A 506,388-nucleotide genomic window follows, 5' to 3' on the forward strand; every position below is an offset into this window, starting at 1 on the left:
CATTTACGGATCACAAGAACCTGCCAGCCTGTCCTAGTAGGGGTGCACAGGGTATGAAGACAGGTGAGGCAGATTTCCAAGGAAAGCAGCATGGAAGGCAAATGCATTCCCACAGAACTTCAGCACATGCTGTTTCCAGACAGGGTTTGGTAACGTTACAAAGTAACAAGTGATTTAGGACAAAAGGTTTAGGAGGGTTCCTATGTAGGCAGAGGTGTCATATTTGCCCACTGAGTGGCACAAATTCTTTTTTGCCTAAGCAGCTCCTGAATCTTCTACACAGCTGTGTATAGAGTATGGTGGAGATTTCAGGCCTCTTGGTAGTCCTACTGTAGAGATGATACTGCTATTCCAGAAATTCCCCTAAACAGATGGCCTCTGCAGACCAGAAGTCCTATAAATGTATTGGAAGTATGTTAATCGGTTTTGCATGCAGTAAATAGAATTTATTCAGGATGGAACATTTTGTGGTTTAGTCACTGAAAACAGCTTGAAATTATTTATTGGAGAAGATTTTTGTTTGGGGGCCAGGACAATGGCTGAGAAAGATCGGATCATTTTCAAAAGAGAATAAATCTACCCGTACGGATTTTCTTTCTTCCTATCCCTCTTTCCCTCATTACTCATTTTCCTGTCACTTTGTCTGTTGTCTTGATTTACCATAGCTTTTCCCAAAGCAAATTTTCCAAGAGAATGTCAGCTAATTAATTATTGTTTCAACATCATTTTTATTCCAGACCTTTGACCTCTTGGCAGCTCTGCAAAGCGTTCTGATGCATTTCACATTTGCTTAGTAAATATTTCTTTCAAACAATAAATTGAGAAACAAGGGAAAGAATGTATTGTCTTTAGAAAAAAAAAATACAGTAGATGGGAGATACAGAGACAAAAAACACAGGTCAAAATCACTATTCAGAGACTAAACACGGATCAATGCATTAGCTCCCATGAAAAAATGGAGTGGCAGGCTCTGTACCTAGTACAGGGTAGAAAGGAACATGTCAAGTAATATTACTCTACTATTTTTTATAATTCACTTTATTTTATTGGCTTGTATTCCTTGATTCCCCATGTGAGTGTACATGCTCTCTCTGGAGAGGCATCATTCATCTTTACCTCCATGTGAGGAGGGGATGATTCCTTGCTGAGGCTGAGGTGCCAGTGCAGCACAGCAAACTAGCAGTAACTGCCATTCGCCAAGGGATGCATCTGGCACTTTTCCTTTGGAGGCCAGATCAGCATCCCTCTTCTCACTCGCCTCTCTGCCTGCCTTTAAGCTCTGGCCAGAGGGTGCAAACTCCCAGCACAGAGCTCTCCTCTTGCAGGACATGGAGGGAAGTGGCTCTCTGCAGTCATGGCAACACCAGCACCAGGAAAAAGGGAAGAATCCAGCCACAGGCCTGCTTGAAGTCTCAGGGCTGTATTCTGGTGTCTGAGCATCAATTCATGTCCTTGACCCAGTTTGATGAAAGAGTGACACCTCTCAAAAACCTCCAATGATCTGAGTAAGGCACTGTGCGATAGGGAGTAGGAGGCATCAAGTCGGGACATTGACGTCTGTCTGAATGCAGCCCTGAAGGCAAAGTCCCAATTTCTTTGTGAAGCTGAATGTCCTGCCTTGGCTGCATTTTACCCAGATTAAGGGCTTGGTGCCACTCCAGCTCTCCTCCAGCTGCTTGTCCCATACCCATCCTCACACCTGCCAAGAAGGTGTCTGGCCTTGTTCTGTCAGACCATCCCAGATCACTGTGATCATTTCTTCAGACAGAGGTTTTTAGCCAGATTAATTAATTTGGCTTGATGTGATTTCAGAAGTTCCTCAGAAATCTGCTGAGGTTGGAACTATCTACCTTGCCTTGTTGCCATAGGTCCTGGGTTCCTATGCCCTTGAAGTGGATCTAGCACTCCTATGGCAAGCTGCAGATGTCTTTTGCTTTTTTTTTTTTTTCTGGAAACTGTGGGGAGGAGGGAAAAGCAGGAGAAGACAAAGCAAGGTTTCACAAGCTGTGGTCGCAGTGGTCAGGCCGTATGCAGAGAATAGTCTCTCAGCCAAAGCACAAGGCCCTGAGCCAAGCTTTCTGGATCCTTTTTGTCAGTTCTCCTACACATTTCCTGGAGGACTTTGAAGGAATCATTTAAGCTAAATTGGACATTTGCATCCAAAAGAGCAACTAAAGTAGCTTGATTTTTCAGTCATTTTCAGATGTGCTGAAAGCTTACAGCTTCTGTTCAAAAAAGAAAGGTTGTGGGGGTTTTTATAGGGCAGGAAGTGCCTGCTCTTAGAACCCCGGTTTCCTTATATGGTCTTCATCTTTCTTTGCCTTTGCTTTCCACATCTGTAGACTAAGGAGAGCAACAGCTAACTCGGAGGGCTCAGAGAGAGTTAATTCAGTAATGTTTGCAAAGTGCTCTGAGATCTCAGATGGAAGGCACTATATAAATGCAAAGTATTATTTTATGAAGATCAGTTAGTAGCACTTCATCATTTCAAATGGCACCAATTATACACAATGTACATTGATATATACACTCTATTTTCATAAAGTGCTGATGCATTTGATTCAAGCTTATTTGCAGTCTGATAACTACACAGATATTAATAATGCCAGAAAGAAGAGAGTTTTGCATAGTTTATCGTTTGTAAAATTATTTACCAAGCATTATTTAGTATGCACTGAATGCCAGATTCACCGACCTGTGCACTGGCCTTTGCACAGGGCCCTTGTACTGTTCTGGTGACACAAAGCAGCCATAAGCTCTTGTATCTGTTTTGTGTCAACACACAGGGGGTGTAATACCCAAAATGTATTTGCCAGTAAAGCTGGCTCTGGACAGGTTCGGTGGTCTGTGAATAGTGAAAGGTGAGATCTTCTCATGTCCTTTTAAACAGAGTAATTTTTCCTTAAAGAAGTAACTAAAGCTTTCTGTAAATACAAAGCCTCAACAGATACTTCAAATTAAGACCATGCATATAATCTTCTGTCTATTTTCAGTATAAAATAGCATAATTTACCCAGCTCCAATAGGGATGCCCCCTTCCCCCCCAAATAAACACTGTTCCTGTAGTTTTGCCAGCCCTTTCTTTTTCAGATTGTGCATATGGCATCACTAAAAAAAGCTACCAAATCATACGGCTAAACTCAGAAGCAGTGTGCAATTTTGTATGTCCAACATTAATTTCTCTGACAAAACACTGGAAGGCAAACCATGAGGGTTTTTTTCATCCCCCCACCTCTGTCTCTGTGAGCTGCATCTATATTCCCCCATTGTATTCTCAGCTTTTGCAATTGTTTCAGAAGACTTATGGTATTTGGTGTTCTTTCTTTTTTTCTGTTAGTTGCCACACTGCAGAGAAAAAACCCTCAGGCATCATGGTTGTTGAACAGCTTGCAAACTTGAGCTAACTGTGTCCCAGTGGCTTCAGAATGGACCTAGGTAGGCCTCATTAATCTGCATTTAACCATGTAGACACACCTGATGTGGTCTCCACTGTGCTCACAGCCTTTAAAACATACCTAAACAGCACCTGGGGACAGAGGTGAGCCAACCCTGCACATCACCTGTCAGAATTTTCCTATGGTCAAGAGCCACTAGACCTACCCCGTGTGCTTGAAGAGCAGGAAGGTGCTCAGGGTGGGGTTCAAAGAAGGGGCCAAGTCCCACTAGTCCTTCATGTACTTCTTGATTCTTTGCTGGCTGAGCAATGATTGCTGGACAGCTTCTTCCTAGACCAGGGGTTCAGGTGACCCAGCACATCGTGGCCTTGCTGCAGGTAGGAGCTGCCCCTGAACTCCCTGCAAACTACATTTAGCTGCAGAACCACAGTGCAGCCCCTCTGCCTGCTGGGTTCTGACAGCCCTGTGTACCAGGGCCATGGATGGCAGCCGTGGCTGCGTTGGAGGAGGGAGGTGATGTGCCTGCAGAGGCTCCCGGCATCCTGCGAAGTCACGCACAGGTTTTGCAACTAGGCACCATCCCTTGCTAGTGCAGGAGACAGTGAGAAGATGATGTTCATATGTCTGTGCTGGAAGTCTTTGACTCTGTGTTCTTAAGGACGCAGACAGCAAGCACAGAGGGCACTGGCACCCTGCTGTTTTGAATTTGCAGTTCACTTGAGCTCAGTTTCAAAAAAGCCTTTCATTTGAGTACATAACATATCAACTTCCCCACTACCTCACATGCAATTTAAGAAAAAGCATTCACAGCTTTGTAACATCTCACAGTGGTTCAGACAGTCCTAGGCTTCAGAAAATACCTGGGAATATACAAAGAAATTATATTTTCAAATGAATGTATTTTCATCAGTTTCTCTCTGTATCTGAGAGCTGTGCTGTTTGTGAGCCTGATCTATTTAAGGACAACCGCACAATTTAAGTTATTGATGGAAGTATCTGTAGGATAAAGATTTTTAGTTTTCCCATTTTTTTCTTGGCCATATTTCGCTCCCTCCCTTTGAGTCCATGCCAGCATAGTGGGTTTAAATATTTGATAACAAGAAAGTTGTTTTATTTAGCTTATAGTTGAGTGTAAGACTTTTCTAGCAATGGAACTACAAAAATCATCTTAGCACAACATCTAGAGGAGAAGGTTTTTATGGGCAATCGCACAACAGGAGAAAATGTTCAGCTCATAGAAGTGAAGGCTGGTTATTGACACAGTGGCGGTGAAGTAAAGTTCAAGGCATAAACCAAGAGCAAATTGCAGCGTGGCAGGTGCAGGCTGTGCATGAGAAGTGAGTGGGCTGCGTGTTGAAATGGACACCTCTCAAGACCTGACAAATTTAGTTGTGATTTCACATCTAGGAGTAAATCTGCCATAGTTTCTAGCAGTGGCACGGGGTGCTTGCAGCTTTTTCAAAGTAGGACTCCCTAACTTGCTTCAGGCTGAGGTGCTGGAGGTGTTCCTGGCCCTCAGCTGCCCAGGCAGAAGTGGCGTGGTTTTCCAAAGGGCTGAGTGGCCACAGCGGTATTTGCAGATCCTCAGCATCTTTTGATTCCTTGCCATGGAAAAAGCAGAACCTAGCGCAGGTGTGAAATCATTTCTGTACTCATGTGCACAGATATCTTTTTATGCCAGATTTTATTTTATTTTATTTTATTTCATTTTATTATTACGGATGTACTGCATTTCTAAACACTATAATCCAACATCTTCTGAACAAAAGTGTTTCAGAAGGGGGAGGGAACAATGTGCAACGTTCATTTTTCAGGCCTTACCCTCTGCTGCCCTAAGATACAACTCAGTGGTACCTAACAAATGTATAACCTTAGTTTAGATTTTAATGGGTATACCTCACATGGAAAAATTTGCCATGCCGAACACTTGCTTCCTTAAGAGAGGCCCAGTGTAGAAAACTGGGATATTATGACACACAACATAATGGAATAAAAATGCCTGTTGCCATGTTTGCTTATTACACACTTTGATCAAGCCAATCCTATCAGTTTGCTTCCAATTTTTTAATGAAGCTACTGTGTGTAGAGCTTTAGCAGGAGGTATAAGATGCATTTCAAAATAAAGAACTTTTGGTTGGGCAGGGCTTAGAAACAGAGGCCTTAACACTGAGTTAAGGCAGTAATTCCCAGTGGGAAGCACAGGAGCAAGAATTCATAGTTTTTTTCTCTAGCTGGCATTGGCTGTAAAAGGATGCAGCCACGCAGGGTCAGCTGCAAACATCTGTGGCAGTTCAAGGTGTAAGTACGTTCCAACTGCTTGTTACTGCCCTTCAGCTGGAGGTCAGTAAGCAGGGAGCAGAAAACTGGAGACTGGGCAGAAGGACACCATCTCCTGTTCCACTTCCATACTTAAGCCATTAACAGTCAGCAAGCTCAGTTTGTCCAAATTCCACCCCCATGACAGTAATTCTGGCAGCACAGTTATAATAATTGGTTGGTGACTATGCAAAATGAGGAAAAACCCGACAGGCTTGAGGTGAAGAAAACTCTGATTTATATCTGAAAAATTGAACGTGGAACTCAGAATGAAATATGAGCAAGGTGGGCTGCCAGAGTCGGCAGCATGGCCTTGTACAGCAAGCCTTCGGTTCCTCCGGTGTGCAGCATCTTTAGCAGCCACGAGAGATGACCTCACCAGAAATTTTCACCTCTGTTCAGGTGAAATCTTGGTCTTCCAGGCATAACTACTGAGTGAACAGAAATCAGAAGGAACAATTCCCTTATTTCTTCAAAGAAACTGTAAGACCTAGAAATGTAATGAATCGTGGCAAGACCCAGATCAGATTTCGAATGCACACAGCCCGTTTCTCAGGCTTTTAATGCTTTTCTTCTTTAATTGGACTTACTGTGGTTTCAGCTTATTTGAATAAAGCTTCAGATGTGTTTGGATTTATTCTAGCTTGAATGATGCAATGTGATATTCCTGGGATTCAGAGAGGACTATCAGATTCTCATAGGTATTTTAAGCTGAATTTTAATGGGAAAGGTGACATGGATTGTCACACAAATCGAAATTGCCATGGCTACCAATAGTGCTAATCCAATGCCTTGACTGACTAATCCTGACCTCATTGTGCTCAATAAAGAACTAAGCAAAAATTTCTGCAGGTTGGTTGGTTTTCCAGCTATGATACCAGCAGCTATCTAACCCGATACAGCTTGAGGAATTTGCATGGATAATGGGCATGGATTGAACAGTGTCCCAGAAAGCTTCTTTTATAAATAATGCCTTTTGAAGATCACTTCACTGAGTGCGGCATAGGGCTAGCTCATCTGAGCTCTGGGATGAAATGGAGATCTTATGCTCCCCTCTTTCATACAAGAGCGCAGGGACAAGATCAACATACCAATTACTGCAGGAGGTATTGCATCAACTATAAAGTTAATGAAATTAAACAAGTCCCTGGAGCCGGCTGATTTTGCTGCTTCATTAGTGGACCTTTTGTTCAGATCATGCTCCCATAGCTCCATGAGATCCTGAATGCAGGAGCTACCAGCCAAGGAGCCATCTTAGTATGGAGATTTTGGAGTAGATGCAGGTCAGGTCTGAAATCCAAGCAGCTGAAAGGCTTTGCAGCTGCTCTGTCTGGTTACATGGCTAGATCCTGTACAGTGCTCTGTGTGTGCAAGTGCAGAGACAAAGATGATGAGCAGGGCAGGGAATTCAGCAAGCAGCAATGAAACCACTGCTGTGTGGAGGCCAAGCAGCTTGTCCTTAGCAGCAGCAGTAAGGCCAAAGCTGGGTCTGCATGGCTCAGAATTTCATTTGCTTTCTGCCAATCCACTTTAAAGCTGTTGTCTCTTCAGGGAGACAGTCCCTGCGACTGTATTCCCCTGGACTCCAGGTTGCGAAAGAAGGCCAGAACAAGCCCTACATGCTCCCAGACTCCCTCGAGGGCTGCAGGAAGGCTCTCGCAAAAGCATTTGCCTGGTTGCCTTGGCCCTTCGCACACGGATTAATTTCACAAGGACCTTGAGACTTCTTTAGTTTCAGCTCTTGGAGCTATGCCTACTGCTGAGTGCTGGCTCTGCTCAGAGATGGCCTCTGCTCTCCCTACAGTCTCTGAATTTGTGCAATTTCCATTTTCTCCTTTCATTTTAAAGAGCAGTACCAGTGTGCAGACTGCAAATGAACCGGAACACATCAATGTCAGAGGCAGAGTGTTGCTATACAAAATAGAATCTTTCACTTTGAATAAGCTCTAAACATCGTTCTGTAAAACACATCCCTTACCAAAATGCTCCTTATTTTACCAGCCATTTCTCTAATAACCCTTCTTGAAGGGAAAACGAAATCCAGATTTCCTTCCCATTCCTGATTCCTAGTGTAGCCTTTCACCTGCTCTCTTCCTCCTTGCCCCAAAGCTGCTAATAGTCCTATGCTGAAAGAGAGTACCCCTGTGTCACTCTAACGCTCACACCACATGCTTTAAGACATCAGAAAAAAATTAAATAAAGTGTGGGGATCCCCATGTGCTGATGGCTGATTCCTTATCAACACATCAAGGTTCTTCCCAAGTCCACAGAGGAGCTGTTCTCTTTGGGACTCCTAAAATATTGACAAAAATAATTAATGAAATTGTCTGCTCTCTCTATTTCTTAAGCTCAGTCCAGCATGTTAATCCCAAAGCTATCTTTAACCTGTGCCAGCTTCCTTCATCCTCATACATCTCCTTTGGCTGCTGCCGTGGTGGTTGGAAAATGATCTGGCTCTGAACTCAGCTGATTTGGGTTATTGCCATGTAGATGAATATGGGGATGTGTCCTTCAAACCCATTCTCATCTTTTTTGTAAATGTCCAGCATCTCCATTCAGAAAGATAATGGTATATTTAAATTATGGGTTTGTTTCTTTATTTTTTCAGAACACAAGGACAATGAAACTAGCCTGAGGCTGTCTACACAAGTCAGGCAGCGATGGCGGGCTAGTGGACAGACATCTGAGCTACTGATATAACACCCAAGAGGTAAGTGCTGAGCATCTGTCCAGGTGTGGAGCTGACACAGGCTGCCTCTCAGTTCAACACATTTCTCAATGGCACTTTCATTCCTCTATATCCTTTTTTTGCTAGCCTGAGGAGAGCCATCTCTGTGCTCAACTCCTGTCAGAAAAGATGAGCTACACTGCTGATTATTTGCTGCTGGGAAAGTCATTCTAGTGAACTGTAAGAGAAATCATCTGCCCAGGAGTGCTGTCGACTGCAGAAACACACAGAGCTAAAACAAAGACACACACACCCCCCTTGACCAAACCTGCTGATTTGGGATTGTAGGTGATTTCAAAGGGGCGTAGGGGTGAGGGTTCCAGTACCCATGGGAAATAAATTGGAACTGGGTGCCTAACTGTATTAACTTTTATGAAAATCCCAGCCAGCATCTGGAGTTCTGTGCTTTGTCAGAATTATGCCACCAATGTACCTCTCTTTTGATGCATGAAATACTTGAACATAGCTGCCAAGACTACTCCTCTTACCTACCTCCTGTGCAACTCTCTGGAACTCAGTCAGTCCCCAGGCCAGGCTGTGTGAGAGATGGAGTAGACAGTCAAAGAAGACCTCTCTGTTTATGCATCTCGATTTCAGTCAGTCTAATATGCAAGCCTGTTTGGCGGAAATGTGCTGTTTGGTCACGTCTGTGAAATGCCACTTGTTGTGGAGGAATAATTGGCTCATTGAAAGGGGACTTGGATGACACTTTAATCAGGTGACAGGATGGTTTGCCCAACGGTGTCAGATAGTGCTCTCAGCTCAGAACAGAGTGTGTCATCTGTTCAGAGCATAAGATGCAAGAGCTCTTTTAAAGCCAAGGAGAAGGATATGAAATGGGATAGTAAGCAAGTAGTCGACCCATGAGGCCAGAACAGATGGAGACCCACCCTGAAACACAAACTAACAGTTTGTGGAGGCTCAGGGAGGCAGCCAACCACAGCCTGCAGGTGATATCGAGGGTTCCTAGTGACACCCTGAAGCACAAATACTTTGGGAAGTCCCACTTTAAAGCAGTTGTCCTTTTGCAATAATTCTCTGCATGCATTGGAGTCAACGTGGGATTGATTCTGATACCTGTTTGATTTTTTTTGTATACCATTCCTGAGAATATGGCTCAGACATGGTTTTCAAAGTGAGGGCTTGATTTTTCTGAGTGCTCAGAGATGGTTTTGACTTCAAGAGGAGATGTAGCCACTCTCTCTTCTGAAAATAAGGTCCATCTTGTGTGACCATGTGGTTCTTTTTATTTGTTGCAAAACTAAAAAGAAGTTTTGATGGAAAACAAGTTTTATATCTTCTCTTTCATACAGACAACATGTAGAACTGCCCTTGGGGCTTTCAATGTATTTACATCCTTTCACAATTAACCCTAATGGGACAAAAGTGGCATTTTTTTTCTTCTCTGAGCAGATACACTCAAAGCTGCAAACATCCAGTGTTTAAATAGATCTCATTATATCAGCTACACCAACTCTCTCCTCTTTATATACAGAGGATTAGACTTCTTTTCACTGTCATGCAACATTAAAATAGGAAGGCATACACAAGGCTGACATGGATTTGACAAAAAATTAATGATTTGTACATCACTTTAATGCTTTAAATCTGCAATTCATGTATGCTAATTAGGTCATAATGGGGCTGTTTGAGAACAGAACTGTCATCAGGCTGCTCTGGCGGCTTCTGGGAGCGGAGATACAGCCCTGCCTTCCCCTGGTTGGCTCCTGTAGTCTGTGCTGTAACCTGGCAGATCTATGACACCATTTTTTTTCTTGCACAATTGTTTCCTGGATGTGGTGCTTTAATCTATCAGAGTTATGATGGCATATCTCAAATAGCGAGCTCCTGGATCCTGCAATACATCCTGGTAGAAACGGCATCCAGGAGCTATATCTCAGTGATTGATTCCTTGATTTTAAACTGTCACACTCTATCTTATAGGGCAGCTGTCAGCTTCCCAGATGCATGAAGTTGTATTTATGCAGTGTGCTATGAAAAAAAAAAAAAAAATGATGATTTTATTTACAGATAAGTAAGGTTGTAAAACTTAGGAAAAACAAAAGGGGATTCAAAAACATGCCTATATTTTATTTTTCAGCTGAAAAGCCTGGCATATATCTCTGTTGCAGGAGAACAAAACTGTTCCCTCATTCAGAGTTCTCTTTAGTTTTGCACCAGTGGTGCAAAGACAAAAGCTGTCACAACAGAGGGAGAGAAAGCCAGAAAGCACCTTCACAAATGGGACAATGTGAAGCAGCGCATCTTGCAAAATCATAATGGTGCAGAGCATTGTGCTGTGTGATAACATGAGTTGCTGTCTTTGCTGACAGCTGTTCTTTACAGGTTCTACCAAAGCCCAAAGCTGCTTTACAGTTTGAACAAGGGCACTTTGTATGGAAATTCCACAAAGCATGCAGTAACAGAGGAGAAAGTTATGCCTTCCTGGGAGTTTCTTCAGGGAGAGTGCTATAGGTGTCATGGGGCTGATCCAAGCTGCCTGAGGACAGCTTGATCTTTCAGTCAGCTCCAGATCATAAAGGAGTATTTTCAGCAGACATACCACATTCTTTGTCCTAGAAAACTTGTAGAAAGGCTAAGTATAGATGAATGCTGAAAGATTATGGGATTTTAACAATAGTTCGGCAAGGAATGATGTGGGAAGCAACAGGTCCAAGAAGCAACTGGATTCTTCTGCTTAGTCCCTCTTTTGGCACATTGTCTTCAGTCTTGTTCTTCTCTTGTTTCTTCTTTGTCTATACACACACATGCACACAGAGACATCCATTCACTCATATTTATGGTCAGAACTGTACTTGTGGTGAATGTGCATCTTCTAGAGACACTGAAACGCCATCCCATTAGGATATCTACCAGTCAGGTCTTTTCTTGGTCTACGTATCTGTACTGTACCTTGTAAATGTGGGGTGTTTTAATCATGCTAGCAATAATAACACTGTTCCTCATCCATTTGTTAACAGTAATTTTTAAGAAATATGGTCCTAAAGTTCATTTTCTTTGGCACTTTGCATGGTCATACGTAGAAGAAGCAGCCTTCTTATAGCATGTCGGTTCCCTTGTAGAAAAGCACATTCAAAGGATATCTTCAGGGCAAAACAGCCCCGTTCATAATCTCACTTTTGATGTACAGTCAACAATCCAAATGAAAATACAGAAGGTCTGCTGGGCAGCACGTCTTGCCTGCTCTGTAGACAGTGCTAGCATATATGCTGGATTATCTGAGAAGTGCTGATGTGGCAAATCTTGGAGTAGTGGCCCATTTTGACCACTCCACAACACTTTTGTGCAAAGTGGTAATGTAGACAGTATGGACTACGGAATAGCTGTAGGTTTTGTACTGTGCCTCAGAGTCCCAACAGAGATTAAAGCTCTCCTGTGGTTGGTGCTGCATACTCATCATAAGAGACTATCCCCCTCCCAAAGCTTGCAGTCAAACAGACAAGACAGATGAAAGATAGGAAGTAGAAAAGGCACACAGAAGTGAAGTGATTTGCCTGAGGTCACACAGCAGGTCAGTGACAGAGCCAAGAATAAGAAGCCTTGCTACTTCTTGCCAGCATGATGTCCATTGCCTAAAGCTATGTACAGAATTTCTCTGAGGCTGAAATGCTCACAGTCTTCTGCAGGGCCGCTGCCAGCAACAGAGTACAGCTGTGCTGTGGAATGGTGGCTTTTACTTTCTGCAAGGGAGCTCTGTGCATGGCCTTTGCAGGGCTTGAGCACCGGGCACTGCAGCGTGAGTTTGTGCAGCTGTCCTGGCACTGTCTCTTCACTGATCTGGCAGCCCTGTTGTAACACTGAGGGGTAAGCACAGTCCGGCACAGGACAGAGTCTGTGTGCACAAGAGATGTTCTTCAAGTCGTCACTTCTAAACACAGTATTTGCCAGCAGTGAGATGTGATGAGCTCCCTTTCTCGTTCCCCCTTATCTGGACTAGCTGTGTTTTATTGATTGGTAAGAAGTCTTTCTTGTTGTGTTTCCTTTAGTACTTATTCCTGATGCAAAGAGTATCTTTTCTTTGCACAGAGAGGCCAGAGACCACACGTGAGCTTGAAATATGTTTGTGTGGGGCCATCTTTCAAGAGCTTATAGTTGAGATGCTCTGCCACTGCTAACCCAGGTCAGAACTGGCTTCCCAGTTGGAGTAAAATAAATAAAGCCAAATGCCTCTGTAGCCTTACAAGTATAATTCAGCACAACACTGGGCAGGACAGAGACAACCTGTCTAATGACTTCTCCAGCTTTGCTGGCTTTTCTGAATGAAGTCTGCTCCTGACAGAACAAGCAGCTGGAGCCAGGCCAAGGGCAGCAAGAGGGAATCCAGACAGAAAGCATTTGTCATAGGCATAGTTCAGATTGCCTTTGACTAGCATGCTGAGGTTTTATGCATATCATAATTGATTTAAGCCCTGGACCTTCTCATCCTTGCTGGTGGTGCTGGTGGTGCACCAGACCAGTGCAGGAGTATGTAATGACTACATGGAAAGTACAAGGTGTAAAGTAAGAGCAGATAACAACATTAAGTTGTGACAGTACATGTTTAGTGATAGTCCTAATCTGAGAAGATGGGGTAAATGCAATCATTAGTGTGTGTTTTGTTTGCTTTAGGTAGAAACTGTGTCCTGATTCTCTGGATACAGCAAACTTGTCAGCAAGCACGTTAATGACAGATTGATTTTTCCAGCAGTCCTTGTCCCACTCATCATTTCACATGTAAACATACTGACAGGTAAAATCCCCACCTTTCCAGTGAAAGGTAGCAGCTCTTTCTACAGGGACTTGTGGTATTTGGTGAAGTTTAACAAGCAGGATAGGAAATCCATTGCTAAAGAGGCAGGGTGCAAAAACACTGGCCCAGTTTCAGTTCAGTTGTCCTCAGCACCAGCACTGATGTTCTCAGAGTCACCAGTGTCACTTTCCTTGTAGAAAAAGCTGAACTCAGCTTTTCCCAAAATTACTCTGGTGCTTGGTATCCAACTGGAGACACTCTGGGTCTGAGTCCCACAGGCGGCAAACACCCACAGTTGCAGGAGCTGTCCCACAGCAAACCCCCACCACTGTATGTTGGGAGCAGCTGCCCAGCACCTGAGACACCCACACTGAGTGGCACTTCCATCTGAGCTCCTGAACTTTCTGTGGGTCCAATTCCAGCTTTTTTAGAAATGCCTTCCACTGCTCAAGGAAACCAAGAGCCTTTCAAACATGTCTGATGCTCTGCTTTCTCCTTCAATTTAGCTGCCTCCCATTTCTGCACCTCTGTCAAACAGCCTCCTCCATATGCATATTGCCTGTCATCTTGCTCAGAAAATGCAACTATAAAGCATAATTAGTATTAATGATGTGAGAGATTGAGTTTCTTATTTGTATTAATTGCTGATTAATGCTTTAAATGTCTCTAGCACTTACAAGGATTTTAAATTAGAAGTATTCCTTTCTGTAGTGTCTTCTCGGAGGGGTGCTTTTACTGACTGGCGCTGACTAACCCAGCATGTGCCATGAGGTTGTTTATATGTTCAGGTCTGTTACCACAAAACAGGGAAAACACTGACGGAGCTTGCTTAAGGGGGAAGCATTATTTCACAGCTAGCGCTGCACTGAGCTGCGTGTTTGGATTTTAAATAAAAAACATTGCTGTGGAGCTGGAGGGGCCTTGTGTGAGCCCCTTGGTAGCATTGTCAGTCCTACAGGTGGAGGAGGATCTCAGCTTTTGTTATATCTGTGTGTGTGGGTAAGGAAGTTGGTGCCCTTTTCTCTGTTAAGGGAACTTCTGTAAACCAATCTCCAGGGCTACCAGGAGCTGCATTTGGCTCTGCTTTGACAGCTAGAGGCTGGGACAACTTTCCTGTATGTAGTGTTGATGTATTGTTTAAGCATTTACCTTTGCTGTGTGTGTCAATATATCATCTTAGAAACCAGTGATCGCCCCCAGCTTCTGAGCCCAGCCCTGTGAATAGCATTGACTGCTAAGGAGTCCAACCAGTGACCTCTTTGGGAGGCAGAAGTGGTCACAGAGACCAGCACAAGAAATGTTCTCAAAACCTGGTCCATACGTATGAGTTAGATATGCAGGATAACGATTCTGGCTGGGGGAGTATATGGGTATATCAATGTACCACTTTCCTAAGGAGAAAGGGGAATATACTGCCCATGAAAGTACCTCTGAATTGTATGAATTCATCCATAGGAAGGGTTATATTGACATAACTATTTCATGGAAAGCAAACGACGTGAAAGCTCTTAGACCGGTTGGGCCTGCACCTAGAAACAGCAGTCCCATCTTCTGTGCAGGTATCTGATGGCATTGCTTGGTACTGCTACTTTGCAGTTTAATTTAGTTTCTGCATTCTGCTACCAGTGTGCAGGTCTCAGCTGGAAGAAGTAAATGCTGTGACTCATGTTGGTCAGCTGGGCTGGTTTAAGAGGTTATCGTCTTCCAGTTGTTTCTTATTACACCACAGCAGTTCACAGTAGGGTTGGCAGGAGGGAATATGTGCTGTCAGACTACCAGGATCAGGGCTATGTGACACTGCTGGACCAAGAAATGAAATGGTGAGGCAGAGGCTAGTGGTCCCTTCCAAATGTTCCAGACCTTGTTGTCAGAGCCCTGCAACCCGACTGGAGGAGGGACTTCAATGGCAATTCTCCACTGAGGTCAGGAAAATAAGTTTAAAATTTCCATCCCATGACCATTGGGTCATAGGGTGAGACTGCATTTGCTGAATGTACCCCAGAGGGAGCATGACAGCCTGCAGGAAGGAGCAATCTCTCACTTTTTGCCCTCAGCTGGGGTGGGATGATTGCAGGAGTGTGGAGGCAGTTGCAGGCAGGCATTATCCACATATTTTTATGTTATCCACATAAAAGAAGCTGTGGCTTGCAGGGATGGACCTTCCCCAGGTGAGGGGGTGGGTTTATGTGTATGTCTTCCCACAGGTGAGTGCTTCCCAGTTTGGGGAGAGGACAGCCTGGCTGTTACTGCATGCTAAGGTTACTACTGTGAAACTGCTCTTCCGCACCCTCTGTAGTAACTCCAAGGGGAAGAGGGTAAGGGGTAAGTTTCACTCCAAGGATGCAAAGTGTAATGGAGTGCATGACCCACCTACCTGTCCTAAACAGTATGCTCTCGTTGGTGGTGAGTGGGCTCATGAGCTTTCTTATGAAAGATATTGCATTAAACCAAAGTATTTATCCTAAGGTTTTGTTTTGAAAGCGTGTATGGTCTTTAACTTAGCTCCTCAGTGACATCTCTGTCTCTGTTTCAGATTTGTGGCCTTTCGGGGAAGACTCTGAACTCTTGTCTCAATAAATTCTAAGAAGAGCTTGTTCTTTTCGATCTGATTCAGGCCACTTATGTAGAAAGAGAAGTCCCTGTTACTGGAAGTTGTATGAGGTTTATTTCAGCTCTAGAAAAATATGGTTCTGACAGACCCACAGTGGAGAAAACCTGCTGGGAGGGCAAATGCAAGGTAGTGGTCTGGCAGTAGGCTGCCTGAGGTGTTTATAAGTTAGACAGCACTCAGGTCAGCTGTGCTTCCCAGCCCATGCTCTGTGCTCTCAGGGATGCAATGTGGCCCTTTCCTTCTTGCTGTAATGATTCTTTACAAGGACCAAAATGACACATTTTCCAAACCATTTAACTTTTTACTTCACAGAATGTTTTAAAATAGTAGGGTTTTGGCAAGCTCACAGATTTTAAGTTCAATAAATAAATCTTCCTATTTTTTAAAGGCTTTTGATCTCTGTAAACGTGACAAATGGACCAGAAACCATAGGCAGTTAAGAGGTGTCTCAGACCCATAGTGTGCATGATATTAACTACAGGAGCAGCAGACTGTATGCAGACGTGTTTTAAGACAGAGTTAAGATCCCAAAGTTCCTTATGCTGGGTCGCATCTGGTCTTTCTTTCACAGCCCTGGGACAGTGGCTGTCCCCCATCTCCTACATGAGGATGGGCCCAAGATCGACGCTAAACCCTGCACCAGAAATGATGTAGCCCCACTCTTTCTCTGTGTGGCCAGAGTGCTTCAGCCTCTCTGGAATGGCTCTTGTCTGCATGTTGCAGCCTGTGGCCCTGAGGATGTGCAGCACAGCCTCCCCTGGAGCTAGTCATGTTCCTGCATTCACGTTGGGTTTGGTCTGTAGGCCCTCAGCAGTCCACTTGGGTTAAAATGCCCTTTAGCATGCACAAAATTATGAGGGATGTAGGACTGCTTGGCGTCCGTGGTCCCATATTTGTCTTATCACTTGACAGCTGGGGTGAAACACATATCTGCAGTGAAAATGGGAGTATAAATGGACAGTTTAGCAGTGTGTCTTGAGCTGTTACGTTGACTGTCATCTGAACTATTTGCCCTCCTCTGTGACAACTCAGGGAGGGAATTATTTCCAGTGTTCTCCTAAAAGATCCTAGGTATTATACAAACAGTCTGATATAAACTGATTTCAACTAGGAGCTATTAGAGAACACTGGAGAGCCATTCCACAATGCCCCAGTCCAGCTTTTGGTTGTGTGGTGTTGATATCACCAGTGTAAGGAAAGCAGGAAATTCCACACCCAGCACTGGAAAATAAAGGAAGAAGTTGGATGACAATTTTCAGGCCATTTAGTAGCAGATTTGTGACCTATTTTTTCTTTCTTCAAACAATGGCTGGTAGATGGGGGCTTGTTTTTCTTTTTCATTACAACTGTTCAGGAGTTACTTTCTTTTCTTTGAGCTTGTGTACGTGTGTGAGTGTTTTACAGAAGCAACAAGCAGGGCTTTCCATGGGCCTATTTTTTCAGTCCCTTTTGCACGGTAACTAGAATTCAAATTCTGGGATGAATCACTCAAAATGCAGACATGCCTCTGCAATGCTGACTTCATCAGTATTCTGCATTTTCATTGGTAAGCCCAGTGCAGCCTGCCCACAAATTTAGTGTGGCTGTTACAGAGGAAGAGGAGAGGAAATGCCAGCCAGTCCAAACACAGAATACTGAAAAGGTCAACGTAGTAGAGCATGCTGCTATGATTCATAGAGACTTTAAGAGTCTAATATTTCATCTCATGACAAAGATTGTAATGAGAACTGAAAATGGCACAACATTAATTCGTCTTTGTGACAAACACCATAATGAGAGTGGAAGTGTACAAGCTCCAAATATTTGTGTTACTGATCTGTGGTCCTTGTTCTGTAGCAGGACACAAACCCCAACTGCTCACTTAGAAATAGAATTCTAAAACCAACAACTTCTACAGCTATTCTGAACAGCCTATTACACGTTTGGATGCTAATGGAAGCAGAGAGCTGCACAAGCCTGCCAAAGGCAACCAAATCTGCTGTGTGCTGCCGAAGCACACGTGGCACACTTGCACACAGTCTGGCTGCCATGGTATGAACATGCTGAGCTGTGTACATGCATGTGTGTTTGTACAGTTGTATAACAAACATGCTGTTTGCATAGACTTATGTCCACAATGGTAGCAACTTCCTGTGGATACTGGGAGTTGGCTGGGGGCAAAGATGATAGGCTGAATAGTAGTAATAAGTCCCTTATTTTCTGTCTCTGACGAGTCCTTATATAAATGGAGGGGGAGAAGGTATGTGTGTGTAGAAAGTGCTTTCACTTACTACATTTTTAGTTGGCATTTTCCATGTTATCTTTAGGGTGGTGGCAACCTAAGCAGAGCATGAATTGCAAGTCTAATTTTATTTTCTGTTGGTTTGCTTTAAAAAAGGAAAAAAAAAAATGAGAGAGAAAAAAAATAAAAGAAATGGCATATGGACTGTGGCAGCAGTTCTTGGAAAAGCTCAGATTCGTTAAATAAACAGGCATGTATTCTTAAGTATTGTGATACAAGAGGCTGCAATATCATACTTCATTTTCTAGGCACTAGGCACAGCCTCTGGCTTTAGCTCCACAGTCTGCTCTAACATGGCAAGTCTTTTGTCCTTGTAGAGTGTCACTGTAGATCCCCCTCCACCCTACCCCGAGGTTTGCAGGTGACCCATCACTTTGCATATCTCAGTCTATGGCTAACCATCTTGATCCCCTCCCCTGAAGAGACTTAATTATGATTATGTGCCAAGCATCCTGAAAAGCTTTGGAAGCCTGATAAAAAGCAAAGAACAGAACTGACAATTTTCAGAGGTCTGGCCCAAAACACAGCTTGGCTAATGGGAGCCGGCCCTGAACAGCACCTAAAATGTTGCTAGAGCAGGGTGGTTTTTCTGTCTGAGAGCAGAAATCTGCTATGGTGTGGATCACGTTAAACCAGAGGGATCACATTAACCAGAGAGATTCTTGTTGATCGTCCTTTCCCTTCCTTTCCCCCCATGCTTGCAGAATTTCCTTCAGGCAATGGAAGCAATTTACTTGCTTAAGTAACATTAGGAAAGTATTTAACGTATATTTAACAGTGTCACAGTGCAATTTAGCAGCTGGAAACAAGGAGCAAATGAGCACCATGTGACATACCAGCTCATAATGGGCCATCCACAAGTGCTCTGTGGAGCCTAGTTTAAGAATCAGTGTCTTATTCCATGTTTTAAAGAAATCCGTATTAATAAAATACTCCATCTCTCTCACACACACATATACAGACACGCAGAAATGTGTGTTTCACATTGCAAACTATATAGACAGAAGATGTGTTAGCCACTAATGAAATGGAGCTCTGGGAAGGACTGCAGCAGCTTTTTAAAACACAGTCACACTACACAGCATGCTGGAGTGGGAAATTAAGAGAAATATTGTATCAGGTTGTAACTACAGGAGGAATTTAGATAAGCAGAAGGAATTTAGAAAAGCAGAATGTGATCACCCACACTGAAATTTAATTAGACCTCCAGAGCTTTCACCATCTTACAAAAGGTGTCATAGGATTGCCAGCAAAGGTGAGCAGTTACTATTCTTGTGCTTGGCAATGTACAAACATGCAAGATGATATAATTTATATCCTGAAGACTTAACAGTTTAAAGCCCCCAATTAGAGTGTCAGGAAGGAAAGTGGAGTAGAGACAATTGGGGAGAGGTGGATTGGGAGGAGGGAAGAGCATGTATGGTTAACTGATGGTTTTGGCCTTAGTGAGACTATTTGCAATGCTTAAGGTGCAAATGTGTGTGGCTGTTTTCAGGGTCAGAGCTTCCTTGAAAACAAGTTTGTAAAACATGAGTTCAAATGGGGAGGAAAGGGATGGTCAGAAGATGTTAGAGAATAAACATGTATATATGAAGTGTAGGTTTTCCGTAACTGTGAGGTTCCAAGTCGTCTGAAAAAAAAGTTTCATGCTAAAGAGGCAACAGTCCCATGATTGCTGAATCCTGTCCCAAGGGAAGAGGTAGAAAGGCAGAAGGGTGGAAAGCAGGACTCCGGTGTCTCAGCCAAAATGAGCTGGAGGTGAGCGGAGATCTGCAGTCACGTATCCACTTATTCATAGTTTCCACTAAATGTTCCACTGTAAAGATAGATTATACCTTTTAACACCATGCTGAAGCATCAGTAGCTCCAGGATGTTGCCTTCCCTGGAGGTCTGCTGTTCAAGCCAGGGCAAATGTACTATGAAGTCAAAACATTTGGGGTTGAAAACCTGGTCCTAACTGAAGTTGGTTTTAAAGATCTCTTTGACTTCATTGAAGGCCAGGTTTCACCGCTGGTACTTTTATGAGCCATTTTAAACTTCTGTGACATTTTAAACTGATTATTTTGCAATTGGTTTCCGAGCATCTCTTTCATGCTGGAATATCACATTAATTCATTCTTAATTGATCCATACGCTTCCAATTTTCTAAATCCAAACAAGTCTAAAACTTGAGTAGTCATGATAGTATCTTAAAGTTTATTACCAAAGATATAGTTTCTGTGGTTTAAATTCCCTTGCAGAGGTAAGAAGCAGAGCTTTTGTTAAAAAAAAAAAATAGTCTTGGAAGAAAGGAATGTTCCCTGAATTGTACTATTTTTCCAAAGAAAGTTGTTTTAACTGTGGTTATTTAAACTGCATTTGATCTCAGAGGATGTAAAGATGACTAGACACCATGGTTACTTGATTTCTGCAAGCTGTAGTTGCTTGCCAAAATACAGTTGGAAGGACTGCTATTTAGTAGGACTATTGTTAGATGCTGCGGTCTTCTTTTTTCTTTCCTGAACAATATGAAATATGTCCATACTGATTAAAAATATTCAAGCTCCTACTGCATGGCAGACATAAAAAAATTATAATTTATATTCTCATTTGAAATTAAGTTTTAGTGGAAAATGCCTATCAATCTTACTTATAGAAAAGAAAGATCTTTTCTACAGCTTTATAACTGTAACAATATGCAGATACATTTTACTTCTCATTCTAGGGAAATAGGACTTAAAATGTAGAGGGTGTTTTGAATTTACGGAATCTGAAAGGATAAGCTCATGCCTTATTTTGTGTCAGTAATGAACAGAAAAAATTGCTTCTCATACTTCCATTTGGTGCTTATTTTGTATTTTCTGCAATTAAAGTGGGGTTATAGTCAAAGTGACTCTAAAAATGACACATTTATCCTCTCGCAGTGACTCCTATATCAAATTTCCTCTGATTATAAATCAAGAGATGATTTCTCTAGCTGTCAGCACTGCAAATTCATCCTGGGATCTCAAACTGCAAGCTGCATTCTTTATGCTTATTACAATATCATTCGTAACAAAGACCCAGCAATGTGGATGTGTTTGACTCTGTAAGATGCAAAGTATAATCCAGCTCATTCCTCCATGGCATAGCTGGGGGCACAGCAACACAGGGAAATGGCCTGACATAGCTGTGAGCCAACGTGCCCACCCATGCTATACTTTTGTAGGTGTGTTGGTATAACTTACTCACATTGACTTTCCAGCCCAGAATAAAGCGTCCAGGTTGGACAGCACTAAAGTAATATGAATATCCCTTCACATGTTGAATAACCTGCAATGACTCGGGTCCAGCCCTACCCTGCAAAATACAGGTCTTCATTGAAACACAGAGATACCCAGGCTTTAGTTTCAGTTCAGTTTTATTTTGTCTTTAACCAGAATGAAGACATCCCAGTGTCTGTTTTGCCAGTTCTCATGTTTCTAAGTACCTGCCCAGATTTTCATTTTGACTTTTTTCAGTTAGACCAATCTCCTGTTGCTCAGCTTTACCCAGCAAAACAAAGCTGCACTTGTAGGTGCTGGAGGCACAATCATTGCGCAGGCAGTAGCATGGCATGGTGCAGCAGCCCAGAAACGTTCACAAGTGCAGAAAACAGTGCCTTCCCTTTGCTGGCAAGATTTATGCCAGCAGAGGTGTACCTCTCTTGCTCTTAGTTGTCTTCTTTCTTTTTACACCTTCATTTTCCAATGTCATCAGCACCACAGGGAGTCTGGTACATCTGGCTTCCCCTAGTCATCTGTCCCACCCAGAGGCCACTGCCTATGTGTCAGGCTTGGCAGTGTGAAGTGGGGCCCAGGCTGCCACTGCTCCCTGCAGTCTCTTACCTTCAATCAGCAGCAAAGGAGACTTGTTCTCAGTTGCCAAACTGTAAGCTGGAATTGTTGAAGACCTGGTGTCTGCTCTACTCTCCTGAATCTGCTACAGGGAAAGGGAGCACCTTGTATCAAAGATTTGGGGTCACTAACAGCCTTGCAGGCTCCTACTGTTGCTTAGGGAATTCTGCCCACAGGCACATGAGGTGGAGCCCAGGGATGCAGGATGTAGGGCACCTACATAGCTTCTCCAAACTTCCAGCCTACAGCACAGTGAACTCAGACAGGCATGTTAAGAGACCAGCAACTGTATTGTGTCAAGCTTATTTATCACCAGCTCCAGGTGCGGGAGTCATTTAGCTTTACGTTTTATGCAGCAATTTAGTGTGCTTCCACCTCACCAGCCTGCTGAGACATCTTCTAGTTAATTATGCTCATTCATTAAGCACATACTGCCATGAACGTCTCCTTCATGCTAGAGCAAGGGTAGTGCAAACTTAGCTGGCAAGTGAAATACAAAAATGGTTATTGTTGCAGTAGTGCTGGCAGAGGAGAGAGATGTTAATGTGCATACAAACTCAATAATAAATGAAACGTTTGACAGAGAAAAATGAATTGGCGATGTTCTTCCATCTTTCTAAGAAACTGACAGTGTATCCTACAGCCATGGGGTCCACATGCTGACAGTTACAAAGAGGTTTTGTGAACAAACTAATACAGACTGTGTCAGCCTGCCATTAATTCTGGAGTTCCTTTTCTGGACAGTTTGTAAAATCTAATCAATGGGGCATATTTCAAAAAATCTATGAAAATTGTGAGCCTGTAATTGTGCCTTCCTAAAATAATAACAGGGAATCTGGCAAGGGAAGGCAAAAGCTACACAATATGCCTTTCTTCCTGGCTGCTGCTGCTGGAATGTGTCTTGCAAGCACAAGCTTTTCCCATTACGCAATAGTCTCATGGAAAATCTTCAGTTATATAATGCTACTTGGAGAAATTGGAAACTTCAGATCCACTTTCCCTTCTCTATTCCTGCAATATATATGGTGTTAACATAAAGTTAATATCACGGCTTTCCCCTTGCTTTTTCCTCACATAGTTTAACTGTTTACATATTTTCCTTTTATCTCAAATTGTGTGGCAGGCTCTACACATCTGAAGATGGGCTAGTTCCAACCTCCCCATACTTGAACTGCGTCTTGAACTTTCTCTGATTACATCATTATATATAATGATACATTATTAGTGCCATCAAGGCATGCAGAGTTGGTCACAGTGCTTACACTCTAAATCTGACAGAAGCAAAAAAAGAGGGCAATAGTTTAAATAAAGGGGGAAGTGGAGATGACATTGAGGAGGAAATTGATTGCAGAAAGCTTTATGAAATGAGCACTTAGATGAAAGAGGGTTCTGAAGGAGAGAAAAGAGTTTGTTGGACTAGAAGTTGGGGCTGTTCCAAAATGAGGCCCCTACTCCAGAAAGCATTTCTTTTCAGGGTAGTGTTTAAGCATGAAGTCAGGCATTTGTTGGACTGGGGCACATAGACCTTAGGGAGACATGTATATAAAGACATGATGAGAAGGAAGAATCAATAGGAATGGACATACAGGAGAGCAAGGAAGCCTCATAGCTTGTGTTCAACAGGGTCAAAGTCAGCAAAGTAATGAAATGTGTGAGGGGGAGATTAGGGTCGGTCATACCAGAGGTTCAGGAGAAACTGGCTATTTGAGTGAGAAGACTTGCAGGAAGAGGTGCTGTCTTCTACTAAATAAGCCAATATGCTGATGGGGAGGGGGCAGATGAACTTTCAAGTGCACAAAGTTTTCTCTGAGGCTTTAGTAGCACTGTTAGGAGACCTGGCCAAAAAGAAAAACAAGTAAACACCTTTTCCATTCTCACAGGTTTTGAACTCTTCACTTCCTTAAATAAATGGCTTATTGCTTGCACTGAAGTTGTAGAGCACGGACTTGAACATGAAGCTTTTGCGCTCCAGAGGAATGTCAAAGCTCTATTTCGAAAGAGGAGAGTGATAGCAGCAGACATATCTTCATCCACAAACAACACCACAACAGGTTTAAGAGATCTTCCAAACCCAAGCCTCTGATTTGATTTTGCTTGTTTCTGCTTAACTGAATTGGAGCTTTCCAGCTAGCCTGATTGTGTTGTATGGCTACACAAACAGGAGGAACAAAACCAGGAGAAAACCACGAGGCTGACTATTAGGAGGAAGAGAGCAGCATGGGTAGGAATAAAAGAGCAGAGAACAGAGATCACCTGATGGGCATACAGCTGATTTAAGATAAATCTGCTCTTGATTCCTTTACCATACGCTTATAGTTTGACAGTGGAGTTTGGATACACAACATCTGCCATATGAGCATTAACTGTTATATTTTTATCTGTCTTCTGACTGCTGTGTAATATGAGGTTTATTTGATTTTTTAAAAGATAGTTGATATAGAAGTAGAGTGTAGGCCATGGACTAGACACAGAACTCTGTTGGTGGTAAAGGCCTCAATATTCTTGACACATAACAGATAGTGCCTGCTTCAAGGGGCTTGTAAAATAAGTGTGTAGGAAAATTGCCTCTGAGTACAGCCTTTCCACCCCAGAAAAACAACAGCCTTTAAAACTTCCAACAACCTTTCATTTAACTCAGATAGAGCACAGTCAGAGGAAACATCTCCTGTTGTCCCAGGCTGGCCTGATCAGACTATGTTGCACACACGTGTGTGTGGTTCATATGGTATATCTGTTCTCCACTTGCTCAAGATGCAGCTACGTGATTCAGCACCCTTATATTCAATATGACAAATTATTTTATCTGAATATTCCACTGAATAAATGCAAATAAGGGATGGTCTCGTTACATAAAAATCAGCAACTCTTGTAAAGTTGGCTTTGACACACAGATGAGTAATGGAATCTTCACCTGTTGTTGCTAAACTGCAGGCATGGTTGGGTGTGCTCGACTAGCCCTGCCCATGCTGAAGGATGGTGAGTTAGCCTGAGCTGTGCAAAGTGATGCAACTTAGTGTACTCATTCCAGTTCAAACGACCATCGTGCACACTGACGGCTGGTAGGCAGGAAACTGTAACACCACGGTTTAACCTCTTTGCCCTTTCTACTTAAAAGCAACCCTGTAATAAAGTTTTACTGAAAAATAGAAGTTGCCTCAGTAACAGTGGGAGGTAGAACAGAGTTTAACAAAAGAAACAGTAAGCTAGTGAATAAACTGTTAGTGGAGGTGTGAGTTGCTGTGTCTTTGCCTGCACTATTTGAATCATCCAGCTTTCTTAAAATAAAATGCTATTTATTTCAGGCTGCATCTTACAGCTACCTTAGCTGTCAGAAGTAATACATAAAAATATCCTTTCTTCCAGAGAGTGCCATTCATCACTCAACCAGTAAATATTACTCACTCCATTGATTATACTGTGATTATATTTTCTCTTTAAATGGCTGTTAGAATTGGGTATAAAAGACCCATTTGTTTCTACTATAGATAGTGTCTGTCTTTAAATGCTTCATTGTTTTGAATTAGTCATTACAGTTTGCACAGCTGAAATGCCAAGTGTGATGCCTTTCTGGGTGAAGTTTGGGAGCTGTCTCAGCCTTTCTCCTCTTCATTTTTGGGCCTTACAAGGGAACCTCCAAATCCTATACAACGAGTTAAGAAGTTATTGCTGCCATCCCCTTGTACAGAGATGCAACATGACTTTCTGCAGCACCAGAAATTCTGAAATAATTCTCCACAACAAAAAGGCCTCAGGTCAAGTGAAGTGATTTTTATCTGGTAAATAGGGTGTCGGAAGACCTGAATCCCAGATACAGCTCTTCCCTGATTTCTTCCAGCATTTCACACGCTGTCAGCTGAGGACAGTGAAACCCCACATAAAGTGCTTTAAAATTTGCAGGTGGCAGGAAAAACTCAGTCTAATCTAGCCTGTTCCTCCAGGTCTCCGTGTTCTCTCCAGATATAAACTGCCAGGCAGAGAACTCTCTATAAACATTGTGCGGCCCGTGAACATTATCAACCCACAGACAACCTGGCATGTGGTTAATTAATTAGACTGAATCCTAATTAATTAAGGGGCATCCTCAGTGATTCTGTCCAGAGCCAGATCAGATGGAGCCTGGCTCAGCAGCACTTGCGCAGCCCAAGGCCTGAGCTTGCTGCCTGCCTTCACACAACACAGTGACAACATGCAAGGGAACCATGAAAACAGCGGGAGCAATCCTGAGTGTGCTATATGGGTTTCTTTCCACCACCTGGGTATCCCTACAGAGCAGAGTGCTGGCTGAGTGTAGGTCTGGCAGCCCGGCACAAAGACTATGGAATTCTTTGTTGGCCACCTCTATTCTTTCCAGACCCCTTTCTCTTCCCCTCCTCTACTCCTCTGACAGTACAAAGCTCTCCCACCAGCCAGCCGAAGTTTTACTGATTCTTTTGAGGATGCTCTCAATATCCTGCAGACCAGCAGGGGACTTTCCAGCTGCAAGCAGCCTTAGAGACCCTTGCTGTACACCAGCCTTCCCATCACTGCACTTATCATCTGCAGCACAAAGGCTTTTGCCAGAACTGGAGCTTGTCTTGCAAATGGTCAGTCTGTGTGGGAAGAGGTTATTCAGGCCACATAAGGGTAGGAAACTGTCATCATGTCTTTCCTTTACATCCAGCTCAGAGTCATTTCTTAGGCTCACTGCTGTGTGAGAAGGCAATCCTAGTAAGTCTGTCTTTGGAAATTCAAGTTCTTAAGCCTGGAGAGGAGGAGGAAAGGTTTAACACTTTCCAAATGCCCAAGCTCTTATCTGCTGGATATGCATGAGTGAACAATAGCCCTGTGGTCACATGAAAAATGTAGCACATTACAGGTGTTACAGGTTAACTGGTGAGCTCATTTTAAGCAGTTTTAATGGCTCTGAAAGTGATCTGTGTCATTTTATTAAAAGACAAACATGCACTGTATTCTGTTATAGATATGCTACGTCATGGCTGTAAGAGAAAAACAAAACTGAGCTTAAAATAAAATCTTCAAAGGTACAAGAAAATCATTAAATGAGATAATCTGAGGCTCTGAAGTTATACTGAGATCCACTTATCCATTATCTTCAAATTAGGAACCACCTGTTCTTCATAACTGTCTGTTTGTATGAATGAGGAACTCTGAGTTTAATTAAGTAGCATGTGTGGGTGGAACAGGCTTCCCCACAGCAGTGAGATTATTAATGGACATCTATATTGAAGTTATTTGCATTTTTGAAAGGCTAATTACAATGTAAATTTAGTTTTAAATTATTGCTTTGCTGTGGGATGGGAGTTGTCATTCATTATTAGGGTTTTTTTTTTTCAGATCCCAGGAAAACATTGGTTTGACTGTATAAGCACTCTGTAGTCTCTTATTTTTCCCTAATTTACACTTTTTACTCATGGTTCAATGTGCTATAAAATATGCCCCCATCTCCAGTTTCATTATTTTTATAGGTTTTTGTTTTGTTTCTGCCCTGCAACATTCTAAGGCTTCGAGGAAATGAAAGCCAAGCTTTTCAAAAACAGGCCTGAAGCTGAACTCTGGAAAAGGTGAAGTTGTCTTAAGAAAATAGTCCCCACTGACTTCCTGGTACTTTAACATTTTAACTACTAGTTTATTACATGTAGCTGGTGACGTTTGCAACATAAACTCGAATATGCTGGGTGCTAGACCATGTCCTGTTGTAGCAAACCCAGAATAATTCATATACAGTTTGTCAGTGCCCGCAAGGAAGAACAAGCCTCAGCTGGTGGTCAAGCCTGCACCATGCCCAGCCCCTCCCATGCCCTGCTGTTCAAACTACGTGAAAGACACTTTGGCTCATGCTCTGAACCAAGGTAATGCATGATTTATGTTCTCCCTATTTCCTCACCTGAGAAGCTTGAAATTTGGCCTCAAACAGGTTGAGGTGTGAGCCTGAGAGGTGCAGGCAGTGTAGGTTAGTCAGTGAAGGTTCTCACAGACAGAAGAGGGTCTTTTGCATCAGGTATGTTGTGCCCACACAGTGTTTGCAGGTAGAGGGAAGAGAAAGACAATGAACTAGGACACCCAGGAAGATATTACTTGACCTGTTTCTGCAGTAACATGGGAAAGCAGTTGGCCAAACCTCAGCAACACTTTAGTTTGGTATTTTGTGTGTTGGGGGTTATTAGATTAAAGAGTGCTCTCCGGAGTGAGCTACAGCCTGCCTGCCATTGGCCACAGGGTCACTTTGAGGCTAGTAGGAAATAGAAACATCTGATTCCACACAGACTACATTAAAGACCTATCTGCTTTGGCACTGATGGATAACCTAAAGTTTACAGATGGGAACAACAGGAAAAGATGCAATATCTGGTCACATCTGAAAGACCCGCAGAGCATGGTAACTCAATTGTACGCAGTAAGCACTTCGCTCGCATCACCACTGATAGAATTCAATTAAAAACTATTAGCATAACAAGCCATACAAAGGTTGCCAAAGTGCAAGGAAGCTATAAAGCATCTGCCTTGGACTAGGAGGGAACTGATTTGACAATTTTGATCTTTCCTGCTCTTCCCTCATTTAATAGTGAGCAGTGACAAAGTGCTGATCTGCCCGGTGGCATTTTTTCTTTACCTTTTTCTTAAGTAAGAACTACCTCATAGAGATTTCTGAGGCCTACATCCATAATCAGTCTGCCTTAAAGCTCTCTTGAAAGAAAAGAAGCACTATATAGTTCTTGTTATGAAAGTTGCACAGTTCATGTATTGCTGGGGGAAGGTACCCACAGCAGGAATTGTTTGATTGTGTGGGAGGTTGGATTAGTCTTGGCCTTATTCTGTGTGACTCGCTACAATTTCTTTTCAGAGCACATAAAAAAAAAACACGGCTGTGAATTAGAATCAATTCCTACCTTCTCTGGTAGTCCCTGAAGCAAAATTCTCATGGATATTGAGGAGCCTTTCTAAGAGCCCTGATGACGCATGAAATACAGGAGCAGTGTGTCTCCAAAGGACTTGCCACTCCCTGTGCATTACCCTCGTTTTGGCTCACTCACCCACCTGCTCTCTTGCTCCAGGTGTGTGGGGGGGGTTCTGTAAAGCTGCATGCCCCGATACGGAGGTCCTTCCCCCTGGCCATGTGTCTACACATCTGGGTCTGGGGCTGGCCTTGAGAGCCAGCAGCTGCCACAGGCTACAGGGGGAAAAGGGGTCTGCCCTAACCCTGGATCTGCCCATATCCATTACTGGAACTGGAGATTTTTAAGAAGACTGGAAAGAAGTGATTATTAGATACCTTTAAATTCTTAGAAAAATAATAAATTACAGTTAAATGGTTAAAAGCTTAAACAAAACTGTTGCAAAAATAACCTAACCGTTGAAAACCATGATTACCTCAGTGTGGGACTCTTATTATTATTATCATCATCATCATCACTGGATTTGTTGAGCTTTTGTATGTCTGATGAAGTGTTCTCATTTTGCCATAAATTGGAGAAAAATGGCTAGACATGTGAAAGCACTTTTGTAGCCAAGTCTCTGGACATGGCCATTTCAATACAGGAGAGACACTTTGCCCCAGCTTGGTTCCCAAGGTGACCCTCTACCTCCTGGGAACAGTAACACTTGCCAATAGCACAAAGACATTGTGTCACTGCTGAACTTCTTTATGAGTTCCTCAGATGAAAACTTATATAATAAAACAAAATAAGATTCATGTTTATTTTATTCTATAGTCCAGCTAAGGGCATGTTCTGTGAAATGGCATAAAATAGTATGAGATTTTAATTTTAAGTAGTTTTTCCTTAAAGTATGTTTTGTCTGTTTTTCATATGTACAATAAGGTTTCCTTCCTTGCTCCATAGCTGTGTAGTCATTCCTTTTTGTGTTATTAAAACTGAGAAGGAAAGCCTCTAGGTGAAAAGAGACTTATTAGTGTGTTAGTCTTGCTCTCAGGAATAGATCCTGATTTATGTGTTACAATTTGGGAATGATATTAACTCAAATTTCCTTCATAGAATGAGAAGGTACATGTAAATTACAGAAAAATAACTGATTTAAAAATATAAAACTTTTTTGTTTTATCTACACTCTCTTTGAAGTAGAAATAGCAGTAATATTACTAAATTATCCCAAACCCATGGATTAGTATAAACTGTTCCCTCACTGCAACATTTTGGAGAGAATTATTAAAGAAGCAGTCAGTGTTATTCTATACTGAGTTCATCTAGCTTCATGCTCATGCGGCTCAATTCAATACAATGCCATAGTTTATTTAGGAATAACTTTACAGACTCACTTCGCAGTCTTAAGTTTAAGACCTGCCCACAGACAGATCAAAATGTCCCAGTTATTCTCAGTTTTGCCTGGGTTAAATATCTGAGGGTATGTCAGGGGTGGATAGCATTATTTCATGCATGGTACTGCAAGAGGAGGTGTATCACATTTTCTAACGCTTTTGCATTTGAAGTTTTTATTTGATTATCTTGTTGTGGGGTGGAGTTAAATGAATATGTTTTCAATTTTGCAGTGAATTGTTACAATCTGAAATGGCTTTTGTAAGCTTCTTGGCATCGATAAGCGTAAGTGATTGTGGTTTTGAACCCAAGACTCATAAGGACAGCCATAACACAATTATTCCTCCCTCTCCACACATTCCCCCCCCAGGTTCTGACTGTGGAATATTCTGAGTTAGCCAAAAGATGCACATGGAAAAATGGCTTTGTTTTGAATAAATGTGCAAAGAGGCACACAAATGCAATGTTTATTCCTGTAGGCTAATATTTTCAGGCTTAGTTATATACTTGCATTCATGTATTTTAGTCCCTGAATCTAATCCAATTTTCCAAAGAAGTTACAGCATTCTCAGCAAGTCTGTAGCCATGACAAAGAATCAGGATGCTGATTTAGACAGTTAAATTTACACCTGTAAATTTATCAGAACACTGTGACTGTAGAAAATTATGAGTTCAAAAAATGTCTTCATGATTAGGGCCAAATGAATAATTGATTTTTTACATCTTTTTTTTTTTAATTGGTTTAGATCAGACATATTGTCCTGCTTAACAAAATTATTTCTTTTCCCTTCCCCAAAATTTTGCTTAGTTCGATTAAAAAAAAAAATCTGTAAAAAGACTGAGATTCAGAAAACTTTGACAATGCAGTGATGGTGTTATTCTTCTCTTTTTCAGTATCTCAGTGTCTAAGAACACTTCTCTGAATGTCAAGAGACTGGTTCAAGTCCTACTCAGAACTGGTAAACTTTAAGCAGGAATCTCTTTTAGGTGAGTTTTCTAACTAGGCTGTAAGTACTTGGAACGTGAACTCAGTCCCATCTCATGGGATTGCAGCTGTACTTTGTACCTGGGACTGCTGAAGTATTTCATGTAGAGGATGATTCCATAGGCTCTTAGTTAGAGCACATGCGTGGGGCTTGCCCCAGAGAGTATTTGTTCAACTGGATACAATAAAAAATATCACTGGAAAAAGGACTATGCAGACAAATTATCTCCTCCCATGGCAGTTCCTTCCTTGAGATGAGGGACTTGTGGTGTCCAAGCTTTTCTGGCAAAGAAGGGAATACATTCTGCATCATTTGCAGCCTTTTGAAAAAGACAGAACAAAACCGCATCCTTTCCTCATCCTGACTTCCCCCTCTTCCTCTTCTCTCATCAGGTATTATTTGTGGCACACAACGTTAACTTGCAAAACTAAAAATAAATGGAGGTTGTGAAGGTGAAGTTATACTTTCAGCTACTTTACAATTTGTTAGCAGAATTGTAAAAACCCTCTGTTCTGATAGTCTCTGCTGCTCCTTTCTCAACTTGAGTAACAGATCATCCTTTTTGCCAAAACACACCCTGCAGTCAATTGTCACACCAGTGTATATCTGGTAGCTATCTTAGTGCACCCTTGGAAAGATGAGCAATGGGTATAGTAATATTTTGGCATGAATATTAGCTGTTTAGATTTTCACATGTACTGTTTTAGGGAATGTGTAAAGGCTCCTACCCACACCTTGAAACCGTTAAGAAATGGCATAAGCCCAGGTAAGAAGTCTGATTGAAATATCACATGAAGGGAAAGAATTTGGAGCACAGCGGTATCACTGTGTAACAAGTCCACTATATAACAGTGGAAAATAGTCAGAAGGAATATGAGGTGAGAGGAAGAACCATCCATTTAGTTCAAAGAGTAAACAGAATGTAAAATACCCAGATTCAACTTTACATTTATAATAAGGTAACAGCACACAGCTAACCCTCCTCCAGTTCTTGTAGTTGACGCTTCAGTTGGCACAGTTGTCTAAAACTGCAGGAAACATGACAAAGCTGGGGACTCCATGGCTGTGAGGAGCAAGGTGCCACACGAAGAGGATGCTGTGTTGTCCCTTCAACCTGCCGCTGTCGAGGGATGAGGAATCACATGAGACAGGCTGAAGCCTTCAATGTTGCATGCCTGCTTTAATAGGGATTTTTAAAAGCCAAAAAAAAAAAAAAAATGCTGGCTACATCAGATGTACATTTTAAGTGGCTAAGCAGCAACCAAGAGAATCCCTAGGTGAATTTGCACCTTGTTGACAAGCCTTATGTGACGTGCACAACAACTTCAAATGCAGGCAATCATTCCTTCTTCAGTAACAAAACTGTTTGATGTGGTCCTGATCTGAGAAAGTCATTAAGCCCATCTTTAAATATGTGCATAACAATCTAAAGCAAAGATGCTTTCCGAATCTGGGTCACCTGTGGAGATACATCTAACAGGAATTATTAAACACAGCCTAGAAGCCAGTGTTTGCAAAAATAGAGCACTAAAGCTGGGATCCCAGGAGCCTCAGGCTTCAAAATGGCGGAGCTGCTTAGTGCTGGATGAGGCCTCTTGGGGGCACATACCTTTACACTTAAAGCTGCTCAGCACAAGTATTTCTGCATTGGTCTTTTGGGAGGGGTCAGGAACAGGGGGAATGTGTTTTTTCTTGAAATGTTAGTTTTGCAAAAGGTTTAATCTGCACAGACATCAAGGCACAGGGCTTGCTGTGAGAAATGCACCAGCTCAGGAGTGACAAATCCAAGGCTCCCGGACTGAATTTCAACACTGTGAGCCGCTCACCTGTTGCCCTGGAGACAGCTATATCTTCTTTCTTCTCTAGACACAGCCAAGCAGCAGGTAATGGGGTATACAAACTACTCCAGCTGTTTACAAGCCTACCCCCGACACCATCCGCATTGAAAGCTGCTAGGTGTATCCACGTGGCTCTAGCTGCATCCCAATGCATGTACGTGTGGAATCACTCTAACAGGGCTGTGGAGGGCACGTCTCAACCTTTGCTTGCCAGGGCAGAGGGCAGCACTACTGTAATTGGCCACACGGTCAGCCTGAAAGGAAGGCAAGGCACTCCCATGTTGGGTAAGGTAAGCATGGCTGGAAACAACCTTCTTGCAAGGCTGCATGCCCCCTGCAAAGTCACTTACCTTGTAAGGGAACCAAACCTAGTTGTTCTGTGCTCGCCCCACAAGCTATTCATTTCAGTTAGGTATTTTCTCCTTGAATAAGCAGGACAAAAGGGATGTGATATGCTGAATCATTTAGGGAAAAAATCACCCTGTCAAGTGGATTATCATCAGCTAAGCAAGGCCCTGGAGGCCAAAACCTCAGCCTCTAAATTATACATGCTGAATGCCTATGCTTTTACTGTATTGTTGAGGCAAAGCCTGCACTGTGTATTTCAGGGACGTTAAAGAAAACATGAAAGCAAAGTTATATCACAGCTGATATTTGCGCAGTGATTCCACCTTATCCTTGGGAATAGCAGGTGTCCTGGACACACAGAGTCCCTGTCAGGGAGGGGATACCCAGTGTCTTGCTTTCTAATTCTTGGCAGACAGGCCTGTGGGGTCACTCAGTTGCTAAAACATTAAAGCATACAAAAGCAGGATGTGGGAACTGCAAACCTCCTAGAAGAATGTACACCCTGCACATGAGAGGGAACAGATGCATTCTCAGGAGGTGGGTGTCACTCTTGCTTGTGCTACTCACTTCTCTGACGTTTCCTCTGTTTACTGTCTACCTTCTTCTCCTGGTTTTATTTTCAAAGCTACCTGTGCGCATTAGCAGATGGTTGCCTTTCTGGCTATATTCTCTTTCCAGAAGGTTTTCAGAGTCAAGGTTTAAATGAAAACACCCCTGCGTTTGGCTTAACACCTGACATTGTCTGGGTTACTTCAGGTTTGAATGTGATACTAGCAAAATCGCACAAATCATTTTCTTATTGGAAATTGCCCCCTGCAATTGCACTTCACTCACAGGGATTATATCCTAAGCCAGCTATTCTCCACTGAATTACATTATTCTAACTCAAAGCTTTGGATATTAAATTAACAGTTTCTTACCCAGGCAATTTAGAGGAGTAGGGATATGAGATTCTGGCATGCATCTCTGGAAAAATGCTGTAGCTTTTCCCTTCTCACTAGGTGCAGCTGCTCTTCTAGGATCTTCTGGGCTGACTGCACTGATCTCCCTGGGCTTGTTCTCTTTTGCTTTTCCTACTGAAATGCTCCTTTTGTGACCATTTCCGTGGCAATCACTGTCTATAATGGTAACCCCCATTCACTGTGCATTAACACAGTCTCTGAATAGAGCATTTTGTTACATGCTATTCAGAGGAAATCCATCTCACCTGAGGAAACATGTGGAAAATGACCTGTGAAGCACAGGAAAGGGAGTAGGGCCTTGATCCTGCATTTCCTTTCTTGGAACTAGGTCGTATGGTGCTTTGCATGGATGCACTGGGAAGCACAAACCCCCATCAGTCTTAGAATCATAGAATCATAGAATGCTTTGGGTTGGAAAGGACCTTGAGAGATCATCGAGCCCAACCCCCCTGCAGTAAGCAGGGATTGAACCTGTGAACTTGAGCATCACTTTCCTGGACTGCAGGTAGCAGCATAGTGGGAGAAGCTGCAGCCAAGCATTGCTACATCCTCTTTTTGTTTGTGAGCATGGGCAAACCCAACTGGGTACAGCTATATCAAAGTCTTACATCTTACATCCAACAGAGGCAAAAGTTATGGTTCCTGCACTTTGTCCCTTAGGACAAGCATGTAAGCACGTAGGCTTATGATACCAAGCTTTTACTCTGAGGGAGGCCAGTGTAGGGCTGAGTGTGCATGCACAAGAGTTTGACATGCATGAGCTTCACACCTCTAGGTAATAACTGGCATCAGGGCCTTTACAGCAACTCTGGTCTGCTTCAGGAGTGTGATAATAAGCTGCCCTCTTACTCTGAGCAATGGTATGATTGAGTCCCCATTTAAAACATGTATTGATTTTTATAGGAGTTTTGATAGAGTATGGGTGTTGAAGGACTGCCAGATTTGGCTGTTTATCTTCAGGATTGCTTCTTTCTGCTTGGCTGAGCATATGCCCCATGTTTGCCGTCCCCAGTGTGAAAGATTTAGGAACTGTCAATATATCTGTTGACATATGAAGCACTAAACACAATGGAGCAAGATGCACGTTTGGGTCACTCCTGCTGAGGCCTGGCCTGGCATTTATACTGGGGTAATTTAAGAAGTCCCCAGCTTCTGTTGTCCCCCTGTAAGTGCCTATTGCCCCAGGAATACAAGCTGTGAAATACTACTCTACCCTTAATTGGTTTAGTGGTGGACTTGGTAATGTTAGGTTAATGGTTGGACTGGATGATCTTAAAGGTCTTTTCCAACCTAAAAGATTCTATGATCCTATGATTCTATGATCTTTGGGGTGCCTGCTCCTCTGTTGCCAGTGCTGCAGCTCCACACTCAAACAGGAGCTGAGACGCGAGGTGGTTTCACTTAATACATGCTCACCATTTCATCTCCTGCTTTTGCTGTATGGTGTGGTCCCCCTGCCAGTCCAGCTGTCGCTGACCTGACACTGCTCTTAGAGGTGCTCTGCAGAGCAGTGGCTACTTAAGCCCATACTGGGTAGGCAGCAGCAAGGTGCGGCCTGAATTTCAGAGGCCCTGAGGACCTTCTGCTGCCATCAGTCCTTCTGGAGTGCTCCCTGCTCCTGAAAGCTAACCCCTGTGTATTGCAAGACAGGGCAACCTGCACAGGAGGGTTCCTTGGAAACTGTGTTTCGTGTGTCTATCTTCATAAATTTACCACAGATGTCCTGTTTCAGTGAGAATGAGTCACTTCTGCAAACGGTCTGGTGCTTAGACTGCAATGGCTTCTGCTAGGTGTCTGTAAAGACTGCAAAGTGTTGTGGCTGAACTAACAGGTTCATCAAACATATATGGCAAACAAGACTTTTAGAGGGGGTGATTAATTTTTTTAAATTCATTTATTTTCTAAGTAATGTCTGGCATTTTTGTCACAACCTTAGCTGACAAAGCATTTTCTGGTCACGTTGCCTCAAGACAGCACAGAAGATTAATGTTTGGAATATGCTAAGCTCTTGAAAAATGTAAAGATAATATCAGAAAAGTAATTCAACATGTCCCTAAAGCTCTTAACCACAAGTGATGACATTCTAATCTCTGGGGAGATGCAGGACAAGCACTGTCAGCCTTTCAGAGCGGTGTAAGTGTGTCACAGTGTAGAGGGTGCAGAACCAAGGCTGAATTTGGAAACAGGTCGCTGCACTTGCATGGAGTTCTCCAAAAAGTAGAAAATGCATTGGTGTACGGAAGACAGTTCTTTTGGTTAAGCCTGTGGGTGTCAGCTGTGTGTGGGATGCGTTCCTAGCTGTTCCTCAGAAGTTTCAGTGTGATCTTGGGGTATGTGCATCCCATTCCCACATCTGTAGAAATGGGCACATAAGCAATCTTTTTTACTCATGGACTGCTTCGTTTGTCAGCTCTGAGGGAGCCTGGAAACAGAGAGGGGCACTGAATTTGTATAAATGCTAATTGTGCTGGGCTCACACTTAGATGCTCTACTCTCATCTGTATGCAAACACACAGGAAAACAACATGTGCAAATGTGGTTCATCTGGCAAGGTGGGAGTGCAGGCAGAGTTCAGTCACAACCCTTACCGTGGCTGCTTACCACCTCGCACAGTGGGCCTTGGCTCTTCTTCTGGTGCAGTAATGCTGTACGGCCATGAATAGAGAGATCATGTAGACAGCACTGAGGTCAATAATACACGATTTTCTGAGGCAGCCTGATTTTCTTTCATTTAAAATGGAGTATGCTATAGAGGGGAAACAAGAGTTGCAACAATTAGCTTCAGAGTCAAGAGGCCTCTAAAAACAAAGCTGCTGATTTTTGTTACAGCAGAGCTGGAGTAGAGTTAATTTTCTTCATAGTAGCTAGTACAGGGCTATGTTTTAGATTTGTGCTGGAAACAGTGCTGATAACACAGGGATGTTGTCGTCACTGCTGAGCAGTGCTTACACAGAGTCAAGGTCTTTTCTGCTTCTCACACCACCTCACCAGCAAGTAGGCTGGGGGTGCACAAGAAGTTGGGAGAGGACACAGCCGGGACAGCTGACCCCAACGGACCAAAGGGATATTCCACACCACATGATGTCATGCTCAGCATATAAAGCTGGGGGAAGAAGAAGGAAGAGGGGAAGGTTTGGAGTGATGGCGTTTGTCTTCCCAAGTAACCATTAGGTGTGATGGAGCCCTGCTTTCCTGGAGATGGCTGGACACCTACCTGCTGCTGGGAAGGAGTGAATGAATTCCTTGTTTTGTTTTGCTTTGCTTGCGCATGTGGCTTTTGCTTTACCTGTTAAACTGTCTTTATCTTAACCCATGAGTTTTTTCACTTTTACCCTTCCAATTCTCTCCCCTTTCCCACCGGTGGGGGAGCGAGTGAGTGGCTGTGTGGGGCCTAGTTGCTGGCTGGGGTTAAACCATGACAAGTTTCTGATGTCCTTGCTGAAGCTAATGAGAACCTGGCTAGAGCAAAGCCTGTAGGAAGATTGGGCCCACGGTCTGTGCTGGTTAGAGTTGAGGCAGGAGAGCTAAGCAAGGCCAGGAAAGCAGAGGTGGAAGTGTCCTTGCCCACAGGAGTGGTGTACTTTGTAGATGCAGCCCTTCTGGAACTGCTAGTTCTGTACAGGGTTGGTGGAAAGGCGTGACAGGTTTTGCTTTGCTTCTGACAAACTGAGCCTCATTTACATTACAGTGAAAGAGAAGTGACTCTCATTGACTTCCACTCTAGGACCAAAGCTGAAGAAGGGTGAAAAGGGCCAGGTAGCTTGGTACAGGTTGATTCCAACTATTGGCAGAGAGGAGGCAGATGCAAGTGCACTGCTGCTGGTGGTGTTCCGTTATGCTGTTCCACAGCTAAGCCTTTAGCTGTCATCTAGGCAGGCATAAATAGATTGGTTTATTTATAAATCTCCACTTACTATAGTAACTCATTATTTTGTCTGACTTTCTTGAAATAATGACCCTCTTGAAAAAAATGCACAAGTTAAAAGGCCAAAAAAGCAAAAAAAGCAAGCCAGAAAGCCCCCAGCCAAGCAAAAGAATGCTACAGCTCTGAAGTTGAACAAGATGATCCTGAGAAATGGAAAATGTCCTAAAATTCAAATTAAAAAAAGGCAATATGTTCTTTTGGATTATGAGCCTTTACAACACAGTAAAAACATGTGACTTAAGAAGTCTCTGGCCCTAATACTTGCAGGTCTTGCTTGCTTGTTTCTTTAATAAAAACTGAAATGTTTGTGTGTAAGTTGACTCCATCTGCTGGGCTTTATGCATGGTATTAAGTATCATGAGATTCAGTTTTGCCCATTCGCAGTTTTATCTTGAGCTTGCCAGCCAACAAGGGAGAAACTTACATTAGCTGTAAGGTTAGGACCATAAAACTGTGACTAACTCAAGGAAAGAAAGTAACCTGAAATATTTCAAATATACCCACTGGATCAGGAATACTATATACCATGAACTGCAAAAGAATGCTTCATTTTCAAAGCTATCCCTGTGGTTTCATAAGCTTTTGCCTCTACCAGAAATGCAAGAAATAATAAAAGAAGACATGGTTCTAAATGCTATAATGGATCCGAAGGGAGCGCAGATGGGGCAGATGATTACAGCATTGAACTCCCTGCTACAGAAATGGACGTATCTGAATAGACATTTCCCTTCAAAACTTAACAATGAGGTTACAGCTCCTGAGACTGCATAGTGCTGACCAGTATTACTTTTCTGGCACAGTTTTCTTTAGTAACTTCAATAAAAATATCAAATTGGTAGTAGTACCTTTCTTTCAGAGACTCTCTAGGGTTCAGGCCCCAAATCATTCACAACCCATGTATGTCAGGAGAACTTTGTGGTTAAACCCTTCTTTCCAAGGATCTCTTGGGAACAGATCATCCTATGAGGAAAAGCACTAAGTAGTCTGTTAAAGCTTGTAGTGTGTCAGCCATTAATCTGGAAATTCTTTATAAAAAGAGAGTAGCCTGATTTAAAATCTTCAAGTGGGTGGTTTTAAATTATTCAGAATATTGTATTACAAATCCAGCCGAGTCAGTTCAAATTTCAACAAAAAATTCAAAGGACCATAAATTATCTGACTGGGATTACATGATTACCTCAAAAATCTTAATGACTAAAAAACCATGATTCCCTGTAAAATTGTCAGATAAATTAGAAAAAAACTAAACCACTTGCATAGCATTTGTCAATTGTTGCAGCAGACATTAAAAACCTGAAAAAATATCATAGAGAAGTTCTTTATCTTTCACATTTTGCAGTGACCAAAATATAAAACATGTCTTTTTGATCTTTTTATGTATTGCTTCTAAATCTCTATTCATTACATTCTGACTGTTCATATGCTTAATCACTGCTCATCAACACCCTTTTTCTACACAGCACTGCTAAAAATGTTTGTTTGCAGTTGCCCTTGTGCTCTGAACTGTGCCATTTCCCATGCATAACTTCCTGTGCAGGGAGGCAGAGCATTAATACCCTGTTCAGGTAATTTGGAGAACACAGTGACACACTGGCAGCATTAAATAATGTCATCGGTCTCTGAAGTGTACTCCCTACGGTGATGCACTGCATGAGAAACCTCCTAATATGACACCTACGGGTTTCTTTCTTACACAAAACTGAATTTACTGTAATGTATTCCATTAGGAGAGCTGAAGTTTAATGGAGAAATCATTATTTTATTTTATTGGTATTTCATGGGCAACGTGGTATGAAGCTTCTGCCCACTGGATCCTGTTACACTTTTTTCCAGCTCAGTTAAATAGCTGTCTCTTCTACGTCTTTGCCACATATCTGCTAGACCACCATGGTCCAGCCTCTTCAGTGTAATGAGTTTAGGTGGTCTCTGACTACAATGCAGGTTTTGTACTGCAGAAGTTCTTCCAAACTCTCTTCTAAAGCCTCTACGGTTTTTAACAGCCATTTTGAAGCGTGGGCATCCGAAGCATGACACAGTGTTCAAGTAACACTGTCCTCAAATATTAAATTGTACCTGTCTCTGATATGTCTATCCCATAGCTGTAACCCTAAGTGTTTCTCTCATCACACCATTCTCACCACAGCATCAGGCAACATGAGATCCCAACCCTGAGGAAAATGGCTGGGAGAGGTGTCTCTGCAGCTGCTCCAACATCAGGTAACGGGCAATATGTACTACACTGGTTGTGACAGCAGGGCAGGGCTTCAGCTGCTCTTGTCATGTGCTCCAGACGAAGTTTCTCACAGCTGAGTTGAACACATTTGCAGTGCTGCTGTCTCAGAAAATCTGGGGAAAAGCAGAGGAGAAAGCTGGGACAAAGGACCATTGCCCCAGGGTCCTATACACAGCTTGGCTTTGCAGCTTCTCCAGGCTCTCATTCCTTGCCAAGTTCTTTTGCTGCTTTGTGACCTCCACGTCTCCTGCCCTTCCTGTTCCTGCTATGTTATACACGAGCTTTTGGTTTCGTACCTTGTATCACCTCTTGCAGTCAGGCTTGCTTTGTTTTACCCATTCCTCTCTCTGACTCCTTGCCTCTCCTGTACTATTTATTTATCCATTTAACGCTGTTCTCATGATTGTGGTATTTGGGCACCAAGCAACTCGAATAAACTGTCTCCTTCATTGGCTCAGACTGTTCTCGTTTATGTCGGTTGCCTGGTAACAGCTGTTGTAACTGAAGTTGCAAAATTTTCAGTGAAAAAAGAATCCCATGCTCCCAAACAGCCTGAACTGGAATAAAACTGCAAGCGGAACTGGAATTTTCCATGCTTTGGGGCTCTCCCAAGCTGATCTCTCGCTGTCAGCTTGGAAAGTTCAAACAAAACCAAATCAACCTCCTTAAAGTCCTGTGGGGGGAAGTGCAGAAAGCCCACTTGCGTGTCTGCTGCCTTAACTCCAGTCCTTGCTGCACTCACACGAATGCAAATCATTACCTGAGCCCCGCAGCTGGCTGGAGGCTGCCGGAGAAGCTCGCTCTTGGCTGGAGGGTGTTCCTCGTTCTCGAAATGGCAACAGAGGATTTGTCTCCGTTTGTCTCTGCCAGTGGTTTCCACCCTGCACGATTCAGTTTTGAATCTAAAAGATGTTTCTAATTACGAGCATCACAGAGGCAGCCTGGGAGCTGGGAGGCTGCGTGATTTTAGCCGTGCTGAGGAGAGGAGGCAGAGGGTGTCGGCAGTCAGGCACGTACCCCACTTGCGACCTGGGATGAAACCTTTGTGGCTGCATGCTGCGGATCTGCCTCAGACCTGGCCTGCCCAGGGCCCAGGACCCGTCTCTCACTTCATGGATTGCAAAATCAAAGTGGGGGGAAGAGTGATAAGAAGGTAATTTGGCTGCTGGAAGAAGCAGCTTTGATTCAAAACATGGGGTGCGGAGGCTCTTTGAGTAGCAGCGGGGCATTGCAAAGAAAAGGCAGTGGCAGATCTTGGGCGCACCCTTCTCTGCTGGCTCCTACCAGCCCCTGCCCACCAGCAGTGCTGGGATACCTTCCCTTGGAGCTACCACAAAACACTATTAAAACTTCTCCCCAAATATCCCTAGATGCTACAATACCTTGTAAAAGCCCTAATCCTCTGGCTAAGCGGAGAGGTATTCAGCCCCTTGCCAAAAGCACCCCAACCTGGCAGGAACAGACTTTCATGTGACCATAAAATCCACTTCAGGGCCAAAATTGTAACTGCTGCAGGAAACTGTGTGGAAACAGATGAAAAAGTAACTGTTAACCTTATAATGAAAAATCCATACTATAGCAATCACGGAGAAAGAGTGAAAGATTTCATGGGCCAGTTACAGTAAAAATAAGAAATTTCACACTTTGTTGCATTAATTGAAAAGCATGTAAAACCACCAATAACATTATTTCATAGTATTAATAATGATTATTCAGTGTTCAAAGTTATTTAATGATGAATCCAAATGCAAACAAAATTAGTATGACCAGATCATAATCTATTTTTAAAAATACAAATGAGCTGTTGAAAAAGCAAGCAAAAGAAATCAGCATGTGTGTGTTTGTTTGTTTGCTTTTTTCCTTATGGAATTAGTGGGTGTATTTCATTCCCAAAGCCTAGCAGAGGGCAAAAAGAGCATTTTGCCATCCATTTAATACAAGTTCTAGAGGGGTGAGAAGCTGTTCGTAATGCCAACATGAAAACTTCCCCTCTGTGTTTGTAAATATGTGCACAGACAACAGCAAAGGCTAGTGTGTGTAGGCTTTAACTGTCGAGTTTTTCGGGGTAATGTTCTCATCACAGGGAGAAATCACAGAGATTTTCAAACCTCAAGGAAAACCAAATTTAGCTGCTTTGGGGAGGTGACAGATATGCACTGATGCTTCCCAAACTTTGACCAGGGTAGCTGGCTTTGAGATTTCTGAAAACCAGGCCCCTCCTGTGTGAGATTAAAGAAGAGAAACTAAGGAGCATGATGTCAATGGATAACACTAAACAGTATTTGCTTAAATTGCCATGTCCCTTAATTACTGCTTAAATATAACAAAACTAAATCATCTGTAAGATTTTATTTTTGATCCTTATTGATCTCTGCATTGTGTGTAAACATGTTGGGGCAAAATAATTACAGCTGAAAAATATTTATTATTAAACAGTGTGTCTTATTTTAAATATCAATATTATGGCCTCTGGCATTAGCTTTGCATTGACTAGAACCATAAGGGTTGTTTTTTCTGGTTTTTAAACAGATCCAGCGCTCAGTAAATACTTAATATTTTCTAAACAGATCCAATCTTGGTTTATTTTTAGAAAATCCCTTTGGGTTTGCATGTAGCTAACAAGAACATTACTTGCACTTTACCCCCAAATTGCAGATTCCCCTTTCTCATGCCAATTAAATGATAGCAAAGGTAGAATTTCGTTTACCTCAAATGTAACATTTAATAAAATGGACAGTAGGTTACTTTGTGGAATATCATTCTGTTTTCTTTTTTTTCCCCCTCTCTTCCCAAGTGTTTGGTTGTGGTCCCTTGCCTCCTCTGCTGTGTGACAGTACTTGAGCTGGCTGCCTTAAGCCTTGCAGAAGATGACTTAGGGCAGGTTTGTCCCCAGCAGACACATGGTGAGTCAGCAGCGTGGGAACCTCTGCAAAGGAAGTTTTGGAAGAGTCCATGACAAACCCGGTTCCTATTTGAAGCCAGTGACTTCAGTAGGAAACGATTTTCTTCCCTAGTGAAGGAAAGATGAGTTTATTACTGGAACAAGGGGGAAAGCTGTCGGTAAAAGTATTTATGTCTTGGATCTATTTATTTACAGCTGTGGGATTCTGTAGCTGGTGTATTAGGTACTTGCTAGTCCTATGGGTGCAATAACTCAAGAAAGCGCTGAATGTGCAGCTACAGATAGATGTCAGGCTATGGACTGGTGCCCAATAGGTTAGAAAAGTGAACTGTTTATTTAGGTCCTGAAAAGTCCTCCGGTACCTACCAGACACGGCTGAGGTTTCTCTCCTTTTGTCCACCCCTGTGCTTATGTGCTTTGCTGAAGCCAACCACACTTACTAACCAAGAGAAATACAGTACTGCTGCAGAGCCATCCGGTTGGTGAAGGGTTAATTTCTTCTGTCCAGCTCAGAACCTTCAAAATAGTATTCTTCCCTGCATGGCCAGGAGTCTGTGTTGCAGCTTTAAATCAAGCCCTGGGCATTGCACGCCCATTAAGCATGGCATAACCACTGGAGATGGGACATTACATGGTGACCCGACGCTCCCCACATCTTCCATAAAACGTGAGGCTGTTCAGGGATGTGCCTGGCTTGGGCGGCCTCTTCAGCATTGCCTGCACTGGCTGCCAGCTCAGGCTGAAAGGCTGCGGGGAGGGGCAGGTGGGGTCAGGGTGGGCTTAACGGAGGAGAGGCTGAGTGTAAACTGTTGAGCAGATGAGAGAGTTTGTCTTGCCTACTAGCTCTGTGTTCACACAGGGAAAGTCAGAGCTGGGTTCCCAGCAGGCACTAGTGGCAGGGAGAAGCCGCAGCAGTAAGTGGCAGGCAGAGGAAACTCGGGGCACAGCGCCAGGCACTCGGAGAGGCTCTGGAAAATCTTTTCCTGTTTGCCACGCAGCCAAGCTTAGGCGGCCTGAGCTTGTTGCCTTAGCTGGTGGAAAACTGAGAAATCCCTTAGGAGGAAGGGTGTGATAAAATGACTAAGGGTTTTACACAAAGGCTGGCAAGGTGTGACCAGAACGCATATATTAATGCAAGGGATGTCAAATTCTCATCTGTTCCACCTGTGAATCCCCACTGAGGTCAGTATGCGAAGGCCTAAATGACAGGAATATCTGAAAACCGCTTGCAGTTTAATTACTGTCAAAAAGCTCTAAGAAGAATTTGAGTGGCTGAGGAGTTATGCAGTCTGAATATATATCACCAGAGTAAAATCCCATTAGAAGTAGATGAAACTACAAGAAGGTAATAGCTGGACTACCGAATAAAACCCTATTCAAAGACTGATGTAATGTATTTTTCCACTGCAGGGCAGGAGTGAAACTTCGAGCTATCGTTTAAAGAGAGAAAGAAACTCCGGCCCTCAGGGCTGCAGTTGGAATGATAGTTAAAAAAGATCATTAAAGAAAAATCCCTCTTGAAGACTTTGATGTCTATTGATGCAAGATGCTATTTGTTCTCCTACTGAAGACAGACCTGAAAGACTCTGCAATTACTAATAAATCACTTGCAATACTGAGCAATTACCAACAATGCGATCATAAACGAGTGCAATAACTAAATAATTGTACACTTGTTAGGAGAATACGTTATTTGGCACCTTGGAAAGAAAGGGGAAGGAGGTGAGAATACAAGAGACAGGATATTGGATACCACACAAATAGCAACAAAATACACTTTGCAGCCAGAATGCTGAGTAGTTTGTACATGCTCAGGGCCAAATCCCAGCCCTAGAGAATATCAGGGAAAAATTTTAATAGGAAGGTTAATCTGTTATTCAAAACACTGAATATGATGGCTGGAAAAGGTCTCTTCTGCCTACTGGCCATGTTCCATCCAAAACCAGCCCTGAGAGCACCAACTATCTCAGTAGTACTTGTTTTATTGCTCATCCTAATGATAATAGGCTGCCACCTCAACTCCAGCCCCAGTTGAGGGTGAGGAGCTCAGAGGAGAGCACGGCACTGCAGAGTCAGAAAGGCATGTCCGTGCTGGTTACTGTGGCCCAGCTGGAGCCAGAGGAAGTGGATTCCCACATTTTGAGAGGCAGCTCAAATCCCTGTTGATGTGTGGAGGCCACCCTTTCCATACCTGGTAGTGAAGGGATTGGGAGTGCTTGGGCTGTAGGAGTTCTGCACTGGGGTAAAAAAAGAGCAAGTGGGGTGGGAAGAAAAATGGCGAGTGGGAAGCTGAGGTTTCATCAGCAGAAGCTGATTATGATGATAGTGAGAACACTGCTGTTGTTTAGATTTCTTCCTCAATGGTTCTGGGATTATTCCAGAAACATCTGGAGAAAACATCTGCATAAATGAATTGCTTCTTGGAAGGAAAGGTGTGTATCAGTTACCACAAGTCAGACTGATATGCCGTTGGCTTGGCTCACTGGTGTTCAGCTGTTGCCTTAGGTGTGAAAGCTGGAATACAGTGGAAAAGAATGAAGATTTTGAAATACTGTTGGGAAATACTGTGAAGTGCTGCAGAAGCGGAAAGCACACTATGTACCGTATACACTAAAGAAAAATATCCATCATTGAGGTGATCAAGAAATCATAGCTGGAGGATTTTGAATATGTACAGGATTAGGGACCATCTGGAAAAAGGATCATGTGAGGGAGCGTCCGTGGTACAACATTAAAGGAAAGGCGGGGTGCTTAGCATGCCTGACCCAGATAGCTTTGTAAGCACCATCTACATAAGCAGAGTACAATTTACGGAGCTGTCTAGAGACTCTGATATTCCTGCAAAGCACAATGCCATTCCTGGAACATCAAGAAATCCTTTTCAATAGCAATGGCAAAGTACGAGGGGAAGGCAAATAAGAGTAGACTAGGACTACTAGGTGAGCCCAGACGCCAGTAACCAAGTGTTTATGCTCCCTTCCTCCTCCTCCTGAACAAAGGAGAGAAGTGCTCTGCTCTAATCCTCCTTCTGGCACCCATTTTAAGTAAATCCTTTGTGGTCAAGGCTGGGGAACAGCCACTTATACACCCTCCTCCTTCAGCTGCTGAAGGTAATGCAGCTGGCAGCAGGCACAGCATCTCTTCCCACTGAGTCCTCTCTCCCCTCCCTGCTATGTTGCTAGAGAGATTGATTTGCGATCTCAGGGACAAAAATCCTCTCGTTCTCTAAGTTCCCCCCAGGCTGCTCTGGCCTGGGAGCCCACAGCTTTTCCAGGTTTAGAGCAAATCCTTCAGCTTTGGGGAATGAATAGGTAAAAACTTTTAGCATCTGTAGCTCATATTACTGGACAGTATAAAATAGCCTGGAAGGAAGGAAGAGAGAAGGCAAAAGAAAGTAAACAGAAAACTGAGAATTGGTGAGAATCTTTTTAAAAATCTGCACCTTCACCTGTGATGTAAATGGTCTTTTCATGGATTTTGTGCTAAAATAGACATTTTAAAATAACATATATTAATTAAAATTATATATACTGGCCAGGTTACAGCAAATAGAGCTGTTGCTGTTAGCAGACACAAACAATGGCTGCAAACAGAACAACTAATGAAACCCAAAGTAAAAGAAATCAGTGCTGAAAGCTAGAAGTAAACAGAATCTGGAAATGACACACTATTAAATAGAAACTGGTGGTGGCCCTTGAAAACTTGCTTTTTTTCTGTCAGATAATCAAAGGCCATATTGTGCCTTTAGGCACAGCTTGGAGCAAGGAGAGATGAATAAATTGCATTGCTACAGGAGTAGCCTTAGGGGGGAAGAACAGAGAGTCAGCGTAACCTCCCAGCTGCTCAGATCAGCAAGCAAATGTAGTCCTCTGCTGTGCAGCAGCTGCAGGCCATCTTCAGGAGCTAGCAGCACTCTCCTGAGGAAGGGTGGCAGTGTCCGGCCTCGTGGTCGGGAGGGCAAATCACCACTGCAAAGCTGTCACATGGTATGGACATGTGCTCTAAAATATATATTTAATACACAATGCTCTGTATCAGAACTAATTTGACAGACCCCAGGTTCTTACCCTGAATCTCCTCACTCAGTGGTGTAGTAAAAGGGCAGGACCTTCATTTTCTTCTCTAGCTCAAGAGGAGAATTCCTCATGTACAACTGCTAAAGATTTTTGCCCAAAAATCTCAGTGAGGAAAAAGTTAAGCCTGACTGATTTTCAGGGCAGCCTATGTGCTTCTGCATAACCTCAATTTACCATGTACCCTGTTCATATGCTGAGCTACCTGGACATGAGCAAGATCATCATGGTGGCTCAGACCAAATCCCCGGCGACAGTACACAGCCGGCTTTAATAAAGAAACCTCCAGTTCATAATTTAGCCTTACTATGGAGAAGCAGGGAGAGCCCAGGGCTGGGCAGGCTCTCTACTGTCTGAGTGCCTGATAACAATTGCTAACACAAGACATCTCTTCCACAAAGTACTACGTCTTTCCGTGCTGTTGCAGAGCAGAAGGGCACCTTGTTCCCTTCCTGGATGTCCTGGGGAAACATCCTGCCATCCTGGCACAGAGGTTGATCCTGGCCAAGGTCCACCACAGATGGAACAAGAATGAAACTCTGATGAAGTGATAAATGGGACCTTAGTGTTGGTCATGGACCACAAAATCACCCTTCATACAAAATGAGGTTGAGGTTGGAGTGAAAGCAGACTTTAGCAGTCAAAGTGAAAACAACAGTAAGTTTTTTTGAGGTATGAGAACAAAAATTTAAAAAAAAAAATCTGGGATTATATCCACCTATGCTTTTAAGTTAGCTTCAAAAGGCTTTTCTCTCTCTCTCTTTCTGTAAGTCCTAATGATTGTATCACTAAGGTGTTTACATAACTTTGTGGCCGGGGACCATTTTAAAGAAATCTTTAAACATGTAGCTTTTATACATATATCTCCCCTGGGGCTCTATTTAGATTTTCCTGCCCCTCTGGATTTCTCTAAACATACCTTTGGTTTTTTTGAGGGACTAATTTCTGCACCTGCCAAACATTTAAGAATGTTAATATCCTTTGGACCTATTTAGACTGAGCCATCTCCTGCCCACACTGTAAACAGAGCTTGTTATCAACAGCTCTTACTGTTAATTAACTGTAAACAAATCATTATCCGATTGTGAGCAAAACATTCCTTTCCACACTGCAGGGTGGAGTTGGGCCCTCAGTGTTCAGCTCTTGTGGACTCAGCCTTTTCTTTTACAGGCATGCATACATTGACAGGTATACCTGATGCCAGTACAACCTGGGAGGATGCATAGGTTGTTACTGTACAGGTTGTTGCTGCCCAGCTGGCTGCCCCAGCTGATGAGGGGGCTCTGCCAGCCCTCCCTCACCTTTCCTGGAACTGCAGCAAGCAGAAGGGACCCTTTCTCATCTGAAGGGGGAAGGAGAGATGTGATTCCACCTAGACTGACTGAAACCGGATTTCTCCCATCTGGTTCCACACTTATTTTGATATTGCAGGGGGTATAGTAGTGGCTCTTCAAGCACGCTCTTCTTTCAGATCCTTATAGAACATAGATATTAAAAAAAATTCTTTGTTGAGCTAAATCAATATAATTATATGAGCAGAAAGAAGATCCAAGGTGAACTAAGGGTGGCATCGTAAATGGAAACTGAGAATCATCTTGCTTTGCAAGTCTATCTCACAATTGCTTTATTTATTATTTCAACCTTAAATTAGGTTCAGATGAAACTTTTGCAAGAATCTGATTTTTTATCGATTGTAAACGGGGGGGGGGGGGGTGTTATATTGTATTTTAAAAAATTCTACTGCAGTTCCCAAGAATGTTTGTTAGTTTGCTTTCCCTTTATTCACCAACATTGTACCACTGAGACTTGGCAGTGAAAGTGGTTTTATTGATTTTCATTATCCAAGCTGGGAGAAATGCAAAATATAAACAGCAGGAATTATGACCTTTTTGCCTTTAGTAATTGAAGGGTTTACTGGTAACAACATTCAGTAAGTAGGAAACAAATATATTTTACTGTGTTAACAGGAAAAAAGTTTGAAAAATCACAAATCAGATCTCCAGGGATTATGAGATTGATTTAAATGATAAAGTTTTTTCTTTTCATCTGGTTCAATGTCATCCCCAAATCCATTCCAGTCTGAAGCCCAGGAACAAAACATACCTGTAATAATAACCTCTTAATGTTCTTTTAGGACTTTTGGAATGGACCTGAACTCAGATTGACAGTATTCCTTTTACATGGTTTATTAATGGTAGAAAAGAGGCTGAGCCAATAGCACTCTAAGAGCATCTTCTTTGGCAGCCCTGGTTACTGATGTCAAATAGTTAAATGCCTGACGGGTGATAGTGCAGGAAAGAGGCACTGCTCAGAGCCAAAAATTAAAGGTCAAAGCTTGTGTTGTCTTGTTAGCAGCAAAACTAGGAAAAATTCCTTTGTATTTTTAGGCAAATTGTTTAACCAGTCCGTGTCTGCTGGCACAATACTTGCGAATCTTCACTGACATTTGCTGACTGTTTTGGTATCTTTAGATAAAGCGTCATAGATATAAAGGCAAAGTACTGATTATCCTTCTTGCAATTTCCAGTTATAACAGAGAAACTGTAAGAGCCATTCGGCTTAGAAAAATATGAATTCAGAAGTCTTAAATTCTAGTCCCCTGGCTGGTGCTGTGCTAATGCGATACCACTGTGGGAAAGGGGCAGGAGGGAGGGCAGGGATGCTAGTGCGGCTGCATTACTGCTACAGTATCTGTACAGCAGGAGACTCCTAGCAGTACCAAGGTACTGCTTGGTAAGGTACTTGGTAGGTAAGGCATGGAGATGTAACCACATTGCTGCCCTGCAAAATGGCACAGATGAGACAGAAACCCTACACTTTTATGCGGAGGGCTGATCTAGCACAAGTGATGATGGTATAAAGTGAGCTTATACCTGGTCAGCACCTTGTGTTGGGGCTGCAGAGTTTCTGATTTGGTGCTCAGGAGTTTGGGATCTGAGTGGATGGTCCTGCCAGCCTGCAGCCTGCGTGGAGAAGAGCCAGAGGGGATGCCAGAGTACAAAACAACACGAAAAGTGCAATAGATAGGCAGTCCTTTGGGCGAATGTGCTAATACAACAGCTTATTGTGGTTGATGGGCTCATTATTGGGGCCAGTCTTGTTTAATATCTTTACCGATGATCTGGATGAGGGGATTGAGTGTACCCTCAGTAAGTTTGAAGAAGACACCAAGTTGGGCAGGAGTGTTGATCTGCTTGAGGGTAGAAAGGTTCTACAGAGGGATCTGGTCAGGCTGGATCAATGGGCCGAGGCCAGTTGTATGAGGTTTAACAAGGCCAAGTGCCGGGTCCTGCACTTGGGTCACAACAACCCCATGCAATGCTACAGGCTTGGGGAAAAGTGGCTGGAAAGCTGCTGGGCAGAAAAGGACCTGGGGCTGTCAGTTGATAGCTGGCTGAACATGAGCCAGCAGTGTGCCCAGGTGGCCAAGAAGGCCAACAGCATCCTGGCTTGTGTCAGGAATAGTGTGGCCAGCATGACTAGGGAAGTGATTGTCCCCCTGTACTCGGCGCTGGTAAGGCTGCACCTCGAATACTGTGTCTAGTTTTGGGCCCCTCGCTACAAGAAAGACATTGAGGTGCTGGAACGTGTCCAGAGAAGGGCAACAAGGCTGGTGAAGGGTCTGGAGCACAGGCCTTATGAGGAGCGGCTGAGGGAACTGGGGTTGTTTAGCCTGGAGAAGAGGCTGAGGGGAGACCTTATTGCTCTCTACAACTACCTGAAAGGAGGTTGTAGTGAGGTGGGTGTCAGTCTCTTGTCCCAAGTAGTTAGTGATAGGACAAGAGGAAATGGCCTCAAGTTGCAGCAGGGGAGGTTTAGATTGGATATTAAGAACAATTTCTTCATCAAAAGTGTTGTCAAGCATTGGAATGGGCTGCCCAGGGAAGTGGTTGAGTTGCCATCCCTGGAGGCATTTAAAAGACCTGTAGATGTGGTGCTTAGGGACATGGTTTAGTGGTGGACTTGGCAGTGTTAGGTTTACAGTTGGACTCAATGATCTGAAAGGTCTTTTCCAACCTAAACGATTCTATGATTCTATGAAAGTGGAGGTCTTGTCCATTCCCCTTCCTACTCCCACCTGTGTGCTCTAGCTCTCCACCCTGCTCTGGGATGTGTCAGACCCTTCCCTGAGCAGCCTTAGCTTGCAACAAAGAAGAAAACAACCCTTTTCTTTTTTCTGTGTTAGTTTTCTACCAGACTGATGAGCTGAAATGGCTCTTGGAGATACCCAAGAAGCATCAGGTGGGAAAGGGCGATGGGAGGGGGGGAAGACAACAGCAGTAGCCTTCAGTGACAATGAGCTGTTAAATCTGCTGATCCCCTCTCATGAAACTGATACATGAATGTTATGAATATTATCTCATGGATATGCATATGTATGTATGTCTGAAACTTTTATAACTAGGCTGCCTGCCAAGCACTGTAAGCCGGTATAAACCAAAAGAAAAAGGCTGCTGTCTTGCTGTGCCATGCCCCCCCTTGGGCCAGCACAGGCTTTAAACCCCATTATGGAACCAAGTTCTGATTTCTCCTGATTTTCTGGTTTCTGCAGAACTGATTTGGCTGAAAGCTAATCTGGCAAAAAAATTAATTTCCACAGCATCTCATTGCACAGACCTACAACTGTGCATGCTGGCACACGAACAGGAATGGATGGGAACAAACAGCTGGGGCAGGGAGGGAGCAGAAGTCCTCCTCTGGTGGGCAAAGCCAGTTTACGCTGCTTACAGCATTAGCTGGATGATGATCTCCTTAGAATGAAATATGGTTTAGATTTCTGTAAAAGAACCAAGCAGGCAGCCTCCCTTCAATGGACAACAGTACAGTAAAAACAAGACCTCATTATTAGTCAGTTTTAAAAGTTGCATTTTATTCTAAGTAAGTTTAAAGTGGGCATAAGGATGGTATTGATGACCTGGTTCTTAAAAGTTTTGTGTGCCCAACAAAAAGAGGTGTATGTGACTCTGTAGATGCTTTGGGGTTTGGAAGCCTTCAGCTCTCAAGGGCTCGTGGGGTATTTTTTTTTCCAGGAAAGTATTTTTTTGTCATAATTCCTGATGATTCCATACAGGAGCAAATGGTGTAGAGACCTGATAAGTAAAAATTACCTTCAGCTCTCTTTCATCCTATTGCAACACAGGCTGCAATTTCTTAAGAAGAAGTGTTTTATGGGAATTCCAGTTCAACACTCTTGGTCCTCCCGTACTTGACTTCTCAGCTGTGCCAATATGGCAGCTTTTCTTGCCACACTGTTAGCTGCACCGGAGGAACTTACTTTTGGAAAAAAGTGCTGTGTCCTTCTTGCACCCTGCCCCAAGAAGAAAATTATCATGGCCAGCTCTCTGGGTTTCTGTTCAGAAAGTTCTGCAGACTGAAGTCCCAGAGATAGTAACAGGTAAAACCTTGCTATGTAGGTGTTAATTGTTACCAGATGGCTTCAAAGACTTTCAGACTGTTTCAGCATAAACAAATGTGTAGTGCACCCAGAACACAATAACATCTTACTTGCAATACCATGCATAACCTTCAAACAAACACTATCAGACAGTAAACACACTGGTGATTCCTCTGCAACTTTTCCTCCCTCCCCCTTGTTGATGTGTGATAACCAAAGACAATCTCAGTTTCTGTGAGATACTTAGCATGCACATTTAAAGAAGATCTTTTATTTTCTTCCTGTCTGAAATAACTTGTAGATCCTTATAGTGTAACCATAGACACTTTGAAACCTGCTGCTTATGCTTCAGGTATGGAGTTGGGGCCAAACTGGTTTCAATTTTTTCCAGATGTATCAGCTGGTCTAACACAAGACACTGGCTCTGTCAACAAGCTCCATCCAGCTCCAGTGCATATCACCTGCACTTTTCAGAACCTGAGGGGAAAAAAAAAAAAAAAAATCATACCATGTTTTTTTCCTGAATGTGTCAGACCTTGCTCATAAACGTGGGGGCAGGGGGAGGGAGAGAGGAACAGGGAGAGAGGGGGGAAGGGAGAGAGAAACAGAGAGAGAGAAGCCTCTATGTTCACAGTCAATTATTAACCTAACCCCCCCTGTGCTCTGTAGCCAAAGCCATATAATCGCAGGGACCCGGGCTTCCCACCAGCGTGTCAGCAGCTGAGACAGAGGAGTGCCTTGAGCTCCTCCCGCCTCCCGCTCCCACTGACTCAGCTCTGAGGCTGCTGTGTGGGACTGCTCCCCCCTACCATTTCTCAAGAGCAAAGGAAGGCGTGAGGAGCTGTTGCCTCCCTGCCCCAGGTACCCCTGCTGCTCCCTTCTTACAAACTCAGCTTACGGAATCACTAGGAGTTGTACTAAGCCTTCCCTTTTCCCCTCCTTGATTATTTTTCATGTGAATCATTTCCGTAGCCCAGCTGACCTGCTGGTCCCTCCAGCAGTTGGGAGGAATAATGATTTAGTGCGGATGAATGCTTAACAGCGGTGCTGACCCACGAGAAACTCTTGGGCCCTGCTCTGCTGCTGGGAGCCAGTGCTGCGCTGGCTTGGGGCTGAGCCGGCGGTGACCCAGCGCCGGGTCTGGGGCGGCCACGTGGGCTGAGTGCAGGGAACCTTTCACTGCCCCTCGCACATCCAGCACTGCCCTACCTGCCCGGGGGATGTTTCTGGCCTGCTACCTTACCCACTGTGTTTCCTGAAGAAACGGAATATTCTTGTTCCTTTGCATTGCTTCTTTGCTCCGGCGGGGGAAAAAAAAGTCTTTTTTTCCTGGTTCAAAACATATGGGATGCACATTTGTGCCCTTGCACATGCTAACACACGTACACACCCAGGGAAAGCAGTTCTATATATGGTTTAATAGATTATTTCTCTGTGATTTGCTCTGAAATGCTGCGGGCTGGTGGCAGACACGTCTGGATTTGAAAAGGAAAGGAGGAACTGTTTACCACTGCAGCAGTCCCACACAGCCCGTGCCTGCTCCTAAGGAACCAGCATAAACTTCCCGCTTGCTGGAGTCTGTGTGGCTCTATCCCCATGTCATCCCAAAACTTCACTATTCACTTTAACCTCCAGCTTAGGCTGTTTTGGCCCGCTTCCACTGCAGCTACTCTGGTACTATCATTTGGTTATGTTATACAGCACGGGGTGTGGACTGCCCTTTTGAATGCTAATCTGAGTTGGTGGGGCATTTATTTTTACTGCAGCAATAGTCCCCTTGTGCTGTATGATGTCATGCTGTGGTTTAGAGATATTTGTATATTGCCTTTGCTTTGCTTTGTGGTGATTTTCAGTTGTACACATCTCCTTGTGTAGATGGTCTGTTAGGATCGTAATGGTATCGGGCTGTCTCATGTACTTGCACTACGTTGTACGTGATCTGGCGGTAGGTAAGATTCAGTGGCACTACTCGGTACCATGTGGTACCAAAAAATGTACTTTGCAGAGTAGCGGGTGTCTGGAGAGCGCTGCAGAGCCCGAGGTCCCATCATGCAGGTTGTGCGGCTTTGCTATACCACCTGTTGAAGCGTATGGGCTGTTGCTGCATCGGGCTGATGTGTTTCTGCGTGTGTCGCTGTACGGCGCAGAGCAGATGTGGCGCTTGGGAGTGCCTGCAAGTTGCCGTGTGGTGTGGCAAGGTGCGTGTGATGTCTCGGGTCACCGTCTCGGTAGGTCAGGGATGAGCAGCACGTAGCTGTGCATGTGTGCGTGTTTCACTGCTTGGCAGGGCAAGGGCCGTGCCACGGCCCTGGTCATTGCACCGTGGTGTGGGGCGTGGGTTACTGTGCATTGCTTCCAGGCGTATTTTGCGTGACCAAGGGCCTGCTGTGCGTGCGCGCCCTGCGCTCCGTCAGGAGGCTGTGCAGCGAGCGGTGCCCTGTGCCTACAGTGGTACAAACCAGTGCTGTGCGGGAGGGCTGTCGGGCCTGCCAGGGCACGCCAGCATCATTCCCTCGCAGAGCCGCGCGTTACAGCGTGATGCCCCTGGAACGGGCTGTCACGATTCAGCATTTCATGCCGGTCACGGCCCGCCAGGACTGGGCAGAGTGCTGCTGCGGGGCTGCAGCCCGCGTGCCCCGCTCTGCACAGCGCGGGGGGTGCGTGGCCACCCGTCCCCAGGCTGCCCAGGGAGGGCGCAGAGTTGCCCCGCTGTGCACGGCGTGGGCTGTGCGGGGCAGCGCGCCCCACGGGGCCCGCGGCGGGCTGACCCGCGGGGCGCCGCGGCCCCCCTAACCCCGGCGCGGCCACGGCCTGCCCCGCACCGCCCGGCCCTGCCGCGCCCCGGGCGAGCGGCGCCGCCGCCCCCGGCCGCCCCGCCGCGCCCCCCGCCGTACGGGGCCGCCCCGCCCGGCCCGGCCCGGCCCGCGCCTCCCCGGAGAGCCGGGCGGGGCGGGGCGGGCACAGCGGCCCGCCGCGGCGGAAGGAGGCCGCCGGCCGCGGCCTCGCTCCCGGCGCTGCCCGCGCGCGGTGAGGCGCAGCCCCCGGGGCTCCGCGCGCACCTGCCGGCCCGCCCCCGCCGCGCCGCGGGGCTGGGGACAGGCACCTGCCGGCGCCGCCCGGCCTCCCGCACCTGCGCCGCCCCCCCGGCCGGGCCGGGCCGGGCCGCGCGGCGGCGGCGGCGGCGGGCGCCGTTTCTCGGCGGGCAGGGCATGGCGGTGCGCTGAGATGAAAGTGACCGTGTGCTTCGGGCGGACGGGGATCGTGGTGCCCTGCAAGGACGGGCAGCTCCGCGTGCGGGACCTGACCCAGCAGGCCCTGCAGCGCTACCGCAAGGCCCAGGAGAAGGTGAGGGCGCGGGCCCGCGCCTGCCCGCTCGGGGGGCCGGGCCGTGTGCGGGAGCCGGCCTGGGGGGTGAGGGGCGGCCGGGAGCCGGGGAGCCGGCCGGCGGGGACGGGGGACGGGGGGCGGCCGGGGGGCGGGTGACGGCCGGCGCGAGGGGCAGCGGCGGGTAACGGCCGGCGCGAGGGCTGCCCTGGGGGAAGGCCCAGGGCTGGCGCGAGGGGCGGCCGGGGGTCGGGTAACGGCCGGCGGCGGGGCTGCGCTGGGCTGGGCTGCGCTGGGCGGGAGGGAGGGAGGGAGGGGGGGCGGCGGCGGCGCTGAGGGGTGGGCTGCCAGGCCCCGCGGCCGTGGGCCCCACGGGGCATGGTCCTGGTGGCGCCCGTCCCGCGTGGGCCCGTGCTGTGAATCCCCCTGCCAGACACTGTGTGTGAACAGCTGATGCTGGCGGCCTGAGAGCGTGTTCCGCTCAGTTAACAAGCTGGGGTGGCTTATTTTGCGTGTTTTAAGGTTTCTTGTGTTATTGCTGTGCATGTTGACTAACAAACTTGATACAGACACAAACAGAACTTATGTTATTGCCATTAAAGCTTGTGTTTTTTGGCATCAGCTGCTCTGTGTGGTGCTATCTGCACGGGTAGGTGACTTCCTTTACATGAAAGGAGCTGGAGTTTTTCTTAGGTTGTACCTAATTGAGCATAAAAATACTTTTTTCTTTTTCCTCCAAGAGGCAGGTGCTGAAGGCTAATGGGGTACTGTTTTAATATTGATGAAAGGCCTAGTGTTGCATATACTGCTTTGTGAAAGAGATTCCATTTACAAGCCCTGAATTAAGGGCTTGCAGGATTGTCCGTCTTTCTAAGACGTCTGAATAAAAAGTAGAGCCAATGGCTTATGGGATCTATGTCGTTCCCTGTGCTGGTTTCTTCTGTGCCCAATCAATTGTTTGATATGCTCAATGCAAAACTGGAAGTAAAATTCTTGTTCTTGCAGGTTTATTTTGAGAGAAACTTGCTACTGATACGTTAAATCCATCATGAACAGCTGATACTGCTCCGTGGTAGAGGTTATGGTGGGCACCATGCTAGTCTTTCTGAGCAAGTGTAGTGCTTTAACCTGCCTTAAGATACATAGAGCTTGATAAATATTTTGTATGAAAAATCTTTTTCCTAAAGAATATTGCATGTGTGTAATAACTGCAAAATGTTTATAGAATTCTTGGTGCTGTTACAGCGAACAATCAATGAGATCTTTTGCACTGAAGTACGGTTCAGAGTACTAAAATAGGCATATTGTCTCTGTTCAACAGAGGGGTTTATCAGAGACAGAATTACTTTCAGCTGAGTTGAACTTAGAAATTTAAAATTTGATTTCAGTTTTGATTTGTTCTTGTGATGACATTGGAATTAGTCTCATGATGATGGCTGAAAGGTGGCCTACAAAGCTTTTGTATAAATGCTTCAAATGCCTTTCCTTCTCTCCTTTATTTTTTTAAATTCCTTTAGAAAGGAGTAAAAGGCTGTCTGCATTTCTAGGTAGGACCCTGACTGATCTAGAAGGCTCAATAAGCAATTTATAGGAGAGAAATTCCAACAACTTGAGAAAGGTTCAGATAAATGCCGCCAGACATTTAAGATGTACTACAGTCCAATTAGTTTGTCATGATTTTGTACCCAATTTGTATTTAGGTAATATTTAAAGAAAATTATTTGTATGCTAAATAGTCATCTCCTGCGCCTGCTTCAGTGTGAGGTCAAAGTCATCCAGCTTTCTCTATAGGACAGCCAGAGGCCAGAGTTCACATTTCTGACTTTGTTGTATTACCTTTGCAAATAAAACTTTTTTCCTGGCTATTTCCTTATAGAAGTCCTGAGTTCCCTGTTCTGCATCATAGATGGATAAAGTGGATACAGGCCATTTTGTTCAAAAATTGCTGATCACCTTGAGTAACGGTAATTCAGAGCTTGTACAAGGACGTGTAAAGAGGCAGGGTGTGGGAAGCAACCTAAGGATCTGAAAAATACAGAACAGGTTTTCATTCAAGTCACTAAAGAAAGTTTTATGACTTCTGCACCCTCGCTCCCTCTGTTCACTGGAAATTTAAACAATTCTCTTGGAGTGCTTTGATTAGGTAGTTTTCAGTCTACATGATTTGCAGTGGAACTAGTCAAAAATAGGTAAAATTCCTCTTATTTTGTCAAGCATCACTCGGAGTTAGTGTTCTTTCCTGAGATTGGTAAAATAGATCATACAGAAATCACAATTAATTTTATTACCTTGTGGAGAGTTTTTGTCCAATCTAACACGGATGGATTGGGTGTTTTACCATTTTCCTTCTATCGGCTCTTTCTAAAATGAACTTCCTTTACAAAAATGTAGAATCTTACAGAAAATGGGAGTATCTCAAGGTAATCAGCAGCTAAAATCTGTGAGGTGTGAGCACGTAAACAGGTTTATGTTAAAGATAACTGAGGATTTGTTTTTCTTTTCAAAATATTTAGAATGTTTGGAATACTTCCTGTGGCAGAATGCTGCTGTTTCTGTTGGCATGTTAAGTGTTCTTGGTGTAACTTTTTTTCAAGTGTTAAAATCTTTTAAAAGAACAAAGTGGCAAATGGTATTGATAAAGTGCCTAAAGTATTTGGAGAAGGGAGGAATATTGATGCAAGGAATATCTTTCATAGTTGCAGAATGGAAAATTAAAAAGGTAGCTAGGATACAAGCTTTGGGAAATTTTTGTTAGTTATGATACTGTCAAATACCACAAAAATGTGCGTGAGAGGCTCTGTATTTTGGGAGTTGTTCTGGAAGCCTAGTTTTGCTGTTACACTGCAGTCACTTGTCTGGTGAAGGGGAAGATATGAGATTAGAATATTAATTCATGTATATTGTAAAAATATTTGAATTTCTGTGTATAAAAATAGCAAAATTTTCAACTGGTTTAAAGTACTCAGCACTTCTTTATACTTGTAATGAGAGGAACGTTGATGCAGTAAATGACTAAGCCTCTCATTTCTGTGAGACTTGGTAAATAGCTGAGAACTCTGCAGGCAGTTGCTTATTGTAGCCTGCTGCATTTTCTTAGCGAGTTTAATTTGGTTTCTTAGCTGGGCTGCATTGCCAAGTCTTGGTGATGAAGGCTCAATTGCTCTGTTAACTGAAACAAAATACTGGGCCATTGTTTCATCTGAAAAATCAGACAGTGATTATTTTTTGATGGTACTGAGCTTAGTGGTGGGTTTTAGAGGTACTGTTGCAGTTCTGAATGGGTAGATCTTGTCTGATTCACTGGAGGCTACAAATAACTGTCGACTTATGAACTATTGTCTGTATTACAGTATCAACTGAGATATGTCTGTGCTCTGGCATTTCATGATGTGAATAGTCTTAGATGTTTAACAAAACGTTTTGTTCATCAGCTGCTTTGTCAGAACTGTAAATATATTTTTGGGGAAGTGACTGTCACCTCAGGGAATTACTTGTGTTTCAGTGAAATGAAGTTTGGTGGAACTTTTTTGTTTTTGTTTTTTGATTTGCTTTTGTTGCTCTTTAGTAATGCGTGTGTAAGGCTTCCTGCTGACAGGTAGATACAGTAGTATTAATGATTTCTTATTGTCAGCCCAGTCCCTTAGTATTTCTTGTAACTTGGTGGTTTTGGTGCCTTGGGGAGCACTTGCATATTATCTGTTGTATTTAGGATTTTTTGCTTGAGTGAGAGCAGATGTACTGCAAAATACTTGGGTTGCTGTGCCTGTTATTACTGTGTTTGCTTCTCTGTGGCTATAAGGCATAGCCCTTGGATGCAAGACAAGGTACCTTGTTGATTGTTTTCCAGTGAATTGCGAGAGACCTTTTGTTTGGTTTTTTTCCTCAGTATGTGGATGAGAGAGGGAGAAAGAGGGGTTCTGGGTCAGCACTGAAGGGTTCCATATGCTCTTGTGTTGTTGTCTGGGTCTGCGTGGTCCTGTTGAAAGCAATTCCTCAATGCATACAAGGCTAAATGCATTCAAGCTAAACGCACCCTTGCGCTCATACTTGTACCCTTTGAAATGCTGCTCCCCCCAAGTAGGAAGGAATACTTGAATTGCCAGCTTTGCAGTGAAGCCCTTGGTTCAGCTGGAGATGGTAGTTTGCTAACTGAAAGGCCTTTTTCATGCTGTTGGTACAGAAAGTGATGTATGCCTAGGGAAAACAATGGCTATGAGACTAGCAAGTGAAATCCAGAAGGACTTTTCTTTAAGCTGCAGTGAAACTTGTCCCAGGAAAAATGTATGAAAACACTTTGCTGCTTCAGATGTTCTTTATCTCTCTGGAGGAGCCAGAGATGGGGAAGTGGTGTTTATTATCTGTGTATCAATTTACTCATGTTTGCATGTGTGGCACTTACCTAGATGACTTGCTTGAACTGACTACTTTGGCTGTCTGAAGTCTTGGTTGTAGAAGCCAGTTGAATAGGTGGGATGGGGAAGCCATGTAGCAAAATTAATAAGCACTGCAATTTGTCATTTAAATACCAGTTTAAAATTTGTAATTTTAAGCGCAGTTAAGTTCTTGAGTGGCTCACTTTCACAGTCTTTTTGGGCCTCCCTTTGGGAATGCTGACACAGACAATCAAGTATTAGTTGAACTATTTTACAGGGACTTGATCTCCAGTTGTTACAGGCATTGGAGTGTGTGTTTCCACTGATGAGAACATACAGAAGCCAGCAGTTGATTCTGGAATGGTAATGGTAGTTTTAATTGGCAGTCAGACTGAGTAGGAAGCAATAATATAGTGCCTAAGTTGATTCGAGAATGGTGCATTTTTGATTAGAGTGAAAATAGTGGGTTGTTTGGGTTGCACTGGCCATCTTCCCCAGATTAGATGCATTTAAAGAGCTAATGCTGCAGGTTGACTGTCTATATCAGTTGCTGATTTGTACTAATAAAATTCTTTTCCCCTTTCTTTCTGTTCTTGCTTGCCCCACAACATGACAATTAGTTTTCTGGAGTTATTATTGCTGTTGTAAATCAGCCAGCAAGCAGCAGCAGTACTAAATGTTCTTTTAGTTTCTCTAAAAACATTGGGGCTAGGGAAAATGACAATTTATTTTGACTCCAAACTCGATGCTTACAAAAAATGTTTGCAAAAATGTAACAGATTTCTTCAGAATATATATGTGGAAAGTTTTGAAAGAAATTCTTTGTTATGAACATTTTTCTGTTTTGGGCAAATTGTAAGTATTTAGTTCTTTATAAAGGCAGAATAATACAGTTGTATTTGTGTGGCACTTTAGTCTTGGACCTGGTCTCTATTTTTTGTTTTTGTTTTTTTTTTTTTCCCTATCCCAGTTTGTCTTAGAAAGTTTGTTTTATTTCGTGCTCTAATAGGGATGGGGTTAATCCATAATCTTTGTTTTACCAAAACTAAGCTCTGTTTTTAAGTACTTTTTTGCTAGGAAATGTTTTAGCTATTCATTTCTGTATCTGTCTTAGTATTGCTCAATCAGCAGTTGAGCATGTTAGCAAGTTTTTACATTGTCTTGGAAACTGATGTGTTTCAATGAACAGCTTAATTATCACTTCTGCATTCAGTCTTCAGGTTTGTCCACTATGATATCATACTGAAAAAGGAGACTATAACTTGATATGCTGCTTTTCCACTACTGTTGTGTGAGTTGATGGGTAACTGATTGATGTATAGCAAGACAGACGGTGTAAGTAGGGGGAGTAAAGAAAAGGGAAGGAGACAAATTATTTCAAGAATTCTATATAAAACAAACTCTGTTATTTACTTAATAACGCTGGTGGTGATATTTCATTGAGACTGGAAATAGCTTTCAAGTGGCAGAATTTTGGGTCTCAGAATTTTCAGGATCACTTTTACAGGGATCCTGAAAATATTGGGAGTTAAAAAGTGCCTGCCTTGTTATCACTTTTGCATAAAATTGCTGCTGCTGTGCTGCATCATAGCCACTAGTGTTGATGTAATGAAATTTTGGTAGAGTTCCAGTCTTCTCTTTCTAACAGGTGTTTATAATCCAAACAGAAAAACTGCCATTGGACTTGGTCAGACTTGCCATACAAAATGTCTTATAGGACATTATGTGCTTATGTAACCTGAACAACAGATTTTTTGATCCCTTTGTTCTTTTTAAGAAGTAGACTACTGCCAGTAAGTTGGGCTTTTGGCTGAATATTGTTACCTGATGTTTCAGGGGAGCTCAGGTGAAGGGTAGAGCTGGATAGAACTGGTGGAAATTCAGTAGGCAAAATAAGAATAACTCATCCTGGAAATACTGCAGGTCAGACTTCAGTGTATGTGATAAGACAGGGTTTTCATTTTTTTGTCTCCCAGATTATCAACTTCTGAGTAGTATTCAGTTGTTATCACTTGAGAGATGCCAAAGATTTTGTAACAACTGAGTGTTAAAACAGTCATAGAAGGAAGCCATTGAAGAGCAGTACAGAATTCTCAGTAGTGTCTGCTTCCTATTGCTCTTTGCACAGTTGACGGTGAACTCTGAGTAGTCTTGTATGAATTTGTGAAGAAGCAATTTAAACCCCAAATGATATTTTTTTGTGTATATATCTCCAGCTTGGGAAGCACCATGTAGTATGATGGTTAAAAGAAAATTCCTTCTTGCATGGGATGGAACCGGGAGGTGGTTTTGCTTGCTGCATAAAATGCAGCTTTCATTTTTTTTTTCTTAAGTGTTTGAAAATGGAGGGTTGTGTTCTATTGGTATTTTCTTAAAAACTTAATGTTTTTGTTTTTAACAGATAGAGTTATTTGGGAATAATGGTTCATGTTATGTGACTATACTTCCCTCCTTACTTGTTCAGTATGATAGGTCAGTTGAATCGCACCATGCTGTGCAGAGTCTCGCATCCTGCTACTGAAGCGGCAGATTTCCTCCCCTGTTGAGCAGAACATTCTTTAGGCTTTTCTGATGATGCTGATGTCACAACTGCAGCTTTCCTAGGCGTGAAGACCTATTGCTTCATTATTGAAAACTCCCTCTAGCCCCCTATTAAGATGCCTGTGTTTCATCCTTAATGAATATGATAACACTAAAGGTCTTGAGCAATTAGTATGGATGAAAACAGATTCTGCTTTGTATTTTTATATTTCATTCTTGAGTCTTGCTTATGCATAAAGATGTATGCATTTTATGTCAGGCAGCCGACTAAAACAGAAATGATGGGCTCATGTGAATGACTTGTTGATAGAAATCGGCTTCATGATTCCACTGACCAGATAGTGTCCTAGACACATTGGTAAACTGAGAAAGCTGGTTAATATGAAAAAATTAGAAAATCAGCATGCTAGAAGAACTTTTGGAAAAGAAGTCTATGCAGTACTTGCGTAGTATCTTCCTTAATAAAAGCATTGTTTGTTCCCCTCAGGTTATATGTTGCTGTGCTAGTTCTAAAGTCTTATCATCAGTACTTTATTTCTTATATAGGATTACTTTGATCACTTATTTGTAAAGAAAACTTTGTATTGTGAGAAACTACTGATTGCACTGGATAGGACTTTTTTGGACTGTTACCTCACGTTAAAGAGGAAGTATGTAAGACTTGATTCTGTAAATGTGTTTTTCTTATGCCTAGTGATTGTGCTGTAGACACCTCTATTAAGTGAACTGTTGTAATGTTTTAATATCATCAAAATCTGTCGTACTTTCCAGTGTAAACCTGTGTTTTTTACGCCACCATTGCATCCATTCAGAACTGATGGCTTTGCTTTGTTGTGGCAGGTGCTGTAGCACTACTCCAGTGCTTAGATTTGCTCTTGGGAATGCTCCTGAATTGGGAGGCTTAGACAAGTTGCTCATTGGTTTCATGAGAATGCACTGGCAGCATTTATTGCCACAGTGAGACCTCTTACTTCAATGCATTTTTTTATTGGTTGTTACATGTATGAAAAAGAAAACTACAGAATGCTTGAATGAATATGCTTCTTACAGCTGGTAATAAGGATACCATTTGTATGAATAGTAGATAGGGAGGAAAGTGAATGATTGTAGTCTAACAGATTGATATTTGGAATCATAGAATTCAATCTGATGGGTAGAAGCTAACAGCTGGCTCTGGGCTCTTTTTTTTTTTTCTGGCTAGGGATTCGACCTCAGAGATGAGGCTCCATTGAGCCAAATGGGTTTGCAGTCCAGCTTATCTGATAGAATGTTTTCCAGATTCCCAACAAAGTACTAGCTATCGGTGAATCTTAACATGCACCCTCCCTATTATTTTCCTTTACAAAATGCAGTAATTTCTCAATCAGTACAAGAAAATGGAGTGCTTAGACTAAAGGAGAATTTGATACAATCCAAAGCAGCCGAGACCTGCATTCCTGGAAAATTGAGTGGCTTTGTTTTTTTCTTTGACTAATCAGTTCCTCTGTTCATCTCTCTTCCCTAAAACCTTAGAAGATCTTCAGATTGTTACAGAAGATACTATCTCATTCTCATCAATCCCTCAACAGCTGAGCTGATCTTTATTGGCAAACCTGAATATCTAAGTTATAGATACTCTGAGAGGAGAAAAAATTATATAATCATCTCCTGTTTCTTTTAATTTGGGTGTCAGTGTACAGGTCAACTAAGAGTAGTTCCAGCTCCAAAGAGGTTAGAATCCAGCAGGTCTCTGTTTGGACCTTAGAAGGAGAGACAAGTCATAACTCCTGAGGGAGTAATCCCCTGTGTGTGGTGGATTTGTCCTGTGTCTGAACTCTGGAATGGACCTTGAGCACCCACCTGTAGACCATCCTACAGTTGAGGATTATTTATTTTAATTTGGGCATGGATTTATGCCTTCCCATTACCTGTGAAAGGAGGTGGTAAAGTAGTTAGTGACAGTTCCCTGAAAGCTGCCATTACAAGGGTCTGTCCTTCCAGTAAGTAGACAGGTGATCTTCAGCTGCTACAGAAAGTGACTGGTTGAAAAGATGCATGTGCTGCGCTGCAGCTGTTCTCTTAGCTGGTGTGCCTGTGGGGCAGGCAGACTTAAATTAAACGTATCTCTATAAATTTTGGTGATGTCCATATAGACGTAGCTCCTTATTTATGTTTCTCCTCAGACTAGAAGTTTGGAGGGCATATAGTCTTTCCTAGCATTTTTTTCTTTTTTTGTTAGTCTTGCAGTGCTAGATACCTATTAATAGTGATAAGGCCAGAATTCCATGTAGAGGGTTCGGGGTATAATTCTACCATTTGTCTATGTTTTAAGGAGTCTGTCTACTACTGAATGTAGGTACCATTCACTTCAGTTCCTGTAGGTCAGGCATTTTTTGTTGAATTCAGTTTAGTGGCACCATTTGCCTGCTGTGACCTTTGCCTAAACTGACTATGATAATTTTTTAAATAATCCTGTGATACTCATTTGGTGATGAATTTGATGGATAGTATTTTGAGTGTTATAAAGCTTTTCACTAACATTGTCTGCTTGCCAACTTTTTTTTATTTCTGAGCACAAGCCAGAAGTGAAACCAGACTGCAAACTTCAGCCTTAAGACTTTGCTGTTAGTGGAAGTGTTGGCTGTAGACTGATTTGGATACAGACCTTTTGTTAAGTGATGAGTTTTATGATTAAGGAATATAGTATGTGACCTGGAACTCTACTTAACTAACTTTTTCCTCCATAGCTTGTCAGAATTGCATGTGCTGTCTAATCCTGCAGCTCCTGCCCTAGAAGTCAGTTGCAGCATGTTTTTCCTGGGGATCCCTGGTTGAGCAGCAATTGAAATTCTCGTTCTGCCAGCTGTAACCTTTTCTATAACGCTTTCTTAACTAGTTCAGTAAGGATTTTGATGGAGGGTTCTCATCTCGGAATTTTTGTTGGATTTATCCTAGATGCTAAACACCACAAAGGTAGGACAGAAGTACAGTAGGGCAGAAGTAGGGGAAGGAATAAACAAGACTACTTGTGGCAGTGTGTCTGTAGCTCTTCTAGAAGTAGAAGTAATTCAGGGGTTCTGCAAATCTGATCAAGGTGAGGTTGCTGTTTTGCAGCCTTGAAAGGCTTAGTCATACCTTTTCCCTTTCATGGGTAGTAAGACCTATGCAGTTGTGTAAAGAAAAATGTTCCTCAGTCTATCCAGGACAAAACCAAGTGGGTAACTTCCTCTGATCCTCTAGCCTGTGTCATGCTTTGTCATCGGTAAATTGGATTATCATACTGCATCTCACCTGTACACTTTTTAATTGAAGCAATCTTCTGCTTTTAAAATAAATAATGTCTTCATGTCTTCCATTCACTACTTAGTCATTTCTTTAAAGAAATAACCTTATTATGTTAGTTTTTACTTGAACTGTTAGTAGTCTACATGAAAGCCTGTATGGAAACCAAAAGTCATACAGGAAGTTTTTTTGCTGAGTAGAGGCTCCAGGGGGCTTGCATTTAGAAAAAAAGTACCAGTATTTGTTAAGCTTGCAAGAAAAAATGAGGCAAATACATTATTGCATCAATCAAATGTCTGTATATAGAGAACTCTATGAAGATGCAGTTTACCTCCAAACCACATTTCTTCCACTCACATCAAGTTAAAAAGTTGTTGGCTATAACAATGATTTTTGTTAAGGTATAATGTTTTTTTCTAATAAATAAAATAATTGGTTACAGTAAGGGGTTGTCAGCAATCTATTGGAATATATTTACAAGCTGGTTTATTCATACTGGGTAAGGATTTCTAAATTTGAGGAAATATTTGGTCTGCTCTGGTGTGCCAAAGATATGGCATACTTTCCTTTGACTCATTGACTTCAGTTATATTTTCTTTAGGTTACTGTACTGAGATTTTCTATAGAAGTTGTCTTTGTCTTTTCCTCTAGGTTGTCCTCCTCCTCCCCTTCCCATTCTGTAGGATAGGTTACAAGAGTAAAATATCAAATTTACTTTATTGGCCTATTTTTTGGAAGTCTGTTTCTAGCAGTTGCCTTATTTAACATATATGGCACTTTTTTTTAACCTGGTGCTGGAAATTTGGCTGTCCTCATCTGCTTCTGGCACCTCAACCTGTTCTTTGTCTGCCCAAAGAATAGAAGATTGGAAAGGAGATTGCTCCATTGAATCTTCCCATGTCTTGCGTGGGGTAGAAAGACCTGCTGAGATATTTCAAGGACTGAAGGGAGTTAACATGCTCAGCTCCCACAGAATTAGGCTCATTTGAAAAAGCTAGCTGCTGCCAATTCACAATTAATTTTCCCGTGCTGGCTGTAACGAATGTATTCTGAACAAATGTTTCAGGAGTTCCTGGCATTATAAGCTACAAAAAAAAAAAAACCTCCCTGAAGAGCTGGAAACCTGAAATAGTTGTGTTGGGCAACAAAAAGGAGAAGGTTCATTGACATTTTGACATTGTGCATAGAAAAAGACCAACGTTTGTGGAGTAGTAGTTGTGGTGCAGGCTTTGTTTAGACTGCTGTGAAAAAGGAAGATTGGTTTTGGGTTTTGTGGTTTTTTTTTTTTTTTGAGGGGGGAAAAGTAGATGTTCGGGGGGGAGGGAGGGAATAATCTAACATGAGGGTTTGTCCTGGCAATGATAAATGATGACTCTTATGTTAGGCAAGAAGATTATAATTCAGAAATCCAGAGAAGTCTACTGTATTAATATGTCAGGAACAGTTATTTGGATAGCTCTCATTCAACTGCTGACTGATGGGAGATACTAACTTCGCCTGAAAAACCCTCATAGAAACTACTCCACTGGCTTTACAAATAGCAAAATTAAGAATTAATTTTTGCTCAGAATACTCAATGTAACTCAGAAATGCTTGAAAGAACACTCATGGCTTATGCATTTTAAATATATTACTTCTCAGGGTTTTTTTCTCCTTATGATTACTGTTGTACTGTCAACAGAACAAAATTGCTCTAAACTCTTATCCTTTTTATGTACTTCCATGTGAAGTAAGGTGGATCAGATGGGAGTATGCCAGTGTTGACCCCTTAATTCTTGAGTCTGGAAAAATGTTGGTTTAGGCCATCTTCCATTTAAATTAGATTTTCTGTGTTGTGGGGGAGTGATTGCAGCAAGTCAGAAAGTGAAAGGAGTAGATGGTTTCCTTTTGCACATGCAGTCTGCCTTTTCCTATTAGACCTTTCATGTAGCATTAAAAATGTAGTGCTCAAGTTGGACTGTGTCATCCTTCTTGCACTCCTCATTCCAGGTCTCTGCTAGCTGTACTTGCAATGTGCGGGTTTGGGTTTTTTGGTTGTTCATTTGGTTTTTTGTTGTTTTTTTTGTTTGTGTTCTGTTTTGCTGCAGCAATGTTCGCTTCCATTTAACTCTGAATAGAGGCCGAATACCCACTTTGGTTGTGGTTTTTAATATATCATGAATTTTGCAGTTATGTACGTTGCCATCGTATTCTTTCTTGTCTGGAAAAACAAAATATTCATTGCTATCATCGTTTTATTAAATAAGCAATATTCAAAGGCACTAGGACAATGCTAGGTAAGCCTTTTTTGGTAACTTCGGATGTTTCAAATGTAACATACATCTGTCAGTATTCACACATTGTCTTGGTATGACACAAGTGTCTTTTGAATTCAACGGAAGTGGAGGAGTCTGGCTTATTGTTCATACTGCAGTTCATTAATGGCTGTAGATATGAAATGAGCATCTCGCTAAATGGAAGTCTTGGTCAACCTCTGACTCTTGCCTTAAAGGTTTGAGAATAGACAATATGAAAAAAATACCAGCTTCTTTCCAGATGGCTGAATGCTTGATGTGTCTTTATGTTTAGCTGTCATTCAAATGTGAATGCTGTGGTGATTATAAGTGTCTTCCATTTTTCTGGTTTGAAATGATCCCTTTTATGCATTGTGTGTGTTTAGAGATTAACTGTTTGGCTTATCAATGGGGATTTTAGAGAAAAAAAAAAATCCAACTTGATGGTATAGCAAAATCCTGGATATTAGCGTTCATAAGCAGATTTGACAGTGCAAGTCTTAGCTCCACATAACCATGTTGCACACAGTAGTTGTTTTGAAATAGGTTGTAGTGGACTATTAACATTCTGCAAAATGTTGTTATTTCAGTCTTGAAACATCTTGTGCATGATAAGTTTCATGCTACTGGTTTTTGTTAGTGAAAAAATGTTTTTCTGCAATCTAGGGGGAAAAAGTTTGATAGAGGAGGCTTTGTGGGAAGCAGTTGCTTTTAATTGGGAAGAAAACCAAAAGCTAGATGCAGTTTTTAAGTATGAGTGTGAATCACATTTTCCATGTGATGGTTTTAGATAAATAGTGCATTAATACTCAAAGATACAAGCTGCAATTTAATGATCAAACTGTTTAATACTTTTGTAATCTTGCTAAAGCTCCCGTAATGAATTTTCAGGCTTTTTTTCTTGTTGCTTTTTGTTTTGGAGCCTAACTTCATAGTTAGTGTAAGAGATACCTCTAATGCATCCAAAGCTGTTGCAGGTTCTGTGGGCCAAATCACTTGCCTTACGTGACCATTATGCCAGCAAATTCTGATGTTATCATTTTTTCTAATAACTGACAATGACTGTTTCCTTACTTAGTAGCCATTTTAAAAAAGAGAATTGACTGCTTCATTGCACGTGCTGGTTTCCTTTTTCAGGCACCACATGTAGTGATAAAATGTAGTGAAGGTAGATCCAATTGCTTTGCTGAAAAGCCTTCAGCATCTTGTGGCTGAACTCGTCAGTGACTGGCTCTCTACAGGTTTTTGTGTGTGAGAGTTGAGAAACTGAGATATAATCACCTCTGTTAATGAGAAGGTAACCTTACACTGGAAGTCCTATTGACAGTGCATTGTGATAAAGCATTCCTGTAACCTGGTTAGCTTTGAGCATTCTTGTGAGTAATGGCTGTGTTACGTCCTGTTTGCTGTAGGCGTTTCCAATAGTCTTTGTTTAATTTTACAGTGAAAACTTACTTCTGTAGGTGCTTGAGCATGGCATAATATGTGGAGCCAATGTATGTGGATACGGTTGTGGAGCCCAAATAGAATGAATGAGTTAGCTGACTGAAAAGTAAATTGGACTCATCTGTATGAGTGATGGATGGCATCAAACTGCAAATGGAAAGGAAGGTTGTAATAGCATCTCCGGACTGTTGCAAAATACATGCAAATACAGCATTTAATCAAGTGTGCTTACCAGTTGTTGTTTTCATTGGAAATTTCTTGTGGGGTTGTACTGACTGGATTAAAATTGTGTAAGGAAAGTTTCCATGTGGTGGTCCTGCAAGCTCTGGAAAGAAATTCCTGGTCAGAGGGTTGGAGGAAGTTGCCACAAACCAGTAACTGGAACACGTGCCTTGGGTGTCATTTTCCACATTTGAGCTGAATGCTCTACTTACCTGTTTGTTAGCTGTTTTGCAGCGACTTTTATTCTGCTTTGCTGCATTCTGTTTTCTTTTAAATCTCTGAAGCTGTTCCTTCCCAACACTTTTGTGATTCTATTTTCCTGAAGATAGTTGGAGGAACAGGAGAAAGCAGTTCTTTTTGCCCTTCAGGATAAGGGGCAGGGCAGGGGAACCCTTCTGCACTGCTAGTGGTATTGAATTTCAATGGAAGAGTAAATAACCTCATTCTCTTCTTTGTTGTCTTCTATCTGGCCAAAATCCACTTCAGGAGATGTGGTTAGGCATATGGCATAAAGTTTTGATGATGTGTTGGTTCTGGCATGTTCTGTATTTTCAGTCAGGTGAAGGTGGAAGTTGATCTCGGGAGTGAGAGAATTGTCCTTGTTTGGGTTTTATCCAGTTCCACCACTTGGCTTTGCCAATATGATTAGAGGTAGAGGTCATTTGGGCTATTCACCAGGTGTATTTGCTGTATCTCAGAAGTCAAATACTAAAGCTTATCAATATTGTACTGTGATAATATAAACTTTATTAATATAACACAAAATGTAAGAGAGATTATATAATAATTGTCATGGTGTAATATTATGCTGGTGAATATTTTTATTAATTTTAAAAATTCCTGCTCATTTTCTTTCAAACACTAGCCAGAACCAGTGAAGCTGACTAGTCTTTATGGAATTAGGCAGTGCTTGCCTGTTAGTTGTGCCTTCAGAACATTCTTGACCCAGTAATTTTTTTGCTACTGAGAAGCAAAGGGAGGAGGGAGGATGGTTAATTTAGTGTTTCATGTGAGATCAAAGTGGCATGTAACAGCTTCATCTAGTACAGACCTTGCTCCAAAACCCATATGGCTGAAAACCTTTTATTTCCCTCCCCGCACATCCAATTCTTAGTTGATCTATTACTTTCCACCACTACCCCCTTCCCCCCTGCCACCCTCTAATGAACTTACTTCTGCCTCAAAGGGACTCTAGTTACATCTTCAAATACTTCCAATGCTTTGGGTATTTAGAACTACCATGACTGTCGCTGCATCTTTTTAGCACAGGCGTCTACAATTGTCCCTAATGGCTCTATTTTAGTGCTCTGTGACCAAAGGTACTGTGAAAGGTCATGTATTTTCTCTGTATTCTGAGGAAAAAGACCCCAAATCCATGCTTAACACTCCTCTAAAGAGAGCAATGAACTGTAACTGCCAGTAGGTTGTCAGAGAGCGTGGAGGGAACTGATCAGGGCTGATAGGGGAAGTGGCACTGGTGGGAATTGGTGCCGTTGCTGCAATGCACCAGCCTTGGACATGTGAGAAGACTGGTGGTCTGGGGTCTGACTGGCCTTACTGACAGTGCAAGTCTTCCAACTTTCTGGCAAAATTCCTCCCCAGCCTCTGCTCGGTGGTTGATCCATGCAGGAAATAGGATGGCACAACAGCAGAAAAGTCCTACTGTTTTCTGTGAAATAAGTGAAATACTTTCATATGGTTGAGGGAGAGGATTTTTTTTTCCTTTCCAAAAATATGTAATGGCTTTCTATGTGGAATTAAGGATATACTTCTGTAATTTGCTACTGTTTTTTCTTACTTGAGCTTTGTCTAAAGCTCAGTTTATGTTATAAGGTTTTACAGGATTTCAGCATACCTGATCTGCATTGTCTTACAGGCATTGGTATTCTGTTTTGTGGGAGTTCGGAGTCTGCTGTTACTTGATCACATGGTTGAAACTCCCAGCTGCTTCTGATAAGCAGTCCTGTGTCAGCTGCAAATACATTAATCACTTTATCAAAGGAAGGCCTAAACAGTTGTAAATAAAATAATCTTAGATAGTTTCTAGATGCAGGACTGAAGTGGTGGCTGCTTTTATTGTAGATGCTGAGCCATTTATCATTTTTTGTTCAAGATCTTCAGTGCTGAGTTTGTTACAAACCGAGTTGTGTGAATTTACAGCTAGCCTGTGTTTTTGTTATCTGTAGCTGTATTGAATGGTTTGAGTTTAAGGTATCTTCAGTTTTAGTTGGCAAAATAACAATGTTGTTCACACACTTAACCTGGACTTTGCTTTTGAAATACCGTAGTCCTGTACACGTGCCTGCCTTATTTAAGTTTTTTTTCCTCTTGTTTCTGTGTGGAAAATGAGTGGCAATTTGGAGTAGCTTTATAATTCTGTGTTCTCACTTTAAGAAATCATGACTATGGTCCCTCAACACCCCCCCCCACCCCCCCCACCGTGTTACCTTCAGATATCAAACAAAAAGCCAGTCTCAATGCTAATTAATTATTTGCCAGGTGCCTGTAGCTGTATAGCAGTTTGCTTATTAGCATAACAATACTACTTTGAGTATTGTAGCCAATATTTGACACTGAGAACTTGGGATACGAAAGTTAAAGCTTAAAATGTTGTAGTTTTACTTAGAGATGTTTTGTTCTGGAGCTGTTGTGTTAACTTACATAGGGGTGAGTCTTTTGTATTGAAGCAATCCAGTCTAATGGGCTTGATGAGCTAAACGATATTCTTAGTTTATAACTGAAGACCAGTTTACACCTGCATTTGTATAGTTATCTTGGATTCAGAGCCTGGCCATATAGTGCACTCCAGTTTCAGCTGCGACTTTTAAGGGGAGTTTTTTTGTGGTTGTTACAGCTGCGGTGTGTGGACCTCTTTGCCCAAATGCGTGTCTTCAATTATCTCTGCCTGTTTTGGTTTTGCATACTTGTTCTTCACTGAAATATTATTCTTAAATGTCAAATGTTGGAGTGTAATGTAAAGGTGAGCTATGTGATCCTTCTACTGATGTATTCTCTACATCATATTTTATTCAGATAATATTCAGATAGTGGGCCATATTCAGAGACTGGTTCTCATTCACATTCAATATAAAATCAGAATGTTCTTATTTTTGAAGGGTTCCAGTGCTGCAAATGAAATCAAAGTTTGCATGTAATTTAAAATGTTCTGGGTCATTTTGGATTGATATATCTGTGCTCTGACTATTGGACTGTTGGGAATTCCATGCTAGGGATATCTCTGCAGTTTTTTCTGTTTTCCTCAGACCTAATGTGGGAGATGGGTATTTTTTTCCCCTGCATATTCAGCTCCCAGGATAAACCAACTTCTTTCTGCTCTGCAATGATAGTGGAGTTCACTAGGTGAGATGAATAACTACCTTCCCTGCCTTGTTGTCCTGGTTTCGGCTGGGATAGAGTTAATATTCTTTCTAGTAGCAGGCATAGTGCTGTGTTTTGGATTTAGTATGAAAAGAATGTTGATAACACACTGATGTTTTAGTTGTTGCTAAGTACTGCTTATGCTAGTCAAGGACTTTTCAGCTTCCCATGCTCTGCCAGGTGCACAAGAAACTGGGAGGGGCACAGCCAGAATAGTTGATCCAAACTGACCAAAGGGCTATTCCATACCACATGATGTCATGCTCGGTATAGAAACTGGGGGGGGGGGGGGGGGGTTGGCCGGGGAGCAGTGATCACTGCTCAGGAACTGTCTGAGTATTGGTCGGCGGGTGGTGAGCAATTGCATTGTGCATCACTTGCTTTGTATATTATTATTATTATCATCATCATTATTATTGTATTGTTGTTATTATCATTACTATTTTACTTCAATTATTAAACTGTTCTTACCTCAACCCAGGAGTGTTCCTTACTCTTACTCCTCCGATTCTCTCCTCCATCCTGTTAGGGTAGGGGGAGTGAGTGAGTGGCTGCGTGGTGCTTAGTTGCTGGCTGGGGCTAGACCACGACACTTGTGGAAAAATGAAAAGACTTTCTATTTCTTAGTACATAGTCCTACTAATTTCTCAAAGCATAATTGTTTAAAGGTGGCTAAAGAACAAGAAATATTCTAGTCCCTCTTTGCAAACACTGTCCCTCCATTCTGCTGTGGCCTACAGTGTGCAGGTGTCAAGTGACTCAGGTGGAGGAAACCTATTCACTGTGCTCCCTTTGCTGTGCTTTATAACCTGTCTGAAGAACTTTATCTGGGTTTGTGTTCTATTGTTTGACTCCCAGCAGCTCAGAACAGGTTCATTATCTTAAAATAAGAACTGGAACACTTTTAAAAAATGAAACTGGGGTGATGGTGGCGTGTATATTAGCTGTATGTCAGGTTGCTTGTAGCAGGCATCTTCACCTTGAGAGACCGTCCAAGATGGAAGCTCTCTGATGTCTAAGCCTGTCTTGCTGTAAGGAGGTGGCTATTATAACTTGTAGATATTTGCTTTTCCATCTACTCAAGAAAAACAGAATGTGTTAATTGTACATGCAAATGAATCGGAGAAGCAAAGAGGAAGAAAAAGGATGGGAGAAGGATAAGCTTTATTCATCCAAAGTGAAGTTTGGTGTATGGTGGTGTGAAGAGGATGGGTGAAGGAGACAGAAAGAAGTGGTTATCAGTCCTTGCTTATGCTATTGTGTTTCGACTCATAGTCATAGTAGTACCTAGTCCTATTCATTTCTTGGAGCATAATCATTTGAAGATGGCTAAAGATCAAGAAATATTCTAGGCCCTCTGGTGACTAGAGATTGACTAGTGACTTTTTTTTGACCGTTTAGTATGTTAAATACAAAGCTGATAGTGAGCTGTCCTTCTGCTCTGTTAGTCTCATTCGAAAGACTAAAAAGAAACTGTGCTTTCTAGTTGTCGGCTGTGTCTGCCTTTGCTCAGTAGTCCCCTTGACTTCAGAGAAAAACAAGGGAAGATTTTCCTGCCGTTTCTCAGATGGGTAACAGTTTTTCTGTCATGAGTCTGTGGTACTCCACAGGCTTTATGCATGAATTGTTTGGTTTTCTCTGTTTGTTTTGCTCTTTCCACTCCATCCTTAAGAGCCAACAAGGCAAACTGTGAGCGGACTGCAGATGTGCTGAGATAAAACCAACCTTAGTGACAAAGATAAATCTGTTTCTGTAATGACCTGATCTGATTAGAGTCCCCATTTTGACACCAGGTTTTTAGCACCTTCAAAGACAACTTTTAAAATCAGGTATTTAAAGTGACCTTATGTAAAATTTTATTTTTTTGCAGGACTCCTTTCCTACTTTGTAACTGCACCATTTGGCAATATCACATCCAATGATGAATCAGAAAAAAAAAAAAATTGGAAGGAGAAGTTTTTCACAGCTAGTCTTGAAAGATAAAGTGAATGAATCTAAACAAAAATTTAGTGTGTGTGTGGAAAATGCATAAAATGAGATTTTTTTAAATTTATTTTTTTTTAAATCATTTGTTTACATGGAATAGCTTCCTCTGCTGTAGTCTAAAAGCAGATATTCCAAACAGTAGGGCAAATTGTGTTGTTTTCAAAAAAATTCTTTGGTTCAGGTCATACTTGACTGTTTAATTTATTTCTGTTAGGAGGAGTAAGATTTCTTCTTCTGTGTTTTCTTACTGTGTGAAGAAAACTTCTTAAAATCTCTGAAAATGAAAATGTGTGCTTTGGCCAGAAACAAAGCATCACGGATGTATTATTTAGACTGGCTTTACTTCCTGTGATATCTCATTTTATTTCTTGTGTTGAAAGTGGGACACATAAGCTGACATAAACCAGGCATGAACAGATCAAGTGTGTTGTTCTCCAGTAAACACCCATGTTAAAAATTATTTTGATCTTTTGAGAGGCTCAGTTTTTTTGTGGTTGGTGTGTTTTTAATCCTCGTGAAAAGATTGTCCTTGATGCTCGTTTGCAGCTAACATTAAAAAATGTATTGATTTAAGGAGTCTTCAGTTACTTTATTTCCTATATGTTCCTTGTGCATGCAGATACTTAAATTTTTTGTTTGTTTGTTTTGAGACTTTAACTTGAACTTGGAAACAGTTCAGTACGTTGAATTAATAAGGGAGGCTCACTAAGGAGAAATTTTATATAGGAGTTGCGTGATAGTGTCATAGGATGATACCATGCTCAATAATTACGTTGTAATCTAGTATTCTTTTAATTTTCTTGAGGTAATTGGTCTAAGATTGCTTAAGTTACTATTAGGCAAAAGCTCATTTTAAGAGACCCTCATGTAGCAGGCAGCGGTGCCCAATCCTAGCCTGATGAAGTGTGTAAGATCTTTGTGATTACTTCAACTATGTACTTAAATGTGTTACAGTCATGTGATACAGCCTATAATTTCAAAAGCATTTACTCAAGTAGTTTGTTTAATTGGACCTCCTTGTAGAAAGGGAGATGTGAAAGAGCAGCTCTTGCTGAGTTATGAGTGTAACAGCGATGAGGTGGGTCTCTTCGTTGGCAGATGTCTTTCTAGTAGGAAGCTGACACATGCAAACACTGCTCAAAATGATGTCACTGTCAAGATTGTGTTTTTTTTTAAATTTCTTGTTTGCTTCACTTTATGGCTTATGGTAAAGAACAGTTTCAGGGCTTTATGCCTGTAACTGTATCAGCTGAAATGAAAATGCCCATGCTATTTGCAAATACTATGGAAAGGGAGGCCAAGTTATGTTTTGGTAGTGGGGTTGAAACCTTGTTAGTCAGCCCTGCTAAATTTACTGTTAAAAGTGAAGAACTTTGTCTTGTATGTACTCTGAAGTTTGATTGGCTGGAAGTAACTGCTTCCTGTTCTCCAGCACCCCCCAATTAAGGCAGAATTCCGCTCATAAGACCCTTTCTTAGGTGGCTTTATTTTTACAGTACTTCATTTTATCTGGAAAGCAGATTAGGAAGCACCTTTTACAGTCACCTTTCTACGACTATTTCTACTGTACGGCCTTCTGTGTTTTCCATAGTTTTATTGACGGATACTTAAAAGTAGTTTCTTTCTGAGCAGTCTACTTTCTGTCCCTTGCACTCACCTCAGCTTTAATTTCTGTCTTTGAGCTTTTCTTGAATGTTACTGACATGAGAGAATGTGTGTCCCTTCAGCTGGTAGAAGGATATAAAGAAGTTTTATCTTCTCTCTAGCATCTTAAAGTGTTTTCAATTCTAATGCAAGCAGATTCAGAGTTTTGGTGAAGAACAACAATACTATGGAATACATGAGGCATCTTTTTTACTATCTCACTGTGCTGTAACATGTTTATATTCTGTGTATTTTCTTGAAGGTTTCTGCTGCTTTTGAATTTCTAACTAGAAATGATTAAAAATGTCTTGTTTCATTTTATGCAGTTGAGCTATAGAGCTATAAAGACAATGTAATTAATTCCAGATAAGAGTTTATTTTCAACAGTGAGACCTAGAAATGTGTGCTTGTGACTTACTCTGTTGTACTGTAATGCAAACTGAACTCTGGAAGCTTCCTGAGCAGTGAAACCTAAATGTTGCTTTTCCTCTATTTTTGGAAGTTTGTGAAAAGATGACGTAATTTATACTCAGTTGGCCTTCACATGGGGAGGCTTATTTGGGTCTGGTCAGTGCTAGGACCTGCTGAATTTAGTAAATGTCTGGGACAGACATAATCTCTTGTGCAGAAAGCTGTTTGTCTTTGCTTTTTACAGAAGCTTTTAGCATTTGCTTTTATTCCTTAAAAATGTCATCTCTGCATCTTACAATATTGTTACAGAAACGATACAGTTCTACTACTTCAACTGTCTTCACGTGCATGAATGTAGTTCTTTGCCTGCTAGGAGGACAGGGTGCGATACGTTTTTATTAGGGTTTCTCTTAGGTTGTATTAAGGACATTCAAGTGCATGTACCTTGTGTTGTTGCCGAGATCTAACCATTCAGCTCTAGATCATTCTTGAGAAATCCCTCTGCTGTGACTGAGAAATATTTAACAACCGGCAGTGATAATATGTAGTATGCAAACATTTGCTTCCTGATCAGCTGTTGATCTTGTGAACTCAGTATTCGTAGTCCCATAAAACAGAGCCCCACCTCTACTACAACTGATGATGGCAGCCCAGTTGCTGGCAGTTTGAAATGCAGTCTGACTAGAAGTACCACTTCAGGTTTGTTTGGAGGTGGCTAAGATAAACAAACAAAAAAATGCCAGAGGCTATTCTAATTTAGTGATAAGTTTTGAGAAGGATTTAGAGGTGAAGTTTGAGGCTGTGACCAATCTCATCCATCTGTTCCTCTCCAACTCCCTTTTTGTACTCAGCTCTGCAAGCTGTGGTTTGAGAGTAACTAATACTTGGTGCTGTTTGGCTGTGGATGGTGATACATCATGTAGCCCTAGAATGCTTGGAGAAATCATTAAATAATTTGTATATGTTGGGAGGTAATAGATCACATTGCAATATACAATCTAAAAACAATTAAATGGTAGGATATCTCTTCCTTACCGACCTTAACCTAAAATATGCCCTTCATAAGGAAATATGTTGTGATTGTGGCTCTTTTAAGTCTTATTTTTACACTGTCTAAAGGACAGAAAACAACGTAGTTGGAGTCCAGTCCTTCCCCCCAACTTTGACCTAGCATTTATTCTGTCACTGTGGATGTGGAACAGGCATATGTGATTTCCATTTTTTAAATACATCCTTTTTCATGCTGTATTTCATTGAAGTCTGTTTGCTCTAGTGAAGCAATAATGTGGAGGTGCTTCTGAAATGTCAGCCTGAGAAGTAATTGTGGGAGGAGTCTTACTAAGTCATTCTGAATTTTTCAGTGCATGCTATCTTTACCATATTTAAATTAAATAATTCCAGGTTAGGGATTGCAACTAATATTGTGCATTCTGCACAGCAGAACAAATAACAGCACCAAACAATAATTAATTGTGAAATCATTGTGGTGGTGTTTGTTTTATTTGATGGGCCAGCTGAAATGTATTTAAACTTGTTAGGATTCTCTTGCTCACTAACAGTCTGAAATATGCTATATGAACCGCAGCATTTATGAAGTATGTTGCTTTAATTTTCAGAAGGGTGGACTGACACTTTCCTACTTGGGTTTGGAACAAAAGGAGTCAGGATGGTGCTCCAGGTTTTTGATACATTAAAAATGTGTATCTATAGGCATATAAAAAAACCTAACAATTAATGGGGGTGTCTTTTAATTATAGACTGATTGGTCTTTCACTTCAATGTGTGTTTGAAAATAAATGCATAGAAGAATTCTTGAACCTATTTTAGACTATTTGAACACTGAAGGTGTTGCATTAGGTGGCAACAGTTAAGTTAGGATTCTGTGACAACATGAATGTCAAAACCACTTTTTTTAGTTTATGTCACTTCTCTGCCTATATTGCACTTGTGCATTCATGTGACCTGGCTTTAATTTAACATTTGGTAAATATTTGCATAGTAATTCCTAAAGTGTTCTCCCACACATAAAGGAAATGATGATAAACAGCTTTTGAGTGGCTTGATGTTAAATGCAAACATGACTTGCAGCCCTAAGGTAAAATGCACATGAGAGTACCTGTTCAATATTCATTTGGGAAGTGCTGGTACATATTACACCAGGTAACTTATTCATACTTTTTCTTTACATGTTTAGATGTTTCTGTTGTATACCTCAGCTAAACTTCTGCATAAGGGCAATAAGCCCTGCTGTAAAAGAACTTCTCCCCACTTGTGCTGTTAGGATTTTTTGGAACCGTTTTGAAGAAAACTTGTAGATGTGTTTTCTCCTAAATGACCCTGCCAACAGAGCATTTAGGAGCACAGATAGATGGTAACCATACTTGAATGCTGCCCAGAGCTTCCAGGCTGCCATTAGTGTTTTATTTTTACAAGAGACTCATTCTTTTGTTTTCCAAAACTAATTCTTTCTTCTTGAGCATGTGAACTTCCAGTGATGATGGTTGAGAAGATACCAGGAGGAATCAATCATTCTAGACACTGTCACTCATTAGGAGAGGACTTTAATGTCAAACTAGAAAACTAGAACCTCTCAGCCTAAAAAAAAAAAAAAAAAAAAAAAAGTCCTAGCATTTTAGAATACAGTTCTTACACTTTTCTGCTTTATATTTGGTAGTTTTCTCAGCAAGTGTGTTCTCAGTAAATATGTCCTTAATCAATCCCTTCACTGAGCAAAAACAGGGTAAGTGTAATCTTATCCTGTATTGTTTATAAACTTAAAAATCCAGCATTTTCTGCTTACAACAGGTAAGAAGTGCGATTTCATTGAAGCAAACATATGCAAGCTAGGATCAACCCTTCTTGTGTAACATTACAACAGCCTGTCACCTCTGTTACCGGTGTTACTGGGTTCTGACTTTCTTTCAGACCTTTCAGAAAATACTGTAGAAGCAGAAAAGCTGTCTGTTTTGCAAGAACTCCAGGGATATAAAGTTACCCTGTTACTTTGGAAGTGCAATCTCCTGCCTGGTGGTTGTAGAATACATGGAGACCTGAAGTATTCTTGACGCTCATTGTGATTGTCATATCTTAGTGAAACTTAAACTAAGACCATCCCTTTCTAAGGAAAGTTTAGATTTCTCCAGTGATGAGTCTATCTTGGATGTACTGCAGTTGTTTTTCAGACCTATTCTGCTCCTTTTGAGCTCTAGATGATGTGTGAAGCATGAGTGTGTGTGCATGCATATGCACGCACATTCATTTTTCCTCCTGTTACTGTCCATCCCCTACTCATCATGTGGGTGAAATGCTGTTTGGGACTTAAGATATTAAACTTTTACATCTGCTGGTAGTTAATGGCTTGTTTTATGTGGCGACTTAGCTAAAATATTGTTTTATTTATTGAAGCTGTCTGGACTCTTGGTGGGAGTAAAGAAGCACAGAAGAAATTGCTATATAGATTTTAGTGGTTTTTTTATATAGACACTTTGTATATCGTGTGCATGGCAGTGTTTGGAGTTCATCCAAAGAACAGAAAATATTCTCTGACTTCGAAATCTCTTTGGAATGGGTGAGTGATTTTGCTGGTCAGAATAACTGTTTTTACTTCTGTGACTGTGCAGAGGGAATTTCCTCCACCTAGGCTATCTAGTGGTAGTTACTATTTGCTTCATCAAACAACTCTATAAAAAGCATCTCCCCCCCCCACCCCCCCCCCCCCCCCCACCCCCCCCCACCCCGTAGCTTTTTTTTTTAACTTTCAGGGATGAAGTTCTGGTTAAGTTAATAGAAGCCAGTTTCTGAAAACAGCAAGTGTTCAGTCCTGTTGTAGTCTCTGGTGTTTACTGTAATTGGGGAGTCCTTGAGATCAAAAGGTCATAGTGGCTTCACACTGTGTGTACCTGAGTCATAGTGTGTGTGGGAGCTGTATCTAAAGTATTAAGAAGTATTTTTTCTGCTAAGGAAACTATGTGAATCCTGTTCTGTTTTAGTTTTTGTATTTCAGTGTGAATTGTCATTCCTTTCTTTTAAAGAGTCTAACATTGGCTGCACTTGCTCCAAAAGATTCATGAGGAACAGCATCTTCTGTTCTTTCAGACTGATTTAGAGGCTACTTTCCCTTGATATGGCCACTAACAAAGCCATTAAATTACTGTATTTGTTGTGGCCCAAAGTAAAAGTAAAGTTAGGAATTCGTTAAGCTTAATATAGTTTAGGGTGGCTGTTTGTTTTGAGCTTGTTTCCTGCCAACTTACTGCATTCTGTTGGGACAATCAAGCTCTTAAACTCCTTTTTTCTTTGTTTCTTTTTCAATGACACATCTGGGTTGGTACAGCTACTGAATCACAAATAGAAGCAAACATTGAAAGCAAAATACTCCAATCAGTTGGGGTTTTTTTTTCACATCAGCTTTATTCTGTCTACAGGACACTTAAACAGCATAATACATATAACAGGTTTTAATATACCTTCAGACAAAAATGTTAGCTGCAGAAGTTTGTCTAATTAAGAGGAGTGGTTTTCAAGTATGCTGTTTTAGTGTTGCTAACTATGGAAGCCTTTAGTGATTGCATTAGTTAAAAGGTTCAGGAGGAACACCTGTAGCTACTGATGCATTCCAGTTTGAAAGAATCATATTTTGTAAGTTTATTGGTAGGGTCAAGTGACAGTCTTTCACAAGGTTTCTGCATTAGATAAATTGATTGATGTAAGTTAACGTGCTTGCTTGTTGCACAGAGGTATGTTTCCTTCTGCCTTTTAATTTTGTGGTTATGGTAAAAATACTTAAACCATGGGCTTTAAAATAGAGCTTTGAGCTGTGATAGTTGTCTACACTTCATCACTTTGCAGAGATAAAAGCAGGTTAATTGATTTTCTTAAATTTTGTAATTTTGAACACCTGATACCTAGAATGAACAAACATTTGCTATTTCACAAATGGGTGGCTCGAGTGCAAAATGAAGTAACTGTAGTTAGAGGTAAATTACAAATTAAATAGACATGTTACAAATAGAGATGCTTTTATGTGTTTAATTGGGTGGTTGTCATTCAGCTGTACTGTACCTCAGATATACTTAACCCTCAAACAAAAGGCTGTGGGCTAACCTAAGGCAGCCAAGCCCCACATAGCTGCTTGCTCCCTCCTCTCTCAGTGGGCTGGGGAGGAGAATCGTAAGTGAGAAAACTCATGGGCTGACATAAAAGACAGTTTAATCCCCACTGCTATTGCTGAGCACAGTGTCATGTGGTGTGGAATGTCCCTTTTGTCAGATGGGGACAGCTGTCCCGGCTGTGTCCCCTCCCAGCTTCTTGTGCACCCCCAGCCTACTTGCTGGTGGGATGGTGTGAGAAGCAGAAAAGGCCTTGACTCAGTGTAAGCACTGCTCAGCAATAGCCAAAACATCCCTCTATTATCAATACTGTTATGGTCACAAATCCAAAACGTAGCACCATGCAGGCTGCTGTGAAGAAAACTAACTCTATCCCAGCCCAAACCACTATGTGTCAGTGGAAGAATTGAAACTGAATGGTGGAAGCTAGATGGGTCAGAATAGGAGAAACATTTTGTTTAGAGTTCACCAGCAAAGTTGATAGTGGCATGATGGGCTGACGTGTTGCTAATGCTAGGGTTGTTGTGCTGTGAGGTTTTTCAGTTTGTTTTTTTGACTGCTGCCTATTGATGATACAATAAAAAAGAGGCCTAATCCGATTGATCCACATCTTTACCTGTGATGGAATTATCCTGATTTATCTGCTGCCTGCATCACTTGATGGCCAAAGTTATAGAATGCCCGTAAATAAATATGGAGTGGAATATCCCTACTTCTCAGGGATTTCATTACATGGGGAATATCCAAACTATAGAAAAGGAACTTGCTAGTCTGTATAGTGTTTCTGTTGTGTTTCGCTTTGCTTCTGAGAACTGTGATCTAATTAAACTTGGCAAGGAAGAAGGGATTAGAGATACAAATGTAATATAAATAGAACCATTGGGATTGCATATTGCACATCAGCAGTGCTCTTCTTTCTTTGCCTATTTCTGAAACCTTTCTCAAAGCTATGTGTGTGCATGCCAGTTTCTTGACCCTTAATTTTAGCATATTCTGGTCAGTCTCCATAATATTTGATGGAGGACTCAAATATGCTTTGTAATCTTAACTAAGCACGTTTCCTTTTTTCAGCCTGCTGTAGAAGATGTGCCAATTCAACACTTACCAATGCTGATACCATAGAGAACTCAAACATGTTGCTATGACTTGCTGAGCTGCTGTGTGTTTGTTTAAACCACAATAGCTGGCCCTAATAGGATAAATGTTAACTAAGGCAATTCAAACATAACTACCACTTAACCTGTCCCCCTTGGAAGTTATGTGTACACCAGTAGCTGGTGTGGCTTGGGGGCAGTGGTTACAGACTATGTGTCTGCTCCCTCATTTGTATTTCATGTCTGGGAGAACTGGCTGCTGAGCAATGCACCCTGAGCCTTTTGGCTTCAGGGTCAGTGGAACGATGGCTAAGCTCCTGGTTATTGAAGTTGTTAATAATGTATGAGGAAAGCATTAGTTTTGGAAAACTAACATGATCCCTGTTAATATGGTACACAACGTTGCACTGGAATTTGAGAGCACTTATTTGTGAAAACAAACTGGGATTTATTTATTCTATTCATTTGGCTTTTTTGCCGCAATAGCCTGACCTACCACCTCAGAGAAAGAAATGTTGGGTGTTCTTAATATATATAAATATATGTATGCACCCCTTCCCCCCAAAACTGTCAGGAGTGGTGCATGTCCTGCATGCATATATGTATGTTTATGTGTGTGTGCTAATAATAGTATGTTATGTGTGTGTGCTGATAATAACCCAACTATTCCAACTACAAACTATTGTAAAACAAAAAAAGTTTCATTTCTCCTTATGTTTTATTAAGTATTTATCTTAAGTAACGAATGATATGGCAATGGAAATGTACAAGATCTTTTGCATAGTGTTCTGTAGGTAGTGTCTTGTTAGGTGTTTGTAGTTCTCATTCTCTCAGTTTCAATTTCAGTTAGTGGCTCCAAGCTTCGGCATCATGATTAAAGAGGAAAATGGGTGGGAAGGAAGTGGGATACAAAGCTACTTTGTCCAATGGCACTAAAGTCATGCAAGGTTATGTTAAGAAGTCTTGTGTCTGTCTTACAGGATCCAAATTCCTGGGTAAATATTCACCACCTGGAGTATACAGATGGAGGAATCCTGGACCCAGATGATGTGCTGGCAGATGTTGTGGAAGACAAAGATAAGGTAGAGCTTGGATGAAAATATTACTTTTGCTTTTTGCTATGTCTTTTCAAATATCTAATGCTACTGTCTCATTTCTTGGACATCTGTCAGGTGAAGTGGGTGTTAAATATTCTTCATTTGAACACATGTGCCTATAGGTGCTATAGCTCTCTCTTTCTGGGGTAGAATTGGAGGGGGAAAAAAAAGTCTGACCAAAGCAATGAAGATAATCAGAGGAGCTTATCAGTTGATTTAGGACGTAACCTTTTCAAGCAGTTACATGTTTCTTTTTATTGCTGTGTGAAAATAGAGTGGTGAAAGAATGTGAGTTTTGCAAAACATCTTTTTTTTTATGCCACTTAAAATATCTTTTATAATCTCTTCCTTTGCTTAGAATTAAGCGTTTGAGAATCATTCAAATGTCATGGTTGAATATGTGTGACAAAATAAACAGACAAATCCTGTGATGACAAGAACAGCTGCCTCAACTGTGTTAAATTTCAGGAGGAGTTACTGTGATTTGCTACAGAAAGTCTAGGCAGACCAGTTATTAATTTTAAAACCTGAGTCTCTAACTTTCGCTTAAAATCAGATAGATGTCCTTTCTCGGTAGAGAAGTAGTAGCTGCAAAGAAGCGCCTTTTAATTTTTTTGTAATTATCAGGAAAACTTAGTTTTGGGAAACTAATTGGTGACTTATTTCAGTATAGAGGAGGAGGGGTATAATTTGTAATACTTTGCTGTTTTTTTCTTTCTTTTTTTCTTCTTCATAAAATCAGAGGAAAAAACATATTGAGTGACTTGAAAATAAAGTTCTAAATATGGGATGTGCCTGTACTTTCAGACAAATAACTGTCTATTTACAGTGCCATATGCTTGGTGACTTCAAAAATAATTTTGTATATTGCAAACAGAAATACTAGTTTGTGTGCTGTTGATTCTTCAGTGACTTAATACAAAGTGCAGCATTTTGCTTATGATTAATGGGATGCTGTTTCTCAGTACCTCAGAAAATTGTCTAAGGCGTACTTCAGTGTCATTTTGTGGTGTTTTGTGTGGGAATTCTTAAAGACAATAGAGCTCTGTTTGGTATATGTTCTTTTTATCAAACTTGTATTTCTTGCTTGTCCATATTTACTGAAAGTGTACTTAAAACACCCTAAGACTTTTTTCCAGTAGTGTTTGGAGACTAAAGACTGGGTTCTGAGGATTGACACAGCTGTACATAAAGGATAAGACCATAAGCATAAGATGTCATAACATGAGATATCACATCAAAGGGAAATGCATTACTGGTCTCATCAGTTAATAAAAATTAACATGTCCACTCAGGATTTTGTTTGTTTGAAGTACTGATACAGGAACACTTATACAAATATGAGCAGTAGTTTATATTTGATATACCATCCAGTTTTTAACTTGTTGCCAAAGCCTTTGCTATACTTTATTGGTAGGTGTCACTGGTTGAATATGTGTTGCTGATAAAGTTTCTAGTTCACACACAGCTGTACGTTTAAGCATCTTCTGTTGTTACAGTGCTAGGTGGGACTCTGTAGTTCTGAGGCTGCCTTGAGGAAAAACCACTGGAAACCCAGGATCATCTTTCTCACTGAAGTGGTCTGGGGTGGTTTAGGAATACAGGAAACTCCTCGATTTCTCTTCTTGTAATGTCTCAATTACATGTGATGCCTCACTGCCATCTTCTCTTCTTCAGAAGGCCTTGGTGAAATGGTGATCAGTAAGACTTACTGATCAGCAGCAGCTGCAGTGACAAATCAGGTTTTTTGATTAAACTAGGGGAGAATCATATAAGGGGACTGCTGGTTGAGAGGTCAAAGAATTCTTTCATTTGAGAGTAGAATTGGGCCATAGCATGTGTAAGGAGCTATCCATGCTACCTACTTACAAGGTCTGGTATGATCTGATAACAAAGAACCAGCCCTATAAAAGGCTTACAGATATTTTTAATAGTTTTATTGTGGCCTGTTAGTCTCTGAGCCTTTGCTAGTGCTATTCCACACTGAGAATATTGGCTAGGGGATCTTTAAGCTTTGCAAAAAAGGGGAGGAGCTATTTAGATCTAATTGACCTGATATCTAATTTGGTGTTTCAAGTCCCTAAGTAGATGAAAAAAAATTTGATACATTTATCTGTGCACTGATTCTCTGTGGTTATGATTATCTGTATGTGTGATAAATGAATAGGCCACAGCTTTGTTGCTTCCCTTCATCCTTTGCTGTGCATCCAAGCCAGTAATGCAGTCTCCCATGAAATGAGTCACTCTATATAAAAATAAGTGTTGCACTTCATGTCAGTGCCTTTAACCAAAGGCACGTTTGGCATTGCTGACCATCAAGCTCTTCTTTAGTGGCAGAGGAACCTAGCTGACGCTTTTTTAAGGGTTAATCTGCTCTAGATTGTACTTTGATACCAGTAAATTAACACAGTTTCTTCAAAGGAAAATGTGCTTGCTAGTCTACTGAAATTCTTTCACTGTGGCAACAAAACTGTGAATGAGAGAGAGCTATCAGATCTCATTTATTTGGAATTAGAAAAGCTTTTGATGGTCCTTAACAATAGACTGTTAAGGAGGCGCAACTGCTCATGAGGTAAGCAGGAAGCGCTGCCGTGGGTCAGTAAATGGCTGAGAGGGAACAAAAAGATGGAACAAATGGTCAGTTTCCAACATTGTAAAATGATGGCACTGGGATGCATAATGCACATTATTGGGAGTGGCAATGTTTTTGAGCTCTGCTTATGTTAACTTTGTGGTTTCCTCTTGAACTCAAAATTAATCAAAATTCAGCAAATAGGCAGTACGGTAGATGACATTAATTGCTGTCAACTGTACAGTTATGCATGTTAGCAAGGGTGGCTTGTTCTATTTGCATATAAAACAGGTCTAAAATAGTATTATATGTGCTTGGTAACATGTGTGATGTGAAAATGCTTTGGAAATTCTTTACGGTGAGAACCCCTCTTGCTGCTGCCGCCTCAGCAATAATCTGTGGCCTGAATTGGATGTCAAAGCTAGTGTTGAATAGTTTTAAAATAGTTTGTTTTCACTGAGTTATCTAGCAAGTGGTTCATGTCCTGATTACTCTGAATGATGGATCTAATCAACTAAAAAAGCCAAATTTTTTTCATTTGAATAAAAACATGCCATTTAAATTGTCTGCTTTTAATGTGCTGAAGCTGTAAGTGGAGTCCTCTTTGTGTGCTGTTCTTAACAGATCTCTGTCACTTGAAATTACTTTTTTTCTTGAGGAAGAAAGTGCCCTAAGAAAATTTCTATGCTGTGCAAAAGATGAGTACAAAACGTTTCCCTTAATATCATTGCGTACATTAAGCCTGGGCTTCGTACGTCTTGTATGCATAAACTTAATGTACCCATCTAGGTTTCCCTCTCATTTTTATATGGAGTCATGTTTTCAAATACTCACAAACGTCTGGGGAGACTAAAAGAGTGTAATGAATCCCTGTGTTAGTAAGTTAGAACTTGATTACCTTATAGGAAAAGTTTAAACTGTTAATAACTTCCTAGATCAGTTCTGCTCTCTGAATACATGTAAAAGTCTATAGGGGAAATACAGTTTCTATCTAACATACATGTTCATATTTTGTCAGGATTAAATACAAACAAAACATGCCTACTGGTATGCTTTTTATCAGCAGAGCCCTTCTGAAGTAGGGGACGATGGTCTGATGTCAGGGTGCTGTGGGTTGGTTTGGTTTTTTGGTTTTTGTTTTTTTTTTTTTGGTAAGACTATGCTTGTAAGGGCAGTATTGCAGTACCTACAATTTGGCCAACAAAGCTGTTGAACGTTTATGTAAAGATACATTTCCTGATCAGTGCTGCTGGCAAAAGATCTAGGCTTGTCATCCTAGAAGGTGCTGTAGGTTTAACCTCCCCAGAGGCTTGTTTGTTAGCAGTTCCACTGCTTTCAGTATACGGTGGGGGTGTTTTGCGGTGGTTTGGTGGTTTTTGGTGGATTTTTTTTTGTTTTGTTTTGGTTTTAGGAATGGATGGGGAAAAGGGTATGTGATTGTGTTGGGCATTGCACTGATACTGAAATAGCAGGGTACCATTTTGGTCTTAGAAATAGTTTTTGCTTGGGTATCTCCCTTGTTAAATATAGGTGAATTGTGCTTTTTAACAGCAGCAGAAGCTTTTGAAGGACACAATGAAATGCTGAAACAGTGACACTGTTTCAAGATTTGTAGGGAGTGTAACTGTCATTTAAGTGTTTTTACTGATGATTTCAAGTAAATGGTATGAATTAAGTGTAGTTCAGATACTTATTTTAGCTAAGCGTTCAATGAAATATTAAACAGCAGAATCAATGAATTCTACCTTCTCAGTTCACTACTAGCAGAAATGCAATATTGAGAAAACATGTCTCCTGGAAGGTCTCCAAATGCTAGAGAAATCATCTGCTGGCTGTTATGGTTATTGGACCCATGCATGCTCCTGATAAGAAGCTGAAGATCTGGCTGAAGTTGGTTTTGTGGAGGATGCTAAGGAACTCTCTTAAACCTTACTTCAGACAGAGGTCTTTGCAGCTAGCTTTAGTTTCAGCGATGGTATTGTGAGTGTGAGGCTGGTTTGGAGAAGTTGTTTCAGCAAAATGACAAAAACGTTTGGATTCAGAAGTGGATGAAAAGGTCAAGATTGATGTAATTATACAAAGGAAGTGTCGCTCCAAGTACCTGATAGGCATGTTTTCTGTCAGTGGAGGCTGAACTTTTCCATTGTTTCCAGGCGGGTCACTGGGAGTGCTGGCTGGCTGGGTATAGCACTTATACAGCATAGAATCGTTTAGCAGTTATTTTCTGTCCTGGGTTTGACTCTGTAGATCTTCAGGGTTGTCTTTCTGGCTGTGAAAGTGATGGCACACTCTAATGTGCCATGTGTATTTAAATTAAGTTACTTAAATTGAAGTAATTCCACCTTTGAACAGTTTCTGTTCCCTCCAACCATCGAATTCCTCATGAAATGGAGAAGGAAATCAGTACTAATGTAACTTTCAGGTAGGTAGAGAAGCTGTGGCTGAAGAGTATGAGGTGATAAGGAAAGTGATTTCTACAAGCAGGTTGAAAAAACGGTAAAATGAAGTCAAAATAACAAGGCAAGTGGGCAGGAGTATTTCAGTAGATTAAAGAATAAATAAAGGGCTGTGGAATTCAGAGGGAATTTCTCTTAATAGGGAAGATAGCTGCTTTAAAAGCTTCCTATGCAAATCAGTGGCAGAGGCCTTTATGCTGGTTTGTTTAAATTACCTTCCAGTGGGTCAGCAGAGCCTGAAAATGTCATGCTTTACAGATCCTCTTGTTGTATGGTTTGAGTCTCAAATATATGATCCATGCAAGTAATGCATACTTAAGTTACAGAAATGTGGTTCAAACTCTAGACTTCAGTGCAATTGAGCTTTCTAGTATTTTCTCTAGGGTTTTGTAACTTTCTGATAACTGGAATGCAGAATAGAGTTTTTTATTTTTCAGTTTGTTGTACAACAGTATATTACACTTGTTTAGGAAAAACAAAGCAAGATATGTAAGACTTAGTTATAGCTGAGAATTTTTACCTATTGAAGTATATGCTGCAGTGGTTTTTTTATGTAGGCTGCTCTACAAGTTGTTGCATATTAGTCAACTTTCCCCTGGAGAAGTTAAAAAAAAAAAAATTCTTTGATATAAAAAATAAGCATATAAGAGGGATGGATGTCTGGTAGCACAGAAAGCAATGTAGTGATGTTAGTTTCATATAATGTGGAGGTAACATTTTAAGTGTGCAATGGACACAGGATAGTTCAAATTGGTGTATTATAACTTGGATGCTCTGTCTCTTTCATAAAATCTGCACCAAAAAAACAGGCATGCATCAAAGAAGAAAAAAAAAAAAAGAAATTATAGCTTTTTTTTCTCTATAAGGTGGCGAATGTTGCTCTGGACTAGGGTTTTGACACTCAGTGTTTTATGACATTTAGCTGATTAATACCATGGCCAAGTTATTGCTTTAATATGTGTGCTTTTAGTGACTGTTAAACTGGTTGCAGCAAATACACGCTTCAAACTTTTGATACTTAGTGCTTCTGGCGGAGTCTTGGTTACACTTCTGTAAGTTTGAATGCCTTGTTTGAGAGAACTGTTGTCCAGACGCAGCCAATTCTTATGTTTAGTTCCTTGGTGCTAATGAGGTAGAATAGGGAGTAGTAGATCAAAAGCCTGGTATGTTCAAGTTGGGAAAAAGAAGTTGCAAAAATTCATCAAAACTGGTATGTAAGGGCTGTTGTTTGATTTGATTTTAATGTTTTGGGTTTTTTTTTTTCCCCCCTAAGTATAATTTTCAGGCTGTGGTTAATATCTCTGCCAGAATATGTGTAGATACTGGTCTCTGTGACTCTTCTTTACTGCTTTTGGTTTTGCATTAATATTTTGTGGTTTCAGTAATGAGGTCATACAGATGAGCAGAAATCTTAAAATTTGATTAACAAAAAGAATAACGAATAATTCATTCTTCTTTCAAACCCTAAGTTGGTGAAAATTAAAATGGATTTAACTTTTATTCTGAATAACATGATTACAACCTCCAAAGGCATGATACAGTGTTCTTATGGGTTAGATTCAAAGTATTCTGTTTCTTCCTTGTATAAATAATTTGTAATAGGTTTCAGTTGAAATTTCCTGTAATCGAAGTTATTGGGATGTGAAATTGTTCCTGCTGACAGTATTTGTTTACTTAAATATTCTTAGCTAGTTCTGGGTGATGAAGATATAAAGACAAAACACTACTGTGTATAAAACATCCATGTAATTTCTGTTCTATCAAGGGAGTCCCAGTGTAAGTATTCTTTAGGTGTCTGATAATTAGCTATGCATCATGCATCTACAAGGAAGGGAAGTATTAGAAATGGTGTATTTAAAAAATTACCTTTATCCTTTTCAGCACCTTAAAATATGAAGAAGAGATGTGAGATACAAGAAAATCCTAGAACAAAATCTGTACTTTTGCATTGACTGTGATGATGGCTTTTCACCTCATCTTGAGTCACAGGCTTTTTAACTTGTTCAAAAAGACGGTGCCAATGCTTGCTAAACCCCTCTGTTGAGTTTATCTAGGCTTTACCTGTAGTTTACAAACAAACAAACAAAAAAAGGCATTGGGGATGGGAGGGCGTTCTTATGGAAAAACTGTAGAACTTGATTTGCTGGTGCTTTGATGAACTAAGATGGCGTTTTGTTTTAGCTATTGATGAAATAGTATGCAAGCCAGTCAAGCTGCAGCCTATTTTAAAAAAATGTTTTCACAGTTTTCAGGAAGAAAAGGTTTTATGCCATTTTGAGCCAATGCTTGTTTAGGAAACAGATGTCTGGTTTCACTCTTGTGTAGTAGGGTATGCTGTGAGCCACCATATATATATAAGTATGTATAAATTATATTTTTATAGGAGTTAGTCTGTTTATTTTTGAAGTGGGATCTGAACTGTGAGTACCAGAGGGAAGGGGGGGGGCGGAAATCACCATCATTAGTACTTACTAAGCAACCCTTTATTTCAGTAATGCAGTTTCTTTTAGAATACAGATTATGAAGCTTTGCATTTTTATGAAATTTGTTTTAATTTCTTGCTGCAGAGGTGCCATGCATTATTCAAGATTATAAAATGATTTGGATTTCAGGAGCATTTGGATTTGCTGATGAGGATTTCAAGCTGTGTAATTATGAAACTGTATGCACATAGGTTGGAAGTTCAGAACTCATTAGCGTAATCATTAAAATAACCATTTTTTAAGTGTGGTATTACATTCCGGGGTGTGCAATTACACTATCATGTGCTTCTGGTTACTGGAAACATTCTTGTAATAAACTTCAGGTCTAGCAATGTGCTTCAAAATAAGTTCATAGCTTTAAGAACAGACACCTGGTCAAATGTTGCTTAGCTTATTAAAGAAAATTCAGTTTTATAGATTTAGAGCCATAACACAGTGCCTGTGTGCATAAATTAACCTCCTGTTTATCCTAGAAAAAATTAGAAGCTTTTACATATTTAGTGCTGTATAATGTAATTTTTCTTAAAATAGATATTGTCTTGGAACATATTACAAAGGTTACTTATTTCAACTCTACCTACTTTAAAAGGAAAAATGTGGTTGCAAAGGTTCTTGCCAGATGGACTCCAAACTTTTGGTTTTTCTAGTGTAATGTTTGTGTTTGAACATTCTGAACTGTGAACTCTTTTCTGAACATCTGTAACCACCAGAGTTTTTGAGTTTGTGATAAGTATTCCATTACTTTTCTCAGATTAAAAAAAAAATGGATTACTGTGACAGTGGATCTGTGACACTAATAAGATTCTTGATAGTTTTGGAATAAGATTGCCTATTTAAATGCTAAGAGGGGGATTTTGGAGTTAAAATCCTTTTTATGTAGGATACATGCAAATCTGAAACTTGTGCTTTTCTAATTTGATTTTCTATTGATCCCTCTACTATCTGATTTGTATTCTGGCATTTTAAATAAAAGAGTATTAAAAACACAGCAGGCAGAAGGTTTGGGACCTGGGTGACTTGGGTTTTGGAGAAACATACAGCTGTACAACCATAACACTTTCTCTCGACCTGCAAAATGCGTTTTGTCATCTGGGCACTAAGTACTGTAGCTAATTGGTGGTCTGACAACTGAAGCTGTTTGAGTTTCTGTTCCTCAAACAATGAGAGGGAGGCGGGTCATTCTAAGTGCATCTGGTCACAAATGGTGGGTTGAATGGACATTCAAATGTTCTGACGAAAAGGAGCATAACATCTCTTCCTGTAAGCATAACCTGGTGGAAGATGCTTATTCCTTCTTAATGATTTTCCTTGATGTAACAAGTACTTGGAATTCTATATACACGTGTTGATGCTTAAGTGCATATAAGCACACATGTTAATGTTTACCAAGGGAGTGATACGCATTGTGAAAATAATGTAGCCTTGTTGTGGAAAGATAATTTGGTGGGTTGTCTTGCTATGAAGTAAGCTGAGCTCTTAAATACTCCCACATAGTGGTTTGTAATATGCCTTGGATTATTAATTTCCCTTGTCCTACTTAGATTGCAAATGGATTGAAGAAGGGGGTTTTTGTTTTGTCTTCCAAGTGAGGGCTTCAGAGGCTACTTCAGTACAAGGAATTATAAATGCCTACTGTGGTATGCCTTGTTGTGCAAGACAGTGGTGAAAGAAGTGAGGTTTTGTGTTGGTATTTCATTCGTTTTCTGAAGTGGCTGTGTTCTGGCCCAAGGAACTGGAGTTGGTCCTGGTACTGTTTTGGGAGGCTGTTTCAAGTGTAGTAAGCTTGCATTACTTTTGATAGGTACATGACTCCTTTGTAATATTCTGTTCTTCTAATTCCTTGACTCTTCCCTCCAAAAAGTTGACGCTTGTTTAAAATTTTGAGATACTGGTAGAAACCTCACTTACACTTCAGCAGTTGCAAACAATTTGGGATTTGTGTTTTGGAACTCTCCTGTTGTAATGGGGATATTGTAATGGTGTGCTTGTGAGATGGCCTAATTAATACCTTTGCTGTTGTGAAAGGAAATCCCTCCTAAAAGTTTAAAAACAAGTCAACCCAATTCTTGTGTGCAGGTTTGAGACATCAACCCTTATCTTATTTAAGGCACAGTTGACATATTTGAGGAAAATACCATATAAATTGCCATTAAAAATGCACACATAACCGGGTTTTGTGCCAGCTTCCTGGTATATGCAATATTGAGCCTAACAGAAAACCTGCCTTAGTTTGACTTCAAAAGGTTGGAAAGGGCACTGGCTCCATACTTCAGCTGAGGAAGCAGCTTTGTAGCTGTACAGTAGACTTCTACTGGAAGTGCCAAGTAAGTGTGAGTTAGTGCCTGCTTTGTGGGGTGTAGGGGCAAAAAAGTGTGCGAAAAGCTGTAGGGATGGAGACAGCACTGTCCTTTGATATAATTGTCATACAGTAAATATCTCTGGAGAATGTGTGTAAATAAGAGAACACGCCTTCATCTTTTTGGGAGTTTAGAAGTATCTTCTGTAAAGAGCCAGAAGGCTGACTGTGTTCATAACCTGGTTGCACGTCCTATGAGGAGTGGCTGAGGGAACTGGGATTGTTTAGCCTGGAGAAGAGGAGGCTGAGGGGAGACCTTATCGCTCTCTACAACTACCTGAAAGGAGGTTGTAGTGAGGTGGGTGTCAGTCTCTTGTCCCAAGTAGTTAGTGATAGGACAAGAGGAAATGGCCTCAAGTTACACCAGGGGAGGTTTAAATTGGATATTAGGAAAAATTTCTTCATCAAAAGTGTTGTCAAGCATTGGAATGGGCTGCCCAGGGAAATGGTTGAGTCGCCATCCCTGGAGGCATTTAAAAGACCTGTAGATGTGGTGCTTAGGGACATGGTTTAGTGGTGGACTTGGCAGTGCTAGATTAATGGTTGGACTTGACGATCTTAAGGGTCTTTTCCAACCTAAAGGTTCTCTTCAGTATTAATGCTTTCCTGTTCATTCTGTTATCATTCTGCAAAGATGGCATTAATATCAAAATTAAGTTACAGTAATTTGAAGACTCAAGTCTTGAGGGCTTTTGGTTTTCTTCCCTTTCTTCAAAGATGGAACAATAGTTCAACAATTTAAGTTTTAAAAAAAAATATTCACAATTACATGTTTGAGGGTCAAGATACAATGCTGCTTCTATGTAGTTAAATTTCAGCTAATTAGCCAAACAAAAATGAAGTTTAAAGAAATCCTTAGATAACATTTTCCTGAACGCATATTTTTATTTGTAAGAGATGACATCCAGGAATAAGTAGTCTAGCTGAAAAAAAAGAAATAATGTTAAAATATTCTGAACTTTATAGCATGAGAACGTATGTGCTGTGCTGCTTCCTTCTACAAGCCCTTGACTGAATCCATTCAATGCTGGCTCCATATGCAGCACCAGTTCCTTCATTTTTGTTTTGTGTGAGTTTTTGTGGGGTTTGTGTGGTAGGTTTTGTTTTTTGGTGGTGGGGATTTTTTTGGTTGGGTTTTTTTTTTTTTTTTTTCAGTTCTGAAGCTGTTAGAGCTGTTTTCTCGCTGTTGTAGTGCTAGTAGTCTGATTCTTGCTCTTTTACCCTAAACTTTATTCAGACACTTAACTGCATTCTTGTTTTTAAAGGTTCCTTCCTTGTTAGGAGATAAGCCAGGTAATCCAGAAGTCAAAGCTGAGGAAGAATAGCTGACAGTAAGGAGGGGAAGATGAGTGACACAGGAATTGATTATTGACTCATCTTGTTTATTGGTCATTTTGCAACAGTAGCTACTGTGGATGCTTCAGAGGCAGAAGTAAGAAAAACTCTTTTTAAAAACATGCTAACTTTTGCGGAGGACTTGTGCCTTGAAGTGTATAAAGGCTATCTTAACTTCAGGTTTGTGTGGCAAATCTTACCAACAATAAAAGGATGCCAGACACTTTCTTAAGTTCATTTCTGCTGTTGAATCGTGGATAATGCTTCTTATTGTATATCCATCTCTCTGAACATCTTCGTTTTTTTCTGTTGGGGTTTAGCTCATGCCCAAACTCTTATTTTCTAGTGGAAGAATGGTCTATTCATATAACTGAAAGTGGCTGTTTGAAGGAAGGAAAGTTGACGATATTCTCCTCAAGTTTGAAGGGTTTGCAGCTTTCAGGATTTCACCGTGTTATCTGAAAGTAAGAGAAGTTCTAAAAATCACTCAGATCTGAAAATCAACATGGGATGCCTGAATCTGAAGAATCACTGAAATTTGTCTGCTGTTAGAACCACTTTGGACGAGTGTGAAAATAGTGGTGTGAAGAGCAAAGGAGATTTTTAAAAAATGATTTTTAGAGCATGCTTGCCATTGCCTGTGCCAAGGGCAGGAGCTGCAGAGGAGAAGAAAGCATCCTTTCTCAGAAACAGCTGGTACAGTAGTTGACCGCCTGAGTTCACAGTGAAGACACCTTTCTGGGTATCAGAAGTCTGGGTTTGTGGAGGAAGAGCAGGCTGTGCCCTGTGAGTGCAACTGTAAACTTCACTGCTCTCTGCTATTACCTTAGGTCAGGCTCTGTGTCCAGAGGGCGGTTGCAGCAGAGAAATTCAGACTTCCGAGAGGTTGTCTTGTACTGTTCCTTCTGTGGGAGGGAATGCAGGAACTGGAGGAAAAAATTTATGGCTGTAGGCTGCCTCTAGGTTGTTCAGTTCAAGGCTCCTAAGTCAGTTTTACCCTGGCTTCCTGTGCCAGAAGAAAACTGTAGGATAAAAATGCCTGGTGAAGAAATGCTTGATAACTGTGGTTGAATCTTGGGGAATAAAAAGTAGCCTTTACTTCCCATATGTTTAAAATACATTTATCTTGTGGTAGAAAAATGACAAGGAATGTCAAATGCAAACAATATATGGCAAAGCGTAATTCTAAAAAAATATTTTTTAAAATTAATGAAGTTGATATGTGTACACTTCAGCTTGGTTGGAGGCTTCGTTTGTGGATGCTTTTTCTGTTGCATATTGAAAATTGAGTTGAAGGCAAGCAATAGTCAAAACTTAAGATAAAAATGCATGAAAAGCTAGTCAATTAAGTATGCAGATATGCATTATGTGGCTTCCGAGAACAGCATAGAAATAGTACATGGCCTTATATACTGATGACTGATTGTTGAAGGAATGTACTAAAGATAATAGGCAGCAGGATATCTATAATGATGAGCAGAAGGCCAAGAGATCTCTAAAACAATGAACATATATCCTTGAGTGCCAAAATTCCTCTTTGCTCCTCTTTTACTAGTCAGCAAGATCCACTGATTAGTGTCCCCTAAGTGAACCAGCAAATTATAATACGAAAACCACACCTCTGTTGGAAGAGCTACCCACCTCCAAAGGGAGACCCCTACCCACTGAGCATGCGTAGTGATTTTAAAGGGAGCTGTGTCTGTAAATCGAAGCGGAAGTAGAAATAACCAACTGCTAACAACTAGGTGTCAAAGCAAAAGTAGAAATAACCAATGACTAACAAGTAGGTATTAACAGTAGGTGTAGTGACTTTGCTTCACGTATTTATACAATCAAACAAGGATAATGGGGTGTGCTAGCTTTGTGGAATTACCACCTAGCACCCATCTCTGCGCAGAAACGGAATAAAGCAAGTATCTCGACTCGGTGTGTGAATTGGCTCTTGCACACTGAGTAAAGAACCCATCTTTGGGACAATACCACTGTTTTTGTAAAGTTGTATTCTCTTCATGTGGTGTGTGATTTCTTACTAATTAAAAGTAGCTAATTTTAAATCTACAGGGTTTTTTGTTACTGTCCTCCTTTTAACAAAACAATTGCATGTCATCTTTGCTTTTTCAAATAAAATGAGCTAACTTTTTGATGAACTCAAGTTCTACTCTTATATGATTATTTAGCAGGCTATAGTAATTATAGCAATTAGTGCATTTTTTAAAAAAAAGTACAATTTTTCCAGTACATTTTTAACTTTAAGGTGTAATTCTGAAGAGGATAATAAAATACACTATGGTAGATTGTGCAATCAGGTTAATGCAATCAAGTTGCTAATCATTTTCTTGGAAGAACCTCCACTAGAGAAGATGAAGACTTCCTCTTCTTTTGCTGAAGATATGTCCTCATTTGCTGTTGATTGAGGTCCTAAGCGTAAACTGCTAGGTTTAGCTTGACCCAGGTCATATTAGTCGCACTTTCAAGTTATGATTGCTTGCCTTCATGGAACTACACAGAGATTACTGACTGATATGAAATCAAAGAACTGAATTTCAGAGTACTGAGATTTTCCTGATCTTAATGTTTTACATGTTTAAAATCTGAGGAGTCTTTCATATGGTGCTAACGCATTTTATATTAACACTTCTGAAAAGTTTTTCTTAGATGGTATGTTTCTTACATCGTTTTATGTTCAGCCTTTAAGGAAGGTTTTTCCAAACTTTAATTTATATCTAATATCTACCCCATAGCAATCAAAGCTGTAAGGAAAAAACCTGTATGATCAAGAAGTTCCTATAGCTCAATATAGAATAATGACAGTGAGATGAACAAACAATACAGCAACAGGAGCTAGGTGTCTTAAGATACTTTACTGTACCTTTGTGACATTGAAGCTAAACTGCTGAAGGTGGGTATGAAATGTATTACATGAGGAGCTTTGATCACCATATGTGGTGTATTTAGTTTCAAGTCATCAGATCTATATGAAGCTAAAACTACCCACTGGCTTTATTTATAATCCTTGTATAGAACTGTAGTTCTTATTTCCGCCCCCTCTCCCTGCAAACTGGTTATAGTAACTGATGAATAAAGGGGTGAAGAATTTTAATTTCTCTGTTCAGAGGACAGCTTCTATTTTGTCGCTCTCTATAGTAGCATTACTATGTATAGTGGCAACATTCACTTAATGGCAATTCAAATAACACCTTCATAGCTAGAATTCTGTTGAGTCTCATGTATAAACACAGTGGAAAAGTGAATTTGTTTGGACACAGTAGCAATTAATCTAAGAAACCAAATATGAAGTGCACTTCAACAAAGGTTTTTTCTTTTTTCACCTCTAAAAGGTGTTTTTCGCTTTTGTGAAGATGAAAGCCTACAAAGATATGGAATTTCTGTGTGTTCAGAATCCCTTCAGAAACCTTCCCTGCTCCTTCCAGCCCTCACGAAGCTGACTTGAGATACAACAAAGGACTTGTAACTAACTATACATTGTCTCTTTACTGTCTTACATGAGTGATTCACATTCCCATTTCCCTATAACTATTTTGGAATGCTGTCCTGGTCTTCCCACGTGAAAGAGAAGATGGCAGCAGTTGTGTACAGTTATGCTTATATAGCCTGGTAGGTTGCCTGTGTCTCTAGATACGGGGCTTTTACTTCACTGTATGAAGGCTCTGCTTCCAGTAGAGCCACTACAAGATGAAGGCAATGAATGTTTCTTAGGCTTAGTTTTGCTTTGGCTGTGGTTTCCTCGGAGCCTTGAGCTGGCCTAAGTGTGCATTTGCTTTCAGAAGAGATAGCGTTGTCTGTCTCCACCCAGTCCTGCTGCTTTTGCCCTTTGGAACTGTACAGGAACTGATCTGTGTTTAAACTAGTCTGACACAAACATAAAACTTTGTTGTTTTTACCAGAACAGTTTCTCAAAGTTAATCCTTCTGTGGGCTCTGTGCTGGCCAAAAGAGGTGAGAAGCAGCAGTTGTTCTGGGTAGGGGGAAGGTGGTGCTGCTAGTGTTCATGAAGTGGTCATGCTATTGTGGTATATAAGGATTTGAGGCTCCTGTTCTTTGCTTGCAACCACTGCTGGAAGAACATCAGTTTCAAATTGTGTTACTAGGCAATAATACACCAGAATGGGACAAAAAATGTCCTTGGGAAATTAGGACCATCTTTCACTCCTTTCACTGCACTGCTTAGTTGAACAGGGCCCTCCTTGCTGTAGTAGCGTACAAGTTTCAGAGATTTTGCTGCTATTTCACAGTCTAATTCTTATCACTGTCTGTTCAAAGAAATTCCATTTCTGTTTTGCTGGCAGGGAATATGTGAATAGATACTTATTACATATTCAATTAAGATTTCTAAGAACTGTCCTGTAACCACTCCATGCACCTTCGTACTCTGGGATGTTACTCTTGTACCCAGCTTGCTAGTGTTGGAGTCCTGTCTGCTCCCTGGGAGAAGGTGCCTGTTGGACAGCTCATCTTGTCCTGTCTCACAGGTATGACTCTTAAATGAGGTTTTAGGATTAGGTTTTCAGACAGGTGTGTGGGCTTTTTTATTTTTTTGAATTTATGTACTGCTTCATCTAAATGGAGATTGGCAACCAACAAGCTCTTTTTCATGAAGTCAAAAATACTGTAAGTGTTGGTTTTCAGCTCCTTGGACAAAAAAAAAATAGTGTGGAAAAGGATTACGGTGCAGCATAAAAGGTTTTGTAACTACGCTGATTAGCCGTGCTGCTTCGGAGTTTAGAAAATGTGATGATTGGCCACGTACAGGAGAGGAAAACCTGATAATTGCAACATTTGGAACCCCAGCTTTTCTTCATTAAAACTAACAAGGTTATGAATAATTCTACAGTTTGGAGGTTTTAAAAGTAGTGTAAGAGCTGGAAATAGAGATTGTAGGCTGACTGAAAAGAATATCCTTGTGCTGTGATAAGTAATTGATCAATGGCTGTTTCAAAAAACAAAATTGTACATACCTGTCAGCAGGCACTGGGAGAGTTGTGTCAAAAGGTTCAGAAAGATCTGGATCATTATAAACATTAGCTGTAAGGTGTTTGTGGGTTGCTTGCTTGTCTGCTTTAATTAACTATATTCTGGTAGTAGAACAGGGCTTGAAAGTTAATGTGCACAACTGTTGTAACAGACCCACCTGGCTGGTAACCTCATAGCAGAAGAGAAGTGAGGATGACTATGTCCAGCTTCCTGGTAGCCAAAGCATGGCACATAATTTAGTCCTAGCTGTACTCCTGTATCCTTGTGTTAATACAGATAGAAACATACGCTGTGAAACTCTTTTGAAAATTCAAGCGAGAAATGTTTTTTCTGGCTTATTTATTACTTTAAAAGTAAAAATCAGTAAAAGGTGTAATTCAGTCCCTTTTGAAATGGTCCCAAACGTGTAAAGCACATGAATAAATGCTTCCAACTATTCCTTTTTCTGTTGGCTGTTTAATTAGTAACACTAGCCACTCTGTGGAGGATAGCTGAGAATATAAACACACTTTAAATATCTTCAAATCGTATAAGGTAGAATTGAGGAAAAATAACAAACAGCATTTGAAGTATCTTTATCTTGTGCTAACATTTGATTGCATTGTAAACAGTGGGTGTTATTGGGACTTCCAGTACTTGGCTTTTTCCCCAGTATGTTCCTTACTCTTAAGAAACAAAACAAAACAAAAAACACCAACCAACCAAGAATTGTACTGCGAACATATTATAAACACTGTCATAGTTGCCTGCTGAATGTATTCTGCAGTACAAATTCAAGTAGTGGAAAATAGTTTTATCCAGTTAATGGAAGGCACATTATTGACTGTATCTGATGCAGAGAAAATTGAACTGTTAAAGGTGATGAACTGTTTATTTCTAATATATTGTTCTGAAAGTGCGGACATTGGAAAATAAAACCACTAGATTGCTCATATCCCAAGAAAAACAAAAGCATCTTTTAGCCCTCTGTGATCTTCATGTGCTCTTGCTTGTTGTCCCTAATTGTAAGGACTGTATGTTAACCCTTCCCATCTGACCTAGCTCCCATTCCTTCTTTTTAATTTATCCTTCTCTTTTTATCTGAATTGCTTAGGTGAGATCTTCTGAATCAGTTGAACTGGTTTGTTTAAAACACTACCAAAAAAATCAGCTGGAGATGCACTTAGATGTTTAAAAAATACCACAAAAAAATCAAACCTTTGTTCCTAGCAGTTGAAACCTGTCAAAGAAATATGCAGTTTTTCTTAATGGTGTTTTGTTTTTTTAAGCTATGAGGTTTCAGGCAGCCTTAACAGTTGGCAGTGCTGTGACTTCCACTTGCTACCCAGCCAGTGGATAGTCTAGAATATATGGACTACTTCTACATAAAGTATATAGGCTACTAGAAGTACTTCCACTTGACAGAAGGTGTAATTTTAAAATGTCAGGAAAAAAACTCTAGATCTGGAATGATCTTCTTCATATGCTTAAACCTGTTCTGAAAGTCTAAATTTAATGTGTAACTGGGAATCGATGCTTTTCATTTTAAGGATGCTAATATGCTAAAGTGTGACCTGGCAGCCTGATATGGTGAACACTGGGGTCTTGATCAGAATTAGACCTGTAGTTCTAATGGGAGTAACTTACAAGCAAGGCTAAAGGCTGCTTGTTCTGGCAGATACCTGAACTATTTACTGTACTTTCCTTGGGAAATTAGTAACAAGATACAGAACTTTGCCTTGTGTGGAGAGGATAGTGAGTGGCATATCCCTACCATTTAGGAATGAAAGTAGATCTTTTGTCTTTTAGCTCTTCTTGGGTTAGAGAGAGGAATCTAAGGTTTTTCTCATGTGGGGTGACTCAGTGTTTGAAAAGTGATTGATGTAAGTACAAACAGTATCAGATCCAATTTAGGAAAACTACAGTGTAATGCAATAGGAAGTATTCGATGCTCTTCACTGCCAATAGCTCCTCTGAAATTTCTAGAATTTAGCAAAAAGCAGTTTGAGGTAATAGGTAACAAGATGTATTTAAGGTGAAGGAAAAAGAGTAAGTAATCCCCTGACCCTGTTAAAAAACAAACAAAAACTCACAAAATGCCCTCCCCCCCCCAAAACCAGACAAGCTTCTTTTTTGTCTATACCTAGAACGAAATAAACCAGCCTGTGGACTGATAAGATACAGCTGGCTTCCCCAATGTCCTGTTACTAGTAACACCAAGTTACTAATTCCTGATGTGTCTTCCTCTGGCCCTGGCTAGTCTTACTTTCCACAGTTTTGAAGCAGGAGCTGAGATGATGATGCTCCTGTTAACTCTGGGGCCTTACCCTTTCCCTTCTGCTGTCACTTCAGTGAGCTGCTTCAGCTCACTGGCTCCTAGGGCTTGGTGGTGGGTGCCATGCCCTTGTGCAGTTGTCCTGAAGCTCCCTCTTGCTGGCTTTGTTGTAACATCTGTGGTTTTAGAGCTCTCACTTACTGGAGGAGAAAAAAGCACATCCCAAACAAAAAAAAAACCCCAAACAAAAACCCCAAACCACTGCAGCATTATGTAAGTAGTAGTAGCACTTATTTAGCTGGCCTGGGGAACAGTGGCTCTGCAGATTTTAGTGTATTCCCTTTCTGCATCATAACCTTATAACCCTGAGAACTTGCTTTCCAATTCCCCCCGCCCCCAACATTTAGTATTCTGTTAAGTATGCAAGCACTAGGCATTTCCCACTTCGTGGTTTGGAAAGAGGATGTGTGAGGCTGGGTAAAGGACAGGTTACTGTCACTTTTCAAAACCAGTTTCTTGGCTTTCAGTTTGAATATGTCCAGCGTCAGCTTTCAGCAGTGATTCTTGTTTGACAAGCAAGTGTTGTCTATATCTTTGTTCTGAGAAAATAAGTTTGTTAATGTCATCAGCTCTGGACTTTTGGAGAAGCTGAATGGGCTAAACTCCTCAGATCACTCGCTTGAAAGCTTCCCTCCTCTCTGGCCTGCAACCTTTTTCTGTTTTTCTCTTCGTTCTGTGTGTCCATGCATTTACATACAGGCTCAGCCCTACACATTTTAATATGACATTCAGAACTGTATCCATTATACTTGTATTTATTTTATTAACACTATAAACGGTATTAGTTGTGTCAGATACCTACTTTCTGCTCTTTTATGCAGCTAAAGGCTAAAAGATTAGATAGTCCTTGTGATACGAACTACTAGCATGAAATAGCTGTAGTCTCTTTGACTGGTCTGTTACCACTGCTAAATCCCTTTGAATCGTGCTTTCCAGAGACCTGCTCCCACTTCTGAAGGTGCAGACCACATTCCTTATTCCTACTCATTTTTTTTCACGTTAATTCCCTTGTTTCCAGCTGCTGTTTTGCCAGGAAGAATAGATACACGATAGTTGGTTGGATGAACATATTGCCGACAAGACAATTTCTTTAATAAAGTCTAACACAAAATCTGAGAGGCTCTGTCAGAGTGGCAAAGAACTGCTTATCCAAGCTGAGATTGCCAAGTTTCAGAGGAGATTGCTTTATTTTGGCAAAGTACTGGAGCACATAAGGAATATCTCAAATATCTTTTTTTTGGCACTTCACAAACAACAGATTTATTAAACCTCGTCACCTGTGCTTTATAGAAGACTGTAGGTGTAGAGCTGAATGAATTGCAAGAGGCAGACAGTATTTGAAAATGGCCACAGCCAGTTCAGAATTGTTTGTAATAGTAAAATTTATTGTGTATGGAGGAGGTCAGCCACAAATACAACCGCGGGGCTGTGGGATCTGTACATGAGTCCTCTTTCATTATGCATGGGGGCATTGCTCATAGTACAGGAAGGCTCTAGGTTCATGTTCTGCTGACAAGTGTTAAATAGGTATTGTATACCGCCTCTCAGCTGGGAAGCGTGCATCTTCATGTGTTTTGTTCTTGCTGGTAGCGCTTTTCAGAGATTTGTTTCTGGCTTTTGGTGACTTGGCACTGTAAGAGGTATGTGCTCAAGAAATAATGGCAGATCTAAACATCTCACAAATGATACCTCAATTGTCTTGGAGTGGCCAAGTTGCTGACCTTGTAAACCAGGGAGCAAAATCTCCATAGGACAGAAGCCACGAGACAGATAGCATGCCTTGCAGAGAGCAGAAGGAGACAGGAGTAGTTTACAGGCAGGAGACTGTGTAAGAGCCACTGCTTTGTAGACTTCAGTTACTTGGTCAAAGAGTGGGCTTGTTAGCTTGCTCCCAAGGGAGCTTGACTTTGGGAGCAAGCCAGCTGGAATTTTCACACTTTTAGCCTAGAGAATGAATTATCTAGTGGTATGGTAAGACATGCTGTTTGAATCTCTGATGCTGATACAACTAAGTAACATGCTGTTAAATGGCTTGCGCAAAGGATCTGTCTAATTTCATGGAGCTGTGTTTGGGTTAGAATGAGTGTCCCCCAACCCCAGCCTGTCTGTGCATTCTGTATCTGTTACACAAAGATGCTATGGAGATGGCAATGCCTGGTGTCACTGGGACACTGTCTCACTTTTCATTGTCGCTCTTGCTGCAGAGAGATTCTCTCCTTTATCTGCTTCCTCTCCAAGACCTGCAAATCCCCAACATGGGTGTGAGCGGTACAGTATATTATTATCAGGTCTCCAGCTGCTCTTCCTGTTGCTGGGCAGCATGCAGTGGGACCTGTTGTTGGTAATGGCATGGTACTGGGTGATTAACAGTGGTAAATATTGCAGCAAGGTTTTGACATCTTGTAAATCTAAAGTCAGAGGTACAGATTTCACTGGAGCACATTGGTCCATCATTGTAAGTCTTTGAACTACATCAGCTCTGCTGCTGATTATGTGATCAAGTCCTCTTGTAAAAAGCGTGTGTGTGTAGGGTCTGGCAAGGCTTGTGCTGTTGCTTTGTGTGTCTTATGGATGGCTTGGGCCATCATTTCTTCTTTGCCAGCTGGTTGCTGCTCCCATGTTCATTTGCCCTTGCCTTTGTAATCTGGTGTGTGGCACTTGAGTGCTAGTGAAATCATACTTCTTGCCCCTTCAGTCATTAGCTCACTGTGTTAGTGATAATATAATACTTCTGGCAGAAGCACGGTGCATTATATTTTAAAATGGTTTTGTACATGTAGTGTATCCAAAAAGAAAATTTTGTGAAAAAGGCTTTAAAACCCAGTTAAGTGGTAGAATAATAATCAGCATGTTGAATGCACTGACATTTTCAGCAATTAAGTATTTTCAGGAGAGGAAAGAAAAGCTATAGGTTTGGAGTCACCTAGCACTTTTTATTATTTCTAATAGCTAGTGTTTTGTTAGCTTGGTAGTATTGAGAAATTTGTAACAAAGTTTTTTTTATAGTGGGTCTAGGAGACGTGTCTTTTAACTTGTAAAAAGAATTGCTTTTTCTATTAATTAGATATTGATCTGTTCTTCCCAGTTGTTAATCGCAAAAGACTTTTTCAAAAATTTGTGTTTAGTTCAGTTGTTTGTTACTGCTTGCATTGGCTTTCAGCAGTGCAAAATGTAAATAAACTTAACAGGTAAATAGTGCAATTGCATACTTTTTTAGATAGTGTTGTCTCTTTGGTTTTTTGACCAGATTTTGTAACACGGTAATATCTCTTCATTTGTCTGTCTGGATGAACTTCAGTGTTTTGGAGAAGGATATTCAGTCTGCAGTGGATTGCAGTATAATTACAAAGGAGCTATATATTGTTTTGAGTTTGTGCTGTATATTTCACTTGAAAGCTTCTGCTTCAGCTAAGAATGGAACAGAATAAAGAGAACTAAGGGAGCTTTTTAAATGGCACATGAATAGATCATTTGTATTTGAAAAATACAGAAACATTTGGAGAAAAAACTCTAAGTCAATGTATGGTGCTTTTCAAAAAGGTAAAATTGTTTTAAGGTGAACTGAAATCTTTTGATTCCTAGATGTGATAACATTTCAACACTGAATCGGTTGGTCCTTGTTAGTCATGCCTTTAGACAATGTCTGTGGATTCTTTGCTCTTGGACAGCTGCTTGTGCTGTGCATTGTACCTCATCACATGCTCCTTTTCCCATAGATTTTAAATATACTGTTGTTGAACACGTTGTTGATTCTTATGTTCTGGAGCAAACTGTGAATTTGAAAGAAGTGGTGCACAACGTGACTTTGAAAGTTTTTAAGGGCTGTGTTGTAACTGAATGACTTCGAGCTAATAAAGGCTCCTGAAGTATTTTTGAAGTGCAGATTTGAACAAAATATGAGTTTCTATTATCTTGATGATACATGGCTGAAGAGTGGGCCTCCAAGTGCTCTAGCTCCCAGTTACCAGTAATTTAAACCTGGTCATTTAAGTGTTAAACAGCTGTTAAGGTGCCTTTTCCCTTTTCAACAATGTAGAGGCAACTTCAAAAGATTGTGTAGGCTTGTATGTACAAGAATACAGGACATGTATATTTTGATTGTGGGAAAATGGATAATTAAACTGGTAAGCTTCATGTGGAGTTCTCTAGGTACAAATAACATGAATTTTGACATTCACAGGTTTGGCTCCATATGAAATCTAAAGCATGGATGCACAGCCTTCAAATCACAGTTCTCAAGTCTCTGGCTGAACAAACCATATCTAAAAGTACTGTTTCTTTCCCCTTGGGCTTGGCTGTCTTCTTCCTCTTGCTCTTCTTTTCTTTATTCCTTTCCCAGAACAAAACCAGTGAAAACTCCCAACTCTGTTGTTGAATGGTTCTGAAGTTGTAACATTTTAAGTCTTCGTTCATCGGCTTTCGGAATGAGCGATACTGTGTTAGGTACTGTGGGCATTGGTTGGAGCAAAACTAAGTAACTAAAAAAAGTCTTTGAACGCTTTTTGTAAACGCACAGTTTGATCTACTTTTGTAGGAGACTGAAGGAGCAATGAGGTTTCTGTGCATCCTTGAGCTTGGACTCCTCTGCTGCATGCCCCTCACGGGGTCCTTGTGGGCTGTGGAATGGCCGCCGTGTACTGGTATAGGCGAGGGGCAAACTGAACTAGGGCTTTTCTTGTTGTTTCATCTCAAGCACAGTGTTTGTGTCTATGTTCTTCTTTTCTGGGAGAAGGGAAAAGGACAGACAGAAAGGGAGAGGAGAGTTTAATTGTGTCTAAAACTCCTTGGAGTTTTACAGTGTCCTCATGATAAGCACATAAGTGAACAATTTTGAGTATGTTTTGTGGTTTTCTTTAAAAATCTGATGAAAAATGAAATAAGTGTTTAAGAAGCTAAATTTTAATTTGATATCCACTTGATAGCTCTGTACTGGACTACTCCTGTCATTGATTTTACTTTTTAAAACACTGTTTTACAGCCTACTTAAAAATGATTTTCCTACATGTGGGAAATAGTGAAGTAATTAAACACATTTGGGGCTATGCATAAATTTTCTAAAATTAACTGTCTCTTTCACACTAATCTTTCTTGTCTTTAATTGGGTTGAAATGTGTGAAAGGGAAAAAGGTTTGATAGGAAACTATTTTTCAGAGAGTAGTTTAACTACAGAGCACATAAAGGAGTTGTTAGATGCATGGGCCAGGGAGGCAAGAACCTTCTGTTAAAAGGGGAAATTTTTTTTTTATTGGTTTCTGCTGCATTGTTTTTGAGTAAATCACCTGCTATTTCCATGCTTTTATTCCTTTCACTCCAGTGGAGAAATCCAGGTGTGCTGCAGTTAGGAACAAAATATCCTATCACTTCAAGAATTAAAAATCCTTAATCATGAAATTGTGGTTGTCACCACATTATCATGGATACATTTAATGTGAATTAGTTTACATTTTCCTTTTTTTCCTTTTCTGTTTCCCCAGCACAGTTTGCTAACCAATTCACTAACGGCAGTGCTGACTAACCTTTTCAGTCTTCATACATGTCTAATAAGTAAACTAATGCATAACCCACTTGCACAAAAACTGAGAAATCATTCTGAAAGGTGCCCAATGGTAGGATGCATTTCAGGGAAAAATAGAAATGTGATGGAAATGGAGGTGAAAATATTTAGGTGTATATCCTGCTGTAGTAAAGTTGATGTAAAGTAGTGGAATAAACAGTTGAAATATGACTGTAGCCGTGACTGTGTTTTGGCTTTATTTACAGCCAATTACAGCTGAATTCTTACTCCCTCATTTCTTCTCAGCAGAATTGTTTCCTGTTTGGAAATTCTTTTCCAGTGCTGAGTAGGAAGCTAACTTATTTCAGGTGTATGTATATAAATTTTAACCCCAAAGCAAATGTTTTTGCCCTAGGGAACTTTTTACCTTCAACTCCACCATCTTTGTTTTCAAAGTATGTTTGCTGTTAAAATAAACTAATTTTTTCAGTTAACTGGAATTTATGAAGCATGTCTTGGGATCAACATTCAGTCTTTCACCTGCTATAACGAATTTGAGACACATGGTTATGCGTTTTGTATTCAACTTTTCACTTTCGAGTAAGTGATTAATCTTTCTTCTTGTCATGTTTCATGTCACAGTAGCACTGTCGTTTTCTCCCTCTGACAGCCTGACACTGTTTAAACATCAGTCTAATTTTGCACATAAGCCAGTTTAAGAGAAGGGAAAAAAAAAAAATCACGTGAGGCATGTCACAATAACTTATTTTCAGAAGCAGCAGGCTTGCAGAAGGCACAACTTGCTCTGTTCTGTCTTGATTTCTGCTGACAGCAGGCTGTGGTGTTAAGCACATATAACAAAAATCAGGAGTATTTCAGACAACAGAAGTATGGGAGAGTACATATCTTACTGTAAAATGGAAAGGCAAAGCTTGTTGGAGAGAGAGGGTGGTGGAGCCCATATATGATAGGTTCGTACTGGTATCTCCTATCTTTTTAGGGAAAACGTCTGCTTTATGCCATGTGTTTTAAGAATGACAGTTTTCTTAATATGCTGTAGTTCTTGATACATGTCTTGCCTCTCACCTTCAACGTTTGAGCCTTCACCTTTAGAATGATGTTTCATTTACCCTTCTGTTTTGTAAGTTCACACTAAGTCATATGGAGGTCATGTCTAAAATAGGAGTAAGTGATCAGTTGGGAATGGCTTCTGTCTCTTGTGTATGAAATCATTTATGTACTGTTCTTTACTCTGTCATCTTAGGTACATTTGCATGGCAAATTCTTCCTTTTTTGTCCTCCGAGAACCAGCGTTTCATGACAAAATGGGAAAATAGTGCTGTTTTGTTTCTTTTTTGAACAAGTTGCACAAGAATCTAGAAGCAACATCTGTGATGGGTCAAAACCGTAACTTTCATTTAAACTTGGTAACAGTTTTCATATGTAACTGTGTATAACCTCAGTATTCCTGGAGGTGCGTGAAGATGCCTGGAAGAATGATATCCAACCAATATGTGTGTAATGCTGCCCTAATGAGAGGACAGTTTAAGAAATACTATTGTATCTGGACATTTCCGTCAGGGTCTTCATGAGAACAAGAGAAGACAGAAAAAGCAGAAAGACTTTCAGATAACTTTTGGTGTTAAATGTTGTTTTTCTTTATATTTTGTGGCTGTTTACTTATCTTTAATGCAAACAAATCTTACTTACTAGATTATAAGAAGATTATTATTAGGTTACATGCGTTTATCTTTAATGCAAACAAATCTTACTTACTAGATTATAAGAAGATTATTATTAGGTTACATGCGTCTCCTAGAATGGAGTTGGTAGAGTCTATGAAATGTGGTGATAGGTCAAGGTTTTAATTAAGCTCTGGTCTGTTCTGCTTCCCTGAAAGTGCCCTGGACCACTCTTGTGTCTCGGTATTGGCAATGAAAAATTCAGGGAATGCTTGTCTGTAAAATGCCTTCAGCTTGTGTTTGCCAACCTCCTTATCTTGCTCATGGTTCAGGTTTACCATTCTGATTTTTAATTTCTATCTGCTTGCTGACTTTTGAACATTCAGAGTTGCAAAGGAAAGCCACGACACAGGAATGATTTTTTTTAGAGTTTATTATAATCACAAACATAGTTTTCAGTTGCTTTCCATGTGTCTGTCTTGTCTGTGCTTGAAGAGAGATCTCAAAAAAGGGCGTGTGTTCAGAAAGGAAGGAATTCACTCTTAATGGGTCCTGTTTTCCACATGGTTTTCAGTATAGATGTGGAAAACTTGATGCATATTAGAGGGTGTTTGGATATTTGTGAAAAACAAAACAAAACAAAAAAAACCCACCAACCAAACCTGTTACAGTGTTAAATCTGGCTACATGGAGAGTTTTCTACTGTGGGAATAATATATGTGAATAATGAAATTCCTGGTGAATTCAGCAATCTTTTTTTTCCATGGGAGGGATGATAATATTGTGTACGTTATCTATAAAGAAATTTTCTTCATTTTTTTTTATGTAAGAATACATGACTGAAAGGCATCTATCATTTAAAGGTTTTACTCTAGAAATTAAATAGCAGGAAGTTTATTTTAGTGTTTAGTCAGAATTCTGTAATAGTGAAAACTTCTGTTAACAATGTTATTTTTAGGGACAGGAGTGAGAAAAAGGAATTGGGAGAGCAATGCACATGGAGAGTGGAGGGGAGACTTCATTTTTTTTAATAGGAAAAGCTCTTTTGTGGTATCTTATTGTCAGCTATTGTGTATACGGTTGTCATGCTCATTTCAATTATTTTTCAATTTTGAGGTAGTGAACTGGGCGAAGTAGTGAATTGTCATGTATGTGTTCTTTTCTCTTGGAAGAAATTAAAGGTGTAAGGCTAAATAACTTTGTGTCAAGGTTTACACTTCTTTTTCTTGAAATAAATTCTGCTCTGTATCTGTGCTGAAGAAGGCATGATCAAATTCATCCTCCACTGGGAGCAGGAATTTGCAAAACTGATGCTTTTTCTTAACTCCCAAAGATTTTAGTTGAAAATTTCCTTTCTGCCATAGTGGAGATGCTTCCTTGTGATGAAGACATCTGTTGTTATGTCCAAAGTTACGCTCCTCTCTAACAAGTGTCTGTCTTCACTAGAAAGCAGTGAGTTAAACAACCTTTCCCTGCTTTACCAATTCCGCTACAGGGGAAAAAAAGAACAGAAAATCACTTGGGTGTCTTCCCCAGGTTGACATATAGGTCAGGACGTGTTCGTAACATCCAGGGGCTTATCAGTCTGCCATAGACCTTTGTATCTGTTTGTAGGATAATCGCTTTCAGGCTTTTATGGCTTTATTTTTCTCTCAGCAGTGGCACAAATGTGCACTTACTATGGAAATGACTTCCCCTATCCACTGTTAAGCAGCAATACTATTAAAGTCTGAGGGTTGGGTCTCAGGAATAATTATTGCCCTGTCTGTCTGAAGGACTCTCCCTGCACAAAACTCATGATTTCAAATTTTATTTTGGGTTGTGGTGTATCAGAAAACATCTTTGGGACTTTGAAATATTCTCACTTCACCCTCACTCCTCCCCTGAACAAGGAAACTGACTGATCAGACAGAAGTACGAAGTTGTGTTGAAATATTAACTGAAGCGCTCTTGTTAAAAATATAATCTCTCCTTTGTGTTCTGTCTTCTAAGGATGGAAGAGAGTTTCTTGTGCTGTTCCCAGAGCACTGTGGTACACCAGGTTCTGCATTTCTCTGCATGGCCTGTCCTGGCCTTTCCCTGTGTCCCCCTGCTTTCTTGTTTGTTGTAGTTGGCCTTTCACAAGGGGCATGGTGATGTAAACGTCACTGTCTACAAGACCAGGATGTACAAAACTGATTTTATTACACACACTTAATAGAATGTCTATAAAAAGAAATAGTATTTGGTCACTGCGAGTAGCTTTGTCACTCTTATCTTCATTCTCAAGCAATGCAAATTTCAACGGGCAAACATCACCCAGAGAGCAAAATTCTGAGAGCTTGAAAACATTGTCCTTACCTGCTAACTAGGAAGAATAGAGAGCTGTTTTGTGGCATTATAACTCAACTTCTGTGTAGTCAAGGTTAGCAAAATGAAATAGCTTTTCTAATTCTCTTTTGACAGGTGAGAAGTTGATGGAAACTTGAAAATCAAGTGGTAGCTTACCTAGAGCACATCTTCCTGTATCACGTGAAATGAGCTGGACAATTAGCTGGAAGCACATCTTAATACTTTTTTTTCCATTAATTTGTAGACAAAGTAGTATGTATCAGAATTGGTACTGTCAGCTTCAAATGGTGATGTACTGTCTAAGTTGAAGTCATTTGACTGCAGGACACACTTTCTGTGCTTTCAGAGACTTCTAAAGTGTTTTTTTGCAGTCCTGAACATTGTCAGGGAGACAATGTGGTTTTCTCCCATTAGCTGTGCAGCAGCAGCAGTGAGAGAAGTACCTTGTTTCCATTGTTTTAAGGCATCAGTGGGTAAAGAGGGCAACACTACTTTTTTTAACAAGGTCTGTTTTATCAATTGATGTGTTATTACCCTGTCTTGCCTGAACTTTTTCAATTAAAAAAAACGAACAGCACAACCAAACACAAAAACCTGAACCCAGCAACAACAACATTGATTTCTTTGGGCTACAGTTTACCTTGTGGAGCTGTGCTGTCATGAGCAGGTTAGGCTTTTCTTCTGAGTTTGATCTAGTATTTTCCCTTTCTCATACGACAGAATGAGCACTTCTTGGTTTAGAGTTGCCATTGTATGTTGCCAAGCCTGGTGGATGGAGTAGTTTCTTGCAGGATCATCTAATTCAAGTAAATGCTTAAAGATGCTTAAAGAAGATTGCTTATATGGATGCAGTTTTTTCCCCTTCCTTCTGTATTTTCCTTCCTTCCATATGTACACTCTCCTTTCATCTGCAGATCAGAGAAAGGAAGTGTTGCCACTGAAAAGAGGGGCATGTCAAACTCTTTTGAATCAGAAATAACCTTTTTCTTCTTCATTGTCTTAGACTCCTTAGTATTGGTTGATCTCTCTTCCTGCCACTCCTTTGCGTTATGATGTGCTGTAGGCCTGATCCTGCCTGTTGCTCTGTTCACTCAACACTTGTAATATAGCCCTAACTGAAAGTGTCGTCAGGAGGAACTTTCGACCCTTAATTGGAGTTTGTTGCTAAAGCGTATTTGTATTATGCTAAACTTGGGTTATTTGCCACAGAGATTTCTTAAAAACTTTCAAGGAAAATGAGTGAGCTAGTGAAGGTCTTTTAGCTTCTGTGCAGAAGCTAACTGATGTTTGGGTCGCTCATAATTAATTTCATCCTTCAAATTAATTTTCATGAGCTTTAGAAATTACCAGTGAAGTAGTAGTTTATAGCTCTGGTCTTTCTAGTAGGCGTTGGGCTTAATTGTAGCTTTTGAGAGATCCTGTTTATGGTAGAGGGCAGCATGCTGCCATTGGGTGGAAAAGTTGGCTGGCTTGCTAACAGCATTTACATTCTTGGTCTTGTCTGCTGTTACCTGTTTAGTGTCCCTATCTCCTGGCAACTTCGTTGAGCAGTTTGCAATTTTCTCCTCATCTCCATTCACAAAGATGCTATCTAGCTTATCACAGCATGTATGCAGATACGTGTCTAAAGAACACTTGCTTAAAAAGGAATTTTTTCATTTATACAGCCTTCATTGACTCAGTTTATAGACGAAGTGGCTTAAAACAGTTTTGCAGAATGATGGATGACAAGAGCATTGGACTCATTTAGCTTTAAGACTATTATTACTATGCTACAAGTCAGCAGTTTATTCCTGTAGAGCCTTACAGTAATGGCAGAAGATCCTGTGAATTCCATGTCTGCCTCTTTTGCAAGAAAACCCAGACACGACAAATTTCATGAAACTAGAGATTGCTGTTTCACTGAACTTCAGTGCAGATGCTTATAAAATCCAAAGATTTAATCCTAGGATCATATTTTAAATAACAAGATGAAATGAGTTTTAAAAGCTCTTCTGTTATATTATTCTCATGCTAACTCTCCTACTTGTTTTGAGTCAGCATCTTAGGATGTTGGGCAAAGTTACTTGGTGTTTTTTTGCTGTCCCCAAGCCTTTTCATGATCTTTGGTCCCACCTGTCTAAAATTGCTGAACTGTGAATTGTGCTGCTCTTTGTTTAGTGTACCTCTGTGTGTGTGCACTCTATACGAGTTGTTTGGGTTGTTTACAATTAATTAAATTTATCATAAAGGAAAGCCTGGTAGGAACCTGTTTTAGACCAAACCTCTTGCAGTAGTGGACTAATGAGTCAGCACTAGTGTAACTAATGCTTAAAAATAATTTTGTTACATTATCTCCTTTTTCAATTAAATAGTTCCCTGAGACAAAGCAGTTAATTGCTTTTGTGTTTCACGTAGAATTTCTCCCCCTTTGAAAAAATCTGTTGAAAAGCCTGGAAATGTTCCATATTTTATTTATATTGAAAAATATTAATATGATGGAAAGGACTTTTACTCTTAGATAACCTGGAGCTGCAGATTCACTTGCACTGAAATCCCATTGTTCTCTAACTCCTTGCAGAGAAAATGGAGTTTGTCTGTTGTATCAAGTGGAAATATTTCCTATTGAATGAAACAGCTATTCCATAGGAAACTTTCTTTTCTATGTAGGGCTTTGAAGTACAGTGTTAGTGGAGGAAGAATAGGAAAAAGGGAGATGTGTTTTGCCTCTTGTAATGCAATGAATCTCCTACACTAGCGATGGACCAGAAAACCATGTTGCATGTAGTCTCATCTTCTCTAGCCCTTCTGGTGCTGGGCTGCTTCAAAATGACAGCAGTGATGGTCTCCTTTATATTTTCCCATTTTTCATAGACTCCTATTTTTGTTGAAAATAAAAGCACTGAAAGGTTGTATTTACTTCTAGAAGAAGCGAGAGATGGAAAGAACTCTTGACAGTTGTCCTGAGGCAGCAGAAAAACTAATAATGAAAGAAATAGTTCCATGTCTGTAAAATAGCTGGTCTAAAATGAATACATCTCTCTGCCCTTCTTGGAGATGAGCAGGTTAACAGCATTTCAACAGGCTGGTGAGTATTTTGGATGATATCTATTATGTAAGAATGCTAGATATTACTGCAGTGTGAACAATTTAATATTAGTGTTATCCCTAGGCATCATTTACATATACAATAAATAATGAATTTGGGAGCAAAATGACAGAGCTTCAGAAGTGACTTACATATTTTCCTGTCCTTTGTATAAAATGCATAAAATGTGATGTCCCAGAGTGACCCAGAACTTTGCAAATCACTTAAAGACACCGGGTCCTTTCTCAGAAGAACTTTATATGCTACTTAGGCAGATGGAAAAGATGATGATTTAAATGTAACAATGCAGCAGGACAGAGATTGCAGGGAGATAAATGTTATTGGAATTTAGAATGGCTTCCGTATTGCTTTATGAAAGACTTCTGGATCTGTTCCTCTCTCCAAACTAGCAAACTAGAAATAATTTATTGGACTGTATTTCGATGTACATAAAGAAAATACTGGATATCTTCAGACAATAGTAAAAGAGAAGGCAGGCTCATCTTCAGAACAATCACGTTAATGTTAGAAACAGAGCTATCTAGAGCTTTCTGAGAGTAGCGTGTTCTCAATATAATCAGGCGATAAAAGAATGTGGGCTTGATATGTAATTCCACAGCCTCTATAGCTTGCATTTAGTAATTCATATTTTTTTGTCATTGCTTGTCTGTAGAGCAGAAAAGTAAAGACTAATGAAGCAGGTAAACCTCCAAGAGCATATTGACAATTTTTTAAGTTTCATGATGCATCAGACTGTTGTTATGATACAATACAAGCAGACGTTGGATGACATACTTGGATTATTACATGTATGGGAAAGGCTGAATTTTGGTAGGAGCTGGGTGAACCTCTGTTCAAATCAGAGGATAGGTTGTTTGCAGATAGCTGTCTGCAGCCCCAGCCTTGGATGACTGATGATGTGTATAATTTAGAAAGTCCGGAGTTTATTGAAATATTTATGCTTCCCTGGACTGCCTAGTTCCATGGGTACATGGAGACTGCAAGGTTAGTCTGAGAAGCTGGCCAAACTACAGATGTGTGTTAGCTGAAACTCTTACTTCCTACAGGCGAGTGGGAAAAGGGGCTGCTACTTTAATATCCTTGAAATAAGAGTGCAGTAAAAGATGTTTTTAACATTTTAGGAAAATTCCTTGTATATGTACAAGACTATCTGTATTTGGGTTTATTTAATGCTTGTTGTATGGCTATTAGATGCTTGGTCCTCCAACTTTTTCCTGAAGTAATGAATATGGTGATTTCATTAACACAATCTACTATGAGAAGCAGTGGCTGATGATTTTTCCACTTCTTGAACTATGCTAATTAAAGGAAAAACGTATAACAGAAAACATGAAAATTCTAGTTTTAAAAAAGCCATTTTGCAGTTTTTGGTACTGTATAATTTTTTGCACTTTGTAATGAAGATGTGAATTGTAATGTTTTTGTTGAGGGAATGGCGGGAAAAACTGCAATAGATAAAAAATGAAATAATGTAAAATAGATTTGTTGTTAAGTAAATAACTGGAATTAGGTAGGATTTGTAGATGAGAGCAGCCATAGTGCTCACAAAGAGTAACAGAGTTGTGTCTGCATGCATGAGAAATGCCACCCTCGGTTACATGGCTTTGCTGCAATGGCTACTAAAATATTTACAGTATTTTATAGATTTCTTTCTTTAATTTCAAAACAAGCTCAGTTTTTCCCTCATCCCTTGCTTTGATTTCATTGGGTTTGCTACCACTTCAGCAGCTTTGGAGTATCTGTGTCCCTTGTGGCTAGGTGTGGCATGTCTTCTTTTCAGAAGGTGGAGAAAAGATTTTGCCAGCCTTGCTGCCAGGAAACTAGCCTTGTGATAAGAGAGTTGTTTTCTTATCACCCTTAAGTGTGGCTTAATGCTTAATTACAGTTTGTTACAGAACGGTTAAATGTTGCTGCCTGATTTCAAGGTTGTTGGGTTTTGGGGTTTTCTTTTTCTTTATACCTCTCTTCACAGCTCTGGGTTTCTCCTGTTATCCTTTAGTGCTGTTTGTGTGAGCAATGCCATTTCATGTGCTGTTCAGACGGACCTTTTTTGTGACAACATAATTTCAATACAATTCCACTTGGAAATTGCATTAGTACTGTTTTGCCTTTATCAAGTTAACATAAAAAAGTTGTATCTGTTGTGTTCCATGTCCCCCCTTGCACCCTCCTCCACCTTTTAGATGGAATATGTAAACCGTTTTGACATTGTTCTTCCCCTCCCTCACTAGTTGGTAAAACAAATTTTTTTTTGTTTTATCATGATTTTAAAGAAGATGTAATAATATATTTATGGCTAAGTTCTGAAAAAAATTATGTAAATGTTTTGTATTTTGTAAGTATTGGAGGAAAAAAAAATATCAACCTGTCAGGGATTCGGGATCATGAGCCTTGTTTTTCTGAAATTGCATGAAACCTGGATGTGTATTTTTCTTTGTCGTGTAAATGCTAGTAGTGCTTTGCTGCTTTCTGCAGGCTTTTCATTTTGTATTTTGAGGGTTAAATAAATTTTCTATTTTTTTCTTGATCCATCACTGTAACCACAGTAACCATTTTAACTGTGTTTGATTTAGTCCCAGTAGGCAAGCAAAAATTAATATTTAGAGCAATTCATAGGCAAAGTGAACTTATCTCTTCATCCCAGAGGATTTAAGAAATGAATTAATTAACTGTTGTTGGCTTCAAAACTGGTGTAGTATTGACAGGTTAAAAGTTGTTTTGTTGTGTTTTCAGCTTTTTAACTAGCTCCATACTCTTTCAGCTTAAGAAATAGACAAAAAAAAAAATCTAACCACTATTGTAAAAATTGACGCTACTGTTGTAAAAATACCAAACAAAACAAAGACCAAAAAACCTCCAAAAACTAAAACAAACCAACACCACCCCCCAATCCAAAAAAAAGCCAAACAAAAAAACCCCAATCCCCACCCCCTGCCCCCAACAAGAAACTCAGAAGAGTTCTCTTGGCCTCAACTGGGTGGCATTGCTGGAGATGTGAGAAGCCAAAAAGGTCATAATATCCAGCAACAGGTAAGTGTAGCTTCACTGCACTTAGCATTCCTTTTTAAACCTGCAAATTCTGCATGTTGAATAATAGGCGCATATTTGAGCTCTTGTATTTTTATGTTGTTTGCAGCTCTATAATTTCATTTCTAGGATCAAAACACAAAAATGAAAGCATGCTTGACTTGCTGCAATTCCTCTTACAGTTCTAATATATATATAATTTATATTATATTAGATATAATAAACATAATAGTTGTAAACATACAGATACATAATATATAAAATACATAAATATTACAGCTAATATAGGACTCTATATAAAAATACAGCTATAGACAGCTATATAAAATATAATACATTATATTAGATACACTATATATTATAGTCCTGTGTATATCAGAGATTTATTAAAGACAATATTATCAGCGATATATATTATATCTAATATAATAATATATAATTATACCTAGTACAACATATAATACTACATTCTGTATCACTGTATATATATTTTCAAATAAATATCTATTTCTCTGTGTGTGTATATATCTATAATTATTGCTCTGTGTGTATATTTTTGTATCTATATCTGTAATACACCTTCAGTGGTCAGATTGATCCACATGCAGGCACAAGTCTGGAATGTGTAAGCGTAAAACCCTTTAAGTGAGGTGTAAGTTCTTAGCTCATGGAGAAACAAGGGGCTTCATTTTCCAATTGTGGCATTTCTTAGTACAAAATTAAGTTCAGTTATGTCACAAATGCAATTGCAAGTGGGCGTTTTGGAGATGAAAGTGGTCTCTTACTCGCATGAAGCATGGTGAAAATAAAGGAATTGGTCACTAACATTCGAAGTAGTGTTACTTCTTATACTGCATGGCTTTAAAATGCTGTTTTGTCAGACTTATAGCCTGAATGCATTTTTTTTTTGTTTTGTTTTTTAAACTTCTACCTTAAGTGTTTTCTACAACTTTTCTCCATTTTCTTCCCAAGCAAATATTAACATACAATGTCTGGAAGTGATTAATGGTAACTACCTTTCTGTGTTATTCCCTGTGTCACGCAGTTAAGGGCGGAGTAAAGAAAAAAGGTAAGAAAGAAATAGAAAACCAAAATGCCAACATAAGAGCAGCAATTCAGAGAGGTACCAGTGCATTGGGTTTTGTTTTAATGTGTTAGGTCTTTTGGCACATATTGTCCTGTACTTTGATCTGCTGATACACTTTGATTCCTACCTAGTCTAGCAGTTTGTTGCTAAGTGCTCTACACAGTACAGATATTGCTTTTGTTTGTCATCTCTTCAGGGAACTTCCAGGGAGGCTAATGCAAACTCACACCCACCATGGAGGAGTCAGAGCAGAAAGGTGGGAGGCTAGGGAGGTATCTCCGAAGTGTCATCACCCTACCTGGTCGTGCCATGGTGGGAAGGAACTCTGCTGTGCTGGCTGCTGCTGTGGGCTGTGGCTAGCTGGGAAGCTTGTGGAGTTGGGGTTCTTCTTCTGCCAGAATGCAAAGATACAACCTAAAGTCACAGTTCTATCTGAAAATCTAAAGTTGTTTTGTTTGCCGCTGCAGTGGGTAATGAGTGTATTTGTGGGATTCTGTGCTTTACCAGGAACTCTGTTTTAGCCTAATTAATCATTAAAGGTTGTCAGCGTACTATGGTGGAGCTTATTATTAGAGACTGCATGTATTTGGGAGCTGTGACCCTTTCATGAGTAACTATAGAAACCTCACCAACAATAGTTATTACCTTAAATTATGGAGTTAATATTTTTTAAGAATATTGGCCAGAGTCAACGGCTAATAATTTTGGTGTCTAAAATGATGAAGAAAGATTGTAAAACTAGAATTCTGGTTATTTAACTTTGAATAACAAGGTGATAAATGGACTATGAGTTTTCACAAGGTCTCTCTCATACTTTTCAAGAATTATAGAATACTTGTGAGTTATTAGACAACACTAAAAAAAAAAAATCAAATAACTTGCATATTTTCTGAAGATGGTGTATACAAAACATTTTATGCCCCTGCTGTTTCTACCAGATTCACAATTTGAGTGAAAATTGCTGAAATAGCAAATAAAATGTCTTTAGTTTTTTTGTTTTATTTTCTGTATATTTCTAATATAGATTATATCTTAATATTATACTTGATTTACATTGGTAAACGAGATACTGAAAAATATTGTCTCAATTTGCAAAACAGTGTTAGGTGCAAGTGTCTCTGGTGAAATAGAAGGGAAAAGGATGAAATGTCAAATGTGAACGTTGCTGCAGAACATTGTAGTGATAGCACGTTTGAAAATGGGAAGTGAGTATTTATTTGTATAGCTAACGAGATAATTGAGTTGATGCCAGCCTGTGTTTTGGAAGAGAGTTTAAACTCAGTCCTTCATGACCTAATTTGCTTTATAATTTTTTTTGAAGACTAGAAGGAAACGTGATTTGAAGGGTGAGAGTATTCTAAGATCCTCTTGCTATTTAGTGACACATATGGCACAGGCCAGTGCAGGGAGACAGGTTATTGGATTATATAAACAGAGCAAATGCAGTATGGTAATCCCAATGTTTTCTGTGTTGGTAGAGCATGAAATGCAGGGGAGAGTGTACCATAATGTACTAATAAGAAACGAAGATACTGCTCAAATGTGTTAGGATGGATTTTGCCCTAGCTGAGTGAAAGGGAAGTAATTTCAGCAGTGGTGCTGTTTTTAAGGAAAAAAAAATCACAAACCATCATGCTCTGGACCAGATCAATGGAGTTGAGCGAGACCATCCTCTGTGTTTGTGAGTAATTGGGGAGCAATACAGGGAGCAAGCCAGTGGGTAGAAGTGAAACTTGTTTTGATGGCAGGATCCGAATGTTGAAATTAGCCAGTGGGAAGAAATGCCTGTGTTAACTTGGCATAAATGTTGTCCCACTTGTGAGTCATTGAGCTGTTCAAGTAATTAATGCTGTCATTGTGCTCTGTTTTTCTGTTCTTCTCTCTGTGTATATTGTGTATTATATTGTAGGTTGTTCAGTCTGCAGGTGTTTTTCTGGCAGGATGCCACTGGCTTACTGAGGCAGGACTGTCTGCTGACAAAGCAGTCCCTTTAGGTGGTGCGTGTCTGATGTATAGTCTCCAGGGTACTTTCACATAAACACTTTGCATAAAATGGTTGCCTTCTTGAACTAATGTTGAGGGAGACAAACTTAATTCTTATGCATATATCAATCTCATAGCGATGTTTTAATAACTGGAACCTGTATAAATGTGTGATGGGATGTTGAGTTGGCCAAAGTTTGCAGGTAATATTATTTTTCATTGCTCTGCCAGCATTTTAAGGGGAATCTGTCTGTCTGTCTGTCTGTCTGTCAGACCTGTGGATCTTGAAAGCTGTGTTTTTATTATAAAGGAAACTGAAGGAATATGTATAAACATGGAGTGTGGCAGAATGTGGTGAGGGCTGGTAGAGCAGTTCCCCAAACGCCACTCTCTGCTGTGCCCAGTTCTTAGGTTTGTTTTCAGTTCAGCAGCCCTTAGTGGTTTCTTGGGCAACACCAAATATTCTGGACTCCTACTGGTGCCAAAGAAAAGGTTTTTATGCCACATCCAAGGCCTGTTTGTGTATGTTCTCCCTGCCTTCCTTGGGAAGGCTCAGCCTTCTACTGTCCTGTAGGGGAGACTGTGTGGGAACAGGGAGAGAGGGAAGCGGAGAAGTCTCTCTGTCAGCTGCCTGCCCTCTCCTGTGTTCTGTACAGCTCATCCACAGCTCAGTATGCTCAGAGGCTTGCAAAACCAAAATGCAGTAGCCAGGAGAGGCCACCTGGGAGCCTTTCATCCTGCTGACTGTCACACCCTTTTGAAGGATAATGACACAGAGTAATTGCAAATCTCTTAGGTATTATTCATCATAATGTATGTGGATGTTTTGTGTGTGATAACTTGTGAAATCATGTGACTGATTTCTTATGTACCTTTTAACTGTTGAATCTGCCATCCTTATGAAAATCCACACACTCAAACGACCAAGTTTCTATAAATATTGGTGGTTATTTTGCTAGTTTTTATGCCTTTCAGCCCTTCTGGGGTTGAAGGTTGCATCAGTTGATCAACACTTGTGTGTGTATGTTAGATGTTCTGTAGCATTTAGGCATTGGGCTGTCATTAGAATTGTGCAAAGATTATCATGTTATGACTCTCTGTAAAACTTGCCTTTAAAAAACCCAGACAAAACCCAACAACAGTTCATCTTCTCTTTGTTATAGTATATGCTGTGCTCTCAGTTCAGCCTTTGGATCATCAGGTTAACTGACAAAATAGTCATATTCTCACTTCTAAAAACTTGAATCCAATATACACTTGGCATAGAACGTTAGTGACAAATGTTTTTCCTGTAAATGTACTTTCTAAATAACAGAAACAGGACATTAAAGATTTTGGCGCTCGCCCTTTGTGAGTCTCCTGGAGAACCACACTGAGGAGCAAGAACAAAAACCTGCCTTATGCAGGAGCCTGTGCAGCGCGGGGGAAACAAATGGCGCAGAAATAAGAACTGGCTTTCTTGAACTAAAGTAGGCTCATTGGTGGTTTGTATCACTGGTTAGTTCTTTGCAGTGGTGTAAGAATGGAATAACCACGTTTTAAGCTTTTCTAAAGTAAAAATTCAGATACTGTCTAAATATGGTCTTAGATCTTGTTTTCTGAAGACTACACTGTAAGTCTATCAAACTTAATCTGTTTTTTTTTTTGCGCTGTTTTTTCCTGAAGAGATATTGAGGGGGTAGTTACTGTATGTATGTGCTCAATAGTCTTCGAAATAATTTCACCAGTGACTTCATTAATCCTATTCAAAATGCAGTGGCGAGGGGAGAAAAAGAAAAAAATATCACTATAGAATAATTAGCAGAATGAAATTGAGTTAGTAGGTGTGACATCCAATTATTTTCTGCCCTGGAGATAAATATCAAGTGAAGGTTGGGTATTACAGCTTCAGTGTAGCACCTCTGCTTCTTCCGAATTAGATGGAGTGAGAAGTAGCCATGTTGTGTGAAGAGGAAAGATCATGTCTCAGACCGTCGTGGCTAACACATAGTTTGGTTCAGGAGTGGGTTAGCCACTTGTGATTGCTGCTTTAATTGAGGACTTTTCTTCATAAAAGCTATTGTTTTATGGCTTGCTACATGGCAAGTTTAATTTTGATAGCCTTTCTGCTCTATGGAGGAAAACCATTTCAGGGTGATTGTTAATGCAGGAAGGTTGAATGCTGTATGACCTAACAAGGTTGTGTGATAACTGGATGCCCTGATCCATTGAAGGGTTGACATGGGGTGGAAAAGCTGGGCATGACAGGCTGTGTCAGATTAGCTGTAAGTGTGTAATAGACCTTATCCCATGAATTGCAACCAAATGCAGTCTTCTGCCATGCTTTAGACTGTTGTAGACATGGTTTCATCTCTGAAATGTGAGAGCTTTTCTTTCCCGTTCCTTAAAAAAGGAGAAAAAACATTGCATTTTAAAACCCTGGAGGGTTTTACTTGAACCCTGTTTGGAAACACTGTATCCCTGCCTCAAGCTGATACCATGCTTACATTGTGTCCATGCAGTGTTGTTTTAACTTCACTGCTACCTTGGGATATATTTCATACATTTAGTTTTTGCTAGGCAACTGCCCAGATGGTGGTTTATTTTTTCCCATGAGACTACAGGTATCATTTTTTCCTTTCTTGTTGGTTACTCAGTGCAGTCCAACTCATTCTTGGACTTCTGACAAAATAAGCTTGTGGTCTATTAAGAAAAACTCAACTGTTTAAATAGTTAGCTGTCAAAAACAATGTCACAAGTACCTTGATGTCCATGTAAATTACAGTTTATGGAAAACTTAAGTATTGTTGGAGAAAAGTTTCATTACTAAACAGATGTAGAACTGGGTTAGAAATTTTATATAGATTGTGTAATTATCTGTTGGATAAAAAACGCTGTTAAGAGGTTTTTAAATCATGTGAAAATGGCCTATTTCTCACAAGATTGTCACTCTTCCACTCCATATTTTTAACTTCATGTTGAATTTACCATTTTCCCCCACGTACTAGTTTTCTTCTGCTGTAATATATAACTTAGGTAGACAGCACTTTTTTGGGTGAGAGAGGTGGTTTATTGATGTGTTGGTATAGCTGTAAGAATTAATGATACTGACGAGACGCAGAAGTGCTTATGTTGGTTTCTTAATGTAGTTCTGGTATTCCTTCTAATAAAGTACTCCATGGCTCAGAGTGTCCTCAAATTGTGTTATATAAAATGGAGATGTGTGATGCAGACAAGTGTTTTTTGGATTGAGATTGGGAGATGATGAAGCTTAGTTCACTTGATTGGAGTGTAGCACAGGCATTCGGATACGAACAATAAAGAGACTTGATTCCAAGCAGTAAAACTGTAGAGCTGAAGAGGCACTGATATGGTGGTGAGAAAGCTGGCATCATTCATTTGAAGGAGGAAAGCCTCTCGGTTAATGGAAGGAAAAACCTCCTCACACAAGCAGTCTTGACAATGTTTAGATGCTTTAATGAAATTTAAGGGGATGGATTGCATATTTGGTTGGTTTGGGTGCAATTTTCGGTTCTTATAGCTTTCATTTTCCATATATTTGGGTCATTAGTTTTACTAGTAACTATCTTAAGTGGTTGTTTATTTCTTGGAAATAAACACAAGTTTAAAGAAGTAATTCTGTAGGACTTTAATAAATGTGAACGAAGCAATGATCCACACTTACTGTTATTGAGGTGTTACTGTATCTAGAACTAATGCAAAGAATCTGATGCTAATTGTCTCTTGGAATTTTTTTTTCAGGCTTCTCTGTGTAGTTGGAATAAGCACATAAAGTGTGGGAAATCTAGTAAGCCTTTGTTGTTGCGCAGGAAGTGAGGTTACTAAACACTTGTTTGCGTGTCCAAATGACATTCCATGTGTGTTTTAAAACAGTGTTATAAAACCTTGTTCTATGGTACATACATTTTTATATGTAGAATTGACATGTAGGTGAGAATTGACTTTTTGCTTGTTGGGAGGGGATAAAAGACAGCTCTGAGTAATGTTAATGTTTCTCCTCACTGTAAGATGTTGTGGCTAATTGCATGGATTTGAAGTTTTTCATAACAGGATGCATGGTAAACAGTTGTGTACAGGTACCTCTAGGGACAATGGAATTCCCTCTGGTCAAAATGGTTGTGTATATTAGCTTGAGAATATAACGAACTTGTTCAAAATAGACTTCGCTATACGTGACTTTTATTTGGCAGATTATAAATGACTCATCAATTTCATATGACTTACCAGAGCAGATTCAGGATATTGATTAGATAATTCTTACTTGAGAATGACCCAATTTTTTTGCAATTTCAGCAGACTTCATGGCCAGATATTTTTCAAGTATGAAGGAGAAAGTGATTTGCTTTTTCTGGGAGGATACAAACTCTCTGACACTTATAATTACAGTGAGTCTCTTCCCGTACTGTGTAGTTCATTCTAAAAAAAAAAAAAAAAAAAAAGGCAGAAAAAGAAGGAGCAAAGCATTGCCTTCAGAAGACAAATCAGCCAAAAGTAAAGGCCACACAACATTTGATACTTATTTCAAGCTTTTTCTGAAGCCTTAGGTTGACCTTTCGTGTTGGAAGGAGGACGTACTGGGTTTTATACATTTCCACACTTTCCCAGTAAAGTAAGCACTAACCAGCAAGTTGTAGGAAAGACTGTAATTCATTAGTAATACATTTTTTCTGTCCAGTGACATTTTTTGCCTGAGACAAAATTAATCCAGGGTCATGCTTACTTGCTATTTAAACAAAAGCAGTTCCTTGGTGTTAATGCTCTGCATGTAGAAAAATTTTCTTCTTGAAGTAAATCTACAGTGTGAAGAAAGGGGGAGGATGACTAGGCGGGCCCTTATCACAGTTCATACAGTTCCATGTTTAAAGTACAATCCACCCTAACATTTAAAAATATTAAGACTAATGACTAAAAATTTAATTATAGTGTAATATATATTGTGTAAGTATTGGCATAAAAATACTGACAAGTCAGTATGAAGTCATTTAAATAATTACTAAATACTACATTGTCAAGAACTTGAAAGGGGTTTTGATAAGAATTTCCCAGTTTAGACAACAGACATTTTTCTTTCTGGGTTCGAGCAGACCTGGCAGGTCTTGGTACTGAGACTTCATGGAGAGCGAAGAGCAGTGTGACGACTTAGGAGGAAAGAGGGAGTGTAGTAGTCAGTGACAGACAGATGTTTAAAACAAACCAACAACACTGGTGTGTTGTTGTCCCCCACCTCCCAGAATACCCAAGTCTGATGTGTCTCACCTCTAGCCTATAGAGTCTAAACTCTAGCAATAGAGTTTAGAAATGCAGTGCTCTTTCAGTTGTAGTAAATCCAGAAATCTGTAATCTGGCACTCAGTTTTACAGGATTTTTGTGGCCCTGCCTACACAGGGGACGTGACTTTGCCCAATCAAATCGAAGTCAAATACTGCAGCACGTAAGAACACATGAATCCTGAGGTGAGGAAGTTTACTAGCTCTAAAGTCGTTGTTCTCCAAAAGGAACTCACCTCTTACATTTAGTTAATTCTGAAGTTATTGCTGAGAATATTATTACTTCTTTTAAAAGGCTAAGAGATTTATGTCATGTTGACCAAATAAACCTATAATCAGCATAAGAACAGGTTCATTCTAATAGCTGGTGGTCTCCTAATTGGAGTCAGCTTTATTAGTGGCACATTTTTCCTTGTAGCCAATTTCACATGTAGCTTGAACTCACAGGAAAAGCAGCAGCATAGGAACTAAGTAATACTTGGAAACAAGTTGTGATTTTCTGTTCTTATATTTATACCCTGGAATTTATGGTAAGACTTTGTGGGCTTTACTTTCCCTCTCAATTGTCTTTAAGCATTCATCTTAAAAGAATCCAGCTTAGTTCTTGCCTTCTGGACTGAAAATCCATGCTCTTTCCCCCTAGTTCCATTTAATTAAGTTGGTACAAAGTACTTGCTCCTACTATTTTTTTTTTATAATATTACTAATGTTTATAGACTTCAAATTAATTAAATACGTAACCTTAGCTCAAAAGTGTCATTTTACCAATAAATTGTTATTGGACCCCAGTATGTTCAGTATTGTAGCTGGGGTATATAAAATGGGATGGTGGTTAACTGCTTTGTCCAATTCTTCAAAGGCTAGCCATCCTTTCACAGAGTAGCAAAATACTGTTGGGTTAGGAAATTAAGTATCAGCAGGTTCTTGTCTTTTAAACTCTTCTTCCCAGTTGTAGTTAATCATTTGGTTAGTCCTTAACATGTGCAGATGTTATCTCTAAAGCATTGTTGTAAGGGGTGGGGAGAAAGCATAACAGATAGTATGCTTTGATAAAAGGGGAAAAGCGTGATGTACAGATACATTGTAATTTATTGTTTGGCTCTTTGCTGGTTTTTAATATTCTGGCTTTTTATGCAATACGCATCAGTTGTTGCGAGTGAGCTATTTTAGGCTGTCAATTTGACAAATGGTACGTTTTAGTTTTTAAAGCTTATTTGTAGCTTCATACTGTCTTTGAATATATTCTTCTTCTGCAATGTGTCTAAGATGCTCCTTTAACATTACTTGAAATCTTTGAATATTCACAAATATTTTTGTTCAGTTAATTTCACTGTAATATTCTTACATCTTAAGAGAAAAGTCTAACATGACAGAGCACTATAGGCAGTGTTGAATTTCTTTTTTTCCTAAGAATTAGGTTTTAATGCTTCCTTACAGAATTTTGAAGGAGTCTGTCAAAATCTGTACTTTTAGTACACTATTCTTCGGCTTCTTGCTATGAGTGATTGGTTATTGAAACACAAGTAGCTATTAAGATTGATCTCGGAGATATCTGCTTTAGTAGATGAAAGGAGCCTGCTCTCCTATGGGGAATTAGTTTGTAAAATCACTTTAAAAGAAAAAAGTGTCCATCTTCAAACTTTGTTCTTTTGTGTGTTACCAGTCACCAGGCTCTCCTTCCTGACCTTGTTCAGTGTTAACAGGCTATAGGTTCTGCAGTGAAAACATCTGTAATGAAAGTGCTGGTTTCCAGATACCCGCTGTTCTTGCCCAGTGGCTTCGATGGTTCTGTGATCACAAAATGAAAGGAAATCAATTGAAATCCAGTTACTCCTGAAGTGTAGCATGGGAGGGGGTTGTAGAAATTCAGATATGGTAAATGCCAGGCACTGTTTATTTTATGGGATTTAAATCAGGTTGGATGGGGCTCTGAGCAACCTGATCTAGTTAAAGCTGTCCCTGCTCACTGCAGGGGGTTTGGGCTAGATGACCTCTAAAGGTCCCTTCCAACCAAAGGATTCTGTGATTCTATGATTTATGGAATGTCCCTGAAAATAGAAAATGGTGGGGTTGTTTTGTTTTCTGTCTGATGCCTTTGGATCCTGATTTGGAATTTTTTGGTTGTACTGTTATAGAGAGAATATTCAGTTTGTAGATTCCTCCCCTATAAATATTAATACGATTATTTTTACATGGTTAGAATTGCCTTTGTAGTTCTTCTCTACGATTGTAGCTTGTTTGCCTTTTCCTAATAACATCAGTGAGTATCAGGTTATGGCAGTGTATGTCTGACAGCATGTGAGAATCTGGTGTGTGCTCACTTCAGCTGGGGAGAACACTGCTAAGTTTCTTCGTAATACTTCTCAGCATGCATGCTGTTTCCTATAAAGCCCGTCATCTCTTACTGTGACTGTATGGTTCCAGAACAGGACTAACATGCTCTGCTGGGTCAGAGCATACTGAGAATTCACAGGTGCTTCTCAAACCCTGGCTCCTTAGACTTTGGCTGAGGAGTTTGCAAATGCAGGTATCGAAAGGATACTGTTTTTCTAAAAAATCTGGGGAGAAGGGGGAAAGAAAAAAAAAAAAAGAAAAAGGAGAAAGTGTCTTAAACATTTTTAACGTTTGAGGCTGCTTTTGTGCCTTGTTTCTAACTGTTACACATTCTGGTTTCCTAGGAGTGCAGTGCTGAAGATTGTGGTTAGTTCATGTCCTGTGGATGTCTGAGTTAGCAAGGGTGCGATGTATTTTACATAAGCAGCCTCTGTCAAAACAGTAGTTTGCAAGTACACCTAATCGTCCTCCTCATTGTTGATGGGGGTTTTTTGTTTATTAGTGTTTAATCATCATATTTTTCTTTATCAAACTATGAAAGCCATTAAAGTAATGTTAACAAGAAATACTTGGGTAATCTCATCAGTCTGTACTTCTTTCAGTTCCAGATCCTGGTCATGAATTTTGTTTGTATCTCGTATCTGTAACAAAAGCTTCTTGAAGCAGTATTATTAAGAGTGTTCTCAAATTGGAAGGCCAGATAGTGTGTTATCTACTCATACCAGCAGCACGATGTCTTGGCTTCACAGTTTGAGCTTTTTTTGTCAGAGGACAATGTCTACGTACCCAGAATTGGTAGATTTTTGCACCACTAACAAAGTTACAATTACAGTGTAGGACTTTTTTTTTTTTTTTTTTATAGCCCATTACAGATTTTCTTCAAGAGTTGAAGTAGCATGCCCTGCATTCCACTCTATAGCATTAAAATATCCTGAGTTTTAATTGCCAAGAATATGTGGTTTTATGCTGTATTGTCATCTCAAATGATACTGCCCTGAGGACAAAGGCAGAAAAACTGAAAGAGAAAAAATAATAAAATAGTATCCCTTTTGTTAGGTGGTAGGAAAGCTTTGCCATCTGTCAGAATCCAGTTGTGCATACCTACCTTGTGTGTGTGTGTGTGTCTGAAGTGTAGGAAGAATACAAAGGAAATAGTTTTTTCAGAACACCAGTGAACTTTCTTGTGTTACAAGCCGTTTGTTTCGTTGTCTTCTGATAAGTAACCTGATGCTTTACCAGTGATACTTTTCCCTTCCCTTGCTGCCCCCCCTCCCTCTAGATCAGAGTTAACATTTGCACTGAATTAAATGCTTCAGTGAAGAGCATGAGTTTAAGACTCAGTCAGTGATAAAAATTGATTTAGAAAGACCAGCAGCACTGCACAGGAGGCAGTTGAATTGGAGTGCTGGTGGTTAAGTCCTTTACTGTTACATGAAAGTCCTTTACTGTTACATGAGAGAGTAAATAAAATTAAATAGTGGACATTTTGGTGAGATCCCTTCTCTAGGTCTGTGTCACATTCATTACCCTCAAAGGTTTTTTCTGTTTTTCACCCATATGTTAAATAGATAAATCAATTTCCAGCTAACTGGGTAAGACTTTACATATGTATCAAGCTTGATGTGGTGTGTTTTACCTTGTCTGGCTGCCAGGTGCCCACCAAGCCATTCTATCACTCCCCTTCCTTGGCAGGACAGGGGAGAGGAAAAATAATGAAAGGCTCGTGGGTCGAGATAAGGACAGGGGGAGAGATCATTCACCAGTTACTGGCACAGGCAAAACAGACTCGACTTGGGGAAATCAGTTTAATTTATTACCAATCAAATCAGAGTAGGGTAATGAGAAATAAAAAGTAAATCTTAAAATACCTTCCACCCACCCCCTCATTCTTCCCAGGCTCAACTTCACTCCCAATTTCTCTACCTCTTCCCCAAGCAGTGCAGGGGGATGGGGAATGGGGGTTGCAGTCAGTTCATCACACGTTGTCTCCACTGCTCCTTCCTCCTCACGGGGAGGACTCCTCACACTTTTGCCCTGCTCCAGCATGGGGTCCCACCCATGGGAGATGGTCCTCCACGAACTTCTCCAGCGTGAATCCTTCCCATGGGCCACGGTTCTTCAGAAACTGCTCCAGCATGGGCCCTTTCCATGGGGAGCAGACCTTCAGGAGCAGACTGTTCCAGCGTGGGTCCCCCACAGGGTCACAAGTCCTGCCAGCAAACCTGCTCCAGCCTGGGCTGCTTTCTCTCCACAGGGCCACAGGTCCTGCCAGGAGACTGGTCCAGCGTGGGCTTCCCACGGGGTCACAGCCTCCTTTGGGCACATCCACCTGCTCCGGTGTGGGGTCCACCCCAGGCTGCAGGTGGATATCTGCTCCACCGTGGACCTCCACGGGCTGCAGGTGGATATCTGCTCCATTGTTAACCTCCATGGGCTGCAGGGGGGCAGCCTGCCTCACCATGGTCTTCACCCTGGGCTGCAGGGGAATCTGGTCTGGTGCCTGGAGCACCTCCTCCCCCTCCTTCTTCACTGACCTTGATGTCTGCAGAGTTATTTCTCTAGCATATTCTCACTCCTTTCTCCTGGCTGCTGTTCTGCTGCAGGTTCCCCCCTCGCCCCCTTCTTAAATATGTTATCACAGAGGTGCTACCACTGTTGCTGATGGGCTTGGCCTTGGCTGGCAGTGGGTCTGTCTTACAGCCAATGCTAGCCAGTTCCATCAGACATAGGGGAAGCTTCTAGCAGCTTCTCACAGAAGCCACCCCTGTAGCCCCTGCCCTGTTACCAAACTTTGCCATGTAAACCCAATACACTTGTCAAGGCAAAAGTAAACTGTGATCTCAAAATGTATCAGTTGTGCTTTCAAAAGAAATGAAAGATCAACAAGTCATTTCTATTAAACGTACCTGTGTTTCTGAATGTACCTTGAACATCTTACTGAAGCAATTACATGAATTTTCGGGTTAACTCAATGCTTATGCTACAGAACAGACAACTATAAAAAGTATTCCAAAGCTGAACTGCTGTTTGGGTAAGATTAAGTAAACCTTGCATTTTGTTGGCAGCTTCAAAACTCACTCTAAAACTTCCTTGAATTCAAAACTTCAGTCTTTATCTAGCAGACATGTTTGCACAGTGTTAAGCATGAGTTAAGCCACATTTATTTCAATGAGAGCACACTTGAGCCTTCAATTCTTGTCGCTTCTGAATTCATTGTCTTGTTTTAGCTTTTGCTCATTAGATTTCACTCTGATGCTTCTGTTTGGAAGAGTTTTACTCAGAATCGGATATTTTCAATATGGGTGATGTTAATATCTGATGGCATTATAATTTTTACCTTGAGCAATTTGAGCAGGTTTAACAGGACTCTTGGAGCTGCAGGATGCCACTAATACTAGCAGTAGCCTCAACGTGCATGTGCAATTTGTCTGTGCCAGACAGTCAGTGGTAGTATTATGGTTGGTTTCAGTAATGTAGCTGCCCTCAAGAATTTCCCCATGTTGTATGTATGAACAGTTAGGAGGAGGAGGGGTGATACTTCTGTTCATTAATGTTTTTTGGGGGTTGGGTTGGGGGTTTTTGGTGTGTTTTGGTTGGGGGGGGGGGGTTGGTTTGGGTTTTCTTTTTTTTTTTCTTTTTAGTTTTAGGAGGCTAACTGGGAATTAATACTTACATACAAATAGATTTCTGAAGATATTGCATGACTATGAAGCTAGGCTTCCATAGGTGAGCTCTTAACTTTCTAGCAGATCTGAGGGAATGCGTTTGACTGTGGCTTGTGTTTGCTGTAATAGAATTGCCTGGAGTTACCTGCCTGATACCACCTGGCTTCAGATGGGCAGTCCTCTCCTGCCTTTCAAAGGCTGCCAGGCTAGTGAAAGTAAAAGCACCAGTGTTAAATTTACTTTATCAGCTGCAGTCCATTCAGAGAGTTCAAAAGCTGTACAGAAGACCTTCTTTCCACTTAAATACCTTTGATTTTAGTGGAGCAACATTAATAATAAAATAGAGTAATTTTAGAAATTAACTGGCTAATATTCTGAAGTTGTTAGGAATAATGCATAAAGCATAGTGAGGTATATGGAATTTAAATCAGTGAAGTAATATAATTTAAGATGCTGCATTTCCAGAGGTCATGTTAATTTCATAGGAAATTTAATATCTGAATAACTCACTGTGAAGACTGAAAATACTTAGAAATTATTACTTTGAAAACTTTTATGCTGTGTTGTGAGGGTTGCTGAGAGATTCCTTGCCGTGATCATCGTAATTCAGTAATGTAAATAATGGAGCATTTATTTTTCTCATGGCCTTTTAAACTTAGTCTCTAGGGTTATAAAACAGGAATCAGAACCTCTGGGTAGCTACTTAATTTTTAAATATGTTGACAATGTCAGCAGAGGAAGAAGAGGCCTGAAAGCTTGTATCTGTCTGATTTATGTGCTGTGGAATTAAAAGTAGATCTAGTTGTTTTGCCTTTTTTCCTTTAAAAACAAACCAAAGTGATATTATTCTAAACCAACAGAATTGAATTATAATGCTTGAGAGAGTGCAGTTTATTGACAGCTTGTGTAGAAAGTTATTTTAAATTGTATGCTGGATTGCTGATGAAAGGTTAAAAAAAAAAAAAGTTAAAAAATCAAGCTGACAAACTCAAGATCAGGTGAAGAATCCAATGCTAAGGTCTGCTTTTTTGCTCTTAATATTAATTTGATTACTATGAGAGAGAGTAATTGTTCATCAAATAGATAAATCCTTGCTTTGAAAAAATGCTTTTTTTTTTTTTTTGTTGTTGCATATGTGGGGATAACACAACCACATGATATTGGAATTTACCTGGGTAACTTTAGCAATGCTGTGTACAAGCTACTTGGTTTGCTGCTGCTTTTAGTTCTAGACTATCCAAAAAGAAAACCAAACAAAACCCCCAGGATAAGCATGTGGTGTTCTTGTGTGGAGAAAAACCTACCATGCTAGTGCAATAGAAATGTCAAAAACTAAGATAGTGATAAGATGCATTAGAAGCTTGATAGTAAAGAGTGCTCAAGACATTTTCCGGTAGTAGACATTATTGTTCTTGTTTTACACAAGGGAAGATGAGACCAAGTTACTGATCTGCGTACAGTAGGATGTGACGTGAAGAGGTTAAACCTTCGTTAGATGTCATGACTTTCTGGCTGTTTCAGTGCTCTTGCCTCTAGCCAAATTCTGGACTGTGTATGATAGAGTATTGAGGATCTCCAGCAGCAGTGAAGCTTAGAGCTATGAAAGGTGGTGATTGAAGCCTTCTTGAAGCCTTCATCAGCATGAGTTTTAGGTTAGTAGAATGAAATTCGTTTTTTAGCTGGGGCAAGCAAATACTTACCAAAAAAAAAAAAAAAAAGGGGCAGATCTAAAAGGAACAATGTTGGATACTGTAAATTACAGATTTTTTTTTTCTTAATTTAAAAAAGTAATAAAAGATTTAATGAAGGCTCTTAAAAGTCTTTAAGAAGGACTCTTACACATTTAGGCCTCAAGAAGGATTTTTTCTAATATTATCGGCTCAATATTAACTGTATAGTTGGTTAAAGAGAAACAACATTCTCATAGAGGATTTTGCTTTTAAGATTCATGGCTCAGAACAGTGTTGTGTGTGTGGATATGGGGAGGTTTCCTACTATTACTTCTGTGTGAAACCAGACAGAAGGCTGGCTCCGGGACAGCTGGCGTAGTGGGGTCTCTTGGGACTGTGTATAATAAGTCCTGGTTCCTTGGCTCGAGAGCAGTTCATTCAGCACACGCTGAAAGCCTGAGCTGCTGAATTGCCGTGGAGGCAAGTTGGGTTAAAAAGGGGAGGCAAGTTTTTGAGCATCATTACGGGTTTTTCTAACCTATCTGTAATTATGCTTTTAGCCTGATAATCACGGTGCAGCTTCTAAAATGTCCTCTGTATAATTCAGATCTACTCAGGGCAAAATTAGAAGCGCATTTCAGTACTAACTGAATTTTAAGATGGAACTTAAAAAGTACAATCTTATTTCAGTTAACTCAATAAAATGTGATGCTGTGGTGCTAGTGAAACAAGACGTGTCCAGCACCTTTCAAATATCTTTCTATGTCTTATTTTCCAAGTACAAACTCCACTTGCAAGTTTGAAAGACAAGTTATTGGTAGGATGAAGATGACTTTTGTGATCTTGGGTCATGAAGAAAAAGTACATTTCCATTTCCTGGCTTTGTTGCTGGGTTATCCCTGTTATTTGTACCATACAGTCACTAATAAGAGAGAAATTATTAAATTGTTCCGTTCATTTTTAACGATGTTGCCTTGAAAAGTTGGAATAGAACCTGCAATCTTAAAATGTAGCACTAAGCTCAGTTTTGAAACAGTTTCTGATTAGGTTGACTTTGAATAAAAGGATTCATGTGTGAAATGAATTGGAAATTTCAGTTCAGTTGCTCCTCTGTAAGCATTCCCAGTGTGCTTCCTGTCTCCCATTACACTTGATGTACTTTTTGACAGTCTAACAGAAACGCAGTTCAGTAGATAGTGAACCAGAACTAGATTTCTTTATTCTGCTAACCAGTGATAAAACAAAGTGGTTATGAAAATAATAAGCTGGAAACAATGAAGGAAAACACAGCACTCAAAATTGCAACTGCGTGGAAGCTGTGAACTCCTGAGCGTTCTGTTGAACTGGCTTTCCAAAACTTAAAGCAGGGTCTCTCCTTTGGCATTAGTGCTGCTTTTAGTGGACATCACTGTCCCTACAGTTTACATAGTGTTTATATTCAGTTTGCAAAGCTTCACTAAAACTGGGTGATTAATTTTTATGATTGAAATTCTTAAAAAGTAAAAGCAAAAGAGCTTTAGTTGCTCTCTCACAGACAATGTGTAGTAGCTTCTGCGGTAAAGTGCCATAAAAAGTCACTTTTAATATGAAATTGTTTGAACTTGGCAAATCTTTGTAGCACTCTGACCCATGCACATTGTTTTAAAAACTGAAATCTTGAGAATTAACTTCTCATCAAAGAATGGTTAGAGCAGAAGAGAGGAAGGTGAAGCTGGAGCAGAACCTCTTTTCAGGAATAGGGAATTAATGAACGGCAATTGACTTAACTCTAAGCAGAGAATTTCTGGGGATCATTACATTTCCCAGAAGGTGAAGTCAATTTGCCTTTGGCTTGTGCCTTAATGTAACAGGAACAAGTAGTAATTTTGCAGACAGAGAGTCCCCTAGAGGATCCTAATTCTTAATTGTATAAAAGTTCTAATTGTTCCATTTTTAAGTGCTAACTTAAATAAGTTGTGCATATAACTTAATTGCAGCATGAACATCCTGGCTGAATCCGAATGAAGCAAATAAGTCTCACAAATATTACTTTAAAAAACAGAATTAAGAACATGTTAAGAAAGTGAGATGAAGGGTTTCACATGCTGATATATGTATACATATATTTTTGAAAAATCATCCTGTTACTGCAATGTTTACAAGTTCCTTTACCAGCAGTTGTAGTATGCTTTTCTTCCTGAGATTGCATCAGCAGTCACTTGCTTAACAAGGCTTCAATTTGATAAATTCACCAAGGAGCATTAGTGCAAAGTTGTGGAGCTAAGTGATGCTCTTCATTATTGAAAATGATGCCTCAGCAAGGTATTCGGACACATCACTTTGCTGGTGATAGCTGGTCAAGAGCCTGATACCACAAGGAATGAAAGTTTGGAAATTAACATGAAAGCTGAGGCCAAGGAAGATGCTGTGGTTTCAAAGCTGCGTTCTGTTCACCACATCTGCTATTGTGTGATTCTCTGAGGAAAGTTGGTTTAGGGAGAGTGGCCCATCTGTTGGGCCTCCTTACATATGACTTAAAACTGGTATTCTGTGGAGCGCTGACTTGCTGGGTAGGGTGACACTGTTTTAGATTGTCCCCTACCTATGCAAGATAAATCCTTCCATGTGAAACAAAATTTCCATTTGGTAAACATTACATTGTTAATGAAAATGGTGGGTTTTAAGGTCTGTTGACAACACCTAGTAGTAAGGGTGAAGCAATGCGAGCTTTTGGCAGAATGGTTGGAGGACTGTGGTTTCAACCTGTTCATTGGCTTCCATACCACTCAAATCCCCAAATTAGTTTTTATACGGTGTTTTTGTCTACAGAAGAAAAAGTCCTGTACAAATTCTCCTGTGCTCTCTTGTTTTATGCTTCTAACCGAGGTTAATGGTGAATTTCCAGCGATCAAAGTCTGTCTTACAGTCTAATTTCTTAAGCTACTACTGAAAAAATGTATTGGTTCCTAAATCAAATGTCAGAAGCAGAAGAAAGAAGAGAAGCGTCAAGCAGACAGTGTGGATGTCTTGGGAAATACGTACCTGCTTGGACAAAACTTATCTGGAGTAAAACTGGCAATGAAAGACATTGATGAAACACATCCCTCCAATTTCCTCCAAATTGTGGAAAAATACTCATTCTGTCAGCTTTTCCACACATGCCCACCCCCAACTGGATTCCAGAATTGTTGGGTTGTTGTTTTGAAAACAATTGCTTTTTTATGTTTCTCAAGTGGCATGAGTACGTCGAAGAGATTGTCCTTTTCTGTGATAAGTTATTCTTCTGCATTAGATATGCAAAATTCGTGAGGCAGTATAGAAGGAAGAGAGATCAAATGCATATTGTGTTCACCTTTTGTAGGATTTCCTCTACATTGTCTCTCACCCCAAGTGTCAGGAATAGACTTTCATTCTGATGGTAGAAGAGCTATAGATACATGTTTCTTATGTGGTTTATTTTTCTTGAGAGGATAGCAAAGCTTTATGTAGTATTAAAACAGCTTCAAAAATTCAGAACTCTGAATTGGTGTAGAAGCTTACAAAGACTCAGAGCAGGAAAATCTTAAGTTTTTCTAACACCTGCTTATGATGACATTAATGTTATTGAAAGAAAAAGGGCTTTTATTAATTTTTGTTGTTGTTATTAACTGTAGAATATACATTTAGCTTAAAGGGATGTTGAAGATGCTTTCTTGCAGTGTGTTCGGTGTAACTGCTTCCCAGTAGAACAGACACACTGTAAGAATTTAACAGATTGGTTAAGACAGTTTAATCAACAGCTTAACTATGGAAGGTACCTAAAAAAGCAGTGTTGAATGAGGAACGAATGATAACTACTTGGACTTGTCTTCAATTGACTAGAATTTCCAAAATCAAGATATTAAAGAAGTAACTAGCACTTAAAACATCAAAAGTGTTCTCTCTGTCATTATTCCAGGAAGAAAACACTAACTTTGAATTTAAAAAAAAAAAAAAAATTAAACAGGTAGGAGACATATTAGCAATATATTTATTTTAACAGAAAGATATGTATACTAGTATAATGTATTTTGCAGTTTGGCCTTTGCTTTGGGGATGTTGATACTTCCCTGATGCACTGTTAATGTTCCTAAATAGTGGATATATAGAAGTCCTGATGATTCTTTGGTTTTGATCAGATTATAAATCAGCCATATATAGTTTACAAATAGTGAATTATTTGGGGAGCTTTTAATGCATTTAAAGCACACATTGGTTAATGCTGCATTTACTAGGTAAGAAGAAAGAAGAGTAAAACTTAATCAGCATAATTAGACTGCTACTTCAGCATGAGAAATCTCCCCTTTCGTTGCAGTTCTTGATTTCTAATTGGAAAAGATAGACTTCCAAATAGTAAAACAACTGCAAAATATTTCAGTTCCTTGATAAATTTAGTATAATTTTAGTGTATCTAAAGCTAGGATATAACATGTATTGTATATCTTAATAGCCCTGTTACAAATATGTTTCTGAAGTAGACTTCAGTGGACAAATTGAACACGTTTTAGGAAATCCACACAAGTAAGTAAGGCCTGTGGTCTCTAGCGGCAAGTTTGTTGTATTAGGAACACAATTCTAATATCACCATTATATTACTGCTTTTCAGAACAAATAAACGTGGCCAATTTTTTAGCATAGTGCTAGCATGATTTTATTCCTGGAAAAAAAAAAAGAAAAAGTCCGATATAGATGGTATTACTTCAATGTCTAACAGTCTAGCAATTTTTTTTATCAAATGGGCTATATCACAAACCCAAACTCTTTAATATAAAATGGACCTAACCAATTAGGCAGGGGGAGTCACAAATGCAGTATTTAGTTAAAAAACCAAACCAACCAGCCAACCCCCCCCCCCCCCCCCCCCCCCCAGCAACCCACAACTTCCCCCCGGGAAGTTACTTATTGTACTAGGTATGTGGCTGAAAGCTGGCACCCGTCACTAGATATGGGGTGCTGTTCAACCATACTTCAGAAACATCACTTAGTAAAAATAAACGTAATTTTATTTGTGGACACCGATTTCTCTTCTTCACAATGCTTCAACAACCATTCCTTTGTTTGAGATAGTTACAAACATCCTCTTTGGATGGCAGAACAAGGCAAGACAATTACAGATCATGGATTCACTAAATTGGACCTCCTAAAATAGCTATTGAATTGCTCACTAAAGTGTCTCCACAGTCCGGCTGCGATGGTTAAGCTGTGCTCAGTTGTTTTATTTACAGGCTTTTGAGATCATTCTCTGGTTGCTCTGAACTTTGCCAATAACCCTACTGAAATAAATTATTCTGGAACTGTTTTTCAGTAACTCTTAAGATTCAGGCTGTGACCTGAGCAATTAAAAAGAAAGTTATGTTTAGTTTTATTTAGCAGTAGATTCGTACATTAGTTTTCAGGTTCATTTAGAGTTGCATATCTATAGCAATTTGTTTGATTAAAATTCCAAATGTGACAATTATAATACAGAAGCATAGGAAAGAAAGATGCAAAAGATTGTGGTTAAAGAAGATGAACCTGGTTTTGCTCCTACCCTTTCAGAGTCAGGAAATGTTAGTGCATTAACTGTGCATAGACACAGTTATCATGGATCCATTACAAAAGATTACCACTTTTTTCTAAGGGCTTCAGTTATGCTCTTGACTATCTGGAATTTAGACAGATAAAACTGTTATTTCTCACAAATGAGTCGGATGCTTGACAGTCAGTTAAAACTTAATTTTTGTGGGGGATATGGAGAGTGAACATGGCAGAATTCCAGATTTTACTGTTAACTTATTCTGTGACTCCTGATGAGCATCTCAGCCAATGAACCCCCAAAAGGAGACGGGCTGCTGATGCAGACATGAGATAAACTCATTGCCTTATGGGAGCTAGAACAAGCTACCCTAGAGCATAATCCACAGCAAAGCCAAAAATTTGCTTGCTTTAAGGAATTTCCTGGTAGCCTTAGGGAGGGTATTAATAGAACTTCTCAAGCTTAACCTTGTTATAAGCCTGTAATGTGGCCCTTGTTCATTCTTTCAAGTCAGGAGTTTTAAGCAGATTAATGTGAAGACTAATGCAGCCCAGCCTGAATCAGGATTTATGGTGTTGTCAGTGTCTAGTTAATTCTTAAGTAAAAGTAACTTGTTTTGGTAAAATGTACATCAAACCTCACAGGTCGTTTCAGCCAAATTAATTTATATAAGAAAACCCCAACAAAATAGAGCTGTATAAATTCTTTTGAGATCTTTGTCATTATTAAAAACATAAAGCTTTTCAGTGAACATTGTTTCTGTTCACTGTGGTGTTTTGTTTATTTAATTTAGAAATAACAAATCTGCTATTTGATCTGGTCTGTGTTTGAACGATGTTCTTACCTCTGCAGCGTTTTTAGGGTGCAGCAGAAGTGGAGGAGAGGGGCAGCGCGGTCTCGGGGTGAAGAGAACTGCGAAATACAAAGACTAGCAGATAGCATTGAGAGAAGGGAACACTGCTGCAAGGTGCCATGGGCTGTTGGACAAGGACTTGCTGGATGATACGTTGAAGAAGTGGACAGTGTTTACTGAAGCAAGGAACTTGTGTCCTTGCAATGCACAGCACTCGCAATGAGTCATGAGAACAGAAACAGAAATTAAGAGAATTGTAGCAGGGGAAAATACTTATTTTAGATTTTGAATAAAGTTATATTTGTGAATAAAAAGAGCCGATGGATTATTGAGTGATGTTGTCACTATTTATTTATTTTTTTCCCTAATTCTGATGTTGGGGAAGGGGAAGACTAACTTTCGTGGTGCTTTTTGAGTGGTATGCAGTTAGCCAATTGTGAATCGCTTCTGCACAGGAAAACTCTTGTGTGGCTTGTTCTCTGCAGCTATTGTTTTGGTCCTCGAAATGTAAATCCAGCCAGAGTGTGAGAAGGCTTTAGCAAATAAGGGATTGCTCTTAGCAGTGACTCTGTCCGTCGAAGAACTTCCCTTGGGATTAAGGAAACAATATGATTGTGTGTATGTCTTCCCCTATTTATCTTACGTGTCTTCAAGCTGGGTCCCATTAGGTTTTGCTGTACAGCAGATCCATGCTGACGTTTTATATTACTGCAAGTGATGTGTGTTCTTTTTTCTGTGCTAACAGATAAGAAAAAACGAACTTCAGATGTCAGATATGACATGGAATAAATATTGACATTTTAATCAATGTATAATGTTGAACATTTCTAATGCTAAGCAGAAAAACATGTAGTCCTTAAAGCGTGCAGGCATTTTTTCTGGTATCTTCAGGTCTGTATGGGGAAAAGCAGGAGCTTAGCTAAGACAGGTGGAATCCTGCATGTGAAGAAGGCTTGAAGCCTGGTCTGTAGGTGTCTTTCTAGAGTCACAGGAAAAAAAGGAGATGATAAATAATGGAAGGACTTGTTTCACTATGCAAGGTGTGAGCATATTATAATCTTGAGGTAGCTTCTTGTGTCTTTCAGGAACTAAATATGGAAGGTTAAAAGGAAATTTGTATTCGTGTTTGCTGTATTGATGACTATGGAAAATTAAATTTGATAATCAGAGTATTTTGTTAAGATTGTCACAACTGAATGCGTGGAACTGGATGAACCGGGCTGTAAAAATTTTGTGGAGGAGGTTTTCTGTAATTGGCTCTGGGGTACACGGTCAGAGATCAGAATTTTTTGAATAGCAGATTTTGGTTTCCTTCCTTTTCTGCTTTTGTTCCAGGGGGTACAAATAGTAACGTTAGGTCAGGTTTCCTTGTTTCCTTGTCCCATGACAGAGAACAATACCACTAGCAGTATTTAATGCCAGAAACCTTGTTACAGTTTTGGGTATAAAACAGCCTATGTTTTCAGTAGACTTTTAGTTTTTCTTGGTGTTGCTTGGGCTGGTGGTGCAGAATAAGTTGTTCTCATCTGTGTTAAGAATTTCTGAAAAATGAGGCAAAGATGAACTCATCACATCTAGGTGCTTACAGGATCCCTCTGGGACACTGGAATATTTGTGTACTTCCTGTAGCACTTAAAGTGGTCCTGTGTGGGCAGTGGCCTTGTGATGGCCAAGTTGCTGTTGTTTAGCCTAGCCTATGTTGATAAAGGTACCGGCTCCTTGAATGTTGAAGAATTCTCATCCAGGCATCTGTTGTGAGCTTTACAGCACAATTGAATTCAGTAGTGTCAACTCATTCTTAGAATTTGTAGAGATTTGTCTTTCTTTTATTTGGCTTCACTAAAATCAGATCTTGAAGTGTCCTTCCTCTTCACAAGGGCATTTCATGAGCATACTGTAGAGATTTATTAAGTCTCCATTCCCTATGCAAGAAGGAGGTTCATTTTCTCAGTCTTCAGGCAGAATTTGTTTTCTGATGCCCTAGGATAAAGCACAAAGCCCTATTGACCCAAGAGGATCCCCCTTCCCCAGCATCCTGAAATTTTCCTGTAGTCTGTGCTTCTGCTATCATGTTGAGTTCTTAGTGTGTTTTTTCAAAAAAACCCCAAACAAACAAAAAAAACCCCAACAAAAAAACCCCAAACTCCACCACTAAAAAACAGCAACAAAGAACCAAAACAAAAAACCTCCAAAATAACACCTACACAAACCCACAATAAAACAAAACAAAGCCCCCAACCTCACACCAAAACAAACAAAAAAACCCCAACAACAGTGTAGTTCAGCAGATTGTGCTGCTGCTTTGCAGTGAGTCATGGCACTCAGTAGAATCACCCCTACCAGTGAACTTCCTTTGTCAGTGGGGCCATCTCCTGATGAGGCAGTGGTTCTGTCTGCACCGTGCTACAAAGTATTTCAGGATGAGCCTCAGAGAATGGCTGCAATGCTGAAAACTGAGGTGGAAGTTCCATGAAAAATACTTCCATTTTTATAAAGTGAGCACTTCAATATTGAAGACTGACACTGGTTAATAAGGATATTAATAGCAGGCTTGGTTATTGTTGGAAATTTTGGTTGCCATCCGTCTGTGTGGTGGCCTTGAAAAGACAAGCAAAATTCTGTCTTGGGCTTGAATGTTTCTGCCTGGCAGCTGTTTCTTTTACTCATAGCATCTTGGAAGCATGAGAAATATGCAAATTGTAAGTACTCTAGCAAAGAGAGCCTAATACATTCTGAAAAGACTTTTTTTAATGTGAAGATTACTAATTTTCAGTGTATTTATCTTAACATTTTATGTGTCATTCTGGCACAGTGGTCAGATGTTGACAGTGTGGAATGAATGTGAATGATTGTGATGAAAACCTTTTTGGAAATGGTGGTAGAGATACTCAGTATTGTAACATATAAGATTGTTACTCCAGTTATGAGAAGATATGCTGTAGATTTGGGGTAGTCTATGTGAAATTCAAAATACTGCTAGAGATTTTCCTTATTTTAAAGGGACCGAGCTTCCTAAATAAAATTGGCAACATGTTGCTGTCTGCTGCTACTTTGTGATCATTCAGCAATCTGTTGCACAAGGAGGAGCAGGAGGAATATTGGGATATGCCACTGATGGAAAATTCTAAAGAAATTGTAGTTACAAGATGCTATAGAAACTTATCTTGGTAATCTAAAAAACCCACAGGAATTGTCATGAAAGATGTTGGTTTCTTCTTTCTAATAGTTATGTTTCTTGTTCTTTTGTTAAGATTTCATAGCAATTAAGAAGCAGGAGGCCTCATGAAGATTTGTGCAAAAATGCAGAGCCTGCTCTTTTTTAAAATAATTGAAATTATACCTGTCAATAAATGAAGAGATTCAATTTTGTCTGTGTATAGTCCCTGAAGCTGTTGTATTTCTTTGATGCATAGTTGGCAAGGTCCGGTTATCTGCAATATGTCCTACTGAAAATCAGCAGAGTTCTATTCCTTTTTTTTTTTTTTTTTTTTTTTTTTAAACCAGGCTAATCGTATTTAGTATTTTATCCTGATCTCACATTGGAGTTCTGGATTTGTAATGGATATAGTTTTCCCAGTGGCAAGAAAATTTGTTACAAGTACACGCTGTGATGACTTGTTGAAGAACCTTTAATGGGAAAGCTTAAACAGTCGAATTTATGCTGTTAATTAAATAAGCATCGACATAAATTGAGGAAAAATGTTGACAGAATGTGTTTTATAAATATTCTCATTTAAGTGTTCAAGTATTGCATGTGTTTTCACTCCAAAGAATCAAAATGATACTACTTTAGATAAGGCACAGAGGTTGTGAACTAGTTTAGCCATAAGAGTTAACCTTCTTTCACAGAGGGATGGGATTAATGATCTGGTGTTTGCCTTACTAATGCTTTGTCCTGATGAGTATATACGCCTTTGTTTAACAGTATTGAGCAGGTATCTACTGAAATCATATATTCTCCCCTGCAAGTGACCCTCTTTGTAGGACCTGTTGGAATCTCTTCTTGCTGTTAGAGGCTGCAGCTGCTTTGAGAGGTGTCTCATGAGCTGTAGGAAAGAGCCCGTGGTTGGCCAGATGCATCTCTTTGTTTCCATGTCACTGAGAACTCTCAGGAAGTCTTGATCACTTATGTCCGGTGACAACCCATAGCTATAATGCATGTGAAACAGTGTGGCAATGAGAGGTGTGTTAGGTCAAAAAGTAGACAGTCCATAGCCCCTTTGTTTCATCTGTTGACAGAGCACTCATTCCACTAAATGAACTACATAGCTGAGAAGGGGATGGTCACAATGGAGAATATAGATGCACAAAAGTGGTTAAATAATTTACCTTTAAAAATGGTCACAAATGTGCCTGTTAAGAACTAGTATATCTACAGCTAGTATTATCCCACATCAGTGTGTGTATGTGATGGCTGAGATTTCTTGGGTTTCAGGTTGCAGTTTCTCAGATGTCTCAGTGATTCCCATCGTGCAGAGCTAGATGGAGCTATAAGATCTTCTGTAAATAGGTACAGTGCTAGGGACTCTTCTTCCAAGTTCTCTTGTTTCTGTATTTCGCTTTGGTCTGGCTTTGTCTGTTGAAGAGTTATGATGAGTAAGCATGTGTTATAACCCATAGATGCTCAGTAAACGAAGAGGCACTGTTTAACCAAGTCCTGGTAGGTAAGTATGCCGAAGGCAACGGGCACCCTACTTGAAAGGCAAGAATTTTCATTTGAAATTTGCTCCTCTGGGGAATGAAGGTACTATTAAAGTTGACAGCTGACTTACCATGAAGGCATTGTGTGTAAGGCTGTCAATGATATTGGAATGGATTGTAAATGCAACTGACATGTGAATCTACTGAAGATCTTGTAATCATAACAAGGGCTGGGGTAGCTTACTTGGTTATCTGTCCCCTGCACAAGTATAGGGATGTGGTAACTAGTAGCCAGTTTTTAGTAGTACCTGGGTGTGTTAACTTGTAAGTATGTTTTCCCCATTATTTCCTCTTGTTGTCATAACTGTGCTGTTGCTTTGTGCTGCCAAAGCATGAAACACAGGAAAATAACATGAGATGTCAAATGTTTTGTTTATTGCTTAAATAAGAATCCTGTGTATTGGTAAGATAGTTTAATAAAGGTCACCTTTGAAGTAGTTAATTGCAGTAAATTACTGTGTTGGATACTCTTAACTGGATTGCTCAGGTCCTTAGCTGTTAACGTATGCAGATAATCATGATGGTGAGCACCACAATTTGTTAAGTTTTCAAACACCACTGAAATCAATTAGATAGTTTGCGGGCTGCTTAAGCTCTCAAAATATTCTTATTTCTCCTTATTTTTAATTTTCCTTCTGTCTAGCTGTCATTTTTACTTTGTGGGGGACAGGCCTGTGGACTGCACGTCCTTTGCAAAAGAATAGAAAAATACTTTCTGCATTCCAAATTTATGTGGTTTAAATATTGCAAGAGGTGCTATCTTGACAGGCCCAGAGGCTGAATTTCTATCTGTAGAAAACAGACAGCACCCCAGGGAGTGGCAGTGCAAAGTTTTATCTTTTCCATGTGATGCTATTCAGCCCTGGAAGTGACCGTCTTCAATGAGGTAGCTCAGTCTCCAGTCTTCAGTAGGTCTACTGACAGTAGACCATCAGCATTGACATCCTTCTGCATATGCTCGTCTGGAATATTAAATTGGCATTGTTAGTTGCTCAGGAAGATAGCAACTGCTCTTCTGGATCAGCTGTTCTTGTTTCCATATTTCTTAATTTTTGGATAGTGTCCACATGAGTACAGTATCTAATGAATTTTTCCTGACTCTGCTGCACTGTGGCAACATACTGCTCATATTTTACAGGCATGAACAGCATTACTGTTGAGCAGGTGGTGCTTGGAATCGCATAAGACATCGTGTAACAGGACACTGAAGAAAAGCCAGCATTCTGGGATCCGGTTTTATGTCCTGATCCTAATCAAACAGTTCTTTTTCCCTAGTTTTGGATTAAGGTGTTTGTAATATCACATAGGTAGCGATTGGTTTGTGTCATAATATTTATTACATGTGTTCGTTCTTTAATGGAACTACAGATGTTTTCATCTGTACAGATTTCATATCCTACTTGAATAATCTGACAGACTAACTTTAAGTATTTACAATAATGTATGGAGTATAAAAAAATTGGAAAACCCTTAAAGAAATTTGACAAACTTCTGTAGCGCAATATTCAAACATTAGAGTATTATAGGTTATACAGCATCGCTGTATATTGGTTGATTGTTGTATGCAAATATTACAACACTGTGCAACTTTAGTGTGTAAGTTTCTCTTGCTTGATTTGGATCAATGTTTCAGTGCAATTTTGCATGTATATGAGAGATTTCAGCTAGTCTCATGTTTTCTGTTGTGTGAATTAAAGCCATCCAGGAAGCTCAGCTGTAAATTTCAACATGGCAATATATACCAGCGTGTTTTGAAAGATCTTTTGTAGTGGATAACTAAATCTGTAACCACAAATAAAATTTGAATTTTCTGTGGTGAAAGTGTCAGAAATCTGAGCACTGTTCTAGGTTGTTGGAGGTTGATGAGGCTGTCTTGGTGCTTTCAAAGGTGTGTGTTGGGTTGTGTTCAGGTGTGCTGATTCTGTGACTTTTCAGATGAAATTTTAGTTGGTCTGTTGTAGCTTTGACTGGCTGACCAAGTACATGGGTAAGAACCAGGGCAGCAGGGTACGTTGTCGAGTATACATGTCTTGAATTGTAGACAGAATCTGGGACCTCTGAAATGAATGGGCACCATTTGCTGTTATTTAAAATACGTAACTGCTTCAAAATGCACTTACAGTGCTGTCTCATAGGAACAAGTGTTTGCATCCATGGGAGAGTGAGTATTTTTCTAACTGTAAGTGCTTGTGTTAGACTAGTAAATTAGGTACTCTGAAAGGGTTGCTGGAAGCGTTGGTCACTTTAGGCAGAGATCTTAACCATAGTGTTTAAACTGTGATGTGTGAAGTAGATGACGTGGATTCCCTCATAGTCTGTAACACTGATAGCTAAAGCTCTGGAATAGTCAATGATTTATTTATTTTTTTTTTTAATATTATCAGGTATGTAACTTGGTGTATGTATTGTTTTTTTACCTTTGAAGTACTTGGAAAAGTGCATCTTTCTTAGTAAGATTGGCCAAGCCCTTAGAACATGGCTAAGTTAACCACCAGATTCCCTCTTTAAGCACCTAAATACAATTTTGTATTTTCATAAAGGGAGGAAGCACCAGTAGGGCTTGTGGAAGCCAGTGTGTTCTTCAGGTACTTCAGTCTTTTGAGCTCTGAGGATTTGCCAGGTGTGGTTACAGGTACTGACTTCAGCCCCTGAATCTTCAAAAGCTTGAAATAATCATTAAGACTCAGTTTGTGACCTCTTGTTCCTCCTTTCTGAGGGTGGTTCTGTGATGCCTTTCTGTCATAGGAAAAATATTATAAGGAAGTTATTATCAAAGAAATGTGAGATGGGATGAGTTTTTTAAGAAAAGAAAAACATTTATAGTCGTTTTTCCTTTTTATATTAGATGAGCACCCTAATCTGAGTAGAAAGCAGTAATTGGTGGGTGGTGACTCTGTCTTCTCTTGTTCTTGCCCTGTTCACATCCGTGTGTAAGAGTGCGTGCTACAAACCTTCTACTCCTGTAATTTTCATTGCACCAGAAATTGTAATTTAGCTGTTTGTAAAGGAGGAGAGGAAGTGGTATCTGATAACACTACAAACTTACATTTTCTCAAGTTAAAAATAGCAAAAATTAGCAAATTTGAATAGGGTTTTTCATACGTTGTTTAGAAAAGAGAATATGTACACACCAGTACAGATAATTTGAGTTCCACAGTTTGTCATCAGAATTTGCAGAGGTACAGCTCTGCAGTAAAGAGGTTTTGACAGGATGATTGTTTAATAGGTTGTAGTGGGCTTCATTGTGTTTGGATTTTAGCCTCAGGCTCTTTTGTTGGGCCTTACTGTCATGATGAACAGGCTTCTCTTTGTGCTTAGAGGACAAGTTAGATTAAAACAAACCCAAACAAACAAAAATAATCTGTAAACTGCCTCAACTTTATCCGCTACATGGAATGTTGAAAGGGATCTTAAATCTTGTCCAGGCAAAACTCTTCCAAAATTTCTTTTACTTTGCTTAGCTTCCTATCATTAAAATTATCTCAAGTATGAAAGCTAGCTTAATAGGCCCACGAGGCTCTGCTTGTTCACTTGCTTGTCATCCACACTGTAATGATGTTTTCTGGTTTCCTTTCTGTACTAAACCAAGTTCTTGTGCTTTTATTTTTAACCCCCCCCCCCCCCCCCCCCCCCCAAAATTGTGAAATGATTCATTGCTTCAAAGTCCATTTTAGACAGTGTAGAGATGAAAAAGCTGCAATTTGGCAAGATTCTCTTGCAAAGGGTGGTTGTGTATGAAGTAGAGCACTAGCAGAAAAACCGCCTCTGGAGCGATAGTGACTGTGTGTGATAAAGAAGCCCCAGCTGCTCTGTTTTCTAACAGCAGAATCTGGGCAGATGTGTGGTTTGGCCACAAAGTACAAAGAGATGCAAGATGTTGTATAGCTGTATTTCCTCACTTCTTTAGTGATATCCTAAATGGCACTTGGCTGAGAAAGGAGGAACATTAAGCCTGGTGTTTTACACATCCATGCATATTCTGTCTGTGTAGCCTGTTTGTTGTTTTACAAGTTGTCTTCATGCTAGAGTGAAATTTGTGATATGATGTTGGATAGCTTTCCAAGGTATCTTAGAGGAGCACAGCTGGTCATTGCATTGTCTGAAAAAGCAAAAAGATTGAGTTGCTGGTATGGACTTGGGGGTAGGGTGCTGTGTGTGTGCAGAGTGCGATTGCAGCGGGCACTGGGTCTTTTAATGTCTATTGATGAAGGAAATTCATTGTATGATTTTAACAAGACACTTAAGCTTGTTTTTCTTTAAATGCTAAGACTAGAGAAGAAGAAAATTGGGATTTGTTCATTGGCTATTTGTTTCCATAATGGAGGAGAATAATAGAGAACAGATAAAAATAGATAATCAGCAAAGTGATTTACTGCTGCATGAGTACTCCTAGATTAATGTAGTGATAATGTGCTGTCTAGAACTGGGAAGATGCTCAAAGGAAGAGTTAATGATACTTTATTAATAGTTAGCTTTTATTTTGTATACGCCTACTGTCAAGCTTCATTGTCACTATGACCATTTGTGCTGTATATTTCTTTTAGAGGTGAAGAAATCTGCTGAAGTCTTTCTAGTGCGTGTATGTGTGTACAAATACATCCGTGTCCCTCTGTCGCTCTGTCTTGACTACATTTTATAAGGATGGAAATTAATCTACTCTTAAGAAGGTTTTCTGTTTTCAGCAATCAGTCCCTCCCATTGTCATGAGATTGACTTGCCTTTAAATTATATTTAAAAAAAGAAGAAAGTGGTGCATTTTTTTTGCTTTGTAGTTTTGCTAGTTGATGGGGTGTACCCTCATGATTGGAACCATTTCTCCAGATTGCAAAAAGGGACAAACTTCCTTCAAGTCAAAGCTGAAATTCTCATCTCCTAAATGCATCCCACAGCTGCAGTTAGAAGATAAGATCAATTATTGTGAGATATACACTAATGTGTTATGAGAGCTGGCAACTTCTTGAGTAAAAGACTCCCTTCTGTCCCTTATGACAGTTCTTAGTGGGAGGGAGGAACTGGGTGGGAATCTGAAAGACTTCCGATCTTTGGTGAAACATCCTAAAATGGAAAATAAAAAATACTGAATTACAGATAGTTTTAAAAATTTCAAATGTTGTCCCTTATGATTATTTGGCTCTAATTTCTGGTATTTGAATGTTAACAGTGTTAGATCCCCTTTTTAGTGACACTCCATATTGTTCAAATGCATACAAAAAAATATCTGTTCTGCTTTCATAGTTTGGTTAAATGCATCTTTTATAAGGGCATTCAGGAGGGGCGAGTGAACAGAGATCTATTGGAATGGATCAACCAAATTGCTTTAGGTAAGGAAACAGGTTTCTCCCTGCAGTGTGTCTCCTGTATGCTCCAGAAGGAAGGATAACTGTCTTGTCAAAAGGCTGGATAGACCATCTGGTAGGTATCCAGGTATACCAGTAGATTCTCATTGATGAAATCCTGATAGGACTATAATGCACTTCAGATGATCTGGGTCTCTGTGCTGAAGAGCTTTCACTACTGATTTTTAAAAGATGGAAGATGAGAAATCTGCCTAGAGGCTGCTGTGCATCATGAGGCTTGGGAACCTGAGCTCTGGAGTGTGGCTGTCACTGGGCTTCTTGGTTGCCAGTACCAGATGAATTAGAGAAGGATCTCTGCCAGCTGTATACAGAGGCCAGGCACAGTGCATGTTTAATTGAACCCATACTGACGCTGAGCAGGGATTTTGGTTTGCAGAGGGAGTGCTTACAACAATCAGTTAAACTGCACAGTGTTTTCTTTGCCTTAATAGGAAAAGATGTGGTGATTGTGTAACTATTTGGATGCAATTCACTTCTTATGTGCAGTAGAAAATCCCAGCTGGAGAGAAATTCTTCTCTCCGTAGAAAGGAAGGGTGTGGGCTGTTACCTCCTTTTACGAAACTGCTAGCTGCATTTTCCCTTTTGTATAACTTCCAGCTGAGACTTTTTGTTTGTTTGTTCTGAATGCTCCCTTGCCACTTTAGTACAGGGCATTCAGAATGGTGTAAAAATGAAGGCTGGTGTTGTTACTGTGAGGTAGAGACTTAGAGGAGACTTTAAATGTTTAATGTGGCTGTGGGACATCAATGTAGTTGGATGTTCTGTGCTGCTGTCTCCTTTGACTAGCTGCCTGAGTGTTCCATGCAACATTTTTGGAAGATGGCAAAATGCATGTTTTACAAGCAATCAAGTAAAACTCATTGTTATTTTGCAGAAACTTACAGCAGTTGTGTAGCTGCACACCAATTACTTTCCCATGGGCAAGTTATCTTTAAAATAAATAAATAAATTTGCATAACTCTATAGGGAATAGGATAACTGATGTAATAATTACTTAGGAGCAGAGCCAGCATCCTGCAATTACTTTAAAGCACATATGCTGCAATGTCTCTCTGTATTGATATGCTTCTTGTGACATCCTTCTTCTGACACATTCAATTAATGTTTTATTATCTTCTTCCTATTTAAAAAAAAAAAAACAAAACCCACCCAGTGACTGAGCTAGAAGCAAAATAGGCTGTTCACTTACTTAACAAGAATGGTTAAGTGCTTTTTTGAACCATACTGGAAGTATCTTTGCTCCATGAGTTGACCTCATATCATTGCAGGTTATTGATTATACATATGCCTGTGGTTGGCTGAGAGCAAACAGGTTGTAGCATTTCCTTCAGTGAGGAAGACGTGATGAGGTGGATGTGGTATTGATTAGGATTTTCAGGTCTGTCGAGTATCGTCATCTGCATTCCCCATGCAGCATGTGTGGCAACTACCAGCTCAGAACAGGGGCGTTCCTCATCTTCCTCTTGAACTTGTTTTGTTTAAAATACTTTAAACAGATGACAGTGCAAAATAAATACTGCTACTTTAGTAGAATCTGTATTTCCACGGGGATTGCATCTCTTGATGATTTTTCTCTTAATTTATCTTCTCTAAAGATGCCATTTCCTTCATTGTTTAAATAGTTGTATTTGTTTTAGTCCCTTTTAAAGGGCTGTATGTCGCAAAGGAAAAATATGATGAAGCTGTAAAACTATGACGTGAGGCAGTTTCCACTGGGTTTAGAACTATGGTGTCTATAAAAAAGTTAGCTTCTTTCCCAGAACATCTGTATGGAGGGGATCATGAGCTGTTAGTGAGCTCTGGCTGCTGCACTAGCTGTTGGGGTCCGTAACCACTGGCATGCTTGAAAACTGCCTTCACGCTCCTCAAAACTGTTTAGTGGCTTCAAGCAACGTACAGATGAGAAACTGTAGCCAGATGGTTTGTATGCGTAAGCTGTCTTCATGACTACAGCCAGAGATGAATCTAGTATGCTGTGCACATGTACGTGAGTGTGCTCAGAATGATACCTAACGGTGCGGTTGGTAAGGCGCCATGTGCAGCGTGTTAACCATACCTGCTTGTATGTCTGTACAGAAGGTCCTCACCTCAGCCCGGTGCTGAGAACTTTTTTCAGCTTGTTCAATGAGAGGAGTTGACAATGAGAGCACTATGACAATTCCAGTACTGTGTTGTAGTCATGGTAATTAATATTTAGCATGGTATCTAGTAATTTTCAGCTTCAGTGCACTTTACAAACATTAATTAATTGTCACAGCACCCCTGTGCAGCAGGTAAATGCTTTCTTTACTGCCATTTTATAGAGCAGCCTGGAGCCCTGAGACTCGCAGGCTCACTGGGTCTCACTTGGTGATCTGTAGCTTAACTTTTTGAAAAGTTCTTTGTTAAATTGGATCGCTTGTTATTTTTTCTGGGTAAAAACAAAGTTGTCATTAGAGTATCATTCCATCAACTTCTGCAATACTTTGTCTGTTTTAGATCCCACAGATTACATTAGAAAGTAAAAAAGAAAGAGCCCGATTATTTAAGTTTTATTTTACCTGATCTTTGGATGCCTTGCCATCCTCACCTTACCTTTTGTTGTGGTGGTTCGAGAATTATTTGAAAGAATTTCATTGAGACTTTTCTGTGGCGATCTCGCCCTTGTTGTCTTCTAAGAGCACACTTATTTTCCTGTAGTTCCAGGCCTTATTTGTAATGCCCTGTGAATATATTGAGAACTGGCTTCAGAAATGTGTTGCTCTTTGCTGTGTCCTGCAGAACTTGAAAGTGGCAGTGTAGGTGATCTGTATGGATGAAGGCATGAGTGCTTGCTGGATTGTTTTTGTAAACGCTCTCCCTGCCACCCCCCGTTTATACAGTTTAATGGGAATAAAGCCATTCATACGTAAGTGTTGCTTCTGTATAAATCTTGGCATGCAGACCGTTGTGGCTGTATTCCTAGCTGTTACCTTTTGCTTTCCGCTGTATTGGTCTCAAGTAGAACATTTGACTGAAAACTTTCAGCTGCTGCTGTAATACTTTACCCTGGTAACTGTTTCTACTTAAAGCTGCTGACAACTCATGAAAGCATTTGAAAAACATTTTGCTTACAGGAACAATTCTGCTGACATTTTTCTTCCTATCTTTTTATTACTAGTAAAATTTGCATGAAAACAGGTCCCTGTTTATTAAGAGTTCACAGTCCTCAGTTTGATGGCGTAATTAGAGTGGCGTTCAACTTGCACAATGGAGCTAGAAGAAAATCGCCTGATTTCGCTATGAACCTGAAACTTTCGGCCCTGTTTAATGATCTTAAAACAAATTTGACTTAATCCATGCTTTGGAGTGTAACTGAGGCAAGATTCAAAATGAAGTGTGGTGGACAGTGGAAGGCTTTGTACGTATCAAGGCAAAACTGAGAAGACTCATGTGAGAAAACCCTCCCTGCGTCTCCCCCCAGCCTAATAGAAAAATGTCAGGTTGTGCCCAGTTCTAGTCCTAATGACTGTGAACCTAATCATCTCCGTGGCCCTAATTATGATGCTGTGGTAGGCTGAGATATTAGGTAAGGAATAAGCAGCAGGAGTAGGTCAACTCTTGAGCAGCAAATGTCTCATTATGTTCAAGAGATCAGTATTAAAAATAAAGGGGAGGAGAGAAGCAGAAACACACTGCTAAAATACAATGCAGAGTAGCAGAATTTCCCTGCATTTATATTTACTTATTTCTAATTCTTTGTGTGAAGCATGCAACTACCTTGGCAGTGCAGCATTTTCATCATTCCTTCCTCCTCTACAGGCTTTTTTGCACCACGTATGTCCAGTTGTTTACCTGGGATCAGATATGTGAGGCTGGGCTCTGGGGTTCACAGCAGACCTGTGACCCTTCTCATTTTATGAAACAGGATTTGATGGTGTGCAACTGGGTTTCATCAGCTCTTTACTGAAAGGATTTATGAATTCAGACACATATATTGTCTTGATCGGAACAGTTTCTCTGTGTTACTGTTCTGGGAGGTCTGGGAGTATTCAGGAGTGTTTTTTACTCCTCTAGCCCAAATGAGTAGCGGCTGGCTATGGTTTGTTTACTGCTCCAGCAATTTGGAAACATTTATGTATAAAATTAAGAACACAGTCTAGTTTTTTAAATTAAAAGTCTCTGTTGATGTGTTTTAAGAAATCAAGGTTAGCTTTTATAGCTTCTGAATAATCTTCTGGATTTTCATTATCATCCTGTATTTAACTTAGGCAGTAGTGAAACCAAACAGCTTTTTTTCTAAGTTTTATTTTTGCTTAGGGGGTTTTTTTGAGAACATGATTCAGATGGAGTAAGTCAAGTGCTTTGAAATTAGTAATAATACTTCTGCAACAGCACTTCTAAAAAATAGTCATATTTTATTTTCTTGAATGGTATCAAGTATTCAGTACAGTAAACATGTTAAATATTTATGGCTCTGTAGATGGTATGGTAGGGTTTTTTAAGCAATATGTTGGAATATCTTTCCTTTCCCCTCTTGCTACATTTTCATTTAAAGAAGCAGGTTTTGTAATGTGTACAGAACATATCCTGTACTCACTTTGCAGTAAATCAACCAAGTCGAATCTGGTCCACCAAAACAAGTCATTCATCATATGTTTTGTTCCCTGCTTTCCCAGGACTTGCATGAGCTACTGGCCAGACGAATTGTGCTCGGCAGCAGCTCCCTTCTGCTCTTTTTCTGTATGGTCACCATGGCCCTTTCCTAAATTACCTTCTTATGCGATGGGGTTTGCTGTCAGTTCTGGTCAAGTGGCAGACGTGCTGGTCATCAGATCAGAGAGGACTGAAATGTGTGCCATCAGTACAGAGCAACCTGTCCTGGCCGTCTTGGTCAAAAAGGCTCTCTGCTTGAAGAGACTAATTTGCATGCATAGTAGCTCTGATGGTAACTCCATAAGAAAAATACCTATCTGGGTGTTATTTTTATGAAAGTTGTTTGATCTACAAATGGAATAACCAATTTCCATGCCATTGTGGACTGGTAGACTGTTAGCCCTCTGTGACTTGTACTGTTGGACTGTTCAGAGTGTACTAATGGTTAGAATTCACCACTTTCTCATTCGTGGTGTCTTGAAGTGTGGATGTTGAAGTCCAGAAAATGCTGTGTAAATGTTGATTTTATTACAAAGAACTCTTTCTGTTTGGGGGGGAAAAAAAAAAAACCCACAAAAACCCACTAACTTTGAAAAGAATAATCTATTAAAAAATTTTGTTAATTGATATTTCCAGGCACAGAAGAAGAAATTAAAGCTAGATCAGAGAGTGTTCAAAAACAATTGTACATTTACATTTTCTGTTATCTGTATCAGTCCATTTTGGTACAATGAAAAGAAATTTTCCTAGGCTAATTTTTGGCACTGTATATTAAGATGGAGTATGGCTTCATTAAATAATAGACCTATAAATGAGCTGGAATGCTTTTAATAGCTCTGTAATGTATGCCTCAGTGATAGATACAGTTTATATCTTGGTTTACTAGCTGTAAATGAGATTAATAGAGCTCTAGAAATAATGCTTCTAGAGATGAAAGAATTCAAAAGATAATGACTACTTAAACGTAGATTTCTGTGTACAGAAATACTGCAGTAGACAGTGATTAACTGTGAAAGAGTCTTACTGTAATAAAAATTTGCAGAGCTATAATGTTTACAAAGACATTTTTAATTGCAAGGTTATCTCTGTATGTCTTTTGAGAAAGTTCTGTAAGGATTGACCAGGCAAATGGCTGTTACTCAGTGTCCTGCTGTTGCCCTAAGGCACTCTTGGGGTGTTCTCAAACAGTATGCTCTAATTGCCTCTTAGAAGTGAAGCGAAACCACTAGCCTCATTTCTCATTCAAGGTTGTTTTTGTCATACTGTCCTGGATTATATTCTCACTTGATGGCGCCTAAAAAAACTATGCAGCGCTACTTGTGTAGTGCTTGTGATTTGCTGGCAGTTCTCTTATTTATTTCCTGTGATGGTGATGCCCATGAGCATTTAAAAAACAAAACAAAACCAAACCCCCAAACCATATTAAACACCTATGTATCAGCTTCATCACCCTGCAGCTCCATTTGTTTGATTAGTATTACAGTGGTGTGACAGGGCAATATATCAGAACTAATTGATCTGATTAGTATGGAGATGATATAAACATAGATCGTATTGATGTTTAATAGTATGGGCACCCGGGTTCTGTAAACATAGATGTTGCATAGGCTATGTGAAAGGTCTCTATAATGAAAACAGCAAATACAGCAGATTTCTAAGCTAAGTTATTTTCCTGCTGAATTTCACAGCAAGTTATGGATAGTTTCACTTTGCTGTGTTGGAGATGGCAGTCAGATGGGCTGGCACAAATTGGTTTAATTGTTTCTTGAAATACACAATTTTTTCCCCAAAGGCAGATATGAATCTTAGTTTCTTAGGCTGCCTTATGTTGGTTACAACACTGTCTTAAATATTGCAGTATTATTAGACATAAAACCAAACACTTTTTGTAATTCTGTTTTTGATAATAAGGTTATCTACATCTATTATTAAAATCTTGATCTCTGGGTAATTTGACCTGATGGAGAATTATTCCTTTTCTGAAACTTAACTTGAGAAGAGATGTAAATAAATAGCAGTAGAATATGTGGTTTTGTCTGATATTCATGTGAATGGCTGGAAGGAAATTACCACGAATGAGGGAGCAGAATGCTGTATTGCAGTTACGTAAGGAAGAAATCACTCACGTCAGGTTTCCCCCATTTCAGAAATTATCATTGTGCTGTATCTGTTTCAGTGCAGGCCCCTTGATTGCTTAAGGTATGTCTTGAGGAGGGAGATCTCCAAGGCTCAAACCTTGTAAGAGGTTGGGTGTCAGTGCTCAGCCACGATGCTCCTTGTGCCAGGAGGGCTGCAGGAGCTGAGCTGTGCCTCTGGGCAGGGTGAGCTGCTGCCACACCGCTGGACCTTCCTGGGGCGTGCTGGGCTCTGGGGCTCAGTGCCATCCTGCCTATTTGGCAGCCTTTTGGAGCAGGCACTTAGTTTGGAAATAAAGATATTGCTGAATGACAAAGTTGCATCTCGAAAGCAAAGCCCAGCACATCAACCGCTTACTTTTCTCCGTTCTACTTTCTTGGTTCCAGTCCTGAACGTGTTGCAACTAACAAAATTGTGGCAGTGCCTTCATCCAGTGCCTTGGCTGCTCCCCAGCTGCGAGAGCAGTGCTGGTGCCGGCTACCTGCCATGGCTGTTCTGTGCGCTGGAAGGCCTGCTCTGCTGCTTGCAAAGCTGGATGCTTCACAGGAATTGTCAAGTACGGTTTCTCAAAGTAGCTCGTTGTCTGCTGCATGGAGTCCGTTTTGCTTTACTCCTGGTATCAGCAGCAAATTAATAACCCAAGCAAATGATGTAGACTCAAACTTCACTCTTAAAATGCTACAGCAAAGAGGAGGGGTAGGGAGAAGAAGTGGCAAGTCACAAGCTGCAGAACTAGCCCTAGAACCTGGATGAGGTTTTCTAAATTGACGGTTATGTGGAAGGTGGAAAAAAAAGTGATGGTTAAGTGCAACACTTCAGACCTTTATGAATGCAAAACGGTTTCAAATTAGTTTCAAATTAAATAAGCTTTCTTTCTAATGACTGGTCTTTCTGTGTTCAATGTCAGGAAGCGGAGCTTCTTCAATGTGAATTTCCCTCTGTTACAGGCAAAGAAATGTGTTGTGTGGTAGAGCAAAAAGGAATAGCTGGTATACTTTTCGGGGTATTATTTTCAGACTGAATTTGCTTGTTTAATTTGATCAGTTAAACAGAAAAACATTCTGCCCTGTTTGCTTGGTATAGTTCAGTTATATAAAAAATGAAGTACTGTTGGGAATCTTCCTTTTTTCGTATAAAACATTTTGGATCAGATCACAACCTAATTTGTGCCAGCCGTCTGGTATCAAATTCAATTTGTGAGGGAGGAGAAGAGTTTGATTTACCCACCTGCCTTAATATCATGGAATATATTTCATAAAATATGGAAAAATATGCACTGTCTCGCACCTGTTTACACATGCAGTAGTAATTGCTGATTGTAGGTATTGCTGAGGATTAACAACGTGACAGTACTGAATTTTCAGTTCCATCGCAAAAGTAGGAAACTGTGTATGCACGCAAAGGAGTTTGTCACTCATATGAACAGAAAAATATTTTATTTCTAAAATATATACCCTGGTAGAAGAGTCTGTTCCTTCGACGACTGATTCCTTTTTTTAGTCTTACAGAAGGAAAAATACATTTCAAGATGGTCTTATTGGTCATGTGCCCACACAGAGTTCCTGATATTGATGCGACTCAGCACTGCATTCCTTGGATGCCTACTCCTGTTCTTACATGTTGTTTTGGGATCCTGTCTTTACTAGAAAACTTTGGAAATTGCTATTTTTGTATCTAATATTTACTTCAGTTACATTTTGTGACAGTTTCCTTTTTAAAATAGTATTTATAACACATCAAAAGAAAGATTCAAAGGGGATTTTGAAAATCTAGATTCTGCTTCTGTTTTCTGCTTTCATTCTAGGCTGGAATACAGGCTCAGCTTCCAAAATTGTTGTTTATTTGCATTTAGATTCTCTAATCTCTGAGCTCTTCAGTGGTACTAGTAGCTACTGCAGTTGGGTCCTTGTCTTCTTTGGAAGTCAGGTCAGCTCATGTGACATGAACACCACCTGTTGAAATTTAAAAATCTGTGTTAAGCTGTAGTCAGTTGGATTCTTCTCAAATTGGTCTTTAGTAATATTCTTCAAAGACGGTGGGATAGTGTTGGTTTTTATAATGTCAAATGCTTGAAGGAGAGTAGAATGTGTCTGTAATCTGCATACTAGTTCAGTATTTATTAGTACATTAAATGCTAGTTAAGCAGCTCATGTCCCAATTTGCTTATGATGTTGTGACATTTTTGCAAGTGCCTTTTTCCCCTTTTCTCCACTTAAAGCAACTTGTTAAAACTTAGTTACAGATTATTCAGGAAGGTCATTACGTTACTGAAAGTGAATTTTTTGAAAAATCTACTTTCAAGAATCAATGCCGTAACACTTGCAATCCCCCACTTTATTTAAAGAGGTGGTTACGACAGAGAAAGTAAAAATGAAGCTGAGAAGGATTGTTGGAAAACCAAACATTAAATTCTGTGAATGAGAAATAATTGCTTTTCATGGGGCTCATGAGTTTAGGTAAGTAAAGCTGTCTTTTAAATTTAACAATATCCTGAATATATTCAAAGGAGTTCTCCTGTACCATGCTGTACCATCTTGCAGTGGAAGTGTCTCTTGGCTGTACTGTAATCACTTTTCAACATCGTCATGTTGGTTTTAGTGTTAGAAGCTGGAAGAAGAGACTTGTACTGACCCTGTCCAGAAAGCCGTGTAAGCGAGCGTTCATAGTCGTGAGTTGTCTCTGGATCAAAGAGGTTTTGTTCATATGTTTGAAGCTGAATGTGTGTTTAGATGCCCTGACAGTGATAAGTAACTCATGAATCTGATTCCAGGTTTTTTCACAGATCTCAGTAAATTGTTGTAGAACTGGGTGTGCGTCTGAGTGCATTTCCAATTTAGTAATTCTTCTAGCATTTGGCTGAGTGATAAGACTGCATCCATACTTCTTACATTTTTTTTCTGACTAAATGCTAGACTTATGGTGCTGGAAGTGTGTAATTGTTCAGCACTTACTTCCTCCTCCTTTCTTTAATTTGAGGATTTGTTTTGACAGCTAAAATTCTGGTGGTTTTCTGGTTTTCTGCTGCAGTAGAACCTACGAACAGATGTCGTAGCAGAATGTTTGTGTCCCCTTTTAAATAGTAAAAATTAAATTTCTCCATTAACTCACAGTTTCCCCACCCAGATATTGTAAATTTTTTTAGATAATTGTGTATGACAGATTTTGGACTTGTGGTTTAAGGGCTTACTCAAAGCTGAAATACTTAGTATATTTTTATTTGATGAGCGATAATTTTCATTATTAAAAAGATAGTTTTTGTAATAGATGTAATGCATATTTTATGTGTCTCTGATAGATTGTCTTGAGATGGTAAGATTAGCCTTTGTTCCAGAGCAGATTTTTATCTTGTGCAAAGAACTAATGAAATGATCCATACTTGAAATACCTTGCTTGTCATAGGTCTGTCACAGTTTTTGTTATCTGGGTAGCTTCTAAACCAACATCTTAGTTGCGTGTTGACTTTTAAATAATTCTGCTTGACCCTATTAATGTGCTAAAATTAAAATCTGAGTATAGGGCAACTTTTCTGTGGATTCACTGCTGGCTCTATTAGCCAGGTTCTCATGCTGCCAGCTCCTTTCTCACTGAAACTTACACTGGTGTGCAAATTTATGACGTAAAATAAGGTTGAGATGTTGTTCTTGCTGGGGTGAATGTCAGCAAGATACCATATTTTGCAGGAGCCAGTGTGGCAATGAGGCTTTATTTTAGCTATTTAGGTTTTAAAAATCAAATTCCTAAAAGCTGTAAATTAAAAAAAAACCTGGTGGATTGTGTTAATTCTTTATGGGCTGCTTTAAATGGTTTGTCGTGATTCCAGCTTAGAGGGCGGGTGCTGGCAGGTTGTTTAATGAGCTCTCTTGCCGCTGCTGGGCTGTTGGCTGAGCGCTGCTTCTCGCCGGGTGCACAGATGCAAGGTCTCAGCTAGTGTGCGTGGGAAGCTCGGCTGCTTTCTGTCCTTTCCTCCCCGCTCGCCTCGCTCCATGCTTAAGAGTGCAAAGGGGGAGTTGGGGAAGAGGGATTTGGGAAAGACAGTTTGTGATCATGTGTGATTTATGTTCTTGTGTGATCTTCCAAGAGGCTCACGAAGCATTAGATACATCTAATCGTTGTTGGCAGTAAAGGGCAAAGAAATAATTCTCAGTGTTGCAGTGTTGCAGCCCCTCCAAACTGGGCTTTCATTATTTTATTTGGCTTGGGTTGCTAGTTTTTTTTAAAAATCTGAGGTCAAACATGCATCTTGTATTTAGTATGCAGACTGTTGTTACGAAAAGTTTTGGGGTTTATATCCAAAGGTGCACCTGTTTAGTTTTTTAAGTTTCAGTGGAAGGCAGAATAAACTATTTGGGCCTTGGTTTATGTTTTGAGAAGTGATGATTTTTAGGACCCTGTTAACTTACTTTTTTTTTGTTGGTTTTTTACAGAATTCTCACAGTCCCCTAAGCAAAAAAATCGCACCTCATTATTGGAGGTTCAGTATTTGTTTCTATAGAAACAGCTGTTGACAGACTTTTTTTTTTTTTTTAAACTCTTCCTAATTTCTCAGATCTCCAGTGAGTTCTAAAAGAACAATTTCCTGAAACCCTTGAAACCGGTAACCTGTGACAGAACAGAAATGTGTAGCTTTACCTGAGCAGTATAGATTGGGAGAACGTTAATTGATAAGTGGAATTATACTTGCTCAGAATAAATAAGCAAAACTTCCTTAGATATTGAAGTGATTCAGCTGCATTACAATATGTGCAGTGTGTTGTTTTTCAACAATTTTTAACTGACAGAAGGCTGTTAGAGTACCAGTGTGGGTTTTTTATTTGACAATTTAAACATCTCGGGTGTTTTGTTCAGTTTCTCAGGTGCATCTCAGCTGTGTTCTTAGTCTCTATCTAAAACTGAAAATAACTGATGCTTTGGCCAGTGTTTTTTCTTGATAAATTATAATGAAGCTTTTCAAAGAGTATATCGGTAACTTTAAGGATTTCTACAACAATGGTTCCATTTTTATAAATAACCAGTATTATCCATTGCAACAATTGTTGTGGTTTAACCCAGCAGGCAGCTAAACACCACACAGCCGTTCGCTCACCCCCCGCCTCCCCAGAGGGATGGGGGAGAGAATCGGGGGGAAAAAAAAAAAAAAAGAAAAAGAAAAAAAAAAGTAAAATTCGTGGGTTGCGATAAAGACAGTTTAATAGGATGGAAAAAGAAGGGATAATATAATAATAATAGAATATACAAAACAAGTGATGCACAATGTAATTGCTCACCACCTTCTGACCAATGCCCAGTCAGTTCCTGAGCAGTGGTTCCCCCCCCCGGCCAACTCCCCCCAGTTTCTATACTGAGCATGACATCATATGGTATGGAATAGCCCTTTGGCCAGTTTGGGTCAGCTGTCCTGGCTGTGCCGCCTCCCAGTTTCTTGCTGGCAGGGCCTGAGAAGCTGAAAAGTCCTTGACTAGTGTAAGCATTACTTAGCAACAACTAAAACATCAGTGTGTTATCAACATTATTCTCATCCTAAATCCAAAACGCAGCACTATGCCAGCTACTAGAAGGGAAAAAAAATTAACTCTATCCCAGCTGAAACCAGGACAAGATATGTTTTCTAAGAATTTTTAGCTAATTGCAGTGAGTGCAATAAGGAGTGTTGAAAATCAACTAATCCAAAATTTGCAGGTGCCCGTCGTCTTCTCAGGAGCAGCTGATCTACAGTTACCTTCACAAGCTAGTAGTTGTTTGTGAATTTTTCACGTTGGTATTTTGACTCCTGAAATTGGATAGTGTAAGTAATACAATATAGTCTGTCACTGACTTCAGCAGTAGCAAGTAAAGCTACTATTTAAGGGGGGGGTGTGTGTGTGTGTGTGTGAATCTGTTCAGGTGTCAACACCTGACATATTGCACAAGCACAGAGGAAAGCCTGGGAGTTTTAAAGGATAAAAAGATGGGCCTTGGGTCCTTCATGGCATCTGATTCCCATATGGATCTTCATCTCTTCCTCATTCTTCTCTTGGAGTTGAGAATGATTATGTAGGACTTGTGAAAGGACTACTGTACAGGAAGCCATGGCAGACAAACCCATGAACTTGTGCTGAGAGTATTTTCCAATGTACATTGCTTCTGGCATGTTGCTTATCAGTCTAAGCCCCAATATGAATTTGATCCATGTCTGATTGCTGCTGGCCAAGATAATTTGACTTTTGGGGATGCTATTCTTAGAAGCAGTAATGTTCCTTCTTGTGGGGAGAGGGATGGGGAAACGTGTAGTGTTTTCTCTGGGTTTTTATTTTTAAATGAGTATTCTAAGTGTCTCGGTATTAGGCACTGGAAGAAGGAAGTTAAATATGTTTTATGACAGCTATATTTGTATTAAGGATAACTTTTGATAGAGTTGTCCATTGAAAGGATTTTTAGTATCTGAATGTGTTTGGGAAATATTTCTCTATTCCAGATTTGTGAAGTGGAATTATTTGTAAGTTAATTTTTTTTTAGGTTATATCTTGGGTGATTATCATTATGAAGGCACTTCGTATTTACTTCTGTATCTGCTCAGTTGCTCCAAGCAGGTAAAAAAACGGTTAAGGATTTTGCTTTCTATAGAACAAAGATATTACTTAGCATATTTTCTGAAAAAAATGCATCGAATTTTTAATTATGTTTTTGGAGTATTCAAATCTAATTTAAAACCAGTTATGTTTGGCTTTTTCTGTATTTATGTGGTACTGCTTCTTTATCCTTCTGTGGAACACTGTTATTTTCAGTTGTCTTAATTGCTTCTCAAGAGACTGGACTTTTTTCTTCACTCCTACAGAAACTCAGGGAAGGTGCTGTCCCATGGTACAGGGAGACTGGAAAGCACAAATGTAGTCAATTAGTAGCAAAGTTATGCTGTCGCTTGGATGCAAGCTGACAAAAGCAGAGAAATCAAAAGGTATTGCTGACACTCTGCTCACAGTTCTGTTTTGCCTTACTTATTTTGCATGCTTACTGTAATGGAGAGTGGTGCAACATCACTTTCTGTTTGAAGTTTAGATGTAACATGAAAAGTGAAGATAGAAAGCCTTAGCTTAGAGTTTCCTTGGGTTTTTTTTTTGTCAGCTAATGTTTCACCTTTAATGCTAAATATTTGTTTAGGCTGCCATTTTGTCTGTCAATTTGTATACATACGCTTTCAATGAAAAATACTTTATGACAGTCATTATTTAGCTAATACCTTATTTTATATAAAGAAATGTTTGCAAACCAGACAAGATAAACAATTTCTTTGTCATTAATTTTGTATTAGTGCATTTTTTAGAAGAACTGTCAGGTTGCCTTTCTTCAGGAAAATAAATTCTAATTTCTTTTGCTGGAAGTGCGTAAGAATTTTAAGGCATTTGCGTTGAAGGCAAAGTGATTAATCTATGCAAGTCACCCTTGATACCATAATGCTAGACATAGGAAGTAAATAAATTGGGGAAAATGGGAAAAATGATACGTTTAGTAGTCATGGGAGCCTTGTGTGTTAAATAAGCACCTCCTGGCTGAGTGGTTTTGTGTCATTTTTCTTACTGCACTGGGCCAGCTGCAGTACTTGCTGCTGGTGTGGGAGTGAGGAGCAGGGAATAAAGGGAATAGCTCCAGCTATGGCAAAAGGCAAGAGACAATTTGGGGCAAGCTCACTGATATTAGGTTTTTTATTTATTTACTTATTTTCTTGCTCACCTCATCATGCCTCTCAGTTTGAAACAACACACAACAACACATGAGCTTCCTTTAGGCTCACTAATTTGGGAAATAAATTAGTAGCAGGGACCTGGCAGACTTTGTGTGGAGGCTCGCAGTCCTTGTTTGCCCAGGGCAAGGCAGGCTGTTGGTCCCTGCCATTCCTTGTCCCTTTGGACTGGTGCCTGAGCTGGCTGGATTCGAGGAGAATGAGCATGCTTCCCTCTGCCGCACCCCATCATCTTTTGCATTGTAGACCTGCCCTCTAAGCCCCCATGAGGAAGAACCTAATACTTGTAATTTTTTTCTGGGATGTTTTTCTTAAATGAATGATCTGTTTGCTGCCTCAGAATTCAGCTGTTATCAGATACCAAAGGATAAAATCATTGTTCTGTACCTTAAGTGTGATTTCTGTGGAAAAGGCTGTATGGGGCAGTGTTCGTACCCCACTGAGCCTGCATTACATCTTTAACTTCTAGAGTAGTGCCAGGCATTTATTAGCCTCCAAACTTGCCTTGAAACTTGAATTATTTCGTTCTTCTAATCTTCCGCATAATCACCCATGATTATGCTGCGTTATGGCTTCAGATACACATGTAGTCTCCCTGCTTTCTTTTTCCCATCCCATCAATGGCGTGTATTTAATATCGTTGTGACTTGAGGTGCTGAAGAAATGTGAGGGAAGACAATTCCCCAGATTTGATTAAATAGGCCAAATACTCCAGTACCTGGACCCTAGTCTGTGCCTAGTTGGATTTACATAGAAATTTTTGGGTTTACGAAGTTTTCAGATTTAAATATTTTGAAATACTGAAATATTTGCTGCAGTTACTTGAACGTGCAGGTTAGGAATGGAAATAAATTACCTCAAGTGTCATTCAGTACTTGTTTTAGACTGTCATTCAGTACTTGCTTGCAGCTAAGCTTAGTATCAGTGCCTCTTGAAATTTGAAGAAAGGATAAAGCGCTCATAACAATTCCTTAACAAGTGAAACCTACCAGGCAAGTACAGAGAGAGTGAAATAGATTAAAGGGATAGGAGGAGAAAGGAAGTAAAGAATGGTTAATTCAAGTCTTGTCTTATCTGTTCCCAAGTGCTTGTTCTAGCATTACCATATTGTTTATGATCTGCTCCTTGTTCCAGCCCTGTGGGCTAAAGTTACTCTCTTGCAATAGCGCAGATGAAAAGATAATAGGAAAATGTTTTACAAAAATCTGTTGTAATTGAGCAGCAAATGCTCAAACAAGATATTACAGCTGGTCATGCTTTGTATCCTGACCAACTGTGAAATTCTCAGTGACAGTGGGACCGTGCAATTATCTGGTCTATACCTTCTTGCAATTGTAGCTATAGGTGTTTTAAGAAAAGGCATTTTTTAACATACGTATTTAGTTAGATGTTTTGTTTTCTTTATCTGTGTACCTTAAAAGCAACAAAACCACAAACACTCTGCTCCGGGGTACAGTACAACAGGTTTAATCATAAGCCAGGCTTTTATGGCATAGTTGTGAGCTGTAATACAACATTTCCATAGCGTAGCAGGTAGTGTCAAAATAAAAAGGTATTTATGCTGAAGAGTCTACTTCGAACATGCTTTAAAGGGCAGTTAAGTGGTGTGAAGTAGCTTATCATTAACAGGCGTTATCTTGTATAGGGATTTAGCCAGGCACTAAGTATTTCCTGTAACTTTCATGTCACACAGTTCCATTGGGTCCCGTCCTGTCCCGTCCCCCCGTCCCCCGCTCTGGTTATAATCTGAGTTCATGTAGGCCATGTAAACTTATATATATGCACGTTTTGTATTACTTAAGGCTTGAAATTGGCTGAAAATTTGGAATTGGATGTTAAGAGTTTAGGTGTAGAGGTCATTTAATAATTCTGTTTTTTTCCTCTGGTTGTGTTGCCACTGATGTATACTATGCACCCTTTTAAATTGCCTCTCGCAAAGCTTTGTAAAAATCAGATATGAAAGAATTAAAAATTCATTTGAGGTTATGATTGCAAATTTGGCCGATTAAAGGTTGAGTGGTCGGTTCATAAATGTTCTTCAATAGCCTGACCTGTGGCTTCCCCAGGGTTGCTTGTGCCCTCTTCTGGGCATTGAGCATTGGTATCATAAAGTACACGAAGATTGTCTTCAATCAAAAGGTTGAGTAAAAATCAATGATGGAAAAGCAAAGCAGGCTGAAAATTGGCAGAGAACCTGAAGTACTGGCTAATCCTAAAACCTTGCTATTTGCACTTTTGTATTGTATTTTAAAAAAAAAAAGTGGAAAACACATTATTTCTAGATGATAATGTAACAAATATTCCACTATAGGAATGCTACAGGATTGGTTTGGTTTTGTTCTGAAGATGCAGGACACTAGGAAAATAAATTCATGTGCTTTATTTCATTAATGTGTAATTTTTCACTAGGCCTCCAAATACGAACAGGTAGGAGATCAATTATGCCGCTAGTACTGCTTACCTATCTTCCTCTTAGGTGTTTATTAATGGCCATCTTTGTTTTGGTTATCTTGCTATATAGCCAGCAAGAAGCCTGGATTTGGAGGGCTCCACAAGCATAAGGGTTGCATATTTAAGTGTAGATGGGGGAAGAAAATCAGAATCTTGCAGAAATTCACAAGTAAACCCCAGCTGGCCTTGCAACACTTATAATCTGTAGATTTGCAACAGAAGGTGTCAAACAGTATGTATGTGTGCATTGAATTGTATATATTGAATTGGATACAAAATACTTAATTTGTAGACCAAAATGAAAATATTTTAGTTAAAATAATGCATATTTAAAAGCCTTAGTGGTTAGAGCAAAGGTACAAAATTCAAAATCTTCAGGGCTAATAGTTTTCTGAAAATAGGTTTATTGCAATTGCCTTTCCAAAGTGAACTAGAAAGTATCTGTTCTAAAGTGCCTCACAGATTTCAAAATAGCCCTGTAAAAACTACTGAATTTTTTTTAAGTCTGTGGAGGTTAGGATGTAAACAGTAACACTAGCACTAGTGAAAGAGGCTGACAGAATTCCTGCTGTGGCACAGACCTCCTGCCTCTCTGCTGGTGGGTCTGTTGATTTAGAGGCGAGACATTCCTTATTCACTCTGTTCCACCACTCCACACACATGCTGATAAAAATAAAATTGTCATGTAGATTGAACTACACTGGAGAGGGAGAAGGGTGTTTTTGGGCAAGCCATCAGTCCTAGTCTTAAATGGTACGGGCTAAGTTTCCAGCTCTGCCACAGAACGTGTCCTGCCACAGACTTCTTCCGTGCTCGTCAGCAAGATGCCTCGTCTGTCCTGGTCTGTCACTCCCATATAAACTGGACATGTAGTAAACGGTGGGAGAATGCTGCTAGTGGCTGGCTTGTCTTCTGATGCTAGCTTTTTGGAGTAGGCATCAACTTTTAACCTATTTCTGGGGCACAATGGACTTATGATCTCCTGGAGTCCTTCTAGGCTGCTGTAGAGTAAATGTCTGACAAGTGGCAGGGTCAGCTCTTTTCACTGGGTTTATAGAACAATCTTTCCAGTATTCAGGACTATATATGAACTGACTGTACCCTAAACACTTTATGGCCAAGGAATGTATCTAAGGATAAATAGGATTTTAATAGATCTGCAGTGATCAGTCAAAATGTGAAATGCCAGAAGTTGAAAATCCAGCCTCTGTGCTGGTGCTGACAGTTGTGCTTGCTGCTGCTCGCAGGCATTTACATTTTCATGGTGGTGTTCCATGCTATTCTGTTAAGATACGGATAGTTTTTTCTTTCATTACCAGGAAGTTCATTATATTCTGGTCTGAACTCACCTACCGACAATTGCCAGACATGGTGATCATTGAACTATTCCTCTGAAAGGCCAGTATTTCTCTGATTTCCTTATCATAGCAACGATCTCGGCTCAGAAAATTACTGTAGCTGTATTGCTATTGAGCTGCTGGGTCTACCTGGTGATCCAGGGAGAATATCTTGGAAAGCGCTGCAGTGACTGAGCTGCAGGATGTTGCAGACCTTATTTTCCCTGAAGAGGGTTTCCAAGGTGGACTGCTGTTAATGGCCGCACAGGGCAGCTGTTACGTGAACATCTCCTTCTAGAGCCTGTTCTTGTCCCAGGGATCGGTCCTTTGAATTTACTTCCACTTCCCCCCTCCCTGTAGCTCGCTCTGGCATCCTTTTGGTAGACATAGTAATAGCATCTCTTGCATGTTCAAAAATTCATTTTGCTTTATGTGGCTTCTGAGTGTTTGATCTCAACCTTCCTCTTGTTCTAACGCTGCGCATCTCTAGTAAACATAGGAACCACTGCTGTAATATGTCCTTGCATTAGTCACTCCTATCAAAGGCTCGATCCAGTGTGATTTAATGTAAGAAATTATTCTGTTAGATTAAATGCAAAAATCTGTTTTTTCTTTCCCCCCTCTTTTGTTTCTTTTTCTTCCCTCCCACTGTGTGCATTGTATAGGCTTTTTATTTACTCTGCCAGATTGACAAGATTATAAATGAGAGCTGCGTGTGGAAGCCTCTAATTTTTCATAAGTAAATGAATTAATTTATCATAGCTGTTGTGTTTTATTGCTGTCTCCATGCCAGACTGGCCAGCTTCTTTATTCCCCCTTTTACCTTCTAAATACTGAATCCATGTCATTGTGTTTGACAGCTTTCTGATTCCCCTGTCAGATGCAATTTGGTGCTAATCACATTTCCTTTGCTTAGTGTCAATGATACAGGCCATGCATAATATTCCTGTATGTCCACTTATTTACTTGAAACACAGCTGAAATATCTTGGGCATTAATCTGATGGAGCTACTACATTGAAATGCAAAAGCGATGCTTGAGTAGTAAGATAATATGGTGTGGCAGATGTGCAGTAGATAACATTGAGGCTAAACTACTGATCTTTACCAAGCTCTGATGCATTTTATTTGTTGGTTTTGCATACCTTTTCATAAAAAAAGATTGTAATCAGTTCCGGTTCATTAGAATGGTGTCATTTATAATTTAAATCCTTCTCTGTGATCAAAATATGAGAAAGTACTTCTATATCTATATCCATCCACCCCCCCCGCCACCGTGCGCCCCCCCCCCCCCCCCCCCCCCCCCCCCATTTTTAAATACAGGCTATATATTTTTTTGGAGTTGTGGGACGCATTTTATATATGCTTGTGCCTACTTTTAATGTGAGTATTCATGTCTTTCAATTACTTCCGGAATTTTTTAACTTGGGTTTTCGTTCATACATCTCTGCAGTTTTCAAAGGTGCTGTTATTAAGTGAGCCCTGAATATTTAAAATTTCTGTAATTTCCAGTAGTCTTTGCTACTGACAGTTACAGCATGCTGTAGGTGTTCATCTCTTAATTCCTACAAAGGTTGGTTTGCAACACTTTTGCCTAAACTGTATGGAAACTGTATTTTATAGTATGTGTTTTCTCCAGTTACCTGTTAATGCTTTTTTTGTGTTTTGAAATCCTTCTCTTACAACAAAGAAAAGTGAATGGTTCCAGAGGATGTGAAGACCTTGAAACTTAGGTCCCTATAGTGCATATCAAGAACTTGGTCGTGCGTTTTTGTTAGTGTTTGCCTACTGAATTATGCATTTTCTTGGTTTCTGCATGTTTTTGTCTACTCTGAAATACTGATATCTACTCTTCTGCTACTTTATAGAAAGAGTAATGATGGCTTGCAGAAGACCTAGCTGCTTTATAGGCTGTTGAAATTTATTCCCTCTTTGTAAGAGTGTACTTAAGTGGGAGATTTGGGAAAGGATGTAATGTTGATCTGTCATAAAATGGATGAATTTCAAGAAACATACATTTTATGCGAAAATTCAGACTGTTGTATGCTTCCAAGCCACATAGACAATTAAGGATGTTTTTTTCTAACACCACCTTCTACATATGAGCCTTGCAGCTGTGTGTCTTTATTTTAGAGTATATACTGATAGGAGTAAGAGCTGCTGTGGTGTGAATCAGCAGTTCTAAACTTCCCATCTCTTGGTATGGGAATTCTGTTCCCACATAAAGAAATCACAAACTGGAAACATGCTTTATGGAGAGCACATGGATTCTGCTTAATGATATTTGCGTAGCTCTGTAGACATGACTATATATGCTCCCAATAAAGCGTTTCAGCAAGTAATAACAGTGTGAGTAATTACATGGTGGGGTTTCTAACAATGTTGTTTCTTGCAACAGTGCAGTTCTGTGTATTCCTTGAGAGCTCAGGCTTCTTGAAAACTGAAGGTTCATCTGAAACCCTGAATAAACACTTGTAATTTCAAATGCTTTTCTATTTTTGTGGAATCTGCTCACTTGTGCTTGAAACGAGCTCGATCATGAAGTTGAAGTTCTTTTTCCTTTTTGAAAGAACAGGTTGGAATTCCTTACTGCTCTTTGCAGCAGGGGCGCTTACATTGACCTGCAGGGCTGTTGTGGTGTATTTGATAGCACACGAGTGGGACCTTCAGTTCTGAGATGTTTCATTGGTTTTGTGGGCAGTCATAGCGATGCACTATGTCAAATCACTTAAGTTCTCCCGTATGTAAAATTAAGATCGAGATCTTATAAAGCACTTGAACTATTGACATTAAATGTTGGTAAGGAAAAAAAGATAATTTCATGGTTGTATTAGTAACCTGGGACTTGAGGGAAAGTAAGCTTAACTCCAGGTTTGTCATGGATATCCTGTACTATCTTAGATAAATCAGCTTTATCACACCTTTATGTCCATTTCTGAAGTAGGAGTGATAGTTCTGCGATACTTCACGAGCGTTCATTAAATATATATGTGTATACACACACATATATATACACACAGAGTACATTTTTTGTACTTGGTCATTTTTGTGGCCTTCCATTATCAGTGCATTAGCTATAGAGTGTGCTGGTAGCAGCAAATACGCTTAATTAAAACAATGCAGTTTGTCTGCTGGAGATGTAGGATTTAGGTACTTAAAATTAAGGAATTGGAATGTAGCTATTCTATGTTTTTTGTTTGTGGAAGTAGAAAACATTTAATTAATGACATTAATATGTCATCCACTAAGAATATGGAGAAATTCTTCATATTGTCTTACACTGTTTCTGGTAGATTTTAAAAAAAAAAAAAAAAGTATTGAATTAAAATAATCAAATGCTTTGTAATTCCTGTTTACTAGCAAAGCTGTAAATTTTTAGTTCCTATTTCTTTTTTAGGATACTTTTAATAGTATTTGTATGTGCTTTACATTTCATAGTTTATCAGTTTACCTTGTTAAAGGCATCTGAATCTATATAATGGTAGTGGAGTTAGAGCTGGGATTTTGTAGTACCTCAAAATCAATTTACCTCATGATTATAGGGCAGTTCATAGTGCTACATAATATATTTGAATGTGGACATAAATTCTTTACCTTTTTTTACTTACATTTTGTTTTTGTTTTGGAAGATACTGAAAGGGTTCCAAAGTAAGATTGACACGAGTATATTCACCCCTTAGTCTCTGTGCTGAGACTCCCTGTGGTGATGATTAATTGGTAATGTGAACATCTGTGAGGGAATAGTGGATGTGCCAAACTTTTCGGAGGGACTATAACTGGTAGTTTCATGTTCATAAGATGTGGAAGAAAGTACCTGCAGTGCAGATAAATTTTCCTCCATTAGTGACTCAGATGATGTAATTTGTGTTCTTTAACAATACCTGAGGAAATATTAGTTGAGTGGCTTACTGAATATTGGTGAGCCTATGATTTGGTTGGATGTACAGTACATCTTAGGGCAATTCTAATGATGTTTTGGGTGATCTTGTTTTGGGGAGATTTATAGAATAATCAAGTTGGTCAGCACATGTCCAAGGTGAGGCAAAGTAATGGTAGACTCCTGCAGGGGGGAGTGGGAATACAACTACAACAGTGATGTGCTGTGAATTTACATGATTTCTGTTTACATAGTGCTGATTTGAGAATCTTGGGCTCGTGGATTTATAAAAGAGAGGATACAAGTCGTGTTGAAAATTTATTTATCACACAGGATCTACCTTTCATTCACCCGCGTTCATCTAGGAATAAAGTCACTGCTAGGGTGGAAGAGTGCTGTTTGTATGCCTCTAACTAAAGTGTAGCTGTTTGCTTGGGATCCTTCCTCCTGCGTGAGATGGCAGGCTGCTTTGACTGTTCCCACTAACAAGATCACGTACCATCATATGAGGTAGAGGAATGTAAAGGATGCAAAGGAAAGTTTTCATGATACAGGGTACACGTGGGGAGGTAGCTGAGAACGTTCTAAGCGCTTGCTTGAGATGGGCTCTCCCATCTGCTGGCAGGCTCGTGGCTGGCACCTGCCACATTGGTGCAGTTGAAACTGAAACGTGCTCCTTATACACAAAAATGTTTGTTTTCTTCTTCCCTCCAAAAGTACCATATTATGACTTTAGATGGTTTCCTTTAAGGTCTTTTAGAGACTTGCTAAAAATGACTGACTGGTTTTCAAAGCTTGCTAAAAATACTGAGATGAGGGGAAACCCTGTCAAGGTTGTCTTTCAGTAACATGTACTTACATACCTGGTATGAAATGAAAGTTGAAGCAGTGCATGTTTGATGCTCTTGGATGTGGAAACTTTCAAAAAGGGTTAGGTGCGTAATCACATCAGCAGTTGTTGCCTCTTTTGTTCACTGTTAATGCAGCTGCTAATGGATTTGTTAATTTTTTTTTTTTAACAAAACATCAGTTAATGTGAGAATTAATATCTGATAATGGGGACCAAGAAATCTTTGAATGTTAATGGTATTATGCGTGCTCTCTCTACCCCTTTATATTTGCATTCTAATAGGATTGGAATATTTTAATGGCCTAAAAAAACTTCCGTAAAGAGATTGACTGTGGGTAAACCCTCAGTGATGCACTTTTGGATGAGAAATTTGGGTCACCAATTGATTCCACTGTCAGCATAACTGTGTTGATTGCAGAAGGGAAGGATGCTTTAGTAGTTAGTGGGGTTATGTCCTGAGATCCTATTTCCTAACCGCAGAGTGAACTGACTGAAGTTTAAGTGATTGAAAAGTAAACAAAAATGTATTTCAAGTAATTGAATTTGAATTAAATATGTTTCTACATTTATTTAAAAGAATCATTGATTTTCAGTGATTGATCACCACTAAAATGTTGATATGCAATTAAATGTCTTTACATTAAATTTAGCACTTTTTGTAAAGAGGAAAATGCATTATATGCATATTTATGCAATGATACTTAGCATACATTTATTCAGAGTCTTAATTTTTACATTTAGCTTAGGAAATGCTGAGTGACAGTTCTTATTAAGTAGAATATTAATTTCTTCTTTATGGCTTGTGTCAAGCTAGTCTTAGTAATTGAAGTTCAATTAAAGATGCAGAGAACTAAAATGAATTTTAGTTAAGAAAAAATGGGAAGCATTCTGGATGTGTATTGGAAAGAGTTTTGCATTTAAAGCTGATATATTGAACAGAAGCGGTTTGCAGATGATGCATGATAGACTATGCAGTTGATAAAGTAGATGAGACCAGGAGGAATCTTTCAGGGTCTTGGAGCTAGCAGTGCTCAGCTCTTGTGTTTAGTTTTTATTCAGAGGCTGTAAGAAAGTAAGACTAGTAAGCTTCCCTGCTTTTCAGTTCTCAGCTGATTTTTCATTTTGAATAAACTTATTGTTGACTTGAATTGCCTAGATAAACTGAAATGAAAATGTACTCTTTGCCAAGAAGTGTCAGCTACGGCTGTCAGGAGCTCGTCATTTTCTCTCTTCAGGAAGCTCTAGCTCCATGTGGTTAGCTCTAGGCTTTCCCCTCTTCAATACTTTGAGTTTCCTTAAAATGTTTCACAGGAACATGCTACTTGTGAGCAATCCTGCGGAGGGTAGGAATTGGCTGTGGAATCCTGCTACTTTTTTTAGTCTGATTTACATTACCTTACAGATTACACAGTAGCCTACCTCTCTCCATGCTGCCAGGTTGTGGTTGAAGAGTAGATCAGAAACTATTAGTATAAATGATTATAATCCTGGTGGAGTGGGGTGACATGTCCAAAGACTAAGAGCCCTGGATAGAGTCTGAAAGCACAGGAGAGAAGTAGCTAGCAGGCTAGCAGAAGCCTTCTAGTAATTATTGCGATGACTTTGGACTGGAGCCCAGGGAAGAGGATGGAGCTGCCTTTCTTGCTTCTTCCCTGTACTAAAGCCCTGAAGGTCAAGTGGCCAAGGAGTAATTAGGGAATGACATAGGGAAGGATCAGCAGATTAGATCCTGACATAGGGAAGGATCAGCAGACTGGAAGCACAGCTCTGCAAACTTCATTTTGATTAAAAACTGTGGGTTTTTTCCCAGGTAACCCAAACAGCATGTATAGTACAAAGCAAAGAGCAAAACCAGATTTTTACCACAGACTTGGCTAGAACTGCTGTTTAAAGTGTGTACCCCTTGTCACGTATTTTATAATGTCTTTGTGTTTGACTTGTGTTAGCCTAATGTCGTGGTTTAATCCCAGCCGGCAACTAAGCACCACACAGCCACTCGCTCACTCCCCCCTGCCCCCCCGGTGGGATGGGGGAGAGAATTGGAAGGGTAAAAGTGAAAAAACTTGTGGGTTAAGATAAAGACAGTTTAATAGGTAAAGCAAAAGCTGTGTGCAAAAGCTGTGCGCACAAGCAAAGCAAAGCAAAGCAAGGAATTCGTTCACTTCTTCCCATGGGCCGGCAGGTGTTCAGCCATCTCCAGGAAAGCAGGGCTCCATCACATGTAACGGTTACTTGGGAAGACAAATGCCATCACTCCGAATGTCTACCCCTTCCTCCTTCTTCCCCCAGCTTTATATGCTGATCCATGGCATCATATGGTGTGGGATATCCCTTGGTCAGTCGGGGTCAGCTGTCCCAGCTGTGTCCTCTCCCAGCTTCTTGTGCACCCCCAGCCTGCTTGCTGGTGGGGTGGGGTGAGGAGCAGAAGAGGCCTCGACTCTGTGTAAGCACTGCTCAGCAGTAACGAAAACATCCCTGTGGTATCAGCACTGTTTCCAGCACAAATCCAGAACATAGCCCCATACTAGTTACTGTGAAGAAAATTAACTCTGTCCCAGCCAAAACCAGCACACCTAACTGGTTTAAAATAAATTCTAAGTTCAAATGCAACTGTGAGGAAAAAAACCCAGTCTTTTATCCACCCACAATGATCAATTATTTTGTTTTGATACCCCATGCAATAGATATTTGGCAGATTCTCCTCTGCCTGTTAATGTCTCTGAAGAGCAGATGAACTTCTGTTATTTTCTGTTCCTCAGCTTTTCTGAAATCCCTGAATCTCTGTGCAGGAAATACCTGGAGGGTATGCTTCTCCTGAGTGCTGACCTTCTGGGGGAGGCTGGTGGAAATGCCATTCTGGTGTGGTGTCGGTGTTAGGCCTCAGAGCTCCCAGTATGAGCGACCAAACTGAGCATGGCCTTTGGGTACCAGTCTGCAGCCTCAGACTGGGTGCTGCCCTGATTCAACTTTTAGATTAAAGTTAAAACTGTGAGAGAAGGGAGAAAGGAGTGGCGTTTTTTGCCCTTTAAACATCTCTCTCCCCAGTTTGTGTCAAAGTGGATAGTGGGAATCCTTGGGTTTGCCTGCTGTGACTCACGTTCGTTGCTGCAAAGTGTGTGTTTTGTGTTGTCTTGTTGAGTTTTTTGGTTTGTGTGTGGGTTTTTTTTTTTCTTTTTTAAGTAGCGTGGGCACCCAGATCTTTAAATCAGGAATGAAGTTATTTTTGGGGACCTTCCCGAAGACCAGCGTAAAGTTCTGTAGTGTGTGTGCCTGCTGAATTACTAATAGAAAGGTATTTAACTTACACTGGTAGGAACCCCCGAGACTTGTTTTCATCTAAGTGTGAAAAAACACTTGGTCTCTGGGAGAGAAAATAATTTGACTGGAGGATAAGGATTCAAGGCAGCGTGAATATATTTGTTACCTTGTCTGGAGTTTTTCTTTGTGGATTCTTTTTTTTTTCCCCTTGGGTTTTATAAAGCCTAGGAAGCCTCAAAAAGTGTGCTGTTATGGAAGTGTGGCTTACCTGGAGGGGACTGAACACTTGGTGTGGTGTAGCCACAGAAGAATGGAAAGCTATACATGTGGAGGAACTGATTCAGAGGAGCAAGAATACCACTTTCATAATAGGTTTGTTTGCTCTTTTTTGTTTTGGGTGGTTTGGGGTTTTTTTTTTTGTTGTTTTTTTTTAAACTGGAAGAAAAAATGTGTTAAAAAAATCTTCCATAAAAGTAGACAAAGAACTGAACAAATGTTGTTAGCATTTCCTACCAACTTGAATGTTCATATATTTCAGACCATTAGAATAATGTCAGGTAACAAGGTGATGTGGCAGTGAGGAAGGCAAATGTGATTCTACTGTGAATCCATTCGAGTACTTGTAGTAAAGCTGGGAAAACACAAACTCCCTTTTACACGGCCTGGTGAAACCTCAGCATAGATAGGTCAGGGAATAGCTGTGTCCATTTTTCTGGAGGAGGCTAAAATGCTTGGCTAGTTGTGTGGCTTCGGTTTTGATGACTCTTTATGATATTCAGGATATTTAAAGATTCATGACAACTGAAACAGTTTGGGAGAATTTTCTACTAGCTGAAAGTATTTTACTCCTCTCCCATTGCATTGTTTATTGACTAGTTTAGCTTACCTTCGAAAGTGGAGCCTGGTATATCATTCACTTTGAGGTTTTTTTATAAAAAATGCTTTCCTTTATGAATAGGTCCCTTCATCATTTGTAATGAGGAGTGGAAAATGGATGAACAAGCTTCTCTCTGAAAAATCACATTTGAAATTTCTGCATAATGATCTGAATGGTCTGAAGTCATTTATTCCCAAGACATATCACTATTTTGCAGAATATTCAGACTACTGTAATCAAAATTAAACTATGCCCTAAGCATGAAGATTTTTTTTTTTTTAAAGAAAGCTTCAGATCACATTAAAACAATATTTCAGAGTAATGGGAATCTGTTAATTGAATTCAACTTCTTGGTTGAATATATTCTTCAGTGTTTTTTATTATCTAATAAAAAGTTTTACTTTAATTAGTGTAGGTAAGAAACCACACTCAGTGTTTTGTGGTATATTCAATACAACAGAAAAGTTTCCTTTTCTTTCAACGCTTTTCTTACAGAAGATAGTCTACTTAAGAAATGTTAAGCTAATTTTAATCATTGTTCAGAGGTCAGACTGGCAATCCACATTTTTATAGCTAAATGTTACAAAACTCTGCATCAAGTAAATGTTCAACACTATACTTAATAGGGCATTGAAATTCAGCCTTGGAATTGAGGATTGTGTCAAAAATCCATCTAACGAGCAATTATAGTATCACTTACGGAAAATGGTTTTATTTTTTGGATCCTATACTGTTGTGGACGGACAAGAACATTCCTAGTGTTGAGGTTTTTTTCAATGGCTGTTATGTTTTCTTGTATATTCTGTTCCCAGGATGTGTTCATATTTGAATAACAAGTACCAATGGGTGGGTAGTAGGAGGGTATGTATGTGAGATCTTGTTGGCTTGCAAACACATTCATGTCCAAGAGATGTGTAACATACATGTATACATACAGAGCTGCTACTAACTTTGCAAATACCATTTTCTCACTTGTATTCTGAATTCTAACTCTCTGTTGGAAAACCTGAAAATAGTATTTTGCTGTGGATCTTGAACATGATGTTGGCATTTAATTTGTTTACTAAGAAATTAAGAAACTTAACTATGAAATTATGCTGTGGGCAGCTAATGCTAGGGTAAAAAATGACTGAAATTTATAACATGTAGATCATTCTTTTAAGGAGTATAATGAGCAAGGCAGCAGTAGGATGTCTGTTATGAACTGATTGCTGAAATGAGTAATTGTCACTGAAGGGTTTTTTGTTATTGCCAGAGCTGTGACTATCTCTGGAAATTTTACTTTTAGTTTCATTGTTTTCACAGTAATGGTGCATTAAGATGTCAAGTCAAAATATTTTTTCTAGTCCTTCTGTTCTGGTAGTTCATTTGGGAACGTATATTTCTGGAACTGCAGTGTTTGGAACCACCACACTTTTAAAGTTTCTGAATGTTTCACAATTTTGTGTGTTACTGATCTTCTGAGAGAGCATAACTTTGTAGGTTTCTTCTTTAGCTGTTGTAGTCTCTTAAAATGGTTTGCCTTTAAAAAAAACCCCACAATTCTGTGAGTGACAGTGATTGACTTTGTAGCCTTAATCACTATGATAAAACAAGCCCTGTGAACTAGCCAATTACTAAATACGTTCGGAGGATTTCGGTGATGTTCCTGTTGCACTTTTGTTAAACTTCACTCCTCTCCCCTCTTCTGTTCTTCTCTGTCTCAAATTTTATGCATAAAAGGATAATGACATTTAGGAACTTTCTTTAGGGACATGGTTGCTCGAGGTCAAGGTCAGCTGACTTCTGCTGCTGAAGCATATAGACTCATGACTCTTCTGAAAATGAGGTCACTGCGTGAAAGGCAAAAGGTGTTTATTTTCCTTGTTTTCAAGGGGGTAGGTATGCATTATTATAATGCACTAGAAACCCCCTAAGAATGCTGTTTATTGCCAGAATTAATAACAAACTAGTAGAGACTGAGAGCATTAGTTTATCATTAGGGACAGACCTTTCCTCTTCAAGGTGACAACCAGTTTTGTAAGCTTACTTTTGCCTTTCTGGAGCCTGACATATAAACTGTCAGAGACAGGGCAAATAATGCAGTCTCACTAAACTAAGCATCAGTAAGAATAGGACTCCTGGCAGTTGTAAATACTGAAATGTTTTTCTGCACAGGCAGAAAACACAGTGTGAGAATTGTATGACGTGTGGCAACATCCCAAGATTTATCAAGCCTGTCTGTACTAATGAAAGTTGTTGCGTGTGTTATGCTGTACAGATGGTTTTACACTTTCTGATGGATTTTACAATTCAAGTATTTTTCATGCTGCTTTTTTTTTTTACTTCTGAAGTTCCATTCCCCCATCCCATAATGTCCTCTAAAAAGATCAGAGCCATTTAAAAACAAATAAACAGCTAATTTGTATGCCGTCTTTGAGTAATTGTGGCCAAAGCAAAAACTTATTTTTGCACATGATGTGTGCTGTCAAATGAGAGAGGAAAAGAAAGAGTGACTTGGTAGAAGTTAATCTGGGTTTTTCTTAGCTTTATGGCTAAGGAGGCTAAATGCACATTCAGGTGGTTAGCAGGACTGTAGCCATCAAGTCAAGGGAAGGTATTCTGCCCCTCTGTTTGGCACTTGTGAGGCCACAGCTAGACTATTGTGTCCAGTTTTGGTCTCCTTTGAGCAAGAAAGACATTGACATACTTGGAGCAAGCTCAGCACAAGGTCACCAACGTGATCAGGGGTTGAACATGTGACTTGAGGGGAAAGAGTGAGTGAACTTCATAGGATAAGGAGGGATTTTATTGCTGTCTACAACTACTTAATGGGAGGCTGTAGAGAAGACTACACCCTACCTTCTTGAAAGTCCACAGTGAGAAGACAAGAGGTATATGAACATTAAGTGGTCATGAGGAAGACTCCAATAAGATACAAGAAACTTTTTTTTTTTTTCACCATGAGGGTGGTCAAGCACTGGAACAGGTGTCCAGAGACTTGTGAAATCTTTGTCCTTGGAGCTGCACAAGACTGGGTTGGGCTCTGAGCAACCTGAGCCAACTCTTAAGTTTGAGCTAAGTGCCAGCATGGCCCTACTTTGAGTGAAGGACTGGACCAGTGACTTCCAGAGGTCCCTTCCAACCTAAACTGTTCTGTAGGTGCTACTCATTAAACTGGAATCTGAAAAAGAGACGAAAGTTGAAGTGCTTAGTTACAAATACAGAGTGCTTTTTAACATCATAAATAATTGCCTAGAGTATGAAGAGCCATGCAAATTCCTAAGAATTTCAATTAATACCCTCTGATCTTACTGAAATAGTATAATGTCTCTTCACCACAGTTTGCTTTGGTTTAAATTTCTGAGGATTTTCACATATCTATATAATCTGAAGGTTAACAAGCTACCTTGGAGGACTCTGCTTCCATAAGTTTTGTTTCGTTTTATGCGGTTGAGACACTAGAAAAGAGAGAACAAGAAAAAATTTTTGGTACTGCAAACACATCTGGCAGTGTACTGGAGGCCAATGTTTTCTTCAAGCATTTGTAGCTAAGGAGGGTTACAAGCAGAGCAGTTAGGAGAAATGGGTGTTTGGCTCCCTCAATTCATTTTTCCCAGCTCCCTTTCAGCCCTGTGAACTCCTATATCCAGATCAGATGTCACTGGAAAGGGAAAAGCTAGCAGGGAGCAGCCTCTCTCTTGCTTCCCCATCAGATTCTGCCTCTTTTATACAAAGCTGTGCAATGTGTCATCCACCTTAAATGGCATCATAGTGATCAAAGACAGTTAATGGGGACTTGGGGGAGAGTCCACAAACATGCGTGTGGATGGGCTGAAAAGTGCGCACAAGGTATGAGTGGAGTGGGAAGGGAACTGCTGGAAAGGAGGACTGAGGATGCTGTGCGTGTTGACAAGTGTGAATCCACATGCCTAGTACCACCTCGCACGTGATTCTGTCCTGGCTGGATTGATACTTCTTTGTTCCCACTTTGGGTTCCTTAGAAACCCTGTTAAAAAGCCCCAGTAAAAAAGAAGCTTGGAAGTCTAAGAGCTGCTCAGTTTCTTCTTGCGCTTTTCTCTCTAACTGAATGCTTAGCAGCAGTCCACTTAAACGTATCTTTGTGCCTTAAATCAGGACTGCCCAACAGGCTGGATTTTTACGACCCATCAGCTTTTCCAGGACTTCAAAAGCATCCAGAAAGGGGTGCAAAGGTGGGAAGAAGAGGTTGATGCAGTTTTCTGGAGTTTGAATACTTCTGACAGGCAAGGTGCCTGCTAAAGTAGGAGTGGACTGCAGGAATGCCTTGTGCTGCAGTAGGAGTTGGGAGCAGTTTGAGCTCCCTTGTCTGGCTTTCCACCCCTCTGCCTCATTTCTCCATGCGTGGCTTGGAGTATTCAGTGTTACTGTGTGTTCTCTGTTCAACAAAGATGCTCGTTCTATCAAGAAGTGGTTTTTGTATTGTTATTGGCTTGTTTTATTGTGTGTTCCATAGGAGGCTTGCCAATGGAATTGGACTAAGCTGTTAATTTAGCATGAAAGTAGTATTTTAAGGTAAGATAATTAATCTGTGGAATTACTATAATTCATATTATGAAAGTGAACATTTATTGATGCTTACCCACAATATAGTTACTAAGATGTTACTTTCATTTCTAAGGATAAACTGTTGTCTTTCAGATACCATGGCACAGTAAATTTTTTGCTTTCAATGACTGTTTACAATAAGTGCATTTGACAAGCACGGTTCTATTAAGTAATGTAGTCTTTGATACTAGTGTATATTTTTATGGTGCCATTAAATGGACTCTCCAAAATTAGCTCGTCTTCTGTAAAGTCTATACAGGTGAAAGTACTCAGTTTCAAGGCAAACAGAGAGGAAATAATCAGTCTTGCATTTTACAGTCCTCCTTTCATTTGTTTTTTCACTTGGGTAGAGGAAGAATAAAAACAAAGGGCATTTGTTATCTAGCAAAACTCAGAAGCTATTTCACATGAAAACATAACGAGTGTGACAGGCTACAAATGGCATTGAACATGAATCTTTTACAGAAGAAAGGAGGAATGTCCTTTGGTATATTTACTTCAATCAACCCTAATAAGGCTTGTTTTATGTGTTTTATGCATCTGCCATCATAATTATAAATCCTTGACATTTTAGCACTAGCATTTACATCTGCCAGGGAAGCTACCCAGAGTCAACCCTCAAGGAATGTCTGTATTGTTACTATGGATCTCTATAACAGCTCTCAAGTAGTTACTAAGTGGCTTAAAAAATTACATCTCGGTCATGCTTGAAGGGCTCATCAAACTTTGCCACAAATATCAATGTTAAGTACCCAATCAGCTGCATTGTTTGAAGTACAGTCACGTGTGCCCATGAAGGAATAGGTTGGACAGGAAGAAGGAGTATATAAGGTCTCATCAATCAAGCAGATTTTTTTTTTCCCGTGACCTTTCAAAAAAAAAAAAGAAAAGAAGAAAAAAAACAACCCCAAAACCTGCCAGTTCAGCTACAGGGAAATAACAGGAAGATAAGGATATCTTTTGATTTGATCACACACACATAAACAACAGCTAGACGTTCTGAAAAGCATGCATGAAAGGGTTTTCTCGGGCATGATTTTTAATACAGGTGGGTTTTTTTTACCTTTGTAGAATAGTTGAGGACCGTCCCAAAATAGCAATTTAAAAAACCCAACCAAACAAACATCAAAACAAACCCAAACCAAACAACAAAAGCCACAAGAGAAAATACAGCAGGCTGTTAAAAAACTCTTAGAGATCTTAGAGAGCTCAGGTTCATAAATTTAGCTAGTTACTCAAATTCAGTGACAAGACTGAGAACTAAATGTAAGACTTGTAGTAACAAAGTGGTCCAGAAGATTTGATCTCCCAGAAGTAATGGAGAGTTCAAACTGCTTTCCATGGCTGTGATGTCAGTAACCACAGATCTAGTAAATTCATAGCTCTTCAGCAGACAAAAACCCCGATGGGTAACTAGCAGTGCCACAGCACATGCATAGCATGAGGGCTAGGGAAGGAGCTCCAGAGGGTTAACATGCAGTCCTTTCTTTATGCATGGCTGTCTCTAATTAATGGATTCTCTTTTAGATGTAGTGAGTGATGGGCAAAAAGAGGAACTCCAGATTTCTTGGGAAGTAGATCTGCTGGTTAAAATGTGAAGATTGGAAATGACTGGTATCTCACTGTTTGAACAAACTTTTACAGCTTAGTGATAATTTGAAAATCTCAGCTTTGTTTATGAAGAAATTTATTATTTGAAGTATCACCTCTTGCCATGGTGCCCATTTATGGTGAAATACAAACATTTGAAGCATTTGGCAGTATTGAGGACCTCCAGTGGCCCTGTGCATTTAAACCAAAATAAATCCTGCAGGGCTCTACTGGTTTTGGTGTCATATTCCACCCTTGGTTCCTCATTTTGTCCACTGCTCTGTCCTTTGGGCTGTGCTAAAACAACTGCACTGTCACTTGGGTAAGGATCCCTCCCTGCACCCTCCTTTCCCTTCCCCCAGAAAGAGCTGGGACTTGGGCTGGGACTGGTCTCTTTTTTAGGCATGCTGCTTCTCTTCCTGTTCCGTGTTTTCCTTGTATCCTTGAAAAGTTCTGAGAGCAGAGGCTCCCAGTGTTTGTACTGTGTGCAGTAGGCTTCTATTCTTGGCTACTTTTAGACAGTACCAAAAGAAATCTGAGTAATAACGGTAGGAAAAGTGTCAGGTGGTCTTTGGGAAGATGCTTTGGTGTATGTAGTTTTGGCATGTAGGTACGCAAGATGAGCTAATCACCATTGTTTTCATGTAATGTATCTGTAATTTGGTTTCATATGTAGGTGTGAAGGAAGGCTGCCATATGGTGTGTATATTGGTGTTTTTCCTTGACAGCCTTTATTTTAAGTTAAAGGAATTCCAAGGCACACTATTATGCAAGAATACCATTTCAAATACTTATCAGTATATACCAGAAGAATACCTTGAAAGAACATTGAAGAAAGGCTGTAGAGCTCCAGGAAAGTTTTAAATTGAAAAATTAAATGACACTTTCATCCATTTTTGAGGTGTCCTAATTACCTTAGTTCTGTCTATGTTGCACTGTTACCAGTCTTTCATCTTTTAACCATTTGAACAGGAGTCTTTCATAAGTCATATATAAAATCTGATTTTACATTAATGAGTTTGTGGAGTTCTGAGACAACTTCCACAGTGGTTTTATGAAGTTTTTTTCGTTCAACATATGGTACACTTTACTCTCCGTCTGCTTGCCTCAATCTAAAGTGTTCTTGTCCCCTTGTGGGTGTAAGTTAAAAGTATAACCCGTGCCTGTAGAAGAGTTTCTGTTAGGAAGATGAACTCCTTGAGAGAACTGCAGAAACATCATTTCTGCTGTTGTGTTCACACTTCATGACACTTATGTGCCCAGCCCTGTAGTGTGCTGTCATGGGAGTGGGGGCACAAACATTGGTCCGTCTTTGTTAAAGGAGACAGATATATGTCACTATTGCAAGATGACAGGCAATGGAAGTCTAAGGAGATGTTAATTCAGTGATGTGTTGACAGAAATGTGCTTTGTGTGGTTCACAGAACTGAAGCAGCTGGAGGATGGAGAATTGCTTTTCTTCCTGGTTTAGTTCCCTGAACTGACTCACCATGGATCTAGCAAGTTGTAGCACTTGTGTGAAGGAGCAATAGAAAGTATTGGTTGAGGAAAGAGGAAAGTCTGGCCGTAGCAGCCTCAAAGTAGATGTCAGATTTTGAACTTAAGATGACCTGGTGCAAACTGCTGGATAAAGAGCTAACTTTGATTTTATGTTGCGTTGGTGCTGGTGCTCAAGTGTCTTAGATGGCTGGAGTAAAGAACTGACCTGGCCAAACACGTAACCTTGCCGAAAGAAAGGGCCGGGAGGGGAAGAGGAAAGGATCCCTTTTCCTTTTTTGCATTGGTCATATGTAGCCTGCTGTCAACTGCAACCTTTCTCCATCTCTATCTGCTTGTTTGCAGGTGCAAGCACCTGGGGAGAATCGAAGTTGTTCTGATCTTTTAAAAATTTTTTTAAATTTTATTTTGAACTTCGCTGTATTCTGGTATCAATGTGCTACATATAGAAACACTGTGTATCTTTCTACCTCTTTGTTATATATGTGTAGGGATAAATACAAGATTGTCCTTATGTTACAAAATTCGATGAAATAGTCACCGAGCTATTCATTCACCCCTCCTGACAGCTCGTTGTTGAGATATGAGTGCTTTGTGTGAAACATCTTTCTTAATTGACCCAAAAAAGGGAGATTTGTTTTGCTGCATCATTTTGTAAGTAACCAATCATCACTCCCACAGGAACACTGGCTGTCAGAAGTATAGATATGGTTAAAAAAACCACAGGCTTTCTCTTGAATGAGCATTTGAAGTCATGGACAGGGAGCATGTGAACAGGAAACAAACGTGTCTTGAAGAAATGGACAATTTTACTACTTTTTGTTGTCCATAGTGAGAGAAGAATGTAAATAAAGTTTTGAATGTGAAAAAATTAAGAGGGAAAAATTTCCTTCCAACTTGAATGAAAAATTTAATACAAGTTGAGCATTTAATTCCTTTTTGTACTTTTGAATATATCATTCCAGCTGTTGAAAATTGCATCTTTTAAATCACATACTGATGCTAGCCTGTGACTGAGAACTTCTCTTAGTGATTTTGTCCTGACAGTAATTGAAAGCTGATTAATTTAATTGCAAGCAAGCTTTTATTTTGCCATTTCTTCCTTAATACCTTGTGTACATGCCTTGTGTTTGGGGTCAGAAAGGAAATAGTGGTGTTTATTTTCTAATTCAGTACAGAAAAGCTAGTAAAATATACAGTTTTTAACCTTATTAACAGTAATCTAGTTGTCAAAAGTGTAGTTGGAAGAGAGAAATAATTAAGCAGCCTTTTATTTAAAATGGTGGATAGGGCAATGGAGAGTCATATGTTTCTGGTTTAACAGACAAGTTGCCTTACAGCAAGATCTGTAAAGTCCTGTTACTTGTTCAAAGGTGGGAATGTTTTTCTTTGAAATTCTGAAACTCCACAAAGTTGTTTATATGTAATTGAGCTTAATTAGCAAGCACTAAAACAAAACTGTTGCAATGTTAATTTGGAAGGACTTCTTTTTACTGTTTCTTGTGTGTATGGTGTATATCCCAGTACACAGTGAAGCATGGCTGCAGTGTACACGTATGAGCCCTGCGCCCGAACACGGTTCTGCAGCTGCAGCTTGGGCTTACAGAGTAGAGTGCAACTAGTTTCAGAAGGACCGAGACCCTCTGGAAAATGTTACATTTCACATGGGAATAGGGCTATGGGAACACTGTCTTGTGGGGATTTTTAAATGCCACATTGCATCAGTTTTCTGTATCTTAGTGGCCAGTGGTTCGCTGGGGTAAAACATGCTGCTGCTTTGTACTCACTCCCATTTACTTAGTAATGTCGTTGTCCACTATTGGTGTTTACCCACCTTTTTGTATATGAGGGTTGATCTTAATTGAATGTGTGTGTGCTGCTCTGTGTGTTTGGTGATGTAGTCACTTAATTTTTACATAATATTATTTTAATTTTCTGCAAGCTTTGCAACTGAATTATCAGTAAAATACTGAAAGAGCTGTACCATAGGACACCATACAAAGTTAAAATTTGTCTACATTGCCTTGTAATGAATTTTCCACCTATGATCAACAAAAATGCTAATAAAATAGCACTGTTCATTATTGCTGCCTTATGTTGTGACTACATCAATATAAGTAGGGAGGAGGTTAGTAATAAAAAATGACAGATAAGTGCTAAGTTTTCATAATTTATTGATTGTCTAGGTAACTGGTAGGTTGTTCATAGAGATCACAATGATAATGGTTAGAACCATTTTACCTATATAGAAATACGTGGATGTCTTGTAAAATAAATATTCATGTTCTTTAAATAACCTTTAAAAAAATGGAGATGCTTAAGTACAGCAAGTGTGGAAAACCACAACAGAGTGCTAGCATAACTTCTACAGTTTACAAATGTCTAGAATGTTTAAAAAAAAAAAAAATCAGCTGACCTACTGAACTCTCAATGTTTATAAATATTGAACTGGTAAAGAAAAAACTAGTGTTGCAAACAATGTTGTTGTTTTCATGATATGTTTGTGGGGGATTTCTTAATGTGTTCTGAAGTTCTTTTCCATCGAAAGAGATTTGCAGTCTGTTCCAATTAAAGAATTTTCCATACTGGAAATGAGAAGTCAATTACTACAATTACTTTTGAATAGTTAATTTACATAACCTTAATTGTATTCATTCCCTTTGAAAGGCTGAAGCTGATATTTATAATGCATTGATTGATTAGCAGTGTATTTATAATGTTAGAATTGCTACTGATAAGGTGCTCCTGCAACTGCAGCCCTGAGGAATTCTCTCCTGAATAAACATTTTAGAAGACAACTGGCTGTTTATGTAATTGGTGAGGAAAGGCATTGCATCTTTGCTACCTTCACGTGCAGTACTGGAAGTATCTCCTTTCCACACCCTCTAAAAAATGGGAGCTTAACTCTAAATCATGTTACATAATTAATGGTGTGTTCCATACTGTAAAGGTATGTATTTTCCTTGGTTTTTAATCTGTCAAAATAGTGCCTAGGTGTAGACTAGGGAACTGCAGGCTTTTCACTGAAGTCACTTGAGGAATGACAGCCGTAAGAAACCTCCACTATGTGGTTTAGCTCTGAGACATCTTCTTCTGGCCATTTGCCAGGCTGTATCACAGGCAAACACCTGCCTGCTGCTGGCTTGCACCTGTGCCCTGCCCTCTCCAGCTTGGAGTGTGGAAATGGAGCACTGGTGTGGGTAAGGTGGGAACTGGGAATGGGGGTGGTGGTGGATGTGTCTCTTCTCCTGACTCTGCTGCCAGAGTTAGGAGGAGAGGAGCTGACATGAGTGTCCCCATCTGCTGAACCTTTTCAACAGGTGAATGAAAGTGGAATTGATACAATCTTCAAACCATTTGCAGTCCTTCCATATAATTAAGAAGGTGAAGACCTGGGGGTTTTTATCCACTTACAGACACTGTGATTTCTGTATATTGTTTTGCCTGAACCAAACTCATTTCTGACCAGCTATCAAGGCAGTTGTTTGACTTGTAACCTGTTAGTTCTTGGGAGGTTGTCATGGTTTAGCCCCAGCCAGCAACGAAGCACCACACAGCCACTCGCTCACTCCCCCTACCCTGATGGGATGGGGGAGAGAATCGGAGGAGTAAGAGTGAGAAACACTCCTGGGTTGAGATAAGCACAGTTTAATAAATGAAATAAAGTAAAATAGTAATGATAATAATAACAATATAATAATGATAATAATAGTAACAATATACAAAGCAAGTGATGCACAATGCAATTGCTCACCACCCGCCGACCGATACCCAGACAGCTGCTGAGCAGCGATCACTGCTCCCTGGCCAACCCCCCCTGTTTATATACTGAGCACGACATCATATGGTATGGAATAGCCCTTTGGTCAGTTTGGATCAACTATTCTGGCTGTGCCCCCTCCCAGTTTCTTGTGTGCCTGGCAGAGCATGGGAAGCTGAAAAGTCCTTGACTAGCATAAGCAGTACTTAGCAACAACTAAAACATCAGTGTGTTATCAACATTCTTTTCATACTAAATCCAAAACACAGCACTATGCCTGCTGCTAGGAAGAAAATTAACTCTATCCCAGCCAAAACCAGGACAGAGGTTTATCCCAGGTCTATCCCAGGACCAGGACCTCAGCTTGGTCCAGCTGAGGAATTCACTTGTTTATTCCCATGAAATAACAGCTGAGCTCCATTTACAAATTTACATTGCAAATGCTCAGTTGCAAATGGCAATTTAAAATTTCCTCTTCATTAGTAACAGTCTCTTTCTTAAAAATTAAGTTTCTACAGCAAAAGTGAGATTGAGAAAGGAAACCTTTGGGTAGGCAACAGTTGTGGAACTTCTTCAATCATGATGGGCTTCCATAATAACATGAACACGAATAGACATTTTAGAAACAAGCAAAAGACATTATAGGGTGGATTTTTTTTCTTGGTACTGGAGAAAATTGCTGTGGTCTGTTGGTGTCTGTCTCTGAGGCAGCCTTTTTGGCTGTCTGTAGTTGTGGGGCATAGTGGTGGCTTGGTGGTGAATGCAGTGTGAACACCTGGGTAGTTTCCTTGCAATGCGAGAATAAGGTACAAAGAGAGTTGTCTTTGTTACTGGAATTAATATTTCCTATATGCTTTGGACAAATAAAAAACAAATTGTGTGTTGTAAGAGCTATTTGTGTGGCCATGAAAAGGAAACAGGCTCCATATGGAAAAGGAGAACAAGTTTTCTACCTAATTATTTAAGGAGTTTTGTGTGTCTCTGAAACATGCATTGGTAAATATGAGCTGACAGATTTCTAGCAACCAAATTATAAATGAGTGGAAGACCTGAAAATGTCAGTTTCTTCCTTAGAAGCACTTCAGGATTTTTCTTTCCAATTTTCTTTTCTTTTCCCTCTCATACATTCATTTCTTCCCTTAGGCAAATGGTTTTCTTTAAAGTTTGTCTCTTTGTTTCAGTATACTGTGTATCATAGGATATAATTTTTGACACATCTTGGGAGTGTCAGAGGAGATTTGATGTACTAATATTTTTATATAGAGAGTGTGTATGTGTACCTTAAAATAACACACAGAGAGACAAAGTAGTAAATCAATCCTTTAAACTTGTTTTTGTGTGTATCTTGACATTGCCTAACCAGTTGTGTGTGTTGTGGTCTTTTTCAAGATTAGCTAAGAAAAACTTTAGGATAATTGTAAGGAGTTCAGAAAAAGTGAAATAAATGGACACCTTAGGATGAAGAAATCTTGTACAATGCTTCTTAGGCAAAGCATTTGTCATTGTATGGCACGAGAACCATGCCATGTCAGGTAGTGGGGCAGGAATAGTACCTGAACTGCTGCTGTTGCCTCCTCTCCTCTTGGAGAGGGCTCTGGGATGTCAAGTGTCCCGCTGGTTCAGCACAGCAAGTCTTCTAATTTGTTTAGATTCATTGGGAATTAATCATATTTTTGTTTGCTTTCCCAGAGCTGGTAACACAGTTAACTCTTTTCCTAGAACTGTAACACAATTTACACACAGCCACATGTATCTGAGACACTTATTGGTGAAGCTGTGTACACGTTCTCTGATCACCTTTTATTAGTAGGGACCAAAAGATCCTTGTGAAAGGCCAGGTTAGCTGGGGCAAAAAAAAGATTTTTCTTGTGGTTTTTTATCATTTTCATGTCACCATTAATGTGAGTTTGGCCAACAGACTTTACAGTCTGCCATTGCTTTGTCTTGACCTTCCTGTGGGCGTGAAGTTGTGGAAGGGTCAGTGACTGGGGGACGGTTTTTGGAAACTATGTATCGGGTGTAAGCTGGCAGGGGAGAATGGGAGGAGATGGTAGATACATGGTGGTACAGACCTCTGCGTGTGTACGTGTACCCAGCCCCCAGCTGGACCAAGAAACTTTCATCCTTATAGAGGCGTAGGTTGGGTGATTAGGGAAACTCTGCACTCTCTCACTGTGCCAGATGTATCTTGTCCTTGGAATGTAATTATTATGTACTTATAAATAAAACATGCACCTGCTTGCTCACTACAGCATCCATGGTTGTGTTGCCTTTGCACAGTGTCTTAATCAGTAGCACTAAAAATTTTTTAAAATAACAACACCCTCCACCCCCAAGAATTAAATGCTGTTCTGTGTTTTTAAGCATGTTCAGCCCTAAATGTTTTGGAACATTTGGACAAATAAAAAACAAATTGTGTGTTGTAAGAGCTATTTGTGTGGCCATGGAAAGGAAACAGGGTCCATATGGAAAAGGAGAACAAGTTTTCTACTTAATTATTTAAGGCGTTTTGTGTGCCAGCAGTGTGCCCAGGTGGCCAAGAAGGCCAACAGCATCCTGGCTTATATCAGGAATAGTGTGGCCAGCAGGAGCAGGGAGGTGATTGTCCCCCGTACTCGGCGCTGGTGAGGCCACACCTGGAATACTGTGTCCAGATTTGGGCCCCTCAGTACAAGAAAGACATTGAGGTGCTGGAGCGTGTTCAGAGAAGGGCAACGAAGCTGGTGAAGGGTCTGGAGCACAGGCCTTATGAGGAGCGGCTGAGGGAACTGGGGTTGTTTAGTGTGGAGAAGAGGAGGCTGAGGGGAGACCTTATCGCTCTCTATAACTCCCTGAAAGGAGGTTGTAGTGAGGTGGGTGTTGGTCTCTTCTCCCAAGTAGTTAGAGATAGGACGAGAGGAAATGGGCTCAAGCTGCACCAGGGGAGGTTTAGGTTGGATATTAGGAAAAATTTCTTCATGGAAAGGGTGGTCAAGCATTGGAAAAGGCTGCCCAGAGAGGTGGTGGAGTCACCATCCCTGGAAGTGTTCAAAAAACGGGTAGATGTGGCACTTTGGGACATGGTTTAGTCTAGTCTACCCTTGATTGGCTTAATGTGGACTTGGTAGTGTAGGTTAATGTTTGGACTGGATGATCTTAAAGGTCTTTTCCAACCTAAACGATTCTATGATTCTGTGAAATCCTCACTAATGGTAGCATGCTAATTCAGAAAAGCATGTCAGCACAGGGCAGTGCTGAAGCATATGCTTAACGCATATTGAAGTCAATGTATTTAAACACAAATGTATGTGCTTTCATGAATCTGTAGGTTTGTTGTTAGCTGTTCTGAAATAAGATTGTTATTTTTGTAGTCCCAATAAAGGCTAAGCTTTGCTTTAAAAGAAAAAAAAAGTGAAGTTTGGGAATATTTTAAATATACAAACTGTATTAATTTTTCTTTTGATAGCTGATTGCTGTATATGATGAGCAAGAAACTCATCGTAAGACTGATGGCACGAATGGCAATTTGACAGAAAGAAATAGCCCAGACTCTTTTGAGACGGAGGTGGCGGCTCAGCTGGCTGCCTTTCAGCCGATTGGTGGTGAGATTGAAGTGACTCCTTCTGCCCTAAAACTGGGTATGTATATCTTGCATGGTTATTTTTTCTTTTGTTGACCAATATGTAGTACTTTGTTATTTCTTTTTTTCTTTTTTGCGTATGTCTGTAGCCCGTTTTTATGCATTTAAAGAATTTTTTTAACACTGTGATTCAGTGAAGACAATTGTAATGACAAAAGTTGGGCTTTTGACCAATTGATGCTGAAGACTGCAACTGAGCATGGCAGATTCGCACCTGAGTCTTGTATCCTGCTGTATGTTTTGCCCATTCATACAACTGGGGTCTTTTTTTTTTTTCCTCCTTTCCTTGGGTGGGTAGGTTACTGACAGTCCTTCATTGTAATCTTCTGAGAGCGGAAGAGATGAAACCTATGCAAAGTATTTTCAAATAACAAAGTCACTGGAAAAAAAAAAAGCCTCAGCATTTTTGTTTAGGAACCTGGCTTCAATGGGTGTAAAACTGCCATGTGCAAATACTTTTACTGATTATCTGAGCTAGTGCCCGGTTTTGGGGGTGGGAGGTAGAAAGGAGAAGATGCTGGTTGCAAATAGTTCAGGTCTTTGCCTTTGAACAAGTTGCACAGCAGTCTGTTTGCCTATCTGACTTTCAGGTGAGCAAACTGTGATTAGGAGAGGCTTCTGCTTAATTCCCTCTTATATCAGAGGGTACTATGTGAAGCACTGCAACTCTGGTCCCCTGTGTTGTTTCAGCATGCCTGGAAGGCCAAGAGTTCAGACACTGGTTTCCAGTTATAAAGAGCTAGAGTCTTGTATGTTGAACACAGAGCAGTTTTAAATACTGTCTTGGATTGAGAGCAGGCTAAGCTGTCACCTAGATAGTAGATATAGAAGCTTTCAAAACCAGATTGAAGGTGAATCCTCTTACTCTTTGCCTGTAAAGCAGTCGTACACTGACAACATTTAGCAAATGAATAATGCTCAGGAGAGGCTTCTCTCCATTCTACCGGAGCTCATCATCCAATTCACCCTGTATTCCTGAGTACTGCTGGTAGTCTCCTAATGGTGTGCAATAAAATTTCTGAGTGTAAGCAGGTGGGGTAAGGATAGAAATACTACCTCTAGTTGTGCTACTCTCATGGAGTGCTCTGATTACGACTTCAGAAATTGAATGTTCACTTGTCTGTTTATTTTAATTGCATTTTTGAAGGAAAAGGCAGATTAACAAAAACAATGAACTAAAGTAAAATTTCCAATAAAGCTCACTGGATGAAGCTGTGTAACTTCTAATGGAAATCTGTACTCATTTTTGTGCCTGATGTAGAAAATACTGAAATTCAAGCTGCATGAAAACTTTTAGATTCAGATTTCTGTGTTAATGGGCCACTTCTGGTTTTTCTATATTCTAGAATATAGAAAAATCTCTTTCTATATTTAATGACACAGGAATTTCTCATACCTAAAAATCTTTGGAAAAGATTTACTCTTGCCATAAATTGTATGGATTTGAGCTGTGTTTTTGGTAAGTGTGAGGTATGGAAAAGTTTGTGGCTAAAGGTCCGATAGTTGAATGGTCTGCCACTTCATTTTTTGCTTATTTTTAAGTAACACTGTGTAAACACATTTTAGCATGTTTCAGAAAGCAGAGATTATTCTCCATATACTTCTGAGCCCTATGTGTAAAAAAAAAAAAAAAAAAAAAAAAAAAAAAAAAAAAAAATTAAAAAAATCATTGAAAGTGGTTTGTCTCGCATACTGTTGTATGTAGGTTGAGGGTTGGAGAGAAGAGTATTTCAATCTCGCACAATTTTATGTAAAGCAGTTAAATGCTAGAGCTTTTGAGCTTACCAGTAAGCTACCAGGTAGTTCAGTTTTCATGACATTTATGGAATCCTTCTACTATAGAGTATAAAGGAGGTGAAATATAACATGAGAAGAGCAGCCAATTAGGGTTCTATTTCATTTTCAGTGCAACACTAATGTATTTGATGTCTAAATGGGTGGTTGCTTCTTAAAATACAGAACATAAGTATAATGTGTTTTGTCTCAATGGTTCTCTTTCAGATTGTTTTATTTTACAAGGTAAATGAAAGATTTTCTACCTGTCAGTCCTATAAACTCAGTCTGCACTCTGAAATTTAATTGTTTTCTCTTCTGGATTTTAAATCACGGATTATAGTTCTTTAGACTTAATTTTTGCCTTTATGTTTCCTTTACAAGTCCCCGGACCTTAAATTATGTCCCTATTTGCACTAGAGGCAAATTGAAAAGTAAATGAAGAAATAGAAGGGCAATTTGGTTGCATCAATATCATTGATGCATGAACCACAGTAGTCTGGCTCCCTGTCTAGTTATTGAATTGACTCACACTTGCTAGCAGAAATAAATAATAATAAGTTTAAAAAGGTGTTCGTTCTTTGGGAGCAAGGATGTGATTAAATATATATGTAGCAAGCAAGTGTTGCTTTCCATGGTAGAGTTGTGTTTCAAGAACTGTCATGTGCTTACCTTTTAGGGTATTTTTGCAGAATGTCTTTAGGGTTGAAATGCAGGGAATCCATTGTTATATAAATTGTCAGATTGTGGAACAATTTTGCCTGTTAATTTCTGCTGGATGTTTTGTATTCTATGAAACCAGATCCACGGTTTTATGTAGAAACAATGTCCATTTAGTGATCTGTTCAGAGAATACTTAGAGCTTGATGCTTAATAAGTACGTGAAACTAAAAGCTGTTGTTCTCAAACATGAGAGAATCGGCACTGATTTTAGAAAAGGCACTTGAGATGCTGCCTTCAAACTTTTTTATAAATTGTGTATTTGATCCATTTAAGTTAATCATGTGTTATGCCCAGTCTTAAAGCCTTTACTGGCTAGATAGACATGGGGATGATGGGGGAATTTGGGGGTTTTTTATTGTATGGTAACTTCTTCCAGGTTTTTTTGTGGTTGATACTCTTTACAATAGTGGTCAGCTTGACTCTGACATCATAGTTTTTCCATTATGTACTTACTTACTCTTGTTTTTCCCTTTGTCATCTGTAACTTTGAAAGTGAGCCAGAATAAAAGCAATCTTGTATTTGACTTGAAAGCTAAAATTACCTTATCTTACATTGCTTCCACATACTGGCAAGATTTTAGGGCAAAAAAGTAAGTTTGTTATTTTTACTTATTATCAAATTATTTTCTTAATATTTGGCACTTATCTTCTTAAAACACTACAGGAAATTACACAGCTATTTGTTTTCTTTTCCCTGAATTAATACATCTCTACTTTTAAAGCTAACTTGTTGTTCTCAAACAGGTGAAATTGTGGTCTCTTATGTTTAATTTAAGAAAAATTCAGGAAGACTTTGACTGTTTATGAACACAGTATCTGCTGTGTCCATAACATAAGGTGAGATGTAAACATACTTGAGTGCCTCCCCACTCCTCCCGCAGAGCTGGATTGTCAGGTGTTGTTGCTGACAGTGTCTGAATTTGGACTGCAAAGTAAGCAATACCTGATAATTTCTTACAGCTGAAAAGGCTTTACTGAAGTTTCTGATATTCAGGGCTGAAATTACTGAAGGAAGCATAGTCATTCAGTTCTGTTGGGTACATAGGTCTCAATTTGGTAGTGGGTTTTGCATCCTGGTGTTTTCCTATTAAATATGATTACCAAAACGGTAACACAATGAAGTAGTTGTTTCTCCACAGTTTACTTTTTCTGTATTCAGGAGATGTAATACTTAACCTATTGAGACCTGCCATCATCCATTTGGATGATGAAAACCTAATGATGATGTCACATGTACTTTTGCACACCCAATGACTGTAGTTTTTTGAGAAGTACCAGTGCTGTCTTCATTCTTGTTTGGACGGGTTGGACAAGTAACGCTGCATCTCTGTAGAAACCTGAAGAGGGGGAGGGGCATTGCTTATTTTGTTTCCATTCAGTGTAGGTCTTCCCAGTATCTTGCCTTTTTTTGGTTTAGTGAGCAGAAGAGTGCCGAAAGATTCTGCAGAAGGGCCTTGGGTTCAGTTACACCTCCAGTTCCCTTTGTATTTTTCATCGATAATTCAACTATAGTGCAAAAGAATATCAAGGCTGTCAAGGATTTATTAATGGTACTCAGTTTCTCCTATCAAAATCAAAAAGAACTTTTTCTTTTTATACTGGAAAATCTTGATGTACATGTTTCAGTTGACAATGAAATACATACAGATCTGTTGTTAAAAAAATCTCCATTTGACAGAAAATGTTATTGGGTAAAGAATACATTTCATGCTACAATGCAAATGGTAATAAAGCAGCTGTTAATACCTATTACAAAATTTAGAGAAGCACACAGCCATTTAATGTGTCTAATCAGCTGTTTGAAACAGTGAAGAAATGACCTACTGATTTCGGTATTTCTGTTGGTAAGTAGAGAACGTTGAGACACTGTTGCTGAACTGGCAGCAGAGAGAGCTTGTCTTGTGAGACTGTTTCTTGTGAGCAGAACTTCCCAGAGTACACTCGTGGTGTGGATATTACAACAATTTGCAAAGAATGATACAGGCAACTAAATGCCTAAATAGCTGATTTATGTTGAAAAGTTGAATGGAGGTAAACTTCAACATATCTAACCCCAAATGCTGTCATAAATTCTTCATTGCCATTTTTTACCTTGTTTCTTAGGTATAAAACTGTGGATATACAAAAGCTCACAATGAACAGTGAAATCACAGTATGTTGAATACTTTTTAGGTGCATGACTTTAGCCCATGGTAAATGTAAGGTAACATACACCCCAGTGAAAGAATTTATTCTAAAATTCTGTGTTGGAGATGGTCTTCTGGCTGTCTGACTCCTCAGCCCTGCTCCTGCCTGGCATAAAGGCTCTTGTATGTTAAGTATTGCTCTTGAACTTGTGTACCCTTAGAAGACTAAACTTAGCTGTTTCATTGGAGCCGGACCGTGACTGACAATTAGTTGTTTTCCTGTTACTTTCCCATTGTTTCCACAGGACCTTGATGCTTTCTGGGTTTAGATGTCATCTTTAACAATGTTTCATTTTCTGGTCTATAGTGTTCTTGCACCTCCTTTGATCTGAGCTTATGTAATCAGTAAAAAATTATTTTGAATAGATAAGTTGCAATGCCATAACATTTCTTTAAAATTGGTATATCAGATTCATTTAAGAAACACTTACTTCCTTTCTTCTGCACAGGTGGTAGGTTTTGCTTTCTAATCAAATGCCATTTAGATGAATACATTTTGTCTAGTCACTGTTGTTGTTCATTTACCTTTATAGCAGCAAAATGTATTAGATTGGATTTTTGGCAAATTGTGTGCGAGTATATTCATTGATGCAATAACTAGTACACTAACAAGTGTGGAATGATGAAGCATTTGGAGATCCTTGTATGTAGGTAGTAGAGTAATTACTGGGTTAACTAGCACTGTTTCCTGTTGGCATTGGTTTTTGATGTGTGTTTTGGTTGGTTGGTTTGATTTTTTGAGTGTATCTTATTTCTCTTTTGAGCAGAGATGGTAGCTGAGAAGACTTTACAGAGTAGGGACTTACCTTTGCAGACCTTGTTGACTGATTGCCTTTATTCCCTGTTCCAAACTGCTGTTTTGTTGCTGATGTATGATTAAACAGTCATTCTCTCATCTTAAAGATAGCTTTGCTGGGGTAGCGGTTGACATTCTTGTGTAATGTGTTAAGATCTTTAGAGAGCCCATGATGGATGAGGTTATGTATATTAGGGATACTAACAGTATGTGCAAATAGTCCTGTCTGGTGTTCTGTAGCTAATACTTTGAGGTTTTGAATACATGTGTTCATTGTTAGAATTTTTAAAAGTGAAATAGCAATGTAGAGTGATAAAACACAACTTCATGGTAGCAACTAATGGGCTATGTGTAAATTGATATGATCTTCATAAGATACTTTCAAAATGTTTTGTTTTAGATGTTTACCAACTTCAGGCTAGAAGTTTTGAGTAAGTCTTTTCCAAATAAATGGTTACCTGTCAGTAATCTAATGCTCATGAAACTGGTGCATCCATGATATTTAAAGCAGTGGCCTGCAGGCTATTGCTAAGCTAATGTCCAGTGAAAGTGTGCTTCTTCATAGACCACTAGTCTATACAGAATGCTTTGGGTGATCATTAGCTTCAACTGCAAACTAGCTATTCCTGCAGAGTATGAGATTTTTTTTTTTTTTTTTTTTTTTTAAGAAACACTAGTGTGTCATTATAACTTTTCAAGTATGTAACATGCCAGTACAGGTGCTTTGTTTTTAGTAGGAGAGTTTTCAGCTTCTTATAAGGCTTTTCAATTAAACTAGCTGAACTGTCTGAGTTTTTAATGTTTGTAGTTCTGTTGGCCCTCATAAGTGGTCTTGTAATTTTCTGTGCACCCGTAAGCATGCTACTGGCCCTTCTGGTTTCCTTTTGCATCTAATAGTTTAGTGTTCTTTTTCTAGTGGTTTTCCCTGCATGGTAGGTAGTGGAACAGGAAAGGGGGAATTAGAAGTTTAGCCTTTTGGGTTTTTTTGTGATGTCAGTTTGTTTTTTCCTTTTCAGTCCGTATGGGCAGGAAGGAGAGCACTAATTTATTTATGGAGCATCCATTTTATAGACATGTCACTTTGAGCTGGAAATGCCTTCATGACTGGTTCAGTGTTTCATTTGCTTTATTTGATAGATGATGGTCGAGTGCACACAAACTTAGTTGTTGCTTTTTTCTTGCTGCTTCTTCTTGGTGTTAAGTAGTTATGATTTTGCCTGGAGGAAGACAGACAGTATTCAGTGATACTTGTCAGTTCTGAATACTAAGGTAGGAAAAAAAGTGAGGTATGTGTAGGTATCTCCATGATTTTGTTGTTGTAGTAGTAGTTTTAATTATTCTTTCCTCTTTGTCACTTTCTTTGGGAATTAGGTTGAAGATTCCTGAAGCTGTTTTCTGAGTACAAGCAGATACAATTAGGTTACTTTGAATGTTGGCTATTACAATAATATTTAGCTTTTTAATGAATTTATACCTTTATTAGTGTTTAGTTAAAATTGAGGTTAGATAAAAAAAAATAATTGTTTAAACTGTTATTGATAGCAGGTTATAAAATTCCCTTGTAAACTAAAGGAGTTTAACTCCTCCCTTTGGAAGTTTTCACTGCTAAGTAGGGCAAGTGTCTTGCTTTTCTCACTGAAAGGTCTTACTTTGGTATTTCAAAATTTGCATGCCTTTGCTTTATAGCAAATCTCTGAGAACAAGATTTTCTTCTTTTATATATACATACACATGCACACACCCCGTCTGATGAGCGTTCTAGGCAAGTGGAAGACTTGGGTGCAAATGATGGTTGGAATTGCTGATTACAGTCTCTCTCCTAAAATAAGCTTACGAATGGCAATGATAGTTGAAATTCAAGTTGTAGTGAGGCACTTGTGCTTTTGAACAATCAGTTCTTTCAGTTCTGGGCAGTTTATGTAGTGTCTTCACAGTGGACATTGGTTTCCTGAAAACAGATTGCTACCTGGCAACGCTCCAACCCTCAGTAGGTCTAATACGGGATAATAACAGTACTAGCCTACAAAGTTTTGATTTTCCATTTTTATGTAGTCGTTGGTGTTGTGGCCATGTCTTTTCAACATTTGGGAAAAGGTTACTTGCACTCTTATGGAATTTCCTTGAAGGTGTTTCAGGGGCTTCAGATAGAGAATACACTTAATCAGCTTAATATATTGCTGTGGTTTTGGGCTTGCTCTAGCTTAAATCATTCTTCATGGGGCTGTTCAAAATACTTGTTTAGTTTGAATGACCCTGTGTGTTTGGGTTGCTAAGTCAGTCAACAAAAATGCTTCCATTGGTGGTGTCTTAGTTTGAAATCCAAGGGAACTGGAGGCAAGGTTTCTTCCAGGAGTCTTTGGAAGTTTCTCCCTTGATAGGCCTGACAGGGCTTAAATTGTTACCTCCCGGGTACGGATGTCGTCCATTTCTGTGCTCAGACTTCAGAGCTCAGAAAGAATTCCTCCTCTTTCTTGTCTGCTTTGAAGTGGAAGTATTGTAAGTAGGCTTGGGGGCATTTTAAACAGCTTATATTTGGTTCGTCCTCTTTCAAGCTGGTGCTGAGATACTATGGATATACAGACAGCATATTTTTAAATACAGAGGAAACCACATGAGTGTTTTTTTAAAAAAAGTTATGAAAACAAATATGAACTGAAATTACTCCTTTGAGATACAAAATGTTGCTAATGCTTGTATACGGCATAAATGCTGTGTCAGAGTAAGTAGGAAAGACACTTTTGCTTACATAAAAGCTATCCTGTTCATCTTAATCTTGCCATGTCAGTTTATTGGCTGAGCGTTTCGATGCATGTAGTACACTCAAGGTACTGACAAACATATAATAATTCTCTTGTGTATGATTCAGGAAAAAATTAACATTGTGAAATTGGTAAGTTTCAAAAGAAATGCATTATAGAAGCACATGCTGCCTTCTGTGGTTTGAGGCAATACTACTTATTTCCTTAAGCAAATATGACTTTATTCTCTTTCTCTGCACTGGAAGGCTACTCTCATAGTAGTGATATCAAACATTGTTCTGGGCTCTTTGTCATAGGTGTTGTGAGGATGACACTGTGTTTGATAGATTTTTCTTCTCTGCAGCATTCAGTTTAATCTGGTTTTAAAGAATTGTGGTGATCAATTAAAGTCTACTTGTGTTCCTAAAACAAATGGTTTCTGTTCTCAGGCAAGCTAAAGGTTTGAAGATAACTTTTAATTTCAGTCAGAATGCAGGCTTGGTAGATTTTGACCTCATGACTCAAGCTTGGTATTACTTAGTTGTCCTTGATTCATGGAAATGAGCTTTGCACCAGCATCGCTAAAGTTTATCTTTGTAGTGCAGCAAAAGAAAACAGTAATGCTTTCTGTAAAGATATATATTAAAAAAATTTCCATGTGTTTCTCTGTCTTTGGGTTGCCCATTTAGAAAACAAGCCAGTCTTTCCCTCCTTTCCATGTAGCCAAGAATTGAGTAGTAGTGTAGGTAATAAATTCATGTGCATAGTTGGTTACCAAAGAACCCCTTTTCTTTTTAATAGCCCCTCTGCCTCTGATTTCCCCAACGATTTTCTCATCAACTACTCCCTTTGTCTCTGTTCCCTTTGCACTTGGTTTAATCTGCCTTACTTGGGGGCAAGGGGGTATCCCCATGAAAATATGTTAGGTAGGAAGAAATACATTTTTTCTGTCACAAGTTACACATTTTCCTGCATTAGCTCTCTAGGTGAGATGTTCATTTCCAGCCTTTTATTGCCTCAGGGAAGGTTTTGGGGGATGGTGATGAATGGGACTGAAATTGATGGAATAAATTTGATTACAAAAGTCTGTGCTGCTTTTTGACACGCTTTATTCAATGTCAGTGTTTTTCCTAAGATTTTTTTTGTCTGTTTTACTAATTTTGTGATGTTGCTGGTTTTGTGAATATTTGTATATTGTTGTGATGCATAGCTAGTTTCAAAGGTAGTATGTCTTAAAAATAAACAGACCAACCCACTTAGTAAGCTAAAGATTTGCAGCTGAAGGTTTTGAAAGGCTATAGTATAGTATCATACTGGAAGGCTCCAGTGCGATCTCCGTCAGTACACTCAAGTGCTGGGTAAGACAAAGGAGTGTGTTTGTGTGTTTATAAATCTCTACAGTACTATGTGCTGTATTAGCTCCGAGGCAATATGGCAAAATGTGTATTTCAGGTTGAAAACGAGCCTGCTAAGCTTGGCTGATTGATAGTTTGAAATAGTTCAAGTTAAAAAAAAAAAAAAAAAAAATTCAGCTAAAGGTCTTGAGGTAGTAGATCACCCTTTTTTTTTTTTTTTCTTAAGAAACCAAACTAGTATAGTGTTACACATTTTTTTGCAATGTTTGTTTGCTAATGATTGTTTACTGTTTGCTTCCATATGAACATGTTCCAGTATACAGATGAACCCACCTTTATGAAAGTCATCATTAGAGAAGTTACAAATAACCAGTCACTTTGCCCATTGCTATGTAGTTCTTTCTCATTGCTTTCTATTTAATTTACCCTTTTGAGAGCCTTAGCTGATAGTTAATTTTTTTGTCTCTTTACTTTGAAGTGCCACTTCAGATTTTGATTGTTTCTCACAACAGATATCTAGAATCTCAGCCAAGTAAAATGGAGAGTTGTGTATTTACTACTCCTGAAGATAGCTGGCAAAAGATGCACCTCCCTCCCAATATGTTGCACAATTTTCCCATAGACACACTGGCTGTTGATTTATGTTTTGCTTTCTTTGTAACTCATTGCTTCATTAGAGGGAAGTCTGTTTACTGTAGACTTTAAGTAAAAGATGGATGTAGTATGTTCGCTAGGAAGATGAATCCTGCAGATTATTTTGGTCATAACCTTCCACAAAACAGGACAAATGACCCTCTGTGATTGAGTCCTGTTTTAACTTTCCTACAGAAATAGTCATCTTACCATTTTAAATATTAAGACATTAATAGGGAATGATTGTTCACTTTGCACACCACATAAAAACTAGGAGTATCAAAAAAAACTATTGTTCAACAGATTACAAATCAAAACCCTAAACTAACTCTTTCATGAAGCATTCAACTACATTGTGTAATTCAGTCTCACAGCCCAAAAATCAATGAGTTAGAATAGAATTAGACAAATTCACAGGAGGTGGCTCATCAGTGCCTGTTGAAATATGGTGGTCCAGATGCCACTCTGATTTGGAAATCTTTCAAACATTATTTTTTGCAAGCTGATAGGATACACCACTTTGCAGTTGTGCCCTCTCACTGAGTATTTGCTATCACTGTTAGATGCGGGCTAATAGGTGAGGTGGACCCAATACAGCTGTTCTTATGTTCTTATCATTCCTTGAAACCTCCCAGAAAGTTTCAAGTTCAGGAGGTTTCACTATTTTATCTTAATGTCTTTTAAAGTTGGCAGGAAGAAGTTTGAAATTTGAGACTAAAACTAGTTTACCGTGACTAGGATAGAAAGTAATCATAATAGGACTTCTTTTTTAAGGAAACAGCAAAACAGAAAAGGTTCTTAACTTACAGCAGGTATATAAAACACAGGTCATATTTAAGTATTACAAAAACCTATATGAATGCCATGATTTGCAATACACCTTTAAAATATCATTAAAATAATTTTTTAAAAGTATTTTACTGTTCTACTACTAGCAATAAAATGCTACTAAAGTGATATTCAAGCTGTGAAGTTTAGCTGCCAAAGTTTTAAAGAAAATTAAACTGTTTAACTGTGGAAAAGTGACTGCATAAGCACTTGTAACTGATGTTAGCTGAAGTGCTAAACCAGCTTTTGGCAGTGTGGCCTCTTTTGCAGGTGCACAGAATATTTTCTTTGTGTCAGTTTATTCAACTAGTACAGTTCATTAAGTATTTCATTTGAAGTTGAGAAATGGACTGGGAATTGAAATAGAAGAAATGCTTATTTTCACCTTTCAATTTGTGAATAAAAATGAGGTGCGAGAGTCTGAGATCTATTAGTTTTAAAATCTTATAGGATATATTAGCCTAAAATGATTGATTTAAATTCAGTAACTACAGATAATATGCTGCTTAAAAACCCAGTCTGTTTAATAAGATGAATGCTTTTTGCTGTGTCCAGCACGTTGGATGACTAAGACGACTGGTATTTTTAAGTATATCTAAAGTTTAGTTTCCATTGATATCTGAATTCCATTTGAAAGAGATGACATTTAAAAACAAAACCAAAACAAAACCCCACCTCCACCCCCCACTCCAACAACAAAAAAACCATTGTGTGTGTGCAGGGAAATTCTAATATAACACAAATTAATCCTCCCTCTCACCCGCAAATGATACGTAAGACCCAAAATGTTTGAAGCTGCTCTAATTTTTAATGCTGTGTCTGAAGCTGAAAGGTGGAGTCTGTCCATCAGTCAGTAGGTGCAAAATGATGGTGTGATTCATAAAGATGTTGGTCACCTTGACAAGAATAAAGGAAAGCCTGGCCTGTAGTGGAAAGTGCTGATTCTTGCTGGTGATAGCCAGCGTGTTCTCACAAAGCTCCTAATCAGCCTGGCCAGCAAGGATAGGAGTTGCTAGAGCTTGCGTTGGGAAAAAAATCACAACTCTCTGTTGATTAAGCCTTATACCAGGAGGATCCTGCTGCAGCTCCTTCCCCTCTACCCAGTCTCTTCCATGTGGTACCTGCAGCCAAGGCCCTTCTGGAGCAGAGTCATGGTGATGCCAGCACTCCAGTAACTCTGCATGCTCCCTGTCTGTCTCATGAGGAGCGGAAAATAGGAGCGTTGTGTTGGTAGAGGTGAGAAGATCCTGAAATTACTCTAGATCTAATGTGTGTTGTGACCTTAAGTGTAAGAAAAGAATACCTGGTTAAGATCAAAACTGAAGTCCTGTCCTTCAGCTGGAAAATTTTCTCGAGAGAAATTCTGAAACAGGAAGGAAGTAGCAGCATTACTTGTACATCTTCTGTAGATACATAGGTATCCTAGTGCCTTAAAGTGAGAAGTGGTTAACTTCTTCTCATATGGATGTGGATTTTGATCCTGAAAATGGGATCCAGATTGACTTCATTACTGAGATAATGTACATAGGTGATTCTTACATGTCTGTCTTTGAAACTCCAAAAGCTGTAAATATTCCAGTTGTTTCATTAGGCACCGTTTCTGACAGCGACAACACCAAAGAAATTTCATTCTGGTCATAAAAGATGTGAGAACAGTTCTTGTGTTTTGTAACTGAAATCTGGCTTAATATGTTGTAGCACATATAGCAACCAGAGAAAATAATTATTTTGAAATTTATGGCACCAAAGAACACCCTCCCAAAACAATCTCTGTTTGAAGCCTTTACTGGGTTTTACTTGTAGGCAACTGCTTTTATTTTTCTTTGTAAGAAAAAGTACACCTCATTTAGAGTGATAGGGAAATGCTTTGTTCTGCACTGGGTTGATATGTAAAAGAGAGAGCTTGTTGGAAATGGATTTTCATCTGTTTATAGATTTAAGCCAATTGTCTTAACTGTTACATCATCCTAGTTCATTAATCTAATCTTGTATCCATGGGAATTTAAAAAGTGCAGTATGCACTTTGGAAACAACAGATAGCTGTAGATCTGAAATTGTACTGATAGGTGCTATTATAAGCAATTTGAGTTAGATTTAAACATAGAAGTCACATCATCAGAGCATTACATATTTAAAAAATAAAAAAGAAGTGGTACAGTCCTATCACAAAGTAGAACGTACAAGCTAATGTCAGCTACATTTTAAGTACATGGCAGAACCATTGCATGATGCCTCAGGTGGTGGTAAGCAATAAATCTGAGGGTGACCAGATTTACCCACACTGATTGCTTAGTGCTTTCAAAAAGTGCTGACCAGCAGAACTGTCTGTATGCCTGTTAACATGAAATTTCTCTGATAAAAAGAAGAAAAATAGGCATGTATTAATGACCTTTCCTATATTTAAATATAGATTAATATCCTGCTTGTAATATTTTGTTTCCAGTGCCTGAACTGTTTCATGACAACACCAGTTTAAAAGTCATTCTGACTTCCCGGTTTAAGTGGTGGTTGCTTTTGTAGTGTCTATTCAGAGATCTCCCAGCCAAGAATTGTCTGTGCTGAAGTGCAGTTTCACATTTGTGTGGGTGTGCGTATAGAATTTGTGGTGGTTGTTCAACTTTGACTTGAAGTTCTGTTGTGATTTGCTCAGAAGGACATCTAAAAAATATTTTGAGGCACATGCAGCTGAGAAAACAATTTGTCTGTCTGTCCAGGCAAGTGTAATTTGGAAGCAGGCAGCAGAGTAATTGTCACTCATATGGCCTTTAACAGTTGACGGTTTGATACACACTTGATGGACAGCTTTTTTTTCCCATCATAGTCAGCATTTTTATATGCAGGAGCAGAATTTAAAATTATGACTTTAACTGTGTAGGTGATTTATTGTAAATCTCTTTCTACCCACTTCTGTGTTCTGTCCAAGTGTATTTTTTGTTCTCCTTTAAAATAGTTCTTCCCTGTTACCTGGAAAAACAAACAAACAAACAAACAAACCCTCATAATATGTTAGTTGCTACTAACACAGTGGCAACACATGTGCTTGCATTGCCTATGTTCCTTCATCAGCTTACCCAAAAGTGATCTGAGAGTGTTTGCGCCCAAAGCAATGCTAAAATCAATTTTTAGTGCATAATTTGACTGCATTATAGATAGCACAGACTACTGAAAATGCTCGTGGGTGATAAACTCTGCTTGTCTTCAGCAGTTTTCTGAATTTGGCCCTGTAACAGCAACCTGCAACCTGAATCCCAAAGGATTTCAGCCTGGAGGTGAATTGTGCTTTCCTGAGCAAGGAAACTTAAGAGCAAAAGGGCAAAATTAAGGAAAGGTTGGCATGATCTTTTTCTGTGGTAGTGGTCATCCTGAGTGATACTCAGCTGTCTAAATTTAGGCATCAAATTCGATGCCAGAACTCAGAGCCTAGAGACCCTGAAGAGTTTAGGGGGACCCCAGGAGGGACAGCTGGAGCTCCAAAGTTCCCCTAACCATGTTCAGATCCTGAACTCCAAACATTGTTATTTACCTGAGGTTGCACACTGTTCTTAAACCCATCACTTGTTAGTCAGCCCCCTCCTAACCCTAAATGCTGATTTTTGATCTGCCAAAGGGCTTAAGTGAAGTGAGGCAGAGTGCACTCTTATTCAGGCTGTTAAAGTCTGTGTACAGTTTTTTGGTGAAATTAAAAAAACAACCACCACCCCCCCACCACCCCAAAAAAAAACCCCAAAACCCCAAACCAAATAAGAAAGTAGCATTACATCTGGCATGGAGATGTTTCTCTTGTCATTGTGTTGATGCAAGTTTTCAGTTTTTAATTGTGCACAAATGGCAGAACTTCTCTCTTCTGTGGTGGTTTTTTTTTTCCTAATGTAACCAATTTAAATCTAAGTGTGGTTTCTACCATATGCTTGTTTCAACCATATTTGCAGTTAAAAAAAAAATATTTCCAAAACATAAGAGTTCAGGGAAAATACACTGTTACCATGAATCTGTGTAGATACTAATTTTTGAGGGTGATGCTAGTAAAAAGGAAAAGATTGATCTACATGGCTTGAAACTAAATGACCTGGAGTTCACTTTAAGGAAAACTGCAGTACCTTTTCTCATCAGCTTTGTCCAAGAGTATGTATTGTGAATAAGGCTGAGACATCCACCTGTGCTCAGAAGGTGCTGTGTACCATCATCGATGGTACTGTGTGCAAATTTTGAAAGAAAGGGAAATACACTCTGAAGTGATTGAGGTTAAAAGCTGTCATCATGAGAAAAATTTTAGTCTTGGGCATGTGTTAGAATGTTTGTTGTCTGTAAATTACTGATGCAATGCAGCAAGATGAGGATAACTAATTTTTTTTAAACTGAGTTCCTAAGTTTAAAATACGAAGTGCTCCCCTGGTGCAAAATGATAGTTCTTGTAAATAATGTGTTTGTATGATCAACTTGGAATGCAGAAAGGAGGGGTTTTTTGCGTCTCATCATTCAGGGAAAAGATGACTTTTCTGTTTGAGCTTATGTTGGTTATTATAAATGTTCAGCACAAATGCAAGAGAGTGAGTAGAATAAAGTGGAAGCACAGCATGACAAAAGGAAGGCAGTAAGGAAAAAGGCAACATTCTGTTACCTGACAGAAGAAAACGGATGACATAATCTAAGTAAAAATTTAAACAAATGTCCGTAGGTTGTCTGTAATAATTGGTATCAGTGATGGTTTTTCATTACATTTTATCTGTGTCTAAGGAAGAAAGTGATAACAAATTCAAGATATGTGTGTATAATGGACATAGGCTGACTCCTGAGTCAGGTTGGGTTCTGGGTGGTGGGATGTGGGCGGTTTCTCTCTTCCAGAGTGCAAGGGAGCGTGCTTGGCTTTCAAGAGCCCTGCGTGTGCAGTACAGAAGAGGCAGGGAGAGGCTGAAGAAAGAAGGAGCCCGTGGGGGAGAAGCATGGGCTGGGAGGCACTGAGTGGCAGGGACGGTTTTTCTTACGGCAGGGAGCAGCCTGAGCTGCAGAGGGGATGAGGGGAGATGGAGGTGAGTCGGCTAGCTCAGGGAGCCACTGAGAATTGCTGTCTCCTGAAAGAGAATAAGGGATCCTTCCCGCAGAGAGGGAGAGTACTGCTTCTTCTCAAGTCTTTCATCTAATCTTCCTGCTTGCCATTTGTTTTCCCCTATTAGAGAAGGCATTTTGGTTCAATTTACTTTTGTCTAATAAAAGGTTGTTTTCGTGCTCCAGTGTCTTTGTGGTGTATGCATGTAAAACAGTAAGGGCCAGAGGGACTGGTTTGGATAATTCTAGCTAAAGACTTCAGCTGACTTGGTTCACAGAGATGTTACGATTTGTGATGTCTTGGTACAAGAAATGATGTTATATGTCAGTAAAGTTATTTTAAAAAATAGAATCTGGTTTTCTCTTCAACAAGAAAGTAGGGGAAAAAAAAAACCCAACACATCTGTAGGACCCTAAAATTTACAACAAATTGGGAGAAAAGAGAAAGCATTTTAGACAATGGTCAAAAAGTCCAGTTGTTTTTGTGCAAGTAGGGGAAGCATGGCAGATGAGCACCATAAATTTCATAAGCTCATGGCAATAAGCAAAAACTTGCAGGAATAAAAAGAAAGTAAATAGCTTCAAGGCCATCTTCACAAATTGGAAAACAGTATTCTTGATACCACTGCTCCTGCAAACTTTGGTTTCAAAGTTTAGACAGCTGTAAACTGAAAATGGGATAATGTCATTTTGCTTCAGTTCATCTACAAAACAGTGGCAGAAAGCAAGTGAAAGGAGGTCTTCAAAACTGAGGGCAGGGGCAATGTGGTAAAAACAGCACCTTGCAGCAGCCAATACAGGGAGCAGACAGAAGCGCTGAATATGGGCTAGACAATATCTGACTAGACAAGCATTGTGTGAACAGTGGTGTGCAGGAGATGCCATCTTTCAACTGCTGTGGAAGCCGGGAGGCCCTGGAACAAACAAGGGTCCTGTCTCCCAGCAGTCACAGAGATGGGAGACTTAAATCTTTCTCTCAGCCAGAGGAATGAGAGAGAAATGAGGAGATGGTTGTAGAAGACAGCTCGGGAAAAGGAGAAATCTAATTTTAAAGTGTTGGCTTTGGGAGAAGGAGTGAGCTTGATGTAAGTTGAGGGGGGGGTGTCCCATCTTTGGCCACTTCAGTTGACTGTGGGCAATGGGTTTTTTTTTTTTTTTTTACCCTCTTCTCACTGTGGAAAAAGGAAGACACAAATGAGAAAAGGGGCTGGGATGATGGCCTTGAAGAGTGTAAGCAACAGTATGTTTTAATTTGAATTTGGAATATGGCTTATTGAGTTGTGAAAGTTAAAAATAAAACTACCGCAAAGCCAAGTACCAGTGCAAAGGGCTTTCTGGTAGTTTAGCAAGAGGGTTTCTCTGTACTGTTCATGCTTATGTCAAAAGGAGTTGGGGACTAAATTATGCTGAATCATACAAAAGTGTCTCAGCGTCTGTTTTCAAACTGTTGTATCGAAGAGAGACTGAAAATTGGATACAGGTCACGAGAAACGCTTTGGTCATACGTGCAAAAATATTTTAAGGAATAAGTATTTATCTTGAAGACGGCGGTAACTTAAAAATCCAGCACTTCTTGGCTGTAGCTCTTATGCACCTTTTTATGAAATGTGCATAGAGGGGGGAAAAAATTTCTCTTCAGCACCGTGTGAAGAACAGGTATATTTGAGTGGAGAGATTTAGTTCCTTTTGACCTACTGACACCTTTGGAAAATCACACAAAATGGATAAATTTGGTGATCAATCCCTTTCTTCAGAATCTCCATGTAAAAACATGCATAGCTCTTGGAACAACAAATAGTATTCACCTTTTGATTTTTGAGTGTTCCCTCAATACTAGGACACAAATTTAAGTCTGTCTTCTGCTTTTCTTACTCATTTCCTGCATAAGTGGAGATAGAAGGGATTACCTGCGTATAAAAACTGTTGCTCACTATGAGGAGGGGTAAGAGCATTAGATTCTCTGGTTGTTCCTCAGTGTCAGGTGCTGGTATTTATTCCCGCTATAATTACAAAGTTGTGCTGAGAGTGAATGTGGTACAGTCACTCCAGCTTTGTTAGCATCTCTCTGGTGAGGAAACTGTTGCACATTCAAAATTCTATTACAGATCTAGTAATTATGACTGCCATCAGTCCCAGTGGCTATAATTAATATTATAACTGACAGTTATAATCTTGTTTTCACTCACTTGCAACATGTGAAAAATTATTGTCACGGACCAATGTTCTGTTTGATTTTTTTGTTTGCCTATGGATAAATGGTTTTGGAAAGACTTGGGGGGAAAAAAGTAATTTTTGTTTAATTTTACTTTGGATAATGTGAGAAATTCCTTTCTCATATTACAATAGATGTTTTCCCTCTCGCCCCACCTGGAGGTTTTGCAGGGAGTGTTTTATAGCACCTGTGTCTTCTGCTAACTGGATGGCTGTGTCTCTAGAAGCTGCTGACTGGTCTTGGAGGTTATTCCCAGACAGTACATGAGTAGGCATGAATAGTTGGTGAGTCTAACTGGTGGTGCCTGCAAGAGGAAGCTGTTTAGTCTATAGCTTCTCTGAAACAACTGCAACTGCCTATGTCTGTTCCCTGGGGATCCTGGCAGTTGGTAGTGGGAGGCAGATCTGCTGTGAATAAAATCTCTTCCCTCTCTCCTCTATATCCTTATTTAGGCTGTCTCTGCAGAGCCACCCCAAGGCATGTTAGATACTAAATGAAGTTAATGTAGGGAGGTATCTGTTTATCCTTCAGCTGCCTCTGTACCCAAAAACCTGTGCCTGATCTGTCATTTACATGCCTTGGGTTGGGACAGCACAGAAGTAGTGGTGATGGACTATTGCTTCTTGTGAGCTTATGGAAATAATATTTATGACCCTATATGTATGATCATGCCATCATATTCAAAGCAACTTTCCATAGAGGTTAAATGTGGGCTTGTATAATTGGTATGGGAGAGGCAAGCAGTTGTTCACTGTTGGCTTTTGGACATACACCAGGTGAAAGTAAGGAACAGTTGAAAATGAGATTGTGAAATCCCCTTTTGGTGGGTTAATGCAGAACAGCATGATGAGAGCTATCCTTAGTGTGGAGCGAAAGCCTTTAGACAACGTTCTGTTTTAGTTAAGTAACCACTACCAGTTGTAGGAACTAACAATAGCGGTCCAGTTCTTCCTGTGTTCACAGTTATTCCTTAGATCAAGCGTACAGGTTCCCCATCAGAACTTGATGGTACATGTGGTCACAGATACATGCAACTACTCATTTGTTTTTCCAAGAAGGTGCCTTTTTCTCCTGTTTGTCAGCAGTTTTCACCTCATTTAGCAGCTCATGGATGAAAGTCGGTATAAATGTTCTAATTTCTTTCGCTTAGTAAATACTAAATGGCACAACCCCATCAAATCTAGTAATTTACCAGGTGGATATTGTCACAGATAAGCTTACATTTAAGCGCTGTACACCTCTCTTAGTTAAATCTCATGAAGCTTTACCTTGTATTCCTGTAGCACCCTTGAACCCTTGCTCTTTCTTTTGTCTCTTAGGCACACCACTTCTAGTACGAAGGAGCAGCGATCCAGCTTTGGGCCCACCTGCTGACTTCCACCCAAGTGCTTCTCATCCCAGTGACCACAGTCTCAAGCATGTTGTGGCAGTAGGTGTCATGTAACTCACCTTTTTCTTAAGGGCAAAAACTGTTCTTATCTGTTGGTATATAGCAGTATTATACGCTATGTATGAATGGGGATCTAAAACAAAGTGCATCATACTCATTTTCTGTAAAAGAGAGAATTTACTCTGGACAAAATGGTTATTTTAGATGATACAGTCAATTAACAGTGGTTCTCTTTTCTAGAATAAGAGCTTTACAGAAAGCTCAATGGTGACATAAGGCACTGGAACAGGAACTGAACTTTTAGCAATTGTTTGTTCAGTGTTATGTTGTCCAGTTTACCATTGCTTAGTGGAAAAAATGTACTTCCCCTTTAATATGCTTCATTGGTCTTGCACCCCTCTTCACTTCCCTTGTTTTCTCATGGCATTTCTGTCTTCCTTTGGCACCCTGCTACTATCCTGCATGGTCTCTTCTTTCTCTCACTTTTCTGTTTTGCAACCTAACTCTTCCCTTTTGAGGACAAATTTGTTTTCAATATAGTTATTACTAAATATTGGTGCAAAGATACAATTAGTGAGGATGCAGTAACTTTTAATCAGGTGTTATTGCAGGCTGTCTTCAATCTTCTAAAACTGATACTGTCTTCGTCACACCTGGGCCACATTTTTTACTTTGCAATTTTAAGGCCTGAATCTTTATGTTTGTGTCGGGGGAAGGTGTACCTATATTACTTGTAAAAAGATGAAATTCTTTAGAGTCTCTGAATGTCAGCTGGGATACATAAGTGTATCAAGCAAAACAGAGCTTTTTCATAGACTTCTGCACTACTTTATGCCAAATGAATGCTGGCTTAGATGATGGAGCAGTTGCACCTGCTTTCATTTGCTTGTGAAATTTATGTCTTTTCCCCTTTAGCTTCCCTATACGGTGTTGCAGTTCACCCCCTGTCCCCAGTTGTATGAACCAATCTGTCACTGTTGTGTTTCAAAACAAAAAACACTCAGAAACCCCCAGCCTCTTCATTTGGTGCGAGGGGGACGTTTCAGCCTAGATCACAACTAGATTATAGGAAGATTCTACAAATGGCCCTGTTGGCACATTAGAGAGCAGGAGGAAAGAACTGGGGTTCAGCAACACATGGTGGAGGTGAGAACCCTTTCAGCTGAAGATGTGGTATTTAAGACCACACTTACAGTTAAGCTCACATGAATGAGGTAAGTAAACAGAAAGTCAGATGAGTTGCATATAAATCATGTTTTATGGCTCTCAGTCTTAACTCTGTGATTCTGAAGGCCAACACAGGATTTAAGTTGACTCTTCATTGTTTCTCTTTGCATGGCCAAATATGTGTGCATCTAAATATTTAGTGTGCATCTTACTTTGCAGTGGCTTGTGTTATTTGCTAAGTGGTGCAATTTAAAAAACGCTAGTAACGCTCCAAGTACATTACGGTTTTACAGGGGGCTGAACTTTGACAAAGTCCTGCATTATTTGTCCAACCTGTTTGAGCTGAGAGGTTTTTCTTCATGTTTGCTGCAAGCACTTACATATTGATGAAATACTGTCTTAGTCTGATAAATGAAAGTACAAAGAAGAATTCATGGTTAACAGTGCAGATCTAACTCTCTTTGCAAAGTTGAGAAATGTGTAGAGTGAGTATGTCAGTATGTAATGCTGACCTCTGGTATTTTATAACCGTGAAAATTGAAAAAAAAGTGGAAAAATTGATGAAATTTGTTGCATTCCAGGACATGTTTCAAATGCTTTATCTTTGACCATCAAGGAGAGAAAGATATGTTTTTGTTGTTTTGTTGGTGTTTTTTTTTTCTTTTTAAAATATAACATTAGCAGTGATAAGTGCATTTTATGCCATTATATGAGGACAGCAGTTATATTTGGAGACTAAAACCTTACCGTGCTTCACTGACTTACATCAGTACACAGGAATCCTCTAGGCCTAAAGGAATTCTCTATGCCTAAAATACAGAGCATCCCTCCATCACCTATATGGGTAGCAGTCGAAGCTGGACAGATAACAACAGTGGAGAAGGCTCTCAGATTTTTTTTGAATGTCATGTGAGGAGGGGGAGAAAGGCCCAGAAGGTTGAAAGTCTGTATTGTTTCAGTGAAAGTCTGTTACAGCAAAATACATTACACCAGCTCTTATTTTTGCAACAGTACCATTTCTAAAACTCTCATCGTCAATCATACTGAAATATGCTTTGGCATAATGTTTTGGGAAGCATAGAAAGCTTAAATAACATAGGTTAAATTAGGTACAGATTGTTTTAAAACACGGGGAAGAATCGATACCTGACAAATGAAAAAGTAGCACAAGCAATTCAACACTGCATTTTGAATATAGCCGTTCTCAACACACAAGTGTTAAAGTAGTACTTAAAGAAAATTAATTGGTTCTGTATATTGCTGCTGAAAATTTAAAATTAATAGTGCATTTCCTTTGACACAAACATTTTTTTTTTTTATGTTAAACTGCTTCCTTGCAGTCGCATGCAAGTTAGGAAAAACTAGAGCTGTTGGTAGATGAAACTATTTTCAGTGCGTGTAGTAAAAACTAAGTCTCTGTATTTATGCCACCATTATCTAAGCAATCATTTTGTAATTGAAACTGACTTCCATAATTAGCTTAATTGTTTGGCACTTCTGGCATTTTGGTGTTTGGCATATGTAGAACTGGCATTTCGGTTCTATGTAGAAATACTCATAGTTAGACTGTGTGCTGATACACCAGTAGTTGATCAGAATTTTGAGAGGCGATTATCATTTGAATCTCCGAAGACAGCACCGATTTGTCTTTAGGAGAGTGCAGGACAGGCATGCAGTAAGTAATGCATAAAATAAAACAGCAAACATGCAGTAATACAAGAAAAGAACATTGCTGTCTGGTTCAGGTGAACTGGATGAACCTGATGAACCATTTGAGCTGTTCACAGTATTTATAGAATCTAAGCAGAGCGTATATTCTGTTTTTCAGATGTCCCTTTCATTCAAAGGGGGATTTTTTTCTTTTTTTCATGCCATATGATGATTACGAAAATTGCAAAATCTTTTCTGAGTGACCAGGTAGTTTGAGAAGAATTTGAGCTATTCTTTCATATTTTCTCTGACACTTATTTTGTTTTAGCTGTAGTTTTAGCCCCAATTAACAAAATACTTCTAGATCAATCAAAAACTGATAGTGAAGTCCAGCATCTGTTCTCTCAGACTGCAAGTCATTTAACAGATGGTACAAAATTTGAGTTTCTTTTTTCATCCAAACCTCTCCTTCCTTATTGTGATAGCTGCCACTAAAAAATTTAGAGACTGTAATCAGGGAAAAATAGGGGTAACAAACATCTGAACTTGTTATTGAAGCAAAGGTATTTGTTAGTGAATTTGTTCATTTATGAAGGCAACTGTTAAGCTCTTCTATCTAATTAGAATCACAGAGCCCTGGCCAAGCTTTCAAAAATGGGAACTTCCCTCCCTAGGTCTCCAGACAGGACCCTCAGAGAAGTGTAATTAGTTTAAGGGACTTCTCTGAAAAATTTGGTGGCCGTAGCTTTGCTACGGCAATAGTCAAGTGCCGGTCCAGCTGCTTTTGGCTGTGAATGCCCTGGCTTCAGAAAGTGGGGTTAGCAATGGGCATGAAGTCTCCCACTGGTGATCTCCCCTGGAGTGAGGCCATGCTGTGTGATTGAGATGGTCGAAGCCTTTCAGAGGGAGGAAGCCTTCTTTGGCCCCTCAACACTTGCTCAACGCTTGTCCCCAGCTTGCCGAGAGGAGCTGCGGTATCAGGTTCTTTGCGCCAACGCAGAAGTTCCTAGCTGGATCCCTCTACTCAAGCTCCACTCTGATAAAGATGAGACGCAGCAAGGCAGAAACTCTGAACTGTGGGATTCTGTTGTTTTGGTTTTTTGACCTTTTTAAGGAGCAGAATGCATTTTGTTGCTTTTGCTCAGTCCAGTTCATTCAGTAATTGCTAAGGTATAATTAAAAGATCTGAACTTTCCTTTCTGGAGCTATTACTTCTGCTTATATTTATTTTTGCCCAGGGACAGACTTCCCTACTATTTTAAGACTTGATCTGTCATGAGTTTTAGATGGAGGATTGTGGTCCTATTTAAATTGATGGGAGTTATACATTAATTCTGGTGGGACTAAGGTTTTGCCCCCTCTTGTTAACTTGCTGATTATTATGGGGATGCTATGTTCTGCATGCCTTTCTTTGCTGTTATAGTTGCATGTTTCCTCAATAAATACTTAGGTTAACTTGGAGTTAATCAATGGGAATGGCTGATTAAATTGGATTTATCCATATTTAAAGATACAATGAGATGCTGGATCAATTGAAGAGTTGCTCCAGTGGCTCAATATGGTTTCAATTTTTACCTCTATGTGACTTGAAAGTGACTGTATTTTATGCATTGTGGACCTATAATTTGCAATTTTGGATAAGGTTCATATATAATCAGAACATTTTTATGTTTCAAGCCCATGTTAAAAAGGTTCGAAACCTCCTCTGGTTCTTCTGGCCATTAATTGTGTTTGTAATGTATTAGCCTTCCTGATTAAGTGTCTGCAGATTAGCATAATGTGAGTGTGTGTAAGGATGCAGCTACATGATTTGTTCCTTTTACATACTATTTTAGGTACATATGTAAACATAAAGATACACTACAATCAGAGCTTGGCTTTGAGATAAAGATTGCAGTAGTACTTTCAAAATGTGTGGGTATTTTATTGTAAGAAAAAGGCAGAAATATTACTTCATGTAATCAGGCTATGAAAAGCAAGGCAAGGCAGAAAAGGTCTTTTTTGAACACAGTGATGGGATAATGCTGTAGAGTCTGTAACTTGGGTTGATTCAGAGGGTTTCTGCTGAGGCTTGAGCTAAGAGACTTCACTGCCATGAAGGTTGTATTGTCTGTCTGACTTTAGACGATAAAACTGTTGTCCACTATGTTTACTAACCCTGACTAGGTCACGTAGTTTTTATTTCTGGTCCCTTTGCACGTGTTAGAATTTCACTATGAAATTCTCCCATACTTACGTGATAGAGTCATAGAATAGTTTGGGTTGGAAGGGACCTTTAAAGGCCATCTAGTCCAACCTGTTCTGCAGTGAGCAGGGACAGCTTCAACTGGATCAGGTTGCTCAGAGCCCCGTCCAACCTGACCTTGAATGTTGCCAGGGATGGGGCCTCTACCACCTCTCTGGGCAACCTGTGCCAGTGTTTCACCACCCTCATCGTAAAAAAATTTCTTCCTTGTATCTAGACTGAATCTACGCTGTCTTAGTTTAAAGCCATTACTCCTTGTCCTGTCGCAACGGGCCCTGCTAAAAAGTCTGTCCCCATCTTTCTTATAAGCCCCCTTTAAGTATTCCACGAAGTGGGCTATGAATAAGAAACTAGATACTGGGAGAAATGCAGCAAGTCTTCAGGAGGTAGTAGTGCTGGAAGGATGGTGCACTTGTAATGCTTTAAATCCAGTGCTTGTTGATGTATAATAATTAGAAAACAACTGCAGCAGAGATAGAAGCACATCTTGCATATTGCAATGTGTGTTGCAGGGTAGAGGCAAGATTGCTTCCCTGAGGTGGTGTGGTCTCAGACTGTCGTTCAGAATAGCAAGGTTTTTAAATTCTGGAAGGCATTTACTTTTTTCTGGTAAAAGTTTTCCTATTAATAATTTAACTCCTGCTCTTGAAATACTGCTGTGTGGAACTGAACAGAAGATCTGGGGAGATTTAAAAGAATTTTCTGTCATTCAGCTGGGGAGTTCCGAACAGTTTGAGTTTTTTAAAAGGGAATTCTGATGTGCGTGAATCCATTTTTAAAGCAACTACTGTGTGTCTGTTTACGCTGTGGAACATATATAGAACACTCCTAATCAGCGCAGGAGCTTGTCAGTGTATTGCTTTTGATGTCTGATTAGATGATCATAGGGACATCTGCAGTGAGTTAGTTTTGAAGTTGTTGGTGTGAGGCACTGCAGGAACCAGAGCTGTGTGGCACTCTTACACCATGAAAAATGCAGCTCTTAAAGAACCTTTTATAAATCCAACTATGCAGCTAGCTGAGCGCTGTCAAATTAACAAAAGCCATTCCTTCTTGATTCTCTCTGTTGCTTTTCAGCCCTGCACTGCTTTTTTTTTTTCCCCTTCCTTGTATTCTGTGCTGTGGCATTCTGCATCAAAAAGAAATGACTTTATATTGTAGAGGAGTAACTGAGAAATGTAAAAGAAATATTTGTAATACTTCAGAATACTGAATTGATCATCTGAAAAAGGACAGAAGTACCCTGTGGTAATTTCCTCTTTTGAGTGTGTAAAGAGGTACGTGTGTGGTGGGGGGAAAGTCCTCTTTGTGTTCCTTGCACAGCCTTTGTTTCAGGAAAAAGTGTATTGTTTTACCTGTATTGTTTAAGATGAGCAGTGGGTGTAATTTACATATTTTTATTTGAGAAGGATAAGTAGACTTTTTGTGAATTTTTTTTTTAATAAGAGCTTGTAATGAATGTTCTGTGACGTTAATATAGTATATAAATTATCAGTAAAAATGGTACAATCAGTAAAAGAAGTTATTCATTGTTAATGTGTTGCTTTCTAAAGCCTGATTCCAATGAGAGGAGTGCAAGCTTTTTACTGACTATTCATGAGAGAAAGTATCTATTATGAAAACCATAAAAGTTCTCCAGCATTCTGAAACTTATGTTAGTAGGGGGCTGGGGTTTGTTTCCTCTTCACAATAAATTTTGGGCCTTGGCTGTCATTTTGAAGGGACCTGATTGATTATAAACCTACCTCCTTTGTCCTCTGCCTTGTGTCGCCAGGTAGATGTAATTGCAGGTGATGGAAGATGGCTGAGACTTAAACTCTTTCTTTTTCCCACGTGGCCTATCTTACAAAGAATGTGGAAAAAATTATAGGGTGGAAATAAGAACTGCTGACTTAAAAAAGGGGGGGGGGGAAGGTCATGCTTTCAATGCTGTTGACACATTCATCTCTATAGCTACATCTTTGGGGTCCTACAAAATACTGTCATTCCATCTGGAACAGCTTTTAGCAGGCGGCTTACGCAACAGGCTCATGGCGCTGAAATTGGAATGAAACATTAGCAAGTTACTTGTATGTCTGGCAGTCAAATTAAAAGTGGAAGATGACAGTCAACATGGCTCATGCATATCATTTACTGTCAAGCTCTAGAAACATTTAACTAAAATAAAATAGGTTCTCAGTCGTCCTACTGAAATGCCTGCTACTAAATAAATAATATTTTCCATAAACATAGCAATCCAGTGGACAACTGGGAATAATGGCAGAGATCTTTGATACTTACTTAGACCCAGATGTTGCTTTGACATTAGGAAAAAACTAATTTTGGATTTTTTAATACATTATCTTGCAGTGCACTGATGTATGAGACTCTGCTCTTGTTCTGGTTAATATTTCTGTGTCTCTGAAAGTGAGATCTGTGGCTTTGTTTCTCTTATAGGATTGACAGTTACACTGAAAGGAGGTGTGAAATATTTTTTTTTTTTTTTTGGAGAGGCCCCTTAGACACTAAATTACCCATCCCACTGGAGACACTTTATCTGGGGATTTGTTCTTCTCTGTGTAGTTGGTGTCTCAGCTAATCTGGATTTACAGGTTTTTGAGCTGTAATAACAACGTAGTGTTCTTTGAAACTTGCACATTCAGTTTTTTTATGGCAGCAGGTTGTGATTTACTCCATACCGATAAAACAATTTCTTACAATGACAACTGGAATGAAGGGAGGAATGTTTTAATGCCTCTGTGTACTGTGTGCTTGTGGTGTTACAGGTGTTTGACATGTTGGAGTTGGGAATAATAAATTGAGACCACTGTGAATATAGACTAAAATGGTAAGGGTGGTTCAGTGAGATTCAAGATTTTGAACAAACATCTTAGCTTTGATTTTTGTCAGTAATTGCAATGGTTTCTTCCAGCCTGTAAGTCTAATATGACCTTTTGTCAAAACCTAGGCAGTAGAGCTTCTCTGAAATAACTTCAAATAAATAAAACCTAATAAATAAAAAAATTAGTAAATAAGTAAATCTTCAGTTAAAAAGGAAGTGATTAGACTCTAGAATAACTGAGTTGATGCAAGAGCAAATTGTTGTCACTGTTCCTCTGTACTATGAGGGTCAATACCTGTTTGTGAGGCACCCTAGTATTCTGGTCCTGCGCACCCAAAGATGGAGTTACCCATGGTCTGATCGGACACAGTTGTCCTTACAATGTATTTCAGATCCTAAAGAAACATATTTGCCAGTTCAAAGTTTTACACATCCCAAGCAGTATCGTAAAAAAGAAAAAAAACCCAAAACTTTGGCCCCCAAGAGAGATCTTGTAGGAACAGTTGCTTCATAAGATTTTTTTGATATATTTTTCTTGACAATCAAGTTGGGTAGTGGCTTGTGCTTTTTTAAAATAATTTTTCTATGTTTAAAGTACTAGTAACAATAAGTTTTGCCTTTTATTCATCTTGCTTTAAGCCTTGGTTTAATCTAGGTTTCAATTAGGACATACGGATTCTCAAGCTCCTGTCTGAAATTCAAGAAAAACAGCTTTCTTCTTTGCATCAGTCCCAAGGGATGCTCGTAGTACCGTATTTAATTTATTTGAACTGCACCATGACTGGGCTGAGAGCGTATCACGGTATCTTAGACTTAGCAGAATTACCGTCTGTGTTGGCATTCACACTGTTGTCTATTTAGCAGCTGGCTTAGAGTGACATGAATTTGGACCTTAAATAAAAGAGCTGCTGTGTTTTTTGTAGCATGCTTGCTCCATTGACCTAATAGTGGTACATCTGAGATGATTATACATTTAACACCTGTGGAGATAAATCAGCCTCTTCTTTTTTCTTTCTTCCGCTTTTTTGGAATTACTAAGTACAATCAACTTCATGGTGTATCTGTCAGCTTTACAGAAACAAAAGGAAACCCCTTCTTTTCAGCTGGCCTCATGTCAGTCTAAGAAATATGGTGAAGGCTCCTCAAATCTGGAGTTAAATTCCACCCCCACACCTCCCTTTCTTTAATGATTTGCATAGATCTTTCTGTCCTTCAAGCAGCAGAATGGGAATCAAACAAATATATTAGTTTAAAGTAAGTTCTGCAAACAGCACTACAGAGCAAGGGCCAGTTATTCTTCATTGCCTCATCTTTTGACGCTTTCCATAAGAACCCACATGAATTCTCTTTCTGATGCAGAAGAGGCATGTTCCCAGGGGAATTGTATAGAACACTTCTATAAGAATTTGCAAGTATGTTAAAAGGAGGAGAGGCCAGGGAACAAAAACCCCACAGATTAAATGGTTTTTAAGTCACAAAGAAGAAAAAAATTCTATTTATCAGCAGGAGGAAAGATATCCCCTTCAATGTGGTTTCAAAAGACATAGCCAAAGTTTGGATGTTTCATCTTAAATAAATAAATCAAGTCTGTGAAATGCTGTGGTTCTTAGTGACAAATCTGTTCGTTTCTCAGAAGTTACTGTAGTGATATTCTCTTTAGCCAAAGAATGTGTCTTTACCGTATTTTTGGTTTAAAAGAACATAGGAACATTTTCCTCAGATCTGTGAGGCATCCACCATAGCTGCCTAGGCATCAGATGTTTCTGTGTGCTTCTGCAAAGATGTGGTTTTTCTTAATTAATGGTATTGGTGAAAATTCTGTGGCACAAAGAGCAGCTACAAGACCCGTGTGGCTAACATACACTATGTGGATAAATGTATCTGCATTTTCTTCACACATAGTATGTGCTGCCTCGGATGCTCTCAGATTTCCATTTGAGAGAGTGAATTCAGTAATGTTGTATATCTGAGGGAAGAATATTCTACAAAAGATATCCTGAAAATATTGGTGACTGAAGTGATCAGCTCTGTAGTGGTAACAACAGCTAGAATCAGAAAGTTTTGCTCCTTGTGGAAAAATGCAAAAGACTGTATTAAGTTTATTTTACAAGTCCTCCTTGAGTTCCTACCAGGGAGACTCAGAGGAGTGTAGAGTCAGAATGGGCTAGAAAACTTTTTACACCATATTTTTATTATTTAGAAATTACCCTGTAAACTTCTAAATAGAAGAATTAACTCTTTGGGTAAGAGAAGCCAGTTCCACTTCAGTCTTCAGGCCACTCTGTCCATCCTTGATTCCCTGTTGTTAAGCATGGGAAAATGCTCCATCCTGTCATGCAGAGGAGAAGGGAGGTTGTCTGGATCACTGTTCATAGATAGATCCAAATATTGCTAGCCAGGATGCTTTGAGATGGATACTGTTATGGTCAAATTGGTAGTCTAGTTAATACCCGTAAGAGAATCTCTGGTGTATGTTTTTCTCTTTAAAGCACCTCAGAACATAGCAATAAATTGTCAACAGTAGAAATACTCTTACATTAGGGATTACCATAATAACAAAGCTATCCTTGGGTTTAGAAAACACTGAAGCAAAGGATAGCTTCATGCCTGGCTGTGATTTTCTGCCTTTTTACCTTTCAGTGTCTAGTTGTCATTTGCAAATGGCTGTTTTGAGAGGCATATTGATGATACTATTGTGTTCATGTCATCAGTCACACAAACACTGATATTACCAGGTAAAGTTAGTTCATTAGAACCAGATGCATGCTCCTGTAAATAAAATTAATTTTTTTTTAAGTATGGCACTATGCCAACAGATTATAACACTTTTGGGAAATTAATCTGCTGCCAATTATATGTATTTGTAATACTATACAAGTGTATAAAACATAAAATTATTGATGATAGTTCTGTTAAAATTAGGTTCATATATAGTGTCTGATGCCAGTTACCTTTTAAGCACAGGTCTAACATGCATATTCTGGGTTTACAGTGATTTAATTTTTGTTAAAATGATTCAATATTTACAATTAATTACATATTATTATACATTTATTATTATATTCATATGATTATGATGATGACTGCCACAGAAATACTACTTTTTTTTTTTTTTAATTTAATCAGTAAGATTACTTCAGGTCTAGCTTTCTGTTCCACTTCTGCTAGGATTTCGTTCTCTAACAGCGAAACATGCACGTTGGTTGGCAACTCTGTATAGTTTACACTGCAAAAATCAAATGAGAAAATACTCTTTGGTTTGATATATGCAATTTATAACCTGTTTCTATAACCTTCTTAAGTAGTTGAAATAATCCACCTAGGCTTTTGATAAATGTGTATTAAGTAAAATGGTATAAATTGAAGTTAGAAAGCAAGTTCATAGCATTCACCGGCTCTTAAAGGAAAAAAAACCATTTTTTTTTTTTCAAGCAGAAGACAAAAAAATGTCTCTGCTTTGAGCCTACCAGAAGCTCTTTTTAGTGGGAAAGCGTGTCTTTGGAAAGCAATACAAACTAATGCTACCCACTTATTGGCATATATGCTATGTATGTTCATGTGGTGCCCTTTGCTAACAACGTATTTTAAGAGAATTGAGATTGTGCCTTAGATACTGTTGTGAAAAGAACAGGAACGAGATAAATATATTGCAGTTCACAGATAATGAAAGGCTGTCTGTGCAGAGGAGTCTGAGAATACAACTCACAAGAGAGTAAAATTTGTTTTGCAGCAATGTTGAAATTTGAGAAGGGCTCAGCACCTACCGCTGATTTTTACTGATACTGCCAGGATCAGACCCTTAACCCTCTCTAACCTCCCTCTTAAATAGCACCATATTTAGTAACATGCTTGTCCTGCGATGAGATTTGGGCTTTTTTGAATTGGGGAATGGGGAGCCAGTTCGCAGGCTTGGAGCCCTCCCGGGCACGGGGCCATTTCCCCTGCCATAGGGAGGCCTCCTTGCCCCTGCGCCCCTGCCCCGTTCCTGTGGGGGACCCAGGGTTACCGAAGACGGGCTGGCCCTGCCACCTGGGCCCCTTCTGACAGCCTCATGTCCTGGCGACTGCTGGCCAGCCTCTGCTCCCGCTCTCCAGGACTGCGCCCTGGGTGGCTCTCCTGGTTCGTGGCAGGGCAGGTGGCCCCCGTGCCCCTGGGCTGGCCCGGGCGGCTTCCTTCCTTCCTGCACGGCCAGTGGCAGGCCACAGGTGGAGGAAGTCTCTTGCAGACTCAGCTTTTTTCTGTGCTGTGGGGGTTTTTTTGAATTTGGACTTTAAGCAGCTTCAAGTCAAATAAGAAATGCTAGCCAAACAGAATTGTGGGGCTTCATATTGACAATTTTCCCTCGGTTTTGGAGTCAGACTTGACTGTACACTGCAACCGGGGAACAGAAGGCTCCTATTGAGGAAGACAAATTGTGTCAGGAGTGTTCAGCCTCCAGTCTAATATATTTTTCCTACTGCAGATAGCACTTCTGGGTTCATTATAGCTTGCTCTCATAAGTCGTCATTTCTGTCTCAAGGCTGTTGTGCTTTCCATTGTAAAGCAGATTGATGCTGGCACATTTTTTCTATTTTAATTTTACGAAGTTGTCACACTGAAACTGTGCCTCGTATTGGAAGTGCTTTGAAGTGAAGAGATAAACAAAGAGCTAAAACAAAATTAAAAAGGAGCACGAACAACATTTCATCTTAGTTTGTCTTTTTTAAAAATAAGCTGAATGGATGTAGTACCCTTGTGCCACTGTAGTAAGTCTGCAAACATTAGCTGATCAATCTAAATTGAGTTAGTGTATATGCAGTAAGCAGAAACAGGTGAAAATTAGGTTATATGTGCCCAACTCTTTCTATTTGCTATGAACAGTGAGATATAAACTAGTTTTTAGGCCTGATTAGTTTTGTTTCTTTTCAGAGAGGGGCAGAGGCAGAACATGTGCTATATCTACCATAGTTATTAAACCAAGAAACTATATAAAGTCACTAGCTCAATTGTGACATTTGCAGATAAAGGTAGAAAGTCCTGCTATAAATAAATCTGAAGTGAATCCAGGAGGAAAAACAGCAGCAATCCTTGGTACATTTCAGCTTTATCTCTATGAAAAACAAAAAGCCCTAGAAATTTCTGTCCTTTCACTAGCAAAAAAAGAAGGCATTGCCTCTGCCAGTGTCAGAACCAATTTATAATCTGAAGTATGGTTTATAACTTCACTGGTTTTGGTTTGTGGACTCCCAAAAATTTTCCAGTGAAGACAGTAAGCTACATCTTCACAGTTAACTTTTAATGAAGTTCTAAAAGTAGTCAAGGAATTTAGAGGTCTGTTGACCAGAGATTGAAGCTATTGTCTGCAGCAATAAAATACAAAATACCAGTGGCAAATATGCTCTCACTTTTACAATTCTTGGGAGCACAGTTACTACTAATCTTTGATTTAAAGGAGAATGACAACTCTTTGTCCCTAGACTAGCTTTGAAAATGCGTTAACGTGTAATGGCTTTTACACCCCTATAAGAAGCCTTTTATATGCATTTATATACCTGTCCTTACTGTTGAGAAGCAGCAATTGCACAAAAAAGCATGATTTCTCCAAAGCAACAGGGTGAGGTCCTTTCCTGAGGTCGCAGTCTTACCTATGTAGTAGTGGCTTGTATTCCCATTTCCCAGCAGAAAGGTAATTGCCATTTTCTTTTTCCTGTGACAAGAAGTATCATCACCACTGCAGAATACAAGTAAAGGCCCAGGAGACTCAGCGGTGGACTTCCAGTCCCATTGTTAATCCAACTTGAAACTACTTGCTCCTAGAACCCAGCATTTATTTTTAAGCCACTACCTCACCTGTGTCCTGAGTTGTGTTGTGGGGCTCTAAAAATCAAGCCAAACGCAGAGCTGGAAATCCTGTGTTGTCCTTTGCACTAGTTTGAACAGGCTCATGAGCAGTAGTCTTGACATACTGATACCTTAAAACTTTGATGCGTGTTCAGCCTGGATGCTAAGGAATCAAAGGAGCCTCTTAGAGACAGCTGATGTTTTCTTTGACAGAGGTTCTCTGTCACTCATGTTTACCAGAGAATGATTTTAAAAAATAAAAGTTAATTAGTTCACAAAATATTAACAACTTCTGTCCGCTCTGCAAGCTGTTTGAGACCTGACGTGACTCATTCCCAGTGCCATTTGCCAGAGCCCTGAATCCCTCTGAACCAAACTGCTGATAGCCTTCGCCTTTTCCCTAGAGGAGGGGGTTGTGGGAAGAGCATTTTGCTGTTAGGTTTTCTAGCATTTAGCACCATCGGTGATCAAATGTGCCTGTTCTGCCTTCAAGAGGGTTGTGAGGATGAATGAAATATACTCTATAAAGTGTTCAGGTTCTTTCCATCAGACCAAACTTCAAGGTCTACTACTGTTTCTCTGTCATCTCTCACTTCAAAGGTATCTGCCCTTTGACTTTTAAGTTGAGCTGTTATTGTTGGGGCCCCTTTGGGTTGTCTGAGGCTATCAGATGTCCAAATAGCCATAACAACAGAAATAATATTTGCTTTCATATGGTAAACTGTTTGTGTTTGATTGTTACAAAGATGTAAGGCAGTTCAGGCTTGGGGGGGGGGGGGGGGGACCCAACCTGTTAAAACTTTATTTCAGTTTGCATTCGGCTCCCTCGATCCTTGCATTTGTGTTTTCCAGACTCAGTGGTGCTTGTAGCTGTTGGAATTGGTTACAGCCATAGGGATTCTTGCACAAAGGAAGCAAACAAATTTTTAGTCCAGATCAAGTGTAATTATCCCTGAAGTTGTTCTGGTTGCGTTCCCAGTTAAGTTCGAGTGAAGGTTTGCTAACTAAACTTGTTGCTATTGAAATTCATAACTATTTAAACAGGAAAGGGTTATTTGCTGGAAGAGGATATAGCAGATAGAAAGCCTCATCTCTGTTCCTCTTAGAACCTGGACTCCTTTTGTGCTCTCAACACTGTGCTGTAGGCAGTTCACGCTTGAGGGAAACAAACTGTTCAGACTGGTTTTTGAGTTGGAGTTCAGCTCCCCAGGCCCCCGTTATTTGTGATCTCCAGGCTTGATCGCTCCATTGCCATTGTACAGGAGTGAGTGTGTATTGGGGAAGCTCTGAGTAGCTTAAAATGCAGCAGTGCACTGCTTCAGCAACACAGGTTGATCAGTATTGTCCTGTTATTCCATTAGTTTGTTTCATGTATCCAGTACTTTCTATTAAAATATTAAGCCCGAATCACTGTGCTTTTTTGTTGAAATGTAAAGCCCTGCATGAGATTACGCACAGATACTTGAAAAAATGCCATTCCCTCCATGATCCTCTTTTCTACTGGGAGCTACTTTTGTCTAGGCTGTATTGCTCATGCCTGCAGGATGTACCATGTTTCAGGGGTCGTAGACTATTAAGCTCATGCTCAGAAGAAAGCAGTGAATGCTTCCTTTGGTTGCTTTTGAATATGGTAAAGTTCATCTCTGAATGAGAGGCCTTTCTTTAGGAAGTCTACCTTGTTCTTTCCTTCACAAAGTGACTCATTGTAGCTATTGCTACCTTTTCTTTACAGAAGAAAAGATAATGTCTTTACTTTTGAGTACTTAGAACACATTACAGTGATTTGGAGCCATTAAATATGCAGATTAGTAGTGCTCAATATAAGAAAGCCGCAAGCAAAGTCTAGCAGCTTGCAGTGCTTTGGATTTTTCTAACGCAATTATAAAGTCTTTGGAAAAAACTTTGCTTTTCTATGTGATAGCATAAAACACTTCACTGTACAAAATATTTTATAAATTTGCTTTTCTAAATAGTAAATGTCATCAAACTTGGCATAGGTAATCTTGTTTTCTTAAAAGGTGAGACAAACCAAAAAAACCTACAAAAACCAACCCATCCCCTTACCCCCAACATGCTGCCTATCTTCCAGAATTTCTGGTTGTGGAGTATTTCTAATTATAATCAGACCTGGATAATTCATGTTGGGTTTATTCATAAGTAATAATATTTGAAATATTTAACTGGCAAACAAAACTGCACTGTGCGTTGTATCTAATTGTATTGTACTGAAGTTTTAAAGCTTAAATAATTCACATACATAAAAACTTTGTTAACTTACTGTTAAGGTCCCTCAGATTTTCTGTCAACACATTTCTTAAAAAATCAAGAAAATTGCAAGTTAAGGAAATACTAGTGTTTAAATTAATCTCACTTCACATACCTTAGCTCAGAAGCGTCATAAAATACTTGGATGTACTGAACCTTGTCACTCCTTCGTGCATCTGTTACATTCCTCACTTTCTATCACAAGCACAGTCTTAATTGACCTCGGCCCTCCCAGGTAGCCATAAAAAAATGACAGAACTGTAAATATGAGGAAACCTGAAGAAGGTGGTTTGCAGTTTGGGAGGGATGAACTGCAGGAGAGATGTGTTCTAGAAGTCAGGAGAGGTTCGGATGTTCCCGTAACTTGCATGGAGTTTGGTTTGGGTTTTTTGTTTGGTTTGTTGTTGGGTTTTTTTTGTTGTTTTTATAATAGGCTACTTCTGCTTTATGTGTAAAACAGATCTGTTAGCCACATTATTTCCAAGAGCACCTTCACTGTGTTGCCTCTGGGTCAGCTCATGAAACAGGTTTTCACTACAGTGTGCTTCACCTTCTTCTGGTTTGTACCATTGTCTGAGACAAACTGACTCAGATAGGTAACAAAGAACAAACAGCTTAGTCCAAGGCAGTTATGGAGTATGATGCTAATTGGATACTTTCATTTAGTGAACCATAATAAAATAGCAGTCTTGGAGGTAGTGGTGCAGCTGAAACTAGAGCTTTGTAAAGCAAAGCTTTCAGTTTTTCAGTCTTGCTGAACATGATCAAACATCTTCTGAGTATTAAGAGTGAGTAAATTTTGAGTTTTATCCTAAAAAGAAACTTTTGTATCTACTCAAAATGTTTCTAAAAATCTTCAGAATTGATTAGAATACCGAAATGGAAGCTGCATATCTGCAAACACGAGCAACATCCTTGTGTCTCACTGTGTTAATGATTGTGTAGAGTACTTTGTAACTTGCTGGAGTGCTCTGATGTGATTTACTTTGGTTGAGACCTAACTGTGAAAGGAAGCAGTAGTTAGGTGTTGAGTTGACACGTCCTAAAAGTAGTTTGGGGCTTGATTTACTTTGCTATTTGGTGCCATACTTTTGGTTTCTGAGTTCTGAGGAACTGGAAACAAGGGAGCTATTTTGTCCCAGTGTGTAGTTTCTCTGCATATCTGGAACCAGCTTGGGTATCTTCTGTGGAGAGGTTAGGAAATGATGGAGCTATGTAAAGGCATGTGGGGAGGTAGATTAGCTATTTCCTTCCACGTTGTGACAAACACTTACATACTAAACATGCCTCTGGGAAATTTTGTTTCTAGGAAATAATTGATATAAGTGAGAATGTTTATTTGAAAACAGGAATAAACAAAAATTGGGAATTTCTGATGGAAGACCTTTTTATTACCGGCTCTTCTCACGGCACACTTTTCTCCTACTTTTCCCAAAAGCAAAGAAATGGGCATTGAATTGAAGCAGGCGTGTTTGTCCAGGAACACATGCAAGAAATGGGAGAATTGATAACTCATGCTGTTTTCTGTCTTTTGGAGAATTACTCATTTGTTCATGTCACCTGTCGTGCTCACCTAGGCAACAGCAATGTGTTCTCTGACCTTTGTTCTTGCAATTAAAGATGCTGCTATTAGTCAACAACTGCAGTGCTGTTAAGTCCACCTGTAACCTTAAAAAAACCAGCTTCTCTCAATAAATGTAACTTTATAGTGTGAAAATGAAGTTACCTGTGTGATTTCCTTTGCTTATTTTCTTTAAATGATTAAAAAAAAAAAAAAAAAATCATGGTTGTGGGAGTTCTACCTGTATAAGATTGTCCTCCTCATAATCTGATCAGTGGGTAAAACTGAGCTTGTTATAATATTGTGAGCTTAATTCATCTATATATGGCTTTATTATTGCTGTACTATTTTATTCCCAATGAAATACGCTGATACATCTTCGCTTAAGATGTTTTGTTCACCCTGCTTTTTCAACCATGTGGTAAGTCCTGTTTTCTTCTGCTGCAATTTTGAGTGCTGTCAAATTATTTACTAACCAGTGCTGTTATTTCAAGATGTAGTTAATAATTAACATGAAACCAGATCATTTTATGAGAGGTTATTTTCTGATGACTTCAAAATCCTAGGAGAGGTTGAAAATACCATTATGATTCATGAGGATTTGTTGGAAATAACAATATACTCTCAGGTGATCTGTCTCTAGTTTAAATTGCCTGCTAGGTTTAAGATAAGCCAGTGATAGTAATGTCTTGGCTCACAGGAGTCAACTCAGATTTATTAATAATATCCACTCATAAATTCAGGGTAACACCGTGCCTGTAATTTCAGATCTTAAAATAAGGTTTTGTATACAGTTGCACAGAAGTAAAATGCTACACAGTTGCCTTAATTTCCATTGAGAATTGGGATCAAGATCAAGGGCTTTATGTAGGGCAGTGTGTTTTCTTCTATTTGGATGCAAGCAACTCAATTCCTTGAAGAGATTCAGACAACGGTTTACCCCTTATTCACTTGTTTGATGTTGTCTAGGTTAAGATGTTCTCATGGTCCCTTAGAAACATCTTCAGGACTGATGGCCTGTTTTTTTTTCTCTGCCAAATTCTTTCTTAGAGTTAGGTTTAAAGTATGCCAACAGAGAAATTAGGAGCATCTCTAGTCTGGGGTTTACCTGTCAAATAGAGGCCTGGCAAGACTGATTTGGGTTGGTTTTTTTTTCTTAGGCCATTATGATGGCTCCCTAGCCACAGCGTGGGGAGGCTTTCTTGAGAATGAAGGTTGGCAATTTGGTTTGGAGAATGCCCAGAGCCAAGGAGAGAGTAGGATTTCTAAGAGAAGTAATTCTTTCCTGTGCTGAGATATGTTGTGAGACTTCCATAGTATTTTTGTGACTAGATACGATTTTGGAAGAACTTCACTTGCAACTTTTATTTTTATATGCATAATACACACACACACACTCTTATACATATATATATGTTTAAAAAAATTCAAAAAATTTAAAAACATCTCTTAAAGTGTGCAGAAAATGGTTAAATATTAGACGTCTACAGGACTGCTACCAATAAGCCACTTAGACTTATCAGCTTGCTTCAGTCTTCCATTAAGTCAATCCCTGAATCTTCTGAAAAGTAAATAAATTTGTAGTCCACAAAGTTAAGGGGGAATACTTAACTCCCAGCAGGAATGAAAGTGCCTTTAATCTAAACACACAATGTAATTTTTAGTACCTTATGTTCAAGGGCTGCATTCTAAGCTGAGGAAGCTCTACACTAATCAGAAACTGTGGTTCCCTGGCACGTTGTGAAAGCGTCTTGGGAAAACACTGGATGAGTGGGTCTCTGAGAGCATTCAAGTCCTTGTCATGCTATAGATTGGGTCTCTCATGGGACCCTGATCTTTGATTTATGTGAAGATTTCTGATTTCATGGAGTATGGCGGGCATGTTTTCTCCCTTAGCGTTTTAGCAAAGCATTTCCTCTGTAACCTTTACATTCTTGTTTAGTCTTTATCCTTTCAAACAGAGTGCATCAGAAGCTATATTTCAATACCTCTTGACTGCACTCTATTTTCAAGAAATTAATTCTTGTCTCACCTCTTGATATCCATATGCATTACTGGCTAGTCTCTATACCAGCATTAGACAGAAGAAGGGGTCTTCGGCTATTGCATTAGTGCCTAAAGGGGATCATATATTTAAACATGAGACATGTCTGGAGTTTGGTGTTTGTGTTCTTTAATTGCTGATGTCAGTTCAGTCTTCGACCTTTGACAAGGGCAAGCAGTGAAGGATGTGCACCTTGGACATCTGGAGAAAAAGCTAAGTTACTCTATATACTGATGTTAATTTCATAGAGAGTGTGCTCTGTTGGTGTTTAATTAGAAAAGCAGGCTGTTTTTTCAGGTTCTTAACATGGCTTGGTTAATAATGTTTCTGCAACACCTTTTTTTTGAGTGTTTATATTGTTGGCCACTGTATTGTGCAGACGCGCCTGTGCATACTGGGCTATAGGAAATGATGTAGCTGTTCTACAAAGATGTAGTCAAAGCTAAAATATTCATCTGACTGCACCATCTGTCTTGTGCTCTCTCCCCTCTACACATTCTTCAGGCTCCAATGTTACTTGCACACACAGTCACATTCTGATTGTTGTCTCTCTAGTTCTGCAGTGAGAATGTACTAAATATTCATAATGTTACGTATATATCATGTTAGATGGCTGTGTATTATTAGAAATCCTGGGCTTTAAGCACACTGTCATCCATTGTTCAGTAAACGCAATTACATTGCCCTATCTTTCATCTTTTCTCTAATGAATCCATGCTAATTGATTAATCAGTGCTGTTGCTTCACTATGATAATCCCATATGAGGAATAGTAGTAACATAACTAGCAATTACTAACATATGTTGTACACTGAGGAAAACATAATGTAATACACCGTAAGTGGCAAACCCAGATCAGGAGGAACGGAGCGGTGCCTCAGCCAGGCCTCGCGTTCCGCAGCACAGCTCTGTCTGCTGGGAGGAGAGGTGGGCCAGGTGGGTCTGGTTGTAGGTGGTCTTTGGATGTCAGTGTGATCCACTGATTGCTGGTACAGGGAATATCTCAGGCTATCACCAGTTAGTGATTTGTTACAAAAAGGCATGTCTGAGAAGATGTGGGCAATGTGATCAGCTGTATCTTTTTCAGAGTGTCATCTGGTGTTGGTTACTGAAGTGACTGTCACCTTGACTTAAATATGGCTATGACAGTGACTTCTAAAGCGAGATAAAGAGCATTCTTACACCATTACAGCATCTTACTGATGTTACTGTTTAATTTCCAAAGCAATGAGTTGAGATTTCTGATCTAAGACAAAACTTAACTTTGGTTCTCTCAGGCTGTGAGCGGTGCTTAGCAGGCCCATGGATGGTAACGATTTGGTTTTCCTTCCTCTTACAGAGCCAACAGAACTATGGGTTCCCATTGACCGACATAGCTTGTTTAAGGCATCACATTATATGCTCCAGTTATAGAGAGAATTAACAGCAAAATATCAAGTACAATCTTCAGTGAAGTTCCTTTTTTAACCTTTAAAATGGGTGTAGTTTTTAAATTTTGGAAACCACTGTTGTTCCCTCCCACTGTCACTGGTGGTGGTGGTGAAGATACATATAATTTTCATTTGGATGAAAAAGACAGTTAAGTTCAATAAAGGATTTATTGCAAGGAATAAAGATGCGAGGCTGAAGTATCATTTGTACATTCAGCTTTTAGATAATGCGCATTCTTTAGAAGCCTTTCAGGTAATATGGAGGGCATATTGGCATAGCAAAAGCAGAGAGTTTTGATTCCGTAGTGCAATTACATTTTTAAAGGTGTTTTTTTTGGGAAATGATGATGTAGCATCATACATAAGACTGTCTAGATTAAGATTTAGAAGTTCACTAAGTAATATTTCCATGAAGAAATTATCCTGATGTAATATATAGTGGTTTCAGAGATTTTTTTGTTTACTTTTAAAAAGGAGTACAACCAGTTCCTCTTTGCACAAATAAGAAAGGAGTCAAAATACAGATTTGTAGTTTGCAAATCTCTTGTAAAAGGTTCTGTCAATTAAAGACCTTAGGAGGCTTAAAAAAGTGAGTCAAGTTAGGGAAGGTAATGCTGATGTTCTCTTGGTCTGAGAAAATTTCATGGAATTTCTTGTAGAAATACGAATTTCTTTCCTATTCTTGCAATATCAATTGCCCAATGGGAGTTTCCAACCACGAGAAGGGATTAGTGTGCATTTGTAGAGCTAATGATAGTGCACTTTTTAAATGATGCTTGTTGCCATGGAAATGCTTACAAATAATTTATATAATAGCTCAAATGTCCAAAGGTTGTGCATTTTCTTTGAACACAGATTTTTGTCTCCAAGTGGATGATACAGAAGGAATCACAAGTTTTAGCTTGGAAACACCTGCTTCTTCATTGCTTGCATTGCTGATAACAGTGGTAAATGTTCTCTGTGAATAAAAGACCATCCATGGATTTCTGGACAGTAAATTTAGCAATAGTCCTTAAAATACAATTAAAACATTAATAGGTAAATAAAATATGAATATTAATATCCTAGCAGAATCTCAGGATTAATCTACATGACCTGTAACACCTAGGCACAAGAGTTGCCATGCTTCAGGTCAGCCAGGATCTTTTTAAATGCTCTTAGCATGGATGAGCTCAAATGAACAATCTTACTGAGATGCAAATAATACTGGCTCAGGCACACTGACCTCCTAATACTGCTTTGTAGTGTTTAGTTGGCTTGCAGTGCAGGCAGAGAGCTCATGTATGTCTTCAAAAGACCATGTAGACATGCTCAGAAACAGTAGAGGGGTATTTAAGTCAGTAATGTTTACTACCTAATTTTGCTGCTACTTTCTCCTATTAATATACTTTTCATCAGGAAAAGAGCTATACATTGACTTTAACTCTTTCTGCAGGTATTGGTAAACTAATTTTTACCTGATACTGGACAGACCCGGGGTGTTTTATAATTGTAGAAAATAGAGGTTCATTTTATAAAACTCTGTACACCCTATAGAATCCTAGTGTGTTTTCAAACATGAAAACCCCTCTAGTAGCATTCAGTAGCATATGTATGTTTGAATGCCTGCCTGAGCAAAGTAGGCAATTAAAATCAGCATGATGAATGGGGGAGAGGGCTAATAAATGTATTCTATGTTTTAAAAGTGCCAGTGGTCATGTGGGTGGCCAGTTACTCCATCCTTTCAGTAATTATTCCAATATTGACAGCTCCTAAAAGTTGCGAATGCTTACCATATTACTTATGTTTCCAGTAGTTTTTTGGTTGTGTTTGTGTGTGTTTTTTGGTTTTTCCCCCCACTGAAACATTTGCTTTTACTTCAAGAATTGGTTCTTGGCCAGTAGAGGTGCTAAATCCAAATATTTATTAATATGCTATCAGTGATTTTAGAAGTGGCTTTCTACTGCTTTGGAAAAGACATTGCTCACACCTCACCCTGGAAATTCTTAAAATGTTGGGCTTAAGTTCAGAGTTTTATGTGCAGGAAAGCTACTTCTGGAGACTTTTTTTTAACTGAGGCAATTTTTCCATTTTTCTTTTCCACTGAGCTCTTCCCAAAGGGAAGCAGTTAGGCACTCAAGCTGCACCTCTTCCTTCCCTTCACCTACGCAAAACAACCGCCAAGAATGGTGTGAACTCCAGTACTGTTACAACTAGTGGGATTCCCCCCCCCACCACTGTAGGAGAAGCTTTTCATCTGAGGACTCTTGGAGAGTTTTATGACCAAAATTATATGTAACAATTTTGATCTCCAGGCCTAAACCAATCCTTTCTGCTCTTAAAAATAAAGAACTTACTGTTTGTGTAGGGCTTTAAGAAACAGATCATTTCTGTTTCCATGCAGAGAACTCTCCTCAGCTAGATTTTTTGAATGGTTAAGACTGGAAACAAATTGGGAGTAGGTAGAGCAGAAAGGTTAGGGAGAACATTTTGCAGGTTGGTATTGGCAAGGTGTGTTTTACATGTAGAGGTTGAACATTTCCGAAGAACTCGGTAGGAGTTAAGAGGTGAGAAACTGGCTGGTGTAGCTTGTGTCCCTGAAGAACTGACACGCCTCTGGTTTTGGGTTCTGCTGACTCCTGTGCTCCCTGGGAGCTGCGTTTGATATTAACATATCTTGCCCATGTAGCAGGCAGGGGCTTCAAGGTGCCTGCTGACTTTGGACCAGTGGTACTTAGGAGGGTAGAAGACATTGCCTCCCATGCTTAACCGCATGAGGTACCCTTCCCCCTGGCTTCTTGGTGTGAGAGCGCCCTGTTTACTATTGAGAATTTGCCCTCATTTTCACAGAAGTTGTTGACCACTGAGCTAAGGGATAAGCGATAATTTTGAAAATACATGTGCGTGCATAAGATGTTCCTGTCGTACTTTTCACGATGACACTGAGTACTTCAGTTGAACCGCGCATGTGATACAGTTGCTCCTAATCTGCTTCTGTGCAAAGCTGCCAAGTTGCCAAGGGTAGCTGCACTTGCTGGGTAAGGGGGGTTTCAGCCAGCTTGATTTTTGCATTGAACACCGCACTGTATGTGATCCACCAGTAGAGTTCAGCTGTGATGATAACCCTCAGCAGAGAGTTGTTAGCAAACAATTTGGGCGAATATTTTCTTACTCCAGACTGATTCCCAGGAGATTGTTTATTTATGCCCTTGATCTAAAATATGTTTTTAAGGGCCAAGACCACAGCTCACTACAATATTCAAGAAATCCATTGGTAGCTGAGAGGGGACAATGTTGCCATTGTGGTTCCTGAAACTGTCATGTAGTTGCTAAAAGCCATACTACGTTATGGCTTTTCTTTGTGCTGTGCTAATTAAACATGAATCCACTTGCATATTATTAAAAGTATCTGAAGATGTACAGCTATTCTTATGTTGAAAAATATCTTTTACCAGTCCAGTAGAATACATTTCAACTGACAACATTGAAAGAAGCTGTATGATTCTTATTTTCATATTTGTTGCCTGCCTAAAAATAATCTTTAGCAAGTGATTAATTGCATTTGTAGATACTGCACAATTGCATCAATTATCCATTTCAAATGAATTTCATTCTGAATAGTTGAGAGGATGATGTAGTTTAATCAGTAAGTGAAATGGAAGTATTGTAAGCTGTTTAAAAATACTTATCACGTTTAATGGAGGCAGTGTGATTTAAATCAAGCAGACTGCTGGAAAAGTAAGAAATATGCAGTAACAAACACTAATATTTTTTCCTTCAGTTTAGCAGCATTTTATTAGCTTGCTTTGCATTGGTTTCCATCCTTGATATATTGATGATAGTTATACTGTGGGGGTGTTAGATGGTTAGGATTTTTTTAATTCAGATAAATTAGTTGTGGTTATAAATACACTTGTTTAAGTATGACAGCTTGCATATCTGTTGATCAACATCTCTTTCAGACAAACTCTGTAATGTTTAAGAGCATACTGAGCAACTTACTCAATTTTCTATTATTGGTTGGTTTTAAAAGGATGCTTGATATTTCATTACACTTTTTTAGAAGGAAAAAAGGAAAGTTATATGTTAAAATAACGAAATTAATCTGGAAATTTTTTTGAGGGTTTGTTATGCATGCTTTTGCAATACTAAACCATTCTTAAATATAAAGCTGTGTGGGCAGGAAGATAGTCTGGTATTAGCTTGGTAATGAAAGGTTAGCTAAGCAGATGAAACGCAGGTATTGACATCAGCTTTGTTTTTGTATCTAATATTTGAATGACTTTGAGTTTTGTGTTACTCATTGAATGTATGTGTAATGTTTAACCTATTCAGAGCCTCTGATTTTAATGCTTTTCCCCAGTTACAAAATTTTTCTTCCACAAAGGTGTTTTAAGAACAGGTTTATGCTACCTGATAAGTTGTTACGTATTTCACTTGTCAGAGGGTTCCCTGGCCTTCAGATAGGCTGACTCTGTACTTTGTAAGTAGTAAAGATAGAATAACGATTTTCTTAATGTAGGGTTTTAGGGCCACAGCTTCGATTAGGCTCATTGTGGATTTAAGGCCAAATGGGGGAATCTAGATACTGATTTTAAGTCTAAAACATTTTTAAAACTTGTGGTTCCACTGCATTCTTGTTTTTACAGTCTGAGGGTGGCAGGAGTATCATAGTGAAGGGCTCTGGTTGCTGTGCTCGAACCAAGTTTCTTAGCCATTTCAGAAATGCACATACACAACTTACGTTTTGTTCCAACAGACCAAAGTGAGCCATGGAGAAGCCTTTCTGAGGCACAGTAATGTACAATTGGCCAGAACTTGAAAAAAGCATTGTATCTAACTGCTGGCCATTACATCAAGATATGTATAACTTTGGTTCAAATAGGGTTATCATATTTTAACCTGTGCTTGGTTATCTTTTACTGAACATAAAAGAGCCTTTATGTGTGTTCCTTGAGCTATCTGGTCTTGGGGATCATCTTCTGTATGCAATGTCAGCTGTTACATTTTATTTGTGTAACTAAGGGTAAACACCTTTACTTTGTAGCGTGGACTAATTGGTTTGGGAATACTTACGAAAGTGCTGATTTTTAGAGCTAAAAATAGTGCCATGGCTTTTTAAACTCACTCTGGCTGTCAGAAATGCTCATGTGATCCTGAAAGTGTTGCTAAAAATGTTCAATTTTTCAATATGGTAATTAAAATTGTCTGTTGTGAGAGCAGTAGATGAGACATTTCCTGCATTTGTAAACTTAAGCATCCCTTTCACCCCGAGGTTTCCTTGCATCTGACTGTTTGTTATGTTGGTAGGATCTGAACTCCCACTGAACCTTCTTGGAAGAAGGTTTACTGTTGGCCAAGAAGGGAGAGCGAGCTCTGCAGCCTGCCACCCTGCTCCGTGACCTTCTGCTTTAGGGTTTGGATGCTTTTCCTTTGTTTTAAAAAGCTGATGCCCTCAGGGAATACAATACTGTAAACTGGAACTTCAGACATACGTTTTCACTTTTAACTTTGTCGTTGAAAGAAAGTTTCAGATAAAGATACTTTCCCTTGGGTATACCGGACTGCTTCAGTCTTAATTTGAATAGATACCATGTGTATTTCTTATTAATAGATCTTATTTATTTCCTTCAAGTTTATTGTTAGTGTTTGATAACCGTTTTATATTCCAAGTATATCCTGCATTCAGGCTTTTCTCCAGTTATTTATGTAGACTTCCTATTCTCTGAATTTATCTAGTTCTGAGATTTGTCTCATGTTGGTTATTGTTTAATAAGAATTTTTTTTCCAAGTAGAAGAGGGTGGGGTTTGCTACATAGCTTTTCTAAAAGCGATATATTTGCAGTTTTATACTACCTGCAAACTTACTTCTTGTCTTAAGAATAGTATTCTGAGCCTATCAAGGAGAATTGAGGTGATTTAGGGTCCTTTGTGGCCACCGGTGGCCCATGAATATTTCTAAAGCTGTCTTACTGGGCAAGGTGGTAGAGTCCACTCTTGGGTGAATGTACAGAATTTTGCTGCAGAACAACCTGAACAAAAGATTTCTTTTTAGCTAAAATGTAATGCAAAACTATACTATAACCAGAGTTTAGTTAGAAAACAGATCTGGTGCAGTTTTTTTAAGATACGAAAATCTAGGTTTTCTGGGTTGTGGTGATAGTGAGAAAATGAAGCAATGGGTCTGGTCGGTAGCCTGGCTGTCAGGGCAGCCGTCTGCTCTGTTAGCTGCTCAGGGCCGCACCCTTTGTTTGAAATAAAAACAGTTGTTTCGGCTGTTTTCAGTCAATTCTGTCTCTCCCTCTCTCTTTTCTAGCCAGAAACCGATACTTTCATGTACCTGTCCAAAAGTGCCACTGTTGTTCTTTTCCTCCCAAACGTGTTTTTTTATGAAATGAGCATTTTCAAAAATTAGAGAAAAAACAGAGGATTTCTCATATTCCCTAACCTCAATAAGACCCATGACTGATTCCAGCATATTTGTTGTTGGGACTAATGTATGTGCATGCTGACTGTTGAACTGAGAAGGCAGTGCATGTTCAGAGTAGAAAATGTTACTGGTATGTCTCTGTCACTCTTTCTACTGTTACACATACACGTTTACCTAATTTGAGCGCTGTCACGTAATGAATATGAGGCTCTCAGCCATTTAGGTTACAGTTGTTTGCAGAGGCCTATTATTTAATAGGATCCCTCTCTTCTGCTTCAGTCCTAATTTGAAGAACACTCTTTTTGCAGCACTATGAAAAAATGCCTAATTTAAATTATCACTATGTAAATAAATTAAAAAAACTGCTACTGTTCTTAGATGCATATGCTTTCTTGGCTTTTGTTTTTACCATAGCATTTTCCATTTTATTCCTGTTTCCTAAGTGAAAACTGCAATTCTGTCACTGTCACTGTAAATCTATTACACTGTCAGCTGAATTTGAGTCAAGTTTTGGAAAGCAGTGTCATTAATTCTGCAACTATCGAAAAACTGACAATCACTCTTCAAAATATAAACAAGGGATTGAGAATGTTTGTGTATATTGGATCATTGTCTTCTGATAGTGTCTTGTGCATTGCTGGTTTGCTATCATTCTGCTAGTTGGACAGGAGATGATCTGTTTAAATTTACTGTGCTTCTAATGAAATGCTGAAGTATGAAAGGAATTTGTCCATTTGCAGTGATTGTTACGTGACTAGAGCTCTAATGTCGTTCTTGGAGAGCTCAATTATAATTTCAGTGTTACGGTTATGTTTTCTTGATCAGTTAAGACTTTAATATACGTTGCTTTGTGTTTACTGACTTGAGCATGTGATAATTTGTGATATGTGTGAGCTTCAAATTGAAACAGGCGGTGATGTGCAGGATGGGGGCTGTGACACTGAACTTCCCCCTGTGGCATTTTTGAAGTCCCTTTGCACATTTCTGTCCAGCTCGGGAGAGGATAACTTTTCTTTAGGAGCTTTTACCCTTAAATTGGAGGCAGGGGGGCACGGGAAGTAAGCTGTAATTGCAGTTACGGACTCCAAACTTCATCCTCTAATTCCTCACAGAAGTTTTATCTTCTGGAATGATGAAAATGTGGAAATGTGGGACTGCCAGGCACCTCAAGAGGCTGGACCGTTATTTTCTGGCACAGGAATGAACATGCCTTGAAACATTTGTGATGTGTTTTTAAATCTGTTTTTGAAGACCTCTGCTGAAGGTCTGATACCCCTAATATCTATAAAAACCCTGTTATCCAGCTTCAAGACGCTTTTTGTTGGTCTGGTCTTTAGCAGAAAAGAAAGCTGTTGGTTGCCATCTTTTTGTGAGAACCTCTTGCTTATCTTGGAGTATAACTGTGCCCTTACTACTAAACAAATCTAATTCCCAGTATGAGATCAGACTTCTTGATCAGAAAATGGTCCCTTGTGGTTTAAAAGCTATGAATCAGTCAACAGAACCGTGAGATGAGATTGTGTTCTGAACATCAGTATTTGTCATTACTGTGAAATCTGTTTCCCAAGGAAGTGGAGATGTAGGACAAGTATGGACATAACCTCACTACAGCAAGAACAACAGTAACCAAAAGCCCAGAAGTAGAGAAATAACACAGCTTACGCAGACTTGTGTAGACTGCGAGGGTGGCTTTCAATAGCAAAACAGTTCTGAGGCATGAGTAGCAAGTTCTCTGTCATGTGCTGAGCAGCACTGTGTTGCAGCCAGTGTCTGGAAGAAAAGGGAGTCTAGTTAGTTCACCACCCAAAATCTGCTCATGGCTTGGCTATTTTCAACCTTCCAACAAGAGGAGCCTTTGTAGCACCTGTATTTTAGTAGTCAGCTAAAGGAGGTTAGCTTTGTTGGGAGCATTATCGTTAAGAGGTTTGTCTGCTTCTGGCATCTGTTTCTACCAAGGCGCTATCTTTTTTCAAGATGAAGTCAACATATGAAGGCTGTGTGTCAGATTTCTGTTGCTAACGCGCTACTTGAGGTTGAGTTCCTGATTTATGAGGTTAGTGTGGAATATGCTTCATATAACAAGAATTGCTCCTTGACATGTGGTTCCACTGTGAAAAGTGATTGGAAGAGATGGCACATACTCAATACACGCTTTTTAAAATAGTTCTTCCATTAGTGACAGAAGTTTGCTTTCAGTGAGCTATATTGGTCTTGCGGTGGAAGCCAAGTCTGTTGGCTTGTGCTCTGATTAACACACAAAGAGAATTGCTACCAATATTATAGGTTCAAAAGCGGTGTGTGAACCAAAAAGGGACCCAGCTTGATCTATATTCCAAAGGTTTGCTTGCAAGGCTGGTCACGATTCTTTTCTAAAACACAAAGCAACCCACTTTCACCCCTAAATCTCTTGATACTTTTAAACTGAAAATAAGTTCTACAAATCTTTGCAGGACTGAAAACCCCAAACATTTAAAGCCATCTTTCTGAGTAGAGCCATCTTTTGAGAGAAACTGGAAGTTTAATATACAGTGTAGAGCTTTTATTGAAAATCAAATTACCTATCTAGTTGGCTTTGTTCTTTGGAATTAATTTATAACATTGCTACCTTTTGCCTTTAGACAACTTGATATGGCAAGTATATACACTGGAAAAATGTACCATTGCAACACCAAAAAAATAATTATTAACTTAAGGCTTTATCTAGTTAAGATCAAGCTCTGAATTGAATTCTCTTAGTGTGTTGACAGCTGAAGATTTATGTCTTCCAGCTATATTCCTGTTGCAGAGTTGGCAGAAGTGACCTCTCCAAAGAAGGTCTTTGTTATGGATTTTGCTCTGTTTACATTACGGCCATAAGGGTTTCAATGAAGTACAGTACATTAAAGCTAATATATCACCTGCTGACAGTGGTCTTATCTCATTGGTACCTCTTTCCCTCTCCTGGTATGGAAAAAATGCAAACATTAAGAGTCTAAGGATCACAAAAAGAAAGTTAAATAATAGTTTTCAAGAGCTTTAGCCTTAATGTCAGGTCCCTGTGTGCACTGTATTTTTGTGTCTGGCCAAATGGTTACATAATTTCTTTTTCTGTGAGGTTACTGTGAAAATATGTCTTTACCAGATAAATGCTACTAAGGGATAGAAAGAGCAGAAAAAAAGCCATTAGGGTTTATCCAAGGTCTGTGGAATCCATTGTGAGAAAGGAGGTGGGTGGCTCAGGGTGGTGAAGAGTGACATTCAGGTTAGATAGGCAGACAAGGAAGCAGTACCACAAGCTTCTCCAGTGGAAACATGGTGGGACTCTGATGTGAGGAGCAGGACTTTAGATACCCTCTGTTTTCTCAGAATGCTGTGTCCTGTACACTGCATACAGAATTGGTCTTTCAGTTGTCACTGTCAGTGAGATGATGTTACTTATGATTTGCTTTCTCTTCCAAATATTCACTCAAAAATATAAATACAGCTGTTGTTCTATATGCATAAATATGTATGTAGTTTCAAAATGTGCTTTGAAATCTTTCAACAGGGTGCTTCCCAGGTGTCCTTTCAGGACGGGGAGACGAACCTCACTGGACCCACAGAACTGTTATTGGCTCAGAGGGCCCGGCTCCCTGTCAGGTAGGAACATCTTCTGTTCTGTGCTGACTCAAGTGTGGGGTTTATCAACATGCAAGACAAGACTAACTTCTCATTCTAGCTGCACCTGTGAATCTGCATTGTGCTCATCATCACCATCATCTCTTCCTTCTTGTCCCTTTCCCATCCTAAAAATGCATTCAATTCACATACTGAAGCACATATTTGTGCATGACAGTCTTTTACCCTTGTTGATGAATATGAATTTTTGATTAATATTGTGGTGTTTGTAGTATAAGGCTAAGGGGGAAATATGCCACTATTGTATACTCAGTGATTTTGCTTTCTACTCAATCCTGCAAATATTTAATGTCTTAAGGTAGAGGATGTTCTTGATATTATATCTCAATAAATAACCAGTCAGCTGAACCATATAATCCTAAAATGATCTTTTTTAGCTAAAATGTCATCTCTGTTTTTGGGTGGTAAGGTTATTACTTTGCTATATCCTGTAGTAGATTTTATATCTCTGTTTATACACTGTGAAAACTATAGCCAATATTTGCAATATTTCCCTGTGCATTGCCTCACTAGAGTAGTCAGATGGAATGAATCCTTTTCCTCTCTTCATTTATAACAAACAGGAGACGGCCAGTGCTGTTATAACTGAAGGTGGTAGTGGTCACATTGATAGTTTGGGAAGTAATTTTTACTTTGACCAGTGTAAATTTTGAGCAAACCTTAGGTAAATACATAATCTGCACTGGAAGCCAATACAGTAAAATTTGAGCTGCATAGCTGGAACAAGAGGAAACTGGGTGCTCTCAAGAGGTTTAGTAATGAGCTTTGGGGTTTATTGTTCCTGAAATCACAGAGAAAATACTAAATGGCTGAAATGAAATGGGGGGTGGCGGGGGGGGAATTGCAGGTTACATTTGTTACACCAAAATTAACAAGTCAGGCTGCAATACAGTGTCACAAAGTATGTCAGTCAGATCCTCAGTGGCGATAATAGAGGATTTGACCTGGCAAATTTAGAGCAAAAGATTTCCATGCTGCTATTCTCCTGTCCCACCATAAACTTAAATTTCAGTTTTGACTGGTGATTCAGGTTGTGCTGAAGTCACCTTTTTGAGTAGGCAAAGAAATCCAGTCCTTTGTCCAGTATGTTGTGTTTGTTGCAGAACTGTAGTGGTATCATAGCACATTGTATAATGAAATTAAGAAGTGTTACATGGCAAACTTCTGCCTGACAGCTAAAATGTCAAAAATTAATTTGTTTCGATTTTGATGATAGCAAATAATAGTTTGCTATAATTCTGCATCTTACAGTTGTTTGTCAAAACAGTATAAAATAAAAACCATTAAATAAACAGTATCTGCATGCCTCAATCTTAGAGCATTTATCCTCACAAACACCTGAGAAAAACCAAGTGTTAATATTCCCACTTTACCTACACGGGGTCTGGGAAAGAGACATGAAGTTCTATACCTGAAGCCTGTGGGGAAGTTCACAAGAGCAGGGACTCTAACCTTGGTGGTCTTCTCGACCATGCCAGGATTTTGGTAGAAGGATCACCTTTCCTTTTAGAACATTCCTTTTCCGTGCAAGAGGGTGAATTTCTTGGGTTTTCTTGTTCTTTGAGTCATAATTTTATTTCTTTTATGGGAGATATTTTCATCCTGGTAAAGTTGTGCTTTTCAACTCATCTGTCTGTCTGCATTTTTCCTCCCTCTTGGAGGCCTCCTTGTCACCTACTTTATGCCATTTTGTAGTTTCTTCTCTTGCCTGCTGGTACTGACATATACTTTTAGAATGGTCTCTTCATGAAAAGGAACTGGAGTGCTCTTCCAGCTTTCTCTGCACCTGCTGGGCCTCTCAGTTACACACTTGCTGATTAGTGTTCATCATGCAGGTATAGAACTTAGTCAGTTTAGCTGCTAATGCTTATTTTCTCTTTATGGAATGTTGCTAAAGACTTCTACAGCTTGTTTCACCTGAGGTAATTATTATGCATCACCAAATATATGCACTCATTTGTCTCTTGATCCGTTAATTTGTAATGGGGATTAATCAAGCTCTGTGCATGCTATGCTCATATTTACTGTTGTCCTTATGCTTTTACTAGGTTGTTTTAGATCATCTAAGTCCTCTTAGGATAGAGAGCATATTATTGTTTATCATTTTAAACAAGTCATTGCTTGCATTTGGGATTCTTCAGAAGAAGGTTGTGATACTCATTTACTTTTAATCTTCGTAAGCTGATTTTGGTGGCCATTGGAAATGTTAACAACGAGAAAGACCTCTGTGATACTTTTCAGAGGTACTCAGTTTTCTGAAATGGCCAGGTCTTCTCTGCCATGTCCCAAAACAGCCAATAATAAGCCTAGATTTCTGTAGATCTCTCTGGATTTTTGTTGAATTCTGCAAACTGTCTTGGCAGAGGAGTATGGAAGGAAAAATGATAAAGAACATAGATTGAAGCCCACTCATTTGGTGCCTGCGCATCAGAGTGTTGAACAGACGGGGAGCAGAGGGAAGGCTGGCCAGAACAAAGTATTCCCAAGAACCTTTCTGCATTGGTTGTAATTTTTTGGAGGTAAAATGAGTTGTTTTATCTGGACTGAGATTGATGCATTAAGGAGAAACACTGGCCAAAAACACCCCAAACCAAACCCAAAAACCCAACCCACAAAACACCAAAATAGAGAGAAAGGAGCAGTGTTTCTTTAAATGCAGAGTCCCAGTAAAATAGCTGTGCCAAAATACAGCTTGCTTGTGCCTTTTGTGTCCTGAGAAGATTTTTTTTTTTTTTAAAACACTATTTTGCCTGCAAGTGTTGAGGTAGGCAGTATGAAGATTTTTTCCCTCAAAATTGTGAATTATATTCAAGTATTTGTAATATATTCCTATTTCTTTAAACAGTGAACTTAGGAGGAATTCAGAACACATTATTTTGTAAAGCAAAGTTAGTTGGTATTTCTGTGAAATTCCAGTGAATTTCACAAGTCAAAGAATTTAAATTTTAAGGCAAAGATTCTGTGATTCTTGTATGGCTTTTTACTTAAAAGTGAAGAGGATTTTTTTAAACTTTTTACAAAAGTTTTTTCAGTAGGAGTAATAGGTTAATAAAGGACAATAATGAGTCACTATAGACCATCTATCTTACTGGTATCTTAATTGATTGAATATAAGTAAAGAAGGTTTTATTAATAAAATAGTATTGAATAATAAAACTTTTCTTCCACAAGTAGTAAAACTAGCATCTTAATATCTAATTTGACTCCCTTTACACTGTTCTTTCTGAAAGAAAGTATTATTTATAATTCTCATTTGTGCAGGTATCTTTCTTGTTATAGTTCAGAGATGTTAGGGCCATGAAGGAGCACCAAGTCATGATACCTTAAGCCTTCATTTAAATAAGCCATGTTAAGTTAAGTGATGTTAATGAAGCTAATATTTCAGCCTAATTGTGAGCTACTCCATGCTGTGGAAGAAAGAAGAAAACCACTATTGTCCCTCCTGCTTTCACTAGAAAATACTCCTTCTTGTCACTGAGTTTGGTAATCATTGTGACCTATAGCACTTAAGCAAAATAGCAGCTAGTCACCTAAGAAAATTATCTGAGCCTTCTCATCAGAGCACCAACCTGTCTGAGGTCAGTGTCCCTTCTCTAACTGCAGCCAATAATGGGTATTTCAGAGGGAAGCAGAAAAAAAGAATACCATGATTAATATTTGATGATTGTGAAGCCTAGTCAGTTGAAGTTAAAGGCTTCAGACTTGGCTTGTTTTATATTTCTCACTCAAGTAGGAAAACTGTGCCATTTGAAGAAAATCAGTTCACTGATTTAAGTAGGTAAAATTAGTTGCACGTTGGGTGAATGAAATGAGTGGCAGTGTGGAGGATTTTTAGCTCCTTTATTTGGAAGCTAATAGGAAGGAAGTTTCTTTGCCTGGATTCTCTTAAAACATTTCACTGTAAAATTACTTGGAAACTTTTCAGGGCTGTATCCCTCAGGAATCTGAAAATTTTAATTTGACCTTTTGAGAGTTGAACTTTGCTAGAAGAGAAACTTGAAACATTGGGTCACTGGCATGTTTTTTAATGGAATAAATAAAGACAGGACTAATGACAATCCTATTGTAATTTCTGAAGATGGATTTTTTTATTTTGGCTTTGCTAGTAAGGATGATTTTCAGAATAAGGGAAGCCAAGCTAAAGCCAGCGGTGTATAAAATTTGTTATTTTTCCTTGCTTCCCTTCATGTTCTGGACTAGGACTGAAAGATTTTTAAAGTAACAGCAGGGTCTTGATACTCTACATAAGTGAGGTGGAAATTTGTCACAAACTTTAACATTGAATCCCTTAGCACACTATACATAGTAATACTGGTTTTGAAAACCTTGCTTTTCTTAGTAAAAATGACTGTGTTAAGGAACAGTAAACACGAATCTGCTTGGAAGTGGATGTTTAGCTTAATAGCAGTGGATTAGTTGGAACTCAAAGGGTAATTTATGCATAGATAATTCATTACGTGTTTTCATTATGTTCTGTTTTGCTGTCTTCCCACTTCTTTCTAGCAGAGGTCAGGGTCAGTTCCTTGGTTTAAGTACTGTAGATACATAATTAAAGTGTAACTGCAGCATTTTCTACTTCTCTGTATTTTACTTTTTTTTTTAACCTTCTGTGTGTTTCATTAGTCTAACAACACAGAAGTGGAGCAACTTGATTTAAAGAAAAAAAGGCACAAAAACCTGATGCCTGCAGGTTGTTTGGTTTCTCTCTGAACCTTTAGACAGTTAATCTCGTGAGAACTAACTAATTTTAGTGGGGGGGAAAAGATTTGGATTACAGTAGCATCTTTACTAGATTCATGCATTTTAGTTAGGGGAGGGTGATTGGTTACCTCTTCAAACCTGAACCTGGAAGATTCTGACATTATTTCATAGTAAGTATTTAAACTTTGTGGATAATTTGTTTAGTTTTGTGTAAAATGGAGCAGCTGAAATGTGCCTGTCTCTTCTGAGAGTAAGCAGTTTCCTGAACTGTGCCTGGAAAGCTCCTTCTTGACTGCATGTTCAGCTGCTTTCTCCTCTCTTTGTAGGGTGCTCTCCATCCCTATATAGATACTGCTCAGATTTTCATCATTTGAGTGTATTCACACTTTAACACCTTGAGCTCCAGTTTCTTCTTCAGGGCTTTCAAGACATTTTCATCAGATCTTTGAGCATCTAGTTTAAAAGAGGCAAGGAAAAATGAGGAAAAGGTGTAGGAGGTGCGTGGGAATGTGCTGTCTGACAGCTTTAGTTGTTCTGGCTACTCTGGAAACCTCTCTGGAAGAAAGGGTACAAACGCTTTATTACCATCAGCAACTGTAATGTTTTAATATGCAAAGGTAGTACATGGACAGAGTCATCACCCTCTTTAGTTGGATAAATCTGTGCATGCTTCCTCTTTAAAATTCCCCTTAGTAACTTGACATCACCTGTAGGCCTGTGCTCTCTACCAAATGTCAGCACCCCTTGGTGGTGGATGCTCTCCTCCCGTGGAACGGCAGCATTGGCTGGTGGGGCTGGAGGCGTGAGTGAAGAACAAGCAAGGAAGTGCAGCTCAATAACTTCATCTGTAAGCTCACTGCATCTGAGCGATGTTTCCTTTGCCTTTTACTTGGCTGTGGTCAATAAAAACAAAGCATGTTCAGAATATCAGCCATGTTTTTTTGTTTGCAAGGGAAACATTGACATCCTGAGCTGAGACTTTTATTCAGATACAGCAGCTTGCTAATCTGTACCTTTTCTTAAAAACATGTGAGGAATTCAATGATCTGTTCAAAGGTTTTTGCTTCGTCATGTTGTGCCTGAGTTGAAGACTTACATGCAAGGGTCAAATAAGACTAAAATGGCAAAAGAATATGCCACTGGAATGATAAAAACTTGATCTATCAATCTACTCAGGTGGTAGATTCTTGTGACATACATATGATGACAAGTTTTGCCCAGTAACCCATGCAGAAAGCAGCTTTTTGCAAGGTACTGTCTCCAGTATGTTGCAAAACAATTAATCTGCTTTAGGCTGCGTCTACTGCATTCCCCAAGAGAAATCCTGCCAAGATTCTCCTAGCATTTGTAATTCGGGAAGGTCAAAGTGCCTTAGAGAGCCAGGTCCTGCTGCAAAACTCCAGAACATTTATTTCTGGAGAGAGGTCCCTTTTAAGCATCTGTGTGCTCAGTGGCTGAGATTGCTTCTTCAGTATTGTTGGATAGTTTGCAGAGAAGCTTTCACCTAACAGATCTTTTCTCATGGCATAACTGACAAACTGCTAATTCTTGATACAGTTTTCAGGACAGGGAGCTGTAGTATTTGACAGCAAGGGCACTGCCAATCTGAAGATCAGACTGATTCACCACTGAATATGCACCGCTGAGTGTGCAGCACTCCATTTAAATTTTTGCTTCCCATGTTACAAATGGACTGCTGTGCATGCTCACTACACACACATGCGTACATCTTCTCTGTCTCTCTCTTTGCTAAAACTGTACTCATCAACATTTTTAATAATATGCATGGCAAGCCTTCCTGACAAACGTGATAGACTGTAAAGAATCTGGCAGAAATCAATAAACATCGAGCAATGAAGAATTTAAATAGTAAATGAGGACAGCTTCTTCAGGTTAAAAATCAATAGTGCAACATTGAATGTGGTCTTGGATGCCACAATCGGGTCACGCTAGGCAGGTATTCTCTCTTCACTGAGACCTGAGAGGCACCTTTAGTGCAGTGAGGGGAAGGGAGGTGCCAGCATGCACTTCAAGAAGCTTGAGTGCCGTGTTTCTGGTTGGGGTGAAGCCTGCAGTTCGGGTAAATTTCACCGAGATAAATGCTTCTTAGAAGTTCACTTATTTTGATTGCCGTAAGAACTTACCTGTACGTATTCCATAGAAATTGGGTTGCAAACTCAGCAAGGACAGTATTTTCTGAGGTAGGGGCTCTGTTTGCTCCTTGAAGAACAAGCAGGAGATACGAGCAGTGTAGCACACTGAGGCACCCTCTGTGCATCGCTCACCAGTGCTCCCAGCCTCTCATCCCCAGCTAGCAATTGGACTCCAGGTCTTTTAGACTGACCTGATAGGCCAGACTCATTTTTCTTTGGTGTTTGGTTTGTTTTGTTTTTTTTTTTAACTGCAAAATGCATTTAGGACGTATAGGGTATAGGGGAGATTTAAAATAGTAGGCCACTAGTAGGTTACTAATGTTGGAATTTATTTTTTTCCTATTTTGGGGGTTGGTGGGTTGGTTTGTTTTTTTAAATGTGTTGGATATTGCAGAAGATCCATAAATTACCCTCTCTGTTGTCAATATCACAGCTATCAACCAGCAGTGGAAAGCCATCCTGCATTCTCCCACCCCCTTCTTTCAGTTTTTTAACTTGACCCTGTCAAACTGAAGAGTCCCAGCACCTTGGTGTCCCTTGTGCCTGTGGAGTTTAGCAATTAGTATTCTTAAAGCTCATCCTGTTTAGGATCTCATTCAGCTGTGCCCTATTCCTGAATACTCTCTCCAGTAAGGTGTAAACTGTAAGCCGGTGTGGAATAGTACGCTGCTGGAATTCAGCTGTTCTTATGGGCAGATTAAACCTGCTGGAGGATGGACAGCCTGAGTCAATGGTGTCAAAGTTTTCTGAGTCTCTAATCTTTGAGGTTCCTAAAGCAAAAAAAGCCAAATCCCAGATATCCTGCTTTTCAATTTTTTAACTGTCAGGCTTTTATAGGTATAATATAAAAATAGTATGTCCTCAGAGATCTACTCAAGTTGTTGTGAAGGGCAGTTTTGGTCTCAGATGTAACTAAGAATCACATTTGTTTGAAAAGTCATTCTCACTCATAGACTTTTGATGAAAAATTTCATTCTAAACCACCTTTTTTATATATATGTATATAGAGGGTGCTCTTATTCTGGATATATAGTGCTTTAGTATGTCCGTAACTTTTAGGATGTACCACAATGTTTTTAAAAGTAATACACAATGTACATATGGGCTATTTGTTTTCACAAAGAAACTATTTTTCTTAGTGTGTAGATTTCATGTTAGATTTAAAAATAAACTTGTATGTTTTCTTTGGCTTTGAGCCTACTTGTAGCTGTAAGTGCATTGATTTAATATGACAGCTAACCTGTCTATCGTGATAGCCCTCAAAAAAATTCCAGCTCTATTATACAGTTGCTTAGGAAGACAACTATTCCCTGGAGTATTTGAGCAACACAGGGTTATCTGGGGACAACTGTAACTTATTTAAATTTTCCCTGTACAAATGAAAGCCCATTCGCTACTTTAGATTATTTTCTGGATCTGTACGATTTGGCTGCTCAATTTGCTTGTATGTTTTGATTCTGTAGAAGTTAAAAAACAATAAAATTAGTCCTTTTTTTTTTTCTTTCTGTTAAGAGAATTGGAGGAAGTAGAAGATGGAACTGAAAGAAGAGTTAATTTCCTATGCATGCATTTTTGAGTTTTTGGTAACTACCCTGATTAGCTTTTCCAACCAGTTTCACTAGAAAAAAATGTTTTCTAAAAAAACTTAGAGGAAGATTTTGTCAGGATTTCCCTGTTTTGATTCATGAAAAAATCAGCAAATTAGAAATACCTGTAGATCGTGCCTGTGTTATAAATATAGTAACATGAAAATCTGCTATTTTGGGATCAGTGGTGGTTTGTTGTCCAGGGTCTGTCTATTTCATTTTTATGGAATATAAATTCATTCCAGTGTCAGCCTTTTTGGAAGAATAATTTACAAAAAAACCCCTCCCCAAAACTCCCAACAAACAAACCCCACCCATCCCCCCAAACTCCAAAACCAAAATAAAATTATATAACTTATTTTCTGGTCTTATTCCATAATTAGCTGACCAAGTTATGAATTATTGTACCTAGGGCAAGTTGCTTCTGATTAATAATTATGCAACTGGATAAAGGTTCGTAACAAACAAACAAAAAAAAATCCTGCATTATTAGGAAGCAATGCCAGAATTTGTCTAAGATCAGTTGCAGTTCTTGTCTTCCTTGAGAGCGAGCTTAGCTCTGCCATGTGTTTTTATGTTGTATCTAATCTGGTGTAACCACATGTTGCAGTTTCAAGGGTGGTCACAGATTCCTCCATTACACCTGTGCACTTCTTCTTGCATCAAATCAAATGATCATAAGACCATGGGTCAGTGAGATCAGTCAGCTGATCCCAGAGGAAATTGTTGTGCTAGGAAAAAAATCATTTGGGGGCTTGGTCATCTTTCTCATCAGGTAAATATAAATGGAAGTGGACATACCAAGTAGAAGTCCACTGGCCACTAATCCTGAGTGATGGTGTTCAGTACGATTTGAGGGGAGGGGGTGTTACAGAAGATGTAGACTAGCACAGAAAGTAGCAACGTGATCTGCTAGAATACAGACCATGCTCATTTCTCTCTCTCCCCCGCCGATATTCTAGCCAATCCAAGTGCATTCCTTTTTAAAATTATGATCACCTGGAATAGAGTTAAGGTCACTGTAAGGCTGGCAGTGTAAAATACTCAATAGGAAATGAAACAGCACATGGCCATGAAATGGCAAAAATCTGTCAGAGATAATATAGAGGTTTTTGATAATGGTGTTTGAGGAAGGAAACTTCCTGATAAAATGAGCTGAGTTGCACTTTTGATTACCATTTGTTTGGTTCTTTTTTTTGTCAGTGAGGTTGTATGCAATGGAGGGCAGAAATAAAGTTATTGAAATATGATTTGACTGATTTGCTTATTGGCTTGGTGTTCTTAATGCATGTTCTTCATGTTTATAATGTGTCCACATGGGGAAACTGACTGAAGCAGCTCACGTGAAGCTTAAATTAAGAACGCATAGAGTAACTTTTTTTATGGTGAAGTCTCTCCTGACCTAAAAGCTTATTTCTTTAATATTCTGGTTAATTTATTTAAGGGTTGACTTAGGAAAATGTCTAGTACTTGGTGTCTTTCCCTTTCAAAGCACACAAATTCTAATCTAAAAAAATTAAAGAATTTGATAACCATTTTACACTTCATCATATTGTTATATGTTAGTGTGCTCTGAGTCTAATACTTTTTCTGTCCTTTCTGCTATCTGATCAATCAGGAATTTGGTTTTAACAGAGAATTCTGTGAAGAAGCATATGTGATGTGTTTCCCTGTGCTCTTTTTTTAGTGAAATGACAAAAACAGTGGAGATCTCTGGGGAAGGTGGACCCTTGGGAATCCATGTAGTGCCCTTTTTTTCATCTTTGAGTGGAAGGTAAGCTATTTTCTGCATTGGTCCAGAAGTATATTAATGAAAGAATTTCAGCTGTGGTTCTCTTAACATACTTACTATTTAACTATAAGGAAAAGAAATGCTTAAAAGAAAATTGATACTTGAGTCTATGACACTGTCTTCCATTACCAAAGTATTTACTGGTATAAGTTACATGTAAGACAATACCAACCCCCTTGTTCATCATGTTCTTTTAGTTGCCTCTGTTTTTATTCTCTGAATGGTAAACTAGACTGTAGAATAATGTAGTACTAAAGGTGTGGGGACTAGGGGGCTGGTTGTTTTTTGTGGTGTTGGGTTGGTTTTGTGGGTGTGGGGTTTGGTTTTGGTTGTGTCGGGGTTTTTTGTTTGGGATTGTTGTTTGGTTTTGTTTTGGTTTTTTTCTCCAGTTGGATTTCTTTGCATAGGCCCTTCTTTAGTGACATATCAGACAAGAAAATTCAAAAACTTTGCTTGTTTGGTCATGCCTCATATTTTTCAAGCCACCTTTCAGATTTGGTTCTATAGCATTTATAAAATGTGCACTATACCATGAACCTTTCTTTGTCACAATACAATTACTTTAATTATAAATGATTTAACATAGTCTCTTGAGATCACAAAAGCCTATTATAGCAGCATGCTCATATTGACGTACTGTAGTTAAGACTGTGTCAGCATTTTCATTATAACTGTTTTCCAAGCTACGTAACTCAGATGTAAAAAAAAGAAAAAAAATTATAAAAAATAAAAAAATTCTAGGCTGAATTTTGACATAGAGAGGCTGAGTCAGATAGTTAATTTGACACTGGCAGCCCTGAATAAGAGATGGGAAATTGCCAGTGCCATAAATGACACTACTTTATAGTAAAACGGCTGCCTGTAGCACAAAGAAAATTATTGCGAAAGTAAAAACTCTACAATTCTTAAGTGTTTCTTTATTTGTCAACTTTCCTGTAGGACAAAGAATGTGAAGGATTAAATTGCCTTGTGAAAGTCTGTGTATAAATGTTTTCTCAGCAAGATCTGAGTTTGTAAGTGGACCCAAATTCATTCAGAATGTTTTATTTGCCAAAAGGGGAAATAGATGTCCACCTGCTGCCTGGAAAAATATCGTCACTGTCTCAAGGAGAAAGTTGGTCTTCAGTGGGAACTGTAGGAGGTCTGAGTTGTGTCCTTGGCTTTGTAGGCTGCCTGTTTGTCTTGAGAAAGGCACTTCTATTTGTTACTCCATCATGAAATGCAGACAATAGCTCTTTGTTATAGTCATGCCATAAAGGTTGTAGTGTGCACACTGTATTCCAAGATCATTAGGTAAAAACTGTGGTGAAATTGCAAGCTGTTAAAATCAGTAATTATTGTGACTGTAATACAGTTCTGTACGGAAGCATCGCTGTGTTGTGTGCAGCTTTTAAAGACCTCCATGAAGAAAAAGTGGAGTTCCTTGGTCTACATTACATGCATGTTAATATGTCCTTATTTACAAATGCTTTTGGGGATCCCTCGGAGAAAAGAGTTTTTTGACAGATGGACTACTTGTTTAGACAGTTGCCTTGAAATTTTAATGACCCTTGGCAGAACCAAACTGATATCTTTGTAAAAGCACTAGAGTGGCTTAAATCGCTTGTCTCTTTTATTTAATCAAGCCTGAGACTAGTGTACAACTTTCAAGTCATCATAACATAAGAAAGTACAGAAGAGCATCTCTTATTTCTGTTAATGCCAAGATACAGTTTATGGGGGCACACTGGCCATGACTAACTTGGTCTGGTATTTAAATTGTGAAGTTATCTTCTAATAAGGTAATGCTGGCTTTAGCCTAGTGCTGCTGCAGAGCAAAATTTTTCTGGAGGTAGTTAAAACATTGCATTAATTTACAAAATCTTAGTTTATACAGGAACTACAAAACTAATGGAAATAATTTTTTCCCTTTCTTTTGCACTTAGATATAATTAAAAAAAGGAAATTAAATTTTAATAGATCATTAAAATAATGCTAAAATTGAGGCTGTGGAAAAAAGTAATGGAGCAATGAATTTAAGCTGCCACAGCATACGTAACTCAAGCCACTCATTCAGGTACTACAGCAGAGACAATGCATTTCAGACAAGTGGGCAATCCTGTTGCATTATATTGATGCAGCATCCAAACACAACAGGATTAGTGAGAATCATAGCAACTGACTTAATTTGTAATTTCTTTTTTTTCTCTGCTTTTATTGGTTTGCATCTTAGGTAATTGTATTTCATTAGTTCTCAGTGTTTGGTTTTTTGATTGCCAGTAGTTGGATGTTTGTCATTGATAAGGCTGTGGCCCCTCATCACTAATGCCCCTTTGAATCCTTTAGTGAAGAGTAATACAGGTTGCAAGACAATCTTTATGCAATAGATTGAATCTTTTTTTTTCTGTGAGATGTTTTGAAGAAGTAATATTCTGTAGGAACCAAGTTTTCACTTAAAGTACATTGATAGGACATAAATATAAATTTTTAAATCTTATTATACAGTAAATCTAAAATCAGATGCATGGTGAATATAGTGTCATTTGAAATAGTTAATGGTGTGCTGTGAATCTGTTGCATTGACTTAAATGTGAGGGGCAGTCATGAATGTGAGAAAAAATACAACACTTCGGTTTTGTGATTGGAGTGCTGGCATATTGGAAATTGCACATTAATGGAGTATAACCAATAGAAAATGGTCTTTCAAGGTCATCTGTCTTTGATGCTGATGTAGTATGCAAATTTAGTGGATAAAACTTGATTATAAAAGGTCTTCACAAACACACAGTTGTCAGGTTTTTTGGATATTATACTAGCATCATTGGATATATCTATGCTCAGTTGTCTGCAATACAGAGATGCTCCAGGTAGGTCAGAAATAGCCTAGTGCTTCCAGCAGAGTTAGCCACACTGGAATTTTGCACCACCTGCACTTGTTGACTTAACGCATTATCAGAAGTTTCTGTGCTGTACTTCAGTTTTCAATTTAAACATAACCTGGTAACAAACAACTTAGGTTTTGATTTCTGCTCTCCTGCCACATAAATAGTATTGCCGTCATGTATCAAAACAAGGGGCTTTGGCAACTGAAAAGCTTCAGAGACTTCTCAAACATAGAAATAGTGGTTATTTTTTATCTTATTCTAATGCCCATTTAGTTTATTATAGTCAAGTTAGAAAATTACTTTTAATCTGTTTGTGCTTTTCTTTGGAGCAATGTAATCTTACTTAGTGGCAGTCAAATATTGCATAAGCTACATTCAAATTTTTAACTGGATGGGGAGATCTAGGTGTTTTCCTCTGTTTCTCCAAGTATGACCTACAGGCCTTAATGCTTCCTGAAGTTCTAGCAAGTAGTATAGCATTGGTGTCCAGCAATTTTTCTTGGTGTTTCTTGCAGTCCCCTCCCTGCTAGTTAAAAGAGTGAGCTGGAAATCCTTTCTCTAGGTTAAGCACTTCATAATCATAGAATCATAGAATAGTTTAGGTTGGAAAAGACCTTTAATGGTCTACTCTGTCTCATCTCATACACAGTAGAGATTAATATCTATTTTTAGTTGCTATAAATTCATACCAGCAGAATAAAGGATAGTTTTCACTTTTTTTTTTTGCCTTTTAGGATGCTGGGACTCTTCATCCGTGGTATTGAAGAAAATAGCAGATCTAGGCGTGATGGGCTTTTCCATGAAAATGAATGCATTGTGAAGATTAACCATGTGGACCTTACAGATAAAACCTTTGCACAGTAAGTGCTGGTTTACTGATACTTTTAACTATCCAGTATTTTATACAATGCTGTGTTTATTAAGTGGTTCATGCAAAGGGATTGAAATTTATTTCAGATAAAATGCCTGTAAAATTGATACCTGGCAGAAACTTCGTCACTTTCTTTCTGAACCTCCAAATAAGCTGAAATTTGAGGCAAGAAATCTTCTTGTAGTCTTAGTGAACCTACTGTGCTTACTTAGTGTAAAAAGCTTTAATGTTTTTAATAGTTATCTTCACTTTCTAATTATTGTGTTATTTTTTCCATATTTTCTTTGTAATTTGTTCCTCATAAGACCTTCAGAATGGGTCAACATTGCAGCATGTTTTTTGATATTGTTTTGCAAATGAAATAAAATTTATTTTTTTCGTGCTGCAGTTTTTTGAGCATTTAATTTTTTATAAAGACTAGTACTGTCAAACTATGATTCGTTGAACTAAATGGTAAGTCTCACCTCTTATGACTTTTATTACAAATCTGTTGACATTTATTATCCATCTCAAATTACTTTAAGTAACAGGTTGCTTTGATCGGCTGTGAATTAATGTGACATTGTTGCACAAAAGAATAGCCTCAAATTTCACAGATATATGCTGTAGTAATTAAACAGTAATTTGTTTTTACTTTTAATCCATATGTTTAGACAGCTGAGTGATTGTTTATAATATAACAAAAACCTATTGAGATCTCAAGGGAGTTGAGGCTTAACTTTCTAAACAGCAAGCCAAATGTTCAAGGTTTCTAGACTAAAATCAAATAAGCAATTTCACTGTTAGGGATAAATATTTGCAAAACAAGTTTTCATAAAATCAGTGTAGTTCTGTAGTAGGTATTACCTAGTTTCTGAGGCTGCGCTTTTTGCCTTCTGATAGGTTTTTGAATTACTGTTTTCTGAGTATTTGGTGGTAAATGTATTCTGATGTGATATAGTACCTGCCATTCTCTTCCACCTGTGGAAAGTTTCCTACATAAGATAACAACTTTATCAGAACATAAGTGTTGGTATCATATTAAAATGTTCTTTGCCTCACCTGTGCAGATTTGTAATAAAGACGTATCCTTCTCAAATGAGTTTTTGCCTGAATCAAAACCTCTCTTTTCAAAATTGTATGTGATCTTTGCTTTACAAATTTATCTCCTTTTTGTTCTCTTCAGAACGTAATGTAACTAGATCTCTAGAGGCTTTAAGCCCATGAGGTGTATGTGGAATGGAGGGCTCCGCATATTTTTCTGTAAGGTTTCTAGATTTTTGGGACAGTTAGAAATATTGCAGTAAACTTCCCAGTTCTCCATCAGGCTTCCCTTCAAAATGAGAAATGTAGGACACTTCGCTTTCTCCCAGGTTTAGGGAGTTAGAAGGGATATTGACAAAGACAATTCTTAGGGAGGCCAGCCTTGTTAGACGATCTCTCTGCCATTGGGAGGGTGAAAGAGAGAGGTGACTAAAAGGTGATTCAGAGCAGAGCCTAATTTAGTTGGTCTAATTCACCTTATGTTACAATAACAAGTAGTGTGGTTGCAGTGGCATTGGATCTGAGGAGAAAAACTGTGGGCAGTGAGGACTCAACATCTATTTGGGGACTGGGGGGAGTATTGTGGACAAGCTCTAGCCTGGTCCCATGTCCTGTTCCATTGTACTCCTGAATTGCCTTCCAGAATAGCCTTCTGCATCATCTCTCTTCCCTGGCTGTTGAGAACGGCTAAAGAAAGCAGCTTTCTGGGTTGAAACTAATCTCAGTGAATATGCATTTTAGTTTTCATCTGGCATGACATAACTGTACTAACCTGAGTGAAGTCCAAGTTACAGAAATGCAGTAATTGTAATGGATGTGACGAAGTATTGTCCCAATGACTGTTGACCCAGAAATAGTCATCAGAGTCTCCTTTGAGAAGAAAATCTGTTTGCTAGTTTTAAATTGACATTTCTTCATAACCCTTGTAGAAGCTGTTTTAACACTTAGCAGAGACTTACATACTGTCTCTTTCTGTTTTCAGCAGAGACTTTCTAGTATTGCTCCTGATGATTGCTGCTTCTGCAGCTGTAATAGCAGCAGCATACTTTATGTATTCCCATGTTTATAATAGTTTTATATATTGGGACTGTTGGTCTGCTTTTTCATTTGCTGTTAATCTATTCAATTACGTTATGTTGTGTTGCAGAGTTTCTAGCACCTCTTTTAATTGACTCCCTTATTTCTTTAAAGTATGTGTTTGGGGTCTCAAGAAATGTAAATTTCTCCATCCGTTATTTTTTTTTCTTTCAAGTGCAGCCAGTTATTTTGCCCCTGAAGACTGCATTTAGGCTTTCCCACAGGATGTCTTGCGTTATTTCCAATATTTTTTGTTTGAAGGAGGTGTTACGTTTTCTCTTTCATATATTTAAAATATTCATCTCCTGAAACTGAGTTATTAAATGACCTTGTACCATATGGCCAAGTGGCTACTTGCAAGGATGAAGACAGGGTGTGAAAGAAACCTGCTTAAGACTTTACATCCTTATGCTGGGAGCACACTGTGGTTTCTGTGATCAGGGTAAGGTCTGTCCTTGAAAACCTTCACAGGCTATAGGTGAGCAGGTAACCTATAACCCCTGCAGACACACTGGGATAGTGCTGTTACAGTTCTGAAACCTAACCCTTGAGGGTGGTGCAGGAAGAATACCTTCCCACAACACTGCCCCTGCTACCTTTCTTCTCCAAGTTTGAGGTTTCTCTTCTGGCAGTGTCTCCTGCCAATGAATGCAGTTATTCTGACTCTTGGTGCACGTACATTCAGTATAGCCAAGGTGGTTCTTTCCCACAGCAATATCCATTGGGACTGCCCCCTGACTTCAGTGTCTTCATCCTGCAAAAAACCCTCTCGAAACAGCCCCTCCCTTCCACTACCTACAGCTGCAGGGTGGAGGTGTACTGTGTGGCTCTGCTGAGCTGGGAAAGCAGTAGGTGTGTATTCAAGATGTTAACATTTGCGGTGGCTTCCTTTCTGTATCGGTGTAAAAAAAATGTTGATTTCGGAAGTACTTTCAACATTGACTCCTGTTGCATAACTGAGTGTAAATCCAAAGGCAAGACTTCAGTGAAATACTGACTTTGCCTGACTGATGAACACCTTACAGAAAGGTAGGAGATATGTAAATTGTTCTCAAAAGGACCCTGTGATTTATTTAAAAATTAATGTGGCCATTACTTCCCCTCTTGACCCAATTCTGCTAGGCAGAAGTTCTTGATTTTTCATTCTCAAAATGTGCTTCAGTTGCTACTTCTGTTTGTACTTGAGTTGTCTTCTGCAGTACAGAAGAAAATCAGTCAACTTCATCAGAAGGTAGGAGAGGAAAGCATAGAAAGAGAGAAGTCTCCTTTGTTCCTTTAGAATCCAAGGTTTGTGAAATGTTTTGACTGACCAAATCTCCGGGTTATTCAAAATCCAGGGAAGGCTGTATGAACAGTGGCTTTGGCCAACTTGTCTTAATTGCCTTGCAATGCATGGGAACCTGAATACTATATTGTTGCCATATTAATCAGTTCAAGGGGAGTAGTTTCACTAAATGTTCTAACACAGTTTCTGGTATTGCAATTGAGCACATCTATAAAGACACTGATTAAGTAACATCCACGTATCCACCTTAGCAAGAGCTTACTGCTTGAAACATGTGAGTAATATCTACCTATTTATTTATCCATTTATGCAGGAACACACAAATAGTGGCACCTTTTACAACTGTTGGTCACTGGGTTTTTTTTCTGATATCTGTATATTCCATACCATCATCCTTTTCTATTGCACCATTTGCAGTCGCAATACTTCTTCTGAAGATGTCCGTATATCCCATACCCTCATCCTTTTTTATTGGTGTGGAATCAGCCAGCAGTTGCATTAGGGATGATGAAGGAATCTGAGGGGCAGTTAGGCTGTACTTGGGAAAAATAGAGTCTTGAGCTTGCTTATAGTAGATATGACCAGTTGCTCTGGTGGATACAAGTGCTCAGTGTGCCTCTAAGCCAACAAGAAAATATGTAACAGACAAACACTTGAAAAAGTAGCAAGCTATAACTTCAAGAGACTTTTGATGAGCTTTTGCCCTCAGAACTTCCCTTCCTGATGTCCTGCATGAAGAATTGTGTTCATTAGTTTATTCTGGCTGATATGTTTTCATAGCGGCCTAGGAATCCTGACAGATGTGCTGTTCCTACTTGAAATGTAAAGAAATTACGTAGTTTAGAAGTCTTATTTCATGCATACTTTTTAGAAAAGGGGCCCTGTAGATGTGCAGGTAAGGTTATTTCTTCAGGTTTAAGATAAATTTTTCTCTTATTCTCTGTAAACAACTTCAAACTTTGCCCAAATTTTCCAGTTTGTTATGTGAATTTTGATACCTTTCTGTTAAAGGGCTCAGGACATCTTCCGTCAGGCAATGAAATTTCAAAGTGTCGTCTTGGAAGTCCTTCCTCCATATAATCGAGAACAATATGAGAAGTCTGCTATTGCTCCCCTTTGTTTTCTGGATAATGAAGAAGGAGTTCCAAAAACAAAGATTCCACCTCCTGTTCATCCAAAACCTGCTCTGAAAACAATTAATCTTTCTGGAGCAAGCAGCTTGGAGGCAGGTGTACAGGCAACGCTACAACAAGCTAAGAGCCCCAACCTCCCACGTCTGGGTAGAAAGGCATCTTCTCCCTCACTGTCTCCCCTTATGGGCTTTGGCAGTAAAAAAAATGCAAAGAAAATAAAGATAGACCTGAAAAAAGGTAAGTCTTTGGAGATTATATGATTAATTCTGTATCATGTTCTCTATATTGATACCTTAACTTTTAATTAAACTAGTGACACTAAAAGTACAAGCAAGTTATTTACAGTTCAAAAGTTCCAAAACTTCCAAAAGGTAAAAGAATATTCCAAAGGGTAAAGGAATACTAACAGTAATGTTTTCAACAGTCAGCTTTCTTGTAAATTTTGGTTGTATGTTATCCAGACTTACTGATTTTTAAAACATTTCAGTTACTGATTTTGTGGAAGGTATTTCATTAGCAACATGCAATATTAAGAGATGATTCAGCCTTTTTGCAAGTAAATATTCAAATAAAAATTTAAACTGTCTGCTGGTAACCTTTGTTATTTTTATTCATGTCTGCTAATTGACCAGCACTGTTATGACATTCTTTTAAAGATATGTTTAAAAATATACTCTGCTCTGTTTCATGTTATTCAGGAAGTTGACCACAGATTTACCTGTCTTTCCCTTTTTTTTCTGCAAACCTTTTCCTTTAATCTGTATTTGTTCGGCCAAATTTTGTGTGTATATCTTTAATTGCTGCTCCGTGCAGATGTCTGTCTTTGCATGGAGTAATAGGTTTATGCACGTGTAGTAAAACGTGCTTAAGCAGATCCCAATTAGCATTTCTATTTTCTGTTTAATTTCTGTCTCTGATTTGGCTGAGAGTTAAATTTGATGCTAGAAGTGGCCCTTTTAAAAACTGTCTGTAACTTTATTCTTTTAACACATAATGAATGTAATCAAGCTGTCATTTCTTAATTTTTGTTATTTCTTAACTTAAATCACTCATTTTTTACTTCTGAACTCTTCAGCTTTGCATTAACAAAACCTACTTCAGAATTTTCCCCATTTTAGGTGTAATGCTTTTGATTTTGAAACAGTAATTTGTATTTTTAGAAATGATAAGAATGTGATACTGACATGGTATCTCTGAAAACTGTCACTTGGGTAGCAATCCTGCTCAACATAAAAAAGATTTTTATGGACCCTGCTATTCCTGGGTGATTTTGGTGGCTTATAAATAATACCTGCTAATATTGATTTTACTTCCTAATTATTTGTTAAAACATTTGCCTACTAACGCTTGAGGTTGTTTATTTCCAAGCAGCAAACAACTTCACGAATGGAAGCTTTTATATATAACTTGCCCTTTCTTAACAGCATGTAGTCAGCAGTTTTTGCATTCAAATCATGTGACTTTTTACTTTTCACCAAGTTTCAGTAAAACCTGCTAAATTGTATTTATGCTCATAAATAAACAATTCTGATTGCTCCGATTTGTTTCAAAGACTATTGACATTAAAGTGAAGGCTGATACTAAAACCACCTAGAGAAAAAGTAAGTGCTTTAAAATGAGAATTCTCGCTTATTTTGTGTTACTGTAGGCTATCCAAAAGAATTTCCATCTGTAGCTGTTGCAGGAGGATTTGAGGATGTGTTCTGACATTGCTAGAATTCTTCTCTAGCCCGTGCAGCAAATAGACTCACGTTTACAGCTTTTTGTTTGCTTTCTTTTCTTAAGAGCTAACATGAATGAGTGTCTGTGATATGTTACTGACATTGTTTACTTACTTTTAATGATCATCATTTGCTTGTTGAAGTTTACATTGGGAGTTCTTTGTCTCACCTTCTAGGTCCAGAAGGACTTGGTTTCACTGTGGTTACCAGAGACTCTTCAGTACATGGTCCTGGTCCGATTTTTGTGAAGAATATTTTACCAAAAGGTGCAGCAGTAAAAGATGGTCGTTTGCAGTCAGGAGACAGAATCCTGGAGGTTAGGATAAACATCCATTGTATTTGCATTGCTGAGTATTGATCGCTGGTTTTGGCGTACATATTTTATTTCCTTATACATACTACTGATGTATGGAATTAAAATTCTTGATCTTGGTTTAAAAAAAAAAAGTCTCATGGCTTTTGTACTGTTTGTCAACATGTATTTTACACCACGATTTGGAAAAAGGTGCTTTTCACAAGGGGCCATGGGATGTTTGAACAAGGGGCATTTGATAACATCTTGGTTCTTAAAGCAGTTAAGCACTTAGAAACAAAACATGTCTTGCTGCTTCAGCCATGTCCAAAAATCTCTGATTAATATCGAGGTGGTTAAGTGCTCATTTTAAGGCAATTTTGCTCAAACTGGTCTGTTTAAAATTTTCAGATATCTTTTGACTTACAATCTCATTATCTAATGGGTTATTTCTACTTAATAACCTCAAAAAGCTCTTAAGGTAAACAGTTTTAATAATACTTAGATCTTGTTTTTGTACTTTCCATCTTCAAAGTGCTTTACAAACTAATTAAGCCTCACAAACCCCCTGCAAGGTAAGTACTACAGACCTGCTTTAACAGATGTGGAAAATGAAGGGGAAAAGGTTGAGTGATTTGTGCATGGCCAGAGGGGGAGACAGTGTGGGAGCTGTTGGTAATAATCTTTGCTCTCAGTCACTGAATGACACCTGTGTTAGGTGAGGGGAAAACAACAAAAGACAGTCATACTCACAGATGCGACATCCTCTGTTCTTTTGTGTCTGGTAGGTGAATGGACGGGACATCACTGGCAGGACCCAGGAAGAGCTTGTAGCTATGCTGAGGAGCACAAAGCAAGGGGAAACTGTCTGTCTGATCGTGGCTCGTCAGGAGGAGGCCTTTCTACCTCGAGAGCTGGTAAACTTACTTTGTCCTGAAGAGTGATACTGAAACAATTCCATGTTTTAAAACTACCCCAAGAAGTAGAAATGAACTGTTGTTGGCTGAGAAAGCCAGCAAAGAGTAACGCTTGTATAAGGCTTGTGTTTGAGCAGTATTTATACTTATATTTGATTTTGATGGATATTTGGTTTTATCTACTTTAGATGCAATTCTACACAATCTGATTTTTCATCCCCAAAATGACATCATAAGCATAACTCAAAGGGGAGTATTGTAAATTAGTCTTGTAACTGTGCAGTCAAGCATGACCGAGAATGGATTATTGTCTTTCAGAAAAGCAACAACTTTAAACCAGAAGTTTAAAGTGCATGTAATGAGTCCTGCAGCTCATCAGTAACAAACTAGTGAGGGTGGCTGCCCCCAGGAGGTGCATCTCCTAAGCCAGGTGCCAAACTGCGGGAGTGGCGAGGAATATAATTCCATTGCACTCCTCACAAATTTTGGAGGCAAGCTTTTCCTTGGCTGCTAGTCTTTGACTTAATTGGCTCTTGCATGTCTGAGTTTCTTCTATCTCAAGTGCTTAATTTTAATTTTTTTTTTTTAAAACGTTGGCATGAAGCTGCTCCCTTTCTCTCACATAGGCAGAGGAGGACTACATAATTGTAGAAGTGCTGATACATACTTGTTTCCCCTCAAAGAAGGTCATCTCTTTGGTCGCCTCTTCCTTATCTTGATTGATGGCTATACTTGACCTTTCATTAAGAAGTTCGCAGGATAAAGGAAGGACAGCATTTCCTGCTTTTGTTTCATTTTATCTCCTTTAAAGGACACAAACCACCTTCATTCTTCTTACCTCCTGCTTGCTCTTCCTTTTGCTTTAGACTGTTAGCAGATTCTTCTACAGAAATCCTCCATTATGTTTCCTCACAAAACAATGCTAACAGTCTTCCTCTTTTTCACTTGTTACCAGTTGGACCTTGTTGAGGTAAGGGTGTCAGTTGGTTATGGTAGGATAAGAAGCTGGAGGGGAGTTCAGATTCTCTCGTGAGCCTTTCCTCTTGTGCCACTGGTGCCTGCTTTTCCCAGTAGTAGAGCAATTGTGAAGTGTCCTAACAAAACTATTTTTGTTTTCATTTTTCTTTTTTATTGAGTAATCTTTAAGGAGGATAATGGAAGAGTATTTTCAGCCCTGTAATTGGGCATTCGTTGTCAGTGATTCCCAAAGCACCAAAGTCGGTCACTTTAATGCTCTGTTTGGTAAGCCCTGAGCTGTAAAGTCAGTGTCTGTGTGGATCGAAGGGAAGTTTCGGAGTCTGAAAGTACTAAATTACCTATTATATTTAGGATTTCTTTTCTTCCACCAGCTCTTCTAAGAGCTTATTTTTTGAAAAGGCTACATCAACAGTTTTTTCTTGCAGGTTTTTTAAGTTATAAAACATGTTACTTGGAAAATGTACTTTTAAAAAAAGTATGTATTTTTCTTTTCTCTCTCATGTTCCCACAACATTATACATTATTCTTTATTGTCATAGTACAAATTCTCTTGGAAATCAGTGTAGCAGTGTGTGGGTATAAAAGGCTGGAAGAATCTAAAAGCCATTTATAATTTTTACCTGCCACAATTGCTTGCTATTAAATTCTAGCCCCTACAGCAAGGATTAACTGCCTTTCAAAAGGTGACTTACTTATGACTGGCATGATTGAAATCCAGAAAGTAGCCACATTTATCCTGCTGGCTTGACCTTCGCTTAGATTGCTTTCTCTGCGAAAGAATGATGCACAAGTGATGGCCCTCACTGCAACAGTGGTGGTGTGTGAATTCTAATACTGTTCTGTGTTTTTTGTTATCCCAATCAAGTACAATATAATACCAATGTGAGTTACTGAAATACGTTAGATAATTTTGTGGAACCAGCCCTTCTAAATTAAAAAGCCTTTCAGTGACATCTGTTCGGTAGCTCACGGCAAAAGTGTGGGTTACCATACCACTAAGCTACCAGATGTTGATACTAACATGATGCTTGTTAGAATTCATGAGACATCTGAGAACAGTCTCAGCAAAGATTAAAAAAATAAATTAAAATTGGTTTAGCTTTTTTGTTTGTTTTTAGCTTCAGCCATGACATTACATTGGACTAATCCTCTGCTACCTCAAAAGTTACAGTCCTGTTTTGATCAAAGAGGAGAAAAAAGCCGATACTTTAAATGTTTGTTTTTGACAGGAAAGGCAGTGGATAATCCAGTATTTTCAAGGACAGCTGTAACTGAGTGCTCTGACTATGTAACATGCATGCAGAGTTTACCTAAATACTTGGGGGGTTTGTTAATGCCTGGCAATAATAGGGTAATTGCTTTATATCGGACTTGTTCTTGATTTGAGCAGTTCTCCAGGGACTGTAATCTGAGAAGCTGTTTTCTTTAGATTCCCAGTTACCTGTTGAAATCAAAAGGAGGACAGCTTACTATACGTGCCCATTCCCCACAGCTTCCTGTGGCAAAGATGCCTCTGGAATTTGGACCCACTAGAGACCGTGCACAGAACCACTTTTGAGCTTGTTGCTCCACTAGAACTGGGTTCCTACATTGATTTCTGGAAAGAATTTGATAGCTGGGCGGCCACAAAGTAAATAATGTAACAAAGTAACAGCAGGTAGCATTTGGTTGTGAGGGTCAGTAATAATACCATTTTACTTTACCTTGTAATGAGGCTGCGGTTTGGAGAATGCTTGGTCTTGTGAATATTTTTCTCTTCAGTAAGCTAGATGGGAGTAGAGTTTGGGGGTTTTGTTACTGTGATCTATGCTGATGAATTGCTAGCAAGTAGAAAAATACATTCAGAGTAACAAACCTTTGCCACACTAGCCGAGAGAGAGATGTGGTATGGATGAGGATGAACTAGTGTTGCAAACAGGCATTATTAAATTATAGAGAACTGGGGCTTCAGTTACACTAGCCCATGTAACATCTGAGAGTTGTACAGTTAAATTGTTTGCACATAATGAGGGAATAAAATAGAAACCCCAGTCTTTGTAGTGTTGTTACTGCTTTAAAAAAAGAAAAGGGGAATCTTAATGAGTTGTGGGGTTTTGGGGTTTTTTGTTGTTGTTGTTGGGGTTTGGGGGGGGGGGGGGGGTTTAATTGAAGCAGATCAGTGAAGTAGAATTTGGACCAACCACAGGCTGTCCTCCTTATTATCCAGTTAGCCAAATGTTCCCAGTAATTCATGCCAGCTGTTGACAGTGTAGCAGCTGAGTAAGGAGCTGATTCCAAAACTCAAGGGAAAATCTTGATTCACTTAATTACCGCAGTCTACAGAGTGGCCAGTGATTAGTGCATTCTTTAAGGTGCATTTGAGTTTTAAACTCTGTAACACTGATTGTTTTGTAAAGGATGGTGAATATTACAGAGAGAAACTGGCTTAACTGAACAGGTTTGGATTTTCCAGCTCTTATCAAAGTAAATGGAATACACATCAAATTGTGGCTATCGTTCTGTTGTGTTTTGAAAATACGTTTTGATCATATGTGTTCGTGGCATCTTGTTTTTTCTCCAGGAAAAATGTGTGATCTGAAGGTGCCGTTTCTTTTAATAATGATATAAAGATCACTTACTCCCTCTTCTCATTCTTTATCCTCGCATTGGTAAAACAAGCAAAGCTACTTGAGTGAGAACAGCTCTGGCATAAGCCATTCTGTGCCATGACGCTATATAATTCTTTATTCTTGTGATTTTTCATGAGCCTTCAGTATAGTGGATATGGCACACGTAAACAGAGGAATCTGCCTGTTCTGTAATTGCCAGAAATAATATAGCACCGAAAATATTTCGATGCATTTTTCTTAAAACACATACATAGCGTAAGTTTTGCATATGCTTTATTTTTGTTTTAAAGATAGCTTTGACTTGCCAGTTTCAACTGTGATCATTATTTCTATGGTTTCTTGGCATATTCACTGATCCCTGAAGAATGGAGGTGGAAAGGGAACAAACCAGCATTTTTACAACAACTAAAAGAACAACTATGTATATAATGTAGCAGTTGATCTTTAGCTCTGAGTCTTTTTATACACATGTACTGTACAGGGTAGAAGGAAGCAGGATGCGAGACATTTAAGCATTTTTTCTGCTTACCATGTGATTAACTTTTATGTTTCAGTCTTCCCCTAGTTAATTCCTTCCACTACCTTGAACTTCTATGCCTGAAGGAGAGCTTCTTGTTTGCCTGAAGTGTTTTCCTTTTGTTTTTAATACTCAAAGCTTAATTTCTATTACTTCCTTTTAATTGTTTCTTGCCTTTTTATGTGCAGGAAATAATAGGTGAAATTTCGGCCTAGGCTTAACCATTTTTGCACCTGTTTTTGTAGGCCAAACCAGTGATTCTAGTGCTCAATTAACCAGAAATGGTCAAATAATTTCTGTCACAGAATGATTCCAGCAAGTACCAATTCTCTGTTGTGTTATCCCTATTCAAAGGGAGATAAAAAGTCTGATAGGGGAAAAAAGAGGTCAATATACATATAATGGATTTTAATAATATATACAAGATTAAGTTCTTGAATTGGTCTGTATAATGAAGAGAAGGATATTGTGAATACACATGGCACCTTTCATCTTGAATAACTTTATAAACTATGTAGATTTTTAAAAGTCTTGTTTTTTTCCAAGAACTTTTGAAAGAAAGTGTTTAATTTTGGGCCTGTAGATTCTCTTTATCTAAAATAGTTGAGAAATGAGTGTAGGTTGTCTACACAAATGTATCTTTTTAGAGTGAAAACATTGTATAGTGCAGCCCTTCAAAGGTTTTCAGCTTTCATTATGTATTTCAGAAGATGCTTACTAGTTCGTTATAGCTTAGAGTAATGGAAACTATGCACTGAGTTTTGTTAATTAGTTACTGTGCTCGTTATAAAAGTCAGTAAGAGATTACTATTTAGAAGGAATGTGACAGTCTTTCCTGTCACAGTGAACAGAGAGTGGGAAAAAGTATCCCTTTATTTATCCCGGCTTTCAGTGGGACTCCCTAACTTACCAAAGGGGAATAAATTGCTTGAGTAATTAATGTATCTTTAAAAAGTGGTTGGTGTGTTTATTTAAACCAGATCCAACAATTTTGCAATGGCTGAATGAGCTCTTATATGCTGTGAAATGCCAGTATAGCTACCAAAACAGCAAATACGTTTACTGTGCTTTTCTGTGTGAAGGTGGTAGTCAGCCTTTTCAAGGCTGCAGAGACCTTATTGCATCTGGTCTACTATTGCTTTCTCTGTCAAGCCCGTCAAAGTGTTATGACCCAGCAATGATATGTCTTTCAGATGCCACTATTCTTATTTTCCAGCAAATACAGGAACCTTAGAAGGGTGGTCTGAAATCTCTGGTCATAGCACTCATTGGCTGCAGGAACCCCTGACGGTGCTCTGCCTGCTGCTAAAGAAAAAGTTAGAGTGGAGATACACAAGGAGAGAAAAGCATAATGTTACTCATACCATTGTATTTGCTTACAGGATTATTGCCCAAAACTCCAAAGTTGAGGAACCTTATCTCAGAGCATTGGGAAATGAAAACTGCTTACTTGATAGCACCAGTCTCAGCTCTGGTGTTGTCCAAAATTGTTTGGCAGCCCACTTTAATCTATGAAATCAGAAGTGTGTATACATCAGAATAAAGGTATATAAAATCTGGCTCTTAACAGAAATTGAATCTTCATACATTTTAGTTGCATTTATCCAGGTTTACAGTATTTGCATTTAATAAACTGAAGTATTTGGGCAATTCTTAGATCTTACTGGCAACTGTAGTACCTTGCCATTTACAAGGGTCACCAGATTTATTCCATATACCATATGTGTCCTGGTTTCGGCTGGGATAGAGTTAATTTTCTTCCTAGCAGCAGGCATAGTGCAGTGTTTTGGATTTAGTAGGAGAAGAATGTTGATAACATGCTGATGTTTTTAGTTGTTGCTAAGTACTGCTTATGCTAGTCAAGGACTTTTTCAGCTTCCCATGCTCTGCCAGGCGCACAAGAAACTGGGAGGGGGCACAGCCAGAATAGTTGATCCAAACTGACCAAAGGGCTATTCCATACCATATGACGTCATGCTCAGTATATAAACTGGGGGGGGGTTGGCCGGGGAGCAGCGATCGCTGCTTGGGAACTGTCTGGGTATCGGTCGGCGGGTGGTGAGCAATTGCATTGTGCATCACTTGCTTCGTGTATCATTATTATTATTATTATACTGTTACTATTAGCATTACTATTTTACTTTATTTCAATTATTAAACTGTTCTTATCTCAACCCAGGAGTGTTTCTCACTCTTACTCCTCCAATTCTCTCCCCCATCCCATTGGGGTAGGGGGAGTGAGCGAGCGGCTGCGTGGTGCTTAGTTGCTGACTGGGGCTAAACCACGACAATATGATATTTTTTAAAAGTCTCTCTGCCTTAGAATCCATGAAAAAAGGCTGACTTACTGTAACACGTGTGCACGTGGTGTTTGAAGTAGACATAAAAGAATTATACACTGCTTATTGCTTTGTTTACCATCCCTTTAAAACAGTAACCAATAAATTGAGTAAAGAGTTGGGTTTGTACATCACAGTGTTGTGACCTGTTTGCCTGGAATATATTCTGAAAGTGTACAGTAACAGCAATCCCAAATTCACCCTGAAAATACCATGCAGTCTTCCATCTTCATGACTGATAAGATTTCAGGATCTTAAGTGGCAAGGTATATTAACTGCATAAGGCTCCAGCTCAGGGGGGCACTTAAACATATGGCTGACCCAATATGTGGGATGAAAATGGGTGTTATCACAATGGGGCGTACCTTGATTGAGGAACAAACTGCTTAATTTTTCTCCCTCTGTTTCCTACAGTTATGTAACTTAAAAGGTTAAGTGAGAGTGTATTTTTAGAAGTTGAAGAGCAGTGCCACACCAAATTACAAAACTCTTTTGCAAGGAGAAACCCATTTCCTTGGGTAAAACTTGCTATGGGATCTCAAATAGGCATGTCAAGCAAGCTGGAGAATCTTCATTTTTGGAGTGTCCTCTGACATCAAATGGTAAACTGTGAAATGCAATGTATCTGCCTTGGATGAAGAGCTGAATCTAGTTTTGCCAGTTTTCAAAGCTGTGATTCCGGAGAGTCTACATAATTCAAACCAGAACCATTCTATCTTCTATGACACAAATTTGTGGTGTACTGTGTTAATGTAAAAAGTATCTGAGTACTGTATAATATATCTCCATGGATTTGCTATTGGCTTTTTTGTCTTAGCAGGATGTGCCATTAGTGACCGTTTAGTTTTTATTGCAGTACGGAATACGGATGATTTTAAAGAAGCTAATATGAAAACATAGGTCAGAAGTGCTAAAGATGAATACACGCAGCAATGACTTCAGTTATTTACTAGGTTGTGAAAAGATCACAGCAGTGCATTACCTTTGAGTATTATTTTCAAGAGCATTACCGTATATCTGTTGCAAAATACAGTGTAGATTTTATAGTGAGTGAATGACTGAGCTGTCAGCAAAGTATTTCTTAATTGTGGCTAAGCTCTTGGAAAGAACATAGACAATAGTGCGAATAAGGAGGTATCTTCTTTTCAAGCTTTTCTGCCAATAATAGTTGTGGTGCCACAATTTAAATGCTGCCTTTAACTTTTACAGGTTTTTGCAGAAAATAATTGCAAAAGCATGTAAATGTCTTATTTCCTTCATAAGCCTTTGAAAATAACCCTCCTGGGTCTCTTGCCTTTTGCTCTCAGCTCTGAATGGCACTCCAGGGAGTTGGCATCTCTTATCAGAAATGAGCAGCCAGGCAAGGGGCAGCCAGCATATTGAGAGACCATAATAGTGTGTTGGTCAAGGGCATCAGACAGGTACTGAAAGGTCTCTTGTTGTGTTAAACAAATGCTGTTTCCTTCCTGGCTTAAGTGGGAGCTAATTTTCTTTGTAAGCTTCTCTTTTGGCAAAAGAACAATAGGGATAAATAAGGCAACCTTTCCAGTGAGAGATATGCATTAGATTATCATAAATCCACACATCAAAAGTGCCGTGGTCAATGAGAACAGGCCTTGTAAGATTAAATAAAAGGATTAATTGAAAGTGGTGTCCCATGGTAGACAGAGGATTGACACAATATTGAGTAGATATAACCATGGACTAAGTAGAAGGGGGAAAAATACAATGCACAGTACTTTTTTCGAAGGTTACAATTCTGTTTGTACTGGTGACTGAGCAGTTTTTGTGTGTTGTGGGAATAAGAGAAGGCTAAAAGTATATCCTATCTGTTCTTAAAATACTGAGACTTTGTTGGTTGAGACCTCATTGTACGCCAGTAAAATTTTACGTTGTTTTAAGAATCCTTTATTATATCATTTTAATTAAGAAATTGGAGACCTGAGGTATAGATGTGCTTCTAAAAATTAGATCAAATCATTGGCAGAACATCAATTAATGAAATGTATCCTGAGACTCCTAGATAAAGGTTTTCTATTTGCATTGCTGAATATTATTTAGTACATATTATTAGGGCTTTCTGCTCTCAAATCTAGCAAACTCAGCATTCTCTCACCTTCATATAAACTCTTCTGAACTTTTCTGTCTGGTTTGTGGTGATACAGTAAATGTTAGAATTGATGTTTCTGAACTTCCATGCAGGTACCTTGGTAGATTAAAAAATTCCTGTCCTGATTTCCCTTGTTGAGGGATAGTACCTGTTTGGTTGCTTGCTCCATTCCGTTTAACGGCTGAGTCTGGGCAGCAAGTGGAAAGATCACATTTTAGACTTCTTCTGACTGCTGCATTCTGGTCCAGGAGAAACCACCGAGACCATTGTCTTCCCCAAGCAGTTGAGAGCGCTCAGGAACTATCTGGAGTGCTGAATGGTCCAACCAGGAGGGAACTTTGCAGCAGGAGCTGAGGTTGGCAGACTCCTATAAATAGTAGGGAACAAACATCACTAGGTTGCAGAGGGGACTGGGAAGAGAGATGTACATATCTAGAGGGGACTGTTCAGAGCGTGTTGCAGCTGAGGAAGCCATTGCAAACTGACAGGCTAAGATGTAGCAAAGCTGAAGGAAGGACCTGCCCAACAAAGAAAAGTGAGCAGTGGAGATTGATTTTCAAGTCTTTTTTTTTTTTTTTTTTTTTTTAAACTTTAACCTGTTTCACTGTTATTTAATACTTAATAATATTAAGTATTAATACTTAAGAGTTTCAAATCCTTTTTGCTGTCTTCATTGTCCCCATCTTAAACGAAAAGTACAGGCCAGGCCATCTCAAAGCTCTAGTCATCTTGAGGTCTCATCACTTGGCTATCTGGACTTTGATTTGCGTGAAGATTTCTCAGTTATCATAGTACCATTGAGTTACCTATGTCTGCAGCAGGGAGTAACTTCAATGATGTACTATCATTTCATTCCTGAAGTCCTGAGGTGTAATACATTTGTTGTGGAAAGCACACGACGTGATTGTTGACTGGGTAATTTATAACATTAAACTGTAAGTTTTTTCTGGTCTGGAAACGTATTTGTGTTGCATTTCGTTCCATTCATACTGTGTTTGAGTGAATTCAGATTCTAGGATGATCTTGAGGTAAGAAGTATTTCTAATAGAATTCCAGGTTTAGTGCATTGGACAGGGCTTCCTCTACCAGACCATAATGCAGCTGATGGTGGTTGCTGTGTTGTAAAGTATTGATGTCTTGGGATAATGTTTTAGCAAAGTCAGGGAAATAGAGGCAATGGGAATCCAGCTCTGTGAGTCACTAGCAGCATTTAATATTCATACCTGCATATTCTAGGAACAGGAACCATCACTCATGAAATTAGTTACCCAAATGAAGCAGTTAATTGATGAGCTGTTAACTTAAGGATGGTTGGAGCTGTTTTAAGTCATCAGTGCAAAGGCATTCCTTGGGAAGAGCACTATCATCAGGATAATAACTTGAAACCATTTAGCGAGTATAGTATGAGATCATGCTTCTAGGTTCTGTTCATCCCTTTTAATTTCTCCTCTGTTTTTCCTCCTTTCCGCTGCTTCTCATGTTCTCCCACAAAGAAGTTTTCAATCTTGTCTTTGCACCAGAGAGTCTTGATGTTACAGACTGACTACCAGGTATTTGCTATCAGATGCCATACAACAAGTAGTGAATGAAAATTTTAAGGGAATAAAGACAGAGTTTACTTGGTCTTGTAATGAATTCATCATTGATTTGTAGATGTGGATCTCCTTTGCTGTTACCCACCCCTGTGAACTCATTGCAATGTGACAAATTTTTGATAGTACTATTAAAGCTCAGCATTATTTTTAAATCAACTTTTGCTGGATCTTAGGGTAAGGCTGAATATAAATAATTAAAATGAGATTTTTTTAGGATAATTGGAGTATGTTGAACAAGAAATACTTGTGAAGGACTTTAAGGAATATTAGGGAGTTCTTCAGGAATAGGTAAAAGCAGCTGGTTTTCAAATTTAAATTAAATTTACTAAGGTTTTTTTGTGATGAAATTATCTGTTTCCCAGAGAATTGTGACAAGGAAAATGGTAGTCAAATGTTACGGATTCCAAATTAGGTACTAAGGAAAGCAGAGGAAATGAAATACTGACAGAAATTTACTGTACTTGTCTGGTGTCCTGCTGAATACATCTTAATGTTTGATAGGTAACACATTCAGGCTTGCAGACAGTGATCTGGTAGGTTACTTAACAAGAGCTAATATGCGGCATAGTTATGTTAAAGGAAGTTGGGAAATACTACAGAACATTGAACAACTCTGTTACTTTTTTTATTACTCTGCTTTTAGCAATTTATTTGTATCAGAATCTAAAACTGGACTAAGTTATACTGAAAAACTATGTGTAATATCATTATCTCCGTAAGTTTATAGTGGGAGAGTTCTAGTGACTACCTAGTCAGTCTTTTTTCCCTAGATATCGAGGGCAAAGGTTTTCTTTGAGGCTTACTGACATTTCCTTGCCTGCTATTTAAGTGAGAGATTTCTGATGTCAAAATCGCCTGCAAAGAAAATGGGGGAAAATGTTATTGTAAAGTGTTTTGAAGACTATTATTATGTCCCCTTCTAGGTTCTAGGCTTTTTTTTTTTTTTTTTTTTTTTTTTTTTTGCAAGGTTAAACAAGGTCGTTAGATTGCTGTCCTCTGGAATCCATCCAGCTTGTTTCTTGAAGCCTAGAGCTGAGCGCAGTGCTGCTACGGAGCCCGTGCCCACGTGGTGGGGAGGGGGCCGGCATCCTGCCTCCTGCAGCCACTGCTGCTCCCAACACTGCCAAGGCCTTGGGCACGGCGGGGGGGCTGCGGCCTTGTCATCAGTGTCACGGGTGGGTCAGCAACGAGCAATAGTACAAATGAGAATGGCACTGGTTAGAGCGCTTGACTCGAATTCAAGCAGATTCATCTGCCTAGTTTATTTCCATATATTGGCTTGAGGGACATGTATAGATCCTGTTGGTTTTGGTTTTTTCCAAGTCTATGTTAACAAATGCATGAAGTCCTTAGCCTGAAATTAATGTACATCTTGGAGCTTAAAGTGAAACAGCTAAGATGCTCCTGAGAAAGAAGCTAACAAAAAACCCCATCATTTTTTCCTCACAAAAGTACCATGTCACCTTTTCCTTGAAAGTTTTTCTGCGGAATAATAACCTTTGTGCCAGGGCTTACCGTCAGCCATCCTTATTAAAAATTGATCTGAAAGTGACCAAGTTCAGTTTTATAAGAAGTCCAAGTTCATACTGAGGTAACATTATAAAGCAATGTGTGACTGCTTTGGTGAAGGTAAGTATGTCCTGTGGTAACAGCCCCCCTCAATGCTTTCCTCATGGTATTGGGAAAAACAAAACCACAGTATTGACATACAGAAGGGGCAAGAGTCTGGTGCAGGTGTCATGGATTAAAGTGGAAGAATAGCAGCAGCACAGAGGAACTGCTTGCCTAGGGGACCATGAAAGTAATACAAAATAGGGCTGCAGACAACATCACGTGTCTGGGACCTTGAGAAAAATTTCCTCTGTTCAAATCTGGACAGGATGTGCCATCTGAGTAGAATTCTGATCTAAGAGTTCTGAATCAGCTGATGAGAATATGTGCATTTTGAAAAACAAAAGATTGGGCAGAAAATCTTTCCTTCAAAACCTCAAGAAAGTTAAATGCAAAATGCATATATTAGAAGGCCAGGAATAGTGGTTTTTTTCCTTACAGTGACTCTTTTGAAGGAAGTCAGAGGAGGAGTGTTTACAAATTATCATTCTGTATTGTTCACAGCAGGAAGTATGAGTTTGCTAGTTTTGGGGGAATTACATTCAGGAAGTCTCTATATCCACAGCTAAGAAATAAAAGTGACAGATTTGTAACCAAGAATTGCCGCCTTCTGGTGAACAAACGCACAAATGAGTATCACAGGTACTGGAGATAAGTGCTGGCATCAAGACAATTGTCAGCGTTGGTGCTGTGTCATTTTTATATTTGGCAGTTAGGCAAATTGGGTTGATTTAATATCATGTAGTTACATTCCAGGAAGAATTTGAGCATGGTGCATATTGGGATTGAGGTTTATAGTCCTAGCTCTCTGGCTCACGCGATTCCTCTCTAGCCAGTAGCTGCTTCTCATCAGTGAAAGGGCATCTGAAATAGATGAAAGTATATTTAGTGGTTACTGTTTCTAATTTTTTGTTGCTTCAGGATATTAATTTCTGCTCTTAATTCTGTGATCATACTTCTTGTTGATCAGACAGCATAATAGATGAATATATGGGACTACTCTGGCTGCTGAGAAAACATCTGTACTGCTGGCACCTGTGCTGACAATGGCATTGATACTGTATGTACTGCAGCTTAGGCCCTGGAAACAATCCTTCATTAGGGAAAAGGCGGATTGGGCTAGCTACTACACTCCTCCTTGCGTGTGGCCTCCACTTGATAGTTTAACATAAGACTTTACACCCTTGAAAGCAGCCCCCAGTTGTCTCTTTCAACTTGGACTTGTCTGTGTATTTCCTTTTCATAGGTCTTTTTCCTATTAATTTTTTAAGAGTACTGTTACAAAGAATAGAAAATGTCCAAATGACAAGAAACATAAATTAATTAATTGTCTTAGAGTTATATGGAGAAGGAAGAGTGGAATAAAATCAGATGTGATGCATAAGGTCTTTTCCACTAACAGCTAACATGAACGCTTTACTCCATAGTAAGTCTCCTTGTCCTAGTTTTATTTCTGTAGTGTGCCAGTATGAATATTTCAGAAGAATAATCTTTAGGAAATCTGTTGACTGCATTTTTTTTCCCCAGTAAAACTTGGAAAAAGGTAACTTTCTTGAAATTAGAAACAAAAGTCTTAATCTTTCGGGGCTAGTATGTTTAACTGTTGCGGATCCATGATGTAATTTTTTTTTCTCTTGTGCTATCTCAGCAATTCCTCGTAGCTCTCTTTTTTTCTGTAAAAATACCTTTTAATTCAGTGTATGTAAATTCCTCTACTGACATCAATCTGCTGAGTAAGACAATTCAGAAGAATATTTCAGTAGAATTTGATTTTGTTTAATTTCATGATTCTCACTTGTTTTTAAAAAAACAAACAACGGCCCCCCAACAACAACATACAACCCTACAAAACTGCAGATGCAGTATACAGTAAAAGAAAGTTCTTTCTGATCTTCCCTAGCTATGGATACTTGACTTGGCAGTCTTGTAAACAGCAGTCTAATCTAGGGAAAATTTTGGGATTAACCTATAGCAGAAGAAAAAAAACCCACACCCCAAACCTCTGTGGAATAAAAGTATGTACAAAGGGAGTTAGTGCAGAATAGCTTACTGCGTTTTCAATTCTCACCCTCACTTTTGTTACACCAACTTCCCTCTGTAGACAGGTTTAAGGGAAGGGTAATTTTTTAAGGATGAAACTCAATTTTCAGAGGGGAATGGGATTTAACAGTACAGCTATCATTACAGTTTGTGAGCTGCATGTAAAGTTGTTGAGGGTTTTATGGCTTACATTTTTAATGCAGCTGTGTTTAAAATAAATGTCTCTTTTATATTCTGCTGCAACATCAGTTTTATATTGCATGGAACTAAGCTATTTTACCTTCTATTTAGGCATATTCCTAGGTATCATTAAAAATAACATTTTTAAGGCAGATCATGTGACAAAATGTCAGCTAAATGCATTGTTGGTTATAAGGCTGCTTCTTCAAGCTGCTTTCTGGAAAAGAGGACTATTTCTTGTCATATGAACCTATGGATACAACTAGTTTATACACTGTCTCTTCCCCCTCTTCACCCATATTTTCATCCTTGTTTTCTCCAACAGAAAGGAGAGCCAAACTGCAGTATTCTTTCTCCAGAAACCACAGAGCAGCTGACCTTTGAGATTCCTCTGAATGATTCTGGCTCTGCTGGACTTGGTGTGAGCTTAAAAGGCAACAAATCTCGGGAGACTGGAGCTGATCTTGGGATTTTCATCAAATCCGTTATTCACGGAGGTGCTGCTTTTAAGGTATGGAAGAAACACATCAGATGATAACTGCATTAGAATTCTGACATTTCTGTGTTGAGTACTGAATCTCACTTGATAAACATTCTAGGAACAAGTACCTTTTTGTCATCCATTCCTTTAGGTGAACTGCAGATCTGCTAATGTTTTGTCCCAGGATTCTGGTGTCATGTGTGGTGGGGTTTGCCACAAGGGAGGTGAATTGGTGGAAACCTTGGGGGGTATTTGGATGCTGCAGGAGATGGGGAAGGGGGAGAAGGCTAGGGGTGTGTGGGTAGGAGGAGAGGCTGCCCTCCAGCTTCCCCACAGCCCACAGACGTGCATGGGAAAGTTTGTGTGCTGCTAGGCTCAGTGACGGAGAAGTTAGATATCTACATTTATTGTCTATCTGCACTACTTTTAGTCCTTCCGAAGCGATACAGGGAAGACCCATAAAAAACAGTCAAACGTCAGACTTCTTTACAAAAATTAGAAATTGAGAATTCTGTGAGGTTAGGGATTATGTGTTTAATTTGTGCTGTAAATAAAAAGCTAGCTCATTGTTTTCTTTTTCTATTCAAAATACTTCTACTGTTGTAATAAAAATGCAACTTGGCTGAGCCTGGCATCAATTGTCTGGAAGTTACCAATTGTTCCTGAGGTGGATTGAATTGGTAAATGACAGTATTATGAATTATTCTGCTCCCTCTAAGGACTGTGCAAGAACTGTTGTAAATTTTTATGATTAAAAAGTATTTGAATTATTTTCTAATCTTTAGGAAATGTGTTGACTGCATTTTTTTTTTCCTCAGTAAAACTTGAAAAAGGTAACTTTCTTGAAATTAGAAACAAATGTCTTAATCTGTCGGGGCTAGTATGGTTAACTGTTGTGGATCCATGATGTAATTTTTTTCTCTTGTGTTCTCTCAACAATTCCTTGTAGTTCTCTTTTTCTGTAAAAATACCTTTTAATTCAGTGTATGTAAATTCCTCTACTGGCATCAATCTGCTGACTAAGACAAGCATAAAACTTCCATGAGCATCTATTCACAGCAGCTGGTAAACAGGAATAATCAAGGATTTAGCTCTGATGTGAATGTTTAATATTTCCATGCTTCTATTATTTACCTTTCCTAGTCCCACAGTTATTTCAAAGCTCAGATCTTCTCAAGTATAACTGAGCCTGGTACATGCAGTTCAAACACTGTCTGTAGTTCACTCAGGGCTAAATGAGAAGTGAGTAAGCTCATCTACTTGGTGTATATCAGAAATTAGTTAAGGCGCGATTGGCCAAATTAGGGCTGGATAAACTCAATTTATGTACATGTCTGCTACAGAGTACAACTCATTTTACTGTGAAAATGAGGCTGCCCTCCTTGCTTTCCCAGCTCTGTGTTCCCTGAGTAATTGTCCACACCAGTTGCAGTGACAGTGTATATTGCCACAAATAAACTCACTGTTTTGAATAGCAAAGCTTGCGGAGCCGTATTCTATTCTGGCAGTGTTAGTGGGCTGGCTACCTGACTTGTCACATCACAGACACATAAGACAACACTTTCTAGCTCTGTATGTTTATCACTCTCTGTTCCCCCATAGCTCCTCACTCCAGAGCAGTTAATTTTGGCATGAGGGGGCTGCAGACTAATAAAGGAGGACTTCTGTGCTCACACCTAAGTAAGTGGGCAACTGGCACAGATAGTCACCGTGACTGGAAGATTATTCTGTCTTGTGATAACCTGTGGTCCTGTGACCTATCGTCTCTTCTACCTCATTATAACCCTTTCACCAGTTAGAACTGTGTAGTAACAGAGCTGAGTGTAGGCTCCAGAGCAAATGAGATACTAGCTGAGGCTCTAGCTTCAAGCAGAACTGTTCAGAGAATCCTTCCTATGTGTTTTATACAAATACTCACAGAATGCAGTCATTTTGGCAATGTCTTAAGAACCACAGTTTACTGTTGCATATGCATGGCGAACAGCTGTCTGTCTCCTGTCTAATGACCTTTATGTAGAACAAAACATAATCAGTGGGTATTAACAATTAATAAAATTTCTTCTGTCAAGTTAAAAAGTGTGCACATATTTGGGCATAAATATTTAAAGATGTCCCTGTTGTCCTTATTTTAAGTGTCTTGTTGTAGAAAGTTTTTAAATAAAAAGCCTTTCTTTCCAGCTGGTAGCTGTCCAGAGCATTTTCCCATGCTATTCATTGTAACTCTCTGAAACAGAGTATTATGGATTTAGACATGTGCATTCGCTTTTCCGTGTACGAAGTTTTCTTGGGAAACTATCACAGGAGGAAATCATAATGCTGACTGACATGAGAATTCTCTCACTATTTCTCACTTCTGCATTTGGAGTTTAAAATTTGTTCTGATATTGTGATATCATGCTAATGTAATGGGGAGCTTTATCCCCTTGTCTATACAGTCACCACTTGTCTTCAAAAGAAGACATGTAATGCATTGAACTTCAACATGTTTGTTTCACTGCTGAAGTAAATGCTCAGTCCTTCTAATGCTGTACAAAGGGTTTGATACATTAAATTTCTTTCACCAGTGTGTTTTTTAGAATGAAGAGTTACGTATGAGATGCAGACAATTTTGGTTGGTAACTGTTATCTGTTATTGGTCTGAACCAAAGGTCTGAAGAGAGGCCAACATTTTTTAGTGTTTTTCAAAGTGTTAACACATTAATCTAGCTCTGATGTGTTAGTGGCATTGCAAAGCACAGTAAGGGAGTTGTAAAGAAACATAAGGGAAAATTGTAAGTCTTTAATTCTATACTTTATCATTTTTGTCCTAGCTAAAGATTTAGAAGATACCAATGCATCTTACATCATACATGCTGTAGTAAGACCCAGTGCCTATTTACTGCTTTTGCTACAAAACCAAATAAATTAAAAATGTCTTAATGTTCTTAGTTGGTATTCTAACACTGTATCCTGCAGGAATAAAGAGAGTTACTTTTGCTGATTGAACCATTATGTCCCTTCTTAACCTCCTTTTGTAATTTTTGAAGTGTCTATTTTTTATCATCCCTGAGATAAGAGGTTACTAGAATACATGATATTTGTAATTATGCAGAGCCTTTCATGTGAGAAAAACTAACATTTGACTGAGTTTAAATGCATCATCTTTCCCCATAAATTTAGTGATTTCAGCCTTGTTTATCTCGAGACATCTTGGCTTTTCACTTGTGATGCATTCCTGATGATCAGGTACTTGCTGTCTACTGCAGCTGAAATGCAGCAGAGCCGTTATTAGAAATAATGAATATTTTCTATGTGTGCATTTGTTCAAATCAAACATGGTGTAGCTTGAACCTCCTTGGGGCTTCTGAGTGCTGTTGCAGTAAACATTGCTTGTTGTGTGCAGTGGATGGGGAAATTGGATGATTCCAATAAGTGCCATCAAGGAATTCCTTCTGAAAGAAATGTTATTGATGTGATAAGGGAAATAACTAGGTGTGCTTTGATTGAAAACATAAGTCCACGAAGAACATGGCATTATATCTCCCTGCTGTATTGTAAAAAGCATGAGAGTCTTGTGACTGACTGACTGAATATGGTAGTTATGTGGTGGTAGGTTCTACCCCTTGCTGTGAGTCTCCATAAAAAACCCAACATTTTTTGAATAAGCAGGGGAACAGTAACTTCACCCTTTATTAGGATAGCTTACTTGCAGTTTCAGAGGTGGCTTTTGAAAACTGGTTTGCTGAAACACCAAATGTCATCTTTCTACTCGGAAGCCACAAAGAAACCTACCTTTCAGAGATAAAAGAAAAAATGTGTGAAAACAATGTTTAGCTTGTTTTGAGCCAAGCAGATTGTCTTGCAGTTCAGGCTTCTAAACCAGGCCATAACACCAGTGATGTGAAAATCTGTGTTTGGGAACTGTTTAGATACTGGGATTTTTTTTTTTTTTTTTTTTTGTCTTTAAATAGCAAAAGGTTTTTCTGTGTAATAACTTCTACCTGAGCATGTGTGAAAACAGTGTTCAGCTGTCTTCCAGCCTACCTTGTACAGGTGACTTAGCAAGTGTAGTTGATCAGCATTTATAAAGCACACATACCTTTTTTAACGCCAATCGTAGTTGAAGTATTGCATTCAAGTTGAATTTTGCGTTTAAGTTGAGCATGTAACAGAATGGGAAGAAGGGAGGTGCATCAAAAGAAGTTCTTTAAGAGCCGACATTATTAAAATATAAAGAAATAAACACAAAGTCTCATACAAAAGTATTACAAGACAAATGAAAAATCAGGCCAATTCAGAGCTTTCTGAGGCTGCAGTGATTCATTTCAAAATATGCATTGTGTTCAGGACAGTTGCGTAGTCAACAGATGTAGTCATGATGAGATGCATTTGACAATGTATTTGTATATACTTTAGTAAGAAGCTTTAATGGATATTTATACATGGGTGTTTATCCACAGAAAGGAAAAAAACTAATCCAAGAACCTCTGGGACCATAGCAAGAGGACATAAGGACCTATAAAATTTTCAAAGTCTTACAGGAACTAACAAAAAATAAAGTCTTTTTTTCTCAAACTCATGTTGCCATGAATGGCTCCATTCATTTCAGCAAATTTTGATAGAATGCAAAGGAATTACAACATGTGCAAATAATAAAACTCCCTGTTCAACAATGTTAACTCTTCTCTCCCTAAACTTTAGCATGTGTGATGGCATCATTTTCTATGTAGATAAAGGGTGAGGTTAACCTATTGACTTTGGCTGTATGTAAATTTATGTTGGCATAAAATATTCAGCAGAGAGGTGGGAGAGGTTTCAGTATCTTTTCCAAATGGCATTGCTGTTTCCTATCCTCCGTTCCCATACCCTCCCCAGAAAAGTTTTATTTCTCTTCATTTTACTTCACTGAGTGACTCATCTCCCAATTCTGTCTTTCCATTTTCTTGTCCCTCCCAGTTTATTTTGGATTCCGGTATATGCTGTTCTTCAGCTTTGTGGCTATTCGTACTCTGCTGTGATAACGATGATACCCAGTTCCAACAAAAATAACACTTAAGAAAGCTGGGTTTGTCACCGCTACTGTAACTCACTTGAGCACAAATGACTAGACTTGGCAGCAATAGCTGAATAGTTAATTGAACATCTTAATGATTAAGAAAAAAAAAATCGAAAAGTATATGTATTTTGGATTACTCAGATGTATGAAGTATGTAAACAGTTCAGATGAGTGCCTTATGAAGAGTATATAATGAGCCTATGAATGAATCAGATTCATTTTAACCAAGTAATGTATTTCTATGCAAGTTCTTTCCATGCTATTCTTTCTTCACTGCCCTTTTGTATTGCATGTCTTCAGTTTCTTACTCTTTCTCTTCCTTCTTTGAGGTCTGATGCCAACCTGATAATTGTGAGCTTGACAAGCTTTAAAAGAAACTCTTGTCGCTTAATTAAATAGACCTTATTTTCTTGTTAAAGAGAGGAAAGTCCATGGCACATGCATTTATGGAAAGAAATAAATCACAGATAATAATGACAACAGCAATAGGACTCCTAAATCACAAAGTAGCAGTGACCACCATTTTATTACACTCACAAATGTCAGTTAACCTTGGCAATGAAACTGAATGACTTTTTTCAAAGCATAGTCTATTTGATATGGGTCAACCCTAATTTTGTTTTTGGCAGCAGGTTTGGATGTTGAAATACATGGACGGCATTAATTAAAATAAGGATGCTTAAGTTTTAATGACCATTCTGAACTGAGAACACTACCCCATATGGTGGCATGGTAATTGTGACAAGATAGTCACTGGTGGAGATGATAAGACAAAATTTTTGGAGCTGTTTCTTACCAGACTCTAATAGCAGATGATAATGTGTGGAAAATATGTTGCACTACTCCTTTCCAGTTGCTCTGTGGATACTAACAGCTATGGTGTGGGTCCTTGTAACTAACCAAAAGCTTCTTTTCCTGTTTTCTTTTTAGAACTGATACAAATTAAATTGTACTTTCAAGAAAAACAGCAGCGTGTGCATGCACTTCTATGTTTGTAATTGCCCTATGAACTCTTCCGGAAATGTAGTAAATGGAGGAAAAAAATGGTCAAAGGTTTTTGTTTTTAAAGACTTGGTACTATGCAGTCTCTTGTTTCTTAAATTACAGAAAGCAATGTCTGATTGTCTGCATCTTGCTTTCCTGTATGTAGTACCTCTGCCTAATAATTCTTTATTTTTTAAAAAAAAAATTTTGTTGTTATTTTTTGCTTGTAGGATGGTCGTTTGCGAGTAAATGATCAGCTTGTTGCTGTAAATGGGGAGTCACTTCTGGGCAAGTCAAATCATGAGGCTATGGAAACACTGAGGCGCTCCATGTCCATGGAGGGGAACATTCGTGGGAGGATCCAACTGATAGTTCTCCGGAGACTAGAGCTGCAGACAGAGGTGAAGCAGTAAATACATCTATTAGACAAATGTCTTTCCAGTCCCAATGTGTGTTTTTGCATACAAGAGATGATGGCTAAAGTCTTGGTCACAGAGAGCTCCTCCTGGCAGAATGAACTCTTGACTTCCTGGAGTCAGGATTCACACAGTGTTTCTCGTTGATATCTCCTCGTCTTGCTGTTCCTGTTGAGGCCAGGCTAAAAGTTGCATCTTTTTAATTTGACAAGTATTAGAACAAAAGCAGATGCGGTCCCAAAAAGGGTTAATTTAGGATTAACGTGTTGATGTAGTTTTGACTGTCTGCTACCTCCTCAAGGCAATAGCTGGGATACAGATGATTTGAATTCTTCTGATTTCATTTGTTGTCATGATCAGACCTTAATGTCTTAGTGTGACTTGGCTTTTACTTCACTCTTGCTTTTTCTTTTTCATTAGTTTTCTAATTCACTCCACTTTTTTTTGTGTGTGTGTTCTTCTGGTCCTGTCCTGTCCCTCCACACTTTTTTTTTTTTTTTTTTTTTGACCTTCAAGGAATTAATATTTTACTTTCCCTGGTTAGATGAAGGCCACCCCTTCAGGGTGGGTTTCTGAGTTGATTAACATAAAACTTGCTTAAGTAAGGTAATGAAAGAAGAAAAAAACTTTAACGGTGATGTTTTCTAGACCTTATATAAATTGATGTTTGCCAATCAGCTCTTATTTTGAAAAGGATTTGGTTTATGATCTTTTTGCTCCCTCTCTTTCATGCATGCATGCACATATGCACACTCTTCATCTTTGCACAGATAATATGTATGTATGTATACTGGATGCCCTTACTGCTCACCCCAGTTTTAATTTTGACCCTTAAGTAAATTTTTTAATAGTTTTTCAACATCTGTACAGTTCCTTAAAATGAAAATACATACAAGTGGATTTGTGGTATAAAAGGTTGTAATAAATCCCATTATAGAATTCCAAGAGATGATTTCAAGCTTCTTATTAAATAAGCATTGCTGGAACATTTTAAAATGCTAGGAACAATCATGTTTGTGGGTGTATTTGCATAAAATATCAGAGGGGGAAGAGAATACAGGTATCTTTTAGTGTAATTAACTCTTAATATTTTCCTGATAATTTTCTATTTGATTTACTACCATCGTTGATTGAGAAATCGATTTAGAATTATATTACTTTCTGAACATTATGCTCTAACTTTGCTGGGGGGACACTTTGCAAAAGCCTCACTGATGTCAATCATGCTGGGAAAATACCAAAAATATTCATTAGACATTCTGGAATATGTTAGAGGAAAACACATTTTTGCTTTCCTTTTCTCTGTGACACCATTATGCTGTAAGGAAGAATGATGAATTATATGTTATATTTATTGTGCACTCTTGTGACATAAGAAAGATAGCTCACCTTCAAATAAAGCTCACTCCTGCAAGTTTTCTTCATTTAACAAAAGCCAAAAATTTTTAAAAGAACTCCCAGTCAAACACCAGATTGACCTGATAAAAGTATGAGTCTGCTTTTTATAGTTAAGTGTGTAGTTTTGTATATTATCCAGATGTATGAAAGAGGTAAATAATCTTGAGTCATGCCCTATGAAGAATGCATAATGAGGCCTTGATTGAATCAAATTCATTTTAGACAGGAATTAATTTTTATAGGGTAGTCTTTAGGTTCAGTTGTAATTCCATTTGAGTCTGGAGACCATAGCAGAAATGGGTTGTTGCCCATTCTTTCCTTTCCCCAAAACAGCTTCCTGAGTACTGCATCTCAGCTTGGTAGAAGGAGAATATGTTTAGAAATGCATTATTGTTTTTATTGGTCAGGACACTAATGGAGGTCTTCCATGACAGCTATATTTTATAAGCTGGATACTCTAATTAGGCTGGTTACTGATCAGTTGTTGGGATATTGATTGTGTCATTTATCAAAGAGCTGGAAAAGCAGATTTGTTGTTGCTGTTAATTTAAGGCTCCCTATCCCACTGGGTACAAGTCTCCAATGTAGTAGTAGTTTGGGTGTTGCAAGGCTTAATTTAAGTAGTGGTATCCATGAGAAAATAGTAAATGTGGACCTCACGACGTAAGGAATCTTATGTAAACTAAAGAATTTCCAGTAACAAGAAGAAACATAATTGTCAGTGGCTGTGTGGTGTGTGTGTTTCTGTACAGAGGTTCAATGTAGCCTTTCCAAATGGCTCATTCTGCACTGAGAAGGAGAGAGTGCTGCATGTGTTGCCTGTCCGCTGAGACTACATTTCTAGCCCTATTGTCACCATGAGCATCCAAGTATTGATTTATGTTCTAAGGTGCATTTTTGGCCGTTTTATTGTTTTTTTATTGTTATTTATTATTATTATTATTATTATTATTATTATTATTATTATTATTATTATTATTATTAAGCTTGCAAGGCAGGTTGCAAGGTGGTGTAACATACTGTCCTTTCTTACGTGTTGGTTTGCTGGCAATCACTTGCCTATGCATTAAACCTCTTGCATCATTTTATGAAGAAATTACATGGATTAGATAAATGCATTTCTTCTGTAGATGTGACTGTGAAATTTAAGGAATGATATATTTAGTGTACCATTTGCTGGCGTAATGAACATGCACTTTAAAAATAGAAGCCAGTTGGAGGCCCCTTCAAAAAACAGATATAAAATCACAGAAACTATGAAGGTTATTTTGAAAACTAGCCATAATATTCCCCTGTGTGGGTTTTCTGTTTTCCCTGAATAACAAGTACAGAAACATCTTTCTGGGTCTGTCCCAGTTTTAGAAACTGTCATCATTTTTTTTTTTTTCCCCCCCTTTTTTCTTTTGAGCAACTGCTCAGGAGAATAAATTAGGCACTATGGCATGTATTGGTGGGGGGGAATGTCTCAAAAGAAAAGCTGACTAGAGGTGTGACAGGAGTTTGTTTAGCTGCTAGCCAGAAGACCTGCTTTTGGGAGTTTGGTGTAACTCCTTACTTGCAAAACTGCGCTAGTGTGTGATCATCAGAACATATGCACTCAGTCTCTGAGAGAAGGGAACCAGCTGGCTGGCAGAAAAATACCATTGGCATTGCCCGTGTTCTTGTGTTGACAGTGTCACAAGCTGCCCTCCCAGATGGAGAATTTGAATGAAGCCAGTTGTGGGTCATAAAAAAAACAAGTCTTCATTTTTGTGCATCATTTAATGATTGTTATTGCTTAGATATTGTCTTATTTCATGGTGAGCAAAAACAGATAGTCATTTTGAAGATAGCCTTCAAGTTTCTCATTTGAAAGCAAGCAATGTACAGTGAACATTACGTTACAATGTATTTTTGCACTGTCTGTAGTGATGGCTGATCTTCTGCATTGTTGAAGATTTAATTTTTTTTGTTACAATGTGTGGTTCTGTTTTTCTCTCAGGAACGCTCAGACCAGGGAGTCTTTCAAAAATCAGCCTTTGACGGGAGTCATAACTTCGCAGCTGCTTCCCGACGCAATGATACTATTCTTCAACAATTTGTAACGTGCAGTCCTCAGGAAAGAACAAAAGGTAGTCTCTAGATATCCTTCTCTGTGCTAAAAGAAGTGCCTTGTGGTTTTCTTTTTTGAAATCCACAGCCACTAGAAAAGCAGTTAATTAGTGTAAGTGCACACTATGTTGCTCTGAGGCTTGAAGATCCAGCGAGGGTGGGAGAGCTGACTCAGAAGTTGTGAATTAGATTCCTGGCACAAATTCCAGTTTAAGTAACAGTTTCTAGCTCGCTGCCCCAACACGTAAGGTTGGATAAAAAACAAATGATGAGTGCAAAATATATGTTGTCAAAATGTTTATTTTCTATATATCTTTAATGAGTGCAATGATTTTTGCATTGAATTCTTAGATTATGACCCAGGTTATTATAAGCTAAATGAATTTATACAAAAGCGTGATATACATAAAGTACATTTGCTTATTTTAGACTTAAAGGTAAAATTTGTTCAAAGATTAGAAATGTTCCCTTAATTTACAAATTGGAATTATATTAATGCTCACTAAAAAAATTAGAAAGTATACATTGTACAAAGAAAACCTATATGCATGAGCATATGCAAGCATATAAGAGCTTTTAAGACCACTTACTTTCCTGTCTTCTTTCATTTCTGATGGCATACTGTACTTTCTGTCCAATTTGCACGTGAATCAGCAAGATACTAGTTGTTTGAAAAGTTTAAGTATTTGAGATGGTCTTGACCCCTATCCTAAGTGTGCTCTTATCCTTCAAGCTAAGTACATACTTCAATACCTTCCAGTAGGAAAAACAGATTTTCCTTGATGTAGAAGCATAGAACCATAGAATCATTTAGGTTGGAAAAAACCTTTAAGATCATCAAGTCCAACAATTAACCTAACACTACCAAGTCCACCACTAAACCAATTAAGGGTAGAGTAGTTGAATTATGCATGATTTTTCCCACTTTCCTAGACAACTGTGGAATCTGGGTGGTCTGTAAAAGTAATTTCATAAGCTGCTGTGATGACTATGTGGGGTACCTTTAACCAAAACCAAAGAGCCCCTATCTGTAAAGCTCAAGTGAAACTTCCATATAATTTAGGGGTAAATCGTTTGTGTTGACTTCAATATTTTGACAATGTGACTCCAGACAAATAATTAGATAGAGACTCAAGCATTGTAAATATTCAAAGGTCAAATCCTTCTGTTTAGATCTACCTTATATTTCTCTTCTATGGAATTTACACTGATTCTGTAGTTACAGGAGAAAAGGGTCATCCTCGGAGCTAGCCTGCCCTGTAGTTAGCCATTGCCAAAGGATCAGAAAGCAGCAAATACCTTTTAAAACTTCCTTAAACATATAAGCAACTGCTCTGGAGCCATTGATACAGGTGAATGGTAACAGGTAACTTGTCACTTAAATAAAGTTCAAAACAAAATAGGTGAAAGAGCTGTACTTTCAGATAAGGATTTGCCAACTGCGATCTGAAAATCAGGATGACTAGTCTGCAGCTCATTCATAAAATAGTTTTCAGTAGACATTGTTTTAAGTAAAGAATCATGATAAGAAGGCATTATAGCAAAAAAACCCATAGTGGCCTCAAAAGAGAATGTGTGTTGGATGTGGAAAGGATGCTCTGGAGTGCAGCTGAGGCCTCTTGTCAGGGAGGGTTTGGCATGGCTGGGGCTTCCCAGCCATGGCCTGGGAGCGGCTTGGAATTGGAGTCAGAGGACAACAGATGATGCAGATGTTTCTAGCACTTAATAGAAGTATCATTGTATTGCGACTTCTGTTGTAGATTTGGCATTTGATGGGTAAGACGTAAGTGATCTTATTGGAGAGCTGCACAGGCTCTTTCAGCAGCAGGGTGTCTGCAGTAGGGCTCCAATCTGAAATTTTCTTGGTGAAAGACACTTTGAGCTTACAGCAGTCCTGCACATTGTGGAAATCTTTCTCTGACTTTCAAGTCATAATATTAATTATTGTTGATCTAATACTCATTCTGCTTTCCATATGAGCTTATCACTTATTTCCAGTCGCTGGTTCAAAATCTTTTTTGCATTGTTTCTTATAAAGTTTTGTCCTCAGTCTTTTTAAGGCATCTGTAAAGGCAAAACACTACACCTATGCACAATCCTCATTTAACTCAGTTATGAACTTTAGGTTGTGTGTCTGTTTAAGGACGTGAGTCTCAGATATGGTGAGCTTCTTGTGACAGGCAAAAACAGTCCTTTGTACATTCTTATGGTGTACTATCCAGATCTTTTATATAGAAGTGCGGTTGGTACATTTTTACAAAGAATAATAAAAGGTAGAAGAGATTTTTAATGCAATACAGGATCTAATGTAAGAATTTAATGACAGGAGCTGTATTACGTTCAATAAAATGTCACTTTCTCAATTAATGTTTTCTAATAAGTTATTTCCAGTATCATTCACTGCTCCTACCAATAAAATTCTTATAAAAGCTCAGCAAAAATACACTGAAGCTTGGCTTGCTAATATTGCTGTCTGTTTTAAGAGTCTTTTTTATTATACATGAGCAAGAAAAACTAATGTCTGGGGAAAAGTGGTTATAGCCAAAACATTACATTTTTGTCTTGCCTGTGGATATTTAAATAAAGGGGGAGGGGATACAGATCCAATATTGAAATGCAATTGTTTGTTCTATTTTTGCATGAATAATACTTGCTGCCTTCAGGTCCTCACTTCCTTTGCTGCCAAGCTGTTGCACAGATTCAGTGTTTTTTAGAACCACCTCTTCGAGAATTTCGAGAATTGATACTTCAGTGCCAGCAGCTTTACATTTCGGGTGTTGAAAGATTACTGGAATGTGTTTCATTAGAGGTTCTTTTATATTTCTTATAACCCTACATTATAAATGGTTATAGGAGAAATGCTGTCATCTCTCTGGTTAAGTAGTAGAATAATCATAAACTCTCTCTGCTACCATAGGCTGCTGAGTCTTCATGGTTGCACAAGCATCTCTGTTTTCATACATGTGTAGTAACGTCAAGATAGAAAATTAAGAAGTGAAATATTAAATTAATGTTTAAATTTTGCTTGTAAACATTACATTTATCTTACAGACAGACTCAATTATTTACTCTCCTAAACTGTTTAATATCTGAAAATTCAGTACATTTTGTTTAGTGGCTTAGCTGTTCCTCTGATCTTTCTGGATCTGTTAAGATCATTTCCTGAAGTCTTGAACACAGAGTCAGTGACTTCCTCTTAGGTTAAATTCTCTTACTCTTTTGATCCTGCTCCCATTTTCCTGGGAGCTGTAGTCCCTTGTGATCATTTCAGATTTGCTCAGGAAGTCTGAAATTTTTCTGTGTGTACCATTTGTGTATTGCAAGAAAAATGCCAGTGGTAACCCATCACCAAACAGCCTTTGTGAAATGATGTATTAATTACTGTGAATCAAAGTTAATATAACTACATGATATGTTCAGTCTTTCCAACGATGGCTATCGGAGGCTGCTCAAAGAGGGCAAGGCACAGAGTAGGGTGTGGTGCGATTTTGTGATTTCTCCATCCTGCCCCCTCCATGAGGCACCTGTTTTCTACTTTGGGTAGTCAGTGGTTTAGGGACTTTCTAAACCAGAGGTTCTGTCTGGAACATTGTGCCGTTGATACCTCTCTAACTTCTAGTCCATTTCTTAATACTTTTAAAAACTTGGTTTCCAAAACATCCTCATGGCAATGAGTTCCATGATTTAATTGCACAGGAAAAAATACTACTTTGTGTTTGTCCTAGGTGTGCTACTTGATAGTTACACTGGGTGCCTTCTAGTTACTGTGCATGAGACAGTAAGAGCTTCCTTTCCACCTTATGCATAGCTTTTACAAGTTCATAGACTCCTCTTGTATCGCTTTTTATTGCTTCTTATTCTAAACCAAAGAATCCTAGTCTGTGTTCGTTGTAGGAATGTTTATACACGTGTCCAACTACCCTTGCCACCTTTTCAGTATGTTTCTGAATTATATTACATCCTTTTTCAGATAGGAAGAGTGAAACCTTAGGTGCTATTTAAAAACTAGGCACACCATTAACTCTGAGTTCTAGATGGAGTGTTTGGACTTTTCTTAAGGCTCTGAATGTCTGTTTCCTTTTGACTTCACTAAGTATATATTCAAAGAACCATCCAGTGCACTTCTACTGTATTGTTCTTGAGTGATAATTGCTAGAGTAATAGCCTTTGTGTATGTGTCAAGAGTTTTCCCCTACTCCCATGTGTATCACTTTGCAGTCACCGAAAGGGAATTTCACCTGCATTTCCTACTTGCTTAATATCCTGCAATCTTTTTGCAGACCTTCATAGTCTGCTTATTTTTGGTAGTTCTGAGTATTTTTACATAGTAAAATTTTTCATCTGCTGATTCATCTTTCAGATCATTTAATTACATTGAACAGTACGAGTTTCCCTTTGTTCTAAATACTTTTTACTGTGAGAACTTGCCCTTTACTCCTCATCTCTGTTTCCTGTCCTTAAATTGCAACCTGAAAGAATGTGATCATAATGCAAGAAGCCAGTGTGCATATATGTTACATGGCATACCTGTTTTCTGCATCAGACTGGCAATTGATATTTTTTTAAGGTCTTGTTAGAACTTTTCTCCTCATCTGCTCACCTTCAGTTTCTTCTGATGACGTTCTCACTCTTCCTGAGATAGAGGATTTGAACAATTTCTTATCTTTCTCATCTTTAGGAGGCTCTCCAGCCAGTAGGAGTTTGGTAGGGTTCTTGAGCTACTAGTATGTTTTTTCGGGTTTTTTTTTTTTGTTTGTTCATTTGCTTTTAGGAAACTATGTCAGTACTCTTATTAAAAAATACAATCTATTGCTGTCTGCCTTGATCCCCTCCTTGTAAACCCTTTTACTCTCAAGTTAGATTAGTACTCTCATGGAGGATTGTGCAAAAAGACTAGCAACATTCAGTGCAACAGAACAGGTCACATAAAAGTGTGGTATGTCAGTATTGTTAAATCACTTACCTGCCATTGAAACCCAAGAATTATTAAGTGTCCATGTTTCCTGTTAAGTTTTGGAGGGGTGAAAACATGTTCTACATTTGTAGGGGCTTTTTGTAAGATTAGACCTTTAGATTGAGAGGTGAATTTACAGGACAATAATGAACTGGCCTACAGCAGGCATAGCAGTCAAATACTGCAGGTATGTTAAGTGTTGTTGCTTAGCAAACCACTGAATGGTTTAATTGAGTGGTTCATGGGTTTTGTTGGTCCAGAGGCATCTTCTGGTGTGAGCGGAATGCGTGTTGTAAAGGTAAAGAAGGAATTACCATAATGGTAGGAAAATGAAGACTGTAATTCAGAAATGCCTCTCTCTTCTCTTGCCATGGTGTAACAGAAATTTTTCTTCTTCTGAACTCTTTGCTGAGAATGTGGTTCTCTTGTACAGGAAAGGTGGTAAACACTCCCCATCAAAGGGAATGAAAGCATGAACCTACAATCAGTTAGGATGCAGCTATGTAGAAATGAAAATCCACTCAAATGGAGTAAAGCAATTTGTGCCTTGCACTCAACTTCACTATTAGCACAAAGTTTCCCTATATTTATCTTTAATTATGCATATGCAAATCTGAAAATCAGCTCTTCAGGAAATCCCAAGGGGTATATTTTCTGCTTGGTGTGATTTTAATTCTAGTTTAGTTAGTTTAGGGATTTGAATAATTTGTGACTCATTTCAGCATTGCTTGAGGCCTTCCAGTCCAGTCATTGATCAGTGAACTGGTGTAATGTACTTGTTTCTGCGGCTTATTTAACCCCTTTTTAAATTTTATTTCAGAGTTGCCAGTGTCTGATCATGGCAATGGTGAAAATGAAACTCCTCCACCTCTCCCACCGCATCCCAGTGAGGATCTGCTGAATGAGGATTATAATCATAGGTTGGACTTTGGCTATTCTTAATAGTTGCAGCCCTAATTGCTCATTAGTGGTTGTGATAATTCTAATTGATTTTAAAATCACTTTTTATTTTGTAAAAATTTGTACCACCATTTTTAGTCACCTGGATGATCCTTCAATATAAGCTGGGAATGTTATTTTAGCATTTCATGCATTGTTCATTTCAGTTGTTCATAAGCTGCAGTATGCCTGCTGTCCATGGTATATGGATTACAATACCCAGCATGTGTTCAGTAAAACAAAAAGAATCTCAAAACATAATCCCAATTAGATAAAAGAGTTTAAAACTATACCAGTGGATGCTGTGTGTAGATGCAGTGCCTGAAGTCTCAAAGCTTTAAAAGTCCTAGCCAAATTCAGTTTGTAGGAAACTGAATTGTCTTATGCAGCACGTCAGCCAAAGACATTCTTCAGGTTACAAAATGAAGCTTCAGTAAGTTTGAACACTGAAATGTGTCAGGGAAAAATTAATGGACACTACCAGTTGTAAATGCATTGGGTAGATTCTTCAGATATTTTAAGAATACCTTTTGCAAAGGCTGGTGTGCTTGACGGCAGCTACAAGCTTTAATTTCCATATTTGCAGAAGTTTGGAAGTGCAGAAAAAGATGTAAACACATTGAAGTTCATGATGGCGTATACTTTGTCTGTCTCAAGTAGCTCAGGATTCAAATCAAAGCATCATTTCAACCTATCATACTTCTGATGCTGAGAATTCAATGTTGAACACTGTTTACTCATGTTGTGTGTATTCGTTTTTGGTAGTCATGTGCCTGTTTTATTGCAATGATATTAGGAAAGTATGCATTTCAACTAAAAACTTAGCCATACTTCTGTCCTTGTGTTCATGGATGTGATTAAATACTACCCTTTAAATGACTGGTTGCATGCAGTATTGAAGAGTAGATATATTTTATGATAGATACATTGAATTCTTCATACAATGAAGACTCTTGTAACTGTTTTCTTTTTGCTAACATAGAGTAACTTCACTAGAGTCATTTCATAATTTCTGGTCTCCCAGGCAGGTATGTATGACATGGCAAACAAACAAAGGTCTACATAGACTAATGGAACTCTGTGTTAAATTCTCAACTGCAGTTGTTTGCTAGAATCTGTTCCTAATTTTTCAACAAGCTGGGAGCAAAAACATTCTCTTAAATGATAATGAGTATTAAAATGATGATGAATTTACAGGCCCTTTCTTCCACCCTGACTTTTTTCCAGTGTTGTATTGGTTTTCCATTTGGAACTTAAGTTCTGTTGAAATTGAATTGCTCTGTTGTCACGCTGATTTCACTGAAATTGTGTTTCAGGAAAAAAAACAGGGAAAGTGTTTTGATGCTGTAAAACCAAAGCTTTTGATTGAACAGTTTGGAAAGAAATGTTTTTAATTTTCAAACTGCTTTTTGCTTTTAGAGAATTTAAAAAAAAAAAAAGTGTTTCTAATTGAACAGAGACACGGAAGATTTCAGATGCATTGCAGTGAGGTGTTTTGACTCCTCACAGGTGAAAGTTACTTTGAGTTTCACTCAGGTGGAATTTTGAAATGTTTAGATATTTGTCTAACTTGAAGTAAAATAATTAAAAAACAAAACAAAAAAACCCAAAACCCAAACCACAATACCTTGGAATTTTTCAGAGTGTTATGGCACCCTCCATAACATCTCCAGGCTCCAGCCTCTGCAGAAGTGGTGCAAGGCTGTAAAATAACTTTATATTAGCAGATGAAGTAGAATTGAGCCAGGTATGTTGGCAGTATTTTTCCAACTTTCTGCAGCATTTTATTTGGAAATGCAGTGGTTAAACAGAACTAGCAAAATGCAAAAAAGGAAAAAAAAAATAGCCGGTACTGGTATGTTCCTCTTTTCTTCTGCTAAATAAAATATGAATTGTTTAAAAGCAATTATCACTAAGCATTTACATTTATATTTGCATCTGTGATGAAAAACAAGTGGCTTGAGGTGTTAAGTCTCAGAAAAGAAAGTTGAGGATCAGTAACTGATTTTAAAATGCATGGCTGTAAGCAACTGGAGGAAGAAACACATGTATATTTGTGCATGCTTTAATTAGTTGACTTGTGTTTTGAACTGGTGCCTAAATATTTTACATGTCTGTTGTTTTTTTTTTTTTTTCCCTGCAGCCCTATCATAAATTCAGCAGTGCATTTAACAGATCAGCACATCAACTTCAGATCTTTAACACCAGCCAAGCAGCCTGAATCAATTAATCTGAAAGCCTCAAAAAGCATGGATCTGGGTAAGAAGGGGTGGGGTGATACACAGGTCAGCTTTTTAGCCTTAGCCCATCTGCACCATCTCTGCTTCTTGCTTTTGTTTCTTAAACACAAACATCAGGGAGTAGGTTCTGCAGAGGAGCTGCAGTGATGGGGACAGTGGTCTGCCTCCTGTAGCATCTAATTGCAAGTACCCTTTTTATTGAAGTTGAAGAAAGTGTTTTGTTTTGGTTTGTTTTTTCTTAAAGGCCATTCTATCAATTGTATTGAAATCTTAGCTGAGGAAAAGAAGGAGCATTTGTAAAAATGAGCAGAAAGAATTGTTGTACAAGTTTTATATGTCTTAAAAATATGGCAAAACAGCAATAACAAAAGTCATTTCATATAGAATATGAATGATTGCAAAACTAGAATGGACAAAGGCTAACTTTCCTAAGACAAGTTGTGTATTTCTTCATTGACAATGGCTAACACAGGCAATCAGTGTTGTAGGAGATCTTTATAAATGCTTGAAGAGTGGTAAGGTTGTGGTCCTCTGCCCATCAATGCTGTGCAGAAAATCTTGCAGGGTGGGTGAATGTAAGTAGTACAGTAGAACAGAAGAAAGTAAATGGTTCTTTCAATACTGGCAAAGCATTTGCGGGTGGAAGAAATCTTCTTTAAGGAAGAAATTTTTTACAATGAGGGTGGTGAAGCACTGGAGCAGGTTGCCCAGAGAGGTAGTGGAGGCCCCATCCCTGGCAACATTGAAGGTCAGGTTGGATGGGGCTCTGAGCAACCTGATCTGGTTAAAGCTGTCCCTGCTCACTGCAGGGGGGTTGGGCTAGATGACCTCTAAAGGTCCCTTCCAACCCAGAGCATGCTATGATTCTATGAAGATTGAAGGGTTATTGCAGTTGAAAACTGACTCATGTTTTAATGAGAGTTCAAGGAAAAATTTGCAAAGTTCTTAAGCCTCAAAGAAAACCAAATGAGCTTTTTTTTTTTTTTTTTTTTCATTTTAATTCTTCTTTGTGGCACTCATTCTTTATCTGTTTTTTTTCAAATTCAAGTGTTGATGGAGTAACTTTGAGACCTACCATTAGGATGTCTTTAATCATAGATTTGTGTGTTTTGTTGGATCAGATTTTGTACACCATTAATAGAAAATGATTAATTTCATATATAGTTTCAAGGTAGCTTTTTGGTGGTGCTGAACATTTTTTTTTCCCCTGAAATGCTCTAGATTGGTCTTAGTTTTTGTATTGTTGATTCTTTATTGTCATCTTAATGTAATATTTTAATGTAACATAAAATGTGTGTACTCCTCTAATGGAGTGTCAGGAAAGTCAAACAGTTATTAATGCAGGATAAGAATTCATTTAGGCGAGTTCTTAAGTCAGAATTTTAAAGCTACTGCATGACCAGACCAGAAATTCTTCCTTTTGCAGTTCTTTTCCACCTTTTTGATGAAGAATAATGCATTAGATACTTTGTTTTTCTAAGAATGGAAATGTTCCTCAACAAAGGAATGAGTTTACAGTCTTGAGTCAAAATGTATATTGTATGTAGTCTACTAGAAAAAATAATGTTCGACTTTACTCAGTCAGCTTTTAGAAAGGTTTACTTACAGCTCCCACAGAAGTCACTAGAAGGAATACTCACAAGCACCAATGTAAAATTAAGCAATGGGAGGGCACTTGAGAATGTATTCAGAACTACCAGGTAACTTGTACTTCCTTTTGTCCAAGTCTGTGTTCATTTGTATTGTGAGATCCAAATATGTATAAGCAATCTGCGCTTGACACCCAGAAACAATGCTTTGAGAACGTATGAGAGTGACTAAACCGTAGAGGTTAAGAATAAATATAAAATTAGGTGCAAAAAATAAAATAAAATAAACATTGGATACAAAGGTCTCTTTAAGATCTTTCAAAACCTGTTGCTCGTAGAGGGTAGCTGTTGAAAATGTCCCTTCTGCTATGAAAGTAAAAAGCAAAAGGGATAATAATCAGTCTGATTGGAGGCACTGATGTTTTATCCTTCTCGTATATGGTGATGTAAAGGTAAATCTATTACATGAGAGAATGAATTAAAGAACTGGAGGGACTATGAAAGAACTGCACCCATCCTGTGTTATATAAATAACAACAGATGAAGTAAAATTGCTTACACATAGCTTGGCAAATAAAGAAACCGAGGAAGATGAAAGCTGGGACCTTCTGCAGTTGTTCTCTAGCAAGCAGTGAAGTACCACATTTGACTTTCCATCTTTTGAAAGATTTTAAGCAGAAGCTTCTGGCTGGAAGGGTAAAAGGAAAAGAAACACGAAAATCTTAAGTGAAGTAACTGCAATATACAATTCGTCTAATGCAAATAAAATCCCAATCATTTGGTATAGAAAACTGTGCTTCCAAATAGAGCATTCATATACTGCATGCTCCAAAATGGATTTTGGGGGAAGGAAAGTTATTTCTTAGCTCGCTTTTATATTTCGCTCATTACTTAACTGCAGTCATGACCCATAGTAACTTCTCATCTCAACATGCAGCTGTGTACCATTATTGATTTCAGTGCATTGTTTGCCACAACAAAAAAAAAAAAGAGGTGGGAAGTGCTTCTGTCTTCATATTCCAGACCCAGAGTTGAGGTTGTGAGAAAAATTTGTTCAGCGCCACAGAGGAACTATGCATCAGATTTGGTAACAAAGAGGAGGTGTCCCCTCTCTGAAAATGCTTGTATGACTGCTAGGCCCTCTTTTTCCAGTAGTCATGGGATGCTTTCCACTTACTACTTTTCTGTTTTTTCTCAAGTTCTGCCAATCCCTTCCAAAATGAATCTAACATGATGAACAGAATAATCACAGAATTGGAGTCTAGGAAGAGAGCTCTGAGACCTTACAAAATGTGACTTAGATGCAGTTTCTTTCCTTTTAAACCAAGTTGTCTCTGATCAGGTGTCTCTGCAGATCTGGGAAGACGTAACCAGCCTTTCAGGTTACAAGGTCCAGAAATCACCTGGATGTCTCTAGACCAGAATAACATCATTGACTCAGTAGAATTGGTGTAATACAGGGCATAAATGTGAAATCTCTACTACTACTCATTTATGAAACATTCTGCTTTACCCTGAAACATGTATGATGCATCCATTACCTAATTATAAGATTACAAGGGCATGGATTACATAATGGCATCACCATCAGAAGGATCGTCAAAGACGTTACAGGAAATTTTAAACACAAGAGACCCTAGAATCCCGATACTGCTACGGATTGTGAATCTTATGAGAAAACAGTAAACTCATTAAATCAGGGAGCTAATGAAATTGTCTAGTAAGGTCTTTCTGGCTTCGATGAGGGTGGATGTACACACAAGAAGCAAATCTGTTGAGTAGACTCAAAATGGAAACCCATTTAACATTGATATTTATCTTTTCAGTTTTACATATTTTGGACCCAGAAGCCTTTGAGTGCTTAATCTGTTTTCCAGTCATATCTATTTACAAAATAGTAATTATTATAATTATAAATTAATATCATCACTGAATAGTATCAGGAAATAAGGATGGGTGATCAAGAAGTGCTCAGTACTGCTAACATCTTGCATCAATTTGTCATTGTCACTTTCCAGAGCAAATCTTGCAATGAAAGGAACTTGGCACGTGCAGCAAAAGCTCTAAGTTACTTGCCAGTAGGGCAGATATGGTTTAGTTTATTGACTCTTGGTGAATTTCTGTAGTGTTGATTGGACAGCTGGACAGGAGCAGAGGGCATGAACCACTGCCACCTGGTTGTTTAGGCAGGGCTCTATGCCATCATGCACGTGCCATGAGTCATAAGAACTGACACAAGTCTTAACTGCTAAATTCACAAATACCATGAATCCAAAAGTAGCATTGTCTGGAGTTGGTGTATTTGAAGAACTTTGCAGATGAGTTATTTTTGCTTGAATCTACTCTAAGAAATATAATAAAAATCAGCGGCATGTGTGAGTTAGTGAGTTAGTGTTCTAGAAATTAAAAAAAAATATACAAAAAGGCAAGTATAGCGGTACTGTGATAATTTCTTTGGCTTTGCAGGCACAAGCAGAACCTTGCCTCATATGTACAGATGTCCTTGTGCAAAGTGTATGGAGGCAGGGTGACTGGTTCCCTGCTTTAGCATCCATCATTTACACAGTGGTCAAAACTTCTCAAAATTTACAGCTTCATTCAGAGTAATAGGGTACAGATTAGTTCCATATCAGCTATAAGTCCTAATGTTCTTCCCTGCTGCTGTGTTGAGATAATGACAGCACTTTCTGGATCACTGGTAGAGTTCATATCCTTTGTTTTATCGTATATCTTTTCTTTGCCTTGTCTACTTTTATTTTGAACTGGTGGTGACAAAAGAGCACAGCCACCCCTTTCCTTCTGATCCTGGTACCTGACATGTCCGCTCAGTTGCATAAATTTTTTTGTTATGGATGATGGTGTTTGAATATGTTAGCAAAGAAAAGCTTCTCCTTATACCGTGATTTCAAGAATTTAGGCAGGGCCAACCAAAGTCTGACTTAGAATGCATGCCTGTACTGACCAAATTTAGACTGCATGCCAAGTTTGGATTTGTGCTTATATCATAGTGTTAAAAATAAGCAAAACAAGTTCAGAAATGCTAGAAATAAATGTCATGTTGTCCCTTCCCACTTAAGTGGTACACTGTTTTTGAAACATAACAGCAGATTGAAAATGAAGAAGAAATCAATGGCTTCTATACAAGTCATTGGAAGGGTGATTTTTCCCTTTAACAACCTTCTATACGCACACATTTTCCCATACATTACCACAGTTGTCTAGAGAAGAATTTCTGTATAATAATTCATCAGAATCCATTTTCAGTAGTGTTTTTTCTTTATTTTAGCTGTATTAAAAAGATAATTTTTATGGAGAATAAATGGCAATACAGATTTTTTTTTAATGTTGTATTGAAAGGTGAAAATAGGTGTGCTCTAAGACAAAGAAAGGAAAGAAGGTGTTTTATTATTTATCTCGAACACCCTTATTTTCCATAAATCTTTATGCACAGGAGTGATTTAGGCTATGCATAAATGTTCTGTAAAAACTACAGCCATGGGAATTGTATTCAAACACACGAAAGTGTGGCTTGTTTTAACCTGAAGCAACATGAAATTGAATCATATGAGTATATAGCAATTTTGTTGCGTATCAATTCAGGCAAAGTAGTGTGTAGATTTATATTTGAGGATGTTGGTATAAAACCCCATGACCGCTATCCCAAGGTACGGCTCAACTCCCCCTTCCTTTCCACATAGAAAGCAAAAACCCATAGATGTTAACTGATTAAGCTCTACAGACTGAAGAAGTGGCAATGTCCTTTACTTGATTTTAAATGTGAGTGAAATAATATTGCTAAAACATCATTAGACATACTCAGAGTCCCTTAACCTTGGGGCATATTTATTAACGATATCAGCCAACTTATTTATGTATTTAGGAATAATTAGCAACTGGCTATGCAGGATGTAAGTTATGGTGTATTCTGCAAGGAAGCCAATATTTAACTAAATGCTAATTTCTTTGTTAGTGAAGGGATGCATTCGATTACAGTTCATACTTTTAAAACACCTCAAAACAAAGAGAAACTGGTGTTTCACATCTAGAAGGATGTGGAAAATGCAATCAAGATGCTACTAGCTATTAGCTACTTCATGGTTTGCTCTGAACCAGATTATTCTTATACTGAGTGTAATTTTGGATAATGAAATAAATATCTCAGAACGTAACCAAATGAGGACCAGACAGAGCTAATGGAGATTACTATTCAATTTAAACAATGTTTTGATTCAGATACAATTAAAAGAATAGGTTTTGGGAGGTCCCTAATGAGAGTTATGGTATTAGTGGCACAAAAAGTGGTTTGGTATTTAAAATCATTATTTTGTTAACCATGTTGTATGTATGGAACACATTTGTCAGGTTGCTTTGGGTTGAAACCAACTTCAGAACTGCATTTGGGAGCCAGTTAAGTTCATTAGAGCATCAGTGAGCAAATGGAGAAGATGGCTCAGAATTCTAAGAGACTTTTCAATATTACTGGCTTATAACAGTAATTTAACAAATCATCTCTTGAAGGGAAAGACTTTTCAAAAACAAAAATGTCATGGGTTTCGGAAAAACTACATTGCTTATGTCTGTGATTGTCTTTGGGATCAAGGGCCAAGAGAGATTTTAAAATTATTCTAGCTTATGTCATGAGTAACTTTCTAGTACTGTCAAATTAGATGTATATTTTCTGAGACTACTGCAGAAGAAATTTTTAGAAATGAACACTACGTAGTTTTCTTAGTTTAAATTACTTTCAAATTTCTGTTTGTAAGATCTATAAGTAGGGAATGAAACAAAGTAATTTATTAAATGATAGGGACACTGTGAATTGAATTGAAATGAGACTGAAATTAGGTTTATTCCATATGAAAAGAAAGGCTTTTAACAAGGTCAATTCCGTTACTCAGTTTTACACCAAATCTGCATTGATGCAATGGTGGGGAAGGTTTGCTGTGGCATAAAGGCAGAAGTGGGCAGGAGGGAATATTGACTTTTTGGACTGGTTGTGTAGAAATCTCCTAAGATTCAAGGAAGCTTGCTGTGGAGCAGACTGGGAACATCATCTGAGCTGTGATGGTGATAGAGCTGAGAAAATGGTAACATACGGTTGAGGTGGTAGTTTCTTACGCTGCTTTAGTGTAAGTTTGAAGTGAGTTGATCTGTTAATGCACTTAGATTATTAGAGTGTTAGGGGGAGAAAATAGCAATTAAGTTAATGTATAGCTACGATGAGAAAGAAAATGCAGATGATAATGAAGTAACTTTTAAGAACACTTTGTTATAAATCTGTTCCCTACACTTTGTCTTAAATCTGTTCCCTATCAATGTTTTCAACCAGTGAATGGCAGATTAGATTAGGAACTTGTGGTTTAACCCCAGGAGTTTGGAAGAAGTGTTAATGACATACAGGAGATGTGTAGCAGGGGAGTTGGATCAGTTTTAGCCCAGTACAGTTTCTCTGGAACAGAGGTGAGAGGGGATTAGAGAAGACAACAAAAGTGTAAAAGAATCTGTGATGGCCTCAATTAGCAGTGCAGCCTTCAAGAATGAGTAGTTGTTGTGCCACTAGAAGAAAGGGAAGAAATTTATATCATGCTGGCTGGAAAATTGTAAAACAATGTTATTTTCTGCCAGGCGAAAACCTTCCATTCAAAGGTAAATGTGTCCAGTGGACAGCATCAACTGTACTACTGGTTCTTCAACAGCAAGTAGTAGTAATAGTCAGTGCAAGCTTAGGCATTTTCATTCTCATGTGCTGATACACAAGATGTATCCCTTGAGGACCTTCTCTGAATAGAATTGAATTGAAGTATTAAACCAGTTGTAACAAAAATGTTCTGAAAAATCTTATTAGGGAAAACCTTGTACGTTGGAGAAAAAGAATCCAGAATCTTGGTTTGGATGCGATTTATTCCTGTCTTTAAATGTGCTGAACAGGGCATGCCAAATGTTGTGTTAGATGCCATTTTGGAAAAGGTTTACCTTTTTTGCCACATAAGTATAATTATCCTTGGCCAGTGTGCAAGCTTTTTGCTAGTCTCACTGCTTTTCAACATTGAAGTGAACAGGAATCCATCAAGGACTCATAATCCTTCAAATATGAGTAGCTGGCTGATAACCAGGTGACCCCGGAACAGGAAAGATGGGGCCCTGATGTGAAGTTTCACTATCACTAGAGAAGGGGAGGAGGGGGAATTACTGAAGGAAAATATTTTAAAACCGTGCAAGTTTACCATTCCTAATGTCACACATTTTACTGCTGCTGTAGTTTTTAGTATAAAAGCCTGTGGTGTTTGTATGCAGTACTACGGGGCAAACCTGGAACAGCAAGCAGCGTTTTCTAAGTGTTGCTTGTGAGCCAACATTTGACACAATTTCTCTGAGTGATTTATGCTGCTCCTAGATGGGGAAACGCTTCACCAAGAAAATAAAAATGGCAGGAGAATTATGTCATTGGCACTATCATTGACTAAAATTAATTGATGATGCGGTGCTTTCATTATGATGAAAGGGGTAGGTAGGGATACAGCTCATCAGATAAAAGAGTGACCAATTTGTAGCTTTGCTTTATTTTCGTGTGTTTGTACCATAGAAACTGATGGATTCTAAAAAGCATGGAAGTATCATTTGTGTATGTGGTTTGGGAATACAGCCCTTGTTAATTGATTAACGTACAATAAGAAATTTTATATTGGGCTTCCTATAGACTAAGAAAGGTATCAGGAAATTTGTTTTCCAGGAAATTCTTTGAAGTTTCAGTCTCTTTTATTATTTCCCATTAATTGTTATTTTAATCCTTGTTTGTGTCTTTCTTTTGGGGAAAAATAATATAATGGTACAGCAATTGAACTAGGCAAAAGGAGGGAAATTGGTTATCACAGTTGGCAGCAGCATTGATTTGTGCCTCTCTAAACCATAGCTGGGAAGTAGTTGTTTGACCTTTAAGTAATCCTGGACTGTATTTTGATGCAAACTTTCTGAGGCATTACAGAAGGCTGCTTGTGTACTAAACCGCTGAAAATCATGCAGTTGAAAAAAAAATGGCTATCTTGGTTATCTTGAGTAGGGCACAGAAATGGTAATCAAAAGATTGTCTGGAAGGACATGGATGCGTTTTTGGGTGCTTTTACTGTTCCTGAACAGTACTACTCATTTTCTTAAAGGAAAACAGCACTCCAGAATATATTACCATAGGAAATCCTAATACATTTGATTATTCATAGCATAGAGGGTTGGGCTTTTTTATTGTTTGTTGTGGTTGTTGGCATAGTTGGGGGGAAAAAAAAAAAGGTATCAGTTGTTTGCTATCAGCTGGAAAGATTTCTCTGTTTTAGTAATATTCCACCTTTCATAATCTGTGGTCTTGCTAGTCCTCAAAATGTCCATGCTTTTATTAACTAGCTGTAGAACTTCTGTCACATGTATTTCAGCAATTGCTTCAAGTACTGACAATGAATACCTAAATGGCTTCTGTGTTGAAAATGCAGTTCCTAACTGATAGGTGCTACTTTAAAAGAGCTAGTGTGTTTTATACTGACAAACATTAATAACTTCATGAACTAACATTCCCTGGAGTTCCAGGGACATTTCAAAGTGTGAATATTTGTTTGCTTTACAAGTTAAGGAGAAGTTTCTTCTTCTTTGCGAATGTAGTTACTTCCTTGCACTGATCCTTGCCAGACTTCTGTTTTGAGTCTTGTGTTTACAGACCCCAAATTAGGTGGTTTCTTTTTTTTTGAAATGTTTTGCATTTAACAGTTCTAGCTCAAGAATATATAGTATTTCTGGTGTCCTCATAAAAATAGTTACAGTTGAAATTTAGTTATACATGTTTTCCTGATACATTCCAGTCTGGTACTGCGCATTCCCAAGTGTGATCCTCTTGAGCTGAAATTTTTCATAGTTAGTGCAATGTAATTACTTTTTGATGTTGCAATATAAAAATAATTAGATTTTTTTTTTACTTGAGTTTTAAGAGTAGACAGTATTTTTTCCTTGTTTAAAATCCTTCAGGTGCCTTTCTGCAAAGATAGGCCAACACTAGTAGAATCTTAGAAAAGAAATTTCCACTTAGCTCTTGCTTTTTTCAAAAGCCAAGGAAGGTAGCCAGAGCAATACTATTTTTGTCATAACTGAATGACTGCATGAATTTTTGACATCATGCAGAGCAGTGTTTTCAAATGTTATTTTGTGGAACAGGACACCTTACATACTTTCTAAATGAAATCTTCAATTACAAAGTTTTCAACTAGTATACAAAGTATTCATCTCCTGTTAGCCTTTTCCTTCTTTTCTGTTGTCTTTTCCTTATTCCAAGAGGAAACAAGGGAAGGAATAGGATTCTCATGCAATGGACTTGTCTGTGCCACTCCTGTTCAGCCTAATGAAAGATGGCCAGCCTAGAAGTCACTGCCTAAGCGTAATATCCCATGAAATGAAAATTACCCCGTGGAGGGGCACACATTTTGCTCAAACTTTGATATAAAAGTTTAATTTTTGCATTTCCCAATTTTTGTATGTGTGTGCTTAAACTCATAATGCTAACCTTGTAGTCTGGTAAGATTATTTTTCATTTTCTAATCATTTTATTCTTCCTTTTTTCCCCTCCAGTATTAAAATCTAATTTGTGTGTGTGAAGCTGGTGTGTAAAGTATGATTAAGTTAAATGGTTTTATCCCTTTTAATAACGTAAAACTTAGTTTCAGGCAAACCAAGTCATCAGCATAGTTTTAAAAAAATGCTGTGAACCTTGGTATCTATTTTTTTTTTTTAAAGCTCCTATGTACTGTAACATAACCTACTCCAAGTAATTATCATATATTATAGTGGTTGCCATTAGTGACTGCTATGATTAAGGTTGCAAATCAGTTTCCATTATAATCCATTGTTTTCACACAATCATAACTTGTCAAAACACTAACGTTTGGGACTAAAGTTCTCCACAGTTGTTCTGCTTAGAGGTAAATTTGGGGGGGGGAGGGAGGAGGAGAAGGAGTTTGAACTATCTTTATAGCAAATCATTGTCCGGTCATTTTGCATTATAGGACCAAACTGCATAGCAAGGAGGGAAAAAGTTATCATTTCCAGGGACCAGAAGAACCTAGAAGAAAGGTTAGACAAGCAGTACAGAACTGCCTTGAATTTAGGTTGCACTTCTAATTTTGACTAGCCCCACTGCTATTTTCCTTTGCAGCATCTCTGCATAACACTGCAAACAGTATTAGTCTTACTTTATTAGCATCTACGTCCCACAACAAAACTGCACTATGTCAATTTTACTGATAATCAGATGACAATCTGATTACAAAGGTAGAGAAGAGAATACGATGGTCAGTTGTGGATTCATGGTTCCAGTTGTGTTTCTCAGCCCTGAACCTGATGCTGATTTTGGGGGAGAAAAGCTTCCCTAAAAGTGAAGTGGGGAGGCAATATAAGAAAACATTTACTGTGATTATTTTCCCAGTAGCAGTTCCCAAATATCAGTAACTACTGCGCTGCTCTTTCCTGTGTAGAAAATAGCACATTCCTGTATCACTACAGGTAACCCTTTATGTAAACTTTTTATGGTGACCACTGTGCAAAGCTTGTGTAAGTTCCCATTTACAGTATTTTTCGTATGACTTGACAATTTATTTTATGATATAAAGAGATCATGTTTTAGGGCATAATGCAAGGGAGTGCTTGAGCAGGCAGAGTTGAAGCTTTCAACCCTAGCATTCATTTCCTGTGCTTGTTTTATCATCCCTTACATTACATTAGAACTGTTTCTTTGCATAGAATTCATTTTAAGAAACGGTGATTGGTTCTTCCCCTCAGCCCCCTGGGAAAGTATTTTAATTAGTTTCTTGAGATACATGATAATAAACTGAAGTACAGATACTGAAGAAAAATTACAATTTTTGTTACATTCAGAAATTGCTCCTCCACTAGTCTGTCTGCAAACTGTTGCTACCGTAAACATGTTTCTTTGTAAGATGTTGTGAGATACTGCAAAGGTACAATTTACAGACAAAATAAAATAAATCATAACATAGAAAAAAGCATAAGCCTTCCAAAAGATTAGGTTTTGGGAGACCTCATTGTCTGCAGAGGGTCGTGTGAGTCAGTAAGATGTCTTGCAGATGGGAAGGTTTCCACATCTGGATTCTTTTTACCAGTTGAGGTCTTTGATGTGAAAATGTTACAACTCTCCTATGCCCTGTGATTTGTCTGGCAAGATGAGTTATTTACAAATGCAATTGCTCTTCTGACAACTCCATTTTGAGTGTGTAAGTGCTGAGGTCCTGATCTGTAACCCACAAGGACTGCTGGTAGTCCTTTTATTGGTTTCAGTGGGCTTTGATTCAGATATTTGGACTTTGAAGCACCCCAGGTGGATTAGGTAAAAAAAGGCTTTTTACAAATGATTATGATTTAAATATTTAGGATTCTCTGTCTGAAATAATTTGATGGTGTTTCAAAGGCTTGTGAATTTAAATAAGTTTCTGATCCTTGTGTCTTGTCTTTTATTCCTCCAGTGGCAGATGAAAGCAAAGTTGGTTTGTTGGCCGGACACAAATCAGGTAAGCTGTTTTCCTATTTTGGAGGAAAAGTCAGCAACCTCAAAGTAGTGTGGGCAGTAAATGAAATCAGCATACAGATGCTGTGGTGACTAAAAAAGTTGCAAATTAAGGCATTACTTTGTATGCACTGACTCCAAATTATACAATGATGAATTAGGGATTGTTGTTTGCCAGGCAGTATATGTAGCAGCACCATTTGCAGGAAGAGCTGTAAATTTTTTTTTTTTTTTCAGTGCAGGTGGTGTAAACTGAGCAACATGTCTTTTGGAGTGTGGAGATTTAAACGATATACATTTTGAAAACTATAAATATTTCTTGCTTTTTCTCCTTGCTCTGAGTTCCACTTTCATTACCAGGAATATTGAAGATAACACTAACAAAAATTCTACAGATTTAAAAAAAAAAAAAAGTCAAAGCCTTTTCTTTCATTGTACTTGTGTAGTAGAAAAAATTGTTTTTCCTAAACTTTTCAGGCTATAGTAGTAAAAAAATTCAGTCCATACTGCTGTCATTACTGTACCTACTTATTAAATAAGTTCCGCAAACCACACCGCAGTACTGTACAACTTACAGTTGTTGTTTTATAAGAACTTTCAAGGAAATGTCACATAAGATTGTAATTTTTCACAAGCCATGCATAAGCTGCCATAAGAAACCTTAAACATTCTAGAAAACTCAACTTATTCAGCAATCTCTTCTGATGTTAGAAAACCCTGAAGTTTAAGGCTGCCCCTTTGTAGCGTGATTGCATGTTGCCTTTTTCCACCCCTTTGATAGAACTAAAAAGCTGAATTCACGTAAAGGAAGGTCAGCTGTGAGATTCCTGATTGTTTATGGTATTCCTTTTCTGTGCAACTGGGTGTCCCTCTTTAGTTCTCTGGCATGGATTTTCCTTATCTGAAGACCTTTTCCTGAACTTAGTAGACAAATTCTTTTTAAATTTTTTTGGCATCTTTCCTAAGTCTGTGAACCTCGTGGATTCTCTTTCTGAATCAAGGGGTAGTTCATATGTCTTGTAACATTATCACTCCTGGGGAGAAAAAATTCTTTCAACTTTTTGTTTTGGGAATGTGAAAGCTTCAAAGAAATGATCTTGTCAACTTGAAGAAGCTAGGGGTGTTGCCCTTGAGTTTTTTCACGTGCAGAAAAATTACTACAAACATTGCAACATCGTGCAGTTTTCCAAAGATCAGTGGAATTCACTGCTATCAAAGAGTAGTGGAAGGAAACCTGGTGAGATCATAACTCTGGCAATCAGTTGTTATAGGTACATTAAGCTTTATAATATCACTTAGCAGCATTTGATCTTTCTTCTGCACACTTCTCCAGATTCTTGAAAACCGTGGCTTTGAAAATTTTTCTATTTGAAGACACCTACAAGTTTTATATGAAAATGTGGACCCATGCTTATTGAACTTTCGCTTGTTTGCTTTACTTATCCTTCATAGACCTCTTACGTGTACCTAAGATCTTTTTTCATAGACTAAAATCAGTGGTCAACAGATCACCTAAGGAAGAGATCCTACAGGTTGTTTCTTTATTTCCCCTTCAGAATAAAAGGAGCTAGGTAACTTCTGAGAAGCTGGCATGTAAATGATTTTTCTTGATTCTGTCCAGTTTAAATACTGTTCCATTACTGTTGGAAAAAATGTTTCTCCCTTCTCTATGTTCCATTTCCTCACCCTTCATAGACAGAAATCAAGCTGCAGTTTCAGCTTTCTCATTGTTCCATTCAAATGTTTATTTTAAAGGTTTGTTCAAGAACATAACATTCTTTTTCTCTGGTCCTTTTTACTGTATGCTTTTTGGAATTATGTATCATATATGCATCTTGCTGGCATTCAGTCACATCGCAGAACTCTTGTTTTAACATCGTTCATTGTGCTGCCTTCGTATAGGTATAGGTTTTTTAAGAACGTGCCAAGGGAGAAGTTGCAGCTTCTTGTGCTGGAAGCAAAACACCGTTATTTTCTCATTACAGAACGAAGAGTTTCCATCCTATTCTAGACTTCAGGAAATTAAACATATTTCTCTACAGAATTAATTATCACCTACTAACAATCAATGCAATTATCCCCTCTCTCCTTCAACATGACTTGTTCTGTGAAATACGCAGATGAGTAATTCTCTCTAGGGAAATATCCTTTCTATTCCTTCTGGGGCAGTGGCTCTTCAAGCATTTAGTCTCAGCTTTTGGTATAGCTACTGTATCCTTCGCATATTACATGTTACTGAACAGCAGCAGGAGTTAGTAGTGTGTATTCATTTCAAAAAGCATTATCACAATTCTGCAGAAGACCAAGGCATTAGAAGGATCTGTAGCTGTAGCCCCATCTTTCTGTCTTTTTGTATATTGCACCCACAAATAGCAGTTCCTTTTTTTTTTTTTTTTTTCTTCTTAAAAAGTAGATTTGATTTTCAGAAGCATGTCTGCACACATCCTGAGCTTGTAAACATGTTCTATGGGAAGATGGCTGGAGGCTTGTTCCTGTATTTCACCCTCACAGAAATGCATCTGTGAATTCTGGTTCTCATAGCTGGCCTGTCCTTCATCTCGCCGGGTGGAAGACTCCTGCAGTGCTTGCAGGTTTTCTTAGTGCTGCAAATGTTTTCTGCAATACTACTGGCAAAAGGACTGGAGTGCTGTATTGATGCAGCCTACTTGGCCCTTTCTGGAAAAGACCAGAGCTCAGAGTGCGTGTGTGTGTAAGGCATCCTCCCTGAATCCTCTGAGGATTTTGTCCTCTGTAAGCTTCCTGTGTGTTCAGCAATGGTGTGTCCGCATTCCCTAAACTCAATTCCAGCAATGAGAATAAGAAGCAGACAAGTGGTGCCTCTATCTTAAAGCAGAGAAGATCCCTGAAAATTCACGAAGAATTAAGATCAGCAAACTTTAGCTCAGTTTTTCATGAACTCTTAGCTTTTGAGTAAAGTGAGTCCAGGACAACTAGGAGCATACCCTTCATAAGGAAGGGCAAGACTGTTGTACGTCAGATATAACCTGATTTATATCAAATACTGAAATTGACTACTGAATTCTTTGCAGCTATTTTTATTTTTTTGTGAAATTCTTTTTTTTGTGTTCTGATTTACTGCTTAGAACACTTTTAGTATGTATTGACTGTCTGCTGAGGTCTCTGCTGACACAGCTCTTTCAGATGATGTAGTGCTGGAGAAAAGCTGATGAGTCTTTCTTTATGAGCTCTGACATATTAATTAGCAAAATGGGCAAAAAAGCTTTCCTATTTTTATTTTAATGTCACTAGACCATGCTTTTGGCTGGGGTTATGTTTCTGGAGACAGTTTTGAGACCAGATGAGTTGAAGATCTTATTTTCTTGCTGGCTGCTATGTGAGGAACATGTGACTGGGCTATGGATTAGTACTGGCAAGATTGAATGATACAGGGGTAGCTCTGTTATGAAGCTGAATTTGAATTAGTGCTATATGGCAAGAGATAGGGTTAGGTCCTGAGTAGGAAAAGGCCCATTGGGACAGTTTGAAGGATGCTTCTGATCAGGTTCTGCCCCTTACTGTTAATTTTGCTGACAATGCAGTTACCAGGTTACTATTCAGCTTGTGAGTAGGATTAGTGTTCTGGGAAAGAAGGCTTGAAGACCACAGCTAAATGCTGCAAGGTCAGGGCTTTGATGAGATCTGAGTGTCGACCTGTCTGGTAGACCTCCAGGCTGTCCTGCTTCGTGTATGGGTAACTGAGTTTTGGTTAAACTGGGATTCAGATTGGGACTGGAGATGGTTTGGAATAAGGTAGGTTAAAGGTCTTGGTGGATCTCTGCATCCTTTAATGTTAGGATGTATTCTGCATTAAATAAATTTTACTGAGGCTTCATTAAGGCTAGGATGAGGGTTAAGATTATGGTTTAGGCCACAGGAGTGGTTGAAAAGTTAGGCTTATTGGTAGATTTTGTATGACCCACTGGAATAGGGTATGGAAAGTGCAACAGATTAAGCTTCGCCATTACCTTCAGGAAAGGCTCTCCAGCCTGTGGCAAAAGCCATGGTTGCATTGGTAGGTGAAATAAGTCCATGAGATGCTAAGGTTGCATCTATACAAGTGTAAGCTGAATGTCCCCTTTGGCTTTAAAGTTGAGTGGCACAGGATGATCCCCATCTGTGCTCTGAGCCTCAATTGTAAAATGGCTTCAGGTTGCCTCTGAAAGCTGTGCTTGGTATATCCTAACTCCTGAAACATTTCTAGGAAGTGTTTGTGAGAGCAGAAGAGCTGTTAATAACACTTTTATAATGTAGATGATTACATCCTAGTAAACTCAGGTGTGCCCAGCCACTGCTAAATTTGCAAATATAAACATAACCTATGATTTCAAGAACTCCAGCTTAGTTTTGTGCAGGGACAAAATAGGGTCTGGTGCAGACAGAATCCAGTGTGTTAAAGTTTGTTCTGGTAAAAGGGTGAATAATGGCTAGGCTAAGCTTATTGCTGTAATTTGAGGTCAGACTTGGAAGGGCAGACAAAACTGGAGAACTTTTCTCTTTTTTTAACTGAAGGAATGCAAAGGTTGAGCTATTGGAACACCAGCAAAATCCATTGGTTTATGTATGCTTATGTAGCACAAAAGGCTTTCTTTTAATGAAGAATTTTGTTGGGGGTTAATAGTGGGGTTATGAAGGATTACAGAAAGCTTAGTTGATGCTGCTAGGCTTGTTTGAAAATGAGACTGGGGCTATTGTAGCAAGTTTGGCTTCTGTTTTTCTTTTGATTTGCAGGTAACACAGTTACGTCAAAGAGGTGCGGAGAGAAGTGGTGTTCTCCTCTCCTCATGCCAGATCTCATAATTTTATTAAACAAGCCTTCTCACTGCTGTAGATGTCATTAAAGCTGAGCTTTTCAAAGGGAGCATTGGGTTTAGTACTGAGTTCATAAGGATTTATATAGTAACTAGATCCACAGTCAAAAGACTCATGTAAATGGCTGAGCTGCCTGATGTATGCAAGTGCCTGTCCAAACAAAGACCTTGCAGCTATCTAACTGAAATCATGTGGCATATAGAATCTGACACTTGTCTTTGCATTTTTGAGAGGAGAAAAAGGTTGATCTTAGTTCATTTTATTTCTCTGATAATAATAGTGTAATCCTTGGCTGTGTCAATGATTCTTGCAAGTGTGAAGAAGAATTGCCTACTTTGCAGAGACCTTAGCAATACCAATGTAGCCTAAACTATATATCTTGGCTTGGGTACTGGGGACACACAAACTGTGGTGGCCCTGGAAGCTGTGCAGTGTGATTTTTCCCTTAATTCAGCCAGTGTGGTGCTTGGTGCTATTTCAGTTTGACTGACACAAAAATGCAAGTATCTTTGTACGGTGCTTCAGTACACTGTACTACCCATAACCCATGCCTCTTTAAGCTTTGAATTGTTAAGCTGTGGGTTAAGTTTGATGCTTTGTTGACAGGAATATTTTTGCATGATTTTCAGTCTTTTTACTGTTACCTTCACTTGGGGCTTCTCTCCCTGGATGATTCTTTCCTCGTGGTGGTGTTAATATTATTGTTGTTGTTGTCAACTTTGATTATGATTCTCCAAGCAAAGTGTTCCTTTGACCGTATAGTTCCAAATAAACTGTTGTCATCTGAGAATCTGTATCGACTCATGCAGCCAAGAAACAAAAAATAAGATTCCTTTTTCCTGCAAGTCACTTACAGAGTTAATGTTTTATTCTATACTTATGTTTGGTAAGGTCTAAAGTCAAAGATGTTACATTGAATGTATTATATTGTTGGGGTTTATAAGGATTTCTAGTCCAAAAGTTAAAATGCTTAGCTTTCATTGAATCTCTGCCTACTGTTTTTTTTCTTATCTTCAAACACAGCTTGTCTAGTGAAACTAGGATGATACATTAATTTACTTAGTACTCTATGCCAGTATGGCTTTACTACCTTTTTTTTAGTGGACTTCAGTTTTTTTAAGGCTTTTTGGGGTTTTTTAGATATATAATGGTTTCCATGTTATAGATTTTTCTAACCATCTACATTGGTTCGAGCTGGGGGGGGGGGGGTGGTGGTGGTGCTTGTTGAACACTGCCTAGTTGCACCGGAACCAAAACTATGCTGTGACCAAGCCTATGGGATAGGACAGCACAATATTGAACTGCTGAACTGCAGGATTTTTTCATGTCTTACTGGTAAAAGTATGGAAGTCTGTAGGAATAAATCCCAAGTCTCCAACTTTTGTGAGCTGGCTCCTAAGAATTAGTGTTGAGAAAAATGCTCTTTTAGTTTCATCTAGTATTTAGAGGGCTAAATATAAAGTATGAATGTTTAGTTGGAAAACCTTTCATTTGTCTGTTGGAACTTCATGTATTTTAATCTGTCAGAGATAGGAAAGTGTATTGAAACAAGATGAAAACAAAATTAGAACTCTTGTCAAGTTCTAATTTTTTTTTGAGCAAGAGAAGCTCAAACTGGACATTCCAGATATTGATTATTTTTAAGAGGCTATTAAAAATGAGACTGATACAGCAATCTCTCCCCCCTGCCCCATCAAATTGTATGTATTTCTGCATGAGAAGGTTGATTTTTTTTCTACTGACTCAGGAAAAGGAAGGCTGGACATTTATCAGTTCCTGTGCTTCAAACAATTATTCTAAATTAACAGAACTTGCGGTATTGTTGAATTTGAGTGAAAAGCAGTTTGTTGGTCAAAATCTCTTCTGAGTGCCAGGCTGGCAGTCTTTACAGTCCCCCTTGCCTGCCAGGCCTATGTGGCTGATAAACAGCTCTCACAGATAACGTAGTCAGATGGTTCTCCTCTACAGAGGGAAACAAGCTCTCATTTTTACTCTGAGAAGAATCACTTCATGCCCCCAGTAACTCACCAGCTGTAACTATTCCTTTGACAGGTTTTTTCCTTGTTTTTGAAGACTTTATTAGCTGTGTGATGATGATTGTTGTGACCCCTTTTTTGTTAGGTCCTGAGAAAGTCATCTGTGGATAAAAATCCCTCACTTGAGGGTGCGTTTTTATACTACAATGTTGATCTAAAAGCTTGCTGCTGCCGAAAGAGGCAGTCTTAGTCACCATACCTCCTACCCACAGCTGCCTGGTTCCCATTACTTCTTGTATTCCACAGTCCCACAGCTTAGCTGGTGAAATGATCGAGAGAGTTAACCAGTCAAAAAATAAAACAAGAGAGACAGAAGTGAATAGTGCTGGGCTTATCCTCAAACCACTCATTTGAGAGAGACAAGCGTGCATGCCAGTTGAGGGGAAACTCAGCAAGTGGATGGATGTGAGAACTGTGGCTTCCAGAGGCAGCTGTCTATTAAATCACCTTATCTGCCATGTCAAACCATATCCTTATTAAATTCAAATGCCAAACTTACTTTTTTTTTAACTTTTTTTTTTTTTAAAGACTATTTTACTTGCCATGGATAAAATTGCTTTCCCAGTGGCAGGAGCAGGGAATAAAAAATGTCAATAAACCTCTGCAAACTGAAGAGCAGCATCCCTGCTGTCTCATCCTTGAATTGCAAGAATCTTCTCTTAAATCACTTAATTCACTTTGGTTTTATGAATTCTTTGTGTTCTGTGACTGACTCTTAGTGTGCATTGTATTAAGATATGTCAGAGCAGTCCCCATTGATCTTTCTTTGAACTACGCTCATTAAAGTGAATAGGTCTGATCTCCTGAGAACAATAACAAGCTTGCAGGAGAAACCTGTTTCCCTCAGTGTTCTTTTGTGAGATTTAGGATCTAGAGCAGAGCTGAACGTAGACCAACTGCAGCATAGATGCAAATTCAAGGATCTGCGATTGACGTTTGATAACATAGCATAGTTGATTTAATATTTTCCTGTCTCCTGAAGAGGATCCCATGATACCCTTGTATTCATAAATGCCTAGCCACATGTTTCACTTTCTTGCTATGCCATCATTATTATTCTTACAATTCTGTGATGAGCTGCTGTGGCGAGCTAACCTAGCAGAAAAAATAATTCTACAAAAAAGAGTAGTATTCTTCTGGTTTAGCCAAGGGAGCAAGAAAAAGGAAGTTCAGGGAAGAGAAGAATGATTTTGTAACTGACATTTTTTGATCCCGGGATCAGCCTGAGCTGGAGGAAGCTGACTGGGGTGGAGGGCGTAGGAGAGACACATCTGAGGGAGAAAGCGTGGATGAAAGAAGATTTGCAGATCTTCAGAGATGTCTTTGTGCTGAAAGAAAGGAACAAGGGGGAGCAAGTTTGAGTCTCTATTTCTTGTCCTGAAGACTAAACTGAAAGTGAGTTTCTGAGAGGTGTGTTTAATGGCCAGTGAAACTTGGGTTTGTGTATTTTTGACTCTGTGATGTTACTTGCTGTTAAAGGACTATGGCTATCTTTTAGCTTTGTTTGGGCTGCTACACTCTGGGTCTGGTCCTGTCCTAAGGAGTGAGAGGAGATTGAGCACTCCTTGGGAGCAGCTGAGTCTGACAAGCAGGGAGAAGCTTTCGTGTGTGCCAGATGGAGTGAACAGGCAGCTCACACAGAAAGCAGGACAATTTTCCTTAAGAACCACAGGGACTGGGTAGGGTTTCTTTCAATCCAGCTGATCACAGAAAGCTGCTGAACCAGAGAACAAATGACCCTGTAAAAGCATAAGTTGAGCAGAAGCTTTTATGTCACTCTGTCTCACCCAGCAAATGTGAATTTTCTGTGCTATGAAAGCGTAGTAAAACAACCCTAGTTTCAACAGCAAAGCCCTTTCTGTGTTCCCACTTTAAGAACAAAAGTGCATGTACATCTACCTGAAAGTCCTGAACAACTTGGACTTCTCTGTGAAGGAAGCTTGTGCCCTAAAAGTGTACCAAAACCAGATATTTCAATTTGACCCCCGTGAAATGAAACTTAAGAGTTCCTGCAGATAGGAGCTATACAGAGTGCTCCTGTGAATGCATAGCAAGGGAAATGCCTGCTAAAGCTGCAACATTAAGTTCATTAGAGCATGAGAGTGATTCTGGGTGTCAGGAATGCCTCATTTTTACGTGTGGGTAAACTTGGAGTATTCAAAAATAAACAACAGAGGTGAAAGATTTGCTTCTTTTCCATCACATCTCAGCAATATGGGAATTATACATCACCCAGTGTAAACTGTTGGCATCCAGGGATTGCAGACCAACAGCCTTTTTCCTTGGGGAGTATCCTTTGCTCTAGGAGCAGAGAAAGGGCAAAGAACTTTGTTTAATGTGACCTGGGAAATTTCATGCTCAGCTGTTACCCGATGTTAGAGCTCCCTTATGATATAGAAGTAGGAGAAGTGACCAGGAAGAAAAAAAAAAAATCTGACACACAAGAATTTTTTCCAGCCAAGATACTCATACATTCATATTTCTTCTACCTCCTTTTTTCCCCCTCTTTAATTTCCTGAAGCGATTCTGGGCATATTGTTATATTAACTGAGGCTTGGCGGGGGCGGGTGGGGGTTGATGTTCACGCATCATAGTTGCTCTTTCTCCCCCTGGTCAGTATTGCTGAATATTGTTCTGTGCAGAAGTCAGTGAAGCAAGTCAAGGGAGTATTAAAAACCCCAGAATGTTTACGTAGTATAAAATGAAATGCAGATTTTTAGTAGTTGTAATGAATGCATCCATTTACCGTAAGGCTTGCTAGTATTTGAAATAAGTAGTCATCCTTCTGTGGTAAATACATTGTCTGTGTCAGCTTGCAGTGGCCTGAGGGAGAGGCATGTCTGCAGAAGTCACTTTCTGTTGCACACTGAAATACTCTCTCTAGTAACGGGTGCGGTGCTAGCATGAGTTATCAGTTGTAGGCTGTTTGGGGCATGCATCTCTTCCTGAGACCTGGTGACACTGTGGCTGTCTGTGCTGAGCCTGCCACATTTCGTGTCTGCTGAGTTTCTGCTTTGAGTTGGAGCTTCTTACTGCCTCATATTCCAGGGTGTTTCTGACATGAGGATAGGAGAGCTTGTAAATATGGTGGATGTGTCTGTATGAGGAGTGCTATATCAGGCAGAAATAAAGCTTTCTCTGAAAGCAGAAGCAGTGTAACTGTGTTAGTGCAGGCTTTCACACAGGATAATAGATACTGCAATTCTGCAGAAGTGGTTATTGGGACCTGAGATCTTGGCATCTCTGGATACTGGAATATCATGCCCAGTAAGAATCGTTACTAAATTTGAAGTGATTGGAAATGGCAAAATGTTAAATAACAAGAAAGCTGGTATTAACCCTAATCAAAGAATAAGAAACGATAAGTTTGAAGTTTGAAGAATGTAAAGAACTTGGTGTGCTTTTTACTGAAACTGCGGAGATTCAAAGTGAGGCACAGCAGCCAGCAAAACAAGTTTAACGGTTAAAAAACTGTGGACCTTTTGCTCTGTATGTTGATCTTTAAATCAGAGAGCCTCTCTGGTGATGGTGCCTGAACAGATGGCTCATGAAAGTGCCTGCATGACTGACAGTAAGCTGGTTTCCTTCATGGAACTCCCCGCTTCGCCCTAAGAAGAAAGCTGAAAACAGCAAGTCGATCCATCCAGTCTCCTACATTTCTAGGGCCTTGTAAGGCTCTTCAGTCATCAGCTCTTTAGCTGGTGACAGCCAGACCGCATCCATTTCAGAAAGCAAAATGAGTTGCCTCAGACTGCATCTTCTGTAATTGAGGGGAAAGTGCCACTGTAATCCTAACACCCCTGGGTAACATTTACCACCCTCCGCAGTGAGAACTGGAGTCACAGCCTTCCTGCCAGTCTTTTTGTTGGGTTTGTGTTCCTTCAAGCAGTATCTGTGCATTTTTCAAGCTTTGTGGTGAATGATCTGCAGATGTTCAGGAAAGACCTTTGGAGTACTAGGTACTGAAAAGCTGGCTGTGGTCAGTGCTGGCAGTTACCGTGGTCCTTTTAGTTGCTTGTTGTGACCAAAGAGACCAACAGCCACTGCCGAATGCCTCATTTTATTAATTCTTTCCCTCTAGGAGCTGGGTTTTTGCTGGGCATAATATTCAGTGCTGGCAGTGGCTATCCTGAAGTCATTGGTGCCAAGGAGTTAATGAATTTGGAAAACTTCCCAGATAATACATCTGGCCCTCTAACTTACACTTCGGAGTATGAAGTATGAGATGTAGAAAGAAGAGCACTGAACTAAATGAGCTGCTGGCTGAAGAGGGGAAAGGGACACTTTTGGGTTTTGGTTTTTTTTTTTTTTTTAAACTAGTTGACTAAAAGTTAAAAATTACGTAGCCCCACAGAAGATTTATCTGCTGTGGTTTTGTTTCAGTTTTTTGATTGTTTTTTTGTTTGTGGGAGTTTGTTGTTTTGTAATACTGTGTATTTGCCAGCTACATTACCTTCTGAGGCTTGAATATAGACAGGGAAGCATTTATAATTCTCCACTTTGAATGATTCTTCTCCTTCATGTTTTATTTTGAAGTCCCATCATGCTGCCATGTCAATAAAAAAGATTTTGAAGGTAGCTACCAGTAATTGATATTTCTAGTCCAGCTCACTTCTGGAATAGTATCTTGTGCAGTGTTTGCCTTCCATAACATTTGAAATAAGATTTTATTATATAAAATGTGTGGCTGGTGCTATTTATTAATACACATCTTCATGTAATAAAAGCTGTGCAGAGCAATACGGTTCAGAAATTAACTTTGAAGAAAAGAATTACATTGCTATTTGTATGTCTCATGAAACAGCATTATTTTTAGTGGGTCTTTCAATACAGAAATGCTACTTAGCACTTACCTACACAGCACTCCAAAAGCACCCAGAATATCATCCCTAATTAAGTGTCCTACTGAAATGCTTTTTTCTGACCTAAGAGCAGAGTGGGAGAGTTTTTTCTGTACATACCAGTGGCAACCCAAACGGAAAGCATTTCATAGAAGAGTAGAAAGCACTTCCTTGAGCTACCATCATCAACTACCAGCAGATACTTTCCTCCTACCTTGGGCAATGGCACCATATTGCCCTTTCAAAACATGTCAACAACTGTAGTGTTTACCCACTTTTCTGCTTAATGTCTTGCTAGATGAAATTTCTCATTGGCCTTAATTTAGTCTTGCATGTGGTTGATGTAGTTTCCAAGCATTTAAGTTTTGTCTACAAGTAATAAGCATAATGATTGATATCTTACCCCTGCGAGTGCACAGAAGATCCCTATTGACATGAGACCAAGCTTATTTATGTTTGTTTGTTTTTTTAAAAAAGAAACTTAAATGCTGATTTCCCCCACCCACCCCCCAGGTAGTCTGATACCTATTCTGAAGCTATTCTATATCTGGTTCCTGGTCCTTTATTTCTTCACCTTCTGTTGTAAAAATCCTTCCTTTAATCCTTCCCTCCTTTTCAAGCTGGAAAAAAAAAACCTTTGTGGATTGGAAATCTGGGAGGGGAGCAAATCTTAAATAGGGATCCATTCCCTTCCAGTGGTATGGTCAGGACCTGGCAAACGGAGGGACAAACAGAACAGAGCTAGAATTTGGCACTAGAAGTTTGCATCTGTTATTGAAGGGTGATTGCACTTACAAAGGTTGCAAACAAAAACCTCAGTTAACTTGCTATGGCAGTTTTCAAGCCTCTCTGTGCAGTAGGACCAAAACAGAGAATCTGGCATTGATTTGTTTGGGTTTTTCATGTAATTACAATTTTTGTTGCTATCTGCAGTTGGCATAAATTCCTGTATTCAAAAAAGGGGTTGGTTTTTTTGGTTGCCAGTTGTAATACTGCTGTTGACAAACAGAGATGTTACAAAAGAGAAATCCAATATAGTGTAGTTATTCAGATGCCTCTTTTTTTATTGCTTTATAATCTGGTCAGATGCTTAATTCTGAAAACAAAATGACAGAATTTTTCGATTGAAGCTTGTAGAGTTAATTCTTTTCTAAAAAACAGCACACTGGGTCTAATTTTAAAGGTACAAAAAAGAATGAGCATTATGTTCAGGACTAAATTTTGTCAGCCGTTGCATCAAATAACTCACTGCTTATTGAAATATGCATCACAAAATAGCTACAAAGAATAATTCTCAGTCAGAGTTTATATTAAAAGAGCAAATACATTAAAAAAAGAAAACATACAGGAGAAAAATTATTTCTTACAATCATTCTTTTTCTTCTGCTGTCCTGTAGGAAATATGGGTAAGTCATTAAGTCTCAGGAAAAACCTTTGGTCTCCTTTACTTATGGTTTGCTTTTTCTTTTCTCTTTTTGTATATAAAGTCTGGGTGTAGTGTGCAGTAGTCACTGTGTTATCACCTGTTAAGTGTCATGCGTGACACATCCCATTACAGATTCTGTGAAACTGGAGCCGTTTGAAGTAAAACTTCCCATTCAAGTGTCAATTGAAGTGTGGGGTTTATTTGCTTTTTTGGCAGTGGTGGTTCTTTTACTGTCTCCTGAAATAACTCTGATATTTGTTTTTATTTAGGAGAGGAAAGGGTAAGAATATATAGCTAGAGGCTGGGAATATAGCAAGCTGGTGGCGGGGGTGGGAGCTACAAAAGGATGCTGGAGATGGGGGGGAAAAAGGGAGACTGGACATGTGGCCAGGTGAGAAGATGCAGTGTGGGAAAGGGTGACGTAACAGAGAGAGAGGGGGAGACCAGCTTGTGCTGATCTGCGACAGTGGATCCAGAAATCACATGGGAAAGAAAAGGGTGGCAGCCAACATTGCACTAAAGAAAGCTCTGCTTTTCTTTAAAACAAACAAAACCAGACACACTAAAAAAAAAAAAAAACCCAAACAAACCCACACCTAGGAAACTGTATATACAAGCTCTATTAAAAGAACGTAAGTTTGAAGGTTTAAGGTGTCTGAAGTAGGAAACACTAGCTCTAACGAAGTCTGCAAAGGCAACTCACACCCTTTTAGTGGATGCTGATGGTGTGAGACTTACGTAATGAAAACCTGATTGTTCCCAAAGATTTTACTTTCAGAGCACAAGAGTGATCTGCTAAAGGCTGTTGTGTAAGGCCCAACCCTCGCTTTATTTATTGTTGAAGTTGTAAGATTATTTATTGTTGAAGTTGTGAGATGTGTAGCTGTTTGGTATATTCTCGTTGGAGGATGTGATGTTAGTGGTGTAGATGATCTCAGGGAGAATGAAACATTTTTTTCTGTTTTCTAGCCATTAAATGCCGCTTGAATTATTTTCTAGCTGTGCCTGTACCTCAGAATTGCTGGGGGCGGGGAGGTATTTAAACCACATGCCATGAGATAGTGTGTGCTTCACCTTGTTGGTGCCTGACCTGCATGCGTGCTGATTTACAGAAGTGCAGAATGTATTCAGGCTGCCACCAAAGTCAGTGGTAGTAGTGCTGTGAGCGCACAAAATGCTAGATGTTAAGTATTCAGAAGTGGGAGTGGAGGGCAGGGGAATCAGGTCTTGAGAATCTTAAAATGGGAACCTGAATTGATCCTCATCCTTCTGTTTCAGTTCCTTGTCTCTGAGACACAGTACACATTCCTCTTAAAATGATGTCATTAGTGTTTATTAAAAAAACTTAGTACTTTATAAGGTGTTTTAGAGAAATTCAGAGCATGAAGGGCTGTTTAATGCTTATGTCAGAGCAGATATTAAAGTGTGTGTTGAATTAAAAAGGAGGGTAGTTGCTGTACATGTGGAAGAAAATATTTGTAGATCTTTCCTGAAAGAAGGAAGCTGGAGTTTTGTAAATAAAATTGTCATAATTTATTTGGGACAGAACATGAAAGTCTATTACAATGAGTGTATAGATACTAGTTAACGATGGACACCTCTGCTGTGGCATTCTCCAAGCCTAAGTGCTTTACTTTGCAATGTTAATAGTACTCTTTTAAGGTAATTTTTTGTATATAATTTTCATATGTAGTCTGTTGCTTTAACCACTTTGATTAAAATTTCATGAGCCTTTTCAGAAAAACAGACCAGAAAATGCAAATAAATAATGCATTTTATTTAGTAGGTAGTAGATACAGTATTACTGTATGTGTAAACAAATAAAAATGTTTCTTTATTAATATAGCAAACTATGTAGAAAGATCCCGCTATAGTCTATAAACCACATATGCTTTAAAGAATTGCTTTGAGTTCAAGTAGCTAGTGCTGGGGCTAAACCTCTGGGTTTGGAACAATATATAGTGATAGTATAAAAAGATTAAGGATCTTAGCTATTGTAAATAAAATGGGAGGTCATGAGTTATAGGGCACAAGATTGAAGCTGAAATCTTAAAGCATTCATTTTCCGAGAGCAAGTCCTTGATAAAATCCGATCCCTGTATAGACTCTCTGCTTGCTTAGTTTCCCTTTTCATTTTCTACCCTTCTTTTTCCCTTCATGGAAAAGCCCACCAGTATCTTTTAAAATTCTGACCTGAGCACTCACCAGTCAGCACAGTGGTATGTGTCTGTGATTAGCTTACCTGTCTTTTATTCTGCTCCTTCACCCTGTAAGACGCTGAAGCAACAGGGAAGTACGTATAGGTAGTGAATGTTATTGTGACAAGAGATGCGGATACATACGTGATTGCTTCAAGCCAAAATAACATGTTCGCTTAACTTTTGTTTGATGAGAAAAACCCCAGCTTCCTAGCAGCATACGTGCAGATCAACATAATCCTCTTTCCATGTTTTTGGGGTTGTTGGTTGTTTTGGTTTTTTGGGGTTGTTTTGTTTTTTTTTTTAGGGGAGTCTTGGCTAGGTTCTGACACCCTTTTGTACGTTTAGTACTTCATTTCAACTGGAGATGCAAGAATCTTCTGATACTCACCTAGAGTAAAAGAAACAGTAAAGTGATCAAATGTAGAGCAAACTCTGCCCTTGTTTACTTACCTTGCAGGTAGTCCTGCTCATTTCGTGTTCCTCAAACCTCAGCAACAATAAATGTTTCTGCAACAGTAACTCCTTTCAGACCTACGTGACTTGGCATTAAAAGCTCCACCTCTTTCCTTCTATCTTCTGTCTTGTTACAGCAAATACTTTATGATCCAAACTGAAAGAAGGGGACTTAGACATTTTTAAGGAAGTTTTTATAGCAAAAGAAGCAGAGGCAGTAATTCTTCTCCCAGTTTAATGATGGGTTAATGCTTACAGTGTATGAAGAGTCTTCACTTGCACTGTAATTTGCATTAGCAGAACAGAGTACCCATTTTGTTAGTGATTTTTAGAAAATGGAAACCAGGAATGACTGCTTGAGTAAACAGAATCAATAAACAACGAGAAGGCCAACAATACTAGAACAACTAATGCTGAAATATGCTTTTGCAATTTGAGCTTTCATGTGTTTGTTATCTTTGGTAGGGAATTGTTCTTAAACTTCAAATAGAATTTCTTAGTACCTTCATATAAATCAATTGCCTGTAGTTTTCAGTTAAGCAGTTTAATTGCTTAATCAGACTAAGAAAACCTAGTGATTAAAATTTAAGTCATATGGTATAAGGCAATATCAATATTAGTTCTTAATCAAGGTAGCTGTTTTAGATCAAACTGAATGAACTAGAAGGTAGTATGTTTGTAACGCGCTTTAGCATACAGGAGTATAATTTAAGTCTTCTAAAAGTTAAGAGCACAGGTGTCGAAGAATGACAGAGTCAGCAATAAGACTATTAAAGCTGTCACAAAATACCAACTCCAAATCAGAGGGCTTCTGCACTAAACCAGATTTAAGGGTGGTTGGGGGTTTTTTTTGTAATCTATTTGGAGAAAAATTAACCCATTCTGTGAAAAGCACCTAAGCAAGAAGGGACCATTCTGTCAGAACTGACTTGAAATAAACAAATAGTAAAAACAGTTTAAGAGAACATCAGGAAATTCTGTGCTCAGCTCTTCTATATTGCTGTTCAGAAGAAATGAACCGCTAATGACGTCTTTAAAAGGTGAGGAAGGAACTTCTTATTAGCTCTGTTATGGGCTGATGCTTGCAACTTTCATTTGAAATACTGTACTTACCTTAACAATTCAGGTTCAATCTGAATGTGAAATCTGAGTAAATTAATATTGTCCCAAAACATCTGTTTTTTCTGTTTAAAATAGAAAACATCTGATGCATAGGAACATAAAGGGAATGTAGCAGGAGATGAACTGTACTTTACAAAGTGTTGACAAATAGCAATAAATTACTGCTGAAGCAGAGATCTATAGTCTTGCCACTCAAAAGAGAGCCGGTATTGCAGAAATACAGGTAGGCTCAATCAAAAATTATTAGAGGTACTGAATATTATTCTGTTTTAAGTTGGTATAACACCAAGTGCAGTGAGGTTTTGGCCCGTGATTAGAGACGTTCTGTGTGCTTTCCTAACACAAGTAATGAAGAATTGATAGGAACAGGAAGCAGTGTCATTTTTATTTTGGGGTTTGGTTTTTTGTTTGTTCTGGACACCTTTCATCTGTAACACATCCCAGGAAGATAACGGTGGTCATACTGGATCAGACAAAAAGTCTATATAGCCCATGTCCTCTTTCTCATACCACCAAATGCTAAAGTCTAATAAGAAATGCAAAGATACAAGTTTATATCTTATTTCTCCAATAGCTTTCCTTGCCTTCAGATATTCAGGGACTTAAAGACTGAAGGCAAGAACAGTTTCTATTTATCTGTTAATCTTCAACAGATTTTGCTTCTCTTGCTTTCCTTGCTTCCCTTTGAACACATGTAAACTCTTAGTGTCCACAACTGTGCTGGTTTTGGCAGCCCTAGGGGGGAGTGAGTGAGTGGCTCTGTGGCACTTAGTTGCTGGCTAGGGCTAAACCAAGGCAACAACAATAAAAATTATTCACATAAATGTTTATCAGGGTTGTTGCTGTGAAGAGAAATTATGATTGATTACCCGCTACTTTCTTTTTCTCTTACAGCAACATATGAACCCAACTAGTAGCTTCCTGCTCCTTCCTGTGGGACTGCTTTTTTGCAGGGGAGACAATTACACACATGGTAGAAGGACTATTACGTTTTTTATTTTAATAACATTAACCTTGGTGTTTCAAAATCTGATTTTAGTTTTCTGCTTTGAAGTAAATGCCTTAGTATGTATTACTATCCAATATGAGGATTGACATGCTCATTAAAGGTTGAGGGAAGAAGCTGCCAAGCAGCTCTGATTAACTGCGTGATAATATGCATGAAGTTTTACAAATTATACAAATATTGAAGTAATTAATTGCCATAGGGCTATACCCAACCACAGTATGGCTTGTTTTGCATTATCTTCTTGAGGAAATGGAATGGCATGCATTTCATAGATTAACCAAATTTCCCTCTTAATGTGGAGAAAATACTGGTCCACAGTCAGAAAAACTAAAGAAGGCAAAAATATTTCACAAAAAATAGGATACAGGGCAGAATACAGATACAAGTGTTCACTCTTGATACAGAAGAAATAAAAAGTTAGTACAATCATATAGATGCTAAAATTTTTTTATGTAAGGTAATCATTGAACACGAGAGCTATTTTCTTAAATAATTGGTCAACCTGGAAAAGTTAAACTGCAGGACTAGCCCCTATAAAAAGGCAAAATGAGATGTTCTGATACTGCTAGAGAAATCTGGCAGAGCTACTTAATATCCTTGAAGCTGTTCAGAATGTTTGTGTGTATTTGTTCTTAATGTTTTGTGAGATTGGCTTTTATCGTAGTTGGAGCAAAAGCTTATAATTTCAAGAATATTAGTGATACTCATTATTTGGTTTTAAGAATCTACTGAAGGGCTAGTAACACTAGTAGTAGTGTCTAATTTTTCTATTCTCATAGTATTTAGAAATGCAGCTGAGAAGCAACATGATTGCAAAGAATGAAGTTTTATACCTGTATGTTGTATGACTGTGTATATATAGCCAAATATATTTGCATTCATGTGTAAGGAAACTGTGTGTTTATGGACAATATCTGGATTTTGAGAGCAAAGAGAGGTTAATGTACTATCCTTTTAGTATTAAATAAGCCAAATATGAAAGAGTTTTGCACTTGATCCACAGTACTGTGTTGTTTTTCTGATAAAAAAGTCTGATTATCCAAGTGCATCCTGATCTACTCGTAGCTAAACTCTGGGTCATGGTTCAGCACTGTATGGAGTCACTGAGCAGAATCATGTGTTTTCCAATAATACTGAGTCCCAGTTTAGAGGAAACCTTTATTTTTCTAATATAAGCCATCTTGGATTTGTCTGTATTAAAATGTTGTTTGATTGTGCTTAACCTGTATCAGGTTAGTGGTTGCAGTATCACTTTGGCTGCTGCTTACCATCCTGTTAAACCTGGAGAAATTTGGAATTCTTTATCATAATTTAGGATAGTGCTTTGACTAACTTCTCTAGAAATGTCACCATTGGTTGATGAGAGATACTGCCAAGAATTGGAATGACCCTTTCCTCTCTTCTGACCCTATGTTTCTGCAGGCTGGTAACATGTTATGTTTGGTACCATATTTGTATCTACTTTCCATTTATTGGGCAAGTGAAAGGGAACAAGGTAACGTCATTAGTACATAGGGAAGAAAAATGGCTAAGGAAATCTCAAGAAAAGTTTGTATTCATTTGCTACTACAGTTAAACCATATTCTAAGTTGTTCCATGCAGCAATTCCATTAGCTTTTCTAATTTGCCATTTAAACACATTGTAGCAATGCAAAACTGCATATTGAAAAGATCCTAAACATGTAACTTGGTAATTAATAGAGTAACATCTTTAGGATACTAAAAATTGCTGCAGAGGAAAAAAAACTTAGAGATCTGGGGAGGTTCCCTTTTCCATGGGGGACATTAATGGCTAGGTGCACATTTGCTAAACATCTAAGAATGTAACAAGTTTTCCAAAAATACAGATTTGCGAAACCAGCTTTATTTGATCTCTCATTCATATTCCTTACCAGTTTCTTTTTAAAAATAACCTTTTCAATAAAATGACACACCATGACATATCTAGCAAAGGAGCTGCAAACCTCTTAAGGAAGGGTTGTTCTATACATGCCCAAACAAATGTAAAGTGTAAAGCAGTAAATTGTATAGACTAGTTGTCAGAGTTAACCAGTATAACCAAAGTAGTATTTTGACTTTATTTTTAAGCAAGGCTGAGATAGTAATCCAGTTCTGAATCGTGTCTGTTAAAACGCAAGACGACAGCCAGATGTCACTGGATGTGAGTCTGTGTCTTTGCACACAACAGTTTAGCAAAATCCTTGGCTGCAGCTGTTTAGAAGGAGAATTCCTGGCCATTTGTTCCATGAATTGGACATCATTTTTCTAAGGATTCAGTTCTGTGGAAGGAAGCCCCGAAAACACTTTTCATGTTTTAAGACCTACAAAATAATTGTTCTCAATACTAAAGTCCTTATTTTACTTATGTTCTTTCTGCTTACATGACCCTCTGTCTTCTGGAGTTTCTTATTAAACTTTGCAACTTACTGAAACAGATAGACTGAGGAGCACGTGTGAATATTCCTTTCTAGCTTCTGGTGTGTTGGTAGATGGGATCATTGTAGTTACTGGAAGTGTGCATGTGGAATAGCATTGTATGCTCACATACCTTTGGGAGTGCACATGTATTTCTGTTCCTGTACTTTAGGCACCGGTTTACAGCCAAGTTTACCCAGATCCAACTAATGTTAGAGGAAATAACCTAGACATGGAAATTAAACTTTCCTTCTCTAAAAGCTGTAGTGAAGGACCTAGTTCACAGCCCCCTTGTATGTAAAGCTTGAAAGGTTTCCTTTCAGTCCTTTTTGAGTTGTTGGTGAATGGGGACAGGGTGGGAGTATTACCTGGCTGGAAGAGCGTACTTTTCCCACTTCTCAGTTATTCAGATATGGCAAGAAGGAGGTGTGTTCTTTGGGGTTTTTTGGGGTTTTTTTTCAGTACAGAGGATAGTTTAAGGAGGGAAAAAAAAAAGTTGAAGCATATAAAATAAAGCTAGGTTAAAGACCCAATATCACTAAAACTATGGATTCAGCTGTGAGGAATCTATAATAAAACACTGTTAGCAAATTTTTAAGCATTCAAATGATCTTAAAAATCTCACTAGGAAATAAAAAGGAACCTTTGCTGAGGACTTTTGCTGAAAACCTACATAATCCTTTCAAATTCTGTAGGGATTATAAGTCAGAGCTGTGCCAGATAACTGTTTCTCTTAGTTAATAGTAGGTCTGACAAAATTTTGCATATTCGCATTCAAGAGTTGGATTTTGACGTCAACTTTTCAAAACTGTTTCCAGACAAATATTGTTAAACTCACAAACAAAGCAATTTCAAAAATATGCACACCTTTGTGAATGGCCTCTGAGTGTGTGTGTATTAATAGATAGATTGATTACAGAGGTATATGTACCTTTTTTACAGGTTATCTGCTGGCAACTTCAAGCAAAATGTGCATTGATTTCTGAAACTGAAAATTAACCTATGCACTTTCTATTTAAACATCTACAAATAAACAGAAGAAAGTAAGTTTTCATAACTTCTTCTGGAAATAAATCTATAAACTGAACCCAATGTAGATTAGGAGCAAAAGATGCGAGTTCACTACTTCTTTTGGTCTGCTTTATTTTAAAGTGCTCTAAGGAACAAACTGTCTTGCATTTCTATGCTAATAGGACATGCTAATCACTGGAAAAGGTGATCCTGGTTTTGTTCAGGGTTTATGAATAAAGGGTTATTATTGGAAATGGCTCATGTACTCTGTGTGTGCCTGAGACAGAAAGTCTGAGTCCTCTGAAGCTTTTGTAAATACACGTTGCAGAATCTTCCCAGACTGAGATGTTTGCCTGTTTGTAGTTGGCTAATCCAGAAGTGGTTCCCTGATAAGGTTAATGCCCAGTTAATTGCTCCTAGCCTTGACATACAGTTTAATTGCTACTTGGCCAACATATGTTTGTTGCTTGCTCTGTGTAGAATTCTAGCGGATGTAGTGATGCAAACCACGGACTGGTGGAGGGCAAACAAAATAAATACAGTATTTTATGTTCTTTTAATTCAGGGCCAAGTGGATTTGGATGAAGTGTTTATTTAGTTTGCTGGCTGCTTCAGATGCTGTGGCATATTGATTCCTTTTATTACTAGCAGCCATTTAACCTGACCTCTCTCAGATCCAGTATTTTAAAAGCCATGAATTTTAACTTTACTTATGAGCAAGGACTGAAATGCTGTGAAAGCCTTTTTATTGGCAGAGCTTTGCCTTACTCTGTGTTCATGTGTCACCCATGGCAACAATATTTAGAGCATCTTAAATTAGAGCGGCTGTTGGGCAGTTTGGGGGGGTTAGCAATAAAGGGAGCTCATAAATATCTCAAGCATGTAGGATTCACTGATCAGAGTGTGGGCAGGTGTACAAAGGCAATGCCGTTATTAGCAAAAGATATCCTTTTCCAGGTTATTTTGTTAAAGATCGAGCGCTTTTTTCTTAGTCTTGATGTTCACAGATCAGGAAAAGCACACACAAAGGAAGCGTTTTATATAATTTATGTTTTAATTGCAAGTTAAATTGGTGAAATTGAAATGTATTTTTCTTTGTTGCCTTGGCTAGGCTTGTCTTTTACAATAATCATCTTCCTTGTTGTTGCAATAGCCTAAATTGATCCCTGAATGATGCTTAATGCAGTCTTTAACATGCAGCTTATATGAGTGTTTGTAAAAATGTGTCCAGGCCAAAACTTGATGCGTAAAAATGACATACCACTTTTTTAAAAAGAAAATAATTGTGAATAAAATTATTGATATGAGAGAATTTCTGCATTTACATGTAAAGAACTCAAAAAAAGCTTTGAATTAGCAAAGAAAACAGAAAGCTTAATATGAACTTTTTGCATCCTTTTAATTTGTTACTTCTGATTTAAATTAATAATTTTTAAAAATATTATTTCAGACTTGATGACTAAGATTGAGTAATAATGCAGCAGCTTATTTCAAAACAGGCTTAAGGCTTAATGAAATAGGTGGGTCACAACCACGAAGGTAATGTTAAGTGTTGCCTTGCTTTCTTCTGTTCTGCTACTGAAGAAGTTTCTTCCTCTGTCCCACAGGTCAAAGGTAACACTCTAGATGTTAGCCTCAAACCATTAAAAGTGACTTTGTTTAAATATTATTGCAGGGACTCTCACTTTGTGTTAAACTTTGGCCTGGGAACAAAAATGTTGGTTTAGTTTGAGAAGTGTAATTTATATCAATTAATCTCAGAAAGTGTCACATTTCCCAGTCTTTTAAAGCTGGATTGAAATGTTTGACCTTATCAGAGGGTGGGTGTGGAAGTAGCAGTAAAGCAATCGCAGGGTGCTGGATATTTTTTTTACTACTACTCAATTCCAGACTGATCAGTTTACAAGGTGCCTGAAATCACTAGAGAATCATATTTTCTAAAAACTGGACTTCTTCCTGTCTGCATTGCTTTTCCTATAGCTGTTTTCCTCTAGCGGACTATAACAGCTATATCTAAAATCAATTTGATATACATAAATATCCTTGAGGAGCAAGCTCCTGCTTTGTAGAAGGTCAGGTAGCTTAATTTATACTGGGACCTGTTCGAAGGGCAAGTGCTTCAATTTGCACCACCTAGAGGGAGAACACTAGCCTGCTGGAGGAGTAGGGATTCAAATGCCTAGGAAAACTTTTCACTGGATGCAGAGCTATACTGTGAAGTGGAAGGTTATCTGAGAGGTTAAACTTGTGTAACCAAATGAAGAAAACTAATTATTTCAACAGATAACATCAGACGTTCTTTTGTGCAAAGACAGGCTTGGCTGCATTTTGTCCAACATTCAGCGCTAACCTAGCAAATGCATGTGCCCTTTCTTTGAGTGCTTTTGCTTGAACTTCTTTCTTCTTTTGCTCCTAATTCTTAGCTTTAATATTGTTGCACTGTGAAACTTATTAGCATTTTTGAGACGTTTAATGCTGTACATATTATTCTTTTTGAAATATTTAACATGTTCTTTTGCAGTGTTGTTGTTTGTTAGTGATAAGACTACAGAAAACAGTGACACCAGCATATGTTTCTAAGATGACAGTAGTGCATTTTCGGCTCTTGCCTAATGGCTGCCTTATTTCTAAGCCTTTCCTCTTCACTTGGCTAAAGCTCAGTGTACCTTCTGGGTACAAATCATGAACTGCCGTTATTCAGAGTTGAAATTGCAGTTTGAGCAAGTATGGGCTAAATTGCAATCATTATATGCAGTAAAATAGATTGAAATATCTGTAAATCTGAAGACTGTAGCTGGCTTTTTTAATCAGAGAACTTGTTAAATTCTCCCATGCTCTGATTTCTCTTTCTTAGATTCCCCCCCACCCCGTCAGGTGTGGGGTTGCTCTGTGTTCAGTATTCCTGCTTCTAGTTTGGAATGCTTAGTTTGAGGGATAAAATGAGCAAAACGATACATGTTGTCTTTAATATGTGAATGCAAGATAGTGATTTTTCTCTTGCTTTTTATCAAGCCCTTCATAATCTTTTCTATGCTACCTGTATAAACTAGTGTTGAAGAAAAGGCTACAGTATGATCTAAGGTTATTCTACAAAAATGTCCTATTAAAGCTCTTGACTTGAAAATCATAAGCTAAATGATGTAATTACTTTCAAATTCCTCCTTCCAAAATCATTCTCTGCATTGAATCGATTGATGATTGAGGAAGTATCTGAATATAAAAATAGAAGTGAGAGGAAAAAATCCTTTGCAGTTGTGCATACTATGAATCCTACCAGAAATAAATGAAACTACATTAAACAAAATGGTTCAGAAAGAATTGAACATGAATTAATTTAAGTCACCATACGATGTTGCAACCCTGTGGCTAAGAACCATGTCTATGTACTTATTCTTTGATGTTTATGGCACATGGAGATTGGTCATAATCCCAAATGTTTTATCTTTTGACCTTAAGCTTATTAAGAGAGACACTCACAGTTTTCACCTTATACACCAATTTATTTAGAGGTAAATTTCCAAAAGGAGCTAAGGAGTGAGTAAAGCAGTGAAGTCGTACTGGCTGTCTCTTGCCTTTTGTATCTTTGGACATCTTTTGCTTGGGTAACAGATTTGGTTCATTCTCATTCAAAAGGTTTCCCTACAGCAGGGATATATTTTGACTAAATTTTGCTGAGGAGCCTGTTTTACCAGCCTGATACCTATATAATTTGATTCTGTACAACAGAAATCCTGCTTTTTCCTTCCTGAACAAAAGTTGGGGTGTTTCTGAAACCATGCTTGCTATCTTCACCTCTGCAGGGGCAATGTAAGGTTAGCAATACATTAATTTGTGTAAAAAACCAACCAAACAAAACCAAAAAAGCCAAGCATGTTATGTGATCTGTGAATTGATTGTGTTTTGAAAATCATGGGAACATATATGTATCAAAAGATATTTTAAACATGCCCCAAGTCCTTCAGAGACGAAGAGTACAGAGCGAGCAGTGAGATCAGTTGGTGTCTACTTGGGGTAGGCCCGAGTTCAGTGAGGCGAAGGTGGGCATCAGGAATGCTACCCAAGGTGTATGTCCGAAGCAGAACAGGCACTGGGCTGTAGCTGCTTCCTGAGGAGCTGTTGGCATATCTCACTCCGGAGTCCTACCACAAAAGAAGTCAGCCTTGGTGTTTCATGAACAAACAGTTGTTTGCCTGCTAAAAGCACCAGCATCCCAGTACCCACAGAGTAGAAGACTCATTGTTTTCATAACCATTTTCTCTTCCTTAGTGACACATGCACCTCCATCGTGCGCAATGCAGTAGAAACCAGGAGTGTGTGTGTTTAGGGCTCCAGTAAATACAGAGCCAGACTATTTATAATCTATTCCAACTTTCACTTTCCTTTCTTTTTTTTCTTCATAACTGGTTTTTACCTCACTATATTGTTCAAAATATAAATAGTAAATTAATCTAGCTCACACAAATATGTTCCTCTAAATATTAGCCTTTAGGCATATTCATATAGGTTCAGTTTTTGAGAAGAATCATTATCTAAAAAGTAAAATTAATGATAAATATAGACAGTGTTTACTGTTTAGGGTATCTGAGGAGTTGTATTTCATTTAGAGTGGCAGTGATTCATGGCTTCTCTTCAATTCCACTCTCTCTACATGTGCCTTTGGGGTAGTTTGCATTGCCCACAACACTGTCATTTGTTTCCTTTTGATTTTCATGACTAGCATCTTGCTTTTGGCATGTTTCCTTCTGATGGGCTATAAAAAAAGAAAGGAATGTGCAGATATGGGAAAGAGAGAAGCCTGGAAATACCTGAAACTAATAATAATAGTAACAAAAGAATAGAAAGCAGGTTTACTTTTACTAGTACATTAAGAAAAAAAATCTGTCGTAGCCATGTTGGCATTGAGCAGAAAATTAAGGTACGTGTAATACCATCTTTCAGTTAAAGGGTGATCGGTTACAGATACCATCTAGGAACCAGCAACTTGGTTTCAGCCAGTGGTAGGCAGGTGCTGATGTCAGTTGTTGTTTTCTCTCACAAATTCAGTAGAGATGCATAAAGTAATTCACCATTTATAAAAAAAAACAAATTGCATGCTTCAGTTGACTTTTTATCATTGTTCTACAAGAAGCAGTAAAATGAGGGCTCAGGAATTTAAAATCCATAAGAAGAAACATTTTTACACAGTGAACAATTAAATTTCTCATTGCCAAACTATATTTTTGTATTCAAAGTCTGGGTAGGGCTAGATATGTACACACACGCATACACACACCACACACCCCCAGAAATGCCTGTTAATAACTTGTAAATGAGAGTGGGTTTTTGTTGTTTATTTGTTGGTTGTTGGTTCTTTGTTGTTTTGGGGTTTTGGGTTTTTTTTACTCATGAGGAAAAAAAGCATGTTTTCAGGCTTTCGGCAGTCCTAAAGGTCTGCAGAAATGGAAAAGTACTGGGGGGGACAAGGGAGGGAAATTTCCCAGTTTGGGATCTGGTACTTGTTCATTATGGAGTCTTGTGCATTTCTCTGTAAAGCATCCAGTAATAGATGCTGGCTCTGAAAGCAAGGGGACTGGTCTCCATGCTTAGGGAAGCTCCTTAGCTCCTGTATCTTTAGTTGTGCACTAATATGTGATCGCTGTAGCCTTGCAATGAAAGAAAAAAGGAATAAAAGCTGAATTGCAAAAATACAAAGTTCTCACTGAAAACCCTGATGAGAATGTCCAAGGATGTAAACTTCTTGACTGAATGTTCCCCTTCTTAATGAGGTTGTATGCTACAACTGTCATCAATAAGAAAAAATTCCATTTTTTTTCACCTGGGTTCCGATGCTTCTTCACGGGTGGATTTTCATGGTAATAGTGAGAAACTTCCAATGTTGCCAGTGAAATTTCAGACTAAATTATTAGAATCTCAGAAAGGAGCAACTAAATGCTTCATACTGATCTGTGACTAAAAGTTCTCAGTAAGTTTTTGAATAGATCAGGACACCTTTTAAATGGTAGGACACAGGAAGAGCACAGATGAAATTTAACTTTCTTTGCCAGTGAGGGAGAAATACAGTTAATCCTTATATGGTCCTTTAAGGTAACACATTATTTGATGATGTAAGGCAACGGAGTCACCATAAGCCAATTCTGTTTCTTCTGGGGACATTAGGGGGGGAAAAAAAAATATCAGTTTTCCAAGGTGGTGCTCTGAGCTTACTTGGTAGCTAAAGAGTGCTCCTTGTAGTTTCTTTTTTCCTCTTTTTAGTATCAAACTGAAAATACTACATGAAAGTCACTGTAAGTGTGCTCTTTAAAATACCAAAAAACAGGAAGTTATTGCTAGCTATTACTGAAATTAGTTCCTCAGGGGGACTTTCATGTTAGGACAAAATAGCAAAATAGAGACTATTTATACAGAAAGAAACATACTTTGCCAATAAATCTGAGTTTCCCATGCAATTGTTCAAGGCAAGTATTGGACAAAGAACCTTTTCTTGGTGACCCTGACTGAACTAGATAGCATGTGACCAGGTGCCTAAAAACTGCACCACTGTGTGCAGGGCAAACTGCAGCGAAGCTGAGCAGACAGCTTGCTTTCTGGTACGTGTAACATTTGAGCATGTCACTCCAAACCTTAGGTGTTGGCTTGGGTTTTCTTCGCAATGGTCTTCATACGTTAAGAGTACTCTTCCAGTCTGAGTAATTGGTTTAGCTTTATATGAGAGGCTCTAACCGACATTTAACCCGAGACTTTTTTTTTTTTTCCCCAGGTAATACAGCTTAGGGCACTAATTTAATGTAGTACAGCTTGTACTTGGATGTGTACATAAACACCTTTGCGCTGGCTTTTGACACAGCTATTTCGGGTACCTGCAGCCTCCTGGAAATCAGCATTGGCTGCAAAACCTTCCCGAGCCACGGGCTCCAGCTGATCCCCGCGCCCTGCGCTCTGCGGCCGTGCAGAGCGGTGGCCCTTCGCAGCGACTGCGCTGCCCGCTGCTGGGGCTGTGGCCATTGCTTCCTTGCAGATGCTGTAGTGGCCTTTAAACCATCCCCCAGTGGGCACCGCTCCTGGGAGGTTCTGCAGGCAGTGCACTGGGTGCCTGCTGCCCTCAGAGGTGGGAGCCATAGCCCCTGGCCTGCCTTCGCCCACCTCTGCCCAGGCAGCCGCCTGTGACCCAGCCTGGCCAAGAGCTCCGCTTTCTGCCAGATTTACCACTGCGTCCTATCTTCTGCGAAAGCAACCCATCAAAGCTGTTTTCTGACTGAAAAACAAGAAAGCTTTTTCTCTGCTGATCACAGAGTGACTTTCACTTTGCTGCCTTTTACAGTGATTATGTTTCCCTTGGTTTTGCTCCTTCCATCCTGAGATACGCACCACAGTGCCTCTTAACTAATGCACAAGTTTTTAGTGATTGTAAGCACCTTTATGTTGTATGCAAGTCATTGCTCTAACTCCATTTTATCACTTGCTAATCTGGCAATAATGGTAGTCTCCAGAATGGCAATTAGTGAAAAAAAGAAGGTTGCACTGTGTGACTGAGCAACCAGACCTCCCTTAAACTTGTTTGTCTCCACCTCCCCGCCTCCCCCCCCCCCCCCCCCCCTTATTTTCAGCTACATATCAGTCTGCAGGTAATAGAAGTGTAAATTGCTTTATGTAGACACTACTGATGAGTCTCTATTTGGTGCGAATTCTTAGCTTTTTTCCTTCTAAGAATTCACTGATGACACTGTTTTAGTTCAGAAATACCTGCACTCTAGGATTGCAAAAATCACAGCATATAGTCCTAACGTATCTGTCTTTTCTGTGATCATTGAATCTCTTCAGGCATGACAGTATATGGACATATATGTGAAGGTCTTCTGTTCTTATATTCTCCTGTTGCTTGCATTAGTATCACTTAAAAGTTGAAAACAAAAGCGTTTGTGTTCTCAAAGACAGAAAGCATATTGCAAGGCAAAGTCTCTTCCTCAATATCTGTATGTCACATTTACTATTCTGCCATATAAAAACTAAGTGGATGCCACAAACGCTTTTAAATTAAGCTGTGAATTTCTTCATTGATTTGTATGCATGTATTCATTGAACTTTTTTTCTTTACCTATTCTACTACCATTATATTAATGCTAATTAACAATAATGCTGCCACAAAATAAAGTCTGTCTAAGGTCAGATAGTCAAGGATTCAAAGAGAGGCAAGGTTTGGGAGACTTGGGAAGTGTGGTGGTTTGACCCTGGCTAGATGCCAAGTGCCCACCAAAGCCTTCTCAACTGGACAGGGGAGAGAAAATACAACAACAAAGCTCGTGGGTCAAGGTAAGGACAGGGAGATCACTCAGCAATTACCGTCACAGGCAAAACAGACTCGACTTGGGGAAAATCAGTTTAATGTATTACCAATCAAAACTGAGTAGGAGAGAGGAGTGAAAGCACGTGTAGGGTAATGAGAAATAAAACCAAATCTCAAAACAGCTTCCCCCCCACCCCTCTCTTCTTCCTGGGTTCAGCTTCACTCCTGATTTTCTTCTACCTCCTCCTGCCAAGTGGCACAGGGGGACAGGGAATAGGAGTTGCAGTCAGTTCATCACACATTGTCTCTGCTGCTCCTTCCTCCTCACAGGGAGGACTGCTCACACTCTTCCCCTGCTCCAGCGTGGGGTCCCTCCCACAGGAGACAGTCCTCCACAAACTTCTCCAACGTGGGTCCTTCCCATGGGCTACAGTTCTTCACAAACTGCTCCAGTGTGGGTCCCTTCCACCGGGTGCAGACCTTCAGAAGCAGACTGCTCCAGGCTGGGTCCCCCATGGGGTCACAAGTCCTGCCAGCAAACCTGCTCCAGCCTGGGCTCCTCCCTCTCCACGGGTCCACAGGTCCTGCCAGGAGCCTGCTCCAGCACAGGCTTCCCACAGGGTCACTGCCTCCTTCAGGCACATCCACCTGCTCCAGCACAGGGTCCTCCATGGGCTGCAGGTGGATATCTGCTCTGCCGTGGACCTCCGTGGGCTGCAGGGGGACAGCCTGCCTCACCATGGTCTTCACCACGGGCTGCAGGGGAATCTGCTCTGGCACCTGGAGCACCTCCTCCCCCTCCTTCTTCACTGACCTTGGTGTCTGCATAGACGTTCCTTTTATATATTCTCACTCCTCACTCCAGCTGCAGTTTGTGTCCCCTTGGGGTTTTTTTTTTTCCCCTCCTTCTGAAATATGTTATCACAGAGGCGCTACCACTGTCGCTGGTGGGCTCAGCCTTGACCAGCGGTGGGTCTGTCTTGGAGCCGGCTGGCATTGGCTCTGTCGGACACAGGGGAAGCTTCTAGCAGCTTCTTACAGAAGCCACCCCTGTAGCCCCCCTGCTACAGAAACCTTGCCACGCAAACCCAACACAGGAAGGTATTTGCTCTTTTTTGTATGAAGTGCTTTCTAATGCCTATAAACAAGGAAAGAGGCAGCAACATCATTCATGTTAAGCTGTACTTGGTGGAAATATTTATTTCTTGAAAAACCTGCTGTGTATGTTGATATCATAGCACCAGTTTCATCTTGAAGAAAAAGGTTGGATAAGACTGAGAGAGAACTAATAATATCTTCTCACAGGAGAAATGTATTTGAAAATATCAACCATTCATACAACCTGACTCATTCTAAAAACCAAAATTCTTCTTGTGTAGCAGTTTGTGTTTTTGTGAGTCTAAGGATAATGTTCTCCTTGAGACTGTTAGCAGTGTCCAGCTGGACATCGCTGTCAAAGGGGAAAGAAGCAACCCCATCCTTATCACTGGTGCAGGCTTTGCAGTGACACAGAGTGAGCCAGCTATTGCCCATCACTGTTGTCAGGTCTGTAAATTATGTGCCATTCCCTCCAAGACTGAACGGGGATATCTACTGAACTAGGTTTAACTTGATGTTATTTTTAGAACAAATTATACTGATTGCATACTATTTCAAAGGCCCCAAGTAATAAAGTACACAATTAAATGTATCTGACTACTTTCATTCCTCTGTGTGGTTTTAGGTATAAAAACTTAACTGTTTGTTTTCCAGATTCTTCTGGCAAAGATTTTGGTCCTACTCTGGGATTGAAAAAGTCCAGTTCTCTTGAGAGTCTTCAGACTGCTGTGGCTGAAGTTAGGAAGAACAAACTCCCTTTTCACAGACCGAGGCCTCATGTGGTCCGTGGTCGGGGGTGTAACGAGAGTTTCCGAGCTGCCATTGACAAGTCTTACGATGGACCTGAAGATGGAGAAGATGGTATGTTGCTAATGGCACTTATTAAGGGAGCCGCCTTCACTTAGCACTGCTGAGGGCCAACTCAATAAAGCACATAAGCAAGTGATTTAGTCCAATTGAAGTTGATCACATTTTAAAAGCTGCTCATGTCTTCCACTGAATAGAGCTGTCTTTGCAGTACTCCATCCAAACTTGACTGGGTTTAGTGTAAAGTCTTTCACAGATCTCTGTTGGGGCGGGGTGGGTTGGAGGATTTAGAACTCAATCCTTAAATAATTATATTTTTCAACTTCAAGAAGCAGCTGCCTTCTTCAGATTACATTAAAAATTATCTTGCTTGTTTTACAGAGCTGTCTACAATTCCCCCTTCTCCAACCAGGAAATTTGTTGCCTGTTATAGACAAGGCAGAGTGTATTGATAGCACCCTGCTGCTCATTCTGTCACCGTGGGCTTATAGACCCCAGTCTGGAAATACGTCTCCTTTAGCACAAAGCAGAAAACTGTGCTTGGATCCTGAGCCCCCCAAATAGAAACAACACAGCTCTTCTCCAACTAGACAGAACAGTTTATGTATTTCTTGTTCAGCCATTAAAATAGAAAGATTCCAGGGAGTGAATGAAATCATTTTGCTACGTAGGTTGGTTATGTCAGTCGCCAGAATCTCTTGTTGAAGTAAGCTCTCAGTGTTTGCATCCCAGCGTGTCAGTTTTCTCGAGCTGATGGAGGTTAACAAGCTAGATTTCAAATAGAATGGTGTTTTACCCTGTCAGGATTTTTGTATCAGGAATAATAACTAGAAAACAAGTTACTAAAATAACTCTGTATTTAATTTACAATGGAAATCTGCTTGAATTCACTAGATATGTTTAGTCTTCTTTTTAAATTATTCGATTAAATGAGTAAGTGTTGCGAGTCATTTGAGCACTTTGTTAGGCACTCATGCTGTATTTCATGTGTTTGCATTTTGGTGGCCCCTAGCCATCCTCACTGCTTCTTTTTTATTCTGTGCAGATGGTTTCTCTGATAAGAGCTCTCACTCTGGTCAAGAAGCTCAGAACACGGAATCTGCCCTTCCAGGGAACCCTGAAATAGAAGATGCAGAAACCAAAGTGAAAAAAGACAAAAAAAATAGAGAGAAAGAGAAGAAAAAGGAAAAGGGCAAATCTAAAATCAAAGAGAAGAAAAGGAAGGAAGAAAATGAAGATCCAGAAAAGAAAAAGAAGAAAGGCTTTGGTGTCATGTTGAGGTATGAAATTTTAAAAAGTGAAGCAGCCACCCATTCTCATCATAACATAGGAAACAACTGATAGTCTCATGAAGTAGTGGAAAAATTATTTCACTTGGACTCAAAATAATGTTTATGTTATTTAAAAAGAAAGCAGTTTATACTTTTACACCAAACTTGTAGCTGAGGCAGAAGACATTTGGCAGACAAAATGTCTTTTTGTGCCTTTGAAATTCATTCCCATATGTCAGAAAAGATTCAAGGTTTCAGGCTAAAAAGAAGCGTGTGTCGGTGGGGGAGGCTTTGTGGAGACTATTTCTGAGTAATGCATGACCCACTCCCACACTCAGACCGTCCCCTTCTCTTCCATTGCTTATCTGCTTCCTTTACAAGGTTTGGGGAGAGCAGGATTGCTTGTGTTACTGTAAACACTCTAGTTAACATTTGCAGTTGCTGAAAACCACCAGCTAGCTATGATAAAATCTTTGCTTCACAGCTTCAGCCATTGCCTGCAGTGGTCAAAAGCTCACCATCCTCCCTGCCCCAGCATGCAAGTGTTTGGATTTCTTCTGTGGTTATTTGGTTGGGTTTGCATCTCTGGAATCATCAGAGATTGGGCAAAGTTCTTCAGGCCATTTCCTTGCTATTGCTGGAGCCTTTGGTGCTGTAGGCACTCTGGTTGCTATCACCCCTGCCTCTGGTACCCATTTACTCTATTGAGGATTGAAGTGTTTCCATTTAAGTCGATCTTTGCAATTAATATAGGGTATATGAATGAAATATCTAAGAAATTCAGTTGCGAGATCATTCAATTACAATGATATTCATTAGGGCAGAGGTATATGAACTCACACTGGAGCTTTCTGTTGATAAGCCTTCTGGAGTCAAATGGCTTGTCTTATACTGATATGAAAGTTTTAGCTGACTGTCTTCCATGTATCATCAATAGGAGTCCTCAAAACTGTCCCATCAACTTTTGAACACTGTATAGAGATATTGTCAAAAATATACAGGCATGCTTATGTGCCAAGTTTGCATGATTTCAGCAGTTGTTAGTGTTCATAAGATGAAGGTGCGTGGGTATACCAGTCTGCATTCAAATGGGGCTCTTTAGGAAGGCTGAGGAGGCACACAGTCACACCTGTGCCTTGCACGTGCATTTGTGTTCATACTGTTTAAAGAAATAGGGCTTAACATGGAACAGTAGTCAAAACACTGAATAATTAGGAGGGTGACTTCAACACCTCTCTGCTGTATCTTAAGCTTTATGTCTATTTTCATTCTTCTTTTTAACTCTTTGGTGTGAATAGGGCTGTTGGAAAAGGAGGGGAGTGACACAGAGGTCTGACAATAGCGTAAGTGTTCTATTTCATGTGTTACTGGCAGATTTGAAGTTTGAAGTGCAAAGTCTTACTTACGAAGGTGTGATGCCTGAGCCAGAAAGAACCTGGGATGACATCAGAATCCAAGACAAGTGATTGTAGTTGACAGTCTGATAGTTTGACAAAAATCTGATAATGATCAATATGCAAAGCTGGGAACAATAGGTTACCATTCTTTTTTCAGAATACGTTTCACATCTTGGTTGTACATGAGCTTTATACATCTGTTCTTTTCATAAGCTTGCTTTTTATTAGATTGATAGTCTTCTCAGCAGACAGTAATTGTTAATAATATTTATTTATCTGTATGGCAGCACAGAATGGGCATTTCTATCCTACACCATTGAAGATCTCTGCAAAGCCACAAAGGTGTAAGCAACAGGTTATAATGAACAGAGAAGGAGTTGCTTGTAAGAGCTAACAGTTCAACTGGGAGGTTTTTTGAGGTTTTGTGTCCTCATCAGTGTTTCTTCCTAGAATTTATAAAATTGTTCTTGAAAAGAAATTCCTTCCTGAGAAGGTGAGAGTCCTAGGGAATCCCAGCCATGATAAAAGTGAAAGAAGGGTGATGACCTGTAAAGATTGAACAAGAGCAAACAGTTTACAGAAGAATTGGGGACCATATGTCCTGCTCAAGATGAGCAAAACCAGGCTGGTATTTTTTCAGGAAGAAACTGTCCTGGATGGCATGAAAAACAAAAACAATGAATCTGAATGTTTTTAAAAGAAACAATACGAAACTAATGGGGGAACTTACAAGGGGTCAAATACTGACTAAATAGTAGATTCAAGAGGTGTTTTTTGCTGATGTGAAGAGTGAGGAGCGAGTGTCAGGATGGCTAGGGAGGAGGAGGCTGCAGTAAGAAGGTTTGGATGATCAAGTGTTTTAGCAGCATGGTTGGAAAGAAAGAGCCAGATTTTTTTATGACATTGTGGAGATGAAACTGGCATGTTTTATTGGTAGAACATCTGTGGAAGGAAAGAGAGAAGCTGAACACGGCGAAGTTGTGAGCTTCTGCAACAGGCAAGGTGACTACTAATTCTTGGTAGTTTAAGAGAACGAAGTAGAGAGAAGTATTTAGAAACAGAGATGAGCTCAGTTTTTGACATGCTGAGTTTAAATTGTAAGGGGAACCTGCCATAGGAGGTATTAGAAACGTAAACACCATAAGGGAGCAGAAAGCTGGATGGAGAAGGAGATCTGTAGTGTGCCTTTTGTAGATGTAGTGCTAGTTGTACTGTGATCCCCATGTGGGAGACCACCAAAATGAGGAACAAGGAACAGAGCCCCTGCTAGACTGACAGGAGAGAAAGACCCAAGAGAAAAGAAGTTAAGAAAGCAACTGTCAGGAGTGGAAGAGGATATATCTGCCTGCGACTGGATGACGCCATGAATTTTTTTAAACTGGTCCAGTGACTGCAGCCACGTAAGCAATTGATCCAACAGCGAGCTGGAACCCCACGCGGATATGATCATACTGTTTGTAATTTGTGGGCTGCTTTGTTCCAAGCTATTTCAGCTGTGCCTGCATAGTTCTGCTGTGCTGTATAGAGGCATCCAAAGAGGAAAACAGACTTGCTGAACCCATTTCAAGATTGGGTTGAGATGATCACCTGTGGTAAAAGCTCCAGGACCAGAAGGACAATGAAAATATTTCTGAGATCTTGCCAGAAAGCTCAGTGCTAATGAAGACACATGCACTTTCTGGTGAATGAATAGGGTCAGGTGTAAAGGACAAAGGAAAGTAGAATTTGAGGCTGAAGCAGCTGCTGGAAGTGTCACACTTGTCTACGGTGGGGTTTTTGTGCTATAGTTGCTGGGCCATATATACAGCTATAACAAGTTTTATCTTGCTAGTACGTGCATGTGAATTGGCTTGTTTCTGCCTTATAATCAATAACAAAGCATTTCAAGACACTAAAACCAAACCCAAGTATTTATCTGTAGTACAGGAAGCATTGAGCTTTAGTCTTTTGCATCTGAGATTTTTGAACATATTGGAATTGCTACTGCATTGGTTTTTTACTTTTTTTTTTAATTTAACAACAGAAAATAGCAAAGCTGTTAGCAGTTGCTAACAGATTTCACTTAGTGCCTCATCTGTTGCTCAGCTGCTATTTACTTGTAGTTCCTGGTCTTTTTTTACACATACAAAAAAAAAAAAAGAATGATTGCTTTCCTGCTAAGCTTTTCCTGGATTGAAGCTTTATTTAGGTGACTGTGATTCAGGGAGACCATCAAGAAATCATGCTTTTATTTTTGTAATCATTGTTTTTAAAAAAGTTCTGTTGTTTTACCCAGTATTAACTGGAATTCTTGGCTGCAGCATTTTAATGACTGTGGCATTTGGACCAAAGTAGGTTAATATACTGGAGATTTGAAATGCAGATGACACTGGTTATTACTGATCATTTAAGTCTCTGTAATCCAAAGTAGTCTTTTACTGTGCTGCATACTGCACAGTATTTGTGTTTTCTTGTTTGATTGGTTCTGATACGTATATTGCCTGCCTGAGTGCTGGATGTGCATATGTGCTGTCCAAAGAACAACAGAAGTTTACTCTGTTACCTGTTTGTATGTAACATCGGCTAAGCGAGCATTATATTTTACTTTTTGATGTTTTCTGGCACGGTGCACCATCATAGCTCACTAAATAACCCACCGCTAGACAACAGGCGGCAAAGTAAATTCATATTGTATATCAGGAAAACAACTACATTAAATACTTTCATTATTGGAGCTGTGACTAAACGTATACCGCAGTCTCAGGAAAAAGCCAGTGTCTAGCGTCTATGCTGAAACTCTTTCAGAACAGAAATAATACTCAGTTCTATGCACGTACATAACAGCGGCAAGATTACGCAGTACCACATTCAGTTCTTGGTTCATCGTTTTTCTTACATTGAGCTGACTGATTCTTTCAGGGCACGGTGAGTCTTGAGGAGACTGCTGGACCTCAAATGAGTTTCCGTGTACTTCTTTTTGAAGGGGTTTTGTATTTTCATGAGCAACACTATAGTGAAACAGCATATATGTGCCTTTGAAGTAGTGTGTAGTGTCACAGGTTTAGAACTGTCAAAAGCCTTGTGAGGTGGCTCTGTAGGCTTTTGGGAAGTGTTAATTGACCCCTTGGTGCAGGGTGTTAGAAATCCCTGACACTGAGCACTAATGCAAAATGCACTATCACTTAGCACCAGGAATGCAAAGCTGGTCTAACCAAGAGGTTAATAAAAAAAAGTAATAGTTATTCCTCAGTTTGCTGGGTGATGAACTCTAGATTTTAAATTTATGTTCTATAGTTATTTAATTGCCATGCTTTGAAAAACTATCAAAATATTCTTTTCTAACAAAGGTAGGCTTTGTGTTGGTTTCTAAATTAAGTAGGAGAAAGACTGAACCTTTAAATCACCAGGGAAATGTGACCTCTGCTGTGCGGTGCTGTTCTGCATCCTAATCCCATAGCAGTTGTAACAGTCCTGGCATAAAATAAACATAAGTCTGTGGCGCTCTCACTGCCTTTTCCAGATTACCTTTTCCAGATAGTGGTTGTAAAAATTCTGGGCAGCCCTTTCAGCTTTATGGGTATGAAGGTAAGTTAGCTAATGGACTGCAGCTACACCAATGGCATTTTAATAGGTAGTTCCCCTAGGCGGAGACCAGTAGGCTGAAGTCATAATATTTTTGTGGTATAAAAATCTAAGAGCATATACGTAATTGGTGACTCAGAGTAAAGAGTTTTGCTGAACTGGAGTGCAGTGGGAGAACACACTCTCATTCAGTCTTTATTTCTAGGCTGGATTCAGGGAAAAAATCCAACCAGCCTTCTTCATATAAGGCAACTCTTGTCAACTTGACTTCACTAGTTCACTAGAAAATATTTTCAAAATTAGTATAGGTGAGAAAATGTCCGTCTCTCACAAATATTGCACATTAACCGTGACTTGCGCATTTGTGCATGTATACACGTAACTGCAAGCACAGGAAGCAGGAATATATATGTGCGTATTAGTTACATTTGCTTTTACCTCTTCAGAAATAGTGCACTTTTCCACATAACAGTTCATCTTAAATTATTTACCTTCCATTTCACAATATGAGCCATGAATATTTTATTTTTTGTCCCCTTAATTTGCCAATTTTCCTTTGAGCTAAGTGCCTTAGTGATTTTAATTTTTCATTCTAGTTGGAAGACAGAAATGACCCTTTTTTCATTATTACTATTATAGGCCTTGTGCTCAGAATGATACTTTTTACAGCCAGCACTGTTGAGCCTGTAATGGTATTGCAGAGTAGATAGCATAATATACAGACATCGACTTCCATTAAGTATAGCACTATGATAGCTTATGGAGGGATTTTTTTTCTGCTCTGTGTTGCCCTGATAAGTTGAGTGTTGTAGAAGAAAAGTTAGCAATATAATGAAGAAAGAGCAAATAATAGAGATGTGATTTGCTGGAGAGAGGCAGTGTATATGACTTTTTAATTTATTTATATGTATGTGCATATGATGCTGGAAATCAGTATGGACGTGGATAGATTTTAAAAAAAAAAGACCGACTAGATTAAATCATAATTTAATTAGGCTAAAGTTATTTTAGAATTTTTTTTTCCTCAATAGCAAAATGATCTGAGATGGATCATGCCTGTGTGTTTGATAGACAGCATGATTTAATGAGGCAGATGAGTTATTTAGAGGTCTTGATTTCCTTTTGCCTAATAAAATTCCCACTTTTCAAATCGGTAAATTGGTAAATAAAACTCCTGTTCCCTTTAAAGAGCACAAGAGCATGAGGGAGAGGAGATACCTAATCAATGTAATGTTTCTCAAGTTTGTCAAGTATTTTTGACTAAAACCAGACAAACACTTCAATTTACATGTATCACTTTTTCTTTTCCTCCACCGTATTGATTCCTCCTTGGCTACATTCATAGTCAGACTAAAACAGAGAAAATAAGGGGGTTTTGTACTAAAATGATCATGTGGACTGCCTAGTAAAGGCTTATTTGTTTAATTAAGCATCTGTTCTCTTCTTAATATGCATGCATAAATCTCATTAACATTAGATGTATGCAAGTGCAGTGAAGAAGAATAGACCCCTTACTCTCATTACTGAACTTGGATAACAAGATTTATATTTACTTAACAGATCAGAGCAGAAAGTTCCCTCTGACTATTTAAAAGGACTGGAAAGTACAAACTGTTTGCAAAGAGCACGCTTTTTGTGAAATAGTTGCATGTTCACTTCAAGTTGAAATATCATTATTCAAGCCATTACTAAGCAAAAAAAAAAAAAAAGCAGCATGCTTCATCTGTAAGGATTAACTTTGTGCACTAAATTCTGTGATGTGTCTACTTCAGTGTATACTTGCGTATTTGATATTGACCCCTGTGCATGCCATGCCTGCTAAAAAAAAAAAATAAACTCCAGTCCTATTGGAAATATGACCAGGTCTTTACTGGAGGTGGCGTATTTCTTCTAAGTGTCTGTCTCCTCTCTCCCACGAAATGTCTTCTGCAGAAAAAGTCCTAGAAAGCAAAGTGTATTCTTGATGCATACTAAATCCTGTGACAGTGTGTTTATCTTCATTCACTATAGTTGGCTGTTACTTGTTCTAAAATCCATCTCTTATCTGAGGATAAAACTTAATTGCAGATTTTCCACATAAGTTATGGTACATTGGGTATTTCTGTATATAGTGCGAATGCATTATGGTCAAAGATACTTGAGGGTTTAAAGTCATGCCCACAAGAATTAGAATTAAGGCTTCCTGAGCTGCATTTTTACTAATAAATACGTATTTTGCTCAGGAATACAGTGCGGAGTATGAGTTCTACCACGAGACACAAAAACCCGGCAGTTTTGTTGACTTTCTGTTTCAGTAGTTGTTGTAACATGAACTTGGTAAATAGGGGGGCTGGGGGGAGACACAACAATTAACTGAGAAATTGTACAGAAGGGGGCTCGTGACAGATTCCTTAACTACAAAGTGCTGGCAGGTGCCAGTTTAATAGGTACTGCCATTAACAGCCATCTGTAGAGAAAATGAAATGTACTCATCTCACTGAATTATGATTTATGCCAGACAAAGCAGTCAAACCAAAGTAATATTTATATTATAATGCAGAGTCATTGATTAAATGCACATGGCATCTCAAATCCAGTTGACATTTTAAGTTGAAATGATTGCAGACATGTCGCCATTTATTTAACTATTACTTTAAAAAATGTGTCTCTACTTGTTATTAATAGAAGAAAGTCAGACCTGAGCAATATTTCAATAGGCTGACCTTTTGTTTTGCTGACATATAAAAGGAACAGAGCTCCTTTTGGGGTAGTCACAATTTCAGAGCACATGAAGTATGCTGGCTTCAGAAAAAACTGACCCCTTTGAACCACTGTGTCTCTTTCTTCCCTCATCTTTTCCACACAGGATTTCTGAAAGAAAGTGGACAAGAGACGGCTTAGGAGATAGGAAAATAGTCTGAGAGAGGCTTTGTTTCAAGAACCAGCTCTGCTACTGATTTCTTGGGTGATACTCGTTAACTCACTTAGCTGCTCTGAGCCACAGTTATCCTTATACAAAGGTTATCCTCTGTGCTTATAAAAGTTAAAAGTAACAGTATTTCCCTGCTTCATATGATCATTGTTCAGATAAATATGTTAAAAAATAAATACATTGAAAAACTAGTCTGGCTACTCCTGTGAAATATAGCAGGCAAATAGTTTAATTTTTAAGAAAATTAAAACGAAAAAGTAGTAAGCTTTTGTGTGATTTTTCTCAAACTAATTTTCCTATAATCTCTAGGATTCTTCCTTCTCTGAGGAATTCTTACTGTCTTTCCTTTTACTTTTTTCCAGTGACTCCAATTTTTCTCATTTGTTAATCTCCTGTTGCCCAGTCTCTTATTTCCACATAGCATCTCTCCATTCTCTTTGTCTTGTTATTGCTTGTCTCGTTATTGCTTAACTTCCCATCCATTTTTAGGGAACTTTGGTCTGTTCTCTTTTTGGGAGGGGGAAAAAAAAAAAAAAAAGCAAGCCTAGCCCAGTTTGCTTGCAAGCTCAACCTTTTGCTGTTCCACTGTTATTAAGAACTGTTTGACAGAATACTGGGTTGCTTATCCTTACCCCTTCTTGCTACTGCTAGCACATAAGGTGCCGAGCTGGGGTTTCCTCCTCCTCTCTGTACTACCTCCTGGCTACAAATACGCTTTACCTTCAGAAATGCAGTTTGGAAAATAATGCCTCAGAATCATAGTTGACCTTCTATCTTTTGCCCTGATTTTATGCCTTCTTGCTAGAAGAAATTGATTTTGTCATTTCAAATTTAACATGGTCAAACTCATTTTTTCTCTGCAAATTGTTCCTCTTTACGTCCTTACTCTGTCATCATGGAAACTAGCAGCATCTATCCCCTTTCACAAAAGCCCCTACATGGGATGTCATCTTTCAGTGAATCTTTAAGCAGCTCAGCGGGGCAGTGTCTAAGATTTGCTCTCTTCTTACACAACACACTGAAGACTTGACCACACAAAAGCAGCTTCTTCCCTTTCTGCTTGGACTCCTCTTGCTTCCAGATCAGGTCAGTCTCTGTGGTGGATCACGTTGCTAGTCATTGTTCTGACTACTCTCGCCTGCCCCCATCAGCACAGCACCAACTTTGTCTCCTTCCCAGTTCGGTCTGTGTTAACAGACCAGCGTGGTAACAGTGCTTTGAGCAACCGTGTACACTTACCAGCCAGCCTGTCTCAGCGGTACACTTTCTACTGTAACATGTTGCAGCACGTCTGGGCAGAAAGTATTTTATATAGCCCTTCAACTTCCCTAAGATTTGCCTCTGCTGTAAGACTTCCATGATGTGTATGAATGTTGGCAGGACACCAGGAGAGATGAAGTAAGGCTTTATATCCTTTCCACCCCAGCTCCTGCTTTCTCTCTCTGTCCACCAGTAGTAAGAAAAGCTCTTTACAGCTTCCTGCTCTGCACCATATTTGGCTGTGTCACGTTCACCTCCGCCTCTCCTCATTTGTTTGGAATCTGTTCGGATAAGAATGCAAGGGTGCAGCATTGATCCTTACCCAGTGGTTCCTGCTTGTTTCGGCTCCAGTGTTAACTCCATCTTCTTAGCGCCTCAGGCCCTCCATCCTCTGATGATGCTTGTTTGTCACCAGGTTTCGTGCCTTGGTATTTTCTCCTCCTCTCTCTACCCCACTGTGCACCCCGGATTCTCTCTTGTCCTAGCTGTCACCCAGCTTATGCAGAGCCTTGAGTAATAAGCCTAGCAGAGTTTGTTAGTTTGGGCTCTGCCCTGTGTGTGTGTTGATTCTATACTCTGCCCCTTGTCACAAGGAGTGGCTGCTCTGATTTCTCAGTGGTCATGATGCTGTATGATGTTTACCATAGAAGTTAATTATGCTATCGAGTGCTCCCCTTGCGGAAATATTTACGTTCAAAGAACCTTCCCCTACTTGCTTCCTTCGTTCAGTGGAAATGACGTCTCTAGGGTCTTGGCTTGGACCTGGGGCATTTGAGAAAATTTGATCGTGCTCTTTAGAAGTCTTTGAATAATTCTTAGTGGTGAAAACGAAGATGTCTTCTGCCTTTTCCCTTTCGGTTCTTGCAACTTCCCGTTTCTGTCCTACTTCTTTGTTTTTTTCATTGTTGAGGAGAAACAGTAAAGAATGAAAAAAAGAGAACCTGGGCAAATACAAAATGTTGGGCAGATGTTGGGCAAATATAAAATGTTAGCCAAATGCTGACATGAAAAAAACTATCACCCTCTCTGTGTGTATATATTATATAAACTCTGAGATACTGTCATCACTAGTTTAGGAATTAAAAAAAAAAATATTTGAGTCTTAAAGGTTGACTCACAAGGTGAAAAATTGTCTGTCTCTGTGTATGTATAGTACAAGATACATGGGCCACTAAGTATCTGCTACAGTTCTTCAGCGTTTCACTTCAGTATTAGGTTTGAAGTAACAAACTGCATGCCTGTGCCATTCATTCGTTGTCCTTTATTTGAAAGTAGTGAATACCTGCTCTCACACTAACCCCACATTATCAGGTTGGTTGGTAATAATGTGTAAATAGAATTGTAAAGATACTTTCTGGTGACAGAAGGCCACCACTGTTGTCTGCTATTTTCTCTCTAGCCAAAGAACCCTAGTAAGCAGTGAGTCGGGCACTGTTCATTCTACCGCTGTTGTCTTTTTGTTTAGCTTTTTATCTTCTAATGTGGAAATCTGTATTACAGTAGCTTAGTATAACAGACATCCTAATGTTCTGGTTTTAATTAAAATTACATTGAGGAAATAAACAATTCAAAGAAGTTAGCTATGCCCCCCCACCATATGCTTTCCATATTTCCTGCATTTGGAAGTGCTTGTTTCCATTCACAGGCTCTTGAATTGTTCAGCCTCCCTAACAGAGAGTGAGGATGGACTGTCAAGAAAGCTCACTTTCATTCATTTTAGTCTTCTTAGCAATACATGTTGTTAAATTATTGATTTTTGTGTGTTTGTTTTGATGCAGTCTGCACTGTAAAATACAATTCTTAATATAAAAACTTTGTCAAAATGTGAAGGTTTCACAAAACCAAAAATGCACTGCTCTTGAGAAAAAATTTCCACTATACAGCTGCAGATCATTTTTACTATGACTAGAAAATATATATACACACACATATACCCCGGAGAGCGAGTGACTTGATCTAAATTACTCAAAAAGAAATTAGCAAATACTTCTTTTCTTTAAAAAGGCAGATTATTATGGGTGTAAGTGCTGCAATAGGTTAATGTACCTCTTCATCTCTGAAGACCTCCGCCCCATCTTTTTCTTAATTAATTCCTATTTAGGCTATTTTAGCTTGGTTGTCATTTGTTGCTTCCCAAACCATCAGTCATCTGCAGCAATGGAGGGTGCTGTAGGCAAGCTCAGGCAGAGCTCCAGGAGCTCTGGGCTGAAATGGTTTGGGAAGATATGTAGAGAAATTTCTAGGTATAGATCTGCTTTGAATTCTCTCTGCCTATAGCAGTAGTGTTAGCGGCTTTGTTCCTACATGTGAGATGTTTGCTAATTTCAGTAATTACAAAGTGGAAGTTGCATTTATGTGTCTGTAGTATGAATGCTGACAATGTTCTGTAAGACCACAATGAGACCTGTAAATCCTGTGGTGCTGGTTCTCTGTAAACTGCATAATTTGTTGATTTGCCTGTGAAGTATGTTGCACCCATTGAGTGGTGAAAGCTGATTTGGGATGCAAGCTTGCTGATTCTGAGTGGTTAACTGGCTTTAGTCCCCAGTGCTGTTATAAAGCGGACTTGGTTTTATTGCATCTCCTGCATGGAAATTACTATTAAAAATCTGTGTTGTAGAGATATTTCAGTGTTTTACAAAGACTTACGTATTTCTGCATGCTTGAAGAGGGGAGGAAGGAAGCCACGCTCATACAAAATATGTGCTCTAGTGGTCTAAGTAAAGAAAAAGTGGTCTAGTGGTCTAAAGTATGCTAATAAAAACATTCCAATAGCAGTCTATTTATGTAGTTCATCCTTAACATTTATTCTGGCTTAAATACCAGCTTCCTCTATCTTGTCCCGGTATTCGGGTTGGAGAGAATGAGTTTAATCTTTTTTGGTTTTAGGCTAGAGTTTAAAGAAATTGAAAGATGATGTTCCTGTCATAGTGAGAAGAAAGATCACTCCTGGCCCTAGACATCATGCAGAAAACTTACATTATACCATAAACTGCTGTCCATGCACTTGTATGCAATTGAAAGTGGAGCACAGACAAGATGATCTTTTGCTGGGGAAGATTAAAAGAAAAGGAAAAAAAAAAAAAAGAAAGTAACCAACAGTCCTAGAGTAGGAAAAAAAAGTAGTGAGGATCGAGGTTCAGAATAACTAAATAGTTAAGATTTACCTCAGCAGTTTAATAACTTCTTGAGGCCTTAATCCAGCAGAGCAAAGCAATAAGTGACAGCTGTATTATATACTCCTATGTCTTCTTTGCTGTAGGTCTTTATTAAAACAATGCATTCACACCACAGTAAAAGGCTACAGTGGAGTTAAAATTAATATACATAGGTAACTCTTTTGAGAAGTGTGTTGATTATATGTACAGATTGTGTATGTGTGTGTGTGTATAATTCATGCATCACACATGGAAGCTCAAATTTTTCTACCTTTGCTATTCTAAGCTGTTACCTGTATTCTTGTATTTTTATGGAACTGGTGGATTAGCACATAAAACTTTTAAAGTATTGTATAATTAATTTCTAGACTATCAAGTAAAGGCTGGGCCTCTTTCTTTGACAGGCTATTTCTGTCTCTATAATGAGAAGAGCAAAAAGGTTAGGAGAGGAGGTGGTGGATTTACGTGTTTGAGTACTATAAATACTCTAGGGGAGGGGAACAAGGAGGTGCTTAAGGGCTACATAAACTAAAAGGAGCTTCTTTACAGTCGAATAGTCTCACCACGTCACTATATATCTCACTCATCTACTCAAGGACATAGAGGCACTCAAACATGTTGAAACAGCCCATGTCTGGAGAAGAGCATGTTTAACAGAGTATTGTATTAATGGCTTCATGGGATACCAAGACCATTTGTTGATCTTGGCTGTCAGTTTATTGTCTTTCTCAGTCTTTGTTTATTTTGTGTACATCAGCCATTCACCGAGTACCTTGGGACACAAATTGCCCATAATAGATCGAATTTACTGGTCAAAGGTTAAGTCACTCTCATGAGGCTGCTTGCCTGTGATAGCATTGGTTTCTGTTGGCTTTGATACCGTATTTATTGCAATAGTATTGTAATGTCATTGCACAATCATTAAAGCTCAATAGAAAGTTCCAGTGTAGCTGTTCAGGTAGATGACAGCTTGGTGAATTTGGGCTGTCATTTACTCGAGCAGATTTCTTTGTGAGGCATCTTATGGTTGTCTTTAGAAAATGCCAGTCAGATTGAAACTGGGACCGCTCTCTTGCGTAGAGAGAAATCCTTGGGGGGGAGGGGGGGCTAACATTTTATGTTGTCCAGCAGTGTTTAGACCAGCTCCATCCTTAAGTTTTGACAAAGCTAAATGGAAAATTATGTTGAACATCTAGGCTTTCTGTTTAATAACCACCATGCGAGGCAGATACAGACCTAAAACAAGCCTACAAATATGAAGGTGGATACGGAAATCTGTAATATAAATCAGAGGAGATTTCACATACAGCAGTGATCGGAGGAGGAGGAAAAATACAAAATTAAATTGGTTGCATAAAATGTCATGCTAATTTATAAGCTAAAAGGAGAAGATTGTAAATGAAGCACTGCAGTATGAGGTTTTCACTCTGTTTGTAAATATTGACTTTAAAATGAGCTTTAAAAAGCAATACAAAAAAAAAAAACACCACCAAATTGTGGTTTGTAGCCTTTTCAAGGACCCAGTTTCAAAGGCTGACCAAACAGAAAAGAGGGAGACCAAAATAAAACATCAGGGAGGAGGAAAAAAAAAAAAAAAAAACCTAGAAAGCAACTTAAATTGATATAGCGTTTGCATACAGATAATTGAAGCCATGAGATTTAATTAAAATCACCGAGTGGATGTTGCTATCAAGAATGAGACAGTGAGGCTTAAACGGAATTTCTCTGAATGCGTACGGGGAATTTTAGGAGCCAGATAAGAAAAAGAACAATTTTACTATCAGCTATAGGGAAAGGTATTTGCTGAAGAACAGCTCAAGCTGTGGGCACTTTCCAGGACCCCTGGGTACCAAATTTCAAGGATAACCAAATGCTCTATAAAAGCATCTTGTGATCAATTGTATTGAATGGCACAGACAAGTTGCATTGAATCAACACAGATGACAATCCATTTGGCTGAGCAGAGAAAGATCGTTACAGACCTTTAATACGGCAGTTTTGGTTCAGTATCTGTCCATTTTGGAACTTGGGCTTGTAATAATTGTGTTGGTCTCTTGAAAAACAAAACTTTTATTAAAGTCAATATACTGTAGCAGTTCTGAAACACAGAACAAAGAAAGCTGGGAGAGTACTGTAAGAAGCAGGTTTCATAACCTGTTTCTTTTGAAGCACAGCTAACATTTGTGCATTTAAACAAGAACAAAAAACTTCCAGAAGCTCAGACTAAATTTGCATGACCAGTGGTGAGGTTGAGAGTAAAAATGTTTATTGTTTCATGGCAAACGTGGAAGGAATAGGGATCAGCTGCACAAGTGATCAGACCTGATTGCAGAAAATGAAATACCGACTGAGCCAGAGCAGAGTGATCAGAAGGAAGGCTTTGGGGAAGGAACCTAAATAACCAACAGTTGTTTCAAAGCAGTGGAGAGCATCCTGGAGTCTGTCAGTCTTCCTGAACTAAAAAATAGTGGATGTTTCAAAGAGATACGGATTGGTTTTAAACCACAGAAATAGAAGCGTGTAGTGGCTTTGTGGCAAAATTTTCCAGGCCTGAGTCAAAGCTTACTGAACTTCATGGAAGTCTTGTACTGGATGAGACCCAGAGAGTGTTCCCGGGTGCGTACAGCTGTGAGATTTAAGTGAGCCGGTATAAAGTTGTGACTAATGCTTTTTTTTCCATTTTAGGTTGTAAGGGTGTAGGAGAATTAACTGTAGTCCCAGTTCTGTGTAGGCTTCAGAGTGATGAATGTTTTTTCAGACTTGCTGGGAAGATCCTAGCTTGAAACTGAAAGCTCATAAGGTCCACTTCTTCCCTGAACAGTGAATCTAAAAGTGGTATATGGAGGTTCTGTGTTTCTTTCAGTAACTATCAGGTTTGGGTTTTTTTTTCCTTCAGAAATATCTCTTAACTGATCATCCTGAAAACTGCAGTCTAAACTTAAAGGTATTTCTGCTACTCATTTACTCTTACTGGTATACAAAGATTTCCGAGACCAAATTCTTCCTTTAGCCACATCTTTACAATCCCATTCTTTTGACTTGTCTTTCACAGGAATAATTCCAGATGGAATTTAGCCTTGTAATTCATGAAAAAGAATAAAATTCAGGTGTTTGTCTATTAGCTTTGGTTGTTCAGGGCTAAAAAGAGTGAAAAGTGGAAGAAACTAATTTTATTTCCTTAATAATATATGCCTGAATTCCCAGAGGAAGCAGATCTGTGAAGTACTATTTCTGCCATGTAGCACTCAGTGTTGGGTAGGGGAGGAAACGGGCTTTTTGTCCCTGAGAATTTTTAGATTTTCATACAATTTTAGATCTTCTTCCCTGGGTTGAGACAACAGTTCCAAAATTCAAATATTCCTCATGGGATAATTCTGAAAAAGAAAAAGGTTGGGTCAGTTAAAAATACTTACCTTTATTCTCGCTTTTAATTTTTAGAGCCTTTTAATAAGGACTAAAATGGATATTAATCTGAAGAATCACTTTGTTTAAAATCCCTAAAAGCTTATTGTGAAAATACAAGAAAACGTCACAATTTAAAAAAATTGATTTGTGACATTACTGAAAAACAAAGCAAAATTGCTTACCAAACAAAAAACTGATAACCTCTACAGTCTCCTTGCTTGGTAAAATCTTCCATCCTAGAAAAGAGAGATAGTACTTTAGGAAAAGGACCATGGTGATTACTGAGCTCAAGGTTTAACATCATAAAAAAGCATGCATGATGTGACTGAAAAATGTAACCTCTTCTGTAAAGTCATTGCTGCTATTAATTCTAAAAATCTGGCCTGTGACGTTACTAGAACATGGAGTGGAGGTAAAAAGAACTTTTAAGTGAAATCAACTCATGGTCCAAAAATGTATATAGTAGTAATAATAAACTTCTGATAAGGCACTGACTGATGGCTGTGAGGAACAGCTGGTGATGGCCAGTCAAGTCCCTGCTGCAGCCCATGAGGATCTAGTAGGATTTAGTGTGGCACTGAAAGTGTTATGAGGAAAGTAAGAAGCCTGCTCAAAGTAAAACCAAATATCAGGGACTAATAGACAGGCTCATAAGAAAGCCACTCAGCAGATTCAGCGGAAAGGTTATAGGATGAAAATGAGTAATAAAAAATAATGGCAACTCTCCAGGAGTGGAGAGAGAATACTAAATGTGAAAATCAAGGCATATCGTTGCCCTCATTTGTGCCTCTTATTTTGTTTAAAAGTGGAGCTGCCACCATGTGTCTTCTTCCTTTAAAGAGAGGAAGAATAGGAATTTAAGAGCTTCCCCAGTAGTGCTCTCCTCTCTGGATCGCCCTTGCCCCCATCCTGTGTTAAGAGTGGAGACAGTGCCCTGTCCTGTTGGGTGACGGACAGTGAGAGAAGTGCAGCCACCTCCCAGTAGCACTTTCCAGTCATTACAAAGGAGTCTACCATATAATGCGAATGAATGAACAAAAGAAATACAGTTAGAGGTAGAATAATCACTTTTCATTCCCCTCCTTTGAGCCCTGTAGCAGTAGCTTTCCAGATTTCCCCTGCCCATACCAGCTAAGAATGTACTTTCTCCACAGTCTGCCCCGTAGAAGTCCTGATGCAGGACTTCCCTTTGTCTTAACCAGTTATGATTTGTGTCCACATACAGATGCCCTTCTCAGCTTGTTTCCAAAATGAAAGTTGGCATTATGCTTGTTATTGTCCAGCTATACATAAAGTGAAACAGGCTTTCAGAAATCATTTACAGAAGATTTGCTGTGACTATTGACATTTTCTGACAACCTAATTTTTCTTGTAGACCTTCCTCATCATCTCCCACCTCTCTCCACCTCCCAGTTCCTACCCTGCAAACAGCAGAAATGTATTTGGGAAAGTGAAAAGGTTATGAATCAAACTTTTGAGGTATTTTTTAATTGACCCCGGGTAGACATTTAGATGGAGCTGATAGAAAGGTTGCAGATGTTCTATATTAAAAAGTCTCTTTGTATTAGATGATGCTGTGTCCTGCATCTAATGATTGAGTAGTCTCCTGTGAAAACATGCATTTACCCGTAGTACATACGGAGCGGTTTCAGTTATGTACATATTTCATCTGTCACTGAATTAACCTGAAAAGTCTATGGGTAACCAGATCCCTTGGACGGAAGGGCTGGCTTGATGCTTGTTTGATAAAGAACTTTTTTTTAGAACTAAAACTCAACAGGTTTGTTCTGAAATGAAGCCACTGATATTTCACTTGGAACCATAGGCTGCATAGACTTAAAAGCCCAGCATGTAATGTAGAGACTTTGTTCCAGTTACATTTTTTGTAGTTTGCACCATGCAATGCAGACTGGTTTGGGGCAGGGGGGTTCCTGGGGGTTTTTTGTTTGTTTTTTTCTTTAAATCCTGACTAAGAATGGTATTGAGCAAAAGTGACTATGGGCATTTGCAGTTTCATTAAAAATTGGTAATGCTGTCAGAGAAAAATAGCAAGAAATTCTAGAGACTCCTGTTAAATGATACTGATATTTTCAGCATTTGGAGTAAAACAGTATGAACTGGGATTGAGTTTCAGGCTAAAGAAGTGCTAACTTTAAATCTAATTCAATTTGAGGGCTTTGCTACAGGCTGGCCCTTACAATATAGGTGGGAATCAATAATACGGTATACTGTTTCACTCACATTATATGAAAACATGATCATTTGCCTTTAAAAAAAAAAAGTAACAAAACACCTTCATTTTTAATGTTGTAATCTTTTAATAATGAGTGGCTGAATTATTATCTCTGTAATTCATTACCCTCTCAGCTGTTAGATGAATGGGATATGTTATGGTTTTTCATTATTCTCCATGGTGGCAAGGAGAACAGACTGGGGATTTAAATCGCCTTCCACTGCATGGGCTATAGACATGCTGATGACTTGCTGTGAGATTGCATTTAGTTCCAGGATCTCTGGTGCTTCAGAGCGTAATGCATTCAGTTGCCATGATGAACAAAAGCTTCTGATGGTTTATGTAGGTATACTAAAAGTAAAATGGAAGAGAAAGAGCGGAGAATGAAAGTAAAATGTTGCTTTCTTTTACAAGTGACTAGTTGAGTACAGGGGGGGAAAGTAATAAATTTATGTCAGGAGGGAAACAAATATAATAGTTGAAATATTATACGGACATCTCTACATGAGTGTGTGTGTGTAGATATATAATGTGAAATACAGTATAATCTTAACATTGTTATGTACATACTTACGACTGCACTGGCTCATTACCCATTGCATCAAGGATGCTCAAGTGTTTATTATGCTATTTACCAAATTATAGCTATTTCCTGAACAGCCGGCCTCCGCTGAATATACTTGTATTCTGTCCATCTTTAATAATGAAGCCTGCACTTTGGGGCAGAAACGTAGTCTGGCAATGATCAGCAGGAAATAAGAGAGAAATTGGTAATCTCTTTAGCTTTACTGTTTTATGTTGTTTATTTGCCTCTCCCAACTATTCAGTTAGGGAACTTGGGCAGCATAGGTCAGGCAGCTGAATTTCTTAGTGGCTATTAGGAAGTGGGCTGAAAAGCAAACAAGTCTCTGGTAAGTTTTATATAATGTTTTGGTTTTCAATCACATCTAAGATTTAGCTAATCTATCTTGGGGGGAGTGTTGTAATAATTATAATAAAAAATACCAGTATAGCATTTTATAAGCACCAGTTATTTATTGCGAAGTCTGAGTAAGTACATAAGATGGATTACATATAAATAAACAGTGCTGGGAGGTAGAGGGATTCAAAGGAGATTTTGGATATTCCAGCTGTTCTGCTACCAGGTGGCCTGGTATCTGAGCAAGGAAATCCTCCCCCAGGGATAGGGACATTACCTTTTGAGGATGGACTCTGCCGTTGCCACCCTGTTGACCATGAGGGTAGCTTGGATGATAGCGTGTGTCCAGGCTCTCACCTGGGACTAACATCTTCCCCATGTTAAGGGCCAGGGCAGATGGGGGCTGCCCATCTCTTGCCAAGGTAAGAGGCAAACCTACCTAAGGTAGCAAGGGAGATGCAGTTGTGCAATTCAGAAGAAGTCAGGAAAGATTTCTGTTGCTGGTCGCTGATTGAGTCTAGCTGTCCAGTGTTATGGGGCTTGGGGAGGGGGGGGGGGGTTGGTGGTGTCATCGTTTGGGGTTTTTTTGTTCGGTTTGTTTTTTTGTTAAGTTTCTGCAGACCTTTATTAAATGGCAGGGGGAGGAAGAGCCAGTCATGATGTTTACCTCTGCAGTTGCTTTACAAAAGCAGACTGATAGAGACAAGTACCTCATCATAGCAACAGGATTTTATTGGTCAATGGATTAAGAGACCTCAAGCTGTGGGAAGATAGAGACCTGCGACCAAGTTAAAACACGTAGGTTCCTAGTTGTATGTTCAGTCACAGGTTATTTTACACAGAAAAGATCCTTGGTCCCCTTTTAGTACATAAGGCTCGAGTAGTTGGTTCATGGAAAAAAATCATTGTGGTCATTGCATCTCTCTGTGTCATTAATGTTTAAAAAATAGTAAGAAGAATTATCTGGGTTTCTAAAAATATCTTAGAATAATACTCAAAACCGACAAGTATTTTAAAAAATCCATTTACTTTTTACTCCTCATAGTGGTGTAATTTTTACTTTTTTCCAAATACATGTCAGTTGCACATACTGTTCCTCTTGCTTTGTAGCATTGCTCCAAAGTTTGAGTTGCTCAGTAAAACAGTGCTTAATCATAAATCTGATTTTATTTCATTTTAGCATTCAGAAAAATATCGTCAATAAGGTTTAAGAAAACTGTTTGGAATATAAATGTTGGCATATAATCCCTTCAGTTATTGAAAAAATAGTCCAATCAATCTCTAGGTTGGCTTTGTAGCTCAAAATGTCTTAATGGGACAGGAATGCACTATAATCTATGAAAAGAACGTCTTAATTTATCACAGAGCCCATTACTTTTGAGTTATATTTTGTGCTCTGGGTAACCGTACTTAATTCTTCACAGATAACATAGAATGAAGTCTTGCCCATGATGTGTTTTAGGAAACGGAGTTTATTGCTTTCTTTTCCAAAGAAAAGAGTGGGTTTTCTTAGTATGGAGGTAAATGCAGCGCCTCGTAAGTTTTTGGAACATGCTTGTAATTCTACAAAACACATGTTCTCAAGATCTTAACAGTCAGCTGTGGAAGCTGGACATTTCTTTGCGGGTAAAGTGCAGCTGTATCCTCTTCAACTTTTGCATTTCCCCCTCCACCACTAAGGTCAGTACTTCATACTCATTTCTCATGTACTAGAGAGTACTAGTCTGGATTAGTTTATTAAATACTTGAGTTTGAGTTAAAACTACACTGAAGACAGACATGTGTTCAACATTATTCTATGTGTTTGGACTTTGAAGAGCCTCCAAATCTATTTAGGATTTTGTGTGATGAAGAGTTGAATTCTGTTTTAAGGTACTTGAATCTACCCAAGACTCACTGCCAATTTTTGTTGCTAACAGAGACGCTCTCCAGCCCCTAACTTTGTGCATCTGTATTTGATAAGGCTGGCAAATGGCTTTGATTAGGGTGTTTTTTTGGAGTGGCCATTCAGAGGCAACCTTCTTCTGTACTCTGCTGTGTCTCATAAAGAAAGGTTTTTCACATTAGTGAAGCACTTAATTACATCGGAGCAGCATAGCTGCTTTGGGTTTTAGACTTGTTTGGACTGTAAAAGCAAAACGTAACAAACGTTACCATCTGCTGTTCTCATTCCCCCCCCCCTTCCCTCCCTGTGCCCCAACAGACTCTCTTTCTCCGTTTCATCCTTATTGTCTGATTCAAAAATCTTGTCAGGGTACTTAAGGCATGTAGTAGCTTCAAGGCATGAAGCAGGAGATCAGCTTTTCCCAGACAAGATTCCACACTTGTTCTGTGAATTAAGGGTTTCTACAAAGGTTAGCCAGAACTGTAACAGCACCTTTTTTTTCTCCCTGAAAAGTAAACTTGACACATCTATCACGTCTGCGGACTGGAAATTTCTGGCTTCATAGAGGAAAATGTGTCACTGTGGTGTATGTCGTCTGACCTAACTATCCTAGAGATTTTTGTTCCATTTATCTCCTACACGCTTTATATAATGAAGGAAGTCTCCCTAGGCATGATCAACCGCAGAGAGTGAGTGAAACATAATGGTTTCAATCAAGGTTTCTGCTAACCCAAGTTAGTTGTTACTCTTCAGTCAAAGGTGCTAGCTTTCACCTTGGAAACCAGTAACAATTATTCTATTCACAGGCATTTTGTAGATTTTCACTAGCCACTGGTCACAACCTTGTTCTTAAATTTGTAAGATGCTTTTTCTATTTTGAATTCTAATGTTTTATCCCTTTCAGAAAAATAACCTCCCTGTGACCTGAATTTCTGGAGTTCTGTGATGACTCTGACGTGAATATCTTGATAGGAAATGCTGCAAATTTCTTTGTATCAGCCAGACTGTATTCCAGGCATGCGTGCGACACAATTCCAGCAAACTTGGGTTCCTGCTTTTCCTGTAGAAATCTGTCCACGGCATGAAAGAGCTACCAAAAGAATTGAAGCAGAAAGCCTTAAAACTCATCTGTTGCTCAGTTTATTATTGCTAAATTATGTTCAAGAGCCCCTCATTTCATCTCCACGCAGGATACAAAATTGGAACCCAGCTAAAGATATTTCAGGGAGGCATGAGGAAGGCACTGAAAAGCATTAGTGATTTTTTGAAAACTCAATTTAGTTTCCCTGAGCACCCAACCTTGACATTGAGATTGTTTTCCAGAGATCCTGCAGTACTCAAAGTGGTCAGCTGTTGCAGAGTTAAGGACCCTGGAAACCCTGGCTTCTCCCAGCAGGCTGGAGCTGCCACAGAGCAGCAGCAGTGCTGCTAGCAGCGGAGCAGAGCGAGAGAGAAGGGTGGCTGGGTTTCGTCCTGGCTCCTTGGGCAGCTCCCCAGCAGGCTGCTCGGGGACTGCTCTGGACGGCTCCTTCCAAGGCTCTGGGACCCAGGAGAGCAGAAATGCTGGGCTGCCCTGGAGCTACAGACAGTAAGGTCAGACTTCACGGGAAGTCGGGCGAGCTGCTGAGAGGCATAGTGGAGGCCTTTCTTATTTGATGTTAGATTGATGTCAGACAGGATTTTTCACTACAAGGTGTTTAATCTCTTACCAAATTTTGTCAGAATTTTTCCTTCTAGTTCTACATGGGCTGCACACCCAACACCCCATCTTCTTCACAGAAGTTGCCAAAGCAGATGGCAACCGCACCCTAAAAACTGATCATTTACAGCACATGTGTAAAAAGAAAGGTGTAGCAAAGCTTTCTTTGGTGCTGCATAATGTTATGGATTGTCTTTGCCTGCTAAACATTCATTGCAGGCATTTTTGATTTTTAGTGTCCTGCATTTCTGTAAACAGGTTTCATGTGGTCGAGGCATGACCCTGAAGGTAATTGCCTTTGCAGTTTTAGTTGGATTGTTACTACTGACAGAAAAAAGAAATATTTTGTGTCTCATCAGAGCAGGTATGAACAGATACTTATGCAGAGGTTTTTCTTCCTTTGCCTGCTTCTGGTAGTAGTACCTGACAATTATCTGGATGGTCCAGGAACAAAAAACAGGGGTGAAGAGAACCTAGTTTTCTCTTGGGACTTTTCTTTTTCATGCTGCATCTACCTTTTTCAGACTGGAATATCATTATAGAAATTTGATGCATATGCACATTTAGCTGTGGTTTTTTTAGCTAAGCGTAAACTAGAAGACCCGTTTTACCCTACCTGTGTGGGGAGAGCAAGTGAGAGGGTATACTTTATATGCTACGTGACTGTTATTCTTTGGTAAAGAAGTGATAATAAACGCACTGCTTGTTAAAGAGGATTCACGTTAGTGCAGGCCTGCAGCATTGATCTGGTCAAAGACTTTGTTTACTTTGCAAACAAAACTTTTGTATCTGTCATAGCATTACAAGTTGCTTTTGTATCTGCGCGTGGCAATGAACTTGTAAAAGATCTTCCTTTTTATTTGAATACTCTTAATTTCCTTTGCTCCTTCTGTGATGAAAGGAACTTGAAATCAAATAGTGTCACTACTAGGGTTAAATATTTCACTATGGAAAATCTTACATGTTAGCGGTAAGTGTTACTAGCACAAAAGAGGATAAATAAGCAAAGGTAAAAATGTGCATTTATAAACCTAGAACAGCACAGCCTACAAAGTAAGAGTTGCGAATATAATTATGAAAATGTAACAAATGTGCAGATGTTTTATCATATGGCTCTTACTGGATGACTCTGTACCCCAGCTGACTTTTTAGAGATGAACTGTATATTCTTCCATTCTTTCTCCTGCTTGGTCTCCTCCATCCCACACATGCAGGTGTTACAGTATTACTTTGAAATTAGCTTTAGAGATGACCCTGGTTCATCTCCCTGGGGCTGTGTAAAGCCCATATAAACAGAACAGGGATGTGTTAGAGGCATTTATAATCGTTCTGTGAGAGGCCTAGGACTCAGTCTGGAGATGGAGAAAATGTCTAAGGTATGGAAAGCTTAATTGACGGCCTTAAAAAAACCCAGCAACGAGTACCCTGATAAATGGCACAGACTGTTAATTAGATGTCTAAATTTACCAATTGTGTCAGGAAAATTAGGACAGTGGGAACAATATGTCCCTAAGCTGCTCACTAAACAACTGCTGTGCTACTTATTTATATTTATCTGGTGAAAAAGTACGTGCTGCAAGAAGCACGGGAGGAAATCTCTCCTCTCTCACTAGCTTGATGCTCCCAGACCTCTCTTCTCACAAGGCCTCTGTGTCCTGATATTCCCTTGTCTGAACTGATCATTGTAATACGTGGCCTCAGGAAATATTAAGCTGTTGGAGAACTTTGATAGTGTATGTACAGGAGGGAGCCATGGGGGACTTCGGAGGCCTAATATACTGCTCAGTGAAGATGATTTACAAATTCCTGTTCGTTCCATTACGAATTGGGTTGAGCCGACATTGATGAGAGAAAGAGGGAAGTTAGTCTCCTATTTAGGATTCTCATTTAAGTATGTACATATTTAAATAAGTGTGTATTGCAAAATGTGGGGTATTTACATATGGGTGTGATTATGTGCACATTTAAATATATTTATAGCTAAGTAGGCAAACATTTACGTACGTACCCAGAAAAGAGCCGGTTTCTCCCCATGGAGGACCCTGGTTCCCAGGTGGCTGGCTGCCCTGTGCCGTGGTGGTGGGAGCCTGGCTGGAGAAGGTCAGGAGATGCTTCCTGCAGCACCGCCAGCCAGCAAGTAGCTCCCAGCCATGGAGAACAGCACGGCTCGCTTCCCATTCCTCCTGCTTCTGTTGCCTTGTTGTGTTCTGCATCTGTGAGGGCCAGGGGAGATTATAATTTCAGTAGTCACTAACTGACTCTTAATTAGACAGGCAGAAGTAACTCTTTAAATTTCTAAACCAGTCTTTACCATCCTTCCCTGTGTACCTGATACTAGGCAGGGCTAACTGCCTAAGAGATAATAATGTGTTTTGAAAGATAGCCATTTGGTTTTGTTTCTGACACTTGTAAGTGATAACTTTCTAGTTGTATTCTCCCCAGAGCCTGCTTTGGACTACTTGGTTTGTTTTTAATTCAGAAGGGAGTTGAGGAAAGGATATGTTTGCAGCTGGGCTGCATGTGCACTGCTTGGTTCAAGGTGCCTGTATGTGCACTGCTGTTGATTGAAGCTGATAGCGCTGGTCACTGGCTGGAGCCACGCTGTGTGCTTGGCTGGCAGCCCTGCTCTCGTCTGCTTGCTTGTGCAAGTGCTGCTGTGCCAGCCCCGATTTTTGGAGTGCTGAGCCATGTATTCGCTGGTGCTGTGCAGAATGGCTTGAGACATGTGTCAGGCAGGTGATCATTTGAATCCTTGGAAGGGAAGGTCAAGTGCTTAACGCAACCTTTGGTATTAAGAGGAACTCGTGTTACTGGCTGCAGAGCTGAGATGCATAGGGGGAGATGCTGGGATTATGGGGATGAGAAAGATCTGGATAGGGGTTTTTTTGCAACTGTGGCAGTGGCAAAGCACGGTGATATCTGAGGCAGCTGGAAGGAATATGTTCCTGGGACAGTGCTGGGACAGAGATCCCCAGCGGTGGCTAGTGCTGACCCCCTTTATCCAACTGCAGCTGATTCTCTGCAGGTCTTGAAAATCCTACACCGCCAATGAGTTAATAACAGGAAAAAGTACTAGCTAGGCTAGATTTATGAAATATCGTCAAGTCTGCCTGCCCTGCTACGTTATCAAACAGCATTATGGAGTCCTATGCTTGTATATGTACATTTTTGGCATTGAATAGAAGTGGAGTGATGGCATTTCCACTGTGAACACATTCTGCCTAGAAGAGGGATGCTGAAAAAGAAAATTGGGCAGCAGCCTTGCAACATCCTTTTTCAATGTGTTAATGCACAAGATGTGCTCTTGCATCTGTGTGCGGGGGGTTTAAGAGTTCAGATGAGAAATTCTAAGGATTTCTTGACGTAAAAGTTGGTGGGAACAAAAAAGTTCTGACTATTTATTATATTCACTTTTCTTCAACTTTGGCACGCACAATTTGCTCATTGCACAAAACAAGCTCTACTATACAATTAATGTCAGATCAAAATAGTCTTGTTTATTCTGATTTTAGTTCCTCTTGTTCCAATACTGACTTATTTTTGTTGATAAGGGGGTGGGGGGAATAACCTTTTATCAGTATGCAGGCAGCATAGCTGAAAATTTGTTAATCTCATAGTAGCTAATATAGTTTGTTACCTCAATCTTAGCTTTAGCCCAAGACCTCCAGCCTTTGCCCAGAAGAACAAGTTCTCAGGGAAAGATTCTGTTTGCACCCTACTGCGTCCTTGGCAGCCCCTTTGCTGCTACACTCCAACTGGAGCTCTAGGCTTTGTCTCTCTCCTAACCCTATGGGCTGTCACATTCTTTGGGTGATCAGGAGGCTTGCTGAACCTTGTTGTGCACAGCAGCAGTTTTTGTTTTTAATTTGTTCTGGGGGAGGTTGACAGGCAGAAACAGGAGGAAGTCAGAGCCATGAGGATCCAGGCAGCTAAAGAAGTTTCTGCCATCCATTCTTGTCTTTTTTGCTGCTTTGCTGATGAGGCTTCTTCCCAAGTATAGAAGAATCTGTTGCTATAGGGTCCTGTCTATTCCAGTTCAGAAGTGCCACTGTTTTCTTAATAATCACTTTTCTAAGATGTTGCAGGAGAAAATTCATTCTTTGGTGCAAAAGCTTAAAAAGCGTATGGGGCAGCGGGAGAGAACTGACAGCTTCTGCAGCTTCGGGGAGGCCAAACTTTGTGCCTTTGGAAATCACCCTATATAAGCAAAATTAAGAAGGGGTGGGAGGAGGGGCATGTTTCACACCAGTGGCAAAAGCCTGTTGAAAGCACCAGTTTTTCTAGTTTTAATGAGCTTTAGAGAGTCATAGAAATTGATACATTCACGTATTCACATGGGTTAAACTCTTGCTCTGTTGTTAGAGTGGAGAGATCACACAGTTTACATGACGGTGAATTCATGAGAGAAGCCAGACTAGTTCTTATTTAACACTGAGCTATCCCACTGAGTTCATCCTTCTTTTCTGTCTTAGTGTTTGATGACTTTCCAGGAAATAAGGGGACAGCTTGCACTTTTAAAATTAGTGCTGTTTTAATGCACTTACCTTGTTATGAAGTTCATCTTCTAAAATTTTAGAAAGCTTTGAACCTCTTCATAGTCATTATCATACACTTTTTGACTGTAATATCAATCTGCATCAGCTCCCTCTTCTCCCCCTTCTCTGTCTTCTACCACATACCCAAAAATACAAATAAAAAATCTGAAGAAAATATTCTTCTCTGAACATCACTGAACTCCGGACCTGACAGTTCTCCAAGTTCAGTACGTTTAACAGTTGTTGGTCCTCGAGCAAGAAAATCTCCCAGTCAGTCTCAAAGTGGAGGATCCTAGCTGGTCTTAGCATGATGAACAGGAAGCAAGTGAAAACCATTCTAGCGGACAGCCGTGCTCCCAGCCTGAAACAGTTGCCAATAGCCTGAAGGGCACATGCGAGAACAGGGGTGAGCAAATGAAATCAACTCTATGCCAGTTGACTTCTATAGATGCTGTGCAAGGACAAGGACGTGTTGCAGTGACATCACTTAGACATGGCAAAGGTTTAGGTGAGACAATTTTAATAATAAATTATGGTTTGGACCTAAAAGTACAGCTCAAAGAACGGAGCTTCTTGCTGGCTATAGAAGGGCCCAGAGGCTCGAATTTAAGTAGGACTTAGGATTCTTCATCTTGTGAATACAGGTGCTGCTGAGTTATTTTGGGGTCCTGATTTGGGGTTAGGTATAAGGTTCAGAAAAGGAGGAACACACCAGTTTCTTGGAAAGGGTTATAATTCAGGAGAGAAGGGGTGTAGGAGCTTGCTTTATTTCTGGAACATCAAGGGATATGATAAAGATTGGTTCAAAAAATTAGGTCATTAATAGGGTAAGTGATCTGGCTAAGTTTAATCCTGTGCTTAAGTTGCTGTTTAATGATGATGAGAGGCCTTTCCTGATTTATCTTCATGGTTTTCCTTTTAGAAGGAATTTTCTCTTCCCTGTCTTCATGAAGTTGCATTAAGATTATTTTCAACCAGTTTTCTCTCTGATATTTGGGAAAATAATACATCTGAGAAGTACCTTCTTTTGTTGAAAGGAGACATGGAGTTTCTCTGGTGCGATAACTTGAATACCACAGGACAAACACAGTGTTTGCATTTGTTTCGAGCAGCTGTTCTGTAAAATGGTAAACACTGCATCTACTGGGGGAATTAAAAAGATGGGCTAGAATGAAATAGACCTTTTTCCTTTGGCCATGCCTGAGGGACATGAACATTCCTTAGCACATGCTGTGATTAGAACCACAAGGACACAGAAAGCCTGTGCTCCATCTCCTAGGTCATGCTCAAATTCGGGAGAGTAACTACTGGAAAGAGGAGAAAGGACTTCCCAGGTAGAATATTTATTGTTCAGGCCTCTGTGTGTATTTGGTTTTGACTAGTTGTGCCGATAAGACAAATCGGAATGTGGTGTGCACTAAGTATGTTTTTAAAGTGTAGTTAACAGAAATAAAATTAACTTCCAGGTCAAGATATTTAATGCACAGATGTTAGTGATATTGGGCATCTATCTTGATATTAATGTTTTCTCTTTGCCAGGGATCTTCCTCCGCAACGGAAGTCACACAGATACTTGATGTTTGTTCATCCCACGTGTACGTTTTCCTTGTCTTTTTTTGCTTAAGCCTAAATACCACATCTGAGTTCTTTTGTATTCAAATCAACAAAAAGCAAATATTTTGCACCTTAGTGCAGTTAAATCTATTGGTTACTTTCTTCCCTTGTCCAGGCATTTTGCGTCTCAGACTCTCCATTACACCTTCTGGATATTTCTTGAGCAAGATGAGAATCTTTTGATATCTCCATTTCTTTACCTTTCCCTTTTCATTTCAGTTTCAAACAGTACTAGTCACATTATATAAGACAAAATTCTCACTGTCCTCTGCGTAACATGGAAGTCCGCTGTTTGGAACTAAATTTCAACCAATCTGTTAAATAGTAGTGATTTTTGTTAAAGATTTCCAATAGCAGCACTGAGGCATTAACTGGCTTTTACTACTTTGCTTATTCAGATAATATGCCAGCGAACTGCTAGAGGAAGTATGTCTAACAGCACAAAAGATCCAGTTGTTAGTTCCAGCTATTGTAAGGGGACTTAAGGGAATGTTTGTTCCAGGTGTACATCTTTCCAGTTATTGAAATTCAGGACCTTGGATTTGACCATGATTTCTGCTTTACATTCCTGTATCCTGTTGCTTCTTTTTTCCAAGGATCACTGGACTGTATTTGTAGTGATACTTCTCTATTCAGCAGCAGCTGGAAAAGAAGCAGTGGTACAAGTGAACAGCTATGTACAAGTGAGACAGAAGATGGCAAGAAATTGTATGTCTGGAGGGAAAGGGGTAAAAGGGTTTTATTTCCCCACACAAGAAGAAAAACAAAATTGAGGCCAGGCAACTGGGCTTTTTAGTTATAAGACCATGACAAAATAACAGCATTGTGGCACTATAAATCAGTAAAGCAGCTTCATCTAAAATTTTGTACATACATGCAGTTGTCTAGATGCACAACAATAATATGAGAGTACAAAGACAACTCAATTATCATAAGAAAAAATCTGGTTTACATGTTGTATCTAATAAATCGAAAGAAGTAATGGTATCAAGACATCAAATAATGAGTGGTATATAGTTGATAAATTAGGCACTCTTTTCACTCTTTCCCATGACAGAAGACCAAGGATACAGCCCAAGAAATGGAAATGCAGATGCTTAAGTTGTTTCACAGTCAGGTTTCTAGTTCGTTTTATAGATGAAATACTTTCAGCTAAACGTAATTCATCAACTGTTAGTGTTCATGTGGTGAAATTTGTGTTCATACAGTTGGGGGGGTTATGCAGTAAATTTTTGGGCCTGTGGCCAAAACGTTTGTTCAGGGAGTGCAGAGTGGCTTCTCCTCCCCTCTGCTTGTGAAGGTAGTTCTTGAACAATGAGTTACCAAGTTAAGAAGTAGAAACAATACATGTGGTCAGTTGCAGTTGATGATGAAACAGCAGAATGTTCATTGTAGTGAATACTGACTGTGTTCAATTCTTGGGGAACCTGTAAGCCAGAGTTTTTTCCCTAGAAATTATTTGATGGGCAACAGCTAATAACTAATACATTCAGGAGAGATTGTGGTTGAATCAGGCACAGTTTGGAATCAAAAAAGAGTTAAGTTCGTTGACTTTCTACACACCCTAGAGTAGTTCTATATCAACACTATTTAGTTTTTATTCATGCAGTGATACTGATTTCTCCTGGCATCTCCTGTGGCAGAAGTTTTAATCAAATGAGTGACAGACTTCATATGTGTTCTTCTGTGCTGCTATGGGCTTTGAATTTAACATTTGTTTTATCACCCTTATAGTTAAGTTCTCTTTCAGACTAACTTTTTTATGCTGAGATGATAACATGCAGAATTTGTAGGGTATCTGTGCTCATTTTGGTCACTAGGTAAAATTAGTGCCAGTGGTTTAGTATTGCAAATAGTTGAATGAGTGAATATAACCTTAGGACATGGAGCTGTGGGGGTAGGGAGAAAACAAGTCAAAGCCTTTGTGTGGTGAACAAAGCATCGCTGTATCTGAACAAGAAAGTGGAGAGTTTTTTCCCTACATTGTCAGACAAAAACTAACAGGCTGGCAATATAAACACCAATAAGAAATAATTCTTCTGAAAATAGTGCATAAACATATGTAGTAAGGAGTCAGTGTGTGAAAGGCAAGAAATATGCAAGGAGGAAAAAGTTTTGGGAATCTGGGCGCTTCATGTTGTTTGTGCAACTTCAAGCTACGTGGTTGTAATAGCCAGCAAAATAAAAGTACTGCATGGTTTTAAACACTATTCTAGCCATTTTCTCTGACCTCACCCAGTAAAATGTATTTCTGTATCTGATTGCTCCAGAATTACTGCTTTTAAGATTCAAGAAACAGAAGTGATTGCCAGGTCTTCGCTGAAACCTTATAAAGAAAGTTTCTGGCACACAGTTCATGAGCAATACTATTGAAAGCAGATATGACAGAGCTGTGTAGTTCATGTAATTGACTAAAAATTTCAGTCACTTAGTTCTGATTTATTCTTTATTTATAAAGTGGCAGAGGAAAGGTTTTTAATATGTTCAGTCTAGTTTCCCAGCCTGATGAGAGAGTCTATTGTGTAGCAACTGGATGAAACCTTCCCCACCCTGAACCCTTGTCCTTCAGCTGCCAGAGCCGCATTTTGTGAGTATGGTGGAGTCCTTTGCTTTTTCCTGTAATGGTTAGTCACTCTCTTGGCATGAAATTAGCAGTGAAGTCCTGGAGGGTTAGCAGTCTTGCTGACTTGTTTTTATACATGCCATCTAGGATTACCTCTGCTGAAAATAACCAGTAACCAAAAACCACAATGTATGAGAGTTGAAAAGACTTTCTTAAATCGTTCTTAAGGCTTAAACTCAGCTATAACTAATCAATTTGATTTTTAATAATTATTTTCAAAATCTACAAAAACCTAGTGGCAAAAGATCTTGGCAAAGGCAGGCTGAAGTTCATCTTCCCTGAACATCACCGATTCCCCATTCCTGCTCCTGGCATTTTGCTTCGTGTCAGTTTTGTTGTACCGAGGAGAACAGGGAAGAGCTTCCTCTTGAGATTTGTGGCAGAGGTTTTTGCTTAATTAACTGGCAGAGAGGCTGCCTGAGAGTGACAGACAGTGCCTCCTTCAGTCCCCAAGTGAGTGGTGTTAATTTCCTGCAAAATACAGGGGAACATATTCCCATCAGTATGTCCACACAACTCTTACTGATGCTAATGAGAGCTGGGTGCTTGGATCAAAGGGGAAATTGCTATCTGCGTGCCAGGGCTGCATCCCGAATCAGTGAATGGTGGAATTGCATTTTCTCACTGGTTCTTTTTTGAGGCATTGTGTCTTTCAGCAACTTCATTGTTTTTTCTCCTGTTCCTATAGCTATCCTACGCCAAGTTTTCCTAAGAAAACCACAGAATAATCTAGTATCAGTTCTGTCAGTATGCCACATAAAATGCTTCTAAAGCTGGGATTTCTGAGAAAATAGCAGAGGGAATTTTGGCAGGTCAAACTGGTTCTTCTGGACTTAAAAATAGCGGTGAATTTGTTTCATGTGGACAGCTGTTTGTCTGAAAGCTTGCTTTAGTACAATATGAAAGTGATTCAGCCCACTAATCCATCACTGGAGATCTCTGCTACCATCCAAGACACTTAAAGGAATCACATTTACAGTTCTAATTGATAGCCACTGTTTTGACAGGCAAACAGATTTCTCCTCCCAGTGGCTTCATGCAATTGGCCTCCAGCAGACCTTACCATTAGCACAATTCTACTGAAAAGAATATACAAGCTAATAATAAATCCGTAGGGAAGGATGTTAACCACAAACTACTACGTCTAATTAGTAATGTACAATAACCAAGGCCAGAGAGGGAAGGTGTTATTTATCAGAAGGACTGATTTTGACAGTTTAAAAACACAAAACCATCTATTATTTATTATGGCGAAACACATCTTTCAAAATATAGTATCTATAACTCCACTCTCATTTTGGCATTGTTTTGAACGTTACTGCTTTGTAAAAATGTCAGCTATAGTAGAGGTGCAGAGGTAGAATTTGTGAGGCCTTAACCTTAGAAGTCCATTGCGGAACCTAAAAACAAGTCATCTTATGTTTTCTCTTTGCCTTTACAACCTCCCTTTCCTATTCAGGAACCATCTTGCTCCCTCTTATAAGCCTCCATTTGAAAGAGTCTCTTCACTGTGTACTGTCTCTTAGTTCAGAGTTTCTCAAGCACTCTGAGCAGTGCAGAGCTCAAATACAGGCTAATGCATCCCGCTGAGAAAGAGTGGAGACCATTTTTGGTAGCTCAGCTCCTGTAGAGATCTCTGCATCTCTCTACTGCATATTGCTGCACAGTGTCTCGGAGGCAAGAGTGCTGGCTCCCAAGACACATTCCTTTCGTGCAGTCTGCAGCAGAAATCTCCTGGAAGAGGTATTTCTGTAGCAGTGCAGCAGTAGAGCATATGAAAGGAGTGTGGAGCGAGGAGGGGGGAGAGTGTGTTAGGAGAGAAGGAGGAAATGAATGAGGAGAGAACTTAAAGGAGATGGCGGGGGAAATAGTCAAGGAGAAAAAGCATCATAGCAAACTGGTTGGAAAATGAGGCAGGCAGATATGCAGTGATAATGTAATCATAGCTCTGAGGTGATCAGTAGAGAAAGAATAGGACCTTTTAAACCGAGCAAGTAATTTTTACCCTTCGTGCCTCAGTTTCTTCATTTGTAGAATGGATATGATGATACACCCTCAACACTAATTGATCGTTAGAGAGTCACTACATTCCCATAGAGAATGGAGCTTTCAAGAAGGCTGGGGTGTTGTCTCAGTCGAAACACAGGGGAGTCCTCTGTATTCCTGCTATTTTTCAAGGGTCATGTTTTTCCTGGAGATCTCGTTGGAACTTGCAATGAGCGGTTTCACTTCATGAAAGTCAGATAAGCCCCAGCAAATCCCCACTGTGGCATGTAAGGGGAGGAAGGCACGTGGTTTGGTTGAGAAGGTGAGTACTGCAGTGGTGAGATGATTAGCAAGTCTGACACCTCAAAGTATCATGGCTCTGAGTGCAAATGTAGCAGGTTTTCAGTTTTGTTTTGCAAATGTCACATATTTAATTTGCCTCATGAGTTCTGATACTCGTGAGTATCTGCAGTTCTGATAATGTCATGGTTGCACATTATTTTTCCATAGCCAAGAGGGCTGAGCAAAAAGTTTTGTAGTGCTAGCGGAGATTCTCATATAGTGCCTCAGTAGCTGAAATGCTAAGAAAAGCACCAAATACCATGAGAGTTATGATATGAGAAAAATGAAAATTCCTTCCCCTTATAAACACGCATAATACATACATATACTATACATACCTATGTAGTTGATACTTTAGTGAATTCTGGGGTTGTGTGGCTAGTAGTAGGGGAGACGCACAAGAGATGAGGAGAAAGCATGAAACAGAAAAGAAAAAACTCAGCAGCTTGTTCTTGTCAAGCTTGGCACCCAAAGAGCTATTTTTTAGCTCCCTTCAGTTGGTCTTTTCCCTGTCCCACCTTCAAGTGGCTCTCAGTTACCTGCAGAGGGCTGGAGGTGCTGGTGGGATGCCAAGGCGTGCTGACTCTCACTTGACTGCAGAATTTCCAAACCCACATCTGAGAAAACCACAAAGTCAGCAAGTAGTTCCAGAGAGGTAGCTGGCGACATCCGCAGACTGCACAGGGAGTCTCTGTCTCCTACTTTGTCTTACTGACCAAACCTTAGAGGAATAGGTTCAGTCAGAAACTGCATTTATCTTTTTCCTGCATGACAGAGAATAACGAATACCTGGAAAAATTAGTAGCTAGCCTAACCACCTGCTTCTCTCTTTCTTTTCTTTTAGTGGAGAGATGTGAAAATGGATGACTATGAAATGGGAATTAAGAAAGCAGAGTCAAGGGCTTAATACTCTGGTCCTTTTCCTTTGCTTTGAGTATGGAGTTACCATACCCAAGACATGGGGTATGGTGGGTTGGCATTTGCAGACTCCATACAGAGTAGGCACAGCTATGTTTATGTGCACTGTCTGGGACAGAATTAGTGTTCACTGCAGAAGAAATTACTTGCCTGTAGGGTGGAACCAAGAGGGGAAATGGCTGATGCTGTATGAAAGTAGGGAAAAATAAGAATATATGGAAATAATTCCTTACTTGGGTGGAGGGTAATTCCACAGTCTGGTGGACAAACAGGCAGGGCTTGTTGTATTGGACAGACTGTAAATCAATTTTTTCCTTCTTCTGATCAAGCTGTAAATTGCAGGTGTGCTCTATTACTGTATTTTTTTCTTTTTTAATGTATGTGATATGGGATGCAGACTTCTTGTACTGGTGACCAAAAAGACCGGCGACATGATCATCAGATGATTGAAGCATCATTTCATGGAAACAGATGCATAGTTGCCATTCAACATCATGATTTTCCTGGTCAGATAATATAGTGGTGACCCAGCTTCATAAACACTATCTCCAACACTCAGACTACCTCAACATGCTTTCTAAAAATAAGTTCCTTGAAGTATGAAGGATGACTTTTCATAGCTGCCTTCTGTTGTCTATATTTACATAGTAGCCGATGAGAGTTATTCCATTCCATTGGTTCAGTAGATGGACTTTGTGGTTTTGCAGCAACCACTTCTAAATCAGGTGTGGCCCAAGTCTTGGGGTACGATCATGTTCCTTGGTTTTTGCCTTCGGTCATTTCATATGCTGTGGAAGTAGGATTTGATATATGGTACAGATGGACAGAACTGTCCCACTGGTAAGGATTTCCTAATACCTAATTACCGGAATGAATTGCAGTAACTCCCTTCTATCTAAATTAAGAGCAAATTCCACATTTAAAAAATAAGGATATGGGGCTCAAAGACTTAGGGAAGATGATGGATGAAAGTATTTTGGGATGATTATTTAGATTGCCTTTGTTCTGCAAATTCTGGGCAAAAGCAACCTCTTGCATTTCACATGGCAAACAGCCTCCAGTCTTGTCTTTGATACTGAAACACAAATAATATCTGAGACAATGATACCAGCAATGAAGATTTTCTTTTATTGCTGTCCACATGGTTGATACTCTCAGAGTAAACTTTGCTGTGTAATTTAGGGCTTCTGTTTGACATTTCATTTCTGCATGTGACCCTCTCCATTGGAGATTATAGATTATTTACCTGTGAGGTGTTACAGCAAGCGGCTTCTCAGATTTGGTGCTGGGAATTCTTTCATTAGCCCTTAAGTCTGTGAACAATGTGATGATCCAAGCGTTAATATAAATGTGATTAACTGTCTCTTCTCAGCTTTGTTTGCTTTATTCTACTGATGCCTACAAGTTACATAATGAGTAGCATGTACAGGGTCTGCATTAAAGGCAGTTCCCCATTGTAGCAGGCTTCATGGCAAATTTATTTTCCTTTTAGCAAAACTTCAGTGGGGAAAAAAATTGCACTGTTGATTTATTTTGAATGAACTCCTGGAAGGCTTACTAAGTATGCCATGTGGAAAGCTCCTTGAAGTGCTGGGGGTTAATACTCTCTGCTCTTAATTTCAAATTCCAGATAAATATGGTTTCAGCTTTGATCCTATCTGGACTAATTCTTTGTCACTGTACTAATTAATTCAGCATGCTGCAGAAAAGATGCTAATTTGGGCATCAAAGATATAAACGGGTGGGGGAAGGTTGTGTTTAATCAGAGTTGTTAAAAAGATAAGTTTTACTCCCATTAGACTAGATCTGGAAGCTCAGTCATTTCAGGCTAGCTCCAGCAGCCTGACACAGTAAATTAAAAAAAAAAAAAATACAGAAAAGGCACTTGTTCATTTAATGTTGACATAACAGGAGCAACATATATTGGTGTTAATAGTGTGGACTTCTTTATATTTTTATTTCCTACATAACTATCTCTTTTCCCGCTGACCATAACCAGTTTAACTCTGATCGCAGCGTTAGAATAATGCGGATTATCTCCTAAAATAATTTGAAGATGGCTAAATATGAGGATACTCACATTCACGAAGTTTAGCTACATTTGCAAAATACAAATAATAATTGTAGCACAGGACAGTTTAACAAATTGTCGTGTGCCTCCGTTGATATAATAAATCAGAAGTTAGGTCACTTTTCCCTTTTCATGGGAGCTATTTTTGATTGCCTAAGCTGCCCTGTTGTTCACTGTGGAAAGCTGCGGCTCTTGCTGCCTCTCACTTGGCGCTGCCCTGGGACTGAGCCCCAGCAGGTGGGAGAGCAGGGAGGCACCAGGCTAGCCATGTAGCTCTTTCCTGCAAACAAACCTCACCAAACCTTGTTAAAAGTGGATTTTTTTTCTTTACTTTTCCAAATCTCTTTCCAACTTAGCAAGCAGTATTGGTGTACACAGCACTGCCCAGCCAAGCAGCGATGTTCCTGTTTTACCCCTTCCTCTCCCTTTCCTCAGAGTTGGAGGCACTACCCACGCAGGAACAGGGAGCAGAAGGGCTGAAATGGCCTTCTCCTGTGTTCGTCGTCTTATCAGGGCTGTTCTCTCACCCTGCCAAAGCAGAGAGGCTGGGTCAAAACCTGCTCCTGGGCAAAGCTTTGTCATGAGGAGGTCTTGCTGCAGTAGGTCTCATACACTGGGGCATCTCGATGTCGCTGGGGCTAAATCCTCCGCAGAGGGAATGGGATCCACTCGCTGGGAGCGGGGGGCTGGCAGTGGGGCAAGGAAAAGAGATGCTCACCCCTCCTGGCTGGCGGGCCCCAGCATGGAGCTGCCCTTTTACCAGAAGTTTAACTCATGTCGCTCATCTTGGATATTGGTGAAGTGTTGAACGGTGTTGCCCAGCCCTGTTGGGTGTGCTTTGTTCCCAAAATGTTGAAACAAGTTTTACCAAAACCTGTTGTTTTCTTTCTGCAGTTTTTTCAGCTCTTGCAAAGCTCTTGGTCCCACTGGTGTAATACTCAATGGCATACTTCTGCCCAATAAGTAAACATTTAATAACAAACCTTTTAGGTATTTAGAGAGCCACTAAAAATGTAAAGGATGTATTTCATTAATACTGCTATTAACATAAATGTAAAATGAGCCTGGCCTGTAATCACAAACAAGTCTGACTCACTAAGGATCTTTACGGCAACGTTTAATACTCTGTAAAAGTGTATGTATGAAAGTCATTAATCAAAGCACAGCACTGCTTCTAGAGTATTTCTTCTGCTGTAAAGCTGAGTGATAAAATAACTTAAAACACACGGCAGTAGTGGCAGTTAATAAGCTTTTTATAGTCCCTGTGTGGACCTGAAAATCATACCTTATTAGTATCTTTATCTTTCTTGCTCACTCATTCATTCTTACTCACATTTAAATTTAATTTTAAGGGTTATTTCTAGTCTTTCATAAGGGAGCTGCTTTAATAATCTTGGCATTTTTCCCCATTTGCTGTGAAATGACTAGGAGCCAGAGCTTTTGTTATATGTACTTTACAAATCATTCTGGTTTTTTACAGATCATTTCTGGAGATGTCAAGGTTTTATGACATTGTTAGGCTTTGTATCTTGCTTGACTGTGTCATAGGCCTTCTTGAATTATTTCCCCGCAGATGTTTGCAATTCCATTATGTACCCTGTTAGCTGCAGTGACACCTACTGATCTGGGGCACCTGAATTAACTAAGAAATCCAAATTGCTGAATTTAGTCAGCAAGATGCTTAGGGTTCCACCCACCAGATGTTTCTCCTGCTTAGATGTCTGGGACTTTATAGACCTGCCTGCTTTTTAATCCTTGAAGCAAATATCAACACATTTGAGATCTGGAAGCTCACGGCTCCACACGGAAAACGAAGTGTTGCCATGACCACAGCTTTGGGTCTTGCATATAAGATGTTTATCCCAAGTATAACAGAGCGGGCCTATAGAAGGATTGTTTTAATTTTTATCCCTTGGAAGCCTTGAAAACAAGCATACATATGCTTTAATGTTACAGCCAGTAGAATGGTAATAAATACTGCAAGAAGACAACACACACTTGGTATTCAGAGACTTCATTCATTCAGTGCTTCTAAGGGGAAAAATTTTAGGTATTTGCAGGGCACCCTTTGAAATTAATAGAAATAGGGTAGTTCCTCACTCTTGCACAGCATGTTTTCAACTGTTGCATATGGGCTTTTCCCATAAGGATGAAGCACTCGGAGGTCTGATCACATAAAGAGAATCCCTTTATGCTTTTGTTTACAGGAGGACTATGCTCTGAGTAGTTGAAATAATAATTTTCTCAACTGAAAAGTATACTAAGGTTATTAGGGCTTTAACTTCTTTAACAGTACTTCCCAGGCATTTACAGGGGATAATCAGAGAACTGGGGCAGTCACTCAACCTGAGAAGATACAGTTTTATTTCCTTACTGTCATTGTGATTACAAGTGGCTTCATTTGACATAAATTGATTATAGGTGGATATAGAATGAGAGGATACAGCAGATCCATTTGTTTTCAGGTCTTCTAGTTATATTTCTCCATTTGGTACATACATTTCTACATTTGCTACAGAGTAACAATTCCATCAGCTATTAAGTTGAAGAGAGTTTTGCTGTGCACCGTATAGCAAAACAGACCCTTTAAAAATTTGTGCACCATACATTTTTAAATTAATGTTTTTATTCTTCTGACAATAGTAGTAATACGGAAGGCAGATTTTACCACAATCCAATTATTTGTTGCCTGGAGAATTGGAAACTGCCAATCCTAAAACCATTCGGTTTTCATGGAATTTTAATATGGATTCGATTAATTCCATACTATAATTTTGAGAGTAGATTTTGTTCTGTCCGTGTTGAAATCAGTGGAGAGCCTCACACTGATATTAATGAGAACATGATCACACCCAGTTGGGCAGCAAGTACTCCTTTTTTTTTGTTCCTATAAGCGGTAGAGAACCATTAAGCCTGTAGTGCACAAACCCATGCAAAATTGCAATGGGTGCAAGTTAATTTTATCGTCAGAAGCCCATGGCAATTAGAACGCATCAGTGAGCAGACCATAAATTTTAGGACAGGGTGTATAAATTCAGGCAGAGATGATACTGGGGGTTTTGTGGTTTAATGGTGTCTATATTCTATATTGTTTTTCTTAACAGTGTTAAATTTTTGCTGCTTTTATTTTTTAATGTTTGTGCAAGTTTTTTGTTGAGCTGAAAAACATATTACAATAATAATAAAAGAGAATGGATTTTTATGGTATAGCAATGTGCAAAAGAGGCCCAAAATATGAACATTTCCCTAGCCTTGAGCTATATGCTCTATACTTAGTGTAACAGGTAAAAATTGTAAGCCTGCACAAATCCCATCTGAAGCCAAAAATAGCAAAAAAACAAAAGTTGTTTTCATCAAGACCAACTCACTATTCCCAATTTATAATTGCACTGGAACTTGCCAGTTTTATGGCAAGAGCAGCTCTACCAGCAAACAGCATATTTTTGCTGAGAGTTGTCATGTTGGCAGTTATTACAATCAAAATCATCACTTTATTTTATTTAAAATGTATTTCCCCAGTAAGCAAGAAATAATACCTGGACTTGAAAGGGACGTATGTTAAAGATTTTTTTTACATTTCTCTCGAGTATGCAACATATCCAACTTCAACTCCCTGCAGCAATACAAAATGCCCGAGAATAATGTTTTCAAAATCAATACATACTACAGTCGAATGTGAGACTCCACAAACCCATAACTGAAACTGTGGGAGAAAAGCAGGCAGCCTGAATATAAACAAAGTGCCAGAGTTGGATTATGACCAAGATGCAAGTGCTAATACAGCCTCGCTCTTGAGAAAACTACCATGAGACCTTCCCAGCATGTGCAAGTGTTAAAAAGCAGGGGTGTTTCAGGTGCAGCCTGCTGGTGCTCATCCCCAGGCAATTTATTGTTTGGCTTCCTGATGTCTCCGTAGAGAGCAATATATGCAGAGTTTCATCTAGCTTTTCTTTTTCACCTGGGTCGTCTCATATCTGTGAGCCCTTCTCACTATGTATCTTCTCACTCTGTATGTACAGCCTCGGTCTGTCTCTTGTGTTTCCCATCCGCTGCCTTCGCTGCCACCACCACCCTCTGATGGGGTTTGTGGCTCCACAGTCTCTTGAGACTGCTAGAACTCAGAAAGCAGCAGTGGAATCAGTGTGCTGCTCTATACTTAGGAAAAGCAAAAGTGTGGAAAGTGTCTGCTGTCTTTCTGGAAGCACTGAAGTGAGTAGGGACCATAAAAAAAGAACTGAAGATTGTTTGTAGATGATGTGTGTGTGTATTTTGATCAAAGGATCCCTCAAAGAATGTAAGACACCATCTATCTCTATTGCCACACATAAGAAAAAGGAAGAGAAAACCATGCACTGAGATATTCTTCCTACACCCCAGCACAGTCCATGGCAGAGCCACAATAAATCATCTCATGTTATTACCTGTGGTATTTGCCCTTCTTCTCATTAGCAGCATATGCTACGTGCCTGTCTCTCACGCCCATCATTCCCTTTCTAGCTAACTTCTTATTGTCTGGAAGACTTGCTGCAGAGTCCCTAAGAACTTCATTTGACCACAAGCTCAGAATTATTGATTAAATTCACAAAAAATTTGGATTATTAACTTATGAGCCTGACAGAGTATTTGCAAGATTTCTGCTTTGGTCAGAGGAGAAGCCTCTAGTCAATGATTTACAGCTTAAGTATATGCACAGTAGTTCAGCTATTCCACCTGAGGCAGTTTGGACTGACATGAAAAATAAAAAGGGTAAAAGAAAGATCACTGAGGCAATGCTGCAGACTTTCACAGAAGAGTTTGCAGTTTTGAGTCAGAGTAATTAGTTTGCAATATGGTATATTTAATGAAGAAATTACTTTCCTTTACATTGTTGTCATGCATGCAAGGACACATTAATTTGCATGGGAAGACACAGATTGATCATTTACTTACTTGTGGAATTGAGAATTTTGAGTTGGGGAAGGGGAGGGGAGGTTTTTTTACTTTTGGCCCATAATTCATGAGCATATTTGACATACTTGACCCCAGCATTCTGCCTAGCTCCATCAGAAATGAAATGTAGCTCCCCAGTTCAGTCACCTTTTATAGGCTGCATAAAGCAGACTTATGTTATGCATATTTGTACAGTGTATAGAACAGTGGGACCCCCGAACTGATTGGGGTCTCTGGAGGACTTTCACAGCATAAATATTACATGATAGCATATTGCTAGGCAGAAAGAAAAAACCCAGAAGTACTTTAAAAAAGAGCTCTTATGAACTGTCTAGTTTTGTACTCTTAGAATATAGCAAGATTTTATTCTTTCCAATTGCATCCTCATTTAAACAAAGAACAAATCCTTAAATTAAGGCCAGACATGAATGAGAGACAATAATTACTGATAAGAGCAGAACATGTGGTCCAGTCTGGGTGTTGACACTACAGCCACTGCAGATTACTTTCAGAGAGCTGTCCTGTGGTAAGAAGAACGTTCAGCCACTTTAAAATACGCCGTATTAATAATCCAGCCCTGCAATGCCTTGCATTTCAGGTTTGGTGAGGCTTTTCAACTTTGTTTCAAGCAATAGCTTTCGAAAGTACGGGGTCCGAATCAACTTGTAACCAGTCCTTCCTATTGCATATGGCCCACTTAATACTGGTAAATTATTTTGCGGTGTGGAAAGTTTATGAGTGACTAAGATAAAAAACTTGCAGTGTTTTGATTGCCTAAAATTTCTGTGGTTTATGATAGATAAGTACTGTTTTTTTCTTCTAGTAATTATTTCCTCCCGACTCCTTCCTTGGTATCTTAAACAGATTTGGAAAGAAAAAAGAAGAAAAAAGTGGGAAAACAGACCAGAAGGGGAATCCAAAGCAAGGCATACTTAAAGAGGAGGAGCTGGAGAAAATGAAAGATGAACGTGAAAGGTGAGTAAATGGTGACAGCATCTTTGTTCATCAGATGAAGAACTTCAAAGCAAGGGATTGCTTGAAGGGGCAGCCAGCCAGCCTGGCTGGAGATGTCCCAGGCCATGCCCACCGGCAGTCAGGTCCAGGCAGCGCAGAGCTTTAGGCCGGTCTCCTGGCTGAGTCAGCGCTGCTATATGACAGGAGCTTGTCTGTCTCCTGCAGTTTCTGTGCACTTCACCGAGGCAGCTGCTACTCAGATCCCAACCTCTGCTAAGCTGGCGAAGATCGCTTCCTTCAGAACTTGTTTCACCTCTGCCCATTCCCAAGGCCAGCTGACCTAGTAAATTTTTTTTCTCTACTTCTCTAAAGCAAGAACCTCCTCCCTTCTCTCCTGACAGCTTCTGCTGTGTTTTCCAGCACTTCAGACCTCTTTGGCTTCAGCTGGCTGTGCCATCAAATGGTAGTTTTTATACTTAGGTATGTTCTTCTCTGCGCGGCGTTTGCTGGTTAGCCACATGTTGCAGAAATACCCACTCAACAAATGTTGAATATGCCAAGAGACCAGGAGGAAAGCAGGTTCAAATGGTTAAAATCAGTCTGAAGAGGCAGGGGTCTGCAAGCAGTGGGGTGGGTGAGATGGGCAAGGCAAGAAGCTGGGTGTGTGCCAGCTGTGAGTTGCCATATTTCTGAGGTAGGGCTCTGAGACTGAAATGAAAGGAATCACTGATGTGAATAAGCCCAGTTCTCTATCTTGTCCATAAAATACTCCTTTTTCATGCCCAATCTTAGCAACTTTATTACCTTTCCAGACAAAGAGAATGTGTCGTTTTCTGCTTTCCCCCATGTCTGCCCTTCAGGAACTGAGGACAGTTTGTAAGTGCTGACAAGGCTCAGCGAACTCCTCTCTCCACTTCCCCAACTCATCCAGATGTACTTTATGATATGCTGAAGAAGGTCTTTGTTTCCCTCTGATGGCTGCTGTCAGAAAAGTTAAAGAGCCAATACTTGCTGGCTCTCAATAGGTGTCTGCAGTTGCTGTAAAACTTTCCGAGTTGTAGTAATATGGGCTGTCAGGATACGGGGAAAGCTTTCAGAGGTCTCTTTCCTTCACTGGAGCATCCTGCTCCTGGGAGATGGAACGGAAGCAGATGTGGTTCCTTTTGGGCAGGCAGGGTCTTTCCACATGGGCAAGCCTTTATGGTGCTGGTCAGTGCCCAGGGAAAAGACACCCTGCTTTCATTCGAGTCATGCAGTGCGTGGTCAGCCGTGTAAGTGGTAGTTAATGGGTTTGATGGGGAAAAGAAATAAATCCAAACCCCAACTCTTGAAGTCTGCTGCTAATATTTACCGGTTTAAAAGCCAGTGAGGTATCCAGTTGCTACAGTGCTGCTACTGGATATGCTTAGCCAGTGTTTAAGTATTTAGTTCATCTAAGTTAAGTAATGTCAGGAGAAACTTTGTACCATTTGTTTTAAAATTTCTGTGCCGTGTCCTTGATTTTGCCAGATTGATGAGTGCCTTTATTTTAAACTGCTGACTCCCAATTTGGATACTGGCAATTTGAGAGGTATGTGTCCTTCATTTTAAAGAAGCCAGTGTCTTTTATTAGGATCCTGGCAAGCGAAGAAGCATGTATCCCATCTGTTAAAGGGCCAGTGTCATTTACTAAAATGTTGGCAGGCTGCAAGGAATGAACCCTTCTGTCTAGAGGTCTAATGTTCTAATTGGACACAAGATAATTGTTCTTAATATTTCTTTAGTGTTGTATGCTTTTTTTTTATATTACAGTCACTGATTGACAGTAACTTGGTAAGGCTGCATTAGAAACTGGGAGCTCAATGTCTTCATCATTCTGGTTTCTCTAGTAATGATTTCAGTTTTGACCTGGAAGAGTTTGCGACTGAAATGGAGAACAGCAGGTGTGTTGAGAAGTGGATGAACCAAGATGATATTTTTAACTCACTTATTTGATGATTCTTCTGTAATGCACAAGAATAGAAATATCACCCTATTTTTTATCAGGTAATACAGCTTAAATGTTTGGGGGATTAAAATTAAAAAATACAAATAAAAAAGCAGAGGAGGAACAAAGAAATTTTCCCTCAGTTATCCCCAAAGCAATGCAACACATGCTGTAAAAACAAGCAATTCACTTCAACTTTCTAAACAAAGTAAGAGAGAGCATGGCTGTATATGTTTGCCCACATAAGACTATCTATAGGCTGACTGTTGAACCCTTGTTGAATTGATCATAAAACAGGAGAGACCTCATCTTTCCTAGAGGAAAATTACATAAGGAAGCTAGTTCTCGTATGTGGGTAAGACCTGTTTGGGAAATTGATTAAAATCAGTGGAAGGAAACATTACCTGACTTGAAGGTAATGCAGTCCTTTTGCTTAGTTGTTGACTGTTCACCGAGTGATGATGCTCAATAAGACAGTAAAGACAAGTTTTATAGCTCTGTCCCAAGATTTAGTAATTCTATAATGTAATTCAAGTCCAAGATTTTAATGCACATGTTGGCAAAGAAAACCTTGTGGCACATCCACATCATAGATCTTCTGCTTCTATGGCTTCACTAGCTACAATCCTGCATACTTGGTCTCATTTATAAAACCAAGCTTCACTGAAGCTTACTAGAACATAGGCATGTTTTCAGATCTGTTCTAGTTGAGAGTGAAATGGGTATATGTTAAAACTACTAGGGATGTAATAGTAGAACAGACTACAGAACTGTTGATAGAAATGTAGCATGTTTTGTCCCAATACCTGTGAACAAATCCTGTGTTTAACAGCTTGAGCAAAATACAAATTGCTTTTCTAACATTTAACCTTTTTAAAATTAACTTAAACACGCACCTAATTTTACCTTTCCAAGATTAGCTATATAAGTAATTCTTGTTCAGATGCTCAATCCAGTAATTACAATATTAAAGTCAGGTTTTTTTGCTTAAGCTTCAGTTTTCTTAAATGCTGACTGACGAAATATTTCAGGATCTGTTATACTAACTCATATTATGATTTTTCATCTGACAGGTTTTTTTCAGAGGCCGAGCTGTCCATTTTGGATGCTAGTGGAAGAGGTCAGAGTAGTTGATTTTTGGGTTGGGTGTGACGGGATTAATGATCAAGTGCATTTCAGCATCTTAGCAGCTGTGGACCTCACATGGTTTTGGATGTTGGTTTTGCATGCAATATATGCTTGGCAGCTCTCCAAAAAACAGAATACTGTTCCAAGATCTCAGCTGAGAAATATTTTTCAGGAGGAAGTGCATTTCCAGTTTACAGGAGTAGGCCATCTCTTGGAGCTTTGCAAAGAGTTTTTTGATTGGCATTGGATAGGTACAGTAATATCTCACAAAATTCCAGGGATAGGCCTGCTGTAAAGGATGCAGCCTTCTTCCAGAAATTTTGACAAGATTTACAGATGTGCAGAAATGTCACATGTGTTCACTGCACAATTATAGGTTGACTGTGCAGTACAAACTCCACTCTGGCTCTGACAGAAAACATCAGATCTTACGTAGGTGTGCTGCATGAGCGTAAGTGCATCATGCTCAGAATAGGCTGGATTTCCTGCTTACACACAGAAGGAATTGTACAGTGCATGTGCAACAAGTCTGGCACATCCAGAATGTGTTAGAGCTAGTAGGCGTATGCAGACAGAGTATACAGCACTCACTCTGTAGTGCAGATGCTTCCAAAAGGTTTGGAGTTGCTTGCACATTGGTCCTCAGCATAGATTTGCCTGGCAACCCCTTTTATGGGCCACCAAGTTTCAGATTTGAACATGAAAAAGTGAAAACAAATTTAGTATTTCTCTAGCCCAGTAATTCCTACTTCCATTCCACATTGTCCTATTCTCAGTTTTCAGTACAGCGCTCTGGTCTGCCTGTTCTCTGAAGCAGCTCCACATCCTGCACTGAAATGCTGACATCATTATTTTTTTACTTCTTGTATTCCTCACCAAGATCAAGGTCTCATTGTGCTCATTGCTGTTAGGGAAGCTTGGGTCTGACCCTAAGCACTACATTTGTGGTAGAAGAGAGAAAAATCTGGCAGGGAAAAAAAAAAAAAAGGCGTCCTGTGGGTGGGAATCTGACATGCAGGCAGCGCAGCTGCTTGTCCAGGTTCCTAAAAGTCCCTGTCAGGCTAGGAATTTGTTCCAGACTTCAGCCCCAGGCCTCCTTTCTTTTCAAAGCCAGTAGTTTATTATATGACTGTTACTTCTGCAGGCTTCAACTGGTTAACGGGAACTTAGGATGTTAGGCATTCCTTGTTTAGCAATAGCCTTATCTGTGTGCAATTGAATATGAAGTCAGCACGTCCTCTAAATTTCACTATTTTCTTCTTCTCCCCCTACCTCCCTTAGCTTTCCTTGTGCCACAGCAATGGAATGTTGCTGAAACTTGACTGGAGAAAGTCAGAAGTTCATGACACACATAGTTTAGGAGGACAGACTTAACTGGTGATACAGTTCTCTGAGGCAATGGTTTGTCCTTCCTGACACAAGTCAAGTGGTTCGTTGGACTGAGGCCCTATTTTAAATAAACTCATCATTTTGTTCATGCTTCAAAGAGTTTGGCTGTAATAAAGCATGTGCTCCAAAGGTCTAGAATCTGCCCATAAAAGGAAAAAGCAAATGCTATGTCTGAGGTTTATTTTGATCAAGCTGACTCAAATCTGTATTTTTAGTGTGTTCTGTATAAATTACTCAGAATTTATCATTTTAACAACAAGATGTTCACTACATTATTAAATACTGGAAGAGATCCTCTCTTTTCTTTCCCTCAAAACAAGATTTCTCTTCCTCCCTCCCTTCATCCTTTTCCCACTCGTTTGGGCATGCTTTTTAATTTTCTAACATTTGAAAAGCATTGTAAAACAAACTAGATAAATATATTAGGCACTTGAGTTTTACACATAATAATTTGTTTGCCTTTCAAATGCAAATAAAGTGACTATCAATTGAAAGGCAAACTATTTTTTCCTGTTTGTTTAGGATTACTTTACTGGAATATTCCTGCTGAGACCAAAGTCTCTCTTCCAGCAGAGTCGAACGTTTCCTTGACATTAGAATAAAATTTTACAAAATGAAGCACCTTGTTGAAAACGGGGTGATTTTAAAAAGTAGTATATGAGTTGGTGAAAAAGGAGGCACTCTGTGTAAAAAATAATACTCTGCACTTGTTCGTAGTAGTTTGTTGTTTTGTTAAAACAGTCTTGGTTTTGTAGTCCTCACTGGAATTAAGTGAGGAATTTTTTTTAATCGTACTATGTTTTTGAGTAGCGTGTTAGAGAAGCAGAAGGAACATCTGGCCCTTGCTATCTGAACTGAATGCTTAAGTTACAGCGAATCTCGAATTTGGGTAAAAATAAATGGTTTCAGTTTTTATATTAAAGACTGAATTTCCTTTACTTTTCGGAAACCTTCCAGCAATTGAAAAGAGCTTCTCACTTGTCTTATCAGCTCTGACGCTTGTTGCCTGTTCCCATAGTTAAAAAAATCAATACATATGTTTTTGATATTTGGCAAACAGAGGTTTAATTTTGCAGCTGCAAGATCCCTGTACGAAGGGAATGCATCTTACAGAAACAACATTTAGAGATCACTTATATATGAGAGAATACTTGTGAGTGAAACTCCATTCCATTTCTGTTAGCATTTGTTTCATTATATTTAATTACAATTTGTATGTTACTGGAAATCAAAATGAAAACAAGAATAGCTGCATGCATGGCAGTATGGTAGAAAAGCCAAATTGTTTTGAATCAAAAGCTGAAACTCCGACTTACGAAAATTAAAGTATGATTTTTGAATGCGTAGTACATCTTAGAGCGTACTTGCACACACACACACATTGTTACCGACCCCATGTAGCTTTTGTGCCTGTGTTATCCACTTGCCAAGACTAAAAGCATTCGTATGGCTGTTTATAGTTAATATTGATCTCTGATAAAATGTTGGTAATTTGCTCTTCTCACCATTAAGCTCTGTGCTAAATCACATGTTTTGGGGACTCCTGAGCTTGTGCATCGTTATTTATTAAGGGTTAATCCAACATGGTATATCTGTTCATTGAGTATTCCTGACTTTGCAGCACAGCTAGGTCCTGTGGTTTAGACAAAATAAAGTGTTGGATGTGATCCCAGTTTTAATACTCTCAATTTATTATAACCATTGAACCCTGATCAGATCACGGATTGGATTGGATCCCAGTTTTTTAAATGTCCCAATTTATTGCTGGCTTGCAACCCTGATAAGAATACATATTTGATTAAGGCTTCAGTTTTCAAAAATTCCAGTTAATTACTTTTAGATTCTTATTAGATCATAGCTGTGTAGTATGGTATGTTGAAGTTATGAAAAAATTACTGGATGATGTTGCACAGGTCAAGGTCATAGTTTCATTTTGTGCTGACAGTATGAAGTTATCAGATTTCTGTTTATTACTGTGGCAGCACTTGCACTGGACAGGAGGACAGATTAATCCCCACCCATTGATTCTGAATGATTCTCATTTTAGATCTGCTGCTGCTCTGCATACCAGAACATGTAATAAAAGCCTACCACTGGACATTGAAAGATTGGTGTTCAGTTATGAGTAGCTGAGGTAGATGGCACTCACCTACCTTTCACAGGTTGTGATTTGGCATTTAGAACCAAACAGCAATTTTTGAGATGCTTCATGGGGCTCATCCACTGCTGGAGGATATTTTTAAGACAACATTAGGCTGAGAGCTGATCCCAGATTGTCCTAGCTCAAGAATATTAAGAATTGGATAACAGAATGACACATGGAATTGGCCTTTTTTGACTATCACAGTACTATCCCAGACATCAGAGACTGCTGGAAATAGCACTTTCCAGATGTCATAGCCATGCCCTCTAAATTTAAGCACCCAAATTCTCATCCAAGCCATTTAGCGTCCTTGGTTTGCCCTTCATTGAGGCACTGGTTTCACTTTTCTCTGGAGACCAGTTTTCACAAGCTATGCCACCTGCCCACCTAAAAGGTCAGAGCAGCTCAGGGGCAATGGCCTGGCTCTTTCTTGCATAAATGGGCCAATGTGGGGTTCTTTTCTATATATATATATATATATATATATATATATATATATGGGAGTTTTATTACTCGATGTTTTTTAAAATGACTCTATAAAACAGAAATACTGCCGTTAGAAACTTTTACAGGCCAGGCTAATACAGTGAAGCTAACCAGTGTAGTAGCCAACCTGGGTAATACAGACTGTCTAGGAGACAGACTAATCTGGCCTAGGGATTTCCTTGATGCAGTACTGAATGTAGGCCAGCTCTTCCCTACCGCAAAATCAATAAGGGCATAAGAATGACTTGGAAGCTACATTTCATTCCTTGCCCTTCCATGTGTGATTTATGACAGTCTATCATAAATCTTTGGCATGTACTTTGAAGTAGTGCCACAGCACAGAATTCCTGTTCTCACTCATTTACCAACAGGAAAAAAATGAGAGTAGAACTCGTGGGGATAGACGGGCAGGAAATCAGTTTGCGTGTGTAAATTCTCCGTAGTGAGCTTAAACCAGAATAACTAAAAGTCTTAAAGCTTTGGCTGTTCAGTCAAAGCTGGGTTTTGCATTCTAATCCAGGACTGTTCATTAGAAACAACCTGTGAACCCCAGACTAACAGATGGGATGTTCTTGAACAGAGGGATTCTGTTCAATAGGTTCCAGGTTCAATGTCATCTGTGTAGAATAAAGGAATGTGCGTGGAATATCATATCACATGGAGCTAGGCTTGCTCCTTCCACCGCTAGGATTTCATTCAAATGAAGGTATAACGTTTATGCTGTTGCAGAGATGGTTGTGTGAGTTCATGAGGTCTCACTAGCTAAGTGGAGCTGCGAGTATCTACGCAGGAAGTGTTCCAGGAATACCCACTCATTGAAGGAGGTGGCCCTGGGGATCAGTAGGTGTCAGTCTTCCTGGGTCTGCTCTGAGCTATGTTACTGCATGTGGTTGTGGATGTTGGGTTTTCACGAGTTGTTAAATTGATGTTGCGTCTTCCCATGGTCCTTACAGTGTCTCTGGTATTCTTCTTAAGACAGTGTTACAATCCTCAGTGTTTTTGTCTGATATCTACTACAGCAATTGCTGGAGCTGAGCTAGTCAGTGGCAGTGAGTTAAGTTCATAGGCTGATGTCTCTGTCTCCCCACAGTTTTTCTGCAGGTATACTGCAGTTACTTTGTACTTGTTCACTGTTTATCTGGTGAACTCTGAAATAATTTGCTTGATGTCTTGGTTGGAGAGGTGAATCTGTGACTTTGACTGCAATGGGTATTGTTTCCATTCTTCACATTAATTTCCCAATGACTGAAATATAAGCAAAATTAAATCTTGCTTTCTGGGAGTATTCTGTTATTTCGATTCTCTTTTCATGCTTATTTGTTCCAGAATGAGCTAATGTTATCAAAAGGGACTCAGGTATCATGTGCACAGCACCTTACTTACCTTTTTAATGGAAAAGTACAAATCACAGCAGCCTGAGAATTCCTTTAAATCGGTGTTGAGATCTAGGCCTGCAACATACCTATGGTCTGCGAAGTCCCTGCAGAGTCACGGCCATTTTGCAGGAGAAGCTTGGAGCTCTTAAAGGCATCAGAACTTCTCAGGTGAAAGATGCCAAAGTAATTTTGACAAATCTGGAAAGATTCCACTATCTAATCCACATTGTCACAAAACAAGGAACATCCTGTTGACAGGAGGCTGAGCAAACCTGATCTGTGCAGTCAGCCTTGTTTTCAGCAGGAGATTGAGCAGGGTGACCTTCAGAGGGTTCCTTCCAACATAAATTTTTCTGATATTGTCACTTAAAAAAATAACTCAGGATAGTTTTGAGTAAAGAAAATTACATAATGTAGTAAAATACACAATATAATATACTTGGCTTTTCCAGTAATTGGCTTTCTGTAATCTGCTGCATTTCACCCAGTGTACACTAATGTGGACAAAAGAGAGACAGAAAAACTTCCTCAGATTTAACAGCAAAGCTAAAATCCTGTTCTTATTGAAGTTCACGGGGTGGGGGAAAATGCACTGACCTCATTAGAGCCAGGATTTTCTTTAGAGGACAGGATCCTGTATAAGTTGGTAATCACTCCCTGTCACCTCTAAAATGAATGGGAGAACATTAAGAACTCAGTCTTGTCTATCCAAAGCTCACACTCCTCATTTTGTGGTATGAAAGGGCTGTGTTTCATCTTCAGTTTGTCGTAATCTTAAATTTCAAGGTCAGTGTAGCTCTATCTCCTTCTTAGGTTTTTCTTTCCTCTGTTTCTTTACTTATAACTCTCCAAAGGCAGCTTCTTTGGTCAGTTCAGCATTATACGGGTATGGGGTAGTTATCTAGAACAGGCAATATTTTATGTTTAGCCCTGGTGGTTTTTATCATTGGGCTGGTTAATGCTGTTACAAGATCTATCTTGTTTAGCCCAAGTTACAGTCTTTTACTCCCTTGAATTTGTGGCTTGCCTTTTTTATTTCCGAGACTGTTTCTGTTCTTGTTTACAATTACAGATACTAATTATGGGGGAGATGATGTTCAAATCCAGCACAATAGAATGAGCTGGAATGAAGAAACACTTGCATAGCTTATGGGGAAGATGTTTTCGACAAATATGCCTCCAGTAGAATACCCTGAAAGATAATACTAAATTAAGATATTGTTTGAGTCTTGATAAGTCCATGTCAGATGTCCTCAATTTACTGGCAAGAGGTGGATTTTTTTTTTTTTTTTTTTTTTTAGCTGTGAGACTTGCCTGCCTCTAGAGTTTTCCTGGGTGATGGCTGAAAAAATACAAATGAGACTTTTCCTGATAAAAGATGCAGGTTTGCATAAGATTGTTAATGTCATTATAGAACATGCCTGTCTGAAAAATGATTATGAAATAAAAAAAATTAAAAGCACTGTACTGAAATTATCTCCTCAGATATTCAAGTGAAATATACCCATTCCCATCAGTGATTATAGCTTATGAATATCTGAAGGCAGGATGTATTCAGTCCACTATTATGCAAATGAAAGAAAATACAAGATTTTAGTTACCAAAATATATTTTGCTAGCAGCTAGAAAGGAATTAAAACATTAAACCCAATGGAAATCTAAGTGACCTCCTGCAGAAATAGGCTGCTTTCCTCTAGACAACCCGTTACTCAATATATGTATGAATTAGGTAAATGAGAGACAAAAGCAGAAATGTTATGTAAAATCACAGTTGAAGTATTAAGATACTAAATCAGATGTAAATTGAGTAATCATTGTGGTATATAGATCTCAGGGAGAGGAAAAAAGCAATGCAGCAGCTTTTATTCTGCTGTTCACAAGGAACAACCAAATGAGTGGAAGAATGTTTACCATCTCGATGATCTCAAAAGACTTAAAGGATCGGGTCCTTTTTCGGAGTTTAGGTATACCTCGAACTGGTTGTACACACACTCGCTTACCTTCTCTTACTCTGCTCCTCTTACTGCGAATAGAATAGAAATTATCCTAAAAGACCTATGGCCCTGTTTCTGTTACACATTTTGTCTTTGGTTGCTATTTGTCCTTCTCCCCTGGGGAACATCTTTCATTGACTTAGCCAGCATCTTGCTCATTCATGTACCTGTTCGTGCTTCCACAAAGTCTACTGCTTTTAATCCACTGTGCAAGAAATGTTGCTGTACTCATCCGAAGTATAAAATGTGGTCCCTTTGTGAAATACACTGTTCTGGTCAGTAGCTGCATTTTCTGTCCTGTGTGTGACTACTTAGATAGGCACCTTGGGGCTCAAATCATGTCATTCTTTGTGCTCTGCTCAGTACTAAGCACATGGTCAGTGCGTGGTAAATAAAAAAAATGTTGCATCACTTTTACACTTTCCCTAGAAAGTCAGAAGAAACAGGATGACCCAGAGCTCATGTGGTGTGCAAGGGAGGAGGAGTTCAAACACCTCAGGAAAGGTTGTGCTTTTTTGTCATGGGCCTATTTTGGTCAGTTTTCCCCATCCAAAACTGTTCTGATATGAAGTGCAGCCTTGCAGCTCTCTGAGTGAGAGAGTCCACAGTCTTTCCTGGGCCGAGCTTCCCACCTGCGGTTTTTATACTGTGACCAGATCTGTTGGTGCCACCGAGTTGCATCTCATGTCTCCTGTTGGGCAGCAGGCACCCTGTCCCTCGCTTGGGGGTGGCAGAGCCAGGAGGACAGGCTGCTTTGAGTTTGTCCTGATCCAAGGTGATGGCTTGTTAGAGTGGGACTCACTGTGCAAAGTTCCTTTTGAGCTAGGGCTGGTGTTGGGCCTCCAGAACTGCAGGCTGGGCTGCATCCAGTATCTTGCTGTTTGTTCCCTGCTGAAGGCAGCCTTTGGGTTCCACGGCTTTTAATGGCCCTGGCCTTCTTTGGGTTACTGTGCTGGTAACATTAGGTCCTGCATTTTAATTTTCACAGAGGCTTATGGCACTGGTTTTAGAAGCTTCAGCATTTTCTTGTTCCCCACTTGCAACCCAGCCACCTACCCAGCCTTCTGTCTGGTGGGCCAGGAGGTATAAGGAGTATCTCTTAGGACTTTTCCTAGCCCTCTCATTCTATTCCCAAAAGCATTTCTGGGGCTGCTCCAAAAGTCACTTCTGCTCAGCTCTTCTGGAGTTTTCTTGAGGTGGTCCATATCCCTTCCTGCAGCTGCCTCACTCTGCGTGCGTTGTAGTCTTTTAAGCCAGCTTTTGCCTGTCAGTATCTCTGTCACTGGTGTCAGGCTGAAGCATTTTACATTGTGTTTGTCACAGGCGGCGAATACATATGTGGTCATTGACAGTAGCTCAGCAGAAACACAATAACTTGTTAAGCCACAGTAACTCAATCCTGTGTCTGAGCTGCAGCTGGAAGGAGCTGTTTGGGCTGTTAACCCTTTTATGGCTGCTGCACGCTAGGTTTATGCATCTTTTCATGCGTTAGTACGTGAGAAGTCACCATATATGATTTGTGTGGCTATGTCAGATAGGAAGATTGTTTGAAGGGTAAATGAGAGCATTTCCTTGATTTATAGCTCTGAGGGTGTGCTGCTGAACGGTATGTGAGATGTAGAGAAGTGTTTTCAAAATACCACATCCCACTTCCAGAAGTACATTAGGTGTATAGGATCCTGTCTTCATTTGACTTCTACAAATAGAATGCAACATGTTTTGGAAATGTTACCTGTAGTTCTACTGAGGTTATGTGTTTTATCAAACTATATTTTTTTGCTGAAATTATTTGTTGTAGAGAAAGGTTCTAGTAATAGGTAGTGGGTCTTGAAAGCAACAGAAAAGATTAGGATAGGATATGTGTTTGGATGCTATTGAGAAAAAGATGGGTCACAGGAAAAAAAAAAAGTGCATTGCTTGATACGATACTTCTGTTGCCTGTCCTCTGGCTGCTTGTGTGCAAAGGTTGTGTTTTTACAGAAACACAGCTAAGGGAAGTTGATGTAGTTGTGCAGTGATTTAACTGGAGAGCATGGTGTTCAGGTAGCGGAAGAGAGCAAACGGGATTGATATGGGATACCTAAAAGGAAATATATCTAACTTCCCTTCATTCTGTGTGAGTTTTTCTTTTCCCTTTCCCTCATCAGGAAGTTTGTAGAAACTTTAGTGCTCCACTAAATTGTTCAGATGGTGACCTGTGCCTCTCCTCATCTCTGGTTTCACTGCCAGATCATGGTGCTGAGTGACATTTTATCTTTTGTCACAAATTCACACCAGTTGTTTAACCAGACCCATCCTGTGCTGCGACTTTGGGGCGCTCTTGTGGGAATTGTTTTATTCATAATAACTGTAAGCTGATTGCTGTGATAGTTGTGTTGATTTGGAAGATTTTTTTGTGTGTGTGATGGGGAGTAAAGATAATGCTGTTTCAGATAGGGAGAAATGCAGAGGGAGGTGCAGAAATGGTAAAGGATTAGAGTAGGATATATCAGAAGTAGCCTGCTTAGCAGGGTTGGTAGAGCATTAGAGGAGTGATGGAAGGAACAGCACATTCATTTCTTGTACATCAGTACAGAACTCCTAGGATGTGCTATAGAAAAGACTGCTTTAAAACTGGGTGAAAACATGATGCTGAAATACAGTGAGGGTATTTAAAACTTCACAAAAATATGAAGAAAATACAAAGGTGAAAAACATGAGAGAAAGCATGGAAGGACAGGTAAATAGAAAGAAAGAAAGAACATCCATCTGACGGTTTGTTGCCATATATATGAACATTTGGATTGAAATGAAAAAAAATCACTGAGAAAATTTTATAGATTTGTGTGGAAGAGTGAAAAGGAAACAAGAAATATTAATGCAATTATAGTAGCCATATTGAAAGGATGAAACATTGATCATGAAGAATTTCACATAACTTAGTATTGACTGGTCCATATAATATAAAACAGAAATAATTGTTCTTGAGCAGGTTCGACTTATAATAGTGAGAGCGACTGAAGATTGCGTTCAGAAGGATAAGTTGAAGAAGCTGGGTTTATTCACAGGAACAAAAGAAAATTGTGGTGACCTAATTCCAGCTTTTGTTGTGCAGAATATACCAGTATTGATAGCAGGACAAATTACTCTCACTGTCAGACATGAAAGCAGGATTCACGTGATGCTGCTGTGCTGCACTACTCTTGCTTTCAAAGAGGTCTTAAATACCTAGGGGACGGGTGATGTATTGGTCCAAAGAACATTATGGCTTATCATTTTCTGGGAAACTGCTGTGACTCTTCTTGGGACTGTGTGCCATGCTTTCTGTACTAGCATGTGATAAGACCATTCCTTGAAATGCAGTGTCCTCCCATTTTTCTGCCTGTTTCATCCCACATGGACCTGTGTGTGCCATGAAACTTGTACCTCATATGATATATTCCTACACTGAAGTCTTTGTTTAGGTTTTTTTGGTCACTATTTGAGGGTGAAGCCCTCCACAGTTTTTCAGGTGTTTAAGAACATTAAGTGCTTTTTCAGAGTTAATCTAGAAGACGGCAACAATGTCAAAGTGCTTTATGCGTTTTAGTAGAAGAAGAGCGGGGTAATCAGAGGCAAGGACTACCACCAAACTGACAGGGTGAGGAAGCTAACAGTTACTTGTGTGATTTTTCTTTTTTTGCAAAGATAGTGCTTTCATTTTTACATTTCTGACATAATCCCATGTGGGACATGTAAAATATTAATCCTTCTGCAAGAGGGTTTCTCTTGAAGTCCCTGTATGGATAAAAGATGGGAATCAGCAGCGTAGGCCTCCCTCCCTGCTTCATTGATGTTTGAGGCCTTATTTGCAGTAGAAATACATCCTGTCCTTGTAGGACGATGAGCTACCTGAAAAGACTGGTTTTTATGTCAATGGACCAGGTGATAACTTTGCCCCAAATTCCTTTATGTGAACAATGAATGTGGTGTTTCACTGACAAACATGGGCAGACTGGCTCCCTCCACCACTCCTTGCTGCATAAGCTCTCTTTTATCTTTATTCACAAACCCTTGGAGGATAAAGGCTTTGCACACTTTCAGCTGCTCTCTAATTATTACTCATTTGCTAGCAATGGTTAGTGGTTGTCGTGGTTTAACCCCAGCTGGCAACTAGGCCCCACACAGCCGCTTGCTCACTCCCCCCGAGTGGGATGGGGGAGACAGTCAGAAGAGTAAAAGTGAGAAAACTTGTGGGTTGAGATAAAGACAGTTTAATAGGTACAGCAAAAACAACGCCGCCCGCAAGCAAAGCGAAACAAGGAATTCGTTCACTCCTTCCCATCAGCAGGCAGGTGTTCAGCCATCTCCAGGAAAGCAGGGCTCAATCACACCTAACAGTTACTTGGGAAGACAAACACCATCACTCCAAACGTCCCCCTCTTCCTCCTTCTTCCCCCAGCTTTATATGCTGATCCATGACATCATATGCTGTGGGATATCCCTTTGGTCAGTTGGGGTCAGCTGTCCTGGCTGTGTCCCCTCCCAGCTTCTTGTGCACCCCCAGCCTGCTTGCTGGTGGGGTGGGGTGAGGAGCAGAAAAGGCCTTGACCCTGTGTAAGCACTGCTCAGCAGTAAGGAAAACATCCCTGTGGTATCAACACTGTTACCAGCACAACTTCAAAACATAGCCCCATAGCAGCCACTGTGAAGAAAATTAACTCTACCCCAGCCAAAAACAGCATAGTGGTTTAGATAGACATGCAAGCTGACCACTGCTTTTTAGTTTCTGTTTTCATATATAGCTCCTCAGTGTTTCTTCTTATCATCCTTTAATCTCTAAGAACTACTGTAATAGATTACATTAAGGCTTGTGAATATTTTTAATGATATCTGAAGAAAAATTAAAGAAAATGAACTAGCTGGGCTGGGGTCAGGAAGTTGAGGAAAAGCAGAAATGGTGCGTTAGGAAGATATTTTTCTCTCACATGATCTTTACATTAAAATATTTCATAGAAACATATAATATCTCAAGTTGGAAGGGACCCATAAGGATCATCAAGTCGAACTCCCTGCTCCTCACAGGGCTACCTAAAACTAAACCATATGACTGAGAGCATCATCCAGATGCTCCTTAAACTCTGACAGGCTTGGTGCCATGACCACTTCCCTGGGGAACCTGTTCCAGTGACCAACCACCCGCTCAGTGAAGAACTTTTTCCTAATGTCTAATCTGAACTTCCCCTGATGCAGCTTCATTTCATTTCCTCGCATCCTGTCACTGGTCACCAGAGAGGAGATCAGCACCTACCCCTCCACTGCCCTCCTTGAGGAAGTCATAGACTGTGGCAAGGTCATCCCTCAGCCTTCTTTTCTCCAAGCTGAACAAACCAAGTGACCTCAGTTGCTCCTCAGAAGTCTTGCCCTCGAGTCCTTTCACCGTCTTGGTCGCCCTTCTCTGGACACACTGTAATAGTTTGATGTCCTCCTTATATTGAGGCACCCAAAACTACACACAGTACAGGAGTACTAGAGAGGAGAAAGGTCATCTGCTTCACTGAGGGAAGGCAGAGTGGATAGTGGGCACCCCCACAACTGTCGAAGACTGTATCATATGCAGGCTCATCCCACTGTAAAGTATGACTACATTTTAAGTGTTAAAAACTAGCATCATGTCTAGATACATTCTACATCATAGAACAGTTAATGGAGAGGTTTAGCTGGAAAGCCCGCATGGTACACATTAATGTACTCAAGTATATCTGTAGAAAGGCATGTTGTTCTCATTAGAATTATTTGCGAACATTTTAGCTACAAATGATTTGAAAAATATTAGCATTTATTTTGATGATACAATTCTAATGAAGCAAAGTAAACGGTATGAATCCCGTTCTGCACTTAATAGCTCCTGTCTGTCAGACTGGAAGCTCACAATGTGCTCATCTGTTCCTTTAAGGAACTATTTTCTCTATGCCTTTTAAAGACGTTCTCCAGAACATCTTCATTTTTCACTCTGCAGAGTCCTGAGGCCATTATGCTTTACTGGGGTAACCAAGTCTGCTAGACCCTTTTTACTTATTCTTCTATGGTACAAATTATACTGTTCTTCCTATGCTGCTGCTGTACTTCGATACAGTCAACAGCAAGTGTTGACTTCTTCTGTCAGGCACTGCATCTCTGTATCTGTCTTCCCTTCTTTGTTTTTTCCTCCATGCTCCGTTATTTTCTGTAAATGCTATTTATTATGTACTGTGTTCAGCATTCTGCCAGATCCATCTCACTGCATTTAATTACACTCTGTTGAAGAGTAGCTGAGCAGTTAACAGAAGTTGCATGCTCACAGAGCCTTGCTATAGGTTTTTTTTTTTCTCCAGAATGAATGTTGAATCATTGAATATCAGCTGAGTTTGAAATTTACCTGAATATGTTTTACTATTCCAAAGAGATTACACAATGGCCCTGATTAGCAGCAGCATTTTGTAATACCACTTAAGGCTTTATCACAGTGGAGTACTGCCAGTAATAGTCTTTAATTCACTTATATGTACCAATTTATCTCCATCAGGTTTCTATTAATTTCTTTGCTGTTTTACTTTGTCCCTATCCCCTATATAATAAGACATGATTTCCACATTTATGTAGCCAAAATAAAATTTAAAAAAAAATTAAATCTTCAGCACATTAACTGTGGTCCTTTGATTTCAGACAACTGTGCCATCTCTCCATTTATGTTCACATTTAATCCACTTTTCACAAGTTAATGTATTTAGGAGAATCTAGGTGGGTCAAGTGACCAAGGGGCAGTAACAATTTTACTGGCTAATTTAGATAAAAAGTTTCAGGATTGGGTTAGTTATATCAACTGCAAAGTGGAGGGTAGGTATAGAATTAAAACTGTATGTGTTCACGCATGCGTACACACACACGCATATACACGCTTGTGAAAAGCCACACTATATACAGCATTAATTTTTTTCATCAGAATGATGACCAACCTTGGTTATAAAGGTGACTGCCAGAGATAAAGAACAAAATCGCTGCATGCACCATTTTGTTTTATCTGGCACCGGTTTCACAGTGTACTGGAAGATCTAAATGGTTGGGTTCGGGCTTGGTGCTCCAAATTTGTGAGATGAATCAGTGTCTGTGGTTGCTGTTGAAGCAGATCCAACTGTATATTTGTTCTTTCTTTTTCATTGTTAGGATTGGTGCAAAGCATCAGGAGTTACGGCAAAAGCAACTGAGAGGCCTGAGTGATTATTCTGCTGGAGGACCTGACATTGATGATGATGAGATGGATCCAAATTATGCCAGAGTAAACCACTTCCGAGAGGGTTATCCAGCAGCAAGCATCTACAGGCCATCATCACCAGCAGTAGCAGAAACCTTTGTATATCCACGTGATTCTCCTTCAGCACCAATGGAGAGAGAGCACTTGGAAGGACTGTATGCAAAAATAAACAAGCAGCACTACCCACAGACTCCTGGTGACAGGTAATATTGCCACCTGGCATTACAAGCAACGATAGCTTGGTGGGGAGGAAGCCTGGGGCTAGGCAGGGGGGCTGTTCAGATACCCCAAACCCCTGTATTTACTGACTAGAAAGCCATGGATTTCCTCTTGACCAAAACGATGATTTGCTGCAGCAGTACCCCCAAAGCATCTGAGCAAGGCAGCAGTCAAACAGAAATCATTAAAGAAAAGTCCATATTTCACAAACAGAATGAATGAACTGACTCCAGTCCAATTCCAGCACTGCTGAGAGAGTGTTTTTCCTTCTTTCAGTCGGGAAAAGTTCTTACCCTGCAGCAAAAATAATCTCTGTTTTCAGATCCCTTTCGATCCTGCTGATCATCAAGTGCCTATTAGTAACAGGTTTTGTATGATAGCATGATATATTGCATATGTTTATGGTTTAGTTTTCCCCAGCTGTGTGGTGTTACACACTTTCAATTAGGTTGGGGAGAGGGAATGACTGGGAATCATGGCATTTTTATGCAGACTCTGAAGTGTGGCTTCACAAGACTGATGGCCTTTCGCAGCCTTTCCAATAACCAAGTGGGAAGGAAAGAGCAATTTTTAATCCTTACTGTCAAGCTTCCAGGTTGATAGCATTAAAGAAAGATGGTCAAGTTTTTCCCTGGGTTAAAAAGAAAGTAGAAATTCCTCTGAGTTGATGATGTACCCACCATTATGATGATTTTAAAACTGGTTGCTTCTGGAATTTGGGACTAAAAGAACCTAAGACTTCATTACTATCATGGCATTAGTATATTGATGTTGGGTTTTTCAAACCAATATATGAGTGTGTAGGCAAGATATACAAGTCTGTGTGAAAAGAAGAGCTGACAGACTAAGACATGGGGGACTTGAGGAACTGTTCATGCTTTGATTTCATATTACTATGTGTAGTGTCTCCCCATAGCCTCAATGTGTGCTATGTGATACCACACTTGTTAATTTTGGAGAAATACGTGAGCACAGATATAGGAGTGTTTTCAGTTTGTGGCATCATAGTACTTTAAAAACATCTACTGAGTCATGGTTATAAATAGTAATAAAACACTTCTGACAAATCTGTTTGTAGCAGGGAATGGGCTAAGTATCTCTCTTTTTCATCTAAATACAGTATGGTGGAGATCTTTCCAAACATAATGACGCTGCTATTTTTTTTCTTCCATATTATTAACTTTTCCCCTATTGCATAAGAGTGAAGAGGGTGAAATAAGAAGTAGTGATCACAGCTTTTTGCCATCTAGCAGTTTTTGCTTTACTGAAAAGTCTTGAGGCACTTGTCCCTGAAGTCGCGCAAACATTTGTATACAGCGAAGGGATCAGAAACTTGAGTTCTTACTAACTCAGTAAACCAAGATCTGAGAATTCCCAGCGCGAGAGACTCTAAACTCAGGTTCATGTATTTTTCAAATATAAATATATACAAATGTAATTCAATTGGAGTAAGACATTGTCGTAAAGGTTGCTTCATAATTTCAGTTTTAAGAGGACTTTATAGCTTTACATTTTAAAAATGTCATCAGTTTTGAAGTGTGGTCTATACATTGTTTTTCCATGCAGCAAAAAGACGTGCTCAAGTCTTTCCCTCTGGCCTCTTTTATTTGATTGCTTGTATTGTGGTTGTAACTGCACTGAACAAACTCTTAACTCGCTATGTGGACAAGATTGAAGTCCCAAACTGGTTTGGATTTGGTGTTGGGATCCTGGATTTTAGTGTGGATTTAGCTGTAATTGCATGATAGCATGATAACTCAGTGAAAAACTAAACCCAAAACGTCTAACAGGCAAGAAAAGTTACCTCATATCTGAGCCTGTGATCAGAAGTCACGCTGAGAGGCTGTTCCATCTGTGTTGATTCTGTACTGAAAGACAGTCCACAACAACTTCGCTTTGTTGAATTTCTCAGGCTTGTAGAGGCTGTTTAACCAGATTAGGAAAAAATAGGAAATGTGGGATTCTTATTAGGCTGCCTTTGTTCTTTCTTTAAATCTTTCTTTCCTTTGCCTCAAAGACAAAAAGATTGTTGTTATTCGCCAGCAGAAGCGTGCCAAACGTGAATAATTTTATGTGAATTTATGCAATGGGTCGTGAGGTCTCAGCCAGCAGTTGTTGAATATAGTGGCAACTTCAGGCAAGGAAATCTGTCTGTGCTAGAGGGAGAGTATTGAAAGGAGAAAGAGATGTGGAAAGAAAAATCCCTGGATAACATGTTAATTACAAAACCAAATCTGCTTTCAAGGGTCAAGTATGAAAACTACCTTGTCTGCTTCAAAATGATGGGAAAGGGCTAGAATGGATGCTTATTAGCCAAACCAAAGTTATTTTGTGTTTGCAGGGCTGAACATTTATCAACACATTTGTCATGTAATAGCTCATGCTTTGGTCTTGCTAACGCACACATGCTCTCTCTCAAAGTTTTGCTATTAATTTTACTTTAGATGGATGGCTTTTTCTCCCACCTCTGACTCTCAACTTGTAACATAGTGTGTGGAGACTTGATCAGTGACTAAAGTAAATGGGTTTTGGGGTAGAAAGGGGATTTGAACACAGAGAGAATAGATTATTTCATTTCCGTCTGGGAATTCCAGTTATGTGTCATTATGATAGAGAATTAGAACTCATCATCTGAAACAAGAAGTTCATTTTTATTTTATTTTATTTTTGCAGAAGAATGTATTAACATAATTAATGCCTTTTAAAATCTGGAGGCTATTTGTAAAGTAAGAAGCTTAGTGGTCAGATAAGTGCTGTTCACGGTTTGCGTACGCTTACCTTCCCTTTTCTCATCACCAGAATCCATCAAGTGTTCGGGTTCATTCTTCTCAGTAGATTCACAGTTTAAACTGAGAATCTCCCTCAGTATGCAGAAAAGCAATAGGCTGCACATGTATGAAGTCTGTTGCTTTAATCATTATGAAGTATGTTTTCTGCCTTCAAACACTGCTGCTCAGGGCACACACAGACCTGCTTCACATTGCTGTTTGCATACTAACGTCCCCTTTACCTACGCTTGCATCTGGCATCTCAGGGGTTTTTTGTTTTGGGTTTTCTGGGGGTTTGCTTTCTGTCTTATTTGCAACTGTTGTGTAACGTTCTTCTGCACTGCTTCACAATTGTTGATTTTCATTTTGACAATGACTATATTCAGTGAAATAGATGTAATTTTTTGTACATATTTTGCTGAAAGCTTTGGGATTCTTAACTAAGGGAGGTGCTATATAAATGTAAATTGTTCTTATTAATGAGTATAGCAAAAGCATTAGCATGATCAGTGTGTTCTGTGAATGTTAAGTTAAAGAGAGTGAAAAAAAATTAGCTGGCAAAATCACACATTTCTTTGTAAATCAAGCATTTTTCTGTTTATTTCTAATTAGCCACAGTTTTCTGTAATGCAAATGGCATCCCAAAGGATGGTGCAGCCTGCACAGCCACCTTGTGCAGCTGGGGAACTCGCAGGGTCTTTGCCTGAGACGCTGTACATCTCCCCAGCCTGTGGCAGAGGCTGAGTGATCTGGGGCCCATATGTTCCTGAAACAAGTGGTAAGTCACATCTCTCTGAGTTTAGTCACCAAGGCTGTACCATGACAGTGCTAAGTTGCACCATGGCAGAGCCTAGGTGTCAGACCAAAGCCAAAAGAGCATATGCACAACGCTATTATCACTTAAATGTCAGGCATGTCACATGGTGCAACCCCTTCTCACGTTTCGAATAAGCAATTTCCTCTTTTTTCCTCCCTTGAACATGGTGCTGTCAAGTATATCCAAACACCCTGAGTACATCTCCGGAAAGATTCTAGAGACTTTGCTCAACTTATTTCCTCAGCCCAGAACTATGAAATGTTTAAAGTCTGATGCCAAACTCATCGCCAAGTATCATTCTTCATTTATTTATGTGTCTTATCTTGGGGAATTTCAAAGTGCTGGTCTGACAAAAATGAATACAGTTTTCCTTTGTTTAGCAAGGATAGATTCAGAGCTGTATCTTGTTGCAGATTTAAAAAAAATACTATTAAAAAACCCAACACTGTTTTATTACAGAGGCATAGAGTCCAAAGCCCCAGTCTGATCCAGCTTTCCATTTTTGGTGATGCTATGTTGGGTCCCACTGTGCAGGATCTTATACTCTACAGTGTTAATTAATTAATTGAAAAATGGATCTTCCTTATTTCAGGGTGAAAGTTTCCTTATGGAAACTTGCACTCTTCCGGAATGTTCAATCTAGCAGCATACAAAGCTGAAAATGGGGAAATGAAACCCATACCTCTGCGCAACCCTAACTCTGCCCGTCGTGTCCCACCCTCAGAATTGGTGAGAGTTGTGAGAGAGAGGGGCAAGACATTGAGCAGTCTGCCTCTGCCTGGAAAGGATCAAAGGAAAAAATTGCTCTGTGTGTCATGAGAAACCAAATGGCAATTGTAATCTGTAAGCCTGAGAGGAGAGTAAAATGGGTCTGGAGTTTTGAAATTTAGCAAAGGGAACATTTTTTTACTAAAAAGCAGGCTAAATGCTTGTCTTTTGGGCAGGTATAGGTCATTCCCATCCTGCTCAATCCGAGGCCATAGGAATCCAGAGCTGCACAGAAAAGGGTTTGTTCAAAAAGGGCAAGTTAAGGTTGCCCAGCTATGTTACTGAACTCTAAATTTCTAGTCAGCCAGAAACTGAAGTTTTCTTGTTCTCAATACAAAGTGCAGTTGGCATTGCTCACTGCGCATCCATCTACAACACCTTTTATCAGTGAATCGCAAAAAAGCAATCCACTGCTCTAGGAGTGGATGGTTCTTTACTCAGGAATGGTTATTCTTTAAGATGGATAGTGTGGAGGCGAGGTACAAATTGAGTGAGGCTGTCTACATACCCTTTGCCACTATACCTTGTATTACACTGGAAAGAGGATTATGGTCATGCATTGAAATATTTTGGTTTACAAAGCATGGCAAGTATGAGCAAGCCATGCACTCTGTCTTACCTCATAGCCTCTTCTGCTTGGTGTCCTAAAATCATGTACGCTGTTTCCCTGTCCTTTACTACCTTATACCTCCTGAGACTGTCCCCCGACTCCTTTACCTCTGGAATTTATTTTTTCTGAAACATACCACGGGGTCTTCTGAACCTTTGGCTGTGATCCAGTTGCTGTTCCCCAATATGTTAAAACCAGAAACTTAATGTTTGGCAGCTTAGCGTCCTTCCTGGCTGATAGAGTTCTGACAACAGTCATGGGAGCAGGGCAGTCCAGAAACCACTTTGGCCACCAGTTCCACAGGAGTGTAGGTTGTGCCACTGGAGTTACACTCGTACTGTGTTTTTTGCTCCTGATACTATTTGCAGTTTTCTTCCTCAGAAAGGACAAATGACTACTGCATACTCACTATGCTAACTAGGGAAAACGTTGAGTACCTGGACCTTCTGGGATACATTTAAATGAGCCTTGGTTTTATATCCCACCTATATGGGGAAAAAAAAAAAATCTACTGGTAGCATTCAAGAAAAACTGCTTTACAGATAGAGTTCAAAGTGCTATTTCCCAGGAACCCCTCATCCACATCCTTCCAACTTTGGGACCTTAGCCCTATCATTCACTTCTCATGAAAACCCCAGATTTCATGGAACTCAGGTGACCCTGAGCATTTTAGAGCGTGTCTAAACAGAAGGAAGTTGTCAGACTTTAACCAGAGCAGAGCTGCTGCTGCCATGTAATGTGTGCATGCTTGTTTGAGGCCATGCATTCTTCAGCAGAAATAAATTCTGTCAGGAATAGTCACAAATCTGCCTGCGTGCATCCTGCCTGCTAGGGTTTGCATTTGGATCACCTCACTTATTGACAGATGTGTAAAATTTTATATACTGCACTCCCACAACTCCCTTGTGACTGTCCTGCTGCAGATGCTGGTGAGCCTGAGTTTTGGCAGCTGTGTTAAGCATTTGTATGCATTCAGGTTGTTTTTTTTTTTACCCCTCCAGCTCTGTCTTTTCTTATGTGATATATTATTGCATGGAATTATTTTACATTAATTCTGCCTATTTATTGGTAATGTCCCATTCTTTCAGTCATTTGGATGCAAATGCAAAAGATAGGTCCCTGGAGAAAGAGCAGGTCTGTTACTGGAAGATGAGACCATACCAGAGGATACAGAGTGAAATGCAGATGGTGTTGTCAGCCTCTTAAATGTACAAATAAAGACAAAATGAGATCGTCCATGCAGCTGGAATGAAATCATATGGCCTTGCATGTGTTCCTGCCATAGCCTATTTCCTAGTGTGAGCAAGAGATGCTAAATTCTGTCTTATGCAGGATGTTGTTTGACCAAAAGCTCACACTTGCTCCTTTAATCATCAGCAGAATAACGTGTGTATGTATTAACTTTTCTCTGCACAATATTTTTTAACAAAACACCATTTAATTTTAAATGCTACTATGTGTGTGTGGTTAATTAAGAAGCCAGAATTAACTATAAGGCTGGTAAGCTCCAAGAAAGAGAGAGGAATATCATTGCACTTCTGCTTATAGATAGCTATTAGTGAACCAGCTGATAATGTACAAAATTAAGATTTTGTAAGTGGCATTTTAAATGAATGGTTAATGGCTGAAGATTAATTAAACAGAGTTGTTCAAATGAGAAGCTGTTAAAATCTTGTTTGTAGGACAGTCACTTCCATACTTAAAGTGTAAACCCTAATAGCATGTGGTATTTCCATTTAGCAGGCAAGCAATGTAGCTAGGATATTTTCCTTGAACAAGGAAATGTGCCTTACTGGCTGTGCAGTATGGATAGATGGGTGTAGCATTATGTACTGTGTTTTCTTCTTCCTAATTAATAGTTGTCTGGTAGCAGTACAGACAGGGAAATGCATTTCCTCTGAGAATTTGGTAATCTTAAATAAAATTGCTAAATCTTATTTTAATTAAAGTGTAAGGGACATGGTTAAATCTGATGTGGTTCTATTTTCCCACTACTCTCCAGTAGTCTGTTCTATTTCATACACTTCAGGGTTTTCAAAATGCCTAGCTTTTCACTGCTCCAGGTTGTCTTCTGTCAGAATGAGTCTCCTTGGCCCCATCATTAGCCTTGCAGAGTTGCTCTAGCTAAGAAAAAAGGAAAGGTATGTTTTCAGTCAGGTTTATTCTGTACTGCAATTCTGGTTAAATGGTGAATGTTAACATAGTCCCATTTCCCTGATTGAAGAGAAACAACAAGCAGAAGGTCACTATGCTGCTCACGGCTGTGAGGCTTGTCCTTCCAGCAAGTCCTTTGCCAAGAAACTGGTTTTCTTTTGTTTTCCCTTTCTCTCAGCCCAGTTCCCAATCTTTTTGTTAACTATCTGCTGGTTTTCCCCCAGCTTCCCAACACGGTCATTTTGCCTTACCATCTCCTAGCTTCTGGATATGCAAGTAGTTCCAGCGAAAGGCCTGGTGACTTGGCTTTGTGCAAGCTTTGCAGTGTAGCCCAGTGTAAGATGACTCTACATTGCTGATCCCAGGGACCTTGCAGTCTATCCAAAACCATGCCTTTCAAAAACTCCTCTCCTAAGTTTTTTTTCCTAGCTGCTACTAATTAAATGGAAGAAAGGGATTCTTTCTTTTATTGTAGAGATAATCTTGGTTTAGTAAAACCAACCAGTAGATGAGAGTATGGGATTTTGTTGTGCTAGACTTTTAAGTCTGTACATACTAAGCATCTGTCTTTTTTGGAGGTGGAAGAGGTTGGACATGAGCAGCATAGACCAGCTCGTGTGTGTGAGCATCCGTACGTTCGGACTGCAGGGGATGACATGAGCTCACAGCAAGCTCTGTCCTGACTCTTCACTTTGCTGAGATAAATTAGTGGCTTCTAGTCAAACTATTTTTAAAACATAGCCAAAGTTTAGCGGGAGACAAAGAATCCTTTCCCAGAAATCTTAAAAGTAATGGACAAAGGGTTAAGTTTGGAGGAGAGGGGGAAAAAGGGCTATAAGCAGACTGCTTCAAAATGCTGCATAGTTCCAGTTAAGACAGCAGTGATATCTGTCTAATAAGGATGGAGAAGTAACTTTTAGATGTGACAGGGAAAATGGACATAGACTGACTGGAGCCATGAGAAATGTTTTCAGTGTCTTCCCTTCTGTTTGAGGTTATCCAAGGTCAGGGGGACCTGTGCTAACAGGTTCGGCTGAGCTACAGGTAAAGCAATCCCCAGCCCCTCCTCATTAAGCAGTGAGGAGCATAACCGAGTCCTGAGAGTCTTCAAGCGACATCCCACAGTTTCTTATACGTTCTCAAAATAACCAGTCAATTGGTTTTCTCAGTTCACCAGGAAAAACTCTTAACACCAGTTGAGATGACTGCAGCACAGGGAACCATGGGGCACACCTTGGACCTGCCAGCATTGCCAGGTTACGCTGCCACCAGGAACAATGCAGTAACTCTGGTAGGGTTTTCCAGCATGACTGCTCATGTCCAGGCAAAGTGCTTAGATCTGTATGGTACTCACAGAGCTTAACTGTGTAGTGGAAACCTTACAGTGGAAACTGTTATCATCTCTATGCATCCATATGATGTAAGGAATTCTTGCCATTTTCTGAGAAGGTTGTTTATACACTGATTTTTCTGCAGTCCCAGTTTACCTGGGGTTTACACTGGCAGATCTTTAGGATTTTTCTGCTAATCTTAATTATTCTGTCCCACTGAGGACTTAGCTCTCAACATAATAAAATATAAAATCTCTTAACGGGGCCACAGGTCTGACCTCAGAACGAGTCGATGGGAACCTTCTCATGGAGGATTCAAGCATCTAATAGCAGAATAAAACAACTGCTCCTAAAAAGAGTCCAGGACCTTGCTCCCTGCTTGTGTCGAGACACCAGTGGTGAAAGGTTACCCAACCACTTAGTAAGTAGCATTGCTAACAGCAAGCATAGGCAGAAGCATGAACCAGATCTTTCAGTTAGCAGAAAACTATAAGAATTGATGTTTCTTGAAAAGCTGAAAATCACTCAATATTGTGCTAGCAAAAATATTGGAAGGACTGACAAGATGTGATGGAAATGGCTTAATAGGCAACAGGATGCTGAATAAAAAGAGAATAATTGTGATTATTGTCTCACAGCTGTGCAGAGCATACAGTTGATGACAAACTTCTAAAATGTGCTATTTTTCAATCTATGATCACAAGTCCGCCGGCACAGACAGTAATCCAAGGGGTCATAGTAAGCCAAGAAATAGCTCATTGTTTCATCAGCTCTAGTCTTCTGATGCAGTTAAGTTGGTATATGCTCTGAACCTCTGTGACTGTCCTTACATCCCTTGCAAGGAGACCTGGCACCATATGGAGTCCGTGTGTACTGCGGCTAAGGAGCAGTTTCTCTGGCAGACCATGCAGCAGCAGAGCATTTGTTGACATTGATCAAGGTATCGGTATTGATCTTGGGATGGTCTAAGAGAATTGTGACTATTTTGTGGAGAGTGATGTTAGACTGTCATAGAAAATGAAATAAATAACTTGTCTTAAACTACACTGTGGCCTGCATCTGAGAGAAAGAGGTCTTTCATTAGGACAGAGGGACGAGAGAAAATGATGTTGCTTCAGATAACTGCTCTGGTTATCTATTTTTTTATCACTAACTTGTCCTTGATGTCTGTAGGCCATTTTTAGAAAGCAGTGGAGAATGATTGCATGAAAGATTTTATACTCTTCAGTAGCCTGCAAAACAGGTAGCTGCCTTCATTTTTTCACTCCACCAAGCTGAAGTGGAGAAAACCAAAAAACATGATAAAAAAGATGCAAGAGGAGTGAGTGTGAGATACCTCTAGAAAGTGCTAAAAATGAAATAAATGTAACATACTTGTAGAGCAATAAATGTCCTTAATTTATTTTTTCCTCCTCTTGTTTCTCTCCAATTTCCTACTTGTGTACCAGTAGGTCAGTGTGACAGTTTTGCAGTGTCACAGTCCTCTGTTGAATTTGCACTCTGGGAGGTTGTTAGCCCCTTCCCTCCAGTGACTTGGAAGCAGTGAGGAGAAACAAGAAAGAGGCAACTAATGTTTTAACATTTCAAACAACATCTTATCGTTCAGTCTTTCACTCATATTTATGGTTTAATTTCTGAATTCACTTAAAATTTTCATCTTAAATAAAATTTTTCAGCATAATAGTATCTTAGGGGCATTTCTTCTCAAACCAGTATTAGCTAGAACATGCCCATCAGCTGTGGAGTTTATCTGTTATAAACACTTCTGCCCTTAGGCTTTGATCCCTACTTAGTCCTGGATACTGTTATTACCTTGTAAATGGGAATCAACTGCAAATGATCATTATGGTATTTACATAAAATGCATGGAAAACGCTTATTTTGAGACTGGCCTGTAAATTTAGCATAGAACGTGTTTCTAATGCAAGTGTTGTACATGGCCTGGCAATTGAAAAGTAAGCAACGGTGCATCTTCAGAGGGATGAAAACATGTTCAAAACGTGGTCTGTCTGGCGGCAAGGTGGGGAGAGGGCAACTGTTTTCTATGCCTGAGTCACCATAATGCTCAGTAATTGTCTGAAAGGACAGCTTTAATTGAGCACTTGTATGCTGTAAGAGTCCCCCCTAGCCAGGGGACTTGGATTGCTTCTGCTCTGCTCTCCGGTGATGGCAGAGGAGACCTTCTGCGGCTGGAGTCCCTGCTTTACCTATCAGCAGATACTTCCATAGCGTGACACAGGGGTGTGAGGTTGTGGAGGAGGGTTGGGGAACAGCATCAGAGCAATAAACCTGTTCCTAATTGTTACTGATTGTTAGCCCACAAATTACAAGCAGACAGTCTGCAGTCCTTCACCTGAATAAGGTGTTGTTTTCTTTCTTTAACATCTCCCGCTGTCCCTGATGTGAAAAAAAACAGGAGGCAATTATTTTGTGCCTCTCTGTACAATGGCAATGTTTAAGCAGCAGCTGCTTCAGAGAGGGAGACTGAAGGGGACTGGGGGGAACGGATTGATCTTTTCCTCCTTTTCTCTGTAAATACCACTGTCGGCATCAATGGTGATGCTTTGACCTCTTTGCCACAGAGCTTGAAAAGTGTCTCGCACTTAGTGACATGTTCTGGGTCCAAAACTGAATAGGCAAAAGTCTAATTCTCTTTCTTTGAGTGCTGCTACAGATAGAGTATCAATCTAAATATGATAAGTGCTTGAGAATTCCTCCCAAAATTTAGACTTGTTAGTCTGAGTACTGGTATTTTTTTACATGTCTCTGTGGCTTCTGAAATGATTAACAGTATTCCTTCATACCTTTTCGCCTTTAATCTGCACTCTGCCCGCTATCTTATTACTATTAGCTATGGCAAATATACCAGATGTCTGAGCAGCTTCATTGTTCTGCTGTTTTTCTTTTCAAGACCCTAGTGCATAGATAGATGTTAATTTCTCTTTTGTGTTAAAACCTGCCTCTGAGGAATAAGATTACCAGTGTTCAGTCTTTGGCCGGTAGAGATACTGAAGTCTCACATCTTCTGAATGCTTTGTCTCAGTTAGTGTTTCTGCTAGCTCCATGCATTTATAGTGGAGGTCTGTTCTTCTGTAATGCCCATGAAACCTGAAATTAACATCCCCTGACTTTAGGAAAACAATTTTAACATGTTTTCTAAATGTTTTCTTTATTCCCAGGGTTGAGAAATGATATACAAAGACACCTGCTCTTCCAAGTGGGTGGAAATTGAAAATCGTGCCAAGAAAAATGCTGTTTCTCAGAAAAGATTCAAAATATGCATTGTTTAAAGTGTGGCGTAAACAAAACAGATTATGTAAGGTTTGTGGGCCCTTGTTTGGGATGAGCTCACTCACTCGTGGTCCGTAGCTTCTCTACTAACAATACTTAGTGCTTACCTCTAAAAAGCAATGTATGAACTACTGGTTTCCCCATCAACTTTGAAAAAGATAGTTAGGAAGCTACGGGCACTGGATCAGCACAGTGCCCTTCAGTTCTACATGGGAGCCACTGTTGTGCTTGAGTAACGCAGCGGTGGCTCCAGACCTTTAAGAAAACATGTTTCTTTAAAATGGGTCAGGAAACAGCTGATTGATTTCCAGGTGACAAATGTGAATGTGTGTTTACTGGGAAGAAAAGCGACAGTTCACATCTGAACTTAGATAAACACGTAAATTTGGTAGTGGATGCTTCATTTCTGTAGATGTAGGTAGTAACTTGTGATAGTCACTGTATATGATAAGATTGCAGCAGTTGCCACAGTACATAAAAGGATACAAGAACAGATGAAATCATTAATGCTTTCGTATTGTATCCTGTCTTATTTCCAGTAACATAGCATGCCTGGTACTTAATGGGGCATATCTTTGAAAGAATCAGCAGGTATGATGTTCTGGAAAACATGAATATCTACAACCTTGCATCAGAGGCCAAAGCAGTATCTTGGATCTGACATTTTTTACAGTACAAATTGTGTCATTGGTATAGCTACATAAGCTAGAAAGTGTAAATTTATGTTGCACAATCTGAAAAGCAAATGAAAGCATGTGGATTTGTATCCGCTGCTCTGAAAGAAGACTGATGTGCAAGTCCTGTTTCCATCAAAGTAAGTGGCAAAATTTCTGTTGATTGAGGTGGGAAATCGGAACTGATTCCCCTGCCTGGTTCTCCCTGAAAGAATGATGAAGTGATGTTTTCTTTTCTGTTTTATACTTATTAGTTTCACAGCCAGATTACTGTAACTTGAGCTTTTTTGCCATACTTCTGCATGACTGTTTTCTCTTAACCACTTTTATTACCTTTTGGCCTGTTCTTTGCATCATGCTATTGACAAAATGAGTTTTACATTTTTTTACCCCAAAGTTTAGAGCATATAATATGGAAGAAATCCATACAAAAAAAGTCTGAAACATTAATTGGACTAGACTACAGCATTTAAAGTAACCTATTCTATCGTCCATTTACCTCCCACATGAAATGAAAACTCTATTTTGATCTGAACTGTCACAGATAATTTCTGCACATAAAACACATCCAGAGACAGCTTTCAAATGGAGTTGTCGCTTCTTATTTAGCAGGCTGAGGACTCTCTATTGTTGTCAAACCCTCTTTGCAAAAGCATCACTAACACACTGATTTGCACAGTTGTATGTAAGAGGAGGAATGGTTGCACAGCCTCCATGAAACAAAAAATTGTATGTAGGTCCTGGAACCCTCTGCAGCTGAACCTACCTACTGCTTAGGGGAAAATTCCCTTTTTTTTTTAATACTATTTTTAAGCCAATTATCATACTGTGTGCTGGTGTGGCGAGGGGTTGTTTTCAGTGTAACGAGGTTTTAGTGTGAGTAGTGCTGATTAACATTTAAAAGCTAGTAACCAACATTCTGTTATTTTCCCTGACCTCTATGGGTCCAGAAGTTTGGCTTTACTCTCTTCACAAATTTCAGGAATTCTTAAGCAAGTGCACTGGGAATATCTCTGAACTGTGAGTACAGAACTGCTGCCTCAGACTGTATTCCAGCCAAGATGCTGAGGCAGGGCTGTAGGGCACTTGTTTCCAGACTGCTATTCTGATGGTGGCCAATGTGGCCATCTGGTGAGGCCGGCTGGAAGACCCAGCTATGGCATCGCCGAAGAAGACAGCTTAAAAGTTGAGAACAACCATTCTTCAGACTTTATTTTTATAACATTCAATTTGCCCTCAAACGTGATGTATTTTCATAAAATAAATTTGCCTCCTGGCCTCAGCTGTATTCTCCTCATAAATTTATGCTATTGGAATGTGCAGTTAAATAGTAGTAATGTATGATTTTTATTTCATTTTAGGGGCTGAAGAATTTGGTTAGTGTGATGAGTTGTCCTTTATTGCTCTCTCCACGGCTGCTCTAAACAGCAAAACACAAGCTGGCAGAGTGCTCTTCTGACCTAATTCTGGACCACAACACAGATAGCAGACTATCTGCTGATGTATCTGATAAGCATGACTTTGTCAAATGCAGATGTATGTTCAGGAGTGAAACACAGATGAGACCCAAGAGCCAGGGTCTTGCATTTTCTCCAGCTGCCTGAATCCTTTAGATATCTTCACTGCTGCAGCTGGGGTTGGGAGGCAGGACTGGAGGGAGGGAAGCTGCCTGTTGCAGTGTGGAATCTACAGAAAAACAAAACTAAAAGCTAGAGCCTAAAACATGATTGGTCAAAGCCAATTGCCTATTTTAAGGGCCGTGTCTTCTGTAATGAAGCAGGAGATAGAGACTGGAAATCACATTCTGATTTCTAAGCTGTATGCCAGAAGATTTGAGGGTTCTTTGTTCAATGCGTCTCAAACTCCCTCCTGGAGAGGGACATGATGGGGAGGGGGTTTTTCTGTTCCCACTTTTGCCTGTATTCATGAATCAATTTTAATGGCTATCCCATGGGGAGCAGTGAATTAGATGGGGAAAAAGGGGTAATTTTGTGCATTAATGGGTAATATACTTGAATGAAGAAAAATGAGGGAAGAAAAATCTTATGGTCACTGTGCTTAAGTCAGTGATAATGCACATCCATGGGGTTTTAAACCTTGGCCATTGCAGAAAAAATACAGCAGATGGAAGCCATCTCTTCTCCTCCCAAATCTTGGTGAGTTGGCTTGCTTTTCTCTCTCCAGGTGGGACAAGTGTACAGAGCTGGACTGGATACAGCACATCCATCTCTCTCCTGCTCCAGAAATGGAGGCCATGATGCACGTTTGTGCTCGCTTGGCAAGCTTATAAAGTTAAGGACTAGAGAAGTGGATGGACGTTTATCCTACACTGGAAATAGTAATTTTGGAGCTTACGTTCTCACTGGTAGTCTGTACACACTTTTTACAGTTACCTGGCACCAAAGTAGCTTGGTCCTATTTGTGCAGCAGTTCTATCAAGTTGTTAGTTCTTTTAAATCAAAAAAATTGTATACTGTCTGTCTGTAGTGACTTTAAGCAGCAGTGAGGCTCATAAACGCTGGAATTGCCTTTGCAGCCTGTGTAGGCATGTTAAATTTGCCTTCTTCCTAAAACACCAGGTATCACTGTCAGGCATCCTGCGGACTGGTATTGTTTCCATATTATCTAGCGCTCCCCCACCTGCTTTTACTGTTTCCATCATTCTGCTGTGTGTGGGAACAGGACTGTCTTTTTATTACGCATCTGTGCAGAGCCTATTGCAAGGAGAGTTGTATCTCTGACAGGGACATTGCAGTGGTGTTTTGTCTGCAGGTGTTCCTGAGGCAGTCTTGAAAGATTTGAAGGCCATCTCAAACCTATGTGGGGGTAAGGAAGATACCTGTTGGAAGCTGGAGTGAGGCCACGCCAGCCTATATTGTTTAGCCTGGCCCTCACTACAGAATTTGGAAAGGTCTGTACTCTCATGTGTTTGCCTGACCTTTCAGAGGCAACGTACGCCTGTTCCTTCCCTGTGCTCCAAACCAGCCAGCAAATGGCCTGCTCCAATCCAAGGGTGATGTGCTTAGGTTAATATGGGTGTGTCCTTCTGAGAGCACAGTACCATCCAAAAAAAACTTCAAAGCTTGCTTTTCTGCAGGTCTGTCTTCAAAACACGAAGCAAACATGTCCCGCAGCAATGCCAATTACTGACTCTTGAGAATATCCCTAAGTAATGGTTACACCCTCATTTCAAAGGCAATATATGGGGCCATTATCTGAGCAAATACAGTGCATGTCACTGAAAATCCATTGATGATGATGAATTCTGGTTACTGTTGACTGCAGCCAGATATGGGATGGTGAGTAAGGGGTAAAACATTAGCCCTTGAGCTCTGTGGGTTTTTCTCTGTAAACAGGTCAGGGTTTCATAAGAGCTCAAGCAAAATACAAAAAAAAGAAAAGCTGGAGATGAGTCTCAGGGAAGAGGTGGGGAAATAAGGAGGCAAGGAAAGAAGAAGGAATAACAAAACTAAAAAGCATCCTTTGGGGGGAGGAGGAAATCAGATGAAAAGATTTTTAAAAGGGAAAAAATTAAGGATTTGAACATTGCCAGGAGCTTCTCTTTGCAGACTGGCGAAAAGATGCTTGTGTATAGAAGAGTTGATTCAGGTTTGAAAAAGTCCGGGAGTTACAGGGAAAGCTGAATTGCTTATTTTGAAACCTTTAAGGAGAAACACATAGGAAAACTATGGAAAAAATACACTGCTAGAAATATTCTTGATCTGCTGTGGGACGTGTTTGTGTTTGAAAACACTATCATGTAATATTGTTTTAGTGTCCTGAATGTCATTGTTAAATGGGTTTAACTTCTATGAATCTGAAACATTTTGAGATTTTCTTTTTTTAAGTAACTTCTGCTCATGTGATGCGATGCTGCTGTATGCCTCCTTCCAGTAAAACATGTAGAATTCCAGAGATGTGCTGTCTGTAGATAAAGGTTTGATAAAGTTACCCTTCATTAATACAAATACCCTTTTGTGGAAACACAGGCAGTTTCAGCTCCTCTCATTTCCATAACTTGGTGTAGGCATGATGTATTTTGTATACTTACAATGGAAACTTAGCGCTAGAAATGGAACACATTTTGATTTGCAGCATGTGGATGGCTGGTATTTCCCCTACCTGTTCCCCTGCTTGATAATACCAAATGAGTGATTTTCCCTTGCTAGCACGTGCCATCGCTGACCACGGTGAGCAGAGCCGGCGCCCTTCAATAGTCAGAAGAGGCCCCTGCAGCGGGTGTGTTAGAGGAGCTGCAGTTTGGGTCCTGCCCTGTGCTGCCCGCTGGTGCAGTGCCTCCCTCCGCTGTTCCCCCAACTTTGGCGAATATCTTGCCAACAGGGAATTTCAGGAGTGATCTGAGGCCACGGTATACACACATCCTCAGCATCAATGACACATTCTTTTATTTGTTCATCTTGTTCATGTTATGAAATAGAGGCAATGGAAGAAGAGATTTGTTTTCTTGGTCTTGACTCGGAATACATTTACCATTAACCACTCCCCGCCAACCTTTTCCATAGTATTCACTTGTCAGCTTTGACTGTGTTCCCCAGGGTGAGATTTCTTCTTGTTTTATAATGAGGAACAGGACTTTCAGGTTTTTCTATGTGTTGCCACCAAAACCAATGTTACAGCCGGACTGAGCAGCAACAATGGCAACACACAATAATAACCATCCCACATGAGATTTAGATTAACTGCTCCTCTGTTTAGTTCATATAATGCCTCAGCAGCATGATCGGGTTTGCTGTTTTCACGTAATCCATCATTAACTGTCTGAGTTAGGAAGCTAGGTTCTTCTGTAGCGGATGGAGAGAGATGGGCTCCTCTACGTTCAGCATGGAGCTTCACTTTCTCCGGCCGCAGCTATGTCACTTTATTTATCTGTTTTTTCATTTTGCACATGGTTTGCTTTTTTGAGCATGAGAATTCTGAGAAGCAGTAATGCTTCTATTAGAAGTGTTACCTTTGAGGCTGCTTTTAAGCATAGGGGGAACTAAGTGGTAGTCACTGGCTGCAGACCTCCAGCTCTGGTGGTGAGGGAGGAGAGGAGTGGGTGTTCGGCAGCGTGCACAGACTGTCTCCTCCTCCATCTGAGGAAGCTGCTGCTGCGGCTGCCAGAGGAAGCTTTTGGGCTTGTAGGGGCCAGCTGTGGCACCCGCATGGCTCCCATCAGCGGTGGCAGCAACAGGAGTAGGAGCCATATTCTCAGCACTCTCCTTCCCCGCGGAGTGTGGGAAAGCAAGTAGGAGCAGCTCTTTGGGGAGGCAGAATTGTTTCCAGGGCTTGTGGAAGGGAGTAGAGGTAGAGAGTTGCACAGAGGCAGGGGAGGCTGTCTCCCTCCCTCCCCATGCATGAGAGGTGCAGAAGCTCTGCACTCCCTCTTTCCCAGCCTATCAGTCCTTTGTTAATTGTCTTCCCCCACCTAAAATTTCTTGGTCCTTTCCTGCTCTCTTCCTCTTTTTTCCCCCACAGCCTATTGAAATCTTCCCTGCCTCCCCCTGAAATTTGCTCTGCCATTGCTGAATTGCATTTTACCACCCCATGAATGAGAACAGAATAAACTCCTCTATCTCGATCATTTGGGCAGCAAAATGCAATTTGCTTGTGCTGCTGCAGATCTTTGAGCTGACTCTGGTCTGGACACTTTTATCACTTTGCAATCGAATCTGCTGAATATCTCAGATCGTCTTGCATTGGAAGAAAATGGGGTTTTAAGACAAAATAAAAAAAAAAAAGCCAGCTGTGTACTTATGCATGCACAAACCTACAGTGATATACATGTCCTCGTATATCTCTGTATGTATGTACGTACACGTATAATAAATAAAAAATACATATAACACTTTGAAAGTCCACACCTAACTTGCTAATGTCAGCTACAGTTGATAGACAGCTAAGTCAGACTCTTTTTATAGTCCATTTCTAAAATGAAACCATAAATTTTAAAGCCAGGCTTCATCATTGCAGAGAAAAAAGCTTTTCCAGCCTATTGATGAAATATAACATTTGATAGGATTTATGAGGCCCAGATTCAGGAGGATCATTTGCAGAGCACTTAAAGCTGCTTTTTCCTGCCCTTTGCCTTCCCTCCTCCCAAATACACATACCAAAAAAAGCCATTAGTAATGAAAAATTATTAAGGAAGATTTTTCTTGATTCCATACAAATGTCAGTTTGAGAGAGAGAAAGAGGAAGAAAACAGTTGCAGGAGTTCATACAGTAAGAGGGTCTAAGTAGAGCCAGGCTGATTATATGAGCGGAATACTGACCTACTAATAAATACACAGTGTGATTATTGCTGTAATACAGTTATTTGTAGTGTGTGTGTATATGTATTTTTAATAGTACCGGATGGAATTTATTTTTTTATCACATTGAGATATGCACAAACCAGTCGCATAAAGTTAAAAATAAAAACGATATCCAGCTTCTCGGTATCTTGATAAAGTTTCCTTCTGGCTTGTATTACCAGAGTGATAATTTCAGAGGAAAAACATCATCTGTAACTTGTGATCACAGTATCTGTCAAATGGTAGGAAATGAAGAAAACTGCCAGACAGTGTCAGATTTATTAACAGCTCTAAGAAAACCAAAATTAATGCTTTTTCTCATCTTTGATGGGTTGAAATGTCCATGTGCTGTACTTATCTTAATGGACAAGTGAAGGAAGTAGCACTCATCAATTAAGTCTCTCATTAAGCTGACTACAGCTTAATCTGGAGCACAGGCAGGAGTTCTGTGTGCTTACCGGGCTGTACCGCAAAGGTGTCGCGGTTGTTGTTAAGGAGCGCTCACCCCGCAGATGCCAGGAGCAAAGCAGCTCTATGCCGCCTTCAGGAACGTGCAGCCAGCTGCTGGGCCAGGGGGCATGCGGTCCTACAGAGCAGGGACAGGGACAGCCGTACAGTCCTGGACTGCGCCAGTTGTGTGAGGGGACTTGCTGGCCTGACTTCCATTGGAAGACTGTATTTTCACCTGCTAATAAGCAGCCTTCGACCATTTGGGTTGAAAATGCCTATGTAGGAGGTGTACTGAAGCTGAATTTTTTATGGAACATGATGACAGCTGTTTTGCGGGGGGCTGGAGGGAAAAGACAAGGGGGTTGTTTTGTCGGTGTAAAAAGTAAAAATAAGCAGCATATGATTCTTTCAATGAGGAGCTGTAGTCTTTCCATACGCTGGAACGGGGGCTTTATATTTAGGAAGGAAACACAGCCTCGTCTTATACCAGACTGTGCCTTTTGCCACCCCTTGAACACTGACAATTTGACTAAGTTATAAGATTTAGAGTACTTCCCACACACATGATAGAAACTTGGCTGCTGACTTCACCAAAAGTGCTCGTCCTGAGCTGCCAGAGCCTTGACATGCTTTTCCAGTAGTAGGTTCTCCTGGCTGCAGGGACCAGAGAGGTGCCTGGTGCAGGAACGAAGGATGAGGTGAACGGGGCATGATCAGTGTTCCCTTGCCCTTACGCCCCACCTTCCAAGGAGGGAAAGGGTGAGCTATTTTGAATGTAAAAGCCTAAGAAATGCCATGGACAGGCAGGACAACAATAGGCAAGGAGAAGAGGCAGGATTGCTGGAGCAGCCAGAGGATGGGGAGCATAAAGGAGGGGTGCTGGGTCAGGGCAGAGTTGTGGGCAGTAAGTGGGTGCTTCAGAGTAGAGAGAAGTTTACTGGTACTGCAAGTTTAATGCTCTATTAGTGTGTTAGACATGAGCACGCTCATTTGAACCAGTGCAGAAAGGAAGAAGTGCTGTTGAGTGTCCCAAGCCACCTACAGCCTCATCATTACTGGCAGGCTGCTTTGTGAAACGCTTCTGGGAGATGGGTTTCAAGGAGTGCTGGAAGGAGAAATGCTGACCTAGGCACATCAGAGGAGGTGTTTCTGTACTACAGCAGCCTGTGGGACAGGGATGTGCTTGTATGGAAGCCAATAAATGGGTGGAGGAAATTGGCATCGTTGGCTGAAAGGTATAAAAGGAAAGACTTCTGAACATCAGGATGAGAACAGGGAATGAAGGGAGCAAGACAAAAACAGATGTGGAACGATTTGTGTCTCTAAACACGGCAGTTGAAACCAAATGAGAGTTATGCTATAGAGATAGAGATGAGCCTGTACCAGAACACTTGCTTTAGCATTTCTGGGACTTGCCACCCAAATGCAGAGAGATAGGCTTGCTCTTCCTCTTCCAGGTTACATGTACCAAGAAATGATTGTGTGTAGTTTGAAAATTCCATTACTTTGTTTTTTCCTTTTTCATGTAATATTTTCCAAAACAATTACTGAAAAGGACTAGTGCTTACCTGCAATCTTAAACACCTGAAAATCAGCCCTGACTTCTCCAAGTGGAAAAGTGGGAGTAATTTCAGAGGCACAGTGGAGCTGCAGCCATAAGAAGGAGCTAGAAAAGCTTTGCATGTCTGGAAGTCCAGGAGCTTGCCTGCATAATAAAAAGTAATAAAGTTACACTGCTAACTTTAGGCCCCTGAGTTCAGAAGTATTTCTCCAAAATGCAGTTCGGCTTATAAAGTGTTTAATTCTGTTGATGGGGAGCTTGTGATGAAAGCTAGTTGAAGGAATGTGCACTCCCCAGTCTTCGCGAATGCGAACAAAACAACTGTGCTCTGCGGAGCCCAGCTGCACGGGGGAGAGGTGCCCGAGGAGGGAGGCTGCTGGAAGGGTAGGCAGGGTGGCCTTGAAGGCGGCAGAACTTTGCAAAATCCATCAGCTGCTTCAGCATCTGGCAGGGTTTCTGTTGAGCAATAACCACAAGCTAAATTTGCCATATATAATTCCTGAGAGAAGCTAGTGGTAACTGATGTTTTGACTTTTGAGCGTGTTCCTGTGAAACTGCTCAGATCTCAGTTGCAGTTTGGAAATACTGTCCTGTCAGAGAACTAAAATGAATTTACCTTCAGGGTTGTCTCCATGGTAAGATTGTCATAAAATTTTTAGCCCCTTGCACTACTACAGCATAGAAACTATAATTAAGCCTGTTTCTCTTGCAAGTCTGTTAAATGCTTTATGTGTCATTTTTAGTATATATATTCAGAAGAAGTGAACTTTGGATCATTATATTGGAGTTAGGATGTTCCAGAGAGTGCGTATGGATTATACTCCCCTCTGTGAGAAGCCCCATGTGTTGTAAGAGTCGTTCGAGCATGCTCAACGGTGCTTTCATTTTGCTGTACATTGCACTCGCAGCTAGTAAAATACGTTAGAAATAATTTCATTTGTTGTCTTTGCTTTTCTTTAGCTTGTAGTTGGAACGTTAAATGCTTTCCTTATAAGGCTTACATGCTTCACCTTGCATGTGCCAGTGGCTTAATAAGAACATCTGCTGTCTTTCTGTAGGAAATCTGATGATTTTTCTGTGCACGTATATTTAGTTGTACATATAAATAGAATCCAGGCACTGTTAGATGCGTATGAAAGTGTACGTCACATTGAAATGGTAACATATGAGGTTTTCTGCAGTTCCATTTATGAAGTATCAAGTTAAAAACGAAGCTGTGAAGTAGCCAGAAAACTTTTTATTTCTGCAGCCAAAGGCATATGCTTGTGCAGCCTAACTTAATTAGGTCTCTGATATATTCTTAGAATGGTCAGTATTTCATGTGTTGTATCATTGTCTGCGAGTTGTTTTTTCATCATAGTTGGGCTTCTACACAGCAGAATGTAGGAGAGCATTGCTCCAGATGTCTGGCTCCTTTCACCGATTTTGTTGCTGTCTACAGCAAAATTTGAGTTTTAGCTCTAGAGTGCAGATTCCCTTTGAATCTTTGGATGCCCTTAAACAGTGTAGTACTGGAATATGTGTAAATGTCTACAAAGTACGGTGATTGGAGTGGCTTGTTTAAGAGGAGCTATAAAACGGTTCCAGCTGGAGTGCATTCTTGAGGTAAGCTCAAAATACACTCCAAATTGTCAGCACACTACTCGGGAAAAACACAAGAAACAAATCATCTTTAGTGCGCTTTGCTTCCTTTAATGCACATAAGGATAGTGTAAATGGAAGCTGGTCAATTTTCAACAGTTTGTGTAAAATTGTCCCTCGGTTTTGCTTCTGTACTTCAGCCTTTGTGAATAAATGCATCACACTGGGTTGTAAGTATACCTGTGTGTATTGCTGTGGCCATAACGCCGTCTATATTTCAATAAGTATTGTGTATCTCTCCATTAATATTTATATGGAACTGAGAGCTTTGGTTCTTGCAATTTTTAATAAACATTGATGGTGTTACTAGTTTATATAGAGCATTCAATATGCTCCATCAAAATGGCAGCTCTAATTAGGTTCCTTGAATTAGCTAATGGATTTTGAGAAAGATAGCTTACAAAGCTCTTACAGCTGTCCAAGATATTCCTGCCATGGCAGAAAGACAAAAGGCCGCTGGAAGCTACAGACTTTAAAGCTTTAGAAATGCAGCTGACAGTTAAAAAAGATAAATTACATTTGTATTTTTTTCCCGTAAAAGTCCTAATGCTGGATTAATGTTATCCTCGTAGTGACCATTCATTAAAAACACCAAAAAAAGCCAACTTTATAGTAAGGATGCATTTTGGCTATGAGATCTGTGCTTTTCCCTGGTGCTTTGCACATGGTATAAATTAATTCTTCTTTTTTTAAAAAAATGTAGCCTATATCTGTAACAGGATTACAGACACACACAGACTTTTTTGGGGGGAGTTGAGGTTGAGATTTCTACCTCATTTCTACCTAGGCCAGGTATTATAAAAACAAACCGCACAGAGGATTAGTTGCTGCCACTCTGCCAGTGGCATAGATTTGCATGTGCGTAACGAAGAGCAGGGATATAGTCTCTAGCGTGAAACTTGGAGAGGTAATTTCTAGGAGAAAATGGATAGTTACTCCAGGCTTTGTAGTTTTCAACAATATATGTTTTAGAACACAGGCAGCAGCATCTACTGTGAGCAAATTCTTAGATCTTTGATTCTTCCCTCACAAGGGAAGCACAGAAATTAAGACTGCACTGAGTTGTCACCACCTCTCCCTCCTGCCTTTGCTTTATGTGTGCTAAAGGGAATTCCTGAGGAACTCTTGAATGGCTAATTCATTGGAGGTCTGTAAAGTACTTATTATCTCAGCTTTAGCAATAAGTTTAATAAACTGTAGTGCAAAAAGCAATAGTCTGCAAGTGAAAAAAACTAGCTGCCAGTTGCAGGCAGGTGTGATAGCCATTAAGAAATAGAGCTACATTTCCACACTAGAGTTTAGCATTCAGCATTTGCTTTGTTGAATTGTTAAAGCTGCTGTAAATGGAATTTGGAGGGCTGAAAATCTGCTCTGTGTTGATGTGACCTATCTATTGTAAATATGCCAGCTGCTTTACATCAGTAAAGTAAAATACCCCCTCCCAAGCCGTGTTGTAATACAAAGTGCCAAAAAAGGCAATTTAAGTACTTTGCCGTGTAAATCCAGAAGAAATTACCTTGGAGAGAAGGCCCTCAATTATGCCTCACACGTGACTTCTGCATGATGGATAAAAGGCATAATTGATATCATCTTTAGTGAAGAAACCAGAAACTGTTGCATTGTCTAGAGGCTACTGAAAGTACCAGGAAAATCTGTTTTTCATTATTTTCATTGTGTATTGTTTATAGAGAGTTTGGTTGTTGTCAGCAGCCGAGTCCCTAATCTCCCTGCTTTCCTAGCCCTTCAGAGACACGTGCACATCTCAGATCAACAAGACAGCAGTAAACTGGTCAAATGCCAGAAACAGACATTGCCATTAACCAGCATCTTTTTTTTTTATTATGAGTTAAAAATCTGGTGATTGCCTTCCTTGATGAGGCACAATACATTGAGCAGAAAAAAGGAAAAACAAATGTCTTGTCTTTGAAGTAAAGATGACAAGCTGGCTACAAACAAGAAAATGTCCCCTTTTTTTCCTTTCCTTCCTAGTTGATCGCAAATAACTTGTTTCTGTTAGAGTAGCAGACACCATATCTGCTGTTACGGTGAAGTTAAACCTCAGTGTGCCAATTTTGTTTCTGTAAAGCAACAAATTAGGCTATACCTCCCATTATTTCTGGCCAGCTGTAGTCAACTATAAGTTATAAAGGAAAGTAATGGAGATGAGAAGAGGCCCCGACTGAAAAGATGATGCTCATCTGAATGTCTAGGCCATCTGCCATGACAAACAGGAAAAGGTGTTGTATGTCGTTGTGAAAGGAGGGAAACATAAAAGGATGCTTTATGTCAAGCCACCGAGAGATATTTTATAAACAGTTTGGAAAAACTGAAAGTGATACAAATCTGTTGGTCTCAATCTTCAAATTGTTCTTTTGAGGCTTCTGTAAACATATTATGAGCTATTTGGGGAAAGAAAAGGTTAATGACACTGCTAATTCATATCATGCAAGGTTCTCTTTCCTTCTTTCGTCCTAATGAGTCTGTAGGAACCTAAGAATATCATCATCTTTCTTTCCACTAAGCTCCTAATGTCAAGAGGTCAGTAGTGATGTTACAGGGTCAATAGGACTCAATTTACATCCAGACAAATGGTAGTCATGTGCTGCCCTAGGAGTCTCTGACCTTTTGGACAGAAGTGGTTGTACTGCTTTTATGTTAGCCTAAAGAATTGAAAGGTGACAGCGTGTGTTCCGCTGAGGCACAGTTACAACTTTTTTAAATATTGTAAAGCAGATTAAGACTCAGGGACTTTAGTATACAAGTTCAAATAAGTGTAAATAGCTTCTTCAGTGTATTTGTTTTCCTGCATTTTATTTATGATTCTTGACTTTGTATGTGTTTACGTACGTACGGATAGAGAGAAACATATACATCTAATGCTTCTAATGTCAGCCCATCTATACAGACCCTGTCAAGATAGTCCTGTCTAAATGGAACTGGGCTCAAAGTCTTCCTCCCAGTCACTTTGCACAGGTTTCCAAAACATGTGTCCTACTGGGGCCTCTCTCCATTGATAAAGACGGTAATTGTGTATACATAAGATATATTCCTGCCCAGAGCAAGAAAGCGTTACGGAGACCAATAAAACCATTTGCATGGTTCCACTAGCTAGAAAGACATTGTTCTTAAGCTGGGTCCTCACCGTGGGGTGTGTATAGGTGACTCTGGCTGAACATCAGAGAGGATTCCTGACCCTGCAAGGCAGTATCAGCGGTGTCAACAAGGTATTTCTGACGTCTTTCATTGCAATATCATTCATTTACTCAAGTGCGTATGGAAACAACAAATGTTCATTTATTCCTAAACTCTCTTTCTCTTGGTGGTTGACAAAGATGAAAGCTGAAATATTGTAGAATTGTGTTTTTATCATTGATTTTTTTATCTCTTCCCACCATTCTTTTTATTCCTTCTTACTATTGAAGCTGCAGAAATATCTTCATAAGCAATGTAATACTTCAGGGTAGAAAGACAAGGGCTGGAACTGAGAGAGTAACATACTCAAACATTTATTTGTTATAACTTCAAAATGAAAGTTTTATCCTAAGTGAAAGATACTCTTATATGCTCTGTTGGCCTCCCTTACCCTGTATATCTTTGCAGACCACTATGTTCCTTTCAGTATGTAAAATTAGGTTTGTTTTATAACAGATTGTGAAGGGAAGATTGTCCATTCTCTTGAGTCTGTGAATCACGTTTTGTCTTGGATTTGTTTGTTAATGGAAAATTCACTAGAAGAATCTTTTTTTTTCTTTTTTCTTTTTTTTTTCTTTTTTTTTTCTTTTTTTTTAAACTTGGAAGCACCAGTTGTTTGCTTAGAGGCTGACAGTCAGCTGGGTGAAATCAGTGTTTGAAAGAAGTGGCTGGCAAAAGAGCCCAGTGCAATATTAATGTGTTTAGGAAAACCACTGGAAACAAAATGTTTATTGCCTCTTTAAATGTATGTTTATATACAGCTTTAAGTGGTTCATCTTACTCTGTACATGCAACGCTTGTTTTTAATTTTGTGTTATCTAGAGAGCTGCAGTAAGAAGTCACTCATTTAAAAAATGACATTTTTAACCTCAATGATTGAAATCCAGATTAGCAACTCAGAGGAAGAACAGAGGGGAAATTTTATTGTGCAAAACCTGAGCCATATATATTTAATACTGAGGATGTTTTTTGATTCTTTGAAAAAAGTAACTTGTCTGTCATATTGGGTATATAATGTTATTGCTGTGGTGCTTGTTCATCTATCTCTTCAGAGATGATGGGATGAAATTTCGCAGTCATATTTTACATAACATTAGAGGTAGCTTGAGGCTAAGTCTGTGCCATATTATGGTTTCCTTTTTTTTGGGGGATGCCTATTCCAACTGTATTGGTTGAGTGGCTGTTTCGTAGCACGTCCCTTTACAGTCACAGTGGGCAAGGTGGAACCTGTATAGTGCCTCTGACAGATTCAGGCACAGGGTAGAAAATGGTGATTTCTGGCCGTTGTTTATCTGACTGGTAGTACAGCCCCAGCAGCATGGGTTAGAATGATGGCGCAGACTTTTTTTTTCTGTTCTCTGAGGCCAGAAGAAAGCTTTGGTTTGTAGGGGTTGTATCTAGCAAAACTACGGAATGGCTGACAGGAATGTGCTTTTTCCTCTTTTGAATGTTCATGTAAGATTTTTTTTTTTTTTCCCCTATTTAAAAAAAAAATCCTTGCAGTATATGCAGCTTATTTGAAGAACTGTTGAACTTCCCTTAAGATTTTTTGTGGTGTGGGATTTTGGACAGGTTTTGTTACTGTTGTTTGAAAGCAGCATCTGAGTCTTCACTAAACTCTTTGTGAAGTTTCTCAGAGATTTTTCCCCCACTTAGACCTTACTTAAATCTTCCCCAGAAAGGTTCAGGTTCTATCCCAGTATCAGCTGCTTCTGAATCAGTCTCCTTATATGTAGTGCAATTTTAGGAAATCGTTCTGAAATCAATCCCAAAATGCAGAGTGGATGGTTCTCTTACAGTCCTGTCGTGACGATGGAGAAGGCCATAGGTGGATTAAATATTAGCGCCTGGGAACACTTGGTGGTGGAGGGGAATGGCTAATGTGTGGTTGCACAGTTCTCTGAAAAACGTGTAGCGCAGGGAGCCATGTCAGGGAAGTGAGTTCTGCACAAAATTGTAGATGTGATGAGGACTGTAATATTTATATCTCCTCAAGGAGGGAGCACTACATTAAATGTAAAGCTACTGTAAAAGAAATCTGTCTGCTGTACTTACTGGGCTTGGTGAAAAGCTTCGGTAAGTCTCCTTAATATAAATTGACTTTGATTGGAGTATTGTTTTTATATTTCTTCTGTAAGTTCAGGTTCCTTTTCAGTATAAATAGTCATGCATCCAAAACATTTGAACTGGTATTCATCTGCTGTTTCCCTGTCTGAGAACTGCTATCTGATCAAACCAATATTTTTTAATTATGTACTTATAGGCAGATGGGAGAATAGTTTACAGTCAATGTATAATCTTCTCTGCAAATCTTGCAAAATTGTGTTGTTTTTTTTTTAATATTGCCTTATCAGTTTCTTTTTTTTTTATTACTGATGACTTCATTCTGTTTGAATTCAACGCTTCAGTTTCTTTGGGGTAAACTAATAGATTATGTATGCGATATTTGCACAGTGCTGATTGAATTCATCTGGTGAGTTTGAATGTGGTTCATATATTCACATAATTGTCAGGAGCCAACTTTAAATTCAGAACTGTTTCATGAGCATTGCACAGGGCATCATATTCAGCTCACATTACTCAGGAGTGAGTAAAACTTTCATGGTAAGCCAGATATGCAGCTCTTTCAAAAGCCAGTGTCTTTTACATTTGTGCCTATAAACAGTGATGGAGGGGGAGAAAAAAAGAGCTGTAGAGTTTCAGCTGTTTCCTTAAAAAATGAAGCTGATGTACTGACTGACCCTCTTCCAACCTGTTCCCCCCACCTTTCTAACAAATTCTGAACCTGCTTGCCATTTTTGACCAGGCTTGACAGGTGATTCAATGTTCAAAAGATACTGGATCGCTAATTTTCATGAAAATAAGCAGCCTGCTAGAGGCCCAGATGAATGCCCTTGCTGGGGAGAAACTCTGCAGTGTGAACTCAGTCCCATTATCGGACACCAGAGAACCCACAGGAGAGAAGCACAGGAAATCAGACTTCACGGAGCTGCTTGTTTCCACAGAGATTATGCTTGTGTTTTCATGCTAATCCAGATGGATAACTTTCCATGTGCTGCTATCTTTCATTCAAACGTTCCTACTCATTCTCATGGTTAGGGTTTGTACTTTAATACAGCGTGGCAGAGGTTTGCCAAAGAACAAGCTGTCAGGCCCAGTCTTTTAATATGCATAATCAGCTTGATCTCTGCAGCACCTACTTCCACTTGCTGGCTAGATGGGTTTAAGCAGAAGGAAGTTCACCTACAGGAGATCTGCAGTAAATGGAGCACAGGCTGCTGCTACTGCCTCTTACAATATAAATCTCAGATTTCATTTAAAAAAGGGAAAAAAAAAACCTGTATGGTATTTTCAGCTTACCTCTTCAGCCAAAATACCTGGAGGTGGAAGGTGGCCACTAGGTGGGTACGTGGCCATTAGGCCACTGGTGGTAGGTGCTAATACAGTTTGCAGAGAGCTGCAGGGAGCCAGATGGGCCGGAATCAAACTAGACCCATTGCGTGCATTTCAGCTTTTCCGTCTCTTAGCTAGTGTTGCTTTGGGTAATGATGTTGGCAAAGCAACAGGGACTTATCTGTATGTTAGCAGCCCTGATTAAACGCTTTATCTGTACTCAGAAGTGAAGTCAGGGGATTTCACAGGTATTGTATTGCTCATGAGCTGTGGACCAAGCTTCACTGTTCTAAGTGATAGCCCCCATTAGCTAGTCCTCAATTCCAGTGTTTTGCAAACTGGAAATGGTTCTCCACTGTTTCACAAGAACTCATGCAAGGAACAGAGGCATTTATTTGTGGAAGGAGTCAAGGGGAAAAGGGAATGTACTTTTTTTTTTTCCCCCTCAATAGCCCACAGAGTTTGTGCAAGCTCTCTGCACTGTCTTGGCAGATCATGAGAAAAATTTTGTACGCTCTGGAAGACTTTGGTAAGTCAGCCAGAGAAGCTTGAAACCTCTGAGACTTTGTAGGGTAGAGGGGCTGGATAACCTAGGATCCAGGGAAGGCAAGTAATTTAGTGTTTGATTTTTCATGGAAACATACTGATGCTGCAAATAAACATTTCCAATCCTGGCTGCATATTCAGTTGCATTTGCACCCTACAGGGAGTTTCCCTTCATTGGTCATTAATTTCCAACCAATCTAGATTAGTATTAGATACTAGAAACTACTTATTATTGAACTGATGGGTTTATGTCCAATCTTTTGTATGTCCTTTCCTAACTCATTTTGCTATGCAGATCCTAGAAGAGGCTTCCCTAGATTCTGGTGTACCCAGTGGTGGAGCGCAGTGTGACAAGATGCTCCACAGAGTCTGTGCTATTGGGAATAAATCTGTATCTCTGTAGTCCATTGTTGGTGAGGGAGAGTTAAGGTTGCAGATTAAGAGAATATATGAGGATGAGATGCAATAACAATGGTCTGAGTTTAGGAGCGGCCACAGATAAATTCTACAAATCCCTATGAATGCCAGTAAATGCTACTGAGCCAGTCAGTATTCACCCCAGTGCTGACTAGAGCAGGGCTGGAAATAGCTGCGGGAACCTTTTAATTTATTCATTTTCAATGTGGCTATTTTTTAAAAAAATTCTTAGGCATTTTCAGGATTTTTTTTTTTTTTTTTAATCCTTCCAGGTACAGCTTGAGCTTCCACAGTTGTACAAGTCCAGCTGTAAGGTTTTGGAAGGCTCACAGGTCAAAATCCACAAAGACAGGCATGTGTTTAACTTGACAAGCTAAGCAACTCCAATAGCTTTACCACAGCAGTTTGCAGTGTATGCAGTTCAGCATACAAGTGGGTCTTTGTGGATTACTAAGTGGATTACTGTTTAATTACCACTTTAAAAAATGGTGTCAAGATTTAATAGTGTGCTTTCCCATCTCTCTTGCCTCCCCTGTATTTTCATGGCTGATGTTTTAGTTCTTTGTATAATTGGGAGGGAGGTTGTTTTTTATGAGATAAAACTTCTTTCTGTGCTTCTCTGTGAATATAGTCTATTCTTTACCTTGAACAAATGTAATTTTAGGGAAATTCCACATTTAGCGTGGGAGCAAAAGGAAACATTTTTCTGGCAGCTTATCATCATCATCGTTATTATTATTAAAATATGATAGCCATTTATAGCTGCTCATAGGAATGTTAAAAGTTTCCTTGTGCTCCCCCATCTGTCTGCATCCATCTGTTGTCTCTTGTCTTGTACTGGAATTATTAAGTTCTTTGGACAGGGACAGCCTTTTTTAAAAATGGGGACCAAGTTTAGAATTAGCAGCTTTATTAATACAAGAAAGCAACAATACGGGTGATATGGGCCAGTGGGCACTGTTCAAGTCAGGAGAATCAAACATTCATAATGCGTTTGTCTCAGGTGTGGCAATTCTGTGCGTATGCTCATGTGGGTACCTAGTAAGTGTTAGACGTGTGTGTACATGTGAGTTTAATTTAGCATTTTTTATTTTTCTCAGTGTCTGCACAGGTGGTGGGAATGCTGATCGTATCCAGAAGTTACGGAAGGAGTACCATCAGGCCAGGCGAGAAGGGTTGCCTTTCTATGAGGACGATGAAGGAAGAACACAGCCATCTGATTACGACCAGCGTTGGGTAGGTCCACGATGTGATGCTAAGTGCGTTTGCAGCATTCAGGGTTAGCAGAAGGTGCTGATTGGTTTGTGTTTTCCAGAAATCCTGTGTCAGCTTAACATGAATTTGGGAGGTTTGTAGCAATGGAGACATTCTTAATGCCAACCCACCAAAAAAAACAGTAACATGAAAACTTAGCTAAAAATAACTTGCCTGTTCACTGTCTTTGATTTAGGCCCAGGTTTCCTCTCTTTAGGCCCAAGATACGCAGTCATTGCCAAACTTTGTCACACGTGGTAGTATCAAGGCTTTTCAGCAGGATTTATGGTACTCTAGCAGTTCATCCAGTGATTCCCTGGGTTAACAAGAGCGTTAGCAGAGCAGACTCACTGTGCTTAGCTGCAAAGTGAGAGAGAGGAAATAGAGGCGTGTCTGCTCCTGCCTTTCCTTCTGCACACTGGACAGTAGCAATCTGGCCACGATACATCCTCAGTCACTTTCATAAAGTGAAAAATAGAATAATTTGCTCCTCTCCCATCAAAGGATCTTAAAATATTCTACCAACGCTGTAGAACTGTTACAGACATGCCATATTCCCTATTTTACATCTAGGAGTCTCACTACATGGAGACATATTATCTACCTCACTACTGAAGAGTAACCTATGGTAGAACCAGAGATTAAATCAAGAGTACCGGATTTTTGAATGTGTTAAATAAATGCAACAGCTACAGTCTGTGGGATCACAACTGTGGTACTCAAGAGCTCCACCTGAGCAGGTTTCAGAGTTGGACTCTGTCTCTTAGGAAGTAATTATAATCAACCAGCATTCAAAAATGTAACTTTGATAAGATGCAGTTTATGCTAGATTTGAAATTTTAGTTTAAAAAGAGACAGAATTATGTTAAAATCTTAAGAATCTAAATACACCTGAAGTTTGAACTAACGTTATTGGTTTTCATGTCCTCCAAATGATCAGTGAATGCTGAAGTGAGATCTTCAATGATTGGGGTTGTAGTCCAAAAAAATCCTATGCGAGACTAGACTTTATTGCAATCACAGAGAGACAGAGTTAAAAGGGGTGTTTTTACATAAATTATCATATATATTTGTTTATTAACAAAAAAAATGTTGTTGTATATATTATTCTGATTCATTTACCAAAAGCATCACCTTCAGCAAAATAATTCTTTCCTTAGAGCAGTTACCTTTAATCTACTGCCTTAAATTTTGTGACCCAAATTTGGGAATCTATGTAGCTGCCATTCGTCTTCTGAATAGCTTTTGTAAACTAAAATGCGAATATGCATCAAGTGTATGTTCCTGTTGAAATTGTATGGCATGTTAAGTGTCCTGACAGAGGCCCCAGACTGGGCCAGTGGTACCTCTTCAGCAGCCTGAGGATTTCTACTTCTTATCTGAAACTGATAAAGCTTTATTAATCCTCAGAGGAGGCTGAGATTTATGGTCCAGTGTAGTTTCCTAAGATTCACAAAGGTTTTTTCTAGGTAATCCTTTTTAAGCCTTTCCTATTAGGTATAATGCCCAGAGATTACTGATTTCCAAAGCTTTGCTTTTCCTGTGAGGCAAGTTGTCCTTAATCAGAGCACCTGAAAGGGAGCTTTAGGTATCTCAATCTTGAACTGATTAATAATAGTGGCACCAGGATTGTTTCTTTTTGTCCTTCCAATGCAGAATATTTTTAAACGTTTTTGTTGTGAGGAATGGCAGCGTGCTCAAAAATCAGAGTTTACCTTGAGGGCTTTAATACTCTGAAGTTTGTTGCTGCAACAGTTCCTCTTGTTGAAGTGCTTTACAAATTTCAAAGACTTCTGGTCTCTTCACTGCAACAATATCATCCATTGATCCATCCAGCCTTGCTTTCATAGGCACTGTCTTTCAGTCTGGAAAATACTGTGGCCCCAGCTTGCTCTCTTTTGACTCCTGGCTGAAATTTCTACTCTGACATGTAGTTTACCCTTAAAATACATATGTTACGGCAATCCATTCAGACGGAAAAAGAAGAAACAAAAATAGAATCAAAATACTAAAAAGAAAACAAATGTCTCAAAGCGTCTTGCCAGAGAGTCCTCAAGATATTTTATAAGCAATGTAGCCTTTCCCACCTCGGGATGCTGACCCTTATCTGTACTGTGGTAACACAGATTGAACGACAGCTGATTTTTTCCACATTTACTCATCAGTGAAGAGACATGCTGATGACTAATTGCATAATTGTAAATAAATAAAAACTTACTCTAATCTTCAGGATGTCAGGTCTTTCTTCAAAGAGTCGACAGGCAGCTGAGGAGGAGGAAAACCTTCTGGTATAAGTTTTCTTCCTTCCCACAGGAGGTTATGGCACCAGGGAAGCTGCAGCTGGAAAGGAGATGCTGGGTCTCCCTATGTATATTTAATACTCAATTAGTTCTTTCTATGCTTTTGTCAGTCAGCTGTTTTACCTAAGCCAGCTTTCCTATAAGATGTCTTTCTAATGTACAGCAGCTGCCGTAATCACTTCCTACCATCTCATGAAACATGCAGATAAGTTGGAAAATAACAGAGGATAATCTGAGAAGACACTATCCTGTCGCGAATCAACAGCCTCAGAAATGGACCCTGGGTCTTGTCCTCCAAAAAAGTATCTGAGAACTCATGAGGCAAATTTCTATCTGATAAAGCTGACATTGACAAGTGGCCTTTAGCTGACACTGTAATGGGACAGAATTTCTAATAGAAGGGGTATTTCTAACAATCTACTTTTTTTTAAAGTGGGATAAATCAAGTTAAAGTGCAGAGCCGGCTGAAAAGCTAGCATTGTAAGGGAAAATGATCTCATGACAGGCAATTGGGATCCATAAATGTTTTAAAAATAAGGTCAAAAATTCATTTTAAATAGGCCTGCTATTCTCTCATCATCCATTCCTCCCCCCTGCATCCATTTTCCAATTCTCCTCTGTTGTTCTCATCTGTTGCTGGATGATTTTTTTTGCTCTCTTGCGCCTTCATTCTGCTCTCCCTTCCCCACAGTCTGTTCTTTTTCTTTTTGTAAGTAACTGAATAATTCAGTTTAGTGTGTCTCCATAAACAGACACATGTATATAGCACTGCCTGTGCTCTACAGCCAGATCCTTTGAAATTCTTTTCCAGTTCCTTTGTGCTTTGGTTTGTTGTTGAGTTTTGCATCCTTTGGACTCCTCCCTGCCCCCGCCACCCCCCTTTCAGGTTTGTAACTAGGATAAATGATAAGCCAAATTCTATAGGGTGGATCACAAGGCTTAAAGTAAACCTCAGCTAGTTAACCAAAGGTCAGGCTGCTGATAAGTATAAATATTGTCTAGGAAAATGAATGCCTGTTGTTGTCAGTGTAACGTGAGCTTGCCCTAAAATTTTCTGACAGCTAGGGTGTATTGGGAGATATCAGTGCAAGACAGAGTTTAGGCATGTGCATACATATTCAGGTCTTAGTGGGACATCAGATGGTAAAAGCGCTCATGAACATATCCTATACAAACCTAATGCGGGTCTACAGAAAGAGGCATAATATGTTTATGTAGTATTATCATATACCGCAGTATCAGTCAGAACCTGAGAGAACTATGTAAGCAATAAGCTGTAAGAACTTAGACAGTTGTCTAAGTCTCCCTAGGAGTTGGAGGGCTTTGTCATGGGGCACTCTTTTTCCGGGCTTTAGAGTCACAGACTAATAACAGATCATGAGGAACAGAGAAGGAGCTGTCAAGCCAAAGCTGTAAGGTTAGCATCTGCACTTGTATTTAGGGGCATTTAAATAATGAGGAATTAATCATCTATTTGAGGATTTACTTGGATTGTCTTACAGACTTTGTACAAATCCTGTTACTTAAAGCACCAATTCTTTCCTTCAGGGTGGCAGTAAATCCTTGAAACTTTATCTTTTTTTAATGTATGTTCAAGGAGTGCGTGTAACATCGACCACATTGCAAATAGTTCTTCACCTGTTAGTGACCGCATCAGCTTCACTGTACCAAACCTTATGTTAAGTGGTTCTAAAGGCCATTTTCTTATTTGCAGATCAGATTTGCAAGCTGATAAATAACCTAAAGATTTGAGAAAACCTGTCTCTGGATACTAGCTGTGAACATTTCAGTTGAAACAAATCTGTAATGTACTGAGTTTTGTCAGTTCCCAGTTGAGAGAGTGAAAGAAGAATCATGCCTATATGTGTTAAAGGCCAAGTACTTTATTGTGTGCCTGGCAGGGATCCAAGCCTAAAAATCAACCAGAACAAAAAAAGGAGCGTTAAGAACTGCATTATTTTTCCATAATGTGTCAAAAGGGTTCTACGCTTGCTTCAGGATGAATAAGGAGCTGTTTGTACTTTTCATGATCAATTAATTCCAGGTTCAGGATGTTGCATTTCAAATAGGTTAGGTTCCCAAAATGCACAGACGTTTGTGTTGGACCATGGTTAGAAACCAAAATTCCAACTTCCAGAATAATAACATTCCTGTCTTCTAGCGCAATGGGAGAAGCTGACAATTTTATGTACTATATGAAACCATATAGCAGAAACTGCTGTGAATTCCAGACTTTCTGAGCCCACAGACTATTAGTAGAAAACACTGAATTTAAAAAAAAAAAAAAAAGACAATAACTTAAGAGTATAGCTGCTTTGAAAACCATGGATTGGAAGTATTTGTGTATATGTTATTAAAATATTAATTAAGAGAGTATGTGAAACATTTTATTAGGATGGATGATTAGCTTACCAATCAAGAACTTTTTATGGTCACTACTTATCTCTGTATAACGAAGGTTTCAGATTAGGGTGTATTCTAAAGAGCTGTTCAGACTAAGCAGAGAGATTTTGAAATTTACAGGCTGGCTTTTGGGGGTAGGTTTAGGGGGGGGAAATTATTTTGGAGAAATCTCTGCCAAACCTCATGTGAAAAATAAACTATTCCAAATGGCACATGCAAGGAGAGCCAAATTCAATTCCATTAATACTAGTAATAAAGAGTGACTCTTATAACTTGTTTGGAGTCATTCCTACTTACATAAAGGTTGAATTTGGCATAGATTATCTGAACCAGAGGGGAGTCTGAAACGCTCATGTCTTCATGCTAACACTATGTACACACTCTCATTTACAAGGGAAACAGTTCTGGTGCCGTATGTCGTCTCATCAAAGCCCACTGGTACTGTTTATACCCTACAATATTATGTGAATCTCAGAAATACATCATGCCATCTATTCCACAAGGTACCTCATCACATAGCTGCTTTTTGTTGTATTTCAGTGCAGGGGGTTGATTCCAAGGAGGACAAACACCAAGCATTTCTCTTACTTCTTACAAGTAGTTGAAGGAAATCAGACAAAAAACATGCGGTGCTGTCGGGCTGTGGCCGTCCTTGCAGGCTCGCAGCACTGAGAGGTTCCACATGAACACATGTGCCAGCGGTCGTGTCCCTTGTGGTTAGGAGAGGTTCTTCTGATGTTGCCCAAACAGAGAACTTGACGGACATCATGACATCACGACAGCTGCCACAGATTATGTTGATATGATATGAAGGGCCCTAGAGGTTTCCTGTTGTATATATTTTTTCCCAATTGGCCGATATGCTTAGGGAGGCAAGACAAAACGTCTAACTGGTAATTATATTGATGAGGGGAGTTCGTGAACAGGTAATCCATGCTATATAGTATGCTGAGCAGTTACTGCATTAGTGTGCATAGACAGGCCACGGCTCTGCAGCTTTTATCCTTTGGGCACAGTTGAATGGGCACAAAAATAGCCTTTTCAGAGCTAGGCTGTAATCTGGCTTCACTGTAGTTCTGAGTAGCACGGTAGCTGGGTCTTTGCAATTTGCTTCGGTTTTGGCAAGCTTGTGCCAGTATAGGCTTTAACAGTTCTCCACTTGTTGATCACTCCATAGGTGGGTGACTGTGTGGCCACTTTCCCTGAGCACGTGTACACACTGTCAAATCTCAGGCCGGCATCACGTGGGGAAGGTGGAAGAGGATTGAGATTTTAACACCGAGTCTTCACGTGGGGTTGCTAAAGCTAATAGTTCGCACTTGAACCTTCCCTTACCCTCAGTGATATGTACTTCTCCATGACAGCTTGGTCCCAACCCCTAGCAAGTCAGTGCCCCACATACCGTAGAATCAAATACAGCTGCTCATGGGTCTGACTACAAGGGGGGGAAAAAAGTAGGTTTCCTTTTAAAATTGACCTCCTCTTCCTCAGGCCATTAGTAAGAGGCCTGCTTCAACTTCTGAAAAGGGGCCCCAGTTACAACACCACTCATTTTTTAATCACAAGACAAGTCTGTAATGCCATTGAAACCCATGTCTGAAGCTAGGCATGTGCTTAGGTGTTTATTATATCAAACTTGACCCCTTCTTAGGCACAAGCTTTTGCCTTTACTACTATCAAATAGATGCTGACACAGTTGACTTCTTTTTGAATTCTCACAGCTTAATCTCCCTGGGTTATGTTCTTGTTCAGTGTGTTGCTGATTAAAAGGAAATCTCTTCCCTAAAAAATACTGATGATCCAAAGAGCTGCCTAGCTACTGTTGTCCCAGACAGCACCCTGTTTCCTAAAGATGCTGGTCACTGTCCAGCTCTGCCTGCTGGGGATAACATCCCACTGAAACAGATAGCAGTTTTGACAAAGGACTGCAAAATTTGTCCATTTAACATAACGGAAAGCAGAATGACCTCAGTGAGGCAAATGGCAACGGTTGCCCAGCGTGTGCAGAACAGGGTCAAGCTTGAAAGAAGCTGGGTCAAGCAATACAACTATGTCATTGAGGTTGTTACAGAGTACAGATCTTTATTTGTTATAGTTAAGTATGTGACAGAAGCCAACTGAAATAATGGACTTTTGATTACTTTTGATTTCTGGATTGAGTTCTTCTATTGTATATCTATGCAGCACTTCTCATTATTGCAGCACAAGACCTGAGGTGGAGGCCTTGGGTATTCTTGAGTTTTGCTTAAGTTCCTCACAGCAAAATGCATTAGCAGAACTGCTTGTTAAATTTCATCCTAGGCACAGTCTCAGCAGTCAGGGTGTCAGTGCTCTGGCTACATTGTTGTCTTGCAGTTAAAAAACACTAAAAAGTTCAAGATTTCTTCACAGCCAAGGTGTGAACAGTCATTAGAATATATCGCTGGGTGCTGGGTATAAGCAATTATCTATGACTATGTAAAAGCTCTATTTTTCTCAACAAACAGGCAACATTGTTATAATTATTTAAAATTAAAAAGTAAGTCACTGACTCAGACATGGAGAGATTGGGCAGATAACTTTATTAGTTCCCAGTCTAAGGTCTGTGGTGCAGATGCTAATCTAATATCAAAAGTGCATTAAAATAAAGTACAAAATATGGGAAAAGAGAACTCCATTTACCGTGTAAGGCTGGTGCTGTACATGAGTTTGGCTTTTCTGCTCAAGACCATCTCCTTTCAACTTTCAACCTCAACTCTGGCTGTTAAAGAACACTTGGAAAAAGGAGTGCTAGTGCCTTCTTTCTTGCGCAATATGGGATCCAACTGGAACACATTCCTTCTATCAAATGTGCTGAGTTTTGAGAAGTTCTGCAAAAGTTAATAATCAATTTCATTTTTGTTTGCATTTGGTTTTTTAAACCTTCTTTAATGTTCTTGCTTTGTTTAGTAAATTGAATTTATAAGCAGAAATTTCCCACTGCAGAAGGGAGTCTGATGAAATACTTGTACTGTGCAACAACCTTGATTTTTATTTCTTTTTTTTTTTTAGTGTTTTTGAGACACTTGCTGTGCAACTGTATTTATTAACAATAAGAAAGCAAGAGCGACAAATACTGCTGTCTGTGGTTTTGCTGCTTTTTCCTGATCAAATGGCCTGGCTGCTCTGTTAAGTGTCATGTTGCCCAATATTAAGTAGAGCCATTCCAGCTGAACCGTGTGTCATAAGTCCTGTATGACAGGAGATATTGAGTCTTCTGTAATCCAGGTGATATTGGGATGTCTGCCTTCCAAGCAGAAATATGAGTGCTGGCCCTGCTGCCTTCAAAGGGGGTCCTGCTATTCAGGGCAGATGATATGTGAATAATCCAGTGTCCCAGAGTAGCATATCAAATTCAGCATGTATGTTGTGAATGCGTACAGCTGAGCAAGAGGACAGATACTGGTATCTCTTCTAAAATGCAGTCTGGTCACCAATTGTAAGTTTTTTGGGGGTTTAGTTCATTCATCTGTTTTCTTGATAGGCTGAAAGTAATGATTGTCAAAATTACTATTGCAAATAATGCACTCCTGTGTTAGGAAGACCAGTGCTGCACGTGGCATTAAATAATGGCAGTGGCTGTCAAGGAACATGGACCCTGGGGAGTCCTGGACCAGATGCGTGCTTTATGCCATCAGGTATTCCAAGAAAAGTCAGAGTAGCAGATACCTGGAGTGAAATTATGACTTTGAAGTTATGATATGACTCAAAACAAAGTAAGCAAATTGCGATTCTGAGGCGATCCAGAAGTTTCTTGTATTGCAGTAAGCATGGCTGCATCAAGTTATATTCGAGGTTTCATAATTTGATGATAACTCCTTCAAGACAAGATAAAAATCTGTAATTTGAAATACATGCTTGTGCCTTCCATCCCTGGTCTGCCATCATCAAAACAAAGTCATTCTGACAATCTAAATTCAATCTTTCCTGTGGAATGATTATAGGGGAATTTAGCAAAATACTATCTAGTGGTACCCACCAGTGGATCAGTATTAACATTTACATTTGCATTTGAAGCTAATTTTCAAAGTATTTCTCTTAATTTGCTAGGAAGATACCTGTCAAGTTAGCAATTAAACTGTAATTTGGTCACTGAGGTGTTTACACGGATTAATAGATCTCTCTCTTAAGCGTGTGCTCCTGGGTTTGAAATAATAGCTATACTGCGTGGTAGCATGACCCCACTTGAGTTTCACACACACATGCACAAAATCAAATTCCATCACATTTTAATGCAAATTTTACCTTTGCAAATGATGGCCCGAAAAGAATGAGTTTCCATGGTAACCTTAGGGAACACATAACCTGTTTATCATAACTTCTCCATGAAGCAAGACAGGGGGTGGGGAACATGCTTTGATGTCAGCTATGTTTTTCTGTAGACAGCATTCTGCTGTAGCACGTATAGAGAATTTACCAAAATGCTCCCGTACTGTCCTAAATAAACTTTTTTCCCTTTCTTAGAAACAGAAACAGTCATATGGAATAACGCAGGAGGGAACCTGCAGTAGGCAGTATTCAAAACCATTAACTGAACTTTCAGGTCCTGTCTATAGTCTGACAACTAGGTCAACATTTTGAAAGACCAGTCACAAATTAATACTTAAAACAGATCTCTTCCATCGCCTTCTCTCTCCTTGCTTTCCCTCCATGCTTTATGTTTGGCCCTCAGGTATCCCTCCTGCCTTTCAAAGGCACTTTAAGTTTTTTGTTTTCTTGTTCTTCCACTTCACTGCTTAAAGTACTGTTTGAAAAATGCCTTGAAATATCTCTGAACTCCTACATTGTGGAGCTACCACAGAAAAGAATATATTGATTATTCTTCACGTTCAGGGCTGACTTTCAGAGTTGAGGTGGTGGCTTCTGGAGCTGCCATTAGCGAGGAGTGAGTTTGATGGCTGCAAGCATCTGCAAGGTTGTATTTTTCCTGCAGATGCACAGTAACTCCTGGCTAAAGGAAAGTATGTCTGCAACATTTTTTTAAGGTCATTAGGAGTAAGGAACAGATGTTGAGGTTTTTCAGAATGCTGCTTTGAAGTGCCATTTAGGAGTCAACTGACAAGACTGACCCTATAGGCAGTGATTTTTGGGACTGGAACACAGAGGAACCATTGCCCACAGTTACCCATCTGGTATCCATCTGGTACCAGCAAACAACAGACAGTACCAAATCACAGAGAAACTGTACCAACTGCTAAATTGGTATCAGCAAGCAAAGAAGGTCGCCACCCAACAGCAGTTGCAAGCAGGAGAAACAATGTCTGTAACATTTACAGACTGGTATCTGAAGATCCGGAGGAACCTGATGCCATAGCATATGGAAAGCAATTCCTCTCTCTAAGCCTGCTTATGCTGATGTTGTTTGCTCAGTATTAATCCAGGTTTGGGATTTTTTTTTTTCCCCAACAACCATATTGAATTTGCAGTGTGGAGAGCTTTTGTCATGATGCCATTGAGAGAGTGCCTCTCTTTAGTGGCATCTATGTTTAACAGGATTAAGGTGGATTTAATACCCTGTGCTACAGACTAACCATTCAAATTCTAGGAGTACTGTTCCAGAGTGGTGTCAAATCACAATGGAAGGAGTTGAGGTTAACTTTTAACTCCGTGACGATTTCTTTGATGTGAAGTATTCTTGGGGAGAGCTGTGGCAGGGGGTTGTTTCCCAATTTTATTGCCATCTTCCTCTTCTTCCTTTGTTCATTTTCCCCCTTCTTCCTCCTTTTCTTCTCTCGGAGCAGTGTGCTGGTTTGTACAGTAGCTAAGTATTTAGAATGTAATAATACAACAGTGAGAGATTTACTGCCTCTAGGCGCTACCCCTTCTACTCTTGAGGACCTCCAGCAAGGCATGATTTTATAGACAATGAAAGGCTCGCTCTCCCCTGTGAAGCCGCCTGCCTGCAGGAAGCTTTTCACTGTCTATTTCCACTACTTGCTCTGCAATTTAGTTCCATGCCCTGCTATTTCCCCCTTCCCTCCCTCTTTTCTTCCCTGACATACACATGCATATACCCCCCACGTACACATTCAGCACCAACACCAGATGTAGGTAGATACGGCAAAATAGCATTATCTCAATGTGCACGTTAAAAACCTCAAAAATATCCCAGACATTTTCGTTTTGCCATCCTCATCATAAATGGAAATATTGATCTGTCCCCTGTTTGCTTTCCAGGTACTGACACTGTCATTTCATTTTCCCTAAAAAGAACACAAGCTCATAGCTGGGCTGCAAAGCATCACCATTACACCCTTGGTATTGGTGCCAAGAACTCTGCTGACTTAGCTAGAGAAAGATGCTGAAAGCCCCTGACTTTGAGAGAAAATTCAATTCAATTTACTTCATACAGTGTCTCTCATGAAGTATTTCAAAATGCCTTATATCAGGAGATAACATAATGAGAAAATGCTTTAGAGAACTGGGTATTCAGATAGCAAGACAAAATGATACACAACAATAAACCAGAGTAAAAGAAAAGACGACTGTCATTTAAAAGCAGTAATCATCTGGATAAGTAGTCTTGTAAACTAATTACAGTGAGAAGAGAAGCAAAGAATGCAAGACTGGGAGGAATGAGGAGCAGCTTAGTTTCAAACAGGCTAAGGCAGAGAACTGGTTTCATGGGGAGGAAGGAATTGTGCACAGTATTGTAGAACAGCTACAGGAGATGTGCTTTAGAAATGTATTCACACGTATGTCTTGTGTGTGCTGTATATTGCATCACAAGTGTATCTCAGTGACAAGTGAAATTCTCTCTAGCGGCTGGGAAGAGATTAATTACATCGGCCTGGTTCATTGGGAGAGCAATTGAAATGCCCCCTTGTAGTTGGAAAGAATCAATGCTGATGGGTGCTGAAGGTTATTTGTTTTGCTGCTTTTAAGTTTTGCTCTCAGCTCAAGAGCCTCTGTTTGCCTCTACTCTGAGAACAGGTTTGTGAGTGAGGGTGTCGCAAATCTGGTGGTCATTAAAGACAATTAAGAGGTAGAATTAACCAAAACATATTACACGACTAATGGAAAAAGAAGCCACCCACAGAGACAGACACAGGCCAGGAAATGATCTCATTTTGCATGGTCACAGGAAACCATAGTCCTCCAGCACCAGGGACCGGGGGATCGCGGAGCTAGGGCTCAGAAGGCAGAATATTGTCTTTGTGGGGCTGTGCAAAAGCACTTTGCAGTTTTGGCTTCACCTCCATCTTTGCTATTTTCTCTCTACTTAGTGTTGCAAGATACAGCAAATGCTGAGAGCTTGTTTTCTACTAAGCTAAGGCAATTGCCATGTTTTTAAACTGTTATGGGAACAGCCTGTTTCCCTTTTAAAGTTCCCATCTGTGTTTGTATTTCCCTCAGTCTATTGCCTTTATAGAGAATTTTCCGCTCTCTCTAAATCTAAACCATTAGTTTCACCTCCTTGAACAAGAGGTAGGAGGAAAAGTAAATCCTGAGGTAATCAGCCCTGCTTAATTCCAGCATGGAGCACTGCTGTCGTCAGTGTTCCTGGTGTTCATTGCATAGGGAGAAGGGACTGTAAGTATATATTATAAGTATATATTATAAGTATATATATATAAAAGTATATATATATAAATATATATATATATTTGCGTGCATGTATATATGTGTACGTATGTGTATAGACAGAGAGACAGAAGGGGAGCATTTAATTGCCTAGCAATCTGACCGACCAAGTAGTGTTCTGATTGCATACAGCTGATTTTCTAAGTGAAAATTTTCAAAACTACTCACCAGCAAAACCAAGATCATCAATGACTCTGGAGTGTGCGTCTGTGCTTCTTATGGGGAAGAGGAAGGATGGTTTGATTACTATCTCTTTTTTTCCTTTAGACAAGGATGTTTTTCTCACCCAAGGGAAATGCATTCTAGCAGCATGAACGTAACTATTAATCATCACTTAAGCAATAATCAGTGAATGAAAAATGATGACCAGAAACTGAAAATGTACTTGCATAGCTTCTTTGGCACTTTTCCTTTGAGATCATGCCCTTGCATTTTAACATGAACAATTCTTACAAAATTAGTGCTGATATATTCCAAAAGGCGGTGATTTAAAAAGCCAGCACTCATTTTTCGCTTTAAAAAAAATACTCACAGTGAATGATACATTAAGATCTGCATAAGTAATGTTATAAAGCTACCTCAATACTCTCTGCGATAGATCCTCAATTGATGTGAACCAGTAGTATCCTAGAGGGTTACTTCAGAGATGGAGATGCCGAGATCATCATCACTAGAATGCTGCATTCAAATGCATGAAGACGTGTTCAGGATGCAGAGATATAAATGTTTTTCCTGTGTATTTTCACCCAAAACAGAGATACAGCCACTGAGAGATGCAGGTGTATGTCAGCTTTGGGAATGCCTCCAAGAGGAATCAAATGCGATTGAAATTAAAACAAACCACCCTCATCAGTATTTAGCATGCTTTCCTGAATCAGGGCCAAGGTATGTGGTAGCACCCAGCAGAAACCAAGGCTGTGAGACTCTACTAGGAGTACAGCGATACCTTCCTTTAGTTCTTCAGGTTGTTTTCTGACAAACTTAGTCACAGTTCTAATAGCATGAAGTGTTCTTTGGAATAGTCTCAAAACCAGACTAGTATAAAATGCTTAAAGTGTGCGTGTGCTTAACAGAAAGAAGGCTCAACATTCCCTGTGACTGAGCCCAGAAAACAGAACTTTAAGAGTCTACGAGATCATGACTTGGTGATTTGGCTATGAAGAGGCACCTATAGCCATCTGTTGATTCACCTTCCCAAATTATTTACCCTGTAGTTTCTGTTGACAAGAAAATAAAAAAAAGTTTAAATTAGTTGCCAGACTACCCAAAACAAACTTTGAAGGCATCAGACCATGATTTGAGAACCTGTAACAATTACTCTCCCAACAGGTCTGTAAAATGGAGTGGGAACAGAAATGCAAGGTTTCTCAGGACCTGCTGGGAAGATACTGGTACCTTCCTTATTCTTGAAAACTATCCTATGAGCAAGTTTGTAACAGGGAAATTGAAAGTGCGCTCTCTCCAGTGGTGGAGGTGGTTTTGAGAGTTCCTGTGGAACGTCATCTTGGTTTGCTATTGCAGCCACTTAGCGAAGAAAAACACCACTAAGAATATCAAAAAGAAGTATTAAAGGTGCTGTCTTATATCCAAACAATGGTAAAGCAGTACCGATGGGCTCATATAACATTAGACTCTTCTTTGAGGACTGCTTCTGTCATTAAAATCAATGCAACTTAATTAAAGCAAATTATAGATAGATACATCTATAAATAAGATATTAAAGTGCGCTGCTGAATATGGTAATTGCTGCATATTTAGCAATCAGCGTGTGTGTTCTGCTTTTGCCAGGAGGGATTTCTTTCAGTGGAATCAATGGAGCTTTATTAAAAACCATCCAAATTAGAGGGAGAAATGATGAGTGTTATAATAACGTAAAATCACTGTTTCAACTTTCATTGCAAAACCAGGAAAGCAAAATACATCCCTCTTTGTGTATGTAAGGAAAACATCAGGAAAATCCTTTTGAATCGTGGACACTGGTAGAATTTTTAATTTTTACCTTTTGATGCAAAACATAAAAAAGTTGGATAGAGGAAAACATGTTTTCTGTAGAAATGCTGGAGGTCTTGGAAGGTGGGATAATTAGGATATCACAGCAGTAAGGAATTAAGACAACCCCTTCAATCAACTTCCTCCATTTCACATGGAACATCCAGTTCACTGCCCTACATAACCTACCTCTGTTTTAACAGCTAAAGAAAGTGTTAGTGAGTCAAATCATGCTCTTAAATTTCACTTGCAGTCCCTAGAACCAAGGGGACTGTTGAAATGCAAGAAATAAAATGGGTGAATTTTGGTGCTTCACCTGTGTATGAAACATTGAGACCGGGGTGGGGAACAAATCCACTTTTACCTCTCTCAGTTTTTCTTCAGTTTTCACTTAATTGAAAACAAAAACCAACTGTGTCTCAGCAGAGGGGAGACCTGAAGGTTAAAGGGCAAATTCCATTATACCACAGCTCTTTTTGGCATGCTGAATCTCAACCCATGTGATTAGAAACGCTCACAGACAAAAGAAGAGCTTTGAGAACAGAGGTCAAACCAGCATCTGAATCAAGTCCTTTAACAGATGATCACAAGACTATTGAAAAATGTACTAAGCAATGCAGCACTACTATGTGCCATGTTTATACACAGAATTCCAGGCAAAAAGCAGAACTGGGTGGCATTTTCAAAGCACTTGGGTGATAGCAGAGCACATGCCTCTCTCTGCAGCCTTCCTGGGATGGCTCCTGTCTTATAGTGCATGTCATAGAAAATACAACGGTAGTATCACACCATTTTTTATGGGGAGAAAACCACAATGCACAAGCTCAGGTGACTTTCCTGAGCGTACACAGTGAATAAGTGAAAAAGTTAGGAGTCCCAGGGCTCCCATCTTCATAAGATTTTCCTGATCTCACATAATTTTAAGTAAGTCAGGCATGACTCAAGTGGAGTCAGCAGTGTTTTGCACTGGGTTCACAAACGTGTAGCTAAAATCATATCAGCCTTGATGAAGTTATGCTATTGCTACTTACCTAGTGGGCAGCACACACTCCTCATTTTCTTTCTGATCTTAATGATAACTGAAATGTTTGGAGGAGGCTTATTGTTCAGAAGTGGGGAAAACAAAGGGTTAAAAAGAAGAAATTAAAAGGGCAAAGGAGATGTTTAGCATAAGTGAAAAATTAATAAGCCTGAATGCAACACCCACTGTGTATTATTCCTTTTTAAGAGTTGAAACTTCTGACTCTGAGCTGTGTTTTTTCTATAGCTAGTTGAGAAGCTTTAAAAAAATCTTTTAACAAACCAATCTCTGCAAAGACAATCAAAGTTTTCTATATGCAGCTCTAAATAAAATACCTGCAGGAGAGGGAACAGTGACTGCGGCTTTCTGAGACAGCCAACCTGAAAATGGCTCTGCATCGTTCTTTTCCTTACAAGCACTACCCAAGGTCTTGGGTCTTCAGCCTACCAACTTCACTTGGGACAGACCTGGAGCAGGGAGCTCGGGTAGCTCAAGTGGGAATTTGTGAGAGGAGGTAGAGCCCCCGGCAGAAACGCACTGTCCTGCCGAATGTGTCTCCACTGCTAGGGGCAAGGAGTTGCTGCTGGCTTCCATTTGCAGTGTGGTAGCTCTCACCTTGAGCTGTGTCTGAATGCACAAGTTGATTCTGGCTTCATGAAGCTTAAACTTTAAAAAAGATCACTGTAGTTGTTCATACTGCAATGGGTGTCCAACCCCAAACACCTTGACCATATGAAAGGGGCAAGAGAGGCTTTCCTGCTAGCAGCTAGTCTTGTAGCCTTTAACAACTGCTCCAGGAAGAAGGCAGTAAGGCAGGTGAGGGGGAGTGAAATGCAGTGTCTCCCAGGAAAAAACACAGCTTCTTGCACTTTTCTGCACAGTTTCCAAGGTCATCTCAAGCTTCAGGATGAAGTAGATCCTTTCTCTGCTCTTAAAGAATTGTTCTTCTGCAGCCCCAGAATTTTCCTGTAGGGAAATCCTAGACTTATTTCAAGATACCTGCCTGCAGGTGTACTCTACTTATGCCCTATAATTTATTTGCAAATATTTGAATGCTCTTAAGATATTTGTTTCTGGCTTGATCTACATGTGCATGTTCACATCACTTTTATTTTTTTCCTGAGAAGTTTTCCTAGGGAGAATTGGCAGGTTAGAGATATTTGCTGCTAGCTTATCACTTCCATGTATTGGAAAAGTCCTCAAAGTGCCCTGCAGTGACCATATTTGCCAGGGACATAGCTTGCACTGACACCTGCACAGCTTTTGTTTTCTCTTTTTCTTTACAGTTGCTTTCCCTTTCTGTCTGTTTTGGATCTGCACATGAAACATGAATCTATGAATCTTTCTACAGTTTTCTGTCTTGAAACAAATGTGGGTTCTCTTTGTCCAGGGAAGTGGAGGGAGCCTCAATTTGCGCTCATTCTTCTCTGCCTTTTGGCCATTCACACTGGTCCCCTGGCTGAGGGCTGTGGACTTAGAGAGAGAAGAGCAGCACGCAGTGCCCACACCACTCTCCATTCTGCGCATCCCCCAGCCTGGTTCTGCCGCTGGGGACTGGCCGGGGTTTAATTAAAGATGCAGAGGTGTCATAGGGTTTTTTCTGAAGTGACATATTTCTGTTGCAGAAATCTTGTTTGATAATAGAAATTATTGGTTAAAAAAAGAGACTTGAACAACAAAAATGTTAGTAGCTATATAGAAAAAAATCCTTTCTGGCACACCGAAAATCCTGACCAGGAAGGCATTGAGTTATATGGATGTGATGTCTTGTCCATTTGTCTGGTACCTTGTCTCCAAGTGTGGCCAGTGCTACATGCTTCAGAGAATTCATCGGGATTCCCAAAGGGGCGATTGTGAGAATAGCCTGCTGGTACAGAAGTTTCTGCCTGCTCTCCCTTTCAGGGAATGGCTGACTCTTCGAGGCTTTGCTCTCTTCAACCTGTCAAAGGCTGTCGTCTGCTAACGTGGTGCCAGTTGTTTGATTTATATGCGTATCCAGTTTATTAATTTTCCATTCTACAAAGGGCTTGGCCATACCGATACTTTGCAACAGTTAAGTTCCATGAATTGTTTGTTGTTGTTTTTTGACAAAGATAGCATTTCCTTTCCTCAGCTTAAGCATGCTGCTCTTTTAATTGCACTGATGGGATGATGGCTGTTTCTGTGTTTATCTCTACCCCGTTATTTTTGCATATTCATGTTTTGCTTGTTAGTTGAGGCCGCTCTAGACTAAGAGATGATCTCTTCATAATGATGGCTCTTATTTAAGTTGATGTCGTTAATTTAAACCCTAAAAATACAGGAGCGTGTTTTGGATCATTCTTTCTGTTGTACATTATCATACATTTGTGAAGCGTGTATTTCATCTGCTGTCACGTTCTCTCTTTACTGATTGGGGTGTTGGTCTCAAAAGCTCTTCCAGCCGCCTCCGATACATACTCAGCTGAGTAATGCACCTTCTGTCAGCTCCCACGCCTCGCTGGTCACCTTGTGGTCAGCATCCATTTGGCTTAGATAGGACTTCCAGGTTTTAATCCTTTTTATTAATGTTATTGTTTGGTCGCCTAAATATTTTTTGATTATTAACTATGCGGTTAAAACCTCTGCACCTGTACTGAGGGCCAGCTGTGTTATGTCCCGCTTTGGGGAAGGAGGAGAAACTGGAATATTTTGATCTTGTTAATTAGTACCTTTCACACTGATTTTTAGCTTAGTTTGTTGTAAAAGACAGCAAGAAACCCTTTGCTTTGACTCTTTCTGAAACATAAATAACTTTTTTATGAGGGAGGTGTTTCCATTTTTACAGTTTCTCTCTTCATCAGGGTAGTATTTTATTCCAGGCACCATTTTTCTGGTGTCTGAGTGATGATACGTTTTTACTGTCACGTGGACAGATGGAGAAAGGAAAAGAGAAGAAATGGCTGAGTCTTTAATTAGCCGTGCAGAGCCAGAGCATGCTTTTCCAGTGTGTCGGGGGTTTTATATAGGGTGTGGAGACTCAGCCGCTCGATGGATCCAAATTAGCAAAATTGTGTATCCACCGCCAGGGTGTTTCTATGGCAACTGTCTCTCAAATCATATATACAAACAGACCTGACGGGGGGTATCGCCTTCTATTTGATCTGTAGGAAACCATTGGAGAAGGGATGGTTTCAGGCTGCAAAAAGGCCTTGCAATGTAAATATTTTTTATTTGCTGGTGACTGGTATAAGTTTTGGGATCACTGCTTGATGCTGGCTCGATTCTGAATCTCTTCGTGTTATTGCACATTGACTGGCTGCTGTTACTCCTGCTAGGTGTGAGAGCGATCATCAGGAAACTTGCACAGGGTTGCAAATGCACAGTTACCAGGCACATCCTTTAGCTCATAAACATCTTGCCACTGCACATAATAGCCTATCTACAGCCACACAGGTAGACCATAGACTACGTGCCTTTTGTGCTGAGTGAACCAAATTGTATGTTCATTTCTTTTCCCTTCATTCTTCTTCATAAAACAGCAGAAATCTGGAGGCTCTTCTCTCACTGGCGTACCTGGTGAATTAGGGGAAATTATCAACCTGATCAACTTAGCAGTGTAAGAACAGCCAAAGTGCCTGTGACTCTCTGCCTAAGTGATTCTGTCTTTATAAATGCTCTCTACAGGTCACTTTTTCTGGTGGAAAAAATTAATGAATGATCCATTTAGCCTACTGCCCTCTTTTTGAAATGTAGGGCAATTATTGTTATTTTTTGCTTGTCCAAAGCCAGGCACTGCTAAAGCATGGGTCATTTCAAATCAGAGGTGGTTATTTCTTGTGGCGATCAATTCCTTGAGGACTCCTGTCTGGTTTGAGTCAGATAAAGGGGAGTTAGCAAGAGGCCTGTGCTAAATAATTTTTTTCAGTTATGAGTATCTTGGATGTTCAGTGAGTGGGAAGGTGCATAACAGTGTTTGTCTAGAGTAATGCCTAAGCTTGCCTAGTAGCTCCAAGGGATAGTGCCTCTCTTTGCATTGGACTTGGCTTAGGTAATGGGTCCACAAGAGATTGTACACGGAAATGCTATGTAAAGGTAGGTAAGACTTACTACACCTGAGTACACCACCCTTCCCCTTGTAGAAGCTTATACATCTCTTCAGTGAAAATGGTATATTGTACATAAATTACAGGACTGACAGAAAAGTACTCCAACCTGTAGAAAGTGAAAAACATGTTAATTTTTGTTTTCTCTTTTTATAATCAGGCATTTGCCGAAAGCTTGGTGTGATTCATTCTTTTCCTTTTAATGAATTGTTAAAAATGTTTGAAAAGGCATTAAATCTTCCTTTCTGCTATTAATCTGTAAAAGGGGAAGGGGATTTTAAATGGCCTCTTAGTATATTGCTTTATAAAACTGCTGATTCTAGCAGCACCGGAATAGGAATACATACTAATGTAGGAAACACTGAAGGCAGTCAGAGCCTCCTGCATTTATGGAGGAAAAGACTAATAGCACCATTTTAACAAGGCTCTTAACACTCTGGGCCATCAGCAGGCATTGAGTGAGTGAAATTGGGAGGGCTCCTGTGTGCTAAAAGCATTGAAGTTCACCGGTTTGTACCCCAGTTGGAGCCTTCCTGATAGAATTGTGCTCTCCAGCCAACTCTGGTTGCCATCTTGAAAACAAACCAAGTAGCGAGCTGGCATTTTGACCGAGTGCACTAATGCTTCACTTTTGAAATGGCATCAGAGCATGATAAATGCACTTAACTCCCAGCTGGATACTTAACTTTGCAGTGGCATTAGGGAAAGTCTCTGGATTTGCGTTAAGAACAAAAGCAAAGCCTGTTTATATCACCTTCTATACTTGAGCAAAACACACAAGTGGAGAAAAAACAGCAAACTTGGTACTAAGATGCTAGCTTTGATTCAAGTAGTTACACCACTGGAATCAGAAGGGGTGTACTTAATTAGATTATGTCCTGATGTTACTGAATTCTATGAGGAAGGCCAGCCAGGGAAGGAGAGAGAGTATCCGGCTAGCATGGAAACGAGGAAAAGGCTCTGAAGGTTGTACCTCTTCTAAACAGTTCTTTGATACGGAAGCCTTTCTTGTTAGCAGTGATAAGATTATGTATGGGATTTGGAGCTTCTTTGAGCCCCTGCTTTTCTTTTGTTGATTTTGGCATGTTGCAGCATCATGTGTTCTCTGCTTATCATTTTGAGATGCATTGTTAGTAGCTGGGCTGCATAATTGATCTTCATCTCTAATTATTCTCCTCTCCACAGGTGCCTGGAAAAGGTCCAGATGGGAGCTCATACAATCTCCACTTCGAGGGGATGGAAAGGCAGTATGCATCCTTACCCAGGTACAGCACCAAGGCTCATACACACTCAATCTGATTCACCCTCCCTCCGATAGGTAGGCAAATCAGCCCACAGCTGATGTCCAGCTCTGACATGAGAGATTATTTTGCAGTTTTGTCTTACCACCTTTTGCTGCTGATTTAGTGCCATCTTTGTAACTGCACTATTTATTTGGACTTTTGAATTTTAAAAAAAAAGGTCTCTCATTGAACGTGTCAGCAAGAGTCATGATCCGCAGGTAGAGAACATGGCATTGAGGAAGCTGGCTCTGCAAGAGTTATAACAGGTCGTAGCAGGGCATAAATGACCGAGTTTATAGTGATATAATCCTACCTGGCATTGACAGAGTACTGCTGTGGGAAGCCTCCACTACAGCAGCCACAGCCACTGAAGTCCCACTGTTGCTGTGAAGACCGTCTGACTAGCAGTCCTACTGAATGCTGTGGAATGAGAGTGAATTCTCTGAGGGCTTTTTTTAATTTTTAATCCTTATCAACTCAATGAAGAGTAATTCTAGTCTGAAACCAGTGGGGCATAACAAAAAGGAAGCATTTCAGAGATTTCAGTCCCATTTCTATGGGAGTTCTAATAGCGGAGTGTAAGATTTAGCAAGCCAGAAAGGGGAACGAGAGGATGCTAAAAGAGATAGTGGGAAGCAGCGCGAGGAAAACAGAAATACAAAATATTCCCCCTTTAGAATTAGAGGGCTGGGAAAGACCTTAGAGGGGTTGCCCAGTCCACTTCCTGGACCTACAAGCAAGATAATTTGTAAAAGCAAAGCAAAAATAGCTATTTACAAGCAAGAAGAGAGTCTTCATTGTGAAGTAGTGCTGGCATTTAGGAAATCAGCAAATAGTTTCTTTTTGCTTCTTTTTCTTTTTCCACTAAGCTATTTACATTCAAAGGTGTCGCTGGAGAGACTGATTGATAAATATGTAATGCTGTGTCCAATTCCAGATGAAGATACAAAGACTATCTTACTTTTGGAAACCAATGTATAAAGGGTGTCTCACAAGACATTGTTGGATGTTTGTAGGCATTTTTAACGTACGTGGTTTCTAAACTAAAGGATGTGTCTGTAGTTTAGTTACTGCCTTCAAACAATATTTGTGTCAGCCATCATTTTGGAAATTCATCCTGTGCAGTAACTGGCTTTTCTAACAGAATCCTGCTTTCCAGCAGTGTGTCCTCTATGTGCTGACTGACTGTGAATATTCTTATTCTCCTGGGTAAATAGCCATCTTTTTTTCATAGTCCACAAACACTCATGTTTCCTGTCATGTTTTTAGCAGTGATTTTTGCATGTTAGTTAGGTGTAGCTTAATTATGCACATTCCTTTTTACCTATTTTAAACTTCAATTTTATTGAGTACTTCCTTGTGAATTACAAGAATAAATTAGCAATTCATGCCCAGTGTAACTCCCTACAGCAATTTTCGTATTCCTGTATCATGTCTCCTTTTATTCATTTTCCGTTCAAGCTGATCAAACTTATTTTTCCAATCTTGATAAAATGGAAATTTCCCAGTGAACTAACTTCCATCACCCTGAATTCTTTTTATCTCACCGGTATTCCTTTTGAGCGAGGATGACCAGAACTGAGCACAACACTGCAGATGAAGACGTGCCCTTGCTTTATGCAGCAGTGTTCTCTGTATTCCTTCTTCCCTGTTCCTTTTCAAACCCACTGCATCCTCGGCATGTCCCCAAGGTGTGTGTACTGCTCACTTCTGCACCCTGCATTTTTGTGTTAGGGTTTCTTTTTTTAAAAAAGTAGGTCCGTCTGAATCGGATCACGAATCTCACAGTGTTCTTCCCAAAACCTCCATTTAACTTGCTGGAAACATGACTCTCCAGCTCTTACAACAGGTTTGAGTATTTAGTTGGCTGGGACTTACCATTTAGGAAGTCATCCAAACATTCAATAAGCTTTTGGAGATCGGTGTGAAGAGTGTCATTTCTCTCAGTGCCTTAGAAGATTATGCTGGAGAGTGAGAGGGCCTGCACTTCAGCGGGGTTGTGTGTGCTTCCTGACCCGAACGCTCGGACTGCCGCACACAGGCCATGCCATTGCCGCATCTCCAGAGGGTTTCCACCCTGGCAGGAGCAGAGCTTTGGGACAGCTCACCCTTGGGTGTGCCTGCAGTCCAGCAATCAGCTGCTGCCTTTTATACTTAGGTTTTCTAAGTTTTGCAGTTTCATGTTACTGCAGTAATTAAGCCCTGGCAGTCACAAATAAGTAGATTGCTACAGTGAAGTCTAAATCCAGAAGAAGGGGATGCAGTCTCATTGCCAGCCACTAATGGAAATGAGTGATTTCTTTTGTTCTCATGGCCGACTGCCCAGGAGTATAGAGGGATCCAGGTAAAAACCACCCATTTGCCAACCTGTTCTCAGTGGAAGATCCATGAATACTACTGTAATGGACAGCATTATTAAAAAATGAAAATAACAGAAAGAAATAGGAAGGTAGAAAGAAATACAGAAGTAGTATTTCCTCAAAGAGCAGCTTTCTTCTCCCCAGCATTCTAGCATTAGTTCATGATTTCCTGCCCTTGTCTTGTCCCTGTCCTCACCTTGGTCAAACCACTGAACTGCATTTGGTATGGACATGGTATATAATTCTCTGCATACTTAGCCATTTAAGTCCAATTTAATAAGAGATACTTAAAGAGGCTTTAGATGAGGGTTGTAGATGCTGGGAAACAGATTCTTACTGCAATGTTGTGTTAAGTCCAGGAGGATATGACCTTCACTGGCCGCTCTGGTGAGGCACAACACAAGGAAAGAGAGGAAAGCGCTTGGACTGCAGCCAGTCTCACTGGATGCGGGGGGAGGAGGGGATCCGTGCCATGGCAAGAGTAGCTGGGACCTACACAGGGAAGCTTCTGCTTACCTGGAAGCCAGCAGGAGTCATGCCAATGTGTGTGGGCATGGACAAATTGAGTAAGAGAGCTTTGGTTTTCCTCCCCACTGGGCAAGAAGGAGGAATGATCACCTGCCAAATAGCTTTATGAATTCTCTGGTACCCCTAAGGTACTACCCCGTTCCCATGCAAAGGCACGCATCCTGCATGAAGGGGAGGTCAGATTGACAGCAGCATTGGAACGTATCTGCTGCTAGGTTGTAAAAAATCTAAGCTTTGAAACATCATTGCTGCTTTGCCCTTTTGTTTTGTATTTTTCTGTCTTTCTCTGAAGCTGCTAATTTAAGCCTAGACATTATGGGCCAAATTCAGCTGATGAAAGTCTGTATTAGCTGTATTTGAGTAATTCAGCTGTGTCAAGTGTGCTTGCCTTTGGAGTAGATGTAGTGTCCCAGTCTCACTGAGCTCAGTGATGCCCTTTTTGCCTTTGAGTGGAGGATCTGTTCTGTATAAGGTTACATTTTTAATTAAAGGCTGAAAACAGGAGGCAGCAGCCTTTGGAGGAAGGTTTTGTATGTGACTGGCTTAATGAGTGGCCGGCTGAGTTACGTAGTTAAGTTTCTAGGTAAAATAATGCCAGTCTGTAGACTTGGTTTGGAAATGTCTACAGAGGCAAATGTCTGAATTAGATGATAAGTGGCTGTGGCAGGAGAGCGGCAGGTCTTCATCTCACACTGCATTGTGCTGCATTGTCTGCAGAAAAGCAGCAAAGTGGGAAAGACAGAATGGAAGGCTTTGCAAGAGAGATACAGTTCTTTGCACACAATACTTACATGTTGCCCTGGGGCTACGGCTAGGCAGTGTCGAGTAGTAGTATTAAGCAATGTTAAATCCTTCTGCTTAGCAGGAGAATGGCTTGATTCTTATACCTCTTAGCCTCTTCTTTTGGGGAGAGGAGCAGGGCAAGAGTGTGGGAGCCAGAAAAGCATTTGTATTTTTTAAACTATTTTTAATGCTTGTGTTCTTGGTGTAATCCAGAATATTTTCCTGATGGAGCTATGGAACAGTATGAAACTGAAGCTGCTCTGTTTGTTCATAGTTTTATTTTTGAGCTTGCTTGTATGGAAGTCTGTCTTAATGTAAATCACAGTCTTGCCAACTGCAGCCTTGTTTGGAGAAATCTTGTGTTCGAGGACATGTTCTTTTCTCTTGATGGAAAATCTGGCTGTGACCAAAAGCAGACTGTCAGACACTGAAACGGGACACTGGTGACATGAAGAGTGTAGATCAGATAGATCAGAAAGCTCAGCCATCTTCCTGGTAAGAAATGCTGATTCCAAAGGAAAGCTAATACTCCAGACTTCCTCTGGAATCCTCATATTATTGAAAAACATGCATTTTGTCGAGAAAAGGGGTGGGGCTGGAAAGGCAGTTAAGAGCCTTAGAAAATAACTGCTAGCATGGAAAAATTAGTTCAGGCTGTGTAGATGAGTTCAGCTGTACTGCTGTGGCTGGGAGGAGACCGCTGAGCAAACTGGTAATTGGCTCACAGGAATACCTGTCTTAAATGTAACGTGCACCTTAAAACTGGGAAACTTGCAAATGTTATTAAGGAACTAGCCTTGCAGTACAGTGGCAGCAGTCGTCTTGCCATGCTGGAAGCTTCAGATTGACTGTGCAACTTATACTTCTTAAGGCAGTAGCTAAAAGCAGTACATCCTCCATTTCTAGGTATGAAGCTAGAAAGGACAATTTTTATCACCTTGCCTGAGCCCTCCAAGACCTACATTTCTGCATCAAACTAAATTTCAATTTCGATCCATCGTAATACTTTTACAAATGTATTTACAAAAGCATCTAACCTAGAATTAAAATGTCACATTGTATAGAATTCATTACATTCTTCAGAGGTTAATTATTTTACTGTTTAAAAAGATTATGTCTTTTTTTTTTTTCCCCTCAGTCTGAAACTATCCAATTTCAGTTTCTAGATACTATGGTAAATATTTTCTCTGCTAGATTTTAAAAGCCAAGCCTGCCTATGCAGTGATCATTTATGTTTTATATTTTAACCTCCCTTTCAATAAATTAAATAGATTGAGCACTTAGGTCTTACACTGTAAAGCATGAAAACAGCAGTGACTCAAGGGACTGGAGTCCCCATGCAGTCAATTTATGAGGTAGCCTCTAGAGTTGAATCAAAAGCATTTCCAACTCTTTGGATCAAAAGCAAAGTTTCTGTAACACCTATGTCATGAAGAGATAAGGTTCCTCAAACAGAAGGAGCGGGTTACTTAGCAAGTTTCATTAGCTTTTTCTTGCACTTGAGTGTTCTTGCCTTTATTTTACTAACCAAGTTTATTTAAAAATGCAGGATTTCTGCAATTGAATTGAATCCCAAAAACGTCATCAGAAAGTGACTTGACACCAATCACAAGAAAAAGTTAATTGTCTATTAAATAGGAGTCATCATTCACCATTGTCTAGCAGAATCTGAAATTAATATACTGACATTACTTAAATATGTATATGGTGTATTCTCCTGGTTAACAAAAAGAAATCACAATTTTAGTGCAGACTATAATTAGCTGCAAATCAACTTGTCAGAGCATTCCCAACCTATGGGAATTGACTAACCAAGGAGCACAGATGAAAAAGCAAGGTTTAAAATCAATTATTTAAATCAAAATTCCCTGCTTGTTGGTTTAAATCACAATTAATTTTTTGCTTTAAATCACTTTGATTTAACTTATTCCATCCCAAGTTCCAAAAAATTTGTCCCCCTTCTCATTTTGTATACTTCATTTACATTGCTCCTTGACATCCGACAGTATGTTACACAGCATTGGCCCAGCAGTACAGTCATGGTTATAGCCATCGGCTGAGGGATGTGGTGTTCTGGTTGGTTTTTGGTGTTGAGCCATCTGCACTGACAAGTGCCATGCAGTGGCACAGTGGTTCTCAGTAACAGTGACAGTGTTGCTCTGTCCCGCAATACTGCTGCTGTTCGGCCAAGTTATCTTCCAGGGACCTCCTTGGTGCTCAGCCACTTCTTAGCAGCAGTCTGCCTCTCAATTCTCCACTGTTCCTCTCTTCAGTTGGCTTCGGTACATGACTCTACTGGATTTACTTTTTTCCTTTTTTTTAGCCCAAAATTGTGCTTTATGGCAGGCAGAGGGTGGCAATGCTGATGCAGACTACAGGTATCACAGGGAATGCCATTGCGGCCTTGAAGCACTGTTTAAATTGGAGCATCCTTCACCTGGTTAAAAAGATACATTTAAATAATTGGGGGGGGGGGGGGGGGGGGGTAGTGTGCCAAAACTTTAATGGCAGTGAAATAACTTATCAACCCAGTTCAGAATCACCAAAGTCATAGTCTGTCAGTGAAACCACATTACTGGACATATATTATACAGTTACAAAGCAAACCTCTTAACTTTTGGTGCATAATATAATGCACAATATTTTTAGTAATACCCAGATTTTCCCTCCAAAGTGGTGCAAAGCAGTGAAGGGCAGGGTGATGGGAAAATACTTTGTAGTTTCGGGTAGCTGAAAAAAGTCTGTATCTCCCCTTTTTCTCATACTGATTAAAATTAGGAGAGAAGGGTCAAGAGAAAAATTTGAGAACCAATGGTGAGTGGTCTTTTTTAATTTTCAGTGTAAATTATTTTATTTTTAATATTCCCCTAACATAACTGCAAAACTAAGAAGACTTGATAATTTGGAGTCTTAAATAGGATTAGAACCAAGTAGGGTGCAAAAATGAATGGCCCACTTAATTTCATCATCCTAGTCATGTGAAATATAAATAATATTCAAACAGTATATTCTATGGTATACTTGGTTATTAACTTTCTCTTCTGTTTTAATCATCTAAAGTAATATCAGTAACTCGGGGATATTTTTTAAATATGATTTTTATCTTGACAGCTGTACTTTCATTGAAAATGCAGCAAAACCTTATCTGTCTGTATCTTCCAATGTGATGATCTCATTATAAATGAAATATGTGTATGGTTTTAGTTGGGTTTTAAGTCCTGGCAGATGAAAATTAGAATCAGTTTTAATGGAAATACTGGTCCTACTCAAGGACCTCCAAGATACGTTGCAATAAACCAGCCAAGATGAAATACAGGCAAAGAAAAAAGATCATTCTGACATGCTTAGAGCACAAGCTTGGGAACCAAGCTGATGTGCTCATTAAAAGATTAGCTTAAATCCAATATCAAACAGTTTAAGATTTGCTTAGCTAACTTTACTTAACTCTGCAAGGTAATAAAACTGATTGCTGTGGAAACTGCCCAGTGCCTTTGAGATGTCAGGAAAGTTACTGTCTTTCAAGAAGGACAGAGTCCAAATCCAAAGCGGGACACCAGATTTGTGATATGTACGTACAGGACAAAGCTGGAAGTGCTCTGTTGCAACTTGTTTTGTTTTATCTCCATTTCGGTTACTCTGCTGCAGTGTGCCGTGGTACTAATATCACCTCAGTGTTGCATATGAAGTCTGAAGGCTTTTTTTGTGTATGGTGTCAAAACACATTTGCCCAAAAATGTGCAGAGTTCATAAATAACCTGTGTATACCTTCTAAAGGGAGAGTCTCAGGCATTAAAAGCAGAGCAGGTAGGAAAGGGCCAGTGTACTGTATGTTTTTCAAAAAAATGGTCTTGTGTCTTGTGTGTTTCTCTAAGACTTGGCTGAAAGGAGGAAAGAAAACTGTAAGCAGGATCACAGTTACAGAAATCTCTAAGTTGAATTCAAAGGAAGGAGATTTGGTTGTAAAACATACCTCCAGCTTTCTAATAAAACAGAAATATCAGTTGAAATGAACAGGATGCCTCTGTCCAAGGCAAATTAAGTCTTAATACTGAAAAAGTATACTTTAGAAAGTCAGAAAGGTCAAGGTTCATGACATCAAATCATGCATTGCGGCTGGCAGGCCACTTCTGTAATTTCCATGGGAATAACTAAAGAAAATTGAGCAAAGAAAATGTCTGCAACAACTGGGACATGTTGAAAAAAACTTGAACAAGCTTGAAAAAAACACTAAAAACCAGATGTCCCAGAAGAATACTTTGGAAGTGTAGAAGGAGGCAGACAGGGATGGGTTTTGTCAATTTTTCTATTAAGTCAGTTAACTCCTCATAGCGAAAAGCCAGTTAATGCAATATGGAATAGTTTAAAAGTCAATTAATATTTTGAAACTAAACAGCCAGTCTTTTTGCAAGGAGATACTAGCTGGAGTAAATAAAAATACTTTCAAGTGTCACATTTACAAAAAACATGGATTTGGTATGGATATTAGTGTATAATCAGGCATAAGGACCTCCCACTCAAACTAAGGGCACCAAATTCAGCTTAAAAAAACAGGAGATGGAGGAAAATACTGCCTTTGAACAAAAGGGCTTGAATTAGTACTATAAAATTTAATGAAGTCATGGAGACATTGCCTCAGAAAAGAAAGCTGTATTAGCTATGCCTCCAGTGAGTAAAAGAACAAAACAGATGTTAGGGAACAAAATATTAATGAAAGAAAGAAGTGTCATTACAAAATGGTTAGGTTGAGGTGAAGGATCTGTGCAAAAAAGATAAGTGAATGCAAATTAAAAAGATGATCAAATTAAAAAACAAAAGTATATGTCCCATAGACTGCATCAACAGAGTGGTGTGCTGAGTGAAACCTGGGGAATGAGATGGGTGCTACAAAATGCAAATACATCCTTTGCATTGTTGAGATGGATGTTGAAATTGCTCAGAAGACCAACAGGCTGGGAAGCTCAGCTGGCTGCTTTATAGGTACGGATATTTGGAATAAAAACATTGCTGCTTATGTTGGGTTATAAATCAGAACTGATCAAAAAGTGTGGACTCTAGGCTGCAAAAGTGAGGAGATAAGTTTTTCTTTCTATGAGAAAGTTCATTGTAAAATAAGACAACTCCACTGCGGTTCTTGGCTTTGGCTTTCTCTTGATAAATGGGCCTGGAGGTGTGGCTGAAAGATGGTTGTCAGTGAACATGCTTTAAAAACAGCTAAAGAAGGAGAAATGTAGGGAGCCAACAGCATTAGGTATAAATACATATGATTTTTGAGGATGTTGGATCAGGATTTTTTGAGTGAGCTTTCTGCAGCTCTCACAGCATTGTGCATGAACCTCCTGTATGTTCCATCACGGCTCAGCTAGGTTCCTGTAAGCAAACAGCAGCTTTGCAATGGCACCCATCACTCAGAGGCAGACTGCAGTTACTTCTCCATAATCCATCCAGTTCCCTTATCTTCATGCAACTTTTGCGAAGCAGGTTCAGAAAAAACAGGGAAGATGTTAAAAAAACCAAGGAAGTTGCACTGTCACGATGGCAAGTTGCAAGCTTCTAATAGCAAGCCATTTAAAGTGAGTCAGTTACAGGTATTCTTATATACACATTTATGAAAGAGGAAAGGAGATTATGATGATGAATCAGGAAAGTTAATTGTACGTGGACGGTCTTAATTGCATGCTGTAAGGTAATGACAGGCTGTGAAATCTTAAGAACTCAAATATAGTTCTGGGTTCTTTTACAGACACATAGGGGACAGAGTGGTGAGTACTCAGCGTGCCACGCACCGAGAAATAAGAGACAGGGCTGGGGGGATGAGAGCCATAGAGAAACACAAGGGCAGTGCTTTAAGCAGACCTGCAGTTGTTTGTGATTGTTATCCTTGGTGAAGCCCTGCCTTGTGAGGAGAGAGCTTTTATATAAACTGGTGATTAAAGGGAAGAGGTATCTAATTTGGAATTAAGGGAATCACTGAAGAATTTAATAGTAAAAACAGTTGCTAGAGCAGCTGTTTCAACACAGCTCATACAATTGGCAGCCAGACTGCTTCCACTTTGTAAGTAGGTGACATATTTAATTTCTCTGCACAGAAGTCTCTTAAACAGGTATCAAGAGACTATTCTACCTTCCATAGGTTTTTGTCCAGCTTTCTTTGTCCATGTATTCACCTAATGCTTTTTATGTTGCTCTTCAACTCTGATACTTTAGAAAATCATGCTTTGGATATGTTGATCCAGGTTGAGTAACACCTCAGTCTGCAAGCAGTGTTGTAGAAGCTAGTATGAGCCTGATCCAGAACCACTGCAATCCATGGATATGTTCCAACCGACTGCAGTCAGCAGTGGGTTTAGACTCAAATGCGATCACTGTTAAGAGCATATTCCTTCATTTCTTTGCTGTCTGGGTCAGTCTGGTAGTAATTTAATAAACTCTGATTAGAATATTTGGTTTTTCCCTGGGAACTCTGCCCACCCATGTTCGCAGTCCAAACCTCTCCGTATTTTGGAGATCCTGGAAAAAGGAATGTATCTTTGCCTGCTCTCTTGTGTTTTTTTCCACCCCATCCCATCTTACCACAGATGTAAGTGAAGTAAAAGTAGGACTTAAAAATTAATGTAATTCAGGGTTGTTGAAGAATTGCGAATGTTCAGATCACTAGCAGTTGTGGACCAGTAACTTAAAGAGCAAGCATGGAGCTAAAACTCCTGTTGTACCTTGTTAGAGAAAATTAATTCCTGCTTTCTTAAGAATCTTTACCATCATCTCCAGGCTTGGAAAAGATTGCATTGTTCTAGCATTTAATAGTTATGTAAATTAGCACTAATTTTGTCACGTAGCACCTGTACAAAATTTTCTACTAGAACAGTTCTTTAAAATATGGCATAAACAAAGCTCAAGATGCATAGTGATACTGCTCTTTCGTTGATGCTTATTTGGGAAGATCTGCATAAGCTATTGAGCATCTTTACCACAGGTAAAGATATTATGGATGTGGCAGAAACACACCAGCAAAACTTTGTAGGCATGTGGTTGGTGTGTAGTAGTACATAGGCCACTAGTCAGACTTTCAGCAAGCTGTATTTTGGAAATATATTAAATATCATAATGCATATGCTAAAATCTTAACTACATCTTTACAGTAATGGTAGTGTCTTTGCTGTACTTGAAAACTTTGTCTGCCAAACGTAACTTAATCTGGCTATAGAGATATCGACAGAACTCATACCTTCTGCTGGTCCCTGTCTGGTATCGGTGTGGCCTCCACTAGTTCTGCACTCCGTTCTATGTGAGCAGATGGCATCCTACAGCTGTTTGAATAAATATTAGTTTTAAAGAGTTATTCTGCTCTGATTAACCATTCAATGATGGGGAAGTGGTGGGGGAGAGAGCGCCCAAGGAATCTCTCTGCTTCAGGCCTCTTGCCCAAAAAGATTCATTTAATGTTCGAGTGGTGATGAGGTGAGGAGTCATGTAAACTGGAAGCTGTTCCTCAGGTCACCGTTCTCTCTGTGCACAGAGTAATTGATAGCTCATGCACTTGCAACAGCTGAATAAACAGACCAGAACATGCAAACACATCCACTGTGTAACATACATGGGAAGCAAGAGGAGGAGAGTGTTAACTTCAATAGAAAGTGAATTATCTGCCATTTTTGTTCCACTCCAGATGTAATTCAGCAAGGAGATTGGATCTGTGCATTAGATAGTCTGAGACAGAACCTTGGAAATTGGCAGCCAGTTCCAGCCAAGGGCGGAGAGAGAGGATGGTAAATGTGTGAACAAAACCCGGCCCAGGTTATCGAGTGAAACCCCAAGCCAACAGGGGTCCTTGGATATTGAGTAGCTGGCACTTTTCTTCATTTAAAGAAGAAAAATAGCCTTTGTTTTCCAGGTTGAAGGGAAGTACTTTGAGTGCAGTCTGTTGTAGATCATGACAAAATCTGGCAAGCAAAACCAATCTCAGCAGGATTTCACAGTTGAAAATCCACGTGAATGGCTTTTTGCTTGGATCTAGGTGTTAGCGTACTGTTGTACATACCCATGTGTCACCAGGTTTTGGTCCTTCATTTAGCATTTTTGTTATGAATTTTGGCTCAATCTCTGATGCTGTGCTTTAAAGAAAAGGAATATTTGTTTACTGAGAACTGAGATGTCTTCAGTATAAAAACATATTTTTGGAAGGATGGTGTCGTCACAGCTTTTCCCTTTGTTTTGCTTGCTTAAAGAGGTAGTAGTGATACGCTCTTGAACTGAAATGAGCTACCCAAAACAAAGCTGGGACAAAACGAGTAGAAGAAAGGGCATACTAACAGTCTTTCTTCCAAAGATCCTCAAACAGCAAAAACACTTTACAGCTATATGTTCAGTGATTAAAGATTTCCAAAATCAGTTAAAAGCTTTAAGGATCCTAGTCGACGTGTTCAGAAAGCCTATGTGACTTCATTGTGTGTACTGTTTTTTACTGGTTGATTTGACTTCTGGTAGACCTCTAATTAGCTTTGTAGCAGTCTCTGAAGGCATCTGCGTTCCTCACTGACTAGGGAATAAGGCTGAGTTTAGGCTGCCTGAATATACCCGTGCTGGTTTTGAGCATTTTCTGAAAGGATCTCTTTACCACCTGGTGTGCTGCAGCCCCCTCTGGAATGGTGAGTGGAAGCAGGTTGGTGGTGCAGGCTGTGCTGCGGTACTGACTGCGCCGCACTTTATGGCAGAAAGCACAGAGCAGATCAGTTTGAAACGAAAGGGAATTAAAAAAAAAAAAAAAAAAAGATGAATTCAATTAGTCGGCTGAAATTGAGTTGGGGTTTACAACTTGAACTTTTAGGCCCAGATCCATCAGAGCACTTAAGCACCTGCTTTACCTTGAATACATTTTGCTTTTCAATAGCAATCATTTGCCTAGCTATTGGAGGCCTCCAGGAAACCTGGACTTAAACATGCATTGTAAAGTATGGGGGAAGGATAGCAGACAGTCAGTAGTAACTTAGAGAAATTTCACTTTTTTTACTCCCTGTGCTTTCTGTGGTTTAAATGCCTCCTTAATGTTGCTTTAATGCAATGCTTTTTGTTAAATATCCTGTAAATAATATCAAGAAAAGTTACTTAATGAATAATGTGACTTCTTCTTTGAAGAGCCTTGTTCCTGATCTTAACTTGGAATCTCTTTAGTATTACTGAGGGGAATAACAACCTTAATGTCATTTTGGTTTGATTTCTTTGTGTGAAGGGCTGACAGCTCTCCTTTCTCTCTCGTCACCAAACATATGAAGAAAGCTCTGTTATTGAGAGATTACTGCAGTGGTCCTTGGTCTTACAGAGATTTCATCAAAAACATTTTTTTTTTAATGGACAACGGAAAATGTTCAGCTGTTGATTATTACACTTCTTTGTACACAGTCTAAAAATATAAATGGAAATTATAATTACATCTGTAATGCTGGGTCCCAGCTGAAATCACTTTAATCCCAATGTGGGGGGAAAAAAAAAAATCAATACAGAACCCTTAACCCTGGTCTTTTCCTCTTTAGACATTTCATTTTCAGTTGTACTAGTTTGTACCACAAGTTTTATAAGTTTTTGAAGGGACTTTAGTATATGGAGACCATTTTGCATCCTTAGAATGGTATTTCTGCTTTGTGCTTTTCTGACTTCGAAACTGGAATATTCTTCTTGAGTAATGGTTTATGTTGTAGCTGCGGGATATGATACGAAATTTCTCCCTTTTACTTTTTGATCATTAAAAAAGAGGGGCCTTTGAAATGTTGCAAAGTTCTTTTAAAGAAAATCCCATTTTACTGGAAGTAGAATTACACATATTTTTGTTAGAGAGAAACCCAACTCAGCATTAAAGATTTAACATTGAGGTTTGGAAAAGACGTCATTCTCAACTTACCACAGGCTCTCTGCTATATCGTGCTTTTTTCCCTATGGTATTCAAATAGTAGGTCTGTTAAGGTTAACTATTATGGTTTTATTTTTTTATATCAACATCTGTAAATTCTGACATGCCATCAAGTGTTTTGTGTTTCTGAAACCTGCATCTTTCTGCAAACCTGGACTTAGACCAATAGTTGCTTTGTTTTGAGTTAGCTTCTAGGGAGGAAAGGAGAGGTTGCTCTTATGCTGTAAGGCCTATGGAAACTATTAATTGCCAACTAGCTGCAGCTTCCTCTGAGGCATCTGGTTCTGGTAACAGTCAAAGACGTGATGCTGCAATTTAGGGCACGCTCTGCTACGTTGCCCCAGTTGCCACACTATTAATAATCGTAGATGTAACATCCATGTAGCAGAGGTGTGCTGTTCATCTAGTAGAATGCCTTGTTTCTTAGTAATCGCATATATGTATTCCTCTCTAGATCATAAGCACTGAAAAAGTAAAAAATAAATTAACTGCATTTTGGTCAGTCTTTTCTCTGAATACCTGAAAGACACAATTGAAAAGGAATGTTTCCACGTGGAGCGAGGCATTTCAGCAACCCACAGCTAGGTCTCTAGCTATTTATTTGCTGTCTAAGGCTGTCAGGCCTTAACTTCCTGACTTCATTCCAGGATACAGATGTCTAATTCTCTCCCTGCCCTCTCCTCCCCTTTCAGATACCATCTCCTATACAAGAGCCTAATCCAAAGCTCATTGAAATGCTTCCATTGACATCCAGAGGCTTTGGCTGAGGCCAGATGAGTCTGGGGCACAAAGTTCCTCATCGCATCGAGTTATTCCCTCTTCTCAGTCTGGTATCTAGGCAGAGCACGGATCTCTTTCCATCTTTACTTCCCTCTGCAAAGTATCTTGATGGGCTTTTTTTATGAACGTGCCACTTCAAGTCTATCACACCGCACGACCTGAAAATACTTAGAATGATATTGTAGTAGTGACATTTATTGTTCATTAGTGAATCAGCAGCCTAGCTTACTGTGGTTTAAATGAGCTATATAAATTGGTTGTTATTTTCAGTGATGATTCCCTTGATTTGAAGATACTAGAGCAAAGATAATTGTTTGACTGATTCATTATGTAAAAGATTGTTTCAAGTTAGAGGGTGTTTTTATTTAACTTTTTTTTTCCCCCAGTCAAATCAACACATGGAATCTTTGCCACGTTCTTACCAGGTTCAGATCGGGAAGTGCTATTGCTTCTCTTTTTGTCACTGATGGCATGTAGTAGCCTTCCTGGGTGGAGTAGGGATGCCTCTCTGTTTGTGGTGGTGTTCATCATAATCTAAACTGAAGCTACTGACAGCATCATGTCTTGCACATAAGGCTCTACTGCACGTGGTAGTCTTTGACAGGTGATGTATATATGTGTTCAAAAGAAATTAAAGTCTATACCTGGTGGTGCTGTCCAAAGCCTCTCTTCATCTCAATATTGGCTTGCCTCTATCTTCCAACTGCTGTGCTGTCACCTCTGTAATGTATCACTAATTCACAGCTGTTGGCATTGCTTTTCCACTGCTGAGGGATGCAGTGTTTTGGTGTGTCTTTAAAGCACTTTTTTTCTGTCTTCTGTGTGCTCCCTCTTCCAGCTTCAGCATCTGGATGTCTTCTGTTCTAGGTACATGAACTAAGCTGATATAACTGTGTTGCCACAGGCTGTGCTTGCTCTCTCTAGAAGGTTGCTGTGCTCCCAGAATTTTGCTGTTGCAAATTTTATCTTGTCATCTGGCGTGCAGCACGGTATGCAGATGGCAAAGAAGAAATTTGTTTAGAAGCTACATATCTCCTCTATTACAGGTGTTGGGGGGGATGCACATAGATCTGGGATATTGATGATTGCACCAGTTCCCAAAGAGCAAAGGATGCTGCATTCCCAGGGACCATGCTAGTAAGTCCTGCTGGATGCACAGTGCTGCCCCAGACCAGGAATGCATGGAAGAAAATCACGTAGATCTGATGATGTCTCATGTCATCTTGGACTCCTTACAAGCATTGGCAGGGCTGGTGCTCCTGGGGAAGAAAGCAAAGCAGAGAACAGTAGCCAGGCCAGGAGGGGAAAGTGGCAAAAAATGTGGTGGGAGCCGTGGACTCCAGGAAACAAAACCTGGGCCTTGTGGAGGGAGGCAGAGAGGACAGCAGGGGATGTGATATCTTGCCCTGTTGTCATGTCCTTCCGTCTCCAGCCTGTGGTCTAACATGATGTGCGCTGACTTCCAGATTTACTTTCCTTAAAGAAATAAAGTCCAGCAAATGAAAAGGGGAAGGGGAAGAACTGAGAACAGAGTGCAGGAAAGTCAGCAGTTATCTTCATCTGTGAATGGACCACATAGCTTGCATATATCTATAGGCATTAAAGTTAGTGCCATACCTATGAGTAAAAACTCTACCTATGCCCATAAGGCTGGATTACAGTGGTTGGAAGCTGTATTGTGCATTTCCTCAGTGCTATGCAGTTCAAGTCTCAAAGCAACATTACAGCGATGTGCTTGGTAGCAGTGGCGTGTGTGTGCGCCTCATTCACACACAGCCATTCTGCAGGGCGTGTTGAGGGGGTGTTTGAGGAACCGAGCGCATTCACGGCTGTGTCTCACCTCTCCAGAATCTGCTTCTGCTACCAGAGTCTGGTGCGCTAAACCCTCCTCATCTGAGCAAGTCAACAGCCTGTCCCAGGCTGCCGCCTCAGAGAATGGCAGGGACTTTGTAAATAAAGGAAACAATTGAACGATAAGTTCACACTTCAGCACACTGCTTAACAACCTGATAACAGTTAATTACATACAGTATTTTTAAATGCAGCAACAGGGAGATAACTCATGCAGAGATGGAGCACAGGCACTTGGGCCTCGCGACTGAAGGTTAACCTCTTACTACCCATGTCTCTAAAGAGGCCGGTGGCCTGCAGCTCCAAATCTCGCCAGCTTTGAACATTTACTGGCTAGCAGTGATTCAGGGCCATCCACGTAGCATTTCCTCAGCCGCAGGTAGGGACAGGGGGAAGCTGCGCTCAGCCCCGTGACTTGCGGGGCCCTGCTTCAAAAGAGCAACCCGTGTGCTGGCGGGTAGGAAAAGCGGGGTGGCAAAACAAGGGTTGTCTCCACCACGGGCAGCAGGTAGAGCATGTCCAGTCAGCAGGCGCTCCGCTTGCTGCAGCTGCGCTGATGTTCGTGTAACTGTAGAAGCTCTTAAGGAAGAAGCCAGCGTAAACACAGCTGGAATGGGCTGCAGTCGCAGGGCGCTCCCGCCGTCTGCAAGTCACAGCAGCTGCAGGCAGCGCTACTGCTCTCTGGGCACCGGGTGGGACGTTTCCGTCTCTCCTAGCCTGGTGGGATTCAGGGGTTTGACCCTTGTTATTTAAAGCTCAACTTCAGGACGTCTGCTGTCGGAGCACCCGCAAAGTTTGTGACTTAATGCAAGTCTAATTAACTGATTTGCCTATCCAAATCTGGAGATTTACACACTTCTGTAGAGGCAGCTGTAAAGTTGTAACTTCAGCTGTTTATCATGCCCTGAGCCTTTAAATCTCAATTATTAAAGGTGGTGTTTAATGGCTGGCTGGAAAAGGGGTGGTTACCAGAGTGTTAATGGAGTGCGGCAAGCCAGGAAATTTATAATCTAATGCCTGTATAGAAATGAACAAAAGAAAATATGGGGGGGGGGGGGGGGGGGAGGATGTACTTACAGGCTGTTTGCACTGTTTAGAAGCAAATCAGTACGTGAGCAGTAGGGGAACAATGGGGACTGAAATACTGCCTGAAGAAAGAAATAAGAGCTGCTTGTTTTTAAGATCTCCCTCGCCCCCAAAAAGCAGCCATCATTCTCCCCTAGATCTTGGGCTTTACCTTTGTTCCAAAGGGGGGGAAAAAGGGAATGGCACATCCCGGTGAGTTTAACAGAATGTCTGGACCCAGAAAGAAACGAAATGGAGAGAAAAATAACCAGCTACAATCAGTTTCAAAAATCATTTTCCTTTTTTATTGAAGCATGGTTTTACTACCCAATTTGTGCCATCCAAGGCAGAATTGACAGCCATGCTTCATCGTGGCAATGGAAGAAAACGCTGCAAGGAATGCTTTAATTTAAATGAGAGATGCTTTAAAAAAAAAAAAAAAAGACTAAAAGCTTGGTAATAGCATTAATAACCACTTCTTACAGGTTTTTACTAGCCCACTAAAGATCAGACAGCGTGTTAAGATCCCAGCAGCTGAATAGTAAAGACCTGGGCCCAGGTTGTTATTACTTAGGAAGATTCTTTTAATGACTTCTGTTATTTGTTGAAAATCATTTGAACAGCACAGCTGAATAATCACCATGCTTTAAATTCATTTCACGTGAAAAATGAGAACAGGATAGAATTTGGGTTTATGTCTTTGAAAGCACTTTACAAAAACAGCGTGGATAGCAGTAGTGCTGTGAATGGATAGGAGAAGGGAGGAGCTCTCTTGGAGCCTGAGCAGTGTGTTTGTTTCCTTCTGTAGAGGGGTTTTGGCTATGACAACAGAATTTCTTTTAAATCAGATTAAAATCTCCTGAACCATCACAGGACCTTTAATTTCTATCCTGATAGCCTCCAAAAAAGCAGAGATCTGCAGTAGACGTTAGGGTGAGGCAAAGAGATCTGGATAGTATTTCTGGCTTTTGTGCTGCTGCGGTGCTGGGGCCAGCGTTGGGGTCTCACCTCTCTGCGTCTCTCTCCCTTCTCATTGCTTGCCTGCTCATGAGGGAAGTAGCTGGCTCTTCTTGTGGCAGGGATAGCGGCATCCCCATATCCATTGGAGCTACTGCACAGCAATGCAGTACAAGTATTACCATAAGAGTGATTTCACTTTAGCATCTCGCCCCAGTGGTGGCAGTTCTGCATGCGTTCAGTACTTCTTCGTATTAGTTTGAGTCTGCATTGAAATGCAAAATTCGGCTGAGAAACCTAAATATTTGCTTCTCTTGCTGGCTTAAGATGCATACGTCCTTTAAAAAGTTTTCTCCCCTCCAATGTAACTTGGCCAGCATCGTCTCAGAAATGTGACACAAGAGACCAAAGGCCAAGAACTCTTTTAGTCTATAGGAAGAGCTTTCAGCCCCTGCTGATCTGCAAAACAAAAGACCAAAGGGACCTTAAAATCTCATCCAGGTCTCTCCCCGACAGAGCATGGGGGTTCCTGAGCAACAAGCATGACTGCTTAGCATTGAGAGTAGGTTACCAATGCCAAGAGGTTAATGACTCACACGGTATTATGTTGTGTTGAATAATGAGTAACATATGAAATGACACACGTTGTAATGACTTGCTACTTAAAGTACCAATCTACTTAAGATCTCTTTGAGCTTGAAGACATCACAGAATAGCGATGTCTTGTTCAATAGGTGCTACTTTATTTTATGCCTCCTGGTAGAAGAGATGTACCATGCCTGAGAGCATATGAACAAAACAAGTGAGGAATTGAGTAGGAAGGATTATTGGACTAGTTGTTTTGAATGGTTATTGGGCATTTATAGAGCACCAGCTAGCATACTCAGGTTTTTGTTGCTGTTGATTTGAGGGTTTTAATCCTGATTATCACAGTTCCTATATTTGTAGGTTGGATTTAGGGAAGGAAAGAAAGGGGAGCTTTGCCTGCAGGATGGGATTATCAGAAGCTGGTCTGAGATCTGCTGTGGAAAATAAACTAATGCTGGAGCAAAGGAGCAACACAATGTTTTATGGCTTTGTTGCTGGTCGGAGGGGGTTTAATTAAATGGCACTCTAAATTCGGATGTTAACCAGTCTGTGACATCGTTTGCTCCATTGGGGATTGAGAACAATCAATTTGCTTGCGTGCAAAACAGACTGTTCATGTTGTCATAAGAAATCTTACATAATCTTACAGTAAAGTTTTAAACCTGTCAGACTACTGTTTTCCTATCTTACAGTTGTTTCTACAGTCTGCTTATCTGCATGGAAAGCAAGTATCTGACTAAACTTTATGCTTGGTCCTGGATGTAAAAACAAGTGGGACACCTAAATGTCTCCAGTTGCTAAGATCTGCCCAGGGAGCTGCTGGGGCCCAACATCTCTCAAAATGTGGCCCTCTGCAAACAATAAAGGACTTTGTTCCCCAGCCGCTTTAAGGCCAGACTTCAACTAGAGTAACGTCTGCGCACTTACCTTCTGGGATTGTGGTGCTTTTGCTGTTTGTTTCTAAATATTCCAAGCCGTAATACTGTAGAGAGAGAAAACCTATGCATATAAGCTCTTATGTTCAGGCCAGTCAAGGCCACTGTTAAACAAAGCTGCATGCAAGGGAAGAGAAGCAGGCCTGCCTGCGTTGCATCTGAAATGTACTGTTTCTTGAATTTCAAACAAACTTGTATGGATCCCTCCTTCTCCAAATCCAAAACAAATATGAATTCTTTAAAAAGGAGAGAGAGAGATTTTTCTGCTCTTTTTTCACCCCAGTAACACAGGTCATGAAATGATCATTATTTTTATGGGTCTGCAAAGCCTATAGAAGTCAAAGCTATGTAATATGCATTGCAGAGTGTTCTGCTAATCCAGTCCAACCACAGCCGTGCCTGGCCCAGGGATGAGGGTCTGGTAACTGGAAACCTGACACTGAAGGAATTCCAAACACAGTCCTCAAACTAAAAACAGCTCTCTCCGCATGGCATGTGCTACATGAGAGCCAGGGATTGTATTCGTTTACGTTATCTGATTTTTTAGCCTTGTATTGTTGATAAAAGAACAGGAGAAGAAAGCACCTCCACCAGCTCAGCCCATAAATAATCTGTGTGTGGTGTGTTTGAGGTTAGTATGACATCGCTAGAAATCTGCTGCCTTCTGAGAGGTACAGGCCTCTCTCAGAGACAGCAGCCACTGAGCACTTCCTTGTGCTGCAGATTCTTCTCAGCGCTAAGATACCAAATTTGATTTCCAGTGGCTTTTTAAATGCAAAACCCATCATTGGCTATGGGAAGTATTAGTCTGAAACGGCAAAGAATATTTGTTATAGGAGTATCTTGCCTGTTAAGATACAGAGACAGACTTTAATGAAGCTCAGAGTCATGCAGTGATTTTTTTGAAACCTGCAGTGATTTTAAAAAAAAATTTTTAAGTTACATGCACATTGAATATTAAGCAACAGAAGTTCTTAGTGCCACTGACTACAAACAGAACTGAGGTGTCTTTAATACTGTAACTGGAGAGATAGGGACTACATGGTCTTTTCAGTCAGTTGTTTTTAGTGTATGTTGAGAAGAGCTTTATAGAGACACAGTGTAATGTATTTGATACTGTAAGATTGTTTGTTTGCATAATTTAATTCTTACATCAGCTTCTTCTTTCTTCTTTAAAAGTAGATCCTCCTGGCTGAGAACAAACCAGCATGCAATCACGATGCATACAATAGAATTTTTCAGTGAGAATTTGGACACAGATAGGACCTTGTTGCTTTCTCCTGTTCTTTAATCACAGCCTGAGCTGCCTGATGCCATCACCCAGAGTCTCTGTATGTCTTGCTTAGACATGAAAGAGACTGCAGCCAAATGCGGGCTTTCCATTTGCCACTTAGGCTGTGGCTGTCTTTGAAGTTTATTTCAAGAAGTACTCCCTGACAAAGAAGGCAGTTTTTCATGTGAGATTATATCCCTTGCAAAATACTCCCTCAGCAGTGAGGAGACAGTGATGTAAGAAGAGAGCATTCCCTTCCTTGCTTTTTATCAGGTACTAAGAGGGTGATCTCTGTGATTCTCCCTATAGAACAGAGGCAAGAAAAACTCTTTTGTCATGATGAAATCCAAACCCCGAACATGATGGGGCACAGCATGAACAGCCAGGCCATCATTTTGCTTTCCTTTCCTTTGAGATAACCCAAGCATGTGTCTCATGGCTGATGTTAAAGGTGACCTGTAAATGGGGGTTAACAATGAACCACAGTAAACCTGAAATAGAATTAGGGTTTTTTTCTGGTTGTTTTTTGAAGCATCAGGTATTTAGGCCAGTCTACCCTGTGAGATTCTCCACAACTGAAAAATTACTGAAATGGCGGTTTTAAAAAAGGCGGGGGGACGGGACAACTGCAGAAAGCAAAAATTGTTTTAGTTAGGTTTTTTGAAACCTACAGATACCTGTTTAACGTCAATGACTAAATAACGTTTTGGGTAGAAGAAGCCTTTCTTAGGTATTCCGAATCATTTGGTTCAGTTTTAAATAAACCCAGAAGCTCTTAAAAATTCTGCAGCAAAGCCAGAAAATATTAGATTTTATATTCTTTGCGTTTGGAAGATAAATAAAGCAGGGATAGAAAAACAAACTACTTCAGGCTTCACTTGTCATAGAGACAATAACAACACATGCACTGTTAATTGAACATCAGTCACAAGTTACATGCTCTATTTGGACAAGGCTACTTTGTGCTCCTAAAGTTCAAAATGGATCACAGTTCTTACCTGGTGAATCATTTGGAAGATAAACCAAAACCAGTAGAGCTGCTAACCAGCATATAAAATGATATAGCAAAACATGTTTGCAACTACCTCTGTGTGTGATCTATAATTTCTCTGCAGGGGAAGATGAGATTTCACTTCCTCACAATAAAATGAATGCTTTAAGGGGCACCTTGCCCGTGACGTTTTTGAGGAGTGCCTTTACACACTGCCCCACCAGTTTCACTCCTTTCTTGACCTGGTGCTTCTGCCTCCCTTCCTTCAGCAAAGGCCTGTGCTTTTAGCTAGACCTGCATCAGTGAAGCATCTTCCACTGGGAGCCAGCAGAGCTGAACTATCAGCAAAAACACTTTCTGAGCTCTGAGATCCGTTCCTTCCCAGGATGTTGTGTCAGCTTCCCTACCTTCTGCCTGCCATTAATTTCACTGGACCCCCAGGTCAAACAACTGGCCAAAAATCTGGAAAACAGCTGACGGTCAGAGCAGCTCCTACTCAGCATGTCCTCTCAGAGGGCACACTCCTGGCCTGGTCCTTTTGAGTGGCTGGACCTGCTTGACCCAATTTGTGGATTTTTGATCACTCCCCTGGGTCACCGATTTTCCACTTGAGGTTATTGGTTTGACCCCCAAACCGTGGGTCAGTTGGGAGGTGTGATATGGCCCTGTGAACTCTGAACTCATCAGGAGCCAACAAAAACAGCAAGGGAGGGGAGAAGAATTTCATTAGGGCCTCCTCAGAGGTGGCAATGTTTGCCAAGTGAAAAGGCAGGGGTTGTTTTGCTTCTTGCAGAAACAAGCATAGCATCTACAAGGGTCTGCCAAGTAGAAAGTGTTTGGTTTGAGTTATGGCAATTCCTTTAAGGATAAACAACAGCATATACTTTTACACCATGAGCTATCAAGTGAAAATCGTGTTGTTTCAGAGGAGCCCTGCTCTTCCTGCCAGGAACTGTCCCGAGTGTCCCAGGCTTACTCCTAATGGTGACAGCATTTCTACAGCCAGAGCTTGTTTCTGTAGGTGTTTCTTCTACCTTAAAAAGATAGACTTTCTGATGGTTAATTTGACACATTTGGGGGGGGAAAGGCTGTTTTTTCCTGTATTTTAAGACTTGTCAGATGGAGGTTCATGTCAGAGGATCATGGAGACTCCCCAGGCTGGTTGGTTGCACTGTGAGCCGTTCCCTAAGAACAGACTTCACCAGGCATGGCTGGTAGGTGGGGAAGAATATTCATTCTCAGGAAGTAACTCTGCTTCAACATGCAGTGCTGGTCATAAAAAGGAAGAAAAGTGTCGTCACTGTAGCATGTGTATCTGCACACATCGCACCCACTGTGATCACCAGGGGAAGTGAGCTGGAGAGCATGGTGCAGCCACGAGGATCTTTCATGAAATTTCCCCCTGGTCATGCTGCCCAGGGGCAGCCTTTTGGGCAGTTACCGGGGTTTCCCAAGGTTTTACTCATGTGAGAGTTCTGGTAAGCACTGGTTAGATCACTGCTTGCATTATTGCCAAGGCTGCCAAAAAAACACACATACCTTCTGTCTTCCCAGGACTTTCTTAAAGTGAATTCAAGCCTTGTCTCCCAGCTGCTAAGCCCTGGCTCTGGGGAAGACACTCAAGAGTGATACCACCTGTGGGTGTTTCACCCTCAGTGGGGGGACTGGTGCTGAGAGTGAACAGCTTGGATATTTCTCTATTTTTTAAAGAAAGATTTTGCCCTTCTCGCATGTTCCTCTCTGCAGTTTGTCTACACAATCAGAGATGGTATTAGCTGTAAGTGAACCAATGGTGGATTTAGTTTTGTAGCATAGGTAGCAGCAATGCAGACCTGATGGCACAAGCTCAAGCAGCTTGGGTACATGCCTCAAGTCTGGCACACTTGTGCTTTGATTGCTCAGGCTCGTCTTCACTGCACAGTCCTAGGTCAAAGCTGCCTGAATGCACTACCCTCTGCACAGTCACAGCTTCTGTGGCAGCAGTGTCACGCTGTCTCCTAGAACTGGACTGGCTGTGCTTTCCTGGACATAGCTCTTTTAGCTGGATGGCAAAACACATCCCCCTCTTTTTCTGCAACATCCAGACCTCTCGTGTGCGTTGAGGGATGAGCTGTGTGCTGAAGGCTCAGTAGATGATGCTGGTGGCTCAGTCCTGTTCTCAACAGTCATTTTGGTACCAATTAATCTTGAATTTGTTATTTCAGAGTAATTCAATTTTGCAGTTAGAGCTCTGTCCAAAAGCTACCTGGCTCTTCAGTGAATTCTGGATCAGGTTTCAAGCTCAGTCCCTTTTTAATGTGATCCACAAGAATTTGGTTGATTATAGCTGCCAACGAGAACATCTTACAAAATCTAATATACAGGATTTTGAGCATTATCCTTACATTAAAAGGTGATGGGTGTAGGTTTGACATTTGTTCCTGTTGGTTTGCTGCTTGACACAAAGCAGTTCCTACCACCACAGAAGCCTTTTATGATTGGAAGTGCATTTTTGCACACAGAGGAATTAAAAGCTGAGTGCGATGGGGCTCGCTAGTGAACAAGTCTTCATATAGAAATACATGGAGCAACTCTTTGGCCTGCTGTGGAAACTAGGCTTTGTTGCAAGGCGTAGGTGTGTGAGCAGAGACAGCAGTTGTCTCAATACAAGCGGTTAAGAGACCTTTTAGTATCTCAGAGGGTGGCTTCAGGCCCTTCAGCACTTTGTCTGGACTGTCTCACCAGGAGAGGGGCAGAGGGGGGAAGCCGGGAGTGCCTGTCTTTTATAATGTTCTGTTTTTAAAGCAAGAAGTCCCTGGGGAGCATAGGGTCCTAAAAGTCCAAGGCCTGGAATTCTTCCTTTTGCTCTTTCCATTTTAAACAGGAAACATTTGCACTAAGTTATTCCAGGGGGAGAATTGTAGGTTCATTTCAAGGCAGATAATGTTTGTTCATTGCCTATGTCCATGATTTACCCCATGGGCTTAAACGAGTGCAGCAGAAAACCACATGTTTTGTTTTACTTCATGCAAAACAAGTTCCAGTGGAGTCTGGGAGCCCAGATTAAGAAAGGGGGAGCATGCTTGTAAAATATCTGTGTGAACAAAAGAGAGGCTTTGACGAATTGTGAACACCTGATCTGCTGTACCAGAATGGTGACTTTTTTAATAAATCTATGCAAAGAATATTTGAACAGTTGATGAGTTCAGTCCCAAAGCCACAGAGCAGGTGTAATTGATTTATACTTTCAGCCCCTGTTTTGGGTCAAAACCCTGCCGTCTTCCTTCAGCTCTCACTCAGAGACAAGCTTCCTCTGCAGTCAATGGGAGGTTTTGCCCAAAGCGCAAAGACATTTGCAATCAGACTGGCAAAAACTCCTAATTGAGTTGAACTTTTGGGGATGCGCTGGTGACATGTCTGTTAGAACAATTATTTTTGCCATTTCAAAAGTATCACGAGTTAAGCTGTACTAGGAAAAAATATCAATGCTTCATTAGTGCAAATCATGGAATTAAGATGCAGAAAGCTACAGAGAGGGCTCCGTGGCACATCCTCGGGGATGACATGTTCACATGTTGCTTTTCACGTGAACTACAGTTTGTCAGATCCATACTGATGCAGACAAGTTACAGGGCTGTTGTAATATCAGGCCTTCTAGATCACGGGAGTTTTTTGAAACCCCATTGGCAGCTCGCCCGTTAAACACAGGTATTGTAGCCTGATATCTCTAGTGTTTCTTCCAGGAGTTCCAGTTTTTCCAGCTATGGTGTTTGGAAAGTTTTACAGTCTGACATGTTAGGAGAAAAAATAGTGGGAAATGGCTTGGAAAGCGTGAATATTTGTACATGTAAAGCTTATGGGATTTGCAGACTTGCAGACCCAACTCATCTGTTTATCCTCAGGCTAGATAAGATTCAGTCAAACATGCATTGTTTAAAGGAGCTTTGTTTCCATTATGGCAAATGGATCACAGGAGGCTGACTTTGGGAGCTGAAGGGCTCCAGTGCTCCCCCATTGTAAAAGGGCTGTGATGTGCGCTGGACCTTTCCTCCAGCATCCTGGGTGTTACAGACTTTTGTAGCATGCAGGTGGGAGGCTTGTTATCCTTCAGAAGTTCTTTTGATTCATTTGGACCTGTCATGCTTGAGGTGGCATTTCCTTTCCCAAAGTAAACATAGATTGTGAGTACAATAATGTGTCACTGGGCTAGTAGACTGCCTTTTTATGTGCTTTATTATGTTTTTTTTTTCCTCAGACGTGGACCTGCAGAGCCACTGGAATATTTAACAGGGCCACGAGTAATATACAAAGAAAGAGATCTTCCCTACTACCAAGGAGGACAGCCTGTTGTCCATCCATCTAAGGGGAACTACATCCGTGCGCCGGACACAAGAGTGGCAGAATTGAGGTACCCCCAGTACTACCCAGCCCAGCCCATCACAAACCAGCATAAAGGACCCCTCCGGCAGGACGTGCCACCTTCCCCTCCTCAGTCCCACCGAGCACCAGCTTATAATGAAATTGTCCGACACCGTGGGACCAGTCCAGACCAGTACCAGTACAGGCAACAGGATCCCAGGCAGAAGAACCCCATGACTGCAGCTGTATAGCCACGCACTGGACTTGTCAGCACAGCCTGGGAGGAATCCTGTCGGACATCATCCTTGTAGAGTTGTTCCCAAGCGTAGCTGCCTGTAAGAATGGCACATGAGACCTGGAGTCGTTCTTACTGAGCTGGGCTCAGTGTAGGGGCTTTCTAACAGGCGAACTAAAGCCGCGTGAGGTACGATGTGTTTTGAGTACATGAGGTACCAGACAGTTGAGTATTTTTTAATTCCTTTTAAAAATAGAAAGTGGCTGCTGGAAATTAAGCGCAACACTTAATACACCTCAGGGCTATTTACTGAATCCAGTTACACCTATACAGTACGTAGCTGTCTGTATAAGGGCAGTGGTATCACCAGAGTTTACTTCAGAGTGCTGTTGTAGAGCCTTTAAGTGAGAACACAGTACGCAGTACGGACTTCATGCAGAGCTGGGAATCTTGTGTAATCCAGTGTGTGATTGTGAACTTACAAGGGACTGCCGTGGAGGCAGCAGCCACATTCCAGGCATGTTCAGACCAGCAGCTCTATGCTCTAAGGATGCTGCAGTTCCAGATTTGTAGTCTGGCCGCTGTCTTCCTCTTTCTCTTTGATGGTGGCAGCGTTTATCTTGTAGCCTTCATTTTTTTTGCAGTTTGTGTAGCAAGATTCTCCTCTTATTGCACCTGCTGCATTTGGAGTAAGGCGAAAAGCTAAAGCTTTATCTGCCATGCTTGGGCGGGCTCACAGAGGAGAAGGCAGCCAGCCACCTGAGAAGCGTGTGTCTCTAGATGTGCGTGTGTGTGCTTGTGAGCGTTTCTTAGTTGTACAGTGTGCACTCTTTAATTGTAAACCCTGGAGATCAGATCCTCAGCTGCTGTCAATAAGTGTCGCTCTTGGGGTTTCAGTGGAGCTGGCCTATAAGAAGTGGCTGAAGAGGTGACCGCGGGCACGGACTCCATAACTCATATTAGGTTACTGTGTCAGGTGCTGCCTTGGCCCTGGCCAGGCAGCCCTTTCCCGGCCCGCTCTGGCCGGGGTTACAGGGAAGTGCCTGCCAGCGGCGTGCCCTGCCCTCGCGAGCCTGCCGCCGCGGGAAGGCACCTGTCGGTGCGGGGCCCACCCTCAGTCCCCCAAGTGAAGCTCAGCCTCGGGCAGCGCCAGGCCGGTGCCAAGTGCCAAACTACTCAAGTTCCTGCAGCCAGGGGCCATCAGGCAAGTGGGGAAAGGGTCTTTTCAGAGCAAGGGGTGAGGGAAAAGACAAGGAAAGCAACAGGGAGGGCTTCAAGACCCTGGAGCCCAGGAGGAAGAGGAGAGAAGAGCTGTTTGGAGCAAGTTATTTGCAGCAGTGCATGGGAAGAGAGAAGGTGTGGGTGGGGAGAGGGGGCCAGCAGCACAGCAGAGCTGTGGGGGGACAGGGCGGTGGGGTACGTGGCCAGCTCTTTGCCCTGCGCAGCCTGAGCTTGCTCTGCAGCCAGCCAGCCTGGGAAGAGGTCAGAAATGCGTGTCCCCAGCCACAGGGACCTGTGCTGCCCGGCCCACCCAGGGCTGTGGGTGCCGAGAGATTTGTCACAAGGATTTTGTCATAGGGAAACCATACAGTCTTGCCACCTAGAAATATATTCTGTGAAGTTTCCAAGTGTCCTTAATTCCTTGACTTCTGCCTTTGGGGAGTATTATTAAACCATTTGGGCTCCTCTCCTCATCAGGGAGAGACGGTGACCTGGCCAAGGATTAAGCACAAGCATTTCTTTGATGTCTTTTTGACACCTTTGGTATGCAACAGATTAAATCACATAGGTCACTTCCCAGGTATTAAATATCTCCGGGAAGGTTTGTCCTGCTAGGAACGTCTCCCTTTACTAGACATCCCTGGGAAAAGGGCTCGTTAGAGTAAGAGGTCTGTAAGGTGCAGGTCAGGGTGGGTCTGTGCACTGCTGCTTTCCAGGGGCCACAGCCAGTAGGTAGTGGCCCTGATGAGAAACAGCATTTAATCCCAGCCGACATTTCTTCTGTGCTGCTAATGCTGGTGAGAGGCTGGCATAACCCTGAGGCACAGGGAGCACTTGCAGCTGGCCAGCTGGCTGGCAGGCTCTAGCATTTGCATTCACACCAATCTCTACCTACCGGCCAGGCTGGGAAGCAGGGGAGTGGAGACAGCTTTGCGGTGGTGGGAGAACATCTCCGTGATTCAGATACAGGGCTGGACTCCCTGGGGCAGGGGCAGGCACAGCTCTAAATCCAGTCAGGACGAAGCATTGGTGGGAGGGAGAGAGGGAGAGGAACGCAACTGATGATGAAGCAAGTGTGTTTGGTTCTTCTTCCGTTTCTTTCTGCCCTCTTCCCTAGTAATGTAGGAGGGAAAAACCTCTCGAGGGAGGGTTGGATGTAAAGCTGGATGTCTCTCGGTACCCTCCATAAATAAGGCGCATTCCCCAAGGAAACTCTGCCTGTCATGTACGTGCTGTACACAGCCTTGTACTTCTCTCGAAGAGTTTTAGATGCTGTAGGATATTCAGCCAGGACTTGGCAGCCACAGGGTAGCCTCTGGTGTTATGAAGGCCCACTGAAAGTGAAGCGAAAACAAATTAAAATACTTTCCTTTCCCTCCTTGAAATATAACCCCTGATACATTTGATCCAGCTGTAAAGAAACTAATACATTTGCGACAGTGGCTTTATCAAGCCAGGCCACAATTAAGAACAGCTCTGAATATAAGCTACTGCCTTTATAAATCACTCTCAACTAACCCTTCAAATGGTATCACAGCACAGTGAACAGAACTTATTTACAGTATTTCAAGAGCCAGGGCCAAATAAAATCTGGATGGAAACAGCTCCTGAGTTATTTATAGCCTTTGAAGGACCTGCGCAATTGTCTCCCCGTAACCTGAATCTCTCCTTAAGAGCTCCCCTTGACTGCATCAGCTCCACTCAGTTGAGGCAGACAGATCAAACAAACACCTTCTGAGCTGTTAATCTTACCCAACAGGTTATTAAATGATGCTTCTGCTGTTAGATCAGTACAGACCTTCTTCCAAAAAAAAAAAAAAAAAGTGCTACAAGTATAATACATGGATGCATCCTACAGGTGAGGAGCTAAGGAGGAAGAACAGTCTGCCCTAGCTGGGGAACAAGACCAAAAGTATTACAGAGCATCTCGTCAATCTCTGGCGCCGTTTTTCTGGGAGAAAATTGCCATTTGCTGGTTTAATATCTGGTAGAGGTACGGTATTTTCAAAAGTATAATGTGTAACTACAGTATATATAGTCAGCTTCTCTGCAGTGTAAAATGTATGATTTTAGCACCATATTGTGGAAAAATATGTACCGTGCAGAATTCACGAGGTGCTACAACTGACGGTTGAAAATACACACTTGCAAAATCCAAAAGAGCCGTTAAGTAACAAGTTGTTCTTTTCCCCATATGTCCATATGTTTGGGAAAATTATGAGTCTGAAACGCTCTTGACACGTAATTGCCTCGCACTCCCTCATCCAAAATGTGCCAGTCCAGCAGTAAAGTTACTGACGTAGCGGGTGTGAAGGGAGAGTTTGGGTTTGCCACAGGAGCAGCGTGCCATAAGTGTGCATGTGAACAGGAGTCAAGACAAGGGGGAGAGAGGCCCGCTCTCACGTGAAGCTGGAAGCTTTGATTTCCTGAGCTGGTGGCGTGCAGCCTGCGTTTCTGGCTCTGGCGCGGGGCCAGCTGGGCCCAGCAGTTGAAAGATTAAGAGATAGAAAAAGAGCCTGTGGATTTTCTGAGTGACCACCCACTAGTGAGCCATGATCTTGGCCTGCAAGCAGACATTACCACTGTGATATATTATGATGCAGAAGTCTCTAGGCACCCCTCGAATGCATAAAGAAATATCAATTGCTCTTTGTGCGGGAAAAAAAAAACCTCAGCATTATAAAAAAAAAAAAACCTTCAGCATTAAAAAAAAGGCTCCTGCATTGAAAAAGTGCATGCAGCCCTGAATTCCAATTCACTCCAGCTTCCTGATCTAGAAATAGCTTCACATGCTGCCTAATTTTTTTACAGATGAATTGTGCTACCTCCTCCTCCCAGCCATCACAGATTTGTTTATCAGAGAGTTAGTGCTGCGAGTGAATCCTACCGCCTGCTCTGCCAGGGCCGCATCCTGACGCTCTGCTCTGAGCAGGGGCTGCTTTGCACTTCCAAAAGGCCCTACACCTGTGCTCTCCATCACAGTTGTTCTGCAGAGTCTCTAAGCCTTACGTGCAAAATCAGAAGCGCTATTCACTATCTCTGCATAGAAGAGAAGGCTTTATAAGACACTATTCTGTTATTGTGGGGGAGAGAGAGGTGTTTGTGATCCTGACAATACCTGTGTGTTTAAGTGAAACTGATTTAAAAATCATGCGTGATTGTTTTGGGGGAGAAATTCAACACACAATTTGAGAGGTTTTTTCTAGTACCATATCAAAGATTTTGATCTTTTGTTACATATGGCTATATAAATTTTACCTGTTTTATTTTGCATTAAAATAAAGGCTTTAAGACTATATATGATTATGTATTCGTATGTAGAGTCTTTCTCTTCTTTATCTACAAAGTCATGCTCACCCCTGGATGTGATTTGATATTAGATCATGCATGATCAGGCCAGATCAGAATTGGTGAGGTGACTTTTTTTTAAAAAAAAAAAAACAAACCACAATAGCTATGTGCTGCCCTGTAGAAAAAAAAATATCACAGGGCTTAACTTGATTGCCTCTCAAATCTGCATTGTCTTCAGTTGTAGAGCCGGAGTCCTGACTGAAAGGAGAAGCAAGAGAAAAGTCCCTTGCCATCTCGGCGAATTTCAGCTTAGGCAACTGCACGTTCGTTGCTAAGGTTCCCCAGACAGTTTCATCGTGACATCGAGCTCTTCCCTTGCTGTCGGTAACAACTGAGGTGTTCTGCGGCCCTGTAGCAGGTACCAGGTCGAACCAGCCGAGGCTCTATTTCAGCGAGATGGCTGCAGCGCTATCTTGCTAGAGATTTAGGACTCCTTGGAAGTTTTACACAGGTACTTAACTTGAGGTACGTGGGTCATTTCACTGAAGCTGATGACACTACTTTTCGTACTGCAGATTATGCGCAAGCATAAATCTTCACAGGATCAGAGCTATGGGTTGCAGAGCGCACACAGATTCAGGCAAGAGTGTTATGTTAGATGAAGTAATTTTCAAAATAAATATCTAAGTGAAAAATCACTAGAACAGGGAGAAGGAAGAATGTAGCCTTTCTGAGATGAAAATTTTGTTTTACTACGAAGAAAAAGGAAAGAGTAACAGAACAAAACAGAAGGACAGAAAAGGGCAGAAAGTTTACAACACAAGGTATAGCAGAATTGCGGTAATGGTTCAGTAAAAACGAATGTGTACTGCACTGAAAAACATTTTGAATGCAGATCTTGGTATTTATGGCCGACAGTTCATGGGCAACTCTGAGTCAATTTTAGCATGTATTAAATTATAATTCACATAGATGCCAATTTTAAAAGTTACTGGGTCATAACTTGCACTCATAGCTAAAAACTGGACAAATAAAACACTGATACCTCAGTTTCTTCTGCTGCTGAAGTTGTACAAAGAACGGCAAAAGACAAACTAGGAGCATATTAAAATCCAGAAACTCAGTGACCACAGTTTCAGAAGGTGCTCCTTCTCCCTTGGCTGTGGTCTCCCATGGTTTCCCCATGGCAGCACTCACTTTCCTGGGACCTGGGCTCAAGTTAAGATCTGTTTTGCAGACACTGCTGTGTCTGCATAAAGAAGTATGTGGAGCCATTTGACTGTTAATTAATTTTAACGAACCAGGCTACACCCTCATGAGACCTGTGTTCTGCTGTAAGCAGCGTGGGATGTAGTGCCTTTGCCCGCAGAGAGTCTCAGAGCTGGGTTACGCACCCCGGCAGAAAGGCAGCGACCTGCTGCAACATGGCAGCAGTTGAGCACTACCCGGGGGCAGAGCATAGCACTCTCTCAGGGGTGAGGACTGTGGCAGCTGCGCTTCTTGGTAGGCTTTCGGGAAGCAAAATGCCATTATCAAGATTGGAGTGGAGTTGGGCTGCTCCTGCAGCCTCCCAGAAGGCATCTGGGGCTTTTAATAAGCCCCGGAGAGCTCTGGCTCGAAGGCTTTTCAGGCCTCCTGGGGAGGTTGCTGAGGCTCCCTGCGCTTGGTGCACTCATCCCTGCAGAGGAGGTGCGGAGGCGCTGAGGCATGGCTTGGGAAAGTGTGGAAACAAATGAGACTGAGAAGGGATCCTACCTCCCAAGCATGGGATCTGCTCCAGGGAGGGCAGCTCTGCCACTGTTTTTCCCCATGGGCTGAAAGAGACTGCCTGATGCAGGCAACTGGAGAGACAGGATTGCTCTGGGAATCAGGAAGGAGAGGTGAGGGGGGAGAGTGGGAAATGACAGGGCAAGGCAACTGGAGCAAAGGAAAAGGGATGAGAAATTAAAACAGGTTGGGAAGGGGAAGCCGAGGCGGGGCTGTCAGAGCTGAGCAGGAAATAAGTGGTGGAGAGGAGAGGGGATTGTCCCCGACGTGTGAAGTTCACGTACCAACAAGGAAGGTGGCACTTTCTGATACACTGACTGCTGCTCTCCAATTTCCATTTTGCATCCCAGGCTTGTGACACCCCTCCAGTGAGCCCAGAGTCAGGATCTGTTTGCAGCACAAAGCTACCCGTGCCTGAGGGAGGAAGCAGAAGAGCAAGTAGGAATTGTGACAAAACCCATCAGCCAGCATGGGGGGAGAGAGACGCCCCTCACTGATCACCACCCCCTCCCCTAGATCACATCTTGCCACCCAAGTCTCATGGCCTGCTCCCCACATGCCTCTCTTCACCTCCCTGCGTACCACTGGTACCACAGAGTCCCCTTCCCTAACTGCCTTTTTCATCCCCGGTTCCCCCTGATCTCTGACGTCCCGAAAGCCACGCTGACCTTCAAACACAACTTTTGCCTTCACTGCTGAGAAGCCTTGAGCCGTCTGTGAGCATAGGTAACCAACACCGAGAGTTTTACTGGCACCTGAAAGCGATACGGAGTCAAAGCATGTGGCCCCCAGGGCCAGCATTCCCACGCAGTGTGGGCTGGGGCTGTGCCGTTGTTACAGACAGGGACAAGTTGCAGACACTTTAGAATCAGTTGCTTTGTGGGTATAGACTGCAAGAAAGACGCAGATTTTATCTCCGCCATCTTTTTGCTTGTCTAGAACAAGCTTTTGACGTGCGCAAAAGCTGTTTTATTGCTAGCCTGGCACAAAAATCGTGAACCAGTTTCAGGGGCCAAAAAGGTGATTACAGTCTTTAAAACAGAATTAATTCTCAAACCGTTCCCAAAATATGCCTGACAAACTAACCCAAGCCAGACAAGTTGGCTGTGCTCACGGCAAAAAAAACTCAGTGCAGAGGAAACAGCCCTGCTTCGCTTTTCCAGAAGAATATCTGCATCTGAAAGAAAATAATTTATTGGGAAATATGTACAGTAGAGTGAAATTGCAAAATAAGACATTCAGTGAGGATTCTATATAAAACTGTGCCCTTTGCCTCCAGCAGGTAATGAATAAAAATGATATAAAGAAGCAATGAACATTCAATGTTTTATATTTAAAATACATTTTGTGAGGAAAACAATGTGGCATAGAAACAGCACTGAAAGGTTCTCCAAGATAATGCCAGAAGCTGCAAGATGTTAGCAGCATTGTCGTATAAGTTTCAAGGTGTAGGTTTTTAATTTTCTCTTATGAATCAGAGAAGCAGTCGTGAAAGCTGTCATTAAAATTCATTACAAGAAAAGTAAACTTACATTAAAACCTACCCCATTCTTCTCCGAATTCTTGGTACTGGTTAGGAAGCAGTGTCTGCTTCTCTGCCAAAACCTTACCTACGCAATGTGATTTAATCTCTAGGCTCTGTTAAATTGGAGTTTTCATACATCACATCCTTCAATCCAGAGTACAAAAAAAAAAAAGATAAAAAATTGCAGCCTAGATTTTCAAACCAGCAAGTTACGATTTTAAGAGGCTTCATCTGCCATGCTTTTTCTACGAATGAAAAGGGTTGATGGTTGGATTGATGACCTTAAAGATCCTTTCCAACCTTAATGATTCCTAGTTTTTACTTTCATTAAAAAATAATCCAGCCACCAAGCCAGGAAACATTAAATTACTACTCTACCCTTAATTGGTTTAGTGGTGGACTTGGTAGTGTTAGGATAATGGTTGGACTGGATGATCTTAAAGGTCTTTTCCAACCTAAATGATTCTATCTTCTATGAAGGACTAAAAAAGAGAGCAAATATGAAGAAACGAGTTTATAAGTAAATAAAAGTAAATAAACCAGCCCTCCCTTCCTCCTTCCTTCTCTTTTCCCTTCCTCCTAGGTGTATATATATGCACATGCATATATACTTAGGTATTGCTGCTTTTGATCTAAAAGCCAGTTTACTTTTCCAACTTATTTCTAGCCATTCCCTCTCTGGTGTGTGCACGTGACAAAAGTGGTAAAAACGGTGACCTCCTAGTTCACGAGTGGATGGAGGTACAGAACAACCGGGACTGAGCCACGCACAGCAAAGCGAGGAGGACGTTTTCAGACAGAGCAGCATTTCCACGTGCTACGCATCGCTCCAACGCCTGCATCTCTGTAAGTGGCAATTTGCAGAGGTGGGCTGGGTTTGCAGGGAGGTCCCTGCCCCGGCTACGGAAAGGATTTGCCAGGGTTGCTGCAGTGGGTGAGCGCTCGCAGACAGGCACCGGGGCCATGGCACAGTGGCAGTACACTCACTGGCCCGGCCGGCATGGCGGGGCAGGTGGCTCGTCTAGGGGGATTGAAACCAGAGCCTAAGTCAGAGCAATCATGAGGCTGCTCTAAGATTATGTTAAGCAGCCTGACAGCCTGCTGGTTTTTTCAGCAAGCGGAGGAAATCAAAGGCACTCTTAGCATGTCCAGTTGCCAGCTCTGCATTCGGGTTTGGTCAAATCTATCACAAGTAATTCAGTTACAGGAGTATTAGGTACAAGAAGGGTGGTTCTGGGTCTGTTCACAGAGGCACATGCACACATCCTCTTTACCATGGAGAATGTCTCTCCTTGCTTCCCTCCTTCCTTGCTCCTCTCTCCCCTCCATTGGAAGTAAGCCCCCCAGGCCAGTTGTTTTTCTTTATATACAACAAGAGGACAGTGAGGCCTCAGTCCAACATGCATTTAACGCAGTCGTGCTGCCAGTTTCCCCCTCGTGCCCCATCCCTCCCTCCTAGCACTTGGTCCCACCCCATCCCCCATGCCCTTTCTCCTTCCTCAACTGTAGGGATTTTCATTGCTGTGAGAGGACAAAGGTAACTGAGCTGCTATTGGAAAAAAAAAAAAAGACTGACCTCTTTTTTCTTCGCTGGGCTGTTTTTAACATGGATCATTTCCCAACTCAGTCCCCCAAATTGCTTTGATGGCACAACAGAGTAGATAGAGCGGTGATGGGAGCAGGGCTGGGGGGTGAGGACGGGTTGGAGAGTGGTTAGACTGCCGTTGCTACAAAACAGAAAAGGAAAAGAAAAGCAAGAACGCTAAGTCACAGCCAAAGCACAATGTATTTAGGGGCTTGGATTTGAAAAGCCAAGCACCATCTTCTGCAACGGTTACATTCCTCTGCACGTTTACTTCTGGCCAAGTTTCCTGAGAGCAGAGGCAGCATTCACCAAGTTTGAATTCCTGAGGCTCTCGCCTGTGGATTTTCTTCTGTGTTTAGCATTAGGAAAAGAGAGGAAATCATGAGGCTTCACTTAGGTTGTGGCTTTTTCCCCTCCTGGGATGACTTACGTGTGGAGGCACCAGGGAGCCCTGGGACCCCCTCCCCCTTGCAGACGGGGGTGTAACACACATGTCACCTCGATGGCCTGCGGACACGGGGTGCCAGAGGAGACAGCGTAGTCGTGGGCCCAGCTGTGCAGGGCACGCTGAGGTTCACACCTCCTTGGGCTTCCTCAGCTCAGGATGGCTGCTGCCCAAAGATTCCTGCGTGAGGGGTACAGGGGACAGCAAGGTGGCGACCAGAGCAGCAGGTCCCAAAGCATGGTCACTGTCACAGCAGGGGCTCTATCATGGTGTTTTTTCTGTAGGACGTTTTTGTTCCTCTGGCAGGGGCTGGCTCAGGGATGCCAGCAAATGATTCCAGTCACCCTGCAACATGGTTTGTATCAGTCACAGGTTTGGCCAGCAGCAGTGACATTTGGCCGGTGCTCCCTGAGCCCCAGAGGCAAGAGAGGAGCCTGTCTGCCAGCTGAGCTGTGGGTCCTCCCTGGCCCTGCAGACTCTGGGAGAACAATGGGAGCTCTTGGCCTGGCACAGGCAGTGTTTGAAAGAGTACGGCTTTTGTTTTGGCTGTTTGGTTACATGTCTGCTCTTGGATGTTTATGCTGAACGAGAGGCACTTGTTCTCTCACCGACTCCAATGAGTCTGAGTCCAGCTGGATTTGTGCTTTAGGTGTAGAAAGCCAACAGTATGCCCATCAGCTGCCCCATCCCGGGAGAGCCTGGACACAGCGCTGCCCTGGGCACGCGTGCTTGTCCCCGTGCTCCCAGGAGCAGGATTGAAAACGCTTTGCAAACAGCCTTGCTGGAGCAGGGCCTGGGTACCAAGCAGCTCTCAGGACCCTCTGCTTTGTGGAATGCTTTGATGCGTCATGTACCCAGGATGTTCAGGTTTATCCTCTAGCTGCCAAATCACCTGCTTGTCTGCTGCTAAGCCTTTTTATTTTTAAGAAATCCTTTAATTATTTAAAAAAAACCCGCCTCCAATCAGTTCACCCTGCTATTTTCACCTCTGTCTTGCCCTTCTCCCCACACCTCCTGTAGCCAGAGCCTTGGCTCACAAGCCACAACGCCAGTTGGTGTGAAAACATAAAATAGGCCCAACAAACGCCAAGCAGAGACAGGCACATTGCGTGGGTCCCGGTGCAAGGCAGGCAGGCTACAGATAGGGTGATTCAGCTGCAGGCAACCAAACGTGCAGTCACCTGCCGCATCGAGACAGTCTGTGCACAGGGGAGGGTGGCAGGGCTGCCGGGGGCTGCGCAGCACGTCGGGCCAGCGCTGGCCCGTGATTAAGCAGGGCATGGGCTCAGTTTACTTTTACCCCTGCTGTGAGCCTTCTCAAGCTAAGATGTTTTAAGTTGTCCTTATCCTCAGATTAATAAATGCTGCGCTGTGGGAGTGTAAACACAGGAAAAAGAAACGGACCAAAAAAAACCACCCAAAAAATCCAGGCTGGTGCTGTGCAGTCAGGACATTTCTTTTCCTAACAGGATATGGGATCAGAGGAAAAAAAAATAGGCATTATATAATGTGTGTCTGGGGGACAGGGGGGTCAGTAGACAAATTAGGCACGTTGCTGGCTGAGCTGGAGAGCCGCTGAGATGAGGCAGTTTAGCAGCAGGTCCCTGCAGTGGGGTGTCCCCTGAGGCGGGTGAGGAGGCACTGCAGGGCCCGGCGGTGGTGCACGGCTGGTCTTGGTTCGGCACCCATGGGGCCCACCAGCGGCAAAGGGGCGAGAGCAGCAGAGGCAGCTGCTCGGGTGAGGGTCCCGGACCGAGACGCCGCCCCGCGGGCACGGGGCCAGCCTGCTTCACGGCAGCTCCACTGCGGAGGGTGAGATGGCTACAAGCAAGCAGAGCTCCCGGACGGCTTCCCTCAGCCTCAGGGGGGAAACCGAGGTGGGACAGGCTGGCGTGTCATGCCTCACGGCCACTGTGGCTGCACAAGGAGGGCTCCAGGCTCCTCAGCCGGCTTCTGTGGAGGCAGGGGAAGCACCATGGTTGTGGCCATCCTCTCCCTCACTCGTGTGTCCCAGTGATGAGGTATCTTCCCCAAATGCAAACCTCCTCTTGGGACGTGGCCAGTTTTCTCCCCTTGCAGAGGTTGGTCGTGGAGAGAGAGAAACCCCAGCGTGGGTGCATTTTCACTCCTGTCAGCCGGGGTCCCCTCTGTGCAGGGACAGCACTCACGGGGCCGGCCCCCTGCGCAAGCCTCTGGCTGCCCCCGTGCAGCCCCCAGCCGGCCGTGCCAGAGGACAGGTGGGATCCAGGCCGTCGGGCTGCAGGCAAAGCCAGGAAGCTGTTGCTGGTCAGGCATTTCAGGGGAGGGCATGATTTCCACAACAATAAACGCATCTGATTATTTGATTAGAGAGAAGATGCGGTCCCCAGGAGGAGGGCCTCACACACAAAAGAGGAATAACTCATGCCCCCGCCGGCTGTGACAGGGCAGGAGGATGAGGGCAATGTCCTATTGAAGCTTTGATCAGCCGGAGTCAAGCATGCAGGTTGCTAACATGGCTGAAAACCAACTAGGAGAAGGAGGTTCCTGCCACAGCGTCGCGCCTGGCCCCCTCCCAGCCCTCCACCCTTTTCCGCAGCCCTTCACCCCGGCCTAGGGAGCAAGATGGGGGCCTCCCCGGGCAGGTCCTGCCCCCCAGCCTCCGCTGGCTCCAGCAGGGCCCAGTCCGCTCTGGGCCCCGCAGTGCCGGGCATCACAGTGCGTCCCTCTGCTCCTGCCACTTATTCTCCTGTGACAAGCTGGGAAAAGAGGCTCCATGTATCCCCTTGCCACCCCTCTTGCCGTGGCGCAAGTGGAGAGGTGCTGAAGTGCTGGCAGCCGCAGGGAGGCAGGGAAGGGATGGCAGGGCAGAGGGGATCATTTTCCAGTTCCACCCCTCTGGGGCATTTGCATAGTCTGGTCATAGTCATGGGCACTTGGGCGTTTTCCTGTCCCCCAGAGGGTCAAGCTGTCCCCCTTCACCTCTGTGATGAGAGGCCCCGGGGACTCGGCTGCATTTCAAGGTATGGTTCTCCTCAGTGGTACCAGCAACTGGTGATCCTGTGATTAACTGGTGGTCCTGGATGAAGGCTGGATAAAGTGTTTAGCATAGCTGTCTTACAGCTCTTCCGTGCCTTCCCAAGACAGGCAGCCCCAAAGTCTTGACACCGCAGTAGCTTGACCTATGTGAGTCCCTCCTGCGGAGAGCCCCAGGGCAGAAAGGCACCATGTGTGTATAGAACGGGCTTGGAGATCTGAGCTGCACCCTTACTCTCCCTTGGACTGAGCTACAGTACATGTAAAAGTAACTGATATTTGGCCCACAGAATTGTAATACTTGGAAGCAAGAGCAAGCAGGAGATGACTTGGCACTCAGAGACAGGAGCTCTCCAAGATCTTTACAAACACAACACAATTAACCCTTGCAAGAGAGAGAAACCCTTCTTGTCTCCTGTGTGGAGGGGAGCACTGGCTGCACACAGAAATCACTGGCATTCTGAAGAGCAAGGTAAGGGGGAAAAAAAAAAGCAGCTGTTACTTCAAATACAGGTCTCTATGCAGAGTTGTATCACATAGGTGCAGTATACAGATCAATGTGTGGGCAAGCCCTGAGATTTTGATCCCAGGTTATATCTAAGGATTTATCTAATACCAAAAAAAAAAAAATCTGCTTCTTCCTTCGATGTGTGTGTGCTCTGTGAGGATTTCCATGTGGACACTGTGTGGAATAGGCTGGGGCAGTGGAAGTTTCTGCTGTGCATGCTTCATAGCCTCTCTCACTCCCCAAGCTCTTTCCAAACTATCTGAGCGGCCAAGGCCACAGGGAAAGGTTTGCCACAGCCTGTTTGTCATCTCACACCCTCAGTAAATCATCGCAATATCATCTGGCTCAGAGCTCCTAGGAATCTGGACAACCTTGACAGAAAGTGTGGGTAATGGACTGGGAAATCCAGCGGAAGAGTTTTGGGGAACATGAGACCGTAAGATATGACTCGTCCCTGATCTGCCTCGAGACTTTAGGTCTCTGCCTAAGAGTGCAGCTAGAAAACAGCCCTTTAAATGGACATACTTCAGAGATATTGACTTACCAGTGGCCTGGGTACAATTCCCCATGAAACTTCAACCTGGGATATGCGTGTCGCTAAGAGACAAACAATACCATCTGCAGCCTGCCCCTTCGAGATGTCGTCTCTGTTTATAGAAAAGAAGGGGGTGGCGAGCGTCTGTTAAAATGTATTACTTCCCGACGTCATCTTTGAGGAGTCATATATTTCAGCGGGACTAGTCAGTCAAAACTGTCTAATGGCACAGCGGTCAGTGCTCCTTAGCTTCTTCCTCACAGTGGCTGTAGCAGAGGGACAGGCATGCTAAAAATAACATTTCTGTCCCAAAATATCTTGACTTATTCAAGGGTGCATATGTAGAGGGAGCACTAATATTTCACATGGCTGGTGCCCTGTGACCTGCACATCCCTGGGGAAGCAGAGCTCTCTGAAGACCCGCAGAGAGAGTAGAGGAGTGAAACCATGAGCTCAGGGAACAGGGAAAATTTTGCACAGCAAAAAGAGATGTTTGTGTCACTTTCCCATAACTACAGGCTCTGAGGCGATTACCAGAAGAATCAATAGGTTCAGCTTAAGCTAATGAAAAAAACAGGGAAGAAAGATGCCCTCCCCAACCTGCACCCACATTCTCATTTACCTTGGGCAAAAAGCAAAATAAAACATGCCTAGATATGAATTCTCCACCAGAAGCAGTATTTTATACCCACTCACAGAGGGTAAGTGACTTCATGTGGTATACAGCAGTGGGAATTCAGGCATGTAATGTAATAACAAGAAAGGATTTTTAGCTTTGACTCAGGAACCCTGCTAGCTCAGACATTACAGAAAAGAATCCCAAACCTTCACGTCCATCTATGTCTTAAAAAGAGTGAAATGTGTCCCCAGTTTGCGCCTAGTTCTTTATTTTGAAAAATTGCTGCAGGAAACATCGGCGAACAGCACCTCACATCTGAACTGCACGTTACCATCCCTCAGCTCTTTACCGGTGTAATTAAATCCTACAGAGCAACTGCTTAACCAACTTCTGTGCTTAGTAAACTTTTCATTAGTCATTTGCATGGGATGTGGCAGCACAGGGTCCAAGCCTGGATCAGGGCTTGCAAGCAAGACCACAAAGCGAGCAAGAAAGAAAAGTCCTCTAGTGGTGCCTCTGGGGGTGAAACAGCAACGCAACACAGCAGACCAGAACAGAACATGAAAAATACAGTATGCGCTTAGAGCTGACAGCCATAATGTAATGTGACCCCAGTCACACTGGTATTTGATTAGCGAACCCAAAGGGATTGGGAAACAGCCCTGCTTTTAGGAGAAAGAAATCTTTCATATCCCCTATAGTCAAGCCCTCAGCTTTGTTTTATCTGGGAGATGGTATCTAAACACTTCAGCAGAACAGGCTGTTCTACCAGAACACGTTAGTCCCTGCATGTCCCTGTGCACAGGACTTTCCCCCGGGGGTGCTGGCTGAAGGAGAAGTGGCTTGTGGCAGTCCCAGAGGATGTCTGTGGCAGACTCCGCGGTGGTTTGTGAGCCTCCCATGTTCCCATGCATGCAGGGCTGTGGCTGTCACACCGCGGATAGGCAGAGCTTGTGAATTTGTGTGCAAAGCTTTTAAGCTCAGTTACTGGGAGCTGGCCGGGCCAGGGGTGGTGAGGGGGAGACAACTTTGTATGCTGCAGTGGGAGTCAGAGGCTCAAGCTATCGGGGTCATGTCCACTCTTTGTCTGTGGGATCTCACAGAGAGAGGGACAAGCAACAAGTCCTCTTCTCTTCCACCTCCTCCCAAGGCTGCAGGTGGCTGGGTTCAGCCTGCACACAAGCCCGGGCAGCTGCCGGCCTCTCTGAAGAGGAGCTCAGCATAGCCAACCACCATAAGAGAACCTTTTTAGGGGGCAAAATTAGAGGCTCCAGCTTTCCTCTTCCTCCTCTGCACCCCTCCCTGCACTACACCGCACGTCTGTGGTATTTTATTTCAAGTCAGCTCAGTTTTACTCCCGAAATCTGCCTCCCTCCCTCTGTCCTGACATTTCATTTCCCTTGGAGTGAAGTAAATAAGTAAATAATGGTAGTCAAAACCCTGTGTGTGTACCGAAGCCTGGAGTGCCAGGAAGCAACTGGTGTGTCTGATTTTCCAGTGAAAGTCCAGGTGCAATCTCGGCAGCGCAGCTACTGTCTGCCTGTCAAGCAGATGTCTTCATCTAAAGCTCCCGCCACCACCCCACTCCCTTTGTGTGTCGGTGCAGGGAGGACGGGAGCGGGAGACAATATAAATTAATATCCATTGGAATGACAGCAGCTGGTGCCTTGCATAGCTGCAAACACGTGTCTCAGAAGTAGAGTGATTAGTCGTAAAACTGTAGAGCTGAATGTTTATGCTTGATCAATTACAGGAAAACAATAGATGGGTTTTTTTCCAAGTGGGAGGAGTGAGGGGAGGAAGGCTTCAGCCGTGAGATGATTTTCTTCTTTTTTTTGGTAATGATAGCTGTGAAGAACATGGGGCCTAGTTACCAAAGGGACTGGCAAACAGCAGCTTCTGGGGAGCCCACTGGTTGCTGGCTTTTGGCAGCACTTTTGAAAAACAGGATCTGTGTGGGGTTTAGACTGCAAACTTCTAACGTTTAAGAGGGACAGACTCAGCTGCCCAAAGCAAGGAGCATGTGGGAATGAATTAGGCAAAGCTTTCTAGTGCATGAGCGTGCATGCATTATGTGCAGAGCCCTTCAGCTGTAAGAAGTAATTCTGTTTTGTTTCATTATCTAGAACCTCTCCTACTCCCCCAGTTAAGCAGAAGCGGTCCTGTCAGAGGAGCATCCTGTTAGTGGCTGCAGTGTGGCACAAGAATGTGCCTGGGGCTTCAGTTCCAATTTCTTAGCAGCTCTAATTGCAAACACAGCCTGTGTCCCTCCCCACATCCGCCAAAAAAAGAGAAATTGAGTTAGATTTTGCAATAATTCTAATGGAAATGCTAATGGGATGAACAGCGATACGAAGCCAGTGAATGACCCAGCAATTTCATCTGTGCTGGCAACGGATGACCATCTAAACCATGTTCGGGTAATTCTTCCTCTCATTAGCAGCACAATAACTCATATGCACAAATCCATAGGCATTCGCTATAATTTTTTAACATGGCTGGAAATAGAAGTAAGTGCATGCAGTATGCAAGCGTTACAGCATGTGTTGGCTGTAAATCTGTCTGGAAGTGGACTGATCCTGTTCCTGGTTAAACCAGTGGGAATTTTGCCATTGACTTCAGTGGAAGCAGGATGGGATTTTTTTTTTGGACTTATTTTTAAGTGGGACTTTGTTTCTTTGGAGCAAAGCTTTCAGATTCACAGCTACATTTTGGTACCTGGCTTGAACTCCCATCAATTCACCTTTCATGTGTTTAACAGACGGGGTTTCTTTGCTGCTCACCTTCTGTTTGGCATCAGCACTGTAACCGGTCTCTTCTGGGTGATGGCCTCGCGGGACCTGGCGCACACGGGACCCATGGCTGTGCTGTGGGACTGAGCCAAGAGAAGGAGGGAGCTCACATTGCCTTCCCTGGGCACCTTCAGTCCGAATGTGTTAGAGCACTTTGAAGAGAAAGCCGCTGCCTCCATATTTTTCAGCACTGGCAGGTGAAAGGCCAAAATGTTTCTTAGAGCACAGAGGAGAGGGGTGAGTGGTGGTGAGGGGCATGGGGCCCTCTGCTCTGCCCAGAATGGGTCTATAACTGTGCTGTCATGTAAAATGGAGGTAATTGTGTTCACTATGGCTTTCCTAAGCTGTCTGTAGCCCTTAGGGATAGCACTGTGTTGCAATTATTAGGATATATGTATATATTTTTGCCTTAAGTTTGTGAGGAAAAGAAACAGCTTATGTATGGTATATGGCCATGTGTTTCTCTGCTGCTGCCACAGTAACTTTTGAACCATTGGGCAATTTCATCAGAAATACAAATCTCCTGCAAGGTTTGTGAAAACAGCTGGAGAGATAGGACAGAGAGACCATGTTAGTGCCATCATGACAGGAAAAACCTGAGCTCAACCTTTATTATACACCCGTGGATCCAACCACATGCTAAGCACCTCTAGGAAAGCAGCGTTCATTTGTCTCATTGCTCACAGAGCTAATTGCTTCATTGATATTCATTTTTGGTGGTCACAGTATGACAAATCCAGCTCTTTTTTTCTCTTCAAAGAGTACGCTCTCATGCTGCTCCTTTTTAGCATTGTGCCTTCTCCCACCTGGCCTCCTTGTTGAGCATTTTCAGCTCCCCCTTCCCAGCTCTGCCTCTGCCCTGCTCCCCCCCCAAAGAACCCCGGGCTCCTCTGCCAATTGTCTTCTCACTTTCCAGGGAGACATTTCTTCTACGTCGCTAGCAGTGTGTCATCTAAGCCCCTTCTCTCATTACTCACCCAGGGCACACACCCCCCCCCCAGCTGTTGATGCTTTACAGCCTGTCCCTCCACCCCCATCCGAAATTTTCACCACAACAAAAAACTCAGGAATGAGGCAATTAATATGTATTATTTCAATAGGAGGCTTAAAAACAAAAAGCTTTTGCAACAACTTCCCAGTCAGAACCACGGAGACTATTGTAAGGCAGAAAAACCTAAGAAACGGCAGCTGTAAAATATATTTAAAAGCCTTTATTCTTTCCTATCACAATGTGGCAAAAGAGACTAAATACAGCTTTCCATTTGTTTAACTAAAAGCTGCCATTCCTCAGTCTCTTTGATGATAATGATACCCACAGTTACAATCAAACTCCAGCACACACATGGAAAACTTTGAGCTCTGTACCAACTTTGCACAATGTATTATTAATAGCAAGATTCACAAACCCAAATGCTCTGAGGTGCTGAGAGCAAGAGAAAGCCTGACTGTGCTGGGCTCGTGGCTGATGCTGATAAATGTAGCACACTGAGGAGGAAAAAGAAAAACCTGCAACTGAGGATTGTTTGTATGACAGCAGCCACTGGATCCACTGTGCTGTGCATGGGGAGAAACCATTCAGGAGTTCAAAATCGAGCAAAGTCAGACAAGGCATGGGAGAGAAAAGGTATTAGCAGTCCCATTTTGCTAGCATGGAAATGAGACACAGTATGGTAAGGGTCCAGTACTGCCCACAGGCTTACACTGGGTTGGGTCCTGGATCACTTGCCTGGCTCAGGAAGATCAAAAGACCCTACTGATTCTCCTACTCTGCGGCTGCATGGCCACAAAACTATCCCTTATTTCAGAGTGCCTGATAGTCATTATTCTAGTGCATCTCTTTACTTCAGCAAATTCTCGGTGCTAAGCCCTAAGTTTGAACTTCTGAGAAGCACAGCCTGAATTTGCAGAAGGCCACATGCTCCTAACGTCCTGTGGAGGCAGCTGAGCACAAGAGCGAAACCCTGTCCTGCCGTATGAGCTGCCCGAAAATGGGCAGCTTCCTGACAGGTCCCAGTTCCCTGGGGGACCATCCAGCGCAGTTATTTGAGGCATGGGCCTCAGTGCCATCCTATTGACTGTGAAGGAGCCTTAGCACCATTGATTTGCATGAGAAGTTACACCAAAAAATCAATGGGGGCTGTGTGCAGGATCCTGGGAAGAGGGGGAAGGCAGCTCTCGGGAAAAAGACCTACTCTGCAATGATAAGGAAGCAGCCCCATCCCCAGAGGGAAAGGTTGATGACTGTGACTCAAAACATTCACAGAAAGGGAAAGGAAGCAGGGTAGAGCTTCTCTGAGATTATGGATTTCTTGTCTAGGAAGCAGCGTAAGTGCAAGTTCTGACTTGAGATGTGCACGTATGTCAAAGGGAGGATTACGAAGACAATCTTCAGCCTGATACATCCAGCGGAGCTGTCTCCAGCAAGATCATAGCATCACTATGAAATTTTTAGGAAGGTAAGCATGTACATCAGTCTGTGCCAAACATGCTTTGAAATGTTCTCAAAACACAGGCATGTTTGGCTATGATTAAAACACAGCTCGGCCTTGCTTCCAGCTGTCAGCTGGGATCCTCTAGATCTGTGTCCTTTCCTGTCCTCATCTGTCTTTTACTAGCAGAATATACATGGCTTTTTCTGTTATGAGATTGCTTTTTGGGGTCACTGACACATGCTTGGTGACACCAGGTGAAAAGCAGAGGCTCCCTTAGGAGTCACTGACTTTCTGGGACATCCTCACCGAAGTGCTCCATGTTGAAAACCCATCTCCAAACAAACAACTGGGTATCCAGCAGCATCAGAAGGAAGTTCCTACCTCTGATATTGCACAGGCGTAGTCAAATGGCAATCTCTCCCTCAACAGTTTACAACTTAACTAAATGCAAAAGTAATCCACAGGCTTGTCATCCATGTTGTATCTGGCTCTTGGGTTTTGTCTGCTTTGTCTCTTCAGATTGTAAACTGTTTGAGGCAAGAACTGTCTTTGACTCTGTGTTTGGACAGCAGAGTGGTCCCAGTCCTTGCAGAGCCAGGTACCATAATACAAATAAGGCACAATAATTTATTTTAAAATGAACATCAAAGAAAATAAAAGATTAAAAGCAAAAGAAAACCTTTCATAGCTCACGGCTTCCCCCCATGACAGTGCTCCAGAAGAACGTGCTATCTGCTGGAGGGAGTATCTAACCCCAGTTGCTGGGAGGGCTGCGCGATGTACCACCACAGGAGCCAACCCCAGAATGCTCCTGGGCATGGTGGGAGAGGAGAGGTCAAAAGCCAAAGCATGATAAGCAAAGAAGAAAGCCCTTTAAAATACACACATGCATTTTCTTGCCAGGATCTATCAAGCCAAAAGCCAAAGCATGGTAATGGCATTTTGTTTATAAGGAAAAAGAAGTCGCTTCTGGCCTAAGAATTTGTTTGACAAGTTTCAGGCGAGGGGGGAGTCTAAATGACTTGTTGGTTTAAGAATTTGTGTATTTTTAAGGAGGTGTTTTAATAAGATTGCTGGCATGGCCCTTTATAACACGGAGCACACAGCCCTGTAAGTACTTACTACAAAGCATGACACACCATGGAAGCCAGCTTGACGGAAGTCAATGGCAGCACTTACAGTTAAAGACGTCATGCTGGCTTTGCAGGGCTCAACCACTTGGGCCACATCCAGATGTCAGTGAAGTTGATGGATGAACTCCCACCAGCTTTAGCAGACTTTAAATGAGGCCCTTGGTTTGTGACTGTAACTGGGTAGGGGCACAAATGTGCCCCTCTAATTCAGTCTGTGGAATATTTGCGGTTGGCCCTGCCTCAAGTGTGCTCCAACTGGACCTTCTCCGGTCTGAAGCTGACCGGATACTGCTCTGTGGGTAGGGACCTGCAGAGACCACAGTCAGTGGGCCATTTTGGGTGCTTCTAGCAGATGTATGCACAGAGCCTGGGCCATCTCACACTAGCAAGAAGTTATGGGGTCAGGCAGGAGGGATGGCTCCCTGCAGGCTTGGGGTTTTGCTGCAGTGGCTTCTGCTGCTGTTAGCAAAGGGCCAGGCCTGTTGGTGTGTTACAGTGGTTCAGGATCTGTCCTCTCCAGCCTGGGTCACTGTGTGACCCCCTCACCTCCTCCATGTCCCCTTCCAGGTCCATTCACTGTGCCAAACAACAGCATGCAATCATCTTGTGGGGGTTATTTCTGCCTAATGTACCCACCCAGTGGGATTTCAGTGAACATTAAAGCGGTAGATGGAGCCTTTAATGAAGTTAACCTGCTGAAACCAGGAGAGCGTTTGGTTGAAGTACACCTGAAAGCCCTGGATTACACAGTAGCTGCTTCAAAAGAAACCCATTGCCTCCTTTCATACTGCTGCCGTATTGAGAAATAATACAGCACCTTTATATTCAGCCTAATTTAGTCAGCCTGCTGAAGTCTGAAAGCTTTTTTTTATTAACTCTGAAGATGCAGGGGCTTTCCTCCCTGCAGCCAGCACCGCCGACTCCCCCCCACAGGCTGCTGCTCGGAGCAGGCCCCCAGCAGCACGCCTGCACCCCTCCCGCGGCTGAGCACCTCCCGAGCCGCAAGGAATCGCTCTCCCCCTCTCCGCTAATCCGATGATGGATTCTAACTCCATTAGTTTGCCTCCTCTGTTCTCTTCCCTGTTTTCTGCCGTTTATTCATTTCCCCCCATCCCCTTGTTCTGTCTCTTTGTTTCTTTCACCACCTCCCTTCTCTGCTCTTCTCTCCTTTTTCCTCTATTTTTTTCTTCCCTTCTTTTCATTTCTCCTTCCAGGCTGCCTCAGCACTCCCCTCGTTTCCCCTGCAGTGGGGTTGCTCCCCAGGTCTCTCCACAGCCCTCTGCCAGCTCCTAGCACCACGGCAGGGCGTACTGGCCCTGGGGCCCATGGTGGCCACCGGAGCTTCGGGCCACGCTGCAGCCAGGCAGCGTGAACGCTGGAGTAGCCTCTTGCACACCAGCAACGCTCCTCGTGTACGAGGTATCTGTGAGCAGGAGACGCAGGGGGAGAAAGCAGCTCCCTGCCACCCTGCAGCCAGGCTGGCAGCTGGAAAAACAGGGGACACACACAGGTTAGGAGGAGGCGAGCAGTAACAGGGTGGGGTGGGTGGGCAGTAACAGGGTGGGCGAGCGCTGACCTGCCACAGCACCCGCAGAGCCAAAGGGGCAGCCTCCAGGCTCACCCGGCAGCCGCTGTTTTCACCCACAGATTAGCAGCCACGGCACTCCCCTTGAAAAATTAACTGGGCAGCTTGCTAATTAAGCCACCTCTATGCTGGAAGTTTATGGACTTGAATGCAACATGCCAAACTGCTTTCTCCAAGTTGGTGTACTGGCCTGCTTTTTGAATGTGGACGAATTCCCGAGCAAATAGTCTGGCTGAAGACTAGGGCTAATGGGATGCTAAGGTAATTATTGGCTATTTGTGGCTATAAAATGAGATCTCGTAATCATGCACCTGATAGACTAATAAAAACATTTTATATGATGCACTTAGAGCTTTTTAGCTGAGGATCTCAAAGCACTGTCCGGAGGAGGAAAACTGCAGCGAGAAGTCTGTGCTCCTGCGAGGAGTTAGGGAGACAACTCATGCAGTCTGCCCCGGTGCCCCGCGCTCCTGCTCCTTGGGTATCCTGCCAAAAATGTTTGAGTCTCTGCTCTCCTGCTGACTGACAATACTTATGGTTTTATCTAGGCCGGGTATCATTTTTCGCCGCGCTCATTCCTAACCCTGTTTCAGTCCTGCCGTGTTGTTTTCTCTGGAAGGTTGTCAAATTCTGCATTGGAAATAGTGTGTTTTGACATAACACTGGGGGAGAGACCCTGTTTGTCCAGCTACTCTGGAGCCCAGAGAAGGTTACAGGAATACATGATGCCTTGGTTTTATTTTCTTTTAAATCAGGATTGAGAAAGGCTCTAAGAAAAAGCTGGGGGGGTTCCTGCTTTACAGATGCCTCCTGATGTTCATGGGGTGAGAAGGACTCATTTAGAAAGAGGAAGCTATGATTGAAAATAAATGAGGCTGTATGATCAATGTTGAAAAGGAGCTGCAGTTAGAGGGAAGAAGAGAGCAGAACTGAAGAGTGCCAGGGAACACCCTAGGTATGCAGGCCCTCGGGTCGGCAGCAGGGAACTAGGCAGTGTTTGAGGAGACGCAGGCTTTCTGCTGGAGGGGAGGAGAGAAATGGGGGAAATTTCACTGCATCGCAGCTCTGACTAACGCTTGGGCTGCAAAATTCCTTCAACCAAATTTAATGCAGATGGTACGTTAAATATTACAGTACCATTAAATTACATATTGTCTCATTTTCAGTGAGGTTTTGTGGATGTTTCTGTCATACAGATATGGAAAAATGCTGCAGTTCTCAATGGGTTTGGCGAGTGCTTACTGGTGGGTTTTAAATACCCACAGGAGGGCTGAACAGAGAGCAGAGCTCTGAGCCCTTTGGCAGGGACTTCCCTGGCACGGAGAGCTGATGAGGTCCAGCCTTGCTTGGGGAAAGGAGCAACATCCACAGCAGCAGCAGCTGCCCCTGGAAACAGGCAGAGAGGTAAGTTCAAGGTGTGTAGCTTCACTTTGTGCTCAGTTCCTTCAAATCTGAGAGAGGATCTGGGTCTTAAATGCTCCCAGAAGAAGTATTTTTGATGCTTTTGTACCTGAGCTGGACTAGCAGGTGTCACCATCTTGGTTGTCATCCTGTCCTGAACACCTGCAGTGGTAGGAACTGCAGTAGTGCTGCGTGGTATTTCAGTTGTGCCTTTCCTTTCCTGACAGCGGCATGTTGTGGAGAGGAGACTAGACATCTGACACTAAACACAGGGCTGGATTTGTGGAGAGCTATTGAAAAGCAGCTGAGAGAAACCTCTGTGGAGCAGCAGGTAACTTCATTTCCCATCACAATTTTCTTTCCTAGGGTTATCTTCTCTTCACTCAGTAGCAGATCAGAGCTGATACCAGTTCAAGGTCATGTTTGCACTC

The 506,388-nt window shown here is 40.0% G+C and overlaps 1 protein-coding gene across 1 annotated transcript; it reads left to right on the forward strand.

Annotated features, from left to right (window-relative positions):
- The first annotated feature begins 56,093 nt into the window (after positions 1-56,093).
- Positions 56,094-482,119, forward strand: PARD3B (par-3 family cell polarity regulator beta). Its single transcript, XM_075710482.1, has 25 exons — positions 56,094-56,213; positions 84,910-85,011; positions 193,557-193,728; positions 213,337-213,446; positions 244,345-244,436; positions 254,603-254,689; positions 258,306-258,431; positions 262,839-263,197; positions 264,858-264,997; positions 265,762-265,890; positions 280,195-280,380; positions 286,600-286,770; positions 290,165-290,297; positions 292,465-292,470; positions 296,058-296,148; positions 298,311-298,426; positions 310,505-310,549; positions 341,923-342,129; positions 343,121-343,355; positions 385,657-385,767; positions 403,390-403,680; positions 411,100-411,110; positions 434,717-434,841; positions 455,424-455,503; positions 481,765-482,119. The coding sequence occupies exons 1-25, from the start codon at positions 56,094-56,096 to the stop codon at positions 482,117-482,119; spliced, it is 3,600 nt and encodes a 1,199-aa protein (XP_075566597.1).
- Positions 482,120-506,388: the final 24,269 nt, after the last annotated feature.

This window comes from Pelecanus crispus, chromosome 5 (assembly GCF_030463565.1).
Source record: "Pelecanus crispus isolate bPelCri1 chromosome 5, bPelCri1.pri, whole genome shotgun sequence".
Classification (NCBI taxonomy): domain Eukaryota; kingdom Metazoa; phylum Chordata; class Aves; order Pelecaniformes; family Pelecanidae; genus Pelecanus; species Pelecanus crispus.

What these genes read in the sequence shown, in the direction of transcription:
- PARD3B (XM_075710482.1), top strand. Translation starts at nt 56,094, where the DNA reads ATGAAAGTGACCGTGTGCTTCGGGCGGACGGGGATCGTGGTGCCCTGC. An exon ending in AGGGCCCGGCTCCCTGTCAG is followed by an intron (nt 244,437 to 254,602) that starts GTAGGAACATCT and finishes CTCTTTTTTTAG; the next exon opens with TGAAATGACAAAAACAGTGG. An exon ending in ACAGATAAAACCTTTGCACA is followed by an intron (nt 258,432 to 262,838) that starts GTAAGTGCTGGT and finishes TTTCTGTTAAAG; the next exon opens with GGCTCAGGACATCTTCCGTC.